A 576,716-nucleotide genomic window follows, 5' to 3' on the forward strand; every position below is an offset into this window, starting at 1 on the left:
CTTGAACCTACCTTACGATTCTTCCGGGATCCTAGCCTGCGCTCGAGTCACGGCGTTCCGTGCCCCCAAGCTCGGACTTAGTCTCCTTCCTGGTTCCTGGTACTGGACATCCGACCGCCTCCTGGAGTAGGACCGCTATCCCCACGCTGGAACCAGATGACCAGTACACGAGTCTCTACAAATCCCGGACCGTGCGAAAGAAATCATCAAAGAAGGTCGCAAGCAAGGAAAGACAGGTGAGAAGGGGAGAGACTTGTGACAGCATGGCCAACAGTTTCACCTGCAGGCTTTGTCAAGGCAACTCTACTCTATTCAATCATCTCTGTTATGAATATTTTGTTCAATTATATATCAATAAAATAAGCAAGAAGGAATACCATGAAGGTAAGTAAAAAGCAAAAGCGCCAAAAAGAGAAAGAAAAACAAGTCTTGTCACAAATAACGTCAACACATGCCAGCAAGGTAGCTCAATGTAGTAATAATCTGGGTCCGGGTTCCTCGGACGGGGAATTACCGGGTCCGCAAAGGTTGCGATTGCCCGGTAAGTCCGCATTCGATGGACCCGGATTGCGGTAAGGAGGCAACCATGCCGCTAAAAGCGGCATGGTTACCTCCAACCACCTGATGAGGGCCATTGACTGCCATCCTTTTCTAAGGTTGGTTTCCCCAAGGAAATTGTAACGGATCAGGGATCCAATTTCATGGGTAAACTTATGGGTGAAGTCACAGAATTACTACACATTACCACCTTAAGAACCTCAGTTTACCACTGTAAGGAACTTATGGTGGCAACAGTAAAGACAGACACAAGTGATCACAGTTCAGGGGTGTTTATTAAACTGTAAAGGTAGGTTGGAAAAATGCCTAATGTAAACCTAAATCTAAGATGGGAGCAAGCTTTGACCATCAAACAATAATAATGCAGTCTCAGTGGTGTCTTGTCAAATAAAAAGGCCTATACTAAAAAACCTTTTGCCAGTCCTTACGCTAAATACAAAAAGAAGTGTGGGATAATGTTCATGAGAAAGAAGGAAGTGTTAATAAATAATAAGTCAGGATGCGGTAGTCGGGGTCTCCCTTCCCCACGTTTTCAGCACGGGACAAAGTAGGATTCTGAAGCCAGCACACGCTCGACCTTTCCCAGCATGTGTCAACAGATCTGCCTTCAGCAATCAGGACCTTTGGTGTTTAAGTTTCTTTTCTATCAAAGAGTCTCTTGCCTCGGTGGACCTCATGTATCCAAAATAATAAAGCAAGAGTTCCTTTTCACATGTACATTAGGTGATACCTTTTCACCCCTGGCTCCCCTCCTCCGGGCTCAGGCCCTTGTCAATATTATCTTCCCTCAGCCGGGTTCACTATGGCCTCTCGAAACAGTTTCTTCTGTGACATTCACGAATCTTAATGTCTTTTTGAACAGTTCACTGTCGACATCCCTCCTTCGTGTTCACTTTTGCCAACTTCGTCAATCGCACATTTTCTCAATCAGTTCTTATGATACGAGATTCACTTCCCTAAGCTTCACAATCATCTGTCGGTCAAAGACTTTCGACTGTACAGATGATTTTACTGTACCCCTGTATGACCACTTTGACCCCTTTTTTCACCTTTGACAAGGCCTTCTGGTATAGGTAGTTCTTACAATCGGGTAATCGCATAGAGTTTCCCGAGTGAGCCCCCACGTGGTGCCTGACTCCTCTGTTGCTGGCTTTCCCCACTTTTGGAGTCATCAGTTCTTTGTATTCTTTCACAGTTCAATTAGCCATTTGCTACTTTCGTTCAACACAGTTCGGTTTCTTATCGGCTCCCTCCTCGTCTCACTGGACGTGAGGAACCGCTTGGCTTTTCTTCTCTCTGGAGTCAAGGTTGGTACTACAGAGATAAGCGCCTCTCCCTGGCTTGGTTATCACGGAGGAGGGCCCCATGTACCGTTGACATCTTTTGCAACACACGCTAGCTATTGTTCATGGTCTTACGACTCCTTCAGCTGAGGTTTCACGGGCCTTGGTCGGAAAGGGCAAGGTCACTTCTCTGCTTGTCACCGTCTCGGTTCGCACCGCCTTTCTCCTCCTCTTGAACTGCCGTGCTGAGTTAGCCCTCTCGTCGTGCGTTCTGCCTTGTTCATGTTGTGCTCTCGTTCTCCACCTTTTATCCCTATGGGGAAGGGAAAGGGACGTCAGGCATGTGCGGTTCTGGTCAATTGCCTGACTTTGCCTGACCCTGGTGTTGGGACATTTCAGGTAAATGGCTCGAGTGTTAGTCGGTCGTCCTTTCGTGATATGCGAAAGTGTTCGCGTCGGATTAGGGGGTAGAGTGTTTGAGCATCCTACGTGGTAAGTTGGGGAGAAGGTGTTATAAGAAGGGGGAAACCACGTCTCATCCGTCAGTGTCCCACTTCCACTCCTCGAAGACCCCCCATCCAGGTGATCCTCCCTCACTGGTCCACCCCCAGGAACTGGATCCAATAGCGATGACCGTGTCATGGCCACGTGGATGATAGACCCCCAGGGACTAGTCAAGGAGACACCTTCAGGTTTCTCACACCACCCCCAAACAGATGGATTGGTAGAGAGATTTAACAGAACCATTAAAATTATTTTGAGAAAATTGGTAGATGAGGATGGGAAGGACTGGAATTGCCTTATCCCATTGGCCCTATTTGCAGTAAGAAAGATCCCTCAGGCATCCACCGGATTTTCTCCCTTTCGGCTACTTTACGGTAGAGATCCAAGAGATGTCTTAGACATGCTCTGGGAGACCTGGGAAGAGAGAGAAGAAGCACCTATTCCCCTCTCACAAACAGCTACTTGATTGCGAGAGCCCACAAAACACATCCGGAGTCTAGTCCACACTCGCATGGAGAAACCTCAAGCCCAACAGAAGTCCACCTATGATAAGAAGGTGAATTTAAGCTATTTTTCAGTAGGACAGAAGGTATTAATCCTCTTACCTACCTCTGAAAATAAACTTGTCTCGAAGTGGCATGGGCCATGTGAGGTGCTAGAGCAAACAGGAACCTGTACCTCAATCAGCTGTGAAATACCTAAGCTTCTTTGTAGGGAATGGCAGTGTACAGCCCCAGCAAGATAAGGTCAAAGCCGTCCTAGATGCCCCCACGCCCAAGACCAAGAGAGACCTTAGGGCATTCCTAGGATTGATTGGTTATTACCATAGGTTTATCAAAAAATTCTCAGATTGAACAGCCAGGTTAATAGGAAAAATAAGGAATGCTGAACCCCAGAAGATTCATTGGACTGATGAGGATGATGCATGTTACAACAACCTAAAACAAACCTTCTGTCAGAACCCAATCCTAAAAGTAGTAGACTTTTCAAAAGAATTTGTGTTACAAACTGATGCCTCTCTCACAGGGTTAGGAGCAGTTTTATTGCAAATATATGATGGATTAGAACACCCCATCCTATCCTTTAGTTGTAAACTCTTCCTGCGTGAGAAGAGCTACTCTGTGTTAGAATTAGAGGCCCTTGCCCTCACATGGGAAATCATCCATCTAAGGTACTAGTGAGGAAGTTCACACTTGTCACTGTGATGCTGGAAATGCATTGGAGGGACTGGGCCTCCCTGTCCTTGTTCTCTAATCCTTTTTCATGTATGTTCTGTATTTTCTGCCCAGGAGTTCATGTGGGATTCCTGGCAGTTCAGCTCTTCCTCTTTTTGGTTTGGTGTACCGACCCTTGGGATACCCTTATGTCACCCAGGGGTGGGGATACAACCCTGTACCCCTAGTGTTTGCTTTTGGGCACCTGTGTGTGGCCCACAGAGCAGGGTATGGGCTGGTGTGAGCTCCATGCTGAATTTGATAGGTGCTCTGAGTAGCCTCCATTTTGGGATACCCAGGTGCTGCCATTGGAATCAGTTGATTCCTGATAGGAAACAAGATGGCCCCTGTGGCCTTTTGCTTTATATTGCCTGTTATCTTGTTTTTCCCAAAGTCCTGGGAAGCCCCGACTCTGTCCCTTCCCCCTGACTGGCTGTTGGGTGGAAGTTCCATATATGGTATTGTGGGGAAGTCCAGACCAGACTGGCTGGAGCCTTCCCAATGACTGTATGTTGTGGGTACACTGTGTGGGTGGGACCTGGGTGAATGGAGTATGTGACCAATATGCACTTCATGTTATGGGTGTCTGGTTTCTGGAATGTAGTACAATGAATGAGAATGTCCTGCCTGAAATTGGTATGAATACAGTCTGGAGTGTTGAATGGCTGGGTACTTGCCCCAATACACATTACTTGTTGTGAGTGTCTGGAGGGAGAAGAATAGCCTGAATGCACTGTGAGCCTGAATGCCCTTCTGAGTGATTGATTGCCTGAGTGGGACCCAGCAGAGTGAATGAGAGACAGAACTGTATATCTGGGGGCTTCTCACTGCTAGAATTCGTTCACAAGCTGAAGTTGATACTTGATGCTTAACCTTGAAGCCGACTGGAACAAGAATTGCTGCTCCTGTCCTTCGCCAATCTGAAAGCTGCTGTGCCTTCAAGGAACTGATCCAAGAGAGGATCTGGCTAGGACACCTCTCCCTGAGCTACGAGGGACCATCGTACACCAGCTGATCTTTGCCAAGGCTCCCTGGACAATAGACCCTCGAAAGGCTGCCGATCGTAGACGGAGACACCGCAGAATCACAAAGTGAAGCGCCCGGACATTGAAGTCCATCACCGTAGTCAACCGCCGTCGCCGACCGGAGCCGCAGTGCTCCTTTGCCTAAGACATTTGATTCAAGGACTCCCTTGCTCATCACCGTTAACCGCTTTTGTCCTGCCGGATAAAGTAAGGCTGCCGACAGTCCGAGGAGAATCCGCCAGTGGGTTTCCCGCCACCCGAACACCACCAACGCCGACGACCTGACGCCCTTGCTGGGCCTAAGTTTTTCATTGACTCTGAGCAGCAATAAACTATCTTCGTCAAGGTGCACCACATGCCTCAGCTTGCAGGACGTTTTCGACCGATCGTCAACGAGCACTGCAATAACCGAAGCTGCTGCCTTAACTACAGTGTTCACCTCTTTCTTCAGCGAATCTCAATGACCGGTGGCTCCTGCCTTAAAAGGAGTGCATGCAAGAAGGGCCAGTCGACGACTCATCGAAGAACTCTACAAAAACAGGTGCTTTGGGGTCATGGGTCCTTTTAGAAGGAATCAAGACTATATTGAGCATAATTGGACTGGGCTTGTCAAATACGCTTTATTTACAGGTTGCCCAGGTGAGTGGATCCTCGCACAGAACTGTCTCTAGGTAGACGGGGGACTGTTCTGCCGTTGCTTTATTTAACTTGCTTTCTTTCTGTGTCTATCGTTGATTCATCTTATAATCTGATTCGTATGCCATCGGAACTGTTAGCAGTTGATGCATTTCAAAGGAATCAATAGTTTAGGGTGCTACCACGTAGACCTGTATACATTTGCCATTATAGTATTGCCAGATTACAAAGTGTGTTATTGTGATTGTGTATATAACGTGAACCTTATTTATATAAAGACTGTGTTTTCACTAACATAGTGTGTGGACATTCCTTTGTGGGTGCTTGGGCACTACACTGTACTTAAGAACCAGCCCGCATCACCTCCTGAGAGCTTAAGCCTTGATTGCTCAACCATAGCTATCGAATAGAGAATCTTGGCTGGGGTACTCTGTGCTTCAACTCTGCCATATAGAGAGCAGGAGTGCAGATAACCCCATCCAGTCTTTACAGTCACCGACCACTCACATTTAGTATGGATAAGTCAATGAAAGGACTCTAACCCTCAAGTCATGCAATGGTTCTTAAACCTGAAATCCTACTGTTTCACTGTGGAACACCAAAAAGGTAAAGAACAGAGGAACGTCGATTTCCTTTCCCGGTTTCCGTGTGAAGCAGATGTGGCTACATCGCATAGGGAAAGGGTATGTGAGAAACCAGAGGGTGTCTCACCCGCCAGTCCCTAGGGATCTCTCTCTCTCAGGTGGCCAGGGCACGGCCATCACCTTTGGATCCGGACCCTGCGGGTGGACCAGTGCACCTGGGTGAGGGGTCTTCAGGAGTGCGGGTGAGGAAGCCAATGGTGAGACATGGTATTCCCCCCTATTTTCTTTATGGAACACATCCTATTTTTTGGCATTCTCCTAGTTACCAACTCCGCTCCCCACCCATCTTTATACACAAACACTGGGCCCAGGAATAGGTTGACTGAGAGTAACAACATTAACTTTCACATGTCGTACTGCACATGTCCCGCTAATCGGGTCAACCAAAGTCAGACACTTGACTCTAAGTACATACACCTGATACCAATTAGCTCTCCTCCCACGAATAAAAGGCAGAACCCAAAGACACACTCTGAGCAAGGCGGAACAGGAGTACGAGCAGAACCTTTGGGACGAAGACAAGCCTACTGGAGCAAAGCAACAGACCAAGCGGCAAGAGCAGCAGGTCAAGGACCCCAAGAGTTCCTACCGGAAGTCGTTGCCTCCGACAGGCTGCAGAAAACATGTGGAGAAGGCCCGATCCCACAAGTGAAGACTGCATTGTGTTTTCAAGGATGCCAGCGACCCTCCCGGATGAACGGCAGAGTTGGGGAGGCAAGGCCAAGCCTATGGTACTAACCTTGACTTGAGAATTGGGTATTGCAAAACCAGGAAAGAGACGCACACAGCCGGTGAGTTGGCAAGCGACCTGGGAGACCGGTGTGTGTTGGAGTTTGAAGTAGCAACATTGTACCACAGGTGAAGGCTGCACGCGTGTGGATGAGACGCGAGGAAAGGCAGACCTGTGACTGAACTTTGAAGTGAAAGACACCCGCGAAAACAGCAATGCTAAGTAACGGAGTGGTGCATCAAAAGATATTGCCCTCGGATTGGAACCCTCTCACCTTGCATTCCGCAAAGCCATCAAAGCAAGGCTATTTTCTTAAACTACCCACCTAACGCAGCACTGTCCTTACTCCATACTACTATGTGTATACATGCAATAACAACTTTATGTAAAATGCTCCGATGCGATCAGCCACACACTATGTAACATGTGCTGCCATATCACCCTTATGTAACACGTAACCATGTACCCCTCTATGCACACCTATCTGGAACAGCGCCACAATACCCGAGGGCTGTTTACTCGCTTTATAAATGCAAATAAATAAATAAATGAAGTAGCCCACTCGGAAATCTCTGTGAAAGTTATATTACTTGAAGCGATACAGCGAATGAAAAGCAAAGTGAAATAGAGAAAACGAGAGTGAAGGTTAAACTGTAAACTTTGAGTCAAAGTGGTCCTGCGGTGGTCTGTGAAGAAAGCCACGACATCTGAAAGTGGTCCAAGCCCGACAGAGAGAGACCTACGTGAACTCTGTGGTGAAAGGTCTGAGCTTGACATAGGGGGGCTTTTGTGAACTTTTTGCTTTTTAAACATTATTTTGGAAGTCTGGAAAAGAGACTTCAACATAGAAGGCAAGGCGGGCCTCTATCCACGTTTTTTAATGGTTTATTGTGTTGGAAAGCAAGCCAGATTGCATCATCCTGCCTACAGGGACAGCCTTACTCTGTAAGGTCTAACTTGGGGAGGAGAGCTGGTACAACCACATTTATTCATTTTAACACTGAGTTTCCTTTTACATACTTTTCTCCTTTTTACACTTTTTGTACAAGAGATAGGGCAGGCATTAGGTTTTGTTAGCATAGGCCAGTTTGATATGACGGACTCCACTAGGACTGCTTTATTCATTATTTGATGGTCAAGACTACTCCCATCTTAGTTATAGGGCAAAGTAAGAGTTTCTCCAACCCCAACAATTTCAAGAAAGGGTTTACAAATTGTACCCATTGTGTCAGTGTCTTACTTGTGAGAGCGGCTCCTCTGCTTAATTACTTCAGGAAACGACCTCTGCGGTGCGGCAGACGGCAGGCCACTGTTTCGTAGTGCGGCAAGTGAGGAACCTAAGACCGGCGAGCGGGTCTGCGCTCCTGCTGTGTGTGTCACCCGGGAGCTCACATTGTCTTGCCTGCCTGGAGAAGGGCCTGCCAGCTCCCATTAGATCCGCAGTTGCCCGGGCCAAAATAGGGAATGCCCACCCCCCGCTGCAGGCCCACTAACAATGCAACAAACTCCTGGCCACGTCTTTCCCCTGAACTTGGACCATGGCAGTTGTCTCTCTGCTATAACATCCAACATTGTTTTCTGCTTTAGCCTAATATTGAATTTAGCTGTGTGCACATCCAATATTGTTTCACTTTCTCCTATCCTCCCACCTCACCCTCCCTACTCCTCAGGCCAAGCCACCTCCATTACTGCCACCCACCTTCTCGGTCATCCGACCCATGAAGAGCGTGTCAGTTGAGGCTTTCGCCGCCACCTTCTCACCCCCTCCTCCACCTTTGGCTGACTCTCACCCTGACACAGCCCTCTCTATGCTCCATTCTTCTATATCTGATACTCTTGATATCCTTGCCCCTGTCATGAGAATCCGCCTGAAGCCCAAAGCCAAGTGTAACTCCTGGTATGACTCAGACCTCGTCACCCTAAACCGCAAGTGCAGGGTGGTCGAGAGGAAATGGCGTGCTTCTTGCTAATCCTCTGACAAACTGGCCTGCCGCCTGCTGCAAAGGCAATACCGGCTCTCCGTCCTCACCAAGAAGAGAGCTCATATCCAAGCCCGCATCTCTGCGGAATCAAACAACCCGGCCAAACTCTTTAAAATCTGTAAGGAACTGGCCAATGCTGCTACAGTCTCTACTTATCCTGTCCCTTCCCAGGCCCTCTGCATGGCACTAGCCTCTCACTTCATTTCAAAAACTCAGGACATCCTATCCTCACTCTCCTCCTATCGCCTCCCTCCCTCTATTCCGTGCTCATCCTCTGGCCCATCTTCAGCCAGCCCCCCTCCCTCCTTCTCTGCCTTTCCCATTTTCCCTGCAGACAAGGTTTCTAGACAAGTCTGATGTATGAAAGTCTCATTGAAACAGGCTCACCCCTGTCCTTCCAAAACTATCAAGGACCACATCGACTCCCTGGCTCCTGCCCTGGCTGATTTCTCTAATTACTCCTCTGCCACTGGAGTCTTCCCATCCGCCCTGAAGCACTCCCTTAGGCACCCTATTCTTAAGAAACCCTCTGCCGCCCCCTCCTGCCAGCTAACTATCGCCCAATCTCCATCACTCCCTTCCTGGAGAAACTGGCCATCTCCCAGCTAAATCTTCACACCTAATCTGTTGGTTGTCTCCATGACCATCAGTCTGGCTTCAGAGCTGCCAGAAGCATGGAAACTGCTCTCCTGAACATCCGTGAAGACCTGCTCTCCAACCTTGACTCCAACACCCCATGCGTCCTCATCTTGCTTGATCTCTCTTCTGCCTTTGACACTGTCAACTATGCCATGCTGCTCAACCGTCTCCGTGATAACCTGGGTATCACCGGTGAAGGCAAGCGTCCCCAGATAGCACGATCCTCCCCGCAATGAGAGACAATAATGGACTCTCCCAGGATGGGAATAACGCCAGGACAAAGTGCGGGTGAGCTTAAATGGGAGTTTATCAATCAAAATAGGGCATGCAAAGAACTCTGCAAACTCTGAGAGCGCTCTGTCTGACAATAGCAAAGACAGGCGTATATATTTACAAAAAACGTCATAAGAACCTACATGCTATAGGGGACACAAGTTTGTGGGGATTGGGTGGCGACGACTAGCTATAGGTGCTGCTGCGATGTGGTTTTCCACGGCTGGAGGACATCACTGGTTACCCTCGTGGGTTGGGCTGGGCCTGGCAGGTCAGCTGGGCTCATCCGGGCGGTGTTGTTGTGCCAACCATGATCAGTGTCAGAGATGAATGTCTTTCCTGACTTTCTGCCCTAGAGCCACGCACACCGCAGTCATTCAACATTGCAATATTATCTTCCCTGGTAAATCTTCCAATAGGTTATTCTGCAGGTTAATGCAACACAGGAGGAATGCACCTGGAGTGGGGTCTGTTGGTGATTCGTCAATACATGGTTACCACCATCCTGTTGACCGGGTATCAGAGGTCGTGGGGTTGGGTCTAGGGGCATGGGACAGGCGGTCTATGTTATCATGTCTTGTTAGAAGTCATTATGGATGTGTTCTTGTGATGTTGCCATAATATTGGGTGTCCTAATTTTACAGGGGCCATTAACCTATGGTGGGCCAGCGGGTCGTGGAGTCTAAGAAAGGGCGCCTTTGGATCTGTGTTTTAAGGCCGGGGTTTACTGCTGCGTTGTAAATAATTCAGGTGGCGGGCTGTGGCCTTGGGTGCTGCAGGGGAATGCGAATGCTTGAAGCGGCTCCAGCCGAATTGGGGGAGGGGGAGCAGTGCGGCACAGGCCTCTGCTTTTTCGTCTGGTAGGCTTCACTGGGAGGGAGGGGGAATGGCCTTGCATGTGCTCACAAAGGTATTTTCCTCGTGTGTTGCAGACTTTAGGTGGAAGAGATATAAACATTCATATAATATACAATACTCATTAAGTCTTTCCAAAGCTCACGTTTTCGACATTGCTGGTGCCATCTATATGGCGAGTTCGAGCACATTACTTGTACACTACGTTTTTAGCAACTACAACATTTTGTTATATGCTTATACATACACGGTAAGTGAGGTAGTAGTAAGGTTGGTGGAGCACGCAGGAACAACCCGCCACTGCGACTGGCGGCAGTGGCACATAGTGGGCTCGGACACCCATATGGTGCATCTTCGTGCACCCCTTACATGAGCCCTCAGTATGGTTGCATTTGTCTTCCCTTGTACTCTAGCAGCATTAGTTCAGTTTTGGCGTGGGACTGTGGGTTGCAGTCTTTTCGATAACACACATAACATGAAAAACCACCGGGATGCTTTTACCATTTGCGCATAGCTACAGGGATGTGGGTGCTTCATCCCTAATGTTATATGAGCACCCATCCTGCCATTTTCATATATTTTACAGGTTTTTTAGTCAGAGAGGTTGTGGAGAGAACGCTTTCATCAAAGGTGGTTTGCTCATTAGTATTTGGGGACTTTGCTTTTGTCAGGGGACCATTGTATAGTTCTTTTCCACCCAGGCCCTGCTGGCCGGGTCATGCTGGAAACAGCGATACACTGCGGAAGGTGAAATGTTACAGTGTTGGTATCTAACACTAGCTCATGTCCGTCTGCTCGTGGGAACAGGCTCTTAGCGGATCTGCCAGGGAGCTGTGGCCACAGGGATAAGTGATACTCTCCAAGGGTGGGGGCTGTGCGGCGGTGCGCAGGGCTCAAGCCATTTCTATTATACAAAATGGTTTCCAGGGCCTAGCTAAATTGAACAGGTTTGGTCAATGTCTTCAGCCAGTGCCCCACCCGCCACCTGGGCCCTGGTGGCAGGAAGGACACCCGGTGAGCCATGAACCTCACCGGGGGAGAAGAGGTATGGGAGGGGGGTCTTCTGGACCAGTCCTCCCATACACCGGTCAGGCTCTGGCGTGGCTGACTTCTTTCCTCTCCGACCGACCCTCCCAGGTCCAACTTGGGTCCTTCCTCTCCGATATCTTTTTCTCTACCTGTGGTGTCCCCCAGGGATCTAACCTCTCTCCCAGGCTGTTCAAACAGTACCTGGCACTCCTTGCCCACCGCATTGCCAATCTCTGCCACAACTTTCAGTGCTATGCTGATGATACACAGCTCATTTTCAGGCTACCCTCGGCTATCTCCTCCCCTTCCCTCATCTCTGACTGTCTGTCTGCTATCCAGGATTGGTGTGCCGCTAATGACCTCTGCATTAATGCCAGTAAGACTGAGATTCTACTCATCGGCACACCCACTCCCTCCTTCCCTGCAGCTCTCTGGCTGGCCTCTCTTGGCCCACTTCCTGTTCCCACCTGCAAGGCTAAAAATCTTGGGATTATCTTCGACTCCACACTATCCTTCTCACCTCACATCTCCGACATCTCTAAGAAGTCACACTACCAGCTGCACCACCTCAGAGGTATTCTTCCTTTCCTCTACTTCCCCAGAGGCTCCCTGTCTCCAGAGCCCTGGTTCTCTCTAGGCTGGACTATATTAACAGCCTCTATCTAAATCTGCCTGCCTCTACTCTTCGCCCTCTGCAACTTATCCAGAACAGGACTGCGAGACTTGTCCTTGGCCTCAAGCCCAAGGATCGTATCTCTCCAGGACTGAAATCTCTGCACTGGCTCCCAGTGCCTGCGAGGATTAAGTTCAAAACCCTCTGCATTGTCCACAAGGCCTACTGGGGCCTGGGCCCGAAATACCTTCAACTCTCTCTTCCTAAATATCTTCCTTCTCAAGCTCTTTGCTCATCTGCCTCCAACTCCCTCAGGGACAGTCTCTTCTCTAAGCAACAAGCTGGTGGTAGATCTCTCTCTTCAGCAGGGGCCTTGCTCTGGAACAGCCTTCCTGCCTCCCTGAAACTTGAGGAGAACCATCTCCGGTTCCGTAAGCACCTCAAAACCTTCCTCTTTGCTTCTGCTTTCTCTCCCTCTCTCCCCTGCTGAATTCCTGGCTGAATCTGCACTGGTCAAAACTACCTGGCCACCCTGTCTGATTCGGGCGCAGGCACCGCCAGTTGCACACCTGCACTGCCTCCCTGGCAACCCTTGCACCCAGAGACTGTTTCTGTCTCCCTGCAGTCCCCCTACCAGCACTTATGTCTGCACTTACCTTGCACTTGCCATCAGCTGTCTGTTGTTATTATCTTGTTTATTCTACTACCCCTTTACTGCACTTTCCCCTCTCCTTTCCCCCCTCGCACTTTACCCCTTTCCCCCCTCCCATGCACTTGCGCGATCTGAATGACACCGAGCCTAGTAAGATCGTTGTCTGTCGTCTCTTTGTCCCCCCCTTGCCTCGTCGCGCCTCGAAACACTTGTGTATAGGCGCGTTATAAATGCCATATCATATCATATCACCCGCTGGGAGGTACTTCTTGCCTCCTTCTCCTCTTCCAGGGTCATCATTATTGTCTATCTAAATGGTACTGTCCTGGTACAGGGTCCTCAACCCAACCTCCTCTTTTTTGATAGGATACTCCCACGCCTTATCAACTTTTCACCCTCCTCTTGAAGGGTAACCTTGCATCCTTCTTATCCCACTTCCACATGCGCTACATCCCAAATATCATTCTTATCTCCTATCTCTCACCCTTCTCCTGTTTCTGTCTCTCGGGCACTCTCATCGCTTGTGGGGGGGACAGCTGTCCCATGTATGCCCCCCCGTAAGTCTCTTAAAAGCGGCAATCTGCTCCATATTGCCACTCAACTCTCGCTCTGCTGCCAAGCACCCTTCTGACATCTTCCTCCTCCTTGAACTCTTGGACCTTGATGTTCTTGCACTCACTGAGACTTGGTTTAAGGACGGCTCTGTTACAAGTTTTGACACACTTCTCCTTGAAGGCTACAAGATCCTCTCTGAGCCCAAGACTAAAAGACCAGGAGGCGGAGTAGCCCTGATCTATCCAGAGTCGATCTCTGTCTCCATCATTCCCACTCAGGCCTACTCTTCTTTGAATGCTTGGTCTGCAGGCTCTCTTTCTCTCTCTCTCAATCTCCTCTCTTACGTTAACCACCATCTATTGGCTGCCTGGCCAGTCTACCCTCTTCCTCTCTGAATGGGCTAACCTGACCACCTCTCACCTCTCCACCTCCTCACAACTCTTCCTGCCCGGGGATCTAAACATCTATCTTGACTCCCCGGACTCTTCAGCACCCTTCCACAAACTCTGTGACTCTCTCTCTCTATCCATTCTACCTTCTGGGCTGACTTACACCGCAGGCCACACCTTGGATGCGCTCAACTCCACTGACATCCCTCCCTCTACCCCTCTCACTACAGCACTCTCCTGGGCCGATCACTCTCTTCTCTCTTCCCAGCTTAAGCTATCATCTCCTCTGGCATTGGCACACCCCAAACAGCCTCTCGTCTTCAAGGCCACCCGACCCATGAAAAGAGTGGCAGTGGCTGCCTTTGCCTCCTCCTAATCCCCGCCTCCTACTCTTGCGCTGACTCCCACCTTGACACAGCCCTCTATAATCTTCATCTCTCCATTTGTAACACAATTGACATCCTTGTCCCTGTCATTAGGGTGCGTATGAAGCCTCCCAAAAAGTGCAATTCCTTGTATGACTCTCACCTGGCTGCTCTCAATCGCAAGTGGAGAGCATCTGAATAGAAATAGGTGGCCTCAGGTGCACCCTCTGATAAACTGGCATGTCTCCTTCTTCAAAGGCAATATAGACTCTGCATCCAGTCCATATTCAAGCCTGCATCTGTGTGGCATCTAACAACACGGCCAAACTTTTCAAAGTCTGCAAGGAATTGGCCAAACCTTCAGGAGTCTCACCTGCCACTGCACCCACCCAAGCCCTTTGCTCGTCATTGGCAGCACACTTCACCAACAAAACCTTGGACTCCTTTCCTCTCTCACTCCTTCACCCACCGATGCACCAGCATCCTCAGAGCCCCCTTTGGCCTCCCACTCTCTTCCCCCTCTTCCCTTTCATGCTTTTTCCCCTGTCACACCTGAGGCGGCAAGTCCGGTGTGCGAAAGCCTCTTCCAAACAGGTGGATCCAGGCCCTTCGAAAACTATCAAGGACAACATTGACAATCTATCTCCAGCCTTGGTGGATCTCTGCAACCTCTCCTTCGCCTCTGGAGTTTTCCGCTCCTTTCTCAAACACTCTCTGGTGCGCCCTCTACTCAAAACATTTTCTGCCGACCCCTCTATCCTGGCAAACTATCCCCCGATTTCTATCACTTCTTTCTGGGCAAACTACTGGAGAAGTTAGCTATCTCTCAACTTACTCCCCACACTGAAAAACCATACAGCTCTACAACACAGCTAAAAAAAATCAACCCTTGTTAAACTCAATAAAAAATAATTTGTCAAGTTCATCCCCTCCATTCCGACTCAGACTCAACCTCCTCAGACATGCCCTATGCAAGTACACGGCTGTAAAGTACAGAAAGTTAAGATCTCCACTTTTCCTGCATAGATCCATTGCATCTACTGTACTTTGATGCGCTTCATTTAAATATTGGTTTTAAATACATACCTCTGTAATCGTTGTAGCTAGGACAGATCAAGACAATCAAGACAAAATGGAGAAACGACTCGTTCAACCCCCATACGCTGGGCATTTGGTACCATTTTGCCCATTCCAGTTCCTCTTGAGAGAAGCCGCTCGCAGCTTCCCTGCTCTCAGATCATAAAAAAGCAAGCGGGCGTGCCGGCCTGGATATAGAACATCTAGGTAAGGTTCATAGTCAAACGTTATCTTGGCCTGTAGGTATTGTTGGCCATAAGAAAGCCTTATGCAAGCCGCCTCCATTGTTCGTCTGCAGTCCTGCCTACATGCTGCCTTCGAGTTAGCTGGCATGTTGAGCGGTCATTCCCAGAATGACGTAAGGCCCATTCTCAGACACCAATATTTTATGTTTCAGCCATGGGGTTGACCGACTGCCTTTCAGTGCCAGGTAGTTTGCCAGCAGTTCTCTATACATGTGTAGCCCAGCTACTGTCTAAATATGGACCCAAAAGAGGAATAGTTTTATAGATATCATGTGCTCAATGGGGTATCACATTCCATGTGTAGTATTGCACTAGGGGTACTTCTGGGCTGCTGCAGCAAGGATTTTAAGAATTTATTTTCAACCTAACTCATGGGCCAGATTTTAGCATGTCCCCAGATCTCTGCACCATACTGCGGGGCTGGGGTCGCTTGAAGTCTAAACATTTCTAATGCTGGAGTCAAAGTTCCCCGCCCCTGTGACTGGAAAAACGTCCTGATACCCCTGCTGTACTTACTTAGAGTAGTGGTTTCTTTTGTGACTTGATCACCCCAAGTTCCATTTTTGGTAAAAGACAGGTCCAGATAGTTATAGGAATTGACCTGCTCCAGTCTAACTCCCTCTTTCTCTATGTTGACCTTGACATGTTTGGCTGTCCTATGTCTAAAGAGTAGACTTTTTGTTTTGCTTTCATTAATTGCCAAGCCAAGGTCGCTACATTTCTTCACAAAAACTGCCATGGTGTGCTTCATGCCCATTGGAGTAGTCCACAGCAATAGTGCGTCATCTGCGAAAGAATGGCACAGAAGCACTGGCTACCAACCCTCGGGGGGGGTCCATACTGTTGGCCTCCAGTTCTTCAATTAGCCTGTTAATATAAATACAAAATATAAGCGGCCCAGTAAGCATTCCTGCCTTACTCCACACTGTACCTCAAAACTCTCTGTGTTATCTCCACTCAGCCACCATCGCACCAAAGCCATATTATTGCAGTACAGTGCCTGTATGATGGACAGGAAGCCTGTCTGGTTGTTATATCCTATTAGCATCTGCCACAGCTGGGTTCTGGGAACTGAGTCAAAGCCTGTTTTTAAGTCAGCAAACACTGCATACAGATTATTGTTATTCAGAATTGTGTACTTACTGACTTTGAGGTATAACCTATGGCATTGCCCGACGGTCCCCATCCCCTGTTTGAAGTCTGCCTGAAGCGTACCGATGATCACATTAGACTACATCCATTCTTGCAGGTGGCCTAAAATTATTTTTGCATACAATTTCCCTGCCCCATCAAGTAGAGAGATGGGGCGGTAGTTCTCTGGGTGGTCTTTAGCTCCCTTCTTCAAAATAGGGAAAATTGTGGCCTCCTGCCACATCAAGGGGATGGCACCCAGCTGTATAGCTGCATTAAAAATTTGGTCGGTATCGGACCCCAAATAGGCGGTACATTTTTATAAAAATCCACAGGTATGCAATCAGGGCCTGGCGCTTTTCCCTCCCCCAAAACTCCAACAACTTCTTTATTTCTGCTATACTCACAGCAAACCCTGTGGGATCCCCCAATAGATCACCATATGGCTGTACCTCATTCAAATGTCTGGTCTCATCCTCAGGATCCTCATAAAGATCCTCATATAGATTCAGAAAATAATTGCGCCAGGCATCTGGAGGTATGCCACACTGCAGATCGCGGGAGGCATCTGGTGCCTTGCCAATAACTAATTTCCAACATGTACATATGTCATTGCCCCTGCATGCCTCCTGCATTTCTGTATCCGAATTTAAACCATGCACTGTAGACCTAAGTTTGCAAATATATGGCTTTAAGCTTTCTGAGTTTGTGTTCCCTCCCAGAATGAGAGGCTTCATCTTGGCAAGTTCTTCATCTCAAGTTCTTCTTGCCTTCTGATGAGTGCATTTCTGTCCAGTGTTGGGCCAACAGAAATCTGAGATCTTGATTGTTGATCAAGTTAAGATGCTCTCTTATTCGAAAGAAAACCTCCCAAAATACCAACGTATAGTTTCTTGCATACAAATATTATAATATATACTACAAATTTACTTTGACAATTGAGGAATTTATCAATCTTGACATCACAGCAGTTGAGGTCTTATCTATGCATATGTGCAGAATGAACAGCTTCCACGTTTATGAAAACCTTTCATGCGGTTTTCTGTTAGCCAATTCCCCAAGTGTTCAATTGGTCTCACATGACTGGGACACAGCCTATTTTTGAATGTAGGTGCTCTGCTGAAGTTTATCTGTGGCTTCTGTGATGAATCCTGCTGAGTCATAACAGAATCCCAGCCTGAAGTCTCCTCCCATGTGGCAAGCAACAGGGCCGCTTATACGAAAAGTCAAACTGGAACCTGCGGTTGCCCTCCAGGTGCAGGACCTGTTAGGCGAGGGATCAGCTGGTCCTGCGCTTTGGTTCTTTATCTTAGTCCTTTAGTTGGCTCATTCCTCTCAAAATCTCTCTTTCTCTTTCATGGTTGCTTAGTATGTCACCCCAATATCCTGTTGAGCTTCTAAGTTTCTCCATCTCTCTCTTTCCTCCTCAGCCTTTAGCTTCTGTCCCTCTTCTGCTTCAGGGGTCTTTTGTGCCCAAACTCCTGTTGGGGTCCTTTCTCCTTCTTTCTCTATTTGACCTAACCCTGTCTTCCTTTCAGGGGGTTTGGCCGTCCTCTGTTTTCCTTCACTGGTTCTTGTAAATCCCTCTGGCTGTTGTCACTTAACCCCTCCTTGGGGTATTCTCACTTCCTAATTGGTGTCCCTTTTCTATTTCTCTTTGCTTTGACCCTCTTCTCTTCAGGGGACTTGGTGTGGCTCCACTTTCCTTCAGGAGTCTATCTTATTTCCCCTCTTTCTCTCTCTGTGCCCTCACTTCTTCTGGAATTTTGCCCCTTTCCTCTTCAGGGGCCACGATTCTGTCTGGGCCTCCATACTCTCTTATCGAGGTCCTGCTTTAGACTCTTCCCATGCTTCTCAGGCAGGTCAGCTCATCCACATTCCTGGCTTTGGTGGTGTTGCAGGTGTACTCTATTTCTTCACCCTGATTCAGTCAGTTTCCTCAGCCTCTTCTCATGCAAGTCAGCTCTTGCATGTTTTAAACTTAGTTTGGCTGCAGGGGGACTCTCCTTCTCCCCCCTAGATCAATATGTTTCCTCCATGCTCTTCAGGCAGCTTCCAGGCAGACAGTGCTCCATGGTAGTCCAGGCTCCTCCACCCAGGCAGCATCTCCTCCTTCAGGATACAGCTCCTCTTCATGTAATACAGGGAAACTGTTCCTGACTGAGACAAGTTCAGAGTAAGCAGGCTCTGCTTTTATAGACAGACTCTTCCTTGCCAACATGTTGGCAGCTGATTGGAGGAAAGACCTACTTACAGGATTGGCTGGTAGGGTGTTTCTACTCTAGTGGTCATATGTTTGGCTCTCTATCCTGATTTGCCAGTTTGACTTCTGTTGTTTTAATCATGATTTCACTTTCTTTATTTGCTTTTATATATTCTTGTTTTATCCTGGGCTCCTTGTAAATGTAATGTGTCCTTGAGGCTCAGGTGTTTATGTTATTAATTTAAATACCCCTTACATTTCCCCATGTTCCTCTGTGTGGATTTGAAGCCGGGTCCTGCCACGAGCTCTATGGTGTTCCAAACATCCGGGACTTGTCCTGGCGCTGTTGAAGGAGAAGGCTAGTGCCTTTTGTGATGAATCCTGCAGAGTCCTCACAGAAACCTTACTTAAAGCTTCGTCCCAGGTGGTCAGAGGAAGGCAGCCTCTACCTGATCCTAACCCTGGTGGTGGAATTATCCGGGAGGATCACCTGGGAGGAGAAGGGCCCCCAAGGCAATGGGAGAACGTGCTGGATAAGACGCAGTATTTGTCACCGTTGGAGGAAGAAATATCAGTGATGCCAGAATATGTTATGGTTGTTGTCAGAGTGAGATCTCTTGTTCTGAAGTTATTCACCCTTGGGGCGGCAAAGCTTGTCTTAAACGATCATTTATTAGGCCCATAGCTCCCCCTCATAAAGTTGTCCACATTTATAATGGTAAGAACTCCAGTAGTGTTACGCTCACCTGGATTCCACAGGGGCGCCGAACGCAACTGGTCTGCAACGGTCTCCACCAGCGTGACTCGTAGTGAAGTGACAAGCGACTGCACCTGCCCTCTGAGTTTTGTCTGTCGGCACAAAGGAGGATTTTCCTAGAATAGGACAATGGTAAATTAGCTAACCAATAGGAGAAGACCTAACTACTGCTTCTGTACTCTCCTTATGTTCTCCTTACTGCGTCTCACCTGATTGTTAAGAAGGATGAGCTCTCCATCGTGCATCTGCATGCAGGGGTGCGTTGAAACTTGGGTACTCAGTTAGCTTCACTGATCCCGTGGCTGAGTTCCTGACAATAAGGACTCTGAGGAAGCTCGTGTGAGGGTGATTAGCAAGACCGCAAACTAATATAGCTTCGGGTAAGTATCTTGCGGCGCCGGATTGAATGTCTTATAGCAAGAAGTAACTCACCGATTGTCTTTTTGTCTTTCACAGATGCGGCTGTTCCGGGCGGTGATTACTCTAGAGTGCCTCGATGGATCGCCTGGATGAACGGAGCATATGTGAGTAATTTGCTGCGCTGTGCTAATTTTTCTTGAAATGTTTCCTTGAATAGCGCGGTCGCTGGTGTTCCTTCCCTTGCAGGTACAAACTCCCGAATGCTTGAGGGGGTGAATCCTGGTAAGGTTCTTGCTATAACCTGTTCTCTGCTCTTCCTTTGCAGATGCAGGTCGAGTAGACAGATCGGGCGTGGCTGAAGACTGGACCGGATCTGCAGGCACAGTGAGCGTTACGCTGCAAGAGTGTAGAATAACGGGAAGCGTGTTCTGTTCTCCAGGCGTGGTTTAAATAGCCTCCCACATATAGTTCCCAGGTAAAGTAGTCCCAGTACCAGACCCAATGAAATAGTCCTTTGAATAAAGTAGTCCCTTCAAGCAGCCTCATGGTGGGCTGTACCTGGCTTTACCACTTGGTAATTTGATTTGCCTGAAAAAGGCCATATGAGCCTGGCGCCAATGGTGCCAGGACTGAGTCCAGGAAGCCCTTAGGCAATCTTTTGGGGCCTTATAGGTCCCCATGGGTGCCAGGATTTTGGGTTGACTGGTCTGCTTCAGATGTCTGGGGGCAGGCATCGTGACATGTAGTCAACAAAGGAAGTTAAATGTGATCATCAGAACATTACTATCCTAGGTTTTTGATGGAGCTAGCACTCCTTTGATTTCAAAACAATCATTGGCTCCTTTTAAAGGTCCTCCTGAAAACATGATTAATGAGGAAAGTGAAGTTAATTCATGTAAACGTGAGATGCAGGGAGAGCACTCTAATTGTAACATTTGGGAGTTCAATTTTCTTTTTTTTCTTTTTTTTTAATTTATGGCTCATGGTTTATTACAAACCTTTGCCAACCACATGATGAACAGTGCGTTTATGCTTTCTAGTTCATGTTCAGCTAGGAGCTTTGATAACAAGAATAGTGTCCCATGTGTCCCTTTTGGAAAACTTTGTGCAGGAATTTCCCTAAGGCAAATATTAGTTTTACATTTTCCGTTTCACACAACCTGTACCACTAGGTATCAACATCTCTTAAATATCTGTTATTTATGAATGAAGCTAGGTATTTTGTTGTTGTCGCAGATAGCTGGTGGCATGCAAGCACAAGATGTTTTAATGTTTCACTTTCTCCATGACATAGTCGACATAAGAGATTGTCCTTGCCAATCTGTCTGTGTTGGGTCAATATCTCCTTGGTGTTAAAGAAATTTAACCTAAAGCACATGTGCGTAGCTTGAAACACAGGACAAGGAAACTTGACAAGGTAGGTAGGAATTTTGTTCCGAACGGATATGACATTGCAGCTTAATTTTTGCTCGATCATCTTCAGTTCTCATGCAGCCAAAAATCCAGAATTTTCTTTTTGCTGCATTTGGATTGGTGACAAGTAGTTCCTCCGTAATGTTTTCTTCAGAAAGCAATTTTCTACAACATTTGGTCCATTCTTGAATTACAGGATCACTTTGATCAAAATGTTTGCTCTTTAAGATGTTGTGTTGGATAGTGCTGCAGTTAGCTAGAGTTTTTCGATAGAGTGATAGGGCATTCCACTCAACTATTGCGACTCGTGATTGTAGCCCCAACTCATGCCGAATAAGTTGTACTGGTAAACTTCGAGGTAAATTCAAGGTTTGTTTCCAAAAGTGCCCATCGATGGAGGGCCAGATTTCACGAGGTAGGCAAAGGGCAGTTTCCGCACCGTAGGTGACTGCCGTGCAAACTTTCTGTTTATGAAAGTTAAGTATGGGTATTAATGAGAATTTTCCGATTTTTCAATGTATGATTTTGCCTTGTGTCATCAGGACTTGTATTTTTGCTTTTATCATGAATGTTGAGGGGTGTCATTTTTACTTAGGTTGATCGTCACACCCAGGTATTTTGGCTGTTGGTGTTTGAAGTAGAGGTAGTTTCCCCAGGTACCATCGGAATGTTTCCTTTTTGGGTCTAACTTGAGTAGCTTCTAGTACTAAGATCGTTCACTAGTTAAATTTGACCCCGGAACGGTGCGTGATCGCCCTCTGGCCCGTGTTACAAACTTTGAATACTGAACTGTTAAGAGGCAGAAGTGCTGGATTGGGCCTAACTTTGCAGACCAAAATAATGCTTGTCAGCTAAGGTGGCAGAGTAAGAACATTGGGGGTAAGTGTAATTCTAATGATGATAAAAACCACCATTGCCAAAGCCAAAAGAGGGCAATAGGAAAATATATTTACAGCAACCAATGTTGTCCCAACCCAAACAGGGTGACTAAGGAGCTCAATTGTAAATTATGTTGTAACCAAGAGGAAAAGGCAATAATTAAGAAAGCCCCAAACAAGCATTGTCCTGACCAAAGAGGAGTGAGGGTGATAAAAGGAAATTGCCAGCATTTCATTGATGCAAAAGTTGGGAAGCAAGTGTGGCAGATGAGCTGCCCTCCTGATAGTCAGTATTCAGGAGGATAGGAGTGGAATCTGCATTGCAGGTGGCAATCCCAAGGGTGAAACCTGCAACAACAATGTGTTTTATATGTATCCAGCAGAAGTAGCTCAAACTGAAGTTGTTGATACTGATTTTGTTGAAAATAAGACTCTGTTGTAGCAGAAGAGCTGCCCTCCTCATAGCCAGCACTCAGAAGGAGTGGAGCATAGTCTGCAATGCAGGTGGCATAAACAGCATCAATGTGGTTCATGTTTATAGAAGTGTTTATTTCTGTGGTCATTGAAAGCCTAAAGACTTTACAAAGTTGTTGTTACTTAAGTTTCTGAAAGTCAAAAGACTTTGCTAAACTGTTGCTAAGTGAACTTTACCACAGATGTACTTGCAGTAGATTTAGAAGTTTATGGTCCTGGCAGGCGAGTATACCAGGACTAGGGACCTTGCATTGTTAGACCCGGCAGGCGAGTAGACCAGGTGGAAGATATTAGAGTACTGTGTTGTGGTTAAAGACTGTGGAGAAGAAGTGGCAAGGCCCCTACCTTATATTTTGAATCATTGTCAAATGATTCTGACAAACTGTTTCTTTTGCCAATAAGGAACTGTGAAAGTGCTCTTGGTTATGAAGAAGTTGTGTTGAACATTTTGTTACCAGTGGAAAAACAGAGATTTGTTATTTCTGTTGGAACTGTTGGGAAGGCCCATTGAGAGAGAGACTTGTTGGAGAAAGAAGAACATTGTTTTCCAGAACTGTGTAATAAAACTGAACCTTCCTATTTTGAACTGGGTATACAAATTCCTGATTTGAATCTGGGGAAGGGAACATTACACAGGTCACAAGGAGAAACAGTTAGAAACAGTTATTAAGTATATGTTTGATATAACTGTGGTTTTGTTATATTTTGAATTGCCATACATTTCCTTCATATGTTTATTGTATGTGTAAGTGTGAGGGACAGATTATTTTTGTTAGAGTGTTTCCGTTTGTTATTTTGATAGGCAGGGAAATTCCCTTTAGGGTGGGGATAGTGAGGCGTTTGTCAAACCCTTTTAAGTTAATAAAATGGCACTTTATGAAAAACCTTCACAGAGTTGTCTGCCTCTCATTTCTGATACCTCAAACTTTCCTCTGAGGTCCTGCTGTATTTTTCTGCCATCATCTCTCAACCACTTCCATCTCTCAGAGCGGAACTTGCTGCTGCCCCGGTTTTTCAGTGCATGCATGTTGAGGAGTGGTTATGCCTTTTTTCTCCATGTGTCGTGAGCTGCGCCACTGCTGCAGCTGTCCCGCTTGAAGGGGTAGCGCCGCTACAGCCGTAAGGCGCTTATGGGTATGTCACTTGTGAATCGTGGCACTGCGATTCACAAGGCCCTTAAGATTTCATCCTTTGCTTGTGTCTCCTCATAGGGGCTACCATGTGTCCTGAGGCTTTGGGACGTACATTTCAGTTGTATACAACAGAAGTACTGGTCAGATTTCTGCCAAACACACAAAAGCACCCTTTCCGGCCCAAGGCCCTACTCCCTCTGCAAATTTGGTGAAAATCCGTCCAGCAGTTCGGCCTGTAGCCGTGCACAAAGTTTTTCCCCATTCAGTGTATGGGATTTTTTTTTTTGGGGGGTCCCCCCTATAACTTTGCCCCCCGTGCACAAAACCTCACCCAACTTGGTGAAAAAATTCAAAGCCGGGCATATACTGTTTTGCAAAGTTTGGTGAGGATTGCTCCAGCGGGAGCGAAGTTATAAGCCGCCGCAGGCCTTGTGATATATATATGGGTATATATATATAATTTGTAGTAAGTATGAGATTAGACTCTTTTGGGAGACTACTCTGTCAGGCGACACTATTAGTAATTCACGATTACTTTTTGGGAATTTTTTATATATTTGTTGTTGGTCTGTCGCGTCCTGTCTGAGTTAGGTGGAAAAAGAGGTCTACAGAACCACCTTAGAAGTTATAAGGTATTGGTGAATACTCAGAAACCAAGAGATGCGCCAGTTTTTTATACTCCATAAACTTGGGTTTTATTGCTTTGCCCTTAATGATTGTTACACCCCAACCTTCGCCTCATCACACTCCCCGGTGTCTGCCCCGTGCCTCTTCAGTCTCCCGCGTTAACAAGGACAGTTGGGGAGCTCTATGTAAGGCAAGAAAGAGGGACAAGAAAGTGGTTGCTCTTCATAAGGGGCTACGGCGCCGTCATGCACCTTTTTTCTCACGGTGGCAGCTGCCATGGAGAATAGCTGCAACAAACTACATTTCCCAGAAAACCTGCCATGGGTTGTAGTTCCCGGCATTAATACGGGAGCCTTGTTTTCGATTATGTTCCGCCTCCTTGTTGTATTTAAACCACAGCGGTTTTCAGAACGCCGCTTCTGTTTATAGTTACAACCGGCATTTTCTGAAGTGCTACTTTCTGTACCTTAATTCCGGAAGTCTCCTGTTTTCTCCGTGTACCGACCTTGCCTGCACACGGACTCCTACATTTTGATTCTACTTTGGTATTGTTTGCTGTCCACCCCTGTACCGACCTTGCCTGCACACGGTCTTCTAATTCCTGATCCTGTCTTGGTTTTGTTTGCTGACCGTCTGTGTACCAGACCCCTTGCCTGCTCCTGGACTCCTGGATTGTGATTTTGTTGTGTTTGCTGACCGCCCGTGTACCAGACCTTTTGCCTGCTCCTGGACCCCTGGTTTAAGACTTTGCTACTGCTACTTCCTGTATGAATACCATCTTTCACTTGGCCACGGACTCTTGAACCCATTCCTCACAGTGCTTGCGTTCTTCTGGGGAATAACACTGGTAAGAACAATTCTTCATTTTGGAATCCTGTCTTCATCGAACTGTTACCTCATCTTTGGATAACATTGCTTCATTTCTAAAGTGCATTTTGGAACGCTTTGCTGTGGTGCACCAACCCGAAACCAGTGCGACCCTCGTTCTGTCCGGGGATAGCTACCCTACTAACTTTCCTTTTTTTGTTTTATACTTTCGTTGTTGCCCAGGATTCTTTGCACTACTCTTACCTCCACCAGTGGTAAAGTATATTTCCTTGATTACCATCATTGGGCAGTTTTCACAATTAGCTAGTATCTAAAGTCTCTTCTGCTTTATAGGTTGCTCCAGGTCCTTTTTTTGTGGCTTAAGGGGAACTCACCCAGGTACTCTATTAAGGGTAATAGTCTTGGGGAAAGCCAGGGTTGAATACGATAGAATATTCATCTCTTGTCATTTCTTTACAGCTAGGTCCGTGGCGGTGTGTTCTCCCCGCTCTTTTGATTGATCGGTCCCCTTGTCTGTATAGTTCAGCAGGTGGTCATATCAGTTTAAAGAGTTCATTCCCTCACAGAGCGGAGGCTCGGGTGGAGGCTCCAACCCGAGCTCTTCAAGCAAATCCCCAGCACAAGAGGACCGGTCTGTTTTTTACGCACTCCCCATACCGGTGAGTAACAATGATGACACGTGTTTCGGCTATTTAAAGCCTTTCTCAAATCAGGGCTAGTTTGCCTTCATAGAAATCTCGAGCGAAAGCGCGAATGCGAAGGACGCTGGAGGGCTAGAAGCCGAGGGATTGGACCCTATGTATGTAACGCTCACCTGATTCCCGTAGAGGCGCCGGTCTTGACTGGGCGTATACCGTATCTTCAAAGGTGATGTGTAACACACGGCTGGCTCTTTGGGCTGGACCTCTGTGCACTGTATGTCTGACTCGAAGGGTAAGATGTCTGCAGATAGAAAATATGGGATTAATGAACTGGGTTATTGAATGTCTCTCTCTTCCTCCCTTTCTCTTCTCCTGTAGAACCCCAAAGGTTAACGCTCTCACCTTAGGTAAGTGAACGCCGTGCTCTCCATCTGCCTCGGGGCAGGGTGCTGTAACCAGTTTCTTCACTGGATAAGGGGAGCAGGCCTCTTGACTTCAGAGGACTGCTGTCCGTCATTTACTGCACGAACGGTAAGTTTCGAGTAATTCTAATGTCTTTAAAAGTCTTTAGTAATGATGTCTCTTGTTTTTGCAGGGTTCCGGCGATGGCGGATGACGGGCTGAAGTGAGTTGAAGATGGAGCCCGTGTGATGAATGGAAGCGCCTGGAAGCACGTAAGTAAGCGCTTGTTGCCTGCTTCACGATGCGCTCTAACTGTCTTTTTATTTTGCAGGTACAAGTTCGGAGCGGCTGTAGGGTGCCGGAATACCCACTGGGTTAGATGTGGAAAGGAGTAATGGCACGTGAGTATTAAAGTTCTCCAATGTCTTTAAACGCACCTTGTTTTGTCTTTCAGATGCGGGATGCAGCGCCGAAGGCCTCCGGAGCGTGCGAAGAGCTGGTAAGCTTTTGTCTTTCAGATGCTGGAATGCAGTGCGAAGACCTCCGGAGCGCACGAAGAGTAGGTAAGCCTTTGTCTTTCAGATGCCGGAATGCAGCGCGAGGCGTTGGTGACAGCCGATGGACCAGGTAAGTGAAGCGCTGTCACTGAAGACCGTAATGCTAACCTGTTCTTTCTTGTCTTTATAGGTGTTGCTGAAGACTGGATTCAGGATGGTAAGCCTTTTTCCTTAGGCCCAGGATCAGATGCAGAAGACACGATGAGCGTTCTGCTGCAGAGGATGCAGAATAACGCAAAGCAAGATTCATCCATCGGGTGTGGTTTAAATAGCCTCCTGTAGTGCTTAGGTGTCTCCTTCCACAGCCACGCCTAGGTAAGAAAAGAGTTCCTGCTTTCCAGAAGAGTTCCAGTGTTCTGAACCTAGGGAGTGGCTCCTGCCCCACCCAACAGGAAAAGTAGTTCCAAACAGAAGAGGATCAGAGGCTCAACTGGCAGGCAAGTAAGCAGCATGGTCTGCTGCAGGTAAGTCCACCCAAGCATTATGAGCCCGGCGCTTCCAGCGCTGGGACTGGGCATATTTATGAGCCTGGTGCCACTGGCGCCAGGACTGGGTCCAAAAGGTCCCAATTGGGACTGGTTGGCACTCGGAACCTGGGTTATGGATCTGCTTCCAAGGGAGTTGGGAAAACCCTGACCTTTTGGAAGCAGAGATCATGACAGTACCCCCCCTCAAGGCCCCTCCCAAACCGGGCTTCTCCGGGGGTTTTGGCTTGTCAGGAAATGTTCGGTGAAATCTTTTGATTAGGCGAGGAGCGTGGACATATTCAGCAGGTTTCCAGGATCTCTCTTGGGGGCCGTAGCCTTTCCAGTCAATTAGGTAAAATAGTTTAGATTTGGAGATCTTGGAGTCCAGAATGCTTTTGACTTCAAACTCGAGTTCTCCATCAACTAGGATGGGTTTTGGAGATTTAGTTAGTTGGGTTTGAGGTTGCACGGGTTTTAATAGAGAGACGTGGAAGACCGGATGTATCTTCATGTGCGGGGGCAAGTCCAACTTGACCGCTACTGGGTTTACTATGGTAGTGATGGAATAGGGACCCAGGTATCTTGGGTTGAATGTGCGTGGCCCTTTTAGAGGTAGATATTTGGTGGATAACCAGACTTGATCCCCTACTTGATATTGAGGGGCTTCCTTCCGATGTTGATCTGCTCCTTTCTTGTATTGTTCTTTAGCCCTTTGAAGGTGAGAAACAGCTTCATTAAAGGCTTGGGTGATTGTAGAATACAGGTAGTCTACTGCTGGTGTTTCAAGATCTTGGAGGGGATCCAACTCCGAGGTTCGAGGGTGACTGCCGTATAAAAGAAAAAACAGGGTTTTCCCAGTTCCCGAATGGACAGAGTTATTGTAGGCATATTCGGCTATCCAAAGGATGTCTTTCCAAGTTTTTTCAGTTTGTTGCAGCATGCAGCGTAAATACTGTTCCAGAGTTTGATTGGTCCTCTCGGTTTGTCCGTCGGTCTGAGGGTGGTGACTGGTCGATAGTCTCACATCAATTTGAGCTGACCGACAGCAACTTCGCCAAAAATGAGAAATAAATTGACTGCCTCGATCCGAAATTAGAACCGAAGGAAAACCGTGCAGTCGGACGATGTTTTCGAGAAATTCTCGGGCCAGAGTTGCTGCTGTTGGCAAGCCTTTGAGCGGAATAAAATGCGCCATCTTGGAGAATAAGTCCACGATTACTAGAATCGTATTATATCCGGAGCATGGAGGTAGATCGGTGATGAAGTCCATAGAAAGCGTATGCCAAGGGCGAGGTGGGATGTCAATAGGGCGTAAGAGGCCTGCTGGTCTTTCCTTTTGACTCTTGTTTTGGGCGCATACTCCACAGGACATTATAAAGTCTCTGATATCTTTTTTCCAAGACGGCCACCAGAAGTAGCGCTTGATCTTTTCTGAGGTCTTGGCCATACCGGAATGTCCTTCCATTAAAGAATCGTGATTACAAGAGATTACTTTTTTCTGTAAATCTGTGCTGGGCAGGTATAATCGTTCTTGGAAATACAATAAGTTGTCCTTTACTGCAAAGTCCTTTCCCTGCAGATGCCAATTCTGTATGTCTGCTGGAGTTACAAGTTGCCTGGCTTTATCCTTAACTTCCTCTATGGATTGTGTGGCGATTACACCCAGAATTCTTTGTTCGGGAATGATTGGTACAGGTTTAGGGTTGATCAAGTGTTCTTCCACTCCCATCCGAGAAAGGGCATCAGCTTTACCGTTTTTTGTACCAGGTCGATAGGTAATTATGAAGTCAAACTCGGCAAAGAATAATGCCCAACGGAGTTGTCTAGAGGATTGGGCTTTTGCGGTTTTCAAATATTGCAGGTTTCGGTGATCCGTAATCACAGTAACGGTGTGTCGTGCCCCCAGCAGATAATGCCGCCAAGCCTTAAAGGCAGACTTGATAGCCAGAAGTTCCTTGTCAGTAATCGTGTAATTGATTTCAGGAGGCGAGAATTTGCGGGACCAAAATGCCACGGGATGCAACTGATTGGTTACCGGGTCCTTTTGTGATAGAACTGCCCCCATGGCAAGGCTTGAAGCATCAGTTTCCACGATGTAGGGGAGTTCGGGGCGAGGGTGTTTTAAGATTGGTGCAGAGATAAATTTAGTCTTCAAATCCTGGAAAGCTTGTTCCGCCTCGGTAGACCATTCAAAACGTTTGTTTTTCTTTAACAAGGCAGTGATGGGCTGGAATATTCGAGAAAATTCGGGGATAAACCTGCGGTAAAAGTTAGCGAAGCCTAACATGCTTTGCACACCTTTTACGGAGGATGATGATGGCCATTTGAGAACTGCATCGACCTTCTTTGAATCCATACGCACTCCGCCAGGTGATAATATGAATCCCAAGAATTCAACTTCAGTCACGTTGAAAACACATTTTTCCAACTTAGCGAAAAGTTTGTGTTGACGCAATCTTTCGAGGACCATTTTCACGTGTTTCCGATGTTCAGATTCCGATGAAGAATAAACGAGGATGTCGTCAATGTAAACCACAACACACACATCTATGAGCTCTCTGAGGACATCGTTCATAAAATATTGAAAGGCGGCCGGGGCATTGCAAAGTCCGAAGGGCATGACCTGATATTCAAATAGCCCATATTTGGTGCGGAAGGCCGTCTTCCATACATCGCCGTCTTTTACTCGTACCAAGTGGTAGGCTCCTCTAAGATCCAGCTTTGTATATATGCATGCTTTTCTGACTTGGTCCAGGAGTTCAGGGATCAAAGGTAACGGATATCTATTCTTGACGGTGATCTGGTTCAGGGAGCGATAATCTATACAAGTTCTAAGGTCTCCTTCCTTTTTTGGAACGAAGAACAAAGCGGAAGAAGCAGGAGACTTGGAAGGACGAATAAACCCATTTGCCAGGTATTGATCCAGGTATTGTCGAAGGTGAAGGTTCTCAGGCTCGGTGAGGGCATAAATTCTACTACAAGGAGGAGTAGATCCAGGTATCAGGTGTATCTGGCAGTCATAAGACCTATGAGGAGGTAGAGAGTTAGCCTGGTCCTTCCGGAAAACATCTTGGTATTCTAGGTATTCGGGAGGTAACTGGGGAGTCTCTGAAGAAATTGCTGCCAGTGCAACACCAGGTGGAGGGTGACAAGTAGAGACACATTCTGGAAACTGGACCGTTCTTGCTCGCCAATCGATCAGAGGATTGTGTTTCTCTAACCAAGATATTCCTAGAATAATCTGAAACTGAGGAGCCTTGATCACATCGAACACGATCTTCTCATGGTGTCCATCTTGACTTACTAGCGTCACTTCTTGAGTGGTATGCGTTACTGGTCCGGAGGCTATCTCCGTTCCATCCACCGTAGTAATGACGTCCTTTACAGCCTTGGGACAAAGAGTTAGATTCATCCTCAAAACCATTTCATGATCCACATAATTGCCGATGGCACCGCTGTCGACGTAAGCTTCAATTGCATGTAATCGATCCGGATTATCAGGGCTAATGAGGACCATAGGTATCACGAAATGCGAGGTCACGGAACTGGTTTTCACGCTCGGCAAGAGGACCTCTATTCTTGTCGGGCGAGGTCGTTTCCCTGCTCAGAGTTTGTAACTTTGGTAACTGCAGCTCCTACTGCCTTCTTGGCAGGTTTCACCGGACAGTCTCGAAGAAAGTGCCCTGAGTTTCCGCAATAGAGGCATAATTGCAACAGTTTTCTCCTTTCCCGCTCCTTTTGTGTTAGAGGACCTTTCAGGCCCCCTATTTGCATGGGTTCCCCGGAGTCTACTCCTTTGGAAGGAGTTGGCGGTTTGGAAAATACTCGAGCATCAAACTTGGAACGATCGGCCTTCCTGTTCTGCAGTCTGTGATCTATTTGAACGACTGAGTCTATATAGTCCGAACAATCTTGTGGGGGATTCACTACTTGGGCTAACACATCTTTGAGCTCTCCACGTAGACCTCTATAAAACAGCGTAATCCTTTTGTCCTCAGGCCATTGAGTTTCCACTATCAGTCTGTTGAAAGACGCAATATAAGCCAAAAGGTCTTGATTACCTTGTCGCAACGAAAGAAGCTCATTGTCCAAGGCCTGCCCCTGTGAATGTCTTGCGAACAGTTTTTCCATACTGAGCTGAAAAGCTTGAAAATCATGGAGGACCGGATCATCTTGATTTACTAGAGGGATCGACCAGTCTGCCGCATTGCCACTAAGGTACGAAAGCACGAAAGCTACTTTAGCTTGATCAGTTGGAAAAGCTGCTGGCCGGCATAAGAAATGCAACCGGCTGTCATGCGATGGAGTATTGGTAGCTTGACTAGTACCCTCCTTGGTTCCCTCCTCCTCACCTGTGCTGAGTTCTTCTGAGGAACCGTCTGTGTCAATGGCTCTTCTTTCCCTCCAGAGGTCTCGTCCTTTCCTGTTGAGAGTGGGACGAGCTCCACCGGAAGCCACCCTGCCTACTGGTAGACAGCAAGGCAGAAGGGGCCCTCCGGGAGTCCGCCCCCAAAACCAGGGAAAAGCGTGGCTGAAAAACCCTGGTGTGCTTGGATGTATAGCACTACTGATGTCGAGGCTGAAGGCGTTCCGTTGGAGTTGATTCGAGGACTACAGTTCCCAGAAGACACTGCAGGAATCGGGGTAGTGTGCGTATCCTGAGCGCTGTTGGAATGATTCCGTATCCGAGGAAGTGAGGATGAGGTCTGTAGGAGACAACAGAGGGAATGGAGCATATAAATGAAAAGGTAAGCCCCACCGGGAAGGGAAATTCAACGGAGCGGGAGAAACAGAGGAGAGGAGGTAGCACTCAGAGGGATTGCGGGATGAGAGTAGAGAGGGATATCACTGAGGACTGACAAGAGGAAGCAAGCAGGAATACACAGTGCGGGGGGGGGTCCGAGAGGAGACCAAGCGTATGAACCAGGCCGGAAAAGCAAGGTTGCAACGCAATGAGTACCGCGTGAGACGCCCATTTATGTGCGTCATGACGGCACAGCAGTGCGTGGGAGACTAGACCGCTGGTGGAGGAATCAGCCCTTCCACCGGCTCCATAGCTTCCATGGAGCGCGCGTCATGACAGTATAACCCCTTCGCCAAGACCGTCCTCCAGGCTTGCCTGGATGGTGTCTGTGGAATATGCGTAGGAGCCTGGTGGCATGTAGATTTTTGGCTGGTTCCCAAGTTCTTTCCGTCCAAGGGTATCCTTTCCACAGGATGAGGTATTGTAGGACTCCGTGTTTGTAACGAGAGTCCAAGATGCGCGAAACCTCATACTCTTGGGTGTCATCATCCACACTGGGTATCTTTCTCCTGGAGGTTCTCAAGAATGGATCAGGTTTGTATTCCTTAAGAAGCGAGGTATGGAACACTGGATGTATTCTCCGAAGAGAGTGCGGGAGGTTTAGCCGAAAGGCCACAGGATTGATCTGTTGTTGTATGGAAAAAGGTCCGATATATCTCTGTGTGAATTTACCTCGGTGGACTCTCCGGGGAAGATATTTCGTGGACAACCAGACCTTGCTTCCTTTCTTCCAATCAGGATTAGGTCTCCTGTTCTTGTCAGCCCATCTCTTGTAAGTCTGACGACTGGCCAACAGGGTTTCTTGAGCTGACTTGTGGGTTCGTTTGAGAGTGTCTAGTAGTAGGTCTATGGTAGGGACATTAGTGGGTTGAACGGTGGGAAATGGGATGTGTTTGGGTTCGTACCCATATGTACATTTGAAGGGACTCATACCGATTGCAGTATGCTTGGTGTTGTTATATGAGAATTCTGCAACCGATAAGAGATGACTCCAGTTATCCTGAGTCTGGTTGCAGTTGCATCTCAGAAACTGTTCAAGTGTAGCGTTGAGGCGTTCGGTCTGTCCGTTTGTTTCCGGGTGAAAGCCAGAAGACAATGCTCTCTGAATCTGTAACTGTTTACACAATACAGTCCAGAACTTGGAGGTAAACTGTGTTCCTCTATCAGACACAATTGAGGAGGGCAGACCATGGAGACGGACTATTTCCTTGAGGAACACGTCTGCTGTGGTAGTGGCAGAAGGAGTGCCTTGAAGAGGAATGAAATGCGCCAGCTTACTAAAGGAGTCGACCACTACCATGATAGCAGAACTTCCTCCCGATCTGGGTAACTCCACAATGAAATCCATAGAAATATGTTGCCAAGGTCCAGCGGGTGGTTCATCCTGTTGTAGAAGCCCCAATGGTTTAGCCGAACTGTGTTTGCCTTGAGCGCATGTGGGACAGGAAGAGACGTACTCCCCAACATCCTGATTCATCTTGGGCCACCAGAAACTCCTCTTCAGTAGTTCCAGTGTAGCAGCACGGCCCTTGTGACCAGCCATAGGCAGATCGTGACACCACGAAAGGGCTTGGTTCTGGAGATCTTGGGTGGGCAGGTAAAGCAAGTCGTCTTTATACAGGTATTCTCCTTTGTAGGTCAGAGAGGGGTCTCTGGGAAGAGAGGTGGTTCTTTGGGCTTCAAGAACCTGCTGTAGATATTTATTAACTGTTCCTATGAATCTCTTCCCGTTGAGCAGCCGTTCCTGTTCAGGGTGATTCCCTGATCCTTCTTGGTGGCTGCGGGAGAGAGCATCCGCTAAGTGATTGTCTCTACCTGGAAGATACGTGAGTATGAAATCAAATTGGGAGAAATAGTAAGCCCAACGAGCATGACGAGAGTTCCTGCATTCCATCTGTTGCAGAACACTTAGGTTCCTGTGGTCTGTTCGAACTTGAAACGGGTATTTCGCTCCTTGCAACAAATGGCGCCACTCCTCACATGCCTGTTTAATAGCTAACAGCTCTTTTTCGATCACTGAATAGTTCCTTTCACTGGAGGTAAGTGTTCTGGAATAATAGGCAATGGGATGTTCGAGTTGATCCTCCTTCCTTTGTAGTAGGGCTGCTCCGATAGCCCCTTGAGAGGCGTCGGCTTCTATGATAAAGGGTTGCGACTGATCAGGCTGCCTGAGGATGGGTGCAGAGGTGAATGCTTGTTTGAGCTGATGAAAGGCGGAATCTGCTTCTGGCGTCCAAAGGAACTTCATCCCCTTCTTAAGTAAAGCTGTGATAGGTAGGACTGTGTTGGAAAAGCCTGTGATGAATTTTCGATAGAAATTTGTCAGCCCCAGGAACCTCTGGATGTCCTTGACTGAGCTGGGAACAGGCCAATTGTTGATAGATGTAGTCTTGTGAGGGTCCATCTCGATGCGGTCTTCTGACAGAATAAAGCCCAGGTATGAAACAGTAGCAACCTCAAAAAGACATTTCTCTGGCTTGACTAATAGGTGGTGGCTTCGGAGTCTCTTGAGCACTTCTCTTACGTGTAGACGATGTTGTTCTAAAGTATGAGAGTAAACCAGGATGTCATCCAAGTAAACTACCGTGGACTTAAACAGAAGATCACTGAAGATTTTGTCCATAAATCTTTGGAACTGGGCTGGCGCGTTAACCAACCCAAAGGGCATTACCTTGTACTCGAAATGACCTAATGGAGTACGGAAGGCGGTCTTCCATTTGTCCCCTTGTTGGATTCGTAGGAGATGATAGGCTCCCCTAAGGTCTAATTTGGTAAACCATTTTGCACCTTGTACTGCTTCCATGATCTCCTTAATTAGAGGCATAGGGTATCGATCTCGTATGGTTTGGCTATTTAGGCCTCTGTAGTCAATACAAGGTCTGAGTTCCTTGGTTCCCCTTTTTGGAATAAAGAACAGAGAAGCTCCAGCCGAGGAAGTCGATTCTTGTATCAAGCCATTCTGTAGATTGCTGGCTAGGTAATCTCGTAATGCTTCCTTCTCCTGGAGGGATAAGGGATACATTCTCCCGAATGGGACCACTGCATTAGGTATGAGATCGATTTTACAGTCCTCGGCTCGATGTGGGGGAAGGGGTCTGGGAAGAGTATCTGCAAAGATGTCGGTATATTCCCGATAGGTAACGGGAATGGAGTTAATACTCCTCGCTGGCACTGTGTCACCCTGATGTGATTGTTGCCCTTCCTCCTTCAAACAGGACTGCAAACATAGGTCTGATCTGAACTCTATAATGTTAGTTACCCAGTCGATCCCCGGATTGTGCTTTCTCAACCAGGGTATCCCGAGTATCACCGGAAAGTGGGCAGCTTTTATCAGATCAAAGACCACTGTTTCATGATGAGTCTTCATCTTAACCGTGACTTCCGTGGTTTCTTGATGGATAAGACCGGAAGACAAAGGTGTGCCATCCACTCCTTCAACGGGTATGGGCTGAGGTTTTTCTCTCCTAGGAATGGCGTATCTACTGGCCCATTGGTCGTCCATAAAGTTCCCAGCTGCACCACAGTCAAGCATTGCTAGACACTCAACTGCTTGGGTTGGAGTCCATTCCAGAACTATCTTTAGGACCATTAACTGGTTTGAGGGGGGACATGGTATGGACGCACTTGTAAAACAGGGATTAGCAAGAGAAGCCCCTTCCGTCTCCCTGCTCAGGGTCGGGGTCTTTCGTTTCCCGACCTTCGGGGAGGTACCTCCGGACAGTCCCTAAGGAGGTGCTTCTCAGAACCGCAATACATGCACAAGCTCCGGTCTTTTCGTCTCTTTCTTTCTGCTGCAGTAAGTGGACCCCTTGCTGCGCCGATTTGCATGGGTTCTTCTGTCTGGAGAAGAGATCTGTCTGGAGCGGCTGGTGAGTAGGAGGAGGGTGTAGAAGGCGGATTGGGTCTGGTCTTCCTTCTTTCTGCTCTTCTCTCTGAAATTCGAAATTCCATCTGGAGGGCCAGAGCGACTAGTTCTTGGAAGGAGGAGGGTCTTGCTACTCGAGAGAGTTCGTCCTTCAAATCTTCATGTAGCCCTCTCCGAAAGAGAGTCTGTTTGACTGAGTCAGGCCATCCTGTTTCCCAAGCTATCCTCTGGAAGTTTGAGGCATAGGTTTGTACATCAACAAGACCCTGTTTGAGGTCTAGTATGTTTTCATAAGACGCGTACAATGTCTCGGTCCTTTCAAAACGTTCTCTGAATCGTAGTACAAAGGCATTGTAGTCATTCAGGATAGGATCATTTTCTGTAACCAACGGGGTAGCCAATGCTAGAGCGTTACCCCCAAGATTTGAGACAAGGAAGCCAACCTTTGCCTTGTCGGATTCGTACATCTTTGGGCGAAAAGTAAAGTATACTCTACAGGCGTCAAGGAATTCCTTAATCTTCTTGGGGTTCCCCTCATACTTCCCACATGGTAAGGGCATGGGTGGGAGATCTTCCCAAACCTCTTCTCTCCGAATCATTAGTTGTCTCAGAGCGGCATTGTCAGCCTTAAGGGCGGTGTTTTCTACCCTCATGGTTTGGAGCTCAGCAGTTATCCCCTGAATGGCATTAACCAGTTCTTGATACTGCTCTAAGCTAGCCATTCTTTGGCGTTGCAAACTGTCATGCGATGGAGTATTGGTAGCTTGACTAGTACCCTCCTTGGTTCCCTCCTCCTCACCTGTGCTGAGTTCTTCTGAGGAACCGTCTGTGTCAATGGCTCTTCTTTCCCTCCAGAGGTCTCGTCCTTTCCTGTTGAGAGTGGGACGAGCTCCACCGGAAGCCACCCTGCCTACTTGTAGACAGCAAGGCAGAAGGGGCCCTCCGGGAGTCCGCCCCCAAAACCAGGGAAAAGCGTGGCTGAAAAACCCTGGTGTGCTTGGATGTATAGCACTACTGATGTCGAGGCTGAAGGCGTTCCGTTGGAGTTGATTCGAGGACTACAGTTCCCAGAAGACACTGCAGGAATCGGGGTAGTGTGCGTATCCTGAGCGCTGTTGGAATGATTCCGTATCCGAGGAAGTGAGGATGAGGTCTGTAGGAGACAACAGAGGGAATGGAGCATATAAATGAAAAGGTAAGCCCCACCGGGAAGGGAAATTCAACGGAGCGGGAGAAACAGAGGAGAGGAGGTAGCACTCAGAGGGATTGCGGGATGAGAGTAGAGAGGGATATCACTGAGGACTGACAAGAGGAAGCAAGCAGGAATACACAGTGCGGGGGGGGGGGTCCGAGAGGAGACCAAGCGTATGAACCAGGCCGGAAAAGCAAGGTTGCAACGCAATGAGTACCGCGTGAGACGCCCATTTATGTGCGTCATGACGGCACAGCAGTGCGTGGGAGACTAGACCGCTGGTGGAGGAATCAGCCCTTCCACCGGCTCCATAGCTTCCATGGAGCGCGCGTCATGACACCGGCACTGATTGATAAATACTGCAAACCTCTTTGGGTCACCAGAAAATCGTTCGGGCGGAGCCAGAGGTACATTCCCAGGTAGGTTGATCTGCACTGGATTCATAGAGGATGTAGAAGGAAGATTTCCCCCAGATGCGGGTAACGTGGTCTGTCCGGCTTGTGACTGTAGCAATTGTCTAGCGAGATCATCTGTTCGCTCCTTGGAAATAATCAGTTCCCTTCTTAGAGCGTTCGTTTCCTGACGGGCTGCATGCACTTCTGCCCTTAGTTCCCCAAGTAACTGGGCTAGCTGGTCGGTATCCGAGGTTTCCATAGCGCCTGGACGGGAGTTTTGCGGTAGGCTTTGCGTTCTGTAACGCTCACCTGATTCCCGTAGAGGCGCCGATCTTGACTGGGCGTATACCGTATCTTCAAAGGTGATGTGTAACACACGGCTGGCTCTTTGGGCTGGACCTCTGTGCACTGTATGTCTGACTCGAAGGGTAAGATGTCTGCAGATAGAAAATATGGGATTAATGAACTGGGTTATTGAATGTCTCTCTCTTCTTCCCTTTCTCTTCTCCTGTAGAACCCCAAAGGTTAACGCTCTCACCTTAGGTAAGTGAACGCCGTGCTCTCCATCTGCCTCGGGGCAGGGTGCTGTAACCAGTTTCTTCACTGGATAAGGGGAGCAGGCCTCTTGACTTCAGAGGACTGCTGTCCGTCGTTTACTGCACGAACGGTAAGTTTCGAGTAATTCTAATGTCTTTAAAAGTCTTTAGTAATGATGTCTCTTGTTTTTGCAGGGTTCCGGCGATGGCGGATGACGGGCTGAAGTGAGTTGAAGATGGAGCCCGTGTGATGAATGGAAGCGCCTGGAAGCACGTAAGTAAGCGCTTGTTGCCTGCTTCACGATGCGCTCTAAGTGTCTTTTTATTTTGCAGGTACAAGTTCGGAGCGGCTGCAGGGTGCCGGAATACCCACTGGGTTAGATGTGGAAAGGAGTAATGGCACGTGAGTATTAAAGTTCTCCAATGTCTTTAAACGCACCTTGTTTTGTCTTTCAGATGCGGGATGCAGCGCCGAAGGCCTCCGGAACGTGCGAAGAGCTGGTAAGCTTTTGTCTTTCAGATGCCGGAATGCAGTGCGAAGACCTCCGGAGCGCACAACGAGTAGGTAAGCCTTTGTCTTTCAGATGCCGGAATGCAGCGCAAGGCGTTGGCGACAGCCGATGGACCAGGTAAGTGAAGCGCTGTCACTGAAGACCGTAATGCTAACCTGTTCTTTCTTGTCTTTATAGGTGTTGCTGAAGACTGGATTCAGGATGGTAAGCCTTTTTCCTTAGGCCCAGGATCAGATGCAGAAGACACGATGAGCGTTCTGCTGCAGAGGATGCAGAATAACGCAAAGCAAGATTCATCCATCGGGTGTGGTTTAAATAGCCTCCTGTAGTGCTTAGGTGTCTCCTTCCACAGCCACGCCTAGGTAAGAAAAGAGTTCCTGCTTTCCAGAAGAGTTCCAGTGTTCTGAACCTAGGGAGTGGCTCCTGCCCCACCCAACAGGAAAAGTAGTTCCAAACAGAAGAGGATCAGAGGCTCAACTGGCAGGCAAGTAAGCAGCATGGTCTGCTGCAGGTAAGTCCACCCAAGCATTATGAGCCCGGCGCTTCCAGCGCTGGGACTGGGCATATTTATGAGCCTGGTGCCACTGGCGCCAGGATTGGGTCCAAAAGGTCGTAATTGGGACTGGTTGGCACTCGGAACCTGGGTTATGGATCTGCTTCCAAGGGAGTTGGGAAAACCCTGACCTTTTGGAAGCAGAGATCATGACAATGTAAAAGGAACTCTAACATACCAACAAGGATTACAAATGCCACATTTCACCAATACCATATATAATTTGTAGGTGTATTTGATATCTTTTGAAAGAGAACTAAGAATTTCACCACAGGAAATATAGTGGTCCTGAAGAAGGCTTGCGCAGGTAAAATAATATAGACCGCCAAATTGAATTGTTGAGATTACGGTAATAAATCATTTTCAGTCATCATTGGTAAAATTTAAATATCCATGTATTAAATCATTGCATTGTAAGATGTTGGTAAACATTTGGGAAATATCAACATTATCCTATATGAATAAGACTTTTTGTTTCTTTGTGATTGATGGATGCAGTATGTATTTTGAGTTTTACATATACTGTTGATTTGCAAAGTTATATTTTGATATACGTGGTGTAATCATCTCTTTAATCATGTGTTAGATAGGAAGTAGTTATGAAATATTATTTCTTCCTACGGGTCTTTATGTGATGCTTGTCTTAGGAGGATAGGAGGATAGCTCAGGGGCAACGTGCTCGCCCTGGAAGCAAGACGACACAGAGCAACACAGGTTTGATCCCTGAGTCTGCGCTTGGAAACCTCTGGGTGTTAAGGGTGTTATAAATAACCAATCATATCATATCATGTTCATTAATTAACTGTAAAGAAAAATCAAATTAATTCACATTTGTATAGCTTTTTAGAGGAAAATAAATATTGTGGCAATATGCACATAACAGAATTTCTTATACTATGAATACACATTTTTGGTGAGATATACATTTGCGACACAAATTGTCATGTGTTGCAGTGAAAAATACACTTTTTATACTGACAAATCTGTGTAGCCGCCCCTTCTCCCCTAGAGGGAGACCTTTCCCATGAGGCCAGGGCCAGGGCGGTACGTCCACAGCACAATAGTCCTCCTGGGGATGGTGCACATGGGAGAGGTAGCCACTTGTGGGCTTAGGAACGACCATCTGAGAACGTGGTATACCTCTGCTTTGTTACCTCCTCCCTCTTTCCCAAAGCCAAACTCTTCTTCCCACTTTCCAACCAGTGCCAATATCTTTTATTGTATACTCAGCCAACCTAGAGACGCTGTGCACAGAGAGTCAATGGGAAAACAAGGTAGTCCAGGATGAAGAAACTACGCTGACTAAAGCCTAAGAAACCCTGCGGGCATCCTGAAGCCCGGGGAGCTGCTGGAGACCAAAACCGCAACCCGGGAAGGAAGCAGCAGCGGAGCAACTGCCAACGAGAGGAGATACTCGAATGCAGCTGGAGACAGAAAGCACAGCCGGAGAAAGAAGGAGTAACGGGCGGAGTTGCCACTGACCCGAGAGAGCATCCGAACGCTACCGGAGCATCACAGTGGAACACCGAAAGACGCGAACCACACAGATACATGGGCAGAACAAGAGGTGCTAGAGGTCTCGGAGGAATCAGGGAACAGCTACAGAGCACGAGATAAGTGGGTCTGGAACTCTGAGAGTAGCAGAGACAGTCCACAAAGAAATATATGCTTGGCAGGAGAGTAAACCACGCTATTGTGATACCGCATTGCAAGACTGGGACCCACACCCACTTGAGAGCCAGAGAATAAGAGGGACTGGGACCCTGAAAGCAAACGAGACAGATAAGAGAAACACATATGCTTGGCAGGAGAGTACACCAGGCTGGTATAATACATCATTGCAAGTCTGGGACTTACACCCATATGAAGTTCTAAGAATAAGGTGTAGCTCATTCAAGAAAGAACGGGGTCTGGGACCCAAGGAGATTAAAGGAAGAGATTAACAAAGACTATCCGTTATAATTTCCTGGGGTGTATTTGGCAGGAGAATGAACCAGACACAAGCCCTCTGTGAACAAAGAAGAGGTGTTCACGGGAAAGCTGGAAACCTTTGTTGTGCATTTTTAGGAAACCCTGGAAAGTCCATGGAAATTGAGACAATTTACCCGGCTGAGTGAATACTGTGTTTTGTGTTATTTTTGCAAAGCATAGGAACCCACTTAAGAAGGAGACAAGCTCCGAACTTGTGAAATAGAACAAGAAGAAATTGTGGGGAAAGGAGCTAATTCCTGGTCATTGGAATATTACATTGTGTAAAAGGAACACTTATTTTGTTTTTTGACAACCTGAGACATTGGGAACTTTCGGTTGGCAAGAACTGTCATCACTTTAGTTCTGGATGTAGCATCCTTGTACATTAGAAGTTACTAGTCTTAGGGTTAGAAGTAGGGTTTTTAGACACGACAGTGACTGACTATTTAAGATCCTGACATTTTCCTTAGATATCTTTGAGGCCGGGAAAACGCTCTAAGCTTTAGGGACAGAGAGGTCGTTTTTATAACCCTTTTACTGGTCAATAAAAGTTTATAACCAAAACGATGTCACCTCCGTGTCTGAGCCTTACTTCTGCACCCTTACAATACTAAGAAAAAAGAGCTTCATTGTAAACAGTAGTATTTAATTGTATGTCTGCTTGGAATAGTGTTGGCTGGTGAATTTTGTAATTGGAGTTGCGTAAATGTTTCCCACGAATATGCAGCAGCGACTGAGGGCCCGATTCTCAACTGGGTGGTAATTGCTGAAAATGTCATTAAAAGGGATAACAACATTTTCGGTAATTACACCCTATTCTAAAGGAGGCGCAATATTCCGAAGTCGGAATGATTACGCCACTTTAGGAATATGGGTGCCGGTTGCTAGGAAGGGCTGGAAACCGACCTAGCAACCTGCACTCTCGTTAACTATGCATTTGCATGGTTATTCTTGTGGCACTCCTCCAATTTCGCAAGCGCTTGAAATTGGCGCTGAACTACGGTACACAATTGGTGCCGTACGGAGGAGTGCCACAAGAAGCCTTGTTTGGTGTGAATGGAAGTGTCCATATACACCCGTATTGTATATGGACACTTTCATGTACACCAAAGCAATCAGCTTCAACGTTGCTGCAACGTTGAAGCTGATTGCTTTGGTGTACATGAAAGTGTTCATATACAACACACGGGTGTATATGAAAACTTTCATTTACACCAAAGCGAGAAGCTTCAACGTTGCAGGATGCAACGTTGAAGCTGCTCGCTTTAAATGAAAGTGTTCATATATACACTGCACGGGTGTATAGGAACACTTTTATTTAAACCAATGCGAGCAGCTTCAACGTTACATTCTGCAACGTTGAAGCTGCTGGCTTTGGTGTAAATGAAAGTGTTCATGTACACCGCACGGGTACAGGATGCAACGTTGAAGCTGCTCGCTTTAAATTAAAGTGTTCATATACACCGCACGGGTGTATATGAACACTTTCTTATACACCAAAGTAAGCAGCTTCAACATCCTGCAATGTTGAAGCTGCTCACTTTGGTGTATCAGCAGCATTTTCGTTAAATAACGATTCCCTCGTTATTTAACGAAAATGCTGCCGAGATTCTGCAATCCGCCTGTTTCCATTAGGAACAGGCGGATTACAGCGAAAGCACTGTCGTGCTTTGCGAAGACGCCCAGGCCTTCATGAGAATAGCAGTGGTGCCTGGGCGTCAAGAAATGGCGCAGCGAGCCGTGCTATTTAGCACGCTCACTGCGCCAAGATGAGAATCGGGCCCTGAGCATGCAGAAGAAGCCTGTACCAGCCATTTCAGGGAGTTCTCACATGAGAACATTTTCAAAATAATGGATTCAAATGATAGATGCAAGACACCAACAGTGCACATGAGCCTTTTACAACTAATTTTAATGATTCCTTTGCACATGATATATGCCAGTGTAATCACATACATATACATGCACGGTGGACTAATATATGCCAGTTTCCTCATAGAAGAACATCTCCGGTTGGCTTTGCCAGTAGAAAATGCCTTGCCACAGTAAAAACAAAATGTCAGACTAGCTGCCCCATTGTAGGCCAGCATAACTCACTAATCACACTTATCATGTTTGCGATTCCCTTGATGCTCAGTAAAAAGTGCCTTATCACAGTAAGAAAACATAACCATACTAGCGGCTGCACAAATGTAGGCCAATCTACTCACATAATAACACCATATTTTCTTAACCCTTGCCCCTTAACCCAGTAAGAAATGCCATGCTGCAGTAAGGAAACATGTTTAGACCGGCTGTGCCAGTGTAGGCCAGTCTAGACACGGAATAACAATTATCATGTTTGCTTTACCCTTGATGTCCAGTAAAGTTGCTCTAACAATTCAGGAACTTACTGTGAATCTAAACACCATAGATCTAGAGATTAAGGAGATTGAGAAAGAATTTATTAGGCGGACAAGAGGTCATGCCAGAATTTGAGTTTTATTAAGAGAAGAGGGCCTATTCTTTCCCTCCAACTAATGTGGATCTTTGAAAATAATGAATGGTGCTAATTTCTAACGGGTCATGCATACTATTATACTGGTCAATTCTCAGATAGCAAACAAACACGTGGGGCCTTTCACATGAGCGAGGATCAATAAAATCCCTTTCTCTGGATTCCTTGTGGGATCCCGCTTGTCCTATCCCCTAGGAGGTGTTAAGCTTAGCATGCTCGCCTTCCTAGCCCCAAAGGGAGTGACTCCCACTTGGGAAGAAGGGACACATTTCTTGCATCATCACATACCCCTTGCGTTAGCTTTGAACCCTCCTCTAGTCAGCTCAACAGGTCGGGACTGAGCAAATCTAAGTTATCCTGTTCCTTTCCCTTTCTGGGTTCTATTATGAAGCTAAAGGGTTGTAAATATATGAACCACCTCATTACCCTGGAAGTAGTGTCTTGGCTTGGATACATCCAGGTAGGTGGGAATGGTCAGTGATGAGGCAGAATTCTGGCCCCATTAGCCAATACCGCAGATTGGTGACAGCCCATTTGATAGCCAGAGTTTCCCACTCCTCAGTTGCATATGGTTGTTCTCGAGGGAACAGTTTCCTAATGGTGTACAGGCCCAGATGTTATAGGCCATCATGCAACTATAAAAGTACATGCCCTAGACCAGGCGTCTCCAATTATCAGGAGCTACTTTTAGTTCAGAGACAATGGGCATCATTACAAGTATGAACACTTCTTTCTTTTCTGGACCGGCTTACTACAGGTTTGCCTGCCGGAGCCGCCGTGTCCGGCAGATCTGACCCTGCCAGGGGCACAGTGGCCGTGGTAGGCAGACCGTCACGGAAGCACTGTCACCATTATTAACGGTGCCGGTGCTTCCGTGGTCCCCCTCCCATACAGTCTTATGTGACTCTATGGGAATGGGGAACAATATTTTACCGGTGTCTGACTTTCCGAGCTGCCGGGGTTTTAATCCCCCGGTGTTACCGGGAAGTCTGGTGCTGGGAAATAATTACGGTCCAGCGGCAACTTGCCTGTAGCACCGGCACGGTTACCGCTGGACCCATAATGAGGTCCAATGTGTGGGAGCTACTGGGGTGGTGATGAGCATGGGGGATTGCGCCAAATTGGTTATTTACTTATTACACCAAAATCAACTAATGTATGCATTCACTGTTGCATTGAAAACTCCCAAAACATTTATTTCATTATTTTATATTAGCAGTCACTTTAAAATTGTTCATATCAGAAAGCAAGAAATTGATCTGGGAGAAGGCACATTTTTCAATAGGGGCTGATTAACTCTCTACCGTTATTAAATGCGCTCTGCATCCCGAGAGCGGAGCGCATTGAATTTCAAGAGGACGCCTGCCATGCCTTCTCCCACCACACCAGCTCAGGGGAGACCTTGAAAGACTCCCCCGAACTGGCGTAGTGGGGGGCTAATGACAGGGCACCACGGGCGGTCGCTCAGGCGGCCCACCCCTAAGGCCGACTCTGACCAGCAGCCCAGCATATTCACTTTGTTGCCAACATTGCTTGCAGGGAGCCTGACCTCCTTCGGGAGGGCAGTGGGGCCAATTTCGATTGGGTGTAGGAGTAGTTTAACGGCATAGGAATTACATCATGTAGGCTTCCAAACATGCGCCACAATACAGAGGATAGGGTTTGTTTGTTTCCATACAAACATTGTTCACAGCTGCTCAAATAACAGTAGGTTATGAGGGCCAGTACTTACCAGTGCCACCAGTGTTTGACAGGACAGGCTAAACACAGATTAAAAACATTATTTTTAGTTGGGACTCCCCCAGGTAGGTACTGTAAGGAACTCGTGGTGGCAACAGTAAAGACAGACACAAGTGATCACAGTTCAAGGGTGTTTATTAAACTGTATGTGCATGTTGGGAAAACGCCTAATCTAAATCTAAATCTAAAATGGGAGCAAGCGCAGACCATCAAATGAAAAATAAGGCAGGCTTGTGGCGTCTTGTCAAAAAAAGAAGTATTCCTGAATAATAAGTCAGGATGTAGTAGCCAGGGGTCTCCCTTCCCTACATTTTCACAACGAGACCAGGTGGGACTCCTGAGCACACCACATGCTCGAGCTTTCCCAACTATCAGGTTCTTCAATGGTTAAGTCTCTTTTCATACAAAGTCTCTTGCCCTTGAGGACCTGATGTATCCAATATAACAAATGAAAGTTCATTTTCAATCGTACTTAGGGTGATGGTTCTTCACCCCTGCCCTGGGAACCGCTCTTTCGGGCTCAGACCCCTCTCGAATCTCAGCCTACCTCTGTCGGTTCACTATGGCTTCTCACAAAAACACTTTCTGCTGTTGCATTCACAGGTCTTAATGGGGGTCATTCCGAGTTGGGTGGTAAGGGAAAAATGATGCCGGTAAAGGACTACCGGCATCGTTTCCCGTTACGGCCCATTCTGACCCACCAGACCGTTATTTACGGCGTCGTAAAGTACGATGCCGTAAATAGCGGTTTAGTGGCGCGAGCCCGATACGCCATGCCGTAATTAGCGGCATGGTGTAAACCGGAGCAGATCCCAAGTAAAGCGGACATGGAAAAAACAGCCTCCACAAGACCGCAAAGTACCTTACCGCCCTGGAGTAAATACCGGCATCGCCGAGAAGGTGTTAAGGACCCTGAGCAGTGTTTCCAGGAGGAAAAGGTGCACTCAATCAGCACAGGTGGAGGCAATGGCACAGCACAAAAGGAGCACACCCACACACCACACCCCCTCCCACACCAAGATGATACCAATTGTAGCAGCATTCCTGGAGCTGGAGGCCCTGCTTGCAAGGCAGCAACTACAACAACAGCAACTACAACAACCACAACCCCCACCACAGAGGATACACAGGAGGAGAAGGAGGGTGAGACAGGCCCAGCATGCCCTACCGGTGCAGCCACCATTAACACGCCGGCAGCCCCCAATCCCCCGCATCAGAGCCACCCCCTTCAACATCACACCAGAGCAGATCCACACCCTGTACCGGCTTGACTGGGACACCATCACCAGCATAGTGGACATGATACATGATGATATAGTGAGCCGCATAGAAATCCGCACTGCCATCCCCCCTCTACTGAAGGTAGTGTCTGTGCTCCACTTCCTTGCCACAGGCAGCTACCAGCATACAGTGGGGCACATGCATGGCATTTCACAGCCCATATTTTCACGGATATTCAAACAAGTGCTGGATGCCCTCCTCACCCACACAAGGGAATACATATCCCTACCCCTACCCCAGGAGATATATGACACCAGAGCTGCCTTCCATGCACTGGCAGGCATGCCAAATTGCATAGGTGCCATCGACTGCACCCACGTGGAATTAGTTGTCCCGCATGCCATGGAGGTAACATATCGCAACCGCAAGCAATACCACTCCATCAACGTCCAGATGGTGTGTAATGCCAGTAAATCCATCACACATTGCAATGCCCGATACCCCGGATCAACTCATGACTCCTTGGTCCTGCGGAACTCAACAGTACCACGCTACATGGAGCGACATGCCGGACGACGTGCCTGGCTGCTTGGTGAGTAACCTGAATGGGCCATGGCAGTGCATTGGGGCTGTGAGTAGGTCGCCTGCATACTCCACCTGGGTGGGAAAAGGGGGGGGGATGCATACTCCACCTGGATGGGAAAGGGGGGGGATGCATACTCATCCCAGTAGTCATGTGCGACCATGTAAGACTAGTACAATTCGCCACCATGAATGCACACACAATTACCTCCTTTCCACTTCCATGCAGGTGATGCTGGCTACCCTCTAAAGCTGTGACTACAATAGATCCCATACCCGTACACGGGTGTTGATAGAGCAGACCTTCGGCCTGTTGAAGGCACGATTTCGTTGCCTCAGCCGGTCTGGTGGGGCACTCATCTACAGCCACGAGAAGGTGTCCAGGATCACCATGGCATGTGTAATGCTACACAACATGTGCATCCGTCGGAACGTGCCACTGCCCCCTGACGTGGAACTGCTACCACCAGATGATGATGAGGGGGAGGAGGAAGGAATGGCAGGACAGCAGCACGGTGCCGATGCACAGGAGGGACGTTCAGTGCATCAATCATTGATTGGACAATATTTCTGACTCACAAGTCAGCTGAGGGTGTGAGGGTGAGAGGACATTGGGCACTGGGTGTGGGGATACATGTACACCATGCAATGTGCGACATTAAAAGACACAAGCAAAATGAGCAATGTCCACTCTGTTTTTTGGGAATGAACAACCAGTGTATTCAACATTTATGTAGGAACGTGTACAACAAAACCACCACCCTCACCCCCCTCCCCTTCAACTCCCACACACACCCTCATCCCCCTACCTCTCCCCCCCAACTCCCACACACATCCTCACCCCCCTCCCCCACAACTCCCACACACACCCTAACCCCCCTCCGCCTCCCCCCAAAACAACCCCACAATAGTCCCATCAGTGCAACATAGGCCACATGTGTGTGGCAGTATGGTCATTGTGTACTTCCAGAGCCAGGGGTATCCATGTTCTGGCAGCGGAGTGTGCACATTGACCGACGGACAGGGCTGGTCTGTGTGGAGGAGCACTGTGAGGGTGGGTACTCCCACTGGGGCTTTGGTCTGGGGGGTGCTGCCTCCAGGGCATCAGCGATCCGGCCCAGCACCTCACAGAGCCGGTTTGTGTTGGCAGTGATGACTTCGCCCAGGGCCTGCAGGTCATTGTGGCACTCCGACCTGGATTCACGGTTGTCCCGGATAAAGTCCTCAATCAGGCCCGTGAGGCGCTGGGAGTGCAATCCATCCATGGCCGGTGTGGCAGATGTGCTCGGCAGCCGTGGTGTTGAGCCTGCAGCCCTTTCGGGGCTTTCTGCAGGGGAGGTGGATCCAGGACTGGCAGGTGGTGCTCCTTGGCCTGTGAGGTTTGGGGTGTCACTCTCCCCGGAGTCGCTGTGTGCAACTTGACTGTAGGATGGGGTGTCTGGGCTGTGTACAATGTCATAGGGCTCCTCCAAGTCGGATACGGGAACTGATGTTGGGCTATCTGGCTCCTCGAGGAGGCACATGACAGCATTCTCCCCTGCCACACTGGACTCCTCTGAGTGCACCGTGGGGCATGTCTCCGTCGGCAGTGCAGGCATGGGTAGGGGTGTCGGTGTGGGTTGTGCAGCCTCCATGGGGGTTGCTGGTGCAGGTGGTGTTGCCTGTGCCTTCTTCCTTCCTGCAGGTTTACGCTGTCCCCTGGCTGTGCCCCTGGAGGTACAGGGCTGCGTGGCTTCCTGGCCCTCACTTTCATGGCCGCTGCCTGTGGGGGGGAAGAGAGAGATGGCATGAGCTATGATTTGGGGGTCAGCATTTCTTCAAGCCTATGGTATAACAATGGGATTGCAGCGTTTTGTTGACATTTGGGTGGGGAGTGGGACAGTGATCTGGGCTTGGAGGGTAAATGCATGCAGGTGTCTGGGTCACTCATGTTGGTGGAGTACTGTGCTGACTCACATTGACTGCCTCTTTGTGTGCTATGGCCAATATGGGTTGGAGCCTTGCACCTAGCATCAGCCTGGGTTTCACTTGTGACGGCATGATTTGATGGGGGGGGGGGGGTTCCCATACGTGATGTGACTGCCCAGCCCTTGGCTGTGCCTTACATTGGGAATGCATTTACTATCTTCACTCATGACACTCACCTCCATCTGCGGATGACGGGGCACCGCACTCCATCTCGCCGACCCCCTCTATGGCTTCAGTGCCCATCATGTCCGCACACGTTTGCTCCCAGGGCATCATCTTGATGGGAGAAGCTGGGCCTCCTCCTGTCTGCCTGTGTTCGGTTGGCCGATAGGATGGCCCGCACCCTGAGACGGAGGTCATTCCACCGTTTCCTGCAGTCCCTCGTCGTACGGGGGGTGTTCCCTACGGCGCTCACCCTCTGTGCAACCAAGTCCCAGATCTCCTTCTTCCTGGCAATGGTGGGCCTACGCATGTCACTGTCATTTGCGTGCAGGGTGTCCACCAGGACCTGAAGCTCGTCCTGCGTGAAACGCTCCTTCCTGATGCGGGCGGCACCTTTCTTCAGTGCTTTCGGCATGATACTGGTCAGTGATGGCTTTTTTAAGGGTCAAAATATACCTCCGGGTACTGTATTAAGAGGATGGCAATGGATTGTGTTTTTAAAGATGGCCGCCGCGCTCCTTCCCGTTCCTGTGCGATGACGTAATTTCCGTATCCGTTAATTAGCGGTGACCGTAATTTACGGATACCGTAAATTACGGTCACCGCTAATAACGGACAGCGAAGCTTCGGTGGCGGTGTTGTAATGACCATCTCGCTTCATGCGGCTAAGGGGTTTTACGGGCCCTTTAGCGGTATGCCGCTAGGGGATTTACCGGCATGGCGGAAAGCTCGTGCCCGCGAAGTCGCAATGGCCTGTAAATTGCCGCGTCGTACCAGACCGGACTCGGTCTTTCCGCCATGCCGGTAAAAACCCATACTTACCGCAAAACTCGGAATGAGGCCCAATGTCTTTAGAACAACACACTGTGGACATCACTCTGTTGGGTTCACCCTTGTCATCACAATGCCCTTTAGGGCATCATGCCTCGCCCCTTCCAGTTGGCATCCCTCTGTCGGGTTCACTCTTGCCAGTTCTTTCTCCGTTGTCACTAAGCGGGATTCATCTCCCTTGGCTTTCCCAATGGTTTGATGGTCAAAGAATTTAGACTGTACAGAGGATTTTGCTAGACCCCTGCAGGACCACTTTGACCTCCTGTTTGCAGCTCTCCTAAAGCCTTCCGATATCGGTAGTTTCTGCAAACACGGGATAAACCAGAGTCTCTCGAGTGTGCACCCACGCTGTGTCGGAGTCTTCTGGAGCTGGTTTTCACTTAATGTTATCAGTTCTGTGAACTTCCCTTCTTTTGTCACGTTGTGAATTTCATTCAACACAGTTCGGTTTCTTATCGGCTCGCCCCTCGACTCACCAACTGTGATGAACTGCTTGGTTTCTCTTGTATCTGGAGTCAAGGATGGTACCACAGTAGCAGGCGTCTCTCTCTGTCCTACTTATCAGCGTAGGCATGCTCTGTGTACCGTTGATATCTTCTGCAATATACGTTAGTTATTGTTCACGGTCTTACGATTCCTTTCAGGGAGGCTTCGCGGGTCTGTGTCAGAAAGGGCAAGGTTGCTTCTCTCCTCGTCGCTCCTTCGGTTCTCGCCGCCTTTCTCCACCTCCTGAATTGCCGTACTGGGATAGCTATCTCGTCGTAAGGTCTGCCTTGCTCGTATTGTGCTCTCCTGCTCCACCTTTTATCCCTGTGGGGAAGAGAAAGGGCCATCGGGTGTGTGTGATTCTGGTCAATTGCCTGACTTTGCCTGACCCTTGTATTGGGACATGTTAGGTAAACGGCTCTGGTGTTAGTTTGTTGTCTTTGATGGTGTTCAAATGTTTTTGTGTGTCGGAAAAGGGGGTAGGGCGTGTTTCTGAATATCCTAATATCCTACGTGGTAGGATGGGGAAAAGGCATTGAAAGAAGGGGGATTCCACGTCTCACCCGTCGGTGTCCCACTTCCACTCCCTGAGGACCCCCATCCAGGTGATCCTCCCTCTCTGCTCCACCCCCAGGAACTGGATCCAATAGCGATGGCCGTGTCCTGGTCACCTGGATGACAGACCCCCAGGGATTAGTTAGGGATACACCTTCAGGTTTCTCACAGCACACCTTACGGAAAAAGGTGAAAGCTGTCTATACTCACCATCCGTGCCTTTTCCTGTACAGCCTTGTTGGATTTAATCAGTGTGGTGCGTGACAAGGCCAGTACACTGACTCTTATAAAGAGGGAGTAGGGGCTTCTCTCAACCGGTTGTGGAAGGCCTACGAGGCAGAAAACCAGAGGCAGCCTTTCCCCTGGGGAGGATAGGGGCAGTTGAGAGAGTCTCCCCCCCCCTTGTGCCACAAGCTATGGAATACTAATTTGTCTTATGCGATGACCCCTATACACAGTGCTTGCTAGCCTCATTCCTTTCCTTGTAGAGCCAACAAAAAAGAGATAAGCCAAAAACAACAGCATCAAAGGGAAACAGCCTTCCAGAACCTCATGCTGTCCATTAACTATTATCAGAGGCCTGTATTGTATTAGGTTATTAATATAGCACTCTTTCCCCACGTGTGTGGCCTCAATGTGCTTTTTTTGGTAGGAACGCCCTCGGTGACCATAGTCATTGTGGTGAAAATTGTAAGGGGTTTAGCTTAGGAGATGCGTGTCTGCATTTTGCCGGGTTTAGGAATTAGGTGGCTGACTAGGCTCCACTAAGCAGCCCAAAGAGAGGCCAGGCACGTGGGTGAGCGCTGTTGGTGGTTTGCGATAGATTGCTATTGTATAGAGAGTCGATTTTGGCCAGCTATACCGTGTTCCTTTCGGGTGGTAGTCGCTGTGTGCTAGTGGCAGAGACGTGGAGGTAAGTTAGGTGTTTCAGTCTGGACAGCTATGGGTGTATCTAGACCGGATGTGCTTAGCCATAGCAATATTTTACGGGGCATGGTTGAATGGTCGTGCCTGCGGCCTGCATCTACACTAGGGGTGTGTATAGGTACCATAGGCATGGAAGTTATTTGGCTGGAGGTTTCACAATTTAATAGACCGAGAATGAGACTACACATAAATCTGAGATTCCTGTATAGTGGGAGAGAGGTCTAGTTTTCATGCTACAATAGGTTTCACAGTATATTAGGCAGAGATGGGGGCTATACCTCGATTTGAGAACCCTGTATAGTGGGAGAGAGGCCCAAGTTTCACAATGCAGTTTGAATACTAGAGAACAAGAGACAACACACCTAGATTTGAGAATCCTGTATAGTGGGAGAGAGGCATACGTTTCTGTTGTGAAGTTATTGCTACGCTTTGTTGTTAAAATTGTTATGACTGGGGAAGGGGAGACATCATGCAATGCTAATGGCTAGAAGTGTCAATGCTGCCTGGTTCTGATGATGTCATAGAGCACCCAGCTATGTGTTCCTTCCCCAGCATTCTATGTTTGTCAGTTGGAGAGAGCACTTTGCCTAATCAGATGTTACTGATGTGCTCTGACCTGTCTCCGCGAGGTGCCTTCACAACATTGGCAACGAGGATGGGATGTTGACAGGAGGTTTGAAGATTCGAAGACCTCCAGCAGCAGTGATCCAGAAGCGTGCGCCGCTCCGCATTCCCTGGCGTAGTAGCGGCGCCCCCCCTTTCTCCCTAAACCAAGTGTTCCCTGCTTTCGGTTTCCGGTGAGAGAGTGGCTGCTCCGCCATCCCTGGCGTGGTAGCGGCCACCCATTTCCACAGCAGCATCGCCACCTTTGCTTTCCAAGTAAGTGCTGCCACGCAGCTAATGCTCCCCACCCTGCGAGTTTGGCGAACGCTGTTCGCGTTACTTTCCCCGGCTGTAGGCCGATTTGCGTGCGACGGGGCGCTCCAGAGATGATCAAAGTCAGGCCCGCCTTGTAGTTGGAGCCTCGGCACCCGATCGCCGCCAACTGAAGCCTGCACGTGGCCCAGAAGAGGGAGGTAGCAGCGCGTACACCAGGAGGGAGAGTTACCGTAAGCGCGGTAATAGAAGCCCAGCTACAAGCAGGCGTAGGCTCATTCAGTGTATAAGAGCCCTAGAAATTGAAGAACGGACATTCTATTCATTCACAGTGCGAGAAATAGTGGGAAATTAACGAACGTTGTTTTGTATTGACTGAGCACCAAGGGACACCTTAAAAAGGGGGAGAAGGCGGCCACAAATAAAAAGGGACATTGAAGGCGATACATATACATCTATGTTGCAAATTGAAGGTAGAGTTTGAAGGCACCTAATTGAAGTTTTCAGCACGTTTTTCACCCGCACAGCAGCTTGTGGGACCACCGGCCAAACCCACTTTGAGCAGGGAAGTGGGAGAAAAATATCAAAGAGGAGGAGGTGTTCGCACGTGAGATCCAGTCAGGAAGTACCTGTGTGGTCTGAAGACGGTCACAAGGAGTGTGTCCAGCCACCAGTGCATCTGAGAACAAGGTGGTGCAAGACTTTTGTGATAGGTGCGAGGGTGACAAAGGCTCATGTGATCTACCACAAGGAGGGCAGTTACCTACATCCTGGAGTTCATTGAAAAATAAAGTCCAGCGCGAAATAGTCCACGCCCAGAAGTATGGCAGGTCTGCCTGGAATTGCGGGTCCCCCAATATTCATGCCAGTGCCAGGTCCAGCAAAGATACGGTGGGCTCAATGGCATAAAGGGTTTTTACATTACATGAAGGCAGCTGGGGGAACATCGTACTCAGGTGAAAGGAAGTTGGCTTTTTTGCTGCATTTTCTGGGATACGAAGGGCAGAGAATATATGAAACGCTTCCTCAGCTAACGGGAGATGACAGCGGTGGTGATGTACCCAATGAATTTGATATGGCTCTACTTAAGCTGGATAAACATTTCAATCCCAAGACCAGCACGATATTGGAACGATACAATTTTCGTATGAGGATGCAGGCTCAAGGCGAATCAGTTGAAGAGTATGTAACGGCTCTGTGACATTTAGCGTTGGCATGCAGGTTTCAAGGAACATTTGATGAACACATTCGCGACCAGTTCATGACTCATTGTAGATCTAATAAGATACGTGAAGAATTGTGGTTGAGGGACGACCCCAATCTTGTTGAAGTTCTAGATCTTGCTAAACGCGTGGAACACTCTTTAGCATGTGTCGCTAAATTATCTAAGAATGAAACTAGCGAACTCATGGAAGTCAAGAGTGAGGTGCAAAATGTTGCGGATAACAAAAGCAAAAGAAGGGGGAAAGCTAAGCAATCGAGCAAAGTCGTCGGGGAAGAGAAGAGAAACCAAGAACCAATGCAAAGGACAGAGAGAAAAGAGGACAGACTATGTTTTCGATGTGCGAGTAGCACGCATTTTGCTTCATCAGTTGTGTGCCCTGGCCGTAAAGCAACATGCGCAAAGTGTAAGAGGATGGGTCATTATGCTAACTGCTGCAAGAACTACCAATTTGGGCAATCCAGCCAAAAGAAGGTCCTGTACATCAATGAGGAAGAAGAGGGAAGATCGTCAGAAGAGGAAGTGATAATTCCAATGCAGAATGTCATTGTTAATACAGTAAATGTTGTGATGGATGGCGAAAATGGTGATGACTGCGAGCGACCGTATGCGGTTGTAAAAGTGAATGGTCATGAAGTTTCTATGATGGCTGATTCTGGCTCAAAGATTACATTAGTGTCCAGAAGCGTATTTGAGAAGGAGATGTGCGGAGAAGTGGCCCGACTAAGTGAACCGGATATCAATGCTGGAAGGTATAATCAGGACCGCATTGAGTTGCTAGGTTATGTATGGTGTGATTTTGATTTCAAAGGGAGGAAGTGTAGGGGAAGAGTATATGTTACCAAGAAAGGGCAATCATTGCTGGGATGGAGAGAACAGAAGACTTTAGCTATTCGATTAGATCCCAATCACCCTGAGCAAGTGCTTCAAGTGTCTGTGCCGTGCAGTAAGACAAATAAGTATGTAACAGACCACAATGGTGTTTTTGAGAAAACTTTGGGAAAGGTGAAGGGATTTCAACACCAAATTGTTCTAAAAAGGGGTAGTGTGCCTGTTGTTGCTAAACTCAGGCCGGTGCCTTTCTCTTTGAGAGAAGGTGTGAAGAATGAGCTAAAGAAATTACTACAGATGGGTGTGATTGAGAGAGCAGGAGGGGTCGAGTGGGTGTCACCGGTTGTGGTGGTAAAGAAGAGTTCTGGTGATTTGAGGTTGTGCATTGACATGCGTGAGCTCAACAAGTGTGTGATGGTCGACAGGCACCCTTTGCCGAACATGGGGGAGATGTTAACCATGGTGGGCCAGGGGAAGATATTTTCCAAGCATAACATGGCGTCTGCATACCACCAGGTTGAGCTGACGGAAGAATGTAGGAAAGTTACAGCTTTCATTACGCACAAGGGTGTTTTTCAATTCAGAAAAATGCCATTTGGGTTAGCGTCGGCTTCATCAGTGTTCCAAAAGATTATGGACCGTTTACTTGGATCTGTAAAGGTAGTATTTTCTTTCCAAGATGATGTACTGATATGCGGTGAGACGTTGAAAGAACATGACAGGAGTTTGAATGATGTATTGAGAGTCCTTGAAGAGAGAGGCATTATGTTAAGGGAAGAAAAGTGTAAGTTTGCAGTATCTAAGGTGGATTATCTGGGTCACGACGTGTCATCTGAGGGGGTGAAACCTAAGGAAAGTATCATTAACTCGATAAAGGAAATCGAGAAACCTACCACAAAAAGTGAACTTTGTTCATTTTTAGGTATGACAGTTTTATCAAAAATTTGTGGAAAACTATGCTACTAAAGTTATCGAGATGAGGAAAATATTGAGGAAAGGTGCTGATTTCATATGGAGTCGTGAGTGTGATGTAGAATTTTCGAGAATCAAAGAAGAAATAGATATGGCAAAACCTTTGGGATGTTTTGATACTAGAAAATTGTCTATCATTACGGTAGATGCAAGTGAGGGCGGTCTGGGAGCTGTGTTGGCATAGAAACAAGATGATGGTTCGGAAGTCATCATAGCACATGCTTCTCGTGGCTTAAAGGGTGCAGAAGTACGTTATTCAGTTCTGGAAAAGGAAGCTCTTGCATGTTATTGGGCTGTAGAGAGATTTAAAAATGTTGTCTGGGGTGTGGAATTTGTGATCCGGACGGATCACAAACCGTTGAAAGTAATCTTTGAGACGAAAGGTCTGGACAAAATTTCACGAAGAGTGGCCGGATGGGTCACCAGGTTGCAAGCCCACAAATTTGTTATGGAGGTGATTCCCGGAAGAGAGAACACATTGGCGGACAATTTGTCTACAGTAAAGGTTAATTCCCAGGATAGGATCGAAGATGATAACATGGAGATGGTGTTTGTGAGTATGGAAGGCATTGTATCCAAGCAAGAATGGTTGGATGAGATAAAGAAGGATGTGATTCTGAGTAAGGTGATATCGTATGTGGTCGCGGCTGTTTGGCCAAATAAATCAACTTTATTGGAGGAAGAAAGACCGTTTTGGGAAGTGAAGGATGAATTGTCTGTTGCGGATGAGATATTATTTAGATGGGAGAGGGCAGTAGCACCAGTGGGCATTCGAGGAAAGATTATCGATCTGGCGCACAGTGGACACATTGGTGTTGCGTAAACAAAAGGAGTATTGAGGACAGATTACTGGTGGCCAGGTTTTGATAAAGAAGTTGAAGCCCGTTTGAGTGAGTGCCAATTTTGTATAAGAAGTGGGAAGGGTGTAGAAGCCAAAAAGCAATCATTAATTGATATTGGTGTTCCATCTAAGATTTGGAGTGAGGTGGCTATGGACATATTAGGACCTGTCGATCTAGGATATGGCCGGGGAAGGTGTGTGGTTCTAGTTGTTGATTTGTTTTCTAGGTGGGTAGAGTTCAAAGTTGTGAGGGAGATATCAGGAGAAAGTATGATTAAGGTTTTGCAAGAGATATTTGCAAGTGAGGGTCTCCCGGGAAGTGTCCTTACAGACAACGAGAACGCAATTTATTGGTGGATGTTTTCCCAAGTATTTGGAAAAGTGTGGTGTGGACCATAAGAAGGCAGCTCTGTACCATCCTGAAACTAATGGAGTGGTTGAGAGGTTGAACAGATGTGTCATGGAGAGCATTCGCATGGGGGAAGAGTGTGGATTTGACAAAGTGGCAACTATACAGAATGGGATGTGGGCATTGCGTATGGCACCTCATGCTACCACCGGTTTATGTCCGTTCGAACTTATTAGGGGTCGAAAACCTTACTCCATGGCGTGTCCGCCATGGTTAGGCAAGAGCAGGGAGTCTGATGTGGTCATTGAAGAGGTGAGGAAGTCCCTCAAGAAGAAGAAGACTGAATGTGTCATGCGTGAAAATAGTAGGAGAGGAAAGAAGGAATTGCGTGTGGAGTGCGGCGACTGGGTGAGGATTAAGAAGGGAGTGGTGAGAAAGAAGGGTGACTTGTTGTATTCCGACCCAGTTAGAGTTGTGGCGGTGTTGAAAGGTGCAGTGCGTGTAGCAGGCGGTCAGGTTTAGAATAAAGGCTGTATCGCTACTGTAAAAAGATGTCATGTGTAAGATGAAAAGAGTTGGTGGAAATCTTTAATGAAAAAGAGGGAGATGTGTTGTGAAGGTATTGCTACGCTTTGCTGTTAAAATTGTTATGACTGGGGAAGGGGAGACATCATGCAATGCTAATGGCTAGAAGTGTCAATGCTGCCTGGTTCTGATGATGTCATAGAGCACCCAGCTATGTGTTCCTTCCCCAGCATTCTATGTTTGTCAGTTGGAGAGAGCCCTTTGCCTACATCAGATGTTACTGATGTGCTGGAGGTCTTTTGCCTCTTAACCTGAATAAATCCTGGTTAAAAAGTCTTACCTGTCTCCGCGAGGTGCCTTCACAACAGTTGCACAATGTAGTTTGAGAACAAGAGTACAGGAGACAACACACCTAGATTTGAGAATCCTGTACAGTGGGAGAGAGGCATACGTTTCACAATGCGTTTCAGTACAAGAGTTTGGTACGGGAGAGGTCTATGTTTAACAAAGCAGTTACATAAGGGAGAGAACACAGCTAGAGAACGCAGTAGTCCTGTCTAGATGTAATGCGAGCCAATATTCACTGTTTGAACTACTTGTGGCAATGTCTAACATTCACAATCCTGTCTGGTTGTTAAGCTGTTTAGTTTTGACATCCTGGCCTGAAGGGTTTTGAGGGTAAGTAGAGTGGCAGGGCTTCCAGTGTACAGTGATTGCTGTACTCCCCACCCGTGCCACACCTACCTGGGTAGTCGCTGCTGGTTGACGGCTGCCCACTGGCTTCCCCTGCTGACACCTGCAGATACATTTTGAAGCCGCCAATGTAGGACCCGCCCTTTGCCTTGGGCCCTTAGCCACAGGGGCTGCCGGGCAGAGGGCTGCCAAGGGTTGTCCATTATGAAGGTGAGATGAACCAATCACGTCGGGAGGGAGGTCTGGGAGGCGGGTTCAGGCCAACGAGTGAGCGGTCAGGGGAGAGGTGGAACACATGCGTCCATCACGCTTCCTGCGTTTTGTAAAGCATGATGGAAGTTAAATCCTGCTGACTATGGGGCTGGGGGATCTTGAGGGCACTCACCTTGCCTCTGTTCCTGGTAGCAATGGTGCAGAAAATATTCCGACCCACAGGTCATTAGGCGTGTGTTTGTGTTCATTTCCGGTGGGCCAATCCCATCGGGATGGAGGGCTCGGGGGTGGGATCAGGCCAACGAGGGAGCGGGTAGAGGAGAAGGGAACACATGCGGCCACAGCGCTTCCCGTGCTTTTTAAAGCATGCTGGAAGTTAAATTCTGCTGGCTATGGGGATGGGGGCTTTTAAGGGCACTCTCCTTGCCTTTGTTCCTGGTAGCAATGTGCACTGATGCCGGTCTTTCACCACCGACGAAGAGAACCAGCTGGGAGAGAGATCCGGCAGACCAACAATACCGCAGTGAGGGAGAAGCCGGTTAACACTTTCAGCACTGGCAGCAACACGCTACTGTTGGCTAATCATTCCCTAGAACACCAGGGATTTTTCAATGGGGTCTAAACCCCCAAAGAGACAGTATATACCATAGGGTCACCCAGAACCAAGCCCCTAACATGAACGTGGACATTGAATCCTAAGGACTGCTATCATGGTGCCATGATGGGCTTTAACTAAAACCTCTCCCATGGTAAGTATGCTACAACTTGCTAGTGGCAAACACAAATTGTCTATGTGGAAGAATTTCCACAGTTTTGCTCCCCTCTGGTCATCCCTCTTTCATACGGGTATGACGGCAGTTCCCATTTTGATGGCGCTTTGGCTTGTTCACGTCTCTGGATGTCAGAGGAGTCTGCTAGAGATCCAGGACTATGCTAACTCATCATGTGCACCTCTCTCTCTGGTGTACACACACCAGTAGCATGGGGATAAAGACGATCACCTTGGGTACAACCCATTGTATAACATCACACCCTCACATGTCATAAGCCACCCCTCTATTTCAAACTACTATATTGAAAGTAAACCCATGTATTTCTGTAGTACCTGGGGTACAGCCAAGACATAAAATACTGGGAATACTCACAGGAGGTACTCCCATATAATGGAAAAGGAGAAGGACTCAGGATCTTCGTCTTCCATCCTCGTCGGAAAACCTGGATGTTTCGAAAGTTCGCATTCGACCCGAAGAGAGGGCTCTGCAGAGGATACGGGCGAGTGGCTGAGTGAGTCTGTGACTGATCTTGTGTTGGCAGGACCAAGCCCAGTGGGAAGCAGCAGAGGCAGTGGCAGGCCCTCCAGGAGGAGGTGGACCGCGCAGTCCCTGGAGAGACCAGCGCTGTGCAAGTAGGGATGAGGGGATGGAGTATAGGTCTCTGCTTCATGCCGGTGCAAGCGTAATGCCTTTCAAGAGTCGGGGAGCCACAGCAGGGTCGAAGAGTGCATCCAAGGAAATCCTTCTCGTACCATTGGCAGTGATAAGTCCACTTATTACCAGGGAAGGGTCTGGGGCCTTAAGAAAAGAGAACCAAGCAACCGAGGAAATGCTCCCTTGTACCAGTGGCAGAGATAAGTCCACTGACCACCAGAGAAGGGTCTGAGAACCCAACAAAGGAGTACCAAGCATCCGAGCAAATCTTCCGTGTAGCAGTGACATAGAAAAACCCACTGACCATCAGAGAGGGGTCTGAGACCCCGATATAAGTAGGATATTGAACTTTTTTAATGTCATAAAAAAGTGTCAAAATAAAACCCAAGTTGAGAAAGAACTTGCAAACACCAGGAGAAGGCAGTCATTCTCCTGGTAAGAAAACAGAATCCCTTCAAGTACACTAAAGAGACACTGCAGGGGCCTGTGTTTGACCTCATGGTCACAGGTTCGAATCCCGACAGGTCCTTCCGAGTACCATTAAGTTGGGTAACAATAAATATCTGTTATCTATCAATAGTGCCAAGATGCCCCTCTGGAGGTGAACGTGCACTCTACAAATACGCCTGTTATGTTATGCCCCCCTGGTCTGGTTGTTAAACCTTGTTATGAACTGTTTTGGAAAGTGCAGACTAGTACCAGGAGAAGGGAGTCATTCTCCTGGTCCAGAAAGTTGACTGTATTAAGTGCTGGAACTGCCAGCCAGGGGAAGGGAGTAATTCCCCCTGCCATTTGTTTACAAGAGGACATTTTGGGAACATCACCCGTATACCAGGAGAAGGGAGTCATTCTCCTGGGAAAAGCACCTTCTGTTAAATTGCTATAACCAGGAGAAGGGAGTCATTCTCCTGGAGAAGGAACATTCTGTTGGATTAGCTTAGTCTTTAGTTATAGTGTAAGGGAAAGTAGTAGGCTGTGACACAAGACGGTGGACTTTTCATTTGAACGGACATTCGGACAGATCCTTTAGTATTCGTTTGAGGTAGGGAAGCCCCTTACAGATGACATTTCTGTACTAACCACCCTCAAAGCACTCCTCAACCCTCCTTCACTAAACTTAAATGTGCACTCATAAATGCCAGATCCCTCATAGCGCACGCTTTGGAAATAGCAGATCTCATACTAGCTAACAGCCTTGACCTCCTAGCTGTCACTGAAACATGGTTACATCTGGCAGCTGGCCCTTCCCTCATGCTTGCTGTTCCGTATAACTATAACATCACTAGAGCCGACAGAACAACCAGTAAAGGGGGAGGAATTGCCATCATCTCCAAAGCACACCTCCACCTAAGAGAATTCACGTCCCTGCCATTCCCTTCAGGAGAACTCTTGTCCGCCAAACTGCCCCTCTCTGTACTTTATTGATACACCTGATCTACAGACCCCCAGGCCCAACATCAACTTTTGAAGACGATATCTCCAATCTACTCTCCCACCACACTAAATCTTCTTTGAAAATCTTACTCCTAGGAGACCTAAACCTAGGATACAATTACCCCCTATATTCACATGCCTCAACAGTAGAACAATCCCTCCTGGAACTAGGCTTTAAATAACTCCATTTCAGAGCCCACCCACTGCTAAGGCAGAACCCTTGAGTGGGTGGCTAACCTAAACTGAAATCTGAATATACTCTCAAACACTCCATGTGCCTGGTCTGACCATCGCATCATTCACCTCGAGCTAGACTCCTCATATCACACCCTCCCAGCTTCTGCTCAAGCTCCCCCTGCCTCTACCAGGAATTACAAGCCCATCACCCTAGAGACCCTCTGCCCACTCATCCAGCCAATTATCAACCCCCCCTCCACCGAATCAGATCCATCAACCTTAGTTAACATGTTTAACAAGAATCTACTGCTAGCACTGGACCAAACAGCCCCCCTCAAAACCAAACAACCTAGTCACTTTAACAAATGGTTCACCCCAGAGTTAAAAGTGTTAAGGAACTCTAAAAGCTCCTCCGAAGCTAAGTGGCTAAAAAATCAGTCTCCTCAAAACAAGGCTCTCTTCAAGACAGCCGCCGCCACCTACAAAAAATCCATTATCAAAACCAAGAGTGACACATTCAACAGTAGAATTCAAAATGCCAGCTTTAATGGAAAAGAGCTCTTCACCATCCTCAGGGAAGTGGAATCGCCCATACCTCCCCAATCCATTTGTGACAAAGATGCCACCCGGTGTGGCAATATCCAGAAGGCACTACTGGACAAAATAGCTCTACTCCAGACCAAAATAGAAACCAAAAGAACTATCCTAGCCACGTCCTGATAACACAGACCTATTCGAATCTCCCCGGTCACCACTACACAGGTAGAATCCTTAATTGCTACCCTCAAACCCTCGAAATGCCTAGGGGACATCTGCCCAGCCTCCATCGTCAAAGAAGGAGCCAAAGACTTCGCCCCTTTCATTACTACACTCATCAGCACCTCCTTCGCCTCATGCACTGTACCCAAGAATCTCAAAGACGCTTGGATGAAACCTCTTATCAAGAAACCCACACTAGACCCCAGCATTCCCACAAACTACCGCCCCATCACCACCCTCCCATTCCTGCTAAAAATCCTTGATAAAGCAGCATATATTCAAATTCAGAACCACCTCGAAACACACAACCTCCTAGGCCTCCGCCAATCACACTTCAGATCTAGACACGGCACTGAGTCTGCCCTTCTAGATCTGAAGATCCAAATGGATGAGGCCAAAGATAAAGGTCACCCCTTCCTACTCTTGCTCCTGGACCTCTCCACGGCTTTCGACTTAGCCGACCACAGCATCTTAACTTCACACCTAACTACATCAGCTTCATTCTCACCCAACGCAGCAAAATGGATGCAATCTTTCCTAGCCGAAAGATCCATGAGGGTCTTCTCTGACACTGCCTCAGCAGATCCTTCACCCATCAACTGTGGAGTTCCCCAAGGCTCATGTGTATCCCCTATACTGTATAACATCTTTACTAAGATGTTATTCGACCTCCTAGATGACATGAAAGTCCCATATACCAACTACGCTGATGATCCTCATCACGCTCTCAGGCTCCTATGAGAATGATTCAGCCCGTCTAAATTAAATGTACAGCAAAATACAAGACTGGATGGCCAAGCACGGACTTTGTCTCAATGACGACAAAACCGAGCTCCTACTTATTGGCTCCAGACAACGCCTTAACAAACTCAAACCACAATACAACTCATTTAACATAGACAGTAATCAAGGTCTCCAAAAATGCAAAAACATTAGGTGTCTACCTCGACTCCACCCTGTCACTCTCAAGACAGGTTAATGCCACAGCCTCAGCCTACAACACTAAACTAATAACTGCTTGTCTACCATTTCTATCCACACAAAGCTATATCATACTGGGCAGAGTTTTGATACTATCAAAACTCTGCCCAGTTTGATACTATCAAAACTTGACTACTGTAACTCCCTCTATTAGGAACCAGTTATCAAAACATCCACAAACTCCAAATCTTGCAAAATAACGCTCTCGGAGCAGCCCTCAATATTCCACACGCTGACCACATATCTCAAGCCAGACAGATGGCCAAATGGCTCCCCATAAAAGACAGAATCATTTTTAGAACCCTCATGATCACCCACAAATGTCTCAACAACTCCGCCCCTAAATACTTGGCCGATAAATTTTGCTTAAAGAACACATTGAGGCTCACCAGAACTAACTACGCCCACTGCCTTAGCATTCCTAAATTCAGACTCAAAAAAATCAGGAGGAACCAGTTTCACAGTTCTAGCTGCCAAAACATGGAACTCCTTGCCCCCAGCGCTTAGAGATGTACACTCCTTCCCAGCATTCCGCTTCAAAGTCAAAACTTGGCTCTTCTCCATTACCCGCCCCATCTAAATTAACACCTAGGCAACCACACACTGGCTGTATATTTTATAATTTGATCTGTATATTCTGTAATAATGTGTTCTTCAGACTTTCACAGCTGACTGCAACATGTATATACTGTACACCCCTGTATATTATTTTATTTTATTGTAACGTCCTCTCCTATGTACACTCTAATTTCCTATACGCTTGTTTTTCATCCTCCTCTCTGTTATCATTTGTATTTATAACATGCATGTAACAAGTTCTTCAAGTCAAGCGCCTAGCTACCCCTGGGTTCAGCACGCTATACAAGCAAATAAAACCAAACCAAACCAAACTAAGCTTGGTTGCCTCCTTCTACTGTAACGGTACACCTTACCAAAAACACACAACTAGTTCGCCCGTTGCATGGGCACCGTAAGTTAGCTTAGACATTTTTCAATACAGATTGAGTCTGGTTGTAAATGAGTGGTGACTGAGCAGTAAATCTTGCACAGCTTGAAGGGTGTGAGGTATGTGTTATCCACTGGGTTCAGATGAATCCCTGATGCACTGTTGTTCTCCGATGTGTCAATGCAGGAGGTTACCTAGTAGTCAGGGTCCAATAGATTGGTAAAACGCCTATCCTCGTATCAACATTTGAATAAAATACTCTAGACACCAGTTGTGAGAAGCTGCTTTATTGCCACATCTCAGGAACAATGGCTAACACTGCTTATATTGCCAACTATCGATTTCCAACCACAACATCCAGATACACCCCACATCCCATCACCGCTGTGCACACTGCCTACTCTCAGTCCTAGGATGGAAGAGGCTGGCTGTCATCTCAGCTTGACTCTTTACATTCATTTATATACTTATTCTAGCTGCATCCTGGCTTTGTAATAAATTCACAAAACAGCAGAAGGCCTGTGCATATCCATTTTGTAATGGCCTGTTAGCATCAACTATTGAAAGTGAATTCTTTAATGAGAAAGGAGGATAGCACAGGGGCAACGTGTGGTCTTGGAAGCAAGACCACGCCGAGCAACAGAGGTTTGAATCCCAGATCCGTGCTCAGAAACCAAACTTAGGTACGGTTACGGTATTGGGCACGTTATAAAAAAACAATTAAATAAATACATAAAATAAAGTGACGAAGAAGAGAAAGTAAAACTACTGCCTTCTATCGTCAAGTCCACCTGCTGCATTCCTGGCTGGGATAAAGTTCTCAGCAGAGCTAGGCTGGACCTGGCAGTTCATATTAAAACTGTGGAGACTGGATATAATGTGGACAACCAAACTTGGCCACGTTGTCCTGTACCTAATCTAGGATCACAAGGACAGACTATGTGGTGAATTTAAAAACCCTACAGTGTGTGATCCTTCTAGACTTTCCATACTCACTGTTAATGCCAAGGGCAGGAAGGACAAGGAAGAGTAGATGCTAGGAATCTGGTAAAATGCCTCTAATGCACGGCTAGTCTTGGATGGCTCTGCTGAACTAGAGTGCAAATAGCCATTTAGGTAGAGAGGAACGGAAAGGAGGAAGAGAAACAGAGCATGGTAAAGGTGCAGATAAGATGAGGATACAGAAACACATAGCAAAAGATCAGGAAGAGAAAGGGAGAGAGGGGAAAGATGGAGACAAGAAGGACAGAAAGTCAGAGAAGAAGGAAATAGTAGCAACAGAGAAAACTCAAGTGAGAGCAAGAAAGATATAGGAAAAGGAGAAGGAATGAGAGGGAGATCAGAAGGAGGATAGAATGCAATAGTAGTAGAGACAAATAGAAGATGATTTAGAGGAAAGAAGGAGAGAAAGAAAATGAGAAATTGAGAAAACGAAGAGGTAATGAGTGAAAGGAGCAAGAAAGAGAAACAGAGAGTAAATGATGGAGACAAAAATAGATTGAGAGAAAAAAAGGAGGGGGAAAAGAATGATAGGGGAAGATAGCTAGGGAATGCTAGAGTCCTGTTACCTGGGAGATATGCGACCTTGCATTGCTTAAACCTGAGATCTTTGAAGTATTCCTGACTACAGTAAATTCCTTCATATGGAAATAACACACACAAACCAGTTGAATGAAATCAGGTGCAAATATATACACATATCATGTATAATTCTACAGCTTTACTAAATAACAATACTATACATCATAGAAAGAACATTGATTTGTAGATATATACATACAAGGTGTAGTGATCTATGAATACAATATAATAAAAGCAGATAAATGGCCACAGGGTCTGAGCTCATGTTTGGGCTCAATGAGCCCATGAAATCCCTGCCCTGCAGAGATTACCAGCTTCTTTTAGAGGAGCCCAAAATAGATTGTTACAGATCTAGATGGCTGGTGGTGCATCTGTGACTATGAGTGGAAGTCCTCCAGATGAAGGGTTGGTCGACTAGACTTTGCAAGTGAATTGGTAGATGCCAAAAGTCTGCCTAGACTTTTAATGACTTGAATCTAATGTCCGGCTTTGAGGAGCGCATCTTGAAAGCAATATTGGATGTTAGATACGTGAATGTTGTATACGCTTGGAGAGTTGTGAATGTGGTTTGGTTGTTTTATGGTAGCTAAGGTTGATCCTATAGTTGTTTCAGAGTGCCTGTTTTGCAGTTCCTGTTTGTTATTCCATTCCGTGTGAATCTGATAAAATGAGGGGCCTGGTATTGTTATCGTTAGATTCATCATTAGTATCTGTTAGAATCACCATTACCCAATCATTACTCTTTGCAATGGAATTATTCCATTATTGCATTCTTTTTAGTTCTGATTAGTACATTGCTGAAGTAGACACTGTCAATTGCAATATGCTTTTAGAATGATATTGCCTCCACTTGCACTTGCACATATTTGAAGTGCCATGTAGTGTTTTAGAGACACAACATATACTCACCATGATATGCTGTATTTATGTTTGCATTAGAAATAGCACTTAGGCTGGGCGAGAAAATGCATTGCTTGCACTACACACACTGGCATATTTGAAATGCATGTAAAGCCATTCACACATTGTTATGCTTTGTAGAGACACAATTATAGATATGTTTGGTATGTCATGTATGTATGTATGTATGATTGAGTATACACTTAGAATGAGTTGCTTTATAGTGCTTAGATTTGCGGTAAACACTAGGAAGCATTCAGGATGAGACACGAGGCCTATGAGCCATTTTTTGATGGAGAAAGACAGAAGTTGCTCAGTGCGGAGAAATGTTATGGTACACTGTTCGTAAACATTGGCAGACATACACAGATAACATGGACACTTGTCCTAGTAGAGACGGCCTAGGAAGCTTATCAGCATGGCTGGTGTGCTTCGCAGAGACTGCAAAGGTGGGGGCTGCGCCAAGGGAGTGGGTAGACAGGAGAGAGGGAAGCCTTTTCACACAGAAGAGGTGCTTTTTGCATATGGAGAGACGGGGCCTAAGAGCTTTTTGTAATACAGAGTGAAGCCTACAGTGGAGAGAATGGAGAAACAGTGAATAGATGATGTATTTCGCAACATATTCGGAAGGTCAAGAGGGAGAGATATGAGGTCACGCTGACAGCGCACGAAGTAACAGGACATGCCGAGACAAGTAACACGCAAGGAGACAGGCAGGCATTTTGCTAAATGCTGAGGGAGAGACATTCTTAGACATTCTGTGCGTCATTGGAGACTGTAACCAGGAGGGCTGGAGAGAGAGAGAGTTAAGAGGCGTTCGGAAGCGTTGAGAGGAGTTCGGAAGAGTTGTGAGAGACGGAAGAGTTGGGGGACTGCACGAGAGATCGGGAGTTGGCCAGAGAGATCGGGAGAGCCACAGAGAGAGAGTTGGCTGGAGATGGTGCTTGGTGCAGCAGACTGATGGGCCTTGATGAGATCGATGAGGCAGAAAGAGAGCTTGGCAGTTGGCAGTCTTGAGGCCTGCCACTGGCTGATTGACAACAGAATGGGAAGTATGGGTTTGGCCTAGGCTTAAATTGATTGATAAGAACAGACACACACACAGGTTTGGGTGAAGGGGAAACTAGACAGGGATTGTTTAAATTGTTTAGAGTATGAAGATGGTGTGGATTTAATGGTGTGGATTTACCCATGAAGGTGATGGATGCTAGCGCTTGCATTAGATTGCATTAGAACCACACACTCGCAGCACAGGCTTACATAGTTACTGCATGGTAGCTTTGCACCAGAAGTATAAAAGGTGCAAATTAGACATAGCATTAGAACTGCCTGCATTGTCATGTATTATGCTTAGCTGTGTGTATATAAATAAATGTATCCCGGTATTATAAATTGAATCGATTCTTTGTGTTTTCTTTGTGTCTTAGTGTTATTCGTTATTGCCCACCGTAGTAAGATAGGTGTATGTTATTTGGCGTAATCTAGGAGTAAGTAAACACAGTGCACATAGGGCCTGATACGAATGCAGTCAAAGGGGGGTATAGTGATCCACACCCCCAATAGGAGGTTGTCAGATTGTCAAAGTTTGTCTGAAGACCGGAGCGTGCTTGCCCAAAGGGGGGGCAACACGACAGTTAGGGGTTTGGGGTTTTCAGACTGACATCCGAAGAAAGGGAAATGAATAGTACCTGCAATTAGCAGTGATCTCATCTGGTGTGGTGTCTCAAATGACCCCAAGCAAAAGCTAATTTGGAAAAATCTGTTGCCCACACTTCATATGTACAGCTTTATCCAGACCGGAACCCCTATTGCTTTGTCTAGAAAAGCTCAATTTCTGAGCCAGCATGCTGTGGCATTTGTGAGTCGGCACTAAATTCATATTAGCATGGCTGCTACTCAACTCTCCATTGCAAGTAGCATTTGTCGCTCTCAATTTATGGACACACCAATGGATTTTCAGAGCAAGTGCCAATCACTGGTTGGTGCACCTAAACAGTTTCTCCAAAATGTAAAGATGATAGGGTGGGTAGGCCTTTAAGGGATGGCTTCATGATTTATTATGAAAACCTAAAGCAGCGAAGTACAAGGGCTGTCTTATTGTTGGTAGCAAATTCTCACTATCGCGTTTTCCTTATTTCACAAGAGCATTCTTCTTGAAGGTGCTTTAGGGGATTTTTGTCAGTGGGGAAAATATTTGCGAAATTGTATTGGGAGGGGAAAAGGTCAGTTCTAGGGTTAATGGGCATTAAAAGAACTCGGTATCTAATCTATCCGTCAAATGCCTTTCCATCGAATTTCTTTTCATTGAGGGGGTTTGCAACAATAAATATGCATCGAATGCAGGGGGGGGGGTTGGGTGGACCCCCCCATTAAAAAAAAAACCAAAGAAAAATGGATTTGATGCACATTTTTTTGGTTGCAAAATTTCGATGGAAATGTCCTTCGATGCAAAAAATGTGATGGAAAGACCATAAACCAAGGAACTCAATTCCATGTTTCCTAGGAGAGGCCGCCTGTATTTCTGGAGACAATATGTGATTGATCAGAAAATGTGGCTACTTAAAAAGGCTGGTAAATAGGCCAATGAGATCACACGGCTGTTGATGGAATCTGCCAAGCTGAAAGGCAGACTGCAACAAAAACCATCTGTAGACATCTGTGTCCGGTCATTGTCCGTCTTCTCCAAGCACATCCTTCCGTTTCCTCTTCATGTCCTCAAACTCAAAGCTGGAGCCAGTCATCCGACGAAACATATCCTTGATGTCCTCGCAGGTCGTCTCAAAGTGGGTGGTGGCGTCATACGAGCGAGAGATGAACACCTGCACAGACAAGAAAGGAAACAACTTAGAGCAGTAATCCGTGTTAAGATTCTGCCACTAGACAGAGATCTGGTTTGTGAGAGAGAAAATTCCACAATGCATTTCTGAAAATGTCATAAATGCTAGCAGAGGTGGATCACTCACAGAGGAGCATTTTACAAGACTCAGCTCATCCTAGTCACTGATGATGGAGAATTTCATGAACCTGCACTCGCCACACTTTTAAAGAATTAGTTATCTGATAGTTATAGTTTTTCCATTTTCCGGACAATATTGAATGTTTTTTTTACCTGAACTGTATTGTTGAGCATTTCAATTTAAAAAAAAATTGTTTGGGGAAAAAGAAACGAGGGCTGGCAGCTCACCCACAAAATGCTTATAATTAATGAATTATACATAGTCATGTAATATGCAATACAGGTTTATTGTGACAAAGTGCCCTGCCTCACTCTGGTACTTCCTCAAGATGACGGATGATGGACTCGTGGGTTGGTATGGGGAAGATCCCATTGTTGCCGTCACCTTGATCCCCATCACCTGATACCATCTTGGGACAGCAACTTTAAGGAAAATAGCCTTTAAGCTTGGGTAGCAGAGACCACATGGAATCAGAGACATTAGTTTACCTCCAACACCAAAACACATTGCTTTAGCTTACGCTTAAGCTATGAACTTCATAGCTATCACTATTTCAATGGAAGCGAAGAAAGGTGACCCTGTGGGGTCAGCAGCTCATGCCCACTTGACTCCACTCGTTAGGGTACTGGAACCCTATCTAACTAAATTGACAGTTGGATAGAGTGTCCCAGAATTAGGAGGAGGCTAACAGCCAGCCCGGAATTTATTACACAAGGCTTCTGTCCCACACAGTTAGGCAAAGGGAGTCTACACCAGGGACAGGTTTAGGGCATGGCAACCACTGGCCAATCCCAACATCAGCTGTCTGGTGAGACACACCTTAGTTCCCTTACCCTAGGCTGGGGCTGGAAGGCAGGGCCAGGGTGTGGCAGGCAGAGAGTTGACCACCCAAAGGTAGGGTCGAGGCAATGTGAAGTCCCATATCTGGGTTGTGAGACAGCCCTGTGGGCAGATACCTAAAAACCATCTCCCATCCCAGCTAGCACAGCCCCTTTCACCAAAGAGAGGAGGGAAGGAGGAAACAGAGCACTATAAGAACACATAGCCCCAGTCTTTTGTCTGTGTATCTATTTAGAGTAGGAGCTGGACACTTGAGAGGGGAGACAGGAGCGTATGTGGGTAAGGCTTGAGGGGAAAGCAGGAGGGTCTGATTTTGGAGAAGAGCCAAGGGTGTTGGAGGGGAGGTACAGATGGTTTGGCCACACTGGAGGATGGCAGCTGCATGAGGGACGTATGAGACCAAACTGAGCAGCCTAGCGATCTGGGCTGCTGGTATGGAGCGGGACAACGGTGGCCAAAGAGGGCGATAGTAGTAAGAAGAGGAAAGACAGTGCCCAAAGGAGTGAAGAAGTGGTGGGGGATAGTAACTACTGTGCCCACAGGGCTGATGAAAGTGGGGATGCTAACAATAGTGCACAAAAGGGTGATGAAGAAACAGACTGCACCAGTGGTACCCAAAGGGATGAAGACAGTGAAGATGGTGCTGAAGAGTACCCAGAGGGACAAAGAAGATCTGGAGATGGGTACTAATAGAGATGTTTGACATTGAAGAGTGGGAAAGGAAGTATGCAGATCAGGAGTGATTGCATAAGGAGAAAGAATAGGAAAGGCAAGACCAAGAGTTAATAGAGAGCCTGGGTGCAGAGGTTGACGTTTTGAACAGGCAACTAAGGGCGCCTGAAGTAAAGCGGGTGGAAGGCTCCATGGGAGGGATAGGAAAGCAAAGGACAGAGGCAGTAAAAAACAGCCCAATGAGATTGAGGACTAAGACCCTAGGGAGAGTAATTGGCCATTGTTAAGATGGATTTGTAAGGTCTGGCCTGGTGGCCAGATCTTAGGAGGCTAGCCTAGTTATAGTGAGCAGGGAACTCAGAGGTTAGTTTGTGAAACCAGAGGGTGTCTCACCCACTAGTCCCTGGCGATCTCTCTCTCAGGTGGCCAGGGCACGGCCATTGCCTTTGGGTCCAGACCCTGGGGGTGGACCAGTGCAGGAGGATCACCTGGGTGAGTGGTCTTTAGGGAGTGGGAGTGAGACAGCCGATAGTGAGATGTGGTATTCCCCCATTTTCTGTTCATCTACACCATCCTTTTTTGTAGGATTTTCCAAAGTCCCAACTCTCTCTGTCCCTTTTTACACAAACAATGGGGCAAGGAAGAGGGTGACAGAGTAACCAGACTAACTCACATCATACTGGACAAGCACTGTTAATCGGGTCAGGCAATCGCAGGCACTTTTCACTAAGTGCGTACACCTGATACCAATTAGCTCTCCTCACACGAATAAAAGGCAACACTTAAAGACACACAACTGAGCAAGGTGGAACACGAGTATGAGCAGAACTTCCGGGATGAAGGCACACCTGCTGGAGCAGAGCAATGGGCCAAGGGATGAGAGCAGCAGGCCGAAGACCCCAAAAGTTTCCCACTGGAGGTTGTTGCCTTTGACAGACCGTAAAAGACATGTGGAGAAGGCCAGATCTCATAAGTGAAGATTGCATTGCGTTTCAAGGACGCCAGCAACCCTCCCAGGTGAACAGTAGAGGTGGGGAGGTAAGGCCAAGCCTGTGATATGATATGATATGATATGATATGGCATTTATAACACGCCTATACACAAGTGTTTCCGGGCAGGGAGGGGGGACATAGGGAAGACAGACAGCGATCTTACTAGGCCAGGTGTCATTCAGATCGCGCAAGTGCATGGGAAGGGGGGAAGGGAAAGTGTGAGGGGCAAGGGAGACGGGAAAGTGCAGTACATGGGATAGTGAAATAATAAGATAAATAAATAAAGGGCCAGCTGGTGGCAAGTGCAAGGTAAGTGCAGAACAAAGTGCTGGGAGGGGGGCTGTAGGGATACAGAGACAGTCCTGCAGTGCAGGGGTTGCCAGGGAGACAGAGCGGGGGCAGGTGGCTGGGCCAGAGACCGAGATCAGTGAGAGTGGCCCCGTGCCGATTCAGCGCAGTTTCAATCAGGAATTTAGCAGGGGAGAGGGGGAGAGGAGGCAGAAGCAAAGAGGAAGGTTTTGAGGAGCTTCTGGAACCGGAGATGGTTCTCCTCAAGTTTCAGGGAGGCAGGAAGGACTAACCTTGACTCGTGAATTGGAAATAGCAAAACAAGAAAGAAGCACACACAACCGGTGAGTTAAGAGACCGATGGGTGTTACAGTGAATGAATTAGCAACATGATATCACAAGTGAAGGTTGCACGCGTGTGGATGAGACGCGAAGAAAGGCAGACCTGTGAATGAACTTTGAAGTAAAAGGCAGCTGTGAGATCAGCAATACTAAGTAACATAGTGGTCCGGCGAAAGAAAGTAGCCCATTCGAAAGCCTCAGTAAAAGGTACATTGTTAGAAGCTAACATTGTACATTGTACAAAGAACAAACTGTAAAAGTGAAATTAAGTGAACGTGAACTATTGAGTCAAAGTGGTCCTGCGGTGGTCTGTGAAGAGAACCATGCACATTTGAAAGTCTTTGACATTCGAAAGGGGTCACAGTCTGATTGAGGGAGAACCGAAGTACAATACGCTTGGGGAAGGGAGCCCCAGAAAATGTGTGTTGAACTGTGACGTAAGAGGTCTGAGCCCAGCAGAGGGGGACCTTTGTGAACTTTACCTATTTGCTATAAGGTCTGGGCCCAGCAGAGGGGGACCTTTGCAAACTTTACGTTGCAATACAATTTTGGAAAGTCAAGAAAAAGAGTTTAATGTGGAAGGCCAGGCGGATCTCAATCCACGGTTTGGAACTTCTTAGAGTGTTAGAAACCGAACGAGAGTGTGTCATCCTGCCTACAGGAACAGCCTTACTCCGTGAGGTGTAACGTGAGGAGGAGAGCTGGTTAAACTACCTTTATTCTTTGCAACACTGATTTTTCCTTTTGCATACATTTCTCCTTTTACACTTTTTGTACTAGAGATATGGCAGGCATTAGGTATTGTTAGCATAGGCCATTTGGATTTGACAGACTCCACTAGGACTGCTTTTTTATTGTTTGATGGTAGAGACTACTCCCATCTTAATTATAGGGCAGTTTCTCCGACCCCAACATTTTTAATAAAGGTTTTATAAATTGTATCCATTGTGTCAGTGCCATACTTGTGATACGATGCCTTCCCTACATTAGCCAAAACCCAATCAAGGTAAACGTGAAGAACAGTCAAGGCTATTCTCACGAGAGTGTGAGTGGGGTCAGGGGTCCTCAGTGAGTCCACACAATATAATAAACAATACTTCAATTTAGACCAGATTGTATACAAATACACATATTTATTCTAGGCCTTTATACACACCAAGAAATGTAACTAGCAGGTGATATTATCGCACAATAATAAACATATAATCATTCAAATGACTTACTCAAGACAGGAGGTAAGTAAAATAATGGAGTAAATGATAGAATCAATTCACAAGGGATTTCCCAACTAAGGAAGTAGCCTCTTTTAAGGAAGTAGCCGTTAGACCTGGGGAGCAGAGAACACATGACCAGAGAGTGTGACACTAATAAGAGGAGGTACGAAGGCGGCAGTGAAAATAGTGTGCAAAGTGTGATGAATAATAGGATATTAAGACCAGTGCCCACAGGGGTGAAGTAGGTGGGGATAGTGATAACAGCATCCAGAGGAATGAAGAAATAATCTGTACTAGTTGTACAGTACTAGTTGGGCCCAAAAGGTGAAAGAAGGTGATAAGGTGAAAGATATGGAGAGAGGACATAAAAGTTGTGCCCGAAAGGGTGAGGAATTTGCTAAGGAGAGATATCTGGAGAGGAGTGATAATGGCTGTGCACAAAAGTGTCAAGAAGGTGATAAGGAGAAGGATATGGAGCGTGAGGGTTACAGCTGTGCCCAGTCTGGTAAAGAACTTGAATTGAGAGGTAGGCAGGAAGATTGTAGAGGTTCTAATAAAGGTGTGTGGCATTAATGAGTGGGATAGGGAGTGTGGGGGTCCGAGGTGATTATGGAAGAAGTAAAAATCAGAAAGGAGAGGCCGAGGACTGATAGTGAGCGTTTGAGTGCAAAGGTTCATGTTATGAACAGGGGAATACGGGCGGCTGAAGCCTCCAAGGGAGGGATAGGAAAGCAAGAGCCTCATGGGACAGGTAGCAAAAGGTCCATCTTAATGAGACTGAGGGTTGAAATCCTTGAGCTAGTTGTTGGGCAACCCCTCACATTTCCCTGAGTCCAGGATGTGGACCGGGACAACCTGAAAGCGCCACATCTTTCGCCCAGGCCTTTGAATCCTCTGATGTTGAAGACCAAGGACCTTCCGGTGGAAGACTGCCTTGACATTGACCAAAGGGACTCCCAGTGAACCCAACCAGCAGCAGACCTACAAGAGCAAGACCTGATGGAAAAGGAAACAGAAAAGGGAAATGTCCATGTGACACAAGAGCTTGCCTGTGCATTGAGGCAAACAGACTTTGTTTTGTGTTACCTTTATTTGCGCAGTACATATCCTCTGGAACCATCTGAGGTTACAGGGTCCCCTACCGGGAAAATATTGTCGCGCCCAATAACCACCTGAGGCTACAGAGCCCACCTGGACTTCGAGTCACCCTGCAATTTTGAGCTTGCAATCCACAAGAAACCTCCTGACACTTCTTAGTTGGAGTTTGCTCGTTTCATGTTCATTATATTGCCCCCATCCCCAAATAAACCTCTTTAAATCCTATCTCGGCTGGGACCCCATGGATCTAAGATTTGGAATCCAACGGGATCCCACGGTTTTATAGATTTACTGATTTACTTTCGGGGCCTTAAATAGAGCACTGCTATGTTTTTGCCGTTACTTTGGCAAGCCGCGAATTGTGGTTTTGGAAATGTGTTGTATGGTGTAATTTTGGGCAGACATTTGAGTAACAGAGTTTCAACAGAAGTAACAGAATGTTATCCTTCATTCAAAAGGCAGCATATTAATCCAAAGGTGAAGTGCCTTGTAAATTTGACAAATCTTGCAGTTTGTGCACTTGCCAGTCATCACATCCCAATGAAAGATAGGGACACTATTTATCACCTGCCATCCCCTACACCGGACCATCTTCACTGATCTTCACAAAACTTGGCAACATTTTCTGGAAAGTTTGTGCAGATTTATCTTATCCTTCAAACGCTTCATGCTATCAAATATATAATTTATCCTAAGATGTGATGGAGCATTACATATTATATAACAGCTCTTAAAAAGATCTCAGTTATGCTAAAGATAGAACATCTCTGTAAGCATAAATATACAGTATACAATGAAACGATTCTACGCAAGCGACCTTCGCTAATCAAACAGTTTCAAGATAACCTCACAGAAGGAGAAAAATGTTTTTGGTTGAAGTCGCTAGGAGGCATCACAAGGTCACAGTCAGTGATATCCCTGATGACATCACTGATCACATAATTACTGGCATAATAAATAATGCCATTGATAACAGTACTGTTTTCACCCATGGTTAAAATCATTGGGACAATTCTCAAAACCCTTTTTGTCCTAAGTGACGTGACGGGCTAGCCAACAAGGGCTGTACACATTTCTCAAAGTGCTTTTGCATGTGCTTTGCATCACCCCTTTACTCAATTGTACAGAACAAGGGGAATTTCTGTGCATTTTATGACGCTTCCCGAATCACAAACAGGATTTGCTTCATAAATATGCACAACACAGAGGTTTTCCACTGCTAGTTTGGAACAGGCGTACCCAGTTGTTCATATTTATGAATGTATTAATATTTATTAATAAAAATCACAGGTAAAGCAATGCAGTTTTGGCACAAAACCACATACAGAATTTACCATTGATAACAGAGCGTAGCACATGGGTCTTTTACAATGAGGTAGGAGAATGTGACTTGAAGACCAGATGTTGCAGAGGAAGGTGAAAACATACACCAGTGACAAGGACAGGATAGAGTGATGTAGAAACGTCATTGTGGAAAGATTGCTGAATTAAGGATGGAGGGGTGACAGAAAAGTGCTGTAGGGTTGTCCATAAAAGGAAGGGAGGGAGGAAACCAGGAAGATGCAGTAGCGTAGAGTGCTAGGAAACAGGTTCTTCAGAAAAGAGGAGGTCTTTGAGGTTGGATTTAACTAGTGGTAGAGTTGGAGTAGTACGGAGAGAGAGAGTAAGAGCATTTCGGAGTAGGGGAGCGAGAAGAGAGAGCAGAAATGAGAAGGATCACAGGGGGAGGATGAGATTAACGAGCGAGGAGGAGAGTATGGAGTGAGATGAGCAGGTAGGAAGGGAGGGGCGAGTCCATGGATAGTTTTGCATAGAAGTAGTTTATTTTTAGCCCTTTGTCTCATAGCGCAGTACATTGGAGGACCATTTCTCACTCTTTCATCCAGACAGCTATTCTATGACCCACTACTTTCCCACTTTTATTTCTTTTCCCAAATAGGGGGAGATAGTTTTGCCCTTTTTTAAACATTCCAAAATGATAAGCCATGTAAGGGACTACCACAGGTGGGTTCTAGGAACATGTTAAATATTAGTGGAAGGAGCAGTGTATAGGTCATTCGAAATACGCAGCTCACCTTTGCGAATAGGTCGAACTTTGCATTTTAATAAATGGTGCATCCAAAAAAGTTTTCCTCTGCCCTTTTTTTAGAGGCTTGCTTATCTGAGAAACAGGCCTGTTGGCTGTATTGCATTGATCAAAACCCAAAACAAAATACTGAAAAGGTGACTTTATTAACTGTATTCAATCCCCTGTGAGTGACAGGTTGTAAGTCCAGTGGATTCCCAATAAATCAACTTAATCCTTTAACCATCAGAAGTTGATATGAGTGCCACTAAGATGGATAAATAATCAACAATAATGGCTGTTATTAACACCTCTATGAAACTCGCCAAATAACAAAAACAGTATATTATATATTTTCTTCACCAATTCAACCAATCTTGGCCTTTGGACCAACAGACATCCTGCTTACTGGAAAGTTCTGTTAAAGCATAGATCTAGCCAAACATAGGCTCATAATTAACGTGATATTTTACAAGAATCAATTTAAATCAAGTGCTAATCCCATGGTAGGGGTCTCATGCGCTAAACCCGGGATATCCGTGACCCTTTCCGTGCCATATTCATTGCCTTCTGGTGTGGGTGCAGAAAAGACTTGTGAATCTGTACAGTCCTTGGTTCACATATTTTTTAACACCCTCACCAGATAAGAAATGGTCATGTTAGTGGCCGCATTACAATGAATCCCTTTTGGTTCTGTCTGAGTTTTACTTGATGAAGAATCCAAACTGTTTCAAGCAACTCCGTCCACATCAGAATTAGGTGGAGACACCAGTGGATTTCTTGCATGGAGTAGGGGTAAGAGCCAATGATATGACTTGACACTTCCACCACTGCCTTACAATGACCTCATATACTGAGGGATTCGCCGCCTGGCCACCAACTTGTAAAGCTAGCAGATATGCAGGCTACCTGTCTATCTGGCATCTACTCAACTGTTATGATTCTAACTATGGTGTTGTTGTTAACAGGCAATACCCACAATTCCCCTATTTGTCTTTTCTCTGCTTTTAATGCCCCTTTTTTCAGTCTGTTTTTTGTTGTCAATCTTACATTTACACACATGCTTGGACATGCTAGCAGTTTAATGCAGATTTAAAGGTATGTCACAGATCAGCTGATGTACACTTTTTAAAAATATTTTTTAAATCTGTTGTTTATTCCTTGCTCCACCCCATAGTTTAAGCCAGTAAAATGTACTGCAAAGAACACACATTAAGCTGTGATGCTGAAAAGTGTCTTAAATATAAGCTATTTATTTGAATTAGCATTTACTGAATCTAGGGGGAACTTTTCTAATGTAATTGTCCAACAAGTGGAGCAATACAGGAGACAGAGGCAGCCCATGGGCAGGGTGTCTACAAATGGATTGAGATTTCTGAGTTTGAGTAACCGGTTGGCGACTGGTTTCTGAATAAATGGGGAGGGTAATGGAATATAAACCCAGGACAAACATGAAAAAATAACATACCTTACCGGACTAAAGTATTCTGGATTCTTTCAGAAATCAGTGCTTTCTAGGAATCCTCTGAGAAATACCTTATAACTACACTAGAGGGTCCTCTGTTTCCTTTAATGTTTTAGTCACAAATGTCTAGTACAGCATTAGTTTGGCTATTTCCTATTGTACATGTATACTCATGAAAGGAGCATAAATAATAATGATAGCTCACCTGTGATTTAGTCCCATCGTGTGTCGGTATGTACTGGTCCGTTATCCTCACAAACCTATCAAAGCAAGCATAAAGTGTTATCCAAAGAGGTGTGAAATTTGACTGCAGATAAGGGATGCCATTGCGTGCTCTTGATATACAGACACCCATCCCACCCAACCTGGTCACTAGCTTTATTCTGGCAGCTCTCCTGTGACTCTTACTGTAGTTCATGCCGGATTTCAGATGCTTCTAAGTGCTGTGATATTGTAGCTTTGTACACAATGGAAGGGGTGGTTATCGCAAAAAAAACTACCCACCCCAGTGCCTGAGACGAACCAGAGCGTTATACGTTGGGGCAGGGTCATTAGACTAAGTGATAATGACCCCATTCGAGGTAAATAAGGCTATTAGATTAGAACTTAGTGGCAATAGCAATATAGGTTTTGGAATGGTGGTGGAGAATTAAAAATCTTTATCTTAATAGTGAGTAAAATAAATACACAAAATATATCAATAAGTTAAGTGTGTTTTTTGTAATATTTAAATAGCAAGCTTGTCTTTCCAATGTACACATTTTAATTCTAACCTTGGCTTAAAGGAATGAGCAGGCATTAGGTGTAACATAAAAGTGAACTGATTTTCTGCACAAAAGTGAAACCACTGTTCCCTGTCTCAGCTTTCCCGATGGTGCTTTAAATTGGATATTGCCTGTCACATTGATGACGCAGTGAAAGAAATGTTGCCGGCAATTTGCACTGCCGTTTCTTGAATGCAGAGCAATGCTTGCTGTTGCTTCCCTGTCTGTGTATGAAGTAAGACTGTTTAATATCCAATTAATATCAGTAGTTATTGGCTATATTCTGGGCCTTCTGATTGTTTGAGATGAGATCTATGAATGCGCTCTAAGTACTAATTGGGGATATAATTATCCAGTACAATGGGACTGAATTCATCAGCATTAGACTGAGGAAAGGCTTAGTTGTCCCTGCGGGGCTTCAGAGGCTGAACAAATATGTCTGGGCCAAGCACTGAGTTATGCCGGTGTAATTCAGCCCATCCTCTGGTCTGGGGCAGTTCATGCATTCACTGCCCTTTCAAAGAATTCTTCTGTCAAGTGATACTGCTGATCCTGCCCCATACAGTCACATGTCCTGAGCAATACATCCAAACTCTCCTATGATGCATTGCTTGACCAAAGGCGTTTCTTATCTGAAACTATGCCATAGTGAAAATTGCAATTAGCCAGGGCAAAAGAACAAGATTCTTTAAAAAAAAGAAAAATGGATTCAAATGCTACAAGGAGGGGGAGTAGGGTAGTTTTGAGGTTGGAGAGCATGTTGGTAGAGTAAGCGAAGAGGATTTGTAAAGCATTGCAGTCTAGGGATACTGTACATTTTTGTTTTTTTCCAAGCATTTCCCTGAGATTGCGATTGAAGATATTGATTTTGAAGGACCGGTTAAAAGAAGAAAGCAGATACTTCACAAATATAAAATTGTATCCAGTGATAAAGTTGCCTTTGTAAAGGTCGCTAAAGGACGACATTTCCCCAAATTTGCAATAATGGGAAAATCAAGTACTTTCTCCAAATAATCTAGGACTGGAGTTAGAATAGTAATTTACACCCACCCTAGAACGTGCAGGGAAAAAAAGGCATCTATATGGTGATATTGTCACATGCAACCTATAAAATGTGGCAAGCACAGATATGCTAGTTTGGGGGGTTGGAAAGATCTTAGATGAATTTAGGGAGAACACCTTGTTTCATATTATTAAAAGAAAATACAGAGATTCCTTCCCAAATTTACCTATTGTGTGGGAGGCTGGAATTCGAGGGAATAAATAGTTCGGGGCTGTCAAATTGGGGTGAATTATTTAATGCCCTTCTGTAAAGTGATTTTGATGCATGTTTTTTTTTTATCATCCTTTGCTTTGATTGGGCAAGCCAATACGTGAGTTTAACAATGAAGATCTCCATGTTTTCGGTACATCGGCGTTGAAGGTACAGTCCTCATAAAACACCCATATATATTCAATATATATGAGATACATTACTCACTGTAATTGTATTTCTGATGCTTGAATCTGCTTGGATTCATATGCTGTGCATAGGCCGACATCTAGTGGAAGCTGCGGAGTATTACAGTTTGTTTTTCGAAACTCGAAAATGGGCGTCGACACAGGGCGTGCCAGTAATACTATCCCTAGTGTGACGTCCACTGTACCCATGAACCCTCATGCATCTAGGACCCTCAGATTGTATTTTTTCTGACATGAGGTAGCATGAGGAGTAGCGTGAGTACAGATTATCCAAGCAGATAGATAGAAGATAAAACTACAAGCATCTATGTGCCTTCTCTCAGAGGGGAGGAAGGGTGGGTTGCATGTGAATCTAAGCAGATACAAGCATCAGAAATACGATTACGGTGAGTAATGTATCTCTTCTGAGGCTTGTGGAATCTGCTTAGATCAAATGCTGTGCATAGCTTAGCGAGCAGTGTTAGAAGAAGGAGGTGGGATGTGAGAAGGGTCATGAGCAAATAAATGTCTTAGGACCGCTTGTCCCACTTGTGTATCTGTCTTGGAATGGGTGTCAATGCAGTGGTGCTGAGTAAAAGTGTGAATAGAGCTCCAAGTAGCTGCTTTGCAAATGGTGTCAAGGGGTACATTTGCAATGAAAGCCAGAGTGCCCCAATGCCTCTTGTAGAGTGGGCTCCTGGCGTGAAAGGCAGAGCTTTTTCAGAAAGGGAGTAACACAGCTGGATACAATTTATAATCCACTTAGAGATGGCACCTTTAGAGACGCGATCTCCCTCTCTGCCTGTAGCTACGGAGACAAACAGTTGGTCTGTTTTCCTTAGCGGTCTGGTTTTGTTTACATAGTATAGGACTGCCCTACGCACATCTAGCGTGTGTAGTTTCACCTCAGCCGAGCTTTGGGGGTCTTGGAAGAAAGCCGGAAGTTCGATGGACTGGTTAACGTGGCATTTAGAAATAAACTTAGGTGAGAACCTAGGGTGTGTACGTAAAACCAGTTTATCTTTATGAACAGTAAAGAAAGGATCCTGCACTGACAGAGCCTGAATTTCACTGACCCTTCTTATAGATGTAATGGCTACTAAGAAAGCAGTCTTATAAGTCAGGTGTTTGAGACTGCTTTTATGCATGGGCTCGAATGGGGGGCCCATGAGTTTAGATAGCACCACATTAAGGTCCCATCCTGGTGATGGGTTAGAAATTGGAGGGTGAAGTCTCTTTACTCCTTCCATGAAGGCTTTAACCACAGGTACTTTCCACCATGACACCTTGTTATGGGAGGTGGTGTATGCTGACAGAGCTGCCAGGTGTACCTTCAGTGAATTAAATACCAACCCTGCCTCCAGCAGGTGGAGCATGTAGGTGACAATAGGGAAGGAGTGCAATCAACTGGGTTGATTTGCTTATTTTGGCACCAGATAACAAATCTTTTCCATTCAAAGTAGCAGTGCCTCGTGTTTGGCTTCCTAGATTCTTTTAGGATGTCCATACATCTCTGAGGTAAATTGAGATGTCCAAACTCTATGACCTCAGGAGCCATGCTGCCAGGTTCATTGAGTTGGGTTGAGGATGCACTGTCTGACCTTGGTGCTGGGACAGTTGGTTGTACCAGCACAGGAGTTTGATGGGTTCACACACCGCTAGTCTGCGTAAGGGTGGGAACCACGGTTGCCTTGCCCATATGGGAGCAACTAGGACAAGCGTTATCGATTCCCTGTGCATCTTGTTGACCACCTTCCTGATCGGCGGGGTTGGTGGAAAAGCGTACACAAACATCCTTGACCAGTTCATCCACAGGGCGTTCCCCTGGGAGTCTGGTTGGGGTAAACTGGATGCAAATCCTGGGCACTGTCTGTTTTCGCTTGTGGCGAATAGGTCTATAATGGGGAAACCCCACTGAGAGAAGAGATCATCTACGATTCCTCTGTGTAGACACCATTCGTGTTCTTCTGGGAGGGGATTTCTGCTCAAAGCATCCGCCAGAGAATTGAGATTCCCCTGGAACATGTTGAGATGACAGGTTGAGGTTCCGTCTGAGTGCCCATATCCAAATTTTCTGGGCAAGCTTGGACAGATTGGGCGAACGAGTCCCTCCCTGCTTGTTCAGGTAAAACATTGCTGTTGTGCTGTCTGTCAGGATCTGCACTGACAGGTTCAACAGGTAGGACTCGAACACTTGAAGCGCTCTGAATACTGCCAGAAGCTCTAGCAGATTCATATGATTCTTGGCCACTGAGTGAGACCAGAGACCCTGAGATGTGTGGTGGAGAAGGTGTGCTTCCCACCCTGACAGGGATGCGTCTGTGGTGACTACAGCCTGTACCTCGGGATCGTAAAAGGGTTTCCCCTTTGACAGGTTTTCTCTTGTCCACCAGTGAAGACTTTGTACAAGTGTTAGCGAAACGACCACTAGATCGTCCCACTGACCAGTTGCCTGAGACCACTGTTTCGCCAACCATTCTTGCATGGGACGCATGTGCAGGCGCGCGTGGGGGACCAGGTAAATACATGACGCCATCATGCCCAGCAAACGCATCGCTTTGCGCACCGTTATCTGGCGACCGGCCTGATATAGCGGAATTTGCAGCAGTATATTCCGAATTCTTTCCTCTGATGGAAAGGCCAACCCCTCTTCTGTGTCTAGGACAGCTCCTAGGAACTGTTTGGAGGTGCTTGGCACCAGACTCAACTTTTTCTCGTTTATAGAGAAACCCAAATGGAAGAGGAGGTCGATAGTTCTCTGAATGTTTGATCTGCAAATTACTGGGGTCTCCCCCGTGATGAGCCAGTCGTCCAGGTAAGGGTACACTGGGATTGCCTCCCTGCGTAGGTGTGCCGCCGCCACCGCCAGTACCTTGGTGAATACCCTTGGAGCCAAGGCTATACCGAAGGGCAGTACCTTGAACTGGTAGTGCTGACTGTCCACCTTGAAGCGCAAGAATCTTCTGTGCGCTGGGAACATGGAAATATGAAAATAGGCATCTTTCATGTCCAATGATGCCATGTAATCCCCCTTTTTTAGGAGGGGGATTACCTCTTGGAGAGTAGTCATGCGAAATTTTTGGGGCTTGACATTCTTGTTTGCAAGCCGTAAATCCAATATTGGGCGCATTGTCAAATCTTTTTTTGGCACAAGGAAGTAAGTTGAATAAATACCCTTGTTTACCTGGTGTCCCGGGACGAGTTCTATCGCGTCCTTTGCTAGAAGATTGGCGATCTCTTCGAGGACGATCTTCTGGTGGTCTAAGGAATGTACTTTTTGACGTGCACGTTGGTTTCGGGGACGCTCTAACAGTTCTATGCAGTATCCTGCGGACACTGTGGACAGCACCCATCTGTCTGATGTGATCCCTTCCCAAGCTTGGGTGAAGTTGGAATCCGTCCCCTTACTGGGGATGCGTGAGAAGGGACCCTGAACGGAATGTCTTTGTTTTGCCGGAGGCATGCCGCCGCCTCTATTGGGGCTGCCTCTACCCTTACCACGTCCCCTTTTGTTACCCCTGCCATAACTTTGGGTAGACTGCTGGTTGCTGTTATTCCATGGTGTACCCTGCCCCTGGGAATAGTTGGAGCCTCTTTGTGAATTCTGGCCGCGTGGCCGACGAAAATTGCCATTCCCTCTTTGATTAGGGGGTTTGTTGGTTAACTGGCCCAGGGATTTGAGAGTCTCATACTCATCTTTGGCATTTCTTTAATGCGTCCTCTACCGCCTTGCCAAACAGTAGATCAGGCTCCACCGGTTTGTCTATTAAGGATGCTTGTGTCTCGGGTTTAAACCCAGATTGTCTTAACCAAGCATGCCTTTTGATAACAGTGCTCTCTGCTATCAGTCTGCCGGCGTTATCCGCGGCATCAAAGGTTGCTTTAAGGATGCAACCGGACACGGCTCTTCCCTCTGACGCAACCTGTGCCAACTGGCTTTTAAAGGTTCTGGGGTGGACTCGATGAATGCCGCTACTTCTTCCCACTGATGGCAGTTGTAACTCACCAGCAGGGTGGTGGAGTTGGCAATCCTTGCTTGGTAGGCGGAAGTGGAGGCTACCTTCCTTTCCAACCCATAGATCTTTTTGCTCTCCTTGTCGGGGGGAGCTTCAGACGATGATAGGGGCGTTTCCGCCCTCTTTCGGATATTAGTCACTACCAGGGAGTCCGGTTTCAGTTGCCCCCTTATGTACAGCGGGTCTGACTGGGCTGCCCTGAACAGTTTTTCGATCCTGGGGTTTACTGCCCTGGTGAGATTGGGATTGAGAAGGGAAGGGTCTATTCTCCTTTGTATAGACTTGAGAATAGGGATGGCCTGGGCAACGGGTCTCTTTTCTCCCACTAGTTCCTCAGCAAAGTTCCTCTCCTCCTGTGCTCCCTGTGTATCTATGCGGAAGTGTTCTGCCGCTCTAGACAAAACCTCATTTAAGAGAGGTTGGTTGTCGACAGGAGAGTCGGTAAACAGAGGTTCTTTGCTTACTGGGGAGTCTACTCTGTAGGCTTCTGGGTCCTCTTCGTCCTCCTCTTGGTCCTCGTTATCCCCATAGTAATCCATCCCAGTTTGGTCGTCCAACGTGGCCAATTCTGGATCCTCGTGTAATGGATCGGTAGCATACTGAGAGTATGGCTGTATGTAGAAAGGGTCAGAAGACCGACTTTGCGTTGGCACATCAACTCGAGGTTTCTAACCAGGGGATTGCGGGTCCCTAGACCCTGAGGGGGTAGCCCCATCAGGGGCGTAGGAGAGGAAGTGCTCTGGATTCTTGGCATAGAAGTCTGCTAGGGACGACATTCTAGACATAACTCTGTCTATATCCTCACTTGACCATTCCTTGGAGCTGGGGATTACCCTTTCCTGGGAGGGATTCCCTGCCATATCCTGACTGGACCTATGGCCTTGTGCAGGCGTCTTGGAAATCTTTACAGAAGACTGTGACCTGTCTTTATGTTTCTGTTGTGCAGAAGAAGGCTGTGAATGTATCTTCTGCTGCTTCCCCCCTCCCCGTGAATGGAAGAGTGCTTCCCTGGTGTTTTCACCTTTTCTGAGCTTTTCGACATCTGGTGTCGAGATTCGGGGGTAGTGTCCCTTTCCTTAGAGTGTGGAGGTCGGGACACAGGAGCAGCCGTCATGCGGTCTGCTGACACCGACTCCTGGAGTGCGGCCTGGGGATGGTGGTCGGCTTCGTCTTCCGACGATCGAACCTCCGTTACTTTAGTGAGCGAGGCACTTTTGGCAACAGTGGATGGTTGCCTGGTGTCATGCAGCGATCTTGACCGCGAACGCCCAGAGGACACTGATTCGGTGGACTGTTCTCTGTGTGCCTCTTTCCGGGAACTCGACGTGCGCGTCGAGTCTCGGTTGGACTTCAAGTATTTAGTGGAAGTGGTGTGGGTTGCGCTCGTGTCGCCGAGGGCGTTCCCGATAGCTGCCCTGCCAGATAACCTTCCGAGGTCAGGGACTTGCGCTTGGCTGTCTCTCGATGCCACGTTGCCCTCGCTGTCCGATAGCATGGCATCGCTGCCATCACTGAAGGCGCCCTCCGCTTCCATGGCCTCTCGTTGCCTGGCGTGGTGGGCCCAACGTTTGATCGAACCGTCCTTTAGAGTTTTCGGCTTAAACCGACTACACGCTCTGCAGTTCGCCTCGGGTGGTCCCTTGGCAAGCAGAGGTTACAGGTGGCGTGTCTGTCAACCCAAGGGTACTTGCGGTTGCACTTGGGGCAAAATTGGAAAGGGGTACCCTCCATACGCACCTTGTGGCAGCGTGCTAGTGTGTGTAGGAATATATAAGAAAATTAATATATATATATATATATATATATATATATATATATATATATATATATATATATATATATATATATATATATATATATAAGAGTGTAGAGTATGTACCAACCCCTACTCTCCCTACTTGCAGGGCCGAGGCCAGAGGCCTTCCAAGGGCCGGGCCGAGGCCAGAGGCCTTCCAAGGCCCAAAGTTCGTCGTGCAGCTCTCGACGGTTGCTTTCTTCTCCGGGCCGGCGTCGAGCGTCGAACTTCGGTGGCTCGACGTTGGGTGGAGAAAATGGGGAAATATTATGATATTTTGCAAAATTATGGCTAAAGCCAGGGAACTCCGCAGGATGCTTCCGACCAGTATGGGGGAAAATGCTTCCGACCAGTATGGGGGAAAAACAATCTGAGGGTCCTAGACGCGTGATGGATCATGGGTACAGTGGACGTCACACTAGGGATAGTATTACTGGCATTCCACAAGCTTCAGAAATATATATTTATATATATATATATATATATATATATATACACACATATATAAAACAGAGATTTAGTGGATCAAGGGGAGATGCAAGGAGCATGAGAGATGGGTAGTATCCCAGTAACTTTGCACATTGATGCAGCGAGGAGGGAGAAATACCGAATTCCAGAAATGCGTTTCCATCCCAGCTTCACGGCGCAGCAGAGTTCATGCTACCGCTGTCCCATGGAGAGAAAACTCACAGAAGGATTTTAGTAAGAAGCGGGGAGTGAAAACACGACTTTACCGCCACTTATGCGGTTCGGCAACATTTTGGAATAATGCATCTTATTTTTAGGAGGTATTTCTAGCAATAACCGTGCAGAATTTACAGCATAAGAAATGTCCAAAATACTGCATCCGACTCAAAACTTGTCGGGAGTATGGTTGGTAAAAACAGGTGGATTTCGAAATACCGCTTGTTTTTAGAATTACCACCATACTCACGGTGAGCTCCAAAACAAAGAAAGCAATTATGAAGGCTATGGGAGCACATTCTATCGTTTGTGTTTAAAAGTTTTAAATTGGGCAATACATATTAATGCTGTGGCGCCATCCAGTGGAAACAAAAACAATCGCTCTCGTCCTACACTGGAGCATGAAGTTGCATAGACATTTTCCAGTAAAAAAGAAGGCTTCTGTTAGTTAACATGTGGGAGGTTTCGAAAAATTGCAAAAGACATGCAGGGGACTATGTTAGCATGTACGTGCTGTTGCGGCCTCTGCATGCAGTTTGAAGCATTTACAAGGCAAAGTGTAAAAGTGAAGAATAAAACCAAGGGAAATCCCCTTTCTCTTCGGTTTTACCACCCATCTTCTAAAATTGTAAACGCTGTATGCTAATTATATTTTGCAGACGGTGTTTACTGATGGGATCCGATGGGAGACGCCTGTTCTTTAGCAGGTGCTAATTTGAGGTGGTTTCCATGGGAATCCATTCGTTTTACACCTGCATATACATTCTTGCAGGTGTAAAACTAAGTGCACACACATGCGGAGGAGGAAAGCATGGCAGAGATGTACATTCTTCTCTGTGCCCATTTTCCAGCGTGGAGCTCATTTAAAAATAAAATAATAATAATCTGGCCGTGGAGAGCTGTTATGTGTTGATATAGACATTGACGTGTTGCCTTCCTGCCGCCACATTTTCGTCATTTGCATGGCAGAGTGCAAAAGTGCAGGACAAAAGGCAGCGTCCATGTCTGTATGCTGCCTTTTGCCCTGCATTTTTACATTCCACTGTGCAAAGTTCCTGGCTGGGATGCTCGCACGCCAGGCAGCATTTACTTTTAATTGTGAGTGCTGCTTGCTATGCTCGCTTAGCAAGCCGCTCTCACAATTACAAACATTGCCTGACAAACGTGCATGACGGGCCGTGTTCCAGCATTTGCGCCGGCATGAATATCCATGCTGGCGCAAATACTGCAGTATTTGTATGGCAAAGACGAGGGAAGGCGACGCAAACGCAAGTTTGAATCCGCCCTTCCTCGCCCGCTTACATACAGGGCAGATCAGCTTCCCAGTAGCAGCACCCAACATCTGGAACTCCCTCCCTCCCCATATTAGAAATAAGCCCTCTCAACAGCTTTTTAAGTGCTTCATTAAAACCTGGCTCTTCAACAAATTCTAATTTGCTACCTGCTCTTTGCGCTAACATGGAGAACAAAATGGGGGCTCCAACCGCATAGACATTTCTTGGCATTACATTCCTGTTAAAGTGCCTGTAAAAGTTCTGTTAACTTAGTTACGTATGCATGCTTCAAATAGTAAGCCAAGTATCCCTAGTGAAAAAGAGATTTTTTAGGTTTTACTGCGAAATCAATCGAAGCATAAAGCGTAGAGCATTAATATTTAACTCAGATTCCAGCTTTATTATATTAGCAGACGTTTTGTTGGATTTTTTCTCCTAACCAAATAGCGATATAAATAAAAAAATAATACAAAAATAGGTACAGTACGATAAATGACAGCCAATTTCAAACTCATTGGTGGGTTAGTACTGTCCATGTGCAGAGAGACATATCATAAAGAACAAAAATCAACCAAAGTAATACACAAATGAAACTCATGCACAAACAAGACCATCAGTTGCCTAGCAGGGAAAACAATCAGCCGAAGGAGTTATTTGTTCGGTACATGTTTCCTCATATATTTCAAAAGAGGAGGCATCCTGAAGGTATGAGTCTGAATAGTATGTATGCTGGTCTACTGTTTTATAGACTAGTTTGGTTACTTCATTACGACCCAGGCGGTAAGTACACCAACTTTACCACCATGGTGTAAACTATGTTTACACCATGGTGGATGGCGGATTTACCGTCCCATTCCAAGGTGATTGGGGCGGTAAATCCCAATTTCCCATTTACCCTTCCCCATTCCCATTTTTGCCCCATAGGGCATAATGGGAGTGGGGAAGGCGCTAATTACGGCACCGTAAATTACGGTGCCGTAATTAGCACCAAGGCGGTTTAGCGCCATGGATTTTAACGCCTACTAAAAGCAGCCGGTAAAATTGGAATCAGGCGTTAAGGGTTAACGACGGCGTTAACCCTTAACGCCTGAGTTGTAATGAGGCCCCTAGGACTCACTAGGTGGACCAGCTGTGGAAAAGGGGGGACATGTATTTGACAGAGGACCAAAACCGCATACACAGGAACCCGGACTTGCTTTCTTTATGCACCGGCTCAACCCATCTGTAGCCCAAGTGTAACTATGTGCTCTACACCATCACCAATGTTAATTCTGATCTAAATGTCTATGCTTAAAATGTATTGCTCTTAGCCTGCAACCAGACAAGTATGCACTATGTAACCTACGCCGCGATACCTCTGGGTTTGGGTGTATAACAAATGTTATAAATAAATAAATAGCGTGGCGTAAATAAAAGGCGTTAAAGCCTCAGTCAAATCTTTTTACGCTTTCAATGGATAATGAGCTCCTTGGTGTGCACAAGAAAAAGCCCAAGAGCGTGAAATGGCTTCATTGTGTGCACTGTCTGTTTTGAAATGCCCCTCCTTAAAGATTTCATCGCATTTCACTCGGTATGCCCTGTAGGATGGCTAGGAGAATATATTTCTGTCAATGACTGTAAGCCTAACATTTAATTAATTATTTGAGTGGCATTTATTTAAGCATTGGAAACATTATTTCAATTTAGTCAATACTGGTTTTCTTTTCGAAGATTATGCCTTGAAATGCACGAATATATACATTTAGACTTCTGGCAGTAAAAAGGAAAGTTTTTAAGTCAAATAATCCATGGACGTGGTTACTGTACAATCCTTTCACACAACAGAACAGGACAAGGCCACATTAGTGTAACAGATATAAAATTACAAAATGGCGGCTGTTTGATATGTTGTTGAGGAGGAAGCCCGACATCAGGCCCTTGATTTTTCTATTCAGTTGAGTAATGACAGAAGCGAGAATCACACAGTAACACACACAGTTCTGGAAAAAAAAAATCATCTTTCATTTCTTTATATTTTATTTCATATAATGTGCTATTAGTTCCAAGAACTATTTCACATACCTCATTTCTACCTCATTTCTATGCACAGCACATACAAATCCCCCTTGTCTCGTGGCTCCCCCACATATCATATAAAGAATTCTTTTTTCGCTTTAGTTCTGAGTCATTCATTTTTTTGCTGGCTGGTGAAGACATGACGTGGGCCGTTTTTAACATTTCTTGGATGACCTTTATCATGCGCTTTTCCAAAAAGATAAATTTAGCTACCTATATCTGTGAATAGTTATAAACCATAAACAAATATTCTAAATAATATAGTGGACCTAAGGGGGTCGGGGACCACGCTATCTACAACTTGTTCTCATCAAATACTCTCCTTCCAGATCCCTCTGATCCTTTCGCTCCGACTCTCTGCTTGCCAAGCGCTTCTCTAAGCAGAGAGCGAGTGGCCGTTCCCTCTCTTCAGCTGGCTCCCTCCTCTGGAATAGCCTGCCCCTTTCGCTCCGTCTTCAGCCGGAACTCAAGTTCTGCAAACACCTTAAGACTTTCCTCTTTTCCTCCTCCTTCCCTCTCTCTCTTCCGTTATAAACCCCCACAGTAGCTGTGATTGGTGGACTGGGCCTCTATGAGTCCTTCTGGGTCCTGTCCTCTGTCTGATCGCCTGCAGCATATGCCCTCCCCCTGCACTTGCCATTGGGCACCACCTGACCTGTGCTGCCTCCCAGGCCTGCACTTGCTGGAGGGCCGGGTGACCCCTGCTCCATCTAGTGGTGACTGCCTGGCACTTAGCTGTTGCCTTTGTAAGCGGCTCTTGCACTTACCTGTTGCCTTGCAGCTATCTCCCTGGCACTTCACCCCTCTGTGGATCCTCCAGAACTTACCCCTCTTTTCCCTGTCCCTTCTCTCTCTGCACTTACACAATCCAAATGTTCCCAAGGAATATATGTCATCACTGCACCACCCGTAACTGCGCCAATGAAAATTTCGACGCCAATTACGGCGCAGAGATTTAATAGATCACTTTATACGCAGTAACGGGAGTCGGTTTTTTGTGCGCCCCAAAAGTCGCAATGACTGAGGGGGCGCACAAATGAGGGCGACATTTTGGTACAGTTCGTTCCCAAGGCCTAGTAGGACTGCTTTCTTTTTCTGTATTTTGCATATTCCATTGTCTTGCTGCCTCCCTTCCCTTGCCCTGTGGGCGCTTTGAAATACAATTTTCTTGATGTATAAGTGCCTTACAAATGCCCAATAAATAAAGGGTCTCCTGACTTTGAAAGGTCTCCAAAGGTCCACTTCTACAAGCGCTGATACAATAGGAACCACTTACTTTTGGTCTATAGGCTCCAGGAGGTCTAAGGCGGGCTGGACCTCTTTCTCCGGATCATTGGTCTCCACCATGGTGCTCACGTTGGCGATGTACTTGCCATCCGAAGCGACATGGTGGGCATAGGACACCATGCAAATGTAGATATCTGCAACATAAAAACATGCACGCTCAGCAAACCCTGGTGGCAGTCACTGAAGAAACAGCATAGTCTACGTGGATGTGAAGATGTGTCATCTGTACTTTACAGACATCTTCTTAGCAAATCATCTGCTAGGCCAATGTAGACAGGGCCTGTTCTAAATAATATCCTGGCAGCCAAGATCCCATCCCAAGAATGTGGTCCATTCTGTTCGTAAATGCATTACTGTCCCCAGGCTGATGGTAATAAATGGCTTTCCCCATCATTATGCATCCTCAAAAAATAGCACTCATAATTAACCCTTTCCTACTTGCGGCCACAAATGTCAAGAGGAAGATAATTTGTCTTAAATATCCCTTCTGCTACCATTTCTCGGATTATCCTAATTTTCTGCATGAAGCGAAAACCAGTACTGGAATATGGGCTGGACTACAGGCCCCTATGGCTTTTTCTGCTCCCTATGAAAAATCTTATCTGCAGTGGAGGCAGCCATGACAGGATACAGCGGCCATTACTAATGATTCTAACAGACACCGCCTGTTGTTTAGAAGGTCCAAAATCAGGTGTAGAAGCTGCCGGAATCACGCCTCTCCTCAGGAACTGGGCAAGTTGGTTTCATGCACGAGATGCAAAATCTGCAGTGCAGATTTCTTGCATTGAAACCATTCCCCATACCAAGGGGACCCTGGCAAATAACTGTAATGGATTTCATCATCTTAACATCTTCTCAAAGTATGGCTGTGTTTTGGTTTGTTGGGCTGTGATGGATCCTTTTACCAAACTGGCCCACTTTGTATCCCCCCACCCCCCCCCCCCCCGCATCCCCTTGGAAGTCATTGCGATCAGCCGTTCAGTTGTCAATTTTCCTCCGATTCTTTGATTACTTGAGTTACATATTGTAAGTGACAGAAGATCACAACGCGTCTCTAAATATTGGTGGCTTTACACAAATCCTTGGCAGTAGAATTACAGGTAGAATCAAGGTCTACAGATGACTTTGTCGTTAGAACGAAACAGAGTGGTCATCATATCTGACTGCGGTGGAATTTAAAATGATGATTCGCCATCAGCATTGAAGCAATCACTTTTTTCTTTTCATCGGGTGCCAGCTTAGATGTATTCCTACCCAGGTTTCAGATATGCCTTAAGAAGTTACGCCTACTATTAAGGGTTCTCCTGTTATCCTTTGCATGGGACCACTAAACATTTTGGGGCGCAGAAGCTAGCAGCCAAGGCCAGAGGACACTCTCTTGAAGAGCTCCAGCGCCAGATTTGAGACCTAGAAGCCCCAGGAAGAAGGGAAACACAGCAGGATCCATGCCGTCTATTACCTATGACATCATGTGAAAGAAGGCGATCCCCAGAAACGTTTGACCTCAGACCACAGGGATGCTTGAGAGTCCTCTATCTTAAAATGATGATACGCATTCAGCTTTGAAGCAATCACTTTTTTCTTTTCACTACCCAGCCTGTGGCCACGAAAAGAAACACACAGTAAATACGGCTGAGTACCCACCACACGGAGTGGTATCCAAGAGAATGTAAGTGATGCTGATCAGAGACCTGCCAAGACTGGACATGTTGACTTAAGCAAGAAGACGTTCTTCTATTGTTGAACTTATCTCAACGTGCATAGATGTGAACTGACCCGGTTTTAGCGGGTGACCCCAAGCAGAGCCAGTTCACTCACCCGCCAATCCCCTTCCCCATCCATAGGCGTCAATGGAGCTCTCACCCACAAAAACCAAATCCACTTTTTTAACCCACCATATCACCTGAAAAGGTTGACAGGTATGCATGTGTCCTTTGTGGTCCACACCCGGCTGCTTGACAATACTAAACCATATAGTGGATGACGTGTGTAGACATGGTTGTGGGTAGGGTTATGAAGCACAGCTAGGCAATCTATCATGTCCGATAGCTTCCTGCATGTGCCCGCAGTAGTGAGACTGTTCAAAGACACACTTCCTGCCTCAGATTGTGCATGGTCTTAAATAGTAGAATCCGCCTTCTGTTGCGATGCTCTCTCTGGTCTCAGCAAAGGCCTTCCCTATTTCACATGGCTGCTGCTCTGCTTCACATTTAGATTTAAGCTTTGCAGAGAATGTTTCAAGGAACACTTTGTAGTCTATGCTCACTCACTTGCTTAATTAACTGGTGGGTACATGAGACACTCAATCTAAAAAGAAGCAATGTTTTCAAGGCAACATCATACTACAAGTACTCCCTATCGGGTCTTGATCCAGGATTTTTCTAATGATGCTTTCAGTACATACAGGGCAACATGTCCCATTCCCTTCAGGAGATGCTAATCCAGTCCTGTTTTTTCTTTGTATTTGTATTTGTATTTTATTTATTTATAAAGCGCACCTGGCCCCAGGGCATCCGGGCGGATAGTTTGTAATACAGGCAGGGTTGCAAGATAAAGTTACAATAAAGAGGCATTTACAGGACATGTACAGGCAGAGTAAAGAATTTACAAATTAAAATATAGACATTTACATAATATATACAGGCATAGTGAGCAAGTACATGTTATTGTGCAACTGCTAGGCATTTACAGGTAATAAAGCCATGGGTCAGGGATAGAGTGACCAGACTAAATCAACAGTGGTTGGGCAGACAGCCAGGCTTTGGCTTGCTTTTTAAATACATGGAAGAACGGTTCAGCTCTAAGGGGGTTGGGCAGTGAGCTCCACAGTTTAGCGGCTAGGACAGGGAAACTAGACCCTCCTGATCGCTGTAGATTGAAAGGGGGTATAGAGCGGCAATTGGCCTGTGCACTTCTGAGGGGTCTTTTCGAGGTGTGAGTGTTAAACCTCTTGGCTAGGTAGGAAGGTGCTTGGTTGGCGATGCATTTGTGCACAATCGCCAGGGTTTTTAAAGATACACGTTGTGTAACTGATAACCAACGTAGACTTTTTCTAGTATCTGAGATGTGATGATTTCTGGGAATGTTTACAGCGGCTCTGATTGCATTGTTCTGTACAATCTGTAACTTGTTAAGATTCCCCTGGTTGGTGCCTAGATAGAGGGTGTTACAGTAGTACATTTTTGGCATTACTAATGTTCTGGCTAATGTAGTGCAATTAGCTGGGGTTAGAAACGGGCGGCAGGCTGTAATAAGCTTACATGTATAGGCAGCTGAAGATGAAACTGATTAGTTTGCCTAGAGAGAGAAAGGGTGGAGTCTATATAAATACCTAAGGTTTTAGTGTCCTTGGTGACTTTGATGATGTTGCCATCAATGACGAAGGAATTGAAAGCAAGATCGAGTTTGCTAAGTCTTTGCTGGGTACCTAGGATGAGAATCTCTGTCTTTTCGTCATTTAGACAGAGTTTGTGTTTCGCCATCGAGGCTTGGATGACTTGGTAAATGGTGTTAACTGCTAGAGTGTCAATCCCGTGATCGCCGGTAATGGGTAGGAGTATCTGGGTGTCATCCGTGTAATTAGTATAGATGACACCCAGAGAATCAAGAATATCGTGAACACATTGTAAAGTGTTGGTGAGATGCACGATCCTTGAGGTACTCCGCATGTGACAGGGGCAGGTTCAGCAGAGGCGGATGGGGAGAAGACCCTCATAGACCTGTTATCCAGAAATGATCCAATCCATCCAGTGGCTTTGTCCGAAAAGTGGACTGTTGTTTTGAGATGGTGGCAGAGGATTTGGTGATTGACTAAGTCAAACGCCGCAGAGAGGTCGAGAAGGAGAAGAAGGGCTAGTTTACCCTTGTCTTTGAGATCCTTGATCTGTGTCTTAAGATCAATTAAGGCAGTTTCAGTGCTGTGACGAGGGCGGAACCCGGATTGTCTGAGTCCCAAGAGTTTATTAGTTTCTAAGTAATCTTGGACCTGTAGATAGGCTGCCTGATCAAATATTTTTTGCAAGAAAGGTACTGTGGTGATTGGCCTGTAGTTCGTAGGGATGTTGGCATCTAGGGACGTTTTCTTTTAGGAGTGGGATGGCCCAGGCATCCTTGAGGTTATCTTTGCATTATGGGACATGTAGTCCTGAAGTTATAAAGGAGAAATGCAAGACTAACTGCCCCAGAATGCTAAAAAAAAAAGTTCTGGACAATCATCTCTAGAATGGAATGGGCACATTGGCATGCATGACTTAGTAATATATTGGTTCTGCTTTCAAGGGATTGCCCCAGGAGGACAGGGGCTCCAACAGTCGGAGGATATACCTTTCTGCCAGGCTCATAATCTCGATTACTGACCCTGTCTGCTATGAAGGGCAACTAGCCAGCCTCTGTATGTCTCTAACATGGAAGCTATAAGGTCCATGGCCTCACTGGTGTATGTGTTTGGTAAATCCTCATTATTATTATTATTCTTTTTAGGGTATTTATTGAGCGTGGTGCTAGGTTCGGGAAGCAGCAGCGAAGCGCTTTACAATCATAGGGGGAAGCACATGGGGAGGGAAGTAGAGAAACAAGGGAGCGGGGAGCTAACAGGCGAGGGAGAAGCCGGGCAGCTCGATAACAAGTAATCTCTGAAAAAGTATAATTCCCTTCCTACACCACTAAACCTGAAACTGGGGTACCACAACTAACCTAAAACTGGGTTACCCCCATTGCCTGACTCTCTGTAACAACTACTATCATGCTTATGCACCGTATTGCTTGTTCTGTTCTGTTCACTAATGTATCAGCACCGGGATACTCACAGGTTTGGGCGCTGACAACCAATATAAGAAATAAATAAATAATTTTCTCTGGGCATGTTATTATTACACAAAAACCTTCAACATTATTTTATTTCTATACATTATTATAATATTTTGTTATAAGCAAGAAAAAAGCGATGGCTTCAATATGTTAGTAAATGGGAGTCATTGAGTGTTATCCCCCCGAGAAGCTAAAACACTAATGTAGCTGCCATCATACCCGGTAAGATGGCTCAGCGGGTTAAACACTTGTTGCTGTGATCTGTGTTTGATCTACAGGTCACAGGTCCAAATCCCAGCAAAGCCAACTCAGCCTTTCATCCTTCTGAGGTCAATCAATTTCGATTGGGTAATAATAGTTATGCATGTAAATAAGTCCTATGTAAAGCACTTTAGATTAAAGCGCTATATAAAAAAACAAATTATTATGATCTCACCTGACTTTCTGTTGACCTGCATCTGCGGAATGATGATTTGGCAGGAGTTACAGTCGTTCGTGTGTTTGATTGGATGACTGAGGATGCATATGACCCTGATGACCTTGCCTTTCTTTTTGACTTGAGTGGGGACATAACTTGGGTCGCAGATCAGCTGTTTGCAGCGCGCAATCTAGAAGGAAATCAACATAAAGGGGTAAATGTACTTCAAACACACAACTAGGAAAGATACTACAGTACGAGTGGAGCGGTGCAGGCACAAACTCTGGTCAAGTGCCAATAATTACTGACACTTTGCAGCACTATTGATTCCCACGAATTCAAGTGGGAGATTTACCTCTGGTGAAGAGTTGGAGGTAATCATCCACTTTATCCCCAAAATATCAGAATTAGCGGCAGAATTGCAGCTTGCGGTAAATCCAATGAAATCCCTAAGCAGCCGTACCTATTCCAGAATGTGGGATCCAACCACCGATTGCCCCACTGGTAATTCTGCTGTAAACACACAGGACTGCGCGGTGGTAGCAGTAAACATGTTTTCAGGCAATTCTGATCGAATTACAGCTAAAATCATAATGATGCCCATAGAGTGAAAGATAGACCCAGAAAAGGTGGTCTTTCATGATTTAACTTTTTCTTTAATTGGATGAAGAGATATATTTTTTCCTCTAATGACAACAGTAGTCGAGAGTCTGGCGTCTGGGCCACAGCCTGGGGATCAATAAAGTTGTGTTCAAAGGTTTTCTTTGCAGCAATTCCTACAAAACAGCTCAAAAACATTGGTCACATTTTAATATTGTACATGTTCAATATTCATCAAAACCTACACCAAAACACAACATATTCCACTACAACATATCATAATAGTGATCATGTGTTTGTGTGATTTTTAAGATCACATGAGCGTGTCCCTGATTCGCCTGAATTTTGAGTGATTCTGCTAAGCTGAACTTTCACAAAGTTCCTGAGGGTTCTGGCAAAGTGTTTCGGGCTACTTCACCCTCAAAGGCTGTGAATAAGTATTGCGTGGTTGGAGTCAGTAGGTTTCTGGAGCAACCAGATCCTATTTTTTTGGCGGTGGGAGCAGAAACCCCTTTTCAGTTTTAAAATGAATGTAATTACGTCTACTGCTTCATCAATGTAAGCATATGAGTGTTCTCAGGCTCCCAAACACGAGGGAGGCTGGCACACACCTTAAGAGGACCTGCAGCACTGTGAGGTCCTAGGCACAATGTGGCTGGCAGAGAGGCAGACTTCTGATCCAGCAGCGGGGACCACCCCCAATGGTCTCTGGAGATGGTTAGGGGACAGATCGTGCGTTTGCCTTTGTTACCTCTTCCTTTACCCCACAACTGTCCATCAACACAAGGTTTCTCAATTTAACATCCTAATAACATTTAAAATCCCCCAAAACCAAAGACAGGCAAATATATTTGGTGTACATCTATGCACATAAAATATAAATACTTCACAGCTCACAAATAGTGTTTGGAGTCATAGATTATCTAAGTTTAGTATAACATGCATCTCATATTAGGTGTGTTTGAAGCTCAAACTTTGGCTTTGGAAAACCTTGATGCTGATTAAGGCAGCCTTTTGTTATCAGGGCTGCAATAGAGAGAACGCCATTTAATCGATATAGTCGGGCCTCCGTAGATAATCACTGACAGCTTTTATGTGATAGGGCAAACAAATTGTTTTATAGATTCACTGTTCATTACTCAGTTGCTAAAGTAAGATTAAAATGAGAAAATATTGTTTATTAAAGATGAATATACTTGACGTGTATCATTGTATCCTGTGCCGCCTGAGGTTATTTAAATCAATTGATTTTCTATACAAATATAATGCATGGCAGCCTGTAATACGCGTATAAAAGCCTATATGTAAGATTTTTATTGCAGGCTGATGGTGACATCACTACTGAACTGGAAGGCGCGACACAATAACGTGAAAGAACATACGATTAAAAGTCTGGTTCTGATTTGGTCCAGAGCCACAATGGTACGCAACCAACTTGGTAATTTATGTTGGTTGCGTACCATTGTGACTCTAGACCAAATGAGAACCAGACTTCTTATCGCATGTTCTTTCATGTTATTGCGTCGTGCCTTCCCTGGCTTGGAATAAGGGAAGCATTTGACATTTACAAATTGTCCTTGAGATTTTTTGAACAATATTGTAAATGCCAAATGCTTCCCTGATTCCAACACAGGGAAGGCATGACACAATAACATGAAAGAACATACAATACAAACTTGGTAATGTATACAGTTATGGGTCAAAAACTGGACAGATAACTGTATAAATTACCAAGTAGGTTGAGCACCATTGTGATTCTGGACCAGGCTTTTTATCGTATGTTCTTTCATGTTATTGTGCTGTGCCTTCCGTGTGCCTTCTTTTTTCTGGATATGCCCTCTACCATGGAACCCACTTTATATGTGGAGTCTCAGCCTATAGATGCTTTCACATGGATGGGAAAATAAGTTTTCACATGGGACATATGTTATCTGCTATGAGACCCTTTCACATCCTGCCACCATCTCCAAGATATAAGAGAGAATCTTTCCAGGAAAGGCCTTCTGACAGCTTGGGTTATCTGATGCCTTGGAGTAGGTATCAAGCTGAATTAAGACAAGATGATTACATTGTCCCTCTTGTTGGCAAGAGTAGCAAATGCCACTTCAGTATCTCTCCCATTAATAACTCATGAGCAAGGGGCTCTTCATACTATGCTATTACAAAATAAAATAGCCTTAAATATTATTCTAGATTCGAAAGGAGGTGTCTGTGCCTTAGTAGCATCAGAGTGCTGTACATTTGTTCCAAATTATGAGAACAATTTTTTTGAAACTATTAATCATATAAGACAATCTGTGGAACACAAAGTTTTTATCTCCGAAGCTGTGGACTGCTTCAGTACATCTCAACACTGCGTTTCTTCCGAGAGGACATTGTTTTGTGACTCGTACATTTTCATTCCTTTCCCTCTTCTTGGCTCCTTTCTATTAACCTCCTGATTTCTCTGCAGTCCTGTCTCCGGAACCCTGCTCTGTGCCTTCCTGGTTCTGACCTTCTTACCTCCTGTTCCTCTCCTAGTATCATGCCATTTCCATTCTATCATCAGTATCTACTGATCCCTCCTTCTATAAGCAATATTGGCAACCTCCACAATACACCCGAATAGACTTTATAGACTTAGGTGACTAAGTGACTAAAGTGTTTTTTGCCTGCTTGCCTACTGACTGTCTGTGCACCAGTCACCTGTCAATCCACCACCTGTCCATCCACCGCCATGGGAGTAAAGACCAGATCCAAGAGGGGAGAGGCAGCGAGTCAACTTGCATCAATGTGCATTGTCCACCAGTTAGTAAAACCAGCAGGGATGCGCTACCAAACAACCATAAAGTGGGCTTTACAAAAGCGCCCAGAGACCTCTGATGCCCCACTGATTTGATTTTGCCCTCACCCTCAGCCTTTGTGATTATTCCAACTGCACGGGAAGAGAGGAATGAGATTAAAGGCCCAGTGAAAAATATGTTAATAGATGCTGCACCACATTATTCAAGGCAGCCCAGAGACGTACCAGAACACTTCGGCACTCCAACTCACCAAGGGATTTCTTCCCTACCCTCATTCTAAATTGAGAACTCAACCTTATTTCCAAGCACAGGAAGAGTCTCGGCTGCCACCGTCTCCTCCCCACCAATCATACCAGGTACAGTCACTCCTTCACCCATCTCTCATGAACCGGCCCATGGGACTATAGGACTGCACCGAGAAAATGGACCTTCAGACAAGTCAGTCCTGGAAGCACTAGAGAGATCGATAGACCGTCATTATGCAGAAAACTGTATGCCCTTAGCAAAACCCATCACCAACACGCATGAGATGCACAAGAAGCACAAATACTGTAAAGAGAATCAAAGAGAAGTGACGATTATTGATTTAACAAATACTCAGGGGAGTCCTTCGTCCGCCACCAGCAAACGACTAGACAAGGTCACAGGCCCAAACCAGAATACTAATAAAAGAGTGCATGAACAGTGAGAAATCATGAATTATGAACCAGCTGTACCTTTAGTTAGGGAACTGATCCCTGATCTTATGGCCAGCACAGACTATGCAGAGGGGTGTAATGATGATCATAAACGAGAAGAATACAAAAGTGGTGGAGGAGAAACTGGAAACTCATTTGACCATATAAAGGAAACTCTCTGACCAAACACTACTCATACAACATCAATGAAGGTCAAGAGATCCAGCATGACGGGGGGCCAGGAATTTTGGAGCTTTGGCTGAATGATATCACTCTAGCAGTAGATGACATCAAGGATGCGCTCCAAAAGATGCAAGTCCTACCTATCAAGGATGAGCAGCGTGTGGATAAATGCATCAAGTTCATTCTTAAACTCCTAAGAGGTGGTGCTCCACAGCTACTAAAGGACATTAGGAAACTGGCAATGGTAGACATGGGGACACAGACTAAGTCTGAATTATAAATACGTACACCAACTCCCTCCCAGGAGTGTAGAACAGAAGCTATTATCATGCCCCCCAGGGATGTTCTCTCTCACCCAACTGATTCAATCTACGGGTGTCCTCTAGGAGCTCCCCCTCATGTGCCTCCCGAGAGCAGGCCAAACACAATCTTACAGCCACAACAGCCAGGGAAACAACTAACATCCAATAAAAGAGTGAAAAACGGTTTAAACGGCCCTCAACCAGTTGCATCTCTGATTATCACCTCAAGCAACAAGAACTACATACTTTGGCAAATCACCTCATATAGGCCTGAAAGACACAATTGAAAGCAGAGGCAAAGATCTTGTGGTCAAGACCAGTGAATGTGATGGGGATGACCCCTTGGCTGGCTGGAGAGAAGGGAATATCATCTGCTGTTTTAAGAGTGAGAACCATGGAAACAAAACTCTTACAAGAGAGCATTAGTAAAAGTAATATCGGAGACCCGGGGCATCAAAGATTTAACCTTTAAAATGTTCTCAGTCTTTATCGGACGGTATTTTCTGTGATGGTTGTAATGTCAGATTTGGAATGGTAAACCAGCACCTACGAGGTGCAATATTGAACTGTGCGGATGAACTAGCACTTAGAGGTCTGGCGGTCTACTGGGATATACAACAGGTTGCATGCCACTTCATGATACCTGGCTTGTGCCGCTCTGTGTCATCACGGCGACCCCCCAGTCATCTACGCAGACATATGAGTCTGCACAGTCGAGAGGGGATGGGCACTCGGCCATAGAAAATGTAATGGATTTGACCCATGCCGCCCTAGAAAGTGTATTGGCAAAATGACCACAATGCATGTTAACATCCAGAGCAAAAGAAACTGAGCATGAGTTCATGGCAAATGTGCCTCCGTCTGGATCCTACAAATGGGAAATGCCCAATACGTCCCCTGAGCATTTTCTCCCGGAACGTAGCGGGCCTCAAAACAAGGCTCAGGGATCCTGATTTCATGATCTTCCTAGAAGGCATGGGCATTTTATTACTTCAGGAGACATAGGCTCTGAATATGATACATCTGGCGGGCTTCGAGGTGCACTCAGCCAAGGCAGCAGGGTCCTCTCGCGGCAGGAACCATGGAGATCTTGCAATATACTTGGCACATTCACTCCAATTGAAAGAACATTGATGCTGTACACCTCGCCGATCCCACTGATAATAGATGTAATGCTATCAGATGGTAACAAATGGCGCATAGCCAACTTCTATAATGCAGTTTTTGATAGCGGCACCCAAGGATCAGCCTTACTAGAGGTATTGGAGGATGTCAGAAACTATGAAGGTTGCTCCCCAAATGTTAAACCTCTGTTAGTTGGGGACTTCAACTTAAAAATTGGAAATTATACAGGGACCATTGATAATATTGTAGACAAGAAAATTCCATTTAACATCTATCCACGATCCCTGACAGAGGCCACCACAGACACTCTGGGAAGGAAAGTCATGGATGTGTGAATTAGGTTGGGATTCAGAGCAGTAAACGGAAGATCTCAGTCTGACACTCCCGGCAAACATACTTTCGTGAACAAGAAATACCGCTCAATAACTGATTACATCACTCTGAGAGTAGAAGATTGGCATTGGATTAAAGAGTTCCAAGTAGTTCCTAGGGTCGAAAGTGACCATGACCCCCTTGTTCTAACATTATGGTGTGCTAACGAGGGATCAACCATTGAGACGGAATTGCCCGAGGCCGCCATTTATAAGACTCTGCGGTGGAATATGGTAGAACCCCACTACCTAACGTCTAAGGTCATAGATACATCCGTTGATAAATGAGCATAATGCCTGAATCCAGAGGCACTCATGGAGAGTATATGGCAAGTCTAGGCAGACATAATAAAAGAGTCCTTCTAAAAGCATTAAGGTGCCATGGTAGTTCCCGCACCGATAGCGAGGGCACTGTACAAAAATAGGCTAAAGTCCAGCAAATTAGAACAAATGGAACTTGCCAGGCATAAACTGGAAAAGGCCGCCTTATCAGGCAACACGAGGGACTAGTGGAAAGTGATTGCTGATGGCCTATGCCCCAAGAATACATCAGCAAAGGGGCGTGTTGACCGGGTGGGCGAAGCAAAGTGGATCAAACATATTTCAGCACTATATACAAATCACGACACCAGCAAGTTGGACGACATAGAAACCAGAGAAATATACTGCAGGCCCAGATCTGGTGGTATCATTGGATGTGTGTGCGACAGCCCTCGTTGGATTTGCAAATGGCAGTGCGGCATGTCTGGATTCTGTCCCAATAGAGTTCTTCAAGCACGAAAAGGCGATTTGGATACCGGATGCCACCCTGGCATTCAATAAAATGATCCAGTTAAAGATCTTTCCAGACTCATAGAAAGAGGCGGTCTTTGTCCCGACCTTTAAAAAAGGAGATAGAACTGACCCAACCTGCACCCACCCAATTTCACTCATCGATAAATCAGCTAAGTGGTTTGGGCATCTGCTACATCAAAAGATCATGGCTTGGGTTACTGAGTACTGGGTCTTCTCGGAGTACCAACATCCCTTCCGAGAGGGCATTGGAACAGTTGACCAGATTGTAAACCTGGGATTGGTTCTGGAAAAATATGTGCGTGCCAATAAGGGCACAATCTACCTAGCATTTATGCACCCTTCAACTGCTTTTGATTGCGTGGATCACGGCAAACTCTGGAGCGTATTGCACTCCATGGGAATGCCGGGCGGGATATGCACACTACCTGATGGCAAAGGTAAGCCAGGGAAACCATGGCCAAGAAATGCAAGCATTCAAGATCTCCTGTGGAGTGCGACAGGGTTGTGTACCGGCCTCATTAATTTTCAATCTCTATGTAAACTCACTACCAAATGTCCTAGCTGACTTGGTGAGCGATGTCCGGAGGATAGCTAAACAAAGGGTGTGTGCATTTTTGTATGCAGACAATGCACTCCTAATGGCTAGAGCAAAACACACCCTTCAAAAATTGATAGATGGATTTGTTGATTTTATGAGAGAGAGAGGCTTAGGAATGAATGCAGGGAATCAAAGCTTATGTGTGTTGGCAATAGCAAACCACGGGGCAACGCCATACTGGTAGCAGGGAAAAGTCTGGAGTGGGTCAAGCCGTTTTGCTATCTTGGGGTGAGGATCTCTAGTGATTTGGGCTGGTCACAACACATAAAGCAGCAAACTATAAAGGCATCATAAATAAACGGATTTGGGGCAAAACTGGGTGGATTACCCATGGATCACACCCTGCGAATTTATGCAGCTAAATCAACACCACTGCTAACATACGGTGCGGCTACGTGGGGTTATTACCAAACAAAAAAAATAATAATAACCAAAAACACATTCCTAAGGAACATCATACGTTTACCACAGGGCTTTGCTGGGCATCTACTACACAAAGAACTTGAACTGGCTTATATAGAAGGCCTCATAGCAATATAGCCTTTGATTCATTGGCTGCGTCTATGGGAGAGGCCCCAATTATCAATAACTAGGGCCCTGGTGAAGCATCTCATGTCCACAAACTCTTGGGCTGCCCCGCCTTAGTTAAAGTCTATAACATCTTCTCTACAAGAGCTTGGCCTTGGGTATTTGCTCAGCGATGACTTGCAGAAAGGTAACGCCATCAGAGGAGAGCTAACAGAGGCCTTCTGCCCTCAAAGAACAAGAATAAGGAAGAAAAATGACATGCAGAAACAAAGCGTCCAATTTTATTATCGTAACGTTGCCTTCAAAATGGTACGGCCAGCATAAATAAATATGTCCAATGGTTTGTCACCCCAAGGGTCCCACCCTAGCAAATTGAAGAAAGGATTTTATAATCCCAGCACTAAGAACCTCCAAGATCAGACATGTGCAATTAGCATTCAAATGTGTATTGTCAGCCCCAGATTTGCCGACGGCCCATAAAGTGTATTTGTACACTGAACAGGCACGTATGTTACATATGTTACATATGCAATTTCTATGTATTGATACATGACCTTAGTATACTTTTGTGGACTACATGATTTTGATTGTATTTAAATGTTTTTATTTTTGTCTATTCTTTGATGGGAATTCATGTTTCCGAATAAAGATTTTATCTATCATCTATCCTTCTGTTGGCTGCTTAACATCTCTTTCTTCATTGGAGTACCTGAGCACCCTGCTGTATGCTTCAGACTTGCTTACTTGTGGAAATCTTTTCCTGCAAACCTGATTTTTCCTCCATCATCAATTTGATCTTCCTGGGCATTTCCTGCTTGAATTCAGGGGTATTCTGCTTCCCCCTGAAACAAGGTGGATGCCCAGAAGGGCCGGAACTTACCTTGAGAAGTCCTCCGGCATCCGTAGGAACAGGCAAGGCTGGTAGCTGATACGTATATTTACTAACGAGATGTGTTTCGAAATATTTGTAGAAACAACTGTTAATACTCTGAAAGGTTCACACAAATACGGACGGAAGATTGTAAGTCTTCATTGTATTGATGAAACACATATGAGCTGGCTATCTCTTGAAGACTGGGGACCTGATCTTAGGTGTCATGGTCTGCTTGGATTTATTTATTTATTTATTTAGATTTGTAAAGCGCACTAGCAGCCCATGGGCATTGAGACGTTGTTGCAAGAAAATGTCTTAGTTACAGGAAGTGTACTTTGCTCTTGGTTACAATGAGCGTGTAGTTTTACAATATGAATTCAGTAGGATACATAGGTGGTTACAGGTTTGGATTATCATACAGTAATGGAGGTCACATCAATTAGGGAGTAGAAGCAGAACAGCCTATCCACATATAAATCCATTGCACTGATTGATAAGACTGAAATCCTCCTTAGTGACATCATAGACTCTTGTGTGTGTTGCATTGGACATAAAATACAGCATATGTCATATAAAACTGCGGGCTAAGAGGCTGGAGTAAAACAGTTTTGGATTGCTTGGGAATTATATGTTGTTTGTTTTTGTGTTCGCCCTGCAGTGGTGCTTTCAAAGATTTACCACAAAAAATCTCACCTGAGATTTCAGTCCCATGTCTGTTTTCCATGACAGCAGAGAGTGCCAACCCCCTATCCTGCACTCTGTCCCAGAGCACCTAGGCGTTATTCTACTTTTAGGATATCAAAACACATCCAAGAGATCCTGTGAGATGAATTGACCTGCTTTTAGTCATTGTTTGATGGAAGGTTACACCTTGTTGCAATACGTGATGTAAAAGAAATGTAGTGCCACGAAAAGATTATTATGTTTTTGCACACTCGACAAGCAAATATCACAGTCTGTGTGAAAGAAAGATAGCCATATTGCAAAGATGATGACTGGGTTAGGATATCCTATGATGGCTAGACCAGCATCCGATTAGCACACTTTTGTCAATGAGCCATAGTGAAAGCAAGTCTGGTAATGTAGCTGTGTGAGTTAGGGTTAACAGTGTAGTAGGGTGAACTTGTTTTTATCCAGGACATAGTTCATTTGGTCATTAACCTTGATAGTCTCAACCTTTGCAGACTTTGCTTTTTATAGGTAGTAACTCTATTTTTTAATCTTGTCTGATTTTTCACTGGGAGTTCCAGTAGCATTAGTTAATATCAGCTGACGTGAGACCGATTGAGGCATAGCACAGCTTGCTGTCTGAGGTTGTTTACGTGAGTGCAGAGTGTCTAGATAGAAATTGCACGTCATTACTTATTGTCTACTGGATCCAGTTGCTGACATATTTGGTTTTGTACCTCACCTGAACTGCTATCAAGAAAGCGTCAGCGGTGTTTGTTCTCCCTCCACGTGCACTGCACTACCCTCTCTATCTCTGCCCGCTCATCTGCACACATCACGCTGCAAGCTTCACTGTTTCCCTCACTCCGCCCCTCATGCCCTGTCCTTGGTTTCCTCGATACTCTCTCCTTTGCTTCTCATTTTAAGCCTGGGCTATAAAGGGGTTCTTATGCGCCACCTATAAGCAGAAACTATTGCATTATAGTACAGTTAAGGAGAAATGGCATATGAGGAGGGACACACAGCTTGTAGGTGTTGTTTTGTGGCATGCCCACACATTGTCTTCCTGTGGCCATGCTAATCCCTCTGGCCATTCCCACCCAGATCCTGCCCCTCTCCGCCCAAAACCCACCTCACAGGAACTCTTTGAGCTCGCTTTAATCAAGCGTTCCCATCAAACTTCGCTACCAGTGTTTTTTCAAAGCAGTCTTCTGAGAGTTAATGGCTTAATTGGAGTTGCAAACCCGTTACCGGTGTAATAAAAATCTCTTAACCAGGTCTGTCTTCAGCCACTCGATTTATAAGCACTATGCTTGTTCTTCACTGAAGTCCTGTTCAAAACATGCATTGGCAAATCCCACAGCTGCGGCTTGTGTATAAGTATTAGGGATTTGCGTCCATCCAGCAAGTGCACCTCGAGTGCTGTTTCGCTGTCCTGGACTTGGCTGGACTTTGCCATATCGAAAGGTCTTTTGCTGCATTTTACAGACCCAGACGTGTTTCTTTACTGGTATCCAGGATCTCCACATTGTTTGCTAGCTGCAGCCCTAGCCCCTTATAAGTATCTGGATACCTTGTTACAGTCCTTCTTTATTTTAGACTGCTTTTGGATTTTGCTCTATTAGCGTTGCTGTAGTAGCCCCGCACCCCGATCCCGGAAGTACTATAAGTAAACCGGGTGCGCGCATTTGTGCGTGTGCATCCAGCGAGTGCAACTAGAGTACTGTTTGGCGTTTTCAGGGGTTTTGGGGGCGTGTGGCAACTAGTTCTCCATTCTCTTATTTGCTTATTTCAGTATTACCTGTGTGTATTACAGAGATGTGTTTCCTTTTGTTGCCCTCCAACATCATGAGAAAGAAAAAATTCATAGTGGATCCTCCTATAACCTCACTAATTGCCCCTTCTAGGCGGCCAACTATTGCAATATTCTTTCTGCCGCTGGTCTTTACGAACTGGCGGAATAGCATGGCCCGTGCCATGGCCCTCCCACTGCCTCCATCTCTGGATAAAACTGCATTATTGGATCTTCAGGGGAGTCACGGAGCCTCGAGGGGGCTAAGGAGCCCACTGTTGAAGTGCTTTGTAATGAATCGGAACAACCTATACCAATGCTTGATCTGGGGTCTCTCCCTCAGGAGATTGAGAACCAGATTACGTGAGTAGACCCAAGGGAGAACGATTCCATTGATGTGATTTATGGCTCTCATTTAAACTCCTCTTCTATTTTTGGAACAGGAGTAATCTCACTTCTGGCTTTATCAGCCCATCAAGATCTTATGGATGATCAAGAAAATAGTGTACCTAATGCCCAACGTTTTGCCAGCTCCCCGGTTTTGATTGAGGAAAACACTAATGGCTGCGCTTCCGTCATCACTAATTTACAGGAATATTTGATGGCTGAAATGAAAACACAGTCCACTTATCTTAGGGACCTTTGCAATCACATGTCCACTTTCATTGATTTAGCAAAGGAATCCGCCCTATTTGCTAGAAAGAGTTTAGACATCTCCAAAGCGGAGGAAAGTTAAACTGAAACTGAATCACCTAGTAAATCAAGGACTAATGGCATGACCCCATCTTAGAAGGAGGCACCTGCTAAAAATGTTACAAGAACAAAAACGCCTTAAACAAATCATCAAGGATATAGAGACCTATGGTCAGGATATTTCAGTGGAGGAGGTTGAGATTCTCCAAGCAAGATGCTCCTCTGTAAAGGATTCCGGTCAAGCTCCCTCTGGGGAGCTCTTGGGAGAGAAACCATCTAATGAGGGGCCAAGGAGCCCTACAGCCCCAGCAGAGGACTATCCCATTTCTGATACCAGATTGGTAGATGCACTTAAACAGAAGATTAAAAGAAATATGGGGAAAAGTATCAAAGGATATTTACCCGAAACCTCTACTTTTAAAATATTTAATCAGAACAAGACATGAGGTACTTTAATTGAAGTAGGACCCAAAGAAACTATACTGCCCCATCAGTCTGATGATGGGGCCCCTGTTAAGGCTGGGACACTTGATGAGAACAAACAGGGGTCAACTCTTGGCGTGAAGGAAATCAGAGACCTCATTAAAGCATCCGTACTAGAAGAAACGCAAAAAATGACACAGTCAAATGAGGGTCAGAGAAAGGCCTTATCGCTAAGAATGAACTCACAAGAGAGGCTAAAATTACCAAACTCTCCAATCTACCCAAGGGCTCAGGGAAATCCAGCCTTAGGGGCAGTGACCGAAAGCCTTGATTTACAAAATCACGTGTCTGCTTCTGATACTCCTGCGCCCACCTCTTGGAGTGGGCTGATAGAGCTTACGGCCGCCCCTTCCCAGGGGATAGGTAATTTTGAATCAGTTAACAATATGAGGGGGCCATCGGCCTTAACACTAAATAATCCATGCATTCCTAATCGGCCTAATAAATTCCTAACTTGGGCCGCTAACAGCTTGGAAGGGCCCCACTTTACTCGACACAATAATCCGGAGAGGCATTTTAATAATCTTATTAGTAAAAGTACAATTTGACTCCTGCTGAAAGGAGCCAGTTTTCCCCCAGGACCTGAGCTTAACTCTCAAATACATGTTTAATAGATGGGGACCTAATTCCCTAAATAGGATGACTGTGTTATCTCTGTTTGGGGAAATCCCAGCTCTCTGGTTAGTCAAAACGAACGAAATCAAACTGGTCGATTTCATACATTGAGAACGTTACGATTTTGTTCGATTGGTGATCCCCTTAAGGATGGTAAATAGTATCCTAATGAACGAAGCAGAAAATCTCCCAAAATTGCGGTTATGATCTTAGGCCTTATCATTGCACCGACAAAGGGAGTACAGCCGATTGTGGTTGGGAATCCCTAGAGGGGAGTGGGGATGTGTTGAGAGGAGAAGGGTTTATGGGACGGTCAACACAAGTCTCTATGGAAGGCAATGAAGTTCCAAATTGGAGATGGCTTGCTTCTACACTTGGGGACACCATCACACAGCTAAAAAATATGAAGAGCCACTTTAGCGTTGTCACAGAGCTAACAGACGCAGACATGCTACTAATTTACCAGAATGCACGTGGATTTTCGGCTTTATGTTCAAATGCCACACTATGTAAGATTTTACATACAGCCTCCATTTTTTGCTTGCAATAAACCTGGTTGATTGAACTTCCGATATTTCAAGGCTTTGAGTTACTACATGAACCAGCGACACAGGGGAGCAGGGGTCGATCGGCTGGAGGCCTTTTGGTGGCTATTAAACAAGGAATGGATCTTTCAATTGTTAGCCAATGTATTGTTTGTAAGGGCATTCTAGCTGTGGTCTTGAAATCAGTCAATGAGTCTTGTGAATTCTATACTGGTGATTAACATCTATTTGAAGCCGGATGGGGACCTTGACACCTGTTTAGACCTCCTGAACTCAAAGCTGGAAGTCTGGCTTTCTGAGTTTTCAGAGGCGCAATTGTTGATGATTGAGGATTTCAACTCAGACTGCTCCAATTCCTAGTTATTTGAATGTGACCAATTTTTAGATGTCAATGTTTCAAACCATAAAAAGGGACGGGGGTTAGGGGGCTTGTTTTTCTGACCTCTCGAACGCCAGATGTAAAAGACTGCAGGGTTTGAGGTGGTGTGATTTTATGAATACTTGGGGGCTCCAGCCATTTTGTGTGCCCACTGAAGGGCTGGAACAAGTACAGGCCACATGGTTTGGGCATAATTCTTCCTCATGTATTGATTACATATTTGTATCTTATCAACTTCATATTTCAAATTGTTCCTATGAAGTTTTATGTTATAACTTCAGCGACCACGCTATGCTTGTGGCTGCCTTTAAGTGGGGGGGGGATTTAAATAAGATACCACTATTAGTAAATCTGCGGGGCAATGGAGTTAGTTGGAATGATAGGAATATAGCAATGTTTAATATGGTCCTCTTAAGGGATTACGTGAGCTCCCCTTTAGAGGGAAAATGGGACACGTATAACACTCTGAACTTTAATAGCTATGTCTTGCATCTATGACTTTTATGGGGAAAGGTAAGATTAAGAGCCCATATGTTAGACCTCTTTCTCACAATTTTGATTATGCGGAACAACATATGAAAAGGGCTTCGTGAAAACAGATTAGATGGGTAAAGAAGCATGGGCAAGATCGACCAGAAGCTAAAATTGGTAAGATCGAAAACTTAAAACTAAAATTCAAAAATTGGATCAACTCCTAAAGACATCTGTTATTCCAAATTGATAATGAGGCCATGCTACAATCCTTGAAAGAGGGCCGCTCTCGTAACTTCTGGAGTTTGATTAACAACCTACAAAAGTCTCAATGTTCCCTCCAAATTAATCCTATTAAGGAGGAGGCCTGGGCTACTTATCTTAGTGACTTATATAGAGAGATGTCTCATTTGGATGCAGTGAATTATATGACATCTGATGAGCCGTGGCTCCTATTTTATCAGTGAATACTGTGACTGATAAAATAGCTAAGGCCAGTTCCTCGAGAGCCTGGCGCCCTAATTCATTGACTTATCGTATATTTAAAGAAAATGTCCCCTTATGGTCATGTATTTTTGTATATACGGTTCTCAGATATTGTTAATACCCGAAAAAGTCCAGAGACTTAGAAGACGTCCTATCTATTTGCCATCTATAAGAAAGAAGATAGGTTGTCCCCTGCCAACTATAGTCCAATTTCGTTAATGGATGCTGACTCAACAATATTTGCCTCCATAGTACAAAGCCATGTGGAGGATTGGTGCTATGAATTGAATATATTGCACGTCTTTCAATTGGGCTTCCGTAAACACATGGGTACTGATGGAGGGGGGTCTATTATTGAATAGTCTACAGCAGGTTTTCTGCTCTACCTTTTATAAGATTCTACCTGGCTAAGGCTATCCCGCGTCTGACATATGTAGTGGAATTTTTCCCTCCATGGATAGTAGATGAATTAGCCTGCTATGAAGCAATCATGTGGAGAAAAGTGCCAAAAATGTGTTACTTTCGCAGCCATCAGATATGAACTGGGGCTACAGTCCATGGCAAGTCTGGTGGAATCGAGAAAGTTGTCGCAGTTCAGAAAAATCTTCTTCAGCACAGAACATAATCTGTCCACTATTCTAGGTAGCGAAGGTTTGGCATGTATGCCCCTGAACAGATGTTTTCCGGACTTCTATTGACATTGCTTCGAGATCCTGGAAAAAAATTGGGAGTTCAGCCACGAATTTGAGGGAGAAAATGCATGCTGTTAAAACATAAAATCGCAAATTTGATTGGTCTATGACCATTGATGCGGCTATTAGATATAAATTATATTACCGGATTGTGTCCTATGATAAAAAAAGTGGGCACTCCGGTATCTAATTTGCTGCGCTTCACAGGGAAAAAGGCAAGAAATGACTATATGCGTTTTAGACTGAACGTTGTCTTAACAAATGAACTTCTAGCAGTAAGACAAGTAGCTCAGTCAATTATGCCATTTTGTAGATTTTGCTCAAATCCATCTGAAAAGGAATCTCTACAACATGTTCTTATATATTGTTTCCGCTCTTAAAAAACAAAGGATTGAATACTTTGGTAAATGTATTAGTAACCTCAGTTGGGTGCTGCTTGATTGTCTGTGGCTTAATATGAAGCATGGCAAAAAGATCCAATAAAAATGAGCAGTCATCAGATTTCTGAAGAACTTTGCAGATTAACTATCTGAGAATCAACATAATTAAGTACAAGAACTTTGCTGATTTAACACTTTTCTTTACACTGAAGGAGGTTTGCTTTTAGGGTTTTAAGTTTTATTAGGAAAGTATGTATAGTTTATGATGTAATTATTTAGTCTTGTGTAACTTTGAAATATTTAAACTGCTAGTTTTTTAATGTTGTACAAAACTGTGCTTTCGTTGTAAATCTACAATCTGCTCAATTGGATTATTATATGGTGTTTTTTATTAGATTCCTTGAGTGTTTTTGTTTTTGTTGTGTGTTTTAACAATTCTATGAACTTTGTTTAGCAGATATGTTGGTTACTTTGTTTGTATTTGATTTCATGTGTTGTAAAGGTTTTCTTTGTTTAAACCATATACACAATTTAAATAAAAAAGGTTTTGGGAAACAAAATAGGAATTTGCCAGGCACTGCTATAGAAGCCCATATTCTCACACCATTCTGCACCTACTAGCATCAACGTTCAGTTAATATCACTACGAAAGTGCCTGGGATGTGCCTTTCCCATGCCTTCACAAAAGCCCAAACTGTTGGCATTGCCAATGCTGTACTACACAATGGCATCCTTCTAGTGTGTGGGTGCTACCAAGCACTATGTTACTTTGTAAATGTACAGGAATTTAAAATGTTGAAAGTAATATCATGAAGCACACACGCGCACACACATCAATTTGAAATTCTGTAGTATAAAGGAGATTTGTTGCTTCTTAAGGATTACTTGGGTAAAATAAACTGATTTATGAAACAAGAGGATTAAAAAACAAATTTAAAAAGCCCGGATACTGTCATTAAAAAATGTAAGAGTGAACTAATTAGAAGTTTGATGTAGGGTGTTATTGTGACATTTAAGGCTATAACAGCATATGTTATGTTATTTTATTTGGCATTTGCATAGCGCCTTTTACCATTGTTATGATTCCAAAGCACTGTGGGTTGAACACCTTTGGGTACCGCAGTCCAGGTCAGTGGAGAGAGTAGTGTAGTACAATGTGCCTGGGTGTACTCGATATGTGTGCAGCCAGTGTGCAGCGTGTAGGTACATACTAGAGTTACCTGTGGTGCGTGGCTGTGTAAGGGCAGTAGAATGTGTGCAGTAAAACCGATGAAAATGGTATGTGCATTCGGTTGGCGCTGGGGCTTGAGGGAGATTTGTGTGCAGCTAGGCCGAATTCGAGGGGTATAACTGCGTTCTAAAGGTTGTTGAGGCGTACAATGCGGTGTGTAAGTATGTGTGCAGCTAGGCCGAATTTGAGGGGTATAGCTGCGTTCTAAAGGTTGTTGAGGCGTACAATGCGGTGTGTAAGTATGTGTGCAGCTAGGCCGAATTCGAGGGGTATAGCTGCGTTCTAAAGGTTGTTGAGGCGTACAATGCGGTGTGTAAGTATGTGTGCAGCTAGGCCGAATTCGAGGGGTATAGCTGCGTTCTAAAGGTTGTTGAGGCGTACAATGTGGTGTGTAAGTATGTCTGCAGCTAGGCCGAATTATTCGAGGGGGTACTAGCTGCGTTCTAATTGTTTGTTGGTGCAGAGGCAAGAGTTAGCATGGTGGTGTGTTTGAGTGTCTGTGTGTTGTCCACGGGGACCTTGTTTCTGTTCAGCTTCCAGTCCCTGTCAAGTGCGTGTAATCTTCCTGGATCTTGCTGGGTTACATATGATGGCAGCAGATGTTCATGCGGGATTATACAGGACCTTATAACGACTATATCAGACATATATAATATTGCCATTGTTGGGAAATGACTGGCTGAGCAGACAGCCGGTATATCAGCCGAACATGCGTTCCTTTCCCAAAGTTTACCAGTGCAAGCGGAATGTGTAGAAACCAGTTCTCAAATAGGTTCATGTATCTCGCCTGATTCGTTTCCATGTTTTTGCAATGCAGCCGGGTTTTCATTTGCAGGGTTATGCTGCAGATGTATTTTTGGCATGGCCTAATTTAGGCTCGCAGTCACCCCTTGTTTAGACGAAGAAAAGGGAGTGAAAATGGGCATTTACCATAATTAGTTGTTTTATGTACTCCATATATTCATCACAAAATGCACTTTCTTAATTTCGCCATCTTGGTCAAACACGCATGTAACACCACTTAAACCCTGGTTTCAGACCCCTTAAACTACAGGGTGAGTACTTTTAAAGCATGTTCTTGATCTGTTGTACTTGCACACTGAGGCCTCATTACAAGCTTGGGGTTGTGTTGGTGTTAAATCCGCTGAGATGCCACCAAACAGTATTACCGTTACCACCACTTGGTCTGGCGGAATTAGCGCCAGATTACAAGTGGTAGTAGGTAGTGTTAGGGCCTCATTACGAGTCTGGCGGTAACCGAGGCAGTAAAACCGCCTCGTTACCGCCGGACTCGTATTACCATTCCGCCTCCGTGATTCCCGGAATTACCGGGGCATTACAACCCCGGTTTTGCGGGAATCACGGAAGCGGAATGGTGTTAATCCCCATTCCCATTGAGTCCTACGGGACTCAATGGGAATGGGGATCATGGAAACACCGGCAGCATCTCGTGATGCTGCCGGTGTTTCCTCGTCCGCCTGCAGGCGGGCGGTGTTAAACCCGCCAGGTCAGACCTGGCGGGAACATCACCTCCCGCCTGCAGAAGTCGGGATCAGGCGGTCCGGAAACAACAGTGGCGGCGGGTTTACCGCCACCGTTATTTCCGGACCGCCTGATTTGTAATGAGGCCCTTAGTCATTAGCATTAATTCAGGGGGGATTTCGGCAGTACTACCACCGGCGTTAATACCACTGAGTTGGCCGTTTAGGCCCTTTACCGGGGCAAGAAGGCAGTGGAATTGGAGGTTTGGAGGTTTTTCCTCTATCTCACCTCCAAGCCTGTAGTTCAGCTGTGTAGTAATGGTAGCTGATGAACTGATAATAAACTGTTCATGGTAGTACGCTTATTTTGTGCACTGCTGGAGTTTCACACATGAGAGAACAAATCTGCATGTTCTTACTTATTTTAAAGCACATGATGAGAAGGCTTTTCAGATGTACTTTATAAAACTGCCTAAGCTTTTTCTCTGCAACACATTAGAATTTGCACCAAATGTCGAAGTGAGCAGGAGCTATCGGGAGCAGAGTACCACTACTTTTGATTTGCACTGTTAAGACTACTTTTACAACCTTTTAAATTAAAGCATACCTCTTAATTGTACCACCGTATAGCAGTTAAAGACCGTGCAAGGTGGTTGTGCAACCACAGCTGCTTTATGGTGAGCGAGACGCCCCAACAAACAACGCTGAGACCACCACAGAAGGGAATTCTGCTAGTTGCCTGAAGCCAACATCTGTAGACGGCACCCAAAGTCAAAGGAGCAGAGAACACAACGCCGGCGAAACCAGGCATAGGGAAGAGCAGGCGAGAAGCCGAGTACCCGAATGCATGCCGAGCCCCGCCAGGTACCCCTGTGTTGGAAAAGGTACCCGGGGAGAACGGGAGAGGCAGGATGCCGCCGTGGTGAAGCATTGGGAGGAGAGAAAACTCTTAAAGTCCCAATTATGAAAAACCAACATTAAGTAAACAGAATTGGAAGTATTAGAAAACAATATAGAGCATGATCAACAACGCTGTATGGGAAACATACAAGAAGTGGAAAGGAATATCGTGGGAGGAAGGGAAAAAAAACAGATATTGAGGCTTGAAGAGAGGAAACAGCCCAATGCAAACAAGTGTAATGAGTGTTGTGAAATCAGACTGTCAAGGGGACTAAATCATAAAAGAGAGAATCCAATACTACGAACGCAAGAGAGGGGGACTCATAGTTTGGATAAGGTCATACACAACCTAGGATATGTGAACCCACAAGGATAGAAGAGGCATGCAAGTAAAGACCCGAGTGTGAGAAACTACTTCAAGGAAAGTTGTCGTAAAACTGGCATTAAATAGAATTCAAGGCCCACAAGTATATGGGAAGAGTTACATGAGCTTATGAAGGAAACGTTAAAAGACTATCAGGGAAGTTAACTTACAGAATCCTATTTTCTAAAAAGAGACAATTATGTATCAAGAACTACTGGGGAAAAGAGACAGTCTTAAAGAGAAAGCCGCTGGGATGACGGCAAGAGGAAACACTACCAGGAGTCGAGAGACATTCTCTTAGCCTACTTTGAGTTATTAATATTAGTGGTAGGGTCAGGTAGAGTTAACTTTGGGACTGAGGACAATATATACTTTTTGACTTCCTGATGACAGATGAGCATATTTAGTTAATTTAGATAGGCAGGGCGACCCCTTTAGTAATAGGGAAAGATAGGCCTTTGTCTTATAATTTCATTAAAGAAAAGGTCATATGTCCTCAATGTGTCCGAATCTTTCTTGCGACCCGCCACATCCCACACCAAAGAAACACAGTTCTCAGCCACATTCTAGAACAGAACCAACATAACAGGTTAACTATATACATGTTTGTTTACCCCATATTTACTTGGTAACCATGGTACAGAGATATACGTATAACACACCTCCTCCCTTCCATACATACTAACAAAAACACAAAGCTAGATGAAATCGGACAAACTAAATACACAGCAACCACAACCCAGTGGACTGTACCGACCCACCAATATATCCACCTAATTTCATCCTCTTCCACACTCTTCCTTTGTTCCAAATTCTTCCATCCTCTAGAATCATAGCATCATAAAAGAACCTTCCTCACCACAAGGGGTTTATTATATTTACTTTGCCCTTTATGCACAAAGCCTGTGTTCTTCACACCTCTTCCCTCTCCCTCACCGGCATTTCCATAGCATTTTTCATTCTCTCATTTCTCATCTTCATCCTTATTCCTCTGTCCCTCACATCGTCCTGAAGCTTTTTGTTTTCATTCACCCCACATAATATGACCTACCAAGAATTCTTCGCCTTAACACCTCAAAATGGCAGTAGACCCAAGCCACCGCCCCTGCACAAGAGGATGCTGCCAGCAGTTCGGCATCTCTGCCCCCAGTACCAACTGCAACAAATGTGCCGGCCACCACCACCAACATCCCCAGCGTCTCCACGCTGGCTGAGTTAACACAGATGCCACGGGAACCCATTGTGCCCACCCAAACCAACACAGAAGGCAGCTGCACTGCAGAGGGGGCGGCCTGTAGTGACAACAGTGCCCCGGCAGAGCACTCTGATACTGGGCCACAGGGGGAGATGCCCACATTTGATGACCTGGGATCCTTCCATCAGCTGGAGTTTAGTCCCATATCACTCCGAAGTCCCATGAGGTCACCCACCCCATCTATGGCAGAGCTAAATTCCCGCATGCAGCGGATGGAGGCGCAGAAGGCTACCCTCACCCAGCTGGTGGAGAGGCAGCTCGAGGAATCAAGGCTGCAGAGGGAGTGCTACAGCACGTCAGTGCGTCGCCTATCAAGGTCCATTGGACGCTTTGCCAGCACTATAGTCACCCTGGCACGCCATGAGTGGGAGGGTAATGCCAACACCTCCAGGCTCATAGAGTCCATGTTAATTAGGCAACAGGCAAATATTGCACATATGCCATCTATACCTGATTCTGTGCCATCCAATACCACCACCCCATCCAGCCCCACTACTGCCAGTCCAAGGAGGCGCTCGAGTCGGCTAACAGGGCTCTCGGGCAAGGATGCACAGGCACAGAAGCGCACACGGAAGTGATGGCATGTGTGTGGGGCACTGCAGGACACACGTGGACTTGAAGGGTGTGAGGGTTGGATACGTTTGGGTGGTGGTGGAGGTTGTTTAGGGTGTTGGAACATTGGGGCCTGGGTGGGGGTGGGTACGTTTGGGTGGTGGGTGGGCACGGGTGTACAGCTTCCCTAACCATTGCACCTCCTTCCCTGTTGTTAATTCATCAATATATCATCATTTGAAATCAAAACATACATGTGTGGAAATCTATCATTTTATTTGCAGTACAACAAATCATTTATTGTCATCACCATGTCCATGCATTGCTGTGAATGTGCTGTGTCTCAAAAGTAAATGCAAATCAGTGCATCCCGTGCTCTTTGGCCATCAAGTGCACCCCCAGGGGGAGGTGGTGCCATCCCATCCCCATCCCTATCTCCATCCGCATCTCCATCCCCATCCCCATCCCCATCTTCTTCATCTGCGTCTGGGGGCATTGGGATGTTCCTGCGCAGGCACAGATTGTGCATCATGGCAGATACGAGCGTGATTTTACCCGTCTTCACTGGGCTGTACAGCAGTGATCCGCCAGATCTGCTCAAACAGCGGAACCGGGCCTTCAGCAGTCCGAATGTCCTCTCAATCATGCCAAGTGTGCGGACATGTGCCCTGCTGTACACCTCTTCATGCCTGTTCCTTGGTCTCCGTACAGGTGTCATCATCCATGGCGTGAGTGCATATCCAGCATCACCTACATGGGATGTAGATAGGGGGACATGTCAGTGTTTGTTGTATCATGTCTTCATCTGATGCTGTGCTATTTTGTATCATTGTTCATTCATGCATGTGTGCCATACAGTGATTGGAAGTGTTTATCGGCCATCACAGTGGATGTAGCCAAATGGATATTGACCTACACATTTACGTGCATGTGTACTCTGCCCTGCGGGTGACATTTGATTGAGTATGGCATAGTGCAGTGATGTGCACACATGGCAGAGTCACTCCACTGTAATGAAGTAGTTAATGCTGGACGTCTCATTTACAGGCATCATGTGCATTGGGAGGGCAGTGTTCCATTTGTGGGTGGGTGTTTGCAGTGGAACAAGGTGTATGGGACAGTGACAGTATTGGCTGTGTGTATCATGTGGCAGGGTGTGTACGGGCACACTGTGTTGACCTGTCATGTCTTCCTTTGTGATGTTTGGGATCCGCTGTCTATTTGGTTGATGGCAGGGCGGGTGATGCATGTGCGTTCATAGTGGCACACTCACATTGCTCATTGGCCTGGAGACGCACACACCACTTCAACAGGGTCGGAGCATTGTCAGCTGTACTCACCTAATAGCCATGTGTTTTGTCCAGCATAGCGTTCCATGTACCATGGCAACGTGGAATTCCGCAGGACCATTGAGTCATGGGTTGAGCCTGGGAAACGTGCGCAGCAGTGTGTAATCAGTAGCGTGGCATCACATACCATCTGTACATTCAACGAGTGATACTGTTTCCTATTGCGGAACACCGTCTCAATTGCACGTGGTACTGTCAGCTCAATGTGGGTGCAGTCAATTGCACCTATACAATTTGGCATGCCTGCTATGGCATGGAAGGCCAACTTGGTGGCAATGACCTCGGGGAGGGTACGGGGTAGGGCTATGTGTTCCGACACATGGCGCAACAGGGCATCCAGTACCTGTACCAGGATTTTTGAAAAACAGGGTTGTGATATGCCGTGCAGCTCACCGACCGTGTGTTGATAGGTGCCAGTGCCAAGGAAATGCAGCACAGACACAACCTTCAGGAGGGGGGGATGGCGGTGGGGGTGTCTATGTGGCTGCTGATGTTGTCCTCAATCATGGCAGTGATGTACAGGATTGTTGGACGGTCCAGCCGGTATAGTGTGTGGATCTGTCCTGGGGTAATGTTCCAGGGTGAGGCCCTGATGCGTGGTATTGCAGGCTACCTGCAGGGTTGTGCCGGCTGGACAATGGGGTTTGCCATAGGTGCAGGGTTGGCTGGTTGGCGCATGCTCCTCCTTCGCCTCCGCCTCCTCCTCTGCACCATTACTGCCATCATGTGCAGTGCTGCCTGTTGGTTGAGTAGGCCCAGTCCAAGTGCTACTAGAGCTGCTGCCTGCATGGTTTTGTGTTGTGTTGGCCTGGGTGTGGCCCTTTTGTAGGCTCCCAGTGTTCTGCTGGCTTCAGCTGGGCTGATTTGGTGCACCTGTGTCCTGATTCAGTTCACCAGGCACTGTTTAACGTCATGTTCGCGTTGGCGGCGGTACCGCCACCGTGATCACGGTTTTAACGCCATTTTTCTGGCGGTGTTTCCGTGTCCGTGCTAGTTGTGATGCTAGCGGTGTTTTGTATTGCCGGTAACGGAGGGGTATCCGTGGAGGTGGACTTTACGGGACCCTTAACTCCGCGGTGGCGGTTGGGGGAGGTGCTATTTCTGGGGCAGCGGGTCATGATTGGGCGGATACGGAAACGGTGCCGGTATAGTTATACCGGCAGCGTTAATTCCGGACCGGAGCACTTGTAATGAGGCCCCATGTCAGTCTAGTCAAAATAAAAAGGCCTATACAAAAAAAAAACCTTGCCCTCCTTCTCAAAATGACACATGGTTTAAGGGAATACAATAGAAAAAGAAATGTCAGAATGGCTTCAGCATTAACTCCTTTCCCCAGGTTCAACCCCACAGGGCCTAGAGAGTCTCTTAAAAAACAAAGGATAGGTGGATGGCACAATTCTATCAGTCTCGCACACTTTGGTTTACTGGTACACTTCAAAAGTTACATCTTAGGTGTCCATCTTCTGGTAGTTTAATTACTTCATTGAGCCTTCGCCCGGTAAGAAAGCCATGGCATCAATAGTAAGACTGACACAAGTGACGACAGTTCAAGGGTGTTTATTGAACTTTAATAACGGTGTGATAAACGCCTATATAATCCTAAATCTACAGACGGGAGCAAGATATGACCATCAAATAATAAGGCAGTCCTAGTGGAGTCTCGTCAAAATAAAAGGACCTATACTAAAAATAAATGATTGCCAATCCTTACCGTTAAATACAAGTAGTGTAGGGTAGTGTTCATGGAAAAGAAAGAAGTGTTCACAAAATGATATGTCAGGATGTTCAGGCCATTGGTCCCCCTTGCCCACGTTTTCAGCACGGGACAAGGTGGTTCACTCGAGCATAGCACACTCTCTGGCTTCTTTACCAGCATCAGGGCCTTCTGTGCCCAAGCCTCTTAAGTTATCAATTTCTCTTGATGCAGAAGGCCTCATATACCAAAAAAAACGGTCCTTTCCTCTTAGAAGCACTCAAGTGAGGTGATTCACTCTTCACCATGGATTCCCTCAGCCAGGCTCAGATCCCTTTTATAAGACAATCCTTACTTTGGATCCCCCTGTTCCAGGCCCGGATCCCCTTCTCCAATGTTCAGAGAATGGGCCTCATTAGGACCCTGGCGGTAAGTGAAAATCGATGGCGGTAAATGGTTACCGCCATCGTTTTCCGCCAGGTCCGATCATGACTCCTGACCGTAAACTACGATGCCAATAGCGGCATCGTAGTTAACGCTGCCGCTAACTGCGCTAAGGGTGCGCGCACGCGACCGGCCACACCGTACTTAGCGCCATGGCGGAAAGGTACGCAAATGCCGACCCAAGCGGACATGCACCTAACGCCATCACCGAGGCCGCTAAGTACCTTACCGCCATGGTGCAAATAACGCCATCGCGAACCAACCGTAAAGGGCCAATTCAAGTGAATGCAGCTGCCACAGGTGCACAGAAACAGCACAGGTGAAGGCAATACAGACTCAGGGGAGTACAAAAAGAGCACACCCCACCCCTACCCACACCCAGTCACACTCCACAATGATGGCAATACGACTAGCAATGTTGGGGCTGGAGGACCTGATAGCAATGCATGTGCTACTACAACAGCAACAACAACAACAACAGGCAGCACAGAGGAGACGCAGGAGGAGAAGGAGGGCAAGGCAGGCCCAGCAAGCCCCACCAGCACAGCCAGTGCCACCACGCAGGCAGCCCCCAATCCCACGCATCAGAGCCAATCCAAACAACCTCACTGCTGAGCAGATCCACACCCTGTACCGTTTGGACCGGGACACCATCACCGCCATCGTAGACATGACACACGACGACATCGTCAGCATGATAGAAAGTCCAACCGCCATCCCCCCCCTACTGAAGGTAGTGGCTGTACTCCACTTCCTTGCCACAGGCACCTACCAGCACACAGTGGGGCACCTGCATGGCATTTCACAACCATTATTCTCACGAACACTCATCCAAGTGCTCGATGCCCTCCTCAAGCACACAGACGACCACATCTCATTACCACGGACTGCCCAGGAGATTGCAAACACCAAAGTGGGTTTCCATGCACTAGCCAGCATACCCGGTTGCATTGGTGCCATCGACTGCACCCATGTGGAATTGGTGGTTCCACGTGCCATGGAGGTACCGTACCGCAACCGGAAACAGTTCCACTCCATCAACGTGCAAATGGTCTGTGACTCCAACAAGATCATCACACATTGTTGTGCCCGATTCCCCGGATCAACCCATGATTCAATGGTCCTGAGGAACTCCACAATACCACGCTACATGGAGCGACATGCAGGCCCAAGATCCTGGCTACTCGGTGAGTGCAATGTCATGGAAGTGGGCATGGGAATGACGTACCAGTGCATACTCCACCTGGCAGAAAGGGGGGGGGGGAGATGCATACTCCACCTGGCAGAAAGGGGGGGGGGGAGATGCATACTCCACCTGGCAGAAAGGGGGGGGGAGATGCATACTCCACCTGGCAGAAAGGGGGGGGGGAAGATGCATACTCCACCTGGCAGAAAGGGGGGGGGGAAGATGCATACTCCACCTGGCTGTGAGTAACACAGAGAACGGATACAGAGGAAGGGCACCCACAATGCACAAAACCCCTCTGCATACATAGGGTGATGGCATGCAAAACAGGCCATGGCAGCAATGAGCATATACTGGTTGCATAGTGTGAATCAATTAGTGCATGTAGAAGTGAGCCAAGGTAACAGTTCCATGCCAGCCATGGTGGAACATCATGTTCCTGATCAGACAACATGACTGACACATACATTCTCGCCTACATACAGGTGATGCAGCCTATCCCCTGAAGAGGTGGCTCCTCACGCCAGTCCGGAACCCGCAGAACCAGCACGAGGAGGACTTCAACCGTGCACATACACGTACTCGTGTGGTCATAGAGCAGACATTTGGCCTCCTGAAGGCACGGTTCCGAAGCCTCAGCAGGTCTGGTGGGGCACTCCTGTATGGCCATGAGAAGGTGGCAAAGATCGTCATGGCATGTGTCATGCTGCACAATATGTGCGTCAGACGGAATGTGCCCCTGCCCCCTGACGCAGAACTGCAACCACCTGACGATGAGGATGAGGAGGGTGCAGATGGGGCGCCACCACATGGAGGAGGCGATGCACAGGAGGGGCGTGCCATGCGCCAAAGTATCATCGACCACTGCTTCTAGCACACACGGCTGGTGTTAATGGCATGGAGACTGCACTTGGGGCACTGTGTGTCTCTGGGACATGCACGCTGTGGACTGTACACCAATAAAGCACACATACGCAATGAAAATGTCCACACATTTCTTTTTTTGAGACAAAAAAGTGTATTGGAACTATGAACTGTCGTGTCACACCCCCTCCCACCTCCCCCCTGCACACCCCAACACACCCCCTCCCACCTCCCACCTCCCCCCTGCACACCCCAACACACCCCCTCCCACCTCCCACCTCCCCCCTGCACACCCCAACACACCCCCTCCCACCTCCCACCTCCCATCTGCACACCCCAACACACCCCCTCCCACCTCCCACACCCCATGTAGCTGTCAACAGATGCCTGTGGCCGTGTCCACAGGCCGTCACAAGCCCCCTCTCCCGGCACCCGGGGCACCCCTGGCTGTGGAGCGCAGGTTGCGTCCAGAACGGCGCACGGGGCTGCTCTGCGCAGAACTGGCAGTGGAGGATGTCCCTGGCTGCCCATGTGCATGCAGCTCCTGTCGTGTGTGGGTGAGGTCAGTGACCGCACGACGCAAGCCCGCAAGTTCGGCACAGATGTCCCTGGACATGGCCTGCATGGCATCCCTCAGGGTGGCAGTGCTCCGCGCCACTTCCGCCCTTAGTGTCTCCGTGGCCTGTTCAATGCTGAACCTAGCCCCCACACATTCCGCGGCATGCTCATCCAGCATTGCGGACAGTTGATGCTGCCGCTGAGTGATGTCCTCGAGGGACGGCTGGCCGTGCTGACCCATGGCCAGTGCAGGTGGAGTGATGGAGGGGCTGGTCCCCTCCTGTGGAGTGTGGACAGGGCATGGGGTGGAAGGCCACTCCTCTGCCTCAGTGTGCCCCTGTGTGTCGCCCTCATGGGGGCTGGCGTCTGAGAAACAGGGGGAATGTAGTTGGTCAGTGGGGCTTCTGACCTCCTGCTCCATGTCCGAGTCAGAACATGCAGCTGTTGCAGCTGTCTCCCCGATGTTGCTGCTGGCCGCTGACCCCCTGCCTTCTGTGGCAGGCAATGTCGGTGGAGGTGGAGCAGCTGCTGCTGGCCTGCTGACAACAGGGGTGCTTGCCGGTGGGACCTCCGGTATGCCTGCAGTGGGACCTGATTGTCGTGGGGTCTGCCTCACTGCAGCTGAGGTTGAGGGTGCAGGGAGGTTGTCGTTGGACTTCGCTCTCTTCGGCGCAGGGGTGTCCTGGTCCTCTGGGTGTGATTCTGTGCCTGTGGTGGAGCAAAGGTGGGAGGGCGTTATTGATGGGTCTACGGACTTCTGAATGACAATGGTTGACATTATTTTGGCCAGTGGATGAGGCAGATTTCAGGCAGTGCCATGCAGGTTGTCTCCTTTTGGTGTGGTATGTGGATGCAGGTATGCGGGTGCCAGCAGTGTATGCAGGGTGGTGCTCGCATGTGGCTATGGGCAGTATTGATTTGTGTTGCATTTACACTCTAGGGCAACCTTGTGCTACACATGATTGGACTGCTGTGACTATGGCATGTCTTGTATGAGGCACCTACCTTCATCACCTGATGTCGGGGCTCCCCTTTCCATCCCTCCAACGCCTTCGATGGATTCCATGCCGATGGTGGTAGCACAGATCTCCTCCCACGGTTGGAGTTTCAGGGGGGATTCCGACCCTCCACCGGTTGCCTGGGCAAGGTTGCGGTTTGCCGAGATGACGGCTCTGACCCGTATGCGCAGGTCATCCCAGCGCTTCCGGCACTGCTGTGGGGTGCGGGGTACGGTCCCCACCGCGCTGACGCGCTCAGCCACCAGGGCCCAGATGGCCTTCTTCTTCCCGATTGCTGTCCTGGTCATTTCAGGGGAGAATACAACACCTGCGTTGTCCTGCAGGGTCTCCGCTAGCATGCAGAGTTCCTCCCGGCTGAATCGCTCCTGGCGCTGGCGGTCACATGCCTTTTTCACAGATTTTGGCATTTTCGGGTACTTGGATGGGTGGGTGTTTGGTTGGGACAGGTGTCAGGGTTGGGTCTGGTGTTGTTTGGTAGGATGGCGATGGATTGTGTTTTTAAAGATGGCCGACGGGCTGCTTCCCGTTCCGGCGCGATGACGCTATTTCCGGTTTGGCCTTTTACGGCCGCCGCTAATTACGGTGGCCGTAAATTACGGTGGTCGTAAATTACGGTGGTCGTAAATTACGGTGGCCGCTACTTACGCTGGCGGAAGGGCACCTTGCTCGCTTAGCGATGGCGGTAGGGGCCTTTTCCGCCATGGCGTTAATTGCATTACCGCCATGGCGTAATGCTCGTGCGCGATGGGTCGTGATGTGGCGCTCTTTACGCCATCGTCCCACGGCGTAAACGCTCATTACGCCATGGCGGTAATGACGGGCGATTACCGCCAGGGTCGTAATGAGGCCCAATATCCTTTCTCGGGTGACTCGCGGTTCACACTGGTTCCCCCTCAGCCAGGCTCAGATCCTTCCTCTTACACAACCAGTCTCCCTCAGCCGGGCTCGGACCAATTGCAGTTCGTATTAGCTATTGAAGACTTTTGGATGTACACAGGATTTAGCTTGACCCGTTGTAGGACCACTTCGATTTCACAATTCACATTTCAGATTTGCTACCTCTCAGTTGGATACCTAACAGAGACCTTCGAATGAGCACCCACGTGGTGCCGACCACTCTGTATATGGTATCTATCTTGGCTTCAAAAGGTCAGTCACTCCTTGGATGTACAATTATATTTGCGTCACTCATCACATACGTTTCACACACTGTTTCTTCATATTGCTGCATACAAAGTTGTTGCTTGCAGCCTTGGTTTTAACACAGACCGGTCTGCTTTCAGTCTCCCTGACTCACCGGCTGTGCTGACTTTACTGGTGCTGCTTTGTTGTAGGAGCTAAGGACAGTACCATGGCGGCAATCGCTCCTCCCAATTTTGGCTATCGACGTGGAAGAGCCCCTTCGACACACAATGCACCTTTCTTCAGCTTTAATTCCAGGTCTTATGTTTCTTATTCTCGAGGGCTTGTAAAAGTAGCAGTTTTACTCCGAAAAAGGTCAATGGCATTTCCCTCCTTGCAGCCTGCTCGGTTCTTGCCGTCTTTCTCCTCGTAATATACGGCCATATTGGAACTGCTGCTTCCTTGTGTGTTTTGACTTGCTCAGAGTGTGCTTTCCTGCTTCAATTTGTATCCGTGTGGGGAAGTGTGTGTCACTCTATTCTTCCCTCTGGCCCGACCCACTCTGCAGGGCACACCCTGGATGTTCTGATCTCCTCAGACCTCCCCCTCTCCAACCCTCTCACCACTCCTCTCTCCTGGATTGACCACTTTCTCCTTTTCTCCCATCCCTCTCTCTCTACCCCCAGGTCAAGCCGATTCCAGAACTGCCACCTACCTTCTCGGTCATTCAACCCATGAAGCGTGTGTCAGTTGAGGCTTTCGCGACTGTTTTCTCTCCTCTTTCTGTATCTTTGGCTGACTCACATTCTGACGCAGCCCTCTCTAACCTCCATCTTTCTATCTCTGACACTCTTGATGTACTTGCCTCTGTCATGAGGATCCGCATGTAGCCTAAATCCAAGTGCAACTCTTGGTACGACTCAGACCTCGTCACCCTGAAACACAAGTGCAGGGTGGCTGAGAGGAAGTGGAAGGCTACTGGCGCACCCTCTGACAAACTGGCCTGCCACCTGCTCCAAAGGCAGTACAGACTCTCTGACCTCACCAAGAAGAGAGCACTCATCCAAGCCCATGTTTTTGCGGCATCCAACGACTCTGCCTAATATTTTCAAAATCTGCAAGGAGCTAGTCAATCCTGCTGCAGTTTTTTTTTTTTTACCTCTCCTGTCCCATCCCAGAACCTCTGCACGGCCTTGGCCTCTAATTTCATCACTAAGATGCAGAACATCCTGTCCACCCTCTCTTCCTCCTCCTCCTCCTCTTCCATGCCTAGCCCACCTGTGGTCTACTCTTCTCCTATCTTCTCTTCATTTCCTTTGTTTACCCCAGACGATCTATGAAAGTCTCATCAAAACAGGTTCTTCCCTGTTTTTCCAAAACCATCAAGGACCACATCGACACTCTTGCTCCGGCTGATTTCTGCAATCACTCTTTTGCCACTTGAACTTTCCCCTCTCCGTGAGGCACTTCCTTCTGCACCCCCTCCTCAAGGAGCCCTCAGCCGATCCATCCTCTCCGGCTAACTATCACCCGATCACTATTGCTCCTTTCCTGGTCAAACCCTTGGAAAACCTGCCCATCTCCCAGATTAACCTTCACACCGAATCTGTTGGTTGTCTGTCGGCAATTCAGGAGTGGTGTTCCGCTAATTATCTCTGCCTCAATGCCAGTAAGAGGGATATCCTCCTCATCAGAACACCAGCTCCCTCCTTTCCTCTCTCTCTCTGGCCACCCACTCTGGGTCCTCTTCCTTCTCCTACCTGTGAGGCTAAGAACCTTGGGTTCATCTTTGACTCAACCCTCTCCTTCTCTCCTCACATTTCCGACATCTCTAAGAAGTCAAACTATTAGCTGCATCTCTTCAGAGGTATTCTTCCCTTCCTCACTGTCCCCCAGAAGCTCACTGTCTCCAGAGCTCTGGTCCTCTCAAGGCTGGACTACTACAACAGCCTCTTTCTAAATCTTCCTGCCTCTACTCTCCGTCCTCTACAACTTATCCAGAACAGTACTGTGAGACTTGTCCTTAACCTCAAGACCAGGGATTGTATCTCTTAGCTCTGAAATCTCTTCATTGGCTCCCAGTGGTGGCAAGAATCAAGTTCAAGACCCTCTGCATTGTCTACATGGCTCTCTGAGGCCTAGGTCCGCACTACCCCCAACTCTTTCTTCCTAAGTATCTCCCTTCTCGAGCTCTCCGCTCATCCACCTCCAACTCTCTGAGGGTCAGTCGCTTTTCCAAGCAGAGAGTTGGAAGCAGATCTCTTTCTTCGGCTGGGGCCTCCATCTGGAACAGCCTCCCTGCCTCTCTCAAGCTTGAGCAGAACCATCTTGAGTTCCAGAAGCAACTCAAAACCTTCCTGTTTGCATCTGCTTTTTCTCTTTCTCTCCCCTGCTGTTGACCCATCTGTTTCACCCACCTGGTCACCTGGCCACCCTCTGAAATTGGGACCAGGTCCCTGCCTCTCCAGTTACACCACGCACTGCCTTTTGGCCCCCTTAGCGCTTGTGGTCAGTATCTGTAACCCTACAGTCCACCCACTCTCTGCACTTATTAGCCACCCACTGGCTGCAACTTCTGATTACCGGCACTTAGCCACCCGTTGGCTGCACTCTGTTAATTGCACTTCTCCCCTCCCTGCGCTTCCCTGATCTGAATGACACAACTTCTAGTAAGATCGTTGTTTTGTCCGTTCCTTGTTATGTCGCACCTAGAAACACTTGTGTACAGGTGCGTTATAGATGCCCTATCATATCATATCATACCTGGTGGGAGTATCATGGGATTCCGTCTTTTCCCAATCCCATATTGGAGAGTTTTGGGAATAGTAATTAGAGTGCCAGCAGTCCTGGGGTGAAAACTCTCTATAGCGTTGGGGGGGTTCCTGCAAAAGACTGGAAAATGAAGGGAAATCCCAACCCACAATGACCTCCTCAGGGAGCCAAAGAATGATGGCTAAAGATATTAAACAGGACTCGCCCCTCATGTTAAGGTACACAGGTATTTTGGGGTATATCTCATTGTCCCTGTGTACACCGGTAACTCTAACTAAGGCAACGTTCTCGAGGTCCGTTGTCGTGACCAGGTCAGCTCTGATGGCAATTTGCTTACTACCTGAGTCAATTAATGCCTTCACTTGCTTCCCATTCACCCAAGCTTGTTCATATTTGAAGTCAGCAGAAGACGGACATAAACATGCTGAAGGTCTCTAGATCTTCTTCGGGTTCTTCCCACTCTTCTCCCTTTAAATAGCCTATTTCCATATGTTCTTCTTTTAAATTATTCAGACAGTGCCTAAGAATGGAAGGCAAGTCAGTTATGTGTTGAACCATAAGTAAGACTCGGACCAGAGGACATGTTTCAACACAGATTTATTTAAATCAAAAGAAAATGCCTTCCTGTCCATACTGCTAAAAGGTGATTCCCATCCTAACAAACTAAAACTAAGATGCCTGTCAAGATGTCAGCATAACCAAAACAGTCATCCATTTTAAAACCTGGCCAGCTACCTGGCCCTACCACTAGATGAAAACAAACAAAACAAAGAAACAGGGGTATCTGCCTGGGTTTTTGTCGACACCTCCTAGCTGCCTGATCTGCTTCAGAAAATGTTCAGCAGACAGTCATTCCTACCAAATGTTCCTTTCAGGATACAGTTCCTGGCTTGGGTCTCTGTAATTGTTCTCACAAAGAAAATCCAGAACAAATGTTTCTTCCAAGACATGGCTCCTGGCCTGGGCCAATACATAAAACAAAGAAAAAGTCACTTGGTCCTTGGTCATTCAATTCAATATGGCTTTCACTGCTTTTATCCAGTGGATTTTTGACTTATCTCCTCCAACAATGTTTTACATTGAAGCCCACCTCGCTCCCTCGAGATTTCTCACTCCTACTATGTGTAACTCATTATTCTTATTTTCTTGACTCTTAACAGTGGCAGTTTTTGTGTCCCATGGGACCTCTTGGATCTGCAGTATTCTGTGCTCAGGCTCTCCAGCCCCTGAACGTCTTTTGTTGATTTTCTGCCACAGATTGCGTCCCTTTTTCCTGTTGGGACTTGATAATATGCTTTAGACTTTTCACACTCGTATCTTGTTCTGTATTACTTGGAACTCTCTCTGGTCCTGACTTGCAATATCTCCAGACTCCTTAGTCAGGATAAGTTTCAGGGTTAAAAGTCCCCTTTCACCGAACTCAACCTCTCCCTTCCCTACCTCTAGCGTGGCCCGTGTACCTGATTTGTCAAAGTGGTTCTGCCAAGGCTGTGTTGGCAGCATTCGTTTCCTTTGCTGTTTGGGTGCTTCTGGCTGTGGCGGGCTTCTCTGACCCTCTCCGGAGGGCTCTCATCCCTGGATTCAGTGATGTTTCGTGGACTCCAGGCCCACCACGTGCCTCTGCGAGGTCCCGCCTCTAGGTTGTTTCTGTTCTGCACTGCCACAGTAGTGCCCACTCTACGCATCTCCTCCCCTGTCATTCCGCTCTGCGTCAGTGAGTCTCCTCCAGCTGAGGACTCCAGTATTTTTATAGTTGTCTCTGCTACTAGAGGTAATGTGCTTCTGATTATGGCATGTCAAGCACGCAGAGCGTTCAACAATGGTGTCAGTCAAACAAGAAGTCTTTCTCACCTTTACCACTTCTATGCTCCTCAAATAAGCTGAGAGTACAGATTCCATAGAAGTCTTTGTCCCCAAAGGGCGAGTCACTCCAGTGAGGCCCCGCTTGCCCAAACCCCTAGGGATAGTCTTGCGGAGCGGGCTCACATCCCTAGCCTCAATGGGGGTCGCTCCACCTTGGGGATAAGGGACGAAAACCTTGGATTCGTCACAGTTGCCTACAAATTTACATTACAAATAAAAAGGTTTTGTGGCTGCTTCTAAATGTCAACTGATTGTTTTCATCCCTTAGTGCTGAGGGAGAGCCGGTCCAGATTTTGGGAGAAAGTGTTGCGAACGCTCAGACTCTTTTCTGATATTAAAAACCAAGGTTGTAAGGGAACACAAAGATTGAGACCTGAGATGTCTCGCAGGATGATAGCAATGGAGCTTCTGTGATAGAAGAGTCCCTGCAGTCCCATACACACATTTATGCCCCAAGCACATAATAATAATAATAATAATAATAATAATAATAATATAGACTTGAAAATAACATGTTGCTTATTTTGCGGTTAGTGTCGGGATGCAAGGGTGAGCAAAATGTGATAACATTTCTTCAGCCTTAAGCAGGATCCTCACTGCTGCATTCTGCACTCATTGCTACCTCACAATTAGATTAACTGGAAGTCCTAAGTAGATGTTATTACCAAAGTCCAAACAAGGGGATATGAAAGCATTTAGGATTGTGAACTTGCGTGAGAAAGAGGAGCATTGCGTATTAGCTTTAATATTCTCAGTTGAAAAGAATTAGATTTTAGCACTGATGTGTCTGCAAAGAATTCTCATTACTGGCGAGGGGTCTGGCATGGACTGAAAGTTTCAGGCCAAAACGCATGATTGCATCCATTTAATTTAAAGTTGTATGCCAAATGTTCTGTTTATTTGGATGTATTTTGAAGGAGTTTCTGTCCATCCAGTTTTTGATGTAGGCAAGGCAGGTCTTTAGCCCATTTCCTGTGGCATCTCTGTTTCATCATCACACATTTTTGTATGTATTTTGTGATCATTGTTAACTTTGTCCTGGGAACATTTTGTACTGCCGCTGTTTGAATATGTGTTTATGTTGTATGTTTGTGTTTAGCCCGTTTCCTGTGCTTACCCAAGGATCATTCCCTTGCTTATATCTTTCTTTGCTCTCTGTACCTTACTGCATAAATAATTGGAGAGCCGTGGCCAACCTTTGCTGTTTCACCACAGCTTAATGTATATCTGTCCGAATTCCTGCATTCAGATCATGGAGCCTACACCGCCGATGAAGACATACATGACCCATTCCAAGATGGCCACCACGTACGTTACATACGCACCATATATACCCCTTACGTTGATGACACATCATTCCACGTTGGTCCCAGAAGATAAGGCAAACCCAGACCGGTACCCAGCGCATTGCAACACTCTGTTTACTAACCGAGAAGATGTTCCCTGTAGTAAGTTGTCCTATTCTGATAACGTTCCCCGCTTCCTTATCCTCCTGCAGATCAGCCTTGAGGGATCCTTTCAATGGATGCTCCAATGGAAGGATCGAAAGAAGATTCCTCCTAAGAGGTTATTTCCTGGACACCGGTTTTCCTCCTTTTATTCTATCGCTAAGAGTGACTAATTCTCATTCTTGCCGAGGTGGCTACTGGAATGGACATGCCTTACCTTAACCAGCCCCACCATCACAGGTAAGAAGATGCAAGACCTGTTGCCGACAATATCTGAGCGTCGTAAGTGCAGTTTAAAAATTGTAAACCACACTAAGGAATGATGTTAGCAAGAGGGGGGAGGGCACAAGTTAAATAGCAAAAGCGATAATGCCAAACTCTGATGGATTCCGCAAGTTAGTTGTCTCGTCCTAGATGCATAGTATCGATCTCTTCCAATTGCATTGAGCCTTCTATAGGAATCATTTGGTACACTTGAGCACTCTTTTTCTAAACCTTTATTGCTCTTACTGAGTCAGAAGCATATGGTTGTCAACAGTGTCGAACACCATGGATCAGCCCAATAGGATCAATGCCCAGGCGCCTCCACCGTCGACCACCTCCCTCATTTTCTTTAGCATAGTTGTTGTAACCAGCTTTGTGCTGTAGCTAGGCCTGAAGTCCGAATAAGCTGGGTCTAAGTAGTTTATGGTGCTCCACAAATGTTTGCAATTGAGATAACGCTATCGCCCTATCTACGTGGTCAAGTAAAAGAGTCGAGATATTGGTCTAGATACTTGGATCAGCTAGATCAAAGTACTTTTTTTAAGAATAGTTGCCGCAACTACTTTTCCAGTTCCTGAATTGGAAAGAAGAAGTGGAATTTCCTTGGTGAATAAGAGAAGGATTTCTTTGGACCCTTTTAGACAGAGAAAGTCATGTGTGGTGCCTGAATATTTGGAAGCCACCAGAAGGGTCTCTGGTTTCTAGTATCATTGGTGAGAATTTATATAAACTAAAAATAACGTGAGACGAACCTAAATTGACTGCATTTAGGTAGTGTTTTGGGCACGATCACATATATTCGTGAAGTGGGGGAAACCTGTCACAATACACAGCCTCCTGTGTGTCTTTTATATGTAAGGTTAAAGATGTTTGGGAAGTTTTGGCTTTTTAACGGGTAACAGCAGTTTTTGCTGCAGCAGAATTAATCGAAGGAGAATTCATCAAATTATATTTATCGAATTGTGCTCCAAATATATGTGGGGGTGGGTTTAGGTGAATAAAAAATGTAGGTGGGAGGAGGGGCTGCGGGGGTCTCCCCTTCATATAATTGCGGCAAAATCGATCAGTAAAAAAACAAATTCGATAAAATCACATAGTACATTTTTATGGCACATCATTGTGTATTCTTATAGAGCTAATTTGTAGTTTTATTTTGCCAGAATGAAACACAGGGCTACAAGAACCAGAGAGCAACATGAGCCTAAAACCGATGTCATTCTGAGCCTCTCACATGTGTGAGAAACCAGAAGGTGTCTCACCCACTGGTCCCCGGGGATCTGTCATCCAGGTGGCCAGGACACGGCAATCGCTTTTGGATCCAGTTCCTAGGGCTGGACCAGTGCAGGAGGATCACCTGGGTGAGAGGTCTTCGGGGAGTGGGACACCTGATGGCGAGAAGCGGTATCTCCCTCCCTGTAACGCCTTTACCCCATTTTCCTTTCACAAACACTTTCACACCGACAGCCCGCTCTAGGAGAAAACAGACTCACTCCCGAGCATTATACCTGACATGTCCCACTACTATGGTCCATCCTTGGCTCCAAGAACAAAGCAGTGCCAGAGAGATCAATACAGCCAGTGAGTCCAAGAGACTGATGCAAGACCGGTCTGTGTTGAAGCCAAAATTGCAAGCAGCAACATTGTATAAAGAGAACAAGAATGAAGATTGGTAATGTGTGTGATGAAAGATGTGAGGAAAGCTTAATTGCTGATGGATGTTTGAACTTTAACAAATAGAGATACAATACCAGTGACAGAGTGGTCTGGCACCGCAAGTGTGCTCAATCGAAGTTCTCTGTGAGGTATTCAGCCAAGAAATGGCATAAGCAAAAGCATACGATGAATGAAGTGAATCGAAGTGGTCCTGTGACGGTTTAAGCAAATGCCATCACCCAATCAAAAGTCTTTGATTTTTGATACAGAGAAGAAAGCTTAGAAAGTGAGATTGCATGGTCTGAGCTCAAAGGAGGGACACCAATTGGATCATTGTGTTAAAGGGGTCCCAACCGGAATGAGGGCGACCAATTGCGAACATTGTGTTAAAGGAGTTCGAGTCCGAACGAGGGAGATCCACGGTCCGAGCCCGATTGAGGGAGACCAAGTGTGAATATTGTGTCAAAGGGGGTCTGAGCCTGAAGGAGAGAGACCCATGGTAAATAATAAGACCGAGTGTGTGCGTAATTCAAACATGCCACCTTGTCTTGTGTGGTAAACGTGGGAAAGGGAAGCCAACTGCTCAACTATCCTGACATATCATTTCTTGAACATTTTTCTTTTTGTATACATTGTTGTCCCACACCATTTGTATTTAGACGTAACGATTGGCAGTAGGTTTATTTTGACAGAGACTCAACTAGGACTGCGTTATTATTATTTGATGGTCGTAGCTTGCTCCCATCCTTAGATTTAGGTTTAGACAGGCGTTCAACCAACCCATTGAAGTTCATTAAAACACCCTTGAACTGTGATCACTTGTGTCTGTCTTCACTGTTTGTTACCATGCCTTCCTTACACATGGACCAACTTCAGGTGTCTTCAATATGCATGTTAGATAATATCACACAGTCATTGTTTGAAACACCCATGCATCATATTGTGCATGATGTAAATACAAGATGCATGACCCACAACAAATAAACATACAGTAAGTTACAGAAAGCAATTGATTGATTTCATTTTAAGAAAATGGTTTTACTTTGTCATGGAATCTATTTTTTAGAGAGGTAGAAATAACATGTTAGCAAGTCAAACAGTACAGAATGTTTTTTTAAGAGCAAAACACCACACAGGAGTTTCAGAGATAACCCCTTGTATGTGAAGTGCAAGAAGTCCACTGAGCAATCCGTGTGATAACGGGTGGGAAATTCACTTTGATATGTAAATGGCCCCCATCTCATTGCTGGTGACTTCTCTTTGTCCGCCCCAAACCCATATTAATCACTGTGGCCTATCATGAATCCAAGTTGTATTACCACACAAAGGTGTCAGGACGGGTTTTTATTAAGTGCCCTTTTCATTAAGAATGCTCCTTCCTCTGTATGGATATAAGACAGTTAACAAGGCGCCTCTCTTCCTCTCTTGTTTCTGTCACTCCCCCCTACAACCTTTCCAACTAATGACTAAATTAGGAGGGAATTATCTCGGCCGACATTTGGATCACTGTTGGCAGATTAACGGGACAAATTATATGGGGCCTGGGAAATAAACATGATTGGTTGAGCAAGCATCTCCTTGTTCTTCACTGAAACAGTCAAAAAGAGGTAACAAACGAAAGGAGGGCTCATCCTTTGGTTACAACACAAATAAAACAAAATAATTCTTCTCTTAAAGTTCCACAAAATATAAATTAAACCAATTTTCCTCAAGATTCAACAGCCTCAAAACTCTGGGCACCCCTGTCAGTCACTCACAATCTGGGGGTGCACTTCTTTTTCATTGCCTGCTGATTGGTGGAGCCTCATTTTCACCTTCTCAGTAGGATCTGGGATGGCACACGATCCTGTCCAAATCAGGGTGACTCCTGAAGAGAGGCTAGGTGCCATTCGCTTGGCCATAAGGTTTCCTGCTGGGCTGTCTCTGTGAATCTGGGTTGATGAGAGCTTCTGGTAGCCCCAATCTATGGATTCTCTTGTTAGCACCCCTCCCTCCTCATGCCTCCACATTCCGTTTGCTTCTTTGTGACCCTCCTCTTTTCCCTTAACCTTTAGGCCTCGTCTAGCCTCAGCCTCACTCTGTACTCCTACAACCTTTGTGTTGTTTTGCCACCTGCCAGACGATCACCCCTTCTACCTACTGGTCTGCCAGGTGATTAGTGTCCTACACCTGCACCTCCACCTCCTTTTCCACCGGAGCTGTCACAACCTCTTTCTCTGGTTGTTTGTCTTCTTCCGCTTCTCCTTAATACTTACCACTATCCTCCGCTGACTCCAAAACTCCTTGTGCTGAATCACCACCTTCACTTGAGGTCTCCTCTTCTCCGACTCCTCCATCCCTCTTACCACCTCTTCCACTGTTTTCTTCTCCCTTTGCTCGCTCACCACATCTTCATGAGGTCCCCTTTGCTCCTTTTCCTGCTCTCTCAACACCTCTTCCTGCGGCCCCCTCTTATCCTCCACTTCTTGTTAGCCCACTGTAACAATCCTTCAGATAGCGTCACTTCTCCCCAGGCTTTCCATGAGGCTAGGGAGGTGCGGCCGCTAAACAATAGTCCGCCTGGGGGTGGTTATATGCAGGACGACCTCATGGGGAGGAACTCCCCTCCTGGGGATAAGGACGCAGGTCGGGGGTATTGCCCATTCATCTCCCAACCCAGTCGGCTCACATCAGGGTCAGAAACTCCTGCATTAAGGATTACGCCTGAAACAATGTGTTATGGTAATGTATTCTAATATACTGGTGGGACAAAGGCCGAAGCGAACCAGAATTCAAAACCACTCCCACTAAATAAGAAAAACTCGCTGGACTGACCTTGCGTTGGGGCCATCCCCACTACTTGTTTGTTTGTTTGTTTGTTTGTTTGTTTGTTTATTGATTTGTATGGCGCACCTAACCCAAGGGCAACAGGGCGCAGGCAAAAGATAATTCGAAGCTTACAATGTTGCAGAAATATACACTTTGGAGTAGTAATAAAAGTAATCAGGATTACAGGAATAGGAAATATACAAGTCTTCGTACATACAAAGTCAATATCTAAACAGGGTAAGTATACAGATATGTACAGGGCTGTTGGAGGCGGGTAATCCTGGCAAAAAAAATATTCTGGGTTACAGGATTGAGAGATTTACAAATCTTCATACATAAAAAGTCAATATCTATACAGGAGGTGAATGTATAGGTGAGTGCAGGGCTGTTAAGGGCGAGGGCAAAATCGCGAACAAAATCTATGCATAGGTGTAGAAAGTGCAGCTAGATACAAGGGTTATTGGAGTTGAGGTGGCTGATGAGGTGTCTTCTAAAGTGAAAATATGGTTGGTCAGCTCTTAGGTTGTGTGGCAGAGAATTCCAGAGCTTGGCAGCTTTCACCGGGAAACTGTTCCCGCCAATGGTGGAGAGTTTGAATCTGGGAATTATCAGACGGTTGGAGTTGATAGTTCTTGTTTGTCGGATGGAGGACTTGAACTGAACAGCAAGGAAAGTCTGTGTTCTTCGTCATTCTCTGACCTGTCTGGATTGGGCCGTGTGGTTCTGGGCTAGTAAGAGCCATTGTACATTCAGAAATAGAACCTGGTGAGGGGCTGCCTGGGAGCCCGTACGACTGGACTGCAGTGAGGCCAGTCTACAAACTTGCAGAGACGAGCAGCGGGACACCCAAAAAGCGTCTTGCGAGTCAGCATGGGGCTGGCGCAGCAGAAGCGGAGAGTACGAGAGAATGTGGTCATTGCGGGACCTGCTGTGGTTGGAGCAAGTGGTCCGACAAGTATGTCGGGACCACCACCATCGATATGCTGTGGAGGGAAACCGCTCGCAGAAGTAACTGGCCCAGGCGGTGGCTGGAAGAAGAAGCAGTAGTAACCAGAGTTGATCGCCCAGGCGGTGGCCGAAAGAAGAAGCTGTAAGAAGGATAGTCGACCCACGACCCCTGGTGAAACCAGTGAAGCATACCCTAAGAGAAGGTAGAGCGAATAAGTCTTAGTCCAGGAGGGGGCCAAGAGGAATGAACAGATCCCTGGGCGGTTCCACAAGACTGATAAGTCAAAAGGATGCAGGGAACATATTCCTCATCTCAGTGAGGTCCTGCTAAGATAAATAGGAAAAGTAGACTGTTTGGAGCCTTGTCTAGAGAAATACCAGCCGGTTTAAAGTCTACACCAAACTTTTGGGGAACCAGCTAGGAGAATGGAGTCATTCTCCTAGCCCTTGGAAAATCCAATAGAACTCTGTGTGCCAACCCTTTGTTTGAATTTTTACGAACTATCAGTTTGTCGACAGACTTTGAATCTAGGGGAAGGGAGTTAGTCTCCTGGATTGGAAGAAGACTGTGTTCTTTTTTGGACTTTGATTATTGTAGCGAAAGGGATAGAGTAGGTGCACTGACCAGGGTGGTGCCTTTTTGTTTGTTTAGTTTAGGTTTAGTTTAGGAAGGGAAACCCTGTTAGCATTAGGCTTAGGTAGGTTATGTTTTGTTGTAATAAATGTTTATAGCAACCACTATGGCACCGCGTGGTCAGTCTCATCATTCCTTGTCGCCACACCCACCCCCTCTGGATAGCTCTTCTCTTCCCCTAACTGGTGTTTCAGTACCTACTCTTAATAGCTCCACTCCTCTCCTTCCTGCTGTATCTCACCACCATCTCTCCTTCTCAGTCACCTCCCCAACCTCCACATCATTTCCTCTCATCCCCTTCAGCCTCTCAATACAACAGAACAAAGTAGTCTTCGCTATAGGACAGTGGACCTCTGTCATTCCTTTTCATTTGATGAACTCAATTAAAACCTACTTCCTTAATTTCTTTTACTGTAATAAAGAACCTTGAACCCTCAAATCTGGCTTTCAGTTATTGCAGCGAAATGGGCTGTCAAAATTCAGCATTTTGGTATGTGCTGTAATGGGATGCGCAGTGATGGTATGATATCCACAGGAGTCATATATTGGTTGGCATAATCTTTATTCATCAAAAAGAAAAGGCGAAACCTAACTTTCCCTAATACAAAGAGGGGTTTCCCTGCCTCAACAAAAACTAAGGATTCTGTCAGGATGTCTGTCCAAAGTAAATAGTCCACCGTTCTGTGCCCAAAACGTATTTCCATCCCTTACATTTTAACTAAAGCTGGTGTGACTGTTCTTGGTCCAGGAGAATGGCCCCATTCTCCTGGAAAATGATGTACAGCTCCTGTGGGTAAGGGAACCATTGCCTGAGGGAATGACTCGCTTCCCCTGTGTATAGTTCTTTTTCAAGATGTGAATTAAGGATCCAAATGGTGTAACCAAATAAAGTTCCAAAGTGTACAAACCAAAGTTCCAAAGAATACAAAGTTCTTAAATGTGTATTTATTTTATTTGTAGAGTGCAACCAGGCTCTGAGGGCATCCGGGTGCGTATTTTAGTTACAACATGATAAAGGCAGACAGAGCTTTACAATTACAGTATAAATTACAAATTAAAATTCAAGTTACAGTAATGGACATATATATAAAATGCAGTTACGGGGTGAGCAGAGAGTCAAATCCTATGTACAAGAAGTGAGGGGTGGCTAGTGCATAGGGGGTGGTTGGCTTGTAGATGAAGGGTCTTGGGTGGTTAGGCAGGCTTTGGCCATGTATTTGAAACTGTGGAAGGATGGTTCAGATTTTAGCAAGTTAGGGAGCGAATTCCAGAGTTTCGCCGCCATCACTGGGAAGCTGGATCCGCCAGATCTTTGAAGGTTGAAGCGTGGTATGGAGAGGCGGTTAGTCTGAGCAATTCTGCGGGGTCTGTTGGTGTTTAGGAGGGCGAATCTGTTGGCTAGGTAGGAGGGTGCTTAGTTGGATAAACATTTGTGAGTGAGGGAAAGTGTTTTTAGTGTAATTCGTTGAGGGACGGAAAGCCAGTGTAAATTACATCTGGTGTCTGAGATGTGTTGGTTCCTAGGGATGTTGAGAGCTGCTCTAATAGCATTGTTTTGGATGATTTGTAACTTGTTAAGGTTAAATTTGTTAATGCCCAAATAGAGGGCATTACAATAGTAATTTTTTGACAGCATGAGAGTCCTGGCAACTCTGACACAGTTGGCTGGTGAAAGGGAGGGGCGGCTAGCTGTAATGAGCTTACAAGTGTAAGTCGCTGCAGATGATACTGCATTTGTTTGTCTAGCCAGGGATAAAGTAGAATCGATGTAAATCCCTAACATTTTAGTGTCCTTAGAGGCCTTGATAGTGTTACCATCAATGATAAAGAAATTGAACTCAGGGGCCAATTTGGATAGTTTGTGCGGAGAGCCGAGAATGAGGAGCTGTCTTCTCGTCATTCAGACAGAGTCCGTGTTGCGCCATCCATGCTTGAATGACTTAGTAGATGGCATTCAGAGAGAGAGAGTCGGAAGCGTAGTCTCCTGAGATTGGAATGAGTATCTGGGTGTCGTCAGCATAATTAGTGTATGTGACACCCATATAGTCCAAAATATCAAATAGAGGTTTTGTGAACACGCTGTTCAATGTGGGAGAAACACAAAAACCTTGAGGTACCCCGCAGGTGACGGGTGCGGGTGATGCTGCTGCTAGGGGAGAGAAGACACGCATCGATTTGTTGTCCAGGAATTAACTGATCCAGGCTGTTGCTATATCAGAAAAATGAGCGGCTAGTTTAAGGTGTCGACACAGAATTTAATGATTGATGAGATCAAAAGCTGCAGATAGATCGAGAAGAAGTAGTAGAGCAAGTTTGTCCTTGTCTCTTAAGTCTTCGATCTGGGTTTTGAGGTCGATAAGGGCAGTTTCAGTTCTGTGTCAGATTGCCTTAGACCTCAGAGTTTATTGGATTTGAGATAGTCTTGAATCTGTAGGTATGCAGCTCGGTCAAGGATTTTTAGTAAGAACGGCACCGTGGTGATGGGACTGTAGTTAGTAGGTATATTGGCATTCAAAGTTAGTTTTCTTAGGAGCGGGATAACCCAGGCATCCTTCAAATTGTCCGGTACAATTCCCGTGCTGAAGGAGGAATTGATGAGAGTGGTGATGAATGGAGCTAGCTCGTGGGCCGCTTCCTTGATGATGGGTGCTGGGCAGAGGTCCCCTTGGCAGTTGGAGGGTTTGAGGCTATTGATAATATTTTCCACTTCAGTGATAGATAGGGGTGAGAAGCTGAATGGAGTCAAAGACTCAGGGATGGAGTTGTTTACAGTTGGGAGAGAGTTGGGTTGCAAGTTAGATTGTAGATTAGTCTGCTTCTCGTTAATTTTGACTTGTAGAGTGGCTATCTTCCCAAGGAGAGCAGTTTGGATATTAGTGCACCAGGTGCTATCTTTGATGGAAGTGTCAGGTGCAGTAACAGGGGTTTCCAATTCTTTCAAGATTTTGAAGAGTTCTTTAGTATTAGATTTAGCTTGCTCAATGCGTTTGTTGTAAGTCTCTTTTTTTGCCTGGAGTATAGCTTTCTTATAATGTAACGTAGGTAGGATGATACTAGATTTGTTAACTTCTGTGGGGTTACTCTTCCAATGTGATTCAGCGATTCGTTTTTCTTTACGAAGAATTCTTAGTTGGGGTGTAAACCAAGAGTTGAGATGAGCTCATGGTTCAGGTTTTCTCAGTTGGGATGGGGCAATGAGGTCAAGGGCTTTTAGCATAGTATGGTTGAAGGTGTCAACCAGGACAGTAGGGTCCGTGCTTAGTAACGCCTGTTCATTCAGGACTGGAAGGATGAGAGGGAGGAGTTTGTCACAAGTTATGTCGCACTTATTTCGTGTGGGAATAGCAGGTGCAACGTATGGAATGGAGCTGATGGTTCCAATTCGAGCCCTTGGGATCGAATAAATGAATCTGTTCACTTGGTCTAGCTCAGGCTTTTTCGAGTGCCAAGAGAATATCTCCCATGTCTTGCCTTTCAACTACTTCTCAGGATACTGAAGATAGTTTAGGCAAGAAGAGGTATTGTGCTTCTCTATCTTTGCCATTCTCCACAGATGCTTCACTTGAATTACTGCTTCTCAGGATACTGTACATAGGTTAGGCAAGAAGAGGTATTGTGCTTCTCTATCTTTGCCATTCTCCACAGATGCTTCACTTGAATTACTACTTCTCAGGATACTGTAGATAGGTTAGGCAAGAAGAGGTATTGTGCTTCTCTATCTTTGCCATTCTCCACGAATGCTTCACTTGAGCTATTATGTCTCAGGATACTGTAGATAGGTTAGGCAAGAAGAGGTATTGTGCTTTTCTGTCTTTGTCATTCTCCACAGATGCTTCAGTTGAGCTATTACTTCTCAGGATATTGTAGATAGGTCAGGCAAGAAGTGGTATTGTGCTTCTCTATCTTTGCCATTCTCCACAGATGCTTCAGTTGAGCTATTACGTCTGAGGATACTGTAGATAGGTTAGGTAAGAAGAGGTATTGTGCTTCTCTATATTTGCCATTCTCCAAAGATGCTTCACTTGAACTACTGCTACTCAGGACACTGTAGATAGGTTAGGCAAGAAGAGGTATTGTGCTTCTCTATCTTTGCTATTCTCCACTAAGGCTTCACTTGAGCTATTATGTCTCAGGATACTGTAGATAGGTTAGGCAAGAAGAGGTATTGTGCTTTACTGTCTTTGTCATTCTCCACAGATGCTTCAGTTGAGCTATTACTTCTTAGGATATTGTAGATAGGTCAGGCAAGAAGTGGTATTGTGCTTCTCTATCTTTGCCATTCTCCACAGATGCTTCACTTGAATTACTACTTCTTGGGATACTGCCGCTAGGTTAGGCAAGAAGAGGTATTGTGCTTTTCTATCTTTGCCATTCCCAACAGATGTTTCACTTGAATTACTACTTCTCAGGACACTGTAGATAGGTTAGGCAAGAAGAGGTATTGTGCTTTTCTGTCTTTGTCATTCTCCACAGATGCTTCACTTGAACTACTGCTACTCAGGACACTGTAGATAGGTTAGGTAAGAAGAGGTATTGTGCTTCTCTATATTTGCCATTCTCTACAGATGCTTCACTTGAATTACTACTTCTCAGGATATTGTAGATAGGTCAGCCAAGAAGTGGTATTGTGCTTCTCTATCTTTGCCATTCTCCACAGATGCTTCACTTGAATTACTACTTCTTGGGATACTGCCGCTAGGTTAGGCAGGAAGAGGTATTGTGCTTCTCTATCTTTGCCATTCTCCACAGATACTTAACTTGAATTACTACTTCTCAGGATACTGCAGATAGGTTAGGCAAGAAGAGGTATTGTGCTTCTCTATCTTTGCCATTCTCAACAGATGCTTCACTTGAATTACTACTTCTCCGGATACTGCAGATAGGTTAGGTAAGATCGGGTATTATGTGGGTATGGGTCCCAGACACGCACTTGGTTCTCTTGGGATTCTGTTGACCTGGTATACTAGCCTGCCAGGTACTGTGACTATGAAGATACCCTTGGAAGCATGTAACTCTACCTACTGTCGGTTCTCTGGCCAATCGTCCCAGCTTCCCTGACCTTTAAGGAAGGCTTACCGTTGAACTTTGTTTGTCTTCGGTTGCTTCCTGGCTTCGCGGCCACCTTCTGCTTGTTCCAAGGGCTGCGGCTGCTCTGCAGCTGCTCTGCTGCGGTTCACTGCTTCTGGGCTGTACGTCTTGGCCTGACCACGCACTCCTGCCTTCTCATTCTGCTGGATGCCAAGGCATCTGCTTCTCTCTGTCTTCAGACTACGGCAGACTGGTTAGGGGTGCCTATGCCGACGGGCACGCGTCCTGCTCTAGGCACTCTCATCATCCCAGCTCTTAGAGTGGAGTTCTAATCTCCTGCTTCCTCCTGGGAGGGTCTCTCTTTCTCTAGGAAGTCTTTCTTCAATTGTTATGTTCCATTCAGGTTTGTTTGACAAAAATAAACTAGTGCGTTTGTACTGGTTCAGTGAAGTATTCCACATTACTCCAAATTTCTACCTCTTCCCAGTATTACAATCATCCCAGTACTCAATGTTCTTCCTCGTCTGAGTGTTTCTTAGGGAAGTCAAATTTTCTATTCTGTAGATATACATGTAAGTGTGTGGGGTTTGTGAGGGGTCGGAAATGTGAGGCAGACAACTTTGTGAAGGATTTGCTACAAATGCCATTTTATTAAATCAGAAGTTTGGATAAAAGCCTCACCATCCCTACCCTGACGAGGAGTTCTCTGCCTAAAATAAACTAAAGGAAACACTCTAAAAAAGGATACCTGTCACTCATACTTATACATACAATAAATAAATGAGATAATGCATGGCAGCTCAAAGGCATCAACATTAGTACAACAATTGAGTTTGTAATGTAACAGCCTTCTCTCCTTATAACTTTGGTGAATGCCTCTTCCCCAGATTTAAGCAGGATTTTCTCCACAGTTCCAAAAAGAAACAAGGAAATCCTAATTTGCAACACATTTCCAACATAGCTCTTGGCAACTTCAACTTGTCAACAGAAAGTTACAATGCTCCATTGATTCAACAAAGAAAATATAAGGTTGTTTCTCTTCCTTGAACAAGTGTAAGATTTATCCTGTTGAAATAAATACCTTTTTTTATTTTGTCACTAGCAACAATAATTGTCTTGATCAGGATGATTTGCCACAACTGAAGGGTTCTAAAAAAATATATTTATCATTTTGCAGCTTCAATTTTTCAGGGAAAACAAGATTCACATTGGTCATTTGTAATACTTCTCTGCAAATAATGCTCCGCTCCCTCTGATTAATCTTTTCCAGAAGGGCAGCCTTTTTGCTACTCTTGTTTCCCCACTGCACAAGTAGCCAAATACTGACAAGGGTAGGATATTTTCCTGCTTCTCCCTTGGCATTAGCATTGTGGGGTTATACCAGCTTTTGCTATATGCTTTACAAAGTATGGGCAACACGTTTCACAACTTATGGACCTTTTCCGCTCTAACCACAAACAAAAGACCTCATACCTTGAGCAAGCCCCTATACGAATGCCATCATGTGATAAACCTAAACAACACAGATTAGCTTCTATGGAACCATAAAGATTACCTAATACAACCACGGTATCTGGAGCACTGATTAATGCCAGATCTGTAGTGGCTCATGCCACTGAAATAGCTGACATCCTAACCTATGATAACCTAGACCTCCTAGCGTTTACATAAACCTGGTTGCACAAGGCAGCAGGCCCAGCCCTCACATTAGCTATTCCAGAGGATTATCATTTAATGAGAATGGACAGACCGAATGCCAGAGGAGGTTGCTTAGCCATTATTGCTAAAGCTAATCTCGACCTAAGACTATCAACTCTACCTCCACTAAAATCATGTGAACTGTTCACTGCCAAACTGCCCATATCCCCCTGTCACACCGTAACTATATACCTAATATATAGGCCACCAGGACCTAGTGGAATATTTGAAGAGGACCTATCTAGCCTCCTAGCAAATAACACCAAAGACTCCTCTCAAATACTTATTCTGGGCAACTTTAACATAGGATTCAATGATCCAGAGGACAAACAAGCCCAAGCAATAGCAACCATGCTCGCTGAACACGGCCTAAATCAAAAAAGTCCTCTCTCCAACTCATGACAAAGGAAGGACCCTACACTGGGTAGCCACCTTGAACTGTCCCACTGCCATTACTAAAATTACCCCCCAACCATGGACTGACCACCAACTTAATCAACTTCTGCCTAACCCTGGACAAACAAATAGCCAAAGATAAAATGATAACTCCAATCCTGATACTCTGGTCGATCTCTAGAACAATACTAGGATTAAGGCCCTTGACATCATTGCGCCTGTTAAGCTACGCAAGAGTAAACAGCAGTGCCTGGTTTACCCCCCACTTTAAAGAACTAAGATTGCAAAAGAGAAAATTGGAAACTCTATGGCGACACTCCCCGACAGACGAAAATACATTGCAATTAAAACTCTTGGCAAATAATTGCAAGAAAGAAATTATCTGCACAAATAAAAGATCTTTTCAACGAAAGAATCTCAAATGCCAGTTCCAATACTAAGGAACTGTTTGTGATCCTTTGGGAATTAGAATCACCCATACCGCCTCTTGACAACTTACCCAAAGACAAACAATAGTGCACCAGCATCCAGAACGCCTTAGCTAACAAAAGAACAACACTGCAAACCAGAATTGCCTTAATAAAATCCTCCTTGCCAGCTACTGAGATGTTAACTACCATCCCTACTAATGACAAGCCTAGTTTAGCACCATTTAAATTCACTAAAGTATCAATTCAGGAAAGTGAAAAAATTATCGCATCCCTGAAGCTGTCTGTGTAATGGTGACAACTGCCCTGCCAAACAATTAAGGATGCTGCAAGAGATTTAGCCCCTTTAATCTCTAAACTAATTAATGCTTACTTTTCATCCAATACTGTCCCAAGCAACTTAAAAGAGTCCTGGTTTCTACCCCTTCTTAAGAAACAAACATTAGACCCGCCCATCCTGACCAATTATAGGCCCATTACCACAGTCCCCTTACTCCTCAAGATAATAGATACAGTAGCCTATCTTAAGATTCAGAATTATCTTGAGCCTAACCAGCTTTTGGGCTCCCGCCAATCCGGATTCAGACCTCAACATGGTACGGAGATGGCCTTAATTGACCTCAAGGCACAAATTGACTAGCTAAACGATAAAGGAAATACTGCCATGTTGCTCCTCCTTGATCTGTCGGCAGCCTTCGACTTGGTGGACCACACAGTTTTATGCAAACACCTAGCATCGGCTGCCCACTTCTCGAGTGAAGCCATAGCCTGGGTCCAGTCATTCCTGGACAACAGAACTATGCAAGTCTTCTCCACCGCAGCATCGGCAGACCCAATCCAAATATCATGTGGTGTCCCACAGGGCTCTTGTGCCTCGCCAACTATGTATAATATTTTTAACAAGCCCTTATTTGACAAATTGGACAGACTGGGTGTCACCTACACGAACTACGCAGACAACACCCAGATCCTCATTCCCCTTTCGGGCAATTTCGTCTCTGATACGGCCTTGGTAAACGAAATATACATCCTCATTCAGGCATGGATGGCAACTCATGGCCTCTGTCTGAATGACGATTAAATAGAGATCCTGATCCTTGGCTCCGCCACCAATCTAAATAAACTTGACACTCATTATTCTGCCTTCAACATCGATGGCAACATAATTTCAGTAGCCAAAGAAGTGAAGAACATCAACCCGCCCTACTAGAACGGTCAACTCCCACTGCTTACAAATACCTAGATTCAGGTTAAAAAAAACTGGCGGAAACAAACAGCTTTTCTGTAAAATCTGCCCAACACTGGAATGCATTCCACTTCAGCTTAGAATAGATCTGTCTCACTACAGCTTCAGACGCAACACTCAACTGGTTACGATCTAACGACCACTGTGACTAACTGACCTGCACTAGCCCGGAACCGGCGCCCGCTTATAACCTTGTACCAGTTCCTCACTGTATTTTATTTGACACTGTTATTAATGTATGTGTGTACTCTACCTTTATCTGTCTTTACTTTGTAACTAAGCTTTAAAGGCATGGTCTAGTAAAAATTTTTATTTCAAAAATAGATAGCCCACATTAAAAAAAAAATACTAGCATCCTCCGTTTTAAAACTTCCTATGTAAAATTTTGAGATATTTAAGCTCAAAAGCAAGCACAAGGGCGCCGCCATTTTGTGAAATGGAGGCCCTCCTGTGCTGGCTTTTGCGGCACTAATGAAGGAAAAGCCAGCCAGCTGTAGTAAACAAAGTCTACCGCTGGGTGGCTTTCCCTTCATTAGTGCCGGGACTCGGAGGACGCGGACCGGAGACCAGAGCAGGAAAGCTGCAGCTGAATCTCGGTAAGTGCTATTTATTTTTTTTACAAAAAATAAGCACTAGCTGCGGTTTTTTTTCTAAGTTTTCCGGGCTGGAGGAGCCCGGAAAAATTAGAAATAAAACCGCAGCTTTAAAAACGTTGTATTTATGTTTGCGGTCGCTTTTGAAGCGACCGCAAACATAAATACAACGTTGTGTTGGAAAACGCTGCGGTTTTAAAACCGCAGCGTTTTCCAACACAACCGTGTTGTGTCTGCCTGAATCTGCTTTTCCATTTGGGGCTCTCGGGCTCCCGGAGCCCGAGAGCCCCAAATGGAAAAGCAGATTCAGGCAGACACAACGCGGCATTGCAGAAAACAACCGCGTTGTGTCTGCCTGAATCTGCTTTTCCATTTGGGGCTCTCGGGCTCGGAGCCCGAGAGCCCCAAATGGAAAAGCAGATTCAGGCAGACAACGTCGCATTTCCCAATTGGGGCTCTCGGGCTCCCCACGGGGAGCCCGAGAGCCCCAAATGGGAAATCAGCTGCAGGTAGAAACACTACGCGGCATGTAAACATAACCGCGTGTGTTTCTGCCTGCTGTGGCTTTCACTTTGGGTCTCCGGTGCTCTGCACCGGAGACCCAAAGTGATAGCCACAGCAGGCAGAAACACACGCGGTTGTGTTGGAAAACGCTGCGGTTTTTCGTTCCAAGTTTCTCAGGCTCCTCCGAGCCAGAGGAGCCTGAGAAACTTGGAACGAAAAACCGCAGCGTTTTCCAACACAACGTTGTATTTATGTTTTTCCAGCCCGGAAAACTTAGAAAAAAAACCGCAGCTAGTGCTTATTTTTTGTAAAAAAAATAAATAGCACTTACCGAGATTCAGCTGCAGCTTTCCTGCTCTGGTCTCCGGTCCGCGTCCTCCGAGTCCCGGCACTAATGAAGGGAAAGCCACCCAGCGGTAGACTTTGTTTACTACAGCTGGCTGGCTTTTCCTTCATTAGTGCCGCAAAAGCAAAAGCCAGCACAGGAGGGCCTCCATTTCACAAAATGGCGGCGCCCCTGTGCTTGCTTTTTCGAATTTTGAGCTTGAATAGCTCAAAATTTTACATAGGAAGTTTTAAAACGGAGGATGCTAGTATTTTTTTTTTAATGTGGCCTATCTATTTTTGAAATAAAAATTTTTACTAGACCATCCCTTTAAGTATCCTTATTTTGCTGTGCCCAGTTACCTAAGGGTTTGGTGCGCCCTACAAATTAATAAACAAACAAACAAACAAACAAACCTTTCATTATCCCCCTTTTACCTTTGGCAATATCTGTTGGATTTTAATTTCTTTGCTTCTAGTCTCTATTGGCTTGGGCAATGGTTGTATGTATTAGCTCATATTAATATCGCCCCATCGGGTTGCTGCGTATTCCACAAACTCACACGCTTAAAATTAAATTGCTTTTGTCAAATATGGCTTTTGCTGCTTTTTAATAGTTCGGTATTCAAAATCACTTTCATGACTACTTTCAATTATATGCGAGTGTTGATTACTTGATGAACGCCTGCCTTGAACATGAGAGCAGGTACGGAGCGCTGTGGTGTCACTACCAGTCTGTGAACTCACCGGGTAAGATGTGCACGTCTGATCCCTTCCGTGTTCGCAGGAATTTTGCTTCTGTGACTTCTTGCAACCTGCAACCTGCTACTTATGGTCCACTGTCACCCGTGCCACCTGCAACCGGAGCTCCTTTTGCACCTGAGGCCCTCTGGTGCACGCCAGCCACCGGAGACAGCCTCCTTGGAAGGAGAGCTTCCCTCGCTTTCGCTTCCCGCTGCACAGCCTCTGCAGAAGAGGTCTGCAGTGGGCAAGCTTCCCTCTTGCATGCTGCCCGCTGCGCATCCTCTGCACTTCAGGATTCTGGAGGCACAGACCCTCTCTGGACCGGCATCTGGTTTCTGGCTAGCAGTGGTCCCGGTGTCTTCTCACTCCTCCAGCTTCTGCACTTGCTGCCTGCATGAATCAACAGCTTCCTGCTCACTCTGCTTCTGCTTCTCTTCAATGACCTGCACTTAAGGGGGGCATTTAAGCCTCTCAGTATCCTTCACGTGTGAGCCATTTCTATTAACAATCTGACCACTCCTCTGGTATTTTTTAGCCCTCTTCTTCGATGCAGTACTTAGGGAATTTTGGGACTTTAAATCCCTAGTGAAAATGTTTGTTTGGTTTGATTCCCAATAATATTCTAATAATAATAATAATAATAATAATAATAATAATAATAATAATAATAATAATAATAATAATAATAATTTATTGTGATTTAGTCCAAATATTAGAACTTTACACAAAACATTACAGTGTTCCAGAAAAGGTAATAAAACAGAACAATAATTTTATAATTATACAAAGTTACAAAAGTACAAAACCTCATAAAACTTCATATTTCTTCACACTGTAAGAATACATGTAAAATAGGAATCTCTAGAATCTCTAATACAATTATACTGGTGTACACATATCTAAAAAGCACATTATCAGTGCGTCCCATGTAAATCAATTTCAACAACAGTAAGACAGTAAAACAGGTCTAATCGATTCAGCCAAACTAAATTAAGTTGGTGGCAATCATTTTCTAACCTGAATCCACACTCTGTACAGGGCAAGTTGGGAAGATATTGTATATGAGTTAAGACAGTAGACCCAAAAGGAATCTCCAACAATACTCTCATAACTATGGACAAGTTTTCCCAATAAATTCATATACAGTGGACCCAATGTCTGGCAGTTTCCAGGGTGCTTGGATTCTTACAGATACGGCAGGTCCTATCATTTAAAACTAAGCCCTGTTGGACACCCGTAAAACCGAGGACCTGAAGTTGGTTTGTTCGAAGCCTTAGCAGGAAATCTCTTACTGCCGGATCAGGGCATAGTAATAGATAGGGCTGCGTTCTCCTGTGCCTGTGTATTTACATTAACCACAGTGTCATACCCTTTCAATCTTTCAAGATGAGAGACGTTTTCACACCAGTCCCAGTGATTTAGCTTACGCATAAAATATTTTTTCAAATGAATAAATGGTCACATTTTTTTTCTGCGTAAATCCAACCAATCTCAAGGAAAAGTGATTCATTCAATGTTTTAAAGTTATCTCCCCGCTTAACCTTCTCGACATCATAGTTATTTCCCACTATCGCAAGCAGTTTTCATTTCAGTGCAGAAACAGATTTTAAGTAGAATACTCCCCGGGCACGCAAGACCATACCTCTCAAAGAAGTTAGACCTAGCTCAAGTCTCAGGTATTGCATGGAGTATGATGGACCCAGACATAACAATGCTCGCCAATATTGAACTTCTAGGATATTGAGCCAATTTAAGTCCTGCATAGCTAACGCTTCGAGGCCATAGAGTATTGCTGGGACAAAGCACTGCTGATATAACTTTATAGTGCCTGCCAAGCTAAAACCTGCATTCCCTCTTGAGAATTTGCACACCTGTAGTGTTAATATTTTAGCTCGTCTTTTTTACATGCAATTATACTATTGTAATTAGAGGTTATATCAATCTCCAAGCCCAAGTAAGGGTAGGAATCAGCAAACTCGATCAAACCCAAGCTAAATTCAATACCCAGCCGGATGGAGCCCTTACTACTGATCCACATTACCTTAGTCTTTCTCAAGTTAATGGCCAAGCCCAGATCAGAGGAGTACTGTGCAAGTTCCTCTAGCAAGCTCTTGACGCCCGATGTGGTTCTGTCGAACAGTATCAGGTCATCTGCATAGAGCATACCTACCATTGGAATTGGCCCCAACCTAGGGGGGCAATTTGACCTTAATCCCATACGAAGGAGTAAGTCAGAGATGTAAAGATTATACAACATAGGCGCAGCTACACATCCCTACTTTACTCCCATTTTAATAGTAATAGGTTCAGTCACAGCACCTTTGTTGTTGAGTCTTACCTTGGTGCTGTTTTCACTTTGTAGTGCTTTTAAGATCTGAACTAACCAGTCGGGACAATTAAGGCTGATCAACTTGGACCAAAGTTTCTCTCTTATGACCTGGTCAAACGCGCTAGTGAAATCGACAAATAGCATATATAGAGTAGAATCCTTGTTGCTCATTGTGGTATTAATCAATGAATCTAGCACTCTGATGTTATGAGTGGTGCTAGCCCCTGGTCTAAATCCCGTCTGGGCATGATGAAGAACTTGTTCAGCAACTATCCAGGACTCCAGCTCTCTAAGCACCAGTGTCGCAAAAACCTTGCCCCGTAGCATCCAACATGGACAAAAGTCGGTAATTGGTTACTTCCCTAAGTTCACCTTTCTTGTGAACCAGGATCAAAACCGACTTTTGCCATGTCGCCGGCACTGTGCAAGAGCGACAGACCCAGGAAAAGAGAGTTAGAAGAATCTGAGCCCAGTTATCTGGTCTTTTTTCAAGACAGAGTTTGCTAGGCCGTTTGGACCAGGTGCATTAGATCTCTTAGATTTTAAAATGACTTCTTTTATACTTTTAAAGTTCATAGGGAGTGGCCAAGGTTCTGCATATCCCGTGTTACGATGAGAGTAAATGTTAGGATTGTAAAACTTACTCTTAACATGTTGTACCCACTGATCAGAGGGGATTGGATTTATTATTTTCTTTAACAGATCACCACCAGTCCCGGTCAGTGTTTGCCAGATTTTAAGAGCATCTCTACTGCCAAGGATCTGGATACATTTTTCCCATCTCCCTCTTTGTTGTAGTTTTTGATAGTGATAGAGCCAGGTATGGTACTGTTGTTTGAGAAACTTTATACGAACACCTATCTCGTAAAAGATTACTAAAGGTTAACCTGCCCCTCTGCAGTCCCTGAGTTCACGTCTCAATTGCCGTTTACGATCCCGGATGTTTATATCAAATGTCATTCTACTCTTACTCCCCCACTTTATCTTTGGCGCTGATTTCCCCCCGGCAACCATCTGGATCAATCCCCCAATCCACTCTTCAATGGCCTCAGGGTTTTTGCCCCAAAGAATCTGCTTTATACAGCATTGCATGGGAAAAGCAAACATATTCAGCCTCTCAATATTCTTCTCAGACCAACGGATCCTGTTCCCCGCCCGATTGACAACCACATTACTGCAAGGGCACAGCTCCTCCTGTCCAGCAGGGCCAGTCATAACTAATACGGCCAATGAGTGGTCACTATAAGAGTTCGATACCATCTGTAAAGGAATATCATAAGGATCAGTTATCAAACTTGATTGAAAAGAGGAATGGAGTTCTTTTAAGCCGTTATTATTCATAGATTTCCATTCACTGTACATTTGGGCGTTAGGGAGGTTTTTCGCTTTATAAGTCTACAGGATTCTGGAAGGGTTTTTATTTCTCCTGATGCTTATGACTTTGTGATTATTCTCACCCATATTTATATGTTTAGTTTGTGGAACAAAAAGATGGTTATTACAACAAGCCATTACATACTTTGGCACTGAGGAGATATCCTACCTAGACTTGTCCTTGGCCTCAAGCCCAGGGATCGTATCTCTCCAGCTCTGAAATCCCCTCATTGGCTCCCAGTGGCAGCAAGGATCATGTTCAATACCCTTTGCAATGTCCACCAGGCTTTCTGGGGCCTGGTCCACACTACCTCCAACTCTTTGTTCTTAAATATCAGCTTTCTCGAGCTCTCCACTCTTCCACCTCCAACTCTCTGAGGGTCAGTCGCTTTTTCAAGCAAAGAGTTGGGGGCAGATCTCTTTCCTCGGCTGTGGCCTCCCTCTTGAACAGCCTCTCTGCCTCTCTGAAACTTGAGCAGAACCATCTCCGGTTCCAGAAGCACCTCAAGAACGTTCTCTTTGCTTCTGCCTTCTCTCTTCCTCTCCCTTGCCGATCACCTGCATGTTCCATGCACTGGGCACCTGGTCATCCTCTGAATTCGGGCCCAGTTCCCTGCCTGACCGGCTGCAATCCTGCACTGCCTCTTGGCTCCGCTGCACCTGTGGTCTGTATCTTTAACCCTACAGTCCCCTCCCCCGCACTTATTTGCCACCCTCTGGCTGCACTTAAGAGTACCCACAGTTGCCACCCGTTGGTTGCACTCTTGTTTTTTCCTTTGTCCCGCACTTCTCCATCCTCCCCCTACCCTCAGCACTTCTTCCCTTCCTCCTTCTCTGCTCTTGCATAATCTGAATGACACAAGGCCTAGTAGGATTGTTGTTTTGTCCTCCTTTTGTTTCCTACTCCTTTTCTTGCCGTGCCTAGAAACACTTGTGTACAGGCACGTTATACATGCCACATCATATCATACAAATAGTGCACTGCATTTTGGCCCTATTTAGGACCTACACGCAAGCTCACTCTTATCAAATACATCATTAATTGCCAGAATTGTGAAAGAAGTGTAAAGTTCATGATATCAACGAGAGGCATTATGAGAGAAACAAGAAAAGGCAAAGCTAGAGTCTGAAGGCAGTATAGTTGCACAGTACCTCTCCTTCGGATTGCACCCCGACCACTCGTCCATTTTCCATAATGATTTTGTCCACCGGCTTGTTCAACATGTAAATACCCCCGTATATGGAACTTAGCCTAGGAACAAAAGATCAAGGTTAAAAGAGACAATTTCTAGGTTAGTTTAAAATACCTCTTGAAAGGAAAGTGTAAGATACTTGAAAACATCTTATTTAAAGGTCAAGGCAACAAACATTGACAAAATAACTAATAACTCTTATGTATTAAGTTTATTTTCAATAAAGCATTATTTCGTTATGACGCTAAGTCGAAAGTAATATTGATATGTTAATGCCATCTGAATGTATTGTGCTAGTACAACCAATAGTGTTCAATCCTGAAGAATTTTCTTTTGATTTACTTTTCATTGAACTGAAAGAGAAGAATTTGTAGTGCCTTATTTGTGTTGTAACCGAGGGAGAAGCCTAAGCCTTCCTTTTATTTGATGGCCACGTTTTTGCTATCACAGAAGTAGGGAGGAAACCAAAGGGGAATGTTGGGGCCGGTGGAAAATAATCTCAAGACTGATTATGGGTTACCAATCTCTCTAATAGGAGGAGAATGAGGCCTCTCTCCAAGGCCTTAGATCACAGGGCAGCGTTCACAGCAGACATCTCTCTCCATCTGCTAGGGCCTGGAACCGCTTATCCTCTTCACCAGGGGTCACAGGAGGAAGGCCCCAAGCTTTGACTTTCCATTTCCGCCAAGAAGTGCAGAGGGTCTGTGGTGGCATTAAGCTCAGGCTTCCATTTTCAGAGCTTCTAAGACTTATCAGCTTGCCCTCTCCTTCCAGCCTCTCCAGACTAGCACTGCTTCCTCCAGACAGCAGTCCTTCCAGGGTCATACCTCCAGCAGCCTCCCCTTGTACCAAAGGAACATCATCAGTCACGCAGCTTCCTCCGGGTCTAAGACACTGAATGACTTAGCCCAACCAATTTTATACCCGTCCGGCTCTGGTGCAATGACCCTGATTGGTTTGCTGCTAGTCTCTTTGATATCTCCCTCCCTGGCATTGATAAGACACGGTGATTAACTAATTTCCTCTTATCATCTATTTATTGATTGGTTCTTGGTATTGCCCAATGTGTGTGTGAATTACCTCCCCTCTAGCCTGCAACTGAGAGGTTTCTAGGGTGTTTGTGCCATATAGTGCCAGTTTGGAAATCCCTTGCTGCTTCTCAGCATCTCTGCCGTGTTCCACGGTACTTGGTGCTGTGGAGGATCAGAAGAAGGACATAGACACGGTAAAGGCATGTTCTTACTGTGAAGTTTATTTAAAGTAAAATAACTATGGGGAGTCCTCTGCCTATCTTTCTAACTAAAGTGCTTGTCAGTCCAAATGAATGTCCAAAAATAAATCCGCCCTGTGTCCCAATCCAAGCTATCTGACCCTACAACTATTATAACTTACTAAGGTCAAGAGAATGACTCCCTTCTCCTGGTGCTTGTATTTTGTCAAAGGTTTCTTCTCACTTCTCTTACTCCTTTTGGTAGACCAAATGCAATTTTTTATTTATTTATTGTTTGCTTGTTAGGTGCTTATACAATAAGACAATACTGTTTCAAAGCGCCCACAGGGCAAGGTACGGAGCAGGGCTGGCAGGTACATTGCAATACATAACAACAGAACATCATTTTAGGGCAAGGGGGGAATGAGGACGAACCTAATATGCCTTGTGAGTATTCAGAAAGTGCAAGTGGAGCAAGGAAGAAGGCAGGGGGTAAGTGCTGGGGAGTATGAGCTCATTGGTGAGCCACAGATGAAGTGCTTGAGGTGTTGAGTGCATCACAGCCTGGAGCTGCGAGGGGTGTAAGTACGAGTCTCCAGGCCGGAGGGTCTAAGTGCAGAGGATAGACAAGCTGGGCCAACTGGGTGGGGAGGTCAGGGCCCTGAGGATGCATAAGGGCCCAGAACACCAATCGCAGCAACTGTGGGATTAGCAGGGGAGAGAAGAAGGGAAGGAGAAGGTAAACAGGAGAGTCTTAAGGAGCTTCCGGAATTTAAGAAGATACTGCTCAAGGCGCAGAGGGAGGGGGAGGCTGTTCCATAGGAGGGAGTGAGCAGAGGAAAGCAAACAACCACCTGCCCTCTGTTTAGCAAAACGCTTTACACAGAGAGAGTTGGAGCCAGAGGAGCATAGTGGTCTAGAAGGAGAGTATTTAGTAAGATAGGGTTGAAGATAGTGTGGTCCCCGGGCCCAGACCACCTTGTGGATGATGCAGAGGGATTTGAATTTAATCCGTGCAGAAACAGGCAGCCAGTGGAGACTTTTTAGAGCAGCAGAGATGCGGTACTTGGGCCTAAGGACAAGGATAAATCTCACTGCCCTATTATTGATTAGCTGGAGGGGGACGCAGAGTGGAAGATGGTAGATTCAGGAGGAGGCTTTTGCAATAGTCAAACCTAGAAAGAACCAGTCTCTTATCATCCAATGTATCAAGTGATGTCGTTCTTTTGAGGGGTTAGTAATTCCCTTCTCCTTATTCTTCGTGGTCTCACTTCCCTTCCTCTATTCAATAGTTTTGCCATTAGTACTGGGACGAGTTTAGCTTAATTTATAATGAGTCCCGTCTGGTTTGCCCAGTATTCCCATTCCCTGTTTTACCTTCTGACTTCCGGAACAACGTAGGCGGTACATGCAAACCCTTTGATTCTCTTTCCTTCTCGGCGTCGCTCTGCAACTTGCTCTTCGTGACGTCTCCATCCTGAATGTGCCGTTCTCATCTTTGGGACGTAATGGGGATTGTGATTTGGACTGGGTGCCTGCTTACTTCCCTGGATGGTCTCTGCGCTGTTGTACGATCAGATTGCCCACCACTCTGATTCTGTGGTCATGCCACCACCACTCTTTCTCATCTGCCTTGCCTGTCTTTCTTCCACTCTCGCTCGCCGGTTGCTCTGCATTTCCGATTCTGTGCTGGAGCAGCTCTGTTGCACATTGGCTCTGCGGTCTCCCAGAAACCCAGTTTCGTCTGCTCTGTTACACACATAGAGCTTTCCCTGCATCTCTCTCTCGGCTCTCTGCTCTCCGCCTTCTCTTTGCTCTCTTTCACATTGGCTCTGCGTTCTCCTAGAGCCCCACCTTCTTCTGCTCTGTTGCGCACAGGGATCTTTCCCTGCGCCTCTCGGGACTTCACTCTCAGCCTCCTCTCTGTCACTTGTTGGTCTTGCATCCCTTTTCAGCCTCCTCACTGCAGTTCATTGTAGACTTGAATTTAAAGGGATATCTCCATTTCTTGTTACTCATAATATAACTTCACGTTATCTTCATGAGTTTGATAACAGTTTGGTATATTGTAAAAATTCATATAAGCCACTACACAGAGGCCATCAGGGAGTTCCTCACAGGAACGGGAATCCTTGGGCCTCATTCCGAGTCAGGCGGTAGGGGATACTGGGCACCGGTAAGGAGACCGGTGCCGGTATTCCCCTACCACCCGATTCCGAGGTCCCCTAACGGGACCCGTAAGGTACGTTTGGCCGGACCAAACGTACCTTATGGGACCCGTTAGGGGACCAGGGCGCAAATAACGGGCTTGCCATTCACGAGCCCGTTATTTGCGCCCTCCCCATTCCCATTGAGCCCTATGGGGGCTCAAATGGGAATGGGGAATGGTTTGGTCAAACAGGATTTACCGGTCCCTCCAAGGTCGAAATGGACCGGTAAATCCCCATTGAACCAAACCGGAGTCGGTACCGGTATGGGAGGCAGCCATGGAGCTAATTGCTCCAAGGCTACCACCATACTCGGAATGACCACCGAAGTGTCATTCAGATCGCGCAAGTGCAGGGGAAGGAGGAGGGGCAAAGTACGGTGTGGGTGGGGGGAGAGGACAGTGCAGTACATGGGGTAGATAGAATAAATAACAATAAGAGAAGTACGGCCAGCTGGTGGCAAGTGCAAGGGTAAGTGCAGATATCAGGTGTCAAGTGCTGGTGGGGGACTGTAGGGGTACAGAAAACCGTCCCCAAATGTGGGAGTTGCCAGGGAGGCAGATCAGGTGTGCAACTGGCGGGGGAGGGAACCTTGGCCCGATATCAGAGGGTGGCCAGGTAACCAGTGCAGTTTCAGCCAGGAGTTCAGCATGGGAGATGAGGGGAGAAAGCAGAAGCAAAGTGGATGGGTTTGAGGTGCTTCCGGAAGCGGAGATGGTTCTCCTCAAGTTTCAGGGAGGCAAGGAGGCTGTTCCAGAGAGAGGCCTCAGCCGAAGAAAGAGATCTACCACCAACTTGTTGCTGAGAAGCGACTGACCCTGAGGGAGTCTGAGGCGGATGAGCGAAAAGCTCAAGAAGGAAGATATTTATGAAGAGAGAGTTCAAGGTATTGGGGCCCCAGGCCCCAGAATGCCTTGTTAGCAAAGTATACCCCATGTAGGCGTTCCTTGATGGCCATATTGGCCCAAATCCAAATCCAGCTGTTCTGCTTTGTTTGAAACAATGGGGGTCATTCCGAGGTTGGAGGTAAGGGAAAAACGATGCCGGTAAAGAATTACCGGCATCGATTACCGCTATGGGCTATTCTGACCAACCAGACCGCTATTTACGGCACCGTAAAGTACGATGCCGTAAATAGCAGTCTAGGGTCGCGTGCGCGACACACCATGCCGATATTAACGGCATGCCGTAAACCGGAGCTGATCCCAAGTAATGCGGACATGCAAATAACGGCCTTCTGAAGTCTGAAAAGTACCTTACCGGCATGGAGTAAATACCGGCATCTCTGAGAAGGTGTTAAGAACCCTGAGCAGTATTTCCAAGAGCCACAGGTGCACACACTCAGCACAGGTGGAGGCATTGGAGTCTGGCACAGCACAAAAGGAGCACACCAACACACCACACCCCCTCCCACACCAAGATGATACCAATAGTAGTAGCATTACTGGAGCTGGAGGCCCTGCTTGCAAGGCAGCAACAACAACAACAAGAGCAACAACAACAACCACAGCCCCCACCACAGAGGATACACAGGAGGAGAAGGAGGGTGCGACAGTCCCAGCATGCCCCACCAGTGCAGCCACCGTTACCACGGCGGCAGCCCCCAAACCCTCGCATCAGAGCCACCCCCTTCAACCTAACACCAGAGGAGATCCACACCCTGTACCGGCTTGACCGTGACACCATCACCACCATAGTGGACCTGATACATGACGACATAGTGAGCCTCATAGAAATGCCCCCCTCTACTGAAGGTAGTGTCTGTGCTCCACTTCCTTGCCACAGGCACCTACCAGCACACAGTGGAGCACATGCATGGCATATCACAACCCTTATTTTCCCGGATACTGAACCAAGTGCTGGATGCCCTCCTCAAGCACACAAGGGACTACATATCCCTACCACGGACACCCCAGGAGTTATTCGATACAAAAGTTGCCTTCCATGCACTGGCAGGCATGCCAAATTGTATAGGTGCCCTTGACTGCACCCACGTGGAGTTGGTGGGCCCGCATGCCATGGAGGTGGCATATCGCAACCGCAAGCAATACCACAACATCAACGTGCAGATGGTATGCAACGCCAGCAAGATCATCACACATTGCTGTGCCCGATATCCAGGATCAACTCATGACTCTTTGGTCCTGCGGAACTCCACGCTACCACGCTATATGGAGCGACATGCTGGACGACGTGCCTGGCTGCTTGGTGAGTTGCCTGACTGGGCCATGGCAGTGCATCGGGGTTGTGAGGTGGGTGCCTGCACACTCCACCTGGGTGGGAAGGGGGGGAGATGCATACTCCACCTGGGTGGGAAGGGGGGGATGCATACTCCACTTGGGTGGAAATGTTGACGCCAGTGCACGATGTGCACCTCACCGAACACTGTGCTCCAGAGCCAGTGAAATGGCACATGACTACCAAATCCCACAGTGATGAAGTAAGGCCGGCACCTAACACTACATGACTAACAGGTGACCAGGCCACATCCCACAACACATGCACCACTCTTCGGCGGCCCTCACACACGGTAAGGGCATCTAGCACTATGCACTGCATATGCACTATGTCGCTGCCTCCAGCATATCACCACACAGGACAGTCATCCCTGGGAGTGCATTGAACTGAGCCTAACGGGGATACCAAAGCGTGTCACTGGTTCCGCACACCCATAGGAGTGCTGCAAGTCACCATGGTACTGATCAGTGCAGAATTACGAATATGCTACTGACAACAGCCAACACTCCCTATCAAATCTCACAGAACGCAAATCATCAATGATTTCACTCCAACACTGCTGCATGCATATACGATGCACGTGCAACAAGATGTGAGTGCACACCATAACCCATCCTGAGGATGCTACCCCCTCCATCATCCCATTGCATAGGACACATAGCGGGGCCAGAAATGGGGGCAATGCATCCAAGGACATGTGTGTATGGGCAGAAATCACCTGCTGCCATGTAAGACTAGTACAGTTGTCCGCCATGAATGTACGAACACTTACCTTCATTCCCCTCTCATGCAGGGGATGGTGGATATCCCTTGAAGCCGTGGCTCATGACCCCTGTCTGAAACCCACAGAACAGGCACAAGGAGGACTACAATCGTTCCCATACCCGTACACGTGTGGTGATTGAGCAGACCTTTGGCCTGTTGAAGGCACGATTTCGTTGCCTCAGCCGGTCGGGTGGGGCACTTATCTACAGCCATGAGAAGGTGTCCAAGATCACCATAGCATTTGTAATGCTGCACAATATGTGCATCCGTCGGAACGTGCCCCTGCCCCCTGACATGGAACTGCTACCACCTGATGATGATGAAGGGGAGGAGGAAGAAGTGGCAGGACAGCATCACGGTGCCGATGCACAGGAGGGACGTGCCGTGTGGCAATCATTGATTGGACAATATTTCTGACACACAAGTCAGCAGAGGGTGTAAGGATGTCAGGACATCGGACACTAGGTGTGGGGGATACATGTATACTATGCACTGTGCAACATTAAATGACACATGCGCAATGATGAATGTCCACTCTGTTGTTTTTTTGATGAACAACCGGTGTATTGAATTAGAAGGTTCAAACGTGAAAAACAAACCCAACACCAGCCTCCTCCTTCCCCCTCCCCCCACAACTCCCAAACACACCCTTCCCCTCCCACCACAACAACCCCACAGTAGTCCCATAAGGATCACATAGGCCACATGTGTATGTCAGCATTGTCACTGTGCGCTCCCAGAGCCAGGGGGAACGATGTCCTGGCGGCGCAATGTACGTTGGGAGCGATGGAGCGGGCTGTTCTGGGTGGAGGAGCATTGAGTGTCCTCCTGCTGGGGCTGTCGTGCAGGAGGTGCAGCCTCCAGGGCATCTGCAATACGGCCAAGGACCTCGCAGAGCCGGTTTGTGCTGACTGTAATGACCTCCCCCAGTGCCCTCAGTTCATTCCGCCACTCCTCCCTGGCCTGCCGATTGTCTTGCATAAAGTCATTTATGAGGCCCGTGAGCTGCTGAGCCCGCTCTGCATCAATGGCTCATGGGGTTGATGTGGTTGGCCCGCTGGGAATCGGGCTCACATGTCTTTCCGGTGCATCACTAAGGGAACTGGCCACAGGACTGGCATGTTCCAGTGTTGCTCCTTGCCCCACAAGCCCAGGTGTATCACTCTCACCAGAGTCACTATATGAGACCTGGGGGTTGGTTTGTCCATCAGGGGTGTGGACAATCTCATAAGTGTCCTCATCAGTTGCTCCGCATACGGATGAGGGGCTGTCGGGGACATCGAGGGGGCCCGTGGCTGCAATCTCCCCAGCCACATTAGACTCCTCAGAGTGCGGCGTAGGGCATGTGTCTGGCGCCAGTGAAGGGTGGGGTAGGGGTGGGGGTGGGGGTTGGGCACCCTCCATGGGCCTTGCTGGAGCCGGTGGTGTGGCTTAAGGGGTTTACCTGCTCGCAGGTAGACGGCGGGCCCTGACTTGGCCCGTTGGGGTGCTGGGCCGGTTGCTTGCCTGGTCCTCGCTGTCATGCTCGCTGCCTGTGGGGGTGGAAGAGAGGGGCGGCATGAGTGATGATTTGAAAGTCAGCATTTGGACATGCCTACAATACCACAATCAGATTCTAGTGGGTTGTCGGCATTTGGGTGGTGAACGGCACATTGATCTATGCTTGGATGGTAGATGCATGCATATGTCTGTGTCACTCATGTTGGCCGGGTACTGTGCTGGCTCACATGCACACTGTTTACATCAACTGCCCTGTGTGCCTCACGGAATGGGCCTCTTCGTGTGGTATGTGTCATAAAGCCTGGGTCTCACTTGTTTCGGCATGATTTAAAGAGGGGGGGTGGTGTGGCCGACCATGCCATGACACCTTGCCCAGCCCTTAGCAGTGACTTTCATAACAAATGGGTTGGCAGTATTGACTTTGGACACTCACCTCCATCAACCTCCATCAACGGATGACGTTGCCCCGCACTCCATGTCACTAACCCCTTCAATGGCTTCTGGGCCTATCATGGCCGCACACATCTCCTCCTACGGCATGAATTTCATGGGGGAACCTGGCCCTCCTCCTGTCTCCAGGGCCTGGCTTCTGTTGGCCGAGAGGATGCTTTGCACCCTCAGGCGCAGGTCGTCCCACCGTTTTCTACAGTCCTTAGTGGTGCGGGGGTGTTTCCCACGGCGCTCACCTTCTGCGCTACCATAGCCCAGATCTCTTTTTTCTTGATTACCGTCACCTGCTTCTTCCTGAGGCGGGCAGCTCCCTTTTTTGGTATTTTTGGCATTCCTCCTTGATGATGGGATGTTTCCACAGTGTTGAAAGTTTGCCACGGGTCCTGTCTGGTGAGGATGAGAAATAACTGGCAAAGCCGACCAGACCCAAGGAAAGTTGTTGTACCAAAGAAAGGGAGCAGCAAGAGCCTTTTCAGAGAGTTGCATGAGCAAATACGAGGAGTCAAGAAAGACTATTTGAAAATTACATATGAACTGGAGCTTAAAGACTAAAGAGAACATTGCAAGAAGCACCTACCAGGAGAAGGGAGACATTCTCCTGCCTTATTCTTTTTGGTTCTACTTTGTTGTAGAGGCAGATAGTACTAGTTTTGTGGACAGGGGACTCACTCTTTTTGGACATTACAAGACAACTGGCAAGCACCTTAGTAAAATAGGTAGGTTAATACTTCATAGCGATAGGGATAGTTAGATTGTCACCATATCATTTATTTAAGCCATTGTAAAGATGCCCTGCGAGAGTCTGTGTCCTTCTGCTGGTCTACCACAACAGTTTTGCAGCAATGTGTATGGTGGGGTGTCCTCCTCAAATGTCGCTATAGGTTCAGGTGGTCTATAGATGAGGTGGATAATCAGTGTTTGGGAGCTAGCTAGAGGAAGTTTGATGGTGAGGTGAGTGTTGCCTCTTAATACACCCTGGAAACCACTTATACTCTCTTCAATTCCCATTTACAGGGTAATTCATAGAAATTCGCACAAAAGTGGCGCACGCGGCTGGCGCACAGTGTCCCCGTGCGATACACTGCGCCAGCCGCGTGCGATAAAATCCTTTTCATCGCACAGCGTATTCATGGATTTTAGCCTCAAAAACCAGCCGTGGCGCAGAGTGGCGCAGCGACCCTGCAGCAGCGCCAGTTACGCCCCCAAGAACGCCCTTGTGCAAGGAAAAGTCTTCAAAATTCCCAAATCATCGCAAAGGGCTGCGCTAACCCTGGACCAGTTCACAGGGCTGCCAAACAGCAAACGCCAAGGGGGGAAAGTGTATTTCAGTGGTTCTCGGGAAGTTTCACACGCGATTGTCCTGGGTACGTGTACATCAGGGGTGCGCGGGAAGCAACACACGCAATTCCATCAGGGCACGTGTATTCTCAGGGGTGCGCGGGAAGTATCACACGCTAAAACAGCAGGGTACGTGCATTTCAGGGGTGCGCGGGAAGTATCACACGCGATTCCATCAGGGTACGTGTATTCCAGGGGTGCGCGGGAAGTATCACACGCAAAAGCAGCAGGGTACGTGTATTTCAGGGGTGCACGGGAAGTATCACATGCGATTCCATAAGGGTACGTGTATTCCAGGGGTGCGCGGGAAGTATCACACGCAAAAGCAGCAGGGTACATGTATTTCAGGGGTGCGTGGGAAGTATCACACGCAATTCCATCAGGGTACGTGTATTCCAGGGGTGCGCGGGAAGTATCACACGCAAAAGCAGCAGGGTACGTGTATTTCAGGGGTGCGAGGGAAGTATCACACGCGATTCCATCAGGGTACGTGTATTTCAGAGGTGCGCGGGAAGTATCACACGCGATTCCATCAGGGTACGTGTATTTCAGGGGTGCGCGGGGAGCACTACTTGTGAATTGCCCGTGTGGGTTCTCCCAGGTGTTCCCTCTACACCCTCCACGGCCCCTGCAGGTGGCCCACACCACAGGGGACTACCCTGCACATGTCCCGCAGGCAGCCCATCCACCATGCCCATGCCCCCCAGCCAACCCACATGTCACCTTGCACTACTGCCCACCAACGCATGTCCCCCTGCACCCCCACCCCCCAGCAGTGCAGGGCACCCTCCACCAGGCCCTCACTCATGTCTCCCAGCACCCCCACCCCCCAGCAGTCAGGGGCACCCTCCATTAGGCCCCCACTCATGTCCAACTCATGTCACCCAGCACCCCCACCCCCCAGCACTGTGGTGCACCCTCCACCAGGCCCTCACTCATGTCCAACTCATGTCTCCCAGCACCCCCACCCCCCAGAAGTGCAAGGCACCCTCCACCAGGCCCCCACTCATGTCCCCCTGCACCCCCACCCCCCACCAGTCAGGGGCACCCTCCACCAGGCCCCCACTCATGTCTCCCAGCACCCCCACCCCCCACCAGTCAGGGGCACCTTCCACCAGGCCCCCACTCATGTCCCCCTGCACCCCCACCCCCCAGCACTGTGGGGCACCCTCCACCAGGCCCCCACTCATGTCTCCCAGCACCCCCACCCCACACCAGTCAGGGGCACCCTCCACCAGGCCCCCACTCATGTCTCCTAGCACCCCTACCCCCCACCAGTCAGGGGCACCCTCCACCAGGCCCCCACTCATGTCCAACTCATGTCTCCTAGCACCCCAACCCCCACCCCCCAGCACTGTGGTGCACCCTCCACCAGGCCCCCACTCATGTCCAACTCATGTCTCCCAGCACTCCCACCCACCAGCTGTGCAGGGCACCCTCCACCAGGCCCCCACTCATGTCCCCCTGCACCCCCACCCCCCACCAGTCAGGGGCACCCTCCACCAGGCCCCCACTCATATCTCCCAGCACCCCCACCCCCCACCAGTCAGGGGCCCCCTCCAGCAGGCCCCCACTCATGTCCCCCTGCACTCCCACCCCCCAGCACTGTGGGGCACCCTCCACCAGGCCCCCACTCATGTCTCCCAGCACCCCCACCCCCCACCAGTCAGGGGCACCCTCCACCAGGCCCCCACTCATGTTCAACTCATGTCTCCCAGCACCCCCACCCCCCAGCACTGTGGTGCAGCCTCCACCAGGCCCCCACTCATGTCCAACTCATGTCTCCCAGCACCCCCACCCCCCAGCAGTGCAGGGCACCCTCCACCAGGCCCCCACTCATGTCTCCCAGCACCCCCACCCCCCACCAGTCAGGGGCACCCTCCACCAGGCCCCCACTCATGTCCAACTCATGTCTCCCAGCACCCCCACCCCCCAGCAGTGCAGGGCACCCTCCACCAGGCCCCCACTCATGTCCCCCTGCACCCCCACCCCCCACCAGTCAGGGGCACCCTCCACCAGGCCCCCACTCATGTCTCCCAGCACCCCCACCAGTCAGGGGCACCCTCCACCAGGCCCCCACTCATGTCCAACTCATGTATCCCAGCACCCCCACCCCCCAGCACAGTGGTGCACCCTCCACCAGGCCCCCACTCATGTCCAACTCATGTCTCCCAGCACCCCCACCCCCCAGCAGTGCGGGGCACCCTCCACCATGCCCCCACTCATGTCCCCCTGCACCCCCACCACCACCTGTCAGGGGCACCCTCCACCAGGCCCCCACTCATGTCTCCCAGCACCCCCACCCCCCACCAGTCAGGGGCACCCTCCACCAGGCCCCCACTCATGTCCAACTCATGTCTCCCAGCACCCCCACCCCCCAGCAGTGCAGGGCACCCTCCACCAGGCCCCCACTCATGTCCCCCTGCACCCCCACCCGCCACCAGCCAGGGGCACCCTCCACCAGGCCCCCACTCATGTCTCCCAGCACCCCCAACCCCCACCAGTCAGGGGCACCCTCCACCAGGCCCCCACTCATGTCTCCCAGTACCCCCACCCCCACCAGTCAGGGGTACCCTCCACCAGGTCCCCACTCATGTCTCCCAGCACCCCGACCCCACAGCAGTGCAGGGCACCCACCACCAGGCCCCCACTCATGTCTCCCAGCACCCCCACCCCCCACCAGTCAGGGGCACCCTCCACCAGGCCCCCACTCATGTCCAACTCATGTCTCCCAGCACCCCCACCCCCCAGCAGTGCAGGGCACCATTCACCAGGCCCCCACTCATGTCCCGCTGCACCCCCACCCCCAGCACTGTGGGGCACCCTCCACCAGGCCCCCACTCATGTCTCCCAGCACCCCCACCCCCCACCAGTCAGTGGCACCCTCCACCAGGCCCCCACTCATGTCCCCCTGCACCCCACACCCCCCAGCACTGTGGGGCACCCTCCACCAGGCCCCCACTCATGTCTCCCAGCACCCCCACCCCCCACCAGTCTGGGGCACCCTCCACCAGGCCCCCACTCATGTCCAACTAATGTCTCCCAGCACCCCCATCCCCCAGCAGTGCAGGGCACCCTCCACCAGGCCCCCACTCATGTCCCCCTGCACCCCCACCCCCCACCAGTCAGGGGCACCCTCCACCAGGCCCCCACTCATGTCTCCCAGCACCCCCACCCCCAGCAGTCAGGGGCACCCTCCACCAGGCCCCCACTCATGTCCAACTCATGTCTCCCAGCGCCCCCACCCCCCAGCACTGTGGTGCATCCTCCACCAGGCCCCCACTCATGTCCAACTCATGTCTCCCAGCACCCCCACCCCCCAGCACGGTGGTGCAGCCTCCACCAGGCGCCCACTCATGTCCAACTCATGTCTCCCAGCACCCCCACCCCCCAGCAGTGCAGGGCACCCTCCACCAGGCCCCCACTCATGTCTCCCAGCACGCCCACCCCCCACCAGTCAGGGGCACCCTCCACCAGGCCCCCACTCATGTCCAACTCATGTCTCCCAGCACCCCACCCCCCAGCAGTGCAGGGCACCCTCCACCAGGCCCCCACTCATGTCCCCCTGCACCCCCACCCCCCAGCACTGTGGGGCACCCTTCACCAGGCCCCCACTCATGTCTCCCAGCACCCCCACCCCCCAGCAGTCAGGGGCACCCTCCACCAGGCCCCCACTCATGTCCCCCTGCACCCCCACCCCCCAGCACTGTGGGGCACCCTCCACCAGGCCCCCACTCATGTCTCCCAGCACCCCCACCTCCCAGCAGTCAGGGGCACCCTCCACCAGGCCCCCACTCATGTCCAACACATGTCTCCCAGCACCCCCACCCCCCAGCACTGTGGTGCACCCTCCACCAGGCCCCCACTCATGTCCAACTCATGTCTCCCAGCACCCCCACCCCCCAGCAGTGCAGGGCACCCTCCACCAGGCCCCCACTCATGTCCCCCTGCACCCCCACCCCCCACCAGTCAGGGACACCCTCCACCAGGCCCTCACTCTTGTCTCCCAGCACCCCCACCCCCCACAAGTCAGGGGCACCTTCCACCAGGCCCCCACTCATGTCCCCCTGCACCCCCACCCCCCAGCACTGTGGGGCACCCTCCACCAGGCCCCCACTCATGTCTCCCAGCACCCCCACCCTCCACCAGTCAGGGGAACTCTCCACCAGGCCCCCACTCATGTCTCCCAACACCCCCACCCCCCACCAGTCAGGGGCACCCTCCACCAGGCCCCCACTCATGTCCAACTCATGTCTCCCAGCACCCCCACCCCCCAGCACTGTGGTGCACCCTCCACCAGGCCCCCACTCATGTCCAACTCATGTCTCCTAGCACCCCCAGCCCCCAGCAGTGCAGGGCACCCTCCACCAGGCCCCCACTCATGTCCCCCTGCACCCCCACCCCCCACCAGTCAGGGACACCCTCTACCAGGCCCCGACTCATGTCTCCCACCACCCCCAACCCCCACCAGTCAAGGGCACCCTCCACCAGGCCCCCACTCATGTCCAACTCATGTCTCCCAGCACCCCCACCCCCCAGCACTGTGGTGCACCCTCCACCAGGCCCCCACTCATGTCTAACTCATGTCTCCCAGCACCCCCACCCCCCAGCAGTGCAGGGCACCCTCCACCAGGCCCCCACTCATGTCTCCCTGCACCCCCACCCCCCACCAGTCAGGGGCACCCTCCACCAGGCCCCCACTCATGTCTCCCAACACCCCCACCCCCCACCAGTCAGGGGCACCCTCCACCAGGCCCCCACTCATGTCCAACTCATGTCTCCCAGCACCCCCACCCCCCAGCAGTGCAGGACACCCTCCACCAGGCCCCCACTCATGTCCCCCTGCACCCCCACCCGCCACCAGGCAGGGGCACCCTCCACCAGGCCCCCACTCATGTCTCCCAGCACCCCCACCCCCCACCAGTCAGGGGCACCCTCCACCAGGCCCCCACTCATGTCTCCCAGCACCCCCACACCCCACCAGTCAGGGGCACCCTCCACCAGGCCCCCACTCATGTCCAACTCATGTCTCCCAGCACCCCCACCCCCCAGTAGTGCAGGGCACCCTCCACCAGGCCCCCACTCATGTCCCCCTGCATCCCCACCCCCCACCAGTCAGGGACACCCTCCACCAGGCCCTCACTCTTGTCTCCCAGCACCCCCACCCCCCACAAGTCAGGGGCACCTTCCACCAGGCCCCCACTCATGTCCCCCTGCACCCCCACCCCCCAGCACTGTGGGGCACCCGCCACCAGGCCCCCACTCATGTCTCCCAGCACCCCCACCCTCCACCAGTCAGGGGAACCCTCCACCAGGCCCCCACTCATGTCTCCCAGCACCACCACCCCCCACCAGTCAGGGGCACCCTCCACCAGGCCCCCACTCATGTCCAACTCATGTCTCCCAGCACCCCCACCCCCCAGCACTGTGGTGCACCCTCCACCAGGCCCCCACTCATGTCCAACTCATGTCTCCCAGCACCAGGCCCCCACTCATGTCTCCCAGCAGCCCCACCCCCCAGCAGTCAGGGGCACCCTCCACCAGGCCCCCACTCATGTCTCCCAGCACCCCCACCCCCCACCAGTCAGGGGCACCCTCCACCAGGCCCCCACTCATGTCCCCCTGTACCCCCACCCCCCAGCAGTGTGGGGCACCTGCCAGCAGGCCCCCACACATGCCCCCAGCCAACACGTCATCACAATCCAGACCCAGGCTCCTATGCCCACGCAAATCACACCCCACTCCACCTCAGTCCAAACACCCAACCAAGCTTTACATCCATTCAAAATGGAAATACTTATTACATGATAGATAACAAATAAGCAGTATGCGCATGAGTACAAGTCCGTCAGACCCACACAATGGCAACACATGACTGTGAAAACCCACATTGTGGCAGGCATGAAACCAATGAGAGAAGTCCACACATTGAAATAAGAAACAAAAATGTATTACAGTGTAAATGAAGTGAATGAAATCAAAACAAACAATAATGGCAACAAAAATCAAAATGCAGCATGTCCACAAAAATAATAAATAATGAAAATGGGAATCCAAAATAATCGTAATGAAATTGTGTCCAAAGTCACCGTCCAACAAAGCAAATCCAAAGGGAAAGTAAAGTGAAAATCCATTGCTCCATGGTGAAAAAATAATAAAAGATGAAGGCCACAAATCCACTGTCAAACTATGTACAAAGAGAAAATCCATGGTCCATGATCCCAACGATGTAAATGAAACCTACAATAAAACCCACCTAACTAATAACTATATACAAAAAAGTGGGGCATAGTCCAAGCGCCCCAAATTAAAAAAAAAAAAATAAAACCTAACACTAATTAACTATATACAATGGCAGCGGGCTAGTCCAACGGCTCACTTCTGGATGTTGCGGGCCAGGGCATCATCGAACTCCTGCTCAATGTCCCGGAGGCGGTCCTGTTCCATGGCCCGAGCTTCCGCAGGGACGACATGTTCTCCTCCAACTCCCTGCGGATTGCCTCGAGGCACTCGGCCCGCCTCAGCGCCCTCCGCATGGAGTTCTCCGCCCTGACCATCGTGAGCCGTGCCTCTTCTGCCCGCTGCCGCTCCGCATCTATGGCGTGGCCCAACCGCTGCCACACGGAAAACACTTCCCGTCCTGGGTCCTCCTGCCCTCTGGCCGATGCCTGCCCCTCCGATGTCGAAGGCCCCGAGCCATCGTGGCTCCCACCTACAGCCTCCTGCTGCTGCTGCTGGGGGGTGGGGGTGCAGGGGGACATGAGTTGGACATGAGTGGGGGCCTGGTGGAGGCTGCCCCTGACTGCTGGGGGGTAGGGGTGGTGGGAGACATGTGTGTGGGCCTGCTGGCAGGTGCCCCTGACTGCTGGGGAGTGGGGGTGCAGGGGGACATGAGTGGGGGCCTGGTGGAGGCTGCCCTGACTGCTGGGGGGTGGGGGTGGTGGGAGACATGTGTGTGGGCCTGCTGGCAGGTGCCCCTGACTGCTGGGGGGTGGGGGTGGTGGGAGACATGTGTGGGGGCCTGGTGGAGGGTGCCCCTGGATGCTGGTCGGTGGGGGTGCTGGGAGACATGCGTTGGTGATCAGTAGTGCAAGGTGACATGTGGGTTGGCTGGGGGGCATGGCCATGGTGGATGGGCTGCCTGCGGGACATGAGCAGGGGTGCAGGGTAGTCCCCTGTGGTGTGGGCTGCCTGCAGGGGCCGTGGAGGGTGTAGAGGGAACACCTGGGAGGACCCCCACGGTCAATTCACGTGTAGTACTACCCGGCACCCCCGAAATACACGTACCCTGCTGAAATCGCGTGTGGAACTTCCCGCGCACCCCGGAATACACGTACCCTGCAGAATTAGCGTGTGGAACTTCACGCGCACCCTGGACTCTACGTACCCTGCTGAAATCGCGTTTGGAACTTCCCGCGCACCCCGGAATACACGTACCCTGCAGAATTAGCGTGTGGAACTTCATGCGCACCCCGGAATCCACGTACCCTGCTGAAATCGCGTGTGGAACTTCCCACGCAGCCCGGAATACACGTACCCAGGCCAATCGCGTGTGGGACTTCCAGCGCACCCCGGAATACACGGACCCAGGCAATTCGCGTGTGGAACTTCCCGCGCAGCCCGGAATACACGTACCCAGGCCAATCGCGTGTGGGACTTCCCGCGCACCCCGGAATACACGGACCCAGGCAATTTGCGTGTGGAACTTCCCGCGCACCCCGGAATACACGTACCCAGCCAATCGCGTGTGGGACTTCCCGCACACCCCAGAATACACGTACCCAGGCAAATCGCGTGTGGGACTTTCCGCGCACCCCAGAATACACGTACCCAGGCAAATCGCGTGTGGGACTTTCCGTGCAGCACAGAATACACTCACATGCTATTTTTCACACAGCGGGTGTCCGTGTTTGTCGCGTACCCCTTTGCACGTCATTTGTCTTAGAGGGCCACAGTATGTGACATTCATCATAGCTGTATATAGGTGCTTTTTGTTGGCGCACATTTATTTCAGGGGCAGGGACACTACCGCCTGCTTTCTTGTGGCAGACGTGTTTGGGCCTCTGCGCTGGTTTGACCGTGCGCTGGTTTGCCCTCTTGGATTCAATGAATACGTGTTGTAGGCGAGCGTGTGGGCGTTCCGCGCCCTTGCCTCCTGTACTTCCCCCGTGACGCCCACATTTTGACGAGTTGTTCCCCATTCCGAGTGTTACGCCCCGTGTTCCACCTACTTTTGTTGTGTGCGCCGCGCTATGTGCGATTTCGCTGTGGCCGTGGCGCACGCCGTTAGATATCCTGTGTGCCGGCGTGCGCCGCACACTTTTTCAGCGCACATCCGATATTTTTCTCGCGCATGGCCTTCCATGAATCGATGTGCGCTGGTTTCCCTGCGATTTTCGCACTTGCACTGCGATTTTCGCACTTTTACTGCGAATCGCACGTTTTGGCACCTCTGCGCGGGAATTTTCGGCGCACATTAATTCCATGAATCGACACCTTAGTATGTTTCTCATTTCATAATCTTCCTTATTTGTCATTAGTAGTAAATCTTGGTTATGTTTACACTCACCTTGCAAATCCTTGGAGTAACTCGCCAAGCCCGTACAGAGGGTACAGGTAGGGGCTCTTGGTATACTTGGACAAAGACTCGCTGTAGAGTTTAATGCGATTAATGGTCTCCAGACAAGGCTGATCCAAGTACCTGCAACACAAAAATGTCAATGGTTTAAGTTAAGTATGTTTCATTATGTAGATTTATGTTATTTTTTTATCACAGACATTATATCACAAATTACCCTATCTCTCTAGCCCTTAACAATTATCTTACTCTTTTTTCAAAATGTAAAGTGCACCAACTCATTTTATTCATCCATTTTCAAAGTTTTGTTCTTATTTTTCATTTAATGTAGGCATGTCTTCCATTGGTTACTGTAAAAGGGCATTTTGAATCATGGAAAAACATTATGATTTAATAATAATATTAGTATCATTAGCAATAATAATAATACTTAGAGTTATTTTATTTTATTTGAATTTTAAATTTGTGTTCCACGCTGGCCGTACCCACAGGGTCTCGGAGCGCCTTACATGGTTCAAATGTTGAAAAGGTGGGATTTGAAACAGAAGTACAAAATGTTTTCAGGATAGGATAGGAAGATTAAGATAGACAAGTGGTAGGAGTGGAGCAGTGCAGGGTTATGTGTAGGGAAACAGATATGTTGTGAGACTGTTTCTGAAAGTGGGGGTAAAGGGTGCAGTGCGGATGTGAAGAGGCAGGGTGTTCCGTGCCCATAGGGTAAATGCAGCTCTTTGTGTGCATGTGCGTTTGCAGAGTGGAATACGTAGAAGATGCTGGTAGGCTTGCCTGGTGGTTGTGTGTTTTATGAGGTTTTGTGGTGGATGGTTTGTAAACCAAAGCAGAGTCCTTTGAAGGCAATTCTTTGGGGTAGCGGTGACGCCAGTGGCGCTAGGCAAGAGCTAGGTTGATGTGTGAATGTTTGGGTTGGCTGGAGGATGAGTCTGGAACCTGCGTTTTGTATGGCTTGTAATGATAATGATATTGATAGTATGCATTTATTTGTTATTGTTACTAGTAATATTGGTAGTGTCAGGGGGCTGCTGAGCAGATACTCCATGCAAGTCCAGTTTCTGGACTGTAAGAAGCGCCTATGTCAGTAGAACAGAAGAACATAAGTGGGTTTGTGCACAGTGGATGATGTAAGAAATAGCATGGTGCAGTACAGTTACAAAGGATGCTTCCATTCAGGAAAGGGCCACTGTTCCATCATGCCTCCCCTGCTCAACTCTCAGCAAGACAAACGGGAACTTAACCACGTGAGGTTGAGTGCTCTGACGTAGTGCAGAAGTGAAGGGATCACAGTTTCAGAATTGGAATGTTCACAAATGGTAATATTTCTTACCTAGTGGTTGGTTGGGGATCTCAATGCCCATGATACATTGTCTGTTAATCCCCCTGATCTTTGTTTTTGGGTTGTGGGTTTTCAGACACCCCCAAACCTCTTCCTATGTGCGTGGGGTTCTGGCCATCTGAGGGCCAACCATCTGGGGTCTGTGAGTCTCTGTCAGAAGTCTGAGGTGCGGTTGGATCTTCCTTTGGATGGAATCGCTCTCCCAGGGTCTGGGGATAGGCCCTGGGGCTAGGCTCTCATGTGACCAACTCCATGTTCAAGGGTCCTGGTCCCCAGGACACTCCTCGCTTGAAGGTCCCTGTCTTCAGCTCTCTGCCCCTTGGCGAGGTTGCACCATCTCGTACCTTATCCCATTTCTGAAATCTACCGTGGATCGTCCAGAACCTTCCTGCTATTTGTCTCTCTAGGGGTTCACCTGTCCTGCTCCCACTGCTTCAGCTTGGGTTGGCCTATCTCCCCCACTAGTTTTCTTCAATTCTGCTCCCCAGAGGAGTGCAATTCTTCCCGCCTCTACATATCTCTCTTACACCAGTAGACTCTTCTCCTTCACGCCCTCATGGCTCTCTTTCCAAATGTTCACAACCTCCAACATTACCCTCCAGAGGGCCCACTCTCCTCAATACTTTCAACCTCTAACTGTCACTTTCCCTCAAATTGTATCAGCCACTCTGCCTCTCACTCAATTACTCTATCCCTCCAACTTTCAACTCCTTCTCTCACAGCTCGGCATCTGCTCCTCCTAACTCTCCTGAACAATTTCTCCTTTCAATCTCCAAATCTGTCCCCCAGATGTTATCATCGCCTCCTCCTTCTCTCTACCTCTCCATAGACGTCTTGCATGCCAATCTCCTCCAAATGCTTTCCTCCAGCTTCTTCTTCAATGCACCACTCTGAAAGATTACATTAGTTGTTTTTTATAGAGTGATCCCCTCTCTCACCTGGGTGATGGACAATGATTGTACCTCGTCTACGTGGGCTAACCTACTTTGTGATTGGGTGACTTTCTGAGGGTCACATGGTCTACAAGAGGGCTGCCCTAAGCATATTTAAAGGCCTTCTACCATTTTGGATATTAGAATGACCCTGAGCAGGTCTGTGTTCTCCACCTCCTCCCTTTCCTTCTGAGACCTCTGAGACCTCTGCTTCTCTTGCTTGCTTCACTCTGATTCCTCTGCTGTCATAGTGTGGGGTCACAGCTGTTAGGAATGTGGGGCTGTCTGATAGGTTGTTTTGCTTTCATTCTCTTGCGTACAACTTTTGTCAGTTTCACTTTACTCGCATGCAACTTTGTATCTGCAGGGCCTTAATAGGTGTAGAGAACATGATTTGTAATATGAAAGTGTTTTACTTAGCACTGGGGCAAAATGAAAGAAATGTCTTTCCCCGCTGAGCTGTACCTTTGAAATGTTGCAGCTTTGTTTCCTGAAAGTGAGAGACTGCATTTCCTATGCTGTGTTTTTGGGTCTGGCTAACCAGCTGGAGGGCCTCAGTTAGGAGTCTGACCTTACGGAAAGGGATATTTTTGAGCGTCGTCTACATCCCTTTTCTTCCCTGTTGGCCACAGACTTTTATGGGGGTGGTGGGGTGAGTGCCCCTGAGATTATTACCTTGGTAAGTTATTTATTTAATGTATTTTTTTATTTGTACACTTGTATAGCGCACAAAGCCCAGAGGCATCTGGGCGCTTCACTTACAAATATGGTTACAGGTTCCTTTTGCCGTGGTCGTAAGGTTGCAGTCGTACCACAGGGATTGCATGAGTGTTAGGTTACATACAGGTTGTCATGGAGCGGATACATTGGTTGGTTACATCAAGGTTCTCATGGAGCAGGTACATTTATTGATTGCATATACGGTTTGACTACACAGTTGTCTTGCTTGCAATAGTGTAGTGTGGGCCTGGTCGCAGCGGTGGTAGGGTTGCACTTGTGGGCGTCAGTGCTACTTTTACCCATCTTGGGCGAAGAGCCAAGATTTGAGACCTTTGTGGAGCGACCAGAATGGCATGTCCGCTCTAAGAGCTAGTGGCATGGAGTTCCACTGTGTGGCCGCGATTACTGGGAAGCTATCGCCTCAAGGTTCTTTGCAGTTTGAATGTGGGTATAGTAAGAAGGTGTGAGTATGCCGATCTGGTCGGTCTGTTAGTCTGGGCTTTAGTGATTTGGTTGGCGAGGTAGGCTGGGGCACGATTGGACAAGCATCTGTGGGTTAGTGAGAGGACTTTGAATTGAATGCGGTCACATACTGGTAACTAGTGGAGATGTGATCCTTTTTGGGGATGTTAAGGGCAGCTCTGATTGCATTATTTTGAGTTATTTGCAGCTTAATGATGTTGCTGGAGTTTGAGCATGCAAAGAGAGAGTTGCATCTGTCAATTCTTGATGGGATAAGTGCTCTGGCTAGTATGATGCTTATCTATGTCTGTAGGGTTGGTAGGGTTGCGACTGCTCCTATGACTGCCCCCTTGGGGTCAGAGGTGCATGTAGTGATAGCAGGGGTGACATATGCCATCCTTTTCCCTACAAGAATTCTACGCATCAGAAAGGATAAGAGTGGGTAAGGGGCTAAAAGGGGTGGTGAGAGCTTTGGGGAAGGGTGATTAGTGTAGGGCAAGAGGGTGATTGGTGGAACCCCCACAAATAAAATAAATTAAAAAGATGAGTTTTGTTGGCAGAATTCCCCCAAAGTTAATTACTTTGAGGGAATTCCTGCCGGCAAAACGACATAGACCCCAGGGGTGAGACTGCTCTGGTGTCTGTCCCCTGCCGTAGTGCAGAGACCCAGTTGGGTGGCCTGTGGGTGCCCTGTATAACTCATCTGGGTCCAGTATCCACTATCTCTGCACCTTGGACCATGCTACGTTCGGTCCCCAAGGTTAGGCAGGGGGCTTTATCAAAGTAGTAAAGGTGAGCATGTGATCAATAATAATGACATCATTGTTGTTATCCTTCTTAGGTGGAATACTACGGCCAGTAATAATAATAATAATGATAATAAAGGTAAAGATTCTTTTGCCTGCAAGCTTAGGAAGTGGTCATCAACCAGTAATCACTGGATTCTTAGATTATTTGGCCATGGGGTCATGGGGCAAAAAAGGACAATTTGCCTGTTCCTTCCATTCTAGGATTTCCTGTTTCTTCCACTTTAGCATTTCCTGCTTCTTCCACTAGCAGGATTGGTTGGGAAATATTGTGGCACAAGTTGTGGAAGTAGGTTATTCCCTGTGCCATAAATCGCCTCAAAAATACAACAACTCTCGTAGACAGTCCAAGGGTCTTTACTTTCAGAATAGTCAAGGGGCTATCTGTTAGACACGTGCCCCCAAAGCCAATGGGAGAATAGTGCAAAAGAGACAGGAGTGAAAGGAGTCATGCAGACATGGAAGGATAAGCAAAACTATAGACGGGCAACAAAGGCAGTCAATAAATAGAAAGGCACAGTAAACATGTAAGTTAACACATTAGGTTCCCACTTAGGGTGTATGCAGAGTGTCGGAAGGGCTTCCCACTTTACTTCACTCGTGTAGCCTGACGGAGCAGCCCAGGATTTCGCACCTTGCCCACTCTTCATCCCGGCTGGCCGGCAAGCCAGCCTGGGACTTTTCTTCACCACTCTTCAACTTCCTGGCCGGCACCTGGCTTGCACAGCCCTGGAGGACTTTAGGCTGGTGCCTTACACGCGGTCTGGTCTGGGCGGTTCTTTTTCAGCCCGGGCAACGTGCAAGGTGCTGTCTGAGCCCTTAAGGATGCTTGGGCCTGTCTGATCAGGCCCCGAGGTGGGCTGACTCCTGCCCCTGACATAATCAACTCGGCTTCCTGGTTCACTCTTTGAGGGACTCCCCATGCGCCATTAATGGATATATGGTCGGGTGGGGGAGGGGGTGGTGTCGGCTGCACAAAGGTAAGTCCTTTTCTTTTTTCTCTCTCTGATCTCTGCTTCTTCTCTGCTTCCTAGCTTTTTATTAACTGACTCCTTTAACTGTCCATTTAATTTCAACCAAATCACGCAAGAGCAGGTTCCAGCTACCATTCTATCTCTAAAACCTTTGAACTGCAAAGCGACACATGCCCCACTCATATAGTGAAGCTCTGCGCTCCTGCTTTGGCACCCATCATCACCGACTTTGTCAATGCATCCTTTATGACCAGTGATGTCCCCTAATATATATAAGCAGTGTGGATCACACCACTCCTCACAAACTCTACCTTGATCCTTTCATTCCCACAAACTACTGCCCTATTACCACGGTCTCTTTTCTGCCCAAGATACTTAACCGGTTAGCCTACGCACAAGTCCAATGATTCCTTTAGCAAAACCACCTGCTCGGAACGAGACAATGGGCCTCATTACGACCCAGGCGGTAAGTTACCGCCTGGGCCGTGACTTTACCACCATGGCGTAAACTATGTTTACGCCATGGTGGTTGGCGGACTTACCGCCCCATTCCGACCTTGGCGGGGCGGTAAGTCCCCAATCCCCATTTACCCTTCCCCATTCCCATTTTTGCCCCATAGGGTATAATGGGAGTGGGGAAGGCGTTAATTACGCCACCGTAAATTACGGTGGCGTAATTAACTCCATGGTCCCTTAGCGCCATGGATTTTAACACCTGCTAAAAGCAGGTGTTAAAAGCGCCATGGCGCTAAGGGACCTCGTACTCAGGCGGTAAGGGTCGGCGCTGTTAACGCTGCCGTTAACCCCTTACCGCCTGGGTCGTAATGAGGCCCAATCAGGCTTCCGCCCTAAACATAGCACGGGAAACAGCCCTTATGGACCTGAAAATCAATAAATTGACAGTATCTGTGAATCAGGGAAATTAGGCATCCTCCTCCTTCAGATCTATCAGCTGCATTCGACCTAGTCGACCACAACACTATTTGTCAACACCTCAGCCAACACTTCCATTTCTCACCTGATGCCACCTCATGGATCAAATCATTCCTCAGCGAATACACCACTAGAGTGTTCATTGGCGTTCATTGGCGAGCATGCGGCCGACCACATCATTGCGCCATTAGGTGTTCCACAAGGCGCCTGCCTTTCACCCACACTTTACAACGCATACACTAAGCCCCTCTTTGACCTTCAAGACTCACTGGTATCGTCTACACCTATTTTGCAGAGGACACCCACATACACATCCTTATCACATGCAATTACTCCCAGGATACTACCCCAATCAACACAGTATATAGCACAATACAAAATTGGATGGCCACCTACACCTTTGCCTAAATGATGATAAAACCGAACTCCTCATTGTGGGCTTCTCCTTCTGGCTACCACCTTCTGCATTGATGGCACCTTCATCCCAGTCCTGAAATAGGTCAAAACTATGCGTGTCCACCTGGAAGCGGAGCTAACCCCGACCAGGCATATCAAGGCGCTATCCGCTGCCACTGCCTACACATCCAGGCTCATCTCCCTGAGCATACAATTCCTGTTACCAAGCAACTGTCTCACACTCGCATGAGCACTGATCCTCTTCAAATGGTATTATTGTAACATTCTCCTCATGGGCACCTCAGCATCCGATCTGGCTAAAAGTAAACTTCTGCAGAATAAAGCCCTGTGCACCGACCTTAGTCTAAAACGATCATATTTCGGAAACCAAACCCACTGGCTACCAATCAAGCATAGATTGAAATTGAAATGGTAGATAAAATCTCACCTGTCGCCTATAAGAACTGCATCTCTAAAGGAGAACAGACGGAAGAGAAATGGATTCATATCAATCAGTTGAAAAGCTGCCATACCCGACAGAACTGATTGAAGAGTCCAGTGACGGTAGAGCCCCAGAGCCATCTGAAGAATAAAGGTAAAGAATAGCAACCCAGATGGAGAAAAATCACACATTTACAGGGAGTAGAACAACGTATACTTATTTAGAAGTTATTACGAATAATTGTCATGTTCAAAAATTGTGATGCATAAAAAAGTAATGTGTATTTTGTTGTTTTGTTGTCGTTTTGCACATCAATACTGGAGAAAATAGTACTGTATGAAATACTTAACCTCTCTTTTATTCTTGGCAGATTAAATAACTTGTTGCCTCTACAGGCCGGAGGGGAGCTGCTAGGAAGGGAGGGGTTCAGGACCAAAATCCAAAATCCGAAGAAAGTGGAGTCCAGACCACAGTGCCACTCCCTCAGGACCAGGAAAAGAGCAGATGTGCTCCCACAGAGATCCCTGGAACAAACCCAGGCCACAAGGAAACGGACACCCCACTCTCTCCTTGTTCTTCTTTTTGTCTCATGAACCAAAGATCCAGGAGGGGGGACTTGTGGGGTTAAATATAGTCCCTGAATGCGGGAAATACAGAGGCTGGAGTCAGTTATGTTGGCTCACCAAAATACAAGGCCAGCACAAAATGATGCCAGACCTGAGGCCTATGGAACTAAAATGGGCCCAAAAAGCTAAGGAAAGCAAATGGGCCTGACTCTAAGAAATGCTAAAATGTGTGCACTGCCTTTCAGGGAGAAAATGAAAACATGTGGCTGACAATGTATGGAGGGCTGCACTGACACATATAAAGAAACCACTGTGAGCAGTATCTTCAATGGTATGCCAGAATTGTGTTTCAAGCAGCCGCAGTGAAACGGAGAATGTTACATATAAAAAGAATGTTACATATAAAATAAATAAAAAGGATGTAATTTTCGTTTTTCCCTCATCTAGATTAACAATATGCGCAGCAAAATGCTCGCCAGACTTTCAAAGTATAAACTTGGTTTCTGTCTTTTAAAAGCTCATCCACATGGACAATTTCAAAGCAGCACGCATGTCGTTTTGAAACTGTGTATCTTGTAAGATGTCATTTAAAATGCATTTAAGTACAAGTTACAGGCTGTTTGCTGCAGGGTACATCCTGGCCATTTCTTCAGTTATGAAACTAAACTCCAGGACCTTAGCCTGTTGCCCTGGAGATTTAGGCCAGGTTGTCTTCATTCATCAAGTGCCCTTCCTTAAAAATACAAGCAGGTATGTTTTTGAGATCAGAAATGAGGTGAAGACCAGATAAACTCAGGTCTGTTCTACAGCCCTGGTGACCTCCAGGTCACAAACCCCATAAAGAAAATCCATTAGTGGCCATTAGCCAGCTCTGCTTACATCACATGCCTAAAGAGGAGAACTGAAACTTAAAAAAAGGTGGGGCGCCCAGCTAAGGAGGAGTGAAACTGCACATTGATTTAAAATGGGAGACACACATTTTATCACATAAAATGGACAGCGTAAATCACACAACAGTCATTCCAGGCTTTTATTAAAGGTGACAGTTGACCCCTTCTAACTATGCTAACAACGATTTTGGTGGGATAAGTATAACTAAAGTTATTAATCAAAATGTGATTTGGGCCGTCCCGTGATTCCAAGAAATGCGAAAATTTGTAAAAGTATGCCACTAATCATTAATATGACGCCTGTAAAATGGCATATTTTTTCACTGATATGACTACTGAGAAAATGATGAAAAATTGTATCTCTGCATAGAAAGGATATGCAGAGTCCAGTTTAGTCTTATATGATTCGCCTTGAAATATAGTTGTCAAAAAAGTATTCATACATGTAAAGATTTGTCAATTCCGGGTGCTTGCAATTTTGAGATATTTTGTGAGCTCAATGCAGACCGAGCCCACCTGTCGAAGTGGGATGATGAACCTTTCTCCTCCCACAGCCATTCCAAATCACCCCCCCCATCCCTCTGACCTATCAGCAAACAGGGGGGAGGTGGGCTGTGATAATCCACCAGTCCCTTTCACGAGAATCCATGACAAGTTAGTGATGTAATTGCCCTATAACTAAACCAGTTTGCATGAGAACTGGGGTTCTTCCACTAATTTCAAGAGGTGATCTGCTGCCGAAATCTGGCGAGGAACATCCCAGCAGAGAGAGGCCTAATCTTGCAGTGGAGAAAGGAGCCAGGAGACATAGAAGCTGACTTGGTACCCCTTGGAAGAAAGAGATAAGACCCTTGACTGGCTCCTTTGCTGTCCCATCGGAGTGTTCTGATGCTCCCTGATGCCCAGGCAAGACCTCTCCTGTAAGTAGAACTACCCCCAAAGCCCTAGATTGCATAAACCTTATATCTTTTCAGCATTGTGTTAGTTATTTCCCCATTGAAAAATCCCCTGTTTGCCTGTGTAGTTCCTTATCATATTTATCAAAGTAAATCAATTAATTGCCCATTGAATTCACGGGATCTGTATTGTTAGCATTCGAAACCAACAATCTTTTCCCAGCGTGTTGTGACCCGATATAGTCGTACATATTTGCCAGAAGAATCAACTCCAAAGCCTTGTCCACATGTGTGTGCAGGGTGTAAGAATGAATATCCCATTGATCCCCTTCATGTAAAATCAGAAGTAGGAAGCCCAGTAGTGCCTGTGCATATGCAAGGTGCAAAACAACATTTTCCCTGTGTACCCATTGTGCTCTGCAAAATGAATTTTCCCATTTGCATTTTTATCTCACATTGCATCTGTGCTAAACATCCCAAAATCGAGTTTCCCATTGTGCCCTTACAAAAAAACACAAGCCCTGTGTGTTATTGTTAGGGGTAGCAAAACACATTTTTCCCATTGCCTTTCTGTCTCCCCTATTGGTTCTGTGATCAAATATTCCAAAATCCGATTTTCCCATTGTGTGCTGACTAAACACCAAAGCAGTACCTGTGCTTTTTATGTGTGGCAAAGCGAATTTCCATAGCTTTTCTTCCTTTCATGTTGTTTCTGTGATCAAATATTCCCAAAATCTGATTTTGACATGTGTTCCCACTCCCTGCCACTGCCTTCCATTCAAAAGAGTCAATCCTAATTAATGTTCGGTGGGTGAGGGTTGCTGGGAGAAAAGCATAAACCCTGGGTGAAATCACTGTGTATCTTGAACTGTTCTTTTCTTGTATTGGGGGGTGATGTAAAAGGAATTAATTGTGACAGCATATCTGTGTTGGTACTTTACAAAAGGTTATTTTGTTTTTGTGTTGCCATGGCTTTGGTGGCAGATGTAATCTGTTTGTCCCAATTTGATTTAAATAAATGAATTAATAAATATAGTCTTAATACACACCGGCCTGGTTCCTAGACCATTTTGGCACCAGGTATTTGTTGGGGTTGTGTGCGAGACGGGTTACCAGGACTGAACGAAATAAAAAACCAAGTGCTTTATTGTCTCAAAAGAAATGTCAGAATGGCTTTAAATAACAACTCCCTTCTCCACGTTCAGCGCCACGGGGTCTAGAGAGTTTCCTAAAAAGGTGGATGGAACAGTTCTTTCAGTCTTGTACAGTTTGGCTTACTGGTAAAATGTAACTGCTCATGCTTGGGCTTCAAGCTTCTGGTAGTTCAATCACTTTCTTAGGCTTCGCCCGCCTTGTCATAAATATACAGTTCCACCTTTGACCTTTACTGTACAGGCTTCCCTCTTTCAGGCTTGAGCCTGTCTTTCACCTTTTACCTTATCACACAGTTCTACACAGGCTTCCCTCTGCCATGCTTGAACCTTTCTTTCACCTTTCACTTTATCACATAGTTCTGCAAAGGCTTCCCTCTGCCGAGCTTTAGCCTGTCTTTCACTTCGTGGGGGTTCCCTTCCCTATGTTCTGTCTCAGGTGTCTTTTTCACTGTCAAAGGCTTTGGACACTGCCATTGTCCTTTCCATTACGTGTTTTATTGGCATACGCGCAACATTCAACTTTTAAGTTACAATTACTTTTGCTTCTAACACAAACTGGTCATTTGTTGACTTCGATAACTCACCGTTTGTGTTACTTAGCCTTCTTTCATCAAAACTCCTCATGCAGCAGTCAAGGCTTTTTCCAACGCCTCCTCTACTACTCCCCAACTCTGTTGTTCAGCCGGGAGGGTCATGGGCTGATTTCAAGTACGTTGAAGGTTTCTTTCTTCATCTCACTCGGTTTCAGTTTTGGGACGCTTATGGCTTCCCGAAAGTGGGGGATCCTCGCATGGCTCTCTCTCGATCTTCGTAACTGCTTGGCCTTCCGACTTCCATCGCCTGGTTTGCATCAGCCACAAAAGAGCTGTTCCTTCTCGTACCCAGACTCGCTCAGAGTGTGCCTGTACGTGCCACCTTTTATTCGTCTGAACAGGAGTGTTAACAAGTGGCAGGTGTATATAGTTAGGATTACATGCAGACTCTGCCTGGCCTCATTACAGGCACAGAGCCAGTGTATGTCAGTGGAGGTAACCTGCCTGACCTTATTCCTCATCTTCTCGGCTCAGTAGTGTTGTCAATGTAACGTGGCGAGGAATTATGAGAGCTGTAGTTTCCCATAAAATAAGCAGGGATAGTGGTCAAACCATGGTATTGTGCTAATAGTTGTGATGTCAATGGTAGCATTCGCTGTGAGGATCCAGTCCAGGATTCACCCTTTGATGTGGGTAGGTGAGTCTATCAGTTGGATACAATTCATGTCTTCTAAGGCTAGTGCTATGGCAGATGCTTTAGGGTCTGATGCATCATTGAATCCAAGATTGATGTCACCCAAGATAATGAAGTTGGTTGTTAGTTCATTAGTGGCGTGATCAAGAGGGGGATATCGAGGTATCCCCCCTTCATAAAGGATGAGAAGGTAATATTGTTCAATAACAAGGAGATAAAATTCCCTACTTCGTTACTTCCCTTAATTTAATGTTTTACCTGTAATGAATAGTCAGACCGCTTTGGAAGAGGACACCCATAGCGCTGTTTTTACAATGCTCTGGTAACCACACTTGAAATCCCAGATCGGAAAAGTGGTGCAGCGGTCGAGTGTAGACCGCGATCAAAATCTAATAAAGTCTTGAACATGAAACAATATTAAATACCTAGATATGGGAAAGAACAATGACTTCCTGAAGTAATCCAAGTCTTGGAAGGTCTGGAGAAGGTCTCTGCGATGAAGTCTTGAATCCAGAGGTTTGCAAGTTGTGCTGTCTTGTTGGCCGTGTCATTAAATAGAAGATGTTTACGCCTCACATAATCCACAATGACATCTTGAAAGGGAATGAAGTGGATACAGTGATCCGCCATCTTGGAATGGGCAATACATTCGTGATTCCAAGAGAAGCGGATCAAAATTATAGGACATGATCTAACCCGAACTGTATTTCGGTGTCCAAGAGGGTTGCCATAACCGACCAAGTAATATTCTACTGTTACAGGCTGTGGTCTTAGTGTCAGGGAGGAGATTCCTGGCAGAAAGGGAGCCATGGGCCAGATAGGGAGTGATGAATGAGAAGGAGTGATGGGCCAAATAGGGAGAGGTGGGTTAGAGGGAGTGATGGGCCAGGAAGGGGTAGATGAAGAAGTGGGAACAAAAGGCCAGATAGGGAGAGATGAGTGAGAAGTAGGGAGGGGCCAGATAGGACGAAGTGGGGGAGATAGAGTGATGCAATGGACCAGACAGCGAGAGAGAGAGGAGAGAGAGCGTTGGGCCAGATAAGGAGAGATGGGGAAGAGGAATGAATGAGACAGATGGGGAGAGACAGCAGAGGGAGAGCGATGGGCTAGATAGAGACAGACTGTGGAGGAGCGGTGGCCCAGGTAGGGGAACATGAACGAGAGGACACAGCTAAATAGAGAGAGAGAAGGAGAAGAAGCTATGGACCAGAAATGGAGCGACGGGTGAGGGAGCGATGGACCAGAAAGGGAGAGACGAGGGAAAATGAGTCATGGACCAGATGGAGAGAGATGGTGGAGAGGGTGCTGTAAGGAAGGCATGGTACCAATAGTAGACACAGACACGATGGATACAAGTTTCAAAAACCTTTATTGGGTAATTTGATTGGGCTGTTAGAATTCCTAACTGGCCCCAACTCCCGAATGGAGTAAACCGACCATTAAATAAATAGCAAACAGCCCAAGTCAGTCTTAGTCAAAATAAAAAACCTAACCTTGCCCTCCTTCTCAAAATGATGAATGTGATTAGGGAATACATACGGAAAATAGTGGCTCAAAAGAAATGTCAGAATGGCTTTAAATGACAACTCCCTTCCCCACGTTCAGCAGCACCGGGTCTAGAGAGTTTCCTAAAAAGTATTGGTGGATGGCACAGTTCTTTCAGTCTTGCACACTTTGGCTTACTGGTACAATTTAACAATTCAGGCTTGGGCTTCAAGCTTCTGGTAGTTCAATCACTCCCTTAGGCTTTGTCGCCTTGTCATAAATATACAGTTCCACTTTTGACTTTTACTGTACAGGCTACCCTTTATCGGGCTGGAGCCCATATTTTACTTCGTGGGGGTTCCCTTCCCCACGTTCTGTCTCAGGTGTCTTTTTCACTGTTGAAGACTTTCAAAACTGCAATGATTTTATGTAGACCTCCGCATGACCACTTCGACCTTTCTCTCAATAATTCTACAATCCACAATCTTCCTCCTCTTTCAGGCACAATCTTCCTGCCTTGTGGTACTTGTAGTTTCTTATTCTCTTCGGTTTGCGTTCTTGGCCTCTTTCATAGTTCATATAGTTTGCCCTCTTGGCATATTCAGAGTTCACATACTTTGTTTTTCATTCATTCACGTTCTTTCGGGATTGTGATTGCTTTCTGGCTTTGGTTCGCAATTAACTCAGAACGTTTCACAGTGACTTTCACAGGGACTGTTGCTGTACTTACATCTTGGGCCTGGGATACTTTGGGGCATAACGGGGGCATGGATCCTTAAACTATTCTCTTTAAGTTCCTACAGACGGCCAATGATTGGTCTTGGGTGGGGCCGGCCCTCAAAACATAAGATCTAATCAGACAAGCATTGGTACATTCCTAGCAACATTGGAGTATGCTTGATAACTTGGAATGCCTGTGGAATGCCCAATTTACATCAATTTTGGCCGAACATTAGGGATTTGAGAGCTGTGTTCCTCTCTGCAATTAATGCGTTTCTGAGATGAATGTTAGCATAATAGAAGTTTAGTGCAGGTTGACAGAGACTGACATCCTGCCACTATTGCAGCTATAGCACCCCACCCTCATGATGCACAAGAGAATCCATTGAACACAACACGCCACCCTCATTATATACAAGATACTCTATGTGTGGCTACATCACCCCACAATACTACAATTCTCTCCTTTAATGATATGCATGAGATGGTGTTTGAGGCTACATTAACCCACCCTCATGATGCACATGAGAATGCATTTACCACATCACGCCAGCCTCATTATATGCAAGATACTCCATCTGAGGCTACGATACGGATCATATTGCCGACAATATTTCAATGCTCTCCTTTAATTATATGTATGTGTACAGCACCCCACCCTTATGATGCTCATGATAATCCATTTAACACAACACACCACCCTCATTATAAACAAGATACTCCATTTGAGGCTACATCACCCACCATCATGATGCACACAAGACTCCATCTGAGGCCTGAGGATAAATCCAACACGTCTTCAGCGCTGTGATGAACAGAAGGCCCTGCCTGATCCTACATCACCCCACCCTCGACTCAATCCAGCCTTGCCCCCATATCTCATCCTAACCAAGATGTTGGCTTCGCTCCTGTTGCCCTTATTGGTATATTCACTCAGTAGGTCAGTATAAAGTTTATTTCGGCAGTAAACTACAGACATAAAAGTACATCATATAATGATATGATAAGTTATTTATAACACGCTTAATACGCAGAGGTTTCTAAGCGCAGACCCAGGGACCGAACCTGTCTTGCTCCGTGTCGTCTTGCTTCCAAGGTGAGCACGTTGCCACTGAGCTATAATCCCGAGACTATATAAAACTTGCTTAAAACATAAAAACCTAATACAATCTAAAAATATAGTAAAAAGAAAGAAATATTCTCTTCCGTTAGTAAAAATTCGATTCCGTTTTAAACTCTGAAATTGTATCTAGATTGAAACACAGATTTCAGACCGCTGGTTTCCTTCAGGGGTCATCGGGTGGGGTCTCAAGCTTCAAAGGCTACCATAGCCAGGTGGATCGTTTCTTGCATTGTGGAAGCTTACAAGCTCCAAAACAACACAGTGCCCAGAGCCGGCCCTAGGGCATGGCGGGCCGGTGGCTGCCCGGTGTGACCTGCCATTAGACACCCGCCACGCAAGCTCAGGGGAGTCTTTCAAGGTCTCCTCTGAGCTGGCATGCAGGCGACCTATTGAAATGAAATGCTCTCTGAGTGCATCTAATAACAATAGGGCAACTGCAGTTGTCATATTCCATAGAAGAAGATGGTCATTGTGGCGCCGTTGGGCCCAATCACGGGTGGCGGCCATTTTTTCTCCCAAGATGGCGGCGCCGTCCGAGGGAGGTGTTCCAGTCTTGCAAGAGTTGCGGGCTGTGGAGGCTCCTCCTCCTCAGCAGAGATCCGGATATCTTACGGCAGGCACAACGCTCGAGTGCGTTGCTACTCTTCCCAGTCAGCGCTTCGTAAGTTCGTCCCTAGGCTTACCACTGTTTGTATTCTCATTTACTTCTTACTAAATCTTCTTCTGTCTCTGTTTGTATAGAAACCTTCTTGTTGCACTCCAAAGACAGAGATTCCGCTTTCTAAACTCTATTTACGGGTTCCAGTGCTGATCAAAACAGATCCCTCTCCTTTCTCCGACAACCGCTTCCATTCACACCAGGTTGAACCGTGTACACACCTTGATTCGAGTCAGCTGGTTCGCTCATCTCCCAGCCGCATTGTTCATAAGGTTTTTGCTTCGATTCAAATCTGCTGCCAGGTACCCTTCTCTCCTTCTCTTCCTCGTTATTTAGAACTACCTGCCCGCACTTCCTCCCTTCTAGTCTCCTCACGTTTCCTTTTATATATATTAGGCTCCCGAAGTTACATCACGTTATCCACGAGTCATCACTCTCAACGTTTCACAGATGAAATCCGAACGGATACAATCTTGAGGCAATATAGATCTCAATCCTCTTACACTGGTAACTATTAGGCTAATGACATCCGCTCCTACTCTGTGTTAAGCACATACTTACCTTTCTCTAATCTGTGCCTTTCTTATTTTTCTTTATGGAACCTGCATCCAGTCACCTGGAAATGTGTTAAAGACTTGCCCTTACCTGCTCACAGAGAAGACTTCCAACAACTGAGGCGGACAGGGTTTTCTTCCCCAGAGGGTTTCCCTGGGGAGTTCACTCCTTCCTGGTGTTAACTATCACGGGATAGGAGGGGATTCCCCCGGGGGGGCTTCTCATATTCCACCCGTCCAGGCTACAGGATCAGGTCAGTGGGTGCATGTTTATAGGGAAACATAATTATAACTGGAAACGAAAGAAACTGAACAGAATCATTACAGTTAGCAACGCCCAAAAAATATATATAGAGATTATCTTAGTCTCTTTTTTCATATTTACTTCCATTCGGTTTCCAGGCATAATTGTTCTTCCTCTTACGCTCACACTGAGATGGATCCGGCTCAACAACAGCAATTATTGGCGGCGGTCCAGTCACTAACGGCCGAAGTCCAGGCACTTAAACAAGAGAATGCTGTGTTACGGCAACACATGGGGAGGTCTCCTAGTTGTTCCGAGCTACCTCCTGGACCTTTACCAGGGGGACGCTTTGATGGAGACCCGCATAAACTGAGAGAGTTTTTAGAATCTTGCACAGTGCAGTTTACGTTTAAGACGGCATTCTTCCACACTGATAGGGATAAGGTGGGACACATGATTGCTCACCTTACCGGTCCCGCTCTAGCCTGGGCTACCCCTTTAGTCACTTCAAATAATCCAATATTAGATTCATATCCCGCCTTTGTGAATAGTCTTAAGACCATGTTCGGGAGGCAGGAGGTCACAGTATCAGCTCAAGAACAACTATTGGATTTCCGTCAGGGTTCTTTGGATCTCTTGGTGTATATTACCCGTTTCAAACAATTAGCGGCAGGCACAGCTTGGGCAGATGACGCCTTGATTACGCTTTTTAGACGGGGCTTGAATGAGGAACTAAAGGATGAGGTCTCTAGAGTTCCTCGCCCCCCTAATTTGGCCGAATTAATATCCATGGTTATGCAGATGGACTATAGAATTTTGGAAAGACGTCAGGAAAAAAGACGGCAAAAGCATTTTAGGTCTCAACCTGAAAGGTCAGTCAACTCCCCTCAGGGACACTTATCTGACGAACCTATGCAAATAGGAGCTGCTCGGGGTCCTTTGTCCACTGAGGAGCGGCTTCGACGTCGCACCTTAGGGCTATGTATGTACTGTGGTTCCAAGGAGCATTCTTTACAAAATTGTCCGATAATTCTCTCCCGGAAGCAGGGAAACGCTCGAACCCGACCGTCAGGGGAACCGCGGTTAGGGAATCAGTGAGCGGTTCCCCTTCTTCCTCCATTTCATCCAATGGTACTGACGTCCCTGACACCTCTATGTTGGTTCTTAAGGTTACTTTTTCTTGTGATTCTTTGGGTTTGGTTGAGGTTCCCGCATTGGTGGACTGCGGGGCAGCAGGCAACTTTATTGATGACGTTTGGGCGACTCAATTTAGAATTCCCCGTTCTTCCAAATCTATGGCTATTCCCGTTGAATCAGTTGATGGGAGTCCGTTGGTCTCAGGTCCCATTAAGGAGCAGACAGTTCCTTTACAGATGTCTATAGGTAATCATAGGGAAACCATCACATTAGACATTATCCGAACTGCCCATTATCCGGTGATATTGGGTTTACCTTGGCTAAGAGTGCACAACCCCTACATCAATTGGTCAGCGGGAACATTTTTTCTGGGTTCTGTTCACTGTCAAGCTCATTGTTTTATTCGTGGTACTGGTGAACTACTTTCTGCCTCGTCACACGAAGGGGAAGGATTAAGAACCACTGTGCTGAATCAGATTCAGGGGATTCCTGAACCTTATCAATCTTTCCATAAAGTATTTTCTAATACTGAATATGCTGAACTGCCACCTCATCGCAGGGATGATTGTGCCATTGATCTACTTCCGGACCTCCCTATCCCATTCGGTCGCTTGTACGTACTATCTGCAAGAGAAAAGGAGGTTCTTAAAGAGTATCTTCACAAGAACATGCACAATGGTCTCATTGCCGAATCCACCTCCCCTGCAGGGGCTTCCTTGTTTTTTATTCCCAAAAAAGACTCTGCTGAACTCCGACCTTGCATAGATTTTCGCGGATTGAACAGGATTACGGTTCCTGATCGTTATCCAATGCCCCTAATAACTGACATCCTTGAAGCCATAAAAGGAGCCAAAATTTTTACCAAGCTAGATCTGCGAGGAGCCTACCATCTCATCCGCATCAAATCAGGTGATGAATGGAAGACGGCTTTTCGGACGCCATTTGGTCATTATGAGTATCGCGTGATGCCTTTTGGATTGTCCAATGCTCCGGCAGTTTTTCAGCGCTTTATGGACCATTTATTCTCTGACATTCTCCTGCATTCAGTTATTGTATATCTCGATGATATTTTGGTTTTTTCTAATACTCCCACTGAACACATTGGTCATGTTACGGATGTTCTCCAGCGCCTTCTAGACAATCATTTGTTCTGTAAGCTGGACAAGTGTGAGTTTCATCGAGACAGTGTGGCATATTTGGGCTTCATTCTATCCGCTCAGGGGGTTTCTATGGATCCCCGGAAAGTTTCTGCTATCCGAGACTGGGCTTCTCCAAATTGCGTGAAGGATATCCAACGTTTCCTGGGGTTTGCCAACTTCTATCGGCGATTTATTCCCAGATTCTCTGAGATCATCTTACCGTTAACGGCTCTCCTCAAGAAAGGGGTTCCATTCCATTGGTCCAAACAAGCAGAAGAAGCTTTCTCCTCCCTGAAAGACTGTTTCATGACCGGGCCCATTCTACTCTCTCCGGATCAGGGAAAACGATTTATTGTAGAATCGGATGCCTCCCACTTTGCCCTTGGAGCTATCCTTCTTCAAGAAGATGATCAGGGGGTGGAGTGTCCCGTGGCGTATATGTCCAAGACCCTTTCTCCTTCAGAACTGAACTATACGGTCCTTGAGAAGGAGTTACTTGCCATCAAACGGGCTTTTGAGGAATGGCGACATTTACTGCTAGGAGCCCAATTTCCGGTTGAAGTTCGGACTGACCACCACAATCTTCGAGCCCTTCAGAATGCACAAACTCGCAATAGCAGACAGGCCCGTTGGGCTCATTTTTTTTCTCCATATGAGATCGTGTTTACTTTCATTCCTGGCAAAAGTAATCTAAAGGCTGATGCCTTATCTAGGAAAGAATCTACTGAGTGGGCTCATTTCCGGCCCGAACCTTTATTTCCCAATGCTCGTTTTGTGCATGTGATATCCAGTTTTCTTCAGTCCGTAGCAAGAGCTACAACCGTTTTCCAACAGGCTAACCCTGACCTGTTTCGGGCTTTGGGACTCACGGTATTTCAAGACCGTGCTTACCGACATCAGAAACTGTTTTTACCCTCAGCTGAACTCCAAAAATCTGTTCTTACAATGTGTCATGACTCACTCATAGCTGGTCATCGAGGAGTCAACAATACTACGGAACTGGTCCGCCGCAACTTTTGGTGGCCTAGTCTTGTGGAAGATGTTAAACAATATGTGGCTGCCTGTACCGTCTGTTTACAATCAAAGGCACCTCGAGGTTCCCCCTTAGGTCTACTCACGAGAATGCCCGTGCCGATTCGTCCATGGCAGATCATTTCCACGGACTTTGTGGTGGACCTTCCTAATTCAGCAGGATGTACGACCATTATGGTCACTATTGACTATTTCACTAAAATGGCCCACTTCGTGGCCTTGCCTCGAGTACCTACCGCAGCACAGATGGCAAGGATCTTTATTACACATATCTTTTCTGTTCATGGCTTGCCGGATACTATCGTTTCGGACAGAGGTCCCCAGTACACGTCTAGATATTGGCAGCAACTGTGCAAAATGCTTGGTGTTACCCGCGCCTTGAGCTCGGGTTTCCATCCGCAAACCAATGGACAAACGGAACGATTGAATCAGACCCTTGAGGGCTACCTTAGATGCTATGTTTCAGCATCTCAAGACAATTGGACGGAGTTATTGTCGTTGGCCGAATTTGCTTATAATAATGCGCATCACACATCCTTGGGATCCAGTCCTTTTCACTGTTCCTATGGATTCCATCCTACCTGCTTCCCTGTGGAGGTGTCGTCTGCATCTTCTTTTCCGGATGTAGTCTGTCTGCTGCAGGATATCCAGCAGGGTCATCAGAAGGCTCTAACTTCTCTTCAGAATGCTCAGGAACGAATCAAACGTTTTGCTGATCGCAGACGCTCTCCAGCTCCGGTTTTTGCACCCGGGGACAGGGTGTGGTTGGCCTCTCGTTTTCTTCCTCGACACCTGGTGCCTTCTAAACTTTCTCCTAAGTATTTTGGTCCGTTTCCTGTGCTTCAACGTCTGGGGGAGACAGCCTATCGTCTACGTCTTCCTCCTTCTTGGTCCAGGATTCACCCGGTATTTCATGTTTCTCAGCTTAAACAGGACGTGGCGGATCGCTTTTCCCGTCATCGGTTGGCTCATCCTCCTCCTGTTTCGACTCCTTCGGGGCCGGAGTTTGAAGTTGCCGGCATTTGCGATTCCCGTTACCACCGGGGTCGTCTTCAGTACTTGGTGGATTGGCGGGGGTATTCGCCGGCTGAACGGTCCTGGGAACCGGCTTCTGCCGTTCATGCTCCACAACTGGTTCGCCGCTTTCATCGTTCTCATCCAGGCAAACCGGGTACGTCAGCCCTTTGGAGGGGGCATACTGTCATATTCCATAGAAGAAGATGGTCATTGTGGCGCCGTTGGGCCCAATCACGGGTGGCGGCCATTTTTTCTCCCAAGATGGCGGCGCCGTCCGAGGGAGGTGTTCCAGTCTTGCAAGAGTTGCGGGCTGTGGAGGCTCCTCCTCCTCAGCAGAGATCCGGATATCTTACGGCAGGCACAACGCTCGAGTGCGTTGCTACTCTTCCCAGTCAGCGCTTCGTAAGTTCGTCCCTAGGCTTACCACTGTTTGTATTCTCATTTACTTCTTACTAAATCTTCTTCTGTCTCTGTTTGTATAGAAACCTTCTTGTTGCACTCCAAAGACAGAGATTCCGCTTTCTAAACTCTATTTACGGGTTCCAGTGCTGATCAAAACAGATCCCTCTCCTTTCTCCGACAACCGCTTCCATTCACACCAGGTTGAACCGTGTACACACCTTGATTCGAGTCAGCTGGTTCACTCATCTCCCAGCCGCATTATTCATAAGGTTTTTGCTTCGATTCAAATCTGCTGCCAGGTACCCTTCTCTCCTTCTCTTCCTCGTTATTTAGAACTACCTGCCCGCACTTCCTCCCTTCTAGTCTCCTCACGTTTCCTTTTATATATATTAGGCTCCCGAAGTTACATCACGTTATCCACGAGTCATCACTCTCAACGTTTCACAGATGAAATCCGAACGGATACAATCTTGAGGCAATATAGATCTCAATCCTCTTACACTGGTAACTATTAGGCTAATGACATCCGCTCCTACTCTGTGTTAAGCACATACTTACCTTTCTCTAATCTGTGCCTTTCTTATTTTTCTTTATGGAACCTGCATCCAGTCACCTGGAAATGTGTTAAAGACTTGCCCTTACCTGCTCACAGAGAAGACTTCCAACAACTGAGGCGGACAGGGTTTTCTTCCCCAGAGGGTTTCCCTGGGGAGTTCACTCCTTCCTGGTGTTAACTATCACGGGATAGGAGGGGATTCCCCCGGGGGGGCTTCTCATATTCCACCCGTCCAGGCTACAGGATCAGGTCAGTGGGTGCATGTTTATAGGGAAACATAATTATAACTGGAAACGAAAGAAACTGAACAGAATCATTACAGCAGTGCCTATTAAAAAATGTGGTGCTCTCCCTTTGCCCCCAATCCCCTGCCCCATGATTACGGGCGTGCGGGGGAGGGGAGGGCCGTCACATTTTTCATTTGCTGCCCGGTACTGCAGCTTCTGAGGCCGGCCCTGCCAGTGCCTAACGGCTTACATGCTCACGATGCTTTATGTTTTGATGGTAACAACATTGTATTTGACATGGGGCAATTAAGGGCAGGTTTTCATTGACACAGTAGGACCACTATATATCCTAAGTCTACAGCTCCCTCTAGCGGTGACAACAGGTGAAGAAACGCGAATTGGCATTATCCTTATATATCCTAAGGCAACAACTCCCTCTAGCGGTGACAACAGGCGATGACTGCATCGGACAAACATACATCTGGCATTTTATTATATTGCTAGATTAGATTTGAAAATGATAAAGTTTAAAAAATAAAATCTATTGCGTAACTCGTTATATTTGTAAAGTGTGGTGACCCCACTGACCTGTACCCCCAATATATATATATATGTATATATATATATGTTAAAAATGAGCCAGACGTTCACATACTCTTCGTTCCTGTACAGCGCCAGGGCGTGACCGGTGAAGTCCATGATGTCCTGCCCCAGGTCGAACTTCCTGTAGACCTCACGCATCGTCATCCGCTTGGCGTCGATGTCCTGGTGTGTCTTGGGGTCGTGCTCCTCAAAGTTCGCCACAAAGAGCAAAAACTTCCGGAACCGTCGCTTTTCAAAAATGCCCATCAGGTCTGAAAGAAAGAAATGCATCAGATGTGCAGTCATCGCTATGTACACTGAAGAGGCGGCGTGGTTGCTGTTACAAAGTTCTAAATAAATAAATAAATGCATACATACATACATACACATACTGAATACTTTACAAAAGAGGTCAGGTAGTATAGTGCTCTAGCAGTCAGGCATTATAGTGGCCTAGGCACACAGATAGTGCCGTACCCTAAGACTTTATGTAGCAGTCCTTTTCCAGGCACTAATGTGGAATAGTGACCTGTAGGCCCTGGCGGTATTGTGGCCTAGATAATCATGAAATATGATATCCTAGCTGGTCAAGAACTTTCCTTTCCTGGTAAAGGGTTGAATATAGTGTCCAAGTTGCACAGGCAGCACGGTATAGCTGCTTAGGAAGTAGGAATTTCATTTTCCTAGACAACAAAAGGGTGTACATTGACCTAGTTGGTCAAGCATGTTCCTAGGATCACTAGTACCCTGGGTTGCAAGGCAGCAGAATATCCTAGGTAGCAGAAGCTCTTGAATAATAGGCTAAGCATCCTGGACACAAAATGTCCCAATCACCCAGAATGTTCTGTGCCCTAAGCACACAGGCAGTATAATGCCATCAGCACTCAAGCTGTATTGCTTCTGAAGTGCTCAGGCAGTATAGTGCCTATTGGTGCTGTGGTATTAATAAGCTTAAGGCACTCTGCAAGTAGAGCAGCGGAGGTGCTTAGGCAGTGAAATACCCTAATCACTCAGGCAGTTTCAAGTGACTTCTCAGGGTGGTGCCTAAGGCAGTACAATGTGCTAATTGCTCAGGTAGTATGATGTCCTAAGTGCTTGGGCATCGTAGTGTGTGCTCGGGCATTATAGTGCCTGAGCTCTCGTTTATTTTTATTTCTATGTATTTATAGAGCGCCAAAGCCCTGAGGCATCCAGGCGCTATACAGAAAACAGCATGGTATAACAGCACTGTGGTGGAAGCTTCGTGTGCAGACATGTTCCACAATGTCATTTTCGTTCGATTTACACTGTGTCGTGTTTACCTAGTGTGACAAGTGTCCAGCATTCTCAACAAAGCACTTGACGTCTTCATCAAGGCACTGGAAACCCAATCAATTACTGGCCACCACTTTGACCTCCCTGCCCCCGTATTCATTTTGGTCACAGCGTTAATAGACCACCTGGCGGTAGACCGAAGCATTTTTAAAAGAAGCAATGACAACAGTTTGGGCTTTTGTATAGGCATGGGAAAGGCAAGTAACAACAGCCGTAGTGATATTAACTTGTCATTGATGGTAGCAACCAGGTGCAAAAAGATGCCAGTCATTGGGCATTTAATAGCTGTGCCTGGGAAATGCCTAATATGTATACATAAGCCAAAACAGTTGTGTGTTTTTAACAGGACTTCAGTGAAGGACACGCATACTGCTTATAAATCGAGTGGCTGAAGGAAGACCTGGTTAAGACATTTGTATTATACCAGTAGCAGGTTTACAACTCCAATTAAGTTATTAACTCTCAGAAGGCTGCTTTGAGAAAACACTAGCAGGCTCTTTGAGTGCAATGTTTGATGGTAAGAGTTAATTAAAGCAAGCTGAAATAGTTCCCATGAGGAGGTGTTGTGGGCAGGGAGGGTAGGAACTGGGTGGGAATGGTCATAGCATGACCATGGGCAGTCAATGAGTGGGCGAATAACCAACTCAACAACTACAAGGTTTGTGTCCCTCCTCATATGCCAGTACTGCCTAGCTGTATAATGCAATAGTTTTGGTGTATAGGTGTCGCAAGTGCCACCTAATAGCCCACATTTTTCTATGTTTGTTTATTTTTATGTGAATGAGTGAAATGTTTGGTGCAGAGCAAGGGAAGAGGTGAAGGAGGATAAAGGCAGGTTCGGGTGGTGAAAACCCCTGTTTTACTAACACAACCACCAGGACGGGAGTGGGTGGGGGCCCAATAGCTGTTATTTCAGCATTTTGGAGGCTACACCATTTTTCCACCGAAAAATGTTAATTGAAAGATTTTATGGAATTATGGAATTCAGCACTGGACAGCTCCCTCTGACTCGTGTAGTATTAGGGAGTAATTTCAGAACGGAAGACTTTTATTTTATTGCGGGTTTAGGCGGGACCCCCAATAAAAAATAAAATAAAAGTCTTCAGTTGACTCGCTGACACAAGACAATGGCACCCGGCAATGGATCCCCATATGTAGCATTAATATCAGTGTGTATAGCGGCAACAGCCGTAAGGCAATAAAGCACTGTCAACCGGACGGTGACAAACTGCTGCTGGAACGGAAAACAGTGTATAAACAACCGATATAGTGAGAAACACTGAGATCAATATATGCCCAGAAAAAAAACCTTTAAAAAGCTTTTTACAGCCTGGAAACTCGCTTCTGCCTAAAGAGAATGCAGAAATTGACTCCAGATTAGGAAGCATGGTGTAGACATGAAAAACATTCTTATAACTCCTGTAGGTAGAGGACAGATACATTTACATAATGCTAAGAACCTTGCCTTTCTTTTGCCAATACAAAACTGCAATATGCAGAATTAAGCTTGCATATGCTTTATTGCAACTACCTATAAGAAGCCATGAAAACACATAAGGAACCTGTAGGGTGACTGAAGTGAATCAGGTTGGAAAGACAGGCCTCCGACGCATGGAAGGGGAGACACGATCCCTGCAGCACGAGGTGCAGAGCTGGTGTTCACAGCCAAGGAAAAAGGCGGTTGGAAAATTCCTGGTTCCTGAGGCAGCAAACCACCTGCAAGAATTCAGAATAAATCCTCATAATTGCAGACAGAAGGACTTCATTTTTTTTTCGGTCCTCTTACACGTGAGCCAGCAGAACAGGACAATGCTCATTCACCCGTGGTGGGAAGAGAAGCTGTTCGGAGCGAGACGGAGTGGAATGATACAAGTGTTACCAACCAAAACTGCAACCTGCTGGCACTCTCTCAGGCTCAGGTGATCAGACAGTGGGAACAATATGGAACACACAGCCCTCCATGTTCCTTCCCATCACTTGGAAAAGGTACACTCAGCTCTGTGACCAGGCAGGGTCCCACGCCTGGGAGGACCCGCTCTAGCCAATCCAGAAGGCTTAATTTGTGAGGTGGTGTAAAATGTTGCACAGGCCAATGTAGTTCGTTACATTTAGGGGTAGCCTCAGGCAGAGCCTGCTGATATGGGGGACCAATAACCCACTAATGTATATTTCTTATATATATAGTTAGCCCAAACCGATCTATGAGGACACCCCGTAGGTTTTTGGGGTGGACCTGATTTTTGTGACGTCATACATGCATATAAACTGTGACACAGGCTCAGAGGCTGAGAGAATGCTGGAAAAGTATTTATCCTGTATGATCCCTGTCTGTTTTGCATAATAAAGACAGTATATGTTGCCCTATCGCTGAGTCTTCCGTTCTTGCGGTGGGGAGATTTCGGTGGGTCCAAGTTTATATGCTAAAATTCTGGATGAATGCTGTGGGATCCCGTCCGCAAGTCCTTAACACGTAAGTTCAATCCCATTCCCTCTAAAACCTCCAGAATCCTCACCCCAGCTATAGGCAGAGCCATCACACTGGGTGGCTAGCCATGCAAATGATTTCTTGTGTTTCAATCTATGCATGGACTAGCCTCCCTTAATCCTTCTACCGGAGCTCGGTCTCTTGCACTCGATGTTCCCAGGCCTGCTTCATGACTGCTTCAATCTCTACCCAGCCACCCAGTTCTGCCTCCTGCTTTTGCTCCTTTGCCTTTCTTGAACCCCTTAAATTCTACCCCATACCTCCACGAAATGAAGGACATTCCTACTGTGAGTGAGTTCACATCGCCCTCAAGCACCACCTCCTCTGCCGGGAGGAAGGGAAGCCCAAGCCTCTTCTGGTGCTATCACCCCTCCACTCACCGTGGCCCTGCCACCACTGGATTGCATATCTGTATAGAGGTATAAAAAAACTGTATACCGAAGATGTTTTTAATATCTGCATGTTGCTGCACAAAAATTTGATCAATAGGTTTAGAATTAGTCTTCACTACTGGCATTGCATTCGGCGAACTTCCACCGTTTTTCAGTCTGTCTGTTGCTTCATTGCAGAAGGGAATCAGCCATATGAAAATCAGCATTGGTATTGCACGCAGTGGCAGCAGCCCAGCCCAAACTGATGTAAATCAGCATTGATATTGCCAGCAGTGGCAGCAGCCCAGCCCAAACTGATGAAAATCGGCATTGGTATTGCACGCAGTGGCAGCAGCCCAGCCCAAACTGATGTAAATCAGCATTGGTATTGCACGCAGTGGCAACAGCCCAGCCCAAACTGATGAAAATCGGCATTGGTATTGCCAGCAGTGGCAGCAGCCCAGCCCAAACTGATGAAAATCAGCATTGGCATTGCCACCAGTGGCAACAGCCCAGCCCAAGCTGATGTAAATCAGAATTGATATTGTCACCAGTGGCAACAGCCCAGCCCAAACTGATGAAAATCGGCATTGGTATTGCCAACAGTGGCAACAGCCCAGCCCAAACTGATGAAAATCAGCATTGGCATTGCAACCAGTGGCAACAGCCCAGCCCAAACTGATGTAAATCAGCATTGATATTGTCACCAGTGGCAACAGCCCAGCCCAAACTGATGAAAATCGGCATTGGTATTGCCAGCAGTGGCAGCAGCCCAGCCCAAACTGATGAAAATCAGCATTGGCATTGCCACCAGTGGCAACAGCCCAGCCCAAACTGATGTAAATCAGCATTGATATTGTCACCATTTGCAGCAGCCCAGCCCAAACTGATGAAAATCAGCATTGGCATTGCCACCAGTGGCAACAGCCCAGCTCAAACTGCTAGTCCTCGCCCCCTTTGCATGGAAGAACAAGCAAACCCAGACATGTTTCGGCCACGTCATAGATTGTCTGCGTTGTTCCCCAACATCACCCGGTTTTATGCATTACCCACTATAGTTCCTCCAACATAACTTTAGGGGTGACTGATGATTTACCCCCAACAGCACAACTCTTGTGGAGTGCTACACCTTGACCCAGAGGCATTCTCAACCAGGCGCAGGACATACCATTGTCAGAGCAAATTAAGCCATTTCAGTAGGCGCGCACTTCGTGAGCGAAGAACCCAGCTTGTCTAACCAGATTTAAAGCTAAAGTAGACGAGGAATGACCAGGATTGCCAGACCAAGATACTGATGACCAAAACACAATAACAGTTCTGCTGCAAGGCCATCAGCTCTCTAGTCGACGTATTGCACTTTCTTGTAAACAAATAAATGAACACATAATTGAGTTCAGGTGTGCCTTTTTTGCATGCATTAAGGATTAAGAGAACTCTCCTGTCATCTGGAAACTGCAGAAGTTCAGTTCCCTAAACTGCACTGGTAGGGGCAGGCTTTCTTTACGTGTCTGAAACTATGAGCTGCCTGGCATTTTATATTTTCCCGAGCAATTAAACAGATCCAAAATAACTATCATCAGCAAAGCACTGGGCAGATAATGGACACAAGATGGGGTAATACCTGGCCCTTTCAATTGTTCAACGCAGTTTTTAGCAAAACAGGCTATCAATCACCTTCTGTTAGCCATGTGGTGTGAGACATGCTGTGTACTCAAGAAGTGAACTTTTGCCCATATAGGTACAGGTGGAAATGTCTGCAGCCCCATAGGACTGTGATGGCCTCCTTCTCTATGTGTAAGTATCGCTGTTTCATTGGTGTCAGAGCTTGTGATGCATACGCGATTGTCCTGACCTCACCATTGTGCGACGGCTGGACCAGGATGGCTCCCATTCCGACAGGGCTGGCGTCCACATATAGTTCTGTTTGTAGCATGGCGTCATAGTACACTATGGTAGTGTCCGTCGACTGTTCGAAGGTGTCTTGACAGCAGGTGTTCAAGTCCCACTTAGTGCTAGCCTTGGTCAGTTCCCTCAATGGTCCCGAAATTGTTACCAGATTCGGGATAAACCTGCTGCATTACTTTGCCATGCCTAGGAAGCTGCGCACCTTCGTTGGTGTGGTGGGAGGAGAGGCTCTTTTGATATCTGCCACCTTGAGGGGGTTAGCGGACACGCCATTGCTGTTGAATACGTATTCAAAAAAGGTAATTTCTTCCTTCAGAAATTCACACTTTTCTCTGTGGATGGTGATTCCAGCCATTTCCAATCTGCCAAGTACCAATTCAGCCTGTGTAGGTGTTCCTCTTTGTTGCTGGCATGTACGAGGATGTCATCACTGACGTTTAGTACTGTGGGTATCCCTTGGATGACTTTTTGGATTGCTTGATGGACTACTTCCGCTGCAGAGGATATTCCGAAGCTTAATCTTTTATACTGTCTCAGGCCTAGGTGGGTCGAAAATGTTGTGATATATCTTGAATCACGGTGTAGCTTCAGCATTTAGGTCTAATTTGAAGAAGAACCGGGACCCTGTGAGGTCTGTCACAATTCTGTCCAACGTGGCGGTGATGTGCTGTTCTCTTCTGATGGATGCATTAGGTAGGCGCATGTCAACGCAGGTTTCCACTTTCCCAGGTTGTTTTGGCCTTTTAGTAACAACCATGGGGTAACCCATGGTTGTTACTAAAAGGCCAAAACTCTTCTTCTCAACATTTAAAAAAATGACATGCCGTCAAATAGCGCGGTTAGGTGGACATTCCTTTTCAGTTCTTGCCCCCTCACAGTGGAACGCTCTACCTCTGATGCTGCATGAGATTACTGATCATGCCCGGTTCCGTAGGGTTCTGAAAACGCATCTGTCCTAGCTGTCTTTTTTTACTGGCTTACCGGTTTGCTGCTTCATAGCGCCTTGATGCCTTCTGGCCTATGCTCGCATTCTTTAAGTACTTTACGGTACCCAGTCATTTTACCGAAAATAAATCAGAGTGGTACGTTTCCCCGAAAGCCAAAATACCATTTTAATTAAATATATATATGGTAGTGGGGTAATGGGTTAAAATGGGTGGGGATGGGGTTGTGGTGGGGTTAAAAGGATCGAAAAACAGGGGGCTTGGGCAGTAACCCGTCCAATAATAAAAAATAAAAAATAAATTCTGTATTTGTTCGGTATTTTGAAGAGAATTTAAGTTCCCAAGCCGGGAACTTACGTCCCCTGCACACTATCTAATATCTGGAATACCAGACCAACAAGTAGATATATCTAAAAAGTTAATTTTGCTTAATCATTTCAAGGATGTCTGTAAATGGTAATGCATAGAAAAAGGTAATTTGTTTCAAAACAATGACTTTGAATCAGATAAGGTTACAAGAAACATTCTTCATTGTTTATTCTTGATGTTGAAGCTGTGGAAGGCCCAACGCGTTTCGAGTGCTACAACACTCTTCATCAGGGGCAATAACAAAGGTTTCTAGGAAAAAATATATATATAATATGTACATTAGGAATATATTTACACCAACAACATTTGTTCAACAACATTTCCATATAACTCATTTTAGATCAGGATATGTATCACAATAACCCATGACATACAAGGATTACTTATGTAGCAGAACGTATGACATTTTAAATATACTGAGTATACTCTAACCCACAAGAGGACGACCTGTCCCTCGTTAATAACTGTAGAGACTGATGGCAAATTCACTAGGTTAATAGTATCTTCTCTGCTATGATCGAATGAGGAAATATATAGAAAAAATATATATAGAGAATAACTCCTAAAAGTCAATACATTGAAGTTCTAATATGGTAAAGTGAGCAACTGTGCAACTATTTAGAGAATCTAACCTTGTGTTTTTTTTAAAATGGGAGAGGTACTTCAAGAGAACGGGGGTGGTCTGGGACGGGAAATCCAGTCCTAGGTCTAAACAAGACAGCGGGTCTTTTGATGGTAAGTCCTTATCTGTAGAGATGAACATCAAAAGCGTCTATTTAGACAGTTATGTGTGGCATAGTTGTGATAGAATAAGTTAAGCCAGTAATGAGTCACTTACAGCGGTAACGCGGTTGACCAATATCAAGGATAGCTGAGGGGAAGTGGTAGTCAATGACCGCAAAAGGTATGGAGGTTGTTCAGGACTGGAGCGCTGAGAAAAAGTAGGTAGAGTCTCAGTAATGGACACAAGAAGTGAACAGGGTGTTCGAAAGCTTTGTTGTAAAAAAACTTGGGTTGAGCCAGTATTGGAAGCTTAAAATTCTTACCTAGTGTATGACAGTGTGGCACACATGGAGACCAGCTGCCGAAGGGTTGCTCGACTCCTTGGCAAGTGCCGCCACTGTTTATCAAGTAGTCAGCAGTGTGACGTAATCACGTGCTTGCGTGTGATACGTCATACTGTGCGCTGAGCTCCAGGCTCAGATGGATGAAAGTTAGACACAATGGAATCTAATTAGTCTCCTCTGAAAGGATGCTCTACAGGGGCAAGTAGGGCTATAAGAGCTAAATCAGTTGAGTGAAAAGAGAAAAACAAACCGCGGCGTGTTTACAATGTGACGTCATCACGCAACTGCGTGAATGACGCAACATGTAAACAAACCTAGTGTCGGGGTGAAGGAAATGTTATAATGTGACCTCTAGGGGAATGGCAATGCCCAATATGTGCATAACCCTTAATGGTTGAAATTAATATAATTCATGCGAGGGTCCGGAATCCAGATGGCTAAGCTTATAAAAATCATATGGATCAACATCCACGTATTTAAAGTGTCATGAATAATATACAACTAGAAAACTGGAGTTGTAGTTGTAGTAATAAAAAATAGTTGATACTAATGGTTAGGTACATTCTTATAATGCAACCAACCAATGCCATTCTGCCCACCCGTTTGGTTCACAGTCTAGTAAAGGGAATATCAATTGTACAGATTGTATATTACCGGGATGGAGTCAACAGAATGACTGGATATGAATAAACATTTAAAACATTTTAACATTTCTATTCAACTGTCCAAGTTAGTTGGTTCACAATCTTATAATCTGGTTATGATAATTCTAACCAATAATCACATCAAGTGTTTTTAAAGAGACATTGATGAAGATGCATGGAAAGAGAAAATTTAGTGTAGGTGTTATTTAAATGAATGGACCTAAATAGTATTCTTCATTTAGACCGAGTGGGGTCATTGCATCTAGTCTATGAATCCAGTACAATTCTTTTTGTGCCAAAAGTTTGGGTAAGTCACCTCCTTGTTGGAGGGGGTGTAATACTTCTAGTATTGCAAATCTCATTTGCGAGATGTTATGCTTATTGTCTCTAAAATGCCGGAATACAGGTGACTTCACATTTTTTGTGCGAATCTGGGACTTATGTTCAGTCCATCTTTCTTTAGCTTTTCTACTGGTTTTCCCAACATAATATTTCCCACAGGGGCATCTAATGGTGTAGATGACATTTTTGGAATCACAGGTTGCAAAGTTTTTTAGGAAAATCTTTTTACCATTGTTCGGATGTCTGATGTGATTGCCTTTGATGATGTTCGAGCAGTGTTGACAATTTAGGCACGGAAAAGTGCCATTTCTTGATGGCTTCAAAGTCTTTTGAGTAGATATTTTAGGTCTTTCAGCTTTGATTAGCATATCTCTGAAATTCCGTCCGTCCTCTTTGTATGCTAGCATTGGTCGGACTGGAAAGAGACGGTTGAGGTTAGGATCCGATTTTATAAGATCCCAATTCTTAGTGATGATTTTTTTGACTTGAAAGCTCTGGGCAGAGTACTTCAATGTGTAGACCGTCTCTTTCCAGTCCCCCCAATGCTAGCATACAAAAGAGGACGGAATTTCAGAGATATGCTAATCAAAGCTGAAAGACCTAAAATATCTACTCAAAGGACTTTGAAGCCATCAAGAAATGGCACTTTTCCGTGCCTAAATTGTCAACACTGCTCGAACATCATCAAAGGCAATCACATCAGACATCCGAACAATGGTAAAAAGATTTTCCTAAAAAACTTTGCAACCTGTGATTCCAAAAATGTCATCTACACCATTAGATGCCCCTGTGGGAAATATTATGTTGGGAAAACCAGTAGAAAAGCTAAAGAAAGATGGACTGAACATAAGTCCCAGATTCGCACAAAAAATGTGAAGTCACCTGTATTCCGGCATTTTAGAGACAATAAGCATAACATCTCGCAAATGAGATTTGCAATACTAGAAGTATTACACCCCCTCCAACGAGGAGGTGACTTACCCAAACTTTTGGCACAAAAAGAATTGTACTGGATTCATAGACTAGATGCAATGACCCCACTCGGTCTAAATGAAGAATACTATTTAGGTCCATTCATTTAAATAACACCTACACTAAATTTTCTCTTTCCATGCATCTTCATCAATGTCTCTTTAAAAACACTTGATATGATTATTGGTTAGAATTATCATAACCAGATTATAAGATTGTGAACCAACTAACTTGGACAGTTGAATAGAAATGTTAAAATGTTTTCAATGTTTATTCATATCCAGTCATTCTGTTGACTCCATCCCGGTAATATACAATCTGTACAATTGATATTCCCTTTACTAGACTGTGAACCAAACGGGTGGGCAGAATGGCATTGGTTGGTTGCATTATAAGAATGTACCTAACCATTAGTATCAACTATTTTTTATTACTACAACTACAACTCCAGTTTTCTAGTTGTATATTATTCATGACACTTTAAATACGTGGATGTTGATCCATATGATTTTTATAAGCTTAGCCATCTGGATTCCGGACCCTCGCATGAATTATATTAATTTCAACCATTAAGGGTTATGCACATATTGGGCATTGCCATTCCCCTAGAGGTCACATTATAACATTTCCTTCACCCCGACACTAGGTTTGTTTACATGTTGCGTCATTCACGCGGTTGCGTGATGACGTCACATTGTAAACACGCCGCGGTTTGTTTTTCTCTTTTCACTCAACTGATTTAGCTCTTATAGCCCTACTTGCCCCTGTAGAGCATCCTTTCAGAGGAGACTAATTAGATTCCATTGTGTCTAACTTTCATCCATCTGAGCCTGGAGCTCAGCGCACATTATGACGTATCACACGCAAGCACGTGATTACGTCACACTACTGACTACTTGATAAACAGTGGCGGCACTTGCCAAGGAGTCGAGCAACCCTTCGGCAGCTGGTCTCCATGTGTGCCACACTGTCATACACTAGGTAAGAATTTTAAGCTTCCAATACTGGCTCAACCCAATGTTTTTTACAACAAAGCTTTCGAACACCCTGTTCACTTCTAGTGTCCATTACTGAGACTCTACCTACTTTTTCTCAGCGCTCCAGTCCTGAACAACCTCCATACCTTTTGCGGTCATTGACTACCACTTCCCCTCAGCTATCCTTGCTATTGGTCAACCGCGTTACCGCTGTAAGTGACTCATTACTGGCTTAACTTATTCTATCACAACTATGCCACACATAACTGTCTAAATAGACGCTTTTGATGTTCATCTCTACAGATAAGGACTTACCATCAAAAGACCCGCTGTCTTGTTTAGACGAAGGACTGGATTTCCCGTCCCAGACCACCCCCGTTCTCTTGAAGTACCTCTCCCATTTTAAAAAAAACACAAGGTTAGATTCTCTAAATAGTTGCACAGTTGCTCACTTTACCATATTAGAACTTCAATGTATTGACTTTTAGGAGTTATTCTCTATATATATTTTTTCTATATATTTCCTCATTCGATCATAGCAGAGAAGATACTATTAACCTAGTGAATTTGCCATCAGTCTCTACAGTTATTAACGAGGGACAGGTCGTCCTCTTGTGGGTTAGAGTGTACTCAGTATATTTAAAATGTCATACGTTCTGCTACATAGGTAATCCTTGTATGTCATGGGTTATTGTGATACATATCCTGATCTAAAATGAGTTATATGGAAATGTTGTTGAACAAATGTTGTTGGTGTAAATATATTCCTAATGTACATATTATATATATATTTTTTCCTAGAAACCTTTGTTATTGCCCCTGATGAAGAGTGTTGTAGCACTCCAAACGCGTTGGGCCTTCCACAGCTTCAACATCAAGAATAAACAATGAAGAATGTTTCTTGTAACCTTATCTGATTCAAAGTCATTGTTTTGAAACAAATTACCTTTTTCTATGCATTACCATTTACAGACATCCTTGAAATGATTAAGCAAAATTAACTTTTTAGATATATCTACTTGTTGGTCTGGTATTCCAGATATTAGATAGTGTGCAGGGGACGTAAGTTCCCGGCTTGGGAACTTAAATTCTCTTCATTGTATTGTGCAACCAAGGTGTCATGGTTGCCCCTCTCTCCTCTGCACCTCATACTTGATAAGCATTTTTTCTAAACACCTAGTGTCCAAGTTGACTCTTACTATTTACAAATATTTTTCCTCACTAGGGTGTGCCATAGTTGTCCTATCTTTCCCTTCTTTGTTCGGTATTTTGACCACTCTGAAATGTAATGTACCACTCTGATTTTACATACAACCTACTTCACCATTACTATCTTCCCCCTTTAACATCCAAGACACACACATGGACAAGGATGCCCCCTCCCACTTAGACCGAGTAGTCCCCAGCTATCATTGGACTTTCATTGCATAAGCCTGTAGGAAAGGGCAGACATAGTACATGGCGAAATCGCCTACTCACCAGAAGTCATGGCCTCCGCCTCTGTCGAGGGCACCTTATGGATCTTTCCAGACTTGTACACAAAGCTGCCTTCGACCACTTTAAAGTCCAAGTAGCGCGTCACTTCCGTGTACAGCAGCATCTTGACCAGCTGGCCTTGTGGGGCGTAATGAAGTGTGGGAGCCGGGGAAGAAAGGAACAAGGAAGTGTGTTATTTATTAAGAGAAAGCATATAGTATGATGTCAGTTCAAAGTGTGTTATCCTGGAGTGAAAGCTGTATGACATGCTGTCTTGGGAGGATAGCTCAGCGGCAACGTATCCCCCTTGAAAGCAAGACATCGTGGAGCAACACAGGTTCGATCCCCGGGTCCGCACTTAGAAACCTCTAGGCATTAAGTGCTTTATAAATAACATATCTTAAACCGAGGAAGATTGCTGATGTTTTGTGCATACCCAAACACAGACTGACATTAGAAAGTGAGCATGGTTTTCAAGTAGTGCTGCCAAGAGTGAGCAATGAGGCAAACGTCTTTGTTCTGTGGAATAGACAAATGACCAATACATTACATTTGATGCACCCTTATAGCCAGTTAAACCATGTCCAAGGCTTTTTTTTAAGAGTGTACCCTGTACATGCTGCTATGATCTGCGCGGGTTTATAGTCATTGCATCGAAAACGATGCATGGAAAATAAAAGCATCGACATTCTATATTTTACATTAAAAGTACATATCCATGGATAACGCCATCGAATTATAGTCAATGAAAAGGTAATTCGATGGTAGTGCTTTTCGTTGAATATAATTCGATGGTGTGGCATTAGATGAAACTATTTCCGATGAAATGACTAGATACCATCTGTGCATGATCTGCAGGGCGCAGGTTCTAATCCTGGCAAAGCCAACTCACTCAGAAGTACTTCAATGAGTGCCAACTTTGGTTGGGTAATGATAATTATATATAAAAATATCTATATCTAGCACTTTGATTAAAGTGCTATATAATGAATAGCATGCTATCATGGCACTCAAGTCCACAATACAGATTTCAACATGGCAAGTGACCAATACATTCCCCAAATAAAGGTGACCATGCAACTCAAGTGGTGCTGTAGCGAACGCGCAAACCTTATGCACTACACTGAATGCAGAATTCATTGATCAACAGCTAGTCTGCAGTCACAGAGGCACAGAGGGCCTGATTCATGGAATGTTTTCCTATGGGATTGCGCCATTATAAAACACTTCCATGAATCAGGCCCAGAGCGTAATCAGTGCACTATACAATATCATGATGTGAAAGTTATGTTGTGTTAAAAATACACACTGACTTCTTTGCATCAGGCAGGCAGTTGTGGGGCCTCTCCCGGGGTGGGGTCCTGGGCAGGTGTGATGGACTCAAGATGTGCTTAAGCGTTCCCTTGATTTGTGGAGGCTTTTTCGACCAGACAAAGTTGATTCAACATCCACACTTTAGCAGAGAGGAAGATCAGAGAGTAGCAAGCAAACTGACAGAAGTGCCTGCACCAAGAGATGTTTGTGTGTGGGTGAATGCAAGGAGCACGCATTTCAGAGGGGAGAAGGTCAGAACAGAAACACGCTACCTGCAAGGGCACAATTTGAGATGGACGGATTAAAAGGACTTTTTTAACTGTAAAGACCTGTGATCCGAATGAATCACTATTTTATGTTCGACTAATGCTGAGCAAAATAGAAATGTAGACCCCCACGATTCAGTTCGATCTGTAGCGAAGGTTCGGGGGACTGGGCCACGGTGTGAAGGGTTCAGTACTCTAGCCCTAAGCGCTTGATGAACTCTTTTATATTGACTGAAAAAGGCTCATGGCCATTAGTGTAATACAGGAAGAAACATGTTGCATGTCCCTCTAACCTTGTGACTGTGTATGGAATATGTATAAACAAGTACCTGAGAAGCAAAATAAAGAAATGGATCATAACAAGACTAGGGGATTATACTGTGGCCTGTGCTATTATGGAATAGTAAACTAATACATGTTAAAAAATCTGTTGCCCAGGAAATTATCCTTCAAATTGTAGCAATCCATGTTATATCTATAAAAGGTTAATATTCTTTCAGAATGAATGATTTATCCAACTTTTCGAGAACAGTTTATAACAACAATATGTCCCTTTACCAGGTCCTTCTACCCAATATGGACGGTTACATGTGATTATGTGAAATCACAAAATAACTAATCCAATTACAACTAATACCAAAATAACTCATTCCAAAATAATAACAAATTCTTTTTTCTTTGTTTGGGTGGGGGTTCTCCCCAAAGGACCTCCCCACTTTTCTATTCCTAATACTTTTCCCCCACCCCCAAAATCACTATCTCCACTCCCAACCCAATTTAATTTTTTTTCCCAAATTCGTTATTTTGGAATTAGTTATTTTGGATTCGTTGTAAATGGTTTCGTTATTTTGTGATTCCACATAATCACTGCATACCATATGGACTGGTCCCACAGTATGTGTCGCTGACAAATCTACCAGTCTTTATTGGGCTTCCTGGAGCCTATTGTTGGGAGGTATTGCTTTGAAAATAATTACTTTTGAAATATATGTTCTCTCTTTGTTGCTTCGAAAACATTATGTTTAGAGTATATATGGTCCCAAAGCCAATCGCTAGTATACACAGTCTTTAAACGTAATGATCTTTTCGGTTCACCTACCATTGGCCATGAGAAACTTGGGTGCCAGGTCGACGTTCCACTCCCTGCCTCTCCCCATTGTTTCAGAGGCTGCGATCGAATGAAACATTTTGTACAGCTGCAGAGAGATATGAATTCAGAAAAAGGATCTGCACGGTTGCCAAGCGATTCAGTAACATGGTCAGACATTGGGAAGAGCTACACTGGATCCGTAGGGACAAACAGGGTGCAAGCCAAGGAACGCCTTGAAGCCCGCCCTATCACCCACAATAGAAATACCAATGTGTTCAATCTCTGTTCATCTATTACGGTTATAAATTCTGCTCAAAGTCTGTAACTTGCTAACATATGTATTATTATTTGTATCTTAATCAATAAAAAATATTAAAATAAAAAAAATACCAATGTATATTGTTCATGCAAGCATTCATCCAAGCAGGCACAATCATAGAGTCCCAGGATAGAGGAATTAGTCCCAGGATAGAGGAACACATTTTCCTTAATATATACATGTATTAACTTATATAAATAAATAAAATGCATAAGTAGATTCATATAACAACATATATACATGTATTATACAAATGTCTTTAGGTTCACCCATTGGTCTGGGTGAAGTGATTTTAAACAAACTTCAATCTCCCGAATTGTAGCGAGTTTGGGTTGGTTGACCTTCTTCTTGTATCCTCAAGATCGAGGTAAAAAGGTTTGAGCTGGTCCGACAATTGAGTGTGGTGAGGACAAAGATGGAGAGTCTGTTGTAGACAAAATGTAACTCTTGTAAAATGCTCTGTTACTTCCCATAGATAGGACAATGCTCAATAAATATCCTAATAATAACAATAATAATTACTCTTTAAAATAGCCATAGCTTTTAGATCATAACTCTGGGTAATACTGCTTGCACGTTATCATTTTTGAAGATTGATAAATTGTTTTCGTTTGTGGGGACTCATGATCTTTGTTCAAACTGTTTTTACAAGTACTTTTGTATTCATTATCCTTTTTATGATGTTTTTTAATTACTATTTTTGTGGATTTGTACTTCTGAATATGTTTTTAAAAAAATCTCTTATTAATTAAACCACTACACCATGACAGCATAGCAAAACACAACTGGTCATACCAATAGTATTTGAATTGGTTTCAAAATACATACGAAGTCCAAAGAGATCCATAGATGAGAGAGAAGTAAGCCCGTAAGCAGGGCATACAGTCCACGGAGCTCGTGACGAGCAATGTACACAGACGTTGTGTAGGCAATCACCACCCCAACTTCAGGGTAAACGTTCATTTTCACCACTCCCGTGGCTATGCCTGGGAGTCCTCTTAATCAGGTAATTATGATAACGGCCACAAAAGTCATTAGGTCTTGACAAAGAAGGTGTTGAGTTTCTATAAATGTCCTCCATATCCGAGCAGTACGAAATATCACTAAGCCAAAGCCCTTTCCCCATGTTCCGGTGATACATTGTAAGACCGGCAAGTCTTCTGCCAGGATTTGGGTTGTTTGTTACGGTCAAACAACCCATACATTAGGAATACACCCTCTAACCCCCCACTTACCTAATTGCGGCACACCTCCTTGGGTGGTGCCGCTGACTGCCCTGACTCCCTGTGACACCGGTTCTATGCTTGGGAACCAGAGCCGCAGGGTCCTTTCCTTTTCTTAAAAAACATTTTTTAATTGATTTACGCAGGGGACACCCCTGCAGCCCCCTTTCCCCTTTATAGCGAAGAGGAGGAGCTGTGACACCGCCCCAACGCCCGTTCCCCTTGCTTGCTGTAATGGGTTCGAATGGCATATTTGATCAGATTTTTGGTCGTATGAACATTTTGTACAGCCTAAATGTCACAAGTCTCTCCCCTTCTCACCTGTTTTTCCTGCTTGCTTGCGACCTTCTTTTGTGACTTCTTTCGCACGGTCCGGGATTTGTATAAGCCCGTGCGTGGGTCTTCGGATTCCAGCGCGCTTCGTTCAGATTGTCAAAGACGGAACCAGGAAGGAACAATGTCCGCACGCGGAGGCACGGAAGCCGTGACTCGAGCACGGCCGTAAATCCAGGAAAGTTCGGTAAGGTTTGAGGGATGAAAGGAAAGGAGGAGGAATCAAGGAACAGGGATACAGAAATCAGGAAATTAGCCCAGAGCGAACTCCGGCAGCACACGTCCAGCTACGGCGAGCAGTAGTGTTGAGACGCGCAGCGCCGCAGGGGTGTGTCTGTTTAGTAGTGCGCTGAGTGTGGTGTGCAAAGGCTGGCAAGCTGTGTTTCGTATTCGACGGCCATGTTGGGAGGGTTACTGCATTCAGTGCTCTATGGGTCAGGGACCACGAGGTCCAGAAGGGACGCAGGCGACAGTTCATGACACTAAATTCGGTCAAATATGCCATTCGGTCTTTTAATTTCGGTCTTTTGGGGTATTTCCCTTCTGCCATACACCGGGATGGCTTTCATGTAGCCCAAGAGAGGAGTCACTGGCGAGGTTTCCTTTTGTTTACCAAAAGTTCCATTAATAACTTCAAACACTTGAACCCAGAACTCACCAATCTCCACACGTGTCGGAATCTACAGCACAACTTTCACAAACTGGGGTAGTATTGATGTACTTGAGCAGGGGTGTAGTATATCTGGTGCAAACATTTCATATTTGGTGTGTACACAACTATACTTCCAGACCTGTTCCGAGATTGGATGTTGGGATGAACATTTCCATTAACTCTCGGATACCACGTACCACCTCAATTGACTTAGCATAGATTCTGGAAGTTAACCTACCTGCCCCTCCCGCACATATGACTTCATGGTGCAGCTCTGATGTATGTGGATGTGTCGGAAATTAATCAAATATTTCCATAAACAAGTTCTGTATCCTAAGATACATACAAGTGTCCAAAGCCTTTTTACCATCCAGGCCCTTGAATCTGTACAACGTCATGAATTGATTCAGAGATCAGCCAACCTGCCCAATCCCAATGTTTGCATGCATTGTATATTTGTTTTTGCATTTTATTAAGTTAAGTTGGGTTCCTGGCCAAGCACGACACTGACACTAGTGTAGGAACAGGAAACATCTTTATGGAGTTCCAGCTCCAATACAGGGTACAGGACTACATTTAGACCAGATTAGGTAAGTTACTAGGACAGACATCCACCAGCATCCTCTCTCAATCAACCCATCTTCTCAACTGCACATTCACAGAGTCTTCCAGAAGATAACATTCTCACACACAGCATTCCATGTCAGTCACTCCTAGCATTCCATGAAAACAGGGCAGGGTGCAGGGAAAGACAAGACACAACAGGCCTCACATACGAATAAAAACAGTACACAAATGTATGCATACTTATGTACAAACCAAAAAGAGAAAGGTTAAGACCAAGAGGTTAGCAGATGATTTTTGAGGTACATGCTAAACGGAGAGTAGGAAGTAATAGATTGAATATGAAGTGGTAAAGCATTTAAGAGCTTGGGAGCAAGAAAACGACAGAATGAATGGAATCGAGAACAGCAAGAAGAAACTAGGCTGGGAGTAAAGGGAACGAGAGGGGGTATACAAAGAAACCAGTGAGCAAAGGTAACCAGGGGCTAGCCCATGGACACATTTAAAAGTAAAACAAAGATAGCGAAACTGCAGACGGGATTCAAAAGATAGCCAATGAAGAGAATGAAGAGAAGAGGAAATGGAAGAGCGAGGGGGAATGCCGAAGAGATTGCGAACTGCCAAATTAAAGATGGAGCACAAGGGAGCAAGATGTGAAGCACAGAGACCAATAACAAGACAGGAACAATACTCAAGACGTGAGAAGACTACAGTGGTGATACAAAGTTTAGTGGTATGGAAAGCGAGGAAGGGACAAGCTTTCCGAATGTTAAAGAGCTGAAAACGATAGGACCGAAACGTGTTTGGGATATGTGATGTAAAGAAGAGTGAAGAATCAAAGAGAATGCAGGGTTATGGGGAGAAGATGAGAAGGAAAGGGAAACAGGCAGAACATTAATAGAAGGTTGAGGAATTGGAGAAGGAACAGTAGAAGCAGGGAAAAAGGGATGTTCTGTCTTAGAAGCATTGAGGAGTAAAAGGCACAAGTGCACCCAGGCTTGAATTGAGAGAATATAACCAGATATAGAAGTGTGAAGGGTGTCTCAGAAAGAAGAAAAGGAAATATAGAGTTGGGTGTCATCTGCATAAAAGTGTGATGACATCCCAAAAGAGGAGATGGTAGAAGACAGAGGAGATGTGTAGCGTGAGAAAAGAAGAGGACACAGGACTGAGGGGGACACCATGAGCAAGAGGAAAGGAAGTGGATTTATAGCCACCCTAAGCAACAGAAAATGACCTGTCAGGCAGATAGGATCTGAACCAAAACCAAGCAGTACAAGAGAATCCAAGAGACTGAAGAGTGGAAAGTAGAGTCCAATGGTCGAAAGTATCAAAGGTCACTAAAAGATCAAACAGCATAAGGATAGGTGAACATTTAGAGCGCTTAGTAGATACGAGAGAGTTAGAGACAGAGAAGGGAGAGCCATTTCAGTAGAGTGAAATGGATGAAAAGCTGATTAAGTTGGAGGAAGAAGAGATTTGCGATCAAGATAAGCCGTGACTTGAGTATAAACCACACATTCCAAGATTTGCAAGAGGTAAGGAAGCAGAGAGATAGTATGGTAGCTAGAAAGTGTAGAGGCTTCTAGGGAGAGTTTTATTCAGAAGTGTGAGTATAACTGCAATCTTAAAGTCGGCGAAAAAAAATAGCAGAAGAAAAAGAAAGAGTAATTAGCAAGGTCAGATAAGGTAGTAAACAAGGGAATAGCATAGCAATAAGAGGAGATGGGATAGGATCAAGAGGAGAAGCAGTATGGTAAGTACACACAAGATAGGTAGCAGTCAGATATAGATCGAAATGAGGAGAGAGGGGGAGAGAGGACTGGAGAAGGAAGGTGTGCTGCTAGTAGTTGAAATGAGGAACAAAAGAGTGCAATCTTACAAATAAAGGTATTTGCAAAGTCAGAGGGAATAAGTGAAGAAGAAATAGAGGGGCAAGGAGAGGGAAGACAGAGAGAGTAACACTGAGTAGTTAAAAAAGACATTGAGGATGAAAAGAATTAGACACAGTGAGATTAGAAAAGTACAGTTATTTTAGCGGCAGTAAGAGCAGAGTTGTAGGTCATACGAATTGTGGAAAGTGAGGTCAGTGAGGGAACAGGTTTTTTTCCACAGACGCTCTCCGAGCCCCAGTGAGGAGCATAGGGAGCGGAGATCAATAGTCAGCCAAGGTTGAGGAGGCTTGGATGAGGGACTGAAAGGACCTGAAGGATGAAGCAAGTCCAAAGTGGAATGAAGAGCAGTATTAAGAGTAGAAAGTGCAGACAGAGTCAATAGGTAGGCTAGCAAAAGAAAGAGAGGAAATAAGGGAAGGTATGAAAACTGAAGTATCAAAGGTTTGAAGATTACTACGAAAGAAAGTTTGATTTGAGTTAATAGGGACATGAGATTTGGTGGGTAAGAAAAGAAAAGAAAGGAGAAAGTGATCAGAGGGAAAATAGGGACATGAAGAAACAGTAGAGGTAGACGGAACAGAAGAGAAAATTAAATGAAGAGAAGTACCAGAGGAGTGAGAATTGAAAGAGGTTATAAGAAGGCAAGGAAAGGGGAAGAAATGAGACTCATGGTAAGATTGCAAGGAGAAATAGAGTTGATGGACAAGGTAGCAGGAGTGAAAGCAATGTGTCGAAGTCTGTAAAGCAAGATGAAAGGGGACCAGGAAGTCGGCAACACATGTATATATATGCATGCCACCATATTCATCTCAGAGGGCTTATTTGCAATACTTTTAAGGCTAACGGTTCTGAGTAGTGCAGGCGGCGCTATTGCCTTTTCAATTTGCACACACACACAGTCAGGGTTAAGCAAATACCAATACGATAGGGAATTGTGCTTCAGCTGAAAGAGAGTAACCTTCGAAATCTGGTCGAACAACGCCCCGAAAAAGCAGGGCCGCCATCGTATACCATCACACTCTGACTTGCTTTCCGGCCCATAGAATTTCTGAGAGCATGCCCTTCAGGGCCTTAAAGAAAGCAAGAGGAAGGACTAGTAGAACATTCAGAAATAGACTGTGGAATCTAGGGACCAAGGACATCTTGATGAGCGAAACACTTCTGAACCAGGAGAGCGGACGTTTTCTCCACAGAAGAACAGAGTTTCTAGCCTTTTGCAATGCCTGCCCATAATTGTCTTGAAACAATACCTCAGGGCTCCTAGACAGCACCATCCTAAGATATCTGGTCTTTAAAGAGTGTCACTAGATTCCAAGCTTGCTTTTGAATTTGGTGAGGGGAAACTGTGGGATGTATCAACCCACTCATCCAAGCCCTGCAACATCACTGTGCATTGCTGGCAGAAGAAACATCATAATGGCCACTGGAAAGCATGCTGCTCGCCAGAAATCCACAGAAAATGCGCAGTGAAAACCTGAAAAATAGGCTGCCATCCACTTTTGCCTATCTTAGTGAGCACAGGAGACCACTGCCAAAAACCACCATTGGTCTACCCACAAAGTAGCCTGAAACCACTTGGAAATAGCAATGCTGATTGCCAAAAGAAACACAGAGCTGTTTGGGAATCCGTGTTCTTGATTGTCAAAAATGTGCTAAAATCATAGCTCACAAACCACCTAAAAAGATCCAACCTCTTTGTTGGGTGTTCCACATTACTCTACTGCAAGAATCCACACAAAAACAATGTCAGCAAAAATCATATGTTCTCAGAGCAAAATCCCCTATTTTAAAGATACTGGGCCTCATTACACGGTAGGCGGAGAACCATGGCGCTATTAGCACCATGGTTCATGCCGGTAAAATACCGGCACCGCCTTGGTGGAAAGGGGAATTACCCCCTTTCCAAGGTTGGCGGGGCGGTAATTCCCCCTTCCACCATTGCCCTTCCCCATTCCCATTTTTGCCCCATAGGGCATAATGGGAATGGGGAAGGCGCTAATTACGGCAACGCAAATTGCGGTACCGTAATTAGCTCCCTGGGCCCCTTTGCGGGTTGGTTTTTAACGCCTGCAAAAAGCAAGCGTTAAATTTCCCAACCCGCAAAGGGACCTCATAGTAAGGCGGTAATGTTTTATAAAATTGCTTATAACAAAGTGTACCAAGCTGCCAAAAATGTATAACTTTGAGACGGTTAAAATGAAAAATTCACTCACAATTTAAGACTAAGCTGGATGCCGTGTGATGTTCTGAGACCAAACCCCGGAATTATTAATATTGCAGCTGCAGTGTTTTTGCTATGAACATAAGAATTTACAGCAATATGCCCAGAAAGGATCTGCATGCATGTATCAAATTTGGTGCAGAATGAATATTGGGAAACCCACCAAAAGCACGAAATGTTGTCATTTCTGAACCCAAGCTCGTAGGAACATGGGACTTGAACAGAGACATGCCTTAATTAATCTGTGATGTGTATATGTATTATGAACAACTTGTGTATCTAGGAAATATGTTTTTTGGGGAACATTGATTTTCGAGGTAAAAGCAAAGGGGAGGGATTTCAGTTAAGCCATAAACACAGCATTACTCTGACTCATTCTGACATGCTGACCCTTTCTCCAGTCAGGGGACAGGGAATTCTCTAACCTATCAAATCCTTAGAGGGTTGGACATTGTAGAATCAGCCTACCCACCCCCTTTGGAAACACATAAATAGGGACTGCTGAGACCCAGAGGGGACACTCTTTCCACTCTTCAATCGATTTCTTGCAAAGCACTCTGCCAGAAGACTCCAGAATCCAGATAGATCCAGAGACCAGACTCTAGAAGCAAGCTCTAGAACCCTGAAGCAAAGGCCCAATCCCAAAAGCTGAACTCTTTTCAGCAGGCCTCAGAATCTTTTGCAAACCTGATTCTAACCCCTAACCTTCCAATGGGCATCTCAAAATCCAACAGCCTGGCTGAGCTGTTTTGCTTCTCACTAAGAACCCTGTGCTAGAACCAAGATCCAGACCCTGAGAGAGCAGTGCTGTATCCAGAACCCATCAGACCCAGACCAGAGGCCATGCTGTGAGCAGAACCCAGTGCCTGAGACCGTCCGGTGGCGAGTGATGCCAAACCCTTGACCAGATCTTTGACCAGGCGCATTCCATTCCAAAGCATAGGAGTGAGTATCTAGTCTAGAACTGTCTTTAACCAAGCTCTTAGTTTAAAGTAATCCTCTTCCATCCATTTCAACCTGTCCAGAACAGCATTATAGAATCTTGTGTACATCCTGTTGATTTCAAATCTGTAAGCACGATCTGTCATTTTGAAATCTTGACTTTCTTTCTGCAAAATCTACCTTCACAAATACCTCTGTAACTTTTGAACCACACGTCCTAGAACCTGTCATATTAAAGCTAAGATCCTAAGCTTTCCAGAAAACCCAAAACAACATTACAATTCATTATGGTTTTTCCGTAATCGCAATTTACGCACGTGGAAAAAATGCTGCGAATTGCAATTTAGCTCCATTTCACCACTTGTAAAAATAGCTGTTTCTTGTTTGCAACTACTGAGATTCGTTTTCCATTTGATAATCATTCATGAATAATTTCTAGTGTTGACCTGTACCAATCCAAAGTAACTCTCACTTATCCTGAATCACATTTAGTGAATTAAAATCATTTTGGCATATTTTCCCATTCATTGCAATCACATTCAAAAGTATTTCGCCTGTTTTAAAATCATACCTGTTTTCTCTAAGCTTGCTGTGGGGGAACTGGGATTGAACTGCATTATTGATTGTATTTCTGAAACCTGTGTGCCCTCATTTCCATCTCTTCATATTGCATAGTGGGGGAAGTGGGGGAAGTGAGTAGTCACGGGAAAAAGTGATCATATTATCTTTTGATTGAAATCATATCAAGTTATTTCTGTGTTGCATTCTTTCACCTCATTGCATTTCCTTGAATCACATAAAGTATTCTCCGATACAGTATCCTTCCTATTCCTACTCTTTACTGATTAAAGAGATTGTTGAGACTGTAATACTATCCATTGCTGATTACCGTTCATATTCATAAGTGTCCTATACCAATATTATTTTATTCATAAAAGTGTGATATATATATATTGTTTAATTCTTCAAATAAATCTTTTAATTTGCAAAACAAACCTACTTCTTGGCTCAGTGAGGTCATGGGGATTCAAAGAGAGGGGCGTTATATAAGGGTTCATCATCCAGATTTAAAGAACTTTGACATCAATATATAAATAAGGGCTTTCATTGGGCATCCCATACTGAGCATTGACTTAGTTGGAGTGCTTTATTGAAGTCACTTACAAAACAGAATAGATTGATCTGCATTTACAAGCCCAGAGTAAACTCCAAACATCTGGATATCATCCATCACTGGTTCAAAGTTTGATACTGGGATTCTTGACAAACAATGTCATGTCATCAGCAAAAGAGAAAAATAATTTGTGAGAGTATAGCTGTACCCCTCTGTGAATATGTCTCTCCCTCAATAAGGCAACCAGTGGTTCAATGGCAAGGGTAAACTATGAAGGGGTAAGGGGACACCCCTTTTTTGTGTCCTTGCCGACAAGCGGAAACCTGTTTGACAGCTGCCAATTTATAATCGTCTTTTCTTTGACAATGTTGGCTGATTGTAGAGCAGCCCAGTGGTGTCTACAGACTCTTTGGACTGGGGTGGCCCAAGTGGGGCACTGACATATGTAGGGGTGGCATGAAGTACGAGCGCACACACACACACACATAATGATCATAGTTTAGGATAATGGGGTGGCACATGGGGTGGCCAATCAGATTCCAGGGGTAGCACATGCCATCCCAGGCCACTCCCTGGACATGCCACTGGAGCAGACTGACGAGAGAGATAAGAAGGAGCCCACTCCCATCATCTGGAGAAACTCAGTTAGAATGCCATTCAACAGAATCAAAGGCCTTCTCCGCATCTAGGAGGGACACGACTAGCAGTGGGTCTGGGTTCAGCATATGGATCAGTCCAAAGAGCAGCCTCAGACCATAAGTGTGGCAGGAACTAATCCAGATTCGTCAAACAGCATGCATTTGGATGCGAACGGGGCAAGCCTATTAGCCAATATTTTAGTGGGAATGTTGCTATCTGTGTTAATGAGGGAAGTCGGCCTATATGCTGCACACTCCAGAGGGTCTTTGCTGGCATTAACTAGAAGTGTCATTCCTGCCTCTCTAATGCGTTCCGGTAAAACCCCCGCACTCGTGCACGTGGTTACAGGCATCGAGAATGTAAGGGGTACAGCGGCGTGTCCAGACTCTTTACACTGGGGTGACTCAATGGGGTACTGACTTATGCAGGGGTGGCATGAAGTATGAGTGCACAAACACATATGATGATCATAGTTTAGAATAATGGGGTGGCACCAGGAGTAGCCAATCAGATTCCAGAGGTAGCACGTGCCATCCCAGGCCACTCCCGGGACCTGCCACTGGAGCAGCCTGACGAGAGAGATAAGAAGGAGCCCACTCCCATCATCTGGAGAACCGTCAGTAAGAATGCCATTCAATAGAATCAGAGGCCTTCTCCGCATCTAGGAGGGACACGACTACCAGCAGGTCTGGGTTCAGCATCTGTATTAATGAGGGAAATTGGCCTTTATGCTGCACACTCCATAGGGTCCTTGTTAGCCTTAACAAGCAGCGGACACTCCTATGAAGGGGAAGGGCTAGCAGCATAAGCCTTACAAAAGTCAGCTGGTCTTAACCTAGTGATTTCCTGGAGGGTGCATATTTCCTGAGTTGTAATCATGCCATTCAAGGCTTCCCTCCCCTCATGGAAGAGCCAATAGAGGTCAGTCTGGTTTACATATTGCTCGACCTGCCATGATGATGTACCAAGTCCAGACATATACTGCTTGGTATAGTACTGAACAAAGACCTGCATAGTATCGGATACTAAGTGATCAAAAGTACCATTTGAGTTGAGTCCCGCACTGAATGATTAAAGGTTTTCAGCTTATTTATTTGTTTATTTATTTATTTATTTATTGTATTTGTAAAGCGCCTAAGCCCGAGCTTATCGTTACAGGTTAACCAAGCCAGCATCCTCCCCAGTCTCTGACCTTCTCTGTATTGCCTGGCAGACTCACTTTGGGCTGCTTCCCTAGGTAGTTGTAGTGTGGACTGGTTATCTGCCAGAGTTTTAGGGTCCTTAGCTACCCCTTCCAGATCTATGAGCCTACCCTGATGTGGGTCCAGCGTGGACCGACCAGTCTGCAGGACCCCGCTCCTTGGATATACAAGCCCCTCTAATAAAACACTTGAACGCTTCCGGTGGATGCAGTCCTAAAAAAATAAGTAATATCGTTTTAAATTAGTAATATCCTATTGTAGGGAGGACCTAAAAGCCACATCAAATAAGGCTTTTACGTTACATTTTCCAACACATTATTTTATTTATTTCATCGTTATTGTGTTTATTAAAACCTTTCACAATTCAATCTAAACTTCATCAATTTTAAATCAATGAACAGTCAGAGCATTTAAACTTTATCCATCTTGAAAGTAAAAGTACACATTATAAGAGGAATCGAAAACTCCATATTAAAATTCAATTCTGAAATGTCATCATGGTATCCTAACACCTGTAAGGTGACTGGTGCAGATTCATAATTATTATTATTATTTATTAATGTGATACAGTTTTGTACAAAATGTAAAAAACTTTACACATAATTACATTAAACAATTAAAATGTAGAAAAATATTTAATATACAATGATATATAAAACCATTATAAACATGATAAGGTTCACCACAAATCAATCGATCAGGGCAGAGAAAGATAAATAAATCAAATCCTTAATAGAACCTAATACAAGACATAAAGCCATCCTTATACTCCTGTCAGGGGTGTGGCTAGTTATCTTCCATATTAACGTTGTTCAACCAGTTGCTAAAGGTAAAATCCTTTGTACGTCTGGGTGGCCACCCTTGTGCTTGTTTTCAAATAAGTGATGGCCTCACGCCACACCTGAAAAAGTGCTAGGTGCAGTTTGGGGTTTAAGGTATTAACACACTGATTCCAAAAATCTGAATGTTCGACATATTCAATGTTATGAACGAACTCCTTCAGATATTTCCTGTACTTTGTTTTCAACCTACGACATTTCGTTAATACGTGACATGCCGTCTCCGGCTCAGTCGAAAGTTCACATATCCTACAATACCTTTCTGTAGCTGCCAAAACCATCGCTGAGCCTCGGGCCGCCAAAACAGGTAAATGATTGAAGTGTAAGAGTAGTATGAAACGCCTCAGTTGTTCCGACGGGCAAAGATTTAGGTATGGTTGTGGCTTCATATAGGTATAGAGTATAAACGTGATGAAACTATAACTTTTCAGGCTTCTGAGGTGGGTAAAATTACTCTGCCAATCCCACAAATTTAAGCGACTACGCATGCGGGTAATCAGATGTTCATTTTCCCTGCCCCACTCCGGGGACCAACTGATTTCTTCAATCAGAGTGTTGGTCTGGGTTTCTAGTTTTACCTGTCTACCCGCCATAGTGTCCTCTTTGATGGTCATGAGAAGCCTATTTGTAGGTTTGTTGTTAAGCCTGATGTAAAATTCCATCCTTTTCCTCAGAACCATAGCCTTGAGGGAGGAGATACCTAACTCTAGCCTAATCATGGCCATAGGGATGCATTGGGGGAGGCTGAGAACTTTTCTCCAAAACTTACCCTCCACGAGTTGTAGCCATCCTAGATTCATATTAATCAGGGACTCTAATCCGTACGTAAACATAGGAGCCAAGCATTGCATATATAACTGGCGTGCAGCCCAGATTGAGAAACCACACTGCTCACATGTAAATTTATATATTAATGCTGTAAGTTGGGCAGCTTTTGTTCTACGTTCCTGAATACACGTATAGTAATTTCCTTTATTGTCAAACTCCACACCTAGGTATTTGTACATGGAGGTGTATTCAATTTCAATCGGGCCCACCATCATACGAGGCCTGGCAACCCTTCCTGCAGTATATAATACCAGTTTGGGTTTGCTGTGATTAATGATAAGTTCATTGGATTCTGCATATCGCCATAACTGGTTTGTAGACCTTAGTATTCCACTAAAAGTGTGATCTAGTATCACCAGGTCATCCGCATAAGCCAGTATGGGACAATGGTAGGAGCCTATTTTTGGGGGCAGTTGTTAATCCCCAAAAAACATTTAGGCACGTCAGACACAAATAGGTTATATAGGGTGGGGGCTGTCACGCATCCCTGTTTTACCCCTCGCATCAGAGAGATGGGTTTAGTCGCCGCACCCTGATTATCCAGCCTAACTTGTACAGTATTGTTAGTGTGTAATAGCTCGAGGTAATATAGCAGAGGCTCAGGGCACCCCAGTTTCCTACATTTTTCCCATAAAAGGGAACGATTTACCGAATCAAAGGCAGCCCTGAAATCTACATAAAGTGCATATAGTGGTGGATTAGCGTGTACCAGGGCCTTATTCCTTAGTGCATTCATAATAAATAGATTATGTGAGGTGGAATAGCCAGCCCTGAAACCACATTGAAATTGGTCCAAGATACCTGCCCCCTCAGTCCATTTTTGTAGTTCATTGAGAATGAGAGCAGCAAACATCTTCCTGGAACAATCCAACATAGATAACAGCCGATAGTTCTCTGGTTCGGTCCTGCTACCTTTTTTGAAAACTGGTATGATGATGGCCGCCTGCCAAGATGTTGGAATACGACCCTCATACATAATTTTGTCAAACAAAATTTTAAGTAGATTGGCCCAGAAGGAAGGGTTGTTTCTCATCACCACATTCGAGAGGCCATTAGGTCCTGGGGCTCGTGAGGTGTTTAGTTCCTTAATTCTACATTGTAGGTCTTCAATAGAGATGTGAAAGGGGGGGAAAGGGGGTTTTGAAAAAGTGGGAGAGTAGATCTTATTGCTGATCCCCACGTTTCGCTTTTCCAGATGGGAAATCCATTTATCACAGCTAATAGGATTCACCATATTAATGGTCTTCTTCCCTTTCACCTCCCCTAATATGGACCAAATTTTGCGAGAGTTCTTATTACATAAAGATCTAACCGTGAGCTGCCATCTCTCCAATTTCCTATGTCTTTTATGTATTTTTAGCCATTTTTGATAAGCAGCCTTCAGCTTTCTTATTTTGATGGCTTTGACATCTGTAGGGTGTAGGCCCTTTCTGATAGCACGAATATCACCTCTGAGCTTACGTTTCCTGTCTCTGATAGTACGGTCATAGATTGCCTCTTGCGGCACCTTTCCTACCATCGACCGCATTTTGCAGGAACCGTGCAAACCAGAGAAATTGCTAATCCATCCTTCTATTTGTTCAAGTGACATCTGCGTGAATAGCTTAAACTGTTCGAACCCCCAATCACCCGATGCCTTAGATGCCTTCAGCACATTTTTTGCCAACCAGGATATGCGATTTAAAGAGTGGTTAATTGTAAGCTCGCCTAAGTTGACCATTGCCTCCCTCGGAGAGCAAGACCCCATATTTAATATCAGGGGATCGTGATCACTCCATTCACATTGCCTCACCACCATATCATCAACAATAGTTGCAATCTCAGCACTTGTAAAGATATAATCGAGGGTGCTCCCACTTCTCCCATTCTTCCAAGTGAATTTTGCAAGTCTATCACTTCTTGTTCTGCCATTGATTATTTCAAGGTCCCAGCAGTCGAAGAAGCCCCTCCAGCATTCCCCCTCATTATCGGTGTGTACCTGTTTCCAGAGGCTGTTACTGGCTAGATTCCGGTTATTGGTAGTGCCCCCCCCACAATTTATCCGGCAATTTAAATCCCCAGCAACAATGACAAAATATTTATCATTTGTTAACCTCCAATTACTCAGAAGATCATGTAAGGCATCTTGTATGTGGTCTCTATGCTTTGCCCCCGGGGGGTTATATATGTTTATTAACAGTATTTCTTCCCAGGCATCTTTTATTCTAAGGGACATGGCTGCAACACATATATGACTGCTCTGAACTGGAATCATTTTACTTTTAATTTTATTTGACACACCAATAGCTAAACCCTCATAGGGGCGCCCCCTTGTTCCTTTCTTAGCCAGGGGGTGATAGATAGAGTAACCATCCATGGCCGTAGGCTGCAACAGCCAAGACTCTTGTAACAAAATAATAGGGTGGCTGTTAATGAGTGCCAGTGATCCCTTATCAGTAAGAAAATGTTGGTGACCCGTGAGTATTCCATCTTAGTAAGGAGTAATCTCATGGTTGTTGTAGGACCATTGGTAGTGAGTCAGCCAACCATTTCAAAGTGTTTTGTATGTCCGTCATCTGAACTTTCTTCCCCAATGGTTGGGCAGGTCTGCCGCCCTTATCCTTGGATGGAACATGATCGCCTCTTGGGAGGTGGGGGTCTTCCTTCTCTTTACTGGCATCCACCTCTATCCCAACCCGCATAAGGCTTTTTTTGTGAGTTCGAATCAGTTTGGCCGATGCCATGACACAACAATGGAGGGCTGTAACATTAGGGTTACATACTGTGAGTGGTTCCACAAAAGAAAAATCTTCAGAGCGTATAACACGTAACTGTGGGATCAGATGTAGTTTTGTCAAGACCACAGATCTTGTCAGCCACTTGTCCCTTTTCTTCTGATGTAAGTTTTTAATAATGCAGATTTTCCTTGCATTGGGGTCGTCAATATCCGTGACCTCCATGGAATCATGCTGTTCATCTTCCTCGATTCTCACGTTCCCAGATAGGTTAGAGCATTTTGAAGAATCATCAGTCGAATTAGTTGAGAGATCAGATTCTGGATCTTCCAGGATCGTGCTGGTAACTTCCTGTGGTATGTCCGGAATAATCCAGCTCGTTAAGGTTCCTGCACCCTTTTTCGCACGCTTCTTTGTTTTCCGGCCCCTTTTTTTTGCTTTTTTGGATCGAGCAACAGGAGCATTAGTGGCTGGTAAGGGGGAGGCTATCTCAACCACCACATTTTTTTGCGGCCTCTCGTCTTAGTTGTCGATGTTGTTTTTTAGTTAAAGGTGCTTTTACAGCGATTTCCTTAGGTTCCACCAAGTTATCCGCTTCACGCGGGGCCACTTGGTCCCAGTCCCCCTTCAGTGTCGGCAATATTTGCGGTATTTGATCCATATTTTCAATAGGGTTAGGGAGCCCTAGCTGGATTATAGAATTGGTATGGATCCTTCCACACAGCTTTAATATGATTTTCAGGGAAAATTGGACAGAAGCCATTGAAGCTTGTAATTCAGCGATTGCTGCATTATTTAAACTCACTGTGACATTGCTCGGTCCTCTATCGGTATGCTCCAATTCTTCAGTGTCAATATAAAGATTTGGGGAAGCCGATAATCGCCCTGCAGTTGGTACTACGGGTGAAATGGGGGTAGGGTGGATGGAATGGATGCCAGACAGGTTTGAGGTAGAATTGCCTGTTTGTTTAAGGCTAAGTGGGACCAAGGATCTCTGTTGATCATTTCGAGCCTCTTTCAAGACGTGTGCTTCTACCACTATTGGGGTATCCTTTCGAGGGGTAAGAGGTTTGTTGAAAGAGGCCATTGATTTTTGGATTGACAGACACAGGTCGAGAAGTGAGTTATTATCAATGTCATTAAAATTAGTAGAATCAACAGCCTCACTGTTGTTATGTGGGGATGGGGGTGCTGAATTGCAATCATCACTTGTCGATTTGTCAGTAAAAGAAGTTACTTTGGTGCTATTTTTCCCAAACATAGCCGGGATCGTGCCTTTCTCTGGAGCACCATCTGCTCCATTTTGTTTGTCCTTCTTAGAACTTTTAGATGGAAGTGTATCCGTTTTCCCAGCGTTGCCTTTACGCAAATCGTACCGGGCTATGACAGGCTTTTGTTTAGCCATTTTGCTACATTTGCCCTTTATCAGTACTATTCCTCACTGTAAGCAGTCAAATATGAAGTGGTAGTGTATTATACACTATTGTGCTCTCTCACCTGTGTAAAGACAGCACCCACTCAATGCTCTGTGAGGCTCCCGTGGAACACAGGAGTATCCGGGGGTTCAAAGAGGAAGGCCTCTGCAGTCTCCCAACCGGTATTTCGCACCTCCAGCGCCTAACAGTCGCGTAACAGTCGTCGGCCTTTACCCCTACCGTGCTTAACGCCGCGAGGGTGTTCCACTCTGGCCTTTGTAGTTGGAAAGGTCACGTGATGAATCACGTGTGTCGGGCTGGCCACGCCTCCTCCAGGAAGCACACGGCCACCAGCAAGAGCCCCTTGTCGGCTCGCAATGCTGGGATTTCCACGAATAAAATGAACGTTCACTGCTGAAAAGAAATTCAAAATATCTGCACTAATGTATCCATCATGTTTTACATAAAAACATTGAAAAACAAGTTTGTTTTCAATTCATAATGCATCCGTCATGCTTTACATGAAGATATTTTGAAAAACTATGTTTTCAACACATGATTAGAATTCAGATTGCTACCTAGCTGGTGGTCAATCACGGGGTGGTCAGTAATTAAATGGGCCCCTACAACGCCAGTCCCTGACATAAAGCTCATACATTAGTACAGCTTTATAACATCGGAGGGAAAATATGTCGTTGGGTCAAAGTTAAGGAGAATAAAATCCCTACCAAGGGGTGCTGAGTGGGTAGAGACCGGGGTTAGGTGAGGCAAGGGAGGGCATGGTGACTGTCCCATCCGAAAAGGTCAGAGGTTAAAGTGAATCTGTACTGACACAGAGAAATATATGTTATTGCTGCACTGTAACAGGGTAGAGGGCGGTGGAGGGTGGGGGGGGAGGCTTACGGGAAATGAGGGTTCGGTTGGACACTGAAAAGGACCGATTTTAGAGAATATTAGCATGGAATGAGAGTTAATAATACATTATTAGAACAAGAGTAAAATTTGTCTGAATATGACAGTTGTCAACTGTTTCGCTTCCATGCTAGTTTGTACCATTAGATGGCGGTCTGCAGGCGTAGTTGGTATATGGCATGCTGACGGTATCCAGCAAGTTGAACAGGGGGTGCGTATATACATTAAACAGAGTTGGCAAGAGGCAGGCGCCTTTTGGGACTCCACATGAGAGAGATTCTGGGAGAGCCTGGAAGCCACCCATGGCAAATCTAGCCCTTCTGGGGCCAAGAAACAAAGCATACCAGGCAGTAGTGGATTCAGAGAAATTGAGCAGTTTAACCAGCCTCTTTAAAAGCAAAGTATGTTCAACCAAAAGATGGCGGATATTTGTCCTGTTCTTGCGCTTGGTTGTAGACTTATTTGAGAGATTTTGGTGCAGCTCAGTGTTAGGCAGAAGGCGATCCACAGATTGATGGATCATCTCACGACTGGAGTTATGTGTGTGTCGCTTGAATTTATAGTAACCCAGATTCCAAGAAGATTACGATTAGAAAGATAACGGAAAATCTTATTGCGGTAAACTTGTACACCTGCGTCTAAAGCATTGAGTATAATGGTAATATTTCAACCCCATGACTGCCTTGCAATTGAAAGAAGAGTCACCTTTATAAAATCATGCTTTTGCTTATGAACGTCAACAATATTTATTTATTTTGAGATCAAACTGTGTTTAGAAATGTGCTAAACATGAACATAAATCAAAACATTTCAACATATTCACTAAAGATTTTTTTTATTACTAGCCACTTTTTTGCATGTACACACATTAATAGTGTAAATCGTTTTTCACTTGTAGGACTTGTCCTGCAGTACTTAAACTAAAAAACAAAGTAGAATTAAGTGAGTGTGAGTCAGGGCTGGTCTTTAGAAGACAATGCAATGTGCAATGAGTGTGCAATAGTAAGCCTTAGAAGCACATACAGGCGCACAGGATACCCTCAGTAAAATGAAACACTTTCCCCAAATATTCCAGGATTGGAATTCATGATATAAACCTATACCCCTCCTACAATATTTGGGGAAAGTGTTTTAGGGGTCTGGAAATAGACCTTTTTGCAAGCAACATTATCACATGGAACACTTTTCTTTGTTTGTACGGCTCGTATCCTTTCCCACCAAATGTTACAGAAACATATCTGCTTGCATTGTTGATGCATTATTTACCACTGATCCTGCCTTTTCCTAACCCTGCATGTGTCATGAAATGGAACTGCTTTTATTGGGTGAGATGCGACGAATAAATAACGGCTCACCTCCTCGAGAGGCGTGATGGACGCGATCTCTCCGCCGTAGTAAGGGTTATGGTCTAAGTGCAGGACCTTCTTCCCGTTCACCGACATGAGTCCCGAGAGCACACATTCCTGGGAACATCACACAAAAAGAACATTCAATATTTTTACCATCGAGTCATAAAATCACATGGAATGAACATCATTGAATCTGGGTGAAAGAAGTAGACGAATCAAAATCTTCAACAAAGTCTTCTGGACTCCGTAAAAACTGTTTGCATGAGGGTTGATTCAATCGGAGGCCTGTTGGAGGTGTAAACATAATGTGGGTACTTTTGAGCACATGATCTGGGAATGCAACAGCTTCTGGCCCTATTGGAGAGAGGGTACATCAAGAACAAACAAGGTTCTGTTGCTAGATGAAGACTATGATTACACAAGTATTATTCTTGGGGAGGAGGATCTGGTAGAGGATCTCTCTGTCCCACAACGCTCTTGGTTTTTCACGGCTTCGAATTCTGTAAAAAAGAAACTATTCTAAGGAAATGGAAAAGTGAGGAAACACCAGATGTGTCATAAAGGATGCTGGACTTGCAAAAAGTGTTGAGGATGCAGAGACTTATCCATTACAGAGACAAGAAAAGAAGTTTGCATGACAAATATGGCAAAGGTTTTTAGAGTTGTGAATTAGTAGTCTAAATACAATGTTGATGTGTGATCTATTTCGACGATTTGCCAACGTTACATGGCCTAACTGTGAAGAAATGGGTACTAGGATACGATAGTTGTTGCAGTCGAGGAAATGACTGGAGTCAAAGGCCACGGTGGCGAAGCTATATTGGGCTTTGGAGGAACACTTGAAGAACTACCCTCTAATGCTCTCAGGGGCCCTGAGAATCACCCAGAAATGGAAGTTGAAAGACCCTCCAAAGGAACATGAATGGATCAGCAAAATATGGCAATTGGCATCCATGGAATGGGTAACCTACTCCATACAGGGGAACCATCAGGGCTTTGTGGTGGACTGGGACCTAGTGATGAAGTTCTTCTTTTTTTAAACTTTATTTATTGATGGTCATGTCACTTACAAACAGTTCAATGCAAATACGATAGGATGATATAACTTCGATGATACAGCACATCTAGGTTTAAACAATCATGGTGATGTTACAGAAGAAAAGTCGTCATCAGATATCATATCACATAAATACATTCTGAAAGGGGCCCAAATGTCTTTAGGTCGATTTGTTGCGGCCATTGTTAACACAAATTGTTCCTCATATTCCTTCCCAAAAGTCAGTTTGCGAAGAAAATTATCAATCCGAGGTCGATGTGAGGCTTTCCAACATTGTAATATACATTTTCTCACCACTTTACCAATGTCCCCGAACAGGTACTTCTGAGGGGTAAAGCAGATCGGGATCTGCGTTATTGCACCAATGACCTCAGCCACTAAGGGGCATACCCAGTACATATGAAAAGAGTTAGCACATGGGTTTCCACATTTATGGCACTTTCCAGAGCAGTTTTTGGTGAACTTGGCCATTTTAAGTTGAGTATAGTGCAGTTGATTAAGGATCTTGAATTGGATTAAGCAAAGACTAGCGTTCAACGACACAGATTTAGACAATTGGCAGTATTTATACAATATTTCTTCGCTGATTGTGCTCCTCATGTCTGCTTCCCAGGTTGTCTTACTGGTGTTCAGGGTTGGGGAGTGTGTCTGTATTAGGGTGTAAAGTTTAGATACACCCATCCCTGTTCCAGACACTGAGGACACCACTCGCACACACTCATGGGAAGGCGTTTCATCTGGGAACAATGGCCCTCATTCGATAATATTGAAGTGATTTTAGCAAGCCTCCACCCAAAGTGCCAACAAAGTCCTCTAGGGTCACAAATGTGCCGTCGGGATACATGTTACGCATCTTCAACCGTTTGTCCGGGTCCCATGTTTTCTGAAGGGCTTCGTCAAATGTGGGGGAAATGCTGGGGAAATTCCATAGCGGGGCTTCAGAGTTATAGGGTGTCTCTATTGGGAGCCTTTTGAAGATGATGGACCAGGCATGGACAGTGTGTCAAGGATGGCACTCTGTCAAGAGTGGCACAGGGCACCCAGGTAGGTTTTGGGGGGCTGTGCTGATGTAAGGTGACAGATAAGCACACACAGCAGGAAGCTCAACAGAAAAGAGGAATAGTTAATAGTAGCTGTGAACAAAAAGGGGCAGGGAATACAAAGTTACAAACAAACTGGATTCCCTCTTGGGGTGTATGTAGAAATGTGAAAGTGTTCCACGGACCTGTAGAAACTCCAGCCTTCTGCACAGATTGCTATTACAGGGGCCCACTCTGTATGCTCATGGCTGGGAACAACAGCAGTGGGTGTCTGTACCTGAACCCTAAGGCACGAACAAGGTAACAGTACTTCACAAAACTGAAGCCTGTACGGGTCCAGCAGGAACCAAACAATGACATGAAGTACAACACTGAAAACGTGACAAGGGAAGGGGCAGAGGTTGCCTGCCGGAAACCAACAGTCACACTCTGTTCAAAGGATTTACATAATACACAAGTGAAGACAAGAACAGAAATATCCAGGGAAAAGGAAGTCAAAGAGAACAAGTTCAGAACAGAATCCGGAAGAAAGGAAGGGCAGAAACCTAGTATCTAACTGTAGGGAAAGGAGACTGGAAACTGTACACGGAATAGTAGAACAGTAACTCAGGGCTGGAAAGACAAGAGAAAGCTAGCAGAAGGAAATGAAGGAAACAGTATAACTGAAATGAATAACCTAAGGGGAGGACAGAAGACTCAAGGAAGAGAAGGACACGGGTCAGGAACAGGGGTTGCAAACAAGGAAGAGAGCAAGGGAGCAGTAACCAGGAAACAGGGGGCTGCAAACAAGGAAGCAGGGCTGGAGTAACGGATGGCACAAGGTGCAGGAAAACTGTTCTGGACTGCAGAAGACTGTAGTAGGCTGCAAGGCAGGGAGTCCAGAGGAGCAGGACCTAGAGCTGTAGTAGGCTGCGGACAGAGAGCCCAGAGGAGCAGGGCAGCAAGGAGCAAGCCCAGAGGAGCAGGGCAGCGAGGCAGGGAGCACAGAGGACCAGGGCTGAAGGCAGAGGAGTGTAGCAGGCTGCAAGGCAGGGAGCCCAGAGGAGCAGGGCAGCAAGGCACTGGATAAGAAGCAGGATAATATGGCAACAGGAACAGCATACAAATCGTGGCTCAAGGCAAAAAGGGGCTGGGAGAACTCCTAATGCAAGAGACTGTGCTCCTGCAGGCAGCTGCTTCAATACAGCTCTGCCCTGTACTGAGGCAGGCTAATTGGCAGCACCTGGAGAAACACACCTGAAGGTAATCTGCCTCCTCCCTCTCTGGTCCTGAGAAGGTGGAAGCAGCACTGATCGCTAGGGTTTATGGGGATTGTGGTTCCAATACTGATGAATGGGAATAGCCAGGAAATGATAACTGTAGCAAGGTGCATTATGGTAAATGTAGTTAGATGAATTAAATAAGAAAGTACCAAATTCGTGCAAATGGAAATTAAGGACCAAAGTGTGAATTGGGGTTGTTCAAAGAGTATTATGAAGATAAATGAGTTCCAAATAGTCCATGATGGTTGCCAATGTGTGCGCCAGTGGCACAGGCATGACACAGTGACACTAACGGGGTAGTATCTGCAGGGGTCTTTGCGGCGCTTGCTAAACAAGACGGAACGGAGATCAGTGGGGGAAGCAGCATATTGCTCTATCGGAATATGTGTTGCAGTGTCCTTTGGGTCATACTAGTGTTTGGTGAATGGAGCTTGTGCATCAGATAGTAAAGTTCAAAATCCTGCGCGGCTATGCCACCGGTATTATATGGCTCGACCAGCTTCTCCCATTTCATCCTGGCTGCACATCCGATCCATATGAACGATGTGGCTGCGGATTGGAGTCTCGTAAAGAATGCCCTACCAGGTCAGAGAGGGATATTGCCAAAAAGATATAGGAGCTTGGGGAGGATTACCATTTTTAGGAGTGCAATCCGACCGTACATTGAGATAGGTAATTTGGCCCATATCTGTAGTTTCATGACTAGTGACTGTAGAAGGTTCTCGTGATTATCTGTAAACAATGTTTGTCTCTCCTTAGATATAATAATGCTCACGTACCGAATCCAGACGGGTGACCACTGAAGTCCATTTGCATTAGCTAGGCATACGGTTGCCGGTGTAAGTCAGAACAGTCTGACTTACAATTATTAATTCTGTACCCAGAATATCTTGCAAACTCGTGAATATCCACCATAATGGGATCTAGGTTCACTTCGGGGTCCCGGATATAAAGAAGCGCGTCGTCCGCGTATAGCGATATGGATTGAGGTGGGCCTGTCATTCTGATACCCCTATGACTGTGATTCCTCCGCACAAATAATACATCCATTGGCTCAACTGTTAATGCAAAAAGTATAGGGGAAAAGGGGCAACCCTGTCTGGTACCCCTGCCAAGCAAGAACATCTTAGAAAGGGTGCAGTTAATGAGGATCTTGGCACCTGGGTTGGTGTACAGGAGCCGGACACAGCTTATAAAGTAGGAGCTCATTCCAAAACATCTAAGCACTGCAAACAGGTACTCCCATGACATTGAATCAAAAGCTTTTTCGGCATCTAGCGAGGCCACTACAGCTTTAGCCTCAGGGTCAATCTGTGCCATGACCCCAAACAGTCTCCAAAGGTTTAGAGCAGCGGATCAAGGTGGTATAAAGCCACATTGGTCCAGGTGCACCAGACTGGGTATATTTGGGAGAAGCCGGGTCGCGAGGACGTTGGCAAAGATCTTTGTGTCAGAGTTATTCAAGGACAGGGGTCTATATGAAGATACATCATGGGGTGGATGCCGTGGTTTCAACAATACGGTTATGACGGCTTCCCGCATAGATTCTGGGAGCACACTCTGCCCCATCGCTTCCTCCCAGACATTTAACAATACAGGGGTTATTTCGACATGGTATTCCTTGTACATTTCCATGCCTAGACCATCAGACCCGGGGGCTCTACTAGATGTTAGGGATTTTATTGCATCTACCTTTTCCTCACAGGTAATTGGTTGTTCCAAAGCCAATTGGGCTATGGGAGGGAGTTTCGGGAGATCTAATGCATTTAAATATTCAGTTGCCTCCTGTGTGGATTTTTCATCTCTGTTCGAATAGAGCTGTGTAGAATCGTGTGAATTCTTCATTTATCTAACTCTCTTTCGTGATCATCGTGCCATTCGTTGTTTGAATACTAGCGATGGGATTTTGATAGTATTCAGCTTTTAACATGTTGGCCAGAGTTCTACCAGCTTTATTGCCCTCCCCATATCTGTGCACCCTCACTGGGTGACCATGTACTGTATTTCCCTGGCGGCTAGTCTATGGAAGTCATTCAACAATTGATTAATTTCTACCAGTGTGTCTTTGCTATGTGTGCTACTGTATTTCAGCTCTAGTTCTCGCAATCGTGCTTCCACTTGTGTTAGGTCCCGCCATATGGATTTAAGTTGCCCGGTGGTTTTGGACATAAGGATACCCCGCACCCAGACCTTGAAGGTTTCCCATAATTTTGCGTGGCTGTTAACAGAGCCCTCATTGGTAGTGAAAAATTCCTTAATTTCTACCCGAAGGGAATCTGTTACAGTAGGGTTTCTGAGGATAGCTGTAGGCATCCTCCATCTTCTGGCAGGTGGAGGGACATCTTGTAGTTCAATCAACAGCGAGACCATGGAGTGATCTGACAGTGTGCTTGGGTGTATGTCACAACTCACCAATGCGTTCGTGAAAGATGCTGTGAGGAGCCAGTAATCGGTGCGTGATTCAGAGTCATGCACTGTTGAGTAGTAAGTGTATTGTCTGTCTATTGGATGAAGCGTCCTCAGACATCAATTAATGGTAGCTGTAGTAATATAATATCTGCTGTATGGTGGTGGCCATTTTAGTGGGTGCTCGGGGAGTGACAGATAACCTATCAAGGTTAGTGTCAAGGATTGTGCTGAAGTCCCCTCCCCACATCACGATAGCCTCATTCAGTGGGGTCATTAGGTCCAACACAGTGAGGTAAAATTTGGGGACATATATATTGGGTCCGTGGGTGTTTACCAGAATAACTGGCTGACCAGCCACGCTACCCCAAACAAGTGTATACCGTCCCAACGTGTCCACCTTGCTATCTAAGTATCAGAATCCCAGTGACTGATGAACAAGTGTGAGGACCCCTCTGGCCTGCGTGGAGTAGGTAGTGTAGTAACGGAGTGGGCCCCAATTTGCTAGAAAATCTGTGTTTACTTTTTTGAGTGCATGCGTTTCTTGGAGCATCAGTATGTGGGGATGGTGTCTAGCAACATATGTTCCCACTTTCCTGGCTTTACTCGGGTTAAGTCCCCGTACATTTCAGGATAGCAACTTAATTTTCAAGCCATTGCCTGTGGGTGCAGTGCATGCCATTGGTATTTATCCCAATCATCCCCAGCTATACATGTACCTCGAAGTGTAGGACCATTCGCAGCGACATAACCATACATTTTAAAACTTTTAACTTCCCAAACTTGGCCAAAACTCTGCATCCTTACCCGCCCTTCTTGAGATGCGCTCGTGTATGGCCCTTTCTCTCGGTCCCGCCTCCCTCGTTATGTTATGTTGTTATGTTATTTCATTTGTAAGGCGTCAAAGCCCGAAGGCATCCAGGCGCCGGAAGAAAAGAAAGTAGGCCCTATCTAATAGACATAGGTAGCTGGATCAGAATATTATGAGAAGAGGAAAGTCTTTAACTGTTTCCGAAACATCATAAGATTGTTTGTATTACGCAGAGACACCGGAAGGGCATTCCAGGCCTGTGCGGCCTGTACATGAAAGGCGCGGCCATTGCCACAAGCTCTTTTCACTCGATCTACGTGTATAGAGCAGGTTTTAGCTGAGCGAAGAGATCTACTAGGTACATATATCTTCAACCTATTCTTGAGATAAATGGGCGCATCACCATAAATACATTTATGGCAGGTTGTCAGGAGCTTGAATTGTATTCTAGCTGAAATTGGCAGCCAATGGAGACTCCTCCTAGCTGCGGATGTGGGCTCTAAGCGCTTCATCAGAAAGACAATGCGTACTCCAGAGTTTTGAATCTTTTGGAGTCTTTGTAAGTCAACTTTCTTCGCCCCTCCCAAAAGAGCGTTACAATAGTCCACTCTAGGCAGTATTACGGCGCGGACAAATTTTTTTCGGTTTTCCTCTGACACCAGCGGGGCCACTTGACAAAGCACTTTCAGATGATAGTTAGTGCTTTTCACAATGGCGTCAACGTGGGCCTTGTTGTCTAAACTGGCCTCCAAATAGGTGCCCAAGGTCTTAACCTTGGATACCACTGGTATCTGACAGCCATCGACCAAAAAGCTGTTATACTGAGAACCCAACTTCTCTCTGGCTTGCCTGGGACCATATAGCATTAGCTCTGTCTTGGTGGCGTTAAGGCAGAGCCAATTTGTTGTCATCCAGCTTTTTACCATTTGGTAGACCCACTCTAAGTTTTGTTGGTCCTTACTATGGTCTCCATTGACCTCCAGTGCCAACTGGAAGTCGTCTGCATAATTGCAGAAAAAGAGGTCTGAGTTCTCAAGATCCCTGCATAAAGGAATGATATAAATGTTAAAGAGCAAGGGGCAGAGGCAGGCCCCCTGAGGGACTCCACAGATGGTGATCTCAGCATCAGAATCACTCTCACCCCAATGCACTCGAGAACTACGTCCCTCAAGGAATAACTTGAGCCAGGTTATTGCCTCCACTGAGAGGCCTCCAACCGTAGACATGCGGTCTAGCAGAATCTTATGATCAAGCAGGTCAAAGGCTGCCGAAAGATCGAGTAGCATCAGCAGTCCCGACTTGCCAGATTCCAGTCCAGATAGCATGTGTGTCTGCAGATCCAACAAGGCACTCTCAGTGCCATGGAAACTACGGAACCCTGACTGTTTGGTATGTAAGATATTTCTTTCTGCCACATATGCCTGCAGTTGTAACTTTATCCACAAGTTTTAGGAAGAAAAGGGTGTTAGTGATTGGTCTGAGGTTTGCGGCATCATTAGGGTCTAGACCAACCTTTTTCAACAGAGGAGTACTACTTTTTTATAGATGAGGGAATGTGATTAGTACGAAAAGAGGAGTTTACAAAACGACAAAGAAAAGGGGCAAATATGTCCTTGTGTACTAATATGATTTTCGATGGTAGAGGTTCACCAGGACAACTAGTCGGGTGCATGGCTTGCAAAATGTTACAAATGTCTGTTATAGTGTGTTCTTTGAAATTAAACTTAGCTTGGGGTTGTTGCGGAGATTGTTCTCCTTTGGAAAAGGATTTAGATGTAACTTTGGGTTTAGACTATGTCTCTTGATCACTGTCATGATTAGGTTCGCTGAGGGTAGTACTGAGAGTTATTTTGGCTAGTTCTTGGAGGATTTTGCTTTGGGCCGTTTTCAACTTATCGGAAAAAGCCTTTTGTACCTTTTTACAATCATCCATAGTGGGTTTAATGACTGGGTTTATACTTGCAGGTTTTTCCCAAGATCTTAGAAGAGAAAAAAGCTCTTTGGTTTGATTTCCAGCATTAGTAATTTGATTATTGTAGAAGTTATGCTTAGCTTGTACAATTTTCAACTTATATTCCTTAGCCTTAATTTTCCAGATCTCTAAGTTTTCTGGTGTATTATCTTTTTGCCAGGAATGTTCCGCCTGTCTTTTAGCTGTTTTCAATTTTGCCAATGCTGGAGTAAACCATCGATGATGGTTAGGGGTGTCTCTGACCTTTCTAACCTTCAACGGAGCAACATAATCCAGCATTTATAAAATGTGATCGTTATAGGTACTAATAAGTACTTCTGGACTATCTACGTCTTTAGCAGATTCCATTATCGTCTCCAAGCATGCTGAAAGAATAGAAGGCGTAACCAGCTTCATGTTCCTTCCAAGCGATTTGTGCGTGGGTTCATGTTTCCTGGGATGAGTGATAGGAAGTGTCAATTGAAAGTGTATGAAGGAGTGATCCGACCAAGGACATAGCGTGGTAACTATATTATCAATCAGAATGTTTCCACTTCCCACCCAATCCAGGATATGACCTTTTATATGCGTAGGTTTGTTATTATGAATGAATATATGATGATTATGTAGTGATTTTTCAAGGTCAATAGCTTTCCTGTCCTTAGCATGACCCTTCCATAGGTTAAAATCACCCAGAATCACCACTGCGGAGTTGGTGGTCAGCAACGGTGTAATAGTATCAACAATATCATCATTAAAATTAAAGGAATCGCCTGGGGGGCGAATTCCTTACGCTTTGATCGTCCGACACCATCAACACCAACTCGATGATGATGCCCCTCATACTCGTGGAACCTTCCCAAGGTGCGTATGTTGCAGCTACGTGGCCACCACAACCAGGCGCTCACAATCTGGAACAAACAAACAATATGGATTGGTACAACCTATTAACATAGTGTTATAACAATTATAAAGGATACCACAATCTGCAATGTTCAGTCCGCTGGGTCTCTTCTATCGTCACTGGGGTGAGGATGTATGTTCTGCTCTGCACCGTGTTCCTGTGGTGGTAGAGGGATATGCGCTTCAATGTAGTCCACTGCGGCAGCAGGATTTTCGAAGAAGTGCGCTCTTCCCACGTGTTGTATTCTCATTTTGGCCGGGAAGATCAAAGCGTAAGGAATTCGGCTCAGTCGGAGTTGCTGTTTCAAAGGTTCGTACAATCTCCTCTGTGCCTGCACCCCTGCTGTAAAATTGGTGGTAGGTGTGGATAGTTTTCTCCTCATAGTGTAGCGTACCTTTCTCTCTGGCGAGTCTGAGGATCGTATCCCTATCCCTGTAGTTAAATAGGCTTGGGATTATAGTACGGGCGGATGTCCAGGCTTAGGTACTGGGGCCAGGGTGCGATGTGCCCTTTCCATCAGGAAGTGATCTGAAAATGGTTCTATGCCAAAGAGGGATTTGAGAAGAGCCTCGACGTTCGTCTCCATTTGACCTTTACAGGAGGATTCTGCCACCCCGACTATCCGGATATTATTCCTTCTGGATCTGGATTCCAAATCCTTGCACTTGCCTTGGATCTTGGATAGATCGCCCTTCAATTGTGCAATGTCACGGTTATGTTGAGCAATTGTATCTTCATTCTAGCTGACTATGGCCTCAGGATCGATTATACGGGTGCTTTCTTTCTCCACTCTCGCCTTGAGCGATCCGATGGTGGCCACAATATCGTCCAGTTTATCATTTACGGAGAGGAATCCGCTTTGCATGATGGTCAGTAGGTGATCGTTGTAACGCTCACCTGACTCCCAAGGAGGCGCTGGCCTGGTTTGCGCTGCTGTGACCTCTTCTAAGGTGATGCGCAGGGTTCGGAAGACGGACTGGACCGGGCCGCCAAATCTTGACTGTCAGGCTCGCAGAGGTACCCTTCTGTAGGCGAAAATAGGGGATTAACTGTCTGCGGGGTAATGCAATCGGCCTCCCACTTTCCCCTCTCACCCTCCTCGAAACCCTTCTGTGATTCCCCGTAGCGTCTCACCTTAGGGTCTGGAAGGACGAGCTCTCCATCCTGCTTCTGATGCAGGGGCGCGTTGGTATCCAGTTACTTCACTGGATTTTCAGATTGGTGAGAACCAAACTTGCTTGGCTTCCAGGTACGTTTTTTGATGAGAGATTCCCCTTGTGTCCATGCATTAATGCGCTAATGCTAGTGTCTTTTTCCCCATAGGGGCCGGGGTACGGAATGCCGGGGAAAAGGCACCGACCCGAGATGAGAGGTGAAATCCTTGTAGAAATCAGGTAAGTCTTTAATGAGCGTTTTGGTAATGTCTTTCATTCGCTCATTAACGCGGATGTCTCTTTTTTCCCCTTAGGGGCCGGGGTCCGGAAATGCCAGGATGCGGCGCGGACCCGAAATGAAGAGGGAATGAACCAACTGGTAAGTCTTAACATGGAGATTTAGCTTTCCTTATTCCCTTCTCTCTCTCACCTTTTGTTCTTGTCTTTTTCTCCCTAGGCGCTGGGGCGTGACTGCGAATCCGGATGATCGCTGCTGAACATGGAGGCGCCCTGTAAAGGTGAGTGGAATGCGGCGCTGCAGCGATCGACGCGATGTGCTTTTAAATAAAAGTCTTCCTTTTCAGGATTGTCGGCGAGATGTCTCCGGGATGCGGATTTAGCAGGTAAGGACTTTTCCTTCTTCTGTTCTCTTCTTCTCTTCCTTTGCAGGTGATCCAGGATGCTGGCAGGCGTGGCAGAAGTCAGGATGCAGGAGCAGACACGGTGAGCGTCCAGCTGCTAGATGCAGAACAACGCGAAGCACGTGTGGCTGTTCGGGTGGGGGTTTAAATAGACTTGGAAGAAGTTCCAGGTATGCATCCTTCCTCCAATCAGGTATGTATCCTTCCCCGACCACGCCCGGTGGTAAATTATTCCCACAGGTAAAGTAGTTCCTTTCAGGCCTCAGGTAAGTGCACCCAAGCACTCCCATAATGAGCCTGGCGCCTATGGTGCCTGGACTGATGTCTTTTATGAGCCTGGCGCCATAGGCGCCAGGACAATGTCCAAAGGGCCCCTATATGGGGTTGCTGGGTCCTTCTCTGGGGACTGGATGTCCGCTTTCGGGGACGCAGGGCCTGAACCAGCTCCCTGGGAGCGGGCATCATGACAATCGTCTCTAGAGGTGGCCACCATCATCAACAGTGTGTCTGTGTTTGACAATGTTGTTGCCGCATTTCTTGGAGTCTGGTTGCTTGTAAATGAGTCCATTGGGCCCCTCTTTTTAGCGCGAACTCCTTTTGTCATAGCCACAGCATCTGGGGATATCACTCCTGTAATGGGATCGTAGGAGGTGATTGGGATGCATAGGCAATTTTGATGATCCAGAGAGTGTTATCTGTGGAGGCGGACACAAAGACTCCTCTTCGGGGTTTCTAGACTATGATGTGTCACCCGTGACGTAGGAGTGCACAAGACTGGTTGTTAATATTCCCATAGGTTTCAGATTACATGAGCTGTCAATTCTTTGTTTTACATGAAACTAATGTCCGTCACTTCCCAGCTGAGGTGATAGATTACGACCTCCCACAATACAGGATTTGGTGTCACTTACCAATGTTTTTTCCTAAGGGCGCAGCGTACTGTACAAGTTTAGGTTGCTCTGCATCACTGTATAGTTTGTGCCAGTGCTGACTGGCAAACTGCTGCGCTAGATGCTGGGCGCCCTCCACCCAACACACGAGGAAGAGGGGGCCGGTTGGGACATGATATCCCCACGATAATTCAAATGTTAGGATTGGTTGTGTTCTCCCACGTTACAAGGACTGCTGGCAAGTGCTTCAGATCTGTGAAAAAACGTATATACTGCCCAGTGTAGTCTCATTTCAGCTGCATTCTGCACCTAGTATGGGTCACTTGTTGTCCTCACCTCATAATAATGCCGTTCCAAGCCAGATCAGCTCCATTCAAGTGGTATCGTCACCTGGAGTTGTCTGTGGAGTGGGTGCTACGTTTGGCATCCGTACATTGGATTGATACTGTACCCTTTTTATTTGTATTTTTTGTATCTGCCTTGAGCTCGGCCCGGCTCAGGGTGTATGTGCTGTGTAGATCTCAGGGCAGGGGGGGATATCATGTCCCAACCGGCCCCCTGTTCCTCGTGTGTCGGGTGGAGTGCGTCCAGCATCTAGCACAGCAGTCTGCCAGTCAGCACTGGGCACGATGGCATGGACCCGACGACGTCCGCACCCAGGAGTGCCCGGCGCCTCTTTCGGTGTCCACAGCAGCGAATACTTAATGCCCTCAAGCACAATCAGGCGCTTGGACGTGTTGTTTGCTGACATCGCTCAAGGGGTATTGCGCAGCGAAATCGGTCTACCCCCACCACCTGCCATGTGGCCTGCCGTAACGTCCGGCAGGCCGTATTCCTGTCCAAACCCAGAAGTCCAGGATATTTGCACGGCTACCAGGCGGTCCGTTCAGCAGGGGTCACCCCGTGGCTGACATGATATGCGTTGGGGCACGGGTACACTGTTGCTATAGATGGCCCCGAGTAGGGCGTTGAGGACGACAAGCAGGATGTCTCGCGACTTGGCCCGATATTATTCCCTGGGTGAGACGGGGCTTGGACGTTTTGTTGTGGGCTATGCCACCCAGCGCGACAGCTTCTCCTTATTCGGCTGTGTTTTTGGCATAGTTGGAGACGTCCACCACTTCCAGACCGTATGGTCCAAATGGCCACCAGCCTCCAGTGCAACACACGCGTTGCCGCAGATCAGCTCTCGGGCAGCCACATGGTCATTGGTAGGCCGGGCCACTTGTGTGCGGACCCTGGCCGAGTATTCACAAGGTCCATGTGCAATGGCCCCTGTCACCAGGGTGCGTCTCCTGTCTTCGGGGTCGCACACCACACGGTATGACCCCAGCTATGACTAGAAAAGTGCGGCCCAACTCTCCCATGCACGGTGCCCACCGAGGGTATAAGCGCAGCACTCGTGCACTCGTCGGGAAGAGATTGCCCCTCAGATCATGGCAGCTTTAGGATCTCTTCTGCAGGGAGGCCCTGGGCGTAGCATCGCCACTCCTCCAGTCTTTGCAGCTTGCTCCTCCCCCACACGGCCCTCTGCAGAGCTACGCCTGCGGTTTAGAGCGGTATGAGAGACGGTCCACACGACTGGGAGTAATCGTTGGTCGAGACCCTAGGAAAAGCAAGGCTCCTGGGGGGGGGGGAGGAACTCCAGGAACAAGCACAAATAAGGATATAGTGTTTGGGTGCGGGAGGTCTAAGGGGTCAATTCTGTGTTCTGTTGGTTTATAAAAATGCTAATAAAATAAAAGTGAAAAACAAACCATGAAAACAGCATAACTCCCTCCATCTGTTTGCGGTTTAGGTGGTCCTGGTCCACTCTTACTTTTTCTCATTTCATCACGCCACGGATTTTAGTCTCATAGAGCCAGAGGATCTGCAGAAAGTGTCTGACTGCTGCCACTTACGCAGTTTGGTTCTTCTCCCCCAGATTCTCCTCATTCAGTACCGGGCACACGAATGTGAGGAGATGCCCGGTTCTCATGCTTGTTACCACTACATTTGGCTAATCTGTTGGATGCTTGGTGGGTGAGCAATGGCGATCATCTATGACGATCACGATAGGCATCATTACCAGCCAGGTACAGCCCCCCCCCCCCGACACTCCATTGATAACTATTTGCACCCCAGGGATCTGTCCTGGTTGAAATACTTTTCCTTTTACTAGAGACATGCTCAACACATATTGCACTAGCCCAATTTCTTGTGAACATTTTTAAAAAGATGGTTGCCTCATTAACAGAAAAGAGACTAAGGCCCTTTTCTATTTTCATGGTGGGCAGCAGGAAGGAGTGGCAGTGGCAGGGGCCCCAGAAGGTAAGTCGGGTGAGAGTAGGGGTGCGGTGTGTGGGCGTTTAGGGGATGATATGGGGCCTTGAGGTCAGAGGGGTGTATTTGGGGCATGGCGGAGGGGGCAGAGGAAGAAAAAACAATGGCCCATGTAAGGGTCTCAGGTTTCTGGAAAAATGCGGCCGGTACACTGACAGTTCTCGGCCACATTTCCAGCCGCCTGATTGGCTGAGCACTCTTCTCCTGGTGTGAATGTGTCATCAGAATACCTATCCTACGGAGAAGCTTGAGGATTTCCAGGTCAGTACAGAAAAACCCTGCAGATAAACTCAGTTTCATCACATGTTTCCTGTACTATGCAGGTAATACATTGAAAATAGGTTGGACGTGAACAACCATTACAAATATGTGAGCGTATACAGTGCAAGTATATGGGAAACCCGAATAGGATAATATATCAAGAAGGTACATTATCAAACAAAGAACATGTTCAACTCTGGGAGACGGCCGAGTCCCCGTATGAACAGAAGCCCTGGCAGGAGAGTATACTAGGCAATTACAAGTGTGTAAATACAAGAAGCCCTGGCAGGAGAGTATACCGGGCAGTTACAAGTGTATGAATACAAGAAGCTGTTAAGATAGATTTCTAAACTCTGACTTGTGGGCAGAGGTTTAGGCGGCCACCCTCGGTTTAGTGAAACAGGGGCACAGTCCGGACCAAACTTGGCCAGTTTACTCAAGGTCGCTGGTAGGTTCAAGTCCTGAAGTTTCGCATTGCTCTGGCTCTCAGCGGCTGCAGTGGAAAATGATCATCCGTGATGGGACAGTTGCATTTCCTCATCTTCCAAAGGAGGTATGAAGAAAATTGCAGTGCAGCTGGCTTCAGGGCACTTGAGAGCAGAACCGCAGGGGAACTATAGCAACATTCACAACCAGGTAGTGACACAGGAACCGTGGATGCAGGCAGCTTTATGCACTCTCTTAATTTGGGACTCTGAGGAGATAGGCCGATCGGAATTTGGTGAGAGTATGCACGGGACCACATGCAAGCGATGTCCCTAGTCCCGGGTCTGCACTTGAGATGGCTCCAGTGCTGTGCATTACCCTGAGGTAGAGCTGGACAGTTCGCTGGATGGCAAAGGAACACTTCAGAAGGCACTTGTTTGGTGAGTAAGCAGGGGGCGCCAAGTGTAGTTGTCCCACTACTACAAAGAGGCGAAGCACTTGTCAGGCCTTCTTGATTGAAGAAGAAATCAGGGGTCTGATAGGACAGCAGAGGGCGAAGGGTACCAAAACCTTCCAAAGTATCTTGGGTGGTTTCACAAGTCTGTTTATTCATGTAGGAGGCTTGGCTCCTTCTGTAGTTCGGTGGGGAAACACAGGTGATCGACCTGGTATGGCTTCAGAGCCTCTTCTCTTATCCAAGATTAGCTTTACGCCAAAATCGAGGACTTCCAATAGAAGATCTGATCTCCTGCAGGCATCCCAGACGTAGACCAATCACAGCCCACGGTGGTCTCAGTCATTCAGGCACTCCAGACATCCTGGCACCAGCAGTGTGGATTGGGACTAGACAGTCCCAGCCCTCTCCCTGGGCACACATGCGTGACAGGCAGAAGCCCACGAAAGAGATCGGTTTTCTCGGGAGGCTGCATGCCCAAATAAGGAAAACCCAGGTTACTCGACCTGGGTGAAGGCAAGGGACAAAATGGCCATGGACAGAACAAAAGACTTTATAGCTCAGCCATTTTCAGAACTGTCCACAGTCTTGTGCAAAACGCGGTAAACGCGGTTTAACTCAGTAGAAAGAATTAAAACATTATTAAAAGTAACTGCTGCTACCAGTTCGTCCGAGGCACACTTGTATAATAACCAAAAAATCCTTCGAGGGTACCTAGGGCCATAAACCAGACAGGGACCCTGGCACACGGTACTGGAAGGTACATTGTGCACTGTTAAAATGTCACCATCAAATGGCAACATAGTCAACGACTAAGGGAAGCAATGTTTCCAGTACTGAAACTCTGAAGGACGTGTCAGTATCCCCATAACAAGTGAGCAAAAGCCCAGGGGAGTGCAGCTGAAGGCTGGGCTCCACTGGAAAAAGTCAGGTTAGGATAGCCACCCAAAATCAAAACGTTTGGGGTGTTCATAAATGGAGGGAAAATTGCACATACATTAAATCCTTCCAAACAGAAGCCATGACAGGAGAGTATATCAGCCAACTACAATTATGTGAATACAAGAGGTCCTGGCAAGAGAGTATACCAGGCAATTACAAGTAGACACCCTCATTTACTGATGCTCACTCTGATTCACTACAGTAGGTACTAGAAGGAGGCAACATTTTGAAAAGTGTCTGAAGCAAAATGTTCGATGTATTGCCTATTCCTTTGAAGTGTATCACTACTGTAGCCAGTTCAAAAGTGTTTATTAAAGCATTTTTAAAGGGAATTTTAAAAAATTACGTTGTTTTTATCGCTCCACTCCAAATATGGGAAATGGCAAGGTTACAGTTTACTTAAGTTCATTCACGAGAAGAGAGCACAATCAATCCATCTTTCTTGGACACTTTCTCGAATGTGCTGAAGCCACTAAGTGACTAAAACATGCCGCACCTAAAACGAATATCACTTGGAAACGCAACCATCTGATACAAAGCGAAAATCAATATCAAGAGCTTCTGAAACACAACAACAAACAGCAGCACGACTTGCCGAACCAGGGGACAAGAGCAACTGTCTCCAGGGCAAATGAGATGCCAGAGAAAACTGAAGCAAGATTTGCCGAAAAGAGGACAAGAGCAGCATTCTCCAGGGCACATGAGATACCACTTGATCAGGAAACGGGTAACACCGAATACCCCAGCTAGTTAGAAATATACAAGAGTTGAAATAAATAGGTTCTGAGAAGAAACATCAGGACTAGGAAAATGATTGTTTTAATCACAAATAAAGAGGTCTTGAGAAGAAATATCAGGACTAAGAAAAGGAATGCGTTAATCTGGAGAGAAGGAGCAAATCCCTGGCAGAAAGGTATACCAGGTGTCATGAAAGAGACCGAATTACAACACCAGATAGTTTTGTGTGCCAGTGTTGTTGACCAAGAAAGAAACAAGGAACTGTTGTTTGTGAATCACTGGAGAGTAAAGAGGAATCCAGGAGAAGGGAACCACCCTCTGGAGCAAGGACCTTTATCCTTGAAGAACCACCCACGGTCAAAAACATTTTCATCTTCACTTTAGAATTTTGTTTATAGTGTGAGGGTTCAAATGAACTTTGGACCCGGAACTGTTTTTTGTTTTGCGCATTCTGACACAAGACAGATCCTTTGTTTTGGTTAAGGTAGGGAAATTCCTCTTAGAGCACGGTCAGAGAGGCATTTTACTAACCCCTTTTATTTTCAATAAAAGTCTTTAACCAAAATCATGGCTTACTTGTGTCCGGGTTTCATTGCTGACTCCTCACACTCCTGTTCCTGTCCCATATCCTCTCAATCCTTGCTGTGCCTAAGCCGCCCTTGGTGCACTCTCACTCCCACACAGTGGAACTTCCTTCCTCTCTCTATTGTTCTTCTTCCTGACACGTGTTTCTCTCTCACTCAAAAATCTCTCTACTATCTTCTCCAGTTTAGTGAAATTTAAAATTGTTCTGGGATTGTTGTGCTCTCAACTTTTATTGTACCATTTTCTCACCTTGTACTGTGCTTTGGCCATAAGCACTTTATAAATAAAAAACAAACAAATATAAATACAATGTTTTTCACCCGGGTGTCCATGTGGTAGTCTCCTCAGTCCTACTGGAGACTGAAAGGAGTAGACTCACAGAAGGAGACAGAGGCTTTTTGGGAGAAAATAGTGGAGCTTTGGAGTTGCTGCATTCTGCTGCACCATATGTGGAAGAGGTTGATACTGGAGAAGCTTTTCTGAAGCCGAGTGAGAGAAGAGTAACCCTCACACTTGTCGGATACTGGGGAGATCACTAGGAGAAAGAAGGCAAGGAGTCAAGCCCAACGGACAGAACCGTGAAACTCTGACCTGAGTGAGGGATGCTGATGGGGTCCAAGCAAGCAGGGGAGTAGACTTTTGGTGTTCCCATGGTGGCGGTAGGCACAATTTCAGGAAACCCAATTGTAAGTATAGGGACTTTTGCGCAGATGGCGGGGGGGGGAGTCCCGCACCATGGAGCATCTGCGTACTCAGCGCCCCTGCGAGTAAGAGCCCAGACGAAGTTTCCATATACCAGCCCTGGGGAAGGTGGGAGAAAACAGCTGGGAGAAAGAAGTGATGTGGCAAAGCCAGACAAATGAGGACAAAGGCAGATGTTGAGTTCCTCCTGGTGGCAAAAATTAAAGTAACCGCAACCAGATACAGAACCAAAAAGCCTTCGATCGGAGTCAGAGATCAAGAGAAACATCCAAAGACATATCATGCTATGCTGCTGGTTATGTCGGATCCATTTGCGTTTTTATTTTAACCAATTTTGTTCATCCAGGGTGTCAGGCACAGCTCGGAGGAGACTTACTTGCCATTTGTAAAACATGAAAACATGAATAGAGGTGACATGAATTTAATCTATGGGGAACCATAGGATTCTTCACTTTCCCTTCTCCTTTTTTGATACTTTTTTGATACTTAGGTACAACCCTTCAGGACCACTTGGCAGATCTCGATCTCACCTTTCACTGCTACGCTGATGATATGCATTTGGACTTTAAATTGTCTCGCAACACCCTCACACACAACCGTGGGCCTTCCTCTAACTGGGCCTCCATTAAACATTGTATTGACCTTATTTGCTTAAGTCCCACTAAGTACCAACCTCAATTTCCATTGGTAACATCTGTCTCCAAATAATGCCTAAGATCAAAACTTTAGGTTTTTTTTTTTTGATCCTTCTGCTGACATGCCTCCCCAAATTAGTTCCACAGTTAGTGCCGCATCTTTGATATGTTTCTTTAAAAAATAATCGTCCCTATTTATAGGAACAACCTCTTGGACACATTGTCAGAGCAATCCAATCGCTGGTTCTAAACTGCATAAACAGACTTACCTCTTGGTAAGCGAATGAAAGGATTTGAAGAACGTAATTGACATTAATATGCTGGACTAATTTTCAGTATGTTTAAGGTTTATGTTGTATTAACCAATAAAACAAAACAAAAAAAAATGCATTATGACAGCGCACTGCTGTTAGGCTGCACCCAAACACAACCGGACGTTCCCATTGAAAAACGCTTTTGTAAATCAGGCCCAAAATCAAGTGACACGCATTCTAAATGCACCGCTGTTTGCTCACATTGCTCCGATTTTACGCAGATTATGTTGGCTTCCTATTCAAGCTCGAATTGACTTTAAAATTGCATCACTTACCCACTAAGTCCCACCCCCCTTGTCTTGTAGAAGAGGCAACCTGCTGTGGCAGAAGCTTAAGGACCAGGACAGCCACCGACTGGAAACCTCCAAGATAATTTGACATCAGTCGGTGGGAGAAGGTTTGCGTTCTAAAGTGCATACATTTGGAATTTTCTCCCCCTTGCTTTGAGAATACAGTCAAACTTCCATATGTTTAACAAAGAACTAAAAACGAATCGCTTTCTGATTTATCTCGACTCCTAAAAACGCGCTTGGCTAGTCTCCTGCTTTTTATTCTCAGTTCTCGGCGCTATGTAAATAAAAATAATATAACATAACAGGAAACAGGAAACAAATCTAGGGGGTGTGGGACAACACATTCTGAGAAACCGTTTCACGGGAACTCAGAGGGCCAAACTAGGGGATGAACATTGGCCGCATGTTAGGAAGTGAAGTCCAGTTGCCCCAGATCTCTAAAAGTGACTTAGGAAGTCCAGAAGTGTGGAAACTCAGACACCAGTGCACTGTGGGAAATGTAGGTTTTTATTTCCCTATATGTTCAGTCCAAAAATAGAAACAAAGCATTCTGAAAGTTTACCCAGTGTGTTTCCAGGCTCTATTTCACACCATGGAAGCACAGACCTCAGCTCAACCCAGGCAGCAGCAGTAAGGGTCACGTGAGGAAGTGTCACGGCTTCCCCATGGTTGCCTGTCATGGAGCCCAGTGGCATTTTCCGGTATTCGGTAATATTATCCCCATACATATGTTCGCAGGGAAAAGGCTGTGGCGACTTTATATATGGTGACCATATACGTGGGGTCAAGGGGTGCGGGTGCCCCGCATGTTCAATGTGATAATGTCCCTGCAAACCAAGGCCATTTTTTTGCATCATTTTTGTCAAACGACAGATTTGCAGGGACATTATCACATGGAACCCATTTTCCGTTGACACTCGCAGACTCCTGGAGACTACATTTCCCAGTTAACTATAGCACATGCGAGGATTGGAAGAAGACAATCATCTCTAAGTGCATGCGGCGCGTGTCTATGGCAGAAGTAAAAGAGTAAAAAGACTCCGGTCTCATGCGACCTTCGCTTCTCACAAACTACCTCCGCGAGTGGCTCTCCCTTCTGTTACATCCGCCTTGCGTCCCGCTACGCGGTGATGCAAGGCGTTCACAATAAAAGCCCCGCCCCGCTCCGCGAGGGCAGTTCCGGGGCAGGACAGCAACACACGTGTGTCCATGTCTTTACTGCACCCGCTGGAGCTGTGCAGCAGGGCCTTGCCGCCAAAGGCCCATACACCTGACTTCCGCCGACGCCTCGGCTGGGAGTTAGGGACATAACACTGCGACGACGGAAGCAATTAGAACGGCACGTGCAACGCCGCCGCCCAGCCCATAAAGCATTTGCCAAGGGCAACATTTTTGGAACCACGGTGGGGGCACCCAAAGCCCCACCCGAAAAAAAAAATAATAATAATTTTTCCCCTGCTCTTCACATCTTTCCTTGTATCACCGGAAGCAATCCACAAAATATATGCTTGGATGGCAACTGGCTTTGCCCCCACCTGTGGTTGAACATCTAGCACTGGGTGGCCCTACACCAACGGGTAGACATCCTCACGCCAAACTGCAGGCAGAGAAGGGGAGAAGAACAAGCCTCGGGCCCAACACGTGGACACACGAAGGGGAAGCCAAGAGGACTCACCAATAGCATTCCAAGGTGAGAGAACAATTGCCATAAGTGCGTACTGACAGATGCCAAATCCACAAAACATGGTGACAGGCACGTCCACTCCCAGGCCTGGCACGCCCTCCAGAATTGCCGCTAACCTGTCACCATCCACGCCGTAGGCACGCCCGCAAGGAGGGTCAACCATTGCACTCAACCCCTTTGATCCATACACTGACCCATGGTCAGTTAGCCCACGATGGCAGTTGTGGATACAAAAATTCGAGATGGGCATGGAGTGCAAAGACATTACCACATCAAGGAAAATGAGGTCACACCTCCTACTGAATGTTGGGGATGAAGTCCTACTTATATTCAATTCGCTGGCGATCACGGATGGTCTCGACGTCTACCAACAAACGAAGGACGCCCTGACGGCCCACTTCATGCCCCAACTCAATCCAGACTATGAAACATTTATATTCTGCACCACCATCCAGATGGAGGACGAGGCACTAAATGCCTATCATACCAGGTTCCGGAAACTGGCGATCTCATGTGAATTCACAGACATTGAAAAGAAGATCCGACGCCAACTCATAAATGGGATACATTCAGAGAAGCTAAGGAGGATGGTACTAAGCGAAAAAGGAATATCCCTGACCAGAATCCTGGAACTTGGCCGCTAGAGGGAGTTGGCACATGCCAGGGCGGCGCACATGGGCAAGACCCTGCAGAAACTCAAGCCGACTCTTACCATGGCGACCGTGGCCCAGATCACAAATCGTCAATACACGAGGGATGAGGTCAGTGGAAACAGCACGCAACCCAGATGGCAATAGAGAATCCCAGGTCCCACAGAATGTGGGTGGTGCGGAGGGCCTCGCCACGGACGACACAACTGCCTGGCCCAAGGTACCACATGCGGGGCATGCGGCAGAAAAGACTACTACGCAAAAGTGTGCAGATCGTCGGGGATGCCACAACAACAACCCCAAACACCCCAGGATAAAAATGCGGGAAAGAAAAAGAAACAGGCCAGCGCCCGCCGCGTCGAGACCTCAAATTTGTCGACTGAGGAGTAAGGCTGCGAACGACCAATAGAACAAAGGAAAGAAAGTATACCTAGTCTCAGCACTAAACTACGTAAACACAACACACAAAAGGAAACTGCGAAGGCGAAAATGCCAGGTAGCGATCCAAGGGCAAGACACGCAAAGGACTGTAGACACTGGGGCGTCCGTTAACGTAATGCCACTGACTGCATTCAAAAGACTATGGCCCCAACCTGCCCTGAAATCGACGGACATGCTGCTGTTTGCATATGGGTGCAAAACTCCACTCTCCATTGTAGGCAGATTCCGAACCACGCTCAGCAAGGGTGAAAAATCACTGCAGTCCAAAATCTACGTAGAGAATGCAGGGATTGAGTGTCTTTTGAGCGGAGACGCAGCAGAAGATCTGGGACTGATAAGTTTCATATGCGAAGTGACCGAATCACAAGACGTCAACAACATTCTCAAAAAATACCCGAACCTCCTCAAAGGGATTGGATGCCTCAAAGGAAAGTCAATCAAGCTGCACATCGATGAGTCTGTCCAACCGCGATCAGTGCGACACTGAAGAATGCCGTCCCACATATGAAACCAGGTGGAAACGGAGCTCTGGGCACTTCAGAAAGCAGGCATCATTGAGGAAGTGACTGGGCCAACACTGTGGGTGTCACCCATGGTTGTCACTAAGAAGCCCAAACAACCTGGGAAAGTGAGAATATGCATTGACATGCGCCTCTCCAATGCGGTGATAAAACGGGAGTGTAACATCACCCCGACCCTCGATGAAATAGTAGCAGACCTCACAGGCTCCAGAATATTCTCTAAGGTTGACCTGAACGCCGGATATCACCGACTGAAACTACACTGTGATTCCAGGTACATCACAACGTTCTCCACTCACATCGGCCTACGCAGATACAAGCGGCTCAGCTTTGGAATCTCCTCGGCGGCCGAAGTGTTTCAGCAAACCATCCAGGAGGTGATCCGCGGCATTCCGGGGGTCCTAAATGTCAGTGATGACATTCTAATTCATGCAGAGAATAAGGAAGAACACATACGAAGGCTCCACATGCTACTCAGCAGGCTAGAGAGTGCTGGTTTGACAATTCACAAAGAGAAGTGCGAGTTCCTAAAGGAAGAAATCTCCTTCTTTGGGTACACTTTCAACAGCGCCGGCATTTTGGCAGACCCCCAAAAAGTAGCAGACATCCAGGCTGCCTCACCCCCCACCACACCAACGGAAGTTTGCAGCTTCCTAGGAATGGCAACCTACTGTGGAAGGTTCAATCCGAACCTGGCCACACTATCAGAACCCCTTCGAGAACTCACAAAGGCCAGCACAACATGGGTTTGGAGGCCCGCCTGCCAAGAAGCGTTTGAACACATCAAGGCATCACTCTCGGCAGACACCACCATGGCATATTATGACCCTGCACTGTAGACCAAATTGTATGTTGACGCCCGCCCCGTGGGTCTAGGAGCCATCCTCATACAGGTGGCCAACACAGGAGAGTCTATGCGGATTGCCTATGCATCCCGCATCCTGACACCGACGGAGCAACGGTACTCCCATATCGAAAAAGAAGCTATTGCAGTGCTTGGCTTCACTGGTATCCACTGCTTCTGCCTAGTTCCTGGATTATATCTTTGGCTTTGTGCTATAAAGCCTGACATTAACCGCACCTGGCTCTGTATTCATCCTCCTTTTGGATTACCCTGACCGTTTCCTCGCTTCACATTCAACTCCACATTAGCTTGATTCTACTGTCACAACCTAACCCTATGGTTACCTTCTGTAAATGTCACACTCCTTCCACCTATGCCACCTGGGAAACTACCATTGGCTGGAAAGGCAGTTGGTGTTTCCCCCTTCCTATATCCTTGAGTGTGACCAGCACCTACGGGAATCCCACTTATACCTCCGGTCCCGTCCTTTCCTTGGTCTTTTGGTATGTGTTCTTGTGCCAACCTGTAGGTCCCTGTTAACTGAGAGCAGTATTTTTCCTGCGTCCTCATGCGCGGGGGCAGCTCCTTTGGCCTATGAACTCAGGCTCAGGGAGGAATAATACTGTGGCCCACAGTGTAATTGACCTCTCTCTGACGTATGGTGTTTACACGGAGGTATTCAGCAGGAAGGGAGAGGCTCCTTGTTGTGTGTGTGCTTTGTTCTTTCCTGCAGCCTGGGAGAGAGCCTGCAGCCTTCCTTCTGCCTTTTAATTGCTGCTCCAGCCATAGAGTGGTCTTTACTGTCTGGTACATTGGTAGGAAGGTTTGCTATCTTCTTGAGCTGGAGTCTATTACTCTTGATTACAGCTGGTTATTTACAGGTCTGATGGTTATAAAGATCCAAGAGGGTGGACAAAGGCTTGGCCTAGCCTAGCCCCTGGAGCCGGAACAGCCCTCAGTAGACACCAGGCAATCCAGCTCCCACCAAATGTCAAGCCACAGGTGTAGTCCTCAATGGGAGTCTCACCAAGGGGGCGGAGAGAACACTTTATAAAAGCACCCAGCCCCAGAGGCCCAGCTTGTGTTGTGGGCTGGAGACAGACGAGTGGTGAATTAAGCAGAGGGTGGAGAGATGGAGGAGAGTGGCAAGGTGGCAGGAGTAGAGACCAGGAGAAGATGGTGAGAGAAAAGAAGGTAAAGGAGGAATTGGAAACATAGGAGGGAAAGAGTGGATAGGAGGAGGTGGCAGCAATTACAAGGGTGACAGATGAGATAGTAACATCAGTGTGTGAGAGAAGATAGGAGGAGGTGGTAAGTGTTAAAGGAGAAAAAGAAGCAATGGCAACGTCACAACCAGACTGTTTACAAGCGGAGTGATAACATCAGTACACAGGAGTGGCCATCAACAGGAGATGGGGAAACCTGAAAAAAAGCCAAAGGCGATAACATCGCAGGGCAGAAGTCGAGTAAGGGCTATTAGGAGGAGAGAATGATACAGAGGAGCTGACAAAAAGAACATTAGGAGGAAGTGGTGGCAATGCAGGTGGTATGGAGAAGGTTGAAAGTGTGACCTCAAGGGGCGAGGAGGGTATCCTGGAAGCGAGTTAGCGGAAAGTTAGAAGTAACAACAGCAGGCAACAGAAAACTGGAATCCTGCATCTACTCCTACACCCTGAAGCCTGCAACACCAGGGAGGGGTGCGGCAACCTCTCTGGTACTGTATAGACGAGGGCAATTGGGCCAAAGGCTGGGAAGGCTAAAGAAACTGCACCCAGTGGAACAGACATTGGACAAAGGGAAGGGTCTCAGAGGAAAGAGTCCTGATTTCATTTAGAGAAACATATCCCAACATTTGGTTTTGCTGGGAACCTCCCAGTTTACTTTCAGTTGTCCCTGTTTGTCAAAGCATATCCTAATAAAAAATAAGCGAACCAGAGAAAATGTTCTTGGAACCCTACTTGGTTACCTCGTGCCAGTTTTTTGTAAAGAATGCACAATTATAAATGGTGGCATTGAAACACGCATACCATTTCCAAGGCCATGTGGCGTCATGAAGTAGGCAGCACTACGGTATGAGGGAGCAGACCCCTGTTAAGGGCACTCCATTCCATCTTTCCAAGTTATTTCTCCATTCCTCATGATGCCCGCTCATTCCATAAATGAATCCGGGGTCACAAAGAGGTCATCATGGCAGTGTTCCATTAGTCGTCTGGAAGGTGGATGTTCATTTAATTGCAGGATTATCATCATAATGCACAACACCATTACCTGCACACCCTTTCAAGGGGATATTGCAGACCAGCACCACTGATATGGAAAGATCTTCATCTCGATTTCAATAGTCCAAATTCTCTTTCAATTGTGTTTCACTGTACGCACACTTGTATCGTTCTTCTGACTCTGTTAGGAGTATTGCTTTTAGAAGCCAAGGCTTCAGTGGCTAAGCATTGTCTCCTGACACACTTTTTGTGGCTACCATATCACCATAGTGCAAAAGTTTGTAAATCGAGAAATCTGGCCAGTACACGCCAGGACTTCCAGCAGAGTTGCAGAGCTTGTCCCCACGACACGCCTCCACAGATTGACACATAAAACACTAGGAACTGCCCTTACCTGACCCATCAGATTCAACCCATCATGAGGTGCATGCCCTGAATGGCCCTCAAAATGTGCTCATTTCTGAGATATTGGTGGGAGGGGCCACAGTTACCAAGAAGCCAGTTGAAATCATCTTGCAGGTTCATCATGGTCCATGGTATATTGCTACTGTGCAGTATGATTGAATGGGGTGCTGTTCCTGGGAATTTTGCATAACATTGGGTGAGGACAATGAATAATGCATGTTCCTGCTTCTGATCATTTGATAACGTACCCTGAGGGGTAGCAGTTGCACATGGATCTGTGGCTCCAGAAAATGTTGGGAGAAGTGTGCCTGTCGACTGAGCCCTGCTTTAGTTCGGCTGACCCCCGGTGAGATCACTGACACATGTCATTCTATTAGCATGCCCTTACATGGTAAACATAGCATATGCCCATCCATGCTTACCCTGAGATCCAGCTAATGATTGATATCCTTACATCCAAATCCTGTGGCTTTCTAAATCAGTATATATTCTTCAATGTTAACCCATTTTATTGTTTCGGTGACAGCTATAAAAAAAGAAATGAACACCAATCCCAGTGTGCATTATGTACTTAGTGATTCAAGCGTATAACCCTTTATCACAGATGTTCTTAGTCAAATATAAAGATCTATGGATATTCATATGTACCCAAAATACTCTTTGATTTTATGAAAAGCAGGCAGAAATTCTCACTGGTGCTATTTGTCCCCTCACCCTTTCTCATAGGGGTATTCTTAAAGAGTACAATCTTAGAACTATAAACTAGTATGCCAGAAGTGTGAATTGCACATTTCTCCATCATTGGCTCTTTCATAGATTCACATGATGTTAGAATATTCCTTGTGATTAGGCTGGGAATCTTTGGAATCATTAAGCAGTTTCATAGATAACTAAAGAAACTGTGTTCACTTTAGTGTTCCCTTAGTGTCATTTTGAGTCATTTACTCATCAGCCAATAGGAAGTGCCTCCCTTAGCTCCACCGCTGGAAGACATTCTTTACTGCATGTTTAGAGTTCAAAGTTCTCTCAAATGTTCTCACCTTATTCAACATTTTCTTCAAGAATCATCATCACTCGGCTTTACTTTTCACATCATTTTAAAGATACAGATAATACTTTGCTACTGTGGGGGTTAGAAGTTCCTGCATTTATCTGCTACCCTCCTACATATGCTCTACTGTGTTCATTCAGGCTTGAGATCAGTCAAATGTCCCTTCTTGCCCTCACCATGACAGATTCTAAGACCAAAACCAGCCTTTAAACACTTGTTCCTCCTGTACACTTAAAAATATTTGTGAAGGATTGTGAAAAACCAGAGGTGTTTTCCCTTCCCACTCCCCGGCGACCTTCCGAACAGGAGGCCAGGGGAGGGCCATCTCTTTTGGATCCCAATGCTGGTGACTGACGAGCGAGGGAGTATCACCTGGGTGGAGGGTCCTCTGGGATTGGGAATGGATTACCCAAAGGTGAGACATGGTATTTCCCCTTTCCGAACACCACCCTACCCTACATTACCTCAATCTACTGTCAACCAGAATACTGTTTGTCTCTAAAATCTCATTGTTTAAACCGTCACAAAACCATCCAGATGGATACATTCAGAGGGACTCTACATTTAATATGAATGTTCTGTTAACATGGTTAGGCAACGTCAGACACTGAATTAACATTTTTGCCATCTGAAGCCTGTTAATGCTACTCAGAGGTATAAAAGAAGTAAGCAAATGAGAGTCAAGGAACTAGTTGAAGCTGCAGAAGGGTCCCAAGTCAGACACCGAGCTAAGAGGCTATCGAGAAGGCCTGATCACCATGAGGGAGGCTGGCGGAAAACGTAGCGCCGAGACGCTGAGAGGTCGTAGTTTGAGAGGGCCAGAGAAAGCGTGGCAAGGGAGCTGTGTCTCCAAGGAGCCAGAAGGGGATGGTGTGGAAAGCTGCTCTCTAAGGACAGAATCCTTGAAGGTTTTTTTTCATTTCCCTGGGCAACAGAGGCTGCCCAGTAGTGTCAGAGCATTGGTGGGGTGAGTGAGGAGTCCCTGTCCTCGACACAGAAACCCATAACAGGTACTCTGATCACAACTGGAGAATTCAAAGTCAGAAGGGAACCCTATTGGTGAAAGACGCGAAGCACAAGAGATAAAATGTAGCTAAAGAAGGACACCCCTAGGATGAAAAAAGCGCTGAAGAGAAAGCTTCCATTGTCCATTATGAACTGTAAATATTGTATGAATACAAAGGAAAGAAAGTAACGGAATGGTAGCGTGTACATCTACACATTGTGGAAAGACTGTGTTGAAAGTGGACGTATCTCTCCGAAGTGCAGGGGAGCTGTGCTGCATGAAGTCTAGCTAAAAGTAAAGCACAAGACATGCATGAGACAGGAGGAGCGAGCTGAGACCCCAAAATATCAAAGGAACTTCAAGAAATAGGGTGCCTGGGGCATAATCCCATGAGAGCTACGTTGTCGGAGTGGCCACACATAGAGGAAAGTTATATATGTGCATTTGAAAGTCTCCAATAATAAGAATGTTGAATTTAAGGAAGTTTAGAGACAGAGTGCCTGGGGCACGATCCCATGAGAGCCAAGTTGTCAGAGTAATATAATATGGTATGATAAGTCATTTATAACGCACCTGCACACAAGTGTTTCTAGTTGCAACAAGTGGTCATGCATAGAGCAAAGGAAGCTGTTTGCACTCGAAAGTCTCAGATACGAAGACTTGGTGAATGATGAAAAGTTGTGAAATTGTTGGGGAAGGGAATGCCTGTTGAATCGAGAGTGGGAATCAAGAGTGAAAGAATCTTGTGTTAAAGCCTTTTAACTTTGTGAAACAGTGATTGAAAGCCAAACACATATGAAGAGTATTGGAATTGTAAATTGTGAAACAAGAGGGCTGTTGAATCTGGGGAACAGGAAAGCTCGGAGAAGCCCGAAAGAAAGTTATGAGAACCATTTCTGTGGTGATCCCGAGCGAGTTCAAGCTTGCGAAAGGGAGCTGTGGGACAGTTCCATTATCACTGAAAGAATATTGGAGAAGAAAGCTGCACAGCTGCTGCAGTGGTATCCTGACATTACTTTGCTACACCCTTTTTTATGTTGTCCAAACCCCTACACAGTACCTTTCTAGAAGTGAGGGCTAGCTTAGGTTAGATGCACACATCCTTTTGTTTCTGACTGACAGACTGTGAACTATTATTCTTTTCCTTTTATGGTTGAGATTACTCCCATATAGAATAAGGCAAGTTAGGCGTTACCCCAACCCCTTCTTTGTGAATGAAGGTTTTCAAAACTCATTCCTTGTGTCTGTGCCTACCTGTTTGCACAATGCCAATCTCACAAGGATACACATCAGGAATGTCTATCATATAGCAGCATCATGGGTTGGATGGGATGAAGAGATGGTTGTACTCTGTTTAATGGTAAAGCTAGAGACCATATACTGAGACAGGTAAGACCCCCAAGGACTAGACAGAGGCAACTGAAGTCTTTCCTGTATCTGATCTTAATGGAGAGCAACCCAGGGTCACGCTGTATACTGGTACAGAGTTGAGGCACAACATTGGACCAGTTGCAATGAAGGAGGAAAAAACCCAGAGTGGCTAGAATTAACTAGGTACAGGCCAGACGCTACAGAGGCTAAAGACGGAAGATTGACAAATACTAACTTATAATGCACATAGGAATGCCAGAATAAGGGAAAATCACAAGGCAAGAATCAGAACAGATATCAGTGACTAGCAAATGAGCAGGCACAGGAATTCTGATCCCTGGCATCCGAGGAATATCAGGAATCTCAAAGTAACATTCACAAACGAGACAGTGAGCGTGAGGGGTCAGAAATATGAGGTGGGCCACTTTATTAAGGTTTTTCAAAAGATGCAATTTTATTAACTTCAAAGGTTGGATAAACGCCCCACTATCTCCACCCTGATGAGGATTAAAATAAACTAAAGGAAACACTCTAACAAAAGGTTTCTGTCCCTCACAAATGTATACACAGCAAATCAATAAGGAAATATATGGAAGTATATGGCAGTTTAACAGCAACAAATATAACAGTACAATTCACACCACAATAGCTGCTTCTTCTGATAACCTGTGTGAACTGCCCTTCCCCATATTCAAGCAGGCTTTTCTTTAACTGTTCAAAAAGGATAGGGAAATCGTGTGTGATAACAAAAAGTTCCACTTAATTTCCCTTTTAATCCAGCTTGACAACACAAAGTTCTGACTTGGATTCTAAGGGTGATTCACAATTGTTCAACACAGCTTTCGTCTTTCCACTTGTAGCCAAGTCTTGAGACAGCTTCTTGTCATCAACAATGTATATTTCAATAAAGATATGTATTTGTTTATTCGAGTTTCAGTGTACACAAAGAAAAGCAGCATAGTATACATGACTTCCAGTAATGGTACATTCTCAAAAAGGAAGAATATAAGAAGGTTACAATGGACTACGTAGCAACCTTACCCCCAGCCCCAGGCAGTCCCCCAACCTGCGGTACTCTCTCCCCTCCCAACCCCCATCGTGACCCTCTCTGAGATACTCTGTCGACTCATTCCACCCTCTCAGAGGGGATTAAAATCTGCTGAGAACCGTAACTCATCCACCAGCTGGCTCCATTCCACCGTCACTCCCTCCTCCATCTTAGGAATACATGATTTATCCACCTCCGCAATCCCCCACCTGCGGACATCATTCTTCCAGTGCACTACTGACAGACTATAGGGTTTCTTCCAGGCGATGGCCACTCGTCTCTTTGCTAGTACCAGCATACACTGGGCCATTCGGTTTCTAATTTTCTGTCATTTCTCCCTTGAGATAAAACCCGACAAACACACCTTTGGGACGCATCCGAGACTAGAGCCAAGAAGTTCATTAATCTTCGCAATCACTGCCTGCCAGTAGCGTGCCACAACCGAGCATCCGCAGAGCATATGCCAAATCTCTGCTATCCCTGTTGCACAACGTGGGCAGTCCTGACTCAGATCACTATTCATTGCCTGAAGTTTGACGGGGGTCACATACACCCTATGCAAGATCTTAAATTGGATACGCTGAAACCTAGCGTTTCCGCAAAACCTTACAGACCTACTCCCAAATTCTTGCCCATACTCCTTCCGGAATCGAATCTCCCATATCTCTCTCCCATTTGCTCTGAACCATCAGATCCTTTGTGGGGAATGTACTGTGCAATGCCTGGTAGATTCAAGAAACCCTGGCCCCCCGCACTCTCCCGTGTCAGGAGCACCTGCATCAGCAGGCTCGTCTGTGGTTCTTCTGGGATCTCCCTCCACATGGCAGCCAGTCGTCTGGTCACCATGCCATATGTCAGAAATGCCCCTTCGGCACCCTCTAGCGAGTACTCCATTCCTCAAAGGGCACCAGTCTCCCATCCTCAAATAGGTCCCCCATTGTCCTGTACCCCATATCTCCCAAGCCGGAAATCCCTATCCTCCTCAACACCAATCAAAGTCCGGGTCCACACCCCACGGTAGGTCTGCACTATAGAGGCCGGATACCTGCAGTTTCCTCAAGAGCTTTCTACAAAGCGCTCTCACCACCTGAAATACATTGGTATCCCCCTTTCCTCCCATCGTGCCCCTCAACAGCTCTGTCCCCTGCTGGTGAGCACGATGGGCTCCAAACAACCCCACCACAAATTCCTCCTTTGTGTCTGTCCACACCAGTATCGCTTGAAGTTGTGCTGCCATGAAGTAGAGCTCATAATCTGGCAAGTTGAGCCCCCCCCTCCGACCACGGACGTCTCAAAGTTGCCAGTGAGACCCTCTTCCTCTGTGTATCCCATAGCAACTCCCTGACCTTCACATTCAACATTCTAAAAATACTTTCTTAATGCCATATGGTATATTAGTGAAATAGTACAGAAGCCTTGGAGTATAACCATTTTACAAAGAGCCACCCTTCCCATCAATCATGTCGGCAACTTTTTCCAGAATTGGATCGGATCTCCAATCCTGGAAAGCGCTCTACCGGTATTATATTCAAATGTCTCCTCCATGTCATGGAAAACTGCACTTCCCAAGTATTTAAATGCTTCCCTCTCCCACCTTATCCCCCAGTCTGGGAGGGTATGCAAACCAGGGTGATACATGGCCCCCAATGGGAGCAGTAAAGATTTGTCTTTATTGATGCAAAATCCTGACAGCACGAGAAAATTCTGCAGAATCGCTAACACCATTGGCATATTCTCTTGCAGGTTTTCCATCTCCTGTCTGAAAAAAACTTGCCAGAGATTCCAGTCCCATTGAAAACAAAATCAGTGAGATGGGGGACCCCTGCCTTGTCCCTCTCACCAGTGCCCACTGTGATGAGATTCAATTATTCGATTTTACCCTTGCTACCGGACTACTCTACAGCAATCGCAATCATCGGCAGATGTTTTCCCCAAGTCCGAAGGACCTCAGTTCTCAGCCAGTCCCACTCTAGTGAATCGAAAGCGTTCATTGCATCAAAGTGATGCCAGTGCCATCTCCCCCCTGGAGTCCTTGACCTGTTCCATCACATGATGCAAATGGCTTAGGTTCATTGAGGTATTCCGTCCTCCTATAAATCCGCTTTGATCCAGGTGCACCAGGATCAGAACCACCTTAGATAGTCTGGTAGCCAAGACCTTCCCCAGGACTTTTGTATCAATGTTTAATAGTGAGATTGGGTGGTAGGACGTACCATCTAGGAGATTCTTGCCCCCTTTCAACAGGACTGTTATTACCGACTCCCTCATTGAGTCTGGGAGAATCCCGGCCTGAAAGGCCTCATCATATACATTTTTAAGGTGAGGGACCAGAAGATCTGCATACTTGCAGTAAAACTCTGCTGGGAAACCATAACTCCCAGGGGCTCTAACTTTTGATTGTTGCCTGCAGCGCACAACTGATATCTGTTTCCTCAATAGGCCCCTCCAGTCCATCCCGTAAATCCCCCTCTAGAGCCAGTGGCTGTATCAAGTCCAGCACCTCATCAGCCTCTGTCTCGGAGTAATACAGGGACTGATAGAACAGCCGCACCTGCATCCTGTACGCAAGATCTTTCTCCAGCGTTGCCACTGCCCTCTTCACCTCTTGCAACTTATCTTGTAGTACCCTCCGCACCACAGTCACCTTGGAAATACAAACCCTCTTGATTGTTGCCTTAATGGCCTCACTTCATTAATTTAAAAAAATGCACGTAATGTTTCCGTGCACATCCTCCAGGGATGTGGCAGGTAGTCGCCGGAGAATTACCAATGGATGTTGTTGTCACAACCGCATCTGCGTCACCTGGGGTGCATGATCCAAAATGACTCTCCCCAAATATTCCACATTATCAATGGAATGAAAGTCTTCCGCCCTCACAAACATATAGTCCAGCCGAGTGTAAGAGCTATGGACCCCCGAAAAGAAAGAGTAGCCTCTCTCCTGCCTATGCGACCCTTGCCAAATTCAACCAGGTCCACGTCATCCACTGCCTCCCTCAAGGAAGTCGCTGCCTGCTACTTAGAGTGACTGGCCTTCGCTGTGCTATCCAAGTGTGGGTCCAGGAGACAGTTAAAATCCCCAGCCAAATAAACAGACCTTCTCTACATACCCCCACCAGGCGCAATACTGAAGGAAAGTAGTCTTTATAATCCACATTTGGTGCGTAGGAATTAAACACACAGATGTCTCTCCCTTCAAGTGTACACACTAGCACCATGGTCCTCCCTACATCGTCTGTCGAAACCTTGTCCAACCGGACTGGGACCCCTGCCGCAACCCAAATCAAAGCTCCCCTGGCATATGACGAAAATGACGTTCCCACCACTATACCCCCACCGTCCCCTAAGTGAATCCCAATCCTTCTGTACCATATGTGTTTCCTGGAGCATAGCCAATTGGACCCCCTACCATCCCCCCCCACCTCCTGGCACTTGAGCCATTTACCTAGCCCGTGGATATTCCGGGTCCCAATCTTCAACACGTCTCCCCCCCCATAGTGAAATGTACTTGCCTCATCTACCTCTAGTCTATACCAATACTGTTCCAGAATATGCAACGTAATGCAAACCTTCAACTCCAACATACAACCCAACATGTTGAACCCTCATGTCTCAACTGTTTGCCCTGACCCCTCCCCAACCATAACTTCGGACTGCAGTTTAACTGTTCTGATGGCCCTAAAACATGCCCTCCCAATTCCCAAATCGACCCCCCATCCCTACCCCACCCCAATGTCCCTCCATCTCCCCTACCCAACACCCAGTACCCGTTCCCCCAACAACGCTCCATCCTCTACACCCTCCACCCCATCCATTCCCCATTCCACTCAGTCCATCGGTCATACCATTCACCATACCTCCACCCTCCTGTGTACCGATAACCGTGGGTCTAGGGGCTTGCCCCATCAGGCTCCCGCCTTGCCTGCCCCATCCATCACACCCTCATTACTGTCTCCTCACCAGTGCATATATATTGCATCGCATCAGAAACAAGAAAAAAGGAACAAAGAACACACCCCCACCAATGCAGGGCTTCCCTTCAACTCCCAGACCGCTCCCGGTTTACATACTATCAGTCCCCAGGTCGTGCATTCTGCTCCGCCCTCTCCCCTTGCTGTCCTGTATGCTGCTGTTTAGAGTCCAGCCAGGCCCACACATCCTGTGGTGATGTAAAAAATCAGGATTTGCCCTCAGCAATAATTTTCAACTTTGCCAGGTAGAGAATCATGTATTTTATATTGAGCTTCCATAGGCATTGCGCACTGCATCAAAAGTTCTACGTTGTCATTGCACCTCTAGGGTGAGCTCCGGGAAGATACAGATCTTCGTATTACCCACCGCAAAGAATCCGGCTCTGCATGAGTCCTGCAGGATAGTGTCTCTTTCTCTGAAATTAAGTATGTTTGCCACAATCACCAGCAGCAGTCCCCCCCCAGAGGCAGAGTCCTGTCAATGCGCCCGCTCCACAGTGAACAATTTTGAAAGTCCCTTCACTTGCAGCTTCTCCAGGAGTAAATATTCAATAAACAGCTCCACACTGGGCCTCTCTTCCTTCACCGGCACCACCACCAAGTGCATGTTACATCGTTGCGAGCTGCCTTCTGCGTCCTCTACCCCGGACTCGAGAGTCCTTGTTGCTCCAATCAGGCCTGTAACCTGGTTCTTGAGGCGCAATAGGTCATCCTCCACTGTGCTAACCCTCTTCTCAACCTCCGTCACCCCTTCACAAACTGTATACAGGTCTGCCCGCACCAAGGACACATCCACCCCAACCTCCCTTCCAAAGGTGTCCTAGTGGCCTGTATTGCCTCCATCAGTGTCTCTAAGGTGATGCCTCAAGACCTCTCCTTCATTGCCTCTGCCCCCTCTTGGGACACAGCCTCCGGTTTGGCCTTTCTCTGCTTATGATCTGTGCATTTATACATTTTTTGTTGGCCCTTGACCATGATCTCTCTGGGCCGGGACCTCGTAACCACAGTCCCTGCTTTCTACCAGGTCAACCAGTGCTCGCCAGCACTCGTGAGGTGTCCACTGCCAGTCTCACCCACAGAGAGCACAGCCTCACCTATCACCCCGCTGCTGCTGCTCACTAGGGAGGTGATTTTCACGTATTCAACCACTCCACGCCCTCCTCCTCTTCTATCACCAAGCCAGCATGCCAGTTTAGGACACCCATAGCTTGGAGAAAAAGACTGCCAGTACTCGCCTCCTCAGGCCTACCTTGCATGTCCCTGCCAAACGGCCACCACCAGGAGGCAAGCTGTCACCCCTTTCCACCATCCAGGACGGCCCCAGGCAGTTGCATGCACCACGCTCTCACCACTGAGGGGCCCATGCACCTCCCAACTCTACAGGCAGGTCGCTGTCCACTCATCCAGCAGGTGACCCCCGACCAGGACCTGCTCATACAGATTGGCCCCAGGCCATGTGCATGACACCTCCTCACCACACTGCAGCTCCTGCTGCAGTGCACCTTTCCTCCAAATGATGCGCGCCATTCCGATCCAGGCGTGACACCCGGATACTGTCTCCCCTGCAAGCCGCGCACCACTTATCCCTCCGGTGCAGTGCCCACAGAGTGTACTCTGCTGCCCCCTCCTCCTCTTGGCCCAGACTGGCCCAGCTGCAGTCTCCCCCCCCCTGCCGCCTGGCCGCACACGTTCCTCACGTCTAGTCCCAACAAGTCTGGGCTTCCTAACGTTGGCCACACCCCCTCAATAAAGATCTTGAAGCAGTTTTTTGTCATCAACAAAGAATATTTCAGAACTTTTTTAGTTTCAAAACAAATGTCTTTGTCAGGATATGTTGGTACCACTTTTAGTTTCAGTACTACTTCACCAAAACACTTCAGTGATTTTTCAACTGCTTCTTCATAAGTTTTACCCCACCACAGTATTTCATGAACATCCACCTGGTTTACACTCATTCCATGTTTACTACTACCACAACTCTCTGCTCTGGTGTACTCCTGCCAAATAAGAACCAATGGTCACACCAGTTATTGGCCTGGTATACTCTCCTGCCAGCCAGGACAAACTACTGCAGTTTGAGGAAATAAGGGCTCCAGGCAGCAGTGATGAAGAAACAGTAATTTATTTCATTACAGCGACAGCGGCCTATGAGAGCCAAATACCAACATGGCTCTCTCCCTGCAGTCTCCACTGTAACTCCTCCACATTCTTTACAATAACATTCTTAGAACTTAATGAGCTCATAGTGCAGCTCAATGTTTAACTAGGATCTGGTAAAACATTTTTATGAACTTGTTTTAACTTACACTTACATCATAACACATCTCATCCCTTATGTGCATACAGCTGTTTACTCCACATAATAATCCTTAAACCAGCTGGGTTTGTTCTTGACTCTATTTGAATGTGTCTCTGCTGCAGACCTTGAATTGTTGTCATCCTTGGAACACTTATCTATGACACTAGAGTCTCTGATACTGTTATTAGCAAATTCACCATTGTCATGTTCACCATTGTCATGTTCACCATTGTCATGTTCACCATTGTCATGTTTATCATGTGCATTGTCCTTCATGCATTCTGGATATTTCACAATTCTGGACATTGACCAACACTCCCCCCCTTCTACAATTACTACATTGTTTCTTACCGCAGATATTTTCTTGGGACCAATGTATTTGCATTCTACACATTTGGGAGTGAATATAGGGTTCTTTATGAGAATACAATCTCCCACTTTCCAGGTATTACTTTTGACACTCTTGTCCTCATCAAATCTTTCTTTGTACACATCCTGTGCTTCTTTGATGAGAGTCATAATTTTCTCGCGATCAATGTTGGAACTCTTGGCTAAGTCCATCCACCCTGGACATAGTTTTGTTCCAGGTTGTCTCCCTTTCAATGACATGAACGGAGATCCATTTGTAACTGAGTGTGGTGTGGTACAGTAGTTCCATATCATTTCTCTTACTACACCAAACCATCTTAGATTAGAAGCCATGGCCAATTGCAAACCACCCTTTATGAACCTATTGGCTCTCTCAACGAGGCCATTGGCCCTTGGATGATATAAATCAGTTCTAGTGTGTTTGATGCAAAATTTCTTCAAGAAAGTTAACATCCTTTCAGAACAGAATTGTACTCCGTTATCAGTGATTAATTCCTTCGGGAAACCCTCCCTGTAAAACACTTCCTCGAAGAATAACACCATCTCTGCAGTGGTTGCCTCACGCAAAGCCTTCCATTCAATCCATTTGGAATGGTAGTCTACTAGCACAACAATGTATTTATACCCATTGTCAAGGTTTTGTAATGGTCCTATCAAATCAACTGCAACTTTTTGCCATGGTTCACTCGGTACTTTGACAGGATTTATTGGTACTTCTCTAACCATCTTGGTCTTGTCACTCTTACCACACTCTCTACAACCCCTAACACACTTCTCTGCATCACTGTCAATCCCGGACCATCAGAAATATTGCCGCAAATATCTCTTTGTTCCTCCCATGCCCAGGTGACCTTGATGTGCTATATTTACTAAATGAGATCTGACTTCACTGGGGGGTATTATCCTATTCCTTTTTCTAAGTTTACATCCGTCCTCAGACATACTTAACTCGTCCTTCACACCAAAATATCTGTCAAACTCTTTTCCCACAATATTCTTGTGAGGCCATCCTTCTCTGGTCCAAATCATAACTTGATTCAATATTAAATCCTCCTCACCAGCTCTTATCCACATCTCTTTATCAATGGCATCATGCTCAATTTCTGCAATGCTCACATCTTGAAATTCAGGTGCTCCCTCCAATTCACCATCACACACAGGTAATCTGGATAAACAATCTGGTACCACATTCTCCCTCCCGGGAATGTAACACACCTTGAAATTATAACCCAAGAGTTCTACCATCCACTTCGAAACTCTTGGAGACCCTTTGGCCCACTCAGAACCGTTCATTAATTGAACCAAAGGCTTGTGATCTGATCTGACAATAAAAGGTCGACCCCATAGAAAGAACTTGAAGTGCGTGACTGCCCAAAATACTGCTAGTGCCTCTCTTTCAATGACCGAGTAATTTTTTTCTGCTCCTCTAAGTGGCCTGGATGCAAATGCAATTGTGTATTCAGTTTTACCTGAGTCAAACTGAGTCAAAACTGCTCCTAAACCAAGGGTACTAGCATCAACTGAAAGCAGCGTTTTCCTGCCAAACATGAATCCACTTAAAGATGGGGCCTTGACTATACAATCTTTGATTTGCAAGAATGCTTCCTGACACTCTTTGGACCATGTGTACTTCACGTTCTTTTTTAGTAACTTCCCCAATGGAGATGAGATGGATGCAAAGCCTTTCACAAATTTATGGTAATATTCTGCTAGTCCCATGAAAGAACGTAGTTGGTCCTTGTCTTGGGGCTGAGGAGTATTACTAATGCTTTCTATGAGTGACTTTTTGGGAGAAATACCTTCTTTCGAAACATTGTGTCCCAGATACTCCACTTCCTCAACACTTATTTTACATTTGCTTCTTTGGACCGTTAACCCAGCCTCTTTCAGTCTGCATAGTACTGCCCTAAGTACTCTGTCATGCTCATGCTCATTACTTGCAAAAATCAGAATGTCATCTTGAAACACCTTAACATTTTCCAACCCTTTTAACACTTCCTCCATCACCTTTTGGAACACAGATGCGGCCGAGGCCAACCCAAATGGCATGCGATTGTATTTATAAGTGCCTTCAGGTGTGATAAAGGCAGTGAGATGTTGCGATTCTCGGGAAAGGGGAACTTGGTGATAGGCAGCAGAGAGATCAATGACAGAGAACAATTTGGGTTCGCCAAGAGTGGAGAGTGTCTCAGAAATGTTGGGTAGGGGATGTCTCTCCACCAGAATATTGTGATTAAGACTGCGCAAATCTACACACAGTCTTAATTTACCATTATTTTTGGCCACTAAAACAATGGGGGACAACCACTCTGTGGCCTCAACAGGTTCAATGACACCCTTATCTACTAAGTTATCGAGTTCACTGCGTAGTTGCGCTCTCATGTTTAACGGCACATGTCTCACTTTATGAACAATAGGCTGAGATTCTTTCTTTAGTCTAATATGGTGTTCGAAGTTCTTGAGTCTGCCCAGACCTTCGGTGAAGACCTCTGGGAACTCTCTTGACCACATATCATCAATCTCAGCAATGGTGACAGGCTCAGAGGCACTAGCTTGCACCCTGACTCTCAACTTCCTTTGTTCCTCCCAACCTAAAAGGGAGGCTCCCTTTCTTGCAACTAAAATGTCAGCTATGCATTCTCCACCTCTGTATTGCACACTTGCAGTAAACTGTCCCAGCATCTCAATAGGGGATTCCGCATAGCCGCAGGGCCGAATTCTTGGTGGATCCAGCATTGATTCATCCTTTTTTAGAACATCTTTAAATGTCTCTTTAGAAATGATGGTCCATGGGGAACATGTGTCAACTTTCATGAGTATTTCTTGACCATCAATTACAAAAACATCTGTTGGACCTTTGCTGTCTCTTCCTCCAATGGTCGAAATCTCAAAGACATGTCTGGGGTTGTCTTGCGAGAAGTATACCTCCTGTATGTTGTAAGCTGAGTGAGCACCTTCTTCTTGGTTGTCTCTGGTTTCTAAGAGATTTATTGATGACCTCTTGCATACATTAGCGAAATGTCCTCTGGTCCTACACTTGAAACATTCAGCATTCCTTGCTGGGCACGAAGGGTAATTCTGACCATGCTTGACACTGCCACATCTGGTACACTTCGCACCCCATGTTCCTTTCCTGCTTGTATTGACATTAAGTCTCTTCCTGTGATCAACTGCGCACACAGCTTGGGTACTCTGTTTGTCAGACTTCAGTTCTTTGACATATTGTGAGGTTTGTTCTATGCTTCTGGCTAGGTCCACTGCTTCATCCAACTTCATGTCTTTTGCCAACAATTTCTCCTGTATCCTAATATTATTTGTGCACCTCACTAACTGATCTCTAATTAACGAGTCAGATAGATGTTCGAATTCACAGGAGTGGCTTAATGTTCTTAATGAGGCTATGTACGATTCCACGGATTCTGAGGACTCTTGCGTACGCTGAAAGAACTTGTGCCTCTCGAATGTAACATTTTTCTTAGGCTCAAAATGATCTTTGAGTTGTTTAATCGCAAGGGCATATTCATCTGTGTCCTCCGCTTCACCAGCTTGTGCACTGCCTAACCCATCAAACACTGCACAGCCTTCCACACCAAGATTGTGAAGTAATAATGCCTTTTTGCGAGTTGAGCTGAATCTCTCTCCTCCCATTGCCACCAGGTAGTTTTCAAACATGTCTTTCCACCTGTCCCACCTAACTTGGGGGCGTCCAGGTTCATTCAAAAATGACATTGGCGGAGGTATTGAAGCTGGCATGTCTTAAGTGGTAAAAAGGTAAAGAGTGGGCTTGCTGGATGCAACCAATAGACTCTGGATCAGTTCAAGTATGCTCAGTGGATGCACAGACTGAGCAGTGACAGTGCTGTGCTATGCAGACAAAGGGATCAGTCTTGTATGAGTACAATCCCTTGTGTATGATGTCACAATCCCCCTTACATCAGTCTGAATTGGAACATGATGGCTGCTCATCCACAGAATGGATACATGTCATAATGGCTGGCTCCTGAAACTTGCCAGAACTGCATGGGCAGGTTGCTCAGCAACAATAATGTCAATGCTAGGGATCCTTGAAAGTAAACACTGTTGCTTTGAGACAGAGTCAATACAGTAATGGGGAAGGCAAGGTTACACCCCGAGGGGACGCGCCTGCTGACCTGTTGTCCGCTCCTCCTGACCTTCCTGCAGCGTCCGCTGTCGCACGGGAGTATGGAATAAAGCAGGCCGCGCTATGACGAGACTTCAAAGGAGTAGGGAGACACTGCTGAGAGCCATCCTCGTCGCCAATGAGGAAATAAGGGCTCCAGGCAGCAGTGATGAAGAAACAGTAATTTATTTCATTACAGCGACAGCGGCCTATGAGAGCCAAATACCAACATGGCTCTCTCCCTGCAGTCTCCACTGTAACTCCTCCACATTCTTTACAATAACATTCTTAGAACTTAATGAGCTCATAGTGCAGCTCAATGTTTAACTAGGATCTGGTAAGACATTTTTATGAACTTGTTTTAACTTACACTTACATCATAACACAGTTCTCTGTTCGGGTGTACTCTCCTGCTCGTACAAAACCAATTAGTACAAAGTCCTATGACCTGGTATACTCCCTTGCCAGGCCAAACTACTTAACTCTAAGTAACTCTTTTATCAGAAGGGCAGCCCTTCCGCCAATCTTGTTTTGCCTTTGTATTTTTAACCAAATGCTGGTAATAATTCTGTCTCTCCTTCATACTTCTTTGGCTTTGGCAATGTGGGTTTAAGACATTCTCTACATCTGGGCAATATTCTTCACACACACTGTTATGCTTTGTTATCTTCTTTTGAATTAGGCTGTTTGTCAATTGCCTTAGTATGAGTCCCTTTTGGCTTTGCTAATAGTGGTTGGTTGGCGTTTCCTTCTCGAGGTATTGTCTCTTCGGGTGGGTGGCTTTTATTATAACCCAATATATAACAATCACTGCCTTCAGGTGAATCTTTAAATTCTTATTTTGCCAACTGCTTTGGTTTAAATCAGATTGGTATGCGTCACAATCATTAACTTGTGTTACATCAGTTCGATATTCAAAAAACAGTCTGGATTCAGTCATCGGTCAGTCAAAGAGCGCTCCGCGGTCACAATATAACAGTGAACCAACGGGGTCAGGAGTGCGCATCTGTTTGCCTCGCTGCCACCAGCTCGTCTGCTTCGGTTCTCCTGCTCGGCCTGGCCACCTCTCCTACATGACTTCCTGTGCTCCGAGTCTGCTACTTTCAGAGCCTTTGTGGATCCTCCGGCGATCCGGTGCTTGCCTGCCACCGCTAAACCCATTACAGTGGGGAAAGTTACAAAAAGGTATGCTCGGTGCTGCGCAACCTTTGCAGCTAAAATCTCGAGCCCATATGACCCTCTCAGGACCTGCATCAAGTTCTTTCACCACTCTTGTCCGGGCATCCTGGCTCTTCTGCGATTTCTTCCTCTGCTGCTTTGTGGAGGGTTCAAAACTCCTCTACACACTACTATTACTGCCCTACTGCTGCTGCATCAGCTGCTTCACCTTCTTCCACCTTGGTCTATTTGGATGCACTTGATGGGGCCTTTTATGCCTCTCAACCATCAGGTGTGGGTCATCAACCTTAAGGAGCTCCCCTTTGCAAATGTGTGCTTCTGCAGCCCTCTTCTTCGTCCCAGAACTCTGGGAATTCTGGGACTCATAGCCCATAACATCAAAAGTACTCCTTCTAACAGCTTCTATTTTACAATAGGCTATTAGGAGATTGGGGTCTTGAGGAAAATTTATTAAGGGGGCTCCCATTCCTCCTGACCTGTTTCCACTCCCATCTGATCCTCCCAGCTAATACCGGCCCCAGTGACAGGATGAGAAAGCATCTGCCTTTCCCTGGCCACATGAGAAGAGTTCCAGGTTAGGTTTCTTGGGTGAATCATCTCTGATTCATCAGAGGAGTCTCTGCCAATTCAGCGAATACTTGGAATGCTAGGAACGCAGCGCATTAAAGGCTGACACATAGAACTGGGGACTGCTATCTAGGAGAATAGCAAGAAAGGAACAAACAGAAAAGTTTAGTTCATATGGTTGCTGCATACTCAGCAAAAATACATAGAGTTGCAGAACAAATTAAAATGACAGCAAGCTAGATACTGGAATTGCAGAGAGAAACAACAGAAGAAATCTGTGAGGCAGAAAGATCACAGACAAGCAAGGTGTTTGGTACAAGGCAGGGCGGGGTCAGTGAGGGGGAAAGCTCAAGAGACAGTGGGCCTCATTACACGGAATGCGGTAAGGGTTTACCGTTACCGGTAAGGGTACCGGTACCTGTAAACCTTTACCGCCTTACTACGAGGTCCGTTAGCGGGACCCGACCTCAACGGCTGGTTTTACCAGCCGTTAAGGAACAGGCCCGCAAAGGGACCTTGGGGGCAATTACGGTACCGCAATTTGCCCCTATGGGGGCTCAAATGGGAATGGGGAAGGGCCTTTGTGAATGGGGAATTGACGCCCCGCCAACCTTGGAATGGGACGGTAATTCCCAAATTCGCCAAGGCGGAATCGGTAAAATACTGGCGGCAACCATGGCGCTATTAGCGCCATGGTTACCGCCGTCCGTGTAATGAGGCCCAGTGTTTGCAGCAAGGCAGGAACAGGAAGAGGTCTGTGAGTCGGAATGCTCCCAGACAAAATGGGGGTGCTAGCAGAAAAGCAGGAAGGGATTTGGGAGAGGGAATGCTCACAGAGAAACAGGGTAGATGCAGCAAGGCAGTAAAGAGGTCTTTGAGGCGCAATGCTCACAGACAAAACATGGTGTTTGTTGGTAATTGTGCTTAATTTTTCAAAAGATTCAAAATGCTGTTAATTTGGTATCTGTATAAATGTTCGTGAAAAAAACAACGAATGGTACAATTGTTTGAATTTCGGCTGCTCCAAAATTACATACAGCTGAAAATTCTACCATTCGGAGCCATTATAGTGAACAAGAGGAGTGGGGGTTAAGGGAGTGTCTCCCGCACTCTTGTTCACTATAATGGCATCATGGGTTGCGGGGGTGCCGCCCCACCCGATAAGTTAAAGCTAAAAAAGAAAAGGTTCCTGCGGTTCCAGTTCCCATCCACGTAAGTGAAGAAAACGGGTGTTGCAGATAGACAGGGAGTAGGCGGCGCACAGCGAGGTGTGCCACCAACAGGTAAGTAAGGAGGTGGGAGGGGAGCGGGTTGCCAGAAATGTACACAGGAGAAAAAATAAAAGTTATTTTCATTCAAATAAACTTTCAGCATTTTGTTCCTTGGACGCTTCGTATTCGATTAATTCATGGACAACCGTGCAATGCAGCCACAACAAGATTCAAAGGGGAAATCAGTGTCTCAAGGAAATGGCTAAAGACTGGTCACGGAGGCACACAGTGGGAACTCCCTGTAAAGGCAGTTGACAGGCGACTGCTACTGGGGAAATTGAGATTTCTTTCAGTCCACTGCCACACAGGATGAAGCAGATTACAGTTTAGGCAGCTGTGCACAATCAAGCCCACTGCAGGCTTGCGTAGCCTGTAGCAGATGATTGCAATCAAGGTCTCTCGAGCTCTTGGTAGCCTGCACCAAGGGAATGTAAATAAAATGCCTCTTCCAGCCCTTTGCCTCTTGGATGGTATACATCTACCAGAATGCATCTGCTGATTAATCTAAAACCTAAAAAGCAAAGCGAAATGAGTTTGGTCCAATCTTGTTTGTTTTTGTTTGTTTGTTTATTATTTGTAGGGCGCCCGAAACCCTTAGGTAGCTGGGCGCGCAACATATCAAGAATACTTAGAGCATGGTTACTGTTTGCAAGTTACAGTTAGTTAGGTTACATACATTATATACAGTATATACATTATGTACAGTCATTTGCATGTAGGGTGTGGGCAGGTACATGGGATCATCATGGACACAGTTACACAGTGGCAGGAATTACTAGGTCGGTATTTACTGGGATATGGTATAGGGATGCATCATGGGTCTAGAGGTCGTTGCGTCGTAGCCAGGTGCAGGTATTGTGTCTAAAACTGTAGTATGGCTGGTCTCTTCTTAGTTCAACTGGCAATGCGTTCACGTGCTGAGCTGCTTGTACAGGGAAGCTATTGCCTCCTGTTTTTTTTAGACGGAATCTGGGTATTTGGAGGCAAAAGGAGTTGGCTGTCCTGGTTGGTCGTGCAGAGGTTTCTCTTATTGTTCTTTCCCTGAGGTATGGAGGGGAGAGCAGATGAAGGACAGGATAGACATTTTATGAGTTTCTACATGTCCATCTGCAGCCGTGTTGGGCGCCAGGTCGGTGGAATCAGGACATCCTTGATAACAAGCAGATACTCTCTCTTGGTCCACGTGCAAGACGGATGTATTACATCACTAATAGCTCCGTAAGTAGTTTCTATTTTCTGTGTCTTGAAAATGTGTGCCCCAAAAATCTCGAGCAGTCCCTGACAGGCAATATTGCTCTCTGGTGGATGATCCGAGCTGGCTTGTTGGCTGGTCTGTTGTCTTCTCTGTGTTACAAACCTTGACATGATCTTTCTGGAATGAACAGATTACCAGGAACAGGGGCATGTGGTAAAGCTTGGTCTACATTGTTAGTCTCCATTTCTCCTTCGATATAAAACCTCTAACTCTTTGGTGATTGTGAGAAAGTGTTCTGCCCGGTTCTGAGGCTAGGCATGGGATGACCGGGCGGGCACACTTTACGTGATGCAGTTCCCGGGGCTGGTATGGGAGGATCTCTTGGCATATCCCACAAATCCCACTCTCCGTGGTAGAGACTTGTCACAAGTTACATGCGAAACTCGGTCCTTTAACATAGCCTACTTCCCTGAGTTCAGCCATTGCTATGCGTTCCCTTTTCCAAGCTCAGGACCCCAAGATTAGTCACCACTCTGTGGAAAGATAAGTTAAATCAGGGTCTCCTTCTGCGGGATGAGGGTTGCGAGTGAGAACAGACGGATGCAACAGCAGACTTCCTCAGTTTGAGGCTCGCCTACTTACTGAAGGTTGTGGACTAGCCAATAGAAAGAAGAATGTTAGAACACTTGTTTCCAGTCCCCAGATGTGCCTGCCCACATCCCCTGTCCACTGTGGGTCCGGAATATCAGCCATCCTTCTTAAAGGCTCAGACTATGAATCTAGGACAGGCGGAAGCGGGGCATCGCTGGTCACAATCCTACATGCACTAACCTATTCCTTCAAATAATACCATTACACACCTGAGTAGAGGGGTGGGTGGCAGTTCAGGAGGCACAGCAAGGGCCCCATATAGAGGGCAGGCACGATTAGAAGGGCGCAGACGTTTGGAGAACACAGAGAAGGAGTGTGTTGATGGTTAGAGGAGCAAGGAAGAGGAAGCTGCTTAGGCAGACAATGGAGTGGAGGAGGCGATGAGATTAGGAGTGAGATGCATAGAGAAGTAGAGGAGGTGCTTTGCAGGAGACATATGGCAGTGACTTGGACAGTAGAAGGACGAGGCTGGGAATAACAGAGGAAGGTGGAGGTGAAGACAATGGTAGCAGAGGAGGAGAAACCACAGGAGCAGGTGGTGATACCGGAAAAGGACGTGATGAGAGAACAGAAGGTGGGGGAGAGAGAAGGGGAAGAGGCGGCAATCCAGAAAAAGGCACTAGTGAGAGAGCATGAGGTGGAGGAGAGGGAACAAGAGGAGGTGACCCAGCAAAAGGAGGTGGTGAGAGACCAGTAGAAGAGAGAATGGGAAGGTGAGGTTATAGATCAAAGTGATTGATTCTCCTGCACTTAGCACTTTAAGAGAGCAATTACTTGGGAAATATGTGCTGTGTGTATGGTGGCTCTCACACTATCTATTGCCGTTATATGATTTTTGAATCGGACCAAAATTATCAATTTAAAACAAACTGTGTTTTTATCTAATTCTTTTTAATCAATTTGTCTTATTCAATTCACTTTTATTGTGGTAGGATTAGTCTGAAAAACATTATCCCTTCTTCTTTTAATGTACTAAAACAACTCAACATATTAAATGTAATTTACCGAAGTGTTACAATATGTAAAGAGGTGTACAAATGTTTTGATGTGGATTGGTATTGTAATGTGTATGGTTACTTGATTAACCAATTAACTGAAATAAAAAATAAAAAAAAGTGAGGGAGGAATAGTGCTGCCAGGGAGAGTAGGGGCCTGGGAATGCCAGGACACCTATAGAATGTACAGCAGGTATATCACAAGCCTGCAGGACCAGAAGAGGGTTCAGGAAAGGGCAGAAGCACATGGAAAAATGGCGTAGGGATTAAATGCACAGAGGAGCAGAGAAGGGCTGCCGAAGCACGAGATTCTTGCAGAGCGATAAGGAGAGTAGCCGGGGTGTGGTGGGGGAATGGCAGTTTTGGGTGTTAGCAGGGGGGGTTAAGTGAAAAAAATAGTTTTCACTTTACCGAAGAAAATGATCAATTTACAAAGAAGAAAGACCACCCTATGACCGCACAGAGCGATCTTTCTAAATCGAACTGTCACGGCCCTGCCGCACACGAGTACGTGCAGGTGCTGACAGGCACAGCGAGACCCAGAGGAGTCGTTGCAGGAGTGTCAGGTGAGTGTCTGTCTGTGGGTATGTGTGTGTGTGCGTATGTGTGGAGAGTAAGTGTGTGTTGTGCTGGGAAGGGGGTGAGTGGGGAAATGGAGGGTTAGGGGTTTAAAGCCCCCCCCCATTAACAAGACAACCAGCGGGAGAAGGTGGGAAGGGATCACCTGCAGGGGGTTAGAGGGAGTAGGGAGGGTATTATGTGATATTCTATCATTTTAAAGCCAAACAAAAACGGCTGAAACAAATCAGTCTTTTTTTGTGTTCGGTCTTTAAAATGCAGAAATATCACATAGAACCGTTAGCAAGATCATCACCAGATAAGGGCTACATCAATCCCTCACCAATTCTGCCAGGCAGCCGGCAGCCCTTGAGACCCAATGAAGTTTTTGCTGGCCACTTACCTCGCTCCAATTATTGGCCCCAGAATTTGATGTGGGGAACAAACAACCCTTGGAGCCAAGCATTATCCTCACGGTGCAGGAGAAGAGCACATCCCTTTTTGACATTGGAAAATAATTGCTGAGGCACCTAAATACTCAAGACTGTGAGTGATTGCAAACCCCCATGATTTGTAGGTGGTGGCTTACACAAAGTGAAAGGGAGGTGTCTCAGATGCTAATATATGATTGAGACGCTGTCGACGCCAATGGAACCATGTAGCATTTTGACTTTTAGTGTGAACTCTTAACAAGGCATGTGATGCATGAAACACATGTCGACTTCATCAGACAAATGGCCATGTGCAATGAAAACAACTGTGCATCAAGTTTCAAACATGTGAGAAGGGATTATTTCCAAACCATATATGAGGAACATTTCAAATTGATGATGAGAAAAAATGGGGTGTTGTATCATGTGAGACCAACCACGTCTTCAGTTTTCATTGCTATTTTGCTGGCTACATATATGTTTTGATCACATAGTCAGGGCCACCTAGAAACCTAACTACCCACTAATGGCCAGCAGAGGATATACTTTATAGTGTCTAGAGGTGGCCTATTCTTGTACTAGTTAGCATCAATTCGCAAGATGGGAGATGGACTAATTCCCAGGATTTGGCTCATACCCCTTCCGTTAGATGCGAGCTCCCCTCCACTTGGCCTAATGAAAAGCGGCATGGGAAATCCACATTTTCTTGTTCCTTTCCCTACCGATGTTCTACAGAGAAGCAAAAAGGTTGCAAGTCTAAGAACCATCTCATCACTCGTCCATTGGAGTCCTTCCTTAGACTCATCCAAGTTAGGGGATAATGGCCAGTAGTAACTAACCAAACTTTCCGCCCGCCAAGTAGTATCATAGAATGGTGACGGCTCACATAATGTCGAGGGCCTCTAGCTCTACTGTGGTATAAGCTTTTTCCAGGGAGAATCATTTCCTACTCATGTATAGAAGTGCAAGTTCCCACCCATTGGGCCTCATTACGAGTTATGCCGGTAAGGGAAAAATGATGCCGGTATGTAAATACCGGCATCATTTAACGTTCCGTAGCATTCTGACCCACAAACCCGGTATTGACGGCACCGTTATTTACGGTGCCGCTAATAGCGGCATAGGCGTGTACACGCGCCTCCTCAGGTAGTAAATACCGGCATGCCGGTAATAGGGGGCAATCACAACCCACGCAAACATGCAAATACCGGCATCGCGAACACGGTAATAACGGGCTGCATGATGCCGGAAAAACAGGCATCGCGGACCTCCCGCAAACAGCAACCAAGATACAAGGCAGCTGCCACAGGTGCACACAATCCCCACAGGTGGAGTCAAAGGAGGCTGTGCCAGTATGAACTGAGCACACCCACACACCACAACCCCCCCCCACAGGTGTAGGCAATGCAGAGTGGCCCAGTACAAAAGGAGCACACCTACACACCACACCCCTTCCTACACCAAAATGCTACAACTAGCATTTGCAATCATGGCGCAGGAGGACATGCCTATACTGCTACAACTAAAGCAACAACAGCAACAACAACAACAACAACAACTACAGCAGCAAGAACAGGCAGCACAGAGGAGACGCAGGAGGAGAAGGAGGGTGAGACAGGCCCAGCAATTACCACCAGCGCAGCCACCAGCGCCTCGTAGGCAGCCACCAATCCCTCGCACCAGACCCAGCCCATTCAACCTAACCCCTGAGCAGATCCACACCCTGTACCGGTTGGACCGTGACACCATCACCACCATAGTGGACATGATACACAATGACATTGCCAGCCACATACAAATACGCACTGCCATCCCCCCACTACTGAAGGTGGTGTCTGTGCTACACTTCCTGGCCACAGGCACCTACCAACACACAGTGGGCCAGCGGCATGGCATTTCACAACCACTATTCTCACGCATGCTGAACCAAGTGCTCGATGCCCTCCTGAAGCACGCAAGCACCCACATATCCCTACCACGGACTGGCCAGGAGATAGCCGAAACCAAAGTAGGCTTCCATGCACTGGCCGGCATGCCCAATTGTGTTGGTGCCATCGACTGCACCCATGTGGAATTGGTAGTCCCCCATGCCATAGAGGCGGTGTACCGCAATCGCAAGCAATACCACTCCATCAATGTGCAAATGGTATGTGACTCCTGCAAAATCATCACCCATTGCTGCGCCAGATTTCCTGGATCCACACATGATGCCATGGTACTGCGCAACTCCACGCTACCCCGTCACATGGAGCGACATGCTGGACCACGTGCCTGGCTGCTCGGTGAGTTGCACAACAGGCCCATGGCCATGCTGTGGGGTACTCATGTGTGCGGATGCAGAAGGGGGGGATAGTACACCTGGGTGGGAAAGGGGGGGGATAGTTTACCAGGGTGGGAAAGGGGGGGGGTAGTTTAACAGGGTGGGAAAGGGGGGGTTAAAAGTACACCTGGGTGGCAATAGCCAGTGAGTGGAGCCAGTGAGTGGAGAATGAATGCAGAGCTAAACACTCCTCACCTGACACAGCCAAACGGAAAATGACACATCACTGGGCCACATATCACAAATAATGCAAATGGATGACAACAAGTAAGAGGCACAACCGGGGCACCATGGTGATGGCAAGCAATGCATGACTGAATAGGATGGCAACTGTGCCAATGCGGCCAGTGTGACCACGCACAGTGAAGAATGAACAGCATGAATTGGAGGCTAAACATTGTCTCACTGCCACAGCACATCTGCCTCAGCATGCATGCTTACACCCTGCATCATCTATTCAACCCCATCCAGTGTACCGCACCTCTTTCCAGTATACATCCCATATAGGTGACTATTTGGTACACGTACAGGGACATGTGCATGCTCACACCTAATAGCTGCTGCCATGACCGTGCTCCCTGAAGGTGTCAGTTCAGAGTGACACACACCTATTTGTATCTGCTTGCAGGTGATGGAGGATATCCCTTGAGGCCGTGGCTACTTACCCCTGTGCGGAACCCGCAGAACAGCCCTGAAGAGGAGTACAATCATGTGCACACCCGCACCCGTGTCGTGATTGAGCAGACCTTTGGCCTGTTGAAGGCGCGGTTCCACTGCCTAAGCAGGTCTGGTGGGGCACTCCTATATAGGCCTGAGAAGGTGGCAAAGATCACCATGGCCTGGTCATACTGCACAAGATGTGCGTCCGAAGGAATGTACCACTGCCACCTGACATTGACATGCATGGCCCGGGTGAGGATGAAGGGGATGGAGACGGAGGCGAAGGAGCCCCCCTGCCAGTACGTGATGCACGGGACGGCCATGCTGTACGCCAAGCACTAATTGACGAATACTTTTAAGACACAGGGACCATGAATAACTTTTGTCAGTCAGACACTGGGCCAATGTGAAAATGCACAAAGGGAATGTTGTAATTTTGAGAATGAACACTGTAACACATTAAATGGATGCACACCAAAAATGACAATGTCCAGCCATGGATTGTTCTCCAGAAAACTTGTGTATTATATGAAAGTGCAAAACTGTGCCCACTCCCCCCTCCCACGATCCCCCAACAAACTCCCTCACCAACCCCACAGACCCCAGTGAACAGCCCAACAAACTCCCTCACCCACCCCACAGACCCCAGTGAACAGCCCAACAAACTCCCTCACCCACCCCACAGATCCCAGATGTCCCCATGTGTGCAACAAACAGTGTTGCCTTCAACAATACTACTCCTCACATTTCTTCCATTTTTCAAAAAGTCACTTTTTGGCGACTTTCGGGTCTGGGGGTGCCATGGCCATGCACCGCGCGTTAAGCACACGGGGATTGATTGGACAGAGGTGGAAGGTGTTGACGTGGTCGAGGTGTCAATTGTCAATCCTCTGTCAGACCCATGGTGTGGCTGCTGCACTTGCCTGATGTTGGCTAGTAGGGCCTCGGTCAGTGACCCCATGCACTGCCTGAATGCAGACGTGGACGCCTCCACGGCTGCCGTATTTGCGGCAATGGCCGTGGCTATGGCCTTCATGGCCTCATTACCGGCAAGGACCTGTTGCCGCATTATCTACACCATCTCGTCTTGACAGGCCTCCACCCTTGCCAGACGGACCTCAAAGGGGGTTTCTGTCGCAGGTGTACCGGTGGAGGGCTGGGTGGTGGAGGGCTGGGTGGTGGAGGGTTGGGTGGTGGAGGGCTGGGTGGTGGAGGGCTGGGTGGCGGAGGGCTGGGTGGTGGCAGGCACCTGCGTGGGGCCCTCGTCCTGGGCACTGTCGTCCTCAAATATGCCGATGTCCGAGTCCCCTAGGTCGGAGTCATGGAGACATGGGTCATCCAGGCTCTCTGTCTCCGCAGGGGGGCAGGGGGTTCCAATCGGTGCTGGGCTGGGCGATCCTGAAAATTCTTCGGCCTATTCAACCACCTCTGTGGACAGGACGTCCGTGGTGGCCGGCGGTACAGCTGGCACTGTCGCAGCAGGTGCCCCCTGCAGAGATGATGCCTTGCGTGGCACACTGGGAGTGGTCAGAGGACATTTTTTGGAGGAGGGGGTTGCGGTGTCCCTGGTCCCCTTGCTTGCACTGGATGTGCCTGGCCCCCTGTCCTGGGTTCCACCTTCCTCATCGGTGCCTGGGGGATAGAAGAGATGCAGGTCATCAGTGAGATTGCCAAATGGCAGCTGTGATTTGTGGCAGTGTTATATCTTGATACATTCAGGCATGATTTCATTTCTGTTGTGTGGCATTTGGTGTACTGAGGGGACATGTTGGCAATGATTGCATGGCTGGTGGCGATGGATTGTCTAGGTGTGGGGGGGACATGGGCATGGATGGGTTTACAGATTTCACGCAACATGCGTGTGGTGCAGGGGGTGGCAATCAATATTCTGTTGGTGAGTTGATGTTGCCTTGGGTATGGGAATTGCCTTGCCTATTCTGACTCCCACCTCACTTGTGTCACATCATGTTTTGTTATAGGTGGATGTGATGGTTCACTCACCTTCCTCTGTTGTAGTAGCTCCCCCGTACTCCTGCTCTCCAATCCCCTCGATGGATTCTGGATCGATGAATCCACCTGCAATCTCCTCCCATGTGGTGAGCTTAACAGGGGAGTGTGTGCCACCGCCTGTCGCCATTGCGGCCCTCCGGTTCTCCGCAAGGATCTTCCGCACACGGAGGCGGAGGTCGTCCCAGCGCTTTCTGCAATCCCGGACACTCCTTGGGGTAACCCCCACTGCTGTTACCCTCTGCGCAACCTCCTGCCACACCTGTTTTTTATGCATTTGGGCCGCATGCTTCAGGTCCGTGCTTCGGATAATGTCAGCATGCTGTTGTAGGCTGTCCGCTAGCATTGTCAATTCTGCATCTGAGAAGCGCTGCTTCCTCTTCCTTTGTTTGCTTTGTTTGCTTTTTCCGGTGGCCTTTGACATCCTGGTTCTGTTTTGGCACTCAACAACACAGGTGTAGTGGTAGTAATGGAGGATGGCAATGGATTGTGTTTTTAAAGATGGCCGCCGGCCCATTTCCCGTTCCTGCGCGATGACGTAATTTCCGGGTCTGTTTTTTCGAACACGGTAATACCTTGGTGGTATTACCGTGCCGGTATTTACGGGTTAGTGTGAGGCAGTAGCGCAATGGGCGGGCCCCGCAATGCCGGTATAGGGGGCTTGGAGGCCCTTTTCCTGGCATGGCGGTGTTGCCACTACCGGCATGGATGGAACGCGCATGCTCGCGCACTCGTAATGACCCGCTATTAGCGGGTTCATATGTGCACGGACCCGCTCATTCCGCCATGCCGGTAATGAACACGGTTTTACCGGCATACTCGTAATGAGGCCCATTGTGTAGTTGTGAAAGAACTGCTCCTGAGCCTACTTTGGATGCATCCGTCTGTAAAATGAATTCACGGTTGAAACCGGGCATCTTCAGGACAGGTTTATCACAAAGTATGTGCTTTAAGCAGTCAAATCTTCTCTGGTCCTGGTGGGTCCAGTTAAGTTTGTCCAGTTGGGAGTTTTTGAGTTTATCCATGAGGTAGGCAGCAAGGCTAGAGAATTTAGGAATAAACCTTCAATAGTACGCGGGCAGCCCCAGGAAAGCTCAGAGTTCTCTTTTGGTCGATAGGGGAGGTATCAATGCCACTGCCTTTACCTTTTCAGTCTGAGGTTGGATCGGGCCACTGCCAACAAAGTAGCCTAGACATTTGATGGCGTTTAGTGCTAGATGGCCTTTCTTTTGGTTAGCTCGGACTCCTATCTTCCGTAAGGCCCTGGTGACTGCATAGAGGTGGTATAGACGTTCCTCCCAACTGTCACTGTAGTTCGCAATAACATTGAGATACACTCCTGCTAAGGCTGGCCAGTAACCCTTGGTGAGGTCTAATGTAGAGTTATAGTTTGGCATTCCCCAATGTTTCGATGAGCTCATCAATCCTCTGCAGTGGGTAATTGTCGAAGACACAGATGGAATTCAAATTTCTAAAATCAATACAGAATTGCCAAGATCCATCTGGTTTGGTGACCAGTATAATTGCGGGTGTGGGGAAGGGCAAGCGCTATCTGAGGGTTCTTTTACACCTAATTACAACATATTTATAACTTCTACTTCTATGGTCTTTCAATAGTTTTCAGGGCTATGGTAAGATTTTAGGTTGACCATCTGTCCCTGGGGTGTACGGATATAATGGAAAAAGTTCTTTACTTCTGAAACCACCTCGGGAAACTGATTTAATAGGTCGCAGAAGTCTTGTTTGTGAACTGCAGTAAGATTATTGGGGATCAATCTGAGACTAGGGTCTGTCTCATGCAACAAGGTTGCCATTGTGACCACGTTCTGCTTGACGGGGTCTGTCTTCCAGGCATCTAAAAGGTTGACATGATATACCCGGCTTTTCTGCTGCCTCCTAGGTTGGGAAACTATGTAATTGAGGGGCCCCGTCTTTTCAAGTCCTTTATACGGGCCATACTATTTAGACACCGTTTTATTCTCATATGTAGGCAAGAGGACCAAAACTAAATCCCCTACCGAGCAAGATCTTGCTACGGTTTGCCAGTCATGAAGTTTTTTCTGATGTTTTTGTGCCCTCAAGAAGTACTGGTTTACAATTCCCCTCAATGCCTTCATGTGGGATTTTATTATATGGGAAGCCTTAACATATCCAGTAAATCTCTGTCTTCTCTTGTATATAGGGGCTCGAAAGGGGAATATCCAAGAGAGGATTGGGTTTTTTTCCGCACAGTAAAGCAGGCCCAGGGTACCATCAGGCCCCAATAACGTCCATCCATTTCCACCAGTTTACGTAAGATCCACTTTAGGGTTTGAGTAAAGCGTTCTATAAGACCATCAGTCTCAATGTGAAAAGCAGAGGTTCTTAAGGTCTTAATGTTTCAAATTTCCTTTACTCTTGCATGAGTCAGGACATAAATGTTGTGCCTTGATCGGTGAGGATGTCCTGCAGGAATCCCACTCCGGAGAGAAAGGGGATAAGGTGTTTTAATATCTGTTCGACTTGTGTTATTCCATAAGGGAAATGTCTCGGGACACTGTGTAGATATTACTCAACTTGGAGGACTGATGGGGCCCCACTATATCCATCGCTATGCGTGAGAATGGTACCTCAATAATGGGCAACGGCTGTAATGGAGCCATGGCATATCCTACAGTTGGCCACATAGATTGTTCACATCGGCATATACGCCGGGCCAATGCAATTTATTAAGAAACTGGTTGTGCATCTTTGCTACACATTGGTACACAACCATTGTAGGAGTGGGGTAACTCCATAACCACCTTCCAATGGCTCCTGAGTATTACCAGCTGGTTTTTCCTGGTCCCATCCCTTTCATTAGACCCTCGGTATAATAAGCCATTAGTCGTGAAGGAAAAAGGTTGATTGTGTTCCATACCAATGCTTCTGCCAAGTATTTGTCATTGTGCTGTGTAGGAAGGGTGGTGGTATCGTCCCCCTCATCCAGACAGGTTGGGGTTAAGTTTTTATCAGCTTCCCCAAAACGTAGGGAGCCTCAAGATGTCTGCGAGAGTTTGGCTACCTCCTGTATTGCTGAGCTTAATGCTTGTTCTGGAAACTGTTGTTCATTGTGTTCCATGACCCAGACAGTGTACTTTTGAGTGTCTACCTTAAGTGGCACCACCTGAATTTCTCTGCAGTTATCTGGATCAACTATGCCTGCAGCCACGTTTAGAAAATGTCGTCAGGCTAACAGATTTGGCGGGTAATCTAAGAGGTTGCTGCCTTGAGGAGGAGAGACACTTATTTCTTTCTTGCCAGGGTATCTCGATTAATTTAGTGCTAAAGAAATCTAAACCAATAGATTGGGGAGTAGCTCTTTTGGCAGTGGGGTTTAGGCGCCAAACTAGCGTGGGTCTCAATCCTGTGTAAGAATGTTCATATCCCACTTCTTACACTTGTGGTAAGTCAGACATAGGAAACGGACATGAAGATTTGTTCTTAACTGGTTCAGGTTGATTAAAACAAAGAAATGCCTGTCCCACCCCTACTTCTATGATGATGGTTCCCTATTCTACAAAATAACAAATCGATGCTCGTCAGTTGGTCTGGCAAATTAACATTCGTCCTCTGTCCAAAACCTATTCTGTCCCAACGTCTGACCCTACCACTAATAACAAAGAAACATACATTAACCTCTAGAAGCACTCTACTCCCCTCTTGGCTTGGGCTGTCTGCATGACCCCAACCCAATTGTATATACAGTTATTTCCTTCAGTTTAGGCCTACTCCTGGTGCTACAGTTCAAAACAAGGTTTATGTCTTCTGATGCATGTCAAATACAGTTCATAACAAGGTCTGGGCCTTTCTTCTTTCTTTATAGAAGGGGGACACCTGACCCCCACATCAATGTTCTGTTTAACTCGAGCAGTGAAAATGTCAACTGTGACTCAATTGTGTGGCACAACAAGATCTAAACTTCTGTTCAGCTGGTCTCTCTTCTTCACCCCTCCAGGGTATCTGTATTCCTTATCTGATCTGTTCTCCGAGTCCAGTTTGGACCTTTCGATTTGGTGGCCCAAATCTCATGTCTACATCAAAGCTGGTGATAAATGTTGCACTGTCATTACCAGATTATGATTCTCCTTGATAAGGACCTCTAATGTCAAAAATCGTGTCGACAATTCTCATTAAATAATGATGCAACCACGAAATTCTGACTTCACAACTTCATTTGGGAGAATCTGTCTCTGCCATATCTATGCCATATGTTAATCGTGATTGTGTCTGGTCTCAAATCAACTTCGAATTTCTAATTAAGGCCTGTGGGACACTGTCCACAGAAGACCACCTGTACAGCAGGACAGGTAACAATCCCACCTGGAAGCACTGTAGTCCCACCTTCTTCTATTGTCCCAACCTGACTGCATATTATAGACTGGCTCTGCGTCAGGAACATGAAGGTGACCACCGTGGAAACGACACCTTGGCCCTCATTACGACCCTGGCGCTAAGCGAAAAACGATGGCGGTAAAGGATTACCGCCATCGTTTTCCGCTAGGTCCGATTAAGACCCGTGACCGTTAACTACGATGCCATTAGCGGCATCGTAGATAACGCTGCCGCTAACTGCACCAAGGACGCGTGCACGCGACCCCCCACACCGTAATTACCGGCATGGCGGAAAGGTATGCGAATGCCGACCCAAGCGGACATGCACCTAACGCCATCACCCAGCCCGTTAAGTACCTTACCGCCATGCCGGTAATTAAGCCATCGCGAACCAACCGTAAAGGGACTTGTGCAGTGAATCCAGCTGCCACAGGTGCACAGAATCAGCACAGGTGGAGGCAATACAGACTCAGGAAGTACAAAAAGAGCACACCCAACCCCTTCCCAGACCCAGTCACACTCCACAATGATACCAATAGGACTAGCAATGTTGGGGCTGGAGGACCTGATAGCAATGCAAGTGCTACAACTACAACTACAACAACAACAACAATAACAACAACAGGCTGCACAGAGAAGACGCAGGAGGAGAAGGAGGGCAAGGCAGGCCCAGCAAGGCCAACCAGCACAGCCAGTACCACCACGCAGGCAGCCCACAATCCCACGCATCAGAGCCAGTACATTCAACCTCACCGCAGAGCAGATCCACACCCTGTACCGTTTGGACCGGGACACCATCACCGCCATCGTGGACATGACGCACAACAACATCGTCAGCAAGATAGAAACACCAACTGCCATCCCACCCCTACTGAAGGTAGTGTCTGTACTCCACTTCCTGGCCACAGGCACCTACCAGCACACAGTGGGGCACTTGCATGGTATTTCACAACCATTATTCTCACGTACACTGATCCAAGTGCTCGATGCCCTCCTCAAGCACACAGACGACCACATCTCATTACCACGGTCTGCCCAGGAGATTGCAAACACCAAAGTGGGTTTCCATGCACTAGCCGGCATACCTGGTTGCATTGGTGCCATCGACTGCACCCATGTGGAATTGGTGGTCCCACATGGCATGGAGGAACCGTACCGCAACCGTAAACTATTTCACTCAATCAACGTGCAGATGGTCTGTGACTCCAACAGGATCCTCACACATTGTTGTGCCCGATTCCCCGGATCAAACCATGATTCAATGGTCCCGAGGAACTCCACAATACCACGCTACATGGAGCGACATGCAGGCCCAAAATCCTGGCTACTCGGTGAGTCTCACGTCATGACCTTGGTATGGCAGAAAGGGGGGAATGATGCATACTCCACCTGGCAGAATGGGGGGGGGGAATGATGCATACTCCACCTGGCAGAAAGGGGGGGAATGATGCATACTCCACCTGGCATAAAGGGGGGTGGGATGATGCATACTCCACCTGGCAGAAAGGGGGGGCGGGAATGATGCATCCTCCACCTGGCAGAAAGGGGGGGGGGAATGATGCATACTCCACCTGGCTGCGACTAGCAGAGACGATCATACCCTAAAGCAGCACTAACATAATCTCACACCTGTAGACATTATGCCTGACCGAAGCAGCCCCACCATGTCAAAGAAGGTGTGTTCCAACCATGACACAACCATCTGCAAGTGCATTGTACCAATTTGGACCATTGACTCCAACAAAAGGCACCTACATGCACGTCACTATACACCATCTACTGAAAGGCCTGTCCCACATAACAGCACACAAAGGATGCACATGACGGACAGAAACATCACAACACCACAGCACAGACAGCAAGGCCCACAAAATGTCCCTATCAACATCCGGATAGTTCAGTGGGGTCTTAATGATGCAGACAGCAATGTAGCAATCATGTGAGCGTTGACATCACAGGACACGTGGCAGGTCACCTAAACATACGGCATGGACGAACACAGTGGATGGGCACTCACAAGGCACTCGACCACCCTGCATACATGGTTTGTTGGCATGCAAAACTGTCCATGAGAGCCATGGACATATACCGTTTGCATAGCGTGAATCCATCAGCGCAACTGAAAGTGGTCCAAAGTAACAGTTCAATGTGAATGTTGGCACGTCATGTTCAGAATTAGATGTAATGACTGACACATACATTGTTTCCTACATACAGGTGATGCTGGCTATCCCCTGAAGAGGTGGCTCCTTACACCAGTCCGGGACCCACAGAACCATCATGAGGCGGACTTCAACCGTGCCCATGCACGTACCCGTGTGGTGATTGAGCAGGCATTTGCCCTACTGAAGGCACGGTTTCGCTGCCTCAGCAGGTCTGGCGGGGCACTCCTGTACTGCCATAAGAAGGTTGCAAAGATTGTCATGGCATGTGTAATGCTACACAATATGTGTGTCAGACGGAATGTTCCACTGCCCCCTGACGCAGAACTGCAACCACCTGACGATGAGGATGATGAGGGTGGGGATGGGGCAGCACCTCAAGGAGGCAGCGATGCACAGGAGGGCCGTGAAATGCGTCAGAATATCATTGACAAATGCTTCTAGCACACACAGCTGGTGTGTGTAACATGGAGACGGCACTTGGGGCACTGTGTGTGTCTGGGACATGCACACTGTGGACTGTACACCAATAAAGCACACATACGCATTGAGCAATGTCCACACATTTGATTTGTGCAAATCAAAATAGTGTATTATCAATGTGCATAGGTCTGAAACACCCAATCCCCTCTCCCCCTCCCCCCTGAACTCCCCAACACACCCAATCCCCCCTCCCCCTCCCCCTGAACTCCCCAACACACCCAATCCCCCCTCCCCCTCCCTCCTGAACTCCCTGCAAAGGTGTGACGGTGCCCGTGGTGAAGTGGGTAATGTTCCATTGGTGCACTGGACGGCCACTATTGGCAGCCCCCTCTCCCGGCACCTGGGGCCCCCCTGCCTGTGCTCCTCAGGTTCCTGGATGACCTGTGGACGGGGTTGGCTGGGGCAGAACTTGCAGCGGAGGAGGTACTGGCCTGCTCACTACGCCATGTGTCCATGATTGTCTGTATGAGTTGACTTATCATATTCCGCACCGCGGCTAGTTCTGCACAAATGCCCTTGCTTGCTGATTGGATGGCTGCCTTGATGTTCTCAGCACATCTCTCCATGCCTGCACTGGCGCCTCCACAATCAGCAACATGCTGCGTCAGTAGTGAGGCCAATTGTTGTTGCCTCGTTGATATTTGGTCCAGCGATTGCTGGAAATCAGGGGCAATGGAGGTTGCAATTGCCGGCCCAATTGGACTACTCCCCTCCTCCCCTACTACCACTGTGCTGGGAGTGGCTGGCCATGTATCTCCAGGGGATAGCCCCTGTGTGTCGTCTCCGTGCAGGCTACATAGGGACAGGTGTGGGGAGTGAAGGTGGGCGTTGGGGGAACCTTCAGTGTCATCCTCCATATTCCCCACATCGCTGTCGGAGCATGCTGCGACGGCAGCAGTCTCCCCAATGGTACTGCTCCCCGCAGACACATTCCCCTCAGTGGGCAGCAGTTGTTGTGTGTCTTCCGTGGGTGCTATCATGGCACTTTCGTCGGGGGTCATTGCTGCCCTGGGCTGTTTTTCAACAGGGATTTTGGCCTGGTGTGGTTTGGGCATGGGTCCAGCAGAGGTGGAGGGTTGTTGTGCTCTTCCCTCTGTCCTGGGCTTCTTGGCTGGAGTGGTGCCACTCTCGTCCCTGCCGGTGTCCGATTGTGAGCCTGTGGTGGAGCAGAGGAGGGAATGTGTTATAATTGGGTCAGCGAACATTGAGCAGGCATGAAGATTGCCATGGTTTTGAAGGATAGATGGTGGACTTTGTAGGCTGTGACATACAGGTTGTCTCCCTTTTGGGTGGGTTGAGCATGCAGAAATGTGTGTGTCTGCTGTGGAGTGTGCATGCTGCATGTGTGTAGGGTGTGGGTCTCCTGCTGATGTGTTGTGTTTACCGTATGGGGCGACATTGTGATTCCCATGTAAGTGTAATTCAGGGTGTTTTGCATGGCTGAATTGGAGGCACCTACCTGTGTCTCATGATGTCGGGGCTCCTCTCTCCATTCCACCAACGCCTCAATGCACTCTATGCCGATCGTCGAGGCACAAATCTCCTTCCATGGCTGCATCTTGATTGGGGAGTCTGCTCCCCCGCCAGTTGCCAGGCCCAGGTTGCGATTGGCTGACAGTATGCTCCTTACTCGGAGCCGGAGGTCATCCCACCTTTTGCGGCACTGTTTGGAGGTGCGTGGCGTGGTACCTACGGCACTGACCCGTTGTGCCACGAGTTCCCATATTTCCTTTTTGCGGGCTATGGCTGCTCTTGTCATTTCTGGCGAGAAGACGATGTCCGCCATTTCCTGCAGCGTTTCTGCCAACATCGTTAGTTCCTCACGACTGAAGCGGTCCTGCCGCTGCCGATCGCAGGCTTTTTTCACAACTTTGGGCATGTTTAGGTGGGGAAATGGGAGGGTAATGGGTTTTACAAGGTCTCAGGGTCAGATGTGGTGTGGTTGGGTAGGATGGCAATGGATTGTGTTTTTAAAGATGGCCGTCGTGCTCTTTCCCGTTCCGCCGCGATGACGCTACTTCCGGTTCCGCTTATTTACGGTGACCGCTAATTACGGTGACCGCTAATTACGGTCACTGCAATGATGGGTGGCGGTAGTGCACCTTGCGCGGCGTACGATGCCGGTAAGGGCTGTTTGGGGGTCATTTACGCCATGGCGTAGTTTACATTACCGGCATGGCGTAATGCTCGTGCGCGATGGGTCGTAATGTGCCGCATTTTACGGCATCGGACCAAGGCGTAAACGCTAATTACGCCATGCCGGTAATGTTGGATACTTACCGCCTGGGTTGTAATGAGGGCCCTTGTATATGGTCAGTCCACTTTTTCATCACATGTAGGTTGCAGCTACTGGCTCCCCGGCAGCATTGTCACTGTATTTCTCATCAAGTCTGTAGTAGGAATTTTCAGAAAATAAAGTTTTCTGAATTGGCGAGTTGTCTTCAGCGACTTATGATTATAACAACAGATCAGGATTCTCCTGAGTAAGTACTGGAAAAATATTGTGCCTACGTGGTAGCTTTTCTGTATAGAACTTTCCTGTTCAAATTACAAACAGTAAGAGACCACCCTAATCACCATAGCTGGATTTCCCCCGACCTAATATTGCTCAAGCAGCCCAAGAGACAGGCTGATTGCACTTGGGTCAAAGATAAAATAGAGAAAAATAAAGAAGTCTGGAAAGTAATTGAGAAAGAAAAGAAAAGAAAAATTATGGAGACAACATAAAACTAATATCATGAACAAATAAGTAGGGCAGAAAATGAAACTAAGACTGTGTTTCAAATTTTTTAAAACGGGGAGAAGCACAGGACTCTGGATAGATCATTTGTGCCGGACAGAGTGACTGTATTAAAGCACAGAAAGCCTATGCTCAGAAAATCACTCTGGCACATAACAAAATCAGTCAAGAGGTCAATATACTAGTCCCCTGGGGGCCACAGGACACAGATGTGACTGATGACTGTCAGGACTCACAAGATTATTTAATTTCAGCCCTGTGTCAAATCTAGATATGGAAAACAATCTCAGGGACATGCTGTCATGCCTGCGCCATGGGCGCATCCATTTACGCTCAATTTGGACTATATGTTTATCATTTATTTACGACAGACTCTTGGATCCATCTATATTTACTTTGGGAACTTTATTTCCCATTTGCGAGACTTTGGTGTTTTATTATTATTTCCAACAAACTACGCATACCATAATGCACCTGGCTACAAGCATCGATTCCTGGATGTTCCTATTGGTTATCAAAGGAACTACACCCCCCAGAAGCCCTAGGGACTTGCCCTGCTTCCACCAGCCCAGCAACAGAAAGGGAGGTGGCCGATTGCCTGCAGGTGTGCTTCGCCAGGTGCAACCAATTAGCCTGCCTCTGTGCTGGGCTAGGCAGTATAAAGGCGGCTGCCTGCAGTGGCTCAGCCTCTTGCATCTGAGAGTCTTCCTCCACCTTTTGCCTCTTCCTACGGATCTTGTAAGCTGCTTACCTTCACTCCTGCTTGGACCCTGCCTTGTTGCTTGCTCCACCCTGCTGCCTCCAGCCATAGCCTTCCAGGCTCCCTGCCTCACAGCCCTGCTCCTCTGGGCTCTCCACACTGCAGCTGATCACGTCTGCTGCCTTCCAGTCTCTGCCCTTGCCCTGCCGGGCTCTCCACACTGCAGCTGATCACGCTCTGCTGCCTTCCAGTCTCCGCCCTTGCCCTGCAGGGCTCTCCACATTGCAGCCGATCACGCTCTGCTGCCTTCCAGCCTCCGCCCTTGCCCTGCCGGGCTCTCCACATTGCAGCCGATCACGCTCTGCTGCCTTCCAGCCTCCGCCCTTGCCCTGCCGGGCTCTCCACATTGCAGCCGATCACGTTCTGCTGCCTTCCAGCCTCCGCCCTTGCCCTGCGGACCCTCTACATTGCAGCTGATCACGCTCTGCTGCTTTCCAGCCTCAGCCCTTGTCCTCTGGGCTCCCTGCCCTGCAGCCTGCCTCACTCCGGCTGCCTTCAGCCCTTGTCTTCTGGGCTACCTGCTCTGCAGCCTGCCTCACTCCGGCTGCCTTCAGCCCTTGTCTTCTGGGCTACCTGCTCTGCAGCCTGCCTCACTCTGGCTACCTACAGCCCTTGTCCTCTGGGCCTTCCTACTTTGCAGCTTATCACGCTCCGCTGCCTACTACCTACCTTTTCCGCTGGGTTCTCGGCCTAGCAGCCCTCTACAGTCCTCTGCTACCTTCTACGTTCAGCGGCCCTGTCCCTCAGGGTTCACTCCTTACTGCCCGGCCCTTACGGGATCCTTGCCGTGCAGTCTGCTTTACTCTGCTGCCCTAAGCCCTTTTCCTCTGGGCTTTCTACCTTACAGTCCTACTCCTGTGAGCTTACTCATTGCTTCCCTGCTCCTCTGAGCTCTCAACCTTGTTCCTTACTGTCCTCTGCTATCCTATCCTGTTACACGACTTTCCCTTCATTTCCTTCTGCTAGTTTGCTATCACCTCCTTTCCTGGATTTGTCTGTAGTATCTTCTCTTGTACTGTTTGTAGATCCTTTTGTACAGAGCTTGTCTGTTGGTTCCCATCAGTCAACCTCTGCCCCTTCCCTTGTCTTGGTTCTACATTACAGACACCCAGAGCTGCTGTTCCAAGTCATGAGCAAACAGCGTGGGCCTCTGTTACAGCAAACTGTGCAGAAGGCTAGAGTATTTCCAAGGTTCGTGGAATACTCTTTTCCTATATCTGCATACACCCCAAGAGGGTATTCATTCTGTATCTTTTCCCTTGCTACTCTTGCTTACTCTTCGTTCTCTTTCCTTTCAGCTGTGTGTGTTCTTATCTGTCCACTTTATTTGGCACAACCACCCAAACCCTTTCTGGGTGTCCTGTGCCACTCTTAATAGAGTGCCAATCCTGACAGAATGCAAGAGCCAAACATTTCTTGTTCCATAGGCCGGAAAGGCACACACAGAACAAAGATGCTTTCCTTTCGGGTATAGAAACCTTTGCATAAACCTATGGTTTCCCTAAAGACAGCAAACAAGAACCTTAGTCTAAAGGACAGTCTCGCCTTATTAAACAAAGATTTACAAGCACGGTACTATACTCACTGGCTAGCTGACCCTTCTTCCATGTACAATTATTATGACATTTGCGACTATGATCTGCAGTCCTTATCTGTTGCAGAGCTACAGCAAGATAATGAATTCTTACAGATCTTGTTAGACCAAACAGTGAAAAACTCTCCTGCGTCTTCTGACAAGCCTTCTAACACCGCAACAGCTAAGGATATATCACTCATTGTGGGAGAATCTAAACCAGAATACGCTGTTGCCAGAGTGATATGCGCAAGATCAGCTTGGCAAGCACCCCAGAATGCTGGAAAACCTTATTTGACAGGACAAGGCAGTCATTATCCTGAGGTTTGTGCATCTGGTCCTGGGTACAAAAGACCTATACTAACCATCGGTTGTCTTAATGCTTCCACAGTATCTACTTGTAACGCTCACCTGATTCTCGCAGAGGCGCCGGTCTTGACTGGGCGACTACCGTATCTTCAAAGGTGATGTGTAGCACCCGGTTGGCTCTTTGGGCTGGACCTCTGTGCACTGTATGCCTGACGTGTAGGGTAAGATGTCTGCAGATAGAAAATATGGGGTTAATGAACTGGGGTTATTGGGGTGTCCCTATCTCTTTCCTCTTCTCCTCTCCTGTAGACCCCCAAAGGTTAACGCTCTCACCTTAGGTAAGTGAATGCCGAGCTCTCCATCTGCCTCGGGGCAGGGTGCTGTAACCAGTTTCTTCACTGGATAGGTAGCGCAGGCCTCTTGACTTCAGAGGACTGCTGTCCGTCGTTTACTGCACGAACTGTAAGTTTCGAGTCATTCAAATGTCTTTAAAGTCTTTAGTAATGATGTCTCTTGTTTTGCAGGGTTCCGGCGATGGCGGATGACGGGCTGAAGTGAGTTGAAGATGGAGCCCGTGTGATGAATAGAAGCGCCTGGAAGCACGTAAGTAAGCGCTTGTTTCCTGCTTCACTATGCGCTCTAACTGTCTTTTTATTTTGCAGGTACGAGTTCGGAGCGGCTGCAGGGTGCCGGAATACCCACTGGATTAGATGTGGAAAGGAGTAATGGCACGTGAGTATTAAAGTTCCCCAATGTCTTTAGACGCACCTTGTTTTGTCTTTCAGATGCGGGATGCAGCGCCGAAGGCCTCCGGAGCGTGCGAAGAGTTGGTAAACTTTTATCTTTCAGATGCCGGAATGCAGTGTGAAGACCTCCAGAGCGCACGAAGAGTAGGTAAGCCTTTGCCTTTCAGATGCCGGAATGCGAACCTGTTCTTTCTTGTCTTATAGGTGTTGCTGAAGACTGGATTCAGGATGGTAAGCCTTTGCCTTTCAGATGCCGGAATGCTAACCTGTTCTTTCTTGTCTTTATAGGTGTTGCTGAAGACTGGATTCAGGATGGTAAGCCTTTTTCCTTAGGCCCAGGACCAGATGCAGAAGACACGATGAGCGTTCTGCTGCAGAGGTTGCAGAATAACGCAAAGCAAGATTCATCCACCGGGTGTGGTTTAAATAGCCTCCTGTAGTGCTTAGGTGTCTCCTTCCACAGCCACGCCTAAGTAAGAAAAGAGTTCCTGGTAAGAAAAGAGTTCCTGCCTTCCAGAAGAGTTCCAGTGTTCTAAATCTAGGGAGTGGCTCCAGCCCCACCCAACAGGAAAAGTAGTTCCAAACAGAAGAGGATCAGAGGCTCAACTGGCAGGCAAGTAAGCAGCATGGTCTGCTGAAGGTAAGTCCACCCAAGCATTATGAGCCCGGCGCTTCCAGCGCTGGGACTGGGCATATTTATGAGCCTGGTGCCACTGGCGCCAGGACTGGGTCCAAAAGGTCCCAATTGGGACTGGTTGGCACTCGGAACCTGGGTTATGGATCTGCTTCCAAGGGAGTTGGGAAAACCCTGACCTTTTGGAAGCAGAGATCATGACAGTACCCCCCCTCAAGGCCCCTCCCAAACCGGGCTTCTCCGGGGGTTTTGGCTTGTCAGGAAATGTTCGGTGAAATCTTTTGATTAGGCGAGGAGCGTGGACATATTCAGCAGGTTCCCAGGATCTCTCTTGGGGGCCGTAGCCTTTCCAGTCAATTAGGTAGAATAGTTTAGATTTGGAGATCTTGGAGTCCAGAATGCTTTTGACTTCAAACTCGAGTTCTCCATCCACTAGGATAGGTTTTGGAGATTTAGTTAGTCGGGTTTGAGGTTGCACGGGTTTTAATAGAGAGACGTGGAAGACCGGATGTATCTTCATGTGCGGGGGCAAGTCCAACTTGACCGCAACTGGGTTTACTATGGTAGTGATGGAATAGGGACCAAGGTATCTTGGGTTGAATGTGCGTGGCCCTTTTAGAGATAGATATTTGGTGGATAACCAGACTTGATCCCCTACTTGATAGTGAGGGGCTTCCTTCCGATGTTGATCTGCTCCTTTCTTGTATTGTTCTTTAGCCCTTTGAAGGTGAGAAACAGCTTCCTTAAAGGCTTGGGTGATTGTAGAATGCAGGTAGTCTACTGCTGGTGTTTCAAGATCTTGGAGGGGATCCAACTCCGAGGTTCGAGGGTGACTGCCGTACAAAAGAAAAAACGGGGTTTTCCCAGTTCCCGAATGGACAGAGTTATTGTAGGCATACTCGGCTATCCAAAGGATATCTTTCCAAGTTTTTTCAGTTTGTTGCAGCATGCAGCGTAAATACTGTTCCAGAGTTTGATTGGTCCTCTCGGTTTGTCCGTCGGTCTGAGGGTGGTGACTGGTCGATAGTCTCACATCAATTTGAGCCGACCGACAGCAACTTCGCCAAAAATGAGAAATAAATTGACTACCTCGATCCGAAATTAGAACCGAAGGAAAACCGTGCAGTCGGACGATGTTTTCGAGAAATTCTCGGGCCAGAGTTGCTGCTGTTGGCAAGCCTTTGAGCGGAATGAAATGCGCCATCTTGGAGAATAAGTCCACGATTACTAGAATCGTATTGTATCCGGAGCATGGAGGTAGATCGGTGATGAAGTCCATAGAAAGCGTATGCCAAGGGCAAGGTGGGATGTCAATAGGGCGTAAGAGGCCTGCTGGTCTTTCCTTTTGACTCTTGTTTTGGGCGCATACTCCACAGGACATTATAAAGTCTCTGATATCTTTTTTCCAAGACGGCCACCAGAAGTAGCGCTTGATCTTTTCTGAGGTCTTGGCTATACCGGGATGACCTTCCATTAAAGAGTCGTGATAACAAGAGATTACTTTTTTCTGTAAATCTGTGCTGGGTAGGTATAATCGTTCTTGGAAATACAATAAGTTGTCCTTTACTGCAAAGTCCTTTCCCTGCAGATGCCAATTCTGTATGTCTGCTGGAGTTACAAGTTGCCTGGCTTTATCCTTAACTTCCTCTATGGATTCTGTGGCGATTACACCCAGAATTCTTTGTTCGGGAATGATTGGTACAGGTTTAGGGTTGACCAAGTGTTCTTCCACTCCCATCCGAGAAAGGGCATCGGCTTTACCGTTCTATGTACCAGGTCGATAGGTAATTATGAAGTCAAACTCGGCAAAGAATAATGCCCAACGGAGTTGTCTAGAGGATTGGGCTTTTGCGGTCTTCAAATATTGCAGGTTTCGGTGATCCGTAATCACAGTAACGGTGTGTCGGGCCCCCAGCAGATAATGCCGCCAAGCTTTAAAGGCAGACTTGATAGCCAGAAGTTCCTTGTCAGTAATCGTGTAATTGATTTCAGGAGGTGAGAATTTGCGGGACCAAAATGCCACGGGATGCAACTGATTGGTTACCGGGTCCTTTTGTGATAGAACTGCCCCCATGGCAAGGCTTGAAGCATCAGTTTCCACGATGTAGGGGAGTTCGGGGCAAGGGTGTTTTAAGATTGGTGCAGAGATAAATTTAGTCTTCAAATCCTGGAAAGCTTGTTCCGCCTCGGTAGACCATTCAAAACGTTTGTTTTTCTTTAACAAGGCAGTGATGGGCTGGACTATTCGAGAGAATTCGGGGATAAACCTGCGGTAAAAGTTAGCGAAGCCTAACATGCTTTGCACACCTTTTACGGAGGATGGTGATGGCCATTTGAGAACTACATCGACCTTCTTTGAATCCATACGCACTCCGCCAGGTGATAATATGAATCCCAAGAATTCAACTTCAGTGACGTTGAAAACACATTTTTCCAACTTAGCGAAAAGTTTGTGTTGACGCAATCTTTCGAGGACCATTTTCACGTGTTTCCGATGTTCAGATTCCGATGAAGAATAAACGAGGATGTCGTCAATGTAAACAACAACACATACATCTATGAGCTCTCTGAGGACATCGTTCATAAAATATTGAAAGGCGGCTGGGGCATTGCAAAGTCCGAAGGGCATGACCTGATATTCAAATAGCCCATACTTGGTGCGGAAGGCCGTCTTCCATTCATCGCCCTCTTTTACTCGTACCAAGTGGTAAGCTCCTCTAAGATCCAGCTTTGTATATATGCATGCTTTTCTGACTTGGTCCAGGAGTTCAGGGATCAAAGGTAACGGATATCTATTCTTAACGGTGATCTGGTTCAGGGAGCGATAATCGATACAAGTTCTAAGGTCTCCTTCCTTTTTTGGAACGAAGAACAAAGCTGAAGAAGCAGGGGACTTGGAAGGACGAATAAACCCATTTGCCAGGTATTGATCCAGGTATTGTCGAAGGTGAAGGTTCTCAGGCTCGGTGAGGGCATAAATTCTACTACAAGGAGGAGTAGATCCAGGTATCAGGTCTATCTGGCAGTCATAAGACCTATGAGGAGGTAGAGAGTTAGCCTGATCCTTCCGGAAAACATCTTGGTATTCTAGGTATTCGGGAGGTAACTGGGGAGTCTCTGAAGAAATTGCGGCCAGTGCAACACCAGGTGGAGGGTGACAAGTAGAGACACATTCTGGAAACTGGACCGTTCTTGCTCGCCAATCGATCAGAGGATTGTGTTTCTCTAACCAAGGTATTCCTAGAATAATCTGAAACTGAGGGGCCTTGATCACATCGAACACGATCTTCTCATGGTGTCCATCTTGACCTACTAGCGTCACCTCTTGAGTGGTATGCGTTACTGGCCAGGAGGCTATCTCCGTACCATCCACCGTAGTAATGACGTCCTTTACAGCCTTGGGACAAAGAGTTAGATTCATCCTCAAAACCATTTCATGATCCACATAATTGCCGATGGCACCGCTGTCGACGTAAGCTTCAATTGCATGTAATCGATCCGGATTATCAGGGCTAATGAGGACCATAGGTATCACGAAATGCGAGGTCACGGAACTGGTTTTCATGCTCGGCAAGAGGACCTCTATTCTTGTCGGGCGAGGTCGTTTCCCTGCTCAGAGTTTGTAACTTTGGTAACTGCAGCTCCTACTGCCTTCTTGGCAGGTTTCACCGGACAGTCTCGAAGAAAGTGCCCTGAGTTTCCGCAATATAGGCATAATTGTAACTGTTTCCTCCTTTCCCGCTCCCTTTGTGTTAGAGGACCTTTCAGACCCCCTATTTGCATGGGTTCCCCGGAGTCTACTCCTTTGGAAGGAGTTGGCGGTTTGGAAAATACTCGAGCATCAAACTTGGAACGATCGGCCTTCCTGTTCTGCAGCCTGTGATCTATTTGAACGACCAAGTCTATATAATCCGAACAGTCTTGTGGGGGATTCACTACTTGGGCTAAAACGTCTTTGAGCTCTCCACGTAGACCTCTATAAAACAGCGTAATCCTTTTGTCCTCAGGCCATTGAGTTTCCACTATTAGTCTATTGAAAGATGCAATATAAGCCAAAAGGTCTTGATTACCCTGTCGCAACGAAAGAAGCTCATTGTCCAAGGCCTGCCCCTGTGAATGTCTTGCAAACAGTTTTTCCATACTAAGCTGAAAGGCTTGAAAATCATGGAGAACCGGATCATCTTGATTAACTAGAGGGATCGACCAGTCTGCCGCATTGCCACTAAGGTACGAAAGTACAAAAGCTACTTTTGCTTGATCAGTTGGAAAGGCTGCTGGCCGGCATAAGAAGTGCAACCGGCACTGATTGATAAATACTGCAAACCTCTTTGGGTCACCAGAAAATCGTTCGGGCGGAGCCAGAGGTACATTCCCAGGTAGGTTGATCTGCACTGGATTCATAGAGGATGTTGAAGGAAGATTTGCCCCTGATGCGGGTAACGGGGTCTGTCCGGCTTGTGACTGTAGCACTTGTCTAGCAAGATTGTCTGTTCTCTCCTTGGAAATAATTAGTTCCCTTCTTAGAGCATTCGTTTCCTGACGAGCTGCATGCACTTCTGCCCTTAGTTCCCCAAGTAACCGGGCTAGGGGGTCAGTATCCGAGGTTTCCATAGCGCCTGGGCGAGAGTTTTGCGGTAGGCTTTGCGTTCTGTAACGCTCACCTGATTCTCGCAGAGGCGCCGGTCTTGACTGGGCGACTACCGTATCTTCAAAGGTGATGTGTAGCACCCGGTTGGCTCTTTGGGCTGGACCTCTGTGCACTGTATGCCTGACGTGTAGGGTAAGATGTCTGCAGATAGAAAATATGGGGTTAATGAACTGGGGTTATTGGGGTGTCCCTATCTCTTTCCTCTTCTCCTCTCCTGTAGACCCCCAAAGGTTAACGCTCTCACCTTAGGTAAGTGAATGCCGAGCTCTCCATCTGCCTCGGGGCAGGGTGCTGTAACCAGTTTCTTCACTGGATAGGTAGCGCAGGCCTCTTGACTTCAGAGGACTGCTGTCCGTCGTTTACTGCACGAACTGTAAGTTTCGAGTCATTCAAATGTCTTTAAAGTCTTTAGTAATGATGTCTCTTGTTTTGCAGGGTTCCGGCGATGGCGGATGACGGGCTGAAGTGAGTTGAAGATGGAGCCCGTGTGATGAATAGAAGCGCCTGGAAGCACGTAAGTAAGCGCTTGTTTCCTGCTTCACTATGCGCTCTAACTGTCTTTTTATTTTGCAGGTACGAGTTCGGAGCGGCTGCAGGGTGCCGGAATACCCACTGGATTAGATGTGGAAAGGAGTAATGGCACGTGAGTATTAAAGTTCCCCAATGTCTTTAAACGCACCTTGTTTTGTCTTTCAGATGCGGGATGCAGCGCCGAAGGCCTCCGGAGCGTGCGAAGAATTGGTAAACTTTTATCTTTCAGATGCCGGAATGCAGTGTGAAGACCTCCGGAGCGCACGAAGAGTAGGTAAGCCTTTGCCTTTCAGATGCCGGAATGCTAACCTGTTCTTTCTTGTCTTATAGGTGTTGCTGAAGACTGGATTCAGGATGGTAAGCCTTTGCCTTTCAGATGCCGGAATGCTAACCTGTTCTTTCTTGTCTTTATAGGTGTTGCTGAAGACTGGATTCAGGATGGTAAGCCTTTTTCCTTAGGCCCAGGACCAGATGCAGAAGACACGATGAGCGTTCTGCTGCAGAGGTTGCAGAATAACGCAAAGCAAGATTCATCCACCGGGTGTGGTTTAAATAGCCTCCTGTAGTGCTTAGGTGTCTCCTTCCACAGCCACGCCTAAGTAAGAAAAGAGTTCCTGGTAAGAAAAGAGTTCCTGCCTTCCAGAAGAGTTCCAGTGTTCTAAATCTAGGGAGTGGCTCCAGCCCCACCCAACAGGAAAAGTAGTTCCAAACAGAAGAGGATCAGAGGCTCAACTGGCAGGCAAGTAAGCAGCATGGTCTGCTGAAGGTAAGTCCACCCAAGCATTATGAGCCCGGCGCTTCCAGCGCTGGGACTGGGCATATTTATGAGCCTGGTGCCACTGGCGCCAGGACTGGGTCCAAAAGGTCCCAATTGGGACTGGTTGGCACTCGGAACCTGGGTTATGGATCTGCTTCCAAGGGAGTTGGGAAAACCCTGACCTTTTGGAAGCAGAGATCATGACACTACTAACCACAATAACCCTAAGGTCAGTCTTCCCGTTGCTACAACCGAATTTTCTGCCACACCAGCTTCTGAAGCTTTAGATCAAACTAATGATACTTACCTGCTACACGAACAACTCCTACGCCTTAAAAGAAAGACCGAAGACCTCTATGATGACTTTGTTTATTTGCATTATAAGAATCTTATGAAGGGACACAAGTCACCAGACCATCTGACACTATGTCCAACACCTGACATCTTATCTTTAGACATCGACATGATAAGGCCTGGAATTGCCATACAGAAGAGTATACAGACATATACCAAGCAGATGGAAGACCTAAATATAGCATATGTATCCCTTCTAAAGACTGACACAGCTCTTTCACCTTCCAGCCACAGAAACTCAGGTTGTTGTACTGACAGAAAAGAATTAACTCCTCCGGTGGGTCAAATCACGCACACAGCCATTACACCACAAAACAAGGGTGGTCTTCTGATTGGAAATCCCTCTGAGTCAAAGGATGGTTCCGCCCTCACCCTTGCCTATTGTCCAGTACTCACACTTACAACCTCTTCTGAAATGACATTGGCAGCTGAAGAGACTGGCGCAGTTCACACCGAGCATGCTGAGTTGGCTAGCAGGTCTTGCCAAAGTGTGGCTGTGCTATCAGACAACACTCTTGAGCAATCAACATCTTCAGTTTCTTCGATACCCCCTGAATCGCCAGTGGTTGTGGTACCCGATCTACCAGTAGTTGCAACACCTGAACTGTCTGTAGCTGCTACAGCACCCGAACTTCCAACTGCAATTCATGATCTTCCTGCTGCTGTGGTTCCTAAACTCCCTGCCACATTTGAGACTCCTCAAGTCTCTGCTGCAAATCTTGAGGTTGCTATAGCTAATGTGATTCCTGAAGCTACTGCTAATTCTGATGCTCCCGATGCCCAGAGTTCTACTTCCTTCGCAGCTGTGCTCGCTGCAGCAGAATCCTCTGCTACACAACCTGATCCCTCAGCACCTTCTCTTCCTGATCCTACATCCGCTATGCTAACTGTTGCAAAGTCAGCGAAGGGTTATTCTGTTAAGACTACTGCTCCAGTTGTTCCTGCTGGTGTATGTATAGCACTAAGACTGCCAGACTCTACTCTACCAGTCTCAGGTGCGTTCCAGCCCGCTGGCTCTCTCATGACACCCACACACCCAGTTGCTACAGCCTTGATACTCTCTACAGCCATTCAAGATCTCACTGCTGCTGTTGCCTCTGAACTGTCTACTAATCATGGGAAAACCGCCGCTGTGACTCCTGAACTCTCTGCGGCTAACCCTAACATTGTCATTGCTGCTCCGGATGTCTTGGAAAGCCTTCCTAAAGCTACCAACTCTGCTGTACCTATGGCTCCACTTTCCAGCACCATATTGTTGCCCGTCAAAGCAAATTCTATCATGGAGCCTGCAGCAGTTTTTCGCAGTTCCTCTCTTCATGCACATACAGTTGGGGTCTGTGTTCCAAAGACTTCGTCTATTCTGATTTCTACATCAAAAGTTCAGAATTTGGGTACTATCTCCGTCATTCAAGACTCTCACCTTGCAACCCGTTTCTGGTGCTTCATGATGTGCCTTTTTGGATTAAGACTCTTGTACGGTGTGACAGACATTCTTCCTGTAGGTCGGTCTTCAGGGAGCCTGAAGAGGGGCCTGGAGAGGGGCATACTGTCATGCCTGCGCCATGGGCGCATACATTTACGCTCAATTTGGACTATATGTTTATCATTTATTTACAACAGACTCTTGGATCCATCTATATTTACTTTGGGAACTTTATTTCCCATTTGCGAGACTTTGGTGTTTTATTATTATTTCCAATAAACTACGCATACCATAATGCACCTGGCTACAAGCATCGATTCCTGGCTGTTCCTATTGGTTATCAAAGGAACTACACCCCCCAGAAGCCCTAGGGACTTGCCCTGCTTCCACCAGCCCAGGAACAGAAAGGGAGGTGGGCGATTGCCTGCAGGTGTGCTTCGCCAGGTGCAACCAATTAGCCTGCCTCTGTGCTGGGCTAGGCAGTATAAAGGCGGCTGCCTGCAGTGGCTCAGCCTCTTTCATCTGAGAGTCCTTCCTCCACCTTTTGCCTCTTCCTACGGATCTTGTAAGCTGCTTACCTTCACTCCTGCTTGGACCCTGCCTTGTTGCTTGCTCCACCCTGCTGCCTCCAGCCATAGCATTCCAGGCTCCCTGCCTCACAGCCCTGCTCCTCTGGGCTCTCCACACTGCAGCTGATCCCGCTCTGCTGCCTTCCAGTCTCCGCCCTTGCCCTGCCGGGCTCTCCACACTGCAGCTGATCACGCTCTGCTGCCTTCCAGTCTCCGCCCTTGCCCTGCAGGGCTCTCCACATTGCAGCCGATCACGCTCTGCTGCCCTCCAGCCTCTGCCCTTGCCCTGCCGGGCTCTCCACATTGCAGCCGATCACGCTCTGCTGCCTTCCAGCCTCCGCCCTTGCCCTGCCGGGCTCTCCACATTGCAGCCGATCACGCTCTGCTGCCTTCCAGCCTCCGCCCTTGCCCTGCCGGGCTCTCCACATTGCAGCCGATCACGTTCTGCTGCCTTCCAGCCTCCGCCCTTGCCCTGCGGACCCTCTACATTGCACCTGATCACGCTCTGCTGCTTTCCAGCCTCAGCCCTTGTCCTCTGGGCTCCCTGCCCTGCAGCCTGCCTCACTCCGGCTGCCTTCAGCCCTTGTCTTCTGGGCTCCCTGCTCTGCAGCCTGCCTCACTCCGGCTGCCTTCAGCCCTTGTCTTCTGGGCTCCCTGCTCTGCAGCCTACCTCACTCTGGCTACCTACAGCCCTTGTCCTCTGGGCCTTCCTACTTTGCAGCTTATCACGCTCCGCTGCCTACTACCTACCTTTTCCGCTGGGTTCTCGGCCTAGCAGCCCTCTACAGTCCTCTGCTACCTTCTACGTTCAGCGGCCCTGTCCCTCAGGGTTCACTCCTTACTGCCCGGCCCTTACGGGATCCTTGCCGTGCAGTCTGCTTTACTCTGCTGCCCTAAGCCCTTTTCCTCTGGGCTTTCTACCTTACAGTCCTACTCCTGTGAGCTTACTCATTGCTTCCCTGCTCCTCTGAGCTCTCAACCTTGTTCCTTACTGTCCTCTGCTATCCTATCCTGTTACACGACTTTCCCTTCATTTCCTTCTGCTAGTTTGCTATCACCTCCTTTCCTGGATTTGTCTGTAGTATCTTCTCTTGCACTGTTTGTAGACCCTTTTGTACAGAGCTTGTCTGTTGGTTCCCATCAGTCAACCTCTGCCCCTTCCCTTGTCTTGTTTCTACATTACAGACACCCAGAGCTGCTGTTCCAAGTCATGAGCAAACAGCGTGGGCCTCTGTTATAGCAAACTGTGCAGAAGGCTAGAGTATTTACAAGGTTCGTGGAATACTCTTTTCCTATATCTGCATACACCCCAAGAGGGTATTCATTCTGTATCTTTTCCCTTGCTACTCTTGCTTACTCTTCGTTCTCTTTCCTTTCCGCTGTGTGTGTTCTTATCTGTCCACTTTATTTGGCACAACCACCCAAACCCTTTCTGGGTGTCCTGTGCCACTCTTAATAGAGTGCCAATCCTGACACATGCATCCAACAGTTGGCCGGGAAAGTTTTTTACACTCTAAAATCATTTTGGAGAATGGGAGAATCTTTGCCCCCTCCTCAGAAGATTCATAAATGTGTCTTTTGTGCAAGGATCGATTCCAGTGGTAATTAGAGAAGTGGGGCAACCTCTTTAGTAAATAAAACAGGATTGGACCCAAAGGAACCATCTAATCTGAGGCCCATAACAAATAACCCATGTCTGCTCAAAATAATAGATGAAATGGCTACTATACAGTTACAAAATCATATGGAGGATGTGGGAATCCTTCATGAGAAACAGTCTGGGTTTAGAAGCAATTGCGGAACCGATAGTGCTCTTTTGGATCTGCGTACCCAGATGTTATCAGCCTTAGAAAACAGCAGTACGGGCTGCTGATTCTTTTAGACTAATCAGCAGCCTTTGATTTTCTTGATTACAAAAGGTTACTGAATACGTTAGCAGCCACAGGTGGCTGCTCGGAGAATGTGATCAAGTGGACAGGCTCTTTTCTTTGTGGTAGGCAATCTAGAATTTGCTGGGGAGATGCCACATCCGACTCAACCCAAATTCTATACGGGCTCCCACAGGGCGCTTGCCTGTACCCGCCATAGCTCAACATTTATATTAAATCTTTGTGTGTTGAAATGGAGAAGCTTGGCTTACAGTCACGACTACGCAGATGATTTCCAGTTGATCATGGAGCCAGCGGAAATCATGAAATAGATCAGGGAAATCTGAACCAAGCCTGTAGGACCATTAAACTCTTCTACAACCGAGTTGTTGATTTATGGGTGCAAGCACACAAGGGATTTGTTGATCATGCATATAAACGCTTCAATATTGACGGATACAGTATCCATGTTCAGGATAAAGTAAAAATACTCAGCATATACATGGAAGCATTGTTAAATGCTGAAGCCCATATAAATTATGTAGTCGAGAACTCCAGTTACTACTTGAGGATTTTTAGGTAGATTAGCCCCTGAGTTACTGAAAAGAACTGCGAGAAGCTAGTTTGAGCAATTATTCTACCAAGACTCGATTATTGTAACTCCCTGTTGGGTGGGGCAAGTAAAGAGTGCTCGGGACGTCTGCAGAGGATTCAGAACAACGCAGTATGTGTGGTCTGTAATATTTCTGGGAGAAAGACAATATCGAGGGCTCGGAAAGAGCTACATTGGCTCCCATCACTGCAAGAGTACAATTCAAGATTCTCACCATGGGCCATAAGTGTCTTTTTGGCAATGCACCTTCATACTTGAAGGAAAGATTGGCAATTTATAAACCTGGCTGTAATTTACAGTGGTGTGATGCGCATTGAGAGTTATAGGAAATGGTCGTTCTTTTCAGGTGCTGATCGCACAGGCATGGAATAAGCTTCCTAGCAATCTATGAAAGGAAAAGCACTATCTCGCATTTAGGAAGGGATTAAAGACTCTCTTATTTTCTTAGATCCAGCAAGACCTCCTTCCCCATTTGTTGGCCGTTGTCTATGTCTTTAGTGTGTGTTTGTGAGCGCCCTGAGGCCTATGCTATGGGCTTTGGCGGTTAATAAATAAACATAACATAACAAAGCAGGTTGTTCCCCCTTGAGGAGTAGGTGGTATTCCCGGGGTTCGTCACAGTGGCCACTCCTCTGAAATAACTTCCGGTTGAACCTCACCTCACAAGCACGATGGATGTCTCACCTCACCTCACAGGCAAGATGGATGTCTCGTCTGTGAACTTCAGCTCCAAACCCATATTGTCTATGACACCGTTAAAATATTAAGAAGTGCAATGTATTTGTATTCATTTATTTATTATATATAGTTCATTACTTTATATTAAGTCAATTACACACCACAACTAACACATAAATAAATATTCATTGAACAGTTTAAAACCATTTAAACAATTTAAAATGATTTAAAAGAAAACACATAACAAACACATAGTAAACACACTGCCATACAATCGCAATAGTCATAGGGTTCAGGAACCAAATCCATTTTCTATCAATTCGTACTAGTTTGAGGCCTACCAAATTGCTGTCGTATCAGTCAACTTTAGTGTACAGTTTTCCAAACCCAGTAAAGTGCTAAGTGCATTGCAGTTGATTGTGTGTTGGAGTTACCAAAAGTAGTCATTTACAAAGTCCCTAGACATGGACATTCGGTAAGCAGGTGTTTAGCAGTTTCCTCGTTAACCGGAATTTTGCAGATTCTGCAATACCTAGCCTCTTTTGGTGGATTCCATTTAGCATCACATATAGAGAGCACAGGGAGTTCATTTGTGCGCATCAATACACAAAATCTGTGGACCTCCGGGTAAGGGCAAAGCAGTAAGTACCTTTGGGGTTTCAAGTGACACGTGGCACACTATGTATCACATGGCGCACTTGTGGGTATCCGTGCAACCCTGAAAGACGTTCATAATTACATATCCAATCCCATACATATCCAATCCCACTTCTTTCGTCTCCATGAAAAAGCTGTCTTTAAAGCCAGAAACTCATTACATTTTTTAAATAAGATTAAGACATTAAGAAGTGCAATGCACTAAGTAAGTGGTAACCAAGTTGCTGTGAACCCAATCCAACTCAATATTCTGTAGAGAAGCAGCTGTATACATCTGCAGGAGATCCCGCCCCCACCTCGCCTATATTGAAGACATGAGACTGTCACGTGTTTGACACCAGCCGTTGTGCCAATAACGCAACAAGTGTTTGGAAGAAGATACCCATTAAGAGAACCTTATTGAATTTAACCCTGAATTGAAAACAATCTCCAGGAGGAACTCTCTTAAGGAATATGAGAATGAGCAAAGAAGACAAGCTAGTTACGTCATGAGAAAGTGTGAACGACGTCTTGAGAGAGAAGAATGTATGGATTCTAGAGGGTCAATGATGAAGTACGGATTCATTGAACTCTCAAGTATATAGAAGATTACATGCACACGATGTTCTGCATAGAACAACCATTAAATAAATGTACAGACGCTGAAACGCCAGGTAGTTTAAGTCATCACAGAAGCTGGCTATGAGTAGTTAATAGAATGCAGGCGAAGCTGCCATTGTACAGAAACTGAACATTGGTATCATTGGTAAACCAGAACCCATGAAGTGGAAATGGAAAACTGTGGCACAGCAAGAATAATAGGCTCATAGAGCTGCACAGCGAGGCTGCCTGGCCTGGAATCAAGATTCAAGAAGCAAGCTCAGCTATCTCTTCTGAAGAAGAACGAGTATGCACAGGATGAATCTTCTCACGTTAAGGTGCAAGAAAGAACACAAAGGATGCCAAGTCTTAATTCATTTAGAGCATTTAAAAACTACTGCAAAATGGACCAAATTGTGGTCTCCTTTCATGTGAGTCAAGGATGGAAACAGAGCTTGAACTTGGAGTTCCAGAGACAATAGCGAGTGCCCTCACTCCTGTGCATTCTCAAAGACAAGGATAAGTACAAAGACAATTTCATTGCAGAAGGCATGGGATGAGAGATGCTGAGCTGATTGGGTGGTGGGTCCTATCTCCTCGGACCTGGCTCTAGGCTTACGTGCTGCTAAATGAACCGAATGTTCCAGCCATGGGACAAGCGCGCCAACAAATTATATCAGTCCATATAACGAAGGACCTTATAGTTTGAAGACCAGTGAGAAGTTCTGTATCTGAATGTTTCTGAAATTACATGTTTTTAGAGGTAGGCATAAGTTGTCCACCTGATAACCGACAGCCAATAACAATAATAGCTTCTATAGAAATGTATACTTAGAAGTCTCCCTTAACCAATCCCGCTCCTTGATAGGGTTTCTCACTATTGCCACGTCACTCTGATGCATTATCTCTATAAGAATTATATTTTTTGTGGTGATCATTGAGAGACTGAGCATATGTCTGTTGATGTTCGTTGTAACCTCCCTGTTTTAGATAATTGATAATAAAACAGTACTTTGCCATCTTCCTGAGTTGATTCCGTTATTTGGACTCATGATTACTATGGTGTGATCCCATCTATTCCATATGCAAGTTCCTAAACAAAAAGGAAGTCTGCCCAAACAGCCATGCACAATTAACTCAAGAAGTCATTCATATAAAGTAATTGTATGTAATTAAAAGACATGACTATTTGTACAGAGGAAACCAAAAAATAGTGTTGCATGTTAAGGAGTCATTGGACAGGCTGTAGAATAAACTTGGGTCACCAAGCCACAAAGCTAATATCAGCTCCAAGCATAGATAAGCTTCAATTCCATATTGTATGTGTGCTAACTTGATTAGGATATTAATAAATCTAGGTGTTATTGCATTTACTGTTGTGCCGTTGTTTTAGGCACTTCCCCCTCCTCTGAGTATCCCAAACCTAGTGGTTATTGCATTTAGTACTGTGCCCCCATTTTAGGCGCTTACTCCCAATATCCAGGTGTCCCAAATCTAGGTGTTATTGCATTTATTGTTGGACCCCCATTTTAGGTGCTTTCTCCCACTAGCCAGGTACCCCAAATTTAGGTGTTATTGAATTTATTGCATTTACTGCTGTGCCCCCGTTTTAGGTGCTTTCTCCTACTATCCAGGTGTCCCAAATCTAGGTGTTATTGCATTTACTCTTGTGCCCCCATTCTAAGCACTTTTGCCCACTTTCCAGGTGTCCCAAATTTAGGTGTTATTGCATTCATTGCATGTACCCCATTTTAGGTGCTTTCTCCCTCCTCGGTGTATCCAAAATCTAGGTGTTATTGCATTACCTGCAATGCAATGTTAGGTGCTTTGTTCCACTATCCAGGTGTCCCAAATCTAGGTGTTATTGCATTTACTGCATTCACGTTTGTGCCCCCAATTTAGGTATTTTCTCCCACTATCCAGGTGTCCCAAATCTAGGTGTTATTGCATTTATTGCATTCATGTTTGTGCCCCCATTTTAGGTATTTTCTCCCACTATCCAGGGGTCCCAAATCTAGGTGTTAATGCATTCACTGTTGCACTGTTGTTCTCACACCTAGATGCTCATCCTCTGCAGCACTGTCTCATATGTGGGTCTTATCTCCCACTGTTCAGGCGTCACACATCTGGACAATTTTTACTCGCTACTCAGGTGTCACATATTTAGTTGCCTGTTTTCTGCTGTAACTGCCTCTGATTTAGGCCCCCTCTGCCAATACTGAGGCACCTCACATCTAGTTGCCTGGTACTTGTGACGGTTGTCCAAGATTCTGGTACTCCTTCCACTGTTAAGATATCTAGCATCTAGCCAATTACTACTGCCTGCCATAGTCTCAAGTGTAGAAATTTCTCCCACTGTTTAAGTATCTCACATCTACCTAGAGGCTCTCTGCTGCTACTCCTTCTAATCTGGGAATGTTCCCACTGTCCAGGTGTCTCACCGCTGGCTGTTGACTGCCCGCTGCATTGTTATCAGGTCTGGGCGCTGCCCGGACAGCTCAGGAATCTCCTGTTTAGCCTAACCGACTGCGGTATCTTAGACTTGGGTGCCTCTCTCTCAACCCAGGTACCTCTGACCTAAGCGCTCTCTACCTTCAGCTATTCACTCAGACCTGAACATTTCTCACCTGCCACAATGATCCCTCACACAACCATGACTGGCAATTCCAATCTGACAGGAACACAGTGACAACCAAGACAACCTCTCCGCCACACAACTCTGATCCATCTGCACCAAACTCACCCAGAGCATCACGCCCGCACAGAGCCACTCACAACACTCATCCCAGCCCACAAACAAATGATACCTTCTGGCAAGCGAAAAAGCACCCTCTCACCTTGTCTGTCTCCAGCCCTAAACCTCTTATCTGGACAGACCACTCAGCCATACCTTTCTCTGTCAGCACACCTCCCAAGACCCACCCTGACCACCTCATGACCGCACATGCTGGAACAAGGTCAAGGTACTACCTGACCTGGCTGAAGCCCTGCTACGCACACTCCCAGGGCTCCTGGCACTGCCCGCACTCCCGACCTCAGACAGCCCCCTACCACCCCACCCCACTGGTCCCACCACCTCCATACTAGCACCTTCATTCACAAACCCCGGCTACATGCCACAACACCTCTTAATTTCCAACCCCGGCACCAGAATCCCCTTATACTCTGACCCTGCACACCCTTCCTCCTTCCACTACACCAGCAGTATTCAAACTGTGGGGCGTGACCCCCTCCAGGGGTCCGCTGGTGCATCTCTGGGGGGCCCTGAGAGATCAGCATGAAATATAAAATATATATATATATTTTTTTTTTTTCTTTTTTAGATTGGAAGAAATGGGCAGCAGTGGCTCATATGGTCGGGCTGAAGCAAAAAACTGCCTCAGGCAACAATGAAAAAGTGGGCCGCAGTTGTAAATGGATATTCATTCCTTTAGTCACAGACTGGGTCTCATTACAACTATGGTGGTACGGTAACAATGGTGCCGGTAAGCTACCAGCACCGTTGCTACCATACCGCCATAGTAAGAGTTGTGCTCGCGGGTGCCTGACAGCCTGCCAGGTCTGACCTGGAAGGCTGTGTGGCACCCGCGAGCACAACTCGTTGGATGCACCGGCACCGTTATTAACGATGCCGGTGCATCCGAGCTCCCCATTCCCATGGGAATGGGGATCTACCGGTACCGGCACCCACGAAAGGGCAATTATCAGGTCCGCCTAACTCGGCATGACCCGGTAATTGCCCATTCGTGGGTGCCCGACCCAGATGAAACTCTGGCGGCAGCCGTGCCGGTTTTACCGGCACAGCTACCGCCAGGGTTGTAATGAGGCCCACTGTTTTAATAGTACCCAAGGGGGTGCTTTGTGTTAAAATGTAAGTAAATTGTGATATATTCAGCAACAATGGTCAAAATCACCAACTGCATAGTTAAGTAACTCATCAAACTGGTCCACATTGGCCAAAATGGTGGCCCATTTTGACTGGCCCACACTAGCATTTTACATTTTTGGTACAGGCATGCCCTATAGGCCTGTCCGAGCCTGGCGGCTCATTCATAATGGCGAGGGGGCGCCCACCCAGTGGCCCCTCACCCATTATGGAGGAGCTAAGGAGTCAGCCCAGTGATACAGTGAGCACTCCCTCAGCTGCTTTATCCAGCTAATGGAGTGCTCCTGGGCTGGCTGAACTGTCAAAGGGAAACACTGTTTCCCTTTGACAGTTCAGTTTAGTTCCCCAGCCGCACATGCTCACTGAGCCATGCAAGTGCTGGGGCATTTTGCTTCGCCAGCATTGCATAGCTCATTGGAAATACTGGCTGGGGCACTGCATGTCTGTATGTCCGAGGGGGAGCTCCTGCGCCTCCTCGCACATACGGACAGAGCAGCTGGAGCAGGGCGTTTCAGCACCCACACGCAGGCCAATGCAGAAGGTACGCTTATGTTCATTGTTTTTATTTAAACATGTGTATTGATTGCGTGTATGCTTATGTTATGAGTGAGTGTATGGTGATGGATGCTCATGTGAATGATAGAGTGATTGCTGTATGAATGTGCAGCGCCTTGCATACACAAAGAATCATGTTGATTGTGTTAGGCCCAGTGGGGCCCAGGGGACAGGGATGGTATCTTTTTACTGGACATCTATCATAGATGTCCAGTAAAAAATGTCATGCCAGCCCCCTGGGCCCCCCAGCACCAATTGCAAACTGTTTGGCTATTTACCCATTTTTTTGTTAAAAGTATGCTCCACAATGCAGCATTGTAACCCATTTTTTTTTAAAAATTCACAGGCGGAAAACCCCCCCTCCAAACTCCCCTTTATTGGTTCGGGCTCCCTCACTATGCTCGGTCGCTATGGCATTTGTGGGGGAAATAGTTATGCCCCTCCACTTAAATAAATCACCAGCCACCACTGCCCCCCAGACTGTGTTGGGAACGGGATGGGAGGAACCCAGGGACTATGGTGGGAGCACAATGGGCGGGAACCATGGGATAGTGGTGGGAACAGAGTGGGGAGAGCCCAGGGTGTGTGATGGGGTGGGGAGAGACCAGGGACTGGGTAGGAATGGGATGAGGGAGCCCAGCGACTGTGATGGGAGAAGGTGACGGTGCGCAATATATACTGTCCATTTGGAATTTCTGGGGGGTCCCGACCTGCCCAAATTTTGCTCAGGGGGGCCCCGGCCAAAAAGGTTTGAAGACCACTGCACTACAGCCCCTCAAACCTTCATACCAGAGGAGCTATCTGGCACACCAGGTCTCACCCCTACCCTATCCCGCACACATACACTTCTGCACAACCTCCCCTCATGTCTACCTTCTTCCTCAGTCAACCATTGAGAATGACCCTCACCCCCCACCCCACTTCTACACATCACGCCACATCCAACTCTCAAGCCACAGGTGAACTCTGGTGCGCCAAACAATAAAATCTCAGTGCCACTACCACATCTGCATTGTCTTGCAGGAATTCCCCTCCCAGATCAGTCCTGCTGCCCTCATCCCTCCCCACCCTAGCCAGAATTCCTAAGATCCCGCACTTCACACCATATCAAACACTCATACAAGGTGAGCTCTGCGTGGCAGCACTAACCCAGGCTCTCAGCTGATGCGCATAGCCTTCCTCCCCTCCACCACCAACCCACCCCACCTCACCCCCGGCAACCCTCCCACAAAAACCTGACATCCCCTAGATGCCCCACAAAAACCTGACATTGCCCTATAGGCCAGTCCGAGCCTGGCGGCTCATCCATAATGGCGAGGAGGCGCCCACCCAGTGGCCCCTCACACATTATGGAGGATCTAAGGAGCCCCACCCCACTCACACCACCCCGAACTCCACCCAGTCAGGCCCCCCTTCTTCATCACCTGCCGTACCCACACACACAAGCCCTGTCCGTCTCTCCTCTGCATCCCCTCACCCTCCATCTCCAGGCCTCCATCTTCCACCCCTTTCCCTTCTCTCAGCATGGCACGCCTTGCTTTTCCAGAACTATCACCTCATCCTTTTTCCCCTCTGACCCCACTACCCTCACACACACACCTCTTGCACCCAAACACACAAAAGACTGGAACAGAGATCGGCCCTCATACTCGACTCTTCTTGCTTCACCTCGCCTGCATCGGTCCACCCTCCCCACCGTCCCCAGCCCAGCTGTCAGGACCTCCCTGCTAGCCACTCTCCAACTCTCCCTCTTTGAACACAACCTCTCGCCTACCACCCCTACTCCTCTACCTCTCTCCAGACTCGCACCCCATTTATCAGCTATCCAGAACCCACACACCACACCGGAACCACTCAGCGCCAACCACCCTACCCCTGATCAACCTCTCCAAATCTCACAAAAACTGGTCACCGCCCCTCACTCTACCCACTCCCAACCCGCCTCACTCACTCAGCGCCCCCTCAAACGGCATCCCGGACCCAGACCCGAACCACCACCACCACCCCTCAGCTGGGTTCATTCACTGACTGATCTGACCCTACTGCCAAAAATGCACCCTGTGCCACTGACAGCTCCTCCCTGATGACTCAGTCCTGCCGAGTCCATCATATCCACGAGCATCGGGGGAACCACCAGATCCCATCAAGTCACCTGGCTCCTATTCAATGCCCCCTCTGTGGCCAAAAACAGACACAGCATCTTTGACCGTCTATCCTCTGACAATCCCGATCTGATCTTCATCACTGAAACATGGTTTGCAGACAATTTCAAACCAGTTGCGCACCAGGCTTTCCCACCTGACTACCCGCTCAACTCCCACAACAGACCTTCCAGAGATGGCGGAATTGCCATCCTCCACAACCCTCACGTCTCCATCTCACTCACCGAAACCCAGCCATGCACAGATCATTGCAAATCCCTTCTAGTCACACCCTTGATGCAATCTTCAACTCCTCCGACCTTGCCTGTCTCCAGCCCTAAACCCCTTATCTGGACAGACCACTCAGCCATACCTTTCTCTGTCAGCACACCTTCCCCACCACCAAAGACCCACCCTGGCTCCCTCATGTCCACCAACGTTGGAACAAGGTCAAGGTACTACCAATTGGAATCCTTTGACGCCTGGCTTACTGACTCACTCCTCCCTCTCACCTCGTCCCACACCACAGCCAGCCCGCCAAGGAACTACCCCCAAATGGTTCATGCCCCATAATCGCTTGCTCGAGCGCAAATGCGAGCATCCAAAACCCATCATAGCAAGTCGTTGTTCCCTCACCATCACTGTAACTATATATCTGAGATTCAAAAGGCCAAAAAATCATACTACACTAAAAGAATCCTAAACTGCCTCAGCAGCAGCAAAGACCTCCACAAGATCATCTTGGAATTCGGAAAGCCCCTATGCAACATTGCCCCGACCACGCCCTCACAAACTCTCTGCAAATCCCTTCCCAACACTTCCTTGACAGTGCACTAGACAGGATGGCCACACTTAATGCCAGACTTTCCAACCTCAACCCCCTGCCCAACACCCGTCCCTGGAGATTCCACCTTCCCCACCTCGTAGCGCCATCTTTCAATTCCTTCAACCCACATCGAACGAGGTGTTCATCAAACTACTGTCCAGCAGCATACCCTCCGGGTCCCCTCTTGACCCTTGTACCGCCTCTCTCCTCAAAGAAATATTAATCTCCACCTGTGCATGAGAATGGGTGAGGTCCACACTCAATGCCTCTCTCACCTCTGGCATTTTACCAGAACCCTTCAAAGTAGTGACTGCCAAACTCCTTCTGAAGAAAGCGTGTCTCGGCCCCTCTCCAGCCAATGAATTACAGACCCATCTCCAACACCCGATTCTTGGCTAAACTCATCGACCACTCTGCATCCTCTCAGCTCAACCTATTTGCAGAATCCAATGATCTACTAGACCCCACTGAATCAGGCTTCTGTCGTGCCAAGGAATAGAAAGCACACTGATCTCGATCTGGGATGCCCTCAAAGTCTCGGCAGACCCTGAAGGATGTGCAGCACTGGTTCTCCTTGATCTCTCAGCTGCTTTTGACACCATTAAACACTCAGTCCTTCTTGACCGACTCCACTCCCTAGGAAACCAAGACTCAGCACTCAACTGGATTTCCTTGTTCCTCAACAACAGGAAACAATCCACTTTCCTCCCCCATTTTCTCTCCAACGCTCGCCCTGTGAACACTGGAGTACACCAAGGTGCCTGCCTTCCTCCTCTCCTTTTCAACCTCTACATGACCCCTCTGCCAGAGATCATCCACTCGCACAACCTCACCTGCTATAACTACGCTGACGACACCCAAATTATCCTGAGAGTCGCCAAAAGATTTTAAATCCACAATCGACCATAGCAGCTTGCCTCAGAGATATAGAGCTATGGATGACAAGAAACCACCTCCTTCTGAACCCAGGGATAACAGAGATTGTGGTGTGTGGCAAAACACAGCTCTACTCCTACAACGACTCCCATGGCCCCCCACCCTCTGCACTCCCCCACCTTACTTCCAACACAGTCAAAAACATTGGCTGCACAATGGACTCAGGCCTAACCCTGTTCCACCGGATAAATAATGTATCCAAATCCTGTTACTACCAACTCAGGCTTCTAAGATGCATCTTCCCTTACCTCACCTACCTCCAACAGACTGGCTGCTATTATGTCCACTGTCATGTCCAGACTGGACTATGTGAACTCCATGTACTTGGGTGCACCAACCTACCAACTTAACGAACTACAAAGAGTTCAAAACGTGGCTGCCAGACTCCTTGCACTAGGATGAAGGGATCATATCTCGCCTGCTTTCTGCAACCTTCACTGGCTCCCTTTTAGACAAAGGGCAATTTTCAAAATCCTATGCATCACCCACCGATTAGTGCACAAAGCCGACCCAGCGTACCTACAAGGGAAGATTATGCCCTATTGCCCAAAACGCACCCTAAGGTCCAGCACGGCTCTCCTGCTAATGATTCCAGCCTCCAATTCAGCCAGGATTGGAGGGTCCGCATACTCTACTTTGGCACCAACACTATGGAACTCACTGCCTCCCCACATTCGACACAACCAGAACTACATGGCCTACTGTAAAGCATTATATACCTGGCTTTTTCCCTAAATTATGAAAGGGACCACCTAGGGCTTCCAAACCCTTCACCAATGGCCAGAATTTTAGATAGACTGGCATTACCTCGAAAAGAAGGAACAGTTGCGCCACAGAAGCTGGCTAATAAGGCATCACAATGGAAAAATAGGAACAGTCGGGCAAGAAATTCAGCTCAAGAGACCAGAAGGCTCTGAGCTAGGCAGCTGTGGGCTCTCCGCACCTTGGTTCGACTACAACGGCCTAGCAGCCTCCCTTGCAACAACAAAATTGCCTATGCCCCACAGTGCTCCCAATCCCACTGCCCGCAACGCCAAACCTAAGACTTGTCATCACTATAATCGTATGCTATGACCAGGCCAGCTCACTGCCACCCGACCAGTCATGCCCCAAGCTCTAAGATCAACATATGTCTGTTTGTGTATATCAACCTGCAAACTCAACAGCACCTATAACTGAGCTTAATCATTATCTTCCCACATGGAACACAGCACTATCACTCCAGGAGATGCCCACCACTGTCGTACAGGCCTAACCGCAGACTCCTCCGCACCACTGCTTTCCCAGAGCATAACTAGCTCCTCAAACAGCTAAATGCGATTGCGCCCGCTCCTGTCAAACTGTACCCATCTGGGAATTAGCACGCAGAGCTAAAGTAACCCGCCCCCCCCCGTCAGCCTACTATGTTTGACCATGTTCCTGTTAATCCCTATGCCAAGCTCTGCCTATTTGGGAATCGACATGCAGAGCCACTGCAGCAGAGCCTCATAATATTTGTGGTTTGGGCATTGCGCTTGTGTCATGTCTTGTAGCCTTGTACACAGGGTGGTATGTGCTCAGGTCGTACAACCATGGCCTACCTAAGAGTGCGTCTGGGAACACCCACACCCAAGGCACTTTAGCAAGTATGCTTGTTTGGACTCTCCTGAGAGTTACGCAGTAACCACAGACGTGTCGGGAATTACCCAGCCACCTGCCATGGACTATGACCAAGGACACAGAAAATGGGCCCTCTAACACCTGCAACAGAGCTGCTGGAAGAGGGACCATCCAACTGGGCAAACACAAAATACTTCACACCAGTCAAAGAATCTCACTCGGAGATCCACTACCGCGAACCACCAGGACAGACACGGCTAGCCCATCAGTTCCGGAAAGTAGCCAGGAACAGGGGCCTCCTACCAGTAAGCACAGACACTATTCCTACCAATGTGCTCATTTTTCACTTTACACCAACAACCAAAGGAACGTAGTTATACGCCTCAACCTAGTTGCACACATACTTACACTGCTCCTTGAACACCTCAACAATCTATTAGAACGCAGTTATACCCGACAAAAGAAATCGGCCTTTCTGCGCACATAATCTCTTACGCAGCCAGAATGCAGACTTGAAGACCTCCACCTTGCTGCTTCACTGATCCCTCTCAACCACTTCAGCGCACCTAGAATTAGTATGCGGCCACCTCTGTGCAATCCGTACTGGCTGCACACATACCAAGTGCACTCAGCACTATATGCTACTCGACTCTCCACACCGACCTGGACTACGGTCCCCAAGGGCGTTCAACCCACAGCGTTTTGATATCATACCAATTATATATAAGGCGCTATTCAAATACACAATAGCATAACATAACATTACGCCTACTGGGTCTAGAAGAATTCTCATAGTTACATGGTTTAAAGTACCCATGATGGCCTATACGAAATGGCTCGCTGCGTACCCCACATGTGCATGGTGCATTGGCGATGATGGCGACCTAGCTCATTTCCTCCTATTATGCGACTCACAAAGAATACTATGAAGGGGGTGGCTACGACCACATTTAATAAGGAACAGTATTAATAATGGCTCTGCTGCCACAGCCCTGCTATTAAATATGATCTATGTTATATGAGTTTATGAAAACTGCCTTTTGGAGAGGTAGAACTGGTTTATTATTGGTTTGTATAATCATTGTGGTAGGACGAAAACACACTTATAATTTTATTATTTTTATGTGTTAAATTACAGTTTTATAACTGTCCCTTTTCTTTTTCTCTTTTATTGTTTAAATGGCAATGCTTGAATTGTTTAATATACCAATGGAGATATCGGAATTAAGAATTGTAACTGCCTAGTCTCCCCTATGATTTCAGTGTGGCCCGAGGGCAGAAGACCCTGACTGCACACCTGGGAAGGAGCAAAGTATGAGGTCAGAGATGAAGACTCCTTCCCATGCGTGACACCTCGAGCCAGTCCTTGTTCTTCCCATTCCATGCTGCGTCTTGTAGTTTTTCCCTTACTTACAAGGGGAGTGGGGGGGGGGAATGAAAAAAGTCCCATCATGCAATGGGAAACAACAGGACTGACTCCAGGTGTGACGTATGGAACTAGAAACTGGACAGCTAAAAGCCAGTTGCAGGCAAATCTGGGGGTGCGGTCTGACAGGCTATGGCGAGGGGCGCAGTGCCAAAATTGAATTATATAGCAGCAAAACTACTCGGGTTTGCAGGCTCCTAATCCGTGCGCAGTGGACTTAAACTGGCATTTTACTGGCTACACTGGTACATTTGGGGAGTTTAATGGTGTCTTGACCTGTGAGAAATGCACCCTTTTCAGTACTGGCTGAAGGTCGCCTTTCAGTATTGCATTGATGACGCCAATCACAATGAGAAGTGCACCTTTTTCAGGCCTTTCTTGAGGGTCAACTCTGATCATTGCAGTGATGGATCCTTTTCCTGTCAGAGGTGCATGTTTTTCAGTCCTGCCGTGAGGGTCAGCTTTCAGTTTTGTAGTGATGGTTCCTCTTCTTGTGAAAGGTGCATCCATTTCAGTCCTCCCCTGAAGTTAGTCTTTCAGTATTGCAGTGATGGATCCTTTTCATGTGAGAGGTGCATCTATTTCATTCCTCCTGTGAGGGTAGTGTGACGAATTGAGGGAATTAGTCTCCTCTCCCCAAGGGGGCACCCCCCACCCAATTGGGCGTAGGAGGGGGAGCCCGCTCCACAACACCCTCCAAGGGGTCGATGCAGTGGCGAAGTGGGCGGGAGCGGTTGGGAGTGGTGCTCGTCTACTTTAGGTTTTACTGTTCCTATACTTTTATTTAAAAAATAAACTGTTCTGGAATGGTTTACTTTTAAACTAAAAGTGTCGGAAAAAGTTTAAACACACACTTTAGTGCACTGCACTGAACCTTACCTTAAGCAGCAGGTGGTTGGTTTGGGGGTTCGGAAGTGTGGTGATGGGGTTTATGGTGTGCAGGGTCAGGCCGGCAGAGACCATAGTTTCACTATTTTAGTTTTTGTACACTTCAACCACTGGGTCGGTGCAAGTGGGACCATAATGGGAGAGACTCACCCTTTGGGGACAAGGACTCCTGTTCCTGTGAGGAACTCTGTTCGCCAGTAAATATAATGGCATACGTGGGATTACAAAATCCTGTCAATTATAAAGACTGTGCTGAACAGGAGGCTGAGAGTTGCGATTCTTCGGGACAAAGAAAAAATGTCTCTTTAAGCAAAACTAACCAATCCACTGAGACAAGTGGTTTGAAGGGAGAACACACATGTACAGAACGAGAACGAGGCCGAACAGAGAAAAGCAGTATTTCTCCATGCAGGGGAGGTTCGCTGCTGGCGTGAGTCTGGGAAGAGGTGAAGCCATCGCTGGATGCAGAACACGCAAATTCCAAACTGGTTTTGTAGCAGTCGAAGGAACGCTGAATGGTCAACGTACCAGAGAACTGAGAGGAGAAGAATTGGTGGTGGCGTGACCCTGAAAGAGTCAGGCTGGGCAACTGGTCCACCCAACAACACAGAGACCATCTGGGCAAAGCGGCTACAAGCGGCACGGCTCCCTGGTGAGATTTGATATGATATGGCATTTATAACGCGCCTGTACACAAGTGTTTCTAGGCACGACAAGACAAGGAGGGGGAAACAAGGGAGGACAAAATAATGATCCTACTAGGTCTTGCGTCATTCAGATTGTGTAAGTGCAGGGAAGAGGGAAGGGGAGAAGTGCCAGGGAGGAAGGGAAGGGGGAAATGCAGTTAACGCCCAAGTGCAGAGTGCGGCTCATAAGTGCAGAGAGAAGGAGCTGTAGGGTTGCAGATAGAGACGCTTAAGTGCTGGGGAACCCGGAGGCAGTGCAAGGGCAACTGGACATGCAGGAGCCTGGGTCCGAGTTCAGAGGGTGACCAAGTGACCAGTGAGTGAAGCAGTCAGGTGCATCAGCAGGGGAGAGGAAGATAGAAAGCAAAAGCGAAAAGAAAGGTCTTGAATTGCTTCCGGAACCGGAGGTGGTTCTGCTCAAGTTTGAGAGATGCAGGGAGGCTGTTCCAGAAGGAGGTTCCAGCCGAGGAGGTAAATCTGCCCCCAACTCGTGGCTTTGGGAAGCGTCTGAACCTCACAGAGTTGGAGGTGGATGAGTAGAGAGCTCGAGAAGGCAGATGTTTTGGAAGAGAAAGTTGGAGGTAGAGCAGTCCCAGGCCCCAGAAAGCCTTGTGGACAATGCAGAGGGTCTTGAAGTTGAACCTTGCAGCCAGTGAAGAGATTTCAGAGCTGAAGAGATACGATCCCTGGGCTTGAGGCCAAGGAAAAGTCTTGCAGTCCTGTTCTGGATAAGTTGTAAAGGTTGAAGATTTAGAAAGAGGCTGTTGCAATAGTCCAGCCTAGAGAGGACCAGAGCTCTAGAGACAGTGAGCTTCTGGGGGATTGATATCGTGGAAACCCAAAAAAGAGCAAAAGAGCGAAGACTGCAGGCAAGGAAGGAGAGGAAGTCCGCTCGCAAGTACAATGAAGTAATCAAACCAACACCAGACTTGTAAGTGTCATGGCCACTGACCCAGAAACACAGACCCCGCAGTATCAGGGGACAAGGGCAAGGGGTAACATAACCTTTGATTGTCCCAGCTGGACTCAGTCCTCGCGCCTTTGGCGCCAGGCTCATGAACAAATATAAAATGACACACTTGGTTTGGTGCAAAGTGCTTTATTTTACATGCAGGAATCTCCATGTGCATTGGTTCGGGCGCGGCTGCTGGGGAAAGCTGGATTACATGTGCAGCATCCTTAGGAGTGGCAGGGTGGAGCCGGTGAGCCAAGACTAATGGGCATGGCCAGAGCTAGACTATATAAGCCCGCCCAGCCTTCATGCAAGCACTTCGCGTTATTCTGCTGATGGCAGCGTAACGCTCACCGCCACCTGAGCGCATTTTACCTTACTGTTCCAGTTACCAGCGTCAGCATCTTACCTTTGTTTCCACCAACCAGCATCAGCATCTTACCTTTGTTTCCAGCCTCAACACTTACCTTGGAACCTGCTTTCGTCGGCATGCATCATCTGGGTCTCTGGCATTCATCAGTTATCTCCAGACCTCCGGAAGGCAGCACTCAAACCCTGACATCGCGGCACGGCGAGCAATCCTGCGAGAGAAAAGATAAAGACAAGGTTAGAACTCACAAAGACATTGCGTTTAAGGTTGCGCTTTTAACAAATCTTTGCGCTCAACCTTAAACCAACACTCACCTGCTGACGGAGCACCGTGGGCTCCATTCTCTTCCATTTTGGCCTTGCTTCAAGCACTGCAACTACTGCAGGGCCGCAACTTCACCTGTTGGGAGAAAGCAGAAGAAAGACATCATTAAAAGACACAGATAATAATCAGAAAGCAACATCACAATATTTTAAAGCCTTAAGACACTTACCATCAGGAGTGGCTTAGCCACAGCTGGACTGGGCTGCCACCTACAATGGGCCACTGAAGGAACTTGGTCCATCAAGAGCGCCCCTGCAGTGAGAAGCAGGACGGAAAGCTCATCATCATTAATCAACAGGTGAGCTTATATGGGTCGGTGCATGCTCACCACACTTTGGGAAGAAGGGTTTGAGAGGGAGAACAGTTGCATAGCAGCATTCTCACGATCTCTCATCTCCACGCAGGAGCAGTGTCACCAATCGCTGCAGGCCACAGCATACGTGCAGGGGAAGAAGCCTGACCAGTGTGACCCATTTCCAGGGAATGCTGCAACCGTTCTCCAACGTCCCCCCAGAGACCAGGTGAGCGTAACTGTAAGAGTTCCAGTAGGATTGTTTCCTAAGAAGAATGAAGGTAACAGAGACGGGATGGGCACAGGAAGAGTAACGAAGAGTATAATATAAAACAAATAACTTGTCTCAGTACGAATAAGAAAGAAGAGTTACTATATTGGAACTGTGATGAAATAAGCTCAGACCCTATTAAGGTCATTGAAGGAGAGTTGAATACAAGTGGATTGTCATTATTACAGATGAACTGTGATAGCTTTGGGAAAAGAACAAGATGGTTCCTTTACCTGTGAAGGATGCAGGGAGAGGGGAAGAAAACAGAAATACAATACGTTTACTAAAAGTGAACTCTGTTAATACGAATAAAGAAAGAACAACGCTCCCAAAGAGATAGATGCATGAAAGTGAGAGAAACCTTAATGAATGAGAATACTTTGAGTAAAAGAAAGAGAGACACATAAATCCTCAAAGGAGGAGATGAACCCTGGAAAGAAAAGAAAATATGTGAGATGCCCAAAATAAAAGAGTGTGAAATAATAAAGAGAGCAACAGAAAGTTAAAAGCCCATCTAGCCTACATAACCAAACAAGTGGAACAAAATAAGCACTTGCCTAAAGTGGAATACAAATTGTCTAGTATGAGAAAGGAAGGATCTGAACTGATAAAGAGAGATGCCAAAGAAGAGAACATTTACCAGGAAAATAAGTGCTAGGAGCACAAAGCAGAAGGGAGTCAATCTCCTGCCTTAATTTTGGTACAATAAATGATAGCGTTATACGATAAGTGATAGAGTCAGATAGTAATAGGTTTGGACGGTGGACTGATTGCTTTTGAGACAGTGAGGAAAAGATGAATGACCAGCACCTTAGTTATTGTTTAGGTAGAGAACACCCCATAGCTATAGGGATAGCTAGGCCTTTCTGACTTTGATTTAATAAACCTCACTTAAAATGTCCTCAAAGAGTCCACGTCCTTCTGACCCATCACAGTAGCCTTTCAGCATTGCAGTGATGGTTCCTTTTCCTGGCAGTGGTGCAGCTTTTTCAGTCCTGCTGTGAGAGTCGTGTTTCAGTATTGCAGTGACTGTTCCTTTTCCTGTGAGAGTTGCATTTTTTTCAGTCCAGCTTTGAAGGGCACCTTTCAGTATTGTAGTGATGGTTCATTTTCCTCTGACAGGTACATCTTTTTCAGTCCTGCCTTGAGGCTCGCCTTTCTTTATTGCAGTGAGGGTTCCTTTTCCTGTGAGAAGTGCATGTTTTTTAGTTTTGCCGTGAAGGTCGCCTTTCAGTATTACAGTGATGGTTCCTTTTCCTATCAGAGGAGCATCTTTTTCAGTCCTGCCATGAGAGTCGCCTTTCATGATTTCAGTGATGGTTAATTTTCCTGTGAGGTGTACATCTTTTTCAGTCCTGCCATGAGGTTCGCCTATCAGTATTGCTGTAATGGTTCCTTTTTCTGTGTGAAGTGCATGTCTTTCAGTCCTGCCCTGAAGGTCGCCTTTCAGTATTGCAATGATGGTCCCCTTTCCTGCCAGAGGTGCATGTATTTCAGTCCTGCCACGAGGGGTGCCTTTCAGTATTCCAGTGATAGTTCATTTTCCTGTGAGAGGTACATGTTTTTCAGTCCCGCCATGAGGGTCGCCTTTCAGTATTACAGTGATAGTTCCTTTTCCTACAAGAGGTGTATGTATTTCAGTCCTGCCAGGAGGGTCATCTTTCAGTATTGCAGTAATGGTTTTTTCCTGTGAGAAGCGCATGGTTTTCAGTCCTGCCATGAGGGGTGCCTTTCAGTATTGCAGTGATGGTTCCTTTTCCAGTGAGAGGTGCATCATTTACAGTCCTGCTTTGAGGGGCGCCTTCCAGTATTGCAGTGAAGGTTCCTTTTCCTGTGAGAGGTGCATCTTTTTCAGTTGTGCCATGAGGGGTGCCTTTCAGTAGTGCAGTGATGGTTCCTTTTCCTGTGAGAGGTGCATCATTTACAGTCCTGCTTTGATGGGCACCTTTCAGTATTGCAGTGAAGGTTCCTTTTCCTGTGAGAGGGCATCATTTACAGTCCTGCTTTGAGGGGCACCTTTCAGTATTGCAGTGAAGGTTCCTTTTCCTGTGAGAGGTGCATCATTTACAGTCCTGCTTTGAGGGGCACCTTTCAGTATTGCAGTGAAGGTTCCTTTTCCTGTGAGAGGTTCATCTTTTTCAGTTGTCCCATGAGGGGTGCCTTTCAGTATTGCAGTGATGGTTCCTTTTCCTGTGAGAGGTTCATCATTTACAGTCCTGCTTTGAGGGGCACCTTTCAGTATTGCAGTGAAGGTTCCTTTTCCTGTGAGAGGTGCATCTTTTTCAGTTGTGCCATGAGGGGTGCCTTTCAGTAGTGCAGTGATGGTTCCTTTTCCTGTGAGAGGTGCATCATTTACAGTCCTGCTTTGAGGGGCACCTTCCAGTATTGCAGTGAAGGTTCCTTTTTCTGTGAGAGGTGCATCATTTACAGTCCTGCTTTGAGGGGCACCTTTCAGTATTGCAGTGGTGGTTCCTTTTCCTGTGAGAGGTGCATCATTTTCAGTCCTGCATTGAGGGGCACCTTTCAGTATTGCAGTGATGGTTCCTATTCCTGTGAGAGGTGCATCTTTTTGAGTCCTGCTTTGAGGGTTACCTTTCAGTATTACAGTGACGGTTCCCTTTCCTGCGAGAGGTGCATGTATTTTAGTCCTGCTATGAAGGTCGTCTTTCAGTATTGCAGTGATGGTTCCTTTTCCTGTGAGAGGTGCATGTTTTTCAGTCCTCCAATTAGGGTCCCTTTCAGTATTGCAGTGATGGTTCATTTTCCTGTGAGAGGTGCATCTCTTTCAGTGCTGCCGTGAGGGGTGCCTTTCAGTAGTGCAGTGATGGTTCCTTTTCCTGTGAGAGGTGCATCATTTACAGTCCTGCTTTGAGGGGCACCTTTCAGTATTGCAGTGAAGGTTCCTTTTCCTGTGAGAGGTGCATCTTTTTCAGGCAGTTGTAACCTCTGCTAAGGCAAATATAGGTTCACCCAAGGGTAATGAAGAGGTGCACACTGAATGGGTGTAGGAATGCTTGTGGTGCCCATCTTATACCCAGAGTTCAAGTACTGTGTGCTCAGTTGCATTTACTGTACCCACACGTTGCTTAGAAGTATATTGTTCAATACATTATACAGATATTGTAGAATCTATGGATTTTAAAAGTACACATTTTAAATGTATTTCAAACACACAGAGACCAAAACACACACACCAAGGGCCCGATTCATGGAATTTGTTGCACGGTTCAAAGTGACTTTGCACTGCTGAAAGGTGACTTTCATGGAACTGCACAAAGTGCATTTTTGCAGTGCAAAGTCAGTACAACGTCCTTTTTGCAGTACACAATGACTTTGCACTGACTTTGCACTGCAAAAATACTCTTTGCGCAGTTCCATGAATCAGGGTTTGTGTCGTCAGTGCAAGGCCAATTTTCAGCAGTGCAAAGTCACTTTGAAACGTGCAAACAATTCCATGATTCGGGCCCTAAATGTTTACATTTTGTATGTCAATTGAACAATAATGCACTGTAAATGCTGCAGCGACAGACATCATTATTTGGTCAGTCATCCTCATCTTTTGTTTCCAGCTTAACACAAAATGTAAATCAGAGCACACACATACATTAAAGAAAGATATTATTTATAAAACAGTAGGCATCTCCCATAAATACAGATTACTGGTTGTGGTGTCGTCACTGTTGTGGGTGAGCCTGTGCCTCGGGCTGCCCCGTGCTAGCACACACGCACGCATATTTGCACAAGAAGACACGGGACATGCGTGTGTGTCGTCCGAAGTCCCGGTGGCAACTGCCGCACGGACGTTCTTTATTACGAACGCGCATGCGCGACCCAGAGCGAGGCTCGCGCATGCGTCGTTCGTGGCTGCGACGTCACATCCCTTTTTTTCTTTAATCAAAACAACATAAACATTGCCAATGCAAAACAGTGCAAACGGTGAATACAGAACATGTGACCCAACGTGGGTTGTAGAACGGCTGTAACCTCGGCTCAGTCTCCAGAGTCCAGGACGTAGTCCTTGAGGTGAGCAGGCAGTCTGCGGTCTCGTCGCGCGGGATACCGCGGGGTACTCGAGGGAACTATGCTGGGACCCTCTGCTACCGGAACGGCGTCCCGCACTACGTCCTCCACTGGATTCTCTTGGACGGTTTCAGAGGAGGTGCCTTCGCCAGGATCACTCGCGTCAGTTGAAGTGTCCACCTTCTTAAAGAAGGACCTATTGCGAGTGACAGTCCCTCGTGCACATGCCGCCGTGACCATTGTTCCCTTCATGTGCGTGACTGTCCACGGGTGAGGTTCATAGGGAAGGGACAGTTTGCCTTCCGGTCGGCGGTTCCGTACTAGCACGGAATCACCTACGGCTACTTCCTTGTCTTGTAGACCCCTTCGTTCGCTCTCCCTTACGTTCTCAATGTCAATGACCCCCGGTCCCCAGCCTTCTATTTCAGGTATCATTTCGTGGGGGCAGCGCCCGAAGAGCGCTTCAGCGGGGGCGACACCAGTTGACTGATGAGGCGTGGTCCTATACTCTCTCAGGAACTCCACTAGCTTCTTCTGTAGGTCCTCCCCTCCACTTTCAGATATCCTCAGCACCTTGTTCAAAGTGCGCATGAGCCTCTCGGCCTCCCCATTTGCATGAGGCCACAGCGGCGACACCCTCCTGTGCTGGATGCCCCTCTCTGTTAGGTACTGAGCGAATTGGCTGCCCGTAAAACCATGTGTTGCGAACATTCTGTCCAGGGCCCTAGTGGTGTACACAGTAGCCGTGCCTTCCACTACCTCCACCTCGGGATATCTTGACCATTGGTCTACCACCACCAAAAAATACATGCCTCGCCCCGTCGATCCAAAATCCACATGGACAGTTCCCCAGGGCTTTTCGCTCCGTTCCATCGAGCTAATAGGCGGGGCTCTCTCCCCCGGACTCGCTGCTTGGCATGGTAAACACCTTCTCACAAAGAGCTCAATCATTCCCTCTAGGCCGGGGAACAAAACTTTGGGTCGGAGTCTCACCTTGGTCTTGGCGACCCCTTGATGCCCTATGTGGGCTTGTTCCATTACACGAGTTCTCAGTACCTGTGGGATCACAATTTGCCTCCCTCTCAGCAGTAGTCCATCGTCTGAAATGGACAGTTCGTCCCTCACACTCCAAAGTGCCTGAAGATCTCTTTGGGCATCTGCCTGCTGCCTAGAGTTGTTCTGAAGCACCTCTCTCCAATCACCGCTTCTCACCGCCGTTCTGATAATCTGAAACACTTCATCCTTGGACGATTCTGTCGCTATGGTGAGCCTGGACAGTGCCACCGGCAACGCACCCTCCGCCATGTGACACAGCAGCCCTTGGCAGTCAGATGCCTCCTTGGTCTGTTCCGCTTTCTCATGGTTTGGGTGGCGAGACAGATAGTCCGCCGGATTATTAGTCCCCGGTCTGTACACAAGCTTGACCCCATATTCCATAAGAGCCAACATCCATCATTCTATTCTGGGCGGTGGCTTTGATGACACTCCTGCCAGGATGGGCAGCAGGGGTTTGTGATCAGTCACGACCACAACAGGCTTGCCCAAGATGTATAGACGAAAATGACGACAGCCCCAAGGCCTCTCTTTCTATTTACGAATATCGCCTTTCCGTGTCCGTGAGCGCTTTGCTCGCGTAAGCGATGGGTCGCATATCCCCTCTGTTGTCTGCTTGCATCAGGACCGCCCCTACACCCACCTGGCTGGCGTCAACAACAATCTCGGACTCTGCGGTGGGATCAAAGTACGCCATGGTATCCCCATCCGACATGGCATTTTTGATGACCTGAAAGGCCTCCTGCTCCTTCCTGTCCCACACGTACACAGCGTCATTCTTGGTTAGCGCCCTAAGGGGTTCTGACAAGGAAGCCAGGCCCCTAATAAAACACCCACAGTAGTTGACCATCCCCAAGAAGCTCCTTACCTCCGTGGGGGACTGGGGTGCTGCGGCCTCTCGAATGTCCTTGACCTTTGCAGGATCGGGTGACACGCCGCTGGCATGAAAAATGAAACCGAAGAAGCAAATTTTGTCCTTCAAAAACTCACACTTTTCACGGTGCAGGGTAAGACCCAACTCCTCCAGTCTCTTCAGAGTGAGTTCCAATCTTCTCATGCGTTCTTCCTCAGATTCGGCAAAGACCAAGATGTCATCGCTCATATTTAATACACCTTTCAGTCCCGCTAGCGCCCCCCTGATTGTATTTTGGAAAACTTCCGCAGCAGATGAAATGCCGAAGCTCAGGCGCTTAAACTGATAGAGGCCATCATGCATCGTAAACGTTGTGATATAACGTGAATCTGGGTGGAGCTCAAGCTGGTGACAGCCCGACCTCAGATCCAACTTCGAGAACACTCTCGCCCCTTGCAGCTCTCCTATAATGTCATCAAGAGTGGGTGTTATATGTCTCTCCCTTTTGATAGCCACATTTGGGAGGCGCATATCAATGCAAATATGCACCGCTCCCGGCTGTTTTGGCTTGTGGGCTACCACTATGGGCGAGACCCAGGGCGTCGGACCTTCCACCCTTTCAATGATGTCCATTTGGATCAGTGAACGGAGTCATCCTCTACCTGATCCCGGAGATGAAACGGGATCCGTCGATCTTTGAGAGCTGTAGGCCTGATGGTACCGTCAATGTGCAGACGTACAGGAGGAGCTTTCAACTTTCCCACTCATTTAAAAATGCCTGAGAATCTGGCCAACTGCTCGATGTCCACTTGATAAACTTCAAATGCAAAATGTGCAAGGTCCAATGCCTCTGACGCCGCACAACTGAGCAGAGAGTGGGGGCTAACGTCGGTGACGAAAAAACAGGCTTTTATGGTCCTGTTGCCCTTGGACACAGGCACCACAAATACGCCCTGAATGGGGAGTGGTCTGTCTCCGCCAAAAGTGAAAATCTTTGCCCTGGAAGTGTCCAATGGAGATGGCCCCGGGATTGACTGATAGTGATCGGAGGCAAGCATGCACACTGATGCTCCCGTGTCAATCAGCACTTGTGTCGGCACCCCTTGAATGTCCACGACACACTTGGGCTGCCTCTTTTTCTTTGTCCCTGTCGCTATGTTGGAAATAAAGAACACCTCATCTTCCTCCTCTTCTTCTTCGGCGATGTTTAGGTCTTGCACATCCTGTTCCAATGTCGCAATGCTCCTTTGCCTCCTTGAACCGGCGCCCATCAACCTGGCCGGCCCTCTTTGTATAGCTATTGGTGCTGGAGCACGACACATTCGGGCATAGTGTCCTGGACCGTTGCATCTGCCACAGGATCTCGATTTGGCGGGACAGTCCTCAGAGTGTGGTGAATCATACCCGCAGTATTGACATATGGACGCAGCCCCTTGCGTTGGACCCACCCCCTGGCGTTTCTGGCTCCACCTCGCCTTCGACGACGACTGCTTCCCAATTGCAAATGCCTCTTCTGACCTGCCGGGACGCACTGCCGCGTCCATTTTGGCACCCTTTGATTCAGCCAGTTCATATGTTCTCCCACTGTCCAGGATCTATACAAGAGTCCAGCCCGGCTCCCTCAACACCTGTCTGCGAAGCTTGCCTGAACTGCAACCCTGGATCACTTGATTTCTGATCATGGCCTCATCGTTGTCCCATCTAAAGGTCGTGGCCATTTGTCGCAGGCGTGCGCAGAATTGATCAAGTGACTCCTCTTCCCGTTGTTTTTCACCACAGAAAAGGAATCTCCCATAGTCGACATTGGACGATGGAATGAAATGATTCTTTAAGGCGGTTTTGACTGCGTCATAGGTTGCCACTTGCAGGTTAAGAGATTCATAAATGCGCAGGACGTCCATACCAGCGGAGTATAGCAGAGTCGCCCTTTTTGCGTCGTCATCGGTTTCTCCTGTCGCAGTAAAGTACATGTCCAATTTTTTTATCCACAACAACCATTTTGGGCCCAACTTGCATGGGTAACAAAGACCCCTGTTGTCTCCGCACCACCACCTGCGCTGCCTCTGCTTCTCCTTCACTTCCCGCCATGTTTGCAGGCCGCACAGGCACCTCCTACCGGGGTCAGAGGCCGCAAACCTGACTTGGACAGACAAATAGACGTACCTCGACCCACTGCGCCGTATGGAGTAACGTAGCCGTAGGACCTTCCAGTTGTTTGGTGTTCTCTATGCTTCTGTGTCCATCTTGTCACCACTCGTGCCGTGGTCACTGATTAAAGTGCAGTCTTCTTGCTGAAGACTGCCAGGGTTCCAAAAATGTGTGTGGCGGTTGTTGTGATGCTTTTCCCAAGTAGCAGGTAGCCTGCCTGTACTAAATGCATGTAGAGAGAACTCTCTGATGCACCATGTTCTATATGATGTCATAGAACCTTGCTTGCTGTGTTTCTTGTTTATGTTCTATTTATGTCAGTTGGAGAAGTTACAGAGAGGAAGGGAACCTCTGCGTTTGCTGGGGGTCTTTTCCCATTTATTAGCTATAATACATACTTCCATTGAACCTTACCTGTCTCCTCCTGCGTCTTCATAACAATGGCGACGAGGATGGGATCGTGAGGACACAGGAGACAGAAGACCCCCAGCAGCACTGCTAGCAATCCGCTCCGCCTCGTCCCGGTGTTGAAGCGGCGGCCTGGAGAAAAGCAGAGCGGCCATGCCTGGTGCATGAGCGGCTGCCACCGCGTTGTCCCTCGCGGGCTGCTCCGCTAATGCCCGGCGTCGAGCGACCTGAAGAGCCCAAGCAGCAGCGCCGCCGATAAGCTCTGTTGTGCCCCTGCCGTTGAAGCGGCGGTCCGGGGAGAGGAAGAGCGACTGCCCCTGCAACGAGAGCAGTTGTCCCTGCGCTATCCCTCGTGGGCTGCTCCGCCATTGCCCGGCGTCGAGCGGCCTGCTGCGAGAAGTTTGCTTCATGGTTGTACTGTAGTCCTGAGAGCGGTTTCCCCGAGTGAGACATTGGTACGTGAGGAAGCAACCCAGTGTTCGGTTGGCTGCTCCGCTCTCCCATAGCATTGAGCGGCCGCCAAACTGACTCAGCAAGTGCCGGCGATTCTCACAAGTAAGTGTTGTCTCCCATATTTACGCCGCAACCTGCAGTCTATGCCCCAACCACGTTTTGTACCCTGCCCGGACACGGAAACCTGAGGACCCGAAGATCGTTTTCCTTCGCTAGAGTAGAGGAGAAGCCAGAGCGACGTTGGTTACCGTAAATCTTCTTATAGAGGCGCAAAGCAAACAGAACTAAAGGACTTCATGTTTGGTAAAGCCACTTTCTGAGGAGCAAAGTGTACGCTTGGGAAGGCACGAAGTTTGCCGTGGAGTGCACACATATGGGAGCACGCGTCTTGGTCCAATGACATTCGCAAAGAATTATTGAGGAATTTATTACCACAAACTCTGTTGGAGAGGCGCAAGGTGAACATGGAGGGAAGCGTCTGATTCACAGTGGTGTGCTGGCATATGAAAAGGGGAACTTGAAAGGAAGCATATAATGGATCCCAGTGAGTTGCAGTGGGACGCAGTGTGAACTTTGTGTCAAGGGATCGCACCTACTGGATCCTACACGCATAAAGCTATGGCAGCTCTACCAGGCATAGCGGGCCCACCTATATTCATGCCGACCCCAGGAGCAGCAAAGATAGCTTGGCCTCAGTGGCGCAAGGGGTTTATGCACTATATGAAAGCTGCCGGTGGAACGTCATATTCCAGCGAGAGAAAAGTGGCATTATTGTTACATTTCCTAGGATACGAGAGTCAAAGAATTTTTGAAACCCTCCTCAGCAGACTGGTGATGGCAGCGGTGATGACCTGAATGAATTCGAATTGGCCTTAGTGAAGCTCAACAAGCACTTCAACCCCAAAACCAGTACGATCCTGGAGCGATACAATTTCCGCATGCGAGTACAAGGCCATGGGGAATCCGTTGAAAATTACGTGACAGCACTTCGCCATCTGGCTCTGACATGTAAGTTCCAAGAGGCATCCTCCGCCAGTGTAATTGGAAGTAGCGCCGCCACCAGAATATTTGGAGGTAGCCCCTCCGACAGTGTAATTGGAGGTAGCGCCCCTCCAGAGTATTTAGCGGTAAGACCTCCGCCAGTCTAATTGGGTAGCGTCCCGCCAGGATCCCAGTGTAGCTGGAGGCAACACCTCCGCCTGAGTAATTGGAGGTAGCGCCCCACCAGAGTATGTGTAGGTAGCGCTTTCGCTTGTGTCATTTGGTAGCGCCCTGCCAGAGTATTTGGAGGTAGCGCCTCTGCCAGAATACTTGGAGGTAGCGCCTCCACGTGAGTAATTGGAGGTAGCGCCTCTGCCATTGTGATTGGAGGTAGTGCCTCCGCAAGAGTATTTTGAGGTAGCATGTAGCGCCTCTGCTAGAGTATTTGGAGGTGGCGTATCCACCAGTGCGATTGCAGATATCACCCCATATGCTTGAAGGTGTAGGTGGGTGTGAAGTAGGGTGAAGTAGGGAGAGTGCCCCACAGAATTGATATTCCCCATGCTGGTGATGGATGTGGAAAGGAGGGGAATATACTGTGGTGTGCTTGTCCGTGTGTGTTGACGTTTGAGAAGAAGGGAGATATGTTGTGTCTATTTGATGTATCTGTGTGGGTGCAGTGTGAATCAGTAAAAGAAGGAGATGTGTTATATCGTGCCTGAGTGTGTTTGTAATGTTTATCAGTAAAGGAAGGAGATGTGTTGTGATGTGCTTGTCTCTGCATGTGAAAGCTGGTGATGTCATGTGGAGTGTTGCCTTGTGAATGTCGGAATGTTTACCCAAGGATTCCACACCCAGCCATTTAGAGCTCCCCAGCCTGGGTGATGAGAGCCAGTGTTATGTCCTGTCCACTTATGTATATAAATTCATGTAACTGTGACTTAAGCACTTGTAATAAACATATAAGTAATCCCAAGAAGCCTGGAAGTCACTTTATAACATTGGGCAGCAGTGTTCCTTTAAAATGTGTGCAGCGCACGAGCACCTTTCCAGGCCGCTACTGCCACACACTTTTCATGGGAACACATCCGTTTTGCTCACTTTGGATTCCGGGAACGCAACGGTATAACGTTGCAACGGTTGACACGTAGCGTTGTGTCAACGAAACGCTCCGTTCGTGTCCCACCTCGTCGCCAGATGTTGTGGGCTGCCCCGTGCTAGCACACACGCACGCACATTCGCACAAGGAGACACGAGAAACGCGTGTGTGTCGTCCGGAGTCCCGGTGGCAACTGCCGCACGGACGTTCTTTATTACGAACGCGCATGCGCGACCCAGAGCGAAGCTCGCGCATGCGTCGTTCGTGGTTGCGACGTCACAGTCACCATCTCTCATGTCATGTGGAGAGGGACACAGGAAGGGGAGGGGCGGGCAGTGGGAGGGAAACGTCAGTTCTGGTTTTCTGTTAATGAATAAAGACGTGTTGAATCCTCTCTCACGCTTCCACCTCTTTGTGACACCAAGTTAGGCGGGAGGCCCGATCAGAGATAGCAGGGTCCACCTTTAAATTCCACACTGGCGACGAGGCGTATCCAAACGACTACGCTTGTGCACCCCGCGCTTGTGGCTCGTGGAGAAAGAACGACACTGTGAGCTACTGTGCATTCCAGGCAGCCATTCTGGTGGGAAGGACTCCCCAGCACCGGTGTGAGTCAAGGCGGGTAGGAGCGCGCAAGCTCCCTGCCAGCTGTTGCACCATCCACTGGTCACCTTACGCACACGAATACCCGTGCAACCACTAAGCCCTCACTCCCCCAAGCAGCACGGCAGTAGCTGTACAACTAGAACACACAAGGGCATCCAATGCGCTATGGTCATACTCACCCATTGCAATGTTGGCAGCTGCCCTGGCGTCTTGGAGACAGTCGACAGAGACGCCAGCCTTTTTCTTTGCTTCATCACGCCCCCAGGAAGACCCGGCAGTGTTTTGTAAACTCGGGTCATGTGACAAGGAAACGTGCTACATCATCAGTCATGTGATGGGGGTCATGTGACACTCCTAGGCCCCTTCAAAACCGGAGAGGGAACGCTGATTCAGTGCTTCACAGCTGACCCAATCAGGCACTGTTCGCCGTCTTCCTGTCTCCACATCTTGATTCTGGACTACGGACTGTTCTTCTTGGATTCCTCTGTCAAGCCCTCAGATACTGTTTTTGCTCTGCTGTTTCAGAACCTTTTGAACTGTGTTTTGGATTCCTTTGGATTACCCCCGGTTTTGACGAACTTGGCTGGCTTTTGACCTTGGAACTCTTAACTGACTGTTTTCGGATTTCCTCTTCTGTAACATTTTGGAGTACCCTCTCCATACAGGTTTTGCAGTGCCAAATTCTACAGCAATCTTCCAGTACTACGCCTACCCGCTGCTGCTTGCTACACTCTGCAGCCACACGGAAAACCTCCATTTTCATCTGTGCTCTTCCCGTCCCCAGACTCCACCTTGGTAAGCCGTTGACATTTGTTACCTCGCTATTCAGTGTATTGTTTGCCATTGTACTGACCCATTGCTTTCTTTACAGCGGTTGAGGGGTCACCGGTGTTCCTGGTTCCTGCCGTTCTTCAGCACTCAAAAAACCTGTGGCCTTAAGGATCACTCAGGAAGTTATTTGTATCTTTCTGAGTGGAACTTGTGGACAGAGGCCCCATAATATTCACAACCATTAAGTCATAACAGACTGTGAAGCCGACAGGTCATTCAGATTATGGAGGCATCGGCTGGGGACCCCGTGGCCGCTCTTATGCAAGCAGTTACTACCTTGAGGGCCGATATGGCCGCAGCCACCACGGTGTTACACCACCGCCTTGACTCCCTTCAGAGTGCTCGCCATCCCCTACCTCCTGATTCCGAATTTGGGGACCTCACACCTCCAGCCCCTGGTCCTTCTGCCACCCCTTCCATCATCACACCAGTAATTGCTCCCACTCCTTTTCCTTTAGCACCCCCTGAAAGATTCCTGGGAGACCGCAGGAAATTCCGTACATTTCTGAATCAATGTAAATTACATTTTCTTTGTAGACCTTCAGCGTTCCCTGATGCACCTGCCAAAGCTGCGTTTTTGCTTTCCTATTTGTCTGGCGTCGCCGCCACAGGGGCCAACCCATTACTTGAAAACGATCATCCAGCCCTTTATGACTTTGACCTTCTAGTGACTGAAATGTCTAAGGTTTTTGACACCAGACACAAAGCTCAATCCAGAGATTTGGAATTACTTGATCTCTCTCAGGGGAAAAGCACCCTTATAGAATACATAACACGATTCAACCAGTTAGCGGCAGAAACATCCTGGCCCGAAAACAAAAAGGCTGTAGTATTTTACAGAGGTCTAAGTGGCTCCATTAAGGATGCTTTGGCACTGGTGCAGTCGCTTCCGACTCAGTACTCTGATCTGGTTGATCTAACACTCCAGTTAGACGCTCGGCGCACCGAGCGCAAGGCAGAAGTCAGATTCTCAGGTACACAGTTGTCGGTTCTTCCTGATGTAGCCAGCAAACCCATGCAAGTGGGTGGAATACGTAGCCCTATAACTATGACGGAACGGGAAAGGTGGAGACCCGACAACGCTTGCTTTTATTGTGGACTTAATGGACATTATGTCAAGAATTGTCCACGCCGTCCAAAGCAAAACAATCCGGGTTTTTCCGACTGCTCGTCCCTGAATATGGGGGCCAGGACGAGTTCTCCACAGTCTCCCTCTTTTTCTCCTCCGGCATTTGGGCCTATTAGACCAGTCACAGTCCACGCCTTATTAAAGCCTACTCCTGACACAATGCACCCCGTTCAGATTATCATTGATTCCGGGGCCACTGGCTGCTTTATCGACATACAAATGGCTTATGTCTTGAACCTTCCACTAGTTACCAAGGAGTTTCCCGAGCCTGTACAGGCTGTGGATGGGACTTCCCTTGCTTCTGGACCTATTCGACAACAGACTGCTCCCATGGAAGTAGTCATCCAGGAAAAACATAGGGAAACACTTGCCTTTGACCTCATAACCACCCCTCAGTTTGGTATCATTCTTGGTATCCCTTGGTTAAAGAAACATAACCCGTTAATCAATTGGGGTACTGGCCAGGTTTGTTTTGAATCTGAAGTATGCCAACATTTTTGTCTAATCAAGAGAGAGGAGGTAATCGATACACCTGCTGCTGCGTTGGGTGCAGTATCACATCTGACCCTATCTGTGACTGATGAACACCACTCTTCCACTTTGCACATGGTTGGTGCTGTCTTTTCCAACATACCTCCAGTTTATCACAAGTTTTTGTCAGTCTTCGACAAGGGCACCGCAGAGAGTTTATCTCCAGACAGACCCTACGATTGCCCCATAGATCTGGTCCCTAACGCTCAGATCCCCAAGGGCCGTATCTATTCTGTATCACCAGTTGAGGATAAAGCCTTGAAAGAATAGTTGCAGGAGGCATTACGTTTGGGCCACATTCAGCCCTCCTCCTCTCCTGCTGCATGCCCTATCTTCTTTGTTCCAAAGAAAGAGGGGGATCTCCGCCCCTGTGTAGACTACAGACATTTGAATGCCATCACTATCAAGGATAGATACCCCATACCTCTCATCACTCCACTCTTGGATAGATTAATACACACCTCCATCTACACCAAATTAGATCTCCGGGGAGCATACAACTTGATGCGTGTCCGCAAAGGGGATGAGTGGAAGACGGCGTTTTGCACCCGACAGGGCTTATTTGAATATCTGGTGATGCCCTTCGGTTTGTGCAACGCCCCTGCCACCTTCCAGCGATTTATGAATGAGGTTTTTGGGGACATTCTGGACAATTATGTGGTGGTCTATTTGGACGATATTCTGATCTTTTCCTCCTCTTTAGACGAACACATCCGTCACGTCCGAGAAGTCCTATCCCGTTTGCGCAAGAATGGGCTATTTTCCAAGCCTGAGAAGTGCCAGTTTCATACCAAAGAAGTAGAATTTCTGGTTTTCCACATTTCACCGGGTGGATTGACTATGAATCTGTCGAAAGTACAAGCCGTTTTGGAATGGCCGGTCCCTGTAAACTTGAAGTCCTTACAGTCTTTCCTGGGCTTTGCCAATTTTTATCTGCGATTTATCCCTGGTTTTTCTACTATAGTGGCACCATTAACTAAATTGACCAGTCCACGTGCTCCATTTATCTGGACCCCCGAACATCAGGCCGCTTTTGAGTCCTTGAAATCTGCGTTTACCTCAGCTCTGGGCCTACAACACCCGGATCCGGAGTTGCCATTCGTTGTCGAGGCAGACGCATCATCCTTTGCTTTGGGAGCGTTATTGTCACAACCCTGCCCAACATCTGGTCATTTACACCCTGCAGCATACCATTCACGCAAGTTTACATCTACTGAGTCCCATTATACAGTTACCAAAAAGGAGCTCCTGGCGATCAAAGACGCATTTCAGGTATGGAGGCACCATTTGATGGGGGCCAAACATCAAGTCACGGTTTTCACTGATCACAGGAATTTGCAAGATCTCGCATCCCTCAAATGCGTCAACAGTCGTCAGGTGCGCTGGCACTTATTCTTCGCAGCTTATGACTTTGTTGTGAAACACCATCCTGGTCTGTCTCATGGTAAAGCAGACGCTCTATCCCGCTCTCCTGGAGGGGTGTCGCTTCCGGTCTTCCCAGAAACGGTGCTTGACCACGGGGATGTAGTTTGCTTATGCACTCCTTCGCCTCCTCTGTTGTCAGCTATACGCACATGGGTTTCCCAACATCCACAACAGTTAGCAGAATGGGATCCCGTGTATCATGATGGTCTGCCTTTTGTTCATAACAGGTTGTTCTTACCCACAAGTGACACTCGAAATCTAGCTATGGAATGGTCTCATGATGCTGCCATCCATGGCCACCCAGGACCACAGCGTACTCTGGATCTACTTAAACGCTGGTGCTGGTGGCCTTCGATGCGGCGTGACGTTGAGAACTATGTCAACACATGCTCAGTGTTTGCCCAGTGTAAGTCCGTAGGGGTCGCCCCTTGGGTCTTTTACAGCCCTTGCCAATTCCCCCCAGACCCTGGCATACCCTTACAATGGATTTTGTGACTGATCTCCCTCGTTCACAGGGTTATGATACAGTGTGGGTTGTAGTAGACGCATACACCAAGATGACTCGCTTTAGTCCTTGTTCTGGTATACCCTCTGCACCTACATTGGCAAGCCTGTTTTTCAAGTCAATTTTTTGTTTATTTGGGCTCTCTACGGTCTTGGTTTCTGACAGAGGTTCACAATTCACATCCCGTTTCTGGCGTGCGCTCACTAAACTATTGGGTATTGATGCACGAATTTCCTCTGCTTACCATCCGGAAACCGACGGCCAGACAGAAAGGGTAAATCAGGCCATGGAACAATACTTACGCTGTCTTTCACTACAACATCAGAAATCATGGGTACACCTGCTACACCTCGTTGAATTCGCCCATAACAACTCTTTGCACTCCTCTACTGGCTTTTCCCCGTTCTACTCCCTCTGTGGCCAACACCCCCATACATTGCCCATTCCCGATTATGCATCCTCTTGTGCTCCTGCTGCCTCCTCTTGTGTTCGTGACTTGGCCACGGTTCACACCCAGACTCTTGCCCATCTGCAGGAAGCCCAGTTGGCCATGAAAGCTTCAGCCGATAGGAAACGGGTCGCTGCTCCTGTTTACCGTGTGGGGAACAGAGTTTGGCTGTCGTCCCGCTATCTACACTTGCCTGGCTGTCGCAAATTACTTCCCAAGTTTGTTGGTCCTTTTCGGGTGTCTGGTGTCCTGAGTCCGGTGGCTTACCGCCTATCTCTTCCTTTAGCCTGGAAGGTCCATCCAGTTTTTCATACTTCCCTCCTGAAACCATCCCCTGGTCCTACGCATCTGGTCTCTCACCCTGCCCCTGTGTCATTGGATGACCCTGATGTTTATGAGGTTGGGGGTATTCTGGGCTCTCGTCTCTTCAGGGGTCAGCTCCAGTACCTCGTGGATTGGTTGGGTTACGGTCCTGAGGAGCGATCTTGGGTTCCTGCTCGGGATGTGCATGCCCCTCGTTTGGTGGCCCAGTTTCATTCAGATTTTCCTGCTTGCCCACGGGGTCGTGGGCCTTTGGGGGGGGCTCCGTTACACCATCTACTGGTCACCTTACGCACACGAATACCCGTGCAACCACAAAGCCCTCACTCCCTCAAGCAGCACGGCAGCGGCTGTACAACAAGAACACACGAGGGCATCCAATGCGCTATGGTCATACTCACCCATTGCAATGTTGGCAGCTGCCCTGGTATCTTGGAGACAGTCGACAGAGACGCCGGCCTTTTTCTTTGCATCATCACGCCCCCAGGAAGACCCGGCAGCGTTTTGTAAACTTGGTCCTCCAGCTCGCGAAATCTACGCACCAGAAAAACCACATGTGTACCAGGCCCCACAGAGGAAGACATCACACTATGACCAGCCTCCCATTGCCTAACAAGGCCAGTGGAGGGGGGAAAGACAATTTAAACTCCCCAGAACTGTCTAGCAGACACACAAATAGACAAAATGTCAGAATATGAATCATTAACAATGCCATTAACACCGGTTCGAGCACTCCCTTCCAGGATGCATGACAGCCTCATAAAGCAGCTGGCCACTAATTTTGACTTCAGTGACACCAGCACTCTAGGCCCATGATGGAAGAGGTGGCTAAGAGACTTTGAGGTGTGTCTCAAAGCCATTGGCCCGGATGATGGTGAAAAAAAGCACAGCTTTCTTATATTTTCTATAGGCACCAATGTGAGAGACATTGTAGACAAACTCCCTGCAAGCGTCACCGACACCTACGCAAATTTGAAGGCAACAATCACAGACTACTTCACACCACACACAAATGTAGATTACGAGAGACACATCTTCCACACCACCAAACAAACCAGAGGGGAGACCATGGACGCTTTCGTGATGCGTTTCAGACTCAAAATGAAGCATTGTGACTTCAACAATTACTCCAGCGAAGAGGCATATGCTCGCAAATCATAGTCGGTGGTGAGAGTGCAGACTTTCGAAAACGACTGCTACAGAAGTCACGAAATTTGGAAGAAATCCTGCGTCTGGCTCGCTCGGACGCCACGCTAGCATCACAGGTGGGAGGACTGGACGACATCAAAATCACCCATGGCAAGCGGGAGTGTATCAACAAGTTGGAAGGAGCATCTAAAGGAAATGCCGACCCATTTTGCTACAGATGCGGCTACGAATACCCACATGAAGGACAATGCACAGCCATGGGTCAACAGTGTTCCGCCTGTGGTGGGAAGAATCATTGCAGAGCAGTATGCCCCATATACCGCAGCAAGATACGAGGTGAAAGATGAAGCGGAAGACCAACACAAGAAAGAGACCAAAGACCGCAAAGTCCACCCCGAACGACCAACCAGACGTACGACACGGCTCATCGCAGGCATAGGGATGACAAGCCAGAAAAAAGAAGGGAACGAACCTCGGGTGACTGGAGAGACAGTAAACCTACCACATGAATGCCAAGGAGAAGACCCAGAAGATACGTCAGATATTTGTTTGAACACTCACAGTCAGACAGTGCCTCCAGTGCGTCCTCAGAGGAAAGCGTCTGAAGAAGCGGAAAACCGAGGGAAGAACCACAGAAAAAGGGATACTTGTATGCTCTAGGCAACCCGACAGCAAAAGAGCACAATCAAACTCTAGTCATACAAATCAATAAGACAGCGGCAGAATTCCTGGTAGATACTGGAGCCACCGTAAATGTAAAAAATGAGGAGGTATATAATAACATACCACACGCCCCACGTTTACAACCCGCAAATGCACTGATCTTCCCCTACAGCTCAAAGACACCTCTGCCCTGCAAAGGTTTTTTCACAGCATCATGCAGCTATAAAGGACAAGCCAAAGACATCCCCATGCACGTCCTGGAAGCTGCCACTGAAAGCGGATGTATCTTAAGATACAAGGCCACAATTGAGATGGGCCTCATCCACGTTCTCTATAGATTCATGGTGCACAAATACCCAGATCTCACATCAAATATGGAACAAGTATTTCCAGCACTTTTCAAAGGCCTGGGAAAGTTGAAAGGCCGCCAAATCGAACTGCACATCGACACCAACGACACCCCAGTGGCGCAACACTATCAGGGAATCCCCATAAACATATAAAGGCAAGTGGAAGAAGAGTTGACCAAGTTGCTGGAAGCTAACATCATTGAACCAACAGAGGGTCCCACACCATAGGTGTCCCCCATAGTGCCTGTACCCAAGAGAGACTCGACGGACATTTTCATATGCGTGGACATGCGGCGGACCAACAAGGCCATCATGAGAGAATGTCACCAGGCTCTGCGCATCACTGGCATGGTGCACCTCCTCAATGGAGCCACAATCTTCTCCAAGCTGGACCTCAACAACTACTATCAATTGGAGCTCAACAAGGCTTCCCGATATATCACCACGTTTGCCACTCATCTGGGCCTATACAGGTATAAGCGTCTCAGCTTCAGAGTTTCGTCGTCGGCAGACATTTTTCAGTCATAGATCCATAATGTCATCAAACACATACCCAACTGTTTGAACTACAGTGACGACATTCTGGTGTTCGGACAAACCCAAGAACAGCACGCCAACACACTCATGAGAGTGTGCATGGCCCTTGAAGAGGTCCAACTCACTCTAAACAAGGATAAATGTGAGATTAGGAAACAGACACTTTGTTTCTTCGGACACATATTTTCCTCCACGGGTATGACGCCTGACCCAAAAAAGGTCAGCGCACTCACTGACGCCGAACCACCACGCTCCATAACGGACCTCAGATCCTTCTTGGGACTAGCTAGCTACTGAACATGATACATAAAAGACTTTGCATCTGTCAGTGAACCCCTCAGGGCGCTTACCAAGCAAAATACAGAGTTCAAGTGGTCTGAATAATCCCATCATACATTTCAATTAATAAAACACTGCATATCTGACACCAATAACATGGCCTATTTTGACCCAAAGAGGGCCACTGAACTGATAGTGGACGCAAGCCGTGTAGGCCATTTTGACCCAATTGGACGAGAGAGACAACCAGTCCAAACACATTATATCCTACGCCAGCAGGAGCCTATCCAAGACCGATCAGGCATACTCGCAGGCCGAGAAGGAAGGGCTGGCCGTAGTATGGGCCTGTGAACATTTTCATTTATTCTTGTACGGAAAACCCTTTACAATTGTCACAGATCACCAGGCTTTACTGTTCATCTATGTTAATCCTCAAACCAAAATGCCACCATGAATCGCAAGATGGGCTCCGAGGCTACAAGACTATCATTTCTACATAATTCACAGGCCGGGGAAAGATCACAACCCGGCCAACTTCCTCTTGCGACATCCAGGCATGGAATGTTCATCAAAACCATCCACAGCGGATCAATATATTATATACGTGATACAAGGAAACATCCCAAAGGGTCTTGACACGCACTATACAGCTCAAGAAACGAACACTGATCAAGGAATACAGATCGTCTTGAGATGTCTGGCGACCGGGCATTGGAAACAAGCCCGCCAGTTGAAGGAAAGCACGGGGGAGGATACCAAGCAAGATATCACCTGTCCTCTGGCCATTAAGGATGAACTCGCAAAATCCGAAGAAGGTCTGCTGCTCAAGGGCACCAAACTAGTGATCCCACGCAGCCTAAAATATAAGGTCCTAGATCTGGCACATGAAGGACACCGAGGCATAGTGTCCACAATAGGATGTTTAGGCAAAAATGATGGTTCCCTCATCTTGACACCCCAGTAGAGGAGCTGCTTCGAAAATGCCACAGATGCGCTGTCATAAATCCACACACCAGACCAGAGCCGCTGTGCATGAACACACTGCTGGAGGGAGCCTGGAAAGAAATCACTGTGGACTTTTTCGGGCCACTAGAAGGGGGTGAGCACATAATAGTAGCGGTCGATGAATATTCTCGATTCCCAGACATCCAGATTGTGCCGTCCACATCAGCATTCCACACTATCCCCGCTCTCGACAGAATGTTCGCCACCTATGTTATCCCCAAAGTAGTGAAGTCGGACAATGGGCCCCCCTTCACAGGGCAAGACTTCAAGACATTCTCAGAATACATGGGATTCCATCACAGAAAAATAACACCTCTGTGGCCCCAGGCAAATGGCACGGTAGAGCGCTTCTTGAGCAACATCAAACGAGCAACCCGAATTGCTTGACTTACAGGCAAGTCTGTAGAAAAGATGCTATGTCAGTTAATGCAAGATTACAGAAATACCCCATGTAGCACCACCAGGAAAACACCCTCTGAAGTGATGTTTAGGAGAAACATAAGGACCCCTGATCCCACACATAACACAGGAAGACGAAAGGTACAGCAGCGATCGGGCAATACGAGAACAAGACTCTCGACGGAAAACAGAGATGAAAAGAGGAACCGATGAAAGAAGGAGAGCGAAAGAAAATGACCTTGAACCTGGAGACGTGGTCATCGCAAAACAAACCCATATTCGCAAAAATATGGCTGCTTTGGAAAAGAGCCCCTCACCGTCGTGCAAGTGAAGGGATCCCTCATCACAGAAGAATGTGAAAGGAAAACAACAATGAGGAATTCCTCACACTTTAGGTGGACGCCCAGCATCGTGCCAGTTGCCAACCCCACCTCACCAACTCTGCTCACCAAAAGTGATGCACCTTATGAAGGGGACGGAGAAGACTCCAGCGCCGAAGCACCACTCTGGCCAAGTCAGGAACGTAGAGAACAGACGGACCAGCGACCACAAAGAGCTTGTAGGAAACCTCACAGGCTCATCGAAGAAATTAACTCATGTGGGACTTTCAAGTTTAGTATCGGGGTGGTGGTGGTGTTGTCACCATCTCTTATGTCACCTGGAGAGGGACAAAGGGAAACGGGAAGGGGAGGGTGGGCATTGGGAGGGAAACGTCAGTTCTGGTTTGCTGTTAATGAATAAAGACATGTTGAATCCTCTCTCACGCCTCCGCCTCTTTGTGACACCCAGATAGGCGGGAGGCCCGATCAGAGATAGCAGGGTCCACCTTTAAATTCCACACTGGTCAGCCACTGTAAACCTATTTGTGCATGTTGCAGCCAGTCTGGGGATCGAACCTGTGCTCCCTCAATACGCACAATAGAGGTGGCGTCATCACACTTATCTTTGAACCTTGTCGTTTGGTTGATTTTGAACTCTGAAATCCCCGTTTTGGACCTCTTGGAGATTTTGTTTCCCATTGTCCTTGTGCTATGGACGTTGTTCTCTTCGCAAATGTAATGGCGTTTGAAGGACATTGATCATATAGAAGACGTTTACAGGCACATTACTTCCCTCAGTAGAAGCTAGGAGGTTAGGGAGATGGTGTGTGGGCTCTTTGGCGCCACAAAGCCACAGGTGAGGTGATAGTTTCACTTAACAAAAGTCTAGCATACCATCCTCCGTTCCTCCCATCCTCCCACTTTCATCGTGGGTCTTTATATATGTATTTAATGATCCCTAATAAGGGGGAACCAGTATGCAGTTGTCTGCAGTCTTGATAACTGTCTTTCTTTGGTTTCAGAAGCTACGCATAAAAAAGCACTACCCTGTAAGACAAAAAGAATGTTCTGGATCTAAAGGCTTGCATTCGCGCTATTTTGCATTCCCACAATGCTTTGCTCATGTGGCTCTGAACTGGAGGTGCACTTCAAGTGATGTCTACTGGGTGGCATTGTGGCATGTGTGATTTGCCTCAGATGGCTTATTCTGTTTTCACATTTCAGGTGGATGTTTTTTTTAAAGCCTTTTTCAAACCCACCATATCTTTGCTGGTCTTGGCAAAACATGCTCCAATGCTTCAACCAAGAGGATAAGCAGTGCAGGTTCCCCCGTCAATATGTTAGGGACACTGGGAAGTGGGAGGAGCTTTAGCAGAGGTGCGTGACTGACAAGGGTGACTAACGGCGAACATCATCTCTCCAGATGGAAATTGCCATCCCAAGAAGAAGAAGAGGCTGTCAGACTGAACTGCCCTGATGAAGCCTAATATGGGTGAAAACCTGCATGCTGTCGCCTGCAGTCATGAGACCTGCCTGTCTGGGATTGAAAAAGCTATGTTTAAAATAGCAATGCCATGTAAGACAAAGTCAATTTTCTGGAGCAAAAGTCTTGCATTTGGTCTAATGTGCATGCCTGCAATGCTGTACACACCTGGCTCTGACCTCAGCGTTGACATTCCAGTGATGGCTATTGACTGGCGCTAAGGCATGTGTGACTTGGCTCAAATCAATGATTTCTTTGAGTTTCTAAAGTTTATTTTATTCAGATCCAAATTACAAAATCAATAGCCAACAATATAACAATAAACAATACCATTTGAATATGATTCGAAATAAAGCAATTAAATAGGAATTAAAGATAAAACAGAATCAAATCAGATTATATCATAAGGGTCAGTATAAATACCTTATAAATAAGAACATAAAAGAGTTGATATAATGAAAGAAAAGGGGAAGAAAAAAAGGAGGGGAAGGGTTAAGAAAAAAGGAGATTGGTGTATGAACATAATTACTACTTTCACATTTCCTTTAACATCTCCCTCTTTCTATCCGTATATAGATATGGATATATCTGTATGTTTTAGTTATTGGTATCTTTAATAATTTTGTGTTTTCTTGTTCAGTTCCTGGTTTAGGTTCTACATGGAATGGCATGCTCCCAATCACTACTTATTTCCCCTCCATTACTGGGAAACGATGGGGGAAGGTTATGGGGGCATTTAGTATTTAGCATGGACCACCTTATACTGTATCACACTGAGACAAAAAATAAAAAGGTAAAATCCAAAAGAAAAGACGAAAAAACATGTTAAGGTAGGGGTGGAGGATTCACGGAATTCGTGTACCACACACTCCACTGCTCCTTCTTCATTAGTGGGCGAGACATCCTGTACACTTTGCTCCCTTTCACCTGTACCAACCTGTCCGGCCTGCTCCTAGCTATCCCATGTTCAGCTCTTTAGTGTGGCCTCTTTACTTTCAACTCAATATTTTGAGTGGTCACTGGCAGGATGAGGGGCTTGATCAGCCCCACCAGGATTCAAGCCTGCTAAATGCAGTTGACACTTGAATCTGTGCATGTGCAACCCATCCATTGGTCTGGACAACCCGTCCTTTAATCTGGGCAACCCGTCCTTTGGTCTGAGCAACCCGTCCATTGATCTGGGCAACCTGTCCATTGAGCTATCAGCGATCAGCAGATTACTGCGCAGCATATTTTGTTGAAGGAGAATTCGTCATAGTTTTTTGGACAAATTTTGCCGCAAATATATGTGGGGGGTGGGTTTAGGAAAATAATTAATGTAGGGTGGTTAAGGGGATGGGCTGCGGGGGCTCAACCCCTGCATATGTATGCAGACAAAACAAGCTGTAAAAAAAACCATAATGAATTCTTCTTCGAGCTAATGTATTCGATCAAATCACCCTAAACCGAGCTATCTTACCTGGTTACGGTCCTTAGAGACTTGGCTGGAAAGCGAATATCCACCTGCAGTTATTTCCTCCCACCATCTTCCTATTTACTCGGAGAAGGCAGTCCCGGGCAAAGCCGGTAATCCGCACTGATGTAAATTTCTAAGGCTATTAAGCCTGACAGTAATAGGCGAGCCAGATCCTAAGCCCTTTACTGCTACACTGATAAATTATATGCATACAGGAGCCGCAGGCAATGTGATCATGGGCCATGTGGACAGCATACCCATATTGTGGATACCTTGTATATAAAATATAACATTAGAGTGCTACTCAATCGCCCCATTTACTCAAAATATACCTTCTTGAGAAAATCCATGTGTCTAATTATGGTGATACAATAAGGCCTGACTGCGGCTACCATGCGCAGAGATCGACATAAGGGTCTCAGACGAGCAACAGGGGAAGATCAATCTTCCTACGAGATTATCACCTGTGCAGCGCGCGGGAGCGGCATGCACTTAATTGCATAGAGTGGGAAGAGAAGTGCAGATGCACGGGGGAAGAGGACAGAGGAGACGGGCTTGGGTAGTAAAGTGGTAGCAGCATGAAGCCACCGGTGGCACCAATTTAGTGGAATTGTGTTCTATGATTTTTGTGCAGTTGGAGAAATTTCGCAAAATTAAAAAAAATAACATGAAATCAGTATGTCTTCAAGAATAAAGTCTGTAAATATACTTCAGGGTTCAGAATGTGCCCTCGCCACTAGCCACTGGCTTGCGATAATTTACTCTTGCCGAGGAAGAAATGGTGCACTGAATGGCTCTGTGGAATTGAGGTGGCCAGTAACTTTTTAAGGCTGCCCGGTCGGTAGCTTAAAACTTGAGATTTGTATCCGTGACTATACCATTTCAAAATCTTCAAAATTGTTCATAAAAATGCAAGAACAGCAACTTTTTGCTGAATGGAAATTCAGGAGTTTTCCACTTGTTAAATTGCTAACAAAAATCTGCCAACTTCGTGCTGGAGCACTGAGCTGAAAAAGCACAACTGCAATTCACTTTTTACTGGATTATTTGACTTCTTCTTAACTTTCCCAGTGGCCTACATAATAATCACGCTTTGTTTATCTCGTAGTTTTGTTCTGTTTATTTTGGAATAATTTAAAGAAGTTAAATTAACTATAATGTGAATCAAATATGTGTATTTGATTTTGTTCTATAGGTACTATTTCTGAATACATATTGAATAGTAAGATCTCCTGCCGCCAGCATATCAACATAAAGGCCAAAACTGCCTGGTGCCAACTAGCCCACCTCTGGAAGGTAAAATCCTTCATTACACCTGATATGATATGACATTTATAACACGCCTATACACAAGTGTTTGAAGGCGCGAAACCTGTGGACTTCTAAACCACAGTCTCCAACATCAATTGAGAACACATCCTCCTCGCCATAGTTCTGGAGGTTCTAGGCCATCTCCGGGTTCGAGACAAAACAGGATACAGGCTTTCCTGTGCTACCACTACAGTGGCAACATGGACTGCTTTTATTTCAGGAAGGAACTGAAGGGTTTACTCTCCAGTCAACATATGTATGTGCCATTAGTGCATTACATCCCGCCCCATGGACCGAACATCCGGTCCACATATTGCGCCTGTCCGCTCCTTAGCTCCTATGCTACGCTCAACGATATGTGCACTGCTCCCTTGCTTCCTTGCTTGGTTTGGGCTACATAAATCCTCAATACAAATGCAACTATCAAACATAATCGACACCCTTCATATCCCTATACGAGTCTCTGTCGGCCTGTCTCCCACCCACTCAAGTCACTGATACCTCAACAACCATATATGTTTAACCACTTTTACTCGTAGCCATTTAAAGTGGTGTAGCATCAGATAAAATTCGCACTGCACCTGTCATCATTTTTGTGCCAATCAGAAAAAGAATGCCCTTTTTTCCTTTGTACCAATTTGCCGCCAGCTGCAAGATGGTGAATGGTGGTCTGGTCATGCCAGAACAGTACTTGCTTTTAAGATATAAGCTAAGTCAATATTTCCCTTCTAACTGAGACAACTGCAAAGGGATCTGCTTTTTGTCCAATATATATATATATATATATTCATATTCAAGAAAAAAACTTCAGTTTTAGAGACGTGAGAACTTAATGCAACAAAACCCCTGACATTCAGCTAAAGCCACCTTTACTTCATGCACCCTGTTGCGCAGACTATGACCATGATGATGACAGAAATAAGATCACAGGACTGCACTGCAAAAAATAAAGCCACCTCCCATACAGCCTTGAACCCTGGTTTGTCAGAGATCAAGGACCAGCATGTAACCACTAGACCACAATGGTTTGGTGCTTCATGGTGCATACATTTCATATTTTGCCTATAATTTAATATGTTCAATGATAAAAGGCTAGGTATGAAACTTGTGAAAATCCAAACAGTAACATCATTTTACCATAATGGGTCAGTGCTGTGTCTTGAACTCCTAGAACCAGGTTTCTCTGATGGCAGGGTACAGCACAACTGTGATGTTTGTTTCATTTGTTCTGTTTTATAATGTTGCCCAGAGACGGTGTAGTCCTCTTTTAGAATATATGTACAGTGTAAGAGGGAATGTGTGGTGTTAGGGTGTGCATGTCATCTGAGAGGGTGTGCATGCAATGTGTGTGTGTTTGATGTGAGTGTGTGTGTGTGTGCACATGGTGTAAAGTTGTTTGTGAGGGATAGTTGCAAGCAGTTTATAATGTTGCAGTAAATAAATGTGTTTCATGTTTAATACGTGTTCAATTCTGCAACGACGGTGTGATACATGTCCCATCTTGTTTTATAATGTTGCAGTAAATACATCTTTTTCACTTTTAATCCATATTCCAAAATGCAAAGTGCCTGCAGGTTCATGCCAATTGGGACCTTTAGCGCCAAAACATCCTTGCGCCAAGAGGTCCCTGCCCCCAACTGGTTGCATCTAACTGGGTGTGCCCAAACAGAAACTGCGGCGAAAAGGTCACGCCATAACGGCGTGCACCTAACTGGCCATGCCGAAATGTCCTGTCCCATGCTCCAAGTACCTTGTTTTATGGCCGGTCTCTTGGTGACTGTTGTGATACATCGCATGACCGAAAACTAACAACCACGTTTAAGCAGCAAGGAAACAGGGAAAAAATTATTAGTGCAACAATAACATATGCCCCGGTACTTTCTGCACCCATAGCGAAAATCAAGAGCTGGCACCCATGAATATATGCACAGCACTGCTTAGCTTCAAAGTGAGGAAGTGGCCAGCCCCCTCAGGCCATGTGCTCTAAGTGGTCTTGTAACATTGGTCCTCATTACAAGTTTGCCGGTCGGGTAACAACGGTGCCGGTAAGCTAACAGCACCATTGTTACCTGACCGGCAAAATACAAGGTCTGCAAGTGGGTGCCTTTCCGCCTGCCAGGTCTGACCTGGCGGTCGGAATGGCACCCACTCGCAGACCTTCACGGATGCACCGGCACCATTCACGAATGGTGCCGGTGTATCCGTCCTCCCCATTCTCATTGAGTCCAATGGGACTTGAATGGGAATGGGGAGTAATTTTTTCCGGCGCTCGGCAATAGGAAATTACCGTGACCCCCGGGGCTGTAATGCCCCGGTAGGTGCCCCATTGCCAAATGACAGAAAAAAAATGACTCGGGCGGCAGCCGTGCTGGTATTTACCGGCTGGCCCGGCTATCGCTGGACTCATAATGAGCCCCATTGCCTCTTTATTAGGCACCATGGCCTGAGGGAGCTGGCCTTTTTTCCTCATTTTGAAGTTAAGCAGGGTCAGTCCTGGTTATTGCGTGGATGGGAGAACTGGGTCACCAGTCATTTTTTACCCGCGATGTCACTGTAGCTGTACAAATATCTATTTTTTTCATTATGTATAAAACATTGCAGGCTTTGAGAACTCCCAAGGTTATTAGTTAATGCCCTGTGCGATTAAATTATTTGCAGAGGATCCCACACTTTGGTTAAGCAACGTCCTACAAGCACCTTGTTTTGTGGCCGGTCTCTTGGTGACTGTTGCGATACATTGCACGCACCCAACTACCCACATTTAAGCAGCACAGAAAAGGGTAAAAAATTATCGGCTGCAAAAATAACATATACCAAGGTATACCAAGGAAAATCAAAAGCTGGCACCCATGAATATACGCACAGTATGTGGCGACATATTTTAAAGTGAAAAATACAAATGTAGTTCGATTGACCTTCTCCTTAGAAGAAAGTGTGCAAGACAAAATAGCAATGAACTTTAAAAAAAAGTAATGAACACCAGAAAAATAACCTGAGAGATTAAATCCTTCAATAAATATGCTGGCAAAGTATAAAAGGTGCTCATCATTTAAACCCAGCAATCTGTAGTGAAATCTTGCATGGAAAACAAAATCCCAATATGAAACTAGAGCTTGTGGTGTTGTGGGTAAGCGTCTGCACTGGGTACATGACAACCTCGGAACCTTACTAACCGCCACCTGAAAAAAGGTTAAACTGTCCACCCACATGTGTCCTTTGCTAGTGCCCTGAAGAGCAACCCCAATCAAGGGACAATAACTTCACCAGTGTCCAGGATTGCAAACTCTCTTGCCACATCGTGGGCAAATACTCATGGCTTACTTGCCCTCTCATCATTCCCCCTCCTCACCCCCATGTCTGTCTTTCAACAATACTTTGCTTTATAAAGCTAACTTCAAAAGTACACATACCATAGTGTCACTCAAATATATACATTCTTATATGACTATGTTAGGCAAAAGTGTACAATTGTGTCATTATTCCCTCACATCTTGACTGTGAGACCACAAATACCAGAATGCAATTCATCAAAAGGCAAAATAATTGTCTCTGAGTGCAAGACTGACAGTCGCACAGTTTAAAAAAGAATGCTGATGCCGTGTGTTATGAGATATTTAAAACTTTGAGAGCTCACAATGTATTAGGCACCGTTATTTATGCATGAGCGATGCTTAGCCGTGGCTGACTTTGCAGCCACGTCTGACTTTGCAGCCACGTCTAAATGCCCTTATTCTAAATAATTTCACATGACTTCACTACAACAAACCTTGCGACTTCCCACTTGCGTTGCGTTTCTTTTAATTAAATTAGTTAAATAACAAAAAAAACATATAGCCTTGAACCCTTGTCTGCCAGAGTTCAAGGCCCAACAATTAACCACTAAGCCACAAAGGCATGGCGCGCCACAAGGCATACCGTTCATACTTAGCCTATAATTTAATATGTTCAATGATAAAACGTAAGGTATGAAACTTGTGAAAATACAAACAACAACATCATTGTAGCATAATGGTTAAGTGCTACGCCTGGAACTCCTTAAGGCCATGGTTCTCTGATAGTGTCTGGCATAAATGTGATTTTCTTTAATTTAATTTTTTCTATTTTCTAAAAATGCAGATGCTGTGTTTTATGAGATATTTAAAACTAAGAAAATACACAGCATTCAGGACCGTGGACTGTCTGCCATCCAAGCAATAACCGGGACCGACCCTGCTTAGTTTCAAAGTGAGGAAGGATTCAGCCCGCTTAGTGCTCTTCTAAGGGGTTCCCATGTATTAGGCAACATGGCCTTAGTGGGCTGACACCTTCCTCGCTTTGAAACTAAGCAGGGTTTGTCCCAATTACTGCAGTGGTGGGAAACCCACTGTTGCTGTACAAATACCTGATTTTTTCTTTTTATTGTTGACTGGGAGACTACAAATACCGGAATGCAATACAGCAAAAGGCAGAAAATTGTCTCTGAGTGCAAAACCTTCAAGGCCATCCATACAATAACCAGGGCTGACCCTGCTTAGTTTCAAAGCAAGGAAGCAAAGGGCCAGCCCATTAGTCTTAGTGGTCTTGTAAGTTTGGTTTATTTATCAGGCAACATGGCCTGAGGAGGCTGACCCCTTTCTCAATTAAAAGCTAAACAGAGTATGTCCTGGTTACTGTATGAATGGGAGACATGGATGGCAATGGAGTTTCTGGACTTGGCCTTCTGCCATGGCCAGTGATTTTCAACCCCAACGTCACTATAGTTATAAAAATATCTTTGAAAACATATATATTAAACAAGTAACCGCGGGTACCAAACTCTGTAGTCCTTTGTGACCTCAGATATAGCAGCGAATATCGGCAAAACAGCTGAAAAGAAATGCTTTCCTGCCCCCCAGGCTATTACCAAGTGCCCCCCATCTGTGCCAGCTCCCCCCACTCCTCAGACAGCCTCCTCACCTCCCATGCTCTTTCCCTTTCACCCCAGAGCATGTGCTGCTTGTGTGACGCAGTTTGCTTTCAGATGTCGGCTATTCGCGGCTATAGTCGAGGCTACAGAAACCTTTGGGCTGCGTTGCAGACTCGGTCCCTGGACCCTCCAAATACTAAATTTCACTCAGTGCTTTCTAGCCATCCGCCCACCTCTACCCTGGTGGCATTTGTATGTTTTTTGACCTGCAAATAGCTTTTTACTACATTTAATTTTCCCATAGCATCGAATTACTCTCTCATCGAGAGAAAAACAAGATGGCAGTCGTTTATTTTCAGAAAACTATGATCCTGCAATGCACCATGGGAGATATAACTATACTTTTTGGAGCAGGGGGCATGCCTTCTATGTCAATTTTTAAATAACCACAGCACGGAATAACCCAAATCACTCATGTCGTGTGAGTCAACGCTTTGTGTCCAATTTGTTTCGGACCTGGTCCAAATCCGTCCAGCGGTTTGGGCTGTATGCTTTGGCTAAAAGTGGGCTTTTTTGTCTATGGGAAAATGAATGAGAAGTGGGCTGCACTTTTGGAGAAAATAAATAATCTTCACGAAACTTTGCAGTCTGAGGGGGCCTGCAGACCTTTAATCACTTTTGAAATTCCGGCTAAACCCGTTACTCGAATCAAACGTTATTAACAATAGAATTTTGAGGGGTTCCTATGTGTCTCTGACTCACCTTAACTATACGGCGGGTATCGCTGTCCTAAAATATATATATATATATATATATATATATATACTGACATCATAGAATCTTAGCACCTCCAATTCCAAATGTACAGGGAGGACGGCCAAATGAACCCCCAGAGTGTGTGAGGGGAGGGTTCACTGACAACGACTCCTGGCTCCTTAGTGGGCAAAGAAAGACTGGGGTACAACCAGTGGGGATGCTTGATTACCCCTTCAAAGCTTAATTTGCCTGTGGCATGAAAACCCTTGCACCACCCTGACCCCCTCTAGTTAAGTCGTATCTCAGAACATCTCTCCATATCCTGTGATGCCAGGGAGTTGCTTGTGTTTAAAGAAGAGAACTCTCTTAAGTGAACCCCCAGTAAAACAGATACCCTTTGCATTTCCACCGTCTCTGGTCAGACCCCAAAATGGCTGAGAAACAAATCCATCTTTTCATTTCAACTCAATGGTGTCAGCAAGGATGGCCGGCCATCCTCTCCTCACTTTGGCAGTGGCGTAACACGAGATCTGGGGCCCACCTGCGAGCCATGCTGAGGGCCCCTTCCCCCAACTCGGCAACAAATCATGGATCACGACACACTCTCACCGACCTAGATCACCACGCTTGCGCAATATGCATGAACATGCTGCTGAAGGGGTATGCCGCACACTGCACCAGGAGAAAGATATACATATGTGTTTTAATGCAATATACAGTGCACTTTCCGAGAAAAATTGGCTAAAAAGCCACAGTGTTTGCAATTGTTTTGTAGGGTAACACCAATCCAATACCTGCAAGTCTCCAACAGTGCACAGGAACATTAATGCTTTGCTACAAAAAATGCATGCCACAATGAAAACATGTTCAACTGGCTGCACAATGTAGGCCACTGTAGACACGTAATAACATTACAGTAACGCATGCCAAGCCACATTTAGACATTCCTAGACTGGTTGCACCAAAATGCCAGTCGAAGCAATAACACTCATCAAGATGAGAGCACAAATTCAAGCCTTCGTCTCTGCAACCTCTAACAACATGCCCAATCCTGTTGCGGTCTCTACCTCTCCTGTTCCCTCAACAGGCCCTCTGTATGGCTTTAGTCTCTCGCTTCTCTGCTAAAACTCAGGACATCCTGTCCACTATCTTCTCTTCCTCTCCCTCTTCCTCTCTCGGCCCCCCTTTGGCCATCTCTCCCTCTCCTCCTCCTTTCTCCTCTTTCTCTTTAACACCTGACAAGCTTTCTAGACAAGGCCAATCTATGGAAGTGTCGTCAAAACAGGTGCTCGCCCACTCCTCTAAAACCATTAAGGACCATATTGACACCCTTGCCTTCTGCCTTAGCTGATTTCTGTAATCATTCTTTTCCCACTGGAACTTTCCCCTCTCCCAAACACTTGGAAAGCTGGCCATCTCCCAGCTTACTCTCCACACTGAATCTGTTGGTTGTCTCCATGACCATCAGTCTTGCTTGAGAGCTGCCAGCGGCACAGAAACTGCTCTCCTGAACACCTGTGACGATCTGATCTCTAACCTCGATTCCAGCATTCCTTCTGTTCTCATCCTCCTTGAACTTTCCACTGCTTTTGACATGGTCAACCATGCCATCCTGATCAATCGACTCTTTGAGAACCTGGGCATCATGGATCAGGCCCTGGAGTGGCTGACCTCCTTCCTCTTGGACCGCCCCTCTCAGGTCCAATTTGGTCCCTTTCTCTCTGCCACCTCTCTCTACCTGTGGCATTCCACAGGGCTCTATCCTCTCACCCTGGTTTTTCAACCTCTACTTGGCCCCTTTGACCCACCTGATCTCTACCTTCTCCTCTAACTTTCAGTGTTATGCGGATGACAGTTAGCTTTCCTTCAGACTCCCCTCAGCCTCCTCTCCTCTCTCGCTCATTCCTGGTGTCATCTACAACTCTACTCTCTCTTTCTCTCATCACATCTCAGACGTCACCAAGAAGTCCCACTACAAGCTGCACTTCCTCAAAGGGCCTCTTCCCTTTCTCACTTTCCCCCAGAAGCTCACTGTCTCCAGAGCCCTGGTTCTCGCTAGGCTGGACTACTGCAACAGCCGCTTTCTCAATCTGCCTTCCTCTACTGTCCGCCCTCTGCAACTAATCCAGAACAGGACTGTGAGACTTATCCTTGGCCTCAAGCCCAAGGACCGTATCTCTCCAGCCATGAAATGTCTCCACTGGCTCCCGGTGGCTGCAAGGATCAAGTTCAAGACCCTTTGCATTGCCCACAAGGCTTACTGGGGCTGGGATCCGCACTACATTCAACACTCTCTTCCAAAATACTTTCCTTCTCAATCCCTAAAGGTTAGATGCTTCTCGAGGGAGAGTGTGGGGGGTAGCTCTCTGGGGGGCATAGTACTGCCTCATACACAAGTACTGGGATGAGGAAGAATAGGGCTAGGACTAATGCAGATTACTTATACGTAATCAAGGAATTAAACACAAGTAGTGGTGCAACACCATGTAGCTGACTCGGCTTCAGCACTCCCACAGTCCCTCTGAAACTGTGGGTTATGTTGACTTGACCTGGCTGACCTACAGAGCAGTTTCCGGACAGAAAAGGACACAGATGTTAAACGGCACCTGGGTTTGGCTGTTAACAAGGGCCTGGCCCAGCAATTACTAACGTACAGCATTTCAGTGTTAGTACCTGCATTCAAATGCCCAAAAATATTTAGGCAATTGAAATTGTGATGTGGGTTTAGTACTTGCATGCCGGGGGAGTGATTGGAAGGGTAGAGAGGGAACAGGAGACCATTCATTCTCACAGCAGTCCATAAGTGGGTGCTTTCAGACTTAAAGGAGAGAGTTAACTGCTTGTAACATTGAGGCTGCACTAGAATAGTCTCATTAAAATGGGTAAAGACGTCGGATGCCCCCACACAAATAAGTTTGCTCCTCCCCTACAACACGTGAAGTTAGTGCCTCTCCCAACATTTGAAGGGTTAGCCCCCAGAAATGTATGTTTTGTTGCGCACCTGAACACAAGCACACACATCAATTACCATATATACACATGCACACCCAGCCATCCATACATTTAAGTGTGCACCCTTTCACCATACAGGCACACCCAGGCAGCCACCCATACATTTAAGTGTGCATCCTTTCCCTGTACACACACACGCAGCCATCCATACATTTGTGTTTACCCTTTCACCGTACACTCACATAGGCAGCCACCTATACATTTATGTGTGCACCCTTTCACCATACAGGCACACCAAGGCACCCACCTATACATTTAAGTGTGCACCTTTTCACTGTACATGCACACACGCATACCCAGCCACCCATACATTTGTGTGCACTCTTTCACCATACACTCACACACGCACACGTCATGGGGTTGAGGGTAGCCATAATACTTCAAAAATAAATTGTTTCTTTTTTAAGTCACTCTGACTTCATAAAGAAATTATTTCCGTTAAGGACCGAACCATAACGGAAATAATTTCTTTATGAAGGCAGAGTGACTTCAAAAATAAACTATTTATTTTTGAAATCATAGGGCTGCCTCCACCCCATGACATGGAGGCCTCCAGCCTAGGGTCTTAATCTCATGGGGTGGGAGTAGCCCCAGGACTTAAAAAATAACGTTTCTTTTTGTATTCATCCTGCCTTTATAAAGAAATTAACTTTGTTACAGAAATAATATATTTCTTTATAAATCTAGAGTGAATAAAAATGAAAAAAACATTTTAAAACTTTGTTTTCATTTTTTCTACTCCCAGTGGGGCCCCCTCCCAGGACATGTGGTCGCGGGACCCCCACGCACCGCGGGGGCTGCAGGGGCTCCTGTTACGCCAGTGCATACTTGTCCAACAGACAGAAGTAGTGCATTAATCCAGCCTCTTTTCCTTTGCATTTGGTGAGCAGGTGCAAATGGATCTAGGTCATGTGGCCTAAGCTCCACCCACCATCTTAGCCCTGCCTCTTCCTTTCTGCTCTTAACTCTTAAATCAAGGGTGTCTCTCCCCCGGTCTACCCGCTGACCATCACGGCGAAGACCCTGTGAAACTAGCCCTACTGTGACAAGTCCACACAGACCATGAAGAATCCTAAACCTCGACTACATACTCAACCCGAGAAGATGGAGTAATGAGGCTCAAGCCTCAGTATCCAAAAATGACAGCTGATAGGTAAACTCTATCAGCATGAAGAAGACAGACCGCTCAGGCATATGAAGTGAAGGGCAATTCCTGTTGGGGCCTGTTCAGACCAGGAGGACCTCGCGCCCGAACCCCTCTTCAGACAACAGTAAACACGCACCATCATGTGTTACCTCCCTCCGTCCCCACAGGCCATCCCCACCATCATCAGGCAACACCACGTCAACAACATCGCCCCTCCTCTCAGGCATGGACTCCGCAAGGCAGCAACCTCACCCACATCAGCCTTAAGCCCATCAGCAGCACCTCCGAGTCCACAACACGGAGGTTGACGCTCGCCAATGTCCATTCAGCTATCACCCATGCAGCAGATATTGCCAACCTCATCACTACCAACAACGTTGATGCCAACTTCCTCACTGAGACCTGGCTGACACCCACATCCATCACATCCTTGTCCCCGGCGGCTCTAACATCCAACACAGAGACCGACCAAACAAGACAGGCGCAGGCCTCGCAGCATTGGTCGAAGTGAGCGGGAGCGGTGCTCCTCTACTTTTTTAAATTACCTTTTACAGCTCCCATACTTTTATTGTAAAAAGAAAACGTTCCGGAATGGTTTTGTTTTAAAATAAAAGTGAAGGAAGAAGTTTGAAACTTGCACTTTCAGTGCACTGCAATGAAAGTTCCCTTAAACAGCAGGTTCAAGTGTTTGGGGGGGTGCATTTTGTGTGGGAGGGGACGTGGCGATGGGGTTGGTGTGGAGCGGGGGCAGGCCAGCAGGGAACATAGCTCCACTACTTCTTTTCATACACTTCGACTACTGCCTCGCAGTCATCCCCCCTCTCCTGAACACCTGTGAAACCATGATCGCATCTCTCCCGCTATTCTAATTCTCCTTGAACTCTCCTCTGCTTTTAACACAGTCAATCATTCCGTCCTCATAAAACGACTTCATGATACCCTCGGCATTATTGACCGGGCACTGGATTGGCTGACCTCTTTTCTCATTAACCGCCATTCCCAATTGCAATTGGGCCCTTTCTCCTCCACCATCTCACTCTCTACCTGTGGCATCCCCCTGGGCTCTATCCTATCACCTTGGCTCTTCAATATCGATCTTGCCCCTCTTGCTAACCTTATTTCCTTCTTCTCTCCTCATTTCCAGTGTTATGCTGATGACCCACAGCTTTCCTTCAAAATTCCCTCTACTGCTTCCTTCTCCTTCTCTCTGATCCCCAACTATCTGTCTGCCATTTAGCCGTGTGCTCGGCTAACAATCTCTGCCTTAATGCCAGTAAGATGGAGATCCTTCTGACTGATTGACCCTATTTTCCTCCTTCTCTCTGGCCACCCTCTTTGGGTCCTCTACCCCTACCATTTTGTGAGGCCAAAAACCTTAGGGTCATTTTCGATTCCGCTCTCTCCTGCATCCCTCACATAATGGACCTTACTAAGAAGTCCCACTTCCAGCTCCACCTCCACAGAGGCATTTTTCCTTTCCTCACCTTCACCAAGAAGCTCAATGTCTCCAGAGCTCCAGTCCTCTCCAGGCTGGACTACAGCAACAGCCTCTTTCTCAATCTATCATGACCCTTGCCACTGGCCCTCACTGGCAAGTCAGCCTTCCAGTAAGGGCCAGTTCAAAGGCCTTAAAACCTCATCCAAGACTCTCTTGGAGTCAGTCCTGGCGCCTTTGGCACCAGGCTCATAACCATCATGAAGACCAACAGTAGATAGGGACTATTTACTTGGGACTATTTAACTTGGGGGGGGGTTCAGCCAACATGGAGGCACACACATAACTCAGTTACAAGGAACTGAGCTATGCGGTCTAGTCTTTTGGGTGTGGCAGGCCTGGGACTACTTTACCTGGACTACTTTGGGTGTGTGCAGGCCTGGGACTATTTTACCTGGACTACTTTACCTGAGACTATTTAAACCGCACCCAAACAGCAGAACATGCTTTGCGTTAGTTATTCTGCTGTGGGCAGCGTAACGCTCACCGTGTCCAGTTCTTTGATGCCAGCTTACCTGAAACCAAGGACCTGCAGAGAGAGAAAGAACACTACGAAACTTACCTGGAACAGTATCCTGTCTTCAATCCATTGCCAACTTCAGTTCCACTCACCTGAAGGTACGAACTCCATCATCCGGCACCGCATGTATCCTGGAATACCATAACCTGGAAAGAGGAGAAAGAAAGACAGCATTAGTAAGCGTTTACTCACGTTTCCTCCCGAATTAAAAAAGCCACACAATTCTTACCTGGGTAGTCATCTCATGGTCAGTATCATTGCTGGAACATTACGGCGCTCAGCGAGGAACATCGCAACCTGCAAGGAGACACAGGTTAGCAATATAAAAGGCGGAACGCACATTACTCACTCGACAGCATCGCGCACACCGCGCTTTCGCCTACCGGCCCATGCTCATCTTCAAACTGCATGACAACACCAAAATACCTTTCCATACCTAAAAGGAAAGAAGCAAGACATTATTACTCGAACTAAGAGGAACATAAGAACTGCATATAAAGACTGTAAAGCAGTCGCAGCAGGCCTGGATTCCCACAGGGGGGCTTGCACCAGTGAAGTAACTTGGTCGCTGCTCGTCCCCCACATCTACACGCTCCTGCCACGAGGAGCAGGACGGAGAATCCACCTTTTACAATATGAAGGTGAGGAGAAGGCCCAAGGGAGAGGAAGGCCAAGGGAGGTGGGAAAACATAAAGACAATCTGGTATTGAATCCAGCTCTGCTATATTGCAGGCCTATCTTTAACCAGAGGCCTTACCAAGGGAACAGGAGAGGGTTCGAGAGTGCAAATCATCCAACCAGGGCTGTGTGGCGTCCCCGTGGATACCAGGTGAGCGTAACACAATCTCCCTCTTTCCTCCCTACGCCCCCTCCAGCCAATCCAGAATAGGGCTGCAAGACTTATTATTGGCCTCAACCCCAGGGACTGTATCTCTCCAGCCCTAAAATCTCTCCACTCACTCCCGGTGGCTGCAAATATCAAATTCAAGACCCTCTGCATCATTCACAAGGCCTTCTGGGGCCTAGGACCACGCTATCTCCAACTTTCCCTCCCTAAATACTCACCTGTTAGAGCTCTATGCTCCTCGAACTCCAACTCCTTGTCTGTCAAACGCTTCTCCAAGCAGAGAGTGGGGGCATGGCAAGCTCCTCAGTCAGCACCTCCCTTTGGAACAGCCTCCCTGACCATTTCAGACTTGAGTCAGACCTCCTCAAGTTCTGAAAACTGCTCACAACTCTGCTGTTTTCTACCTCTTTTGCTCTTTCCCTTCCCTGCTAAACACCCCACTGCCGATGTGACCGGTGGCCTGAACCTCATGAACCTCACAGGATTCCAGGGCCTTCTTCCCAATGGATACCAGCACACCCCCTACCAGCTGCACTGCCCTTGCAAGCCCCTGCCTGGCATCTCTACACCCCTCCCATGGGAGTCACCTGCACTAGCACTTAGCCAGAGGATCTCTTCCTTGGCTCCCATGAGCACTTCCCTCCTGAGCCCTCAACCAGCACTTGCCCACTTCTCTGCCCCCTCTCCATATCTTCTGCACTTCTCTCGCTGCACTTGCACGTCCGAATGCCACAAGGCCTAGTAGGACCATGTACTGTTTTACTGTTTTTGCCATTGTTATTTTTCCCCTGTTCCCTTCGCATTTAGCCCTGGGGCACTTTGAAACAGTATTCAGTTTTATAAGTGCCTTACAAAGGCGCAATAAATAAATAAATACATATAAATCCACAAGACCTTGTGGTCCTGCACCAGACTTGACGTCAACAACGTTGGCTCCTTCGAAGTCCTCTCCTGCCACTTCCCACTCGCCCCAATGGATACAGTTACCTTCCATTTCATCTACAGGCCACCTAAACCGACAGCGCCTTCATCATAGAATTGACCAACCTGATCACCACCAAGTCCCTCACGCACGGCAATAACCTCTTCGTAGGTGACTTAAAGCTCCCAGACAACAAGGCCACCAAACCGATGAAGCAAGCTCTGCTTGACTTTCTCGACACCCTAAACCTCACACAGCACACGAAAGACCCAACGCATGAGAAAGGTAAAATCCTCGACCTAATCATCACTGCACTGACTTCCCTCCACTTCAGCTCTCCTCTCCCGCTTGACTGGTCTGACCACTTGGCCATGCCTTTCAACATCCTGAACACCACCCCAGTCAAACACTCCCAGCAAAAGCCCATCAGATAAACCTTCTGGTCCTTCAAGAATTTACCAGTGGAGGTCCTCAAGGAAGACCTTGCCAAACTCCACCTTACATGGACCAAAAACCCCACAACTGAACTGTGACTTTCCAGTGGAAGCACTCAACGCCACCCACTCAGCCTCCATCCACCAACAAATGCCTCCCTATTCTCCCACCTAGTCTCATGCACCCCCCCTCTGTTCTTCCTCATTGACTGCCCTGTTCATTGATTGTCCTACTGTTCCGTGTTCTGCCGTATCTTTGCCTCCTTCAGGTTATCACTCCTGCTCTTGTACATTGCTTTGTTGCTTTCCTCACTGACTGCCCTGTTTTTGTTTATACTGCCTTTTGTTTTCCGGTTGCATTCCTCCCTCATCTAGGTCCTCATTCACCAATTTCTCTGCTCCTGGTGTGTTTATGTTTGCCTCACTGACTGCCCTGTCTTACATTGTACTGCTGTGTGTTCCACTGCATTCTTCCTTCCTCCAGGTTCTCATTTGCCAACTACTTTTTCCTTTTGTTTGTGGTTTTTGTCTTCTTAGCAAATCGTTCATCTAGCAAACTGTTCTACTATTGTCTGAGCGCTTGTCGGTCAATTGTCTACTACTGTCTCGTCCCTCTCTGTCTCGTCTACTTGTACCCCTCTGTGTGTCCTCCTATAGTGTCTCCCCACTCCCTCCGCCCTCCCACCACCTTCTTCATCTATCCTCTCCCCACTTACTCTATGGTGATCTCTTTTTCTCCTATCTTTTCTAACTGCTTCTCTATCGACTATCCTGCTCTCCTTACTAAGGCTGGTAGGAAGAAGCTTAAAAAGGATATCCTGGTCTCCAACCCAGGCCTCCCTATCACTGTCTATACCAGTGTTTCCTCCAGAGAAACCCTCACTGACATCCTCTTTGTCGTTCCCTCGTCAGACCTATGGACTCTTCATATGGTCTCTGTGCTCTCTCCTTTCTCTTCTCCCATTAATGGTGACACCCGGTGGGAGGCCCTCCTGCCCTCCTTCCACTCCTCTAAGGTCATCATTAATGTTTACCTGAATTGAATGGTACTGTCTTGTCCAAGGTCCTCAGGCCAACCTTCTCCTCTTTGATAGACGCTTCCCGCGTCTCATCAATTTCTTTTCTTCTCCTGCTGTTCCTACTCTTCCTTCCACGGCTTTCTTGCCTCCCCCCTCTGTCTCCTCCTTGGCTACCTTGCCCTCTCCTCCTTCTTCTTCTGCCCTGGCCTGGGCTCCTTCGAAACCTCCGCAGGGCATACCTCTGATTTGTACCCCTCCTCTGAAGTCTTGCAAGGATGGCAACCTTCTCCATATTGCCACTCTCAACTCTCGCTCAGCTGCCAAGCACTCCTCTGCCGGAAGAACTTGACCTCAATGTCCTCGGTCTCACCGAGACATGGTTCATGGCCAGCTCTGTAACGAGCTTCAACACTCTCCTCCCTGATAGCTACAATATCCTCTCCGCGCCCAGATCCAACTGTTCCGGAGGGGATGTAGCCCCGATATTTGTGGAGTGAATTCCTGCCTCTGTCATTTCTGCGCAGGCCTACTTCTCTTTCGAATGCCTTATTTGCAGGCTTTCTCTCTCTTCTGGCCACTCTCTTACTGTGACTACCATCTATTGGCCACCTGGTCAGATCTCCTCCTTCCTCTCTGAGTGGGCGGACCTCTCCTCCTCCCTCCTGGCCTCAACCACACAACTCCTCCTTCTTGGAGACTTTAACATCCACCTGGATGGTTCCTGTCCTTCCTCTGGACTCTTTCGCAACCTCGGCGACTCTCTCCCTCTTTCTATTCTCCCCTCTGACCCAACTCACTCTGCAAGACACAGACCTGGATGTTCTGATCTCTTCAGACCTTCTCCTCTCTATCCCTCTCACCACTCCTCTCTGCTGGAGTGATCACTTTCTCATTTCCTCCCATCTTACCGTCTCGGTCCACCAGGCCAAGCCAACTCCAGCACTGCCACCTACCTTCTTGGTTATCCGACCTATGAAGCGTGTGTCAGTTGAGGCTTTCGCCATCATATTCTCACCCCGTTCTCCTCCTCTGGCTGACTCACATCCTGACACAGCCCTTTCCATGCTCCACTCTGCTATCTCCGCTACTCTTGAAGTTCTTGCCCCTGTCATGAGGGTCCGCTTGAAGCCCAAAGCCAAGTGCAACACCTGGTACGACTCAGACCTTGTAACCCTTAAATGCAAGTGCTGGGTGGCTGAGAGCAAATGGCTTGCTTTCTGTGCATCCTCTGACAAACTGGCCTGCCGACCTGATCCAAAGGCAATACAGGCTCTCTGTCACACCAAGAAGAGATCCCACATCCAAGATTACGTCTCTGCAGCATCCAACAACTTTGCCGAACTCTTTAAAATCTGCAAGGAGCTGGCCAATCCTGCTGCAGTTTCTACCTTTCCTGTCCCCCCAGGCCATCTGCACAGCCCTGGCTTCTCATTTCATCTCTTAAACTCAGGATATCCTGTCCTCTCTCTCCTCCTCTCCCCCTCCTCCCTCTACACTCTGCTCTCCCTCTTGCCCCTCTGTGGCCACCTCTCCTCCCTCCTTCTCTGCCTTTCCTCTGCTTTCCCCCGATGAGGCTTCTAGACAAGTCTGATCTATGAAAGTGTCATCAAAACAGGTTCTCCCCTTTTCTTCCAACACCATCAAGGACCACATTGACACCCTTGCTCCTTCCCTGGCTGACTTTTGCAACCACTCCTTCGCCACTGGAGCCTTCCCTTCCCCCGGAACCACTCTCTTGTGCACCCTCTTCTCAAGAATCCCTCAGCCAACCCCTCTTGCCTGACTAACTATCGGCCGATCTCCATCACTCCTTTCCTGGGCAAACTCCTGTAAAAGCTGGCCATCTCCCAGCTTAATCTTCATACTGAATCTGTTGGTTGGCTCCACAACCATCAGTCTGGCTTCAGAGCAGCTAGAAGCACAGAACCTGCTCTCCTGAACATCCTTGAAGACCTGCTCTCCAACCTCGATTCTAATACCCCCTCTGTTCTCATTTTACTCAATCTCTCTTCTGCCTTTGACACGGTCAACCATACCATCCTGCTCAACGGGCTCCGTGAGAACCTCGGTTTCACCGATCAGGCCTTGGCCTTGCTGACCTCTTTCCTCTCCCATTGACCCTCCCAGGTCCAACCAGGGTCCTTCCTCTACTCTATCTCTCACTCTACCTGTGGTGTTCCCCAGGGGTCTAACCTCTCTCCCTGGCTGTTCAACCAATACTTGGCACTTCTTGCCGACCACATTGCCACTCTCTGCCCCAACTTTCAGTGCTATGTGGATGACACTCGTTTTTAGTCTCCCTTCTGCCACCTCTTCTCCTTCTCTCATCTCTGACTGTCTGTCTGCTATCCAGGAGTGGTGTGCCGCCAACGATCTCTGCCTTAATGCCAGTAAGACAGAGATACTCCTCATCAGCACACCTGCTCCCTCCTTTCCTGTCACTCTCTGGCCAGCCTCCCTTGGCCCTCTTCCTGCTCCCACCGTTGAGGCAAAGAACCTCAGGGTCATCTTCGACTCCACACTCTCCTTTTCTCCTCACATCTCTAATGTCTCTAAGAGGTCACACTACAAGCTGCACCTCCTCAGAGGTATTCTTCCTTTCCTCTCCTTCCCCCAGAAGCTCACTGGCTCCAGAACTCTAGTACTCTCTAAGCTGGACTACTGCAACAGCCTCTTTCTAAATCTGCTTGCTTCTACTCTCCGCCCACTGCAACTTATCCAGAACAGGACTGCGAGACTTGTCCTTGGTCTCAAGGCCAGGGTTCGTATCTCTCCAGAACTGAAATCTCCGCACTGGCTCCAAGTGGCTGTGAGGATTAAGCTCAAGACCCTCTGCATTGTCCACAAGGCCTTCTGGGACCTGGGCCTCAATACCTCAAACTCTCTCTTCGTAAATATCTTCCTACTCGACCTCTTCGATCCTCCGTCTCCAACTCCCTCAGTGTCAGTCCCTCTTCTCCAGGAAATGAGTTGGTGGTAGATCTCTTTCTTCGGCTGGTGTCTCCCTCTGGAACCGCCTCCCTGCCTCTCTGAAACTTGAGGCGAACCATCTCCGGTTCCGGAAGCACCTCAAGACTTTCCTCTTTGCTTACGCCTTCTCTCTTCCTCTCCCCTGCTGAATTCCTGGCTGAAACTGAAACTGCACTGGTCACCTGGCCACCGTCTGATCTCTTGCCCAGGTCTCCTCCCCGCCAGTTGCACACCTGCACTGCCCCCCAAGCAACCCTTGCACTTGGGTCTGTATATGTATACATACAGTCCCCCTACCTGCACTTTGGACATGTGCTGTCTGCACTTACCCTTGCACTTGCAACCAGCTGGCCCCACTTATTTTGTTGTTTGATCCCATGTGCTGCACTGCCCCTGCCTTTTCCCCCTCACACTTTTCCCCACCCCTCTCCCCTGCACTTGCGTGATATCAATGGGCCTCATTCCGACATTGGAGGTAGCCATACCACACTCCATCGAATATTCACTGCCATCAACACCTTTTTCACTGACAAAATGAGCAACACTCGCCAGCACATCCACAGACACACCTCAAGTCCCTCCTCACAAAATCTCCACACCAAGGACAACATTCAAGACACTCTCTAGAGAGGACCTGGTAGAAACCCTGGCCGCCCTCAAGGCCACATCGTATACAGATGACATCCTCCCAGCATCGATCCTCAAGACCCTCTCCACAGAATGTCTCCTTCCCTATCTGGAGATCATCAACAGCTCCCTAACTCAAGGCACCTTCCTATCGACCCTAAAGGCAGGACAAATCCTCCCTCTACTAAAGAAACCCACTCCAGATCCCGCAACTTAGGTAGCTATCGCCACAACACCCATCTTCCCTTCCTAGGTAAGATCATAGAGAAAGCGGTAGCCACGCAACTGCAGCAACACATCGACACCAACAATTTCCTCCAAACCTACTAATCCGTGTTCAGACCAAGATGCAGCACGGAGACAGCAGCCATACAGGTGGTCGCTGACACCCTCAACATCCTTGACAACGACCTCCCCTGCCTCCTGGTTCTACTCGACCTTTCAGCCGCTTTCGACACAGTGGACCTCCAGGCGCTCACAGACAGCCTACATCGGAGCATGGGGATCAGTGACCTTGTCCTAGGCTGGTTCAAGTCTTACCTCACCAACCGCCAGCAGTTTGTTCAGATGGACGAGATCGACTAATGCTACCCATCACCTGGGGAGTTCCACAAGATTTCATCCTCTCCCCAATGATCTTTTATCTAAACATGGAGCTGCTGGGAGCCTTCCTAGCCAAAAACAACATCCACATCCACCAATACACCGACGACACACAGCTATACCGCAAGATGGACTCCATCAAGGACATCCACATGCTCAAAACCAACCTCTCGCTGATCTTCGATGTCCAGCGCATACCTGAAGCTCAACCCCTCCAAGACCGAATTTCTACTACTCACCCACAACACTGAACACCAAGACATAAAGACTTGGCTTTTAACCATGAACCCTGAGGGCTTCACACCCCAGCTCACCTCCTGCACCAAGTCCCTCTAGTTCGACTTCGACAAACACCTCTCCTTCAAGACACACATAACTAAGAAAACTCAGAGAGCTTGGTATCAGCTCTCCCTCCAGTGGAAAGGCAAGCCCGTCCTCCATCCCGACAGCTTTAGATCCATCGTTCAAGTACTGTACCTATCCGAGCTGGATGTGGGCAATGCCCTCCTCGAAGGCCTCCAATCATCCTTCCTTGTACCCCTGAGAAGTGTCCTTCATGTGGCCGCACGACTCATCAAGAGTCTACAGAGATATAACCACATCACCCCAGTCCTCATCAATCTTCATTGGCTCCCACTGCACACACAAATCACCTTCAAGTCGTGCTGCATCATCTATATGTGCAGACTTAAAATCTGCTGCTGCAAAAAGAAAAGGACCAGAAGACAAGCCTTCTCTGCCTACGGCCAAGACTATGGAACCTCCTCCCCATTAGCATCAGACCCGCCGCCACACTCCTACAATTCAGAAAAGAGTTAGATGCCAACTTTGGCCTAAAATAGGGCTGTACGTTAGCCCCAGGCCTGTTTAACCTATATCTGGCCAGCGATACGATTACAGCACAGCCTCAAGGCCCTCTAACAATAAGCCTCAGAACATGGTTTAATTATTACTTTACAGAAAACCAAAACCATGACTATAAAGCAATTAGAAGAGACATAAAGGGGCATAACTGGACAATCCAGGGGTCCAAGGTGGAGGAGGTAAACAGTTATATTTACCTTGGGGCGCTGATTACTAACAATATAAATTTGTGAAAAATATTGAAAATAAAGCATTAGCGAAATGTATGGATATAAGATCATTTATATTTAAGTCAGGGGGACATTCAATAGAAGGACGGACCCAACTGTATAAAGCCTGTATTGTTCCTAGTATTTTATATGGATTAGAGATTTATACAATGAAAGAAACTGCATTGCTAAGTATACTAAAAGATAAATTATGGAGACACGCCTGAGGCCTATCACAAGCTGTATAAGTTGAAGTGATCCGTAATGAGTTGGGACTTGTCTCACTTAGTTCGAGGAAAATGATAGGTATGTGTAATCTCTATGTAAAGATGTTAATGAATTACGAAAACATTAGAACCCTTGATTCTTACTGTTTGGAAAAAAGGGGAACTTTATAAATGCCAAGGCACTAAAACCCTGGTTCAAAGACATTAAAGACTTCCTTGAGAAGATAGGCTGCACATTTGACGCGACCCAAAATTTGGCCTATCTCATCATAGAAATAAAATAAAAGGCAGAGATCTGGGATCGAAATAGGAGAAGCTCTCACATATCCGAAAAATGATTTACCCAGAATATGCCAGGCAAGCTTTTCCGGTGAATACCCCTTGTCTTTATGTTAACCATGTGAAGAATCCCTATGTGAGATGGTTTATTATGCTTTTAAGATTTAACAAACTTCCGACATTGGCTACCACTGGGGCCTGTTATAATATCCCACTGAAAGAACGCAAATGTAGAATCTATGACAACAAACTCTAATCCACCAGACACCTATTGAGGGGATGTGTGGAGCTTTTCCAGACTGTATGCCTGAATTCATCATGATTTTAATTTTATTAATGCGGTTCAATATTAGTCTTATCTGATTTCTGGGTGAAATTTGGTTATGAATATTACGATTTTTTACTTATGGAAAGAAATTGGTAAGAAGCTACTGTAATTACATTGTTGCTAATCATTTTTAAAGATCTTTTATAAGCGGGTATGATGCCTATTAGATTTTAAATGTAAGTTTATATTAACAGCTTTCTATTCTTTTATGTTACATTTTCTGAGTGTTTGTATTTTTTAAGGTTTAAAAGTTTTAAATGTAACCGATAAAAACTAAAACTAAAAATACAACAAAAAATTCAGAAAATACCCCAAGACCCACCTCTTCAAGTAGTCCATCCTCCTCAACACCTAGGACATCACGTCGCTCCCTGTGCCACCTGACACGCTAGACGCCACCCGCCCCTCTCATCCCCGTCACCTTGTACAGCTGTACCCCTCCTCTGTGCCCTTCTGTATCCTACCCCTGCTGTATATCTGTTCTGTTACATCTGAAAAGTGCTCTGTAATGCATCTTTATTGTTGTATACCTCTGGAAAGCGCTCTGTTGCTTCTTGAAGCTCGGTTCATTTGCTCAATAAATAACATAGCAATAATAATAATAATAATAATAATAATAATAATAATAATTCATAATGGTCCTGGCCAGATCATGATTCGTTTATTGATTTCAGTGTTTTGTAAGGTGCGACAGGAACAAACATTCAAAGTCAGAGCAACGATGGACAGATAATACATAGAAGAAAGAGTGGAGAAACAGCAGGGAGGGAGAGGAAAGGAAAGGTGAGAGAAAGGAAGGAGAAGGGATAGAAGGATGGCCACTTAACCAGCAAGACCGGAGGTTGCACTCCTGATACAAAATTAGTGGGTTACAATTTAGTACTATCAATTGACATATGCCATTTCACATTAGGCACGTGGGGAGGCGTGACCCAGGTGGACCTGTGACAGGGACACCACTGCGCCACACTTGTTTGCTATTCTCCATGGAACAGAAAAGCAGAGAATTAGAAAGAGATTCAAGGAGAGCAAGAGAGAGAGAGAGAGAGACAGACAGAGAGAGACAGAGAGAGAGAAGGAGAGAAGGTATATAGGATAACATCTCACTGCAGAAAAATCCTTCGCTGCACAGTGCGCCCCAACTAGGCCTGGCCTTCATCATCAATGTCAGGGCTGCCATTCCAATAAACTGTGGAGAAAAAATAAAATGGTTGCAGCTCGACTGACCGCCCCAAAAGGCATGCGTCCAAAAACCTCAAAAACAGCATGGAAAAGGATGTGCCTACTTGAAAGACGTTGCTGCCTGGCACGTCATAACATTTACGAAGACAACCAGTTGACAAACCACACTAGCTGTTAAGATGGATTTCTACAATCTGAACTGGTAGACAGATTTTAGGATGCCACTCTAGTTATAGTGAACAGGGGAACTCTGAGAGGTTAGCCAAAACCAAATCAAGGTAAACGTGGAGAGCAGTGAAGGCTATTCTCAGTAGTCCACACAATAAAACAATTTAGACAGCAATGTATAAAAATACGATATTGATTCTAGACCTTAAACTCACATTAAAAAATAAAACAAGCTGGTGATAATATACCACAAGACTCAATAATAAACGTATATACAGTCACCGTAGGTTCTTAAATGTATTCAATGGGCCTCATTATGACCCTGCCGGTCTGGAACAAGGGTGCCGGTAAGCTTACCGGCACTGTTGGTTCCGGACCGGCATATTACAGGTCTGCCTGCTGGAGCTGCCATGTCCGACAGATCTGACTCTGCCGGGCACAGCAGCCACGGTAGGCAGACCAGTCATGGAAGCACCAGCACCATTAGCAATGGTGCTGCTGCTTCCGTGCCCCACTCCCATAGAGTCCTATGGGACTATATGGGAATGGGGACTTTTACTGGCGCCTGACTTTCTGGGCTGCCGGGATTGTAATCTCCTTGTGGTACCGGGAAGTCAGGTGCCAGTAAATATTTACGGGTCCGGCGGCAACCCATCTGTAGCACCGGCTGGGTTACCCCCAGACCCATAATGAGGCCCAATGTCTTAAATGAACAAAGGAGGTAAGTAAAGTGATGCAGTAAAGATAGAACCAAGTCACAAGTGATATCCCCTAACTTCAGCAGTCCAATCCCTATGAAGAGTGGGACATTGTGACCAAAGGTCGCAGGAGCCACAACGCTTCTCCCCAGAATGTGTCTGTAGCAGGTAAGTTACTTGTGTTGGTGATTGTTCAAAAGAAGACATACAACAAAGTTACTTGGTAAGTACATTTTCTTCTAATCTCAGATTCGACAACCAAAAAGAAGTGGAATGGACGGATACAAATAGACTTGTTCTCAATGTTATCATATGCAGGACAGGGGGTGACAAATGCTTTGCTTTTACTTACCCCCCTGATTTTTCCTAGTGACTGTCTGGTCGACTGGGGTATCTCTGGAGGTTGGATTTCCCACTCTTGGTTCCGGTGAGAGGTGCCCAGGACCTGCAGGGGCAAGGATTCTTCTGGTCGGGTTCAGGAGCAGAGTGCAACCCTGGGCGATGGAGAAATGCAATATTCAATGATGTAGCCCTCTTCAGGACACTTCACAGGAAGCGTGTAGGTGAATTCCAGCGACGGCCACCATACAGAGACAACAGCAGTTATCCTTCCAGTCCTGGTTGTAGAAGTCATTCCAGAACAGGATCACTTGAGGCTGTGAGGCTGAAATTTGGCAGGAAGCTGGCAACCACCAATGATCTAGTTGCAAACTGTAATGAATCACTCACAACGCTTCTGCTATTCCCTTTGGTCCAGACGCGCCTTCTGGAGTAGACGCACGTAGCTGTGAGGTTGTTGGGGCGTGGTTCATTCAATCAGACGACTTGGTTCACGGACCCGGAAACCTCTTAATTGATTCCATGCTCGGAGCATTCGTGTTGCAACTTTATCCTTTGGTAAGTTGCCTGGATGCTGTTTGTTCTTGTTCCTGTCCTTATTTTTGCTCGAATCCTCTGAATCCTTGTCTCTCCTCTTGTTGGCTACTCCTTGTTACTCTAGTGTGTGAGTCAGTTCCAGTCCTTCCCTTCTCCCGCTAATTCTTGCTGTTGTACCTGTCGTTCTGGCAGTGTTCTTTCTTGTATCCAGAACATCCATCGGTCCGCCTGGCATTATCTTGGACATTACTGCATGGTTCTGGAGCAGCATTGGCATTCTAATCTCTGTGGAACGATACTACCACAATCAGAGGGGTGTTCTACCCCAGAGGGTTGCCCCTCTGATTTATTTGGATCCGGCTTAGAGGTTGCCCGACTGAACACCTTGTGGATCATGCTGGGGTGTCTAACTGGCCGCTTCCTGAGATAGACCCTATCTCTTCGAAAAGAAGGGCTGACGCCTCTCAGTTAATAAGACCCACTGGAAGCCGTAGGTAAAAAGATAAGCGTCAAGTGAGTCTGACAGTTTGCGATGCCCACTACCTCAGGGAGAGATGGCACATATGCAGGAAATCAGGGAAGCAGTGCAGGGTCTCACTGCTGAAGTTCAGGCTCTTCGACTAGAGAATCAAACATTTTTTCAAGCATTGGTGGCAAGAGAAGGATTACTACTGGACATACCCACTAGTGGTTTTACCATTATGGAATATGACAGTTCTTCTCGTAAACATTCCGCCCTCAAAATGTCCTTTCCGATTGTGCCAAAGTAGGTTACGTGGTCACTAACATGGTGGGAAGTGCCTTGTCCTGGGTGACACCTTTGGTTATATCCGGAAATCCAGCCTTGGGTAATTATTTTGTTTAAAGAAAAAATGTTTCAAAACTTTATTTAGTGCAATGACAGACATAGAACCTCGAAGCACATACATTTGCGAACTTGTTACAATCTTGTATTGAAACAACAATGGTCAACCACTAAGGCTGCGCAGAGCTGGCATACAATGTTTAACATTTCATCTCATGGTGCGTTCAGTAGCCAAAGTCGTTTTCTGCAGGTAATAACTGAATGGTTCCCATATATCCTTGGGTCTGCAGATGGGAACTAGCAGTGATATGTGACCTTCCTCCCTTTCATTGGCATAAATCAATTCCTTGAACCATACATTTACATCAGGGGCAGCTTTAGATTTCCAATATTTCAATACGCATTTTTTGGCAATCAGACATCCCAAATTGAAAAGCCGGCGAATCTTCATAGATACCTTATCAATGTCTACCAGTAAATATTTGAGTGGGAGAGAGTGAAGGGGTTATCAGTAATGTCATGTAAGGCATCCGCTACTGAATACCAAAATAAGGTGATCCGTGGCCAGCTCCAGTACATATCATATGATATGATATGATATTTTATTTGCATCGCGCTCGTACACAAGTGTTTCAGAGCGCGACAAGGCAAGGGAGGGGAACAAGGGAGATCAAAACAACAATGATCTTGCTAGGCCCAGTGACATTGAGGACGCGCAAGTGCATGGGAGAAGGAAAGGGGAAAAGTGCATGGAAGGTGGGAGAAGTGGAAAGTGCAGAGCAAAGGAAAAACAGAAAAATAATAAAATAAATAAATAACAAAGGCAACAAAACAGTGGTAGTGCAGCCAGCAAGTGCTGGGTAGAGGTAGCAGACAGGCTATGTCGGATAAGTGCAGGTGGGGATAAGTGCATAGAGTCCACAGCAGCTGCACCGCACTTGGCGCATTCACTGCTGGACGTAGGTGCGAACCTTGCTTTTCGAGCAGGAGTGTAATGCAGCTGATTTTAATTCTTAAATTGTATCAATCTAAACCAAGCATTTAGGGAAACTTCCTTTGTCAGTCGACACCATCGCAAGCACTGTTAGTCGTTTATTACAATACCCAAATCCTTTTCCCATTTCCCAGTGATGATGTGGATGGGAGTTTGACTAGCCTGACATCCTTTGTACATTCTAGATACCAACCTTCTAGGGTCTTTACTGGATACTACTATTCCCATTGGTTCACAATCACCTGGTTCGCGGGGAACGAGCGCCAGCGTCTCTGGAAGGCTGCTCTCATTCTGAAGTATTGAAGCGCTCTTATTGGGTTGTTACCTAGTTTAACCGTAAAGTCTTCATGAGAGACAAAAGACCCATCAGGGAAAAGGTTGTGCAAAGTTAATGTCTCCCCCGGATCCCATGCTCTTTGAATATCCTTGTCATACATCAGGGGGAGGCCAGGACAGTTCCACAGTGGGAGCGTACTGCAATATGGTGTTGTCACATCAAGTCTTTTAAACAGGCTTTCCCATGCATTTACTTTGGTGCGGACCGGATCAAATGTACAAGTATCAGAATGCTGATTAACAAGAACAATTGATTTCAGGTTCGAGGGGGAGGCACTATATTTCTCTAAGGCCTTATGTATCGGACAGTCTTGGGAGGAATACCAATAGCCAGAGAACTGCGCCTGCGAGGCCATGTAGTAGAGTTCGAAGTCAGGGGCTTGAGGGCCGTCTTGTTCCCTCCCACTTCATCCATGGGATCCCAGTTCCCCATGTGTAGCTGATTGCCAAGGAGCGAAGTTTATTGAAGAACGCACACCCCACCCAGACAGGTATATTATTAAAGTAGTGCAATAGTTTAGGAACCAATATCATTTTCAGTATTGAGTCTACCATATAATGAAATGCAGAATCTAGCCCATTTCCCTAGCTTACCCGCCAGTGTCAATAAGTATGTCTCATGGTTATCTGCCAGCAGTAGCCGATGTGAATGAGAAACCAATATGCCCAGATATTTACATTTGTGTGGGACCCATCTGAATCCCATCAGGTCTGGCGGGACACATGTGGCGTCAGTCAGCGGGAACAGCTCTGATTCTGATTTGTTGATGCGATACCCAGAGTATGTAGAGAACTTGTGAAACTCCACCAGCAGTGGGGCCGGGTTTTGTGTTGGCTTTCGAATATATAAAAGTGTGTCATCAGCATAGAGAGATATTATTTGGTTGGTCTCGCTATACGTAAACCTCTATGGCTATGTTTAAGCCGTATTATACGTGCAAGGGGCTCAATCATCTGTGCAAAGAGCAAAGGGGTTAATGGGCAGCCCTGCCTCGTTCCCGCAGCCCATATTGAAAGCAGGCGAGAGTGTGCTGCCGGTGCAGACTCTGGCAGGCAGGAGGGCCAGAGCACAGTAGACGAGTAAACTGTATGAAGGGTTCCCCAAATTGCATCTGCTGGAGCACTGCGAAAAGAAGCTGCCACGAGATGGATTCAAAAGCCTTTTTTGGCATTGAGTGAGGCAGCCACAGCCTGTGCCTGTGGATTAATTTAGGACATGATGCAGCATAGTCTGCGCAGGTTAAACGCTGTGGAGTGGCCAAGGATACACCATGACTGGTCCAGGTGGACCAGAGTCGGCATATACAGCATTAATTAGGGATAGCGGTCTATACCAGGCCATCTCAGAGGCTCGTCTGTTGGGTTTTAGCAATACAGTAATTACAGCCTTTGAGAGTGAAAGGGGCAACTGAACTGACTGGAGGGATTCCTCCCATACCTTCAATAGCCTAGGGGCAAGGATGAACCGGAGCCCCTTATAAAATTCAATGCTGATACCATCGGACCAGGGGCTTTACCAGATGGGAGAGCAGTAATTGCCTCAGTAATTTCCTCAAGTGTGAGTGGCTGATTCAGTGCCTGCCGTGCCTCCTGCGACAGTTATGGGAATGGGATCTCATCTAGGTAGCTTGCCAGATCTGAGTTGGCATATAAGTCTTATAATACTGATAGAATTCACCATTGATTGCCTCCGGTGCAGTAAGGATGTTCCCAGATGGTCCCCTAATACCAGTGAAATGTTGCGCCCTCTTCTCGGATCTAATGGCGCCTGCGAGAAACCGGCCAGGTCTATCCGCCTCACCATAACACCTTGCCTGGATGGGGTGGTTCATCAGGCGGGCCTCTCTGTCTGCCAGTTAAGTACATTTCAAGAGGTTCCCTTTAATGAGTCCCAATATTTCCCAGTTTTGCGATGTACCATATGTATTCTCAAGCTGTCTCAGGTCAGTTTCAACGCTTCTCGTTTTCTTCAGGGTACCCTTAGATGTTGAAATCACCTCCCCTCTAACCCACACCTTAAATGCCTCCCAGACTGTGGAGTAGTGCTGGACAGAGCCATTGTTCCTCTGATAAAAGTCTGTGACCTCATTACGTATTGTCTTTAAGAAAATCAAATCTAGTAAGCAGGAGGGGGGGAATGCGCCAGGGAGAGTGAGGGGGACCAGGAACGCCCCAGACCACTTTCAGAGTGAATTGACGGAAATGGTTCTAGGGTGAATCCTGCAGTACCATACCTGCGCGTAAGCACGGCAGCAACCAGCCAATAGTCAATCCTGGACTGTGCATTATGTACTCATGAGTAATAGATGAATTCTCGTACCCCAGGGTTGCGGACCCTCCATACGTCAACCAATTCAATTTGTTGCATAATGTGCAGAATCGTGCGGCCCACATTCGTCAGGTCTTGTTGGGTGGCCACACAGTCTATAATTGAGTTAAAGTCATCTCCCCAGATAATACGGGAGATGCAGCCCCCAATTAGGATACCCATCACTTGACCACAGAATTCAGGGTCATCTAAATTGGGGCCATATGTATTAACCAATGTTGTGTCTATTCCGGCCAACTTACTCCATAGGAGCAAATACCTCCCTTGTGGGTCTGTGCAGCATTTTGTTTCCTGAAAGGGGAGTGATCAGTGTATCAACATCATCATGCCTCTCGCCTGTGAAGATGAATCAGTGTAGTAACGTTGAGTCCCCAGCTTGCGGCAAACCTTTCATTGAGCGTCCCTTGAGCGTGAGTTTCTTGTAGCATTACGACCCTTGGGCCATGATGATTGATATATGCCGCTATCTTGAGCGACTAGATAGGATGATTGAGGCCCCGGACATTCCAGGTCAACAAGGAGATCTTGTCTCCTATAGCGCCATGATTATATTAAATAGCGGACCCAACTCGCATGCATGAACAGAGAGGAGATTACTGCAATGTGCGATAGAGGGACAATCTGCACTGGTTTTCAGTAAGTAACATGTTAATACAACTTCAAAACATTTGAACCCCTGCAACAGTTGTTCTACTTGTGTGTCATTTACCCCTAACTCGACACACTTCCAACCCACCACCCACATCAACACCCCCATCTTGACGATGAACCCCAGCTAGAGAAAAATTGGTAATATCCTGTGGAGCGCTGCGAACAGAAACTGCTATCGCTCAGCTGGTCGCAGTATCTGCAGCCGGTCCCAGGAGCTCATAGGTTACCCATCCATGTACGGTTTTACAAAAGGGAGGGGGTCTATTCAGTTCCTTGTTGGTCAGTTATTGTCCATAATGTCAGGACCATTGGTGTGCGGGTGAGGGCTGCGGCCATGGTTGCCGTCACGCCTTGGGAGTGGAAGCGAAATAGAGGCTTCTGTGTAGGTCGTGGTGTCAGTTGGGTTTTCAAAGAAATGCACGTGACCACCATGCTGAATTTGCAACTTGGCCAGATACATCAGTGCATAAGGAACTTGTCTGATGTGCAGTCATTTTTTAACAGGATCATGCGATTTCCGTAGAGCTTGCACGTTAGCAGAGAAGTCCGGATAAATGTGAATGTCAGAGGCCTCAAACCGAAGCACACCCTTCTCCCAAGCCAGGCTCAGAATAAGATCTCTATCCCGGTAGTTAAGTAGTCTAGCCAGGATGGTGCGAGGGGGGGGCCCCTACCTTGGGGAAAGGAGCCAGACCTCGATGCGCCCCCTCCACAAGGAAGTGCTGTGAGAACTTTGAAGGATCAAACATTGATTTAAGCAGGTTTTCGACAAAAGATTCCATCGGGCCCTTGCATGCCGCTTCTGGAATTCCAATTATATGGATATTGTTGCGTCTGGAGCGTGACTCCAGGTCCTCACACTTGTTACAGATTTTATTAACTTCCTGTTGTAGCTGCGCTATGTCGCAATCATGTTTATCGATCTTGTCCACTGTTTCACCAATCTTCGTTTCAGCTTCAGTTATGCAGGATCTTTCCTTCTCCAATTTAGATTTCAGAGCTCCAATGGTGGACACAATGTCATCAAGTTTCATGTTGACCGCCATAAATCCATCACCTCTAATAGATGGTCATCTCTAGAAGCACCTGAAGTTGAAGCTTGGTCATCATCTGCCGTCAGGTCTGCAACCCCCGTGGATTTGGCAGGGGTATTGGTGTATGAGTCCATAGGCCCTTTTTTCTTGCCACCAGATCCCTTAGTCATCTTACCTCTCGATGGCGCCGGGGTGGGAGATACCGTGTGAGTAGTGACTGTAGTGCGATCCTGGGACAGATGGAGAGAGTCTTGAAACTGGGGGGATGATGCCGCAGTTATCCACCAGCAAGGGGTCGCCCTATCTGCTTCTCAAGCGTTTTGTCCACTGGGATTCGATTGGGAGAGCTCTGTAGTCAGAACTACGTACATAAAGGGCACCAGTCCCTTAACAAGGCTAGGTAGAAAGCGGGGTCGGCATTGCAGAAAAATGCTCTGGGCCCGCACGGCCGATGAAGGGGTTGAGGAGGCACCAAGTGAACCCCTGAGCGCCGGCCAAGATGTGTATGATATAGTGGAGTTCTGAAACAATATCGTCACAGGGTGAAAGGGCCGGGTACCCCAGCAGACCACGCCGGTTGCAGCACCGAACCCTCATGGCACCAATGCGGGGAACGCAGCATAACACAGCGCAGGTATCGATGCCAGTGCCCCACAATGTTATACCTGCCACCCTTCCACGGGAGTAAGCAGGGTGAGCACAACAAGCAGTACGACTACGTTAAGCCCGCAACAGGAGGAGCAGCGGAAGGGCCGATGGGGATCCCAGCCACTACCGGAGCACTGACCCCCGGCATGCATAGTGTAGGAGAGTCCAGAAGTAGGGTAGTCGCTAGCCCAGCTGTCAAAGTTTCACCTCAATCCAGGAAATAACCACGTTGCCCAGCCACAAAGGCCACAGAGTGTATGTTTATAAATGGTATGGCTGCTCCACCTGCACACAAAACAAGGAGAGCGTGCGCACAAATCATCGGGACCGCTCTTCGGCCTCAGCAGGAGATGCAGGGGCCCAACGGCAGGCCAGGCGGCAGATGAGGGGCTGCGGGGGCAGCCAGGACGGCCCCCAACAGTCCGGCAGGCACACGCAACGGAGCAAAGGCACCCGGGAAATTGAGGGGGTTTGGAACATGCTGCTCAATCCGGCCACACACGACTCCTTCAGCATCAAACGGTGAATGTAGGTGGAAGGTTCTTGTGCCGGGTCTCCACTCAGCACGCTGCCCGCCACGTCCTCCACTCAGCAAGCACAAGTCCCAGTTCGATCTTCTGAGGCACTTCACACCACCCACAGGGAGCGGTTTGATGCAGGCTTAATTCTGCTCTATCCCCACACCATCTGCTATACACAAAGACCACTGGAATGCTGCAACAATGAACAAGTACAGTGTTATTTCCAAAAAAGGATGTTGTGGGACCGCAGCTCTCAGCTTATGCAGCCATTTTCCTGGATGCTCAACAGTGCCCCCTCCGCATCCCTGGGTAATTGTGACACCTTTGTGACTCTTATGAAAGAGATGTTGGAACGACCCAAAACCCTGTACACTGCTCAGGAAAATCTACTCGACTTTATCCAAGGTACATGAGATGTAATGGCTTATGTGACACGGTTCAAACAATTGGCTGACAAGAAGGGTTGGCTGGAAGAGACTCGTGTTACTCTGCTTCGCAGAGGGTTACAGGAGGAGCTTAAGGACGCACTATCCCATGTTCCTCGACCTAGAAGCTTTGCAGAATTAGTGACATTGGTGTTACAATTGGATTACCGCCTACAAGAGCGCAAGACGGAAAAGAAAAAACATAAGACCACTCGGACATATCTGGAAAATGCTCCTTTATCATCCTCGATGCAAGCAGCGTCAGACTCTGAACCTATGCAGATTGGAACAGGTAGGGGTCCTCTATCTGAAGCAGGAAGACAAAGGAGAAGAAGTCTGGGTCTGTGCATGTATTGTGGAAGTAAGGGTCATTCAGTAAAGGAATGTCCCACATCCCCAGTTCGGCATTTGAGAAATGCCATTTTCTGTCCCTATTCGGGATCCAGGGACGGGAAGTGCATGAGATTCCCTTTGTGATATCCTCCAGTGATATAGCTCTCCTGTCGCTCAAGTTTCAAATTGTTAACAAGGAAGAGTGGGAACTAGTCCTCCCCGCCGTATTGGATTGTGGTGCGGCTTGCATATTCATGGACCTCTCATGGGCCAGGGACCACCGGATTGCTATTTTGGAAAAGAAACTAGCTATTCCTGTAGAAGGAGTTGATGAAGTTCTGCTAAGTTCTGTCCCAGCACTGTACCAGACAGAGGATTTACTACTGTGCATTGGAAACCATTGTGAAATAGTATCTTTCGACCTAATAAAGACATTATCTGGTCATCCTAGAAATACCTTGGTTTAAAAGACACAACCCGTATATCAATTGGAGGCCACAAACTGTACATTTAGCATCTGAAGAGTGTGTTCAGAGCTGCCTTCATAGCCCAGAGGATACAGGAAAAAAGGAGCCCGATCTTGAGACCTAGCACAACATCAACTCTTTACCTGCTGAATATCGAGAATATGCATCTATCTTTTCCAAGGAAGAGGACGTTCTGTTACCTGAATGAGGGCTGTTCAATCGAACTACAACCTAACATGACAATACCCAGGTAGAATGTTTGTTCTGTCAAAAACCGAAAAAACAAGCACTTCAGATCTACTTAGACAAGAATCTACAGAACTGATTAATTGCACCTTCCAAAGCTCCAGGAGGCACTTTGTTGTTTTTTGTTCCTAAAAAGGATACATCTGAACTAAGTTTGGATTAAAGGGATTTGAACCAAATCGCCAAGAAAGACAAGTACCCATTACCACTGATTAAAGATATCCTGGAAGCGGTTAGAGGAGCCAAGGTCTTAACCAAACTTGATCTCCGAGGGGCCTATCATCTCCTCAGGATTAAAGCCGGAGACAAGTGGAAGACAGTGTTCAGAACACCATTCGGATTGTATGAATATAGAGTGATGCCATTTGGCTTAGCGAACGCTCCAGCCGTTTTTCAATGCTTCATTGACATGATATTCAATGGTTTGCTGTATACTGCTGTGATATTGAACTTGGACAAAATACTTGTGCTTTCAACAGATCCCTGTCTTCATCAAGAACGTGTTCTAGAAGTTCTTCATAGACTGTGGACTCACAAACTAAAAGCCAAACTGGAGAAGTGTGTCTTCCATGTTCCCAAAGTTACCTACCTGGGTTACATATTATCTGATGCAGGAAAAACCATGGATCCAAGAAAGGTCGGGGCAGTCCTAAACTTTAAAACACCCACTACTGTAAGGCAGATCCAACAATTGCTTGGTTTGGCCAATTATTACTGCAAATGTATCAACCATTTTTCCTTATGAGTCCAACCATTGACGGAGCTGTTACATAAGAGAGTAACCTTCCTTTGGTCAAAAAGACAAGAGAAGGTCTTCTAAGAATTAAAAAGGCTTTATGATATGATATGATATGGCATTTATAACGCGCCTATACACAAGTGTTTCAAGGCGCGACGAGGCAAGGGGGGGGGGAGGGAGGACAGACAACGATCCTACTAGGCCAAGTGTCATTCAGATCGCGCAAGTGCATGGGAAGGGGGGAAAGGAAAAGTGCATAGGGGAAGGGAGAGGGGAAAGTGCAGTAATGGGAAAAGGTGGAATAAATAAGAAAATAAATAAACGGCCAGCTGGTGGCAAGTGCTAGGAAGTGCAGATAAGTGCTGGTAGGGGGACTGTAGGGATACAGAACAACGGTCTCCAGGTGCAGGGGTTTCAGGGAGGCAGTGCAAGTGGGCAATAGACGGGGCCTGGGCCAGAGATCAGAGAGGGTGGTTAGGTAACCCGAGCAGTTACAGTCAGGATATCAGCAGGGGAGAGGGGGAGAGAAAGCAGAGGCAAAGAGGAAGGTTTTGAGGTGCTTCCGGAATCGGAGATGGTTCTCCTCGAGTTTCAGGGAGGCAGGAAAGCTGTTCCAGAGAGAGGCCTCAGCCGAAGAGAGTAATCTGCCACCAACTCGTTGCTTGGAGAAGCGACTGACACTGAGGGAGTTGAAGGCGGATGAGCGGAGAGCTTGAGAAGGAAGATATTTAGGAAGAGAGAGTTGAAGGTATTTCGGCCCCAGACCGCAGAAGGCCTTGTGTACAATGCAGAAGGTTTTGAACTTAATCCTTACAGCCACTGGGAGCCAGTGCAGGGATATCGATCATGGAGAGATACGATCCCTGGGCTTGAGGCCAAGGACAAGTCTTGCAGTCCTGTTCTGGATAAGTTGCAGAGGGCGAAGAGTAGAGGCAGGCAGATTTAGATAGAGGCTGTTACAATAGTCCAGCCTAGAGAGGACCAGAGCTCTGGAGACAGTGAGCTTCTGGGGGAAGGCAAGGAAAGGAAGAATACCTCTAAGGAGGTGCAGCTGGTAGTGTGACTTCTTAGAGACGTCAGAGATGTGAAGGGAGAAGGAGAGAGCAGAGTCGAAGATGACCCCAAGGTTTTTAGCCTTGTAGGTGGGAGTAGGAAGAGGGCCAAGAGAGGCCGGCCAGAGAGCTGCAGGGAAGGAGGGAGTGGGTGTGCCGATGAGTAAAATCTCAGTCTTACTGGCATTGAGGCAGAAGTCGTTGGTGGCACACCACTCCTGGATGGCAGACAGACAGTCAGAGATGAGGGAAGGAGAGGAGGAGGCCGAGGGTAGCCTGAAAATGAGCTGGGTATCGTCCGCATAGCACTGAAAGTTGGGACAGAGAGTGGCGATGCGGTGGGCAAGGAGTGCCAAGTATTGGTTGAACAGCCAGGGAGATAGGTTAGATCCCTGGGGGACACCACAGGTAGAGAAAAAGATGTCGGAGAGAAAGGACCCCAGTTGGACCTGGGAGGGTCGATTGGAGAGGAAAGAAGTCAGCCACGCCAGAGCCTGACCAGTGATACCCAGGTTATCACGGAGACAGTTGAGCAGGATGGCATGATTGAGCGGTCAAGGTCTTTCACCGAAGCTTCTATATTGTGTCAACCCAACACCACAGTTCTGTTTGTAATAGAAGCTGACGCCTTGGACACTGCGATAGGAGGGGTCTTGCTGCATATACGGAATGACATGATGGAACATCCCATCGCCTACCTTTCTCCTTCCCTCACTACCAGCGAAAGCAACTATTCGGTGCTCGAAAAGAAACTCTTAGCCCTGAAACAAGCATGCATGGAGTGGAGGTAACTTCAGATGGGTGCTAGGTACCAGGTGGAATTTCAAACGGATCATCGCAATTTATAGGCCTTATAGAACTTGGAATGTTGAAACAGTAGACAAGCAAGATGGGGCTACTTATTTGCACAATATGATTTTTGGATCACATATATACCAGGAAGTATGAACACCATAGCAGATGCCCTGTCCCATAAACACATTTCTGTTCCTCGAAATTCCAGAACACCTGAAGTATTGTTACCATCCAGGCTTTTTGTTTTCGGGGTAAACACCTTCTTTCAACAACTCCTGGCAGAAAACAGAAACATTCCACAGGAAACCCCTCCTGTCACAGGATTATATTCTCAAAAATGGTACCTCTTTAAGGACAAGAGGTTTTACGTTAATTCTCTACATCTTCAGAAACTTGTTCTTCAGTTGTTTCATGATCATCCTGTGTCAGGTCATCGAGGGGTCACCTGTACTAGGATGGCAGTTTCCTGATTTTTCGGTGGCCCTCACTGTCACGACTCGCTCCCTTCGCTCCCGTTCCCGCCACTTGGGGGCATGTTTTGGGGTTTATTCCCTACTGGACATTTCCTCTGAACCTAATGCTACAGTGCTGTGATGAATTGGAAGCGCTAAAACCTTATTTTCCAAGTTACTTCCCTTCCGGATCCATTCCAGGTTTTTGGCAGCCAGCATGCTACTTCAATCAAATGACTATGCTTCCCAGAATGCCTGGCTCACTGCTTCACCTCCTCCCTTGCAGGACAAGGTTGGGTGGAGGATAGGCAACACCTGTGGCTGCAGGTGCAGCAGGCGGCACACCTGAGGGGTGTGCTCGTTAAGCAGCTTTAAAAGCCTCAGTTTGCTTCAGTCCAGCGCTGGTCATCGTTGCAGTGTTCCTGTTGTGACTAGTCCCTTGTTCCTTGTTCCTAGCTTTTGTGCTTAGTTCCTAGTTCCTGTTTCTTGTTCCTCCGCCCTGGATTTCGGATTCATGTGCTTAATTGATTTCTGCTTTCTGGATTGCCCTTTCTGTCTTCCTCTGTCTGCAGGCAGCCTTTCTCTGTGCTTTACCCTTTGATGCAGCCCAATTTGCCTGTGTTTTCTGTTTCTTTGATGCTATCCTTTGCTACTGAAAAACTTGATGCATTAGTCTTTCCTTTTTTAGATTTAGCTTCCTGCCTTTTCTCCTTGGATGGGTGGGAAAGGTTTCCTTTTGTGATATCATTTTCCCTGCTCCTGATCCTTACTTCCTATTGGGATCCATTCCATGTTTTCTATTTCACTTCTGCATTTATTTCCCATTTGATTATTTAGGTGTGGGGTGCTGTTGTAACTAGTCCCTGTGTGAATGCTTTTTGTTTTCCTCACTATTTCTTTAATCACAATTCCTACTTGCTCCTTGACTTAGGTCTTAGGTATTTAGTTATCCTCCACCCTTTGCTGTTATAGCCTTCTGGGTCCCTGTTTGATCAACTGGGTTCGTGGGTTTACTGACATTCAAGTGGTCTTTCCGGTTCTCGTGAGTACTGTTTCTAAGTTCCTTATTCAGTATCATCCAGAGTGTCAGCACACAGATCCTGTCCTTGCTTGCCCTCTACGTGGGCTTAGCGCTGTCAGTATCTGTAATAGCATAGTGGGTAAGGAGTTTGCCGACTTTCCTTTCAGTCATAAGGAGGTTCTAAGTGCTTACCCCACATCCCTTTTCATATATTGGTATTTTTGTTTCACTCTATCTGCACTCCTTTGTTTTAGTATATATGAGTCGTGGTTCTTGTGTGCACGTTGTTTGATTCAAGGTTATTCACTGTGCGGTTTTGTGCACATTTCCCTTGCCATATTCGCTGCCTTTGTACTCACCTGATTAATCCTGACACTCACGGTGAAAGGATAAAGAAGACCATGCACAATCATGCTTGGTATGTGCCCAAAACAAACATGTTCCTCAGAAACTATGGGATAACTGTTGCCTCTGCCATTACCTACAAGACCCTGGGACACCATAGGAAAGGATTCTATTGTGGAACTACCTCCTTCTAATGGCATGACCACTATCATGGTAACCGTAGACCGCCTCTCTAAGATGGCACATATTTCAACATTGCCAAAATTACCAACGACCCTGGAGATGGCTGAAGTGTTTCTTTAAGACATATTCCGCTTGCATGGCCTCCCTTCCTCGATTGTCTCGGATAGATGACCTCAGTTCATATCTCAGTTTTGGAACCATTGAACATCAAATGTGATTTATCCTCCGGGTATCACACACAGTTCAATGGACAAACTGAGCGGACTAACAAAGTCCTTGAACAATATCTCTGCTGTTTTGCCACCTCTACTGACGACAGCTGGGCTGTCTTGTTACCTTTAGCGGAATATGCCGCTATTCCCTTTGGTCCCGACATGCCTTCTGGAGTAGACGCGTGTAGCGGTCTAGGTGTTTTGTTGTGGTTCATCCAATCAGATGACTCGGTTCACAGACCCAGAAGCCTCTTAATTGATTCCATACTCGGTGCACTTGTATCGCAACTTTTCCCTTCGGTAAGTTGCCTGGATGTTGTTCGTTCTTGTTCCTGTCCTTATGTTTGCTCGAATCCTCTGAATCCTTGTCTCTCCTGTTCCTGGCTATTCCTTGTTATTTTTGTGTGTGAGTCAGTTCCAGTTCCCCACGCCCCTCGTCCTCACAAGTTCCTGCTATTGTACCTGTCATTCTGGCCGTGTTCTTTTCTTGTAACCGGAACCTCCATCTGTCCGCCTGGCATTATCTTGGACATTAGTGCATGGTTCTGGAGCAGAACTGGCATTCTAATCTCTGTGGAACAGTACTACCACAATCAGAAGATTTTCTACTCAAGAGGGTTTCCCCTCTGATTTATTTGGATCCGTCTTGGAGGTAGCCCAGCTGAATACCTTGTGGATCATACTGGGGTGTCAGTCTGGCCGCTTCCAGAGATAGACCCTATCTCTTCGGAAAAAAAGGACGACGCCTCTCAGATAAGAAGACCCACCAGAAGCAGGAGGTAAGAAGATCAGGGTCAAGTGAGTCTGACACAAACATGGAATGTCGACGGTTGTAATGAGGTAACCCACTGGAGAGCTGGATCGTCCACTGGGTAATCCAGAGATGTTTCTGAAGGCGCAGGATAGCTGGATCCTCAAGAACACATCAAGACTGGTTGGTCCCACCAGTCCAGGGGTTGAAGCACCACACAAGGCCTTCACAGATCAAGTACAATAGGGCTTCACCGGGCCAGATGCAGGAAAGGATGCTGAGTCTCTTCATCAGTCTTTTTCAGATCTTCAGTCGGCTGTTCTTCTATGAGGGATTCTTGACTCCAACGCTAATCTGAAGTAATAGCTGCAGAAGTCCTCTTCTTATTCAAAACCCAGCCTGGGAGCAAGTCGAAGCCTACCAATGGTAAGGATCTGCACCATTCAAACAGCCACTACTTGCTAATCAGAAACAACTATTTGTTTCACTCATGCCCCACAACCAGGCTTTCTGGCACCATACAGTTCCACCCCCTTCCTGGGCCACATACAAAAGCATCACTAGCCTGTGAAAGCTGCAGATTTCCAGGGCAGTTACATGACCTTATATGGGATTTCCTGACCTGGCTAGGCAGGAAAAAGGCCGAACAGCGATAAGGCCAAAGAACAAGCAGAAATCTTGTGCCATGGCCATTTTAGGGCACTAGCCACGTTTAGTAGCCGTAAGTGGTCAACGCGAATGTGTACACTAGAAATAAAACAAAAATTGTAAAAATATAATTGCTTCCACCAGCTTGTCTTTAGGCACATATAAAAGTAACCAAAAATCCCAAGTGTAAAAGGCTCGGATGATACAAAAGTATCCTCATTGCACTGCATTGTAAGAGGCTGTGTGCAATGTTAACAAGTTACAAAAAGTAAAATATAAAAAGGGGAAAGATAGTTTCCCAGTACTGATACTCTGAAGGACTGATCAGTTTCCCCACAAAAATTAAGCAAAAGGCAGGGGAAATGAATCTGAAGGCTTTGCTTCCCCTCAAAAAGTCTGAGCAGGTTCAAACAGAAAGAAAAAGAGTGGGGATCCATAGAAACTAGGGAGGGAAAGTTGGCAAAAGAAATGTTTTTCCTAACATTAACAATTGTAGGTTTGGCTTGATCACCAAAATGATCAAGCCAGGAGGGTAGCTCAGGGGTATAATGCTCACCTTTGCAACAAGACGATGATGTTCAGCAGTAAGCGTAATATATATCACCAATAATAAAAATAAAATGTTAATAAATGCGTAATAGAAAAATAAAATTGAATTTGACTGCTGGTAAGAACCACAGAGAGCACTGAGTCTGGTCATTTCCTTATTGGCTTGAAGATAATGTTAATTTTCATTTAGGTCATCGGCAGCTGCTCGATTTGTTTATTAGAGGGGAATATTTGCCACAAATCTGCCTGAGTGATGTGAGGGGTTAGAAATACGAGGCGGGCACTTTGTGAAGGTTTTTCAAAAGATACCATTTATTAACTCAAAAGGTTGGATAAATGCCTCACTATCCCCACACTGACAAGGATTTCCTAAACTAAAGGAAACACTCCAACAAAAGGATTCTGTCCCGCAGACTTAAACATACTCAACCTAACAAGGCAATATATGGCAGTTCAACAGCAAAACATATAACAGTTAATTTCACATCATCACAACTGTTTGTCTGCTCTGTGTGAATTCCCCTTACCCAGATTCAATTAGAATTTTGTTAAACAGTTCCGAACAGTGGTCGAAGTGGAAGAAGAGAAGTAGTGGAACTATGTTCCCTGCTGGCCTGCCCCGCTCCTCACAAACACCATTGCCCTGCCCCTCCCACACACAATACAAACTTCCAAACACCTTTGCCTGCTGTTTAAGCGAATGTTCAAGTGCAGTGCACTGAAAGTGCAAGTTTCAACTTCTTACTACACTGTTATTTTAAAATAAAACCTTTCCGGAATGGTTTCTTTTTAAAATAAAGTATAGGAGCTGTAAAACGTAATTTAAAAAAAGTAGAGGAGCGCCGCTCCCACCCGCTCCCGCTCACTTAGACCACTGGTTCCGAAAAGGTTAATAAAAACCTGTGTAACAACAAAGTTCTACTTCAGTTCTCTTTGGTTCCAACTCTGACAATACAAAGTTCCAACTTGATTTCAATAAATATTTCACAGGTGTTCAACAAAGTTGTCTTCCTTTTTACTTTCAACACATTTCTTGAAACACCTTCTGTTCAGCAACTGAGAACATTTCCTTACTTCATTAGATTAAACAAAAATGTCTTTGTCAGGATACTTCGGCCCTATCTCACAAAACCACTTATCTGAAAATATTCAATACTTCTGCAGCAGTTCACATAACCTTTGTTTCAATAAGATTAAATTGTCAGTATGATTCTGTATTAATCCACAAAAAGTATCCTTGTAATGTTTGCGCCCGGCTACCTGTGGGTTTGGTTTTGCGCTATATTAAATAAACAAACAAACAAACAAACAAACACACAAGTACTTCTGTGGTAAAGGTTGACTCAAACAGGTTGGCAATGTCTTTTGCTCCAGAACCTCCAATATCAGAAATACTTCAAGCAAAACAAAAACCACACTGATGCTCTTTGTTAAACCTATAGCTCCGCCACACTCTCTGCAGGTTATGCTCAACTCCCTCTGAACATCTTCTTTCAGAAGGGCAGCCTTCCTGCCACTCTTGTTTCTCCCCTTTTCCACTAACCCCCTGCTGAATTTGCTTCTGTTTTCCAAGGATGTCGTCTGTATCCAGTCTCGTTCCCACAGTTTTTGTTTAACTTTGTTAGGATTTTGGTTTAGTTCTTCCTCAGAGCTGTCCATCTCATCCAGGATTTTTAGGTTTTCTTTCACCCAAGTCCTCAGCAAGTTACTTTTTTATCTTTAATTTCTGTATGGATGATGGCCATTACATTTGGACAATTGCTGATTATGATCTTCCTGTATAGCATTATTGTATTTCTGGTCACCATCGACTCCAATGATTGCAAACACAATTCTTGGCGAAAGGTTGCTACAGGCGTTGATGCTGGTAAATTCAGGGTTCTTCGCTAGAAGAGACCTTCAATGCGCTTCCAGAATTCTCGCGGTATCATCAGCATAGCATCTGCGCTGTAAATAAGGATGGAACCACCTTGCCCTTGTAAAATTGTATCAGGGGGATTTCTATAAATTGACAGAATCTTCCATCTATCGCTTTGGCCTGGCTTGCCAGCTTCCTCGCTCTTTCCACAAGATGGTTTTGCATTGGGCACTCTTGTTTATTGTTGCTTAGAATTACCCCCAAGTATTTCAATTCCTTCACTTGTTCAATCTTCTCCCCCTCCAAGGTCCATCTGAAGTTCTCGATATGGGTGTTTTGTTTCTCCACAGTCATGACTTTAGTTTTGGCCTTATTGATTTCCAAGTTGTTCTTCTTTATGTAGGATGCCAGTTGATTTAATTGGCGCTGAAGTCCAATCGGAGTATAGTCCAATAAAATCAGGTCATCCGCATAAAGCAACCTTGAGATCTTAGTTCTTCCTACTGTCGGTGGAAATGAGCGGATCTCCGATTCACATTCTTTGATGTCCCAAAGGTATGAGTTGAATAGTGTCGGGGCAAGGGGGCACCCTTGCTTTACTCCTCTGGCCGTGGGAATTTGTTCTGATAGCAACCATTCTCGATTTAAGCATAACCTGATAGAGGTGTCTTGATGGAGAGTTCTGATAGGTTCCAGAATACTTTCCGGGCATCTTCTTGCTCTTAGTTTTTACCATAGACTGTCACGGTTTACCTGGTCAAAGGCCTGGACCAGGTCAACAAATGCCAAGTGGATTTTTGGGCTACCTTCATGAATCTTACTTTTTAAGGCGCTTAACAGCAAGATGTTTGGTGCCGTTCCTGCGTCCTTCACGAACCCAGATTGAAGTGGGTCTTCATTGCCAGAAGATCTTGCCCATTTTTGAAGGTTTTCCAAAAGTAAAGAGCCAAACCCTTTCCCAACACCATCAAGAAGTGCTATTGGGCGGTAGTTCTTAGGTTCCTCTCTTGGTCCATGTTTATAAATTAGCGCAATGGTTGCTGTTGTTCATAAGGTGGGTATGGATCTGAATATTGTACAGTTCTTTATAACCTCGTGAATGAAGTCCGTCCATTCTGCTTGATGTTCTTTTAAGTCTGCATTCGTGATGCCGTCAGGCCAAGGGCCCTTGAGTTGTTTACACAAACAAGTTTTCTCATGATGTGTTTGGGACCTCTGAGTTTGCTGAATTGTGGCGTCCGACTTTCTGGAAAAAACTTCTGAAGTGCTTCATCCAGGCTTCTTCTCCCACAAAGTTATTTATTGTTTTTTTTTGGATCCCTGACGTTGTTCTAATCAGGGTCCAGAAGTCTCTGGTGTTTCTGCTGCACACTGTCTTTAGCATTGCAGCTGCGTCTGCTTGGTTAATAGTCGCTCTTTGGTGTCGTAACCAGCTTTTATATACCCTCACTGCGACTTTTACCTGATTCTCTGACCTGACTCAGTGGTGTTTATTTTTGTTGCTTGGCATTTTAGTTTCCTTAATATTTTTCTCTCTTCCACTATACATTTGTTGAATTCGTGTATATGGATTTTTATCTCACTGGTTGGCCAAACCTTTTTTTTCTTTTCTTTTCGTAGACTTTTAATAGAGGTTGATAATCAATGTTATCTTTGTCGTTTTCCGAACCCCTTTGCTGCTTTCTCTTGCAGATGGTGGTATATGTATCAGTCAATTCTACCACTGCATTTGCAGACAGTCTCAGCTTAGTTCCTCCCTTACACGCCTCAATCTCAGCTACCATAGTTGGTCTGGTGCTCCTCCTGTTGGTCCATTTTACCTTTAAGAGGTTGTGGTCACTATTAGTTGTTCTCACCACTTCGAAATCGGCGACCGTCTTCAACATCTCCTTTAAGACAAATATGTGGTCTAAGTTTGCGCTCTGATTGTTTCTTTCCCATGTCGGGATTGTTGGGCTGCAACTGGGTATTGATGTTTCTAGGCTGTGAAGATCCCAGGAAGACATCGCCACCTTCCATAAATGTCCTCAGACCATGTTTAGGGGGACTTTTTTCCTCGTTCCTTCAGGAATTTTAGATTTGGGGCAGACCGCATTGAGGTCACCACATAGAATGATGAATTTCGGCACCCATTCCTGGTATATTCTTTCCAATATGTTGTCAGTCAATTTCAGATAATCCTCGTTCTTGATCGCTGCAGGGTATCAATATGTATTTATCAGAATCACTGTTTCATCCTTTAGAGTATCTGTTGTTTTCCGAGGTTATCTTCGTCCATTTCAAAGCGGATACTTGGAAGTGGGTGTTTGATGTTACAGTTTGTACATGTTGAATTCCCACTCCAGATCTGATGGCTGTCAGCAGACCAGACGATGGGCGGCCTTTTTCGGAGTGTGTCGCTGGGGAAAGGTGAGTTTCATATCCCTCCAGGAATGGCTTTTTTATTAGCTATGTCTCTTGGAGACCCCTAAATTGACATTGCTTGTTGCCAGTAGGTGACTGAATCCCCTGGTGTTCCAACTTCCCATTACAATGGTATCTTTCCCTGCATCTTTGACCCCAACTCCCCGCACTTCCCCACTTCTGTCTGTCTCTTCGATGCATTGCTAGCTCTTCTTTATTAGTGCTTTCGAGATCCACGACCATCGGGAAAGTTCACCTTTTTCCCCGTCCTTAAGATTGTTCATGGTTGCTTGATCGTTATCCCTGTCTGCATCTTCTTGTGCGAATGTGATTGTTAGGCTCTGGAGCGGTCCCTTTGGATATCTTCCATTGTTGAAAGGATCTAAGTATGGAGTTTCCTCCATTCCATCTGTAGTTACTTCTACTCTTTGACTCGACCTCTCCGGAGTACCTGTCCGCTTCACGTTCGTGGTCCCTGCCTCTTTTTGTATCGAGATTTTGGTTGGTCTAGCTAAAGGTTAGTTGGTACGGGCCAGTAAGTTCTCTTGTTTAGACTGTGTGTTCTCTTGGGATTCCCATTGTCTTTTTTCATGCTGTGCCTTATCACTTCCCAAGCGGCACTCACACAAATCATACCCCATCATTTGGAAACTTTCCTGTTCCATTATTGTCATTGACCTGATTATTGGAGATGGGATATGTAAATAAACACAGTCTCTTTTTCCCGTAGAGCTAAATTCAACAAATCTGATGTCGTCGGAGTTGATCTGCCGCAGATTCGTTATGCACTTTATTAGAGCCATTATGTTTCCTGTTCAGAATCAGATTGTCTCGGGTGTCACCCACACGTTCCAATTTAAAAGACCTTTCACTACCAATCTTTTTGCTATATGGGATGTGAGTGTCTTTTCCATTATCTGAATTGTTGTTTCTTTTCTTTCTTGGATTTCTTTCTTGACTTGGTTCCAGTAAAGCTTTCCTCTTCTGTTCTTTCTTTCGGTTGTTGACAGATTGAACTTCCTCCCAGAACAGAGTTTTCATAATTCTTTTTGCACGGGCCGATCTGCTCCTGTGTTTCATATGACAATGCATTTTCATGATGCCTTTCCCCACAATATATGCCAGTATAAAAACATGTTTGTGATGGCTGTGCCCATACAGTTACATGCTGGTTGCACCAATATATGTCAGTATTAGCATATAAGAACATACTCATATTTGATTTGCCCATACTAACAGTAATGATTCTGTAATTAAACGTGTCCAAGCTGGCCTGTATCATCATGTAAAAACATACTCCAGTTGGCACAATAAGAAAATATGTCCAAACAACATACACAATCATACATTCAAAGAAAAGTAAATTTCTGCTCTTATCTTCAGCCCCGGTCTGGATTCTACTGCTCACCATGACGCCACTTCCCATGACAATGGCCCTCCTGCTCCCATGCATAAGAACAGGAGCCAGCAAGCACAGAGCACTTCCTGGATACTGCACATGCGCGTGGGAGGCAGATCGCTCCCAGGTTGTCGCACCAGACAGTCTGAATGTGCTGGGAGGTGCAGGAGTTCCCCATTCACACATTCAGGGGTACATTTCCACAGCCAGTCTGTCTAATGGGACATGAAAGGCAGGGGAAGCAAAACTCTCCCGGTCCTGCATGGTCCATTGGACATGCACGCTGGAGAACAGAACTGTCATAGGGAAACCGTTTTTCCCTTTTACAGTTTAACTCGGATTCTCCATGATGTGCACTGGTATGGTTTGGTCGCTCCTGGTCCCTGTTGCCCATTATTGGTCCGCCCTAGATTTAGGTGCTTTTATGTATCCCTACTGTGTAATTATAGTATTCTTCCCTTGGGGGTGAAGGGCACACTGTGCTCTGCAGCTCAATCCACCTGACTAGTGGTGTTCACATCAAAATGTGTTTGTGCCTTTTGCATAACAGGTGTGGATGGTTCCCCACCATTGCTGCTAGGAATTCTGGTCACTGTAGTCCTACAGGACATCCAGGAACTAACTCCACTCCACTAATAATTGGCACTCAGAATATGCTCATTTTCTAGCCTTCCAAAATGCATCTTCCATGTTGCCAAAAGTATGTATTGTTCAAAGATGCATGTTACACCCTCCTTAGCACTGTAAATATAATTGTATACTTTCGCAACCTTGCACAGATTACGCCCTGGAACCTCTTCTTTGGAAAGCCTTCCTGAGCCCATAAGGGTAAGGGCTGGGCTATACTAACACCCCCAATAAAATTAAAATAAATATAACTGTATTAAGGATTGATGCTTTTAGAAAAGACCTTGTACACGATGTGCATCAATGCGTTTGACCTAAATGTGTATTGACCAAGAGGCTGTGAAATCGGAGTATAGCATCAGTGCATTCAATCTTAGTAGGTTGTGAGAAACCTGAGGGTATTCCCCCAAGTAGATCTCGGGATCCCCTTATTCAGGTGGCCTGGGGAGGTCTGGTGCTCTCAGATTCCAACCCTGGGGGTGGACGAGCGAGGGAGGGAGGATCACCTGGGTAAGGGACCATGGTGTTATGCTCAGGGAATTGCCCCAGGTGAGACGTAGTATTGTACCAGGGAAGATGGAGAGGAGGATGATACCTGGGGCCTTTGTAGGCTATAATAGGTTTACCAACCTTCCTCCCACTGAATCTATCTTACCCGAACCTACCATCCCCTCTATATGTAGCAAATCCCATAGGATCCCACACCCCACTGCATTCAGAAACCATCTCTCTCAGACCCTGCTTTTCAGTTCCCGGTGATTGCCCGTCCCATTTTTCTTCACGTCCCTCTAATTATTCTTCCCCGAAACCCTAGTATTCTGCATTTACAGAACACTACGATTCCCACAATCCCCTATGTTCATTCCACAACCCTAGTTACTCCTGTTTGCTTCACAAACCCTACCAAGCCCGTCCCTCTGATTGTCATCTTCCGAAATCCCAATATACTATGACAGAATACTACCGTTCCCACAATCCCCTATGTTTTGTTCTCCATCCCGGTCATTTACGTCCAATTCACAAACCCCTGCCCATCTCGTCTTTATCAGTCAGGCATAGTCAGGCAATTGACTTAAATCACACACACCTGATGGCCTTCCTTTTCACCATAGGGATAAAAGGTGGAGCAAGAGAGCACCGGGCGAGCAAGGCGAGCACGGCAGACAGCACGACAAGACGGCGAAGCAGGCACAGCAGTTCAAGAGAAGGAGCAAGGCAGCAGGAATTGAGAGGGTGGCGAGGAGAGAAGTGACCTTTCCCTTTTCGTACTAGACCCGCGGAACCTTCGAGGAAGAAAGCCTATGACTGCGAACAATAGCACAAGTGTCTTGCAACAGATCTCAACGGTACACGAGGCAAGCCTATGCCGATAAGCAGGAGCAAGGGAAGCTCCCACGACCGTGGTATCGGCCATGACTCCAAAGAAGAGAACAGCCAAGCGGTTCATCACAGCCTGTGAGTCAAGGGGAAATGATAAGAACCGGGCTCTGTTGAGTAAGAACCGCAAAGTGACAAGTTTGAACCAAGTTCAAAGAACTGTGAATGAACTGTGAAAGTGGAGACCAGCTGCAAAGGAAAACCGGCACCACGTGAGTGCTAACTCAAGAGACTCTGGTCAATCCCCATCACAGAAAAACTACAGTTACCAGAAGGCTATTGGAGGGCCAGCAGAATAAGTCAAAGTGGTCATACAGAGGGTCAGGCAAAATCCCTGTACAATCGAAAGACTTTGATCTGCAAGCACTGTGAAAAAAGGTGAGGTGAATCCCGCAAACATTGAACTGTGTAAAAAGAGAACACTGAAAGTAAAGAGGGGTCCACGCCCAGAAGAGGGGGATGCAGGGGTGAACCACTATCACCTGATCAAGAGCCACAGTAAACCCGGGGAGGGGAGACTAAGAATCGAGAGGGACAGAGCCTGGCAGAGGGGAATTCAAGGCTGAAAAGTTGTCACCCCCAAGATTCGGAAAGGTGAAAGCAAAAGTTAAGAGACCGCAAAAGTGAACCTGAAGGAGGGATGCCAGAGAAGACAGGCCCGAGCCTGGCAGAGGGACGATTCAGAGGTGAAGCTATTACCCAAGTACTAGCAGTCAATAGTGATATGAGCCCGCTAGAGGGAGATCCAGGGGTGAAGTCATCACCCGAGTACTGCCAGTCGAGAGCGGTCCGAGCCTGACCGAGGGAGATCCAGGGGTGAAGCTATCATCCAAACTTCAAGTAAGAAAAGAGCTGACATATAAATTGAGGAATACAATACATGAAGGGTCAGTGCCCAGAAGAGGGGGACCCAGGGGTGAATCCAGTACCCTATCTGAACTGTGGATTACAATTGAGAAGGGTCAGCCAGGGTTGAATCATTATCACCCTAACAAACTTTTATTTGGTTAAAGGAACTTTTGTTTGTTTGTTTGTTTGTTTATTATTTGTAATGCGCCGGAATACCCTAGGTTAACAGGGCGCAGCAGATACAAGAATTTGCAAAACTTAGTTACAGACAATAAAATATAAACATGGCATATACATGGCATATACACAATAATAAAGAAGGAAAGCAAGGAGTATATACATATATACAGTTAACAGATGTGTGTCCGGTATGTCCAAGTGGCAAAAGGGAGAGGCGGAGCCTGGCCCAGTGTGTATTAGACAGCGGCTGTCTTCAGCCAAGACATCATCTTGGAACTGAAGTTTTGGTAGGGTAAGTCCATTCTGAGAGTGGGTGGTAAGGAGTTCCACAGTTTAGCTGCTTTTACTGGAAACTATTACCTCCTATGGTGGAGCGTTTGAAGTTAGGGACGGAGAGGCAATCTCTGTATGGTGTCCTTGTCGGTCTCAAGGATGTCAGTCTGTGAAATCTGTCGATCAGGTAGATGGGGGCCGCGTTATTGAGGGACTTATGGGTTAGTGAAGCAGTTTTTAGGGAGATTTTGTCTAAGATAGGGGTCCTGTTGTTCTGCTGGCTGTGTGCTGCGATGTGGTCTCTTCTTGAGATGCCCAGGGCCGCTCTGAGAGCATTGTTCTGGAGCGTTTGTAGCTTGCTAGTAGTGGCTTTAGAGGACCCAAGATAAAGGGCGTTACAGTAGTCTAAGCGGGATAGTATGAGGGCTCTGGCCAGGGTCAGGCAGCTGGTGACGGATAGAAAAGGTTTGGCTGTATGGATCAATTTACACGTGTAGGCCGTGGAGGAGGCTAGTGAATTCACTTGTCTGTTAAAGGAGAAGTTGGAGTCCAGGTAGAAACCTAATGTTTTGACTTCATGTCCCATTCTGATGGTGTTGCCATCAATTATGAAGGATGAGTAAGCTGGGCTTAGTTTCTTTAGGCTGGCAGTGGTACCCAAGGTGATGAGTTCAGTTTTATCATCATTCAGGCATAGGCCGTGAGTGGCCATCCATGCCTGGATGATGATGTAAACCCTATTCACCAAGGCCAAATCCTTTCCATAATCTCCAGAAAGCGGAAGGAGGATCTGGGTATCATCTGCATAGTTAGTGTAGGTGATACCGAGATGATCCAGATCATCGAAAAGTGGCTCGGTAAATATGTTATACAGTGTAGGGGGGACACAAGAGCCCTGAGGTAGGCCACAGGTGATGGGTATGGGGTCTGCAGCATCTGTAGGCGAAAAAACCCTCATGGTTCTGCCATCGAGGAAAGATCTAATCCATGTAATGGCCTCGGGGGAGAAGTGGGCGGCCGTGAGTGGTCGATCAGGTCAAATGCTGCAGAGAGGTCGAGGAGGAGGAGTAATGCTGCTTGGCCATTGTCTCTAAGCAGGTCGATCTGTGTTTTAAGGTCGATGAGAGCTGTCTCAGTCCCATGTTGGGGTCAGAAACCTGATTGTCTGGCTCCTAACAGGTGATGTTCTTCCAGGTGCTTCTCTATTTGAACATAGGCGACCTTGTCCAGGATTTTCAGGAGGAATGGTATCGTTGTTATAGGTCTGTAATTAGTGGGGGTAGCTGGGTCCAGAGTAGGTTTTTTTAGTAAAGGTAATACCCAAGATTGTTGTAGGTTGGTAGGGATGGACCGAGTGGAGAAGGAGGCATTGATTAGCTTTGTGATAAATGGGGAGAGGTCACGGGCAGCGTCTTTTATGAGCTGTGCTGGACATAAGTCTCCCTGGCAGTTAGAGGGCTTCAATGACAAGATGAATTTTTCAACTTCGAGTATGGTCACTTTGGTAAAATTGAATCGTGTATATTCACTTGTGGTCTGCTTCTCCGGTGGCTTGGACAAAGCAGGGTTGTTTAAGGATGCTTTATTACAGGATATTTTGTTTTGTAACGTGGCGATTTTGTTGGCTAAGGCATTTTGGATGTCGGTGCACCAGTTCTTATCTTTAATGCAGGTGTCTGGTGGTGCTATGGGGGTTTCTACGTCTTTCAGAATAGGGAATAGTTCCTTCGTGTTTGAACTGGCTTGGGTGATACGGGAGTCAAAGGAGGTACGTTTTGCTAGTATAATTTCTTTTTTATACAGGGCCGCTAGTTTGGTGAATTTGATTTTATTGGCTACTGATGGGTCTCTTTTCCAGATAGTTTCACAATTTCTTTTTTGCTTTCTTAGGTTTTTGAGGAATGTTGTATACCAATTATTCAGGTGTGTTTTGGGCTTACTTGGCCTGAGTTTGAGAGGGGCGATTAGGTCCAGGGAAGTGGACATGATTTTATTATATTCCTCAACCAAGGTCTCAGGATCCAGGTTGTCAGGGAGTAAGTTGAGCGTGGGGAGTAGATTGGGGATAAGTCTCTCCACCGTGATGCTCTTTTTGTTTCTCGTGAGTGTAGCTGGGGCCCTAATGGACTGCGTAGGAGGAAGTCTGGTGGTGGACAGCAAGAACGATACCAGGTGGTGGTCAGTCCAGGCTAGTGGTGAGATGTCAGTGATGTTAGTTAGGCAGTTGTGGTCAGCCACCCAGTCAAGTATTCTGCCCTTGTCATGGGTGGGTTTTAGGCTTCTTTGAGTAAATCCTAATTCGGTGAGGGTGTTAAGCGTGGTAATGGCAGCTTGGTCTTCGGGGTCGTTGAAGCCCATGTTAAAGTGTCCAAGGGTGAGCGCCTGTGTGGTGTTTTTTAGGTTAGTAGATAGGATAGTGTTAAGATCCTCATCGAATGTGCCTAATGGGCCTGGAGGGCGATAGATCACATGGATGTTAAGGGTTTGGGTATTGGTAATGGGAACTTTGGCTGAGAGTAGTTCGCAAGAAGGGACACTGATGGTGGTAGCTGCTCTAATAGGAAGGCTGCATTTATAAATGGTGGCAACACCACCTCCTCTAGAGTTAGGTCGGTCTTGTCTCAGGATGGTGTAATTGTCAGGGACTGCTAACATAAGCATGGGGCCTGCTGCCAGATGGAGCCAGGTCTCCGTGATAGCAAGGAGGTCCAAATTTTCATTGATAATTAGGTCTGCAATTTCAGTTGCGTGGGCTACTAGCGATCTAGCGTTGATTAGAGCTCCCTTAATTGGGGGGCTCATTATGGGTGTAGTGGTGATGGAGGCCGACGATTTCTGGGTAGGTTTAGTACTTCTCAGGTTAGTGTGATGAGGGGGATATTTAATATGGTGGTTCAGAGATAATTTAGGTTTGTTGGTGTTAGGGCTGGTGGGAGTGATTCTGGGTCTCTTAGTGGTAGGCATGGAACGGGTGAGTGGCTCGTGGATTTTGGCTAATCTAGCTCTGAGTCTTGTATTCCTGTCTATAGTGAGGCAAGGGAGGCTAGTCAGTAGCACTTGAGGTGCCTCAATTATCATTAGCGGTGAGCTATTGGATGAGTTGGGGCTAGGTAAGGTCGCGCACATGGTAGTTGGATATTGAGGCGGCATGATGGACAGTATTATGGTGATTAAGAGGAGCAGGGAGCGGGCAAGGCAATTTTGGTTAAGTTATTTGAACAAGTCAGGGCCCGAAGGCAAGAAACTTTCAAAAGAAATGAGACTTGGCCATCGACAGTCCTGAGAACTGCCGTTGGAACTGTCGTCTCGTGCTGGAGAAGCCAGCAACTGTACTGTGCTCCAAGCTCCCATTTTACCCGTGCACAAAACATGGGGAAGTGAGGCCCAGGCTACTGCATCCTGACATATTTGAGAACACTTCTCTGTTTATTGAGAACTATCCCACACCCCTATTTGTATTAGTTGTGCGGTTTGGCAATAGGTTTATTAGTATAGAGCTTTTATTTTGACACTACGCCACTAGGACTGCCTTATTTTTCATTTGATGGTCGACCCTTGCTCCCATCTTAGATTTAGGTTTAGAAGAGACATTTTCCCAACCTGCATACAGCATTCATTGTTCAATAAACACCCTTGAATTGTGATCACTTGTGTCTGTCTTACTTGTTGCCACCATGAGTTCCTCACAAGGTGCAATAGATGTTTGCATGTATTGCTTAAGAGGTCGGGACACCTGCATATCAGTGTATTTAATCTTAGAGAGTATTGCTTATGCTACTGTGACATCTTTGTGAAGCATCAGTACGTTTGATATTAGTGTAAAGCGATTAACAGGACGTGGAACCTGCCTATAGCATCAGTGCATTTGAGCTTAGCGTGTATTGCTCAAGCTGCTGTGACACCTCTATGTAGCATCAGTGCATTTGAGCTCAGCATTTATTGCTCAAGCTGCTGTGACACCTCTATGTAGCATCAGTGCATTTGAGCTCAGCATTTATTGCTCAAGCTGCTGTGACACCTCTATGTAGCATCAGTGCATTTGAGCTTAGCGTGTATTGCTCAAGCTGCTGTGACACCTCTATGTAGCATCAGTGCATTTGAGCTTAGCATTTATTGCTCAAGCTGCTGTGACACCTCTATGTAGCATCAGTGCATTTGAGCTCAGCATTTATTGCTCAAGCTGCTGTGACACCTCTATGTAGCATCAGTGCATTTGAGCTCAGCATTTATTGCTCAAGCTGCTGTGACACCTCTATGTAGCATCAGTGCATTTGAGCTTAGCATTTATTGCTCAAGCTGCTGTGACACCTCTATGTAGCATCAGTGCATTTGAGCTTAGCGTGTATTGCTCAAGCTGCTGTGACACCTCTATGTAGCATCAGTGCATTTGAGCTTAGCATTTATTGCTCAAGCTGCTGTGACACCTCTATGTAGCATCAGTGCATTTGAGCTTAGCGTGTATTGCTCAAGCTGCTGTGACACCTCTATGTAGCATCAGTGCATTTGAGCTTAGCATTTATTGCTCAAGCTGCTGTGACACCTCTATGTAGCATCAGTGCATTTGAGCTTAGCATTTATTGCTCAAGCTGCTGTGACACCTCTATGTAGCATCAGTGCATTTGAGCTTAGCATTTATTGCTCAAGCTGCTGTGACACCTCTATGTAGCATCAGTGCATTTGAGCTTAGCATTTATTGCTCAAGCTGCTGTGACACCTCTATGTAGCATCAGTGCATTTGATCTTAGAGTGCACTGCTTAAGGGGCTGTGACAAATGAGTAAAGCATGGGTACATTTAATCATAGGGTGAATTTCTTAAGCAGCTGTGACTCCTTAGTATAGCATCAATGCTAGTGTGTATTGAGTAAGTGATTGTGGCACCTTAGAATGGCATCAGTGCATGAGTTTCAGCAGAACACAAAGGTCTGTCGCTGTCCTTGTTTTTCACATTAGGCCCATTGTTCACGTATTTTTATTTATTTTTGTATTTATTAATTTATAATGCACTTTCGCCAAAGCGCTGAACAAAAAAAATCAGAGAAAACTTATGATTAAATTAACAAAATATACAAAAGACACATTAGGGCATATTAGAGAGTAAATGAGTTTTGAGTTGTGTATGGCAAAGAGAGTAGGTGGGTATAGACCTGATGTGGAGTTGTGTCCTGCTTCATAGAGATGTGTGATTCCTTTTGTGTACAGGTGCGTTATCAATGACATATCATATCATTCACCAAAGGGCTGATGGGGGCCATATCAGTACTTTCTGCATATATTGAGGCGTTATAGCAGGCTCCAGCTGGCTTTATTGGTTGGAAGGTGATCACCGCCCAACTCAGTGATCCACAGCCGAAAGTGAGGGCCTCTTACGAAGACGACGCTCATGTGGCACACAACAGAGCCTGATGGCAAGGACTGTAACGACGTTAGAGCATGAGCAGTCTGCTAAAAGGGGCATTAGCACCCGTGGCAGGGGGCGCAGTCAAGCTGGTTCTGTGGATCGAGGGCTGAAATCTCTGATCTCAGCCCGAATGCCACAGAACATGCACTGCCTCACCTACCTTATTGTTGCAGCGCAGCAGCAGCTTTCTGGAATGGTAATGGAGGAGGGGATCCTTACAGAGTCCCGCCTTCTACAACATGGTGGCCATTTTGGATCAGTATTTTCATTGAACGGGACGCAATGAATGAAAATACTTTTTATTTTTTTAGAACCCCTGTTTGGTAAACCGGGTTGCTAATGGCGTTAACACCCGCTTTCCAAGAGCTTGAACGGGAGTAACGGCCCGGAGCACTCATTAACCGCCCTTGCTTCGCTCAGATCATTAACTTGGGCTGCCGGGTCATTACCCCCGTTCCAAACCTTGGAATGGGGTGTTAACGCAACAGTCTCACCTGGGGCTTCCTGTGACAGCGTGATCATGTCACATTGACACGTAAACAGTGGACACACATCACAAGCGGAGGCGTAAAATTCAGGATGCACATTTATTTTATTGGAAATTTTATTCAGCGCTGGCCCTACCCAGAGGGTCTCAGGGCACCTTATGGGATTCAAAGGTTGAAAAGGTGGGAAGTTAAACTTTAGACTTTATAGGCAGTTAGAGCCTTCTTCCCGAGCTCTAGTTAGGTGATATTAACCACAGCGGTTCAGGGCCTGAGCAAAGGTTAATACCATTATTAGCAACCGCGATTATAAGACGCAGATGCCGCCGAGTAGTTGAAATGGAAATAAGAAACCTCGGATTTAGCAGAAAACACTCTCATATAAGTAGAAGTCTGTTTTCGGTGTTGGTCACAACGATGTAACCAGGTATGTTTATTTTTTCCATTGTAAACAGCCTGTACCACCTCTGTATGATTGACTAAAGTGTGTGATCTGAGGCAAATGATTAAATATTACTGTGAATTAACTGCAACAATTGGCGTCCTTAGGCGTGGTTAACTGTACACTACTTACAGTGGGGCAGATTCAATTTATGAATGGTGCTGATGCATCCGACATGCTCTGCTCACTGGTACGCCTGCCAGGTCCTACCTGGCTGGTGAAAAAGCACCAGCGAGCAGAACCCGTAGTTTGCCGGTCCGGTAACTACGGTACCGGCAAGCTTATCGGTACCGTGGTTGCCGGACCGGCAAACTCGTAATGAGGCCCATAGTCCTTTTTTCCCTCTGTCTGTGGCACTTGAGACTGCCACCTAGAATTGTACCATTCTTGCACTGTCTCTGGCATTTGACAGCCAGATACATAGTCTCAACAGCCAGTCAGTGCACCAGAGATGCTGGTACATCAGACAGCTGCGGAAGAAGTGTAACAGAATTTATGATACGCCACACTCCAGACCAGGGCTCTTTTCCACTGGCAAGGGATGTGGCGCACAATAGAAAAAAGCGTTTAACTTTATTTATTTTGTATTCTGCTTTGAGAAGACACCCAAACCATCTCACGCCCATATTGACAAATACCCTGCGTCGCAATGGACCATGAACCGGGCCGGTGTGTAATACTGAAATATTTATTTATTTTTAAATTCAAATGCAAAATCAAATTTAGGGCAACAATCACCAATGTGGTGACAATGTACAGCAAAATGTTATAATACACTTAATTTAACTATGTAAATATGAATGGAAGCAAGGTCACTTTTTTGCCCTACTCATAGATAGCACTTGTGTTAGGTACTCCCCCTGCAACACTCCCCCAAACACCAGCTAACTAAATTCTGTGTGGATGAAAAGGAGCAGCAAGGAGTCCGAAATGGGTCGGAAAAATCGGATTTTAAATCCGATCTACCATCCCGGAATGGGAGGCCAAAATGAAAATTAAAACCTTGAAAAAGAGCAAAATGGCATACACGAAGTTCACTAGATACGTAGAGTTCAGTTTAAATTTGCGGTAGAAGAGATAGGATAGGAATTTGTGTGGCTGTACTAACGAGGCAAGGAAGCTTACAAGCTACTGGGAAGTGAACTAAACAACGTGAACACAGGTGAGAAAAATCGATTTTGGGAAGGAAAACATTGCAGCAAAAATCACACGTGGCAGAATTGCAATTTCTTTTTTTACACAGACTTTAGACAAACAACAACTATGAAAACAGGCTAACAGTCAAAATCGGAAATCGGTTCTTATGATGGGGAGAAAGGCACATTTCACATAGGATAATAAAGTGAAAGGATGACTCTTATGGGGTGGCAGTATGAGTTTCTCTATAGGAAATGAAAATCAGATTTTTTATGGATAGCAGTTTCACGGGCAAAATCGGTTTTGTTTGTACAATGACAGGTTCTACTGAGACTATATTTTAATGGCTGGATTATTAAAGAAAGACACTGCGCGCAAGGAGGTTAATTTGCAATTTTAGCCAACTTGCGCCACGCAACTCCTTATTGGGGAATTCATTAATCTATCTCAAAAAGGGTACTAAGGACTTACACAGGTAACTGAAATGATTTGAAAAGAATTACACTAACACATAGAGACGAACACAGATTCTTCTAAGGGCAGGATAAACAGAGGATGCTGATAATTTGGGAAGTTACTCGGGTTCTTATGAGATTTTTATAAGGTTTGGACAGAATGCGAGGTAACCCTTGAGTTGGGTGATTTGGACAGCTAACTGGGTCAAGGCAGGGATCTGGTCACTGGGCAGTGGCTGGTCTCTCCTTTCTGGGAACAGCAGGGCAACAGAGGTCTAGTCACTGTGGACAGTGGGGCATCAACTGGGCAAAGGGTCTGGTTGCTGGATTCTCCCAAAGAGATCAGCAGCCTTTTCCTACTTCCTCCCTGAATTATTGGGATGAATGTGGTTCTGGATCAGGGTCAGCTACCTCTGGACCTGGTTCTGGAGTCTTGGAATCTTGCAGGGTGAATTTGGAATGTTGAATCTGTCTTGTGCCTCCCTGTCTATCCCCTTAAGTAGGCAGCGTGACATCATAGGATTTTTACAATATGGGCGGAAGTGATTACCCATCCAAGTGGATAGGCCAGGCTATCGGTGCCCCATCCTCCCACCAAGCTGATTGGTTTGGGGGATGTGGCCTCAGTTTAAGTGTTTGTGTTTTATGACTTGCTTTGTTTCACCACAGTTACTTTTACCAAAATAAGTTAACAAAACAAAACTCCTATTTACAATAGTCACCAGCATAAATTCAGATAGGCAGATCGCATATTTCAGAAGGAATATGCCGGTTAGAACACCAACCCTGTGCGATGTTGCCTCGTCCTTCGGCACACATTTTGCACATTTTGCTGTTTTTAAGAAAAATATAATATCTACACTTCAGGTCCAAGAGAACAGAGCACATGTCCTTGCAGCATCCGTTCATGGGTAGGTGTGATATTTGCCTCTCTGCCAAACTGGTTTGACAGAATTTCCTGGGCCTAGCCAGGATGATTTGCCTTTTGGGGGGAAAAACAGAGCACAATATGCACATTTTTGAAGCCCTTCTTCCCCACATGTCAAATTAAGTTTCTGTGTGCACTACAGTGTTGTTTCACACGTGTGCTTTTCCTCGTATGTTACTGTCACAAAATGCGCTTTCCTTTGCATTTAACTTTCTGAAAGGATCTTTGATATGATGAAAATAGCTTCTCAGTAATTGACGTGCAGCCAGAGAGAGCATCTTTAAAGTATTTTTGTGTGTGTTGATTTATTTCCATATGTAAATTCAAGCTGTGCAAACTTAAAGCAGAATTATTTTGCTTTTCAAGGACTTCACTGATGAAACAATGCCGTTCTGGGAAGGATGGCCTTATCTGATAGTGTTCAAAATGAAATGCATGACCAGGGCTGTGATTTAATAGAACACAACTGTGTTTGACATGAAAGTAGGCACCAGTGTGATGCCGTCCTGAGCATAGGTCATTTTCTGCTTGATTTAGACGACAGAAGCAAATGCAGCCATTCTCTGTTGTGTCAGTGTTTTAAGCTTGCCACCCCATGTGCTTAGCAGACAAAAGCACAGCCGTTTTTGGGTGACTGCTAAAATGCAGTTTTTGTTGTAGGGGAGTCTCGGTTGGGGCTGGTAAAAGTACCCCACAGAAGCAACGTTCATTTCCTCCCATGTTGCTACCAAACACCCAAGTTGCTTGAGACATCCAGTGTACTGCCTCACAGCCGAATGAGCGAAACTCTTTCATATCTCCTGTTGTGTTATACAGTCTTGCATCACACACCTTCTGCTGTTTTCACAGCTACTTGGAGCTTCATGTTATGCTAGAGGGGTGGGTATGAGACTAACATAGAATGAAGGGGAACAGGGCAAGTTTTCTTTGTTGCAATGTCGATACGTACAGGTCTGCAAAGAGAGGGCTTTCTGTGCAGTGGACGTTTTAGATATTTTGTGAGTTGTCTGGAGGATTAGTTAATGCACGCCCCAGGTAGCTAATGTAAATTGTTTGTGTAGTTATCTGTGGCGCCTTGCTTAGTGGAGTTTAAGGAGTGCCGAAAGATGTGTTGGTCTATATGTAGTTATTGTGCTGCAGAGGGATTAGTTTGGAAGCCTGTCTTTGGGTGGTGTACGTTCCATTGTGTAAGCTGTGTTGTTTAAGCTCGTGAGCTGTGTGACGAGATGTGTTGTCTGTTAGGGTGGGAGGTAGAATGATTTTGAGGTGGTTATTGTCACCATGTCTTCCCCAACAAACCACCCAATAACTATGGACACAAAGGTTCACTTTAGCAACATCAGTTAGTCTCAATTGATTGTTTTTATCCAAGAAAAACATTCTTTCACCATCTGTTATGCAGTATTATGCCATTTTATAGTACGTTAGGCTAAGTGATGCTACACCAGGTGACACTTTGCCATGGCACAAATTCAGGGTCCACAGTTTTTATTCAATTACCTTCTGACTGGCCACTGACACCTCAAACACCCTCCAACTGGAGTGTCACTCAGTCTTACATGGGGTTATGGTAAAATAGATAAACATGGACCATAAACGAGCAATAGACAAAGACACCATTTGAAGTGTTAGTCAATTGAGTCTCTGGTAAAAGACATGGGCCCTCATTACGACCCTGGCGGAAAGTGACTGACCGGACCGCCACAGCGTAAATAGCGTTTCCGCCATTGCACGATGGAGCAAAGTGCGGCCCATTCCGACCCATCGGGCACGAGCACCACGGCATGGCGGAAGTGCAAAGTCTGCGATGGCGGAAATGACCCCAAAACGGCCCACACCGCCGCCGTACGGCGCCCTAGGTGCAATACCGCCACCCATCTTAGCGGACACCGCAGTGAGCGCCAACCGGAAAGTACGGTGACCGTAAATATACGGAAACGGAAGTAAAAACATGGGCCCGGAACGGGAAACAACACGCCGTACACCTATAAAACCACAAAATCCACACAACCACTAAAAACACTACCCTGAGACACATCCCAACCCGTCATCCACCCTAGCGAAACCAAGAAAAATGGGAAAAGTAGCGAAGAAAGCGTGCGACCGCAAGCGGCAGGTCCACTTCTCCCGTGAGGAACTCACCGTGCTTACAGAGACCCTCCAGGAGAATGCCGCCGCCGTCTTCTCCACGCAAATGACCAGGACGGCACTTGCGAACAAGAAGGCCATATGGGCCCTGGTGGCACAGCGGGTAAGTGCGGTGGGGACCGCACCCCGCAACCCACAGCAATGCAGAAAGCGATGGGACGACCTGCGGATACGCGTCCGTAGCATACTTTCTGCCAACCGCAACATTGCCACAGCCACCGGGGGAGGATCGGAATCACCCATCAAGTTGACCCCCTGGGAAGAAATCTGTGCCTCCACCATTGGAATGGAGAGCATAGAGGGAGTCGGAGGGATGGAGAAAGGAGTGCAGACATCCGGAGAATCCGGTAGGTGGCCCAAATAAAACCATGCCAAATCCACAATGTCCAATCATGTGAATCACATGTGTCCACATAGCGCAACAGCAACACATGGCCAGGAGAACGTCCACACACATTGGCCTGATAGCGCACTTTAAAACTCACAATAAATACATAAATAATTAAAAACCCCAAAAACACCCACTACACGTGCAGCAGGCACACCCTAACTGCAGGCTGCCAAACAACTGCACCCTCACTCCACACACAAATGAAAGCACCTCCAAGGCCCCAACCCAAATCACCCTCAGGTACCACCCCAATGCATGTGATACATTGCCATTCCAATTCCCACAGACCCATTAATAACGCTCGCCCTCCTTTACTCCACCACAGGGTCCGATCCAAACGACGAGCTTCAGGACACCCCTACCAGCACACCTGCAAAGAGGGCCAAGACCAACGGCCAAAGACCCTCCACCTCAGCTGGACGCATCAAGACACGGCAGCAGCACAAATCAGGTGGCAGCACAGAGGAGGGAACATCAACAGGCACCCCAGCAGCCAGCATGCCCACAACAGCAGCACCACAGGTCCCCCCAATGGATGCCACAGAAGGCACTGCCTCTGGTGGCAGTAGCACCATAGGTGACACCCCATTAATGGCAGCATGCTCCGACACAGAAGACGGGGATGTCGAAGTCAGATCCATCCATGACCTGTCCCAATCCCCCTGTCTGTTCCATCCCGTACACCATGAGGATACCACGCAGGGGCACCCACAAGACGACGACTGGCCATCCCCCACAAGCCCTGTGGCAGGGCAACATGAGGCGAACAGCCACTCTGTGACACCACCGCAAATGGCCATGGCCCAGCAGAGGCAACAGTCCCTCGACCAGTTAATCGTGCAACAGCAGCAACTGGCCACGCTCCTCAAGGACCATGCCGATGAATGTGGGGGCACTAAGGCAGACATAGAAACATCAACTGAGACACTTAGGGCAGAAATGGAGAGAAGTACAGAGACACTAAGGGCACAAATGGAGAGTAGCACCGAGTGCCTGAGAGTACAAATGGAGAGTAGCACCGAGAGCCTGAGAGTCCAAATGGAGAGTAGCACCGAGAGCCTGAGAGTCCAAATGGAGAGAAGCACCGAGAGCCTGAGGGGGGAACTGCATGCGACGTCCAAAGATGTATGTGCCGAACTTGCCGCAGTGCGCCGTGTGCTCACTGAGCTCTCACAAACCCTTAGGGACATGCATGGACGTGAGCAGGCAGAGACATCATCCGTTGCAAGTTCCGTCCAGGGCAGCCCCCAACGTAGATCTGGGAGGAACCTGCGCTCCACAGGCAGGGGTGCCCCTGATACCCGCAGAGGGGGCTTGCAATAGCGACTGCCCACTGACAATGAGCATCTTTGGACACTGGTGTTCGGGGGGGAGGTAGGAGGGTGGAGGGGGTGTGTTGGGCTCACTTGGGTGGCGGGTCGATAGGGTGTTCAACATGATATCACATATGCCATAAACAATGCACGATCAACCAATGAGATGTGTGGACAATGATCTTTGTGTACTAGGCCATCATAGGCGTACAGTCCATATTGTGCATGTACCAGACACACACAGTGCCACGAGTCCCGTGTCCATGTATCAGCCACCAGGCGTGAGTGCTAGAAGCATGCATCAATGAGATGCTGACGAATGTCACGGCCCTCCTGTGCCTCGCGGACTCCTTGAGGTGCTGCCACATCCCCACCCTCATCATGACCATCTTCAGGTGCTTGCAGTTCTGCGTCAGGGGGCATGGGCACATTTCTACGTACGCACATGTTGTGTAGCATGACACATGCCATCACCATCTTTGCAACCTTCTCATGGCGGTACAGGAGTGCCCCGCCAGACCTGCTGAGGCACCGGAAACGAGTCTTCAGTAGGCCGAATGCCTGTTCAATGACTACACGGGTACGTGAGTGGGCATGGTTGTAGTCCTCCTCATGCTGGTCCCGTGGGTTCCGGACTGGTGTGAGGAGCCATCTCTTCAGTGGATATCCGGCATCACCTGTATGTGGACGATAAACGAATTATGTGGAATGCCATTGCTACGTACGCACCCCCCCCCCCTTCCTGCCAGGTCATTGCCGCATCACATACCCCACATCATCATGCATGAAATGAGACTCACCGAGTAGCCAGGATCTGTACCCTGCGTGTCGCTCCATGTAGCGTGGTATTGTTGAGTTCCTCAAGACCATAGAATCATGGGTTGATCCAGGGAATCGGGCACAACAATGTGTAATGATCCTGTTGGAGTCACACACCATTTGTACATTCAGAGAATGAAAATGTTTTTGGTTGCGGTACTGGGCCTCCATGGCATGTGGGACGACCAATTCCACATGGGTGCAGTCGATGGCACCAAGGCAACCCGGTATGCCGGCAAGTGCATGGAATCCCACTTTTGTGTTGGTAATTTCCTGCTCCGAGCGTGGTAGAGAGATGTAGTCGTCTGCGTGCTGCAGGAGGGCATCGAGCACTTGCAATAGTGTCCGTGAGAACAGTGGCTGAGAAATGCCATGCAACTGTCCGACTGTGTGCTGGTAGGTGCCTGTGGCCAGGAAGTGGAGTACAGACACCACCTTCAGTAGGGGTGGGATGGCGGTTGGGCTATCTATCATGCTGACAAGGTCAGCCTGTGTCATGTCCACAATGGCGGCTATGGTGTCCCGGTCCAAACGGTAGAGGGTGTGGATCTGCTCATCAGTGAGGTTGAACGGATGTGCTCGGAGGCGTGGGATTGCGGGCTGCCTGCGTGGTGGTAGTGGCTGTGCTGGCGGCCCTTGCTGGCCCTGCCTTGCCCTCCTCCTCCTCCTGCGTCTCCTCCGTGCGGCCGGTTGTAGTTGGTGTTCGTCTTCTTCTTGGAGTTGGAGTACTTGCAGTGCTATCAGGTCCCCCAGGGCCAACATCGCGAGTCCTGCCGGTAGCATTTCGGAGTGGGTGTGGTTGTGGGAGGAGACTGGGTGTGCAATTTATGTGTTTTCAGGCTGTATGGCCTCCACCTGTGGTGATTCATTCCACCTGTGCAAGCTGCTCTCCCCTTTGGCCGAGCACGTCCCGCACACAACGCTGCAATTCGAGGAATGGCATCTTGCTATTGCAATCATGTATTTGTACCCGATGGCCGTGTAACATTGGTTGATATGTTCATTCGGCTATGGTCCCATTGTTTCACATACAATCTTTGCAGTCGCGAACAGACTTGTGAAGGGTCAGTGGAACGTAGTACTCGAGTAACGGTGGACCCTCATGCATCACTGTACCGAGTTGCAACGACGGGCGGGGCGTCCCATTTGTGAGTGAAGGCAGTTGCCATTTTCACACACAGCCGCACTAGATGGATTAATTTGTGATTTCAAGCGGCCACAGATGCCTTTTCGACGTGATGTTGCAAATGAGGAATTCGAAGGGCGGCGCTTTCGGTTATCAGCTAGCGGCGAGGAGATGCCCACAGGTCTGACTGCAAATATAACGTTCTATTGTTCAATGTCCTTGGGACAGGGGCCATGGCGAGGATGCAATGATTGATATGAATAGTTTGGGATGCGCAATAGCGAAGTGGACGGTGAGGGCGGACGTTCCCAAATACATGTTACTTCACAACACTGGAATTACGGGCTGGGGCACAGTGGATTTTGCAGGCTGCATAACGCACAGACTCAATGGAATTCTCACATGTTATGTGAGTATGGAAACAGGCGTTATCATTACGGGATGAGGGAATGATGAATGGATGCATGGACAGATGATTTGATACAGTGTTTGCCATGTACAGGGCTTCTTGGAATCTGTCCGCCTCCCCTGCGCTATGTGATGCAGGGCTGCCATAGTGGGACCATCGTCTATCTGGCCTTGTTGAGGGCTCCCTGTCTCGACGCGCCCTCAGACACTTGTGTCCATGCACGTTACCAATCCCATCTGATGGATTCTGTTTTCACAGACGCATGCACAGGTACACTCGTTTGTGATGGTGTTTACACCTCGATATAGATAGTTATGAGTCGCAAGTGGTTTTGGGGTGGTGATGATCCTTTGGAGTGGGCTAGCATGCATATGGCTGTGGATTTAGTGTGATCATTGAAGTGAGTTGTTCGAATGTAGTTCTGATGGCCATTCTGTTCTTTTTCTTTTCTTTTGGTTGACAGGTATCTCCTCCCCTTTTGCCACTGCCATCTGTATGCCACTCCTGCAGATGGCTTTTACTCCCGACACCTGCTGCTTCGTGTTAATCAGTGGAGCAGCATTACGATCTTATGGGACGATCGCCAATGGGCCACATGCCCTTACGCAGTACTAGTGGCTCGGAGCAACATTTCGGCCTTTCAGCTGGACTAGTGCCTCCCCATTGGGACGGCCCTGCGGTTCTGTGCGCTTCCATGTTGCCTTTTCGTACGAGAATGTGGCCCTGTGTACCATGAAGGAACAGGGCGTCACACAAGAAGTAGCTGGTCATTTCTTGCGGATGCAGCCCACAATGGTGAAATGTGTTTTGGAGTTCATGGCCTAATGGCTGTATGGGCTTGGTGTATTTGTTGTGCATTAAATTTCTATTCTGATATGGGCCGTGTAGCGTTCTTCTTTGCAAGTGATGTGGCATATTCCTATTTGGGGAGCGATGTATTGTGAGGAGATCTGCATTGGGTTCCAGCTTCGGAGTATAGTTGCGTGGTACTGTGCTGGGCGCGTTTGCCTACGAAGCCCAGTGAGGTCAGGGATGAGGGCTGCCAATATGACTGTTTGAATGATGTCATGCTCAGGGGCGGGGGATTAGGTTTTGTGTAACAGATGCCGGTCAGCCAGGTGGACTGGTGGAATGATGTGATTTTCGGAATATTGCTGGGTACAGGTGCCTGTGTTTGCGTGCGTTTCTTGGTGGGGGACTGTGGTCATGTCCATTGGAATGGCTTCTGTATTCGTGCCATCTGTGCCCTGCAGCTCCCATTGGCCCCTCTTGAGATTCTTTTGTTCGTTGGCATGCATGGGTGACTTGTACATTTCACTGGTTGCATTGTGACTTCATTGCACCTACGGGGAGTTGTACTATGTGGCCAGGGAGCGGTGTACAGGCACTCAGTGGGGCCGTTTACGGTTGATTCGCGATGCCGTACTTCTCACCATGGCGGAATGGTACTTTCCGCCGTGCTTGATGGCGTTAGGTACATGTCCGCTAGGGTCGGAATTCGCGTACCCTTGCGCCATGGTGGTATTTACGGTTTGGCATGGCGCGCGCGCGCGTACTTGGTGCAGTTAGCGTTGGCGTTCACTATGGTGTCGCTAATGGCATCGTACTTTGCGGTGACGGGTCATAGTCGCACCGAGCGCTATTCGATGGCGGTATTGCATTTCCGCCATCGTTTTTCGATTTCCGCCAGGGTCGTAATGAGGCCCATGGTAAACAATTCATGGGCAGCCCTTTCTTCTCAGAAATGACAGCTCTCCTCAAGTGTTACAGGTGATTCTTTGAAGTGCCAATGTGCCATAAATGATCTTTGTCAAACAATGACTACAAGCAGATTGATTTATCACAAAGGCTCTTCTGAGGGTGCCTAACCTATTGAGCTGTAGTCGACAGTTTAAGGCAATAGCAAGCTTTCCATTGTCATGTGTGAAATAATTAACAATTCCTAGCTTTTAGAGCCATAAGAAAAAAGGTTTGTTTAAATAATGTGTGCATGTGAGAATGTGTGTGTTTGTGTGCATATGTGTATGCAGGTGCATGTCTTGGCCAAAGGTACAGTTTGCGGGCACTGGAAGTGACCTGCAGGACTAGGCTCAGCGTGGGCATATGACATAGGCAGGTTCTGATTTGGGCACTAGTAGCATGAAAGGTAGGCAGCACAAGCATATATTGTTGAGACAGGCCCTTTTTGGGGGCCTTCGCAGCATGAACATGTGTTTTACGAGGGCAACGCTGGAATGTATTTTGGACACCAGCGTCATTACTTTCTACGGACACAAGGGGCTTGAAATGGGGACAGACCTTGTTTGGGGATCACTTGCTTGAAAGTGGGGCAAAGCTGGCATATATTGTGAAGAGAGCCCCCTGATTTTATTTTGGGGGCAGCATGCATCATGCATCAACAACTCAACAACTCCAACAAAATGTTTCTTTGTACTGTTGGTGATCTGGCATCTATTGGAGTGTTCATGTGACCTCTGCAGAGTGGACTGTAAATTCCACATCCTTAGACAATTTAAACAACATTTTCCTGTGAAATGCACGATTTTAACACATTATTTTAAAAAAAAAATGTATAAGGGGAAACACTGGCCAAAGACTTACTGGTTTCGTTTACGTGCACTCACTGACTCGGTTGAATTGAGATAAATCATCAATACCACTGTATTTTTACAAATTCACAAGCTGCAACCACTCTAGACTGCAGTGCTTTACGTGGAGTGGGGCAAAGAAGCCCATTAGGATGGCTAGTTAGTTCTTGCTACCTCCTTTGAACAAATTGCGAGTAGCCTATTTACCCGATGGAAAAAAAAGTTTGCTTCCAAACCCACTCCTGCCACTGATACTCCCCTGGCAAAAGCATTGGGGTGGTTGTTCGATGGTGAGCCCAGCCGAACACTGAAATATGATTGGCTGCAGTGGCCACATGATCTGCTGCAGCCTAAAAAATGTTGTTACCTTTGTGCCCTGATTGGCTACCGGGCAGCAGGGAGGAAGATGCTGGCACACGCTGGCCGGACTGACACGACTGCTTTCCCATCATGTGAGAGAGTGCGCTGCACAGAAAAGTTAAGGTGCCGATTCATGGAATTTATTGCACAGAAAATAGGGTACTTGCGCCCAATCTGCGTGCGGAACCCTGTTTGTCGATTTATGGAATGGAATGCACAGCACTTTCCCTGGACTTGAGTGGATTTTGCACTGCCTAGTATGCCTGTGCGAGCCGTTGAGGGCCTTGCGCGAAGCTCCAAGCAGAGGGTGGCTGTGGCCTGCGCAGAGGGCTGTGAAATGGGCGGAACACCAGAAATGGGGACTAACTTGCGAAGGAGGGGGTGTTCCGAGGGACGGCCTGCAGGCAGTCTCTCGCGCGCCCACTATTGCGCAGCAAGAGACGTATTTATGGAATAGATCGCGCAAAGTCTCGGCTGAGAAATGCCCACGCAAATCCTTCATAGGAACCGCCACCCAAAGACAGACGTAAGTACACTTGGTGTCACGGTTTATTGAGAAACCACCCTCAACACGGGAAGTTCCTTCCCTCCCCACTCATGTGGTTATGCAAGAAACTGTTCAACAGATTCTCTTTTTAGCCCTATCTCAGACACATATCATGCCCCCTGGATCCCTCTCCCATGGGCAAACAATGAGCCAAGAACCAGGCCGTTGTATGGGAAATATATTGGTATTTATTTAAATTAAAAGTAATAGATATTAGCACGAAGATTTTCTTAATCGTGCAAGCTCACTAGGTGGACTTTTCAGCACGCAGACATTGCACGATTTCTGCGGGTAATTCCATGAATCGGACCCTAAATTGTTTTGCCAGTACAGCGCAACAAGGGGTCGTGGGCGGACTGAGATAAAGGCGACCAGCCCCTAGGGCAGCAGGAGACTGCGGCCCAGTTTCCGAACTCTTAACATATTTCCCTCCACATACAGCATTGTGTACACACCTACGCTCAAGAGAACTACTACAGGAACAATAAACATTTGCACTCATTTCTAAACTGCATCCGTCATCAGGTAATGGATTACTGTTCTCTGAACCAGAACATGTACAAGGGCACTGTGTACGGGCCATGGTAAAAAATAAGAGAATAAACAATTGTGGAGGCCTTTGTGAGACTATAACATGCGACCTTAAGTGTGCCACAGATCTTAGCAGCTAAAACTCACTGAGCTATCGAACCTCAAGCCAACACGATCTGCCTAGAGGTGGATGGCATGGCATCGTTTTACAATGATGTCTGTGGAAGGGGTTTGATGCAGAACATGTCATGGGTACTTTAGTTGTGCTAATGTGTGGTTTTACTGCTTTGTCTATGTTCTGGCACCCCTTTGGCTGGTGGGCAATGCAGGAGGTAAGTGATTGCATGTAGGTAGGCACTCCTAACCCAGCAGGGGACCATCCCTGGAGGATTAATCTGGAGTCCAGCCTGGTATTAGCCCGCTTACATTACTTGACTATCCGCCAGGGTGAATCTCACATCCAGCATATGGGTGGGGGTGGGGACTCATAGGTTGGGGTACCAGGGAATGTGCCCCATTTGACCACTCTGAGTACTCTATTGAGCTCCTGTTCACCTTGGCATAGCATAAAAGCATACATAAATGTTGGCGTAAAGGTTTTTAAACATGCATGCTATGCTTCGCCAAATTCTCAGTAGTTTGTATGGCGTAGAGGGGGCACAGGACGCAATTTCTGTTTCCACTACCCCCATCCTCTTCGCCATACCAATACAGCAGCATTTACGTCAGCATGCTAGCCTCCGATGGGAAACCATCGTAAACGCTGACTGCCGTGTGTAAATGGCTGGTGCGCGTTGTGTCATTCCCAGGGAATTCTTTTCGACATCATCTTTGTTCGACGAAATTATTTCGAAAAAATGAATCAAAATATATGTGGGAGTGGGGAAGGTGTAACAAGGGGTGCAGAGGAGATCAGGGGACGGTTTCTGATATAGGCAAGGGAGGGGTTTGGGGGAGCACCCCGAATATCAAATAATACATTTGAAGAGTTTTTTCAAAATAATGTGGCCAGGAATGCTATCAAATGGTCAAATCGGAACATACTTCAGCTGAATTCAAGGGTAAGGAGTGCACTTGATCAGTCCTCCTATGAATGGAAGATTAGATGGTTTAACTTCATTGAGCTCCAAAACCTTGTTGAGGGATTAGTGACAGTCATTGGGGCCGGCCAGGGGAGTAGATGCAAATCGGGTCTTAGACATCCTCATGTCTTTAGTTCTGAAGAAGCTGAAGAAAAAAGATCTATGAGGAGGGAAATCTGTAAGATAAGGACCAACAACTCCCTGCAAGCTACCTGCGATTAATTAATTAGAAAAGTGAGACAGGCATATAGGAATCTTTGTAAATCTCGCAAGGACGTCACCTTACAACAAGATGCCGAACGGATGTTGGGCATATTGATGAAAGCTGATGTGAGTGCGTTCTGATAACTTGTCAATGGGCAAGACCCTAATTATGCTGTAGACAAGCTCAACTGCATCCCTGAATATACGTCAGTGAAGTTCTATGAGGATAGATTTGGGCCCTGACCGAACCCTCAGTGAAGTAATACAATAGCTGGGACCCTCATCTAGATTTGGCCACTATTCATGGCCTAATAACTGGAGCGAAGTACTCTCGGGCACCCGGCCCCAATGGCCTGACTAAAGCTACCTTTAAGGATGACCATAATCTCTGATCCAAACTTATGTTCCTTGAATTTAAAAATATCATCTCCACTGGGATTACGCCAAGATCATGGAATACTGCACATGTGATACCCATCTTCAAGTGTGGGGGCAGGACTGATCCTAGTAATTATCGCCCAATTTCACTTATCGATGCCGACTGAAAAATCTTTTCGGCATTCCTGCTCTCACACCTGGAGAAGTGGTCATCTATTCACCATCCACTAAACCAATTCCAGACTGGTTTTAGAAAGGGACACTCAACTAACATCAATGGGCTGGCTCTGAACTGTATTCAAGAGGAGGCCTGAATCCAACCAGGGGGCTGCACGTACATGGCATCAAATGATTTAACTGCTGCATTCGACTCCATTGATTGAGGCAGATTATGGGCCAAATTATCCAAGTGGGGGCTTCCGGAGGGGTTGTTAAGACTTATCTCGGGGGGTCTATGAAAATTGAGGTATTCAGGTTCGACTGAACCAAAGAGGGAATCTATCGAGTAGAATACGTTCTTTCCGGGGGGTGAGACAAGGCTGTGTATTAGCACCTTGGTTATTTAACCAGTATTTTTCAGAGGTGACTATATCCCTGGCTGATGAGGGCTTGGTTGCCCCAAAAATCGGCAAGGAGAAAATTGTCTGCCTAATCTACGCAGACGATATATTGATCTTCGATTGTACAAAGGTTGGGCTACAAAGATCTTTGAAGAATTTTGAAACTTTTGCCAACGGGCTAGTTATTAACCTAACGAAAAAAAAGATCCTTGCATTAAAAAAAAGAAGGGCCTGTCTAATGGTCCTGTATGTACTGTGGGAACCATGCCACTGGGGTTTGTCGAGTCGGTCTGGTACTTGGGCTTCCATGTTTTTGCCTCTAGTTGCATTAAAACTGCGAATGAGATCTTATTACATAAGGCAAAACTTCTGAAGGCTCCGGTTCTCCGAATCGATCATAAGTTCGGTAGATTCTCCCTGAAACTCTCTATGATGTTTTACAAGGGTAAAATAGTTCCTAAAATGATCTATGGACTTGAGTTACGATCTATCAATCTATCCAATGTGTTCAATAGAATTGAGGGGAAAATCTGGAGGCGTATCCTAAGAGTCCAGAACATGGTACATATCGCAGCTATTCACTTTGAACTGGAACTAGTTGTTATGACCCGGTCTGGGTCATAGTGATATAATCAGGATACAGTTGCAGGTATGCTTAATGGTTGCTTTATTCAGGTTCTTCAGTTACAGCTACAAATCAGGTCTCATCAAGTCCATAAGGAGATAGGAGGAAATCATGAGAGAAACCCACTGGCTCCCACCACCCAGGCTTCCTTAGATCAACTGCCTGGGTTAGAACCCATTCATACACAAACACTCCACGCTAGCTCATGCATTCCACTAATGACATCACCACATACATACAGCATACAGAAGGTGAACCATAGAAAGGAAGGCTAATCCTAACACCTCCTTCCCTTACAAACCATGCAAAGAAAGTTTAATCCTAACATCTTCCCTTACAAACCATAGAAAGGAAGGCTAATCCTAACACCTCCTTCCCTTACAATCCCAAACAATCCAGTCTCACACCTCAAGCATCGATGCCCTGCCAGTCACTCTAAAAGACCAAGAAATTAACAGCTGGACAAACAGGCGTAACTAACAATCAGGTAGCGGCACCCCACCAACTAAACAACAAAACTTCTGTCCTTCAAGAAATCACGCATCACCTTCCACCCGTCGCCACCAACGGGTCACCAGCCTGCCACGCTGGAACACAGACCTGCCCCTCTGGGCTACTAACCAGCATTCCATACACAACCTGAGGAAACAAAACACCTCCCGTCCACCACTGCCACTGGTAGACCTCAGGACTGCCACACCTGAGCACAAACGGCCACCTATACGGGCTGGCACGAAGTCCGCTACACACCTACAAGGAACATGTCTAACCTACTACACCAGACCGTAGACTCATGGCAACTAAAGAGACAGGCGCCTCCAATCAACCAAAACACACTCACTTGACTCATCCTCAACCACTCAACATTCATAGCAACACGGAGAACAGAGGCAACCAGTGGAGAACCAGTCAACCATACCACCATACTTCCTCGAGGAGTTGGCCAGACACCTCGAGCCCTCATGGCTACTAAGAGCAACCAGGTAACCCCACTACCAAGATGTTCTGTTGCCATGCTCCCAGAACCACCCAGAACAAAATCCAGAATGACCCCAGAAGCAACACTTCAAGTAAAAACAATAATAATCAATCACTCACCATCATGGCTCAGCACAAAACACTATCCTGACTCCTCTGAGCCACACAAATCACTACCCTGACTCCTCTTAAGCCACGCAATTTACCATCATGACTCCGCAAAGCCACACAAATTACTATCATGACTCCGCAGAGCCTCACCAATTACTATCAAGACTCCGCAGAGCCGATTGACCAGACTACCACTAGTCACACTATTCACTACCATGACTCCACAGAGCCGCTTGACCAGACTACCACTAGTCACACAATTCACCATCACAACTCCGCAGCCGCTTGAGCAGACTACCACTAGTCACACAAATCGCTATCAAGACTCCGCAGAGCTGCTTGACCAGACTACTCTAGTCACACAAATCACTATCAAGACTCCTGTGAGCCACATGACTAGACTACCACTAGTCACACAAATCACTATCAAGACTCCTCTGAGCCACTTGACTAGACTACCACTAGTCACACAAATCACTATCAAGACTCCTGTGAGCCACATGACTAGACTACCACTAGTCACACAAATCACTATCAAGACTCCTCTGAGCCACTTGACTAGACTACCACTAGTCACCTACACAATGACTCCGCAGAGTCACTAGAATAACCACAACCAGTCAGAGCACACACACTTCACACTGGTTACATGCACGCCATGCATCTTCAAACAGTTTTGCAGCATAACCACTCAACACTTAAGAAAAAAACATGTTGGTTATTAGCAGGTGAAAATTGTGGAGTGCGGGCAGGGCCCTACCCACACTCATATCAAAAGAACATGTTCCTACAATTCACTTAGCAAAAGCAAATACATCAATTTGACATTACTCTGAAGTAATGTCTGTAGAGTCAAGATCTATAAGTCCATGTTGTCCAATCCATGACACAACGCTACAAGCTGCAAATCCTCAACATCATTAAACACTACATATTAGGCAGCATACAAATCAATTCCTTTTAACACACCCCACAAAATGTTACCCAGTCATCAGCACAAATACGCAAACTTGCATCTAACCTAACCTTTATGAATTCCTTGTCATATGATTAAAGAATGTAACTAAATACACTCTGCACATTTCAGCAAATGTTATTAAGAGTGTAAACCTCCACACTCATTGTGATTTTTAAAAGTCCAAAGCTGACCCTCCTGCAATGCCTCAAAATTGGTTAAACACTAACATGTTAATCCCTAAACCACAATTGCACCTCCAATCACCCACGCATCCGCAACAACCTTCCGTTCAAGGTAATGCTTCAAATGACATTACTAAGGTACAGGAGAGAACACTTAATTTAGTCATTTACGCCCCACGATGCAGTGCAATTTTCAAAACCTTGGTATTTTCATTTTCATCGGTTTGACAAAACAATGGGAGCTGCATAGCATCCATAATGAGTATAAAAAATCAGCTTCAAAAATCTTTTACCATATAGATGGAGCAACTAGACATCAAAAAACAGCTTAATCCACTGAGGAGCAGCTGTTAACTATTGTAACCGCTCCACACAGGTACGCTCCTAGCGGTCTGCTTCCCACTTATCCTCATATGTTTTGGCTGCCTCCCGAGAATTGCCCCGTGACTGCTCTACGGTCTACAAACTTAACGAAGATCGCTTCCTGGTCACGTTATGACGTTTTTTAAGGTGCCTTACTCCAAAGTCACTCTTCATTCTCACTGGTCTCCTCATTGCACCTCGTATCATCAGCGCCAGCAACACCAACCGTAACGAACTTGCTAGCGCGAATGTAAGTAGAATGATCATTCCATCTGATTGCCATATCCTACTGATGCTCACATGACGTCACCAGTCAGCCTCTGTTCTCCAGACCTCACGGAGCTCCGCAGCTCCAAACGGCCCCCTAGGTTGTCGCGGCCGGCGGAAACAGCAACTTCCAGCATTCACAACTTCACTCAGCGATCACTCTTCTAGACGCAGCACCCTTTCTATCTTCTGCCCTGGGGCCCCACTTCGCTCTCCAGTTTAAGGGCAACATTACTCTTGTGAACTGCTGCCTAATGGAGGCACAGTGCTTGGCAGGATACTCTCTTCACAATCTACCGGGACAGCCTGCTTTACTGCCTTGGATGCCACTCTTGCTGAAACCTGGATGCTTACCAGTACAACCTGCTTTACTCCGCCCTAGGTGGCTGTCCTTGCGCCTACCAAGGCACTGTCACTTTCTCAGCCCTGGGTGGTGGGACTCTTCTTGGACCATGGGGGGCAGTGGGTTCCCTCTCCTTGTACAGTCTCTCACTTGAGCTTCCCTCCTGCTCTGCACCCCCCACAGCAGTATCTCCTTTATCCTGGACTACACACACACAGGTACCTGTTGCCTTGTTGCCTTAAGGGTCCATCCATATCCAGTCCCCTCCAAGATCCCATCCTCGTCGCCAATTGTTATGACCCGGTCTGGGTCATAGTGATATAATCAGGATACAGTTGCAGGTATGCTTAATGGTTGCTTTATTCAGGTTCTTCAGTTACAGGTACAAATCAGGTCTCATCAAGTCCATAAGGAGATAGGAGGAAATCATGAGAGAAACCCACTGGCTCCCACCACCCAGGCTTCCTTAGATCAACTGCCTGGGTTAGAACCCATTCATACACAAACACTCCACGCTAGCTCATGCATTCCACTAATGACATCACCACATACATACAGCATACAGAAGGTGAACCATAGAAAGGAAGGCTAATCCTAACACCTCCTTCCCTTACAAACCATGCAAAGAAAGATTAATCCTAACATCTTCCCTTACAAACCATAGAAAGGAAGGCTAATCCTAACACTAGTGTCACTGTGGGCTTGGGGCAAATGGGCTCTGATTGTCTTATACTCTAAAATAATCTCTCCTTTACCTGACTCTCTTTACCAGTTTATGAGCCAAAATCTCGATAAAACCCATGTAATAAAGGCCCTAAGAACGCGAGCAGACTTAACTCTGGCTGAGATTGGGATGACAGTGGAAACTTTAATTAAGATCCCGGTTAGGACGAAACAGGCTCTATTTGACCATGATTGGGCACTGAACACCAATGTATTTCACTCTTACCCATCGATGAGTCATGTGACACACGGGCATGAAGAAGAGGTACTCAGTCTAGGATTCTGATTCAATTCTCTAATCGGTTCTACAGAGGCATTCTCTTGAGGGTAAGGTGAAACCTGCTTCATACCAGAGAAATCCAACTCAGGAGATGCCTTATTACTGTGGAAAATGCCTCATGTAGGTTCTGCCTGGTTAAATTGGAAACTCTTAGGCATCTGGTTCTTGAATGCCCCTCCCTTCATGGCCTTCGGGCTAATTTCCTAAAGCCAATGGCAATGTCTCCTTATCTCTATGACGAAGATTTACAGGGTAATTCATAGAAATTCGCACAAAAGTGGCGCACGCGACTGGCGCACAGCGTGCCCGTGCGAATGTCTGCGCCAGCCGCGTGCGCTAAAATCGATTTCCGCGCACAGCGTATTCATGGATTTTCGCATCCAAAACCAGCCGTGGCGCAGCGTGGCGCAGCGACCCTGCAGCAGCGCCAGTTACGCCCCCAAGAACGCCCTCGCGCAAGGAAAAGCCTTCAAAATCCCCAAATAATCGCAAAGGGCTGCGCTAACCCTGGACCAGTTCACAGGGCTGGCAAACAGCAAACGCCAAGCGGGGAATGTGTATTTCAGTGGTTCGCGGGAAGTTCCACACGCGATTGTCCTGTGTACGTGTGCACAGAAGTATCACATGCAAAATCAGCAGGGTACGTGTATTTCAGGGGTGCGCGGGAAGTATCACACCCGATTCCAGCAGGGTACGTGTATTTCAGGGGTGCGCGGGAAGTATCACACGCGATTCCAGCAGGGTACGTGTATTACAGGGGTACGCGTGAAGTTCCACAAGCGATTTCAGCAGGGTACGTGTATTTCAGGGGTGCGCGGGAAGTTCCACACGCGATTGGCCCCGTGCGAGCAGGGTATGTGTATTTCAGGGGTGCGCGGGAAGTTCCACACGCGATTGGCCCCGTGCGAGCAGGGTACGTGTATTCCAGGGGTGCGCGGGAAGTTTCACACGCAATTTCAGCAAGATACGTGTATTTCAGGGGTGCGCGGAAAGTTCCACACGCGATTGGCCCCGGGCGAGCAGGGTACGTGTATTTCACGGGTGCGCGAGAAGTTCCACACGCGATTTCAGCAGGGTACGTGTATTTCAGGGGTGCGCGGGAAGTTCCACACGCGATTCCATCAGGGTACGTGTATTTCAGGGGTGCGCAGGAAGTTCCACACGCGATTTGCCCCGTGCGAGCAAGGTACGTGTATTCCAGGGGTGCGCGGGAAGTTCCACACGCAATTTCAGCAGGGTACGTGTATTTCAGGGGTGCGCGGGAAGTTCCACACGCAATTTCAGCAGGGTACGTGTATTTCAGGAGTGCGCGGGAAGTTCCACACGCGATTGGTCCCGTGCGAGCAGGGTACGTGTATTTCAGGGGTGCGCGGGAAGTTCCACACGCGATTGGCCCCGTGCGAGCAGGGTACGTGTATTCCAGGGGTGCGCGGGAAGTTCCACACGCGATTTCAGCAGGGTACGTGTATTTCAGGGGTGTGCGGGAAGTTCCACACGCAATTTCAGCAGGGTACGTGTATTTCAGGGGTTCTGGGGAGTACTACACGTGAATTGGCCGTGTGGGTCCTCCGAGGTGTTCGCTCTACAACCTCCACAGCCCCTGCAGGCAGCCCACACCACGGGGGACTACCCTGCACCCCTGCTCATGTCCCGCAGGCAGCCCATCCACCATGGGCATGCCCCCCAGCCAACCCACATGTCACCTTGCACTACTGATCAACAATGCATGTCTCCCAGCACCCCCACCCCCTAGCAGTCAGGGGCACCCTCCACCAGGCCCCCACTCCTGTCTCCATGCCTGCACCCCCTACCCCCCAGCAGTCAGGGGCACCCTCCACCAGGCCCCCACTCCTGTCTCCCTGCACCCCCAGCAGTCAGGGGCACCCTCCACCAGGCCCCCACTCCTGTCTCCCTGCACCCCCTACCCTCCAGCAGTCAGGGGCACCCTCCACCAGGCTCCCACTCCTGTCTCCCAGCACCCCCACCCCCCACCCCCCAGGGGCAGCCTCCACCAGGCCCCCACTCATATCTCCCTGCACCCCCACCCCCCAGCAGTCAGGGGCACCCTCCACCAGGCCCCCACTCCTGTCTCCCTGCACCCCCTACCCCCCAGTAGTCAGGGGCACCCTCCACCAGGCTCCCACTCCTGTCTCCCAGCACCCCCACCCCCCAGCCACCAGGGGCAGCCTCCACCAGGCCCCCACTCATGTCTCCCACCACCCCCACCCCCCAGCCACCAGGGGCAGCCTCCCCCAGGCCCCCACTCATGTCCCCTATTACCCCCACCCCCCAGCAGTGCAGGGGCAGCCTCCACCAGGCCCCCACCCATGTCTCCCACCACCCCCACCCCCCAGCCACCAGGGGCAGCCTCCACCAGGCCCCCACTCGTGTCTCCCTGCACCCCCTACCCCCTAGCAGTCAGGGGCACCCTCCACCAGGCTCCCACTCCTGTCTCCCACCACCCCCACCCCCCAGCAGTGCAGGGGCAGCCTCCACCAGGCCCCCACTCATGTCTCCCACCACCCCCACCCCCAGCCACCAGGGACAGCCTCCACCAGGCCCCCACTCATGTCCCCTATTACCCCCACCCCCCAGCAGTGCAGGGGCAGCCTCCACCAGGCCCCCACTCATGTCTCCCACCACCCCCACCCCCCAGCCACCAGGGGCAGCCCCCACCAGGCCCCCACTCATGTCCCCTATTACCCCCACCCCCATCAGTGCAGGGGCAGCCTCCACTAGGCCCCCACCCATGTCTCCCACCACCCCCACCCCCAGCCACCAGGGGCAGCCTCCACCAGGCCCCCACTCATGTCTCCCACCACCCCCACCCCCAGCAGTGCAGGGGCAGCCTCCACCAGGGCCCCACCCATGTCTCCCTGCACCCCCACCCCCCAGCAGTCAGGGGCACCCTCCACCAGGCCCCACTCCTGTCTCCCTGCACCCCTACCCCCCAGCAGTCAGGGGCACCCTCCACCAGGCCCCCACTCATGTCTCCCACCACCCCCACCCCCCAGCTACCAGGGGCAGCCTCCACCAGGGCCCCACCCATGTCTCCCTGCACCCCACCCCCCAGCAGTGCAGGGGCAGCCTCCACCAGGCCCCCACTCATGTCTCCCACCACCCCCAGCACTATGGGGCACCTGCCAGCAGGCCCCCACTCATGTCCAACTCATGTTCCCCTGCACCCCCACTCCCCCAGCACTGTGGGGCACCTGCCAGCAGGTCCCCACTCATGTCCAACTCATGTTCCCCTGCATCTCCACCCCCCAGCACTGTGGGGCACCTGCCAGCAGGTCCCCACTCATGTCCAACTCATGTTCCCCTGCATCTCCACCCCCCAGCACTGTGGGGCACCTGCCAGCAGGCCTCCACTCATGTCCAACTCATGTTCCCCAGCCAACATGTCATCACAATCTAGATCCCTGGTCCCTATGGTCAGCCTCCAAATGCAAAACACCCACCCGAGTATTGCATCCACCCACTCAGAAATGGCAATAACATGATAGAACAGCAATTGCAAGTTTGGAAACAAACACATGTCCCTCACATACACCCAATGGGTGTCAGTGAATCTCAAAACCCATATCATGATATGCATGAAACCAATGAGATGATACTACACATTGAAGTTTGATCAAAAAATATGTATTAAAGGAAACATGAATTGAATCAAAAATGAACTAACAGAAATGGGAATGTAAAAAAAGTAAAAAGAAGCATGTCCATGAAAAAATGCAAAACCAAAAATCAGAATCCAGAGGAATGGTGTCCAAAGTCACAGTCCACAAAAGAAAATCCAATGGGAAATTATAATTGAAAGCCATTGCTCCATGGATAAATTGTAAAAAGAAAAGAAAATCCAACAGTGAACTATGTACAGGTGAACAAGCCAGGGTCCATGATCCCAACAAAAGAAATGAAAACTATCTAACAACACTACCTAATAAAAAATAACTATATACAAAAATGTGGCCCATTGTCCAAAAGGTCCAAAGAAAATGCAAAAACAAAGGAAACCTAACACTAACTACTTAACTATTTACATGGGCAGCGGGCTAGTCCAACGGCTCACTGGATGTTGTCATGGGCCAGGGCATCATCGAACTCCTGTTCAATGGCTTGGAGGCGGGCATGTTCCCTGGCCCGAGGTCTCGCAGGGATAAAGCAGTGTCCAGCTCCAACTCCCTGCGAAGACCCTCGAGGCACTCAGCCCGCCTCAGCGCCCTCCGCATGGAGTTCTCCGCCCTGACCATTGTGAGCCGTTCCTCCTCTGCCCGCTGCCGCTCCGCGCCTATCTGCTGGCCCAACCGCTCCCACACAGAAGCCACTCCCATTCCAGGGTTCTCCTGCCCTCCGGCCGATGCCTGCACCCCTGATGTTGATGGCCCCGAGCCATGATGCCTCCCACGTCGAGCCTACCGCTGCCTCCGACGCAACTGCCTGTGCCAGCACGACGGCATCCAGGCTGATGGAATCCACCGACGCCGTCGTGCACGTGCCCTGCCCGATGATGCCGTCACATCCTCCATCTGCTGGGGTCCAGTTGCTGGTGTGTCCACCCCTGCTGGACCTCCGACTCCCGACTGTGGCAGGGATGGGATCCCCACCGAGCCGGCTGCATTGGTCGGGGCAGGTCCACAGGGGTCACTGGTGGCATCTGGGCCGGAAGACGGCATGGAGAACGACTGGTGCATAGTCTCCACAGAGGAGGAGAGGGTCGCCAGATTGGCCGTCACATGTAGGAAACCCCCGACCATGGCTGATCCCAACTGGGCCACGTCGGCACGGTGCTCTCCGTGATGACGTGCATGCTCCTCCCGGGAAGCACGCACCTCATCACGAATTGCACCTGTGCGCAACGCGACACCAATCAGGACCTTCTCCATACGGCCAGGGGTCCCCTCGTCCGCAGGTGGAGGGGAGTCAGATGACATGGACATCCCCCCTACCTGCGGACGGGCCTGGGATGGGGCATCCCTGCTGGTGCATGGTGGTGCAGTCACAGTGTCAGGGACAGTGACATGCACAGGCCCCTCCACGGCGACCTGTGCTGCCTCCTGCCCCTGCCCCTGGACTGCAACACTTGCACCAGCAGGGATGCCCCCACCAGGCCCCATGTGCGCCTCAGTAGCGGCCTCCTCCTCCTCTGTGGAAACCACCAACCTGGATGGCTCCACCCCGTCTTCCGCCGTTGCAAGCCCCTGTGGGGGCTCACCCACCCCTTCCGCTGCAGCCGTGGGGGAATCCCCGCTGCTTTGCTCCACAGAGCCGTCTCCGCCCTCTTCTTCACGTGGCGCTGTGTAGAGGGAGACATAGAACACAAGCATCAGGGTACTGTACAATGGTCCCCTATACAGGAAGCAATAGCAGATGAGTGGCACTGTCAAAGATCACTTCCATCATGTCCCTCCACAACACATGGCTCAGTGCAGGTAAAACACATGCGGTAACAGGCATGGCGCATGCTATGGACATTAGCATACATGTCCAAGTGATTCTTGAAACATACACTGTTGTTTTGGAACTCACATGCATCATGGGCCATGCCTATCACATGCACACACTTCACCCTAGTTTCATCCATCTGGCCTCGTACACCACAGACACAGTGGATACAAGGATGACTAGGCTGCATCAGTGAACCTGAACATTGCGACAGACATGTGTCATGCATACCTGGCATTCACAAGTCACAGACACGCAGGTCAGACACACAGACATGGACAGCATACATGTACATGGAATCAGCACCCATCCCTCACCCATGTCCAGGAACAGAGACTGGCATGCTTTCATGTGGCCATTCCGCATAGGGCAACCCATGTTGCATTTGAACACATGCACCAACCGTGTGGTTCACACATTACTGGTCTCACATGCATGACGTCTCTGAACACACACATGCATACATGGCCTATGTCACACATACAGGCAAGTATCAGACAACCAGCACACTGCGACATGCCCTGTCTCACACAGCAATGCTTGGCCACTTACCGCTCAACTCCAGACGGGTCTGCCTCTCAAGGATCTGGGTGTGGAGCACTGGGCCTACGCGTTCCAGGACCCTCATCTGGATGGTACTCATGCGGCCCTAGCCCCCCTTCACGAGGCGCCGGGCCTTCAAGAGGGTCCTGGACCTGCAGTCATCCCAGCGCTTCTTGAGATGTTGGTAGTCGCGGACTGCCACCCCCTCCGCATTGATGGCAGTCACGATGTCCGTCCAGATCCGAGTCCGTCCTTCCTTGTTGGCGCGCTTACTTCCGAAGAGGGCATCATACTGCCCCAGGACTTGCTCCACCAGGACACCAACTTCGGTGGCAGTGAAGCTGGTGCCCCTCTGCCTCTCTGGCCGGGGGTTGCCAGTAGTGCCAGATGTTGCAGTGCCCGACATGGCAACCCCAGAGGCAGGAGTGGGTGGGCAACTGGGTCCTGGGGCTGGGCTGGGGAGCGATGGTATCCCAGTCGGGAGTCTTCTGTTCCAGCAGGGGTGGACACAGCAAATGGACCCCTGCAGATGGCTGATGTGCAGGCACCAAATGGCAGGGCACGGTGGCAGCAGGCAGGCAGGCAGGCAGCAGCAGATGGCTCGTGGGAGGCTGCTCGGGGCTCTGGGGGGCAGTAATTCGGCCTTTTGGGCAGGAGCGTGGTCTTCCGTGTGCTTACGCGTGGCCAGCTTGATACGGAGTGATTTGGCACGTGAAAATCCTGCACATCTGCGTGTAAATCGAGGAAAGGCCCTTAGCGCGTATGCACGTCAGCACGCATATGCGATTTCATTGGACCAAAGGCCCTTAGCGCGTGAGCGCGTCTGTGACGTGAGGCGCGCGGGTGTATCCCTCATTACACGTGATGACAGAGCACACGTGGATTTCCACCAATCGCGTGTGGAACTTCCTGCGCACCCCAGAAATACACGTACCCAGGCCAATCGCGTGTACGCTCACTTCCCTCCGATTACACGCGATGACACTCGGACGTGCAGTTTTACCACGTGTGCTCGCACATGCGATTTCATTGGCCCAAAGGCCACCATGCGCAGCTGTGATGTCACGTGCATGGCCGTAGAGAATGCCGCGTGTAAAAATGAAGAGATACATGTCCGAGTGTCAAAGCGCGTAATTGGTGGAAATGGCCTCATCACGTATGCGCGTCTGTGACGTGTGTATAAAAGGTACGTGTAGAATGCCATTTCCTTGTACGTGCTTTTTGTGGAGAGCGAGTGGGTGAAATCTGTACTTCTTGTCGGTTCACACGCGATTTACTTCACAGCGTTTCCAGTTCGTACTCCTTGTTACCTCTGACAGCTTTTTCTCTTTTCCTCTTTTTCCTGGGCCTGTTTCCTCAAACAGCGTTCCCTACTACTGTTGTCCTGTCTCCTCAGACAGCGTACAATTCTTCTTTTGGCGGGGGTGTTGCCAACGCGCACACGCGCATATTTTTCACTCTTTTGTTCCTGGCAGACGGTGAGTCGCGCACGTATTTAACATCTGTGCTTGCCCCGTGTGTCGCCTACCCCTTCAGAGGTCATTCTAGGCTGCGTGTGACACGCATACGTTCATTCTTGTGTTCCTGGGTGCCACAGCGTAGTGCAGGTTTATTTTTCCACGCACGTGGTCTAGGAGGGGTTGCGTGCACCTTACTTTGCTTTTTTGGGGTGCCTGTGCGTTGCGTGACCCGTCATCTTTCCCCAGGGGTGACATACAGCCTTGCTAGAGCACTAGGGTACGATTACCATCTGGTACCCAACCCCTTTGACCCCCAATTGCCCAGGACAATAGTTCACATCGACTCCCATACGCACAATAACATCAGTGCCATCGCTGGGAGGCGACCAAGCCGTAAGGGTGGCAAAGGTGGCCGAGCCCCAAGTGGTGGCCGTGGTGGATCCAGTAGGGGACGTGGCTGTGACTTGCAGGGTGCCCCTAGCCCCCCATGTGTGGTGGAGCAGTCAGGGACACCCATGCCCCCCCCGGATTGAGGTTACCGTGGCTGACACCATCCATGCTCAGCCCTTGTTGGACCAGCTCACTGTGGAACCAGACCTGGCACAGGGTGACTCCATGGCTGACTTCCAGGTCAGCAGGTCTAGGCCACGTGCGCCGGTGAACGTTGGTGTCATCAGGCCACGTGGATCAGGGGCAGCTAGGTCATCTGCTGCCCCACGGAGACAGGCTGGGGAGGCTGCAGGGGCAGCTCCGGCTCCATCCACCTCTCACACACCCATCCAGGACAGTGTCGGTCCAAGTCCATCATGCTGACATTCCCCCTGACACCATCAAACTTGAGATAATGCCTGCACCAACTCCCATGCTGAGTGTGCAATCCCACGCTCCTGCCCCTAGTGTCCAGAGCGGCGTAGGACACTCAGGATCCCCACCACCTTCCAAGCGGAAGAGGAAGAGTGCTCGTCCAGTAGAGGCTGATGCCCCAGACACGGCTACACAGTCCGGCCCGTCAAGGAAGCCCAGCTTCAATGAGGCCGAACTGAATGCACTTGTAGAGTATGTGTCCGCACATGACCGCGAAATGGTGATTGTTGCAGGATCCAAGACCACACCTGCACAACGTCAGGCACACTGGCAGACCATTGCGGACATCATAAGTGCCCTTGGAATCGTGAGGCGCACAGTTAATGAATGCTACAAGCGCTGGAATGACCTGAAGCGCAGGGCAAAGAATAAGCTGGCCTCAAGTCATGCCGCAACTCTAGTGACTGGAGGTGGGTCTCCAGCAGACGACATAGAACTCACTCCACATGAGCAGGTTGCTGGGACCTACGTCACGGAGGAACAGATCCAAGGCGTGGGAGAACTGGCAGATTACGAGGCATTGTCCGGTGAGTGCACATGCATGTGTGTGTGATCCATGTGCATGGTGTGTGTGGAAGGGCTTCTGTTTGGGTGCCAGGGGTGGGTGTGTGTGGCTGAGTGGTTCTGCTCACCCATGTGCCTCTTCCTATACATTCTTGGCAACAGCATTTGGCTATAGCAGCATCCCTTCGGCCAACATTAGACATCCAGCCCAACACCACGCCAGTTGCCCTTGGAGTGTCATCTTGCCACAACACTGTTGCTTATTTACCTCTGTTTATTCAGGCAGATTGTTTGCATACCACCACTTTTACTCAGGATTTCTCAGTCCTTTTGTCAAATGTCTGACATGGCTATGGTACAGTGGACTGGCTCCGTTTCGTGGACATGATTAGTTTGGACATGTCCCTGTGCTATAGGACCATTTTTGACTGGCAGCTGCAGGTTAAACATTTGAACCATTACAATGAAAATAATCAATTATATGAACAAACTGGACTGAATGAACAATTGGTGACCTCCTCTCCCTCTTCACTTCATGGCTAGGGTACATGCCATCTGTGTGATGGCATGTGTATTTGACCTGCCAATCACTGGCCAATGTGTGATGCCACTGCTAGGCAGCATGCAGCAAATGTGTTCATCTTCCATCTTGGTGTCATCAATGTGTGCCATCTGCCTCCCCATCACACGCAGTGACGGTGCATGCATGGGAGTGTTTTAGTCATGTGGGACATGTGTCAATCAAGTACTGTTTCTGTAGCCTCTGAGCCCTAATTGTGTGCCATAGTGCTAATGCCTGTTTCCATTTGTTTTATTTTATGTCTTTGTAGGGGAAGACGCACTTGATACTGCTGGGGTTGTGGAGATGGTGCAGACCCAGGAGGGGTCTGAGGGCCGACCGACCACCAGTGAGGGACGTGGTGTGGTGGTGGGTGAGAACCCACAACTGCTGCAGGTCGTGCTCTCAAGGGGTGTCTCTGGCTGCACCTCCCCCGAGCTGTACTCAGGTGTCGATTCGGATGATGAGACCTACGTGCCGTCGCAGGTGAGTGTTCCTGGGAGGGATTCTGTTCTGTCCGACCCACCTGCACCAGGGTTAGAACCCTCAATGGGGATGTCAGTGTTGGCAGGTACGCCTTTGGTGGTTACGGATGCAGGGTCACACTCCGCGACATCTGATCCTGGGCCAGCAGATCAGAGGGGGAATGCAGTCCTGCAGCCTCAGGCAGTGCCGGCACAGAAAGGCGCAGTTCGCCTTGCCCCAGACAGGTGTGGTGCCCGCCGACGTGGTGGCCGTACGCCACCTGGCAATACCGCATGGGAGCAATCCATTTACGGTATGGCAACCCAACAGGTAGCATCATCAGAGATGATGGCTCAGGCCATGGATATGGTGGCCACTTCCATTGTCCCCCCCGAAAGGCTGATGGAGCGACTACAGCAGGCAACCGACTCCATCTGCCAGTCACATAGGGAGGACATGTTAGCGTCCGACAGGGACAGGTGGGCGGCACTGGCGACTCTGCAGGAAGCCATCTCCATAGAGTCCCAGGGCCACAGGGAAGCCCTGAGGCTGGAACTCCTTCACCTCAGGACGACTCTTGTTGAGCTTGAGGCTTCAACAAACCGAAGGACAGAACAGCAGCTGGAGCGTCTCACCTGTACGCTCTCAGCTGAGATGCAGGCAACTAGGGCGGAGGTCCGGGCATCCCGTGAGTTGTTGCATGGGGACCTCCGCACACTTATCCTCCAGAACGAGACCTACCACACCCGCATGCTTGCAGCCATGGAGGAACAGACTAGGGCTTTGCGTGGGCTGCCTCACATAGTGCCACCACCTCCTGATGCAGCTGCAGAGGGTGAGGATAGCGACAGCAGTGATACTCCCACAATAGGGTAGCCGTGTAGGCCATGAGCCCATGGAGGTGTTTTTGTTTTCGCAAGATCCACACAGGTGTGTTTTGGTGTGCACCCTGTCCTCGGACCTCCTGGGTGGCCTCCCCCACCCACCCGGGCCCATTAATGGCCATTCTTTTTTTTTGGGACAGTGTGTTGCCTTGTGTGGCTCCCGTGGGCATACGCTGCATTGTGGCTGGGCACATGCAGGCTTGTCATGGATTTGGTTCAGATGCTTGGGTTTTTGTCACACACACCCCTCCTACTTCCCGTTTCCATGGGCTTGCAAAGGGTGTGCCCAAGTGACATTGACGTACATGGTGACATTGGACTCCCATGAGCTGTGTGGGCAGTCTGTAGTCAATACTGTGTATACATTCATAGTGCATATTGTTGTTGTATTGTACACTGCGTGGTGTATTGATATGTGCCTCTGCATCCATCTCATCCTCCATATTTGCAGGGCCATTCCTCATGTCTTCACAATGCGGTCCACCTTGGAACTGGAGTCCATGTTGTAAGCAGTGCACCTACACTCTTGCGTGGCGCTAACAATGTATACTTGGAAGTGTTCGGAGGGCTGTCATCATCAGGTGGTGAGGCTAGCTAATTTTTAAGTCTGTAATGTCATGTTTAAGGTAGGTTGGAGGTTGTGTAGGTGATTGGTATTCTTGGTAAGTATTTGGTAATGTGGGTTGTAGGTCCTGCATTACTGTGAGCATTTCATGTGTGGACATGTTTCCATTAGGGACACTGTAGCTGCTGACACTTAGGGCATGTTGTGGGGATTAATTTCTTTCCTCTCACATTGCATGACATGCCATGGTGTGTTGTGTGGCCGTGCCGGGGAGGGGGTGGGTGACATGGCACTGTTTTCATGTAGTATTTTGCAAGTGGGTATTCATTTCTGCAGCATGGAAGTGTCTTTTCATGACACTGCATTGGTGGTGTTTGTGTAGGTAGGGATGCACACATTGTGACACTTCCACATGAACAATCTCAGGCTGCTATGGTTCTGACAGTTGACAGTCCCTTTGTTCGTCTTAATTGTCAGGTCGAGTCATCATTGCTTATCAGATGGTATGTGCCAGGCCTGTGTGCACTCCACTGGGGTGTGATTTCTATGTGAAGTAATTAGCCACCAGCTGCGTACGGGCTGCCTCACCCCGTGCCCTCTCCCCTCCCATGCACAGCGGCCGTGCATGTGGTTGGGGATGTGGGGGCACCACCATGTCCACAGCCAGGCCCCGGCGTGTTGCAACATTGTGCAGGACACATGCTGCCACTATGATCCTGCACACTACTGGGGGCGCATATAACAGCTGCCCGCCAGAACGGTCAAGGGAGCGAAAGCATGACTTGAGCACTCCGAATGTGCGCTCCACTATGCCCCGGGTTGCAATATGGGCTGTGTTGTATCTTACCTCTGGAGGCGTGATGGGGTTCCGAATTGGCGTCATCATGTGGGTGCTCAGAGGATAGGCACTGTCCCCTGGTGAGGAGGTGATGGGTATCATTAGTGGGGTAGTGACATAACTCTGCATCTGACATGCATGCATGTGCAGTGGCATTCATACTCAACAAAGCAGCCATGTATCGCCATGCCGCCCAGCTTCTAGGTCCCGGCTTAGGGTAGACATTCGGTAAATGAAGCTGTCGTGGGTGGACCCTGGATAGTTGGCATATACTGAGGTGATGATTCCCTTAGCATTACATACTACCTGCACGTTGATGGAATGCCAGTGCTTGCGGTTCCTATAGATGTGCTCAGATGCCCTGAGGGGATGTAGTGCCACATGGGTGCAGTCAATGGCACCTAGCACTTTTGGGAATTGTGCCACACCGTAGAAATCGAGGGTGGCAGCCTGCCTTTCTGCAGGTGTCCTGGGCAGGTATATGTGCCTACGGACTGATGGGCGTGCAGTGATGATGTTCAAGACCTGGTGTAGGCAGCGTGACTGCGTGGCCTGTGACACCCCACCCACTATGGCACTTGTCCGCTGAAATGATCCTGTGGCCAAGAAGTGCAGTACATTGAGGACCTTCTCCAGGGGGCTGAGTGCTTGGGAGCACAGGGTGGGTGATGTGAGGTCATCCTCCCACTCACTGACCAGGTCCAGTATTATGTGTGGGGGAAACCTGTACCTCCCATACACCTGGTCATCAGGCATCCCAAAAAAGCTGGTTCTGGGAGTGAAAATTCGGGCCCTCACTATCCTCCTCCTCCTCCTTTGGTAACCCACGGCCACTGCTGCTAGGAATGGTATATTCATCCTGGCGTATGAGCTTGTTTGTTGTTTGCGTGCACTTTTAAGCTGCGCGGGTCGACGTACGCCTACTTCATGCTGGCGTACGTGTCTCAGGATTGGACCATTTATTTTTCGGCACGTCGTAGGCGAACGTGTGAATCTTCCCGCCCACCCCAGGAATACACGTAGCACGCTCTCACAGGCACAGTCGCGGGTAAATATTCCTGGCCACCCCTGGAATACATGTACCCCACTCTCACAGGCCCAATCGCGTGTGGAAGTTCACACGCACCCCGAAGTACAGGTACCCAGGCCAATCGCGTGTGGGACTTCCTGCGCACCCCGAAGTACACGTACCCAGGCTAATCGCGTGTGGAAGTTCACGCGCACCCCGAAGTACACGTACCCAGGCCAATCGCATGTGGGACTTCCCGCGCACCCCGAAGTACACGTACCCAGGCTAATCGCGTATGGAACTTCCCGCGCACCCCGAGGTACACGTACCCAGGCCAATCGCTTGTGGGACTTCCCGCGCACCCCGAAGTACACATACCCAGGCTAATCACGTGTGGAACTTCCCGCGCACCCCGAGGTACACGTACCCAGGCCAATCGCATGTGGAACTTCCCGTGCACCCCGAAGTACACGTACCCAGGCAAATCGCACGGCTGGGGGTTGGGGGTGCAGGGGGACATGAGTGGGGGCCTGGTGGAGGCTGCCCCTGGTGGCTGGGGGGTGGGGGTGATGGGAGACATGAGTGTAGGCCTGGTGGAGGCTGCCCCTGCACTGCTGGGGGGTGGGGGTGGTGGTAGACATGGGTGGGGGCCTGGTGGAGGCTGCCCCTGCACTGCTGGGGGGTGGGGGTAATAGGGGACATGAGTGGGGGCCTGGTGGAGGCTGCACCTGGTGGCTGGGGGGTGGGGGTGATGGGAGACATGAGTGGAGGTCTGGTGGAGGCTGCCCCTGGTGGCTGGGGAGTGGGGGTGATGGGAGACATGAGTGGGGGCCTGGTGGAGGCTGCCCCTGCACTGCTGGGGGGTGGGGGTGGTGGGAGACATGAGTGGGGGCCTGGTGGAGGCTGCCCCTGCACTGCTGGGAGGTGGGGGTGGTGGTAGACATGGGTGGGGGCCTGGTGGAGGCTGCCCCTGCACTGCTGGGGGGTGGGGGTGGTGGGAGACATGAGTGGAGGCCTGGTGGAGGCTGCCCCTGCACTGCTGGGGGGTGGGGGTGGTGGGAGACATGAGTGGGGGCCTGGAGGAGGCTGCCCCTGCACTGCTGGCGGGTGGGGGTGGTGGGAGACATGAGTGGGGGCCTGGTGGAGGCTGCCCCTGGTGGCTGGGGGGTGGGGGTGATGGGAGACATGAGTGTGGGCCTGGTGGAGGCTGCCCCTGCACTGCTGAGGGGGTGGGGGTGGTGGGAGACATGAGTGGGGGCCTGGTGGAGGCTGCCCCTGCACTGCTGGGGGGTGGGGGTGGTGGTAGACATGGGTGGTGGCCTGGTGGAGGCTGCCCCTGCACTGCTGGGGGGTGGGGGTGGTGGGAGACATGAGTGGGGACCTGGTGGAGGCTGCCCCTGGTGGCTGGGGGTGGGGGTCGTGGGAGACATGAGTTGGACATGAGTGGGGGCCTGGTGGAGGCTGCCCCTGCACTGCTGGGGGGGTGGGGGTGGTGGGAGACATGAGTGGGGGCCTGGTGGAGGCTGCCCCTGGTGGCTGGGGGGTGGGGGTGATGGGAGACATGAGTGGGGGCCTGGTGGAGGCTGCCCCCGCACTGCTGGGGGGTGGGGGTGGTGGGAGACATGAGTTGGGCATGAGTGGGGGCCTGGTGGAGGCTGCCCCTGCACTGCTGGGGGGTGGGGGTGGTGGGAGACATGAGTGGGGGCCTGGTGGAGGCTGCCCCTCCACTGCTGGGGGGTGGGGGTGGTGGTAGACATGGGTGGGGGCCTGGTGGAGGCTGCCCCTGCACTGCTGGGGGGTGGGGGTGGTGGGAGACATGTGTGGAGGCCTGGTGGAGGCTGCCCCTGCACTGCTGGGGCGTGGGGGTGGTGGGAGACATGAGTGGGGGCCTGGTGGAGGCTGCCCCTGCACTGCTGGTGGGTGGGGGTGGTGGGAGACATGAGTGGGGGCCTGGTGGAGGCTGCCCCTGGTGGCTGGGGGGTGGGGGTGATGGGAGACATGAGTGTGGGCCTGGTGGAGGCTGCCCCGGCACTGCTGGGGGGTGGGGGTGGTGGGAGACATGAGTGGGGGCCTGGTGGAGGCTGCCCCTGCACTGCTGGGGGGTGGGGGTGGTGGCAGACATGGGTGGGGGCCTGGTGGAGGCTGCCCCTGCACTGCTGGGGGGTGGGGGTGGTGGGAGACATGAGTGGGGGCCTGGTGGAGGCTGCCCCTGGTGGCTGGGGGGTGGGGGTGGTGGGAGACATGAGTTGGAAATGAGTGGGGGCCTGGTGGAGGCTGCCCCTGCACTGCTGGGGGGTGGGGGTGGTGGGAGACATGTGTGGGGGCCTGGTGGAGGCTGCCCCTGGTGGCTGGGGGGTGGGGGTGATGGGAGACATGAGTGGGGGCCTGGTGGAGGCTGCCCCTGCACTGCTGGGGGGTGGGGGTAATAGGGGACATGAGTGGGGGCCTGGTGGAGGCTGCCCCTGGTGGCTGGGGGTGGGGGTGGTGGTAGACATGAGTGGGGGCCTGGTGGAGGCTGCCCCTGCACTGCTGGGGGGTGGGGGGGAGACATGAGTGGGGGCCTGGTGGAGGCTGCCCCTGGTGGCTGGGGGGTGGGGGAGTGGGAGACATGAGTTGGTCATGAGTGGGGGCCTGGTGGAGGCTGCCCCTGCACTGCTGGGGGTGGGGGTGGTGGGAGACATGAGTGGGGGCCTGGTGGAGCCTGCCACCGGTGGCTGGGTGGTGGGGGTGGTGGTAGACATGGGTGGGGGCCTGGTGGAGGCTGCCCCTGCACTGCTGGGGGGTGGGGGTAATAGGGGACATGAGTGGGGGCCTGGTGGAGGCTGCCCCTGGTGGCTGGGGGTGGGGGTGATGGGAGACATGAGTGGGGGCCTGGTGGAGGCTGCCCCTGGTGGCTGGGGGGTGGGGGTGATGGGAGACATGAGTGGAGGCCTGGTGGAGGCTGCCCCTGCACTGCTGGGGGGTGGGGGTGGTGGGAGACATGAGTGGGGGCCTGGTGGAGGCTGCCCCTGGTGGCTGGGGGGTGGGGGTGATGGGAGACATGAGTGGGGCCTGGTGGAGGCTGCCCCTGCACTGCTGGGGGGTGGAGGTGGTGGTAGACATGGGTGGGGGCCTGGTGGAGGCTGCCCCTGCACTGCTGGGGGATGGGGGTGCATGGGGACATGAGTGGGGGCCTGGTGGAGGTTGCCCCTGCACTGCTGGGGGGTGGGGGTAATAGGGGACATGAGTGGGGCCCTGGTGGAGGCTGCCCCTGGAGGCTGGGGGGTGGGGGTGGTGGGAGGCATGAGTGGGGGCCTGGTGGAGGCTGCCCCTGCACTGCTGGGGGGTGGGGGTGGTGGGAGACATGAGTGGGGGCCTGGTGGAGGCTGCCCCTGGTGGCTGGGGGGTGGGGCTGATGGGAAACATGAGTCGGGGCCTGGTGGAGGCTGCCCCTGCACTGCTGGGGGGTGGTGGGAGACATGTGTTGGTGATCAGTAGTGCAAGGTGACATGTGGGTTGGCTGGTGGGCATGGCCATGGTGGATGGGTTGCCTGTGGGACATGAGCAGGGGTGCAGGGTAGTACCCTGTGGTGTGGGCTGCCTGCAGGGGCCGTGGAGGGTATAGAGCAAGGTTGTCCAACGTACGGCCCCCGGGCCACAATGCGGCCCTCCGAGCCATTTCATGTGGCCCGCGAGGCCATAGCCTGATTTATTTATTTATTTGCTTGATGTTTGTCAGGTCCGTGGACCCGACTAATTAATTTATTTCTGCAATGCTGGGTCCGACCAGCATTGCGGAAATAACTAAATTAATCGGGTCCACGGACCCGACAAACATTGAGCAAATAAATAAATCGAGTTGTGGCAGAGCACTGTTACTGCCTCTGGTGCCCCCTCTTAGGGGGCACCAGAGGCAGTACAGGCCATGGCCTGGTTTATTTATTTATTTGCTCGATTTTTGTCGGGTCCGTGGACCTGATTAATTAATTTATTTCTGCAATGCTGGGCCCGACCAGCATTGCGGAAATAAATAAATTAATAGGGTCCACGAACCCGACAAACATTGAGCAAATAAATAAATAAACCGTGCCGTGGCAGAGCACTGTTACTGCCTGTGGTGCCCCCTGGAAGGGGGCACCAGGGGCAGTAACAGGCCGTGGCCTGGTTTATTTATTTATTTTTTCAATGGTGTGTCGGGTCTATGGACCTGAATTCTGGCCCGTGGCGGAGCACTGTTGCTGCCTCTGGTGCCCCCTGGGAGGGGGCACCAGAGGCAGTAACAGGCCATGGCCTGGTTTATTTATTTATTTTTTCAATGTTGTCGGGTCCGTGGACCCGAATTCTGGGCCGTGGCGGAGGACTGTTACTGCCTCTGGTGCCCCGGGGGCACCAGAGGCAGTCACAGGCCATGGCCTGGTTTATTTATTAATTTGTATGGGTGTGGATGTCCTGTGAGTGCGCTGCTTTCCCTATGTTGCCAACCTCTGAACCCTGAAAAGTAGATGTATGCATGCTTGACATGCGGCCAACTTTGCACCAGACCTGCAGATGAACTTAACTGGTCTGCTGTTAAATCTCAGTTACCAGTTTAAAGGTATCCACTACCGAATAATTGTTCATTTTACTATAGCCAATATGATAGCTCAGTGGGTTGAGCGCTCACTGCTGCAATGTGTGTGCTTTCAGCTTTCAGCATTACAGTTAACTTCTCTATGCTGTGGAATGCTTTGTGCTCCTTCAGGATATTTGGCACACACCGATGCCTCCACAAAGTGGTGTGGCGTGTTGTGTAGGGGAGGTATGGTATCACAAGTATAACACGTACACAATAGGCACAATATGAAAAACCTTTATTGAAGTTTTCTGGGGTTGGACAAACTCCTACTTTGCCCTATGACTAAGATGGGAGTAGTCTTCAATTGAGTTCACCTTTGGGTGATCAATTTTCCACATTTTATCTTTTGAATGGGATTATGCTTCTTTCATTACCACAGAAGTAATGAATGTGTATTACAGAGATAAGCTGCCATATGTATTGGGCACACTGCACAGGCAGCATCAATCATTAACAAAGAAGTAATGAATGTGTATTACAGAGATAAGTTGGCATATGTATTGGGCACACTGCACATGCTCAGGCAGCATCAATCATGCTTTGTACTGGACAATGCCGGCCTAAATTGGGAACAACCAGCATAGACATGTTGCTACAAAGGCATATTTTGGGCACAACCAGCATGCCAATGTGTTACATCAGTGACAGTGCTGTTTTACACTGTGGACACATTGAGCATTAAAATGTGCTGTGTTGTACAATGTTCTTGTCTGCTGTTGGTGACATGGAATTTTCATGTTCCCCTTTTGAACTGATTGTAAACTTAAGGCTTTTTGGTCGCTTTTTCTGTTGTAAAATGCCCCATTTCAATCCCATATTTGAAAAATATTCTTGGGGTGTAACCCCCCCAAACCTGCCTTAGATCCTTGTAGCTCCCTCGCTACGCTCGGTCGCCCCCACTATTTCAGAGAAATATCAACACATACACACTAGAAGAAATCACAAGAAACTAACCTTTGATCACTGTCCTTGACGCCAAAAGCTATCTTTGGGACTGCATGACTATCACTGCCTGTGATGCTATTGTGTCAAAGGTCACACACCATCGATTTTGAATATACTGCTTTTGGTGAGGGCGTTCACTTTAGGCTCGCCGGCCCACCGGGAGACAAAAAGTTAATGCGTCGGCCCCACATTCAAAAAGGTTGGACAAGCCTGGTGTAGAGGGAACACCTGGGGGGACCCACATGGCCAAATCACATGTAGCATTCCCCGGCACCACCGAAATACACGTACCCTGCAGAAATCGCGTGTGAATCTTCCGCGCACCCCGTAGTACATGTACCCAGGCCAATCGCGTGTGGAAATTCCCACGCACCCCCACCTACCCAGGCCAATCGCGTGTGGAACTTCCCGCGCACCCCGTAGTACACGTACCCAGGCTAATCGCGTGTGGAACTTCCCGCGCACCCCGAAGTACACATACCCAGGCTAATCGCGTGTGGAACTTCCTGCGCACCCAGGAACACGCGCACACGCTATTTTTCACACAGCGGGTGTCCGTGTTTGTCGGTGCCCCTTTGGACCTCATTTGTCCTAGAGGGCCACTGTATGGGCCATTCATCATGGCTGTATATGGGTGCTTTTTGTTAGTGCACATTTTGGCGCACATATTTTTCAGTCGCAGGGGCGCTACCGCCTGCTTTCTTGTGGCGTACTTGTTTGGCCCTGTGCGCATCTTTGACCGTGCGCTGGTTTGCCCTATTCGATTCCATGAATATGGGTTGTAGGCGAGCGTGTGGGCGTTCCGCGCACTTGCCTCCTGTACTTCCCCCGTGACGCCCATATTTTCACGCGTTGTTCCTCATTCCGAGTGTTACGCCCTGTGTTACGCCTACTTTTGTGATGTGCGCAGCGCTATGTGCGATTTCGCAGTGCCCGTGGCGCACGCTGTTGGATGACCTGCGCGCCGGCGTGCGCGGCGCACATTTTTAGCACACATCCAATGTTTTTCTCGCGCACGGACTTCCATGAATCGCTGTGCGCTGGTTTTCCTGCGATTTTCGCCGTGCACTGCGATTTTCGCACTTTTCCTGCGATTCGCACGTTTTGGCACCTCTGCGCGGGAATTTTCGGCGCACATTAATTCCATGAATTGACCCCTTAATATGGAAACACTGCATTGAGAACCACAACATACGGGAAGGGCTTGCCCTAGCTGGTTATATTAAATCTTTAAATCTATAGGCTGGAATCAGTCTGTAGCCTTGAGACTTATCATACCTTACTACCCCATACCTTCTTCTGTACCTGTTTTCTCTGAACCCTTTGGGGAATTGTGGATGTTTGATTTTTTGACCTTAGGAAAATACTTTTTCTGTTGTACCACCGGACCAATACTATTGCTAATTTTATGTCTAATGTTTTACTTTTGTATCTTGCTTTTTATTAATGGGTGGTATTTCTTTTATCTGTGATGTGAAATATCTGTTGCTGAATTTCTTTCTCTGTGTATATTGTTGTACTTGCCTTTGGTCGATTTTAGGTTTGAACTAACCAAATACAATAAAAAAAAATAAAAAAAAAAAAATGTATTCGAAAATAATTCTTTAGAAAAACTCATGTTGATGTAGGGAAATAGAAACCTTCATTTTGACTGCAACGTGCAATGGGAAGGCGTACAGGTGATTTTGCTGCCATTTTACACCGCCTGTTTTGCACTAGGAGTGCAAATGGCCAAAACTTCACAGAGGGGACTTGTTTGCACCAGGTAAGCATTTTCAGCATTTTGGATCTGATTTCCTGCATGGAGCCGAAGCACCACAGGAAGATTTGTGCTTGGGATACGGGGCTTAGGGAAGAGTCTGCAGTCCTTGCGGACTTGGCCTGGATTTTTGGCATGCACTAAGAGCAAGCACAGTCCATACGGCTTCACATCACTCGATCGGCTTCATTAATATGTGGCATGTGCGCCTGCGTACATAGCGACAATCAAAGCGGATTCACCACCTGGTGCAGCGTTAGAAACCGGAACCCCGGGTACAGCCGTGACCTCATACTTAACATTGCATCAAGTGTGAATGATTCGAATCTCTCAAGAAGAGGGCGCACCGCGGAAGTAATAGCAGCCTGGCTCACAGAGGCGTTGCTAGGGGGGTTATAGCCCTGGGTCTTTTGGTTGTAGTCCTGGATGGAAGCAAGCTAGCCCTGAGTCCGACAGTCCCGGCTTAGCATAGCTGCAGATTTTTGCCAAAGCTTGCAAGAGCCCTGCAAGCTCATCTCTCTGTCATACAACTCTATGCAAATGAGCCTGTATGTATGCAACTGTGGAACCTGATAGTTTCTAGAAGGTGTGACAATGATTACGTACTGCTAGTCATTCTGCAGTACAAGAAATTGCACTTGTGTTTCCTACTAACCCACAGAAATGTGTTCCTTGTTTTTCTGTTTTTTCTGTATTACATAGGCCTTTGCCTATTTTAAATGTTCCTTTTCTTTTCATTGTTTATGGTTCAAATTAACCTTTACAAAATTAGATATCTTTCATATAATTTACACATATCAAAATAAAGGACAATTCAATTTAAAATAAATAAAAACAGATTATAACAGCAATTAATCCACATCAACAAATACATTACCAAGATAAGATACACTAAAGCACTGAAATCTCATTTTCTATTACTTTCAGAAAAAGCAACTAATGCAAAAATGAATGCTCTATCATCAACTTGCATTAGCCGATTCCAAAGAGACTCCATACAGTTTTCATAATTCACATTTACAAATCGTAAAAGAAAGTTAGTCCTTGCATCTCTAAAATATGAACATTCTAAAATCAAATGTTTTAAGGTTTCATTGGGTTTTAGACAATTCTAAAATCGACATTTAGTAACACCATTATCGCCATTAGAATTTTTCCAGTGTTTTGTTCTTTCCAAAGTATGGTACTGGTTTAGTCTAAATCTCAGGTAATACATTCTAGTTATATTACATGGAAATATGATAGGGTAACCACGAAAACCATCTATTCTATGTGGAAATTTGGCATATACTTTATAGGTATTCAGAGAATTTATTTAATCTAGTGTTTTACACCAGTCATGTTCAAAAAGTTAATGTTTTACATATCCAGGTCGGATATGTAAATCTGTCACAAGTCTCTCCCCTTCTCACCTGTTTCTCTTTACTTGCGACCTTCTTGGAAGTGACTGGATTCCAGCGTGAGGATTACAAATGTCCTACACTGGGTAGCGTTCAAACATCCAGGACCGGGAACCAGGAAGGGAACAGCGTCCTGATTCGGAGGTACGGAAACGTCGTAGGACCGAGCACAGAAACGTTGGAATACAGCGGGGGCATTAGCAAATCCAAAGGGCATTACCAGATACTCAAAGTGGCCAAAGGGAGTTCTGAAGGCTGTTTTCGACTCATCGCCTTCTTTTATACGAATGAGATGGTAGGCCCCCCTGAGATCGTGTTTAGTGAAGATGACTGCACCCCTCACTGCCTCCAGGATGTCCGAAATAAGAGGTAATGGGTAACAGTCCTTGAGGGTGCATTGATTGAGGCCACGGTAATCCAAACATGGTCTAAGCTCCTTGGAGTCTTTCTTAGGAATGAAGAAGAGAGAAGCACCCGCTGGGGACTTGGAAGGTCGAATAGTTCCATTTGTTGAGTTGGTGTCCAAATATTCTCGGAGGGCCCTCTTTTCCGGCTCAGACAAAATGAACATTCTTCCAAAGGGAATCACCGCTGAAGGCTCAGTATCAATGGCATAATCCTCAGGTCTGTGAGGTGGGAGAGATTGAACAACGGCTGTTGAATACACATCGGAGTATGTTTGGTAAGCTTGGGGAATCTGGATGACGTTGGAGACAGTTACTGAGGATTGCTGGGGTTCCTGGAGGTTTTCTGAAGGGCTTGGCAAGGTGGTAAGAGATAAACAATGGGACAAACAATGTTCTGAACCAAGAAACAAGGAGCCTGCTGCCCAATTGATGTATGGATTGTGTTTCTGTAGCCAAGGCATGCCTAGAGCCATGGGATAGTGGGCAGATTTTATGATGTCAAATCTATTCATCTCTTGATGGTTATTTATCGAAGGTAGACTCTCCTTGGTTTGATGAGTTATGGGTCCAGAAGACAAGGGTCTGCCATCAATGGCTTCAACAGGTTGCATTATCTCTTTAGTTTCCCGGGTAATGTGATGGCTGACAGCCCAATCATGATCTATGAAAATGCCCATGGCCCCGCAATCCACTAAGGCCAGGATGGGGTAGGATTCTTTTTTGGAAGGTGACAGAAATGTCTGTAGAATCATGAGATTGTTCTGTCTTGGGGAGTTCAAGGAAGGAATTGATGAGGAGCAGACATCTTTCTCCCAAAACTGTGCTCCACTTAGGATCGGTAGCTGGCGTTTCCCGAACGCCGGGGCGGCGCTATAGGACACTCTCTTACAAGGTGTTTATCAGAGGCACAGTACATGCACAGTCCTGTATTAATCCGACGGATCCTCTTTTGGGGGGAAATTGGTCCTCGGAAGGCGCCTAGTTGCATGGGTTCTGGATCTGAGGCTTGTGATGCAGCGGTTTCTTTTTTGTATGGGTGGTCTGTGGCTGCCTTTGGGGATGTTGACTTAGACTTCCTTTTCTCTGCCTTTTTTTCCTGGATCCGGAAATCAATCTGTAGGGAGAGGTCCATGAGAGCTTGGAAGGAGCTTGGGCGAGCTACCCTAGCTAATTCATCCTTTATCTCGTCATTCAGACCTCTTCGAAAGAGGGTGAAGCTGGCTTCTTGGGACCAATCGGCTTCGTTTACTAGTTGTTTAAAGCGAGTCACATTCGTGAGCATATCCTGGGACCCTTGTTGGAATTCAAGCAGTCTTTCTTGTGCACTGTAAACGGGTTCCGGGAGATCAAACATGGCCTTAAGGGCTTCCACAAACCCATCGTAATCATCCAGGAGTGCATCACCCGCATTGACTAAGGGAGTTGCCCAGGTTAAGGCATTGCCCGTGAGATGTGATATCATAAATCCCACCTTTGCTCTTGGGGTGGAAAAATAGTACGGTTTGAAGGTAAAATGTACTAGGCAAGAATCAAGGAAGGCACGGAGGGTTTTTGATGAGCCATCGTATTTGTCCACTATCTTTGGCTGCAGAGTCACGAGATAAGACTTACTGCTTTAATGCCGCGTTCTCAGCCTTGAGGTTCTGGACTTCAGTGATTAATTCCTGCATACCTCGCATGAGGTCTTGAACTGCGGCTTCCATATCTGCCTTTGTATCTGGTTTGAGGCGTCTCAATCTGTCACAAGTCTCTCCACTTCTCACCTGTTTTTCTTTACTCGCGACCTTCTTGGAAGTGAATTCCTTCTTTCGTACTGTCCGGGATTTATACAGGACCGTGTGCGGGTCTTCAGATTCCAGCGTGAGGATTAAAAATGGCCTACGCTGGGTAGCCTTCAAACATCCAGGACCGGGAAACAGGAAGGGAACAGTGTCCTGACTCGGAAGTACGGAAACGTCGTAGGGCCGAGCACAGAAAGGATCCAGGAATGAAGCATGGAAATAGGTAGGGAAAGGAAAGGGAACAAACGGGAAATATAATCAGGAAGATGGGAACAAGGACTCGGAAGGGAGCATCGACTGGACTCCGGCAACACACGTCTGACTACTCCAAGCAGTAGCGTTGAGACGCAGAGAGCCGCGGGGCGTGGCTGTTTAGTAGGAAGTTGAACGTAACGCGTAAGGGCTGGTAAGCCGCTTTTCGAAATTGACAGCCATGTTGGAAGGATCACAGAGTTCAGACCTCGATGCATCATGGACCACGAAGTCCAGAATGGACGTAATCGGCGGTTCATGACAAAATCTTCTTGATCAACACCTAGAACGTTCAGGCTTTTAGCCATTTTTAGATAATAGCCGGTGATAGAACTAGAAGAGCATCCCTTAGTAAATTCAAAGAAATCTTGGTACAAGGAGTTATCCGGGCAATTAAGAATTTTACTGTAGTTTGAAAAAGCCCGCCAATTCCATCTAGTAGATAAAGAGATCAAACCCATCTCATGTCTAATAACACAATTCGGAATTGCCAGAGACAAAAGCAGAGCTAGGCATTCAGCAGTACAGGAAATTGTACTTGTGTTTGCTGTTTACCACGGAAATGTATTCCTTGTTTTTCTGTTTTTTCTGTACTACATAGTACATCTGTACTAGTTTAAATGTTCCTTTAATCAACCATTAAACTTTGTTTTAGTTTATATTTATCTCCCTGTGATCCTTGGGTGAGCACATGCTATTCTAGCCCCACTGTAGTTCGGGAGCACCTCCTGTGCGTCTATGAAAGGGGTAGCCATTGACTCTACCTCATGTTTTTACAGTGTATGCAACTGTGTTCATATGTTAACCGCATTACGAAACTGACTATAGTGGTCATTTTCTAAAAAGTGGACATTGCAAGCAGGAATCAAGTTCCAAAACAGAGAAAATGTTCAAGACCCGCAGAAAGATTGCTTTCAATGGGTTTTCTTGCAGCCAACCCATTTTCCACCCTCATGACAATGAGGGCAACAGTTTGTAAAGTTATATGACTCATAGTTGTACAAAATAATTCCCTACTCTGTATAGTAACACTGTTTTTGTTGCTGGAGTAGTTATATACGTAGGATAGTAATGAAGTAATTTGACTAGATAGTGTAGTCAGAGAGTTTCATAGTTTGTGAAATCACATAGGAGGTCTGCCTAAATTGCCCGCAGAGTACCTGTTACGTTTGCTCTTAGGTGAAAATACGTCCCCTCCGTGCAATTTTCGTCATTTGCCAATGTTAGCAATTATACACAGTTGGGTCCCCTCTATGTGATATTCAAATTCTGCAAGGTGCAGCGCAAAAGTGATGGCTGAAACCAGGTAAACCCGCCTCTTCTCTGCACGTTTACTCTTCCTCTTGTAAATGCATCCTGCAAATTACGCACAGCGTTCGCTAAGATCCCTTCCGAATCTGACTGCTTTTAGCAGGTGCTAAACGGCGCCGGAGTCCATTCTTTTTTATACCTGCATGACAACCACATGCAGGCGTAAAACGAAGTGCCCTTACAAGGCGAGGCTAGAAGCACAGCGGAAATGGAAACTCTGTTTCGTGCCCCTTCTCCGCCTGGCAAGCGCTCGCAAATGGGCTGGAGCAGAACATGAAGATGTCAATGCATTACGCCTGACTCTTAGGCTTTCGTTTTCCACACTGCTCATTACACAATGATTCTCTCTGTTTCGAAGACAGCCAAACCTTATCTCCCACTGCATAAGAAGGACTTGGCCTTCTTTTAGTGTCTGCATATTGTTTATCTCTCTGTGGCTACAGACGACAACATCCTACCTGTAACAGGGTTCGAAACGGAGGGGAGCTGGGAGCTATTTAGCTCCTGCTTATAGCCAAGAAGAGCCTGGTTAGCTTGACACCAGCTGCTACCAGGAGCTACAGTTGGTTCCCCAGGCCAATTTATGCCGAACAAACGTACCGATGTGAATTTATCTCTGTGCATTTGGGATAATCGATAAATACGCATTAGGCCACTTAAAGCATAAGAGATCATAAAAAGATTCCAAGATGGCCGCGGGCACTGAGTAGCTGTGCCGACGGCGCTCCCTGGACCCTTTCGTGTGAAAGGTGCCCACCACCCACTTCACAGACGTTGCTTGAGCAACCAGCGGTCCCCTGTGGCTGCTGAGGAGGGAGGAGAGTGCCAGTGGCGAGTGTGGCCCCGGGGAAGCTGAGGCGCGACAGCAGCGCCAGGACCAGCGAGGCGAGGAGGAGTCGCGGAGCCTGCGGCAGCGGGCCCGCCTGTGAGAGTCACGAGGTGCGCAGAGAGACGGGAGTACCAAGCAGCGCCGGAGGGAGTAGCCGGTGTCCCGTCCTGCAGTGCGCAGCTCTGTCGAGAGTGTCTGGAGGAGGAAAGCTGCCGACGCCCGGCAACGTGGGACCCCCCGGAGGAAGCGACTTGGGCCCTGAGGCGGGCCGAGTGGACGGAGGCCGCGGCGAGCCCAGCAGTGAGGACTTTGCCGCTGGGAGCTGCGACGTGGAGACGAAGTGGACACCCTAGGGTGGGTGTCCGGGTGCAGAGTGTGAGTGCAGAGTGTGAGGAGCCTTATCTGCCGGGTCTCCCGTGGCATGGTAGGCGGCCAGCGGTGGAGGGCTGGACCGCGCCGACTCGAGAGGGGCGCTCGGCCTTCAGCTTGCCCTGCCCGTATTGTGGGAGAATTGGGGACTTGCTTCCCCCTGCACCTCGGAGGTGAGGAGAGGTGCCCGGGGGGATTCGGTTTTCCCGGGGGTCAGGAGAGACAACCGGAGGACCATCTGCATTCATTTAAGGCGCGTTTGGCGTGAAGGCCCTTCATCCCTGCATCGGGCTGCACTGTGCCAGGTCTGGGGGGTGAGTGAGGAGGCAAGCGGGCAAAGCCCCTGTGACAACTTTACAGACCCCCGAGGGACTAGGGGGCGGAAGCTACCTGTGCCGGCGGCTGTGAGGGCCTGCTCCCTGGCCCGGGCCCTACTGTAGGAAGAGGTCGGCGAAGTGCACCTGGGCTGGAGCCGGCCAGAGGGGAGGCGGTGGCCGGCATGACCACGAAATCTAGGGGTAAAGGGGGGAAGCATCCACAGACCTCTGGGGATAACACGGGTACCCTCCAGGCCATGTGGTCGGTGCAGAGTTCGAGGGAGGGGTCCGAGGCCCTGGGGGGCGCATCAAGGGAGGAACCTGCGCCAAAGCGAGCTGAGGACTTGGCAAATATGCCCAGACACGAGTTCATTGGAGAGTTACATACCTTGCAAGCCAATCTAGCTAAGACTTTCCAGGAACAGTTTCAATTAATGCGCACAGACCTGAATGCAGCCGTGGGGGAGTTGAAGCAAGAGATGCGACAACTGTGGGAGAGGACTGATATCCTGGAGAAAAGGCCTCCAAGAAGTAGATAAAGACAATGCAGCAAATAGTGAAGCTATAGAGAGGCTGGATGTTGCTACCAGGAATCTCAAGCTCCAAGTAGAAGACCTGGAAAACAGGTCCCGCAGGGTCAACATACGGGTTAAATTGTTGCCCGAATCTGTTCCAGTTAAGACTCTGAAGGCGACACTCCAGGGTATTTTTGCAGACATCTTGGGTGAGGGCAGCCTAGAACTGTGTGCATAGAACTGGACGATTGGCCAAAGGCCAGATGGCGAGGCCAAGGGATGTCCTGGCCGCATTTACTCGATACGCCCAGAAGGAGGTGGTGCTCAGAGCGGCGAGATTACGAGAACCGATTATGTTTGATGACCGGCAGATCGCTCTTTTCCAGGACCTGGCCAGCAGTACACTTCTAAAGAGGCGACAAATGGGCCCAGTGGTGAAGGTCCTCAACGAGAAAGCGATTAGATACAGGTGGACCTTTCCTTTTGGCCTGCTCTTTGAATGGGAGGGATCCCAGAGGCGTATTACATCCCTCCAAGAAGGGGCAGCTCTTCTACATCTTGAAATGGAGGATCCCCCCCCCCTGGCGCAGACCCCCCGGGCCCGAGTAGTCGCTCGGGCCCCAGGCCCTGGGATTGGACGACGGTACAAGAAAAGAGGAAAAGGGGACCCAGAGGACACGGTCGGCAGAATGATGGAACGCCTAGTGAAGGTAGAAGCGGCTCCCCGGAGCAGTCCTGATCAGACACGGGCTGATAGAGGTGGTGGGCCTCATTAGGGAGTCTAAGTTCTTAGGGGTCATGGGGGGCGCAACCATGTTGGAAGCAGAAAGGGCAAAGATGCCCGAGGTTAGAGGGTGGTGTGGGCGGGAAGGTGGCAGCCTTCAAGGGGGGAGGGGGGCAAGAAGGGGGGGTTTTGGGGGAGTTTGGGGGGCGCGGCGACGAGCTAAACTTGGAAGGGCGATGTGGTGTGGCACTCCCACTCATCAGGGACTCTCCTCTACTGGGGGCTCCCTTAAGTGGCTAACACATAATGTGAGGGGGTTGAATACCCCTCTTAAAAGGAAAAAACTGGAGCACTTCACACAAAAGGAGAAGCCAGATATTATGGGTCTTCAGGAGACGCACTTGCTCCATAAGGACCAGGGCAGGTTGAAATTGCGAGGTTTTGACCAGATCTTGCACGCCTCGGCCCCCTGTAAGGCCAGGGGGTAGCCCTGGCGATCAGGAACACGGCGGACTTCAAGCCATGCAAAGTCCTCAGAGATAAGGAAGTGAGGTATATTGTTGCAAAAGGGACGTGTCAGGGGGTCCCTTTAATGATAGCGGTAGTGTATGCTCCCAATTCGGGCCAGGAATCCTTTTTGCAACGTGTTTTGAATCTGTTGGAGGAGCACTCGTGGGGTCATATTGTCCTTCTGAGGGATCTTAATGCAGCATGGGCTAAGAGAAAGGATAGGACAGGGGGCAAGGGGGAAGGGGGAGGAGCGGTTATGTCAGCGGACTTGAAGGAAAGAGTCAGCAGGTTGGGGCTAAGGGACACCTGGAGGGAGCTGAGGGGGGACGAAGAGGGGCACACATTCTTGTCGCGCGTCCATGGTTCCCAATCAAGAATCAATTACATATGGGTCTCGGCTGCCTTGGTTGGAGCCATTCGGGAGGTAGGCACAGGGCCGATAGGGATTGCAGATCACAAAGTAGTCTCTTTGGAGTTGGATGTGGGTCGGAGGAGGAGGGAGATTTGGGGCTGGAAACTCCCAGGGGCCATCTTGATGGATACAGTAATCATAAAAGGCGTTGAAGAGAAGATTAAGTTCTTTTTTGACACCAACAAGAAAGGGGATACTGGGGAGGACACGAGGTGGGACGCCTTTAAAGCCACCCTCAGGGGGGAACTGATAGCGATATCCGCCCACCGTGAGAAGCAACTGCAAGCTTTAGAATCACAATTGGAGGCGGAAGTGGAGGAGGCTAGACAGGCGGCGGGGGCACCCCCTCGAGGAGAGCAATGCGGGCATATAGGAAGGCGGTTGGGCAGTTGAAACTCCTACGTGATAAGAGGGCGGAGGGAGCCTTATTATCTGTGCGACAACAATACTATGCAAAGGCCAATAGAACTTGTTCCCTTCTTGCGCGTTTGCTTAGAGGTAAAAGGACGAGGAATGCGATAGCAGCTTTGAGGTCGGCCACGGGGGAACGGGTCACGGACCATGGGGGGGTTTAGGAGGCCTTTGCTGAGTACTACAATTCGCTCTATACCTCCCAACATCCTTCGGCTGTCAGACAGGATGACTTCCTCCAAAGAATCCAGCTGGCGAAAATTAGCAGGGAGGTGAGTGAAGCCATAAATCGGGAAATCACGGAGAAGGAGGTGCGGGGGGGTGATAAGAGCTCTCCCAACGGGCAAAGCCCCAGGCCCGGACGGCTTTACAGCTACCTTCTACAAGCTGTTCAGTGTGCTGCTAATCCCATATCTCACCTCGTTGTTTAACTCATTCCGCCTCACGGGCAGAATAACAACGTCCATGGAAGAGGCTAAAGTTACCCTAATCCTGAAACCAAATAAAAATCCGGAAGAGAGAGCCTCTTATCGCCCTATAGCGATGATTAACCTTGACGCCAAGATTTATACCAAGATATTAGCCAACAGGCTTGACTCCATCCTCCTGGATCTGATACACCCCGATCAGGCCGGGTTTATTAGGGGCCGACAAACCGCGGACAACATCTGTCGAGTGGCCCATATAATTGAGAAAGTACAAAAAACACACACACCCGCGGTCCTGGTGGCCTTAGATGTGGAAAAGGCTTTTGACCGCATGGAGTGGTCTTTTCTTTTCCGGGTAATGGAGAAAATGGGCTTTGGGGGGGTGGGGGTTTTGTCGATGGTCAAGGCTAACTATCAGGCGCCCTCTATTAGAGTGATGGTGAACGGGGTCGCCTCCAGAAAGATACCCGTGCAGAGGGGGACAAAACAGGGCTGCCCACTTTCCCCTATACTATTTGCGATCTATTTGGAGCCTTTGCTTCAGGCTTTTCAGGAGGCGGGGGAGGTTTGGGGTGTCCCTTTCGGAGGGGAGCAACATAAGGTAGCAGCTTTTGCCGACGACATGCTGCTCATGCTCACGGCCCCACGGGAATCACTACAGGCGAGTGTGTCCCTTTTGGAGACATTTGGGGCAGCCTCAGGGCTCAAAATTAATCCACAAAATCGGAGGTTCTGAGCTTAACACTGGGGGCAGCAGAGAGGGAGAACCTGAGAGCGAATACTAGCTTCCTGTGGAGTCCAGGTGGGATTCGGTATCTGGGAGTGAGTATTATGGCGACATTGGCGGGTTGGTTCTCGTCGAATTTTCCACCGCTTCTTAAAGCTATTAAGAGGGATTTTCAAAGGTGGAGGAATCTAAGAGTGGCCTGGATAGGGCGGATAGCCGCGGTTAAAATGGTCACACTCCCGCGGCTTTTGTATCTTTTCCAAGCAGTCCCACAGCTGGTCCCGGCGAGTTACTTTAGGGAGTTGGGGTTGCTGACTAAGGATTTCATCTGGGAGGGGAAAAGACCTAGGGTGGGTGTCAGTCTTTTAATGGCCCCGAAGGGTGAGGGAGGTCTTGCTTTGCCGATTTTCGCGATATTACGAGGCAACACAGCTACGCATTATCAGGGAATAGCTGAAGGGGGAGGAAGGGATGCAGGATAAATTATGGGTGCGGATGGACAGGGCCATAGCGCACCGCAACCCAGCAGAAGTTTTGTGGCTCCCAAAACCACATAGACTCCGGCATCTATACGAGTGCTCCATAACTAAACTAATGGCCGATGTCTGGGACAGGTTGGCGGGCTCCGAGGGGATCACCACATTTCCGTCTCCCTTTACCCCCATCTTTGATAATGGGGATTTCTCACCGGGCTTGGAGAGGGGAGCCTTCACGAAGTGGCAGAAGGGCAGTTGTCGGAAATTATGCGATATGTTTGCTGGAGGGGAACTATTATCATTTAATGACTGTAAGAGGTTCTTTGCAGTTCAGGAAGGAGAGAGATTACGGTATGCTGAGATACACCATTAGGTGCTACATCCTGGGGTCAAGAAGGCGGCCACAAGGGACCCAACATTCTTCGAAAAATTTCTGCTCACTAACGATGGGGCGAGGGGCCTCATCTCCAATATCTATAAGATTCTGGAGGGCTACAGGGCGGGGGTCCACTGGGCCTACATGCGGGAATGGGAGCGGATTATGGAAGGTGCGGTTAGTAGGTTGGACTGGGAAAAGCTGTGGAGGAGGATTCCGAAACTGGTCAAGGCCCCCTGCCTGCAAGAGGCATGGTACAAGATTTTGTTTGGGTGGCATTACACCCCGGCCCGGCTCCATAGATTTTACCCAACAGTGTCGGGGCTTTGCTGGAGGGGCTGTGGGATGGGGGGTTCTGCGGAGCATGTCTGGTGGAAATGTCCAAAAATTGCATTGTTTTGGGGGGAAGTACGGGAAGCTCAGGAACAGGCCTTCGGGCAGGAGGACAAAAGGACTCCAGCGCAAGTCCTGCTGGGCTTGCGGGAGGGGGTGGAGGCAGGGGAACCTAGAGGAAGGGAAAAAGCTAAAGTTATAACGACTCTTGCCGCAATGCTGTTAATAGCCCAGAGATGGAAGGGCCCAGAGGTCCCCACGATTCAAGACTGGTTCAGCAAGATGTGGGAGATAGTGGCTCTGGAATGGGCGACTTACGCCATGGACAATAAGATCCAGCGCTTTGCTGCGGATTGGGAGGAATTATTGAACGTTCTTAAAGACGATTTTACGGTGATGTGGTGCCCACAACGATTGAGACTGTTGGATTTGCACTGACTGTAGAATTTTTGCTCGTGTGGAAGGTGGTTGAAGGGGTTAGCTTGTTGCCGGTGGGGAAGGAGGGGCCTGGGGGGCGGGGGATGTTACTTTGTTGACATGTGACAATCAATAAAAAGAGTTTAAAAAAAAAAGAGATCATAAAAAGTGGGCATAATGATAAATCTATATCTTATGTGGAAACTAGACTTTCAAAATGCTGCACACTAGCTCCTCATTTCCCAGTGGTAGCTCCTGGTTACTGGTTAATCATGGATACCCAGGAGCTTATTTTTGCTCCTGCTTATCCAATCTTAATTTCGATCCCTGTTGTAACCATGCTACTCTACTATGTAACTATGCATGCATGTAAATATATACAAAATAAAGTAGAGTTAGTATAGCACCAATGATTCCTTCTCCATAAACAAATGCAGATGTTCTGCCTGCGTGTCATTGGACGATCTTTGGTGTTGGCACATATCGCTAGAGGCAATGCAATTCTGTTCGGAACGGCTGACTCTACCTTTAGCCCATTGAACATAGGTTTTCAAGCTGCAGCAAAATTGAGTGAGATTTGAGTCTGTTTCCCTGATTTTAAAACACCTATGTTGGCTACCTTTGATGCCTGTAACTAGCGCCTAGGCGCCCTAGGGTTTTTGTGCGCTCCTATAAATGCAAAATAAATGGATTGTATCCTTTTTAAACCCGGGTGTTTAGTTTCTAAAGCTTTACGCTTAGGCCATCCTTCCTATTTGACAGATACACTTCAGTTATCAGGGAGAGAATGAACATTCCCGAAGTAGAGATACACGTGTGCTTCCGATTCCCCAGGTTAAAAAAAGCACAGACACAGAGGCAGGCTTTTTCTACTGCAGACCCAGTTTTTGGGAACAGCCTACCACCAGCCATTTGTACTTAGGACCAGTGGTTAAAGTGTACAAAAAAAGCAGTGGAACTGTGGTCTCGGCAGGAGAGGGTAGGCGGAAGCACAGTGCAACATCTGAGAAGGTGCTGCGGCGACTAGTAACTAAGGGTCCTATTACAACTTTACACTTGCACAGATTGATTGATTGATTGTTTATTTATATAGCGCCTATACACAATGTGTTTCAAAGTGCTTCAAGGAGGGAGGGAACATAGGAAAATACAGTTTCATTCAATAAAAGTCCTTGAAACAATACAGAATGTGAAAAATAACTATCGTAATAGGCCTGACGACATTTCAGATAGTGCAAGTGCATAGAACAAATAAGGCAAAGAGGGAAAGGAAAAGAAGGAGAACAAAACAAGCAGTAACATTACTATGCCTGACGACAATTGATGTAGTGCAAGAGGTAAACAAGAGGAGGGGTGGGAGGGAGGACTGGGGATAAGAGAGGGGAGAAAGGGAATAACAAGACAGCTACTGTGCAAATTAGTCAGAGACAAATTAATAGAGCAGGGGAGGGGGGAGGAAGGAGAAGACAAGACATGAGACAAGACAGAGACATGAATGGGCAAATCCTCCATATAGAATGGTGAATATGGTCGTAAAAAGTAGAGGACTGGTAAACAGGTACAAATAAAAGTTGTTGAACACCGCTCCCAACCGTTCCTGCTCACTTTGATGACTGCTTATGACGCCTTAGGAAACTGTTGAAAACTCATCTCTTTTCTAATCACTTACGTTAAGTAGCTGTACTGTTTCAAAATATATGTTCATATCATTGGTTGCTTTTACATACATCACATTTCTTTTATGTATGTGTTGTACAGCACTCTGTATATCCTGCATTCGATAAGGTTCACGCGCTTTGTAACTATCATAAAGTAAATAAATAACAAATACATGCTGTGTAACCGGGCCTCCACACTGAGCATGCGCCTTTCATCACCATTTAGATTCTTGAAAACAGAACTTGCGTGATGATAAAAATGACGTGTATGCGCAACCAGCCAATGGGGTGAATCTATAGTAATGGCCAATCAGGGCATCACAACGCTAGAGAATGTGAAGGGGCAATTGCTGATGCCTCACCGGGGCTCCGATGCACACCCCCTCTTCTAAAGTTAATAAAACATTACAGGTAACAATGTGAAAAACTGACATGGCTGCTCTTTGCAGTTCAGTCATGAGGTCACAATGGCCGCAGACAGTGGCAGCCTGCTGTGTGTGAAAGGCAGCTCCCTAAGCAGACTCTCATAGCCACTAAAACGAGCAAAGCAATGACTAGCTTTTCCCATTGCTTTCTTTTGAGAGGAAATCAAACCAGTCAGTATTTGATAAATGGGGAGACACATATTCCAGTAGGTGTAATAAGTGTGCTTCCGAGTTCAAAGGGGCAGGAATGGACCCGCATTCTCAGTTATTATAAACAGCAATGCGGGTAATTGCTGCCATATTTATGAGATTGTGGAAAATGTTTGCTTGTGACACATTCCAAGCTGTACAGTACAAGCTGTTACCGGGAGAATATCTCAGGGGCAACCCGCTCTCCTCGGAGCAGCACAGGTTCGATCACCAGGTCGCACTTAGAAACTGTTGGATGTTAAGCACATTATAAATAACCAATTATACAATTATTACTATATATCCGTGATATATTTTCAAAATCGACCGATTCTAAGTTTCTTTCACATTACAACAATTTTAGATCAGCTGAGGAAGAGATCAGGGATTAAAGGAGATGACAACGTGACCACGTATTAACAGGACTAAGATGCCTCCTACTGTATGGGAAAAGACAAGATTCTGCAATGGGTGGCCTTGCACTATGACTCCCATGATCCCTCACCATTGATTATGCTGGCTAGGGATGATGGGAGGTGTAGGCCAACACACCAGGAGGACAGCCAAAGGTGGCTGATCCCTGGGATAAGGTAATTGCAAGTCTCTTCTGGGAGGTCGGCCTGGTTCTTCTATCTAGTCTATGTTGTGACAGAACTCTTCGGAATTTACTCATTAGCTGCAGAACTGGGGACGTGTTTCCATCTACAACACTCTGCGTGTGGCATCACTACTGACATGTAATATGAACATGATATCAGGGATGACATGTAATAATCACCTGTGTTTGAGTTAGAGAACCTGCTTCTTGCCACACGTTTTTTTTAAAGTCTTAGAAACAGACAAGCATTAAACTTCTTTAAACATATGTGTGATGGAAATAGCTACATGTGTGTTTCACCTCTTTCCATGTAAAGTATTCCAACGGTCTGCTGCAGTCTCGGGAGGATAGCTCAAGGGTAACACGCTCGCCTTGTGAAGCAAGACAACACGGAGCAACAAAGGTTCGATCCCCGGGTCCACGCTTAGAAACCTCTGGGTATTAAGCACCTTATAAATAACCTATCATCATCATATATGTGTTCTCCAGAATGCAAAAATGGCAATATATTATACTGAATAAAGTACCCCCATTGTATGTACTATGAGTATTGCTAGTCCCGTAAACCCCTCGTTCTTCTATCTGATCATGGAACTTTTCTGTGACTGTCAATATTCCATATGTTAGATCGACATCTGTGCTCACCTTCAGCCCGGTCCCCAGGACGATCACGTCGTACTCGCCGTCCATGTCTGCTGTCCTCCTCGGCAGTGCTGGGGTCCTTGGAACTCAGGTGTGGGGGTTCCGCCTCTCTGGAGCACCGCAGGGAAAAGCCTTCTGTGCTGCTGGGCTAATCTCCTCTGGCAGCTTGTCACAGGATTCCCTCCGTCAGCACAGACGCCCTGACCTCAGCACCGACGGCCGGATCACAGCTCCTGCCACCTGGTGCCAACAGGCCGGAGGATACCAGTAGTCGGATCACACGCATTGTAAACACGCTCGGGCATTGTAGCCTTCTGCGAGGCCATTTGACACCAATATTTGCACAAGCGAGCAATTCCAAAAACAACAGCTATGCAACTATGCAACCACTGTATTTATGGATGTCCATGTCTCTAAGAACAGTGCCTAGATGTCTCTGGGTTGGGTGCACTATACAAATTGCAAAATAAATAAACAAACAGGGCTGACTAATGGTGCCCTTGTCACCTCAGAATTGCCAAGTACCCTGAAATGCGGGCACTACATGTGGGCCCTCCAGAATGGAAGGCCCAGAGGCATACGCTGGAAGCTGGGGTTGTTGTGGGTCCGGCCAGGGCAGCACCTCCCAAGTGATTGCCCCATTAGCATGCCGGTAACAGGGCGGGCCTCCAGGCCCCAGCCACAATGGGGACCCAGAAATCTGGTTGCCCAAGATGGTAGGGAAGTGGCAGGGGCAGGTGATAACAGGTAGTCCCTGCCCCTGACACCCCACATCAAAGGCCACCCCTCCCATCCGGACAGGATTGGATTGGCCCCTCGGCCTTTCGGCCCGTGGCCGGGCTGAAATCGTCCCTGGGGGGTGGGGGCCAGTTTCTGGCCATGCCTGGGCCGGTTTGTGAAAAAAGAATTGAAAAAAAACCCTTTTTTTTCTCACCTTTTTCTTCTTTTTTTTCAAAAAGCCTTTCATCCTTCTTAGGTCGATAGATGAGTAGCAACACGGTTTGGGTGATATTGTATGCATATTGTATGTATAAAACTTAAGCATGAGTGCTATACAATAACATTATCATTTGGCCTTGGAAGTCTGCTTGGATTCACAGTAATTTAGTGTACTTTTGAACAGTGTTATTTGATGCCACTTCCTGTTTTTTCAAGCGCTAAAAGGTTGTGTTTCATCTCTTCCCAGCACATCACTTCCGGTGATGTCATCAGAGGTCAAGGGTCGTGAGGCGAGGGGTGGGGCACTTTTTTTGGGGTGAGCGGGCTCATTTCTTGTCCCAGTTCGACCCTGCATCCGGACGGATGCAGAGACAAGGGGCCTTTGATGCATCAAAGGGGGCTACCTTGCCCTCAGGCCATTTTTGGCCTATAACTAGAATGTGCAAGGTAGCCCCCAGTCATTTGTTACCCTGTCCTGGCAGCAAGCTGGAGCAGCAGGACAGCGATTAAAAAACCCTCCCGCCCTCCCGCTAAATAAACCCTCCCTCCCGCTAAATAAACCTTCCCTCCCTCCCGCTAAATAGGGGTAATGTTGATGTATAATCGGGGATCAAATAGGACAGGCACTAATAGTAAAATTGAAAAACCCTCAAGATAGAACAGGCACCAAATCAAAGGACGTAGGGTCACAGGAATAGGCAAAATAAAGAAGTTATCATAGAACTCAATAAATCTAAATAGATATCTAAATCGGATAACCTAGAAGTCAAACGCCTCATAAAGCAAATCAAATAAATAACCAAAAAACAAAAGAGAGGCTGCTAAACTTGAAGTAAGTTGATGAAAGGCAGTGCTCAAGAACCCACCCCCGAGGAGAAACAATGCAATAACAACGCATAGGGGGTTTCAAACACAAGTGGATCATGAGCTAAGTGAACAATGAAAGAATGCCTTAAAAATAAAAGAAGGGCACTCAGCAACAGGGGGAAAGGCAGGATGCACCCCCCGCACCCCCTTCACCCTGAGAGTATGGAAGGGCGCAAGCCCCAAACCCAGATCAGGTTGGATGCAAGTGGAAGCTCTATTAAAATGGATAAATAACAATAAAACTAAATACAAAGGTCAAAAATTGAGATAAACACGTTCTAGGGATCGGGAACCCAATCACCAAAAACCCAAGCTCAAAAGAGCCCCCCTCACCCTGAAGAGAAACTATGCAATCATACCGCATAGGGGGTTCAAACACAAGTGGGTCATGAGCTAAGGGAAAGCCAAAAAGAAATGCCTTGGAAGTGAAAGAAGGCACTTGGCATACGGGGGGAACGGCAGGATGCCCCTTCCGTCAACCTGAGGGAATGGAAGGGCACAAAGCCCAAGCCTAGATCAGGTTGGCTGCAAGTGGAAGCTCAAGAACCCACCTGTGAGGATGAAAAATAATAGCGCCTCACCAGGGGCCGTATAACAAGTGGATCAGAGTGGGCTAAAAAGGATGCCTAAACACAGTTGAACAGGCTCACACGCCTCACCACAAAGAGATCAAGGGAAGGGCAATGCCCCCAAACTGAAGACAAGTGAAGGCAATCCAAAGCTCTAGAAGTCACCTCTGAGGATAAAATATTACAAAAGTCCCTCAGGGGGGCCACATCACAAGTGGGACACCAGAGCGATAAGAAGGTACGCACATGCCTCAAAGCGTGCAAAAGCGCTCGAAGGTCGATGAAAGGTATATACCTCTCCACCTGGCATGGAAAACACAAAAAGAATGCGCAGGAAAGTAAACTGCAAAATCAAAAAGGAGACACCTTCACAAGCTGGGTCCACCAAGTACACCAGACACAGCTCACAAGCTGGGTCCATCAAGTACACCAGACACAGCTCACACGTTGGGTCCACCAAACATCACAACCTTTGTTATGAAGGGCGGTAGGGATCAGCCTCGAGTTGGCCTATACGGAGTAGGGTCCCCGCTCACCTGATCCCCTGTTCCCCAAAATATTTGTGTTCATTTTTCTTATGATGTTTTATGGTTGGTTTTCTTTTGCACCATAACTATTGTTACAATAAAGCTTGAGTTTTGTAACAATCTGGCTTGGCCAGAGTTTTTCCACCTCACATCTCGTTTGGCCTCCTCCTTTTGCGACATTGTCATTACTGTCAGCTCTTCGACTAGTGTCACCCTGCATGCCTCCACCACACTAAAACACTTCCAGGCTTATAGGAGACACCAGGGGTTGTAATCCCAGGTCACTGTCCTATAATGCTCACCATCAGCTCTGAATGTTGACATCCTAAATTAAACTGCGTGAGAATCTTAAAGTATCTATTATCTTCATAAACTGGTAAACTAGCCCAGAGGGCATTCTACCTTATAAGGAGAGCTCTGTGTAACGTCGCAGCAGGACCAACTCAATCATAGTTCCAGCTCCATATTTGATTTGCTCCTTATCTGACCTCTGCCATATTTGACCTGTGCCATACTTGATTTGCCTCATTATTTGACCTGTGCCACACTTGAGTTGCTCCATATTTGATTTGTTTCTTATCTGACCTGTGCCATATTTGACCTGTGCCATACTTGCTTTGCTCCATATTTGATTTGTTCCTTATCTGACCTGTGCCATATTTGACCTGTGCCACTCTTGATTTGCTCCTTATCTGAGCTGTGCCATATTTGACCTGTGCCACACTTGATTTGCTCCCTATCTGACCTGTGCCACATCTGATTTGTGCCATCTACTAGCTGGTCTACCAACATGAGCCTAGCCATGCCCAACTAGCATGCACATTCATTAACACCCACACACGTACTATATTACTGTATGGCCTCGACCTTAGCTGATTGCACTCCCCAATCACATACAACTGCTCCACCACAGCAACTGCACTATCCCTAATCCATCTGCTAGGCCTACCATGTCGCGACATGCTGCTGTGGTCCATTGCCAGCACTCTCCTCACACATCTAGTCATTATAGGACACCCAGCTAATGCTCACCGCACCCCACCCGCCAGCACCGTTGGGAATCCCCACCACATCTCTAGCACATACCCCATCATGGACCACTCCTCCAACCTCTACCTCAATGAACCTGCCTTGTGGCTCCAACATTTCACCTCTAAACCCACACCTCATCCACCCTGCTCACTCCAACTCAGGAATGCCAGACTCAGATCCAGATTGCCTCGCATACTGTGCACCCAGTGCCTCCTCACAACCAGCTCTCGACTATCCACACAAACCACACCAGAATGCCCCACGATTCCCCCAGCTAAAGAATTTAAGGCAGCCCTCATCAATGCCAGATCCCTCACTGCTCATGCCATTGATATCACCGACCTCATTACTACCTAGAACCTCGACTTCATCGCCATCACGGAAACATGGCCACATGCTGCATCAAGCCCGCTCTTGGCCCTCGCCATCCCCGATGGGTACTCTATACTTAGAAACGACCGCCAGTCCAACCTCTCAAAAGGGGGTGGCGTCGCATTCATACACAGGGACAATATCAATATGAGACTTATCCCCAACACCCAATTCAGCTCTGCCAAATCTCTATCAGTAAAACTCACCTTATTGCCAACTAACACAGCATCGCTACACCTCATTTATAGACCACCAGGACCCCTCACCTCCTTCTCAGAGGATATGACGACTATCCTGACGGACAACACCAAGCCCAACTCACAAGTGCTGCTATTAGGAGACATCAACCTTGGCCTTTCTGACCCTAAGGATATTATGGCCACCGAAGTTGCTAGCACCTTATCCAACTTAGGTGTCATGCGATGAAGTATTAGTTGCTTGACAAATACCCTCCTTGGTTCCCTCCTCCGCCTCCTCACCTGTACTGGGTTCTTCGGAGGAACCGTCTGTGTCTATGTCTCTCCTTTCTCTCCAGAGGTCCAGTCCTTTCTTGTTGAGTTTGGAACGAGCTCCACTGGAAGCCACCCTGCCCGCTGGCGGACAGCAAGGCAGAAGGGCCCCTCAGGCAGTCCGCCCCCAAAACCAGGGAAAAGCGTGGCTGAAAAACCCTGGTGTGCTGGGATGTAATAGCACTACGGATGTCAAGGCTGAAGGCTTTTGAAGTAGATGAGAGGACTTCAATTCCCAGAAGACACTGCTGGAGTCTGGCTAGCGTGCGTATCCTGAACGCTGTTTGGATGGAATCCGTAGCCGAGTAATGAAGAAGAGGCCTGCAGAAGGCTGCGGTGGGAAGGAGCTTACAATTGTAGAGGTACGCACAGAAAGGGAGAGAAAGCACTAGAGCGGGAGAAGGAACAAGGGCTACCAAGCGGGAGGAACAGAGGAGAGGAGGAAGCACCATGAGCGAACAAGGGCTAGGAGCTGAGCGGGCAATCACTGAGGACTGACAAGAGGAAGCAAGCGGGAATACACAAGCGGAGCAAGAGAGGAGCACTAGCGTACGAACCTGGTGAGGAAAGCAAGGTTGCAACGCGTCGACTACCGCGTGTGACGCTTATTTGTATGCGTCATGACGGTAACGTGCAGTGCGTGGGATACTAGACTGCTGGTGAAGAAACGGGATCAGCCCTTCCATTGGCTCCATAGCTTACATGGAGCTCGCGTCATGACATTAGGCTTCCAGCAACGCATTATCGAACCCACCCATAACAAAGGAAGAATGCTCAACTGGATCGTCGATTTAAACTGTAACACATCGATAAGCTCCAAGTCCGCCTATGCCTGATCCGATCAACACATCATTATCTTCCACCTACTAGCCACCAATCCTTACCCCAACCCCACTATACAACCCTCTATACCCACCAGTAACAAGAAGGATATTACTAGGGACAAGCTACTCTCACTTATCCTACCCCATTCTGAACACTAGTGCCACACTGCATAACGACCCCACCGTCCTAGTGGACACCTTCAAACAAACTTTGCTCAAAGCTATTGACACCATAGCTCAGCTAAACGGCGGAAAGCTAAACAACAAGCCCATCTGAACTCATGGTTTACTCTGCAACTTAGAGTCCTGTGCAAAGAAAAACGCAAGGCGGAAACACTTTGGAAAAGTCTTCCATGTGAGACTAACAAAGACAACCGCTTCATCGCGTCCCTTTATTACAAGGAAGTGATCATACAAGCAAAGAAAGAGACCTACAAACAGCGCATCTCGCAAGCTGAATCCAACACGAAGGAGTTATTCAAAATCCTCAAAGAATTAGAATCCCCATCGCCCATCCCAGATACCTTCAGCAAGGACAGCTCTTGGTGTAACAATATCCAAAATGCTCTTTTCTCCAAAATAACCACCCTACAAGCCAAAATCAATGCCAAACAAAACTCCCTCACTACCCCTTCCCTTACTAAATTCCCTGCACCTAAAACAGCCACCACCTTCACCCAGCCTCCATTCAGCTTTACACCCCTCACCATCCCAGAGGTTGAAAAAATCATTGTAACCTTAAACCCACCAATTGCCAAGGTGATTAGTAAGATCGTACCCTAAGAACTCTACTTTAGTAGGATTGAATACGCATTTTTCAGCTTTAACAAATAAATGATTGTCTTGTAGTCTCTGAAGCACGAAACGAACATGGTCAATGTGTTCCTCCATTGAAGAAGAGTATATCAAAATGTCGTCTAAGTAGACAATGACAAATTGATCCAAACAGTCATGAAAAATATCATTCATAAATGCCTGGAAGGTAGCAGGCGCATTACACAGCCCAAAGGGCATCACCAGGTACTCAAACAGTCCATACCGGGTCTTGAAGGCTGTTTTCCACTCATCCCCCTCTCGTATTCGAACAAGGTTATATGCACCTCGAAGGTCCAGTTTAGTGAAAACTAAAGCTGATCCAAAAGAACAGATATCAGCGGAAGAGGGTATTGATTCTTTACAATTATAGCGTTAAAGGCCCTGTAATCAATGCAAGGGTGAAGATCGCCTTCTTTCTTAGGGACGAAAAAGAGGGGAGATGCCGCAGGAGACTTAGATGGTCTGATGAACCCGGTGATCAAGGCCTTGTCGATGTATTCCTTAAGTACTTTGTCTTCGGGCAGTATAAGCGAATACACCCTTCCTGCTGGTATCTTAGCTCCTGGCACTAAATCAATAGGGCAGTCGTAGGGTCTGTGAGGGGGCAGAACATCTGCACCCCCTTTGTCAAAGACATCCCGGAAATCACTGTATTCTGAGGGAACATGAACTTCCTTGGCAGTAGTAATAGCACCAATAAATGCATTGGAGGCTGCCAATGCCTGACAAGAAGACACCGGACACCCATTTGAGTCCTGAAAACATTTTTCATTGCAGACCGGGGAAGGAAATTGGACAGTTTTTGCAGCCCAATCAATGGCCGGGTTGTGATAGCGTAACCATGGAACTCCCAAGATGACCCGAAACTGGGGTGCTTTGATCAAATCTAAGGAGATAGTCTCCACATGTCCGTCTTCTGTTTGCATACGGATGAGAGACATGTTTTGGGTTACCAACCCAGAAAGCATAGAAGTGCCGTCCACTGCGTGGACCGCCTCTGGTTGGGCCTTATCTAATATAGGAACCTTGTGATTGATGGCATAATCATAGTCCATATAATTCCCTGTTGCCCCAGAATCGATGATAGCCAGAGAAGAAAAAGAAGTGTCAGCAGTTGCAGTAAATACTACTGGCAAAGTGACAGGGGCGGAGGCAGTACCATGAGAGTCCAATGATAAGATTCCTGGCGTAGGGACTCTGTCTATCGCCGGGACTTGGCGTTTCCCGCCTTCTTGTTGGGTTTCTTTGGACAGTCTTTCAGCGGGTGATCGGCCGAGCCGCAGTACATACATAGATTGTGAGAACGTCGATACTCGCGTTATGCAGGGATTAGATGGCCCCGTACTGCCCCCACTTGCATTGGCTCTGGAGCGGAAGATTGTGTTGGCACAGGGTCAAAGGTGGGAGTTAAGTTTGCTTGTGGCTTACGCTCCCCCTTCCTTTCGGACCTTCTGGCATCTATCTGCAAAACTAAATCCAAAAGTTCCCCAAAAACAGTAGCAACCAGGGGGACAGTAGCTAATGTGTATTTTAATTCCTCAGACAGCCCTTTATAGAATACTGCCGACTTCTTTTCCTCAGGCCAATCTGTTTCAGCCGCCAATTGGTTGAAACGAGTAAGATAAGTAAACAGAGAGGAAGTGCCCTGGCGTAGGTTAAAAAATTCCAGGTCTGTGGCCTGTGATTTGTAGCGGGTATCAAAGACCCTGTCCATGGGGTGATAAGAGCGTCACAGTTGTATAGAACGTAACTGTTAGATTCAAGTAAAGGATTAGCCCAAGCAGCTGCCATCCCCCCCAGATGAGAAAGAATGAAAGCCGCCTTTGTCGTGGAATTGGGGAAAGCATCTGGGCGGCAAAGAAAGCGTAGTTTACACTGATTAATGAAAGTACGGTATTGTTTTGGATCACCTGTGAAACGCTCCGGGGAGGCCAACGGGAACTGTGTAGCCACGAGCACAAGGTTTGCGGAAAACCTGGAGGCAGCAGCCGTAGGGGTACCAGAACCTGAAGCCGTAGCACCGGAGGAATCTATGCCCAGAGTCTGAGAGGCTGGAAATCTCTGCAGACTGTCAATCCTGTGATGCAATGCATCATGCGCTGCCGTTATATCCGTACGGAGTTCGGACACCAAACGAACCAAAGCGTTCAGAGGGTCCGTCTCATCCATGGCTTCTGATTTTGTTACTCACCGGCCGGCGAGTGGTTCGGGCAAGCGACCAGAAAGGTTGTACTGGATGTTGCTTGAAGAGCTCGAGATGGAGCCTCCACCTGAGCCTCCTCTCTGTTGAGGGAAATAAGCTCTTTTTGATGATATGACTCTCAGCTGCACTAAATTACAGACTGAGAGACTGATCACCCAAAAGAGCGGGGAGAACACACCGCCACAGACCCAGCTAAAGGAAAAAGACAATTGGTAAATATTTGGGAAGAGCAAAGATCACCACAAGAAAACAGCCTCTCAAAAGCAGAAAGTACCTGGGTCACCCACTCCCCTTGTAATCGAAAAGGAACAGAAATGGAATTTCCCCTGTAAATACAGAAAAGAGATACACTTCTATTTTGAGGATTTAGATAGGAATTAATAAAGAAAGTTAAGGAAGTCTTACCAGAACAGGAATTGAAATAACCGAATCAATCCAGGTTAGAACAACGGAGGTACAAAACAATAAACAGGAAGGTTAGTAGGGATGCTATACCCGGGCGGCACAAGGGGCGCACTAGATACGGGTAGGTGCCCACTTCTCTGCAAGGCGTCCCTGTGTGCACTTTCAGAAATGAGTCTTTGTGTACAATCAGCAAAGCATCCTTGCGTACACTTGAGGGAGAAAATCCAAAATCACGGGATGGAGTCGGAATCCACAAAAGAACACTGGAATTGAAGAAGGAAACAGTACCCAGTACTTGGAGTCAGCTGGGAAGGTGAGGAAAACCAGTTGAAGGCGGTGGTAGGTAAATCAGGACAGAAGTTTCTGTACGGTAAGAATTTAACGGAAGGCAATCCAGTAAACAGGCAGCGAGATCTGATACACAGGCGGGCTAAGGACAGTACAGAATCAGGAAGTAAGCAATCCGTAGGACAGGCAAAAAGTCTGGTACACAGGTAGGCAGAAGACAGTACATAATCAGGAAGCAAGCAAACCGTAGAGCAGGCAAAGGTCCGGTACACAGGAAGGCAGAAGAATTGAGAAGTCTCAAGGCAGTCCGTAATTGGGAAAACAGGAATTGGTACACGGGAAGGCAATGTCTGGGAAGGCACAGAAGACGAAACTTCAGATGCCGGTTGCAACTTTAATCAGAAGCTGCATCCTTCCCGCTGCAGTGCCTAATATACCCAGGAGGCGGAGCGCCGTAAGCCTGTCAGAGCTCACGTTCCGAATAGTCGGAACTACACGCAAAAAGTAGGTTTCCTGGGAGTTGTAGGCAAAGGCTGGGTTGTCGATACCTTTGATTTTGTTGAGCCCAATCTCCAGGGTAACCACCACCGAGAGAAGTAAGGGGCTGAGAAACATCGGATACTGTGGCGAAGCGTCACGACTTTGGTAGGTACCTTCAAAGTGGTCTGTTTCACCTGGCGTGATGAGGAGGCGTGCGGGTCATTCAGACCCCGATGTGTGACAGCATCAACCCCCAAAGGCAGTGCCAACCCCTTGCGGGCATGAAAGCGGCGCAGAAGCACAGGAGATCGGATGTTCCCCAATGGTTCTCAGGATCTATCCTCCGGCCCGTATCCCTTCCAATCAACAAGGTAGTACGGATGACCCCTGCGCAGCTGGAAATCCAGGATATCCGCCACCTCGTATTCGACATCGCCATCCACCCTGATCGGGGGAGGACGAGCAGGCAAACGAGTAGAAGGCGGGCAAGGCTTGACCAGGGAAACATGAAAAACCGGATGCACTTTCCAAGAAGAAGGCAAAGAAAGGCGCACAGCAACCAGACTAATCACCTCAGTGATGGCATACGGACCCACAAACTTGGGAAGGAGCAAGAGTTTGCCAGGGATCTTCAAGTTGCGAGTAGACAACCAAACTTTTGCACCCACTTTATAACTGGGAGCAGGAATCCTATGCTGATCCGCATATTTTTTAGCCTTAACCTGAGCATGGAGGAGATGTTCCAGAACAGATTTACGAACAGATTTGAGATCCCGAATACAAGCTTGTGCAGCCAGGTTGTCAATAGGAAGTGTAGGATCCAGGGGCAAAGACAGAGGATAGTAGCCATACAAAGCAAAGAAAGGAGAAACACCAGAAGCCGAATGTCGCGAGTTGTTATAGGCGAATTCGGCAGGTGGCAACATCGCCAACCAGGATGACTGGAAATGAAGACAGAGACAACGCAGGTATTGTTCAAGAGTTGCATTGAGCCTTTCAGTTTGCCCATCCGTCTGCGGATGATAAGCAGAACTGAACCTGTCATCAACACCAAGAGACGATGTCAACGCCCTCCAGAAGCAGGACGTAAACTGAGGGCCGCGGTCCGAAACCACAATGGAAGGGAGCCCAAAGAATCGGAAAACATGCTTTAGAAACATGGAGGCCAATATAGGTGCAGAAGGAAGCCCGGAACACGGAAAGAACAGTGCCATTTTAGTGAAATAATCGATGACAACCCAAATAGTATCAAAGCCATCCACAGAAGGTAGAACGACTATAAAATCCATAGAGACCATATACCATGGTTTATGTGGCACTGGAAGAGGCTGCAACAAACCCACAGGTTTAGATCTAGAGATTTTAGACTGAGAACATACTGAACAGGAGGCCAAATAATCAATTACGTCGCTGGACATAGAAGGCCACCAAGCCCAACGGCGCAAAGAGTCAAGGGTCTTTTGTTGTCCCGGATGAGCCGCCATAAGCGAATCATGAGACCAAGCAAGTGCACGTAAACGCGCATCACCAGGAGGTAGAAACAATCTGCCCTGGATGTAGGGCAAACCCTGCACTATATCGAGGTTGAGCGCCCCACACTCCCTTACATGTGAGGAAACCCACTCAGAGATCAGGGAGCGTAGTGGAGGTTGAGGAGTGCACCCACAGACCACTCTACAGGGTAGCAAGAGAGAGTGGTCGTTAGTTTTACCACCGGAATTGGAAGACAAACGTGACAAAGCGTCAGCACAGGTATTGAATCGGGCTGGCCGATAAGTAATGGTGAAGTTAAATTGTGAAAAGAAGAGATGCCAGCGAGCCTGTCTAGCGGTAAGACATTTTATGGACTTGAACGCAAGAAGACTCCGATGATCTGAAAAGTCTGTGACAGGATGACGCGCACCCAGCAAATGATGTCTCCATTCAGAAAAAGCGTCCTTGATGGCCAACAACTCTCTTTCCGTGATAGGGTAGTTCTGTTCATATTGAGTCATCTTCCGTGAATGAAAAGCAACAGGATGGATTTCACCTGAATCGGGACAACGCTGGGATAGTACTGTTCCAATGGTGGAACCTGAGGCATCGGCCTCCACTAGATATGGTAAGAGCGGATTTGGATGTTGCAGTACTGGAGCAGTCGAGAAGACGGCTTTCAGAGCTTCAAAGGACTGTTGCGCCTCCGGACTCCATTGAAATGCCCGCTTAGAGCTGGTCAACGCTGTCAAAGGAGCTGAGATGGATGAAAACGAGTGAATGAATCACCTGTAAAAGTTTGAAAAACCCAAAAAGGATTGTAAGGCCTTGGTAGTAGTAGGCACAGGCCATTCAAGAACAGCTCTGACTTTAGAATGGCTCATTCTACTTCCGTGATTAGTAAGATCGTACCCTAAGAACTCTACTTCAGTAGGATTGAATACGCATTTTTCAGCTTTAACAAATAAATGATTGTCTTGTAGTCTCTGAAGCACGAAACGAACATGGTCAATGTGTTCCTCCATTGAAGAAGAGTATATCAAAATGTCGTCTAAGTAGACATTGACAAATTGATCCAAACAGTCATGAAAAATATCATTCATAAATGCCTGGAAGGTTGCAGGCGCATTACACAGCCCAAAGGGCATCACCAGGTACTCAAACAGTCCATACCGGGTCTTGAAGGCTGTCTTCCACTCATCCCCCTCTCGTATTCGAACAAGGTTATATGCACCTCGAAGGTCCAGTTTAGTGAAAACTGCCGAAGAACCAAGCTGATCCAAAAGAACAGATATCAGCGGAAGAGGGTATTGATTCTTTACAGTTATAGCGTTCAAGGCCCTGTAATCAATGCAAGGGCGAAGATCGCCTTCTTTCTTAGGGACGAAAAAGAGGGGAGATGCCGCAGGAGACTTAGATGGTCTGATGAACCCGGTGATCAAGGCCTTGTCGATATATTCCTTAAGTACTTTGTCTTCGGGCAGTGTAAGCGAATACACCCTTCCTGCTGGTATCTTAGCTCCTGGCACTAAATCAATAGGGCAGACGTAGGGTCTGTGAGGGGGCAGAACATCTGCACCCCCTTTGTCAAAGACATCCGGAAATCACTGTATTCTGAGGGAACATGAACTTCCTTGGCAGTAGTAATAGCACCAATAAATGCATTGGAGGCTGCCAATGCCTGACAAGAAGACACCGGACACACATTCGAGTCCTGAAAACATTTTTCATTGCAGACCGGGGAAGGAAATTGGACAGTTTTTGCAGCCCAATCAATGGCCGGGTTGTGATAGCGTAACCATGGAACTCCCAGGATGACCCGAAACTGGGGTGCTTTGATCAAATCAAAGGAGATAGTCTCCACATGTCCGTCTTCTGTTTGCATACGGATGAGAGACATGTTTTGGGTTACCAACCCAGAAACCATAGAAGTGCCGTCCACTGCGTGGACCGCCTCTGGTTGGGCCTTATCTAATACAGGAACCTTGTGATTGATGGCGTAATCATAGTCTATATAATTCCCTGTTGCCCCAGAATCGATGATAGCCAGAGAAGAAAAAGAAGTGTCAGCAGTTGCAGTAAATACTACTGGCAAAGTGACAGGGGCGGAGGCAGTACCATGAGAGTCCAATGATAAGATTCCTGGCGTAGGGACTCTGTCTATCGCCGGGACTTGGCGTTTCCCGCCTTCTTGTTGGGTTTCTTTGGACAGTCTTTCAGCGGGTGATCGGCCGAGCCGCAGTACATACATAGATTGTGAGAACGTCGATACCCCATCTAATCCCTGCGTTATGCAGGGATTAGATGGCCCCGTACTGCCCCCACTTGCATTGGCTCTGGAGCGGAAGATTGTGTTAGCACAGGGTCAAAGGTGGGAGTTAAGTTTGCTTGTGGCTTACGCTCCCCCTTCCTTTCGGACCTTCTGGCATCTATCTGCAAAACTAAATCCAAAAGTTCCCCAAAAACAGTAGCAACCACGGGGACAGTAGCTAGTGTGTATTTTAATTCCTCAGACAGCCCTTTATAGAATACTGCCGACTTCTTTTCCTCAGGCCAATCTGTTTCAGCCGCCAATTGGTTGAAACGAGTAAGATAAGCAAACAGAGAGGAAGTGCCCTGGCGTAGGTTAAAAAATTCCAGGTCTGTGGCCTGTGATTTGTAGCGGGTATCAAAGACCCTGTTCATGGCTGTGATAAGAGCGTCACAGTTGTATAGAACGTAACTGTTAGATTCAAGTAAAGGATTAGCCCAAGCAGCTGCCGTCCCCCCCAGATGAGAAAGAATGAAAGCCGCCTTTGTCGTGGAATTGGGGAAAGCAGCTGGGCGGCAAAGAAAGTATAGTTTACACTGATTAATGAAAGTACGGTATTGTTTTGGATCACCTGTGAAACGCTCCGGGGAGGCCAACGGGAACTGTGTAGCCATGAGCACAGGGTTTGCGGAAAACCTGGAGGCAGCAGCCGTAGGGGTACCAGAACCTGAAGCCGTAGCACCGGAGGAATCTATGCCCAGAGTCTGAGAGGCTGGAAATCTCTGCAGACTGTCAATCCTGTGATGCAATGCATCATGCGCTGCCGTCATATCCGTACGGAGTTTGGACACCAAGCGAACCAAAGCGTTCAGAGGGTCCGTCTCATCCATGGCTTCTGATTTTGTTACTCACCGGCAGGCGAGTGGTTCGGGCAAGCGACCAGGAAGGTTGTACTGGATGTTGCTTGAAGAGCTTGAGATGGAGCCTCCACCTGAGCCTCCTCTCTGTTGAGGGAAATAAGCTCTTTTTGATGATATGACTCTCAGCTGCACTAAATTACAGACTGAGAGACCGATCACCCAAAAGAGCGGGGAGAACACACTGCCACAGACCCAGCTAAAGGAAAAAGACAATTGGTAAATATTTGGGAAGAGCAAAGATCACCACAAGAAAACAGCCTCTCAAAAGCAGAAAGTACCTGGGTCACCCACTCCCCTTGTAATCGAAAAGGAACAGAAATGGAATTTCCCCTGTAAATACAGAAAAGAGATACACTTCTATTTTGAGGATTTAGATAGGAATTAATAAAGAAAGTTAAGGAAGTCTTACCAGAACAGGAATTGAAATAACCGAATCAACCAGGTTAGAACAACGGAGGTACAAAACAATAAACAGGAAGGTTAGTAGGGATGCTATACCTGGGCGGCACAAGGGGCGCACTAGATACGGGTAGGTGCACACTTCTCTGCAAGGCGTCCCTGTGTGCACTTTCAGAAATGAATCTTTGTGTACAATCAGCAAAGCGTCCTTGCATACACTTGAGGGAGAAAATCCAAAACCACGGGATGGAGTCGGAATCCACAAAAGAACACTGGAATTGAAGAAGGAAACAGTACCCAGTACTTGGAGTCAGCTGGGAAGGTGAGGAAAACCAGTTGAAGGCGGTGGTAGGTAAATCAGGACAGAAGTTTCTGTACGGTAAGAATTTAACGGAAGGCAATCCAGTAAACAGGCAGCGAGATCTGATACACAGGCGGGCTAAGGACAGTACAGAATCAGGAAGTAAGCAATCCGTAGGACAGGCAAAAAGTCCGATACACAGGTAGGCAGAAGACAGTACAGAATCAGGAAGCAAGCAAACCGTAGAGCAGGCAAAGGTCCGTTACACAGGAAGGCAGAAGAATTGAGAAGTCTCAAGGCAGTCCGTAATTGGGAAAACAGGAATTGGTACACGGGAAGGCAATGTCTGGGAAGGCACAGAAGACGAAACTTCAGATGCCGGTTGCAACTTTAATCAGAAGCAGCGTCCTTCCCGCTGCAGTGCCTAATATACCCAGGAGGCGGAGCGCCGTAAGCCCGTCAGAGCTCACGTTCCAAATAGTCGGAACTACACGCAAAAAGTAGGTTTCCTGGGAGTTGTAGGCAAAAGCTGGGTTGTCGATACCCAATCTCCAGGGTAACCGCCACCGAGAGAAGTAAGGGGCTGAGAAACGTCGGATAATGTGGCGAAGCGTCACGACTTTGGTATGTACCTTGAAAGTGGTCTGATTCACCTGGCGTGATGGGGAGGCGGGCGGGTCATTCAGACCCCGATGTGTGACATCCTCATCCTGGGCACCAAACAAAGTCTCAACAAGCTAGAACCCTCGTTCAACACCTTCAATATCGACGGCAACTCCATCAAAGTGGCCAATGACACCAAAGCCTTAGGAATCTACCTTGATTCTACCCTCTCCCTAAACAGACAAACTAATGCAGTTGTCACTGCCTCAGCTTACACGTGCAAGCTGATCACAGCTTGCCGCCCCTTCCTCTCCACTCAGAACTGCATCATCCTCACCAGGACCCTGGTCATGTCGAAACTCGATTACTGCAATGCACTCTATCAAGGCACCAACCAACGCAACCTCAACAAACTCCATATCTCTCAAAACTATTCTATTAGAGCTGCCCTCAACATTCCTAGATCTGCACATATCACTGAAGCCAGGAGGAGCCTACACTGGCTCTCAGTTGCCCAAAGGATATCACTCAAATCCCTGACCCTTACTCACAAATGTGTAACCAACCAGGCCCCTATCTACCTAGCCTCTCGATTTTCTCAGTACATACCCTCACAATCTCTCAGATCTGCCCAAGCACACTGCCTCACAATCCCCAGATACAGCCAATCCCCAGCCAATCCCCAGATACAAACTACAGACAGCCGGAGGTGTTAGCTTCCAAGTCCTTGCTGCCAAACTCTGGAACTCACTGCCACTCACCATTAGACCCATGCCTTCCCCTACCTTATTCAAACACAAAGCCAAACTCTGGCTATCCGCTACATCTGACCCACTGCCTTCTCATGCCATCTGACACTACACTGTACTTTACTGCCTTTGCTCTTAATGTTTGCTCTTAATGATTGATTGATTGATTGAGTGTAACTGTACCCTGCCATTCATGTATGTATGTATGTATCTGCCATAAGATATGTGCCCGGTTGCCCTCGGGCCTGGTGCGCTATACAAATAAACAAAATACAAATACAAATAGCTGTGCACATTAAATTGACCCTCTCGCACAGGTTTGTGACTGTTAAGCAAATCAGTGGGTATTTCTGCACGTTTTAAAATCATTCGAAAAATTCACAAAAGGGAGGCCCTTGAAAATGCACAGAAAACCACAGCTGCGCCCAGCACCAGATCAGTGCAGATGCAGACGGTGCATGTTGCATGCCAGCAACCTTGTCAGGTTGTATACTAATTGACTTTTTCACAATTGACCTCTGGAGAATTGACCTCGGGAGAATTGACCTTATTTAGAAGGTCAATTAGGACATATATGCGGGGAGAAACCCCCCCCCCGCTACTCCCACCCAATCCCCTTATATTATTTATAATCCATCAAAACCAACCCAATACATATATAAAATAACTAAAATAATATAAAGGTCAATTGTGCAGAAGGTCAATTAGGACCACTATAATTAGGTCAATTGTGCGAAAGATCAACTGTAAAAGGTCAATTTGGGTAATACCACCTTGTCATGCTGTTGGTTTTAAGTAAAAGAGCATCAGTGTGAACCTCGGCGGTCAGACATGCTTTTCTATCCCTCAATGTGAGATAGAAATGTGTTTTTATTTTTTTATCTTTGTAGTGTCAGGGGTGTGCTTCTTACAATTATGTATGCAAAAAGGCAGGCCACCCATCTTTTACGCTGCTGACCAGCACCCTGAAATTTACAGGTCACATCTGAATGTAATTGACAAATCGCATACTCAGCGTTTTGTTAATTTGCCTTTCTTTTTGAGAACCTGCCCCTGTATCTTTCTTAGGTGAAAGAAAGAATGCTATAGATGACGTTCTGTTTGTCTTTATTCTGTATTGTAGTGTAATACTATGCCTTACTGTGCTGTTAAAATGAATACAAAATAGTATGTTATAAAAAAAGAAATAGGCATTTTCCCAGACATGAGGGCGGATTAAAGTAGCTGAGATAATGTGCTCCTTTCATTCGCATTCATTGCCCAACTGCTCAGGTGGCTTTATTCACAAAGGTGACCGGAGCATTTCTGGTGGGGGCTGGACAATAGTGCAAAGAGGTGCGTCCAGCTCCCATGTATTCATTAGGGACAGGCATGCAACACCATTGAGCTGGCCGGGCTTCAGTGCCTGCCCTGAAATTTGAGCTGAGATGCGGGGCTTCTTGTTTCTCAGAAAGGGGAGAGAAGCGTTTCTTAAATACCCGCGGCTTTAAAGTGTTACAGTGTTTGTGCAGAAACATTTATTTGCACGAACGCAGCAACACTTTAAAGCTGCACGTTCTCGGAAATGCTTCCATTGCCGCAATGCCTAACAAAAATTAAATGCAAGCACCAGCGCCCTCCCTCCGCACGGTTGCAAGCCAGCATATAACAATGTTAAGTGTTCTTTCACACCCCAGGGGAAGGGGCTGATGTGCACGCCCGCTTTTTGTTAGGCAGAGAAGCGAGGGAAGCCTTTTCTAGTGACAAAGGGTGTTGCGTGCAAGCTCATTATGTATGTATGCATGTGTGCAAAGAGTGTGTATGTAAGGTATGTATGAATGAGTTTGTGTGAAAAAGTGTATGATGTATCCGGGGTTTTGTGCGCATGTAAATGAGCGAGTGTATGGTGGTCACTGGGATGTTTAAATGAGGGAGTGAATGTGTAAGTGTGTGTATATATAGGTGCGCGCATATGTGTAATGCTGGACCAAGGAGCATATTCTAGTGGGTAGAGGCAGGGGCGGCGCTAGGAATGGGCTTGAGAGGGCTAACGCCCCCGCCCTCCCACTCCCTCACTTTGAGGGCTCAAACCACTCTGGTGTTATGCCCAGCCCAGGGGTCAGCCTCTAGAACCTGTCACATTTCTCACCTCGGAGAGCGGTGTATTTACTTAAGCAAATACACCGCTCTCCGAGATGCGAAAACAGGCATTGAAGTGAAGGTGGAGAGCGGTGTATTTACTTAAGCAAATACACCGCTCTCCGAGATGTGAAAACAGGCATTGAAGTGAAGGTGGAGAGCTGAATGAAGGTGGAAGCAGAGGACAAAAGCCTGCCATGGTGATATCAGTAGACCACACCCTCCCCCTATGATTGCAGCTAAAGGCTTAACCGCTGGCTCAGCTTTTGCATGACCCATGCTTTCAATAATTACCATTAACTACAAAAAATTGTATTTGTGTGCATGCAGGGATTGTATGGATGCATGTATGAATGAATGCACACATGCATGCGAGGGAGTCTGTAAGTGGGTCTATGTTTGTATCCTAGGAGGTGTCTGAAAGTGCACACCTATGAATGAATGCAGTGTGAATGGTGTACATGGGTGTGATGGCGCGTGTTAATGGGCACCCAGTCTAAATGTTATGGGTGCTCCAGTGTGACCGATCAGCTGTGTGGGTGCGTGACTGGTGGGTGCATGTTTCTGAATGTGTCCATATCTGTATGTATCTGTGTGTATGCAGGCTGGAGCATGGGGAGGGCATTGGAGCATGAACATTTTTTGACAAGAGCCTGGCATGTTTTACTGCTGTTTTTGGGAAATGGAAAGCCACCTTGTGTGCTTTTATGTGATGGTGGGGTTGGTGGGGGTGGGGGGTTTTGGGAAATACTATAGTGGGGTTTGCCTGGCTGGGTCTTACTGTGGTATGGAATGTTGTACTCACATTAAGGGCAAAGCAAACATGACTGTTCTTACATGAGGAGGGCATGTTTCCTTATTTTCACTTGGGTTTATATTTTACTGGTGTTAAGGTCAAATGCAACATGCATATTCTTAGATGGGGCAATATAACATGAGTGCAACACAAGTGTTCTTATATGGGGAGATTTGTGTAATGATAATATGTTATTTATATAGCGCTTTCGCCAAAGCGCTGTTCAGAGAACCCATTTACATAAAATGTATCACCCAACCAAAGTTTGCACTCATTTAATGAGCTTTCTTTATTTATGTATTGCATTTATTGACATTGCGCCTAAACACATAAGTATCACGGCACTGGTACAACTTGGTGAGCAGGGAAAACACAATACAGTACAGAGTAAGAGAGGTAACAAGGTGCAAAAGCAACATAGTACTGCAAGGTCCATAGAGGAGGGTAGAGATCATGGAGGTCACTTTGAAGTAGGAACGGCTGAGTTGGCCTTGCCAGCATTTCAACCTCCGAATCCCACTCAGATTACAACAGCATGCGCTCAGCCCGCTGAGCTATCTTACCGGCTAGCCAGCAACAGCATGTTTTCCCACTGTGGCACTGCAGTTTATTCCTGGTGTTTAGGTCAAAGGCAACATAAATATTCTTACATTGAGGTGGGGGCATTCGTGCAGCCTGCAAGGCAATGTTCTTTTACTGTGTCATGACGTTATTTACTGCTGTTAGGGAGAAAATACAACATGATGAGAGTTCTTACATGGGGAGTGGGGGATTTGTGCAGCCAGCCACAATATGTTTTCTTACTGTGGCATGGCTTTTTTGCACTGGCATTAAGGTAAAGCCAACAGGAGTATGTTCTTCCATGGGGATACTGGCATGTATTGGCAGAGCCAGCACGAACATGCTTTGTTATAGGATCCTTACTGGCATTACGGACAAAGCAAACAAGAGTATGTTCCTATGTGGGAACAGTGGCATAGAATGGATATGCGTGAGCACAATCAATATGAAAATGCTTTTTTTTTACACTTGCAGAGTACTGGCATTTAGTGGGCACAGACATTATGAAAATGTGTTTGAAAATGCTCCTGTGCATTGATCGTGACTTGGCATCTAATGCACTTTTTATGTACCCTACAAAACCGACTGTAACCTGGGTGGCTTTTTACCTAATTTATCACAGAAAGTGTACTGAAAAATGCACTATTTTAACCTATTATTTAAAAACTTTTCTCAAGGGGACAACCCTCCCCTTGATTGGTTCGTCCTTGCTCACTACTACTCTCTGTCACTCCTGTGCATTTGGCTGGGGGCAGAACAAGTGGCCTTCCTTCTGCAGGCTCTTCTTTGTGTGGGCCCTACTAGATTAGCGAAGAGAGGGGCGATGGGGAGGGCACCACTTAGATACTTAAACTTTGCTGTTGGTTAGCTATAATACTGAAAGGCTTAAAGGCGTCTGTCAGTGAGACTGTGTAGAGAAGGAGCCAAGTACCCCCACTTCACGCATCTCACCCATATTGCCTATATGTTGGGAGTCAGAGTGTGTAACACGTGCAGTAGCAGTGAAAATACTGATACCAAAGAGAATCTCGGAGGCAAGGTTCCCGTTAAGAAAGCTGGCCATATGAATGAAATCCCAGAAGAAATGGGCAAATGAATGAGAGAGCAGATTGGTGATGTCACATGAAGTAAAACTGATGTACCTAGAAGAGATGCAGAGACAAGAAAGTGAAGACAGTCTATAAGGCATCAAGAAAGTATCAAAGATAAGCAACATTTCGGGCTTGAAATGAAGAGGCTTATGCTACAGAAACGATGAAGATATGAAGTTATTTTAAACATCTACAGAGGCAAAGAAACGCAAGCAGACGTAGTATTCTTTAGGCTAGCTATGTAGTGAACAGATTTCTGCATGCGCCAACATATATATAGGAGTAAATAAAGAATGAATGATTCCACTACGTATTATAGCAGAGCTGGACCAGAGAAGGAATGCCTTTTTTCAGTGTGTCGCAGTTGAAAAACAATTGAATTACAGAAGTGAATCTCAGCAAGGCGAGGCTGGATCAGCCCCAAGAAGCCAAGGTCTTATCGGACAGGGATGAGCAGACATTAGTTACAATCGTGTGAAAGAATGAAACTCCTGTTCAGAAGGCATGGACGAAAACAAGAAAGACATCAGCAATTCAGTAAATAAGAGTATTTTAAATGCACCAGAGCTCAAATTTGTTGTCTTCAGTCACGTGGAGGGATGAGACTGGACAAAAATGATGAACCACACCTAAGCAGAGAGGCAGAGCGTGTCTCTACTCCACCGGAATTCCCCGGAGCTAGGAACATTTCCAAGGCCAAGTTCAAAGCCTTAATTGACGTGCAGACCACTGAGGTGATGATAGATGATATGCTAATTGGTGGTTATGACCAGCTCACCAGCACCTGGAAGTCAAGCCTGCATGCTGCTAACATGGGTGGAAAAGTACTGATGGATGTAAGAGTGCAAAACAATTGTAGGGGGCCGCATAATTAAGGGCCCTATAGTTTGTGTAACCAATGGGATGTTGTGTATTTAGTGGCATTCATAGTGACCTGTTTGAAGGGTGGGCTTAGTCGTCCCACCTGACGTTAAGGAGCCTATCACTCTCTTAGACTAATATGGAACATATACCTAGATGTTCCCCTTAAGCCTATCACATTTGCCACCCACTAGGTGTTTGTAGTTTAACACGTAGGATGACATTGGCATCCACGTAGGGTGACGTCGGTAATGACGAGTTTTTGCAATATAATTCATGTTTTTTGTGACTTGCTTTGAGATCATGCTGTGAGGCATCCGTTAACGTCCGTTGTACTCCCAGTTTTAGATAATTGACATTAAAACAGTCAACTTTGCTAACTTCCTGAATCGTTTTGATTAATGATGTTTGAGTATCTTCTGCATCCCCATTCATCTCTAAATATTGCTACCTTGTCTTAAAGGGCTGGGTCGGTTTTCCCAGTTAACGTGGTAGCAGAGATGATGGTTAAAGAAGAGTCGACACAGTAAGCTTTGGGGTCCTGGCAATATCGGATGACCTCTGCCATTTGGCTGAAAGGCCATGAAGCTCCCTGTAGATAGCAGAAAGTAGTTTAAAATAAGTCTTGAAAGCGTAGGTGAGATGGGTCCCTTGTTTTCAGGCAAAATCCCCCTCCCGATTTCTACAGGAAGCTGAGCGGATGGAAAGTTGAAGAGGCTGGCTGAAGAGGCATAGATACCGAGAGTCAGAAGCTGAAAAAGCGAATGATGAGTAAAAACTGAGTGAGGTGGCAAAATTGTGAATGGGTAGTGAGTGGAGAGAGTGATAAGGGGAAACAAGTAACAGAGGTAGGTTGGGGAAAACAATTCGAGTCGACGAGTGCCGAGTTATTAAGTAATTAACTTGAGGGGAGGATGGCCAAGCAATTAAGAAACTGTGAGACGAAGAACGTCACAGTAGAGTAAACCCAGTGTCCTGCGTCATAACACGTATCAGAAAGAATCATATCTAGAGACCCAATAGCGGATGACGTAGGCTATGGACATGTTTAAATAAAGACTGTCTAAAGAGAAAGATTCAAGCTCTGTAGGAGTGTTTTTACGGGTGTCACAAAGATCGTGAATGAAGATATAGGGCCTCATACCGAGTAGGGCGAAAAGGGATACCGGGCACTGTTAAGGACATCGGTGCCGGTAAACCCATTGCGCCCTACTACGAGGCCCCTAGGGACGTAACGATGCACAGGAGGGACGTGCTATGCGTCAGACTCTGATCAACCAATGTTTCTAGCAGACATGGACGGGGGGGTAACATGGAGATGGCACTCAGGGCACAGGGTGTGTCCGGGACATGGACACTGTAGACTGTTACCCATTTAAGCACATGTACGCAATTAGCAATGTCCACAGATGTGAATTCTGATTAACCAAAAAGTGTATTGAATAAGCAAAACTAAGTGAACAGGCCCTCCACCCCACACACCCACTCCCCCTACCCTCTCAACTCCACAACACACCCACTCCCCTCTCCCCCCTCAACTCCCCAACACACCCACACCCCCCTCCCCCCCAACTCCCCAACACACCCACTCCGCCCTCCCCCCTCAACTCCCCAACACATGGTGTGCAGTACTGTGCACCAGTGGACCACGTGGTACCAGTACACAAGGCTGTGCCTACTGGCATCCCCCTCTTTCAGCACCAGGTGCACCCCTGTCTGATCGCCGTAGATTCCTCCCAGACCTGCGCACGGGGCTGGTCCTGGTGGAACTGGTAGCCAAGGATGTACTTGGTTGCTCAGATGGACGCATGTCCCGCATTGCTTGCGCCATCTCGGACAGTACGTGCCGCACTGCGGCCAGTTCTGCACATGTGTCCTTTGAGCTGGACTCAATTGCTGACCTCAGGGAAGCAGCACATTCACGCATGTTCTCCCTTGTACTACCACATTCTGTAATGTGCTGTGTCAAGAGGCCAGTGAGCTGCTGCTGGTGCCTTATAATGTCCTGGATCCCCTCTTGGGTGTTTGGGGCTGGGGTGGATGGTTGAGGGGTGCCCAAAATACTCTGTTCCTCCGGCACAGGTGTGGTTGGGCTGGGAGTTGCCGTCCACGAGTTAGTCGGAGATAGCCCGTGCATGCTGGTGTCGGGCAGGCTGCATGTGGACAGGTGGGGGAAATGCAGGGGGCCAGATTGGGGAGTAGCAACATGCAGCACATCGCCTTCCTCGTCATCCGAGATTGCTGCTGTGGGAGCTGTTTCCCCAATGATGCTGCTTGCAGCCTATGCAGTTCCTTCGGCCGCTGACACTTGGCTGATGCTGGCTGTTGTGGGTGCCAAAGTGGTGGACGTGGAGCACATTGGTGCTGTGGCCTGTGGTGTGCTCTTGGCCTTTTCGTGTCATAGGGGTTTCCTTATGCCCCTTGAAGTGGAGGGCCGGTGTTGTCCCTCTTCGGCCCTGGCCTTCTTAGATGGGGTGGCACCGGTGTCGTCATCAGCGCTGTCTGATTGTGTGCCTGTGGGGGACCAAAGGAGGGAGAGGGTTATTGATGGGTCTACAGGCATTGAGCATGCATTGTGGTGGCTGCATTGGTATGGATCGGTGGATGAGTCACATTGGAGGGAGTGACATACAGGTTGTCTCACTCTTGGGTGGGTGATGCATGGAGGCATGTGGGTAGCAACAGAAATGGGGTGCATCATGCATGTGGACAAGGTGATGCTCTGCACTGCCTGTAGGCAGTCTTGTGCTTATGTGTCTGGTGCACCCTGATATACATCATTGCACTTCCCATTCATCTGGACATCATCGTGGACTCAATGTTCCCTCTAATTATTTTTCCATAAGTGAGGAAATGGTTAGCTTTTGTGCGCACATGATTTTCCATGTGCGCAACTGAATAACGAGGTAAGGCACTTTGCGAGTGTGTGTATTTAGTGAGCTACCATCTCTGAAGAGTTTGGAAAATAATTCTCCCTTCCCAACTACTGCAATTCATTACAAATCAGTGTAAAAGGTGCATCATACAACACTTTTTCCAAACACATTGGCTAAAAAAACAAATATTTTATATGTGATTTATAAGAAGAGCTTATCAACAAGTCCAGGACTTGTAGATATGCTATAATACCTACAAGAAGTACTCCTGAGCAGATAAAAAAAACATGCATGCACAGAAAAAGCATTTTATGCTAAGGAAAAACAATAGGTTTATTTGCAGCCATTCATTTGCTGATAATGCACCGAGACCACGCAGAAAGTGTTTATTGCCATTGGAAGAAAACACACCTGTTTATTACAAAAAGCAAATATCGCTCATCACTGATGTGTCTGTCAGAAAATTCATACAGGATACAAGTTTTCCAAATGGAATAATGGCAACTAAAAGGAACATGCCAGAAAACATGCCAATAGGAATTCATGTGCCACTTTAATGAAGTAATTCAAGGAGAATATGCCTCTCAATTTTTGCAAGAATAATCATTGCATCAGAGTAAATGCACCACAGAATTTAATGATGAGAATGAGAATTCCTGTGCCTCTGCTTACTATTCACATTACATTGTCCTGTGATTTGTGTCAACAGTTACCTAACATAGTCTTACAGTTTAGAGGCATATATACAATATCTGTTTTACTCCCTCTCTAAAAATAGGGACATGTGCCCAACAAAAATGGGAAACCATAAACATATAGGAGCCTACCCCCTGCTTCCATCTACAACGAATCAGTGACCAGCAGAACAGTAGCATGGATAGGAACTCTTATAGTATTACTGCTGAACTAGTGAAAGAGCGGGAGTCTTCTGGAGCCCCATTGAAGAAAATCACATATATTTGCTTTTTAAGTAAGTAGCAGCAATGCTCACAGTTACAACAGATGAAGTGTCGTCTTCTTTAACTAGGGACCCCTCTTCTGAAATTCCCATTCTCAGTTCAACAAGATGCATGGGCATGTGAGAGGTAATAAATGCAAACACATGAATATATTGAAAAGCCCTAAGCAGCTGAGCATGGAAAGAGACAGAAGATGCAGTTTCCTAGACTGTTACTAGAGATTCCTATCCTTCAGCAAAAATAAAAACATGTCCTTCACTGTACTTTACTGCCAAAACATTTGATTTGGTTTTTGAAAGTTGCTGATTTGTTCTTCAACCCATAGGAGTCTTCTCCTGTGCCCTTTCACCCGTACCCCTCCCTGACTCCTGTGTTAGCCTCCAAAACTAGTTGACAGGGCTCTATAAAAAATAAGGGATTGTAGCAGTGAAACACTCACTGGGAGTTTTGCATACCCACAATACTTTGCAGGTAAAACATATTTTAAGCCTGACCATATTATGTGCAGTTTAAGAAAATGTAATGAATCTGCATGTGCACAATTATTATGAAGTGCACACAAGATTGTTTGCAACATACCCCACACCTTTAAATTGCTGTGTAGGATTATGCTCAGTCAACCCATTTTTGTATAGAAGCATTACCTTATAATTTGTTAAGGTCTATGCTCCATGGAACTCTGAAAACTTGGAACAGTTGCAGATTGTGTAAAAAGCATTCTGGTTATCTGAATATCCTTTGCTCTAATACTATATACAAATAATGCCAGGCATAGCCCATACCCATTATGCCTTGCAGGACAAGTAAATGATATTGCAATGCTGCTCTACAGTTATAGGTTAATGTTAGCAATGCTAAAGTAGGAGACGCTGAGCCTGACATTTGCCTACTCAAAAGCCTTAGAGGGCAAATTAATCTTTGAGTTTTAAAATATGTTAACTTGCAAAGTGGCCGCTACAAAGTTCATGTGAGACATACGTACAAAGAATAGGAAGCATGGGATGAGGTTTCACATCCACGTATCCTTACTTACAGTCAGTATCCAATATTTGAGCTGACAGATGGGTTACATAGTCTGGGTGACAATTTTGCTAAGGCACCATGAGTAACAGAAATTCTTGTGCTTGACCGTCATTCATATTATAACAAACATAAAATAAGTGGATGTAGGTCCAAGTCTGGTAACCTTTCGTAGAGCCAAGCAAGGCAAAGTCTACGTTGTCTGACAATATCTTAATGAGGCCTAGGGCGGAGATTCGAGTCATAAGGTATAAGTGTGGAAGAGTCCAGTATAGGAGTCAAAGGTGGGGAGAGTAGATAATTTGGCTAATGTGTGCAGGCATATCTTAGTTATATTTTCTCTTCATGGAGCCACTTTTTCATATTCGTTTTTAACCTAGTGGGTGTATTCCATTTTTAGGTTTTTAAGGTCAAACTTGCATAGTAGGGCAATGTAAATAGGCTAGACCAATATATCAAGACTAGCTAGTATAATTTAGATTTATTTTCAGAGAAAGAAAATATTGGGTACCTGCTATAGCTTGTGCCTTCGTAAATCTTTTGGAATAGGTGGGAATTGGCTGTGTGCGCTGCTAAAATTCTTCTGAGCGGCACCCAAAGGAAGCTGGGCAAGCGCACATGCGCACAGCTTAGAGGGAACATTGATCGTGGTGGTATTGGCATAGTTAGATTTAAGACACCTACCTGCATCGGCTGATGACGGGGCTCCTCTCTCCATGTCCCCAACTCCCTCTATGGACTTTGTGCCTATGGTGGAGGCACATATCTCCTCCCATGGCTGGAGTTTTAGGAGCGACTCTGCACCTCCACCTGTCGCCATCCCAAGATTTCAGTTTGCCGCCAGTATGCTTCTCACGCAGAGACGTAGGTTGTCCCATCAATTGCGGCATTGTTTTGGGGTGCGGAGTGTTGTGCCGACAGCACTGACCCTCTGGGCGACCAATGCCCAAATCTGCTTTTTCCACAGCAGTGCGGTCGGGTCATCTCTGTTGCAAACACGACGTCTGCATGCTCCTAAAGGGTTTCAGCCAACATGGTCAGCTCCTCTCTTGAGAAGCACTCCTGGCGCAGCCGATCTCCACTTTTCTTCACAACTTTTGACATTTTCAATTCAGACAGGTGGTGGTTGAGATGTGTGGGAGTTCTGGGGGTCAGATGTCTCCTGGTTGTGGTGGATGGCAATGGATTGTGTTTTTAAAGATGGCTGCCATGCTCTTTCCCGTTCCTGTGCGATGACGCTACTTCCGGATCCGCTTATTTGCGGTCACAGAGAATAGCGGTTCCCGCTATTTGCGGTGACCGCTAATGCCGATAGCTAGGATGCCGGAGGTGCTATTTGCACTGCATACGATGTTGGTAAGGGGGATTTTTCGGCCTTTAGCGTCATGGCAGTGATTTTATTACCGGCATGGCGCAAAGCTCGTGCCCGCGAATTCGTAATGGACCACTTTAAGCGGTCTATTGCCAGCACGGACACGGTAATTGCGCCATCCCAGTAATGACCAATACTTACCGCCAGGGTCATAATGAGGCCCATTGTGTTGTTTTTCTGAAACATATTTTTGAAAAGTGCAAAGAGAAAAAGGTGAGTATTGACAGTCAAGTGTGATGAGTCAAAATGGAGGATATTACTCTGCTTATATATTTATGCAAGCAGTTACCAAAACAGGCGCCAAAGGTTAAACAGTACAGTGCAGAATGGGTTAAGGGCACGGCATATAAGTTGTTCATGCCATGGCCACAAGGGGTATCACTATCAAAGGCAGTTTTGCAACACATGACAACATATTTGCACGCAGCATACACAGGAAAAAAGTTAGATAAAAGGCAACCAAGCTTAGAGCTCTGGAAGATGTACTAGGAAGAAAGAGCAGAGCCGCCTCCTGAGGACTGGATACTTAACATATGCAAAGAGGGGGATGAGGAGCCATCTGCTCCCCCCGCCGGGCTTGATGTAAAAAGCCAAAGTATAAAGGACGGCAGGGTACAGTAATCTGGCATATGAGTCGACTGCGCATAGCAGCGACGTAGGGACAGACAAGATTCCTGAAAGAGAGGTGATCTCTGAAGTCCCAAGGGACCAAGAGAGAAGGGACAAGGAAATAAGTGATCGACCGAGTACATCCTTCAATATAGGATGAGAAATAAAGAGATGGAAAGAAGAGAAAGATAAGGCTGATGAGGTAGCGCTCATACAGCATGAATGGATGGCGGTCAGATTTTACCCAAACCTGATGGAAAGAGCACTGAGGAAGTAAGGCAAAAAGAAGATCGAGATAAAAAAGATAAAAAATATAAAGAAAGAGAGGAACGATTGAAAAAGGATGGGGCAAAAAGGAAGGCTAGACAAAGACAGGAACAGTTGTATCAAGATGAACAACTGAAAAAGCAGGAAAGGGCAGAGGAGTGAAGAAAATATGCCAACAGACAGTGGGCAATCGAAGAACGAGAAAGGCTAGAAAGAAAAAGAGAGGAAGAACAGAAATGAAGGGATAAAAGAATACAAAGACGTAGAGAAGAAGAAATACATAGTGAAAATGAGAGAAGAGAAATTAAATGAAAGGAAGAAGAAAGGGTAAGAGAAGAATTAAGAAAGCGAAGAGAGCATGCTGATGAAATAGAACGTAAGACGAGGGAGAGAGCATGCAACGTTGATTGCATGGAAATAGAATTAATGGAGCCTAATCCAGTATTAGCATGTGAGGATGTAGAAGAATTCTTCTATACCTGTATTTTATTGTATACTATGCCAAGGGCTGCCGGACCCAGTACAGAAGCAGCTCAGGAAACTAGTGGGTATGGAAGCAAAACCACGGTCGGAGATACAACTGACATTTGCGCACTATTGCAGATTATTGCAGGAGAAGAATCGGAAGAAAGTTGATGCTAGGAAAGGCAAAGAAGCAAAATTAGTGCAGAAAAAAATTGTCAAAATACGCCATAGATGGGGCGATGTTGACTAGCAGATAAGGGTCAGGATCGCAGCAAGCAACAGGCATGCCACAGGTGAATAACCAAAGGCAGTTTGATCAAGGTAACAATGTATTCATACTAAGGGGTAGGGTAGGCTTCGGAATAAGGGGCTTCCAGAATAATCAAGGACATTTTCAGATTAATCAGAGTGGGTTCCAAAACATGGCGAACGATAATCAAGGCATGCAGGGAGGGCAAATTAGGAGACCTCCTGTATGTTGGGCATGTGGAATGATAGGACATATTTCACACGTGTGGAAGTCAAGGGTTCGTGCAAAATGGGCAATTCTCAAGAGGGGGTAACCACATACCCACCTGCATACACTCAACAAAGTTGAGAGGGGTTCGCCCAAAATCAGACAGTGCAGCAAACACACGCGCAGAGAATGCAGCAAGATTTACAAACACAGCAGACAACAATGAATCCGCTGCAAGGGCAGTCACAACATTCACCCATTCAGATACATCAGGGCACAAGCACATGACAGTTAATGACTCCTTGGAGAGGGGGTATCACTGTCGATAGAGGGAATCCTTTCACAGGTAGAGGGATAAGCATGTACCCACAATAGGACAGCTCACTGGGAGACTTGATGTGTTCATTTCTATCAGTGACTTCCAATTCATCAAGAGGGAGGGTTGACTTCCCTGTAGGGGGCAAATCTTTTTCTTTTTTAGTAGACACAGGGGCAACACGCTCATGTATACAAGAGGGGAAATTTACAATATCTGGGAATGTCATGAATGCTCAAGGTTTCACATGAGCTACAAGTACAGTTCCCTTTACTGCAAAATTGCCAGACTCTATAGGAGAATGTGACATGTCTGTACAGTTATTATATTTGAGGCAGACACCTGTTAATATATTAAGTCGAGATTTAATGACTAAGTTAAACATGACAATTTCATTTACTGATAAAGGCATAGTGTGTTCGACTCCAGGAATGCATTATTTAACCGTGAGTGAATTTATTTTGGCATTTAATAGGACAAATGGCCATACGAGGAGTAATGTTAGAACCAGAGGTCTTCCATTATGGGGTATGCATTTTGTTAACATGGCTACCAGGTTTAGTAAGTAAAACTATGAGAATACCTGATGAGTTTTTACTCAGGCCAAGGATACCTATGGAGGAAGAGGGAGGACACATTTTTCCCTTAAAATTACAAGCAGCTATAGTATGAGGGGGGTTAGCTATGCTTGATGGAGTTGATTATGAAGGCAGTCGATGGAGCACAGTGATTGCCATTTGGGAGGGTTATAGATTGACTGACGTCACTGATGATGATATGTTTAGAGACCATCCATCAGATGACGAAGTAATATTTAAAATGAGTATTACTTATTGGGTAATATCAATAAGATGCGAGGTTCCACAGAACTTGATGTTGGCAATAAAGCATCCTGAGTTTTTTGATGAAGACATGACAAAAGTGCCAGTTTCATTATGGACAACAGGCCCCTATGACGTAAACCTATTGAAAGGGGCTAGAGAAGTTAAGATTATACTGAAACCAGGAGCAATTTTTCCTCGAGCACGACAGTATCCCATGTCTCGAGAGGCAGACAAAGGTATTTTTAAGATGATATCCGCCATGATGGAGCAAGGCATTTTAGTGACGTCAGAGTGACTGTGTATACATCAGTGTACCCTATCAAGAAATCTAAGGGGGGTCGTGGTGTTTAATTCAGGATTTATGTCAGATTTCAGGATTTACGTCCGATTATTCACACTGTAGAGGCCTAGTTCCTCTAGTTCCTAATCCAACGACAATCTTATGTAGTATATGTAGTATATTGATTTATGGTGATTGATTTTAAAAATGCATTTTTCTCAATCCAATTACATAAGGATTCTCAGGATCTGACGTCCATTACATTCAGACAGACTAAGTTAAAAAGCACGAGATTACCGCAGGGGTACTGTGAGTCTCCATCGATTTCCAATAGAGTTCTGCAGATGGACTTAAGTAATATTGATTTGCAGAGTGTTGTGTTGCAATACGTAGATGACATATTTGTCTGTAGCACCTCAGAGGAAGAGTGCAGACGTGATTCAGTTCAGTTAATGATTATACTTGCAGAAAAATGATATAAATTGGACAAGGAGAAATTGCAATATTGTCAAAAGGAGGTGTTGTACATCGGACAGTTAATTTCACATGATGGAAAGAAAGTTACTCCTGAAAGTGCTGAGGCTATATTAAAAACAACAATGCCACACACAATAAAGAACATGCAAAGACTTTTAGGGCTATGCAATTATGTGAGAGCATGGGTCTTTGATTATAGTTCATAAATAAGGCCCTTGTTGCTGGCTCTGAAAAAAGACAGGTAACTCAAGAAAAAATTGCCTGGACTGAGGACATGGAGGAAGAGTTTGATGAGTTGAAAAAAGCTATTTGCACAGCTCAAGTTTTAGGGATTCCCAATTGTGCTGAGGAATTATTCTTATTTTCGCATACGAATGGCACAGTTATGACAGCAGTATTCACGCAGAGAACTATGTTGGGGTACAAGCCTCTAGCAAATTACAGTGGGATTCTAGACCCAGTAATGAGGGTTCACTTTCTCTGCGAACAATCTTTGGCAGTCACCACATTCGCTATTGAGAAGGAAGCCAGTATAGTAAAGGGGTCCTCTATGACGTTATTTGTTGAACATGCTTTGTTTGCCATTTTGAAAAAACCTAAGGGCACGTTAACTTCTCAAAGTAGCTTCTGCCTATGAGGTTGTCATATCGAATCCAGCGATTATATAGTCTGAGGCAGAATAGTGAACCCTGCCATGTTTATAGCAGAACCACTGGCAGAAGACGAGCATGCACACGATTGCTCGAACTATGAAGAATTCTATGATGAGATCCCGAGTGTGAAAGAAAATGCTTTGGCAGCTGGGGAGATGTTTTTTATTGACGGTTCATCTAGAATCGATCAGAATCGACTTAAAGGCCCAAATAGACTCATTAAGAGATGAGGGAAAACTAACACGTATCCTTCTACTAGACCTCTCAGCTGCCTTTGATTTGGTGGACCATAAAGTCCTATGCAGTCACTTGGACTCAGCGGCACACTTCTCAAAGGAAGCTAAAGTTTGGATACAGTCTTTCCTTAGCAACAGGACTATGAGGGTCTTCTCACCATTGGCCGCAGCAGACCCGATACCCATTACTTGTGGGGTGCCCCAGGGATCTTGCGTCTCGCCAACACTCTACAATATCTTCACCAAGCCACTCTTTGACGATCTTGACAATCGGGGCATCACCTGTACCAATTACGCAAATGATACCCAGATTCTCCTACCACTCACGAGGGATTATGGGGAAGATCTGGCTTTGGTGAACAGAGTCTATAACATCGTTCAGGCATGGATGGCTAACCATGGCCTGTGTCTGAACGATGACAAAACAGAGCTCATCATTCTGGGCACCGCAGCTTGCATCTCAAAACTTAACCTCAATTACTCAGCATTCAATATTGATGGGAACACTATTAAGGTCACCAGAGAAGTAAAAACTCTAGGATTTTACCTCGACTCAACCCTATCCCCCACCAAACAGGTAAATTAATTGGCTTCATCTACAGCCTACTCTTGTAAACTAATAAGAGCAGGAAAACAATTCCTGTCAGTTGACAGTTGCTTAATCCTTTCTAGAGCCCTCATCCTATCAAAACTTGAATATTGCAATGCTCTCTACATAGGGGCAAACAAACAAATTATTAACAAAATACAAGTGCTACAAAATAATGCTCTCAGGGCTGCCCTAAGCATCCCCAAAAGAGTACACATCTCCGAAAATAAGAAGGAAATATAAATGGCTCTCCACCCACCCCACCCAAGAAAAAATCAATCTCAAGTCGGCTTCCCTCATACACAAATGCCTAAATAACAAAGCCCCTTGCTACCTAACAGAACTATTTATCAGAAAGAACTTCAGACCGCCAAGAATAGACAACCCCAACTGTCTTCAAGTGCCAAGATTCAAACTGTCCACCATTGGAGGGTCCAGTTTCCCAGTCAGGGCAGCACAACTGTGGAACTCACTGCCACACACACTCAGACCTGACCAAACGTTTATCAAATTCAGAAAGAGCACAATTAAATGGCTCATAGAGAAAGATATGTAACCCACACTCCCCCACCGCACTAACTTAGCCCTGCCTGTATTTTTGACCTAGTTTTGTTAAAATATGTAAATATGTAAATATCTGTAAAGTACGACATGTTGTCTACATTTATATGCTGCTACATTTGTTCTATGTTGTTTACCCTTATCCCGTAACCCTGAGGTAACTTGTCTTTACCTTTGCTCCTAACTTCTGTAACCCAGCTGTAAGTTCTCTTTTTAACTGCGCTGTGATACCTCTGGGTCCGGCGCACAAAACAAATAAATAAACAAACAAACAAACAAACAACAATGATTGACAGAGATATACAGGTGCTGCTGTGGTAAAGCACAGAGCCAATGGAGAATTTGAAGTATTGATAAGTGCACAACTACCGTCTCACTTTTCATCACAGGTTGCAGAATTAGTGGTGCTTATTGTCGCACTTGAGAAAAATGCAGACCAGGAAGTAACCGTGTACAGTGACTCCGCCTATGTGATGTCAATGGTACACGCAGGGCTAGCACCTTGGAAAAGGATTGGCTACCTCCAAGCAGACGGCACTCCAGTGCAACATGCTGCCTTATTGGACAGACTTATTAGAGCACTACAATTCCCAGTAGCCATCGCAGTAGTTAAATGCGCAGCACACACTAAAGGAGCAGACTAATGAGACTTTATCTCACGCGGAAATTAAGCTGCAGACAAGGAAGCAAAACGAGTAGCATGCTCAGATATCATTATAAAATGTGATGCACCTGATGTGAATGAAAGCATGGTGGTGATGATGAGTGTGCATCAAAGCTTTAATAACATGTCTAAAACTCAGTTGATGGAAATTCAAGGGGAAGCGCTGCAGGATGAGAAAGACCTGTGGACGCGAAGGGGGTGTTCTTAAACTCTTGAAGCATTGTGGTGACAGAAGAGCACTGGTAAACTGGTGATGCCTGTAGCCTTATTAAGGGTGGCTTTGGAACAGATGCACTACCCTGCGCATGTCACTAGAGAAAGCCTTGCAGCGACCATTGCAGAGGAATGGTTTGTTCCGAAATTATTAGAACAAGTTGCATTTTATGTAGTAAACTGCATTGTATGTCAAATGTTTACTGCTGGGCACACACTGCGTACAGTGAGAGGAGTTATCCCGCAACCTAATGGTCCTTTTCAGCATTTACACATCGACTATGTCGACATGCTGCAAGTCTGTAATGGATACAGATATATGATAGTGGTAGTATGTCCCATTTCAAGGTGGATTGAAGCTGGTCCATGTACACATCCAGATTACACCTGCGCAGTGACATTTTTAGTATGGGAAGTGTTTCCTAGATGGGGAATATATGAAGTATTAAGATCTGATAATGGCCCTCATTTTGTTAATAAAGTCTTTGAACAGATTAGCTTGTTGCTCAGTATAAAGCAGAAATTTTCATCGGCTTATCACCCACAAACAAACAGAATCTGTGAGAGATTCATTCACTTGCTTAAAGAAAGAATAGCCAAATTGAAGCTTACCTTGAAGAAGGTATGGGTACATTGCCTACCACTGGCATTGTATGCGTTGAGAAATCAACCAGGCTCTGACTACCCTCTTACGCCCCATGAAATAGTGACAGGGAAGCAGATGAGGACACCCCTCAAGCCTCCACCTAGAACTAGAAGAGATGCCCAGGTGACAGCGGAATTGTTAGGAAAGGAGTTACATGCCTACTTAACATGTATTACTACAAGTATCTTTGTCATTTCAGATCGGCTCAAGCAGAAGGAGTGCGGGGCTCGGAACACAGATGGAGACCATACAACAACCAGATTTGAAAAACTACATCTTCATGAACTTTTCACCTGTGATGAGATCCTAATTAGGAACTTTTCACGCAAGTGGCACAAGCCGAGATTCAACGGCCCCTTTGTTGTGGAGGACGTAATGTCGTCAGCAGTGAAAGTGTTAGGAAGACCTGCGTCGATATTTCTCGGAGATGTGAAGATCTACGCTGGAGAACTCCCTTCACCCCCACCCCAATTGGAAGCAAGCATTGGGGAAGAACCTCAGCAAATGAAGACTAGGTCCATGACGAGGAATAAGGACGCAGAGACTGTTCAATAAAACAGACAGAGAGCACATTGGACTATGGCTCTGTTTGGGACACTCTTTTAATTGCTAAAAAAGGAGTGAAAGAAGGTTATTTGTTCTTGAGCCATAGGAGCTTGTTAACATTGGACTGAGACACATTTAAGTCTTGATCGAGAAGGAAAAGATGCCAGATCTGGAGTTTCTTTTCGACGACTAGAAGAGGGAACAGTGCCCTAATACCTTTCTCACTGAATTTCTTTTTGGAGGCACCCATGGTAGTGCCTGATGGCCATGTTCACAGGATCGATCTTACAGTTTTCATGTTCATTCTTCGTGCATATCCTGCGCTTGGGGGGAGAACTACTAACGTTCATCTGTTCCTGCAAGATCCTAAGAATGGTCCAATCGTGAGGAGATTGCTCACAGCTATAATAGAACAAATTCTCTAGCATCCTGAGTACAGTGGGGAAAACACAAATTCCCCTATCTGATGACAACGCTCATAGACTTACTATTTGATCCAAATAAAGCCAGGATCCCTGTGCATCTTCCTATGCTGAAGGAGGGTACAGATGTGGCAACTACAAGGCAGCCGAGACCTTATGTAATTGTCCCAACTCCGGTAGACCGTGTAAAAGTTCTTGGGTCTATGACAAATGTCACTAGACATCCTTACTCAGGAAAGAATGCTATAGAGAGTTTTCTTGAGCAACAGAAACAGGCTTGTAAAGAAAGGCAAAGGAAAAGATCCTTTAGGAGCAAACCTACACAAGTAGCACACATCAAAGCACCAAGTTTACTGACTAATGTTCCAATGATTGGTCCAATTAGAAGGAATTATGCTGCCATACTTAATGAGATGATTATAGAAGCTCACATAAAAAGAATGAGACCTAAGTGAAGTGCTAGGGAGGATGATCATGAGTTGAATGATTATCTGTATAGTACAGCACACTCGGAGAATGACATATGGCATCAGCATATGAAAGAAGTGGGAAGGAGAACCTTGAAGGAGAAATGCTTGGTCTATGCACTCTTGCCTTATAGCATGGGGAAGTTCAAGTTCTTCATAGCTATTGAGATAGATGTCCAGACAGCACATTGTCTATCATACCTTGCATTCTGCCGTACAAGAGGTCAGTGTGATGATCACCCCAGTGGTATCCCGTATTGTGTGTCATGCCCGGGCTTTATCTCCCATCAACAGGGAGTTTCCGCATGAACAAAGTAACAGTCTAGTTTATTTCGACTGTAGAACGGAACCGCTTCCGGATTGTGGCACTCCCCCTTTGCTGGTCACTGCCGGTATATCCATCCTCCAGAGGAAGGTTCTGTCACGTAGCTACTTGCTTAGAAGAAGCCACACGCTCCGTAAGTTTCATTTCAGGTAATTCCTAATTGAAGAACTTTAATGTAGAGCCCTTTTTTCCTCATCCTTCTAACCTTCTTTCCTTCCTTGATTAGACGCTCCGTCTATCGGATTTCCGGATCTCTGGCACACTGCGGTCAGCGTCGGCGGAACGCCCACTCTATATATCGTGGTTCTCTGCTTGATCTGCCTTTCCCTACTCGGCCCGCGGGTAGGTGTTATGATCTACAAAAGGGATTTGCTTGCTTAACCGCTGCATTCTACATTGATCCTTAGCTTCATTTCCTTCGGCGGAACGCCCACTCAATATCACAGTTCTCTGCTTGATCCGTCTTTCCCTACTCGACCCGTGGGTAGGTGTTAGGATCTACAAAAGGGATTCGCTTGCTGCATTCTATATTGATCCTTTGCTTCATTTCTGTTTTTCTATTATATTATACTACGGGACTGGTTATTGGGACTACATATCCCAGGATCCTGCACTTCAGATCAGATCACTTCTCTTGACAGGTCAGTCTTGTCCTCCCCTCATATCTTGGGTACCTCCTTTTTTTAGTCAACTCCTCTTCATCTTTATTTCACTTCCTCTAATAGCAACCCGGAACAATATAATCTACAGATCAGATTCATGTGACAACGGCTTTCTGAGGAAAGGCTTACTTTCATTTACACTGTGGTAAGAAAGGCAGGGATAAGCAGGTTTCTTCCTATCTTTCTGTGGCTCACATTCCTGAACTAATAGTCTCTTCATGCTTTTCTAGTACTGCCTAGATGAGATTCCGGCTCCTATCCTTAACCTGCTGGATGGATTCATATTGGCTGCAATCACATCTCCATTACGAAGGGACATTTAATCAGTGCTCCCAGCACCTCTACCCAGGGTTTTTTCCCCCAAGAGGGTTTCCCTGGGTATCTCTAATTGGTCAAGCCCTTGTGGGCCAGATCACTTAGGAACTCACAGGGGGATTACTATTGGCTTCAACTGCTGTATCCTTGGAAATGGTTCAAGGTAAGGTGATCTTCTGTGCCTAAATTGATATTAACTCACCCCAGCATCGCAGTCAGTTTATGGGCCGAACAGCCTATCTCAAATTGGCAACTGAATGGACAGATCCAGAAGATGAGACTAAGAGTTCATACCAGGAATCATACCAGGAATCATGTGATCAGATATGAAAAACCTGGAGTAAAAGGAGCTGGAATCAGATGGGGAATCAAACCGGCAGTCAAATCGAAGCTGGTCCGAGGCCCGTAGTAATGGAGACCCAGAGCCAACCTGCTATTGGTAGACATCGGCATCAACGTGTCGACGTCATCTGCAGTGCTGTGATGTCGCCAACTGATTCTACAGGCAAGGGTGAAACAAAAGCAACGATTGGTCGCCCATGCAAAGTTTGTGTATAGTAACCATATTGATCGGGGTTGGAGGTGGGTACTGGCAAACACAGCACCGGTTGTTATTGTGTCTGGTGTCCCCCCTCTGAGATGACACTAAATACAATTCCACGGTTGAATACTGGAGCCTCGAGAGCATATTGGAATTTACAAAAAAGTTAAATATTGGGGCCTATATGTTATCATAAGCCGTCTCCTAGGAGGGATGAGATGTGCATGCCTGTCACATCTGCTAATGGCTTGAAAGATTCAGGTGTGAACCGGCCTCATGGTTTGACCAACATATCTCAGGCAGCAGGGATATTCTATGCAGTACACTGCCTGTTTAGTCTTACAATTAGTTCCATTCCGGACGGTCCATGTTCTCTCACCAATGTTGAAAGTACGCATTTGCTTGGTGAATTGACAGGCCACACAGTTGCCACATGGTAAATGTCCTCTTATGGTTCGTACGTGTGAGGGTACCAATTGGTCCCGCAAGTTCTGTGCCCTTTTAAAAGCAAAGCGTGGAAGCGGTTCCCAGGGAAGATTCAATGTGCCAGTGGCCAATACTTTGTGATCAATTTCTTCACTTGAAAAGTGTGTTCACTATGTGTGATCACACATGTCATCTGTTGGTGAACTGAGCTTTCATTGTTGTGTTGTTGTGGTGTCAGGAGGGCTTCTCTGTCAGTGAATCATGCCCGTTTCTTAGATCTGTTAAGTAATTTCTTCAGGGCTAGCACAGGGCTCTCAATCTGGCATCCGGTTGTGTGGCATGGTTATAAAACTCTTCCAGAGAGGTACAGTGTCCACTAATCCTCAGGTATTGACCATATGGTAGGTTCTCTTTTATGTTTTTGGAATGATCACTTGTAAAGTGCAGTAATGTATTTCTATGACTTGGTTTCCGATAAAAGCTGCACTTTAGCTTGCCCTGTTGGTGTTTCATCACAAGATCTAAAAAGTGAATGTCTGAATTGCTGTACTTCATTGTGAATTGTATATTGGTGTCCCTATTGTTCAGCCAAGTTAGAAAGGACTTACGTTGGTCTTCTGAGTCTTCCCAAATGAATATGACGTCGTCGATATATCTCTTCCGGCTTTTCAGCTGTTGCCTGAATGGGTAGTCATTTGATAGAATGAAGTCTGATTCAAACTTGTCCCTAAACAGAATGGCCAGACTTGGAGCAAATGCTGCACCCATCGTTTGTTTGCAGGTAGAACTGAAATAGGACTTTAACAAATGTAATTACGTTTTTACTGTAAGGAAGGAATGGGGCCTCATTATGAGTGTGGCGGTTTGGTAACAAGGATGCTGGTAAGCCAACCGGCACCCTTGTTTCCGGACCACCACACTCCGAGTCTGCCTGCAGGGCCACTGTGCCCGACAGGTTTGACCCTGCCGTGCGCAGTGGCCCCGGTATGCAGACTGATCATGGAAGCACCGGCCTGTGCTTCCGTGAACCCATTCCCGTGGAATCCTATTGGACTCTGCGGGAATGGGGACAAACATTTTCCTGCACCTAGCTTCCCAGTCCGCCTGGACTTGCAATGTGCCGGTGGCACCGGGAAGCTATGTGCCGGTAAAATGTTATGAGTTCCGTGGCAACCCACTGGAAGCACTGACAGGGTTACAGCTGGACTTGTAATGAAGCCCATGGTATCAAACAGTTAAGACAGACACAAGTGATCACAGTTCAAGGGTATTTATTGAACTTCAATGGGTTGGTTGAACGCCTATCTAAACCTAGAGCTAAGGATGAGAGCAAGCTATGACCATCAAATAATAACTCAGTCCTAGTAAAGTCTCTGTCAAAATAAAAGGGCCTATGCTAATAAACCTATTGCCAATCCTTACTTCTAAATACAAATGGTGTGGGACAATAATGTATGCAAATAGAAAATAATTCACAAAATAATATGAGGATAGTTGAGCAATTGACTTTGCTTCCCCACGTTTTCAGCACGGGGCAATGCGGCAGGCTTGAGCTTCGCACACACTCTGGCTTCTCTGCCACGAGGGTCCAGTTCAAAGCATAGGTATCAGGGCCTTCTGCCAAAGCATCTTTCCCAATAACAGTCTCTTACTGCAGAGGGCCTGATGTAACAAACAAGAGCCAAAGTTCCTTTCTTATCAGGATGTTCACATTCACAAGTTCTCGCTTCCAATGTTCATTGTGGGTCTCCCGCCTTCAGACTCGGAACCCTTTTTACCACAATGTTCACAATTGGTCTACCTCGATCAGGCTCGGACCATGGATCTCCCTCGTTCGGGCTCGGACCCCTTTAGCACAATGTTCACAATTGGTCTCCCTTGTTCGGGTTCAGACCATGTAATCTCACTTTCTACATTTTCCCCTTGATATCAAAAATCTAAGACTTTTGAATGTGCACTGGGCTTTGCAAAAACCATCACAGGACCACTTCTATTCACTTCACACAATGTTTTTACCAATCTTCTACTTACTTTTCTGCCACTTCTTGGCTGGATATCTTACAGAGACCTTCGATTGAGCACCCTCATTGTGCCGGACCACTCTATCACTGGCATTGTATCTTTTTTCATAAATGTTCAAACATCCATGAGCAATTAAGTTTTCCTCGTGTCTTTCATCACACGTGTTAACAACCTTTGTTCTTGCGCTCTTTATACAATGTTGATGCTTGCTACCTTCACTTCAACAAAGACCGATCTTGCATCGGTTTCACCAACTCACAAGCTGTGTTGACCTCTCTGGCGCTGCTTTGATCTTGGAGCCAAGGACGGTACCACGGCGGCTGCTCTTCCTCCCCGACTTGGTCAGTCGTGCAGGAGGGCCTGAGTATCTCAGACACACAATACAGGATTCTTCAGTCTGGTTTCCTGGCCTTATGCTTTCTAATCTGAAGGGTTCTAGAAAGAACTAGTTTCTTGCCGAAAAGGTCAAGGGTATCTCCCTCCTTGCGTGCCCTTTTTGGTTTGCTGTCTTTAATCCCTTGTTTAGCTGATGTCTGGAAAGTACTGTTCCTTCATGTGCTTTGCCACGCTCAGAGTGTGCTCTCGTGCTCTGCCTTTTATCCGTAAATGGAAGTCAGGTGTGAATGATTTCCGGTAATTGCCTGACCTTGCCTGACCATGGTTGTGGGATATATCAGGTGCAATGCTCAGTTGTGAGTCTGTTTTCTCCCAGAGCGGGCTATCCGTGTGAACGTGTTGGTGAAGGGAAAGGGGGGTAGAGTTTCTAAATATCCTATTGGGTAGGTTGGGGTAAAGGTGTTACAGGGAGGGGGATACTGCGTCTCGCCATCAGGCATCCCAGTCCCACTCCCACTCCCTGAATACCACCCAGATGATCCTCCCGCACTGGTCCATCCCCGGGGACTGGATCCAGAGCCGATGGGCGTGTCCTGACCACCTGTGAGAGAGACTCCCGGTGATTAGCGGGTGAGACCCCTTATGGTTTCTCACATTATACAGGGCTAATGTCATGAGCTCAACGATGAAATTGGTTGAATATTGGACATATGCAGATGTTCCCGAATGCACTCAATTGGTGCATCTTGCAGGCTTGCTCGTGTACAGTTATTTGATATCCACGTCACAAGTAATTGATATGTAGGATTGTATTCATGATTTACAATAATTTGTATGGTTTGTGTAGTGACTCTCAAATATGTTTCTGTCAATATGCTCATAGGTTTTAAGAAGGTGTCTACGAATGTACACAGAGGTTCCAAGATGGAATGCTTCCTAAAACTATGGCTCTTCCTGGGGGGTACAGAGGATCTTTCTGCATTTTGGGTAGGGCATAAAAAGTAGGAATGCGTCCCTGTGTGGTTTTATGATATTCAGATTCCTTGTCCGTTATCCAACCCTGTTGGTATCCGAAGTCGACTGTTTCAACAATATAGGATTCCTGGTCCTTAGTCGGATCTTTCTTCAGGACTGTGTAGCTTTCAGTATCCTGTACTAATGTTTGGACCATTTTCTGATATTGGAGGGCAGTCATAATTACGATTCCTCCTCCTTTATCTGCAGGTTTGATCACCACATTAGAGTTGTCTGACATGGTGCGCAGGGCTTCTCTTTCTTCCTTGGTGGTGCTGTGTCTTAGAAATTTATTTTTGTGCCTAAGTATGTTAAAATCTCTCAGAACACATTTCTCAAATGTAATAATGTCCCTTGGGATTTGGTTGTCCAGTGGGCTAAAGCTAGATGGTACATGAAGGCCCGAGTGTGCATCCATTTCGTGGTCCGGATGATCCTTGACATTTTTTCCGAAGTCTAACTGTTCTTAAGAAACGGCGAATTTGCATTTCTAGGGAGAACCAATCTGTTTGTTGAGAAGGTACATACGAAAGTTCTTTAGTCAAATTAGATGTCTGAGCAGCTGAAAGTTCTGCCTAGCCAAATTGAAAATTGGCATATTGTGGGGCTTATTTATTGTTGCGCAGAGCGCCTCCTTCCTCTAATCCAGAGTCTCATTGGCATTTGGGGTTGTAGCCATGGCAGAGGTCCCCAAGTGATCCCGTCGTACCCGCCTCTGCCTAAAAAAGGGACTTGGGGTGGTGGAAAGTTTAGTTTAGTTTAGTTTATTATTTATATAGCGCCGCCTGGCCCTGGGGCATTCAGGCGCTTGGCATGGTTACAAAGTAGCCAAAATATTTCAAGCATGGTCCGTAGGTAAGCATTACAGGTAGTATAGACATTATATAGACAGTTACTGACAGTATACACATTATAACATATTTACAAGGTTTGTAATTATGCAGATTATACTGGCAGTATGTACATTTGTGTGGTAATAAGTTGGCGTTTTAGGCTTCTTTGGCCAGTAGCCAAGTTTTGGCGCTGTGTCTGAATCGGTCGAAGGATGGTTCGGATCTGAGATCGGCTGGTAGTGAGTTCCAGAGTTTAGCAGCAAGCAATGGGAAGCTTGTGCCGCCTGCTTTTTGGAGCTTAAACCTGGGGATATTTAAGCAATGTGTTTGGGCTGATCTAGTTGGGCGAGATTGGGTGTGGTGCGTGAAGTTGTCTGAAAGGTATCTAGGTGCTTGGTTGGATAAGCATTTGTGTGTGAGAGAGAGTGTTTTATATATTCGATTCTCTGAGGTGTAGATAGCCATTGACAGGAGCGTCTGGCGTCGGAGAAGTGCTTGTGTTTGGGTATGTTCATAACTGCTCATAATGCATTATTTTGGATAACTTGAAGCTTGTTGATGTTCTTTTGGCTGGTACCCAGGTAGAGAGTGTTGCAATAGTCAACTTTAGAGAGAACTAGTGCTCTGGCTATGGTAGTGCAGTTGGAGGTCGAGCGGTAAGGTCTACTGGCATTGATGAGTTTACATGTGTAAGCGGTGGCAGATGAGATGGCGTTGATTTGTCTTGTCAGTTTAAGGGAGGAGTCAAGGTAAATCCCGAGAGTTGTGACGCTGTTGGAGACAGGAATGTTGTTGCCGTCAATGGTGAATGTCTGGTAAAGTTTGTCGAGTCTATTGAGTGTGGATTGGGAGCCTAGGAGAAGAAGCTCAGTCTTGTCGTCGTTGAGGCAGAGGCCGTGTTTGGCCATCCACTGAAGGAAGGTTGTTGTACATATCTAGTATTGTCGTCGGGGCTGAATCACTGCTAGAGTCAGAGAAAGTGACCCACGTCCTCCTTCCTGAGGGTCTCTGTCGTGCAGAAGTCTGCTTATTGATTGATTCGAGATAGTTGTCTGATGTATACGGATACACCTGTTCTAATTTGAATTCTCGAATGTCCCTAACAAATTAGTTTTTTCTTTTTTTTAGATATGGAGGCCGATTTGAATTTTGTTTATTGACGTCTCATAGTTGCTCATGTGCGTTGCTCTGCACGGATCGGATAGAAAGCTTTATTCCTCGAGCTACAGTTGCCTTTGTATGTCAGCACTTATTCTCTGTGCTGTGGGAATGGTCAAAACCATCAAGTCCCTGCTGCACTTAGTAGCCATGTGACTGAGGTTTGTGGTGTATTCTTTATCTGCTAGGAATAAACAGGGTCCGTTGCGTACTATTAATCCAGTTGGAATAATGTTGGCCTTCAAATATTCACATAGGAAAAGCCCTTGAAGCTCAGTACAAACGTTTTTCTTTTTTAGTTTGTAAAGGTAGCGGGCGCCCCTCTCTCGACAGAACAAGGCCTGATAACCTGTTCAGTGGTTATTAACCACTTGAGAGTTCGCAGCCACTGCTTTTACTCACTGTGCCTTTCACAGATGGGAAATATCCATTTGCATATCAGTCTTTGTCCTGCCCAGGGGCAGTCCAGCACCGAAATGCAATGGCAATTCCAACCTGAACGAGAGTACCACCAGCAACCCCATACACGTGTTTCACCCTTGTTGGGGATCATCAGTGATCATCAGTGAGGTGAAGCTGATGCCTCTCTAAGCACAGTGAGAGGGAGACCACGTCTGGTTGCCCCCAGGAGACCTAGGGTTACCAATCCCAGGTTCCTTGAAATTTAGTTTGTAAAGGTAGCGGGCGCCCCTCTCTCGACAGAACAAGGCCTGATAACCTTCAGGAGGTCTTCACTCGAATTTTAGGTTGCTGCTGTTTGGTTACTGCCGTAGGGTCAAAAATAGATGGCTCGAGATTCCAAGATGGCCGCCGGAGCGAGGAGACGCGCGTGAGTCTCGCTCCCGCCGGGCCACTCATTAGCACCATAGAAGCTGCGAACCGGAGGGCGGCCGTTCCGCACACACAGCTCCGAGTGCGGCTCACGACACTGGCCGCAGGAGGAAGACGCATCGGCCCCCTCCCGCGCCGAGGAGCGGTGTTCCCCCTCCCCCATCGGGACGAGGCGCGGCCCTCGCACCGCGAAAGCGCGACACGGGCTCCCCCAGAGACGCGAAGTGGAGGCCGTCGGCGCGGGATGCGTGGATCGGGGAGGCGCCCCTGACCGGAGCCCCAGCATTGCGGCGCCCGGGGGTCGGGCTTTCATCCGGCGGCTTCGAGGGACAGGCTCGGCGCCCCCCGGCAGCAGCGGACCCCGCAGGAGGAGCGGGAGGGAGCCGGGCGTTGCGCCGCACTCAAACAGCCGCCCCGAGGCGTCGGACTCCAACGGCGGTCCCCAGTCCGGTGGACTATAAGGTGAGGCGCCCTCCCTGGTGCACCCCGCGCCCCCCTGGAGCCCCGCGAACTTGGAGGGCCTCCCCCCCACACTGGCGGCAAGAATCGCACGAAGGCCCAACCCAGCAGAAGCGGAGAGGGACCATCCCCCCCATCCCACATCTGAGGGGTACGTGGAGGCGGCCAAAAACCGGAGCACTGCAGCCAGGCCCTCCCTGAGACACAAAGAGTAGGCGGACGGCGCAATCACCGAGGGCAGCACTATCCGGAGCCCCAACACTGCAGCGCACGTGGGGACTATACAGCAGGCGGCACAGCTAAGAGGGTTATACTCCCCCCTTCCTTCCCAGTAGCCCCCCGAAGCCACCCCCTACAACCACCAGCAACTCAAGAAGGGACACGAAACTAGCAGCAGGACGCGCCAAGGCCTACCTTTCAAGAGGCATCTCCCCGGCCATAGAAACAGGAGAGGGGACAGGCTCGTCCGGGGGGATACCAAGGCAAGAACTCTTAGAGGAAGACATGTCTAAAGCGAAGGGGAGGGCGGGGGATCCCTACAGATACAGCAGCCCCCCAAACAAGACTCCAGCCTGATACAAATGTGGGCAGTGGACACCCCAGTGACAACTAGGAGCAGAATACAGGAGGACTCTTCACTGCAGACCGCGAACTCATCCGAGGCGAGGGACATGGCCTCTGGCTCCCAACCCCCGACAAAAGACGATATGCACTCCTGGTTTAAAGAACTACAAGACAAACTAATGTCAACTGTCCAGGACCAGTTCGCAGCAATCAAGCAGGATATGCAACAGGCAATTCAAGGAGTTCAACATGACATTGCCAACCTAGAGGAAAGGACGAACACCCTAGAAAAGATAGTACAAAACGCAGAAGAAGAGGCCCTTCAGAGCGCCGAAACACAAGAACACCTGGTGCGCCTGACCCATAATCTGGAAATACAGTGCGAAGACCTAGAGAACAGGTCCCGCAGATCGAATATTCGCATCAAAAATATGCCAGAATCGGTCCTGGACAGGGATCTAAAGAAGGCGGTACAGGAGGTCTTCGGGGATATCATCGATGCTCAGGACCCGGAGGCAGTGGGGATCGATCGCATACATAGAGTAGGCCCGAGACGCACGGGGGCACCGGGAGAGAGACCCAGAGACGTCCTGGCGGCTTTGTCCTCCTATCCACAAAAAGAGCTTATTCTACGAAGAGCAAGGCAGATGGATCAAATCAGGATGAACGGGGCGGACATTCAGCTGTTTCAGGATTTATCAGCCGTTACACTCCTAAAGAGAAGAGAGATGGCCCCACTCACGAGGGAACTGGTCACAAGAGAGATAAAATATAAATGGACATTCCCTTTCGGTCTGCTGTTCGACTGGGAAGGGAAACAAAGGAGGGTGACCTCCATGGAAGAGGGGCTAACCATATTGGACATCCAGTCAGGGGAGTCCTTGACCAGAAAGGACAGAAAAAAGGGGGAACTACAAAACAGACCGGGGGGATGGGAAATGGTCCGACAGAAAAGAAAATGGCGCGGAGAGGGAAGGGATGGGTCAAGCGTAATAAATTAGTGGATGCAAATATAAAAGAACATAAGACCTGGGGCTCAATAACTGAAGGCAGCATATGGAACGGCACCCAATGATGGAATTCGCAAACGTCAGACTTAGTTGGCCCGGCATGGAGCCGGAACAACCCACATTAAGGCCAAGGAATGATGCAGGGTTTAGGACTCCCCACTAAGTTAACCTCGAGCCTACAGAGGGCTGGGAGCGACAGGCGGAACACCAGAGCTACCTTAGGTACCCGTGCCCTCCTCGGGTGTAAAGTTGGAACAAAGTTCATGGTTGAGGGACTTATTTACAGTTTGGGAGGGGAGGGAAGATCTTCCGGAAGAGAGAAGGGGAAACATAACTCGGGCTTAACACTTGTACAACCAGACTATCTGAAATGGGGAAGATACGATTCGTAACTTTAAATGTAAGGGGCCTGAACTCCCCGGTGAAGCGGAAAAAAGTGGAGATCATGTTAAGAAGAGAAAAGGCGGATGTGCTATTGTTCCAGGAGACCCACATTAAAGCTCAAGATAGGGGGAAAATTCGCCTGAGAGGCTACGAGATAATTGCACAATCCAATGCAGCGGAAAAAAAGGCGGGAGTGTTGATTGCTGTGAAAGGGAATATAGAAGTAAAGGTGATCGACAAAACCTCAGACAAGGATGGAAGGTATGTCTTTGCCAATATCAAACTACACAACGCCCTTCTGACACTGGCATCCATTTATGCCCCAAACTCGGGCCAAGATGGCTTTCTGAGGGACACGATGGGGAGGCTGGAGGGGTACGCGAAGGGGGAAATGATTATAGGAGGAGACCTTAATATGGCCTGGCACCCCCACTCAGACCGTAGCGCGAGCGGACCCCTCCACCAGAGCGCCCCCTCTCAGCGTCTGAGAAAACAGATGGAAGGTATGGCCCTGTGGGACGCATGGAGGGAACATAAAGGCCAAACCAAGGGATACACCTACTTTTCACACGTTCACAACACAATGTCTAGAATAGACTACTTCTGGGTGTCAGTGGGGATCCTGGGTAAAATACAGGATCTGGAACTGGGCCCCATTTCTCTGTCGGACCATGCACCTCTCTGGTTGGATCTGTCGACTCCGAGGAACGAAAAGAGTATATGGAGGTGGACACTCCCACAAGAAATACTATCTGAGCCAGTGATGGGAGAATCCATAAGGGAAAAAATAGAAGAATTCTTTGATCATAACGACACGGGGGAGGTCTCCTTGAGCACCGTATGGGAGACGTGCAAGGCTGTAATCAGGGGCCACCTAATAGCCCTCAAAGCGACAAGGGATAAACAAACACGGCAGTGGGAATCAGAACTGGAAAAGAAGCTGTCAGATATCTGGGAAGAATTATTGGCAAACCCCACAAGAGCTTAAAAAAAACACTCAAACACACAGAGGGTCAACTCGAACATCTCCGTAGCAAACAAGCCCAGAGATCTCTCCTATACCTCAAACAGAAATACTACATAAAAGCCAACAAGGCAGACCGGCTTCTCGCCCGACTGCTCTCGTCGAAGCGGAACGTAACGACCATCAGGAAAGTCAAAAATGCACACAGGGATACGCTAACGAACTCCGAGGATATAGGGAACACATTCAGGGAATTCTATCAGAACCTGTACTCCACAGAGAACCCAAATGAAGCTGACCAAAACAGATTCCTGGCATCGATCCCCTTTCAGAAAATATCAGAAGAAGCCAGAGCAGACCTGGAGGCCCAGATAACCGAAAGTGAAGTGAAGAAGGCGATAATGAGCCTCCCACTCAACAAAGCACCCGGCCCGGACGGCTTCACAGCCCCATTCTACAAAAAATATGTAGACATCCTCGCCCCATTCCTCACTAGACTACTAAACACCTTCAAAGATAGTGGGAATGTCACCCCATCTATGAACGAGGCAAACATTTTGGTTTTTCAGAAACAAGGGAAGGATCCCTCCCTCCCGGGCTCATACAGACCTATTGCCCTAATTAACCTAGACTCAAAAATCTACACCAAAATCCTGGCGGCCAGGCTCTCCCCACTGCTCCCCTCCTTAATCAACCCAGATCAATCGGGTTTCATTCCGGGAAGACAGACACATGACAACACCAGAAGGCTAGCCCACCTTATAGAGAAAATTAAATTCTCCCGCACCCCAGCAGTACTACTTTCTTTAGATGCCGAAAAGGCGTTCGACCGTGTAGAATGGTCAATGCTCTTTAAAACCCTGGCGCACATGGGATTTGGGAACCAATATATTAACATGATCAAAGCCAATTACTCCTCCCCCTCTGCCAGGATAGCGGTAAATGGAGAGATAACGGAGAGGGTTGAAATCTCCAGGGGAACGAAACATGGCTGCCCGCTTTCACCACTCTTGTATGCGCTATTCCTAGAACCCCTACTTATTAAAATTAGGGAAACAGACCAAATCAGGGGGATTGAGATGGCGGGGAGACAACATAAGGTTATAGCCTATGCGGATGACATGCTATTGGCACTGGAGGACCCAACCCACTCAGCCCCAGCGGCGTTCCACCTACTAGAGCTATTTGGGAACATTTCTGGCTTAAGAATAAATAAAAAAAAATCAGAAATGCTTATATTAGCCGGGAGCAGTGTAACACTGGGTAGGGAGGCAGACCACTTGGACATAAAGGTCGCGGAAGAGGGCATAAAATACTTGGGCATAACACTTACTCACAAGGTAGAGACATTGTATAAAAAGAACTATCCCCCACTCCTTGCCAAGATTCAAAAAGATCTAGAGAGGTGGAATCCCCTGAATATTTCTTGGTGGGGGAGAATTCAATCGATAAAAATGAACATTCTCCCTAAAGCGTTGTATTACTTCCAATCCCTGCCGGTTGGGGTCCCTGACTCCTTTTTCAGAGCCCTAGCCAAGTCGGTCTCATCCTTCATATGGAACAGGAAACCCTCCAGAGTATCCAGAACTATCCTCACATCCAACATCAGGGAAGGAGGCCTGGCACTCCCACACTTTAAGAACTACTACCAAGCGGCCCAGCTCAGGATCCTGAGAGAATGGCTAGGGGATAATCAACGAACGATATGGGTGACACAGGACAGGGCAGTCGCCAGAACGCCACTGGAAGACCTATTATGGACACCAAAGCAGCACAGGCATCCGAATCTGCGCATTAGCGAGATCATGAGGACCACGCTGAACGCATGGGACGAGCAGACACGGAGAGAGAACAACACCACGGCTACTGCCCCGTTCACCCCAATCTGTAGAAACCGGCAGTTCCCTCCTTGGACTGAGCAAGGGGCTTATGGGAACTGGGAGGAAGCTGGTTGCAGGAAAATAGGGGAGATGTTCGTAGACGGGGAGATGAGATCTTTTGCCGACTGCAAATCACTTTGGAACCTCACAAACGCGGACAGGTACAAATATGAGCAGCTCAGACACTGGCTGGCCACGCCTGAGATCACCCGAGCTGCGACAAGAGAGCTTACCGCCTTTGAAAAGTTTCTCCTCACCAACTCAGGAGACAGAAAACTAGTCTCCAATCTCTATAGGTTCATGAATACCCAGGGAGAAGACATCAAGTGGGCATACATGAAAAGATGGGAAAAAATGCTGGGGATAGTCATCACCTCACAGCAGTGGCAGTCGCTATGGGCCGATATCCACAAACTGACCAGAGCAGTTCAAACCAAAGAAATGTGGATTAAGATCGTCACGCAATGGCACTACACCCCGGAGAGGCTAAATAGCATGTACCCACATACTCCTAATCGCTGCTGGAGAGGCTGTACAGATGCAGGCTCGTGGAGACACATCTGGTGGGACTGCCCTAAGGTCAAACTCTTCTGGACAGAAGTAATAGCCGAACTGAAGAAGATCTTCCCAATGGATCGTTACACGGAGAAAACCTGGCTCTGTGGATTCACAGAGCACTATGACAACACACTCACCAAGGCGCAGCGAAAAAGCTTCATGAGCCTACTCATAGCGGCCTGGGCAACAATCGCACAGGGATGGAAAAAGAGAGACCCACCGATGCTGTTCACATGGCTACACAAGGTCTGGTCCCAAATGACCATGGAAAAAATCACACACAATCTCCACGGAACACATGGCTCCTTCATAAAAGAATGGGGAGGAGTGCTAGAATATCTCCAGTCAGACTACATGGCACAGTGGTGCCCGCACTCCATAAAAATAACGGACTTATTCACCTCTTAAACGGCCACGAGTACTTTGGAACAATGACTATACTTCCGGAAGAGGGTGGGTGGGGGAGGCGGTACGGGGAGTTGAGGGATTGTTTACCTTTTGTATCACTTATAAAATAATAAAAATATGTTTAAAAAAAAAATAAAAATAGATGGCTCTCTAATTGACCCAGATATCCTTCACACCACTCTGTGGACTTGGTGCCTACTGTAAGGAAGGCATGGTATCAACAGTAAGACAGACACAAGTGACCGCAGTTCAAGGATGTTTATTGAACTTTCACAAGGGTGTGTTGAACGCCTATCTAGACCTAAGTCTACTGATGGAAGCAAGCTACGGCCATCAAGTAATAATAATGCAGTTCTAGTGGAGTCTTGTCAAATTAAAAAGAGCCTATACTAAACAAAACGATTGCCAATCCTTACCATTAATTTACAAATAATGTGGGGTGATGTTCATGAAAAAGAAAGAAGTGTTCGCAAAATGATATGTGGTGTGGAAGGTTGCCCAGAACAATTGCCAGTGGTTCAGATTAATTTGAAACCTTCCACCCATCAATTTTGTGGTCACAGTTTGTCTCTCCATGTGAGAGAGGGTATGCCCAGACCTGGGTCCCTTGCTCGCGGCGCCATAGGGAACCAGGCTGCACCTCACTGAGGAGGTCCAACAAGGCCAAAACATGTCTGGGGTTGCTTGGTTTTCTGTGCAGAGGGGACCTGGCCTAGCAGTTCGGGCTGGGCTGCTACCACTGGTGGCGGCTGCTGACTGATTTTCACATGGCTGGACCCCTTTTGCAATGGCGCAGATGGGCTAAAAAACGGTGTTGTGGAAGGTTGCCCAGAGCAATTGCCAGTGGTTCAGATTAATTCGAAACCTTCCACCCATCACTTTTGTGATCACAAAATGATAAGTCAGGATTTTCAGGCTGTTGGCCTCCCTTCCCCACGTTTTCAGCACGGGACAAGGCAGTTCACTCAAGCAAGGCATACACTCTGGCTTCTGCGGCACAAGGATACAGTTCCATTTTCACAGTTCAGGACCTTCTGTGTCCAATCTTCTTTACTTCTTGCAAGTCTCTTGACTGAGAGGGCCCGGTATACAAAAACAACATGAAAACGTTATTTTCCTTTTCCAGTATTCAATTTGGGTGTTCACCTTGGATCCCCCTCAGTCGGGCTCAGATCCTTTTCAAAGCAAAAGTTCAGCATTGCTTCCCCTCTTCCGGGCTCAGATCCCTTTCCAACTATGTTCAGATAATTTTTTCTTGGGTGACTCACGGTTCACCCGGGATCCCCCTGAGCCGGGCTCAGATCCCTTTCTTTCGCTCAATTAGTCTCCCTCAGCTGGGCTTGGACAAATTGTGATGTACTTTAAAGGATAGTTCCGGGACTTTTTTTTTATTGTCCCTACGGGTCGGCCATGTGTTTGTAAGCATAAATCGGTAGATCGTAGGAAACTTTCCTATGGACCTTACCCGACTTTTCGCCCATTATCGCACTCGAAATCAGCCTCCATTTTGTGATAATCCTATCATTCCGCCGCATCGACCTGGCTCACCTGCCTTTGCGGCACTAAATCAAATCCCCCGCCCCTGAGCCTGACATCAGCAGACGCGTACTGCCCATTTCAAGCACGTCTCGTGTCAACAATCGCTGCGCCTCAGCTATTGACGTGTTGCCATGGAAATGGCAGGACGCCTCTTTCCCCAATAAGTATAAACAGACCGTTTCACAACACACAGCAGCAGATTTTCGATTCCATTCCTCTCTCTGTGTTACTTTGAGTATTCTGTGACTCGTTTCAGTGCTCTGGTCAGCTACCTTCGCCGCTTGTAGCCCGTGTGAACACCTGTACCATCTCTGTAAATTATTTTACTATCTTTACCGCACAATGGCCACAATAATGCCGTATATGTACGAGCCCGAGTACACCGAGGAAGAACTACTGGAAAGTCAAGCACGCGAAAACGATGGGGATTCGGACGGCAGTTGGGAGGACCAGTCAACGGATGAAGAGCCTGGACCATGTCGCATGGACGGCGTCTCCACCTGGTGCACGTGCAATCGGTGCGAGCTAATGCCAACTGAGGAGGAGAACTGCTGCTGCCGTGAAAATTCCGGGTGCTTGGCCTACATTTCGGAAAGCGAGCAAAGTCTGCAGGAAGGCGAGCAAAGTCCGCAATGCATCACCGAGCTGCCAGAGTTCAGGGAAGCCTGCCTCTCACGGACCGTGTTGAGGATGATGATGGTGCTTATGCACGAACTTCGCGGCACTGTTCGTCCGCGTAATCCGAGTAACGAGTAAGTATACTCTGTTTGTGATGTCAGTGATGCCACCACTATTTCATGGTCGTCTCCCACATATAAAATTACATTTACATATCATTCGAACGCATGTAAATTTGTTCCATATAGTGCATTTTCTAGATATAATTTTTTTCTAAGAAAAATGACATGTGTTACCTGAATCGACATTGATAAGAAAGTTTGGTCAGTTTAATACAGTTTGCATCTTTTTTTTTCACAGGTGGTACAGGCTGGTGGCCTATCGTTGCTTCACTTGGTGGCTTCACGGGAGGCTCGGACACCGCGTTCGGAGAGTAATACCTGCCTGTGCGGTACTTGCCATTAGACAACATTTCCCCAGTGACAGTGGACAATACCGCGGATTTTCCCTCGATGTGCTGCAACCTCAACTTTACAATGTGTAATGTTTATTATTTATGTTTAATTAAAATCTAAAATAAAGCCCAACATATATTTTAACAATGGTTGTTTTGATTTTTTAAATGAATCTAGTGTATATTCTCCTGGGAGGGTGAGGTATTTATAAACTCACCCCCCTGCATTCCATGTAGTAGATCCTGCAGCCATCCTCTTACATTCAGTTAGATGGCCTCTCCTTGGTGAGGCCCTGCGGCAAACGGGTCTTGTCTGCACGACCACCGCCCCGATCCACCCCCCGCCCTATCAAAGGCAGTTCGCACCGGGGTACTTGTGCTGGCAAGTGGAGCTGTCAGGGAGCGATAAAGGCGAAGAGGTGCCAAAGACCATGTACACTTCAAAGTGGTCTATAGAGCATGGGTTGTTGTTCCCATGTCTACCTCCAGACCCCGTGTCTCCTGCCAAGCATCCCCCCTCACGCTGGACGGCCCCCTGCAGACCGCATAATGCCACGACATATACACGTCATTCATTCACAAACACACCCCTGTTTCGAATTCTTTATAACCCACTTCATATTTCTAATGAGAACTTCTTTGCGCTTTGCTAGTCAACCCGTGAAGGTGCTGGTTATCTGCTCTTCGTCTCTGTGAACTTCCGTGACCACTTTGAGCAAACTCGTCAGTTTGCAACCTGTGAACTGCTCCCTGTTCTACGACAAGAAACTACTCTGATCCCTGCATCTAACTGTTTGTTCGTCAAGGTAAGTCCATGTACCATAATCATTTTGCGTCCAATTTTTTAATTTATATCTATTTGCTAGTAGTCATCAAATTGCATCCATGTTTTCTTTTCGTTCACGACAGTACATGCAAGGAACTAGTCACATGTTCTGAGTTTAGTCAAATTACTTTTTCTATTTTTTGAAAGTTATTGAAATACTTATCCGCATGTGAATAACATGTATAGTTCCAAGAACCAAAACGGACCTTGCATTGAACCTTTTATGTGTCATTTAATGTTTTAACACATTGGTATTCATAGAGAATTGTTGATCTTTACTTTTCAGAACTTTCCATAATGCCTGCCTGTTCCATTGGCGGTTGCCCTTCGAAGACCCATAACAAATCTGAAGGTACTATAATGCATGTTTTCCCTAAGACAATAGATCAGATAAGAGAATGGGTCCGATATTGCGGATATCCAGCCTCTGAGATAGAAAGTAGAGTCTGGAAAAATGGCGGTCAGTAATGTTGCACTGTAGCAACGTACATCAATGGTCGACAAATGAGCATTTCCACAAATGTGAACATGGCCATTTGTCCACAGAGGAGGCACGGAAGAAGAAGTGGTTGATTCCTTCATCACCCACTCACAAGGCCATTGAAAAGATTGTATTTGATAAAACTATAACAAGAGATTTGAGGGGACTCACGGAATTCTGCCACACAGGAGATTTGGAGGTGTTCCACAATATGTGCCTAAAGTACAGGCCCAAAAGATTGCATTTTGGCATGGAAGGCATGATAAATCGGACTCTTCTAGCGGTCTTGGCACATAACCATAATGTTGGCCGTCAACAAAGTAGGACGACCGGAACTTTAGGGACGCTTCGCTACAATAAGGCCTTCACTAAAAGAAGTAAACAATGGGTGATCAAACCAGTGTTTGAGGATATGCAATATGAGTTTATTGAGAGACTTATCGTAGATGTCCTCGATAGGCACATACATGGAGTGGTGAACGAACCTATGCAGGGGACAACTGCATTGCCACCCAACATTGCCTCTGTTCCATGTCCACCTAAAGCAGAGCTCATTGAGAAATACACATCACGGTTTAAATGATTGTAATTCGATTGTCTGTTCTCTCGAGTCTCCTCATGTTGCAGGCCCATTGCAATTAAACCAAACAGTAATATAAATCATTTTTACAAAAATTATAGAATGTTTCCGTATTACAAACACATGGCCGACCCATAGGGACAATAAAAAAAAAGGCACGCAGACAAGATGCCCTTACACTAACTGGAGCTAACTAGAAATGTGTGCTCGCTCAAAGTGAAGGTCAGCTGCTTTGATGTTTTGCTCGGGTGGCGGAAAGGCCCACGACCCAATATAAGGTTCTATTGTGATTTGACCTTGACAGGCCGGGACCATCCTGAAAGACTAAGAAAAGATAATGAATAAAATTTCAGAAACGAAACGATGAGCCACGTTCATTAGAAGAAGTAACGTCGGCAAAGAAGGAGTGGTGTTTCGGGTCTGCCCTACACAGAGACACAATGGAAAATGCAAATATAATGTAAGTAACTTTTGATGAGTTTATACCGCAATTTCATTACTATACAGTGGCTTTAAAGACGGGTTCAGTTGTACTTGTTCGTTCTATGTGGCATAGTGTTTTCTACCGCGCACTATCTGGAGGAGAACCATCTTCTTTTACTGAAGCACCTCAAAACCTTCCTCTTTGCTTCTGCTTTCTCTCTCCCTCTCCCCTGCTACAACTGGTCCACTGTCTGCGACCTCGGTCCTGGGCCCTTCCACTCTCCACCTGCACTGCCTCCCTGTCAACCCCTGCACTGGGGGACTGTCTCAGTATCCTACAGCCCCCCCTTCCCAGCACTTGTTCTGCACTTACCTTGCACTTGCCACCAGCTGGCCCTATTTATTTATTATTTTATGCTACTTACCTTGTACTCCACTCCCCCCCCTCCATGCCTCGCCACGCCTTTAAACACTTGTGTACACCCAGTAGCGCTGTCCTCGCTATGAAATGAATAATTTTAATAAGGATCTGATGGTGAGACTAATTTCATTTTTTATGTTTTTAGGTACATCATTCACTACTGTCTGTGTCACGAGTACCAGACACCGGCGGACGGCTTCTACAGCCGCCAGTTGCTTCTCCGCGTGAACAACGTTACCACCCTGACCATTTTATGGGACGATCGCCAAGTACAAGTATGCCCTTACGCGGTACTAACGGTTAGATGCAACATACCTACCGTTGTGGTGGCCTAGTGCCTCGTTGTTGGAACAGCCATGCGATTATCAGTGCGACAGAAGAGCTTATTTTTATCGTAAACCAACACCCTGTGTACTGCACACGAACATCGCTTCCCTCAAGACGAACTAATTTGGATCGAGAGCAAAGAAAAATGCAAATCGCTGAATATTCTCTAAACATTTGATGTCCAATAAACGTACTTTGCCAAATGTACAATCTTGCCGTTTGCTTTTAAACCACGGTTTCACATTCCGAATTGTGGTGCTGTATTGTGAGATGCTCTAAGACCCTGTGTACAGCAAAGGACCATCGCGTTCCTCAATACGAACTTTTTGGAACATGAGCAAATAAAAATGCAAATCGCTGAATATTCTCTAAACATTTGATGTCAAATAAATGTACTTTACCACATTTACAATCTTGCGGTTTGATTTCAAAGTACAGTTTCATATTCCGAATTGTGGTGCGCTGTATTGTGAGCTGATCTGTGTTGATTTCCGGGGTCTGTGTGGAGTCGCGTAGAAGACGCCTGGGCGCGTTTGCCTACGCAGCACAGTCACGTCACGGATAGAGGCGGGGAATATGAATGTTTTGATAAAGTCTGTTTCAGGGGCGGGGGATTTGATTTAGTGCCGCAAAGGCAGGTGAGCCAGGTCGATGCGGCGGAATGATAGGATTATCACAAAATGGAGGCTGATTTCGAGTGCGATAATGGGCGAAAAGTCGGGTAAGGTCCATAGGAAAGTTTCCTACGATCTACCGATTTATGCTTACAAACACATGGCCGACCCGTAGGGACAATAAAAAAAAAGTCCCGGAACTATCCTTTAAACTATTGAAGACTTTCGAAAGTGCACAGGTGGTGCTGTCTGCATACCGTGTGGTGTTTTCTACCATCTTCAGAGATGACCCTAAATCAATAGTTAATATTTTCTTTCAGAAATCTGCATATTCAAATATATGGACTTCAATTCACATAAGGCACCTTGTATCAGTTCTAATTCCCTGGTTATTCCTATGCATCAGTCTTGGAACCACAATCCCCCGAAGCCCTAGAGATCAGTGCTACTTTCATTTTCCCAGGAACAGAGACGGAGGAGGCAGATTACCTTCAGGTGTGCTGCATGCTGTTAATTTTCCCACTTCAGCACAGGGCAGGGCAGTATTTAATCAGCTGCCTGCAGGAGCACAGGGCTCTTGCATTGAGTTCGATCCCAGGCCCTTTTGCGTTGAGCCTCGACATTCTGCTGTTTCCTGTTGCTGTCAGATCCTGCTCCTGCTCCAGTGCTCTATGCTCCCTGACTTGCAGCCCTGCTACTCTCCTCTGCCTTCTGCCATGCTCCTCTGAGCTTCTTGCACTGCTGCCCTGCTCCCCTGTTGCAGTCTCTGTTCCCAGTCTGCAGCCCCTTGCTCTCTACCAACTATTATCTTGTTCCCTGCATGATGTTCCTTCTACTTTGCTCATTGTCTGTGTTACCTGGCTTTAGATTCCAGGTTTCCAGCCCTGAGTTTCCTTCTTATCTATCTTCGGTCCTTGCCTTGTTATTCCAGTCCAGACTTTCAGTTCCTTGTTACCCGTCTGTAGTTCCAGTCTCCTGTACCATTGCAATTAGATTCTTTTCTACTTGCTTTTCCTGTTTCTAAACCTCGCTTACTTGACTGCCTATTTTCCCCCAGTTATTTATGTTACCGTTCTTGTCCTACCTTGTGTTTCTGTTATTCCTTTGTTCAGAGTTTGTCTGCTGGATTTCCCTTGTCTTTATTTACTTCTAGTCTATAGCAAATTTAATGTAACAGTGTGTTGCGTTCTGTTCCCTCAGAGGGCATCCGCTGTAGTTTCCGGCTGGACTCATACCAGCTTGTCTCATGTAAGTACACGCCTTGTCTACACAGAAGCCACTCTTGCTTCCCCCTTCAATGGGTTTGCAAAGAGTGGTGCCTGTAAAAGTAACTTATACAGAGGCATTGAGCTTCCCTTATAGATGTGGGTAGTCTCTAGTCCAACCTGTGTATACACCCCTATTGGGATTCCTCATTGTTTGTCCAGTGCATTATTCTCATGCCTTCTTGTTCACCATTGAGGTCTGCCCTTTCTTCCTATTCCGTTGTTCTGAATGACCTTGCCTATGGTTCCTTCTTGTTTAGCCTCCTGCTGTATATGCTTACCTGTCCCCTTACATCTGCACAGCCACCCAAAACCTACCTGTGTGCACTGCACAACTTCTGACAGAATGCAAGAGCCCATACATTAATGTCCTGTAGGCAGGAAAGGCATACACAGACCTAAAATGCATTCTTTTCGGTTTAAGAAACCTCTGCCTAAATCTAAAGTTTTCCTAAAGACAGCAAACAAAACCCCTAGTTTAAAAGACAGACTAATCCTAGAAAACAAACGTTTGCAAGCACGGTACTACACTCACTGTCTCTCTGACCATTCTATGTTAAACTACTATGGGGGTCATTACAACCCAGGCGCTAATTGCGCCAACTTTACCACCATGGTGTAAACTACGTTTACACCATGGTGGATGGCGGATTTACCGCCCCATTCCAAGGTGAGTGGGGCGGTAAATCCCCATTTCCCATTTTCCCTTCCCCATTCCCATTTTTGCCCCATAGGGCATAATGGGAGTGGGGAAGGCGCTAATTACGCCACCGTAAATTACGGTGGCGTAATTAGCATCATGGCAGGTTAGCGCCATGGATTTTAAAGGCTGCTAAAAGCAGCCGTTAAAATCAGAATAGGCGTTAAGGGTTAACGACGGCGTTAACCCTTAACGCCTGGGTCGTAATGAGGCCCTATGACATTTGTAATTATGATCCGCAGTCCCTATCTGTAAAAGAACTGCAGCAAGATAATGAATTCTTGCAGATTTTGTTTGCCCTAACAGTGGAAAACACTCATGTGCCTTCTGGCATTTCTTCTGACACTGCATTCGACTTTCAGCCTGTGCACAAACCATGTAATCCTGTATCCCAGGCTGCCATACCTCAGGCCCAATGTCCAAACACTTCTGCAGCCAAAGATTTTTCACTCATTGTGGCGGACTCTCAACCAGAGTAGGTAATGGGGATTCCAGTGGCACACGTTGTTTGCTCAGGATCTGCTTGGCTAGCTGCCCAGTGCCCTAAGCCTGGTTCTAGAACTCTGAATCCCAAACAGGTCACTCAGTTTCCCAAAGATAAGTGGGCACAATCCATGTATAAGAGACCAGTACACACCCTGGGATTTAACATCTCAACCCCAGTGGCTAGCGTTCCTTCCAAACCAGCAGCTAGCGCTCACATTGAGACGAGTATCCCTGCTAAATCCGCACCCAAGATATGGGAATGTGAAAACAATATGACCAAAGACCAGGTACAAGAGCACCTCTTGCAGGTGAAAAGACACACAGAAGATCTTAATGATGAATATGTTTATTTGCATTTGCAAAATCATTTCCTTGGGTACTTGTCACCTGATCAAGATTCACAGTGTCCAGAACCTGACATTCTGTTTATCACCCTTAGTGAAATGAGACCTGGTTTATAGCTAAATAGATTGATGCAAACCCATGCAGAGCAGTTGGAGGCTCTGAACAAAGCATATACTTACCAGTTACAACTTAAGAAAAGCAATTAATCTCCCAAAAAGTAATTCCAAGCAACCTATGCCCCCTCTAACAAGGGTCTGTTTTTACGTTTTCTGAGCACTGACCAGGTAACAACTACTTCTTACCCCATGCCCATCACCTTTCCAGAAGATTGCTCTGCTACTTATATCCTAGATCTGCTACATACCCTGCATGGGATTCCAGTCTCTCCCTAGTGTCAGAAGCCACCACTGCCCTACTGCCTGGACTCAGCATACCTCTGGATTCACCTGTAGCTCCAGTCTTAAGCCCCCAGAGGTGAATATGGTCTTGTCCTTTGATTAGCCAATATTCAAAACTGAAATGAAACTCACCAGTCCAGTTGCAGCTTCTGTTTCTTCTGTATCCCAGCCACAAAAGACTGCAAACCATTCCTTAACCAAATGTATCCCTACAAACATGGAGGAAGACTTGAACTCTAGCCCAGTCTTTGAAGCTCTGATGATAAGAACTGTGGTTAGCGTGATGCTGCAAGAATTACTAATCTTACTGAAGACAGTTTTTCACTTCTCAAATAATCGAGCGAATGCCATGAATCAACTTCAAAGCAGGGTCGGATTGGCCCCTCGGCCTTTCGGGTAGAGGGGCTTGGGAGAGGGGGCCGGTTTCTGGCCATGCCTAGGCCGATTTGCAAGAAAAAAAAATGTTTTTTTTCTCCAAAAAGCCTTTAATCCTTAGGTCGATAAATGAGTACCAACACAGGTTGGGTAATATTGTATGCATATTTGTTCTATGAAAAAGAGCGTAAGCGTAAGTGCTATACAATAACATATTATCCTTTGACCTTGGACGTCTGCTTGGATTCACAATAATTTAGTGTACTTTGGAACAATACTATTTCATGCCACTTCCTCTTTTGTCAAGGGGTGAAAGGTCGCGTTTCATCGCTTCCCGGGATGTCACTTTGGGGTGGGGTCAAATTACATCACTTCTGGCGATGTCATCAGAGGCCAAGGATCGTGAAGCGAGGGGTGGGCCACTTTTTTGAGGCGAGAGGTGGGCCACTTTTTTTTGTGTGACCGGGCCTATTTCTCGCCCCAGTCCGACCCTGCTTCAAAGCTCCAGTGATGCTGCTAATTCAGTCCAAACTACAGCAAGCTCTACATCCGAGTAGTCTATGCTTTGAGATAATTAACAGTTCCGTGCACTGTCAGAGTCAATTGACCGAGAAACGCCTTCAATTCCTGCTTCTGATTACTTGGAATCGTCCGAGTCTGTTATTGAAGTTACAGCTCTGCCTTCTAGTGAGACTGTCCTTTCTTCCTGTTCCATTGTTCTGAATTACCTTGCCTATTATTCCTTCTTGTTTAGCCTCCTGCTGTATGGTCTTACCTGTCCCCTTCAGCACAGCCACCCAAAACCTACCTGGGTGCCCTGCACAACTTCTGACAACAGGGTTTAGCTTAACCCGTTGCATGACCACTTCGACCTCAATATTCCATTTTCTCACACTCAGCATCAGTTGGCTACCTAGCAGAGACTTTCGAATGAGCACCCACGTCGCGCTGAACCACTCTGTTTATGGTATCTTTTCTTGGCCTCCCAAAGGTCAATTATAAAGTTCAACTCCTCCTTTGGTCTCCAATTATATTCGCATCACTAATCACAAACGACTCACACACTGTTCTCTTTATACAATGTTGCCGCTTGCTACCTTAGTTCAAAACACAAGCCAGTTTGGCATCAGTCTCTCCGACTCACTGACTGTGCTGTCTTTTCTTACGCTGCTTTCATTACGACCCAGGCGGTAAGTTACCGCCTGGGCCGTGACTTTACCACCATGGCGTAAACTATGTTTACGCCATGGTGGTTGGCGGACTTACCGCCCCATTCCGACCTTGGCGGGGCGGTAAGTCCCCAATCCCCATTTACCCTTCCCCATTCCCATTTTTGCCCCATAGGGCATAATGGGAGTGGGGAAGGCGTTAATTACGCCACCGTAAATTACGGTGGCGTAATTAACTCCATGGTCCCTTAGCGCCATGGATTTTAACACCTGCTAAAAGCAGGTGTTAAATCCGCCATGGCGCTAAGGGACCTCGTACTCAGGCGGTAAGGGTCGGCGCTGTTAACGCTGCCGTAAACCCCTTACCGCCTGGGTCGTAATGAGGCCCTTTGTTGTAGGAGCCAGGGACACTACCATGGTGGCAATCGCTCCTCCCTGCCTTGGTTATCGACGCAGGAGAGCCCCCGGTCCCTCCGTCACACTGTGTAGGTTTGATCAGCCTTAGTTCCTGGTCTTCGGTTTCTTACTTTCCAAGGCACACGAAAATAACGATCTTTAGAGGTCAAGAGTTCTTCCCTCCTTAGACCCTCTCTGGTCTTGCTATCTTTCTCCTTATATTAAACTGCCTCCTTATATTAAACTGCCATCTTGGAATTGTTTTTTCCTCGTGTGTTTTGCCTTGCTCAGAGTGTGCTTTCGTGCTCCGCCTTTTATCCGTGTGGGGAAGTGTGATGGAAGTCAGGTGTGTGTAAAAATCCGTAATTGCCTGACCTTGCCTGACTATTGTGTTGGGACATGTCAGGTATACAGCTCTGGTGTTAGTCCGTTGTCGCTCACGGTGGGCTGTCCATGAGAAAGTGTTTGTGTCGAGAAAGGGGATTGGGGGGTCGAATTCCTAGGTATACTACCTGGTAGGCTGGGGAAAAGGTGTTGTAGGGAAGGGGATACTTCTTCTCACCCTCCGTTGTGTCCCACTTCCACTCCCCAAAGATCACTCATCTAGGTGATCCTCCCACACTGGTCCACCCCCAAGAACTGGTTCCAAAAGCGATGGTCGTGTCCCGGTCACCTGCATGACAGATCCCTGGGACTAGCGGGTGAGACACCTTCAGGTTTCTCACACTACTCACACTGGTCATATATTTTCTCTTTCACTACTCAAGATTTCAAGAACCCACTATACTAGATATTCTCTATGTCCAAGATCACAAGGTAGGACATGCACGTTGCTTGCAACTATTGGATAATTGTGTGGCTATTTAGAGCCGTGCCAGTGTCACTTTTTACCTAATCAGGCATCTCTATTACAGACTTTGAGATAGTGCAGCACCAGCCATGCAGATATGATGCTCGCCTGGTCTCGGGATGTGTACTTTTGGAACTACCTTCCTCTCTTTTTTCTTTGACATAGGGCCACTACACAAAGGGTGGTTGTTACTTTAATGGGTACTCTTCCATTATGACCCTGATACTCCTATCTATATCCCTCTAAGGTCTTCTAACGTGCCCTGAAGATGGCGCGTTGGACTACTTAGTGTTGACCGCCGAAACGTGTACAAGTGTGGGACCCGTGATGTACTAGCTGGGTCCTCCCATCATTCTGTCACGTAGGCGTGCAGACCCCCGTGCGGAAGTAACTTTAGCAGTGTTCAATAGCATTTCAGGCAGATTTCCGACCACCTCTAAGTAGGAATTCTCTGTACTTAGTTATCACAGTAATACATGTATTAAATATATATGCTGTATGCTATCAATTAACTAAATGATTAGAAAATGTGGTTTCTATCTGAGGAGCATGTCATGACATAACTGGAAAAACGATTACATGGGTTGACAAACGCTTCCTAAATCCTAAATTGTTATGCTTTGTGTTTTCACTATTATTATCTTTTCCAAAATGTGTTATGTATCTGTTCTTTCATTTTTGATGACCACTAATGGGAACTCTTGTTGACCCTTTTTGAATTCCTCTTCAAATATGTTCACCCCCCCCTGCTGGGTCCTTCCTTCTCTATCTTCATTGGTTCTGTCCCTGAATTTCCGTCCACCTTACTGATTTGTTCTTTAATGTAAAAGCTCACTTTGTATGCTGATTTTCCTCTTTTTTTTAAATTAACATTGATGACAAATAAATTCCTATTGAAGTAATGGATTTCTTGAATTATGTCATACTGTATTTTTTCCCCTTATACGGTGTTCATTGTCACTTTAGAACTTTACCCAGCAGGATATTTATAGAGCCGTGCACTTAGCTAAATTATTCATTTATTGGTCAGAATCAGTTAGCTCAGTGGTGGATTTATATGTGTATGCTGTTAGTGTACCCAGCCACCACTGCAGGACAAGGGGTGCTTCCAACATGTGTTGTCATTGCCTTCATTTACAAACATGTATTCATACTCCTTAACCACACCCACCCACCTTGCACATCCTTTGAAGCCATATCTCTCAGTTGTTTCCCACCATCATGCCCACACCCACATTCATTCACCTCATTTACCACCACAATCCCAACTTCCACGCTGAATGGTCTGACTTCCCTATTAACAATCGTTGATTCCCCTCAACTATCATCTAGCTGGGTGATTTCAACCCAGATAGTTCCCACCCACACAACAACCCCATACTGAAAAGTGTCTTCACTACACTCTGCCACTATGACCACACCACCACATCACCTACCCACAAACATAGTTGACAACACACTTGACCGTTTTCTGTGCAAAATCAAATCTGAGAATCATGGTCAGACCACTTTCACATCCTCTTCACAGTCGCACTGCCACACAACATCCTCCCACCTGCCCCACATCCCTCTGGCCCCCAGCCAGACAAATCAAACACAACACAAACACAGCCCTAGCCCCACTCTTAACATCCTTTTCCCCTCACACTCACCTCACTTTACTCCTCTATAATTCAAATGCCAGAATCACCCAGGCATTGAACCAAATTGCCCCGCTCGAATCACAGAAGCCTGTCAACCACCACTGCAAGACATGGTTGAACAATTCCCTCCTCATTATCAAACAAGACACCTAGAAAGAGCCAGGCAAAATAGACCATGGGCCTCAACTGCATCAGCAGGTTGCCTCAAAAGAATCAACTGCTGTATCTTACATGGCACCATCCCCATTGCACTCAAAACAGGACAGATATCCCCCCTTCAAGTACCTATATAGCTATATAAATTAAAAATAAAATACAAAAGCCCAAACCGATGCTCCCTGAAAAACGACTGTCCCATCACAATCCTACCAAACCTTGACAAAATCATGGAACGCTTTGCCACAAGCAAACTCCCAACAGCACATCACCACAAACAACCTCAACCCCTCAGAATCAGATTTCCGTCCCAGTCGCAGAATAGAGACTGCAACACTTCACATCCTTCATGACCTCCACAACATCACTGACAAGGGACACAGCCCTTCTAGTCCTCATCAATCTCTCTGTGGCTTTCTGTCATGCGCCGCATTCTCAGCTGGCGTCTTTCGCCCCGCTGCCGCTTACGGACTTCCTGATTCCCGTCACGCTTGACGGTGCGTTCACTAAGCGGTCTAGTTTTTTTCCTCTTGGTTGACCGTAGCGTTATTTAACCCCTCCTCTCCCTTGGTCCAGCGCGTTGCAACCCTCCACGGTCAGCTGCTTTTCTTCGCTGCCGCGGTCTTGCTACACGCTGTTTGCCTCTTGCTCATCGAGCCTTACCTTTTGCACTTTCCTTTCTCTTCCAGGTCCTGCTCCGGTCCCCGCCTTCAGTTCCTCTTGTTTACTTTCTTTTCCTGTGTTGCTGGAGTTTACTTATCCCAGTGCTTCCTGTTGCTGCCTTCTCCCGTCTCTCGTCTGCTTTACACGAGCCCAGCTACCATCAGGATACCTGCCGGTTCATGGTTTTTTTTGCCTATTCTGGCTTTTTTCGTATTTACACGCTCTCACTGTGGCTTCCTCTTGTGGGAGACACGCTCAGCCTCGAAAAAAGGAAAAGGACTACACGGCACACCGAGCGCTCAGCCCAGTTGAGGAGGATTTCGACTCCACAGGTGAGGAGGTAAAAGAGATAAGAAAGGGAACTAAAATTGTATTAGAAGCCGGTGCTGACAGTTTGCAACGCCAACAAACAAAAAACCATGGCAACTCCTGAGCAAGTGCAGGAACTAATTGCTGCAGTACAAAGCCTCTCTCTCGAAATGCAAAATATGAAAACCGAAAACAACCTGTTAAAGCAAATGGTGGCAGTGAGGGAGCCCCCCAACACAGACCTGCCTCCTATGTCATTGTCTTCGGGGAAGTACGATGGTTCCCCCAAAACTCTAAAATAATTCCTTGACGCCTGCAGGGTGTATTTTTCCTTCAGAACCCGCACCTATGCCTCTGATCATGCCAAGGTTGGATTCTTGGTGTCCAATATGACAGGGAACGCTCTTGCTTGGGCCACCCCCCTAGTCACTGGAAATGACCCTGTCCTTCTGAATTTCGATGCCTTTGTTGACTTTGTCAAACGAACCTTTGAAAGACCCAAAATTTCAATGGCAGCTGGAGAAGACTTGATGGACATTCGTCAAGGACAAGTTGATGTGCTGTCTTACATCTCCTCATTTAAGAGATTGGCCCTGGAGACGGGTTGGTCTGAGCAATCCCAATTTATTCTGTTCAGCCGAGGCCTGAGGGAAGAATTAAAAGACGAAATGGCTCACTTCCCTCGTCCTACTTCCCTGCAGGATCTGATGACGGCCGCCCTTCAGATGGAGATCAGGATGCAAGAAAGACGCCTAGAAAGAAGAAAGACACGTACCTCCTTTTCAAGGACCTCCTCACCACCTTCAACAGCGTTCAAAACTCACGGCGAGCCCATGCAAATCGGTACTACTCGCCGTTCTCTAACGCCTGAAGAAAGAAAGAGGAGAAGGGAACAGGGCCTATGCGCCTATTGTGCCTCTGATCGCCACACGGTGCATAATTGTACTGAACTAACCAAGAAACCGGCGGAAAACGCAAACCCTTGAGCCTAGTTGGGACGGGTTATCGAGGGCAGTCTTCCAGTCCCTACGTGACTATGTCAATTGATTCCTCGAACCCTTCTGAGGATTCCCGCCTTATGGTTATAACGGTTAAGGTTACTATCCATGGCAGCCTGGTAGAGACGCTGGCTCTCTTGGATTGCGGTGCCACAGGGAACTTCGCTGACACCCTTTGGGTAGACAAAGTTGGTGCTTCACGGATAGATCGCAGACACGGCCAGAAAGTAGAAGGAGTTGACGATACACCTTTGAGCTCAGGACTCATCGTTCAGACGACCGAACCCCTTCCTCTCACTATTTTTAAGCATTCAGAAGTCATTACTTTTGACATCATTCGAGCAGCCCATTTTCCCCTAATCTTGGGGATCACCTGGCTGCGACAACATAATCCCCATGTCGACTGGAAGTCTAATTGTTTGCATTTTAATTCCAGCTATTGCCAAACACACTGTTTCCAAGAAGCACACTACCAGGAGGTAAAGATATCTCCCATTGTTCTCCCCACGAGCATAGGGGTGCATTCCATTGACAAGGTATTGGAAGAATACCCTATGGTGTTTGCAGAATCTGCCCCCATGGCATTACCACCCCATAGACCGGAGGACTGCTCCATCGAGCTGATACCCAATGCCCTGGTGCCATTCGGCAGAATGTTTGCTTTATTCAAGACTGAAAAGGACGCTTTACGAAAGTATTTGGATGACAACTTATGCAACGGTCTCATCAGACCCTCTAAGTCCCCGGCGGGTGCTCCCTTGTTCTTTATCCCAAAGAGGGATTCTAAAGACCTCAGGCCATGCATCGACTACAGGGGACTCAATAAGGTAACTCGCAAGGACAGGTACCCCATGCCCCTCATTCCTGACATCTTGGAATCGGTACAGGGAGCGACAGTTTTCTCCAAACTGGATCTGCGCAATGCATATCACTTACTCAGAGTAAGTCCCGGAGATGAATGCAAGACGGCCTTCAGGACGGCATTTGGCCTGTACGAATACTACGTGATGCCCTTCGGACTAGTCAATGATCCAGCTATTTTTCAAAGGTTCATAGACCGGATATTTTCAGATTTATTGTTTATTTCAGTGGTAGTTTACCTTGACGACATACTTGTTTTTTCACAGACTATGGCGGAGCATCTGCTGCATCTCACAGAGGTCTTGGAGCGCCTTAAAAAACATCATTTATTGGCCAAACGTGAAAAGTGTGTATTTGGGGCATCTTCGGTACCTTACTTGGGGTTTATCCTCTCACCACAAGGAGTACAAATGGATCAAAAAAAGGTCGAGGCTATTCTCCATTGGCAGGCTCCTTCCTCAGTCAAAGAGGTTCAGAGATTCCTGGGCCTGGCTAATTTTTATAGGCGTTTCGTGCCAGGTTTTTCCAACACCGTTCTACCGATTACCAACTTATTAAAGAAGACATCTGTGCCTTTCATCTGGAGCCCTCAGGCTGAAGAGAGCTTTCAGCTCTTGAAGAAGAGCTTCTGCAGCGCTCCCATCCTATGCCAGCCGGACCAAAACAAGCCTTTTATCGTTGAGACAGATGCCTCTGCCGCAGCTATAGGAGCTGTTCTACTACAAGAGCATGACAACGCGGAACACCCAATAGCTTATCTGTCAAAAACTCTTACTACTAGTCAACGGAATTATTCCGTAATTGAACGTGAACTTCTGGCCATGAAAAAAGCCTGTGAAGTCTGGAGACACCTCCTACAGGGGTGCAGTCACCCTTTCGTAATCCGGACCGACCATAAGAATTTACAAGTTCTACAGTCTATGGAATGCATCAATTCCAGACAAGCCCGATGGGCGCATTTTTTCTCACAATATGACTTTAGCATCACTTATATTCCTGGAAGCCAAAACACTTTGGCAGATGCCCTGTCCAGGAAGTCTTTTTCCTCCCATGTTGCCTCATCCTGCCCGGAGAAGTTGTTTCCCAGGAACCGCATTGTTGCCACTATCTCCTCCTTGTTTCAACGGATAAAAGAAGCCGTCTCCTCACATCCAGAACCCCGAGGCATGATTCAAAAGGATGGTTTGTTCTTGAAGAATCAGAGGATCTGGGTACCATCCAAACCTCTTCAGAAAGACATATTGTCCTGGTGCCACGATCACAATACTGCAGGCCATAGGGGGCAGGCGAGTACCTTGGACCTGATCAGAAGAGCCTTTTATTGGCCAAGTTTGTCTGAAGACGTTAAACGTTACGTCAGGTCCTGCAGAGTCTGCTGTCAGAGTAAAAACAACACAAAGAGACCCATAGGTCTGCTGCAACAAGATTCCATCCCAGAACGTCCGTGGAGTCATATATCCACTGATTTCATTGTGGACTTACCTTTGTCTCAAGGATGTTCATGTATAATGGTGACCATCGATTCCCTCACCAAGATGGCTCATTTCTCTCCACTCCCTGGTATACCAACTGCCGATGGTATGGCATTGGTTTTCATTAAAGATGTGTTTCGACTCCATGGTCTCCCAGACAAGATTGTATCAGACCGAGGGAGCCAATACGTCTCCAAATTCTGGAAGTCCCTATGCGCCGCTCTTAATATTCAGCGTGCATTGTCATCGGGATATCATCCCCACACTAACGGGTAAACGGAGCGTTTAAACGCCACCTTGGAACAATATTTGCACAGCTACTCCAACTTGGAACAAGACAACTGGGTGGATATGCTGCCGACGGCGGAGTTCGCATATAATAATGCCAGTCATTCCGCAAGCAGAATGTCTCCCTTCTATTCCTCTTATGGATTTCATCCCCGAGCCATCATTCCCCATTTTCCCTGCAAACCCGCACTTCCGGCGGTAGAGGAGGTACTAGTCCGAATAAGGGAAATCCAGGACAAAGCTAAGTTGAACCTCAGAGATAGCCTCCAGACCTACAAGAAGCAAGCCGACCGGCACCGGCAGGTAGTACCTGATTGGGAGGTGGGCTCCAAGGTGTGGTTATCCACTAAATACCTTCCTAGATGGTCTCGGCCGTCTAAGCTGTCCCCCAGGTTTATTGGTCCCTATCCCATTACTGCCAAGATCAATCCAGTGGCCTTCCGCCTAAAGCTGCCACATTCTCTTAGGCGGATTCACCCAGTGTTTCATGCATCACTTTTGAAGAGTGCCGAACAGTCACTAAGGGCTCGTCCTTTCCCTACTCTCTCTCACTCACCTGATACACCCGAGTATGAAGTATCCAGCTTGCTGGACTCCAGGTACCGCAAAGGGCGCCTGGAATATGTGGTGCATTGGAAGGGTTTTTCCCATGCGGAGGACTCCTGGGAACCCAAAGCACACATCCACGCTCCTGTCCTTCTCCGGAAGTTTCACCAATTACATCCCGGTAAACCGGGAGGTCTGGGCCTTGGCGGGTGGCATACTGTCATGCGCCGCATTCTCAGCTGGCGTGTTTGGCCCTGCTGCCGCTTACGGACTTCCTGATTCCCGTCACGCTTGATGCTGCGTTCACTAAGCGGTCTAGTTTTTTTCCGCTTGGTTGACCGTAGCGTTATTTAACCACTCCTCTCCCTTGGTCCAGCGCGTTGCAACCCTCCACGGTCAGCTGCTTTTCTTCGCTGCCGCGGTCTTGTAAAAAAACGCTGTTTACCTCTTGCTCCTTGAGCCTTACCTTTTGCACTTTCCTTTCTCTTTCCGGTCCTGCTCCGGTCCCCGCCTTCAGTTCCTCTTGTTTACTTTCTTTTCCGGTGTTGGTGGAGTTTACTTATCCCGGTGCTTCCTGTTGCTGCCTTCTCCCGTCTCTCGTCTGCTTTACACGAGCCCAGCTACCATCAGGATACCTGCCGGTTCAAGGGTTTTTTTGCCTATTCTGGCTTTTTTCCCCCTTTTTGTCCCTCCTGGGAGGGGGACACGGTCAGGGCGTATTTACACGCTCTCACTGTGGCTCAGCTTCGAAAAAAGGAAAAGGACTACACGGCACACCGAGCGCTCAGCCCAGTTGAGGAGGATTTCGACTCCACAGGTGAGGAGGTTGAAGAGGTTGAAGAGGTTGAAGAGATAAAAAAGGGAACTAAAATTGTATTAGAAGCCGGTGCCAACACCATTCTGCTCACCAGACTCCCAAACATCCTATCCCACAGGATGAAACTCCCAGGCACTGTTCTCAACTTGCATGACTCCTTCCTCACTGGCATAATACACTTTGTCTCCATGCCCACATAGTGATAGAATCCTACCCCTGTAAAATATGGAGTACTACAAGGACGCATCCTATCTCCTGTCCTGTTCAACCTATATGATGAATCCCTCAGATAGATTTAGCAACCACAACATGCACTTTCAATAATATGCCAGTGATAGGCAAGCATAGTTCCAAATTTCTCTACTTCAGCCCCAACTCTCCACCTTCACCAGCTGCATAGCCATCCACTTCCTAAACCTCAAACCATCCAAAAGGGAATACCTCCTCATCTGACAGCCAGGCACAAACCCAACCTAATCCCTTGGATCAAAGTACTCACCAAAGACAAACCTCACAGAACCCTCTCCGCACCAGTCAAGTGCCTGTGCTTTCGAACACCACATATCCTTCACACACCAATTGGCTGCCATCAGCAAAGCATGCAAAGTACAGCTATATGTCTCACACAAGATATGACGCATCCTTCCTCCAACGATTTCTATATCACAGTCCATGCCTTGGTTCTGTACAAGTTGGACTACGGAAAAAATAACCTCCCTGGAGTCCCCAACAACACTTTTGCCCCTCTGAACATCACCCTAGTTCTGTACAAGTTGGACTATGGAAAGAATAACCTCCCTGGAGTCCCCAACAACAATTTTGCCCCTCTGAACATCAAACAGAATGCAGCAACAAGACACATTCTACACCTACCAAACAGCTCACACATCACCCAAGCTATCTTCTTGCTCCACTGGCTCCTAATAGCCCAGAGAATTTCTTTCAAAGGACTTTGCAGAGTTTACAAAGCCATCCCTTAAGGATAAGGAAGCAGGGCCCTGGGACGTAATCACGGACGTCAGAGTGTGAGGGAAGGAGTGTGAGAGGAACGCCAGTTCCAGTTTGTTAAAGAATAAAGTTAGACATGTTTCCAAACGCTGTCTCCTGCGTCCTTTATAAGAAGGCCCATCCGGGCAACATTTGGCGATGAGGACGTCTCCAGATCACAAGAGAGCACTCCTCCATAGCGGGTGATCCCACCGCGCTCATCCGACGGCCAAGGCCGGTGACACTACCAGGCCGGGTCCTCCTGCCACTGACAATGCACACCGCGTACTTGGCTGCAACGTTCCTGGCGATCCCACCAACCAACTGCGAAGGTGTAACAGTGATCCTGCTGTCCTTTGCTTCCACACCCCGGGGGGAGGGGAAGACACTCAATCTGAGTGCCCAGAGGTCCTGCATGTTTATGTTTTTGTGTATCTTGACTGCTGCTTTCACTCGGTCCCGAGCTGGATTTGCTCCAAGCGCACGAGGGTCACACAGAAAGAAAGGGGCGGAGCTACCTTACTCACCAGCCGCCAGCTACGCTCCTGTGGAACTGGAGCCTACTTTCAACGCTGTGGGGGTTGGTGATCCTATCTCCTCCCTTATAAAAGCTGCTGCATAACCATCGTACCTCCTCTCACACCCCCACGTGCCTGCCACACAATCGCCACACGGCAGAATTACTAGGCCCTGCACATTTTCAGCAGCAGGGCCAGGGGGTGCCATTGTGCCTACCACTCAAGCGCCACACGCCAGAAACCAAGGCACTGTGCACTCTCAGCAGCAGAGCCAGGGGGTACCACTCCACGAAAACATTGGTCAGGCCCATATTCAATCCGTTAGAAGAAGGACCTCTGCACAAAGTGACACAAGGATCCACAGCAGGGCAGATTATGAAACCCACCAGCTACCATGAGTATCCCTATTACGCCACCCCCTGCCTGCAGCACCAAGGCAGTCATGCTACGCATGCTGCTTCCCTTTTCAATGACCCCACAAGCCAACAAAGGGCTCAGTTGGACCGACTGGATGGAGGACTTTCACCACTTTGTGAGGGGATCGGGGGAAGGAGACTCACCCCACCTGCGTGACATGTTTATCATTCTAGTGGGCAGTGAGGTAAAGACCATTGTAAAATCCATCCCTGCTGCTGACCAGACTTTGCCTCCCTAATCACTGCCCTGAACAGGTTACTCATCATTGAACTGAACAGAGACTATGAGAGATACATTTTCAATCAATGCACGCAGAAACCTGAAGAGACTGTTGATGAGTTAATCACCCGACTGAAGGTCAAAGGGTCCCATTACCAGTTCCATGCATTCTCCTTTGATGAGACCATCAGACTGCGCATAAATGAAGGATGCCTATCGCCCACTCTCAAGAAACAACTGCTGAAAAAGCCCCTCTCAATTGAAGAGGTCAGTGAACTTGCGAGAATCTTTGAGAGGGTTGACACCCAAGCCGCCACGCTGTCCGGCGCCACAGGCACAAAACATGATGGCGCTGAACTCATTGCCACAGTCCAGCTTTCGACCCAACGACCGAATGACAGAGGAAGCGCTCCCTACAGGGCGACCAACCAGCCGGTCCCAGGCAACAAAGGCAGTGCTACAGATGTTGAATGGCTTTTCCCCACTGTGGGTCCTGCGCAGCCCTCTCGCAGAGGTGTGCCAACTGTGGGAGGGAGGGCCATTTCCAATCCGTCTGCAGGGAAGGTAGACCATTCCCTACCCCAGGACCTCAGACACTTTTCAGGACACCTTTCCAACCGCCACAGCCTCAGTACTTCCAGAATAGGTTCTACCAGCTCAACCAACAACGATATGTCAGGGCCGTTGAGGAGTACCACACACCGGACTACCCCCAAGATTATGGGTTCTATGACTAGCCCTCCCAGGTGGTTGATGAGTACGATGAGCCTCCATACGACTACCAGGTGTGCGACAAACCGAACTTGGCAATGACTTATCAGTGCACTGGCTACTATGACCAACCCCCACAGGAAGAATACGTCAACCTCATCCAGGATGACAATGAGGTGAGGGAAACCCCCAGGATCCCAGTCAAGTTGGGCAACAGCATCTTCCACTTCCTAGTGGACTCTGGCGCCACTATCAATATCACGGGGTATGCAGAGAGGAAATCAAAGGGCTGCCAAAGATCCAAACAGAGCTCGCCGTTAAGTCATTCCTGCAGCTCTCAGGGCTGTAGTGGTCAGAACGGCACATGAAGGGCACAGCAGGGCTGAGAACACCAAGAGACGACTCAGGTGTCATGTATGGTTCCCTTTCCTGTACTCACTGGTCGACAGCTGGATAAAGTACTGTCTGGCCTGCTTGTGTACTTCCTGGGCAGAGCCCCCAGTGCCACTACAACAAATAACGCACATTCCGGAACGACCCTGTGAGAGAATCGCCATTGACATTTATGGACCACTGGAGTCAGAGGAGTACCTCTTGCTGCTGATCGATGAGTACTCCCGTTTCGCCATCGTCAAGACAGTTGCCACCACCACATATGCCCACATAGCGCAACGATGGACGAAGTCCTCAGCGAGTGGGGCATCCTGAGAATCATAAAGTCAGACAATGGGCTGCCGTTCAACGGCCAAAAGTTTGCAGCGTTTGCCAAGCACCTGGGGTTCAAGCATCTAAAGATAACTCTACGGTGGCCACAGGCCAACGGAATGGCAGAACGGTTCATGGCCTCCATAAAGAAGACGCTGCAGAGAACCTGCATAGAAGGCACCAGACCACACCAAGCCCTATGCAGACTCCTGCAAGACTACCGAAATACACCACCTGAGGCCACCAACAAAGCCCCAGCTGAGCTGATGGTAAGGTACGATGTACACACCCGCATCGTGAGCGATTCAAGCGCTCAGGGGGAGGAAGACTCTGAAGCCATCAAAAGAGACACCGAATGGAAAGAGAAGACTAAGCGTGAGTTGGACCTAAGGCAGAAAGCTTTGCCCAAGGACTTCCAGATTGGAGATGAAGTTCTGGTCCAACAGCCAATGATCAAAAAGACAGATTCACGTTTTGCCCCAAAACCCATGAATGTTGTAGCCGTCAAGGGCACAATGATAATTGCCCAGATTGAGGACCGGGAGGTCACCACAAATAGCTCGTTATTCAAGCACCTCGTGAAAAGAGAGAGCCACAAGCATCTTCCCCTGGAGCTGGACCCGGAGTCAAGAGAGCTGCGGGATGACCTGTGGGTTCCTCCCAAGGAGGCGGGTCCTCGAAGAATCGTGGCCACGGAGCTTCAGGAGCCAGAAGCATCTGACGACAGGAGCGTCAGACCTCAGAGGGTGATAAGGAAGCCAACCTGTTGGGTTGAAGAATGTTAACCTGGACGAATGGACATTTTGTCCGGGGGTGGTGTTGCCGGCCTCTTCCCCTTTAAGGATAAGGAGGCAGGGCCCTGGGACGTAATCACCGACGTCAGACACTGTACAAATGTTTAAAGAAAATACATTAAATACATAAAGTGTGCATGGGTCTTCCCCAGCAAAACTGGTAAATGAAAGATCAGCCCTATTTGCACATCAGGATATTTAAAACAGGCTGCTGCCTTTCCAAAGTTGGTAGGTCTGGGGAAGTGTCAGTAACTTGTCAGTTATGTGAGAAAGAGACAGCATGAAAGTATCTGACTGAGACCCCTTTGCCCAGATGTCACAGACAGCAATACAACTCACACTGCCCCCAAGTCTTCATAGTACTTGCTCATGAAGAGGGAGGGAGGTGTTCTAACATTTTGCCTCATTCAGTCCTTCTGCCGCTGTATTAAAACTGCCAACAATTGTCATTACTGTGCCAATACAAGAATACCAACACTTCTGCAAAGTATGGGCATTTTTTCCAATAGTGAAAAGGCACGTAATTCCTAGTGAGAAATGCTGGCACTGTGCCATTAAGCATAGGATTTATTTCTTAAACATACGGTTACTGACTCATTTAGACATTCTGCTAAGAAGTAGCAGGTCCATACTATTAACATTCTCTTAGATAATATGGGTACTCTGCCATTCATAGCATACCTGCTCTAAAAGTGCTGGTAGATGTGATCAATGTACTGCATGCCCAGACAATCCTTGCTCTCCCTGCACAGAGAACCAACAAATGCTAGCACTGTTACATACCCTTTTACTATTATGAAACAGAGAACTACTTGCTAGCAGGCCATCGTCAAACCTCCATACATCCTAAACCTCAAGTTATTAAATGCTGTTTTGCAACAAGGCAAAAGTACAGTAGGACAACATTCCCAAACAAAAGGCATTATTCAACCTAGTGCCTGTTACCTCGTAGAGGCCGTGTAAAGGAGGACGCGCACACCGGAGATTGCAGGCTGCTACTTTATTTTACAAAACGTAGCTCGAACTGGCACTTAGCGCGCCTTACCCATAAAAACCCTCTGTCCCCTCGTCCTCCCGCCGTATCATAGCCCCGCCCCCACAACGGTGGGGGCAGCACTCCTTAACCCCTGAGTGCTTGGCAACATCACCCCCGAACAATATATTCAAACATCGAGATCAACATTCTTCAACAAGTCTCACAGGTTTTCTTACAATTCTCCGTGGCCTCTCCTCTTGATCACCTGCCTCTTACAGTTCCGTGGTCCTCGTTTCTCTGCTTGTCCCTCCTGGGTCTCCTCCTGGAGGGACCCACAAATCATCCCGCGTCTCTCGCGGCTCTGGAGAGGCCGATCGCTGGAACGGCTCTGTTCCTTCTCGTCTGGAGTAGTGTCTGAATTGTTGACAGTTCCTGGTGACAGCTCTACTTTGATCCTCGGCTGTCACCATCGTGCCTTTCACTGCGGTTACTCTCATGGGGCTTGGAGCGAACCGCGGATCTGTCTTTCTGGGCGTTGGTTGCTGGACGAGTACTTCGTCTCCAATGTGGAAGTCTTGTATCACTGCATGGCGGCGGGCGTCTGTCTCTCGTCTCGCTCTCTCCTTGGCTTCTGCATCCCTTCGGAGCACATCCATGTCAAGCGGCTCCTCATCAGATGGGTTGTGCGGTATGCGGGTTCGTACTTTGTAGCGAAACATGAGCTCGGCAGGTGTCTTGTTGGTGGCTTCGTGAGGAGTGTTTCTGTAGTCCCGTAGGAGTCGGCACAGCGCCTGGTGTGGGTCGACCGCTTCTACTCTGGGAGTTTGTCTCGTTTTTTTGATCGACGCCATGAATCGTTCAGCCATCCCATTCGCTTGAGGGTGGCGAGGAGTTATCTTCGTATGTACAAACCCTAGGTGTTCTGCTAGTGTTCCAAATTCATGTCCACTGAACGGGGGCCCATTGTCGGATTTGACTATTTTGGGGATCCCCCACTCGCTGAACACTTCTTCTATTGCCGCTGCTACTTGGGGGAATGCGGTGGTGGTGACCGTTTTGACGATTGGGAAACGTGAGTGTTCATCTATTAGGAGCAGGAGGTAGTCACCCTCTTCCGTGGGTCCGTAGAAGTCCATGGCTACACGTTCCCATGGCCGTTCGGGTATCTGTGTGTGTTGGAGCGGGGGTGGATATTCCGCAGGAGCTGTGCACTGACAGGCATGGCAGTTCTTCACCCATTCTTCTACTGCCGCATCCAGGAACGGGAACCAGACATGGCGCCTCAGCTGCCTTTTGGTGTTCTCCGCTCCTCTATGTCCCTCATGGGCCGTGCTTACTACTTCATTCCTGAGCGTGGCGGGGATGACGATTTTGCACCCTCTGAGGAGGATGTCGTTGTCCTTGACGGCCAGTTCGCTGTGTACCCTGGCCAACCTTTCAATTTCTTGTTTGCACGCTCCCGGGTGTGCCAGCGTTGCTCTGTGGTGATCCCTCCATTTGCTGGACAATGTGAGGCTGATGGCGAGTGCCATGGTGGGGTCAGCAGCTGATGCGGCAGCTACTCTCTCCAGGGACAGCGCCGGTGGTAGCGAGTTTGACGCTATGTATTGTACATAGGCGATGTCTCCCTCGCGGGTCAGTGGGGCCCCAACTGGGTTACGTGACAGGTAGTCAGCGGGGTTAAGGTCGCCCCCAGGACGATGCACGATGTCATAGTCGTATTCTTGTAAGCGGATTCCCCACCGCTCGATTCTAGGAGGCATCTTGGTGTACGGGTTGCCAAAAAGCGATAGCAGGGCTTGGTGGTCCGTTATTAAAGTAAACTTTTTCCCAATGATGAAGTCATGGAAATGTTCGCACGCCCAGACGGCGGCTAAGCTCTCTTTTTCCGCCTGGGAGTAGGCCAGTTCCGGGGTGGACAGGGCCCTGCTCGCGTACGCGACAACGTGTCTCGGGTGGACATCCGCCCCGCTGGTTTGGGCTAGGATGGCACCAAGGCCCACCGGGCTCGCGTCCACCACTATTTCAGTGTGCCATGCGGGATTGAAATATGCCAGGCGGTGTGCTTCCATCAGGGCCCGCTTGATGTCGGAGAAAGCCTGGAGACACGCAGGGGTCCATTCAAACACCGTTTCTTTCTGGAGGAGTTTCCGTAGAGGGTCGGTGAGGGACGCGTAGTGCGGTATATACCTCGCACAGTAGCCAGCCATGCCGAGAAACGAGCGGACGTCAGCAACCTGTCGCGGTTCTTCTAGGTTGGTGATAGTGTCAACCTTATCAGGATCCGGCATCATGCCTTCGCTGGAAAAGATGTGTCCAAAAAATTTCAGCTTGGTCTTGCTGAAACGGCATTTTGCAATATTGAGGGTGAGGCCTGCTTCTTGGAGTGCTGCACATGCAGCGAGCAGAGCCTTGTCGTGAGACTCTTTCGATGATCCAAAAACGAGGATGTCGTCACTGTAATTCAGTGTGCCCTTGATGGGTCTGATCACCTGCCGGATGGCCTCTTGGAAGATTTCTGCGGCTGATGAGATGCCGAAGTTCAGGCGCCGATATCTGTAGAGACCGTCATGGGTCGCGAACGTCGTGATGGGTCTGGATTCCGGATGCAGCTCCAGCTGATGGTATCCTTGGTTGAGGTCGAGTTTGGAGAACATCTGGGCGTTGTTCAGTTGCACGATCATGTCCTCGATGCAAGGGCCCGGATGCCTCTCGCGCTGAATGGCAGTGTTTGCCACCCTCATGTCCACACACAAACGGATCTTCCCTCCCTCTTTGGGTACAACCACGAGTGGGGACACCCATGGTGTCGGACCTGTGGCTGGTTCAATGATGCCATCAGACAACAGTTGTTGGAGTGCGTCTGATACTGCCGCTTGCAGGTGGAAACCTACTCTCCGGGGATGTTGCGGTACCGGCCTCACCGATGCGTCAATGTGGAGTCGGATGGGAGGGGCCTTGAGTTTGCCCAGCCCCGTGCAGAGGTTGGGGAAGTCTCTTGTGATGTCAGCCTGTGTGACCAGGTTCTGCAGCTGGTAGCATGCAATGGCGCCAACTGTGTCTCTCGCGTTTGTGCTCTCGGAGGTTGCTGTGATGGAGTCTCCCGCCCTCACGTGTATTTCGATTAACCCCAAGCGGGACGCCGTGTGATAACTGAGCAGGCATCGGCTTCTGGCAAGTGACCGGATGATGTGTATTGTTGTGTCTACTTTCCGGCCATTCAGGAGAAGGCGTTGTGTGAAACATCCTACTGTCGGTAGGGGGGTGGTGGCGCCAGTAGGATGTTTTGAGTTCTGTATAACTGTGGCCCCCTGTCACCTGGACGAGATGGTTGTATGGTTGTGACCAGTTCCGCTGCGTCGTGTTTGGGGTTGCTTGGACTGGCCATGGATGTAGCTTGGGCATCGACCCTTTCATGTATGCGAGCGAGCTCGCTCACTTCCTGGATGGAGAGGGGTTTTTTCAGGAGCTGTTTCTTGAGGGCAGGGGATAAGCAGCCTTCAATGACCCTCAATCTTATGGCTTCTTCCAGAGAAAATGCGTCGAATTGGCAATTTGCACCTTTTACTCTCAGGCGGGTTATGAATTCATCAACTGTCTCCTGTGGCATTTGAGTGCACTTGTTGAAAAGGTAGCGTTCATAGTCACGATTGACTTCTATGATGATGTTTGTCTAGGGCACTTATTAAGTCCTTGAAATTGTTCTGTTCAGCTGCAGGAATAGTCTTGACCACGGTCTTTATCTCGCCCCCCACCAGATTAAGGAAGATGTCCCTGATATTGGGGGAATTTCCATCACCAGATCCCCTGACGTAGTGCTGGAAATCTTCCATCCAATCAGTCCATCTGGGTCCTTTCGTGGCTTGTGGGGTCATGGTGAAAGGCGGTGGTAGCCGCAGTTGAATCGGCTGCACCACGTGAGCTGGCTGCACCACGTGAGCTGGCGTAGGCGACCCTGGGTTGGACCCTGAAGCGGAGGCCGGCGTGCTCATGATGCCGGAAAAATATGTACCTTGCGCCTGATTTGGGTAGGCTGGTGGAGCTTGGCCCGTCTGAAAGGTGGAATGTTATGGAGTGGGGTGTCACACTCCAACTTCGCCGCGTGTCTTTATTGCGTTCCAGGGGGCCTGGGCAAACTCACCGGCCTGCGATGTGGGGGGGGGGGGTCGCAGCAGATGTCCAATGCTTCCCTGCGCTGTGCTGCGCTGTGCCTGGGGCGCTCGTCACACTGTGGTGGTCAGGCAGGCTCCCAGGATCCACCGACGACCCTCTTGAGGTGTTGAGGGAGTACTGAGAGGAGGAGGAGGAGGCCCGGGGCATTCAGGGCGAGAAATTGGCGGACTGCCAATACGGATGCCTTTGAACGCGCTTGCGGCGCGGAGAGTGGCGGAAAGCCACGGAGGAGCGGCGGACTGCCAAGGAGGACTCCGTGGGCGCACGGGAACGAAACCTCGTCGCCAGTGTTACCTCGTAGAGGCCGTGTAAAGGAGGACGCGCACACCGGAGATTGCAGGCTGCTACTTTATTTTACAAAACGTAGCTCGAACTGGCGCTTAGCGCGCCTTACCCATAAAAACCCTCTGTCCCCTCGTCCTCCCGCCGTATCATAGCCCCGCCCCCACAACGGTGGGGGCAGCACTCCTTAACCCCTGAGTGCTTGGCAACAGTGCCCTAAACAATTTCTCATGGCACACAGGTTCTGGTGGCTGATAGGGCAATATGGCAGTGCTGGAGAGGTCTGAATGCCAGGCTAGGCTGCACCATTTTTGTGTGCCAATATGGGTTGGTTTAATAACTTCACAGTGCAGTTAGTGATTTGCATCAATGTCATTGGCTCAAACTGCTTTGAAATGCACCATATGTCACTAAATGTCCCATAAACACGTAACTATGGGCCATGTTTATTTGGTGCATGGGCCTATAGTTTTGTCCTAGTAAAACCCTGATTCCAAAACCTAAGGCAAAACAACCCGACAACTTGACCTTCATTACGGTTGACGAGAAGAAACGAAAATGGGAAATGAACCCCAGCCATTTTGACTAAATATTACCAAAATCTCATACATTAGACTCATGAACAAAAATGCTTTAACATAATCTCATACGTATTAGACAAAACATTAAGCAACATTACGCTGTAACAAGTGCAGTACAAGAATTGAAAGGAAAGCTAGTGATTTGCAAGAGGATCCAGAGAACTCCCCAAAATGTCCAAATCCTCCTGCACTGAGCCTACTAGTCCTTTGTGTCCCAGCAGATAAGGAACGTCTAACAGTTGTCTGGAACTGTCTCCTTCACTGGTGAGGTGGGGGTTAACAAAGCACAGCCTGGATATTATTTGCCACTTGCTTCTAAAAGCAACAGTTTTTTTACATGGTCTCCGAAACCTTTCCACACTGTGCTATCAGCACCTTGGATGATTTATGGGGGTGCTGCAGCACCTCCAGCACCCCTACTTCCAGCGCCACTGCATTCACTCAGGCTGAGATAGGGTCAGTCAGCCAATCAAACACTAGGGCATTCATCATGCAGCTCACAGGCATTCAGGTCATCACCCAAGCCAAGACACTTAAAACAGTGTATTTGGGGGCTACTCCCAGCCTTTCAGAGCACACACTGCATTCACTCCAGTTTCAAGCAGGGCTGGCATTGTGACACACAACCAAAACCAAACACCCACAACACAGAATTTGAATGTACTTCCCTTTCCATTCATTCATGTCCCACCCCTAGGGTGTACCCAAAACAAGCAGTCGATGGAAAGCCTCCTCCCAGTCTAGCAGGGGCAGCCTCAGAGCCATATACGGCCCATATACCCGACATCCAATAGGGTGATGGGAGACAGAGCCAGGGCGTCTAAGGACTTTGGAAAAAAGGAAGAGAAAGGCAGGATGTCATGAGGCTTTCAGTGCCCATTGCTGCCTTTGTTCAGGAATCTGTTGATTCCTATGGCAGGGCCCGGGTGTTCCAAAAAGGGGGAGATCCAGAGCCACTGGAAAGTCAGCATGTAGCTGCCATCAGCTCATACCCTGCTCTGTGTGCACCACACAGGTTCCCAAAAACCCACATTAGGGTTACTAAGGTGTCTACCCATGGGCTACCCATAGGGGTAGTCTATGGATGTTGTTCACCAAACAATAAAGATGAAGAGATGCACTGGCAGAGGTCCAGACTGGACTCCTATGGCAGAAAACATACATGAAAGTAGTGGGACACGAACAAGGAGGGCCCGTCACTCCAAACCATTTCCAGCATCACACACGTGTCCTCCTATTGGCAGTCAGAAGCACCCCAATATCACTGGGCCTTGGATACTGCTATCTTACTCCTACTTTCTCAGAATAGCACTTACCTTTTTCGTTTTCTTTGTAACCTCGTAGCAATCAGGTCAACTTTTTACGGCCAGCAGGTATTGTTCGTAAGTCTACTGATTTTCCCCCTTCACGGGGCGTGCCGTCGCCTCAGTGCCTCCGTCTCCCCTGCATACCTCCTTCGCTTTGGTCTCCTCCCAATGGGGCATGGAGCCGCTTAGGCGGTGCTGGACTTCTTCACACAGCAGCATGAGGTCAACGAACCATGAGCGTTCAGGTAGTTTTACCCTCCACCTTTCGTCTCCCGTGTTATATTCGTTAATGGGGGGGGGGAGTGTGATGAATCCTGCAGAGTCATCACAGAATCCCTGCCTAAAGTCTCCTCCCAAGTGGGAAGGCAGTCGCTACCTGATAATAACCCTGGGCGTCGTATTAGCCAGGTGGATCACCTGGGAGAAGGGCCCCAAGGGTATTGGACAACTCTGTTAGGAGAGACATGGAGACGTTGAGGGGGGTGAGGGGAATGAGATGGTTGAAGCACTGGAGGATATTGGCTTGCCTAAATTGGGAACGGAAGAGTGGGAGAACCTAGAGGCCCCAATCACGTTGGAGGAACTAGAAGCAGCGATTAAGCTATTACCTACTAGCAAAGCCCCGGGAGCGGACGGACTCCCCAGTGAGTTCTACAAAACATGTAAAATGGAAGTGCTCCCCCCGTTACTGGCAATGTTGAACTAAGCGTTAGAAATAGGGATACTGCCGGAATCCCTGAGAGAGGCAATTATTATTCCGCTTCTCAAACCTAACAAGCCGAGCATGGACTGCGGGTCATATAGACCGCTATCCATGCTGAACTAGGACAGCAAGATACTTACGGCTGTGCTTGCAAATAGACTGAGACAAGTTATTCATAAACTCATACATCCTGACCAGACCGGATATGTCCCACACAGAAGCATATCCGACATTCTCAGAAGGCTCCACCATGTCATAGAGGAAACAGAAAGGGACTTGCACGAAGTTGCAATTATTTCATTAGATGCGGTGAAGGCCTTTGATTCTGTCAAATGGCCTTGGCTGATTTCAGTCTTAAAAGAATATGGAATAGGGCCCGGGTACCTGAAGTGGGTGAAACTACTGTACAGTGCTCCACTAGCCAGAGTCAAGACGGGAGCACTCATTTCAGAGAGGTGGCAACTCAGTAGGGGCACTAGACAGGGATGACCTTGGTCCCCTAGGCTCTTTATCCTAGCACTGGAACCCTTAGCGATATATCTGAGGCAACAATGTGAGGAGGTGGGGATCTACACGTAAGAAGGGCCACATTTAATATCAATGTATGCTGATGATATGCTGTTATATTTGAAGTATCCTGAGGAAAACCTGCAATACATCTTAGAAGTAATGGAACGATTTGTGTTACTCTCTGGCATTACAGTCAATCCTAAGAAATCATGTATATTTCCTTTGGGGTGATATAAGGGGATTCCGCGAGAAAGTCTACCAGTATTACAAATACATTGGGAGACTAGAACCTTTAGATACCTGGGGATCGATATTTATCACACAGTAGAGGATGAATACAAACAGAACACAGAGAAGGCAGTGGCAAACATTGAGAATAGCATGAGATTCTGGGCTAAGTTCCCTTTGGCCATGGTAGGGAGGGTGGCACTGGTGAAGATGGTTGTACTGCCGAGATTGTTACACATTTTTGGGAATATACCATATATGATACTATGATACCCAAGCGATTCTTTGTTAAACTTCAAAGCATATGTAGTGGGTTTATATGGCACAATACCAGGAATAGAATAGCCCTGTGGAAACTGCAGAACATGTATGATAAAGGGGTCTTAACATTGCCCAACTTTGAGGTTTATTATTTGACCAGTCAACTACAATATGTGGTTAACTGAAGACTCAACATCAGAGTCTAGATTGTTGAGGTCTGGTGTGTTCCATTTTTTTTGAAAGATTGGATAGGGCTGCCAAAACCAGAACTAAAAGGGGACACGTGGATGTTAGAACTGGGATGGAAGATGTGGCGCAAGGCTTGCCAGGTCATGGAGAACCCGACCCCGTGTTCTCCGCAAGTGCCGCTAATCGCATTGACCGGAGGGGACGAGCAACTGAGGAAGACAATTCGTAAGCATTGGGAACCAGTGGGCATTGCAAGGCTGGGAGATGTATGGCAAGATGGGAAGGTAATGGAATTTAATGTATTTGTAGAGGAAACTGGTCTACACTCAGAGCAGTATATTACTTACACCAGATTGGTGCGGCGGGTGATAGAGACATGGTCAGAAATAGTGCTGAAAGGTCAAACCGACACGGCCATAGAAACAATTTATGGTATCTCAGAGGGGGTCTCCTGAATCTATGAACTGCTGATGTCCAGGGCGGGAAAGGAGGTGACCCAGCTGAGACGGGACTTGGAAGAGAAAGCTGGGGAGCCCGTGAATGATGGGTTGTGGGTGAGGGTTCAGAGATACCATAAAAAACTGTCCAGGAATGCGAGGCTGCAACAGATCCAGCTATATGTTACTCACAGAGCGTACATGACCCCCCAGCGGATTGCCCGATTCAAGAACGTAGGAATACAAAGATGTCCCAAATGTGGGGAAGTGAACGCATGGATGATACATATGTTCTGGGCATGCCCGGAAATTGGAAAATTCTGGGATGAAGTAGCCCACTGCTTAACCGAGAAAGGGATCACACTAGATGTGGAATCTGTGTGGGCAACGCATGATAGGGGTGGTTTTCTAGACCCCGCAAACTGAAACACGTGAGTAAACTCAAGGACTTGGCCTATATACTGGCGTAGAATTTCCATGGGTTGGAAAGCAAACAATAGACCAAACGTAGATGTTTGGTGGCACGATGTCCAGAAATGAGCAGAAGCGGAAACAGTGGTATGGAACGAAGCAGCCAATAGAGGGGGGATGAGGAAGCAGAAACTCTGATGGCCTGGAGATACTTAATGGCCACACTGTCTGGGTCCACCCAGGCCTGCCTAAGTGAACATGATTCCTCCGGGAATACAGAGGGGCAGGCACCCCTGGAGGAAACAATGGCAGAGGGCGAAGTGGAGTAGGCTCGAGTTAGGGGGGAGGGTAATGGTGAGACAGAGGACATTTTACGATATTGTATATGATGCTTGGCTTGATATGACATGCACTGTTGGGTTTGTTTTTTCTGTTGTTTGGTTGTTGTAAAAGTTAATAAAAATTGTTTTAAAAAAGAAAACTCTGTTAGGAGAGACACAGTATTTCTTTTCTTCAGAGGGATTTCCATGATGCCAGAATATCTAATGGCTTGTTGTCAGAGTAAGGCTTCCCTTCCCAAAACTACCCACCTTGTCATTAGAAAAAAACGTTATAACCAACATGGAAATAATATACATAAGAATCAAGGCATTAATACTTTAGCATCTAATGCTTATGATTCTCCTCTAGGTTTGAGCTATAAAGTCAAGAATAAAATGTAACCTCCTCTAAATTCCTTCCCTGAAGATGTACTCAATAAACAGAGTGAATAAAATAAGGCTGGACTTGACATTAGTGATACCAAAAGGAACCAGAACATTGGGCACTTAAAGTCACACAATGCCTTAAGTACTGGGTCGAGGAAGAGGGACTCAGAGGCACAGAACTGCAGTATGCAGTCTAATGGTACCAAAGACCAACAACTAAGTGGGACCTTTGAATATTTAAAACCCCTTCAGGTGCAGGCCATTAGAACAGAAAAGTGGATCAGTAGAAGAAGTTGCCAGCCGCAGTTGCAGCAGCAGAAGCAGGAGAAACGAAGATGCCGGAATCGCCACCTTCTCTGAAGCGGATGTCGGTCCTGAGAGGGTCTTCGAGATTGAAAACCTGAAGTGCAGAGGTCGTGCAGTGGGAAGCCGTATTTTGACAGGCTTTCCCCTTGGAGAGAGAGGCTCTCCTTATTTCATTCCTTGTACTGGTGGCTGGCGAGCACCGGAGTGCACAAGGGGCAAGAAAGACTCCTTTTCCAGTCAGCATGCGCCGCAGTAACATGACTGAAACAGTCAGTCATACAGGAAGTATCAGAAGAAGCAGAACTGGCGGAGGCAGTGAATCGCGCGGGCGCGTATAAAGCGACCAGTGAATTAACCTTTATTAGGTAATACTGGAACACTCAGTAGCCGACTGCTGGCTGCTAATGATTATTTTGAATACCGACTGTTGTATGTGGCCGTGAGGGCCCACGCACACATGCAGATACAGACCACACACAAGAATACGCGGGACGCGATGCTGCTTGCTCCGCGTCCCGGCGGGAACTGCCGCACGGGCGCGCTTTATTAAACTACGCATGCGCGGGACCATAACGAGGCCGGCGCATGCGCACCAACACAACTGGGACGTCACATCCCTTTTTAACTTCAACCAAAACAACGTAAACAATTTAACGCGCATCACCTTGCACGCCAGGTATTCCGGGCGGCCATATGACCACTTGAGTCTCACCTTACCTCATTCAGTTCAGTCACGTGAGTCCAGGACATAGTCCTTGAAATGCCCGGGCAACCGCCTTTCACGGCGGGTAGGGTACCTTGGTGATGCGGGAGGCCGAGGAGAATCGTCGGGTTCCCGCCTCGATGTTTCCTTGTCTTGCCCCTGCTTCGGACCACCTGGCGGGCCCGCCTGCCCGCTCTCCAGATCTTCTGGCGGACCAGCCTGCCCTGCGTCTTCCTCTGCTGGTCCATTCTCTGCCGGTCTTTCAATGCGTTTGAAGAACGACCGGTTGCGCGTGACTGTCCCTCGGTCGCAGGCTGCCATCACCATGGTGCCTTTGACGTGCGTTACCTTCCACGGGCGCGGCTCGAAGGGCAAAGACAACTTCCCCTCGGGGTGCCTGTTCCGGACCAACACTGCGTCCCCCACTCGCACCTCCTTTTCTTGCAGGCCCCTCCTTTCACTTTCCTTATCATTGCGCCTGGCCCGTACATCCCGGACACCATCATCGTCTATTACTCCGGGCAGCCGGCCATCCTCCTCCGGCAACATTCCGCTTGGGCATCGCCCAAATAGGGCCTCAGCTGGGGCCACTCTCGTGGACTGGTGGGGCGTCGTGCGGTATTCCCTCAGAAACTCCACGAGCTTCCTCTCCAGGTCTTCACCGCCGCAGGCGGAGATCCTCAGGACCTTGTTGAGAGTCCTCATCATTCTTTCGGCCTCCCCGTTGGCCCGCGGCCAGAGCGGGGACACCCTGCGATGCCGGATCCCCCTTTCACAGAGGTAGGTCGCGAATTGGCTGCCAGTGAAAGGTGGTCCATTGTCCGAGCACAGGAGGTCTGGGAATCCATGGGTGGCAAACATTTTGTCCAGTGCCTTCGTTGTACACTCTGTCGCCGTCGAGTGTACCACCTCCACCTCGGGATACCTGGACCATTGGTCCACTGCCACCAGAAAGTACATTCCCCGACCAGTCGAGCCAAAATCCACGTGGATGGTTTCCCACGGACGGCAACTGCGTTCCATCGACCTTATCGGCGGAGCTCTGTCACCCGGGGCCGCCGCTTGACATGCGATGCACCTCCTTACAAAACTCTCCACTCGCCCCTCCAGGTCCGGAAACCATACTTTGTTTCTCAGCCGAGCCTTCATTTTAACAATCCCCTGATGTCCAATGTGGGCAAGTTCGAGGATCCTTGACCGCAGTGCCCGCGGGATTACAATTTGCCGCCCTCGAAGTATGAGTCCATCGTCCGCGACTGAGAGTTCATCCCTGACCTTCCAGAGTGCTCGAAGGTCATTCTGCGCCTCCGCTTGCCGGCGGGAGTTGTCCTGCAGCACTCCCCTCCACTCGCCGCTTCTCACGGCATTCTTGACCATGGTGAACACTTCGTCCTTGGAACATTCCGTTGCCATCTCTAGCCTTGATATTGCCATCGGAAGGGACCCTTCCACCACCTGACACAACAGCCCGTGGCACTCATTCTCTCCGATGTCGGTGACAGCGCTCTCCTTGTTGGGATGGCGCGACAGGTAGTCGGCCGGGTTGTTCGTGCCTGGTCGGTATATGAGTTTCACCCCGTACTCCATCAGGGCTAGCATCCACCTCTCGATCCTGGGGGGGGGTTTGGAGGCTCCCCCTGTCAGAATGGGCAGGAGTGGCTTGTGGTCCGTCACCACCACTACAGGTTTGCCCAGTATGTACAAACGGAAATGGCGACAGCCCCACAGGATGGCTAGCGCTTCCCGTTCAATCTGTGAGTATCTCGTTTCCGTGTCCGAAAAGGCCTTTCTCGCATACGCGATGGGGCGCATGTCTCCACGTGCGTCAGGTTGCATTAGCACCGCCCCCACTCCCACCGGACTAGCGTCCACCACCACCTCGGACTCTACTTTGGGGTTGAAGTAGGCCATGGTGTCTCCATCCGACAGGGCATTCTTCAGAGTCTGGAACGCCTCCTGCTCATTGGCCCCCCATTTCCACTCAGCGTCGTTCCTTGTTAGTACTCTGAGTGGCTCCGCGAGCGACGCCAGCCCCCTGATGAAGCGCCCGCAATAATTGACCATCCCCAGGAAGCTCCTCACTTCCGTAGGTGACTGGGGGGCGGGGGCTTCCTTAATGTCCTTCACTTTGGCTGGGTCGGGCGACACACCAGCTGCGTGGAATATGAACCCGAAGAAACCAATGCGGTCTTTGAAGAACTCACATTTTTGCCGATGGAGGGTGAGCCCCAAGTTCTTCAACCTCAGGAGCGTGTCCTCCAACCTCTTCATGTGTTCCCGTTCCGAGTCCGCGAAGACTAAAATGTCGTCACTCATGTTCAGCACCCCTTTGAGGCCAGCCAACGCTCCTCTAATGGTGTTCTGGAAAACTTCGGCGGCTGATGAGATGCCGAAGCTCAACCGTTTGAACTGGAAGAGGCCGTCATGCGTCGTAAACGTAGTTATGAACCTGGAGTCCGGGTGTAGTTCGAGCTGGTGGTAGCCCGCTCGCAGATCTAACTTCGAGAACACTCTCGCCCCCTGAAGCTCTCCGATGATGTCGTCCAGATTGGGTGTAAGGTGCCTCTCCCTCTTAATAGCTGCGTTTGGGAGGCGCATGTCCATGCAGATTCTCACGGCCCCTGGTTGCTTTGGCTTGAGGGCCACCACTATCGGGGACACGCAGGGCGTTGGCCCCTCCACTCTCTCAATGATGTCCATCTCCACTAGTGATCGGAGCTCCTCCTCCACTTTCTCCCGCAGGTGAAACGGGATCCTGCGGTGCTTGAGGGCCGTCGGTCTGATCGACTCGTCGATGTGGAGGCGCACGGGGGGTGCTTTGAGTTTACCAATGCCTTCGAAGATGCTCGAGAACCTGTCCAGCAGTGTCTCAATGTCTATCTGGTATACACCATATGCAAAATGAACCAGGTTAAGGGCTTCCGACGCCGCGCAGCTGAGAAGTGAGTGGGAGCTCACGTCTGTAACAAAGAATTTGGCCTTGATGCTCCTGCCCCCTTTTGACACCGGTGACACGAACACACCCTTGAGTGGTAGTGGGGTGTCCCCTCCAAAAGTAAATATCTTCGCCGTGGACATGTCCAGTGGCGGCGGGCCTGGAAGTTTCTGATAGTCTTCCTCTGCCAGCACACACACCGAAGCGCCTGTATCTATCAGTATCTGGGTCGGCACACCCAATATGTCCACCACGCACCTGGGCTGCCTCCTCCTTTTGTTCCCCGAGGCAATGTTAGAGATGAAGAAAACCTCTTCTTCATCTTCGTCCTCTTCTTCCTCTTCCTCCGCGAGTTGCAGTTTCCGTATCTCCTGTTCGAGGGCAGCAATGTTGCGCTGCCTTCTGAATCCGCCGCCTCTCGCTCTCGCGGGACCTCTCTGTGTGGGGACAGGGGCCGGTGCGCGGCACATTCGAGCATAGTGCCCCAGACCATTGCACCGCCCGCACAACCTCATCTTGGCAGGGCACTCCTCCACGTGAGGTACGTCATATCCGCAGTCCGGACAAATCGACCCCGGCACGGACGGATGCCTGGTCTCCGATGCCTTCGGGGCCCACTTCTCTTTCTGCTTCGTTCTCTTGGACACGGCAAAGGCCTCCTCCCTCGTATTTGACCTGACCGCTGCATCCATGCTCGCACCTCTGGACTCTGCTAACTCGTACGTCCTCCCACTGTCAAGTATCTGTTGCAGTGACCATCCTGGCTCCCTCAGTACTTGACGTCGCAATTTGCCCGAACTGCAGCCCTGGAGCACCTGGTTCCTTACCATCAGCTCGTCGTTGTCCCAGCGGCAAGTGCTGGCCATCAATCTCAGTCTGGCGCAGAACTGATCGAGGGATTCTTCCTCCCTTTGCCTCTCCCTGCAGAACAGGAACCTTTCGTAGTCGACATTTGACTGTGGGATGAAATGGTTCTCCAGCGCGGTCTTGACCGTGTCATACGTGACCACCGGTAGGGCAAATGATTCATAGATTCGCATAACGTCCAGGCCAGCTGAATACAGAAGGGTCGCCCTTTTTGCGTCGTCATTCGACGTCCCCGTCGCAGTAAAGTACATTTCTAACTTTTTGACCCATAGGAGCCACCTGGGACCCAACTTGGACGGGGGCCCCGACATGTCGAAATCCTGCATGGGCAGCAGCGAACCCCGTTGTGTCCTCACCACTCTTGTCGCCACTTCTGCTTCATGGTCACTGCTTGACATTTTCACAGGTCGCACAGGCACCTCTCGGTGTAACAGAGGCCGCTAACCTGATTGATGCGCTGTTCCGCACACCTTCCGCTGTGTCCCCTCACTGGCCTCGTGTCCGGTTCCTTTTTTTTTTTTTTCGGATTGTCCCAGGTTGCTGGGAACAAAAGGAGTTCCAAAAATTGTTGTTTTCTTTTTCCGTGGCAGCGCACGAGCACCTGTGCAGGCCGCTACTGCCTCGAAGCAAACGAATGCTTTCGTCCTGTACTCTCGTGCCGGTGACGTGTGTCACACGCCCCCGTTTGTGGGGCGAGCGCTGTGGCACCGATCCCGCCTCGTCGCCAGTTGTTGTATGTGGCCGTGAGGGCCCACGCACACATGCAGATACAGACCACACACAAGAATACGCGGGACGCGATGGTCCCGGCGGGAACTGCCGCACGGGCGCGCTTTATTAAACTACGCATGCGCGGGACCATAACGAGGCCCGCGCATGCGCACCAACACAACTGGGACGTCACACCGACCTAATGCAAGAAAGTCATATTGGCATTATAAGAACTTAGAAAGAGGACGAGAAAAGAAAGCTTACAACTATTGTCAAAGAAAAGAGTATTGCCAAAGCAAAGAGAGAGCCCTGTTGAACCAAGACAGAAACCTGCATTGGCAAAGTAAAGAGGGAGAAATACTGAAGAAAAACGATAACCCACATTGCCAAAGTAAAGAAGGGGCAATTATTCAGAAAAACTATAACCAAAATTGGCAGAGTAAAGAGAGAATGATATTGCAGAAAGATTGTAATCCTTATTCCTAGAGTAAAGAAGAGGCAATAGTTAAACAAGATACTAACATGCATGGCCTAAACCAAATTCAGTGGAATAAACAGCACCAATGTGTATTATATCCTCATAGAAGAAGTTGTTGAAAGTCAAAGACTTTTTTTAAAGTTTGAAGCAAGCCTAACCACAGAGTTCTTATAGCAGTGTTAGGAGTGTTTATCCTGGCAGGTGAGTATACCAGGAAAGGGATTTGTAGTGGTAATCCTGGCAAGTTAGTGGACCATAAAGAAGACATTGAAGTACAGCATTATAGTTGAAGGTTGCGAAGGAAAGTAAGTGGCAAGGCCACTAATGTGTTTGATGAACTGTGGTAAAACCATTCTGACAAGAACTATGTGAAAGTGTTTGTTTCTCAAGGAGGAGATTGTGGAAAATTCTTCCTGGCAAACCTTTTTGTTCATCAAGAAGAATTGTGAAAATGTTTGTTTTTCAAGGAGAATTTAGGTTGAAATATTAACTATAACTGTGAAGACAAAGACTTTTTTCGTGTTGTGGAAACTTTGCCAAAGGCCAAGTGAAAGACTTTTGAAGTGAGAAGAACTTTGTGTTGTATTCGGATCAGAACTTGGCTACTAAAAAGAGCTTTATTATTTTGAACTTTGTGTTAGAAAATCCTGCTTTAAACCTGGGGAAGGGGATCCAAAAGATACCTGGTTAATATGTTTATGTTTAAGCATAATGGTTCTTTTGTTCAATCTGAATTACCATATTATACTCTTATGAGTTTGATGTATGTATAGGTGTGAGGGACAGATTTCTTTTGTTAGAGTATTTTCCTTTAGTCTTAGTTGGATAGGCAGGGAAATCCTATTTAGGTTAGGGATATCGAGGCGATCATCACAACCTTTTAAGTTAATAAAATGGCTACTTGTGAAAAACCTTTATCAAGTTGTCCGTCTCGCATTTCTGACCCCTCACAGAAGCCCCATACAAAGAATGATGCAGACACAATTCGTCTTGTATAAGTGACCCAGCCCTAGAAGAGAAGCATAGCTGCCAAGTTGCCCAGTTCCATCTGGAATCTTTCAGCCAGTCCTGTTTTTTTTTCTCGCCCTGTATGATGGTTCTTGTTAGACACCCTTGCAATTGGAAAAGCAAAACTGCAAGTTCACGCATGCAATTGGAAGCAAAAAGCAGGACTGGCTTGAGTTGTCACGCATGGAACTGGGAAACTTGGCAGAAAGGTTGAGGGAAGGTTCCCTTTTATTGACTCCCCATGTCATGTCTGCCTCCACGCAGTGCGGTATAACATTACAGCACTCTAATGCAATACTTCTGCCATTTGCTAGTGGAGCTAAAGTTACGAAGGTTACAGACATCTTTCTTCATTCAACGCTTCTTGTCAAATGCTACACTGCTTTGCAGCCACATCAAAGCACTACAGAGGAAAAGGGTACAAAAGCAGGAAGTACAGGTTACGACACCTCACTTCAAGCGGGCACAGCATCCTGCTGCCCATAACAGAGACCTACAACCAAACAGAGTGGCCGAATAGAGGTTCTGTAAAGCCGATCTCAGATTCCTGAACATTTGGTTAGGGCTGGAGGAGTCTGGAGAGTAATGCTGATGTCCTGTCATAAAGAGTCTTAAGGACTATTTGTATTTTTTTTAGGACAGGTTACTATGACCAGAAACACCTATACAGCAGTACCCATTAGACTCGGCAGTCCTACAAAGAGATACACCACCACACTACTGCTTTTCCATAACAACAAATCAAACAACAACCATGTGCATTAAGCATGTTAACCAACATTACTCTCGCTAACTCTCTGGGGCAAAAAACCTACAATTAGACTGATGGTCCTCAATTCCTGTATCAAACTCATCACTCGGTTCATCCCGTGGAGTCTTGATCCAGGCTCTGGGTAGACCTCCAACCCCAGAATATTCGATCTGCCCGTCATCCAGGCCCTAATGGTGCACAACCCAAAAGGGGCTCTTCATTGAGGCTGCACGCCTACTTGAGGCTATCACCATATTCCCTATTGCATTGATGGCATATGGCAAGCCCGGCTCAAGGTTTAGGGCCCCCTTGTCAATTGGATTTTTCCCTGACCCTTTTCCTCCACCTCTGGTGAGGCTCATTAGTGGTCCGGACAGGGTGACCAGTTCTCTGCTGAATGTCTCACCACAGGTGGTTTCTTCGAGAGATCTGCAATTGTTGGACACACGTCCTGGGGTTCTTCCTTTCCGCAATCCCAAAGCCTTTGCAATGTTCCCAGAGGCATCTGTGTCCCTCAGGATTAGAGTGCTTTTGTTGACGAAGCATGCCTCACACTTAGGCTGGTGTTTGAACTCCTGCTGAAGGGTCCCTTGTTTCGGGGGCACCATGCGGGGAACATGCATGCTTCACTGGTGTAGTTACAGGTTGGCTACTCTGTCCTTGCACCCTGTACCCGGCCCGTCGTCTCACACTCAATTCGTTCCAAGTTGTGGCTCTAAATGCGCGTGGGCGAGACACTGGGAGCAATCTGGGCCAGACAATTTTCTTCTGTGTCCTCCTTTCACTCTGACAGGTGCACTGAAACTATCTAGGGCACATGAGCGCTCCACTTTGGAGCTGCAACCTTTCTAGGCCCTGTCATACCTGCACCTGTGGACACGTCAGTGTTAGGCAGGTCCTGATTGTCTGAGTTCTCATCTCCTTTTCCCTTTTTTTTCTCCCAGGATTGGCTTGTGGGGCCTCAGCTGCTGTGTGCCACACTGTAGATATAGTTCTTTCCAGCTCCAGACATGAAGCGCCTATGATTCACCTTTTGTTACTTCCGCTCCAAGCACTGAGCGCACAGCAAACACTTCTACTTTTTAGGGGTTTTTTTGGTTGAAGTTCCGTTCACCGAGCTGACTGATTTCCTTCTTTCCAAAGACTGTTTATTTTTTTCCCCAGTGTCTTTCACGGAGAGTGTTCAGTTCACCTTCTTTCTCCTTGGCTCCGAGTGTTACATCCACCCTGCGTCCCGCTACGCGGTGCCGCAGGGTGCGTTAACAAAAGCCCCGCCCCCGAGCACGGGAAGGCAGTTCCGGGCAGACCAGTAACCTGTGTGCCGTGCGTTTCTTTCGCTCCTGCCAGAGCTGCGACACACAGGCCGCGCGGCCCTGCATTACATCATCCTGTCTCCCCGCACGCAGAGCCGCGGAGCCAGGATACAACAATGGCGACGAGGATGGGATATCATCAGCGGCCGAAGTTTTCCAACAAACAATTCAGGAGGTCATCCGAGACATACCAGGTGTCCTCAATGTGAGCGACGATATCCTGATCCACGCTCATGACAGGGTAGAACCTCTTAAGAGGCTCAAAATGCTATTGGGCAGGCTAGAAGACGCTGGATTAACAATACACAAAGAGAAATGCACATTTTTCAAGTCGGAAATCACGTTCTTTGGTTACAAATTCAGCAGCACGGGCTTGCCGACATTCAAGCCGCAAGCCCGCCAATGACACCTACTGAAGTGCGCAGCTTCCTGGGCATGGCCACATACTGTGGGAGGTTCATCCGCAATCTGGCCACTCTCTCGGAACCCCTACGTGAGCTGACCAAACTAAACACCAAATGGGAATGGGGGCAAGAGTGTCAGGAGGCATTCGAAAACATTAAGGAGTCCCTGTCTGTGGACACAAAGATGGCGTACTACAACACCGAGCTCCCGACAGAGTTATTCGTGGCCATCCTCATGCAAGTCACCAAAGAAGGGGAGAAGAGGCCCATCGCATACGCATCAAGAGCTCTCACAATGACAGAACAACGATACTCCCACATTGAGAAAGAGGCCATTGCCGTGCTATGGAGGTGTCGTCATTTTCACCTATACCTCTATGGACGGAGATTCACGGCAGTCACCGATCACAAACCTCTATTACAAATCTTCATGGGCACGTCTTCACACCCGCCAGCAAGGATAACCAATTGGCTGCTGCACCTCCAGCAGTACAATTTTGAACTGGCCTACCAGCCGGGAAATGGAAACCTGGCGGACTTCCTCTCAAGGCACCCTCGAGCGGCAACCCCACAAGAAGTTCAAGTAGCCGAAGAGACCGAGGAGCACATATGCCAGGTAGTGCGGGCCATGAGGCCAAAGGCCATCAGCATCGAGGACATTGAGTCAGAGACCCACAAGGACCCCTGTTGCAACCTGTGAAGGACGCCATCATCTCAGGCGACTGGAAGTCCTTCATGAAGAACACCCACAACAGGACAGTGGAAGCGAAGGCGTTTCTCTCGGGGATATTCACCATAAGACAAGACCTGTCGATCACAGAGCGTGGACTGCTACTAAGGGGTAATCGTATCGTCTTCCCACCGAGCATCCAGGACAGAATAGTGGCATTGGCCCACGAAGGACACCAAGGGATGGCTCGGACCAAAGCTCGAATCAGGCACCGGGTGTGGTTCCCACAGATCGACGAGAAAGTCGAAAGACTGATAAACACCTGCCTACCCTGCCAGATAACCGGAGCTCCACCAGAACCAGAACCCATTCAGTCAGCAGAACGTGGTCGTGGCAGTGGGATGCCATCAGCATCGACTTCTGCACGCTACAAGAAGGCCTCTACCTTTTAGTGGCCATCGACGATCACTCCTGATACCCCGAAGTCAAGATAGTGGAATCCACAGCAGCGGAGGGGGTTATCCCTGCCATGGAGAAGATGTTCGCAATACATGGTCTACCCACCACCATCAAGAGTGACAATGGTCCGCCTTTTCAAGGGAAAGAATTCAAACAGTACCTGCACAAACTAAACATTAAGTACCATCACATCATGCCGAGACGGCCCCAGGCGAACAGCGATGTGGAACAGTTCATGAGGACCCTTAACAAAGTGCTGAGAGTGTCAAAGGCAAATGCCAGCCCGTGGAAAATTAACCTGCACCGTTTCTGCAGAACTACCGGGTCACCCCTCACAGCACGACGGGTATCCCGCCAGCCAACCTCATGTATGGCACCTTAATAAAGTCCTCGATCCCACATCACCCCAGCAGGACCCCGGACAAAATCGACAATAAGCGCACTGAGAGAAGGAGAACGAGTGCCAACGCACACATGAGTGCCAAGAGAAGGTCGAGGCCATCTGACCACCAGGTGGGCGACCAGGTGGTCATGCTGCGAAACCCGACAAGGTCAAAACTGGACACCAGATACGAAGAGCTCCCATAGACCGTCAGTGGGAAACGAGGGACCATGCTGACAGTAACGAGAGGACGCCGACAGGTGACATGAAATGCGTCATGGTTCAAGGCGGTGCCACGCAACCTGTGGACTGATGGCGAAGGCCACCAAGAAGATGAAGAAGCCCAGTCGAACGAAGGAGACCCTGCTCACCTCCAGGACGAGGTAGAAGTGGGCAACAGGACGTGGGCGCAGTGGAGCGAGCCGGTCTTGGGTGAGCCGGACATGGAAGGTGAGACACCCAGTGAGACACTGGGGATCAGCCCCAGAGGCGGGCGATATAAGCTTAAGAACTGCCACTAGAGCGCCCGCCAGGCTCCAAGACTATGTGTGGTAGCCAGCCTCCTGTAGACTGTAATTAAGGAGGATCCCTGGATGTCTAGTAGTTTAAATTATTTGAATCATAGCTCACGACATGTTGTTGTTTGATGTTAACCTCATTTGAAATAAAGGAGGAATGTTACATCCGCCCTACGTCCCGCTACGCGGTGACGCAGGGCGCGTTAATAAAAGCCCCGCCCCGAGCACAGGAAGGCAGTTCCGGGCAGACCATCAACCTGTGTGCCGTGCGTTTCTTTCACTCCTGCCGGGCTGCGACACACGGGCCACGCGGCCCTGCATTACATCATCCTGTCTCCCCGCACGCAGAGCTGCGGAGCCAGGATACAACACCGAGCATGGAGCGTGCAACACACACTATTCCCTTAGCTCTTGCCAAGGAGCATTTCTGAATCAACGTCTTTCTTTTCTTTCTAAGCTCTATTCACGGAGCGCACACAAACCATTCTTTTGTTTGTTTCACAGCTCCATTTACAGAGCTACCAGGATTTCTTTCTACTATTATTTTCTTTTTTCTAAGTTCCGGCTATGGAGCGCCCATCAATGCATTGTTCCGGGAGGCACACACACCTATGTCTCTTTTTCATCTGCCGAAGGTGGGCCGCAGCAATCAGCTCTCCAGGAGCTCACCAGCTGTGATCTTCTTGGCAAGTGCAGACGTGCACTGCCACAGCAGCCACAGGCATCAGGCCACCATTATTAACAGCGTGGGTGGCCGCGAAAAGGAAATGCACACACCAGGATCTGCAGGCTGCACTCCGTGCACAAAGCGAGGCAGAATGCAGGCTTCGAGTGGCAGCAGTCACTACACCTTTGTCGCCGTTCTTGTCGGTCGGCACTGTGGTGGGGTCCGCTACCGGATCACTGGGGCAGGCTGCCACGGATGTCGGGGACACCAGACAGGTACCATGAGGCTGCATCGATGCAGCGGACATCAGGCAGGGGTCACCCTGCTAGCTCTGGATCACCAGAGTAAGACATGTGGGCTGGGGGCACTCAGCTCACCGCAGCCCCGGCTGTGGGAGCACCCAGGCTATGATGCTCCAACAGTTGTGGTCACATGGCAGATATCATACAGAGGGACAGTGTTGCCCAGCAGGGGCACCGTCCACGTGCAGGGCCCCGCCATTGGGCCTACTGCACGCGGCGTGGCACCAGCATGGTGCTTGCAAGGAGACGCCAGAGTCAGCTTGTGGTTAGACTGACGAGCCGGATGGTCACATGGTAACCACCATGTGACCATTACATACGGAGCTACCAAGCTCCCAGGAGGGGGTGACATGCAACTTGATCAGTGCTGCGGGCACGCAACATACAACTGTGTTGCTGTGGTCACATGGCTGGTTCAGTTGCCGGGGGCTCCCGAACTTGCAGGATCGCTGCTGTGGTGATACCGCATGCAGTGAGTTTTCCGGGTGTGTGTAAAACCTGGAACGCGCCAGAACGGGCCGGAACGGTACCCTAACAAATTAAAATTGCAGCAAAAATCACCTGAAAATGATGCAAACTCACATGAAGAACATTTTGAAATGAGAAAGGTGCACCAATATGCTGTCATTAACCCATTACTGCCCAAAATCTACATTTTATCATGAAAAAGTACCCGGAACGGGCCGGAACGCTACCCTAAAATATAAAATGGCAGCAAAACTCACCTGAAAATGATGCAAACACACAAGAAGAACATTTTGGAAATGAGGAAGGTGGACCAATATGCTGTCATTAACGCATTATTGCCCAAAACCAACATTTTATCACGAAAATGTACCCGGAACGGGCCGGAACGCTACCCTAAAATATAAAACGGCAGCAGAAATCACCTGAAAATAATGCAGACACACATGAAGAACATTTCAAAATGAGAAAGGTGCACCAGTAAACTTTCATTAACGCATTACTGCCCAAAATCTACATTTTCACACGAAAAAGTACTTGGAACGGGCCGGAACGCTACCCTAATATATAAAACGACAGCGAAATTCACGTGAAAATGATGCAAGCACACATGAAGAACATTTTGAAATGAGAAAGGTGCACCAGTATGCTGTGATTAACCCATTACTGCCCAAAATGTACATTTTATCACGAAAAAGTACCTGGAACGGGCCGGAACTAACCCTATTATATAAAACGGCAGCGAAACTCACCTGAAAATGAGGCAAACACACATGAAGAACATTTTGAAATGAGAAAGGTGCACCAATATGCTGTCATTAACCCATTACTGCCCAAAATCTACATTTTATCACAAAAAAGTACCCGGAACGGGCCGGAACGCTACCCTAATATATAAAGCGGCAGCGAAACTCACCTGAAAATCATGCAAGCACACATGAAGAACATTTTAAAATGAGAAAGGTGCACCAATATGCTGTCATTAACCCATTACTGCCCAAAATGTACATTTTATCACGAAAAAGTACCCGGAACGGGCCGGAATGCTACCCTAAAATATAAAATGGCAGCAAAACTCACCTGAAAATGATGCAAACACACATGAAGAACATTTTGAAATGAGAAAGGTGCACCAATATGCTGTCATTAACGCATTATTGCCCAAAACCAACATTTTATCACGAAAAAAAACCCGGAACGGGCCGGAACGCTACCCTAGTATATAAAACGGCTGCAAAACTCATCTGAAAATCATGCAAGCACACATGAAGAACATTTGAAATGAGAAAGGTGCACCAATATGCTGTCATTAACCCATTACTGCCCAAAATCTACATTTTATCACGAAAAAGTACCCGGAACGGGCCGGAACGCTACTCTAAAATATAAAATGGCAGCAAAACTCACCTGGAAAAATGATGCAAACACACATGAAGTACATTTTGAAATGAGAAAGGTGCACCAATATGCTGTCATTAACGCATTATTGCCCAAAACCAACATTTTATCACGAAAAAGTACCCGGAACGGGCCGGAACGCTACCCTAATATATAAAACGGCAGCAAAACTCACCTGAAAATGGTGCAAACACACATGAAGAACATTTTGAAATGAGAAAGGTGCACCAATATGCTGTCATTAACCCATTGCTGCCCAAAAGCTACATTTTCACACGAAAAAGTACCCGGAACGGGCCGGAACGGTACCGTAATATATACAACGGCAGCAAAACTCACCTGAAAATGATGCAAACACACATGAAGAACATTTTGGAAATGGGGAAGGTGAACAATGTGCTTTCATTAACCCATTACTGCCCAAAATGCCGTAAAAAGGCAGGTCATAAGTAAACTCAAAGAGGGACCTTGTGATGACATCTATATTGTACTAGAAAATCCTCATCTACCTAAATATACTCTAGTCACATAAAGGTAGAATTGTAACACTTTTGATTTGATTGAAATGAAGGGAAATTATATATTTCAAAATATTACTGGAGGGTGACTACACCTTACTCAAAACTAGAGGGAGCAGTAACTGTTTAGTTGTGTTCATAGTCAGGTTTTCCTTTATCACTTCCATATCCTTGTTTCAGGAAGTGGTAACATTTCACATGTTTCTTCTTCACATAAATGTTGCAGCTTCATTTTGTCTGATCTGATCACCTTTACTTTAGATACAGGTCAGATTTATGTTGTTTTTTCTGTCTGCGAGCCTTGAGCATAAGAGTGCAACAATGGATTGCTTCATGCTGACCAGATAATTTCTTATAGAAAAGCTCTGCTGCAGCAACTTTGACAAACGTAGGACCAACCTGCCTTTTCACTACTTGGTTGGAAAGAGGTCTTCAAGTGGACAGGGCCCAGCCTCGTATGTGACACAGCAAGGATCATAAAAGGTCTTCAAGGTGGCTCAGCAGCTTATAAACACATTTCATGCAAACAAGGAAGCTTGAATCCCTAAGAAGGGGCCCTTAAAAATCAGACACATCATCTCTTCCTAAGAGAAACCTAGATGTGCATCATGAAGAAAGTTGTTTCATTGTTTTCTCTGTGTACTGTGTTATGTCTTGCTTTCTCCCCTGTTCCTGTGTTGTGAGCCTAGGTGCTGTGGAATGCTTGTAGAATGCCTGCCTCTGGAATGTTGAGAGGGTGTTTGAGAGCTCCTTGCAGTTTGGAGGCCGGGGCTTGAATGATGGGATTGAGGCTTCAGCGGCCAATCAGAGAGGATGTTGTGACGTCGCTAATGGCTGAGGATGTCTAATGATGTGCCATTGAAGGGGATGGACAGCATCACACACTGTACAACGGTTTGTCGCTGCACGCCTCTAAGGGTTTGAAGTGAGTCTCAGGGGAGGAGATGGGTCCTGATGGTAATGCTGCTGAAAATAAAAAGCGGCAGGTAACATCTAGTGCGGTGCCCAGCATGGAATGCTATCCGAGCCGGAGCTGGGAGCTGTTTCAGGAGAGCCGTGTGTTTGCTGTCAGCATAGTGAACAGCTGGGTGCTGTGTTTGGAGACCCATGTGGGCACAGTCAGCTCAGTGAACAGCTGGTACCTGAAACAGTCAAGTTGGCAGTGATGGAGGTTGGGCCCAGCGTGTGTTGGGGTCGGGGTCACAGGTACCAGCTTGACAGCAGCTCCGGGTATGGTGTGGATGGCACTATGCTGTATCCTGACTGCGTCTCTGGGAAGCAGGAATTGACTGTTCGCTGGGAAGAGCTCTGGGGTTTTTGCCTTGGTTGTGGGGCTGACCTGGTTGATTCAGGAAGTCAATTATTATTTCCACAAGCTAGATCAGGGCTTTATGTCATTTTTCAGGAAGCTGTCCATGCTGAACCATGAATATTGATCAACAGTGTTATATGAAGTGAAGCCTGTTTGGGTGTAAGTTGTCCATTGGTACATTGTGGATTGTGGTGGATCTGGGACGTGTCTGGTGTATTTTGGTAAAGACGTTGCCTCTGTTAGTTGAAGGAAGTTGAAATTTGGTTTGTTCCTGCATATTGATTTAACCTTAGCCTCCACAGGTCTGTCAGAATATGGACGTGAGAATAGGGCTTGGATTTACTGGGGGTTACTTGTGTATGTGGTGTCTGTTGTGCTCACTGGGTGGCCTGGCAAACCACCTTGTGGGGTTAGACAGTTTTGTTTGTGTTTTGTGTGGCAGGGTAGTGCCAGCCACCTGGGCTGCTGGCTGCCAGCACATGGCACACGACAGCACTTTGGGGAGGTATTATGTGCCCGCGCCATTTGCGTTCATGGTTGTGGCTGGAGAAATGTTGTTGAGTGTAGTTTACCTCATTAGTTTGTTTCTGTGGAGGTGGACCCCGCACTCACATGTTTTTTTTGCCATTTGGTCAAGTGTGCTTTGCCATTGTGTGTTGGGGGGACTCCAGTACCCTTTGTGGCGTTGTCGCTCCCACACCTTAGATGTGGTGGCCTCAACCTATGTGTTGTTCTTGTGGTTGGGGTGCTCCTTGTTGGGGCACTGGTGGTGCATTTCCATGCACCATCTATTTGCAGTGATGTAGTGTTTCTTGTCTGTCGAGCAGCCTCAGTGTTGGTTTGGCTAGGTGATAAAGTGGTTTTGTTTGGTTGAGGTGGGTAGTCAGCAGTCGTTCCGAGGGGTTTGAGGCCGGTCCCCTGTGTGAGTTCCTGCTGTTTGGTCAACAGTGTGGATGGTGACGTGTTTTGAGTTGTGATGTTTTTCTAGGATTTCATTGGTAGGGCGGTTGAGGGGATTTTATGTATTTAAAGTTTATTTATTTATTTAAATATGGTGGCGAAGGCCCACAGGCATTAATTGGGGCTGCAGGTCTGGGGTCCGAAGGGGTCTGTGGGCGCACAGGAAGGGTTGGCAGAGCAGAGGATGGGAAGTGTAGAAAAAATCTGAGTGAATGGGGGATAGTGGAGAGAAGGTACTGAGGGGTGGGAGGGAAAGGAGGCTAGTGAGATCACAGATTTTTAAGCCTTTTGCAGTGAGAGACAAAAGAATGAAGAGAGGTCGGGGGAAGAAGGGTAAAAACTGATGGTCCTGGATAGTTTGTGACAGTAAAAATGGAGAGAAGAGATGAGGTTGGAGTAGCAGTGTGATGTGACAGAGTGCAGGATGAAACAGAGTATGGGGAGTGATTCCTTGTAGGCGACAGGAAGAACCTGGCAAAGGATTTTACAGCAGCGATGGATGTCCATATAGTATGATGAATCAGTAGTGATTCCCCCCAGAATCTTGACCTGCGACCCTTCTCGTGTGGCCAGGGGAAGGCAGATGCTTCCTGATCCCAACCCTGGGGGTGGTGTTCTGCGGGAGTATCACATGGGGGGAACAGGCCAGGAGGAAGGAGAAACTCCCTTGTTTAATTTTCCCTGAAACCCCAATCTTGGAATGGCTTATTGTACGGTAGAAGAAGTTAGGAAAACTAACTTGGTTGGCAGGGACTTCAAGTCCCATAATTCTTCAGTACTGGGACGAGTAAAAGGGATGCAGAGGAATATTGCTGTGGAAGCAGTCAGCTACTTAGTGTCAACGACCTACACCTGAGGAAGACTGAGAGGCATAAAAAGCCCCTTCAGGTGCCGGAAGAGGGAGAACATGATCAGCAGGAGCAGCAGGAGAGGAGAAAGCAGTTCAGGCTGCAGAGGAAAGTGAAGCTGGCACGAGAGAAGACGCCGGGACCATTGTGCAGCCAAGAGCGGTGTCAAGTCCTGTGAGGGTCTTTGCCTCAAGCTATTCCTGTTGCAGAGGTTGCGCAGTAGGAAGCGTAAGAACGAAACGCTTGCCCATTGAAGGCTTGTTGTGCAGAGGTTGCGCAGCAGGAAAAGGAAGTAGCAAGGGAAGTGTACCCTTGTTAAAGGCTTTAGGTGGCTGGGTTGCACCTGAGCCTCTGCCGACTGGAGGAAGCTCCAATTTCGAGTGGCGTGAGCGGAGGTGGACCAGACGAGGCTGTTTGCCTGACCGCAAGGAGCCACAATGACAGAAGACCTGCGAACACCAAGCGGAGCTAGATTGAGCAACTTACCTTGTGAGTTCACAGCTTGCAAGTGACTCCGGATTGCTCTGACGCTATCCACGGCAGGCAATTTCACTCGCGTGTGAGTGAGAGAAGCAGTGATTACAATTCTGAATACTGAACCGTACAAAACCAACAAATGTTCTACTTATTAAACCAAAGTGACTGTGCAAGCAAGCATGTGAGTTGGTGGAAGGGCCAAAATCCCTGTGGCGAAGCTTTAGTCCAAACAAAAGCGTACAAACAATACCAAGCAAAGAGTATTTAAAAACCCGGCAATACCAATACAACAACCATTGCTCATGATTTCGGGAGGATAGCTCAGGGGCAACGTGCTCGCCTTACAAGCAAGACGACATGGAGCACCACAGGTATGTCACAATTGTCACATTGTCAATTGTCACAATTGTCACAAGCTTTGACACTCTCCTCCCCGATGGCTGTAAGATCCTCTCTGCGCCCAGATCCAACCGTTCTGGAGGGGGTGTAGCCTTGATCTTCCCCAAGTGGATTCCTGCCTCTGTCATTCCTATGCAGGCCTACTCCTCTTTCAAATTCCTTGTCTGAGGCTTTCTCTCTCTCCTTGCAACTCACCATGGCTACTATCTATCAGCCACCTGGTCAAATCACCTCCTTCCTCTCTGAGTGGGCGGACCTCACTTCCTCCCTCCTGGCCTCAACCACTTAACTCCTCCTTCTTGGAGACTTCAACATCCATCTGGATGCTTTCGCGACCTCTGTGACTCTCTCTCTCTCTTTCTATTCTCCCCTCTGGCCCAACTCACTCTGCTGGGCACACTCTGGATGCTCTGATCTCTTCAGACCTCCCCCTCTCTATCCCTCTGACCACTCCTCTCTCCTGAAGTGATCACTCTCTCCTTTCCTCCCATCTCTCCCTCTCTACCCATCAGGCCAAGCCAACTCCAACACTGCCATGTACCTTCTCATTCATCCGACCAATGAAGCGTGTGTTAGTTGAGGCTTTCACTTCCACTTTCTCTCCCCCTCCTCCTGCTCTGGCTGACTCACATCCTGACACAGCCCTTTCCATGCTCTACTCTTCTATCTCTGATACTCTTGATGTTCTTGCCCCTGTCATGAAAATCCGCTTGAAGCCCAAAACCAAGTGCAACTCTTGGTATGACTCGGACCTGGTTACCCTTAAACGCAAGTGTAGGGTGGCTGAGAGGAAATGGTGGGCTTCTTGTGCATCCTCTGACAAACTGGCCTGCGCCTGCTACAAAGGCAATACCAGCTCCTTGTCCGCACTAAGAAGGGAGCCCACATGCAAGCCTGCATCTTTGCGGCATCTAACAACTTGGCCGTACTCTTTAAAATCTGCAAGGAGCTGGCCAACCCTGCTGCAGTCTTTACCTCACCTGTCGCCTCCGAGGCAATCAGCATGGCCTTTGCCTTTCATTTCATCTCAAAACCCAGGACATCCTGTCCATACTCTCGTCCCCTCCTCCTCCTCCCACTTCTCTCTCCGCTACCTTTGGCCCCCCTGCAGCCGCCTTTTCTCCTTCTTTCTCATTTTTTCCTCTGTTCTCCCTTGAAGAGATTTCCAGAAAGTCCAATCTATGAAAGTATCGTCAAAATAGGTTATTTCCTGTTCATCCAAAACCATCAAATACCACCTCGACACCCTTGCTCCTGCTCTGGCCAACTTCTGCAACCACTCCTTCGCCTCTGGAGCCTTCCCCTCCCCTCTGAAGCACTCTCTTGTGCACCCTCTTCTCAAGAAACCCATAGCCGACCCCTATTGCCCGGCTAACTATCACCCGATCTCTATCACTCCGTTCCTGGGCAAACTCCTGGAAAAGCTGGCCATCTCCCAGCTTAATCTTCACTCCGATTCTGTTGGTTGTCTCCATGATCATCAGTCTGGCTTCAGAGCTGCCAGAAGCATGGAAAGTGGTCTCCTGAACAACCAATACCTGGCACCGCTCGCCCACTGCATTTCTGCTCTCTGCTGAAACTTTCAGTGCTATGTGGATGACAACCAACTTGTTTTCAGGCTCCCGTCTGCCACCTCTTCTCCCTCTCTCATCTCTGACTGTGTGTCTGCAATCCAGTAAGACAGAGATCCTCCTCATCGGCACACCTGCACCTTCCTTTCCTGTCACTCTCTGGCCGGCCTCCCTTGGCCCGCTCCCTGCTCCCACTTGCGAGGCTAAGAACCTCTGGGTCATCTTCGACTCCACGCTTTCCTTTTCCCCGCACATCTCTGACGTCTCAAAAAAAGTCTAACAACCAACTGCACCTCTTCAGAGGTATTCTTCCTTGCCTCTCCTTCCCCCAGAAGATCACTGTTTCCAGAGCTCTGGTTCTCTCTAGGCTGGACTATTGCAACAGCCTCTTTGCCAATCTGCCTGCAACCACTCTCCGCCCTCTGCAGCTCATCCTGAACAGGACTGTGAGACTTGTCCTTGGCCTCAAGCCCTGCGATCGTATCTCTCCAGCCCTGAAATCCCTTCATTGGCTCCCAGCCTCTGCAAGGATTAAATTCAAGACCCTTTGCATTGTCCACAAGGCTTTCTGGTGCCTGGTTCCACAATACCTTGAACTATCCCTCTGTAAATACCTTCCTACTTGAGCTCTTCGCTACTTCACCTCCAACTCCCTCAGGGTCGGTCGCTTCTCCAAGCAACAAGTTGGGGGTAGATCCCTTTCCTCTGCTGGGGCATCCATCTGGAACAGCCTCCCTGACTCTCTGAAACTTGAGGTGAACCATCTTCGGTTCCAGAAGCACCTCAAGACCTTCCTCTTTGCTTCTGCCTTCGCTCTTCCTCTCCCCTGCTAAACTGTCTGCTTTGGCATCGGGCACCTGATTACCCTCTGATATCGGGCCCAGATCCCTGCCCTCCCAGCCACACACCCGCACTGCCTCCTGACATCCCTTGCACTTGGGTCTGTATCTGCTACACTACAGTCCCCTTCGAGCACTTATAAAACACCCGTTGTTTACACCTTATTTTCGCACTTACCACCTGCTGGGCACACTACCTGTTGTTGTTCTATCACGTGTTCAGCACTTTCCACTCTTCCCCTGCCCCTCGCACTTCCCCCTTCCCTCTCCCCTGCACTCGCACGTTCTTAATGTCACTGGGCCTAGTAAGATCATTGTTCTGTCCTCCCTTGTTTCCCCTCCCTTGCCTCGTTGCGCTCTGAAACAATTGTGTATTGGCCCAATACAAATAAAATATCATATCATATAAATATCAGCCTCAGAAGGAAGGTGAGTAAGAGCAATATTCGATTGAATAGAAATGATTTCATCCATAAAACATGTGGACAAGGAATTACAGAGGGCCTGGGAAAAGGGAAGAGGAACCGGTAAACTAGTAGAGAGATTACGAACCACTTTGAACAACTCCTTGGGATGATTCACAGAAGTTTCAATAATAGATGCAACGTAGACATGTTTGGCACATGAAATGGCTAGGTGATACTGGGAGGTGACCAGAGACAAGGCAAGCTTTTTCCTGGGGGTATAAGAGTGCCTCCACTTTTGCTCCATCTGCCTGCATTGTAGGCAAAGGGCACACAGCTTGTCCATGAACCACTGCTGAGAGGGGCGTGAAGATAGCCTAGATGTCTTGAGCTGAGCAAGGCTGCCTGCAACCGCGGTCAGAGTTTTAGTTAAAGAATTCATGTCCACAGGGGACAGCCCTGAAAGTCGGGCAAGTATAAAAGAGGTCCATCAGATTTAGATACTGGGTGCCATCTACGCCGCTGGACTAATTTGGCTGGTGGAGCAGATGGCGGGCCCTTAATGCCCCAGGTGAAGGGAACAAAGAAATGATCAGACCACAGGATTTGAAAGGCCACAAAAAGAGTGATCTCAGCATCTGCTGATAAAATCAGGTCCAAGGTGTTACCTAAGGAATGGGTCTATTCATGAACCTGCTGGGGGAGGGAGAGTTCTTTCATAGAGGACAGAAAGCTTTGAATCTTAAAGTTCTCCACCTCATTGACCTTAAGATTAAAATCACCCACAATTGTAATTGGTTATTTATAACATGCTTAATACCCAGAGATTTCTAAGCGCGGACCCGGGCATCGAACCTGTGTTGCTCCGCGTCGTCTTGCTACCAAGGCGAGCACATTGCCCCAGAGAAATCCTCCCGACATAATGGCATATCATCCTGACAAAGACAGTTGTTGTTTACTTGAAGGAGATGAATGTAAATCCTGTTCTTACACCAGGAGAAGTTGGAACCTATCACTTCTTTTCGTACATTGTTGATACAACTGAACTTTTTATTATCAAGTTTTGAATCCGAAAGAACTGTCTTGGAACTTTGTGGCAAAACAGAATTTCCTGATTTCTTTTGAACTGTGGAGCAAATCCTTGCTCAAACCTGGGGAAGGGGAATTAACCCAGGTTATGAGAAGAGGCAGTGGCCACATTGTGATGTGGTTTTATGTTATATATAATGGTTGGATTAAACTGCCATACATTTCCTTATTGATTTATTGACTATACAAGTGTGAGGGACAGATATCCTTTTGTAAGAGTATTTTGTTTAGTTTATTCCAGGCAGGAAAATCCTTGTCAGGGTAGGGATAGAGTGGCGTTTATCCTACCTTTTTATTTAATAAAATGCTAAAGTTGAAAACTCTTTACAAAGTTGTCGGCTTCACATTTCTTACCCCTCACAATAGGTTCTGCGATGCTGTATGGTTGGGGAAACCCAAGGGTCAAGGCACAGGCAAGAGGGATAATGGTATTCAACGAGAGCACTAGTGCTAGGTTAAAATCTGGGAAGGCCTTCTCACTGGAGTTGGTAACAGATGGAAAGAGCACCTAAAGGAAGGGCCTGACTTTATTCAGATGAGGAGTTATTTAGTCCAGTGAGTTTCAGAAAAATTGGGCCGACTGATTGTGGAGGGTGACCAGAAAAAGGTCAGAGTATGAGGAGTCAAGGTGAAGACAGTGGCTGTAGTCATGTTTACGGCAGGTTGAATTGACAGGAGTTCAGTGTCAGAGATTTGATTAAGAGGTCTAAGTCATTGGAAAAGAGAGATTGAAGACTCAAGGAGGTCAATAGATGAGAATTATGCAAGAAGAGGTGGAGCAAGGAGCTGAATACAAACATACTCAAAAGAAAATGAGATTAAGTAATTGGGGAGAGAGGTGGATGGGGTGTCTTTACTGATCATAAGACCTCCCATCCTACCATCCTTCTACCCATCCTGTCATCCTTCTAGGATAATCAGTAAGAGTAGGGAAAGTTAGAGGAATCAGTGTGAAGGGCTTCTAGTGAGGCTGATGAAGATATGGTGTTTACTCAATTGATACACACAGGTTACTGGTTATCAGCACATAGAGACCCATTTTATGATATAGTGTGGAATTTAGTGCTCAATTCTGCTAGAGGTGTAACACATCCATGGTCCTTAGGGCCATATTCTGCCTGGGTTGTAATTCATGGGTGAATTCCTGATTCGGAATGTACATTTGCTTTTAACACCAGTTTTCTATCTTTATAATGGGACCTATTCTGCTAGAGGTGGGACAACCCCATGGGGATATTACACTTCTAGCAGAATAGGCCCATTATAAAGATAGGTATAAAAAACAGGTGTATATTCCGAATGGGGAATTCACCCATGAATTACACCTCTAGCATAATTACACCTCCATCAGAATAGGCCACTAAGTCCAGACATGCTTCCTTTATCACTATGTCCCGACATCATCCCTTATCACTGTGTCCCTTCTTGAGTAACAAACCCACTGCCTGCGTATTTGTAATGATCTTAGGGTGTGAGGGAAACAGTGTTCATTTTTAATTTAATTCATATTTTTACCTTTTCCTCCAGAATGTGCAGCATAGTTTATATGAACAAACAAACGCCGCTTTCACCACAAGAAGTATTCAACATTTTAAGGCATCAGGTAAAAGGCAATATTTCCACACTTCCAGCAACTAATCCTGAAAATGGTCAGGTGTTCCTATACAGTTATGAAGGACAAAAGCATAGAAAAGATGATTGGAGATGTGATCAGTATAAATGGATTCAGAAAGGAAGGCATGCTCTGCCTGTCATGACCCGGCGAAATTGCCCCTTCTGGACCTCATGGTCATTGTCACGAAGGGCTGGTACTCCTTGTTCCTCCCAACATGGCCGTACCAAGCTCCGTGCTACGCACTAGCTTTCACGTCGTGGCACGTACTATAAATTGGTCACGCCCTTGCGGGTCCGCGCGTCTCAACGCTATCTTCGGTAGTGACCCGACGTGTGTTTACTCTCTACATTGGTTTCCTTTGATCCTCTTACTTCCTTCCTTGCCTTTTATCCTGTTCCTGGATTTTCCCCCCTACTTACTCGTTCATCGCTATCCTGGATACCCTGGAACCACGAACTTCCCGGAACTCTGAACGCGTCCTGTAACCTGACGAGGCTCGGGCGAGCCTATTCAAGACCCGAACCATCCACAGGAAGAGTTCTGCGGCCGAACAAGGGAGATCCCGATCACAGGTGAGACGGTGGGAGATTTACGACAGTTTGAGACGCCAAACGATCAATACGGATTCTACCATGGAGAATGCTATTCAGGACCTGATGCGCGGAATGCAAGAACTTTCCACAGAGATGCAGAATTTAAAAGCCGAGAATGCGGCGCTAAGACAGATTGTCTTGTCACGTGACTCCGCGAACAAGGACAGCCTATTATTGGGAGGAGTGGTTGATAAATACGACACTCAAACAAAGACCTTACGTGGATTCCTGGATTCTTGTTTGGTACATTTTACCTTCAAGCCCTACTATTTCTCAACTCCTAGGGCTAAGGTGGGCTTCATAATATCGCATCTTTCTGGTAATGCCCTTACATGGGCCACTCCTTTTCTCGATTCAGGGGATGCTCTCCTGGATGATTATGGAGGGTTCATCGCGGAACTCAAGACCATGTTCGAACGACCAGAGCTGGTCCACGGTGCTCAAGAGAAGTTACTTGACTTCCAACAAGAATCCCAAGACATGTTGACCTATGTTACCAGATTCAAACAGCTAGCCAAAGAGGCGGACTGGCCCCTGGAAGCCAGTTTTACCTTGTTTCGCAGAGGTGTAAATGAAGAGATTAAGGACGAGTTAGCCAGGGTGGCACGTCCTAGTTCATTCCAGGCCCTCCTGGACTTGTCTATGCAAATAGACTTCAGAATCCAGAAAGAAAGGCCGAAAAGAAAAAGAATAAAGTCTCAATTCAAAGAAACTCCCCAGAGAATACTACAAGGACAGAACCTGCCAAGAATCCGAGCACTGATTCTGAACCCATGCAACTTGGAGCCTTTCGTGGACCAATTTCCCTGCAGGAAAGGTTAAGAAGGATACACACAGGCTTATGCATGTATTGTGCCTCAGATAAACATCTAGTTAAAGAGTGTCCTCTGGCTCCTCCCCGACGTTCGGGAAACGCCAGCTCCCGATCCTAAATGGAGCAAGGTTTCGGGAGAGCGATGTTTGCTCCACATCAATTCCATCCTTGAACTCTCCTGGACAAAACAAATTGGTGATATTACAGGCCTTTTTATCGCCATCCAAGGACAAGGTCTACCCCATACTGGCCTTGGTGGATTGCGGAGCAATGGGAGTCTTCATTGATCAAGATTGGGTCAGAAGTCATAACATTCCATATGAAGCAAGAAGTTTTTCACAGCCAGTGGAAGCAATTGACGGAAGACCTCTTTCCTCAGGACCCATAAGTCTGCAAACAAGGGAGATCCATCTTTCCATAAATCATCATCAAGAAAGAATTGTGTTTGACATTATAAAATCAGCCCATTACCCCTTGGTTCTGGGCATGCCCTGGTTACAAAGGCACAATCCATATATTAACTGGACGGCCGGATCCTTATTCCTGGGCTCGGCGTTCTGTATGAACCATTGTTTAAACCTGGATACCTCAGTCACAGCTCCTATAAGTCTACCAAGGTGTCCAGAGACACCACTCATGGTTTTCAATATTGTACAAGTTCCAGAGATCTATCAAGGGTATGCTGATGTATTCTCTACTGCCATTGTTCAAGCCTTACCTCCACATAGACCCGAATACTGTGCCATAGATACTGAACCCTCAGCAGTGATTCCCTTTGGCAGGATGTTTATCCTTTCAGAACCCGAAAAGAGAGCCCTCCGGGAATACCTAGACACTACTCTTGAGAACGGCACCATAAGACCTTCAAAATCACTAGCTGGTGCTTCATTGTTCTTCGTTCCAAAAAAGGATACCAAAGAGCTTAGACCTTGCCTGGACTATCGGGACCTAAATCAATACACCCTGAAAGACAGATATCCACTACCCCTGATCTGGGATATCCTTGAAGCTGTGAGAGGTGCCGTGATATTCACGAAACTGGATCTCTGAGGTGCTTACCATTTGATCCGTATCCGGGAAGGAGACGAATGGAAAACAGCCTTTAGAACACCCTTTGGTCACTTTGAATACCTAGTCATGCCCTTTGGTCTGACTAATGCTCCCGCAGTCTTCCAGCGTTTTATGGATAGGGTGTTCTCTGACATGTTATTTCTCAATGTTATCGTCTACTTGGATGACATATTGATCTTCTCCAATGACTCCTTGAAACATGAAGAACATGTAAAAGCAGTACTTCAACGTCTCCGTGAAAATCAACTCTTAGCCAAACCAGAAAAATATTTGTTTCATGTTACATCAATTCACATCTGGGATTTGTCCTTAGTTCAGAAGGAATTAGTATGAACCCTTCAAAGGTGAAGGCCATACTGGCTTGGCCCGCCCCAACATCTGTTAAGCAAATACAATCCTTCTTGGGGCTTGCCAACTTCTACCGGAAATTCATTCCCACCTTTTCCGAGATTGTTCAACCCATTGTTAATCTCCTGAAGAAAG

General features: G+C 47.4%; 1 protein-coding gene across 2 annotated transcripts; it reads right to left on the minus strand.

Annotated features, from left to right (window-relative positions):
- Positions 1–64,453: 64,453 nt before the first annotated feature.
- Positions 64,454–462,866, minus strand: LOC138566244 (rab GDP dissociation inhibitor alpha-like). 2 transcript variants are annotated; one of them, XM_069643321.1, is made up of 11 exons: positions 462,691–462,866; positions 231,057–231,164; positions 211,899–211,995; positions 209,223–209,357; positions 196,427–196,625; positions 173,720–173,851; positions 155,402–155,501; positions 97,155–97,326; positions 91,902–92,046; positions 78,803–78,857; positions 64,454–69,482 (listed from the first exon to the last, which is right to left on the minus strand). In XM_069643321.1, exons 1-11 carry the CDS (start codon positions 462,733–462,735, stop codon positions 69,330–69,332), a joined length of 1,341 nt encoding a protein of 446 aa, XP_069499422.1. In that variant the 5' UTR covers positions 462,736–462,866; the 3' UTR covers positions 64,454–69,329. The 2 variants fall into 2 exon arrangements, with proteins under 2 accessions (XP_069499422.1, XP_069499423.1); XM_069643322.1 differs by lacking the exon at positions 462,691–462,866 and adding an exon at positions 350,737–350,844.
- Positions 462,867–576,716: the final 113,850 nt, after the last annotated feature.

This window comes from Ambystoma mexicanum, chromosome 2p (assembly GCF_040938575.1).
Source record: "Ambystoma mexicanum isolate Mex_15411 chromosome 2p, UKY_AmexF1_1, whole genome shotgun sequence".
NCBI classification, from domain to species: Eukaryota; Metazoa; Chordata; class Amphibia; order Caudata; family Ambystomatidae; genus Ambystoma; species Ambystoma mexicanum.

What these genes read in the sequence shown, in the direction of transcription:
- LOC138566244 (XM_069643321.1), bottom strand. Translation starts at nt 462,735, where the DNA reads ATGGACGGCGAGTACGACGTGATCGTCCTGGGGACCGGGCTGAAG. An exon ending in CAAGTTTCTCATGGCCAATG is followed by an intron (nt 209,358 to 211,898) that starts GTAGGTGAACCG and finishes ACGCCCCACAAG; the next exon opens with GCCAGCTGGTCAAGATGCTG. An exon ending in GGCGGAGGCCATGACTTCTG is followed by an intron (nt 196,626 to 209,222) that starts GTGAGTAGGCGA and finishes TCTTTCTTTCAG; the next exon opens with ACCTGATGGGCATTTTTGAA.